This window comes from Lycium barbarum, chromosome 11 (genome assembly GCF_019175385.1).
Source record: "Lycium barbarum isolate Lr01 chromosome 11, ASM1917538v2, whole genome shotgun sequence".
Lineage (NCBI taxonomy): Eukaryota > Viridiplantae > Streptophyta > Magnoliopsida > Solanales > Solanaceae > Lycium > Lycium barbarum.
In genome coordinates this window covers 85,807,940-86,384,655 of record NC_083347.1, presented here as the reverse complement: position 1 = coordinate 86,384,655, position 576,716 = coordinate 85,807,940, and the positions used below count along the sequence as shown (strand labels likewise).

Sequence of the window (576,716 nt, the reverse complement as noted above, 5' to 3'; positions counted from 1 at the left end):
TGTTTATACAACTTTCCCCATATTACATATCAACTCCTAAACGTCTATAACAACATTCACAATATTATAAGCAACAATCATCATTCGTCTACATTATCCACATTTCTCAATTTTACTTCAATTCCTCCATAATCATGGTTATAGTTCACTATTGCATTTTCTCACATATAATACTTACCCCACGTTCTAAATGTCATTTATAACATACTTATAATCACAACATATAAACATTCATGACTCATTCCAAACTACTACTCAAAATGTCACTAGTCTCACATTCATGACCCATTTTCTATATCCTTCTACAATCCAAGTCTTTCAACCCCTCATTACCTTAAACAACATAAAAAGATCATAAAAATTACCTTAGATATTGTAAGAATAAGCCTTGGGTGGAAATACTCCTCTTGCACCAAAAACCTAGTTCACTTCCATTGGAATTCCTTGGCTTGGATGAACTTCAATGAGTTTCATACACTTGATTTTGTTGGTTTGATGAAGTTGATCATAAATCTCTCTTGAGTTCTTGTGGATGAAGATTGGAGAGCTCTCTAGAATGTTCTTGAAGTGTGGAGAGGAGAAATGAAATGAATTAAATGGGATGGGGTCCTTTTATTAATTTTAGAAGCTGTCCCGACCAGATTCTACGGACCAACATACTGGCCGTATAAATTATACTGGTCGTATGTATGGCCGTAGATCTGGTCTAGTGAAAGACCCATTCTAGTCACAACATACGGCCTAACATACGACCAGTATGTTTTATACGGCCAGTATGTTGGGCCGTATAATGCCCAGTCTTTCCAAACTCTTTCTCGTCGTCTCGTTTAATCTCCAATCCTTATGGAACCTTCTTAACACTTGTTTAACACTTTATTAACAATCTATGGGATATTATAACCCTTCTCCAAGGCATCATTAAGCCATCATTAACTCATTACTTGTAAATCGTCTTCCGATACATAGCATATACCTTGCCTTTCTTGGAAACTTCCGTCTCCTACCTCGAATGTCTTTGAAATTTCATTTAGAATCATCAAATGTTATTTCCTACTTACTAAGACATCATATATTTCATTCCCTTCGTTAGTCTATTCACTGTACGTTAATGGGAAATTTTTCCGAGGTATAACAATTCCAGTATTCGGACGGCCCCGTATGAAGCTCTATATGGAAGGAAGTGTAGATCCCCAATTGGGTGGTTTGAGGTAGGAGAGATACAACTGATAGGTTCGGAGTTGATTCAGCAAGCGGTGAAAAAGATCAAGGTTATCCGAGATCGATTATTGACAACACAAAGTGGCCAGAAATCTTATGCGGACAACCGTCGGCGAGACTTAGAATTCCAAATTGATGATTGGGTATTCCTGAAGGTATCACCAATGAAAGGTGTTGTTATGTCCCGTGTTTTCGGATAATTGGAAATCGAGAAATAATTAAGACTTGTGTGTTATGAGGAAATATTTTGATTCTAGTTGATGTGACTATGTTGGTTATGAAATCATTAATGTCAAGACAACGGGGAAGGCCGAGGGTAAATTTGGAATTTTGGAAATTAGTTTTGGGAATTACAAAATGAGACTTTTAATGAATTGGGCCAAGAAAAATTGATCAAGAATTGAGGCCCAAAGATAAAGGGTGGCCGGCCAAAGGCCAAGGCCCAAACCTAATTCCTTATGATCATGTGCCATGCATGTGGTCATATAATGGATATATATCAAGTTGCCTTGGTAATTATCAAGAGCAAAACAAAAAAAAAATTGAAAAGTGAGCAACACCACAAAGAGGCTCTCGGCCGAATAGGGAAAGAGAGAAAGAAAAAAAAATTCCCAAGCCTTGTGTTTGATCCAAAAATCCTTGTTCTTCACATATTGTAAAGTACTCAAGACGCTTTCCGACGGGGTACAATTAGTTTGGCGGAAGGTGCGCGTTTGCGACAAGTCGGAAACTTAAGAAAAGGTAAGAATTTTGCCCCTCTAATGTTATGGAATTCATATGAATGTGTTAAGGATAGAGAATAGACGAGAATTCCGTAACTTTGATGTGTAGATGGGACCGTATGTATGTGTGTGGTTAGTGTTGGGGCCGTGAGTTATAGGAAATAGAAGGCCATGTGAATTTGATCTTGTTTAGTTGGTTGTTGCGTCATTGTGACATTTATGACGTAAATGATCGTTTAATGAATTGAATTGGCGTTGGAAAATGATTTCGGAACATTATGGGAAAGTATATACCTTTGGTGTATTTGTGTATATCATTGTATATTTATGATGCTAAAGACGTTAAATGTGACTTATGGTTGATGTTAATGAATTTGGAATGAAACAATGCGAGTTAGAATGTTCGCCGTAGGTTTTTGATGTTTTGGATGAAATATGGAAAGTAATGAACTTTGGGAAATTTTGTATATTGTTGGAGTGTAATTGGGATGGGTTTGAATAATCTTGAATGGGTGAATGAATACAATAATGTGGACGTAAGTTTGGAATTGTGAAGTTTGAATGAAAGTTGTCAACTTGTGTAGTAAGGTAGAACTTTGAAGTTAGAATGATTTGATTGCGATTTATGTTGCTTGTGATGTTTGGGTTGTTGTTGTTGATTTATTTTGAGCCGAGCTAAGTCTCGGGGGTGTTAGATTTATAGGGGAAATGCTGCCGAAATTTCGGTAGCCAAGTATAACCCAAAGATTGAGATGTTAACTTTCATGAATAGTAACTGGTAAAAGTGACCATTTGCAGTTTTTGGACGAAACGGGAATTGAGATTTGACGAGCGTAAGGCGCAATCCAGGTATGTAAAGTCTACCTTTCCTTCTTTTGGTATGTCCTAGTTATACTAGGTTAAGATCGGACCCTCGGGAATAATTCTGCTCTTGGGAATCCGAGTTTAGTTTTGGCCACTATTCATTCAGCGCAATTGAAACATATTCCTTATAATTGGTTACAAGAATGTTCAAACCTTCATAACTTTTGCTATTGTGTCCGAATCTCTCTGAAACTTTCGTAGATGGCTTTATGGAGCCTAAAGTCTGTGATTTGTGTCCGCCGCCTCGATTTGACTCAAGGTGGGCCCACAAGCCCCGAGGCTTCCCTTATTTGGTTTGTTTGGCTCATTTTCGTTCGATATGAAAAGTAATCATTTGTCTATGACTCAAAGGTCCGTTTGAAATTTCCTATATCGTTATTGAACGTTTGCACTATGAATGATGTTAGATTTTCGGAAAATGACCTGTGAATTGTTTTTCAAAGGTTTTGCAGTTTGGAACTCCGCAACTTCCATATATTAACTCTGATCGAACTGACTCCTACTCCGAGCCTTCTGGCGTCGGTATATGCCTATATGTAATTATATGTCGAGTCCTGTAATTTACTTTTGATATGCATATGGTTTCTGCACTACTCCGTTCGTGCCATTCGCTATGATTTCGTTCGTCGGTACCCGGGCCGGCTTTGTGATCGTGCGCGCTATACCATATTCGGAAGTATGATGTGTTACGGTTTCCAAGGCCTCGCCATAGGGCCGGTTACCGTCTATGGAGTTATGATGTGATATGGCATTTGATATGTTCTGATGATGTGATATGTGTGTGATACGATTTGTCTGGAGACTGTACGGAGATTTGAAAAACTTCTGGAGTATGATGTGTTGTGGCACCAGCGTCGGGGGGTGACCACGTTCCTAAGCCCTATACATGACTTTTATTTGCATTTGTACATTTATCTTCCGTACAGGTTTGATTTGCTACTTTGACGTTTGTGTTTGTTCCTTCTGACTCCAGTTATGATTGTGATTTCTGTACCTTCTGCTTTACATACTCAGTACTTCTCCTGTACTGACCCCCTGTTCTTCGGGGGGCTGCGTTTCATGCCCGCAGGTACAGAAGCTCGTTTGGGTGATCCTCCGGTTTAGGCTACCTAATCTGCTATTTTGGAGAGCTCCCCTTGATCCGGAGCTTAACCTTTGGTACATACCTTTTGCTGTGTGTGTTTCTGTACATTTGTGGCTGTGTAGGTACGGCGGGGCCCTGTCCCGTCATATGTTCGTATGTTCTGTTTTGTTTTAGAGGCCTGTAGTCATATTTGTGGGTCGTGGGTCCGGTGTGTTTGTATGTGGATCTGTTTTGCGTTCTTAAGCGGCCCGTATGCTACTATGGCCAAGACGGCCCATGAGTTTGTACGTGTGTGTGTGCATTTGGGCGATGTATATTCCGCCACCTTTTTGATTTTGATATGACTGTTCTGCACGGGCGGCCGCTTAAGATAAGTGTTCGATCAATGTTTGTGTGACGTCTGCTACTAGTTTTCAGTTTGAACAACGTATGTTAAGTCTGAATGAGTTTTAATATGATGATCTGGGTTGTGAGTCTGTTTGGGGTGCCTAAGTAGGGCACCAGTCGCGGCCCACGGGGTTGGGTCGTGACAGAAGTGGTATCAGAGCGGTTTGTCCTCGGAATGTCTACAGGCCGTGTCTCGTAGAGTCTTGTTTATCGATGTGTTGTGCACCACATCTATAAACAGGAGGCTACAGGGCATTTAGGGTGTTACTCTTCCTTGGAATCTTAGATCGTGCGATAGAGTTGTGCTATTAGGGTGATTCTGATGTGACCCGTTATTGTGTTTGCAGTGATGCCTCCGAAGAAGGCAACGGCGGCCCAGAAGGGCAAGGCGAGGATGGGAGAGACTAGTCAGGCACAGCGAGCTACCCGGGCTCGTGTTTATGATTTGCCTGAGGTTGTGCCTCATTCTGAGGGGTCTGCTACACCCCCACTAGTATAGCCTGGAGCAGGACCTTCAGCAGCTCCAGAGGTCCGTGTACCCGCTCCTGAGACTCCAGCTCCTCAGCCAGGGGCGGAGGACAGGACCCTGAGGGAGGCTGTACAGTTGTTGACCACAATAGTAGCGGGACAGGCTCGCAGACGCGGGCGGAGGGACGATGATGATGATGACAGGCGGGACAGCCTGAGAGTTCGGGAGTTCTTATTATGTGGCCCTCCAGAGTTTTCCGGGTCTAAGCCCGACGAGGACCCTCATGACTTTATTCGGGGGATGCGGCGTGCATTAGACTTGGTCAGGGCTTCAGAGACCGAGTCGGTTGAGCTGGCCTCGCATAGACTTCGGGATGTTGCCGCTCATTGGTATGAGACTTGGGAGTTATCTAGGGGTGAGGGTGCTCCTCCAGCTACATGGAATCAGTTTTTGTGACTGCTTTCACCCGCCACTTTCTGCCCCCAGAGTTACGACGAGAGCGAGCTGATCGGTTTTTACATCTGCAGCAGAGGGGTCGAAGCGTTCGTGAATATAATCTGGAGTTTGATTCCCTGGCCCGGTATGCACCTGCCGTGGTAGCAGATATGTCTGATCGGATGCACAGGTATGTTATGGGGTTGGATCATTACTTGATCGACGGCTGTATGGCGGTGTCATTGCAGACAGATATGGACATTGCCCGTCTACAGGCCTACGCCCAGGGGATGGAGAACCGGCACCGAGCAGATCGGCCCAGCAGAGAGTATGATGGGAGACGGCCCAAGAGGGCCAGATCAGCGGGGTATTCTGGAGATTCTCGGGGCGGGCAGCCTCAGTATCAGTCCAGTGGATATTTCCCTCCGTTAGGCCGGGACACACAGTCTGCTAGTAAGCGATTTGATGGAGCAGGACCGTCCAGGGCAGACCAGAGTTCCAGAGCCCCAGGTCCTCAGGCGAGCAGGGGTCCCGGTCAGACTAGGCCACCTATGCCCCCGTGTTCGTATTGTGGAAGATCGCACCCCGGTGAGTGCTTCAGGGCCACAGGGGCCTGTTTTGCTTGCGGCCGCCAGGGCCATATCATGCGGGATTGTCCGTGGGCAGGCGGTTCTGGTAGCGCAGCGCAGTCGACGAGATCCGTTGCGGGTTCGCCATCTACCCCTTCGGCCACGCGCTCCACGGGGCGAGGTATGCCAGCCCTAGCGGGCCACGGTAGAGGCCGTGGTGGGGGTTCAGATTCTAGCGGTCCCTCGAACCGCATATACGCTTTGACTGGTCGGCGGGACCCAGAGGCATCACCAGACGCAGACCCAGGTATATTACTAACCTTTTTCTGAATGAATATGTGCACTGATAGGTCTGTACTCCAGTATGTTACGCGATATTCTCTTTCTGCGTGTCAGTAAAAGTAGGGTAAGAATCCGAATCAATGAAAATATTTGAGGCAGCCATCTATTCATGTGGGAGGCGAATATAGGGAATTTGACAGGCTAAAGCGATAGACCATATAGCCAGAAGAGCAAACGATCTCTTTGGGTTGGAGTGGGACCCGCTACGAAAACTTCCCGAAAAATTTGCTAAGACCCTGATTGGCCCCAAAATTACGTGACAAAGGTCGTGCGGGGCAGTTGACGAACTTATATCAGCCCTAACGCGTCAAAATGCATGAAAGTTTCGGGGTTAAGCGTGCTCAAGCCAGAGCAATTCTGGGATGGGTGACCCCCTGGGAAGTAATGCAAAGTTTCTCACAAGCGAAAGTATGATAAATATAAATAGAAATTTGGGGTAACCAAAAGGGAAATAGAATGTGTGGAGTAATTAGTGCCCTTACAGGAGTCGCGCAGAACGAGGCGGGCTAAATGGGCAAAAAGAAAAGGGTACACCACCGCTTGGGAAATTGAACGAATTTGAACAACAGTATGAGACGTTCGCCAGTAAGGTATTAGTAAGTGTGTGTGTATGATTTTCGTTTGGTCTCCATATGGAACAAGAGACGAGTCCAGGCGACTAATATTGTGAGTGATGAAGAATAAGAGTGTGAATAAGCGGAACCTCTGAAGGAGCCGATGAGCGACACGCAAGACAATTTGTATGATCACTTGGCAAACAAGTTTACGAATAAAGGGAAATTCTCATGAATCATTGGAGCCTTAATAGGAGCGATTTGATTCTAATTCAATATTCTATCTGTTGTACTTCTACACTCCCGATTCCGATAAGGCTTTGCCTAGTACGCCTCTGTATTTCTGAGCTTGATTATGTTCCCATCTGATGAATTTTTGTACGTCTGATTCTGAATATGTTTCTGTCTGGCACACCCCTGTATGTCTGACTCTGGATATAAATCCGTCTGATATGCCTTTGTACGTCTGATTTTGATCACGCGTCTGTCTGATACATCTTCGTATATCTGATACACTTTGGTCTGTCTGACTTCGATCACGACTCTGTATGATACAATTCTGTACGTCTGATTCTGATTTCGAATCTGTCTGATACCTCTTTGTACGTCTGAATCTGATCTCAGATTTGTCTGACATACTTCCATACCTCTGACGTTGACTATGAATCCGTCCGATATGGTTATACGCGTCCGGCCCTAGCTCTGAATCTGTTTGGCATAAAGTGTCTGGTATGAGGTGAAGTGGGATTATGACGATGTGGTAAGAAACTCAGAAGTATAACGAGAAATGATATTGATTATAATGTCTGGGAAGCGTTTGTCCATTACAAGAATATAGCGTATGGTTCGGTGATTACGTGGGGTATGAAAAAATGTATTAGGAAGGCATTTGAATCAGTGACGTGAAAATTTTTATTTACCCCCCAAATGTTGATAAAGAAGCCATGTCGGAAAAGCAACAAAGGGCAACTATAAAGAGAACCCTTCCGAAGTAGTATGACGCCCCATGAGGTCAACTTAACATTCGAGGACGAATGTTCTTAAGGGGGGGAGAATGTTATGTCCCGTGTTTTCGGATAATTGGAAATCGAGAAATAATTAAGACTTGTGTGTTATGAGGAAATATTTTGATTCTAGTTGATGTGACTATGTTGGTTATGAAATCATTAATGTCAAGACATTGGGGAAGGCCGAGGGTAAATTTGGAATTTTGGAAATTAGTTTCGGGAATTACAAAACGAGACTTTTAATGAATTGGGCCAAGAAAAATTGATCAAGAATTGAGGCCCAAAGATAAAGGGTGGCCGGCCAAAGGCCAAGGCCCAAACCCAATTCCTTATGATCATGTGCCATGCATGTGGTTATATAATGGATATATATCAAGTTGCCTTGGTAATTATCAAGAGCAAAACAAAAAAAAAATTGAAAAGTGAGCAACACCACAAAGAGGCTCTCGGCCGAATAGGGAAAGAGAGAAAGAAAAAAAAAATTCCCAAGCCTTGTGTTTGATCCAAAAATCCTTGTTCTTCACATATTGTAAAGTACTCAAGACGCTTTCCGACGGGGTACAATTAGTTTGGCGGAAGGTGCGCGTTTGCGACAAGTCCGAAACTTAAGAAAAGGTAAGAATTTTGCCCCTCTAATGTTATGGAATTCATATGAATGTGTTAAGGATTGAGAATAGACGAGAATTCCGTAACTTTGATGTGTAGATGGGACCGTATGTATGTGTGTGGTTAGTGTTGGGGCCGTGAGTTATAGGAAATAGAAGGCCATGTGAATTTGATATTGTTTAGTTGGTTGTTGCGTCGTTGTGACATTTATGACGTAAATGATCGTTTAATGAATTGAATTGGCGTTGGAAAATGATTTCGGAACATTATGGGAAAGTATATACCTTTGGTGTATTTGTGTATATCATTGTATATTTATGATGCTAAAGACGTTAAATGTGACTTATCGTTGATGTTAATGAATTTGGAATGAAACAATGCGAGTTAGAATGTTCGCCGTAAGTTTTTGATGTTTTGGATGAAATATGGAAAGTAATGAACTTTGGGAAATTTTGTATATTGTTGGAGTGTAATTGGGATGGGTTTGAATAATCTTGAATGGGTGAATGAATACAATAATGTGGGCGTAAGTTTGGAATTGTGAAGTTTGAATGAAAGTTGTCAACTTGTGTAGTAAGGTAGAACTTTGAAATTAGAATGATTTGATTGCGATTTATGTTGCTTGTGATGTTTGGGTTGTTGTTGTTGATTTATTTTGAGCCGAGCTAAGTCTCGGGGGTGTTAGATTTATAGGGGAAATGCTGCCGAAATTTCGGTAGCCAAGTATAACCCAAAGATTGAGATGTTAACTTTCATGAATAGTAACTGGTAAAAGTGACCATTTGCAGTTTTTGGACGAAACGGGAATTGAGATTTGACGAGCGTAAGGCGCAATCCAGGTATGTAAAGTCTACATTTCCTTCTTTTGGCATGTCCTAGTTATACTAGGTTAAGATCGGACCCTCGGGAATAATTCTGCTCTTGGGAATCCGAGTTTAGTTTTGGCCACTATTCATTCAGCGCAATTGAAACATATTCCTTATAATTGGTTACAAGAATGTTCAAACCTTCATAACTTTTGCTATTGTGTCCGAATCTCTCCGAAACTTTCGTAGATGGCTTTATGGAGCCTAAAGTCTGTGATTTGTGTCCGCCACCTCGATTTGACTCAAGGTGGGCCCACATGCCCCGAGGCTTCCCTTATTTGGTTTGTTTGGCTCATTTTCGTTCGATATGAAAAGTAATCATTTGCCTATGACTCAAAGGTCCGTTTGAAATTTCCTATATCGTTATTGAACGTTTGCACTATGAATGATGTTAGATTTTCGGAAAATGACCTGTGAATTGTTTTTCAAAGGTTTTGCAGTTTGGAACTCCGCAACTTCCATATATTAACTCTGATCGAACTGACTCCTACTCCGAGCCTTCTGGCGTCGGTATATGCCTATATGTAATTATATGTCGAGTCCTGTAATTTACTTTTGATATGCATATGGTTTCTGCACTACTCCGTTCGTGCCATTCGCTATGATTTCGTTCGTCGGTACCCGGGCCGGCTTTGTGATCGTGTGCGCTATACCATATTCGGAAGTATGATGTGTTACGGTTTCCAAGGCCTCGCCATAGGGCCGGTTACCGTCTATGGAGTTATGATGTGATATGGCATTTGATATGTTCTGATGATGTGATATGTGTGTGATACGATTTGTCTGGAGACTGTACGGAGATTTGAAAAACTTCTGGAGTATGATGTGTTGTGGCACCAGCGTCGGGGGGTGACCACGTTCCTAAGCCCTATACATGACTTTTATTTGCATTTGTACATTTATCTTCCGTACAGGTTTGATTTGCTACTTTGACGTTTGTGTTTGTTCCTTCTGACTCCAGTTATGATTGTGATTTCTGTACCTTCTGCTTTACATGCTCAGTACTTCTCCCGTGCTGACCCTCTGTTCTTCGGGGGGCTGCGTTTCATGCCCGCAGGTACAGAAGCTCGTTTGGGTGATCCTCCGGTTTAGGCTACCTAATCTGCTATTTTGGAGAGCTCCCCTTGTTCCGGAGCTTAACTTTTGGTACATACCTTTTGCTGTGTGTGTTTCTGTACATTTGTGGCTGTGTGGGTACTGCGGGGCCCTGTCCCGTCATATGTTCGTATGTTCTGTTTTGTTTTAGAGGCCTGTAGTCATATTTGTGGGTCGTGGGTCCGGTGTGTTTGTATGTGGATCTGTTTTGCGTTCTTAAGCGGCCCGTATGCTACTATGGCCAAGACGGCCCATGAGTTTGTACGTGTGTGTGTGCATTTGGGCGATGTATATTTCGCCACCTTTTTTATTTTGATATGACTGTTCTGCACGGGCGACCGCTTAAGATAAGTGTTCGATCAATGTTTGTGTGACGTCTGCTATTAGTTTTCAGTTTGAACAACGTATGTTAAGTCTGAATGAGTTTTAATATGATGATCTGGGTTGTGAGTCTGTTTGGGGTGCCTAAGTAGGGCACCAGGCGCGGCCCATGGGGTTGGGTCGTGACAGGCGTGATGAGATTTGGCAACAAGGGAAAATTAAGTCCTCGATACATTGGACCTTATAAGATTGTCCGCAAGATAGGCCAAGTATCTTATGAACTGGACTTACCTCCAGAACTTGAATCAGTCTATCCAATTTTTCATGTGTCAATGCTCCGTAAATGTGTCGGAGATCCAACTAGAATCATGCCAATAGATGATTTCCAGATTACTGACAAGTTGGCTTATGAAGTAGTGCCCATTGCCATACTAGATAGGCAAGTGCGGAAGCTCAGAAACAAAGAGATGGCTTCGGTCAAAGTCTTGTGTCAAAACAATAATCGAGAGGAAATGACTTGGGAAATGGAAGAAAACATAAAGTCCAAATATCCGCTATTGTTTCCACCTCCGGAAGAGATTCAAGATGAGACATCAACATGATTAGGTATGTAATGCTTTCTTTTTAATGCTTTTGGTCGCGTATCGCCATAATTTCTTACTATTGTGTTGTAGCCCTGTGAGGCGATGTTATTGTTGGCTGTTGTGATAGGGTGGTAATGCCATATTACAGGGGAAACTCTGGTGAAATTTCTGTAGAATTCCCAAGAACTTAACATTCGAGGACTAATATTTTTAAAGGGGGAAGAGTGTTACAGCTCGGAAATTTCATGTCCTCGTATTGTAGATAGATGTTACATCCCGTATTTTTGAACGTCGGATTAATTGTAAGTTCAGGTGGGGCCCACACGTCAAGATTTTTTTTTGGGACATGTGACAAATTAAATGAATCACATATGTGAAGTTAAACACAACTCAAGAGGGACCCTTGGGCCAAATCAAAGTGGAAGTCCTCCAAACGAGTTTTTTTAAGAAAACGTTTTCGGGTGACCTGACTTTGGGGGGCACAATCGGTATTATAAGTTTGGAATTTGGAAATATACCAAGAAATAGAAGTTGTAGATAATTGAATTAGCTTTCCATCCATAGGTCGTGGGTTCCCAGGTGACGTCGTAGAAGGAGATATGGACGTTTTAAGGTCGAAAGGTCAGTGGGCTAGGCCCAACTCGGGACCAACCGGGTTGGCCCAAAAAAATGAATGGAAAAATTGAGGCCCAAAGTGAGGGGGTGGCCGGCCATACCTGGTCCAAGCCCACCAAATTAATGAATATTTTCCATGTGCCAAATAATATAGGGGACCATATATGTATTATTATCCATTAGATGATTCAAGAAGCAAAAAAGAGAAAAACAAGAACAAGAGGAGCAACATGAAGGGCAATTTCGGCCCTAGCTCCTCACTTTCACCCCTCAAAAATTTTGATCCAAAAATTATTGTCTTGTGGCTTTCCTACTATATTAAGGGTCCTCTACAACTTGGTGCAATTGTTTGGGAGAATAGAGCACTTGTTCCATCAATCTCACACTTGGGTTAAGTGAAGAAGTGGAAGAGAAAAGGTAAGAATTTATCCCTCCTTACTATGTTTTGAAGGTTGGTTTATGTTGTAGTATATGGAAATGAGTAGAAATTATGGAAATAAGAAAGTTTACAAAGTGGGTTTGCATGTGTGCATGTGTATGTAAGGTTGTATAAATAAGATGAGTTGAATTTTATGTTGTATTCTAGTTGTGGTTATGGTGAAAATTATATTGGGAATGAAAGTTGAATGAATTTTGGTTGAAGTTGGAATGTAGAAGATTATGTCACTTTAGAATGATTTTGTGATATTATGGAAATAAAGTTGTTAAGATGTGAATTATGATTATGGTTGATGAAATTGGAAGATGGAAATATGTTATGGATATGTAGGTTGAATATTAGAAGTTTTGGATGAATTATGACTTTGGTGGAAAGTTTGTATATTTTGTGAATATTTTGTGGAAATGATATGAAATGCTTCCGAATTGTGTTGTAATGATCTTGATTAGTGATGAATACGAGAATGTTGATATTGATTTGGAAAATATGAAGTTGGAATGAAGGTTATGACATTATGTGGGAAAGATGACTAGTTATGTTATATTGTGTTATAGTGATTATTGTTGTTGTTGGTGTTGTTGTTGGGTTGTTGTTGTTTGTTTTGGCCGAGTTGAATTCTCGGGGATGCTATATGTATAGGGGAAATGCTGCCCAAATTTCTGTAGAAAAGTGTTGATTCAAGATTTAAGTCCTAAAGTCTTATGGCTAACATTTGGTAAATGTGACCATTTATAGATTTTGGGCGAAACGGGAATTGAATTTGGAAAGGCGTAAAGAGCATATAAGGTATGTAAGGCTATCCCGATTCTTCTTTTGGCATGTCCTAGGTGTACTAGGATCGGATTTGAGCCTCGGAAAGTATTCTGCTCATCGGAATCTGCATTTGAAAATACCCCTTTATCATTCAATGGAATTGAACCCTATAAGTATGCTTTATTGAAAGAATTGTGCAAACTTCCGCAAATTGTATAGAAAATTATGGAATGTCCCCAGAACCTCCGTAGGTGACTTTATAAGCTTAAAATACGTAATTTGAGCCCACCGCTTCGTTTTTCCCGAGGTGGGCCCACTATTTTCGATTTTACCCTTTTGTGTTTATGACTTGTCTTCGAGCATTTTTTTTTATGAAATATTCTAACTACTAAATAAAAATTATTTTAATATTTCATTAAGCCTTATGAATTGTTTTGAAACTTGGGAACAATCTCAGAAAGATTATGCTTTCGTAACCCATTTTGACATTCGAATTTCACTTACTATGACTCCGTTCGATTTCATTGATTTGATCTGTCATTCGATATGCTTCATTGAGTCTCTGGAAATATATATGGTATTTTCATTGCATTTAGTTTCTCACTACTCCATTCGTGGATGCCTCAATGTTTCCCACACTGAGCCCGGGCCAGGATATGTTGTCAAGCGTATTCCTCTCCATTGTTCGTCGTGCCTCGATGTGAGGGGGCAGGTATACATGTACATGGGTTGTGGAGTATGCTGTGCCATGTACACTATTCTGATATGATATGATATGATCTGATATGGCCATTTGATATGTTATGCTATGTTACGGGGTCATTCCCCTTTTCTGATCCTTATGTGTGGTGGCACCAGCGTCGGGGGGTGGCCACGTTCTGTCTGCCGAGTCACTTGGCAGGGGCCGGATATGATATGGCATATGTTTCTGTACACACTCTTCATGTTTTGAAAATATGCATTTGATACTCTGTATATCACACTCACTTTTCTTTACGTGCTGTTTCGGTTATGATTTTGTTCCGTAATGGGACCAGGTATGACATACGTTTTCTGCAAATACTACTTATGCTTTATGATCAGCATTTTTGCTAATTTTGATATTCCGTTCATTTTCTGTATCTTCTGCTTCGATTATGACTTTGTTTCCTACGTTCCGTGCTTTACATACTCAGTACATATTTCGTACTGACCCCCTTTCATCGGGGGCTGCGTTTTCATGCCGCGCAGGTACTAACGACAGATTTGCTGACCCGCCTGTTTAGGACATCTAATCTGCTATTCTGGAGCGCTCTTTTGTCCAGAGCCTATACCTTGGTACAGTCTGCTGCTGTTGTATATATATGTATGCTATTCAGGGGTATGACGGGGCCCTGTCCCGTCTTATGATTCTGTTATGTTCTGTAGAGGTCTGTAGACATACATGTGGGTTCTGTATATGTTTTGGGTTGTTATGATCTGTGATGGCCTTATCGGCTTCCACGTACAAAATCTGTTCATCTGTGATATTTAATAGCACCAACTAACTTTCATCTTGATGTTTTCTGCTAATATGCTGGTTTGGGGTATTGGGTACGTTGGGTGTCCAGCACGGACACTAGTCGCGGCCTACGGGGTTGGGTCGTGACAAAAGTGGTATCAGAGCGGTTCGTCCTCGGAGTGTCTGCAGACAGTGTCTCGTAGAGTCTTGTTTATCGGTGTGTTGTGCACCACATCTATAAACAGGAGGCTACAGGACATTTAGGGTGTTACCTTTCTTTGAATCTTAGATCGTGCGATAGAGCCAGCTGTAGGAAATGAATTCCTTTTTACTAACCTCTGATTTCAGCTGGAGAAAGGTATCGACGTAAGACAGTGACTGATGATATTGGAAGCTACACAGTACACAGGTAAGCAATGGTATGAAAGACGTACGCTGGGTAAGCTATTTGAAGCACGATTGAAACATAAAGTTTAAAATCATAATGAAAAGTAAACAGGAAAGTGCAATAGGTGCAGTTCGAGTTGGACATGTGAAGTAAGCCTCGACATATTTATACTTTTTATTTGAAATTATCAGCCCTGTGTGGCTATGATGCGATATGATATGATATGTATATACGTATATGTGTTGGCCCTGTGAGGCATGGTTGGTATTTCCTGTGGGCAGGTTTTGGGATAGTAAGAAATACAGAGGAACCTCTGCCCAAATTTTCCTAGAAATACGAAGAGGAAGATGAGATATAAATTCTTAACATGTCTTGAAGGTCGATACCGATAGGGTAAATTCATTATGTTGGATTAAAGTTTGAGAGATACCCTCCGTGTCACTCGTAAGAAGTATTATCCGTATTTGAAAATTTTTATCTCGAGAAAGCATATATGAGTAGCAGATTTGCAATTTATTTAAACGAACCGGAATATGTTCCGACCCTATTTTGCTTTAGGACAACATATGTGGAAGGGCAAAAAATGTCCAACGATTAAGTTTCCTCTAATTGGAAGAATACAAAGTGTATGACAGGCAGTGGAAATTGAGTGGTCCGTTTACGACTCAAAAATATATATATATACACATATATGGAGGTAATTATGTGAGTTAAGTGCTAAGAGATTCCGCGAAGTTCGTCGAATTCTAGTTTTCTTTTGCTGGTGGTCGGAAGATGCCTTACGGTAACATTTTATCAGTTTTCATCGACTGGTTGGAGATGCGATCTGTGGAATAAAAACCTAAACCCGTGAGCTGTCTAAAAGTATATATATACACACGCATGGAGGTAAATATTGAGGATTTACAGGGGCGACACGGTAACTATATAGTTAGAAAAGTAAAAGAATCCCCTCTAAATCGGGGTGGGACCCGCTACGAGAACGTTTTGAAAGTTGTTAAGAACCCGATTTGCCTTAAATTACGTGACCAAGGTCGCGTGGGGCAGTTGACGTGATTATACCGGCCTTAACGCACCTAAATGTATTAAAGTTTTAAGGTTAAGCGTGCTAGGGCCAGAGAAATTTTGGGATGGGTGACCCTCTGGGAAATGTATCAAAATTTTTGGCAAACATAGATATAAGAGACGAATAGGAAATTCGGGGTAACCTAAAGGGAATTAGGATGTGTGGAATGGTTAGAAACCTTATAGGGGTCACGTGAGCTGAGACAGATTAGATTGGTAAAAAGGAAGGAAAAGCAGCGCAGCTCTGGAATTAGAGTAAAAAAATTGAACAGGTGATTGAAGATGTATGGTAAAAGAAATGGTAGTGATATATGTACATATGTGTAGGACCCCCTATTTACGACTATGTCGATCGATTGGTGAACCCTAATAGCCAGTGTTGTAATATATAGAAAGGATTAATTGGGCAGAATTTACGAGGAAAAGGGAAAGGTATGGTACAAATGTTACGAAATAGACCGATACTCATTTTGCTACTGGTTGAGTTTGGAAAATTCTAATACAACGATGTTTGGAAAGAAAAGAAAATAATTGAGTGGGAGGTAAAGAGATCAAATACCAGAAAAAGTGAACCGTAAGAAACATAGTTAAGCAGAGTCTTTAAAAGAGTTGACGGGCAAAGCACGAATGTTAATTGCGAAAACGAGCTAGAATGAAATAGTACAGGGCAAAGGAAAACTTATGGCATGAAACGATGAATCATGTGAGTATCAAATAATTCGATTATTGAGGAAACAGAATGACAGATAAGGAATGGGTATGAAGGAAGAATGTGATTACTAAGAGATAAACTTCTACATTAATTATATTACTTGAGTGCCAGCTATCGGATAAGATTTTGTACTATATAATCGTGATTCTGTTAAGGTTTCGTACGAAGATAATCAAGTTATAGGTTAGAAAGAAAAGACATGGATATGGTAGAAGTATAACCCCAAAGAAGGGGAGCAAATGAAAGTAAAATAAAGTGAGTATAAATGGAAACAATTGACCTACAAAAGATTGAAGCGATAAAGAATTGGACTAGGCCTCCGACATCGACTGAAATACGTAGTTCTCTGAGATTGGCCGGATATTACAGTAGATTTTTGGAGAACTTTATTTCCACTACGGCACTATTAATGAAGCTAACTCAGAAAGCAGTGAAACCTCAGTGAACCGGTACTTATGAATGTAGGTTCCAGTTGTTAAAGGAAAAATTAATTACAGCTCCAGTCCTAGTTCTTCCAAAAGGGGGGCGAGTACGTAAAAGGGGGACAGTAATAGTAACGTTTGGGAAATTTTGAAGGAAAGAAAGAGACCTCTCCGACGTATTATAATACCCCATAAGGCTAGTTGAACATTCGAGGACGAATGTTCTAAAGGGGGGAGGATGTTACATCCCGTATTTTTGAACGTCGGATTAATTGTAAGTTGAGGTGGGGCCCACACATCAAGATTTTTTTTTGGGACATGTGACAAATTATATGAATCACATATGCGAAGTTAAACACAACTCAAGAAGGACCCTTGGGCCAAATCAAAGTGGAAGTCCTCCAAACGAGTTTTTTTAAGAAAACGTTTTCGGGTGACCTGAATTTGGGGGGCAAAATCGGTATTATAAGTTTGGAATTTGGAAAAATACCAAGAACTAGAAGTTGTAGATAAGTGAATTAGCTTTCCATCCATAGGTCGTGGGTTCCCAGGTGACGTCGGTACAAGGAGATATGGACGTTTTAAGGTCGAAAGGTCAGTGGGCTAGGCCCAACTCGGGACCAACCGGGTTGGCCCAAAAAAATGAAAAGAAAATTTAGGCCCAAAGTGAGGGGGTGGCCGGCCATACCTGGTCCAAGCCCACCAAATTAATGAATATTTTCCGTGTGCCAAATAATATAAGGGACCATATATGTATTATTATCCATTAGAAGATTCAAGAAGCAAAAAAGAGAAAAACAAGAACAAGAGGAGCAACATGAAGGGCAATTTCGGCCCTAGCTCCTCACTTTCACCCCTCAAAAATTTTGATCCAAAAATTATTGTCTTGTGGCTTTCCTACTATATTAAGGGTCCTCTACAATTTGGTGCAATTGTTTGGCAGAATAGAGCACTTGTTCCATCAATCTCACACTTGGGTTAAGTGAAGAAGTTGAAGAGAAAAGGTAAGAATTTGTCCCTCCTTAATATGTTTTGAAGGTTGGTTTATGTTGTAGTATATGGAAATGAGTAGAAATTATGGAAATAAGAAAGTTTACAAAGTGGGTTTGCATGTGTGCATGTGTATGTAAGGTTGTATAAATAAGATGAGTTGAATTTTATGTTGTATTCTAGTTGTGGTTATGGTGAAAATTATATTGGGAATGAAAGTTGAATGAATTTTGGTTGAAGTTGGAATGTAGAAAATTATGTCACTTTAGAATGATTTTGTGATATTATGGAAATAAAGTTGTTAAGATGTGAATTATGATTATGGTTGATGAAATTGGAAGATGGAAATATGTTATGGATATGTAGGTTGAATATTAGAAGTTTTGGATGAATTATGACTTTGGTGGAAAGTTTGTATATTTTGTGAATATTTTGTGGAAATGATATGAAATGCTTCCGAATTGTGTTGTAATGATCTTGATTAGTGATGAATACGAGAATGTTGATATTGATTTGGAAAATATGAAGTTGGAATGAAGGTTATGACATTATGTGGGAAAGATGACTAGTTATGTTATATTGTGTTATAGTGATTATTGTTGTTGTTGGTGTTGTTGTTGGGTTGTTGTTGATTGTTTTGGCCGAGTTGAATTATCGGGGATGCTATATGTATAGGGGAAATGCTGCCCAAATTTCTGTAGAAAAGTGTTGATTCAAGATTTAAGTCCTAAAGTCTTATGGCTAACATTTGGTAAATGTGACCATTTATAGATTTTGGGCGAAACGGGAATTGAATTTGGAAAGGCGTAAAGAGCATATATGGTATGTAAGGCTATCCCGATTCTTCTTTTGGCATGTCCTAGGTGTACTAGGATCGGATTTGAGCCTCGGAAAGTAGTCTGCTCATCGGAATCTGCATTTGAAAATACCCCTTTTTCATTCAATGGAATTGAACCCTATAAGTATGCTTTATTGAAAGAATTGTGCAAACTTCCGCAAATTGTATAGAAAATTATGGAATGTCCCCAGAACCTCCGTAGGTGACTTTATAAGCTTAAAATACGTAATTTGAGCCCACCGCTTCGTTTTTCCCGAGGTGGGCCCACTATTTTCGATTTTACCCTTTTGTGTTTATGACTTGTCTTCGAGCATTTTTTTTAAGAAATATTCTAACTACTCTTTTAACTACTAAATAAAAATTGTTTTAATATTTCATTAAGCCTTATGAATTGTTTTGAAACATGGGAACGATCTCAGAAAGATTATGCTTCCGTAACCCATTTTGACATTCGAATTTCACTTACTATGACTCCGTTCGATTTCATTGATTTGATATGTCATTCGATATGCTTCATTGAGTCTCTGGAAATATATATGGTATTTTCATTGCATTTAGTTTCTCACTACTCCATTCGTGGATGCCTCAATGTTTCCCACACTGAGCCCGGGCCAGGATATGTTGTCAAGCGTATTCCTCTGCATTGTTCGCCGTGCCTCGATGTGAGGGGGCAGGTATACATGTACATGGCTTGTGGAGTATGCTGTGCCATTTACACTATTCTGATATGATATGATATGATCTGATATGGCCATTTGATATGTTATGCTATGTTACGGGGTCATTCCCCTTTTTTGATCCTTATGTGTTGTGGCACCTGCGTCGGGGGGTGGCCACGTTCTGTCTGCCGAGTCCCTTGGCAGGGGCCGGATATGATATGGCATATGTTTCTGTACACACTCTTCATGTTTTGAAAATATGCATTTGATACTCTGTATATCACACTCACTTTTCTGTACGTGCTGTTTCGGTTATGATTTTGTTCCGTAATGGGACCAGGTATGACATACGTTTTCTGCAAATACTACTTATGCTTTATGATCAGCATTTTTTCTAATTTGGATATTCGATTCATTTTCTGTATCTTCTGCTTCGATTATGACTTTGTTTCCTACGTTCCGTGCTTTACATACTCAGTACATATTTCGTACTGACCCCCTTTCATCGGGGGCTGCGTTTTCATGCCGCGCAGGTACTAACGACAGATTTGCTGACCCGCCTGTTTAGGACATCTAATCTGCTATTCTGGAGCGCTCTTTTGTCCAGAGCCTATACCTTGGTACAGTCTGCTGCTGTTGTATATATATGTATGCTATTCAGGGGTATGACGGGGCCCTGTCCCGTCTTATGATTCTGTTATGTTCTGTAGAGGTCTGTAGACATACGTGTGGGTTTTGTATATGTTTTGGGTTGTTATGATCTGTGATGGCCTTATCGGCTTCTACGTACAAAATCTATTCATCTGTGATATTTAATAGCACCAACTAACTTTCATCTTGATGTTTTCTGCTAATATGCTGGTTTGGGGTATTGGGTACGTTGGGTGTCCAGCACGGACACTAGTCGCGGCCTACGGGGTTGGGTCGTGACAATATACTAACGCAGGGTAAGAAGTATATGATGTTTCCACAAGTAAGAAGTAGTACTTAATGGTTCTAATTAATATTCCAAAGACATTTGAGGCAAGAGAAGAAAGTTCGTTGAAGAATGTCTAGCATAAGTCATGTTTTGAAAAAGGGTTTGCAAATTACCGAGCTAATGTGGATTTAATAATGTCTTGAGGAAAAGTTATGGTGCTGCTTAGATTGTTAATCAAGTGCTAAGGAAGTGCTAAGAAGGTTCCATAAGGATTGGAGATAAAATGAAATGACGGAAATAATTTCAGAAAAGTGGAGTTATACGACCACTTATACGGTCCGTATAACCCCCAACAGGAAGGGAAAATCCCTGATGGTGAAGTACAACCATTTATACGGACTGTATAATATTATACGGAACGTATAAGGGTCCGTATAACTCCCGTCGGGCTGAGTATTTTCCAAGTATAAAAAAATGTTCCCACTTCTAATTTTTCATTCTTCCAACTTCTCCACTTCCCTCCAACTCTTAGAGCATTCCACACCCTTCATTTACAAGAATTCAAGGGAAATCAAAGATCAACATCATTAATCCAAGGAAATCAAGTGCAAGGGGGTTCTCTATGGTTGCTAGAAGTCAAGAAATCTCTTGGAATTGAAATTAGGGTTTTTCTCCAAGTGAGGAAATTCCATCCAAAACTCATTCCTACACAATCAAAGGTGTTTTCGGATCATTTCATGTTATTAAGAATATTGAATGGTTGAAAGAATTACATTACAAAAGGAAGTAGAATATGGAGCTCAAATGTGAAAATAATGATATTCTTGGAAAATAGTTTGACATGAATCATAGTTCTTGAGACGTTATGAGTATGATCTTGTTATAAATGCTATTAAGAATATTGGAGCAGCATTATATGAGGATGAATGTAGTGTTGTATTATGGCCATGATTATGGATGACCTTGAGAGGAAATTTTGAGAATTGAATAATGACTAACTTGACCAAGCTTATCGATTATGATATTGTGAGCGTGTTGTTGATGTTTGGGAGTTGTTATATGATATGGAGAAAGTTGTAGAAACAAAGGAGATGCTGCCCAATTTTCATTAGCTTTTTTAGCTTAAGTATGTTTCCGATTATCTAATTCTAGTACGAATTCTCTTGAATGTAGAATCGTGAACATTGGAGGAAAGCGTTTAATTGATAAAGTTGGAGAGATGTAAAGGTATGTGAGGCTAGTCCCTTTTTTTCTATGGCATGACTCCTATAATATGACTTCCTTTAACTTTCCATGATATTCTCATAATCTGTAAACTATGAGTCTATGATTGTTAAGAGCTTCTCATGAAATAAAGATAAGAGATACGGTCCGTATAACCCCCAACAGGAAGGGGAAATCCCTGATGGTGAAATACAACCACTTATACGGACCGTATAAGGGTCCGTATGACACCCAACGGGCTGAGTATTTTCCAAGTATAAAAACATGTTCCCACTTCTAATTTTTCATTCTTCCAACTTCTGTACTTCTCTCCAACTCTCTAGAACATTCCACACACTTCATTTACAATAATTCAAGGGAAATCAAAGATAAACATCATTAATCCAAGGAAATCAAGTGCAAGGGAGCTCTCAGGGTTTCTAGAAGTCAAGAAATCTCTTGGAATTGAAATTAGGGTTTTTCTCCAAGTGAGGAAATTCCATCCAAAACTCATTCCTACACAATCAAAGCTGAGTTTTATGATCATTTCATGTTATTAAGAATATTGAATGGTTGAAAGACTTAGATTACGGAAGGAAGTAGAATATGGAGCTCAAATGTGAAAATAATGATATTCTTGGAAAATAGTTTGACATGAATCATAATTCTTGGAGAAAGTTGTAGAAACAAAGGAGATGCTGCCCAATTTTTGTTAGCTCTAGCTTAAGCGTAAGTATGTTTCTGATTATCTAATTCTAGTACGAATTCTCTTGAATGTAGAATCGTGAACATTGGAGGAAAGCGTTTAATTGATAAAGTTAGAGAGATGTAAAGGTATGTGAGGCTAGTCCCTTCGTTTTCTATGGCATGACTCCTATAACATGACTTCCTTTAACTTTCCATGATTTTCTCATATTCCGGAAACTATGAGTCTATGATTGTTAAGAGTTTCTCATGAAATAAAGATAAGAGATACGTGTGGATATGACAATGACGATGATGAGTCTAAGTCTAGAGATTCAAAATCTTACGATATGATATTCTTATGAAGTTAATGATTCGTATATGATTCCTTGACGTTATTCATTGTTGCTAGACTCACCTTATACTGCTAGTTCCTTCAAGGTGAGGCATAATGATTACGACTACTCCATAAGGGAATCGGGGGTTCTCGACGTTACGTCACCCCGATAGAGTTATAGCTTGTCCTTGCATTTTATGCATGCATTGTGAAACCGCTATGGTGGGTAGCTCATGATTACACCGTGCCTAGATGGTCGGGAATGACACTGCTAAGGCGGGTGGCTTAAGATAACACCATGGCTAGATGGCCGGACATGACACCACTAGTGGGCGGCGTGTGATGATTACTCGGACGCCGGTTAACGATGATGGTATATTTGATATACATAACATGTGTTTCCATTACAAGCTAAGCAGGTTATATCTTCGCCTCACGTTTCATTATGTCTTTATTGTGCTAGTATTATTCATGCCTTACGTACTCAGTACATTTTTCGTACTGACGTTCTTTTCTTTTGGACACTGTGTTCATGCCCACAGGGAGGCAGGGAGGTGGCGAAGATTCATAGGAGTCAATCAACAGATTTACCGGAGCACTCAACTATTCCAGAGGTGCCATTTTTTATATAGTATTTTGTGTATATATTTGGGCACGACGGGGTCCTGTCCCGTTCTTATGTCTCAGTACTCTAGTAGAGGCTCATAGATACGGATGTGTGGGTAGTTGTTGTCTTAAAGATACATCAGTGTATATTTTGTAAATCATTTTTGTAGCCATGTGGGCTTATGTATATATGGGTATGTGTTTCCTTCGAGATTATGTATGTTCAGGTCGGGTATGATGATTAGCATAATGAATGGTGCTCGGTAGTCAGCTCCGGGTGCTCTCATGGCCCCCTAGTCGGGTCGTGACAAAAGTGGTATCAGAGCAGTTCCGTCCTAAGGTGTGTCTACAAGCCGTGTCCAGCAGAGTCTCGTTTATAGGTGTGAAGCGCGCCACACTTATAAATAATAGGCTGCCGGGCATTTAGGAAAAATGACCATTCGTCTTCTTATTATATCATGCCATAGAGCCATGTTATAAGATTATATCCTCCCTAATTGTGCGTTATGATTTCAGCGATGCCGGTAAAGGGAAAAGCCACAGCCGCCCAGAAGGGCAAGGCTACGACAGAAAAACAGATGGAAAGGGAGCCGCCAACGAATATAGAAGAAGGTGAATCTCATAATGAGGCTCCATCCAATACCTCTCACACTCCGCCTATTCTAGAATAACAATAGGGGGCTTCAGCTCCGACTCCTATGCCTCCAGTTCCTCCAATGGGTGCTTCAGGTCAACAAATGACCGAAGCTATTCAACTATTGACACAGCTAGTTGCCTGTCAGGCTAAGCGGCAGAGTACGGGACCAGGTGACAGGGCGACTAGTGCTAAAGCCCGTGACTTTATGAATTTAAATCCCCTAGAATTTTTTGGGTCAATGCCGGATGAAGACCCGCAAGGTTTTATTGATGAGATGCGGAGAATGTTGGGGGGAAGAATGTTACACCTCGGAAAAATTTTACGTTGGTACGTAAGTGAACGAACTAGTGATAAGTATGGGTGTATGATGTCCATGAGCAAGAAACGATGTTTGATGACCTTAGGCGAGATTTCAAAGGAATCCGACGTAAACGAGAAAGTTGGCTAAGATAAGGCAAGGTGAGGTGAGCAATGCATGTGCATGGATATGGGTGATTAAAATGAGAAGTCTAAGAAATATGGAAAGTTGCGAATTGCAATCTGCCTAGTGGTTGTAAAGTGCAAATACGGACCGTAAACTGGTATACGGTCCGTAAACTGCCAGGTGGTAAACTAGCATGCAAGCCTTCAACTTTTTGCCAGTTGAGGAAATGGTAAAATACGATCTGGTTTACGGACCGTAAAGTGATTTACGGCCCGTAAACCATGGTCGTAAATCACCATGCACGCAGCCAAAGTTTCTGGTTTTTGAAAAGGTTAAAGACGACCGCAAGGGACGAATCGTAAAATGGAATACGTGGTCGTAAACTCAGTTTACGACCACTGTTCACCGCAGCACAGATTTTGCAATTTATTAAATAAAGGGACCAACACTTGTTTTATTTTATTTCTACAATACACACCTTCTCTCTAAAACCTCTCTCTACATTTATTATCCAAGCTTTCAAGGATCATAAGTCATCAACAACATAAAATAAAGTGAATCGAGAGTAAGAACACCATCCAAGGTCATCCAAGTCAAGAAATCCAAATGGAGAAAAACTGGGGTTTTACTCAAAGTGGAGTATTATCAACTAAAGCTTGTTCCTACAACTTCTAAGGTAAGATTCATGATATTTATATGATGTTTAAGATATTGGAGAGTTGAAATTCATGGATTGTAGAAAATATGGTCAACTAGGTCATGAATGATGAATAGTGACATTTTGAGGAATACTTTGAATTGAATCACGAATGTTGTTTTGTTGTGATATGAATGTGTTATAAATGGTATTAAGATCATGAACTAGACACTTTAGACGGATGGACGAAGTTCGGTGTTATGACCTTGAATATGGATGAATTAGAAGCAAGTTGAGAAATCTAGATAATGTGGATAATGTGAATGACTAATGGCCATTGTGATAATATTAATGAAGGTAGAAACGCTAACATTGGAAGGGGACGTGCAAGTGTAGAATAGTCCGACAAAAAGGTATGTAAGGCTAACCCTTCTTTCATAAGGCATGGTTCTTTGGCCAAATTCCTAAATCCTCTATACGAGTATGTTGTCTCCAAATGATTGATCTCCGAGCTCATAAGCTCACAATCCTCGATATGTACTACGGTTGTACTACGCTCCTCATATAACGAGTAAGCCTATGATATAGACGTAACGATAATGATGATGATAGTCATGATAATGATAATAATAATGATGCTAAAGGTGCCTACGGGCTATTAGATGTATGTGTGCCTATAAAGGGCTATAATGAAACCCCGAGCCTATGGTGACGGGTAGAGTATATGTTTATATATATGTATGTATATGATTACGTAACGCGCGCACACATCTGCAGATGGTACGGATAACCCTGAAGCCTTGGTAGGGCCAGGTAGATATAACATTGAGCCTTGGTTGGCCAAGTATGTATGAAACACCGAACCTTATGGTGGGGTACGCTACGTATGTATGTATATAAGTGTATGGCTATGTATATAATATGAATATGAATGTGAAAAGACTATGTATATGAATACGAACAATGGCATGTATACTAATACGAGCACTATTATTAAATACGCATGAGAAATGGGAATTTCCTATGAAAGGTAGGTAAGAGCCATGATGATGACATTATTGTCTTCCCCTCCTATGCTACTTCACATGTTGTTTACTATGCTTATATATCGATGTTGATCATACTTTACATACTCAGTACATTCTTCGTACTGACGTCCTTTTATTTGTGGACGCTGCGTCATGCCCGCAGGTGCACAGGGAGATAGACTTGATCCATAGCTGCTTATTCAGAGATTGCATAGCAGAGCTCCTTTTCCTCCGGAGCCATATCTTTTGGGTACTTATTCTTTTGTGTATATAATTATGGGCATAGCGGGTTCTTGTCCCGCTCATATGTTCTGTTATACTCTTAGAGGCTCGTAGTCACGTGTATACGGTTAGATATGTCAGGCCTTGTCGGCCTATATTTTGTACACCTTATGGTAGCCTTGTCGGCTTATGTACATTTGATGTGGCATAAATGCTAATGATGATTTAAAGATGTGATTGTCCGATGGGACTAGTTTGATGAATGAAAGAAAATGCATGTCTAATTATGTGACTCACCTAGATGTAAGCATAAGTATGAGTCAAGGGGTGCCCGGGTGGGCTAGCACCGGGTGCTCGTCGCGGCCCCTTAGGCGGGTCGTGATAAAAGTGGTATCAGAGCAGTTCAGTCCTAGGGTGTGTCTACGAGCCGTGTCTAGTAGAGTCTTGGTTATGGGTGTGTTGCGCGCCACACTTATAAACAAGAGGCTGCGGACATTTTAGGAATAAATGACCTTCTTCTTCATAAGAATCGTGCGATAGAGCTATGATGTAAGAAATTCTTGCTCCATAATCGTGTGTTGTGCATTTCAGAGATGCCTAAGAAGAAAACGTCTACAGTAGCCCAAAAGGGCAAGACGGTGGCAGACAAGCGGGCTAAAAGAGCACCGCCACTGGTAGTAGAGGAAAGTGAGTCCTAGAGTGCGGTTCAATCTCAGTCCTCCCAGACAGTGCTTGTTTCTGAGGAGCGTGAGGGGGCCTCTGCCCCAGCTCCAACACCTCCAATTCCTCCGCCGGATGCTTCTGGCCAAGATGTAAAAGAGGCCATTAATTTGTTGACTCAATTGGTTGCGGCCCAGACTCAGAGGCAAAGTTCAGGGCATGGTGATAGGGCTGTTAGTGCAAGGGCCCGTGATTTTATTACTTTAAACCCTCCGGAATTCATTGGGTCAAAGCCGGAGGAGGATCCTCAGGATTTCATCGATGGTATGCTAAGGACGCTTCAGTTGATGCATGCTTCGGACACCTAGTCGGTGGAACTAGTTTCATATAGATTGAGAGATGTCTCGATCCAGTGGTATACGGTATGGATGGCTTCACGGAGGGCCAATGCACCTCCCTCGGTATGGCAAGAGTTTGTCGATGCTTTTCTCCATTATTATATGGCCCCAGAAGTTCGGCGAGCCAGGGCCGATAAATTCTTGAATTTAAGGCAAGATAGTATGAGTGCCCTAGAGCATAGCCTCCGCTTTAACTCCTTAGCTAGGTATGCTTCGGCCATGATAGCGGATATGGGCGACCGGGTACACCGATTTGTAAAGGGCCTAGGGCCACACAGGATGGATAAATGCTTGACTGCGTCCCTTCAGGATGGTATGGATATTGCACGCATTCAGACACATGCTCAGAACTTAGAAGAAAGCCTACAGCAGTGGAGGAGTGAGCGTGAGCAAGATCGAGGACATAGCAAGAGGGCCAGATCCTCAGGCCCGATGAGTGAGTCCAGAGGCGGACACAGGCAGCAGCTTTTCAGGCATTCAGGCTATTCCATGAGCAGTACCCCTCCACGGTTTCTAGGCTAGAGCCTTGATAGGTCTGCTCGTTCAGGGCCGGGTCCGAGCTATTCTGGACCTCAGTTCAGAGATTATTCAAGCCAGTCAAGGCCACCTGCACCACGATGTTCCCAGTGTGGGAAGTCGCATTGGGGTCGATGCCGATTGGGTTCAGATGGTTGCTATTCATGTGGTCGACCAGGCCATATTATGCGTGATTGCCCCTCAGTACATGGTGGAGGTAGGACCCAGCCATCAGGGTCGCTATCCAGATCATCGGCATCTGTACGCCCTACGGGGCTAGGTTCACATGCTCCAGTTGGCCCTGGTAGGGGTAGAGGCAGAGCTCCCAGTTCTAGCGGTCCTCAGCACCGTATCTATGCTTTGGCTGGATGCCAAGATCTTGAGTCTTCTTCTGACGTGGTCACAAGTATATTATCGGTATTCTCTCATGATGTATATGCTTTGATTGATCCGGGCTCCACATTATCATACGTTACTCTTATATTGCGGGTCAATTTATAGTCGAGCCGGAGTCGATCAAACCTTTTGAGGTGTCTACACCCGTGGGTGAATTGGTAATAGCTAGCCGAGTATATAGGGATTGTGTAGTTATGATTTGTGACTGTCGTACCATGATTGATTTGCATGAGCTAGAAATGGTAGATTTTGACGTCATTATGAGCATAGATTGGTTGGCTTCTGGTTATGCCAATGTTGATTGTAGAATGAAGATGGTTCGTTTCCAATTCCCGGGAGAACCAGTCTTAGAATGGAAAGGGAATACGGCGTCACAAAAAGGTAGGTTGATTTCCTATCTAAAGGCAAGGAAGATGATCACGAAAGGATGTATTTATCATCTAGTGCGAGTTCAAGATATAGAAGCTGAATCGCCGACTCTTCAGTCAGTTCCCGTAGTGAATGAATTTCCGGATGTGTTCCCGGAAGAGCTTCCAGGCCTTCCTCCCGAGCGGGAGATTGACTTTGCTATTGATGTGTTGCCAGACACTAAACCTATATCTATTCCTCCTTATAGAATGGCACCCGCCGAACTGAATGAATTGAAAGAGCAATTGAAAGACTTGCTTGAGAAAGGCTTTATGTGGCCTAGTTCATCCCCGTGGGGAGCGCCCGTATTGTTTGTCCGAAAGAAAGATGGCTCTTTGAGAATGTGCATTGATTATAGGAAATTGAATAAGGTGACGATTAAGAATAAATATCCCCTCGCGAGGATTGATGACTTGTTTGATCAATTGCAAGGTGCCAAATGGTTTTCAAAGATTGATTTGAGGTCCGGGTATCATCAAGTGAGAGTTAGGGAAAAGGATATCCCTAAGACAGCTTTTAGAACAAGATATGGTCATTTTGAATTCCGGGTAATGTCATTTGGGCTAACTAATGCGCCAGCGGTATTTATAGATTTGATGAATAATGTGTTCAGACCCTTCCTGGATTTATTTGTGATAGTATTTATCGATGACATCTTGGTGTATTCTAGATCCGAGGCGGAGCATGCGGATCATTTGCGTACTGTCCTTGGATTTCTTCGAACTTGAGAGTTATTTGCAAAGTTTTCCAAATGCGAGTTTTGGTTGAACTCGGTAGCAATTTTAGGGCATATCGTTGCAGCCGATGGCATTCGAGTGGATAGCCAAAAGTTTGAGGCCGTGAAGACTTGGCCAAGGCCCACAACTCCTACGGAGGTTCGTAGCTTTCTGGGCTTAGCAGGTTATTACAAAAAATTTGTTGAATGTTTTTCTTCTATTTCTGCACAACTCACAAAGGTGACCCAGAAATCGGCAAAGTTTCAATGGACAGATGTTTGTGAACGTAGTTTCCAAGAGTTAAAGGGTAGATTGACTTCTGCCCCAGTTTTGACACTTCCAGAGGGATTGGAAGGATATGTCGTTTATTGTGATGCTTCAGGCATTAGGTTAGGCTGTGTATTGATGCAATATGGCAAAGTGATTGCGTATGCTTCAAGGCAATTGCGGAAACATGAGCAGAATTATCCTACCCATGATCTAGAATTGGCCGCGGTGGTTCATGCATTAAAGATATGGAGACATTACTTATATGGTGTCCACGTGGATATTTATACAGATCATAAGAGTCTTCAATACATCTTCAAGCAGAAAGAGTTGAATTTCTGGTAACGACGATGGTTAGAATTGCTGAAAGACTATGATGTGGATATCTTGTATCACCCCGGAAAGGCAAATATTGTGGCTGATGCTCTTAGCCGTAGATCGATGGGAAGTCTAAGTGATGTACGACCAAAAAAGAGAGAAATGGCCCGTGAGCTCCAACAGTTAGCTAGCCTAGGAGTCGGAGTAATGGACTCAGGTAGCAGCGGAGCTACTATCCAAAATACAGCAGTCTCGTCCCTAGTAGCAGAAGTGAAAGGGTGATAATATGAGGATCCCATGCTAATACAATACAGAGACACACTCCCTCAAAAGAAGGAGTCATCGTTTGACGTATCGGGAGACGGAGTTCTCCGATGCTGAGGCAGACTATGTGTCCCTGATGTGGCAGACCTACCCCACCAGATTTTGAGAGAAGCTCATTGCTCCCGTTATTCTGTGCACCCTGGAGCGACGAAAATGTATCATGACCTTAAGACTATATATTGGTGGAATGGGATGAAGAAAGATATAGCGGGATTCGTAGCTCAATGTCCTAATTGTCAACAGGTGAAAATCGAGCACCAAAACCCAGGCGCATTATTGCAAGCTATAGAAATCCGAACGTGGAAGTGGGAAGTGATTAATATGGACTTCATTACGGGGTTACCTCGTTCTCGACGTAAGTATTACTCTATATGGGTGATTGTGGATAGACTCACAAAGTCAGCCCATTTCTTACCGGTCAGAACGACCTATGCGGCAGAAGATTATGCAAGGCTTTACCTTAAAGAGATAGTGAGAATCCACGGCGTTCCGGTATCTATTATCTCTGATAGAGGTACTCAGTTTACAAAAAAAAATTGGGAGTCTTTCCAAGAGGGTTTAGGGACCCGAGTTAGCTTTAGTACGATATTTCTCTCACAGACCGATGGGCAAGCCGAACGTACTATTTAGACTCTTGAAGATATGTTACGGGCATGTATAATAGATTTTGGAGGAAATTGGGATGATCATTTGCCACTCATTGAATTTGCTTACAACAACAGTTATCATTCCAGTATTCAGATGGCACCGTATGAAGCTTTATATGGGCGAAAGTGTAGATCCCCAATCGGGTGGTTTGAAATCGGAGAAACTAAGTTAATAGGGCCAGACTGGGTCCAGCAAGCTATAGAGAAAGTTAAGCTCATACAAGATCGGTTGTTAGCAGCCCAAAGTCGTCAAAAGTCCTATGCGGATAATCGTCGAAGGGACTTAGAGTTCGAAGTGAAAGATTGGATGTTCTTGAAAGTGTCGCCAACGAAGGGCGTTATGAGATTTCGCAAAAAGGGGAAACTTAGTCCCTGGTATATTGGGCCATATGAGATTGTGCGCAAAATAGGCAAGGTAGCCTATGAATTAGAACTACCTCCAGAATTGGAGTCAGTCCATCCAGTGTTTCACGTCTCGATGCTCCGAAAATGCATTGGAGATCCTACTAGGATCGTCCCAGTAAATGATGTACAAGTGACAGAGAAATTGACTTATGATGAAATACCCATGGCCATATTAGATAGGCAAGTACGGAGGCTTCAAAATAAAGAAGTGGCCTCAGTTAAAGTTTTGTGGAAAAATAGCCATCGAGAGGAAATGACGTGGGAAGCGGAAGAAAGTAGGCGATCCAAATACCCACATTTATTTCAGCCCTTGGAAGAAGCCCAAGATGAGACGTCAAGATAATAAGGTATGTATGTTTTCCTTTTATGCTTTTAGGTCATGTGTGGCCAAAGTTTTATGTTATTATGTTGTGGCCCTGTGTGGCATCGATATTATGGGTTGTTATGGCAGGATGGTACTGTCATGTTATAGGGGAAACTCTGGAGAAATTTTTGTAGAATTCCCGAGCACCTTAACATTCGGGGACGAATGTTCTTAAGGGGGGAAGAATGTTACACATCGGAAAATTTTTCCGTTGGTACGTAAGTGAACGAACTAGTGATAAGTATGGGTGTATGATGTCCATGAGCAAGAAACGACGTTTGATGACCTTAGGCGAGATTTCAAAGGAATCCGATGTAAGACGAGAAAGTTGGCTAAGATAAGACAAGGTGAGGTGAGCAATGCATGTGCATAGATATGGGTGATTAAAATGAGAAGTCTAAGAAATATGGAAAGTTGCAGAATTGCAATCTGCCCAGTGGTCGTAAAGTGCAAATATGGACCGTAAACTGGTATACGGTTCGTAAACTGGCATGCAAGCCTTCAACTTTCTGCCAGTTGAGGAAATGGTAAAATATGATCTGGTTTACGGACCGTAAAGTGATTTACGGCCCGTAAACCATGGTCGTAAATCACCATGCAAGCAGCCAAAGTTTCTGGTTTTTGAAAAGGTTAAAGACGACCGCAAGGGATGAACCATAAAATGGAATACGTCGTCGTAAACTCAGTTTACGACCACTGTTCACCGCAGCATAGATTTTGCAATTCATTAAATAAAGGGACCAACACTTGTTTTATTTCATTTCCACATTACACACCTTCTCGCTAAAACCTCTCTCAACATTTATTATCCAAGCTTTCAAGGATCATAAGTCATCAATAACATAAAACAAAGTGAATCAAGAGTAAGAACATCATCAAAGGTCATCCAAGTCAAGAAATCCAAATGGAGAAAAACTAGGGATTTACTCAAAGTGGAGTATTATTAACTAAAGCTTGTTCCTACAACTTCTAATGTAAGATTCATGATATTTATATGATGTTTAAGATATTGGAGAGTTGAAATGCATGGATTGTAGAAAATATGGTCTACTAGGTCATGAATGATGAATAGTGACATTTTGAGGAATAGTTTGAATTGAATCACGAATTTTGTTGTGTTGTGATATGAATGTGTTATAAATGGTATTAAGATCATGAACTAGACACTTTAGACGGATGGACGAAGTTGGGTGTTATGACCTTGAATATGGATGAATTAGAAGCAAGTTGAGAAATCTAGATAATGTGGATAATGTGAATGACTAATGGCCATTGTTATGATATTAATGAAGGTAGAAACGCTAACATTGGAAGGGGACGTGCAAGTGTAGAATAGTCCGACAAAAAGGTATGTAAGGCTAACCCTTCTTTCATAAGGCATGGTTCTTTGGCCAAATTCCTAAATCCTCTATACGAGTATGTTGTCTCCAAATGATTGATCTCTGAGCTCATAAGCTCACAATCCTTGATATGTACAACGGTTGTACTACGCTCCTCATATAACGAGTAAGCCTATGATATAGATGTAACAATAATGATGATGATAGTCAAGATAATGATAATAATAATGATGCTAAAGGTTCCTACGGGCTATTAGATGTATGTGTGCCTATAAAGGGCTATAATGAAACCCCGAGCCTATGGTTCCGGGTAGAGTATATGTTTATATATATGTATGTATATGATTACGTAACGCGCGCACACATCTGCAGATGGTACGGATAAACCTGAAGCCTTGGTAGGGCCAGGTAGATATAACATTGAGCCTTGGTTGGCCAAGTATGTATGAAACACCGAACCTTATGGTCGGGTATGCTATGTAAGTATGTATATAAGTGTATGGCTATGTATATAATATGAATATGAATGTGAAAAGACTATGTATATGAATGCGAACAGGGGCATGTATACTAATACGAGCACTATTATTAAATACGCATGAGAAATGGGAATTTCCTATGAAAGGTAGGTAAGTGCCATGATGATGACATTATTGTCTTCCCCTCCTATGCTACTTCACATGTTGTTTACTATGCTTATATATCGATGTTGATCATGCTTTACATACTCAGTACATTCTTCGTACTGACATCCTTTTATTTGTGGACGCTGCGTCATACCTGCAGGTGCATAGGGAGATAGACTTGATCCATAGCTGCTTATTGAGAGATTGCATAGCAGAGCTCCTTTTCTTCCGGAGCCATAGCTTTTGGGTACTTATTCTTTTGTTTATATAATTATGGGCATAGCGGGGTCCTGTCCTGCTCATATGTTCTGTTATACTCTTAGAGGCTCGTAGTCAAGTGTATACGGTTAGATATGTCTGGCCTTGTCGGCCTATATTTTGTACACCTTATGGTAGCCTTGTCGGCTTATGTACATTTGATGTGGCATAAATGCAATTGATGATTTAAAGATGTGATTGTCCGATGGGACTAGTTTGATGAATGAAAGAAAATGCATGTCTAATTATGTGGCTCACCTAGATGTAAGCATAAGTATGAGTTAAGGGATGCCCGGGTGGGCTAGCACCGGGTGCTCGTCGCGGCCCCCTAGGCGGGTCGTGACAAGAATACACAGGTTTGTGGGTGTCTTAGGGCCATATTTGTTCAAAGATTTCTTGAAAACTTCATTGCAAGAGGGGATGCATATTTCCCGTGTTGAGGCCTATTCCCAGAACTTAGAAGAGCAGCAACATCCGCAAAGAGGTGAGCGCGACATTGATATTGGGCAGAGTAAGAGGGCCAGATCTGTTAGTAGTGAGTATAGAGGAGGTCATCAATAGTAATCCAGGTTCTCGGGCCAGTCCACGACTAGTGCAGCTCCTCGGTTTGTATGAAGGAGATTTGAGTACCCCATTCATCCAGGAGAGGGTCAGACCTCGAGAGCTTCGGGTTCCCAGTTTGGAGGTGATTATAGTCCGAGGAGATAACCGGTTCCATGACGTAATCAGTGCAGAAAGTTACATTTGGGCCTGTGTCGCCATAGTTCAGATGCTTGTTATGTTTGTGGAAAGAATGGGCATGTGATGCGTGATTGTCCCTTGAGGTACGGTAGAGGTGGGGTTCAGCCGACAAGATCCGCTACCGGTTCTTTCTCGTCTGTGCACCCAGTAGGATAGATCTCCCAGATTTTCGCAAGCTGCAGTAGGGGTAGAGGGGTAGCGTCCAGTTTAGGTGGCACCCAGCCCCGTATTTATGCTTTAGTCGCACATCAGGATTTTGAGTCCTCCCCGAATGCGGTTACAGGTATACTATCCATATTCTCTCATGATGTTTATGCATTGATTGATCCGGGTTCTACGTTATCTTATATTACTCCTTATATTGCTAGCCGTATTGGGGTGAAACCCGAGTATACTAAACCTTTCGAGGTATCTACTCTGGTTGGTGACCCAGTAATTGTCAGACAAGTGTATAAAAATTGTGTAATTGTGGTATGTAATCGTCAGACTAAAGTTGATTTAGGTGGGCTGGAAATATTAGATTTTGATGTTATCATGGGTATGGATTGGATGGCTTCTTGTCATGCCAATGTGGATTGCAGAACGAAAATAGTTTGATTGCAATTCCCGGGAGAGTCCATGCCTAAATGGAAAGGTAATACAGCGTCCCCAAGAGGTAGGTTTATTTTGCTACCTTAAGGCGAGGAAGATGATCGCCAAGGGCTATATTTATCATCTAGTTCAAGTTCATGACACCGAAGCGAAATCACCAACTTTTCAATCAATCCCGGCAGTAAATGAATTTCTGAATATATTTCCAGATGAACTTCCAGGCCTTCCTCCGAAAAGATAGATTAACTTTGCTATTGATGTGTTACAAGACACCAAGCCCATATCTGTTCCTCCTTACCGAATGGCACCTGCAGAATTGAAAGAGCTGAAGGCGCAGTTGAAAGATTTGCTTGAGAAAGGAGTTATTAGGCTCAGTTCATCACCGTGGGGAGCACCTGTCTTATTTGTGAGAAATAAAGATAGTTCCCTACAGATGTGCATTTATTATAGGTAACTGAACAAGGTGACGATAAAGAATAAATATCTGCTTCCAAGAATCGATGATTTCTTGACCAATTACAGGGTGCCGAATGGTTTTCCATAATTGATCTAAGATCGGGGTATCACCAAGTGAGAGTTAAACAACAAGATATTCCCAAAATAGCTTTCAGAACGAGATATAGCAACAATGAATTTCGAGTGATGTCATTTGGTTGGAATAATGCTCTGGCGGTGTTTGTGAATCTGATGAATAATGTATTCAGGCCCTTTCTAGACCAATTTGTGATTGTGTTCATCGATGACATCTTAGTATATTCTCGGTCAGAAACGGAGCATGCAGACCACTTGCGTATTTTCCTTCGAATTCTTCGGACTCGTGAATCGTATGCTAGGTTTTTGAAATGGGAATTTTGATTAAATTCTATGACCTTTTTGGGCCATATTATCTCCGCTGATGGTATTCATGTGGATACTCAGAAAATCAAGGCTGTAAAGACTTGGCCAAGGCCTACAACACCTACGGAAGTTCGTAGCTTCTTTGGATTAGCAGGCTATTATAGAAGATTTGTGGAAGGATTTTCTTCTATTTCTGCACCATTAATGAAGGAAACACAGAAATAAGCAAATTTCTAGTTGACTGATGCTTGTGAACGCAGTTTCCAGGAATTGAAGGATAGATTAACTTCAGCCCCAGTCCTGACACTCCCAGAGGGGCCAGATGGTTATGTTGTGTATTGTGATGCCTCAAGTGTTGGGTTAGGATGTGTACTGATGCAGCACGGTAAGGTCATTGCCTATGCTTCCCGACAGTTGCGAAAACACGAAAAGAACTATCCGACTCATGACCTCGAATTGGCTGCGGTTATTCATGCACTAAAAAAGTGGAGACATTACTTGTACGGTGTACATGTTATTATTTACACTGATCACAAGAGTCTCCAATATATTTTCAAACAGAAGGAGTTGAATCTTTGGCAAAGGAGGTGGTTAGAACTACTGAAAGATTATGATGCGAATATTCTATACCACCCCAGAAATGCAAATGTAGTAGCTGATGCACTTAGCCGCAAATCAATGGGAAGTTTATGTGAGATTCCTTTGGCGAAGAAAGAATTAATTCGTGAGCTCCACCAGCTAGCTAACATCAGAGTTCGTCTAATTGATTCAGGCGATGCAAGAATTGGTATTCACAACCCAGCTGTTTTGTCCTTAGATATGGAGGTGAGACAGCGCCAATATGAAGACCCTCAGTTGAGTCACTATAGAGATACATTTCTTGAGAAAGAGAAGTTGCCATTTGAAATTTCTGCAGATGGAATTCTTAGATACCGAGATAGGCTATGTGTTCCAAATGTTGCAGGACTACGTAATCGAATTCTAGAAAAAGTTTATTACTCTCAGTATTCCATTCACCCAGGAGCGACAAGATGTATCACGGCCTCAAATTAATGTATTGGTGGGATGGAATGAAGAAAGACATAGCAGCATTTGTAGCGTAATGTCCAAATTATCAACAAGTGAAGATTGAGCATCAAAAGCTAGGAGGATTATTGCAAGCGATGGAAATTCCGGCCTAGAAATTGGAAGTGATTTACATGAATTTCATTGTAGGCTTGCCTCATTCTCGACGAACACATGACTCCATATGGGTGACTGTTGATAGACTCACGAAATCAACTTATTTTCTTCCAGTCAAAACCACATATTCGGCAGAACATTATGCAAGGTTGTATCTTGAGGAGATAGTGCGACTGCATAGTGTTCCAGTGTCTATTATTACTGATAGAAGAACACAATTTATAGCTAAATTATTGAAGTCTTTACAAGAAGTTTTGGGGACTCAGGTAAGGCTTACCACAGCGTTTCATCCACAAATTGATGGCCAAGCCGAACGCACCATACAAACCTTGGAAGATATGTTACGGGCATGTGTGCTAGCTTTCGGTGGTAGTTGGGATGACCACTTACCTCTTATTGACTTTGAATACAACAACAACTATAATTCCAGTAATCGGATGGCCCCGTATAAAGCTCTATATATAAGAAAGTGTAGATCCCCAATTAGGTGGTTTGAGGTAGGAGAGATACAACTGATAGGTTCGAAGTTTATTCAGCAAGCGGTGAAAAAGATCAAGGTTATCTGAGATCGATTATTGACAGCCCAAAGTCGCTAGAAATCTTATGCGGACAACCGTCAGCTGGACTTAGAATTCCAAGTTGATGATTGGGTATCACCGATGAAAGGCATGATGAGATTTGGCAAGAAGGGAAAATTAAGTTCTCGATACATTGGACCTTATAAGATTGTCCGCAAGATAGGCCAAGTAGCTTATGAACTGGACTCACCTCCAGAACTTCAATCAGTCCATCCAGTTTTTCATGTGTCAATGCTCCGTAAATGTGTTGGAGATCAAACTAGAATCATGCTAATATATGATGTCCAGATTACTGACAAGTTGGCTTATGAAGTAGTGCCCATTGCCATACTAGATAGGCAAGTGCGGAATCTCAGAAACAAAGAGATGGCTTCGGTCAAAGTCTTGTGGCAAAACAATAATCGAGAGGAAATGACATGGGAAACGGAAGAAAACATGAAGCCCAAATATCCGCAATTTTTTCCACCCCCGGAAGAGATTCAAGATGAGACATCAATATGATGAGGTATGTAATGTTTTCTTTTTAATGCTTTTGGTCATGTGTGGCCATAATTTCTTACTATTGTGTTGTTGCCCTTTGAGGCGACGTTATTGTGGGCTGTTGTGATAGGGTGGTAGCGCCATATTACAGGGGAAACTCTAGTGAAATTTCTATAGAATTCCCAAGAACTTAACATTCGAGGATGAATGTTTTTAAAGGGGGGAAGAGTGTTACACCTCGAAAAATTTCATGTCATCGTATAGAAGATAGACTAACTCTGGGTAAGAAGTATATGATGATTCCACAAGTAAAAGGTAGTACTTAACGGTTCTAATTAAGATTCCAAAGACATTTGAGGCAAGAGAAGAAATTTCGTTGAAGAATGTCTAGCATAAGTCGTGTTTTTGAAGAAGGGTTTGCAAAGTACCGAGCAAATGTGGATTTAATAATGTCTTGAGGAAAAGTTATAGCGCTCCTTAGATTGTTAATGAAATGCTAAATAAGTGCTAAGAAGGTTCCATAAGGATTGGAGATCAAATGAAACGACGGAAATAATTTCAGAAAAGTGGAGTTATACGACCAATTATATGGTCGGTATAACCCCTAACAGGAAGGGAAAATCCCTAATGGCGAAATATAACCACTTATGCGGACCGTATAAGGGTCCGTATAACACCTGACGGGCTGAGTATTTTCCAAGTATAAAACATGTTCCCACTTCTAATTTTTCATTCTTCCAACCTCTTCACTTCTCTCCAACTCTCTAGAACATTCCACACACTTCATTTACAAGAATTCAAGGGAAATCAAACATCAACATCATTAATCCAAGGAAATCAAGTGCAAGGGATCTCTCTAGGGTTGCTAGAAGTCAAGAAATCTCTTGGAATTGAAATTAGGGTTTTTCTCCAAGTGAGGAAATTCCATCCAAAACTCATTCCTACAAAATAAAAGGTGAGTTTTATGATGATTCCATGTTATTAAGAATATGGAATTGTTGAAAGACTTAGATTACTGAAGGAAGTAGAATATGGAGCTCAAATGTGAAAATAATGATATTCTTGGAAAATAGTTTGACATGAATCATAATTATTGGAAAAAGTTGTAGAAACAAAGGAGATGCTGCCCAATTTGCGTTAGCTCTAGCTTAAGCTTAAGTATGTTTCCGATTATCTAATTCTAGTATGAATTCTCTTAAATGTAGAATCATGAACATTGGAGGAAAGCGTTTAATTGATAAAGTTGGAGAGACGTTAAGGTGTGTGAGGCTAGTCCCTTCTTTTTCTATGGCATGACTCCTATAAGATGACTTCCTTTAACTTTCCTTGATTTTTTCATATTCCGGAAACTATGAGTCTAAGATTGTTAAGAGTTTCTCATGAAATAAAGATAAGAGATACGTGTGGATATGACAATGACGATGATGAGTCTAAGTCTAGAGATTCCAAATATTACGATATGGTATTCTTATGAAGTTAATGATTCGTATATGATTCCTTGACGTTATTCATTGTTGCTAGACCCACCTTATACTACTAGTTCCTTCAAGGTGAGGCATAATGATTACGACTACCCCATAAGGGAATCGAGGGTTCTCGACCTTACGTCACCCCGATAGAGTTATAACTTGTCCTTGAGTTTTATGCATGCATTGTGATAAGTATATGATGATAAGATAACACTATGCCTAGATGGTCGGGCATGACACCGCTAAGGCAGGCAGCTTATGATTACACCGTGCCCAGATTGTCGGGCATGACACCACTAAGGCGGGAGGCTTAAGATAACACCGTGCCTATATGGCCGGACATGAGACCACTAGTGGGCGGCGTGTGATGATAACTTAGACGCCGGTTAACGATGATAGTTTATCTGATATACATAACATGTGTTTCCATTAAATGCTAAGCAGATTATATCTTCGCCTCACATTTCATTATGTCTTTATTGTGCTAGTATTATTCATGCCTTACATACTCAGTACATTTTTCGTACTGACGTCCTTTTATTTTGGACGCTGTGTTCATGCCCACAGGTAGGCAGGAGGTTGCCCAGATTCGTAGGAGTCGATCAGCAGATTTACTGGAGACATTTTTTATATAGTATTTTGTGTATATATTTGGGCACGGCGGGGTCCTGACCCGTCCTTATGTCTCAGTACTTTAGTAAAGGCTCGTAGATACGGATGCGTGGGTAGTTGTTGTCTTACAGATACATCAGTGTGTATTTTGTATATCATTTTTTTAGCCATGAGGGCTTATGGATATATGGGTATGTGTTGCCTTCGAGATTGTGTATGTTCAGGTCGGGTATAATGATTAGCATAATGAATGGTGCTCGGTAGTCAGCTTCGGGTGCCCGTCATGGCCCCCTAGTCGGGTCGTGACAAAAGTGGTATCAGAGCAGTTCCGTCCTAAGGTGTATCTACGAGCCGTGTCCAGCAGAGTCTCTTTTATGGGTGTGAAGAGCGCCACACTTATAAACAAGAGGCGGCGGGGCATTTAGGAAAAATGACCATTCTTCATCTTATTAGATCGTGCCATAGAGCCATGTTATAAGATTTTATCCTCCCTTGTTGTGCGTTATGATTTCAGCGATGCCGATAAAGGGAAAATCCACAGCCGCCCAGAAGGGCAAGCCTACGGCAGAAAGGCGGATGGAAAGGGAGCCGTCAACGAATATAGAAGTAGGTGAATCTCATAATGAGGCTCCATCCAATACCTCTCACACTCCGCCTATTCTAGAATAACAAGAGGGGGCTTCAACTTCGGCTCCTATGCCTCCAGTTCCTCCACTGGGTGCTTCGGGTCAACAAATGACCGAAGCTATTCAACTATTGACACAGCTAGTTGCCGCTCATGTTCTGTGGCAGAGTACGGGTCTAGGTGACAGGGCGACTAGTGCTAACGCCCGTGACTTTATGAGTTTAAATCCCCTAGAATTCTTAGGGTCAAAGCCGGATGAAGACCCGCAAGGTTTTATTGATAAGATGCTGAGAACGTTGGGAATCATCCATGCCTCCGATACTGAATCTGTGGAGTTGGCATCTTATAGACTCGGGGATGTGGCGGTTTTTTGGTATAATAACTGGATACCCAAAAAAGGAAAATGCACCTCCTCCAGTTTGTCAAGAATATGTAGATGCTTTCCTTCGCCACTATTTGCCACCCGAGGTTCGAAGGGCCCATGCTGACAGGTTTCTGAATCTAAAGCAAGGGAATATGAGTGCTCGAGAGTATAGTCTCCGTTTCAAATCATTGCCCCGGTATGCTCCCACTATGGTAGCCGATATGGGGGGAAAGAGTACACAGATTTGTGAGTGGCTTAGGGCCACATTTTTTCAAAGATTGCTTGACAGCTTCATTGCAAGAGGGGATGGATATTTCCCGTGTTGAGGCCCATGCCCAGAACTTAGAAGAGCAGCAACATCCGCAAAGAGGTGAGCGCGACATTGATATAGGGCAGAGAAAGAGGGCCAGATCTGTTAGTAGTGAGTATAGAGGAGGTCAGCAATTGTAATCCAGGTGCTCGGGCCAGTCCACGACTAGTGCAGCTCCTCGGTTTGTAGGAAGGAGATTTGACTACCCCATTCATTCAGGACAAGGTCAGAGCTCGAGAGCTTCGGGTTCCCAGTTGGGAGGTGATTATAGTCCGAGGAGACCACCGGTTCCAGGATGTAGTCAGCGCAGAAAGTAACATTCGGGCCCGTGTCGCCATGGTTCAGATGCTTGTTATGTTTGTGGACAGAATGGGCATGTGATGCGTGATTGTCCCTCGAGGTATGGTAGAGGTGGGGTTCAGCCCACAAGATCCGCAGCCGGTTCTTCCTCTTCTGTGCGCCCGGTAGGACAGATCCCCCAGATTTTCGCAGGCCGCGGTAGGGGCAGAGGGGGAGCGTCCAGTTTAGGTGGCACCCAGCCCCCGTATTTATGCTTTAACCGGACATCAGGATTTTGAGTTCTCCCCGGATGCGGTTACAGGTATACTATCCATATTCTCTTATGTTGTTTATGCATTGATTGATCCGGGTTCTACGTTGTCTTATATTACTCCTTATATTGCTAGTCGTATTGGGGTAAAAGCCGAGTATATTAAACCTTTCAAGGTATCTACTCCGGTTGGTAACCCAGTAATTGTCAGACAAGTGTATAAAAATTGTGTAATTGTGGTATGTAATCATCAGACTAAAGTTGATTTAGTTGGGCTGGAAATGTTAGCTTTTGATGTTATCATGGGTATGGATTGGATGGCTTCTTGTCATGCCAATGTGGATTGCAGAACGAAAATAGTCTGATTGCAATTCCCGGGAGAGCCCATGCTGGAATGGAAAGGTAATACAGCGTCCCCAAGAGGTAGGTTTATTTCCTACCTTAAGGCGAGGAAGATGATCGCCAAGGGCTATATTTATCATCTAGTTCGAGTTCATGACACCGAAGCAAAGTCACCAACTTTTCAATCCATCCCAGCAGTAAATGAATTTCCGAATGTATTTCCAGATGAACTTCCAGGCCTTCTTCCGGAAAGATAGGTTGACTTTGCTATTGATGTGTTTCAAGACTCCAAGCCTATATCTTTTCCTCCTTACCGAATGGCACCAGCAGAATTGAAAGAGCTGAAGGCGCAGTTGAAAGATTTTCTTGAGAAAGGATTTATTAGGCCCAGTTCATCACCGTGGGGAGCACCTGTCTTATTTGTGAGAAAGGATTTGTACTGTGATGCCTCTAGTGTTGGGTTAGGCTGTGTGCTGATGCAGCACGGTAAGGTCATTGCCTATGCTTCCCGACAGTTGCGAAAACACAAAAAGAACTATCCGACTCATGACATCGAATTGGCTGCGGTTATTCATGCACTAAAAAATTGGAGACATTACTTGTACGGTGTACATGTTAATATTTATACTGATCACAAGAGTCTCTAATATATTTTCAAACAGAAGGAGTTGAATCTTCGGCAAAGGCGGTGGTTAGAACTACTGAAAGATTGTGATGTGAATATTCTATACCACCCCGGAAATGCAAATGTAGTAGCTGATGCACTTAGCCGCAAATAAATGGGAAGTTTATGTGAGGTTCCTTTGGAGAAGAAAAAATTAATTCGTGAGCTCCAGCATCAAGCTAACCTCGGAGTTCATCTAATTGATTCTGGCGATGCAAGAATTGGTATTCACAACCCAGCTGTTTTGTCCTTAGATATGGAGGTGAGAGAGCGCTAATATGAAGACCTTCAGTGGAGGTGAGAGAGCGCTAATATGAAGACCTTCAGTTGAGTCACTATATAGATACATTTCTTGAGAAAGAGAAGTTCCCATTTGAAATTTCTGCAGATGGAATTCTTAAATACCGAGACAGGCTATGTGTTCCAAATGTTGCAGGACTACGTCATCGAATTCAAGAACAAGCTCATTACTCTCCGTATACCATTCACCCAGGAGCGACAAAGATGTATCACGACCTCGAATTAATGTATTGGTCGGATGGAATAAAGAAAGACACAGCAGAATTTGTAGCGTAATGTGTAAATTATCAAGAAGTAAAGATTGATCATCAAAAGCCAAGAGGATTATCGCAAGAGATGGAAATTCTGGCCTGGACTCACGAAATCAGCTCATTTTCTTCCAGTCAAAACCACATATTCGGCAGAAGATTATGCAAGGTTGTATATTCAGGAGATAGTGCGACTTCATGGTGTTCCAATGTCTATTATTACTGCTAGAGGAACATAATTTACAGCTAAATTCTTGAAGTCTTTCCAAGAAGGTTTGGGTACTCAGGTAAGGCTTCGCACAACGTTTCATCCACAAACTGATGGCCAAGCCGAACGCACCATACAAACCTTGGAAGATAAGTTACGGGCATGTGTGCTAGATTTCGGTGGTAGTTGGGATGACCACTTACCTCTTATTGAGTTTGCATACAACAACAGCTATAATTCCAGTATTCGGATGGCCCCATATGAAGCTCTATATGGAAGAAAGTGTAGATCCCCAATTGGGTGGTTTGAGGTAGGAGAGATACAACTGATAGGTTCGGAGTTTATTCAGCAAGCGGTGAAAAAGATCAAGGTTATCCGAGATCGATTATTGACAGCCCAAAGTCGCCAGAAATCTTATGCGGACAACCGTCGGCGGGACTTAGAATTCCAAGTTGATGATTGGGTATCACCGATGAAAGGCGTGAGAAGATTTGGCAAGAAGGGAAAACTAAGTCCTCGATAAATTGGACCTTATAAGATTTCCGGAAGATAGGCCAAGTAGCTTATGAACTGGACTCACCTCCAGAACATCAATCAGTCCATCCAGTTTTTCATATGTCAATGCTCCGTAAGTGTGTTGGAGATCCAACTAGAATCGTCCCAATAGATGATATCCAGATTACTGACAAGTTGGCTTACGAAGAGGTGCTCATTGCCATACTAGATATGTCACACCCCAATTCCACTAGGGTGTGATGGGCACCCGACCCCATATCCGGAGCCGAGCGAACCCACAGATTCTTATTACACACATAATTTCTTCAGACGCTGAAAATCAGATAAAAGTAAAATACATATTAAGCTTTCGAAATCCATCTTTTATCGTTTTCAATTTTAGGCAAAGTCCGTAATTATATAAAATTTACTACATAACACAGAATGACATATCGGCTGATGGAGCCGCTTACAGACTGATAACCAATACCCACGACTCTGTCTGCAAAGTCTCTAACATAAATCCAGAATTCATAACATACATATACAAACTTTGAATCGGCAACACTCCGGGAGCAAATGGAGCTTGCCAACTCCGCTGGAACATCTTCTGTAATAACTTCAACTCATCTGGGTGTGTACCTGCGCGGCATGAAACGCAGCCCCCGAAGAAGAGGGGTCAGTACGAAAAATGTACTGAGTATGTAAAGCATGGAATACAGAAAACTAAACCATAATCGAAACAGACAGTACACTATCCTAAGTACCAACATTTATTTTTCGAACGCAGATCATATGTTAGAAAAAAGGGTACCGATCGATAGTACTAGAAGGTTTGTTTTCCACACGCAAAGCATATATGCCGAAGTCATATGTCAGAAGAAGTACGGATCCAGAATGCCAGAATGTTGATTTTCCAGACACAGATCATGTATATCAATATCATAGGTCAGAAGAAGTACAGAGGGTACAGAATGCCAAAGAACTTACTTTCCAGACACAAATTGTATATCGTATGTGTGCGTATAACAGATCCCGGCCCTTCCGTGAGGGACGCGGTGGACAGAATCGTCAGATGTCAAAGACAGATATCATATGCACATGTAACAGATCCCGGCCCTTCAATAAGAGACGCGGTGAACAGAAATATCAATGCATGTCAGAACATATGCCATATCCGGCCCCATTATGGGACACGGTGAACAGAACGTGGTCGCCACCCCGTCACTGGCGCCACAACACAGTATACTCCAGAGTAGGGAATAGCTCCGTAACATATCATATCATATCATAATGTGCACATATCAAACATATCAGATGGCCATATCATATCATATCATATCATATCATCATATATCAGAATGTGTGTACATGGCACAGCATACTCCACAACCCATGTACACGTATACCTGCCCTCTCACATCGAGGCACTGCGAACAATGCAGTGGAATACGTGTGATAACATATCCTGGCCCGGGCTCAGTGAAGGAAGCATTGAGGCATCCACGAGTGGAGTAGTGAGAAACTTATGCATCATAAAATATTTACAAAGACTCGACAGAATAATCCGAATGACAGGTCATTTAAGAAAGAAATCAGATGATAGTCATAGCACGTACCTTTCGGATGTCGCGAGGGATTATATCAAATTAAAGCTTTTGGGATTGTTTGAACATGTCAAAATATAAACATTTACAGAATCTCGATAGCATAACTCAGATGGCAAATCATATAAAAGAGATTGAACGGTATTCATAGCGTATGCCTTTCGAATGTCACGATGGTTTATATCAAAATAAGCTTTCTGAAATCGTTTTCATGTTTCAAAATGCATTATGGAACTCAACAAAATAATTCAAACAAACGTCATATAGTAGTTATTAGAGTAGCCAAGAGTTTCCTTTGAATTCTACTTCAAAAAAGTCAAACGGAACAAATCAGAAAAATCCGGGAATAGTGGGCCCACCTCGGGTCAAACGAGGTAGCGTACATAATTTACGTATGTTACACTTCATAACGTCACTTGTGAGAGTTTTAAGATAGCCGGGTTCTATTTGTGCAAATTCTAGATGTTTAGGCAATTTTTCCAACTATTCATAACATATTCAATTCAATTCTACTGAATGAAAAAGAGGCAAATTTAGGTGTGGATTTCTAAGAGTAGAGTCGTCCACAAGGCTCGTATCAAAGCTTATCATACATAGGACATGCCAAGAGAAGAATAGGTAAAGCTTTACATACCTTATTCGCTCCATACGCCTCTCCAAATTCGAATCCCGTTTCGTCCAAAATCTACATTTGGTCACATTTACCAAATATAAATCATAAGGTTTAAAAGTTCAATCTTAACCAATACTTGTCTACAGAAATTTGGGCAGCATCTCCCCTATACATATAGCATCCCCGAGAATTTAACTCGGCCAAAATAATTCAACAACAACACCAAAAATCATTACAAAACACAATATAGCATAACTAGTCTTCTTTCCAACATAGTGTAATAGCTTTCATTCCAACTTCACATTTTCAATTCAATACCAACATTCTCATATTCATTTACTAATCAAGATCACTCCAATACAATTCGGAACATTTCATATCATTTTACAAAATATTCACAAAATATACAAAATATACAAATTTTCCCCCAAACCATAATCCATCCAAAACTTCTAATCTTCAACATACATGTTCATAACATATTTCCACCTTCCAATTTCATCAACCATAATCATAATTCACATCTTAACAACTTCATTTCCATAATATCACAAAATCATTCTAAAGTGACATAATCTTCTACATTCCAATTCAATACCAACTTAAACCATTTAACCTTCGTTTACATTATAAGAATCACACCAACATAACTAACATATTAAACAAAATTAGTTCATTTCCATTTTTCTCCTACAATAACCCCATTTTCGGCCACACCCATACACATATCTATAACACACAATTTTTGTACTTTACCTTTCTTTCCATATACTACAACATATACATATAATTCATCCAATATAAAAGAGTAAAATTCTTACCTTTTTCTAATTTTTCCACTTGCCTCAAACGTAACTTTCTCGCTTAAATAATTATACCACGTTGAAGAGCGCCTTGAACTTGTTAAGAATTCAAGAAGAAAGGAATTCTTACATCAAAGTTGGATGGCTTTAAATTTTTTTCTTTTCTTTTCTTTTCTCTCTTTCTCTTGGCCGTAGGCCTTGTTTTTCTATTTCTCTCAATTTTTGTTCTTGAAGATTCTTGAAAATGAAAGAATTGTGGTCTAATTTCTCATTTAATACATGGATTAATGAATTACCATGGGCTTGGGCCATATGGTCGGCCACCCCTCTTTTGGGCCTAAATTTTCTCCCCTTTTTTATTTTGGGCCAACACGGTTGGTCACGAGTTGGGCCTAGCCCACTGACCTTTCGACCTTAAAACGTCCATATGTCCTTGTACCGACGTCTCCTCGGAACCCACGACCTATGGTTGGAAAGCTAATTCAATTACCTACAACTTATATGTCTTGGTAGTTTTCCAAATTCCAAACTTATAATACCGTTTTTGCCCCTCAAAGTCAGGTCACCCGAAAACATTTTCTTAAAAATATTCGTTTGGAGGGCTTCCACTTTGATTTGGCCCAAGGGTCATTCTTGAGTTGTGTTTAACTCCACATATGTGATTCATATAACTTGTCACATGTTTCAAAAAAAATCTTGACGTGTGGGCCCCACCTCTGCTTACAAATAATCCGACGTTAAAATAAATACGGGATATAACATCTTCCCCCCCCCCCCCCTTTAGAACATTCGTCCTTGAATGTTCGACTGACCTTATGGGGTTTTATCATACTTCGAGGGGGTCTCTGTCTTTCTTTCAAAGTTTTCCAAACGCTACAATTGTTATACCCCTTTTTCCATACTCATTTCGTCCTATTCCCGAGCATCATTATACTAAAACTTTCCAGCTTTACCTAGTGGTGGAACTAGTATCCGTCTACTTGTAGCATCTATACCATATCTTTTTCTTTGTCTTTTAGGCTCCATTCAGTCAATGTTTTGCATACATCGCAACACTGACTGCTGGCCCCACCTATCAATCGATGTAGTCATAACTAGAAGTCATTTTCATACGTACACACTTTCCACCATTTCGCTTACAATACATTCTCAAGAACTATTCAAACTTATTCTGATTCCAAACTATGTCGCACTTCCTTCTTCTTCTTTGCCGGCTGAGTCTGTCCCAGCCTACCCGACCTAATTAAGGTTTTTTTTTTAATCCTTCGGTACGTTCTATTTTCCTTTAGGTTACCCCAAAGTTCCCATATGTCTTTTATATCAACATTTATGAAAATTGGGCATACTTCCCAGGGGGTCACCCATCCTCCCACCTTAGCACGCTTAACCACGAAACTTTGGCGGAGTCCGGTGCCTTAATACTGATATAATCGCGTCTGCTTTCTCATACGGCCTTTATTACATAATTTGAGGCCAGTCAAAATCTTATGGATTTCGAAATTTTTTCGTAACACGTCCTTCCTTCTATAATTACCATTTTACCCTTCCTATTCCACAATATTCACTTTTCGTCCTAACTACCAAATTCCCAATAGTAACAAATATACCTTCGTCGCCATTACCTATGAGTACTCAAGTATCCGTATGTCCAGATTTTTCTCTTACCATCCGTACATACTAATCTACAATAAAACTGATTGTTAACTTTCTCTGAATCATCCAACAAACCTTGTTCTTACTAACCTCAAATTTTTATCCCTTTTTAACTCTTCGGACTGTTAATCATCTTTTTTACAATCGTTCTTCACATCGTGCCCAAATCTGTAGCTTCTCCAAAATGTCACATCCCACTTATCGTCTATTTACGATGTTCCCATTCCATACTTCTTCCAGTTAGGTATACCTAGTTAAATGACCACATTATGAAAATAAAAATTTGGCCGAGTCTCCTTTACCATCCTCATTACTCAAAATCTGTACGTCACAAATATCAATAATACCTTACAGGGCATACAGCTATATAACACATTCGAGCCATCCTGAACTTTTAATTTCAGATAACAAAATAAATACTTCAAGACTTGCCTTTATGTCTTTCCATGTCATCCCTTACCTTCTCCCATCGTATGTAAGGCTCATATAAGGAATTTCATTTTCATATAACTCAGCTCTATCGTAGATCTAAGATGGCAAGAAGGTCAACAATCCTTAGACGCCCCGTAGCTTCCTGTTTATAAATGTGGCGCGCTTCACACCATAAACAGGACTCTACCGGACACGACTTTGCAGACAACCCATAGGACAGACCTGCTCTGATACCACTTTGTCACACCCCAATTCCACTAGGGTGTGATGGGCACCCGACCCCATATCCGGAGCCGAGCGAACCCACAGATTCTTATTACACACATAATTTTTTCAGACGCTGAAAATCAGATAAAAGTAAAATACATATTAAGCTTTCGAAATCCATCTTTTATCTTTCTCAATTTCAGGCAAAGTCCGTAATTATATAAAATTTACTACATAACACAGAATGACATATCGGCTGATGGAGCCGCTTACAGACTGATAACCAATACCCACGACTCTGTCTGCAAAGTCTCTAACATAAATCCAGAATTCATAACATACATATACAAACTCTGACTCGGCAACACTCCGGGAGCAAATGGAGCCTGCCAACTCCGCTGGAACATCTTCTGTAATAACTTCAACTCATCTAGGTGTACCTGCGCGGCATGAAACGCAGCCCCCGAAGAAGAGGGGTCAGTACGAAAAATGTTCTGAGTATGTAAAGCATGGAATATAGAAAACTAAACCATAATCGAAACAGACAGTACAAACAGTAAGTACACTATCCTAAGTACCAACATTTATTTTTCGAACGCAGATCATATGTCAGAAAAAAGGGTACCGATCGAGAGTACTAGAAGGTTTGTTTACCACACGCAGAGCATATATGCCGAAGTCATATGTCAGAAGAAGTACGAATCCAGAATGCCAGAATGTTGATTTTCCAGACACAGATCATGTATATCAATATCATAGGTCAGAAGAAGTACAGAGGGTACAGAATGCAAGAGAACTTACTTTACAGACACAAATTGTATATCGTATGTGTGCGTCTAACAGATCCCGACCCTTCCGTGAGGGACGCGGTGGACAGAATCGTCAGATGTCAAAGACAGATATCATATGCACATGTAACAGTTCTTGGCCCTTCAATAAGGGACGCGGTGAACAGAAATATCAATGCATGTCAGAACATATGCCATATCCGGCCCCATTATGGGACACGGTGAACAGAACGTGGTCGCCACCCCGTCACTGGCGCCACAACACAACATACTCCAGAGTAGGGAATAGCTCCGTAACATATCATATCATATCATATCATAATGTGCACATTTCAAACATATCAGATGGCCATATCATATCTTATCATATCATATCATATCATCATATATCAGAATGTGTGTACATGGCACAGCATACTCCACAACCCATGTACACGTATACCTGCCCCCTCACATCGAGGCACGGCGAACAATGCAGTGGAATACGCGTGATAACATATCCTGGCCCGGGCTCAGTGAAGGAAACATTGAGGCATCCACGAGTGGAGTAGTGAGAAACTTATGCATCATAAAATATTTACAAAGACTCGACAGAATAATCCGAATGACATGTCATTTAAGAAAGAAATCAGACGATAGTCATTGCACGTACCTTTCGGATTTCGCGAGGGATCAAATTAAAGCTTTTGGGATTGTTTGAACATGTCAAAATATAAACATTTACAGAATCTCGATAGCATAACTCAGATGGCAAATCATATAAAAGAGATTGAACGGTAGTCATAGCGTATGCCTTTCGGATGTCACGATGGTTTATATCAAAATAAGCTTTCTGAAATCGTTTTCATGTTTCAAAATGCATTATGGAACTCAACAAAATAATTCAAACAAACGTCATATAGTAGTTAGAAGAGTAGCCAAGAGTTTCCTTTGAATTCTACTTCAAACAAGTCAAACGGAACAAATCAGAAAAATCCGGGAATAGTGGGCCCACCTCGGGTCAAACGAGGTAGCGTACATAATTTACGTATGTTACACTTCATAACGTCACTTGTGAGAGTTTTAAGATAGTCGGGTTCTATTTGTGCAAATTCTAGATGTTTAGGCAATTTTTCCAACTATTCATAACATATTCAATTCAATTCTACTGAATGAAAAAGAGGCAAATTTAGGTGCGGATTTCTAAGAGTAGAGTCGTCCACAAGGCTCGTATCAAAGCCTATCATACCTAGGACATGCCAAGAGAAGAATAGGTAAAGTTTTACATACCTTATTCGCTCCTTACGCCTCTCCAAATGCAAATCCCGTTTCGTCCAAAATCTACATTTGGTCACATTTACCAAATATAAATCATAAGGTTTAAAAGTTAAATCTTAACCAATACTTGTCTACAGAAATTTGGGCAGCATCTCCCCTATACATATAGCATCCCCGAGAATTTAACTCGGCCAAAATAATTCAACAACAACACCAACAATCATTACAAAACACAATATAGCATAACTAGTCTTCTTTCCAACATAGTGCAATAGCTTTCATTCCAACTTCACATTTTCAATTCAATACCAACATTCTCATATTCATTTACTAATCAAGATCACTCCAATACAATTCGGAACATTTCATATCATTTTACAAAATATTCACAAAATATACAAAATATACAAATTTTCCACCAAACCATAATCCATCCAAAACTTCTAATCTTCAACATACATATTCATAACATATTTCCACCTTCCAATTTCATCAACCATAATCATAATTCACATCTTAACAACTTCATTTCCATAATATCACAAAATCATTCTAAAGTGACATAATCTTCTACATTCCAATTCAATACCAACTTAAACCATTTAACCTTCATTTACATTATAAGAATCAGACCAACATAACTAACATATTAAACAAAATTAGTTCATTTCCATTTTTCTCCTCCAATAACCTCATTTTCGGCCACACCCATATACATATCTATTACACACAATTTTTGTACTTTACCTTTCTTTCCATATACTACAACATATACATATAATTCTTGCAATATAAAAGAGTAAAATTCTTACCTTTTTCTAATTTTTCCACTTGCCTCAAACGTAACTTTCTCGCTTAAATAATTATACCACGTTGAAGAGCGCCTTGAACTTGTTAAGAATTCAAGAAGAAAGGAATTCTTACATCAAAGTTGGATGGCTTTGAATTTTTTTCTCTCTTTCTCTTGGCCGTAGGCCTTGTTTTTCTTTTTCTCTCAATTTTTGTTCTTGAAGATTCTTGAAAATGAAAGAATTGTGTTCTAATTTCTCATTTAATACATGGATTAATGAATTACCATGGGCTTGGGACATATGGCCGGCCACCCCTCTTTTGGGCCTAAATTTTCTCCCCCCCCCCCCCCCCTTTTTTTTTTTTGGGCCAACCCGGTTTGTCACGAGTTGGGCCTAGCCCACTGACCTTTCGACCTTAAAACGTCCATATCTCCTTGTACCGATATCTCCTGGGAACCCACAACCTATGGTTGGAAATCTAATTCAATTACCTACAACTTCTATTTCTTGGTATTTTTCCAAATTCCAAACTTTTAATATCGTTTTTCCCCTCAAAGTCAGGTCACCCGAAAACATTTTCTTAAAAATATTCGTTTGGAGGGCTTCCACTTTGATTTGGCCTAAGGGTCCTTCTTGAGTTGTGTTTAACTCCACATATGTGATTCATATAGCTTGTCACATGTTCCAAAAAAAATCTTGACATGTGGGCCCCACATCAGCTTACAAATAATCCGACGTTAAAACAAATACGGGATATAACAAGTTAGGCAAGTGCAAAAGCTCAGAAACAAAGAGATGGCTTCGGTCAATGTCTTGTGGCGAAACAATAATCGAGAGGAAATGACTTGGGAAGCAGAAGAAAACCTGAGATCCAAATATCCGCAAATGTTTCCACCCCCGGAAGAGATTCAAGATGAGACATCAACATGATGAGGTATGTAATAGTTTCTTTTTAATGCTTTTGGTCGTGTGTGGCCATAATTTCTTGCTATTGTGTTGTTGCCATGTGAGGCGATGTTATTGTGGGCTGTTGTGATAGGTTGGTACCGCCATATTACAGGAAAAACTCTGGCGAAATTTCTGTAGAATTCCCAAGAACTTAACATTCGAGGACAAATGTTTTTAAAGGGGGGAAGAGTGTTACACCTCGAAAAATTTCATGTCATCGTATGGTAGATAGACTAACGCAGGGTAAGAAGTATATGATGTTTCCACAAGTAAGAAGTAGTACTTAACGGTTCTAATTAAGATTCCAAAGACATTTTAGGCAAGAGAAGAAAGTTCGTTGAAAAATGTCTAGCATAAGTCGTGTTTTTGAAGAAGGGTTTGAAAAAGTACCGAGCTAATGTGGATTTAATAATGTCTTGAGGAAAAGTTATAGCGCTCCTTAGATTGTTAATGAAATGCTAAACAAGTGATAAGAAGGTTCCATAAAGATTAGAGATCAAACGAAACGAAGAAAATAATATCAGAAAAATGGAGTTAAACGACCACTTATACGGCCCGTATAACCCCCAACAGGAAGGGAAAATCCTTGATGGTGAAATACAACCACTTATACAGACCGTATAAGGGTCCTATAACACCCGACAGGCTGAGTATTTTCCAAGTATAAAAACATGTTCCCACTTCTAATTTTTCATTCTTCCAACTTCTCCACGTCTCTCCAACTCTCTAGAACATTCCACACACTTCATTTACAAGAATTCAAGGGAAATCAAAGATCAACATCATTAATCCAAGGAAATCAAGTGCAAGGGAGCTCTCTAGGGTTGCTAGAAGTCAAGAAATCTCTTGGAATTGAAATTAGGGTTTTTCTCCAAGTGAGGAAATTCCATCCAAAACTCATTCCAACAAAATCAAAGGTGAGTTTTATGATCATTTCATGTTATTAAGAATATTGAATGGTTGAAAGACTTAGATTACGGAAGGAAGTAGAATATGGAGCACAAATGTGAAAATAATGATATTCTTGGAAAATAGTTTGACATGAGTCATAATTCTTGGAGAAAGTTGTAGAAACAAAGGAGATGCTGCCCAATTTTCATTAGCTTTAGCTTAAGCTTAAGTATATTTCTGATTATGTAATTCTAGTACGAATTCTCTTGCATGTAGAATCGTGAACATTTGAGGAAAGCGTTTAATTGATAAAGTTGGAGAGACGTAAAGGTATATGAGGCTAGTCCCTTCTTTTTCTGTGGCATGACTCCTATAATATGACTTCCTTTAACTTTCCATGATTTTCTCATATTCTGGAAACTATGAGTCTATGATTGTTAAGAGTTTCTCATGAAATAAAGATAAGAGATACGCGTGGATATGACAATGACGATGATGAGTATAAGTCTAGAGATTCCAAAGCTTACGATATGATATTATTATGAAGTTAATGATTCGTATATGATTCCTTGACGTTATTCATTGTTGCTAGACTCACCTTATACTGCTAGTTCCTTCAAGGTGAAGCATAATGATTATTACTACTCCATAAGGGAATCGGGGGTTCTCGACCTTTCGTTACCCCGATAGAGTTATAGCTTGTCCTTGCGTTTTATCCATGCATTGTGATAAGTATATGATGATAAGATAACACCGTGCCTAGCTGGCCGGGCATGACACCGCTAAGGCGGGAAGCTTATGATTACACCGTGCCTAGATGGCTAGGCATGACACCGCTAAGGCGGGCGGCTTAAGATAACACCATGCTTATATGGCCGGACATGACACCACTAGTGGGCGACTTGTGATGATAACCCGGACGCCGGTTAACAATGATGGTATATTTGATATACATAACATGTATTTCCGTGAAAAGCTAAGCAGCTTATATCTTCGCCTCATGTTTCATTATGCCTTTATTGTGCTAGTATTATTCATGCCTTACGTACTCAGTACATTTTTCGTACTGACATCCTTTTCTTTTGGACGCTGTGTTCATGCACACAGGTAAGTAGCGAGGTGGCCCAGATTCATAGGAGTCGATCAACAGATTTACCGGAGCACTCCACTATTCCGGAGGTGCCATTTTTTATATATTATTTTGTGTATATATATGGGCACGACGGGGTCCTGTACCGTCCTTATGTCTCAGTACTCTAGTAGAGGCTCGTAGATACGGATGCGTGGGTAGTTGTTGTCTTACAGATACATTAGTGTATAGTTTGTATATCATTTTTGTAGCTGTGAGGGCTTATGTATATATGGGTATGTGTTGCCTTCGAGATTGTGTATGTTCAAGTCGGGTATGATGATTAGCATAATGAGTGGTGCTCGGTAGTCAGCTCTGGGTACTCGTCATGGCCCCCTAGTCGAGTCATGACATCACCGAGCCAATTCCCATTCTCCAAGATAATTTTCGCTTCGGCATTGGTTACGCCCCAACAGAAGAAGAGATACCTACCAAGAAGAAACAAGAGGTTGCAGATCTTTGCAAACCCATTCCAAACCTGTACCAGTCATTTCCCCATCAAATGCCTATGCCTGGAGATGCTGAAATTGAAGAAGGGATAAGGATGCTATTCCAAGAAGAAGATTTCTCCGTGATTCTGGGAGAATGTGCTAAAGTGCCCACAGTCAAAGAGGCAGAACCGGCCGAGCAGCTATCAAACTGGACCTCTACTTAGCTACTGGCTCTTCGGTAGAGAAAGATGAATTTACTTTAAAAGAAAAATATGGAGAATCAGTCGAGGCCCGATTGCTCACCCTTTTATCACTTACATACCTCGTAATGTTTTAAAAAAATGGAAATTCCTTGATCTGAATCTAAGCCCGGACCACAGTTTGTACTCCTGAATATTATTAAACTAATGAAAGCCTCGGTTTATCAAAACTGTTTTTATTTACTTGTTGCATGCATGTTTTATACTAACATATTTTGCCTTGAATTTTCAGTAATAAATAAAATAAAGCAACCTTAAATGTCATGACACGTTGCGAAACGAATGAGTCGGGCAGCAAAGAAGAAAAAGAGTACGAGGAATGCGATGAGACCACAATGCTACCCGAGGGCCTCGCAGAAGAAGTAGAGCAATTAGAGAATGGGTAGAAACCAAACATGGACGAGACCGAAGCCATAAACCTAGGTGATGAAGAGAATGTCAAAGAGACAAAGATAAGTGCACACCTAGAGACGCCTTTAAAAGAATAATTGATATATTTATTGAGGGAGTACGTGGCTATCTTCGCATGGTCATACACCGACATGCCAGGACTAAGTACCAGCGTAGTATCCCATAGGTTACCCATCAATGAGGGGTTTGTTCCAGTAAAACAAAAGACCGGACAATTCAAACTGGATCTTAGTATCCGAATCAAAGATGAGGTAGAAAAACAGATTAAATCCGAAGTGGTGGAAGTGACCTGATACCCCACATGACTAGCCAACATAGTTCCAGTACCCATAAACGACGGCAAGATAAGAATCTGCGTGGATTACCGAGATCTTAAAAAAGCTAGCCCAAAGTATAATTTTCCACTCCCGAACATCCTCATACTCATAGATAACTGTGCCAAGCACGAACTGCAATCATTTGAAGATTGTTTTTCCAACTACCACCAGATCTTAATCGATAGAAAGGATGCCCAGAAAACAACCTTCTTCACCCCATGGGGAGTGTACCGTTACAGGGTAATGCCCTTCGGCCTCAAGAATGTCGGCACAACATACATGAGGGCAATGACTATCATTTTCCACGACATGATCCATAGAGAAATCGAAGTCTATCTGGACAACGTCAAAATCAAGTCAAGAGAATGTTCGGAGCACACCACAGATTTGAGGAAATTCTTCGATAGGCTCTGAAAATTTAACTTGAAATTGAATCTGGACAAATGTGCGTTCGGAGTACTGGTCGGATAATTACTGGGGTTCATAGTCAGCCGAAGGGGCATAGAGCTAGACCCAACAAAAATTAAAGCAATCCAAGAGTTACCTTCTCCCCAAACTAAGAAAGAAATCATGAGTTTCCTGGGGAGGTTGAATTATATCGGACGATTCATAGCTCAATCCACCATCATTGTGGAGCCCATCCTCAAGCTCTTGAAAAAGGACGCTCCTACGAAATGGACAGAGGAGTGCCAAGAGGCATTCAACACTATCAAGAGATACTTGTCCAACCCGCCAGTCTTGGTACCACTAAGCCCCGGGAGCCTATTGTTGCTACACCAATCGGTTGCTGACGAGGCCTTCAGTTGCGTGTTAGGATAACACGATGAAGAAGGGAAAAAGGAACGTGCCATTTACTATCTGAGCAAGAAGTTCATAGCTTGTGAGGTAAGGTACACGTTAGTGGAGAAAACCTGATGTGCTCTAACTTGGGTGGCTCAGAAATTGAGACATCATTTGTCTTCATACACCATTCACCTTATATCCAAGATGGACCCGTTGAGGTACATATTCCACCAGCCCATGCTCATCGAAAAGTTGGCCAAATGGAAGATGTTGTTAAGTGAATTCGACATCATGTACATAGCTCAGAAGGCCGTTAAAGGACAAGCCTTAGCTGACTTACTAGCTGCGAGCCTAGAAGACGAAGAGCTCAAGCCACTTCGCACCCATTTCCCAGACGAAGGGGTATTGGCCATAGAAGAAGGATTAAAAGAATCTTTCACAGGCTGGAGACTGTTCTTCGACGGGGCAGTAAATTACAAAGGTTCCAGAATCGGAGCGGTTTTGATATCAGAAAATGGGCAACACTACCCCATGATCGCAAAGCCAAATTTCGTTGTACCGACAATATGGCTGAATACGAGGCCTGCATTCTAGGTCTTCGAATGGCACTGGAAATGAATATCGACGAATTACTGATCATTGGAGATTCCGACCAGTTGATTCATCAAGTACAAGGCGAATGGGCCACCAAGAATGAAAAGATTTTGCCATATGTGAACTTGGCACAAAGATTGTGTAAGAAATTCAGAAAGATCAAATTTCGACATATGCCAAGGGCTCGGAATGAATTCGTTGATGCACTGGCCACAATAGCGTCAATGATCCAGCATCCTAAAAGCAGTCACATCGACCCGCTAAGGATAAGCATAAAAGAAGAGCATGCCCACTATTGCCACGTGGAGGCTGAGCCAGATGGCAAATGATGGTACAATGACATCAAAATGTATCTGGAAAGACGGGAATATCCGAAGGCAATACAAATGGACAAAAGAAGACCATCACAAGAATGGCAAATGGTTTCTTCCTAAACAAAGAAATATTGTACAAATGGATGCCGGATTTGGGTCTGCTTCGATGTGTAGATGCCAACGAAGCCACCAAACTTCTATAAGAAGTATATGCTGGGACATGTGGACTCCATAGGAATGGATTTGTACTGGCAAAAATGATTCTACGAGCAGGATACTACTGATGACCCTGAAAAGTGATTGCTGCAAATATGTGCAAAAGTGCCATCAATGCCAAATCCATGGTGATCTAATCAAAGTCTCTCCAAGTAAGCTTAATCCTATAAGCTCGCCGTGGCCTTTCGTTGCTTGGGGCATGGATGTTATTAGACCCATTGAACCCGCAACTTCAAATGGACACCGATTCATTTTAGTTGCCATTGACTACTTCACCAAATGGGTGGAAGCAACGTCCCACAAGTCGGTAACAAAGAAAGTGGTAGCGAACTTTGTGCGAAACAACATCATATGCCGGTTCGGCATACCCGAGTCTATCATAACAGACAATGGAGAAAATCTGAATAGCTATCTGTTAAAGGATATCTGTGAGCAATTCAAGATCACTTACCGAAACTTGACAGCCTATCAGCCATAAATGAACGGAGCCGTAGAAGCAGCCAACAAGAATATCAAGAGGATATTGAGGAAAATGACTGACAATTACAAAGGTTGGCATGAACAGTTGCCTTATGCGTTACTGGGATACCGTACTACGCCCAAAACTTCAATAGGAGCAACTCCATATCTGTTAGTCTACGATACGGAAGCAGTCATACCTGCCGAAGTTGAGATACCTTCTTTGAGAATCATTCAAGAAGCAGAGTTGGACAATGCTGAATGGGTTTGAGCCCGATATGAGCAATTAGCTTTAATTGAGGAGAAAAGGATGGTTGTCGTATGTCACGATCAACTATACCGATAAAGGATGGCAAGATCCTTCAACAAGCAAGTCAAGACTAGACTTTTCCAAATTAGGTAGATAATGCTCAAAAGAATTTTCTCACATCAAGAGGAATACAAAGGGAAGTTTGCTCCCAACTGGCAAGGTCCTTACGTAGTCCGCAAAGTTTTTTCCGGAGGAGTAGTAGTATTAGCGGAAATGGATGGACAAGAGTGGCCGAAGCCGATCAACTCAGATGCAATCAAGCGCTACTATGCATAAAGACGGAGTTTCTAAGTTTGTAATAGTATTCTTTGCTTGTAATCGTTAGTCTATTTGCTTGTATTAGCTATTTCCTTTTGCTTGTAATAGACGAGAAAAACAAAAAACAATTGTAATATGAACTATGCAATGACCTGATTTCCCCGTTGTAGGATACTTGGGCAGTCCATCTGGGACCCCGTCGCACTATTAGTAAAAATCAATAACTCCTTTACTTTCATCTTGAACTACGTTCGACCTGAATTCTTGCTGCAACAGGATGCGTAGGCGCTCTTTGGGATCGGTCGCACCAAAAGAAAAAATCATGAAACCTCTAGGAAGCGTTAGAGATAGGACTTAACGAAGGACGTATGGATTGCCGCATGCCCAACTGGGGCAAACTTTTTAAGAAAATCTCAAAAATTTGCGCCATCAATCCACTATAAAGAGGCAGCTTACCCAGAATTTTAAAGTGGGGCAGAAATTTTAAGGAGACCTCAAAATTTTTCGCAACTCAGAAGATTCGGCACGAGAGTTCGTTGATCAAGATTTAAACTGGGGCAGAATTTTTCAGAAAGGTCTCAAAAATTCAGCATGAGGAAGCGAAGAACCCCAGTCATGGAAGAAGGGATCTCTCTCATTCAAAGCACATGTCATAAATATTAACCTTCCAGCTTTCAAATTAATGCATTTATTTCCCTACAAATAGATGTCTTTATGGTAACTTTATAAAAACAATTTTCTGTATAATGAAAATCAATTCATCTTTCGAATACCGGAGCCGAAGCGATTTCGAGTCCAGAAAAGTCGAAGTTGCGATAGCGCTGACGACGCGAATCAAATTTAAATAGGAAAAAACTAACTTATTTCTGATGCAGGTCCCCATGACGCCGGAAGACGATCCTTTTTCTAACTTTGCTTCATGTGCAGGAAGCGGTTCACCAAAGAAGGTCAAGACCGCTGCTGAGATCAGGTCTTTAGAAAAATATCCAAAAGATTTGAATGCCACAAAGGGCAAAATATCTAGCCATGCGGGCTATAAAGGGATTTGAATCCCAAAAGGCAAATACCTAGCCACGAGGGCTACAAAGGGATTTGAATGCCGTAAAGGCAAATAACCAGCCACGAGGGCTATAAAGGGATTTGAATACCACAAAGGAAAATACCCAGCCATGAGGGCTACAAAAAGATTTGAATGCCACAGATGGGAAATATATAACCACGAGGGCTACTAAGGGATTTGAATGCCACAAAAGCAAATTCCCAGCCACGAGGGCTATAATAAGATTTAAATACCACAAAGGACAAATATCTAGCCACAAGGGTTACAGAAGGACGAAAACGCCATGAGGGAAAACACCTGGCCATAAGGGCCCACAAAAATAAAAAAGGCCATAATGGCAAAATCACCAGCCAATGGGGTCGTGGTAAAACAACATGGCATACCTGACCAAGAGGGTCACAGCCGACATAAAGGACGAAAGAAAGACGATTTAGCCGAAGGGGCCATATCTGTCATTTGCATCGCTTCCTCTTATTTGCCAAGAGGGCCATTGCATTTCTATTTTTTTGTTGCCGAGACGGCCATCACTTCTTCTTATTTGCCAAGAGGTCCATTCATACAAACATGCCAAGAGGGCCATTTATACAATTATGCCAAGAGGGCTATTCATACAAACATGCCAAGAGGGCCATTCATGCTAACATGCCAAGAGGGCCATTCATACAAACATGCCAAGAGCGGCATTCATGCTAACATGCAAAGAGGGACATTCATACAAACCTGCCAAGAGGGCCATTCATACAAACATACCAAGATGGCCATTCATACAAATATGCTAAGAGGGCCATTTATTTAGAATACCAAAAAGGGGCCATGCATACGAATTACTGGATATAATCAAGAGGACAAAGCGATGTAAAACCGATCATGAGACCGCAGTATTCGCCCCAAAATGACAAAGCGATGTAAAACCGGTCATGGGACCGCAATATTCTCCCAAAAAAGGCAAAGCGATGTAAATCGATCAACAGACCGTAGTATTCGCTAAAAAAGACAGGACGATGTAAACCCGATTGGATGACCGCAGTATTTGTAAAAAAAATCAACGTTACTCAGCAGACGGAAGAAGATTTATAGCTGCCAAATAAAGCAGGTTGATCAAATCCAATATAGACAGATTGCGGAGCAAACGTGAAACTTTTTCTTACGCAGCCGGTCGAGATAAGGTGCCCATGAGAATCAAACTCTCTGGCCAAGACTTGGAAGATCACTCCCAACCATGCTCAGCCACACAAGATTGCCTATTTACTTATGTGCTTTGTTTGTTTTTATTATTCCACTACCGGTCGAACATACACTGGCACACACAAAGGCACTCCCGCATAAGAGATAACCTTTTTCTCCGGATCGAGTCGAACTACAAGTGAGTTGATTCTCAAAAAATAGGGATATGTAGGTGGACTCAATACCAGAGAGTCAGTCACACTCTGACCAATCACCCTGGACTTCTCCAATTTGATAACCGAGAAATCCGAGATTGCTTAAATTTGCATTTAGAAGTCATAATCAAGTCGAACTACAAATTGCCTGAATTCTCATAAAACTTGATATATGTAGGAAACCGAGAAACCAAGGTCCGGCCATATATTTTGAAAATTGCATGAAAATGAAAGGTAATATAAGTTAGGCAGGTCAAAAATCAGGGTTAGCCAAATTTCATTGCTCAGCGATGGTCCCACCATCCCAGAACACCGAAAGGGCAGTTGTTGACACCTAATTTTTGACCTCCCATAATTTGTTTAATTACCCAGAGTCCTTGAATATTAAACAGAGTGAAATACGTATTTTTTAGAAGTCAAAATAATATTATAAAATTAGCTAGATAATATTTTACCAATTTTGTTTGATAACATAATTTCTATAATATTATGAATTATTTTAAATATTTTGAAAATTATAATACTTTTGTTAAAATGAACCAAGAGAGAAAATAGTTTACCACAATTATTAACTTAATTGTCTAAATTGTTAAAATGTCAATCTACAAAGTATTTTATTTACTCTATTTAATGCAAGAAATCTGTTTAATTAAATAAATTAGCCATTTTTACCCCTCAATTCTTATTTAATCAAATTATTAGAATTTTTGTCATAATTAATTATGTTTTAGTTGTAATTAAATCTGAAAATTTCCCATTAACTGGCTGTAATTGAAATAATCAATTATTAGCCAATTATGGCGATAATTGAAATAGCCAAGCTCATGGCTTAATTCAATTAAGGTCACTTTTGAGAAAAAAAAATTAATTTGATTTTATTTTGGCTAATTAGTTTAAATGTGGTCCTAATTTAAATATCCAATTAATGGACATTGTTTAACTTTGGGCTACTTGTTAAAATTTAGTATGTCTGCCTCGCCATATATACACGAATATACATGAGTATACATGTATACTCATATGTATCACACACACACACACACACACACACACACACACACACACACACACACATATATATATATAACAAATCAGGCCTTTACCTTTTACAAAAAAGTTGAGCCAAGTCCAGCCCAATAAGGCCAGACCCGGCCCAACTCTTGTCATATCAACAACAACGACACAAACATACCCTAGGGTCTCATTTTGTGTCAAAGGCGGAAGAGCAGGGGAAAACCCTAGCCACCACCCCTCTCTTTTCTCTCTCTTCGACGTCACACGGCGGATTTGGCAAAGAATTAGGGCCCACTTGGATTTTGCAGTTGTGGAATTGGCCGAGAATGGCAAGAGCGTTTATTACTCTACCATTTCTCAACCAAATCTGCCATAATCCAACCCAAACAAGGTATTAACCTCCCCTTTTTACTTTACAACGGTCTCAAACACTGAAAATTTTAATTGCTTTTGTTTGCTTGTGATTTAAATGTTGAGTTCTCATTGGTTCGTGAGGAACCAGATGGATTTACTAGATTCTGGGTTGATTCTGACCCTTGATATGTTTTCGCGAGTAAATCATGGCCGTTGACTGTTGAAACAAAGCTTTATTCTTAGAGTTTTGTAAAAAATCTCACATCGGTTTAATTACGGTTTTCTCAATTTTTGGGGTTCTATAAATAGAACCCCCAATTTGCATTTCTAAGGGAGCAATTGAAAATTATCACTTGCACAAATCATAAAAATTCGAAAATACCTAGGGTTTTAGCAAATTTTGCTTGAAACCTTTAATTTTTTCAATCAGTAAAAGTTTTACAAATTGGTTTTTCTTTCTCTGTGTCTGGCTGAGGTAATTTGGGAGCAAGGAGAGTCTAAGTCCAAACCTCGACTTGGCTGCACGAGCAAAAGGTAATCTTCCATCCCTCTTGGTTTTTATTTTTGGTTAATCATGTGTTAGTTGATAATTGTATCATTATTTATCCTATTTTACTTAGATTTAAGTTGTAGTTAGTTAGTTAGTATAAACTTAATTAGATTTCTATGATTTATATATGGATTTATTTAGACTGTTTTGTCTTGGTTTAACGATATGGATAGTATAAAGATATATGAGTTGTTATACAAGTGTGAAGCGTGTTAAACAAACTTTAGGTTAAATAATAGGTGTCAAAGCATCCTTGTTAACAATGTTGGTTGATATGACCTCTATATGATAAGAAGAAATGATTCTTGTTGGGATTTGTTGCTGTTTTTGGTTTGAGTAAGTTAAGAGACTGCCTTATATATATATGCTTTGAATCATGTATTAGAGACCAATGTTCATTTATGATTTAGTTTCTATGAAGTTTGTGAGTAAGTTTTTGTTTCCTTTTTCCTTCAGTTAAGTCTTTCATAAGTGTTGTACTTGTTTGCTGTTGTGTAATTGAATTTAAGTCTGTCATTTAGCTTTAAGGCAAGGCTGTTTAACTGCTAAACATATCTTTTAAACTATTTTGGTTTGGTCACTCAGGTATTAAAATTGGATTGTTTGCTTGTATTTGTATCAATCTTGCTTTGTTTAAGTAAGATCTAAGAGAAAATATGAGATTTCTAACTGACCTTACCTAGATGTTCACTTGTTCAAACTGGTTGTATAACACATCAATCCTGACTGAGTATTTGCCCTATCTAGAGTCATTAATCTTTGGTTAACATATGGGGTTAGCTTATTTGCTCATTGAGGATGAAACCATTTAGGTATTTACTTGTATTCTGGGGTCAATTAATTCATGTTGGTGCATCATGTCCTTGTTCTCTATTTTCTTAAAACTATTTGATAGGCTCATGATCTTTGCCATCACTTGACTAATTTTTTTTCAAAGTTGTTGAGTATATGTTTACCTTTTTTTGGGAGTTTTAAGGAATCATGTTTGTTTGGTACTATTTGAATCTGTGTCGAAAGATCAAGGTTGCAGCTTTGTTCTAAAGGGTTATATGTGTTTTCCTTTCACTCATAAATAAATTGTAAGTCCCTCATCCAGTCAACCAAGTCTTTGCTTATATTGCTTAAAGTTGTTTGGTATTTTGAATGACCATAAACTTTTAGGTTGTCCTATAAAAACCTTTTTGAGACTAGAACTACCTAAAAGAGGAAGATGATGTGTTATGTGCTTAAGTGTAAGGAATGTTAATATCTGTGTCGAATTGATTCTTTTGTTTGAAAACCATTGGTTGACCGGTATATTAACTATGTCATGTTTAGGAGTCTGTTATGAGTCAAGAGGTTAGGATCTAGGATTTAAATAAGATGAAGTTGGAAAAGAGTTCAATATGCTGACAAGGGTCCAGTTTGTTGGGAATAACTTAATGTTGGCATCATTTTGGTCTTCATGTATTGGTCACCCCTTGTGAATCAGAGGTCTGGATCTTTGTTGAAGTGTTAAGTGTTGGCTCTGTGAATTCTTTAAGTGATTGAAAGTTTATAACTAAGGAGGATGGAACTTGAAAGGTGGACAATTGTGAGTGTGACTTACCTAGGATTTAGAAAAGGATAGGGGACTTGGAGTTGCTAGCTAACTCAGTCCTCATATCCATTTTTCTGAGTAATTGGGGTTCCCTCATGGAAGTCCATACTTCATGGGACCCTCCAAGATTTTAAAAGTAATTAAGTAGGAATTAGTTTGATTTAAAGTCTAAATTGCTTGTATGGTACCTCAATCTTGTTGGACATTTGTTCTGTGATCACATGAGTTTCAGTTTATTTGGTATTAGGACCTGTTTTCTTTTGTGTGTTTGATTTTTTGTGAAGGGGCATTCCAATGAACTCAAAACTGTCTTGAAATCTTGTGTTCCTGTACTGTGTTTTTTTATTTTTTAAACAAATGAGTTTTCTTCATCATGGTATGCTGGGATATATCTATGTATACCTGGTATATCCAAACCGTGAATATGTTGTATATGTAGAAGTCTAGTATATCAGGTATATCGTAGGTATATCACCTATGAGAAATACTTTAACTATTAATCTCTGCATGACGAATTACTCTATGGATGAGTCTAGTCTTTGTGTCTTGATTGGGCCGAATTCGCACTATAATTTGTTAGGGCCAAATTTGCCCCTCATACTATGTTTTGGTTTATGATTTGGGCTAGTTTGCAAGCTATGAATAAACTGCTTGGGCTAAGTTTATATTTCTTTGAATTGAGCCCAAGACTGGTCTGCCCTTTTTTCTTTGGCTTTGGCATTATTTTCTTGTTAGTTGTTTTTAGTATGATTAAATTGCTAAAAAAGGGATTGTTAGTATTCTGATTTTAACATCTAGGTTAGATATATGCTAATCCTTTTTTCTCCTTTCTTTTTTTGCTTCATGTGATTCAACTGTAGCCCACTTGGGCCATCTCTTGCATTAAACCTTTGTTGGGCCAGAGGCCCAACCATGTTCCTTGATCGAGTCCGAATAGAGGAATGGGAAGCTGATATTTGAGGAAGGCCCAACCAATGGGTGAAAATGGCACTGATGGGCTTGGGTAGGCCCATCAGTTTCTACAAATATTTTCTACTCTCGCCCTTTTTTTTATTTTTTAATATATCTGGCATATATATATATATATATATATTGTATACACTAAATGTGCTAAATATTGAAACCCATATGCATGTTAGAACTTAGGAAAAACAAGTAGTATTTTAGGAAGTTGTCAAATCATTTTCAAACTTGGTTAATGGTCAATATTTTAAAATTGGATAGGATACTACGACCAAGTGTATGGAAAAAATGAAGTTCTTTTTTGGGTTAAAATCTGAAACTGGATCAATGCAAGAGGATTTTCAAATATTGAGTAAATGAATTTTGGGCTTTAAGCCCGAAGACGAAAGTGACAGAGCTGTTTTGGTGGAAAATAAAGGTAAAATATTTTGACTTCAAAAAATTTGGTATCTTCATATACCAATGGAACCATTTCTGGGCTTGAAATATTTTTGTAGGTGGAAGACTTGGGCAAAATTTTTGACTAATGGTTTCTTTGAGCCTGGAAGCCCACATTGAGTTTAGACCGGAATAAAATTGTTTTAGACCGCAATTGGACTAAAGAATTCTAGTTGGATTGGTGATGACGGTGACAAGGACTTGGATCTGTAAATATCATTGACTTATGGGCTTCAACAATAAAAATGGAACTAATTTTAATAAACTTGTATTTTTTCACACACACACACACACACATACACACACATATATATATAAGTACAAAACGGAGATATACTCCATATTTTCATGTATATAACTTATAAAAACTCATAAGTACTAAACCCATTTTATTAGGACTAGAATAGTAGTGACTATACTCAGGAGAAATTCCGGGTGTGTCCTAGTCCGGTAATAAAGTGAGTTGAACACTTATGTGAATTTTCAAAACCAAAACCCCTTTTCTAAGGGGACGTTTTGCCAAATTGTTTCTCGAGTTTATGATACAAATGAATGACATTTTTACGGAAAAAATAATTTTTAGGCAAATAAATACATTAATCACACATTGAAGCTCGTAGGTCAACTGTATTCTATGGATCTTTAACAGTAGGGTGCATAAAACCTTCCTTAGGGCATCACCAGAACCCTTACCTAGAACTTTGTTACCAAAAAGATTTCTCTCTTGCTTGAAAAATATTTTACCTGATTTTCCTAGTTTTCCTTTAATAAATTAGGTGGCGACTCTAAAAATATTAAAATCCAATTAGAACACCAACAACCTCGTAGTAACTTTTATGCTTTAACCCGCATAAAAGCTAACCGTAATAGTATGCTCTTTCAGACCTTTTATATTGTCTGGAACCTCTGCTTCATCTCAACCAACTGTCTAGCTTTGTTCAATTTCCTTGTCAATTATCACATGTATCTAGACCTGGTTTTGTTGCACTGTATGTTCACTTTTTCAATCATCAAAACTTCACACATGGCTATATGCCAACACACCTTCATTCAACATAAAATTACTCTCTTTTAGCAGGGGCGGAGCTTGGTTGGAGACTTAGAATATTTTTAGGGGCGGAGCTTGGTTGGAGACTTAGAATATTTTTTCTTTCTCTCAACTCTCTCTATCACAACTCCAACCACACTATGCACCACAATATTTTTCCACACTTCTCATACACAATGCAATATTTTTCATACACAACTCATGGAAGAAACACCTCCATATATAGTTGTAGGAATTCATTTATAGAGTAATTAGAGAGTAGTGGATATTAATTTTGTAGACCTGGATTGGTGATGAATGTGAGTAATAGCCACATTCTACATCATGGAGTAGTGACCTTGTGGAAGTTATGACCATATTCTAGCTTTTTTAGCCTCTATCAAATATGACAAACAAATAATACTTATATTTTAATAATAAATTGTACTCCAACATTTTGAACTTTGATCGAACCAAACTTGTTTTCTCACTATGGACTACAAATAAATATTTATTCGTGTCCGATATTTATATCAAATCAAACAATATAATATTGCCAGTTAAAAAAATACACCCCGGTAAGCGTTTATTTAGGTTAGGCGACCAATAATATTATTTAAAAATCATTCTTACTCCTTTACTTTTTGGTTAAAGCTGTGCTTGAAAAGGTGAAAAGTAATTTAATTAATGTGGATGAAACATGAAAGTTGATTGGGTTCCATTTAAATTGTTAACTAATTTAAATTATGGATTAAAACCATAATAATTAGGCGTGAGAGTGGATTAAGCTTTTGAAGGGAGTCATGTCTTCACGTGACACGTAGTGTATCTTGTCAGCCTATTTTGCCGAAGCAACATGTATACTTTTGACATGTTGGAGCTACCACTGTAATAAGGGAGATAGTATCTCAGATGGTCTCTCAACTATGGTTAGTTCACTCAGAAAGTCACTCATCTTAGTTTTCTAACAATAACGTCACTCAACTATGGCTAGTTCACTCAGAAAGTCACTCACCTTTGTTTTCTAATCAGATATTCACTAAACTATTAGTGTTTCACCTACAAAGTCACCCAACCTATTTAAGTGAGTTTTTTTTTAAATTTTAATGATATGAATTTTTTATTTAAAGCCAAAATGGTAAGGAATTAAAAAAATACTCATTTTATCCTGTTTAAAGACCCGCCCAATTGACTCGACACACTAAAAATATATTGACCAAGAACTTTTATTTTACCCTCATTCTCTCTTAAATATCGTTCAAAATTATAATGGTTAGAGTCATTTTTGGGTTTGTAGCCTGTGGTGACTAGTAGATTGTTCAATTTAATCATCAAATAGTTATGTATTTCAATGAAAGTTATGTACCTTCACTTGACTTTTGGAATTGCTATGTGTTTACCCCGAATTTAGGTGACAATTGAATTTATAAGTGAGGTATAGGATATGTAGATAAACTTTAATCTATTTTGAGTTGATAGGGAATACGTATGGGTTCGTATGCTATAATGTGGATATGTGAGTATATGTGTTAATGCCTTTAAATAATATGTTAATATTGGAGATTAAGTTAATTGTATTGAATGGATAAACAAAGCCAAAAACGCCAATGATTTGGGCTAAAACGAGAGAGAGAGAGAGAGAGAGAGAGAGAGAGCTTTAATGTATATTTTCTATTACAATGTTTTAGATCTCAAAAAGCCAACCCCTAAAAGTAGGGAAATGTCCTCTATTTATAGTTTTGCCTCAGGGGCCTTACATACAATACCATTTGGTCCTACCCTCAGCCCCCGGTCCCACCGGTCTTACATATATCCGGTTTTTACCGTATACAGATAGTCCCCACATTTTTTGGACCGTAGTTTTACTGGAGTAATGGGAAGTGGATAAGTCACAAAACTGGTGGTTTCATCAGCTCGTTCTTATCTTTTAATTTTGGCGAGAACAATTATGTCACATTCCTCTGACATCGGCCACGTGTCTCATTCCGAATGGCCGACCTCGAGAATCACTGTAACGCACGTCGCCTCATATCACGTCTCATTAATTGTGGGACACGTGGAGCCCCTCGGTTGGCTGCCCTCTGTAATCGCTACAGTTCCCACACCAATGTAAGGCCCTTAACCCTTTAACTTTTCTTCTTTCACTTATTCACTTCTTCATTTACTCATTTCTTGCTCCTGATCGTTTTCATCTCCTAATTTTTTGCTTGTTTTGATCGTAAGAAAGCCAACTCTTCCAACATCTCCATTCACTATTCTTTGATCGAAAGTGCCCCTTTGTTACCTCTTTCACTCGTCATTTTGAATTCTTCAACTGTCTTTTCAATTTTTCTTATATTCCCTTAAACTGTTTCCTTTCCTACTTCAAATTCGCAAATCTTCTTATTCACATCTTCCAGATCTCTACAAACGCCGAAACTACCTCCCAGGACGTTCCCTCGGTTTCTTCTCAAGAAGCCAAGCTAATCTCACAACCTAAGGGAAAAACCTTTGTCGCACTAACTGCCTTGGACATGGTGCCGTCCAAACCCAACTACAACAAATAATTTGACGTCGAGAAGCCATCCCCGATCACGGATAGGGGTTTCGACGTAAGGCGATATCCTTCGTCTATTATGGAGGATAAGCTTGACTAGGTCTGGGCCGACTGCGGATGGAATAACCGTCCGGTGCAAGTGTTCGCCCCCAGGCCGAATGAGTCCATTACCGATCATAGAGAAAGTTTTCTATACGTTTACACCTATCCATTTACGCTCAAACTCAACCCTCCAATTGACCCGATTATTTTGGAGATATGCCGGACGTACAATGTGACTTTGGCCCAAATTGGTCCGATTATCTGGAGGACCGTGGCTTGCCTTCGGTTATTGGCCAACAACGTCAACAAGGAATTCACGATGGCACATTTCATCTGGTTATATTCCCTGAGGCTCTTCCGTGGGGGCGTGACAAAGCTCGCCAAATGAGGCCGGAACCCGATCTTTTCCAAAATGGACGAAGACAGAGACCGTGGGTGGTTAGAACGCTATGTTCGAGTAAGGACCGCAGACGTTATACCGACTGATACATGCCTTTTCTTGAGAGGTGGAATGATAGGCGTAAGTTTCTCAGTTCTCCCCTTAGTAATTATCCTTCCTCCATGCTTTGTCAACACTGCATTCACGTGATTTCTCTTTTTTATCAGATGTGGCATGGATACCTCCGGCCGTCCGGAACATGACCAAATGGGTTGGAGTAATAGTTGGCCAACACACTCACGAAAAATTGACATGGGGGGACCTGTCGCATGGCCGATGGGTTGCCCAAAATCACAATAATATTCTGCTTGATTTGGTATATATTGCATCCTCTCTTTTTTCTTTTCTTTTTATAACCCCTTCGGTATTCAGGTTTACCCAAGGGCTCGGTGGAGCCAAGAACGAAACCAACAGCCGAGCCTGCTGCACTGGTTCCTGAATTCGATTCAGCAGGGGCATCTCGACTCATAGCTGCTGCCGGTAAGAGGTGGAGAAAGCCCTTGGACAAAGGGTACAGACCAAAGAAAAGGGCAAGGAGTATTTTTCGGACTCTGAGGGATGAATCAGAGCCCGACTTTCTTATTCAAAGGGTCAGTGTGGGCCCCTCCGTCGCCTCTGTTCAAGGGGAGGAAACCAACATTCCGCCCATCCCTACAGCTGCAGAAGGACCTTCCGCTCCGGCTCTAGACACAGGTGGGGAAGAAGTTCTTTTTCCAACTCCTCTAAGGTCAATTGAATTTGTTGACATTTCAGGTGACGCTTCATCTGAAGAGACTCCCCTGCAAATCCCTAGAAGATCCGGGCTAGCTTCGATTGTTGAAGCCGAACAAAGAGCAGAGTCGGCCCCGGATACCGAGGCTCTATTGGATACCAACCCACTGCTCGGTGGTGATCGCTGCACATCCGAGGCACCTGCTTCTACTGAGACCGCTTGGGCTGCTCAAACTTCTCCTGCGCCGAGGTCGGATAACCTCGATGACATGTTCTCGGATACTCCACCTGCAATCGGGGAAGCTGCTAGTTTCGGACATCTCCCTATACCTCGGGCCACGAGGGCGGCTAACCGGCCTACCAAAACTGGTGCAAGGGATAGTAGTAAGTGTCTTTCCGGTCCCTAGTATGGAACTGAGAAGGACAAGGTCGGCCATGGTCACCGTCCCTGAGGATTGCAGCTTTTTGTCCCGTCCGGTAGGAGTAGCAAGCTATCTGAGGCCTCTCGTTTCGGACTCGGATAACAGAAAGATGGACGGAGTCCCCTGGCTGTGCCTCATTAACGAAGGCATGCACATGGACAATCGGGTAAGCTTATCATCCAATCATTCCATAATTCAATTTCAACCTCAGCTGTAGCTTTAACTTTATTTGTTTCTTCGACATAGTGTTGTGCTCATCAATGAGGCCTTTATCCATGCTCAGCAAGAGGTTGACGACTTAAAGGGCCAGCTAGATGCCCAGGGTCGTGAAACAGAGAAGTTCCAGCACCTTCTGCGAGAAAAAGAAGATGAATTAAACCGGGCCGCTGCCCTGTCCAACAACCCGAGCTCGAAGCGGCGAAGGCCGAAAACCTTCGTTTGAAGGCTGAGTTGGCCAGAATGGTTGAAAAGAACCGTCTCCTGGAAGCGGATAAGGCCGGCCTTAGCCAAGACAATGCCCATTTTTCTTTGAGGCTTGGTGAACTCGAGGCCACTATCTCTCAACTTCGAAGTGAGCTTGATTCGGTCAAGGCCGATGCTGTGAAGATGGCAGAGAGGCATCGACTGCTTGAATCTAAGAACGCTAAGGACAAAGAGAAGTTGAGGGTAGTTGAGCAGAAAGCCGAGGATTGGGCCCGAATTTGTGATGAGCTCAAAAGCAAATTCGAGGAGGCAGTCGAGGATAATGACACTATTAAGGCCGAGCTTAGGTCGGCTACTCAAGTTCAAGGAATTCTTGACAGAGAGAGATCAGAATTAGCCGCTAATTTGGCCAAAGTTGAGGCTGACTTAGAAGAGTCTCTTAAGGACGTGGAGGCTGCCGAGGCTCGTACCACGATTGCGGTTGAATATGACTGGTGGAAGTCCCAGAGGGTTACCCTTAAACAAGCTCAAAAAGGATTAGGGGACCTCCCGGCTCTGATACTCGAAGCCAAGACAATCGAGGAGCAGGCTAAGAAAGCCCTCGACCCTGAGTTTGAGGATTCCAAGCGATCAGTTTCTGAGAACTTCGACTCCAGTCGTACCGGGTAGATCAAGACCTGCACTAGCCTTTCTTTTATTTTTGCCTTTTTGGCTTGTTTTTGCTTTTTGAATTTGTGGAACGTTCGGATGTAAAACCCTTCGTATATGGAATGTGCATTTTTCTTTTGATCATCTCTTTATTCTTTTATCCGAATGCTTGTTATGACTTTTGCCTTATCGCTTATCCCGTTAAAGAACAAATCAAAGGCTCGGAGTCATTTTTTCCGAACTGTGCCTATGTGTTGGATTTTTCCTTCATTCGGTATATTTTTATTCGAGGATTTGATTGAATGATTTGTCCGTGGGACTTATTTGTGCTTTGTGAATTCAGACGTTTGTGAATCATGTTAGGCATTTTAGGGCCGATGTTTTCCAACCGCTTACTTATCATAGATTAGGTTCGGACACCTGAATCCTTGCCTTGTCAAATTTTGATATGGCAGTCCCCATTCGAGGGTGTTAAAAGATTTTGGCCCCATTCGAGGGTGTTAAAAGATTTTGGCTTCGTTCAACGCGACCTTGTTGCCTTTGTCAAATTTCGACGATAGTCCCCGGTGTTGGGTATTTCGATAAAATGATGCCAAATTTTAGCGGTAATCCCCGGTGTGGGGTATTAAATAAGAAGACACGTCCGAGATAAGTTTTTTATAATCTTCTTTATATTGCAAGTATTTGTACGTACATAATATGAAGATTTCGTCTGTTTCCTTCTACTCTTGTCGTAGCAAATACTAAGTGGACACGATTCGTTCTAATCGTTTGGTCCTTACATCGAAACCTATTACAGAAGGTCCGGGTTTTGACAAAGGTGGAAAATATAAAATTTCGAGGACTTGTCCGGGGTAGCACTTAACAGTATTCATCTACTTTGTTGAGTTGCTCATTTTACATTTTCCGAGGTAAGCCTCGATGTGGGTATGGTAGTCCCCTAGTGTTTATCCGAGCTGCTTAATCAGGTAAGCACTATCAAGTCCCTACTCGGAGGGTATACCCTGAGCTCCCGGATGATTAGCCTCGTTTTCATCAAGTAACACGTTGTACTTGCGGCTTCATTAAAAACCTTATCGGAAAACCCATTTTGGGACAAAACCGTACTAAGGAAAAGAGTGCAACACGTGTTTTCAGGCCTAACTTCATCTGGTACTCGACCTTCTGCTAAAAAGAATAACAGATTAACAATAAAAAATGATTACGAGGGTAGGCATCCATACCTTAGCAGTAGTATCTCTTCAAATGAGACACATTCCAGTTATTGCGCAACCATTGCCCGTCCATGTAGTCCAGCTGGTAGGACCCTTTGCCCGTTATTCCTATTATCTTGTATGGCCCTTCCCATTTCAGACCCAACTTCCCGTCGCTGGATTCTTGGTGTTCAAAGTAACCTTTTGAAGCACTAAGTCCCCGACTTGGAAATGTCAAAAATTGGCCCTCCGATTGTAGTACCTTTCCATTCTCTATTTCTGGACTGCAATATGGACCAACGCATTTTTGTGTAGTTCGGCTGCGAGGTCGAGTTTTATGGAAATGGCCTCCTCGTTTGACCCACCGGTGGCGTATTTGAATCTGAGGCTCGGTTCGCCAACTTTTACTGGGATGAGAGCTTTGGCCCCGTCGACCAATAACAAAGGCGTTTTTCCCATGCTTGATTTTGATGTGGTTCTATAAGCCCACAGTACCTCCGGTAGATCTTCCCTCCATTGGTGCTTCGATGTTTCAAGTCTTTTTCTTAGGTTTTGAATTATTGTTTTGTTCGTGGATTCCACCTGTCTGTTTGCACTTGGTTGATATGGAGTTGATACAATTTTCTTTATCTTCAACCCTTCGAGGATATTATTGACCTTGCTGCCAACGAACTGAGGGCCGTTATCACAAGTTATTTTGGCCGGGATGCCAAAACGACAGATAATATGGTCCCATATGAAGTCAATAACCTCCTTTTCCCTAATCCTTTCAAAGGCCTGCGTTTCAACCCATTTGGAGAAATAGTCAGTCATAAACAAAATAAAACGGGCCTTACTTGGTGCCCATGGCAAAGGACCAATGATGTCCATTCTCCACTTCATGAAAGGCCAAGGTGATATCACCGGGTGTAGCAACTCCCCGAGCTGATGGATCATCGGAGCGTGCCATTGACACCCATCGCATTTCCGGACAATATTCTTCGAGTCCTCCTCCATCCGGTTCCAGTAATAACTGGCGCTAATAATTTTTTGAAATAAGGCTTCTGCACCGGAGTAATTACCGCAGGTACCCTCGTGGATTTCTCTCATCACATAATCGGTTTCTCCGGGACCCAAATACTTATCCAGGGGTCCGAAGAAAGACCGTCGATACAATTGGTCATCTATTAAACAGAACCGTGGTGCTTTTGTCCTCAGCAACCGTGATTCTTTTGGGTCACTTGGGAGCTCTCTATCTTACAAGAAGTCGATGTATTTGTTGCGCCAATCCCAAGTTAAACCGATCGTGTTTATCTCAGCATGCCCATTTTCCACCGCTGAATTCATCAACTGCACTATGGTACTGGGGTTGATTTCCTCCCCTTCGACTGAAGAGCCCAAATTGGCCAGTGCGTCGGCTTCGCTATTCTGCTCCCTGGGTACTTGCTGCATAGTCCATTCTTTAAACCAGTGCAGTATTACCTGAGTTTTCTCCAAATGCCTTTGCATTCGTTCATCTTGAACCTCGAGGACGCCATTCACTTGGTTACCGACCAAGAGAGAGTCGCATTTTTCTTTGATTACTTCGGCCCCCAGACTCCGACCTAATTCTAAACGTGCAATCATAGCGTCATACTCGGATTCATTGTTAGTCAATTTAATAGTTCTGATCGACTGCCTAATGGTATCCTCGGCGGGGGTTTTAAGGACGATGCCTATCCCGGAACCTTTTAGGTTCGAGGCCCCGTCCGTGTGTAAAGACTAGATACCCAAAGCCTTTCCTGAGGTTAGCAGAAGCTCTTTCTCAACCTCGGGGGTCATAGCGGGATAAAATCTGCCATAAAATCGGCCAAAATTTGAGACTTAATGGCCATCCTAGGCTTATATTCGATATCATATCAGCTAATCTCTACGGCCCATTTAGTCAGTCTACCCGACAATTCCGGCTTATGCATGACATTCTTTAGAGGGTAAGTAGTTACTACGCATATCGGATGGCATTAAAAGTATGGTTTCAGCTTTCTTGAAGCACTTAACAATGCCAAAACTAACTTTTCGAGGTGGGAATAACGAGTCTCCGCATCCCCTAAAGTCCTACTCATAAATATAATGGAAATTGCGTACCTTCTTCTTCTCAGATCAAAACATCACTTGCCGCTACCTCGGATACGTCAATATAGAGAAACAACTGCTCGTCTGCCTTTGGTGTGTATAGCAGAGGCGGGCTGGACAAGTTTTTTTTCAATTCCTGCAAGGCTTTTTGGCATTTCGGTGTCCAAATGAAGTCATTCTTCTTCCTCAATAAGGAGAAGAAACGGTGACTTTTGTCCGAAGACCTCGAAATGAAACGGCTCAGCGCTGGTATCCTTCCGGTAAGCCTTTGCACTCCTTTGACATTATTCACCACCTCAATATCCTCAATGGCTTTGATCTTGTTCGGCTTAATTTCAATCCCCCGGTTCGACACCATGAAACCCAAGAATTTGCCAGATCGGACACCGAAAGCATATTTCTCCAGGCTAAGCTTCATGTTGTATTTACGGAGTACATCAAAGGTTTACTGGAAATGCTTTAAATGGTCCTCTATTTCCAGGGACTTGACCACCATATCATCAATATAAACTAGGCGTTGGTATGTTGCACCAACATTTTTAATCCGAAGGGCATGACATTGTAGCAGTAAGTCCCGTACTGGGTCACAAAGGATATTTTCTCTTGATCCTCTGGGTGCATCCGGATTTGGTTGTACTCGGAGTAAGCATCAAGAAAACTTAACATCTCATGCCCGGCCATCGCGTCGATCATTCTATCGATGTGAGGCATCGAAAATGAATCCTTCGGGCATGCTTTGTTCAAATCCTTGTAATCAACACACATTCTAAATTTATTACCTTTCTTCGGCACCACCACGACGTTTGATAGCTAGTCTGGGTATTTTACCTCCCGGATAGAACCTGTTTTTAAAAACTTTGTTACCTCATCTTTTACGAAAGCGTGTTTTGGCTTTGATATGGGCCTTCTTTTCTGCTTCACCAGGGGAAATCTCCCATCAAGGATGAGCTTATGAGTCGTCACTTCCAGTGGCACACCTGTCATGTCTATATGGAACCATGCGAAATAATCGGCATTAGTTTGAAGAAATTTAATTAACTTGTTCCTGAGCTCCGAGGTTAACCCCATGCCCAGGTATACCTTTCTATCCGGTAGATATTCGAACAAGATGACTTGCTCCAGCTCCTCCACAGTAGATTTGGTTGCTTCTGAGTCATCCGGTAATACGAACAATCTGGGTACGCCAAAATCATCCTCTTCATACCCCGGGTCCGACCCTTTTTTCTTCGCTGTCGAACCCGTACCCTTTAGTTGCTATTTGGTGTCCTTGCATCTAACTGATTCATTATCTCTTCGATCTAGTTTATTAGGGAATAGTGGTGCTTCCTCGACCGCGAACATCTCCCTTGCAGCGGGCTGTTCACCTCAGATGGTTTTTATCCCCTTCGGGGTCGGGAATTTCAGCAACTGATGTAGTATCGATGGCACTGCCCCATGTTATGAATCCATGGTCAACCAAGCAAAGCATTATACTTTATATCTCCTTTAATGACATAAATCACCATTTGTTTAATGGTGCCGTCAATGTTAACCGGCAAAGAAATCTCCTCCTTCGTGGTTTCGCTTGCCATATTGAACCCACTGAGTACTCGGGCTATCGGCACAATCTGGTCGAGTAGCCTTAGCTGTTCAACACTCTCCGCCGAATGATGTTGGTCAAGCTACCTGGGTCAATCAAAATACGTTTAAGTTGTGATTTAAAAATAAGAATAGAAATCACCAATGCATCATTGTGCGGTTGAATGATGCCTTCTGCATCCTCATTGCTGAAGGAGATGGAACCCTCGGGTATGTAATCCCGGCTGAGCTTCTCACGTACAACAGAAATCTTTGTTCGTTTTATCACCGGCCCTCGAGGCGCATCTGTAACTCCAATTATCATATTGATTATATGCTGAGGTTCCACCAGTTCGGCCCGTTTGTGAGATTCGCTTTCCTTGTAGTGGCTTTTAGCTTGTTCACTCAGGAATTCTTGAAGGTGGCCATTCTTCAGTAACCGAGCCACCTCCTCCCTTAGTTGGCGACAGTCCTCAGTTCTGTGCCTATGGGTTCTATGATACTCACACATCATGCTCGGGTCCCGTTGACCAGGGTCTGATCTCAGTGGTCTCGGCCATCTTGCTTCTGCGATACGGCCAATGGTAAGTCTTTGTTGCCGAGGTATTGATGCTGAAGTATCGATACGGCAATACGGCTGAGGTATTGATGCTTAAGTTGTACTTCGATATCCTTGGTAAGTCGTTGTTGCTAGCCGAACTCCCCGAATCGCTTCAAAATGATAGACCCAGACTGTTCGATGGGCGCTCAGCTCATTTATCACCCCGACCGGAGAATTGACTGGGGCCAACCCTTGATTTCTCTGACCTGAAACCTGATTTTTCTGAATGAGAGTATGGCCGGTATCTTTCCCTTGATGATCGGACCTCCGAGTCGTAAGTTTTTCTCAACCTTTCAGAGCTTTTGCTCATATTTACCGGTCCTGGGGGGAGCTCGAGCTGGTCATCCTCTACCCGAATATTTGATTCGTACTTGTTATGAACATCTGCCCAGGTCACAGCCTCATATTCCAACAAGTTTTCTTCCAGTTTGAATGAGGCCATCGAGCTTCGAGGATTAAGCCCTTTGGTAAAAGCCTTTGCATCCCATTCCACCGGAACCGGAAAGAGCTCCATCCGTTCCCTTTGGAAACGGTTCACACATTTTCGTAGTAATTCATCATCCCGTTGGGCTATGCGGAAGATGTCCGCCTTCCGGGCCTGCACCTTTTTAGCCCCGGCATGGGCCTTTATGAACGCATCCGTGAGCATTTCAAAAGAAGTGATTGAATGCTCGGGCAGATGGTCATACCAGGTCAGCGTCCCTTTCGATAGTGTTTCCCCAAATTCTTCAGCAAAACGGACTCAATTTCATCCTCTTCGACATTATTACCTTTTATGGAACACGTGTACGAAGTCCCATGCTCCTGCGGGTCCGTTGTACCGTCGTATTTCTGGACATCTGGCATCTTGAACCTTTTCGGGATCAGTTTCGGGGCCCCACTTGGAGGGAAAGGCCTTTCAATGTACCTCTTCGAATCTGGCACCTTTAGGATTGCCAGAGCCCCCGGGATCTGATCCACCCGAGAGTTATGCGTTTCCACCATCTTATCCGTTGAATCTACCCACTTTGCCAAGGTCTCGAGCATCTTCCGAACTTCGGTGGATGAAAAGGCTCCTGATCCATTACTCTCCACTATCCGCGTTTCATCCCTTCTCGGTTCAGTGACACTTTTTGTGCTTTCCGGAGCTGCCTTATCATTTTTGCCTTGAAGCTGGGCTATTGCGATTCCCTGTTCAGCTATGGCAGTCCCCTGTTCCTGCAACATTTAAAAAATTAAACGTAAGTTAATATCATCCAGAGTATCCGGTGCTTTCCAGCCTTGGGCCCGAGATAGAGGAATTGAGTTATGAGTATTCAAGGGGTCAGTGGCCGGTAAGGTGGCATTCTCCTGGTTCACGGTGTTCTGCCGGTTGAGGCCTTCCCTCGAATCAATAGAATTTGGGTCGATTGGATCTGCTGGTAAGTGCAGTAACCCACTGTTCTCGTTTTCGGCCATAATCTCGTTGTTGTTGACATGACCAGATTATCCACTGCTTGCCATTTGGTCCGTTTTCGTAGAGATGAGCAAAAGATTTCATAATCTAACGGGTAGGAGGCAAAAGCCAAGATTAAAAAACCACTATTATTCTAGCCCCACGGTGGGCGCCAAACTGTTTACCCCGAATTTAAGTAATAATTAGATTTATAAGTGAGGTATAAGAAATGTGGATAAACTTTAATCTATTTTGAGTTGATAGGGAATACGTATGGGTTCGCATGTTATAATGTGGATATGTGAGTATATGTGTTAATGCCTTTAAATAATATGTTGATATTGGAGATTAAGTTAATTGTATTGAATGTATAAAAAAAGCCAAAAACTCCACTGATTCGGGCTATAACGACAGAGAGAGAGAGAGAGAGAGCTTCAATGTATATTTTCTATTACAATATTCTAGATCTCAAAAAGCTAACCCCTAAAAGTAGGGAAATGTCCTCTATTTATAGTTTTGCCTCATGGGACTTACATATAATACCAAGCCTTTTAGAATAAAGAAACCCTAAGAGGATAAAGTAGGACCGTACGGTTTGACACTCGTACGGTTGTCAGTACAAAATGACAGAACGGTCTCGACTCGTGGCAGTTTCGTAACTGGTTAACTGGACCAACGGCCACGTTCAGTTCGGATATGAAGAAACCAAACTAACGGCCACGGGAACTTGACTTGGAGAAACCGGACAAACGGCAATTCCGAGTTTGGTCTAGAGACACCGAACCAACAAATTTACTTCTCCTTTCTCGGATGAACCACATCTGCTGCAATCCCTCCGGTCTGAAGAAAAGACCCATCATACTCCTGCTCATTTGGTCCTACCCTCGGCCCCCGGTCTCACCGGTCTTACATATATCCAGTTTTTACCATATACACTATGCATTATATTTTTAGTTACGTATATTTTGGAACTACTATGCACTATATTTCCTAAATCGAGAAAGAGGCAGAAGAGGAATCCATTATAATTTTGAAGGATAATTTAGGAGGGAATGAGGGTAAAATAAAAGGTCTTGGTCAATATATTTTTAGTGGGTCGAGTTAAGTGGGCGGGTCAATACACTGGTTAAAATGAGTACCTTTTTTATTTCTTAGTATTTTGTCATTAAATAAAAATTCCATGTCATTAAAATTTAATTAAAAAATCACTTAAATAAGTTTAGTGACTTTGTAGGTGAAATACCAATAGTTGAGTGACTTTCTTGTTAAAAAAACAAAGTTGAGTGACTTTCTAAGTGAACTAGCCATAGTTAGGTGACTTTCTAGTTAGAAAACAAAGTTGAGTAACATTCTGAATGAGCTAGTCATAGTTGAGTGAATTTCTGGTTAAAAAATAAATTTGAGTGACTTTGTGAGTGAACTAACCATAGTTGAGTGACCATCTGAGATATTATGTCCTGTAATCAGGTCTATTTGATAAAATTTTGCATTTTCAGTTATTTCTTCAAAACACAGAAACAACAACATTCCCATTATAATCCTCCCACAAGAGTTCCTACAAAAGAGAGCTCAAAGAAAATATTTGCCTGTTTAAAATTTTGACTGAATTTTACAAAGGAAATGTTCATAAATTTCGAGAGAAATATATGGCATCTAGAATTTAACATTTGGGCTCTTGTTTTTTTAGTGGGGTATGATTGATAACAGGTAATCATATATATTCGGTTTTAATTAATTTAAAATTGAGTTGTTATTGTAATTAGTAAAACATTTTTATTTATCAACTTCTATGAGTTGTCTGTGGACGTTTTAAATTTTCTCAAATTAATCCATAAAGTTATTTTGATTACATTTTAAATTCAAAATTTATTACTCCAAATAAATATTATGAATTATATAATTGGATTAATTATTTAAATCTAATAAATATGAATTTAATTAATACGATTTATTGGGCTAGTCCGTCTGATTGACTACAAATGTTACCAAGCCCAAGATGCCATCTTACCCTAGCGTGTTAAATGACGTGGCATGCCAAGTCAAATGAAGGAGCCAATAGGATCATGCCATGTGTCAAAATGACATAGCATGCCAATGCAATCGAAGGCCAATGAAAATGAGTCACGTGTACAAGTGACATGTTCCAACTAATCAAATATTTTCATGTCAACTTCAATCTGATTGGTCGAACGAGTTCGTTCTTATCACAACTCCTCCATCCTACAACTATAAATAGGGGTCTCATAATTCAGAAAAGGAACTAGAATTCTGACAAGAAGTAAGAGAGAGCTCATGGATCGAGCACCACAGATTTCTTTACAAGCTGCAAGCATTGAAGCACTCAAGTATTTCTCTACTAGTACACGTCAAGATCAAGACCACCAAATTCAAGATCAATCTTCATGCTCTGGATTCAAGTATAAGTCAAGATCAAATCCATCAAGTTCAAAAGCCAATAACAACATACCCAGTATAATCTCACAAGTGGGGTCTGGGAAGTAGTGTGTATGCGACCTTACCCCTACCTTGAGAGGTAGAGAGGCTATTTTCGATAGACCCTCGGCTCAGGAAAAGCAACTCCAAATAGGCATAAAAAGAAATAAATAAGTTAAGAAGCCATATCAAAGCATATGAAAAAAGGAACACTAACTATAAGCAGTACAAGAAACAATAGATAATAACAAACATCAAAGGACAAGAAACTACATGAGTAATACTACAACTACTAGCGAGAAAACACTCTACTACCTACTAGCATTCTACCCTAACCGTGTCCTCCACTACCTCCTATCTAAGGTCATGTCCTCGGTAACCTGGAACTGTGCCATGTCTTGTCTTATAACCTCTCCCCAATACGTCTTCGTCCTACCTCTACCTCTCATAAAGCCATTGATAGACAACCTCTCACACCTCAGCACTGGGCATCCGCACATCTCCTCTTCACATGCTCAAACCATCTCGGCCTCGCTTCCCACATCTTGCCCTCCGCTGATGCCAGTCCTACGTTATCTAGGATATATTCGTTTCTAATCTTATCTCTCCTCGTGTGGCAATACATCCAACGCAACATCCTCATCTCCACAACTTTCACCACGTGTGCACCTCTAGCTTTCAAGCATATCCATAGAACCTCTCTCGAGACTTTGTTGTTGCCTTTTCTAGGTCGATAAACACCATATTGCTCCATCAATCTCCTCACAAGATGGATGGCCTCCGTAACATTTTCAAACCCACTATCTTCACGGATATATTCTTTACAAGGCATGTAAGCACAAGCTTCAAGCTCATCACAACTTCTCGTTTCATGGGGATCTTCCTCATAAGGTATGTGTGAGAAAGAATTATACTTCAATTCGTCTTCATATTTATGGTGTGTAGTATGAGAACCTTCATAATTTTGATCTTCACCATCGGAATCTTCACATGGTTCTTCTACTCCTTCATTTTCAACATAAGACCCATGAGCACCATTTGCCTCATATTCACCTCCGGAGTAGTTGTTCTCACCACCATATTGTTCATGATCACATTGACCATCATCGATTCCATATTCACCATCCTCATGGCCATACCCTTCGTCACTAAAGGCATAGTCTTCCATGTCTTTATCACAAGGATTTGAAGCTATAAACAACATGATTCCTTATAATTCTTTCCCTTATGAATCACATTCTTGTACCTACAAAATGAGTAAACGAGGTTAGTAGTAAAAGTTCCTCTCCAAAACTCCTGTTTGCGCTCATTTGTGCTTGGCTAGCACCACTCAAATATGCTCACCCTCTTGCTTTTTATCATCATATGTGTATATCTTAAATTGGGAACCAACAACTCGGATAAGTTCTTAGATAGAATCATGTATCGGTTCAGAATGGAGTTTATGAGACCCCAATAAATGGACTAGTAAAAGCAACAGATAAGAATCAAATAATTCACAATGAATTAAATGAGAAAAGCACATAATGAATTGGCATGACATAAATACGGACACAAGAACTGATCAACCTTAAGTAGAAGCAAATACTAAAGTTATTTAGCTTAGAAGATCAAAGAAATAAAAAGAAAGTGAAATGAAATGAGATTTGAGTCAAAAACATGAGTTGTGCGACCCGCTAGACGTAATGTTCAACCCGCCTTTCGCAGAAGGGAGTCGCAGGTTGTGCCAAACGTGCTGTCACCACTTGCGTTTCATTTGTGATTCGCATGTTCAAACAGTTATGGCAGGTTGAGTCGCAGGTTGAGCCACTCTGCCAAATTTTCTGATGTAAATTTTGTGATATTTTTGGATCCGTTTGGGCCCACTTGACCTAAAAACTTTCTCTATTGTGATCTATAACACTTTTCTTCAAGTTTTCACCAAGGGTTGTGGATAAAACTTGGAACTTTATCACCTTCTTCTTCAACAAAATATAAAGATCACCAAGAACACTAATGTTACACCTCATACTTTTTAAGGTTGTTTTCCTTGTAAGTAAGCTAATGTAAGACCGGAGGTGCCATGAAACCCCTATAAGGTCAAGGAAGGTCTTGAACAAGTGTTACGTATATGTCGTAAAAGTTAGAGGTTAAGCGAATTGAAGAAAATGAGTTTCGTCGAAGCCCGAGTGTGTGAAGGGGTGTTCTGCAACGTAGAACTTAGTCTGCCTCGCAGAATGGGACAAAGTTGAAGGCCCACAGATACCAAATTTTCTGCCTGGAAATGCAAAGGGAAGTGCAGCCACATATGCTGAAATGTGTTACATATCCTGGCGCATTCTCGAGGCGGTAGATGACTTCGAATATTATAAAGTCGTTGACGGCTTTATTTTTTGGTCATTGTCGACTTAAAGGTATTCCTAAACTCTCTTAAGAGTTCCCAAACCTCTCTGAAAGATCCAAGAACATATCTCAAATAAATCAACCTCTAAAACTAACTTAAAAGTGTTAAAGATCTCAAGATGTTGTTTGTTTGATGTGGTGTTGTGGTGTTAAGGGTGATTCCAGGTGGAAGAAGGCTTTGATATAAGGTCTCTCTTGCTGTGTTAGGTAAGTTTGATGTTCTCGTGCATGTGCTTAAGCGTATGTATATGTAATTAGGTGATATGGAGGAGAAGAAACCATAAAATACTTGAAGGGTACTTATATTGTATTGCTATGAAATTGTTGGGTGTTTTGTAGTATTTTTGAATAGAATATAGGGCTGGAAATTGTATGAATTTGTTTGTTAAGTATGTTTTTATGTTGAATTTCAGACAACGGAGGGGTTAAATAGGTTCCAATATGAGCTTGTCGCTCGTCGTGTTAGTTAGTGATTTCACCAGTGACGTTTGCATACTTGATTATTGTGTAGATTGAAGCATATTACGGGCTACTTAGATTCTGTTGTGGAAACCAGAAGGATAAGGTATGTTAGGGTGCTTTCACTCCTTTCCTTTGGCATGATTCTAACGAACGAAACGTAAATGAACGATATCCATAAACGACTCCATTCGTACTAATAGCAGAACGCCATTTTTCATTGTCCTTCATGATTTATTTCTAATCCTTGGCATTGGTCTTGACTCTTATTGAGATATAGGTTAAAGATGTTAGTTCCATAATGATAATCGGATGTGTAACGAGCCTATGTCACTCTGATAGGCCCAGAATGTATGTATATTTATCACTCTTATGCATTATATATATATAATCCCATAGTGATGCCCACAGAGGCTTGATGGCATTATATAGGCACATATATGTACAACGACGTTATATACGCGCCACTGATTAGTTGGTTATTATGATAATGGTGCCCACAGAGGCCTGATGGCGTCATATACACATATATATTTATGACGTCGTTATATACGCATATATATTGTACTTATGCATATTATGGACCTTTGAGGCATTTCAGATGTTCAGGTTGATCTTTATATCCCTAAGCTATCTCCATGTCTTACTCATGTTGTTATCTACCTTACATACTTGGTATTGTATTCGTACTAATGCCCCTTTGCCTGGGGATGCTGCATTTCATGCCTGCAGATCCTGATAGACAGGTTGACGACCCTCACCAGCAGGCTATCTTGCTCAGCGTTAGCTTAGTAGCACTCAATTTGTTCCGGAGTTATTGTTCCATTTTGGTAAGATTTCGTTTACATTTGAGGGGTATTGCGGGGCCGTGTCCTGACTTTATGACATTTATGTACTTCTTTAGAGTCTTTTAAGCAGTTGTCATGTATATAGATGTTTGTGTGGCCTTGTCAGCCTATCTTTTGTTGTACAGATGATCATGATGGCCTTGTCAGCCGGTACTCTTATGTCCAGGTGTGTGTATGTATGTATATATATATATATATATATACATAAATGTTTGTGTGACCTTGTTAGCCTATCTTTTGTTGTACAGATTATCATAATGGCCTTGTCGGCCCGTACGTGTATGTATGTGTGTGTTTGTACACACACACACACACACAGAAATATATATATATATATATATATATATATCTTTTGTTGGTTAATGTCGAATTACTTTTCATAAGTTAGTAGGTTGTCGCATGACGGCCCTCCCGACCCATTTATGTGTGCGGATATGGTTATATGTGTATGTTAGTGGGTGCTCGGCAAGTAAGGCATGGGTGCCCGTCGCGGCCCTCCAGTTTAGGTCGTGACAAACTTGGTATCAAAGCAAGTAGGTCCTAGGGTGTTTACAAGCTGTGTCTAGTAGAGTCTTGTTTATGGGTGTGTTGTGCACCACACTTATAAATAGGAGGCTACGGGACATTTAAGGTGGTTATCTTTCCTTCTTATTCTAGATCGTGCGATAGAGCCGTATTATAAGAGTTCACCTTATAATATCGTGTTTTGATTACAGTGACGCCTATGACTACGAGGAAGAAGTCAGCGGGTAAGAGACTAGATGTTGCTGCAAGAGAGGGTACCAGTCAGGTGCCACCCGAGAAAGTGGGCCAGAGCGAGTAACAAAGCGAGGTTCCTTCTTGGACTTCTCAGACTCCACTCACTCCAGAGGAGCTTAGAGAGGCTGCAACACCCCAGTTCCTCCATCTGATACACCCGATAAAGATATGTGAGATGTAGTACGATTGTTGACCTAATTGGTAGCCGCTCAAGCCCAACGTCAGGGTGAGAGTGTTCTCGGCATTCGAGTGCCGAGAGGGCAGTTAGTGTGAGGGTTCAGGATTTTATTAATCTGGATCCCCCAGTATTTATAGAATCTGACCCGGATGAGTACCCACAAAACTTTATAAACCGAATGCAGTGGACTTTGAGGGTGATGCATGCTTCTGACATTGAGTCAGTGGAGTTGGCTTCTTATCGTTTGCGGGATGTTGCTGTTAAGTGGTATGAGACTTGGGAGTTATCCAGAGGGCTGAATGCTCCTCCAGCAAAGTGGAAGGATTTCACAGAGGCATTTCTTCATCATTATTTGCTAGTGGAGACTCGACAGGCCCGAGTTGATAGATTTCTTGCCCTACGATAGGGAATATCAGTGTTCGGGAGTACAACCTTCGATTTGATTCACTAGCCAGGTATGTTTCCGCGATTGTGGCTGAGCTGAGTGACCGGGTACATCGGTTTGTGATCGGACTTGGGCCGCACTTGATTAATGAGTGCATGACGGCCTTATTACATGAGGGCATGCATATTTCCCGCATTCAGGCTTATGCTTAGGGTCTAAAGGAGCGCAAGCAGCAGCAACAGGCCGATCGAGATCGTGATAGAGGTCAGAGTAAGAGGGCTAGGTCTGCAGGTTCTTTTGGTGAGTCTCAGGGTGATCACAGGCCACAGTTCCCTAGGTGCTCAGCCTATCCAGAGGCTAGTGCACCTTCACCATTTTTAGGGCCGAGATTTGATCGACCTACTTATTCCGGACTAGGTCAGAGTTCCAGGGCTTCTAGTTCTTAATATAGAGGGGAATCTAGTAAGATAAGGCCGCCCATGCCACGATGTACTTAGTGTGGTAAGAAACATGTCGGTCTGTGTCTCAAGCGTTCGGATGTGTTCTACACTTGTGGGTATCCACGCCATATTATAAGAGATTGTCTGACGAGGGGCGGTGGTGGTATGGCACAGCCGACCGGATGTATCCCCTTCTTCATCCTTAGAACGCCCTCCAGGGCAAGGTTTTCAGACTTCATTAGGCAGAGGTAGAGGTAGAGCGGGAGAATCTAGCTTGAGTGGTCATCATAACTGTATCTATGTATTAACTTATCAACAGGACCTGAAGTCGTCGCTCGATGTTGTCACAAGTATACTATTAGTTTCTTCTCATGATGTGTATGCATTGATAGTTCCAGGCTCTACTTTATCGTATGTTACTCATTTTATTGCTGGAAATTTTTTGGGTGAACTCGAGTCTATTAAACCGTTTGAGGCATCTACACCTATCAGTGATCCTGTGATTCCTAGGTGAGTTTATGGAGATTGTTCCATAATAATTTGCAGCACCATAGCGGATTTGATTGAGTTAGATATGGTTGATTTTGACGTTATTATGGGTATGGATTGGTTGGCCACTTGTTATGCAAATATTGATTGCCGAATAAAGATTGTTTGATTTAGGTTTTTAGGTGAGCCGATTCTTGTATGGAAGGGAAATACGGCGACGCCTAAGGGTAGATTTATTTCCTACATGAAGGCAAGGAAGATGATCTCTAGAGGTTATATTTACCACCTTGTTCGCGTCAGAAATATTGATGCTAAACCACCAACTCTTGAATCAGTGTCGGAACAGGTCGTTACTGTATTTTTGACCATTTTACACTGTTGAACCATCCCCAAGCCTTACTAGTATTTGACTCGCGGGGATAGGTGGCACGGTTCCCTAGGCATTACAGTGAGTTTTCATGTGACTTTTAAAAATTTAGCTTTTAGGTGAAAATCGTTTGACTCATAATTGACTTTTGGGTAAACGGATCTTTTTCGAAAATCCGTCGATTTCGAGAGGTCCGAATAGTTGTTTAGAACTTGTGCGAATATTCAATTCGGTTCCCGATGCACTCGGGTGCATTTTGGGACTTATGTTGGGAAGTTGATATTGAGGTATCGGGGATTGACTCAGTCAACGAGATCTCCGTTAGGAATTTGGAGGCCACGAGTGTGTTCGTAAGTGTGTTTTTATGTATGTCTACATATTTGGTATGTGAGGAGATGCCTCGAGAGATAGTCAGAAATTCGGGTGGAGAGTGTGAAAACGTGGGATTTTCTGATGTCGGGTGCTCGCTTTGTTAGCACCGGGGTAGCGGTACCGCTATAGCGGTCACCCTGCCGCTGAAGCCGCCTATTGTGATTTGGGCATTGTTACACCCCTCGTGTTCATAGTAGTAGAACCTATGGTTTCCTAGTTGGGTATGCCGCTGGAATAGAGACCCGAGCCCGAGTTTGGAGGTAGAAAATGTCTTACCCCGTGTACGAGGGTACCAGCAGATATTCCTGGCAATTTATAGAGTTAGAAATTGAACGAATTGGATCGACGCGATCTGAACAGAATCAAAAAATCTGCAGGACACCAGCTGTCGTCGACGGGTCGTTGACGTGGTCGACGGACCGTCGATGTACAACATCGACAGGATCCCTCAGCCTTGCATCTGCAGGCGCAGGTTGACGGGGCAAGTCGACAGGTTGAAGGGTAGTCGACCCGCTCGTCGAACCTGACTTCTGTAGCCTTTTTGGCTTCCAAGTATAAATAGGTGGTTCACGACCCTATTTCACATTTTCCTCCTTTCCAAATTAGAAAAACCCTAAGATATTCTCTCCCAATAATTTTCATCATATTAGTGAAGATTGGACAAGACCCGGACCCCGTAAACCCGAGATGGTGAAGAGAAAAGTTGCTTCTAGGGTTTCTTCAAGGCTGTGAAGTTTGGGGAGTTGATGTTGAAGTGATTCTTAGGATTCTTCACCCCTCAAGGTATGGAGATGATTTCTACCCTTATATTTAAGTTGAGTATCAAGAGTTTTAGTGATACTAAGTAAAGAGGGGACAGTTGTGGAGGTGATGAGTTGATGAAAGACAAGGTAGTGACTTAGGGTTATTTTAAGAGATGATTGGAAATGGGTTTACGTATATTTCGATATTTATATATTTATATATATATATATATATATATCTGTGTGTGTGTGTGTGTGTTGTCATTGTTGATGTGAGTATTGTAGTTGATGTGGGATCAAATGAGAAGTTGGAATGTTGTAAGCTTACAAAAGAAATTATTGTCTACAAATCGTTAAGCTCTATATGTATGTAAAGGAGGCTAGTAAGTGAAGTAAATAGCCTAATTAAGCCCTATGTTATCTTAATAGTAGACTTGCAATTTCGAGAGGTAGAAGTTGGATGATTGAGTATACTTCCAGGTATGTTAAGGTTGTTCTTTCCTTCTTTTGGTATGATCCTATGATATGATCTAACAAGCGAGTAACCGAGCTTCCATATTACTCTATTCTTAGAAACATTAGAAGCACTTTAGTCTTTGATGTTCATGTACCCCATTTATGAGTAATCCTTCTATTCATGGGTCCAGTCTTATGTAGCCAGTTCTGTGCATATAGTTCAGTCATCCATTACATTCATTATATATTTATGTACATTGACCCGTGACTAGAAGGCGTTATATACGCGAATATTAGATATATGTAAAGTATGAGAAGAGATATAGGCATTATATACGCATTACTACTATGATAATGATATTGATTATGGCCATAGAGGAGCCAGTATGATATGACGAGATGCCATAGAGGTTTACAAGCGTTATATACGCACATACATTAGGTATTATATACGCACAAATATCAGGCATTATATACGCACACATATAGATGCACAACCATCATTGATAGGTATGAGCATGCATATTATATGCCTACAGAGGCATTATCAGTTACGCAGATTTAGGCAGATACTAGTTTATATATGTACAAGTAGTTAGTCATTTCAGTTTATGAGATCAGATCTTATCCATGGTTCTTATGTATATATGTTGTTCTTATGCCTTACATAATCGGTAAATTATCGGTACTGACTCCTCGTTGCTTGGGGGAGCTGCATTCATGCCCGCATGTACAGGGAGACAGACAGGTGGTCTAGCTTAGTAGGACCTCTAGATCTAGCAGTTGTCAGTACGCTCCATTCGATCCGGAGCTACAGTCAGTTTTGGTATGCCCCTTTTGAGATGTGTATGTACATGGGTATGACGGGGCCCTGTCTCATCCATTCTACAGCTTTTATTCCAGTAGAGGTCTGTAAACAGTTGTATGTTGTAGTCAGATGATATAGCCTTGTCGGCTTCTATTCTTTTGTGTACAGTATATGTAGTAGCCCAGCTGGCTTGCACTGTTCTTCCGCATGCCGTGTATATATATGCAGATTGTACAGAGTTCTAATGTTTCCCTCTTATGAGATCAGTTTATGCCATTTATGGGCTTTTGATGTTTAGTATGTTTCAGATACGTGTTTAGGGGTGTTTGGTCGCTAGAGGTCAGACTCCCGTCACGGCTAATCGGTTTGGGTCGTGAAAGAAGTGGTATCAAAGTGGTTTCATCCTAGGGTTGTCTACAGACCGTGTCTAGTAGAGTCTTGTTTACGGGCGTGTTATGCACTACACTTATAAACAGGAGGCTACAAGACATTTAGGTGGATGTCATTCTTTCGCTCTTAGATTGTGTGATAGAGCCCTATGTTAAGAGTTCACTTTTGATGAATTGTTCTGATTTCAGTGATGCCCCGCAAGAAAGCTACAGCTGCCCAGAAGGGCAAGAGAGCTACCGGTGAGGCCACTAGTTGTACTCGACAGGCCACGAGAGCCCAGGATGAGATTCAGAGTGAGGGGCCGTCTGAGACATTGCATACCCCGCCTTCAGCACCTACCCCAGTTCCTCAGCCGGATGCAGAGGGCCAGGATGTACGGGATGCCATAGGGTTGTTGACCAGATTAGTAGTTGCCCAGGCTCAACGGCAGGGAGTCGGTGTTGACTAGGCAGACAGGGCCAGTAGTTCGAGAGTTAAGACCTTTCTTGGGTTAGGTCCTCCTGAGTTTTCTGTGGTCAAGCAAAATATGGACCCCCAGGATTTCATTGATGGTATGCAGAGGATATCTCCCGTATAAAGGCGTATGCACAGAATTTGGAGGATCATAAACGCCAGCGGAGGATAGAGCGTGAGGGTGACCGGAGCCGTGGTAAAAGGGATAGATATTTGGAGATGGTTAGTGAGTTCAAGGGAGGACAGAGACAGCAGCATCCCAGGTATTCTTATCAGCCGGCAGGGAGTGCACCTCCACGATTTCCAGGTCTGAGGTTTGACCGGTCTTCTAATTCCGGAGTGGGCCAGAGTTCTAGAGCGTCAGGCTCTCAGTACCGACCAGAGTCAGGCCAGATGAGGCCCCCTTTGTCGTGATGTACCCAATGTGGCTATGCTTGTGGACAGCTAGGCCATAGGATGAGGGAGTGCCCGATGGGGGTTGGTTCAGCCTACGGGGTCTGTGGCTAGCTCATCTTCTGCAGTGCGCCCTTCAGGGCAAGTTGTTCAGACGCTAGCTGTCACGACCCAACCGGAGGGTCGCGACGGCCACCCGGTGCTAATCCACCCGGGCGCCTCTTATCATACTTTCACATTTACATCTAGGTGATCCACATAGCTAAATCATACTAATCCGATTGGGCAACAATACATTTATAACATCATTTGCAACTATGCCCATATCAATGTACATAAGCCGACGAGGCTAACAAAATGATATCCAAAATATAGGCCGACAAGGACAAACACATCTAACCATATACACATGTCTACGAGCCTCTAAGGAGAGTATGTCATATCATATAGGCGGGATAGGACCCCGCTATGCCCAAAATATATACACAAAAGAATAAGTACCAAAAGCTGTTGCTCCAAATGAAATGGAGGTCCGCTATGTAGTCCCTGAGTAATAAGGCTATGGATCAAGTCTGTCTCGCTGGCCACCTGCGGGCGTGACGCAGCGTCCACAAACAAAAGGACGTTAGTATGAAGAATGTAATGAGTATGTAAAGCATGATCAATATCATTATAAAAGCATAATAGACAACATAGGAGATAGAATAGGATGGAGGATAGTAGTATCATCGTCATAAACACTTACTTGTTTCTCATAGGGATTTTCCATTTCTAATGCGTGATTGTGTATTTACAACCATATCCGTATCCGTATTCGTATTCGTACTCATTTAGATTTCGTATCCATAATCATATTCATATACATATGCATATTCATATCATATTCATACACATATCATTTACATAGCATGCCCGACCACAAAGGTTCGGTGTTTCGCGTACCCGATCATGGCTAGGCTCGGTGATTATACATACCTGGCCCTACTAAGGCTCAGGGTTATTCGTACCCAACTGCAGTGGTGTGCCCACATTATATATATATATATATATATATATATATATATATATATATATATATATATATATATATATATACATTCTACCCGGCCATTTAAGTTCCGGGTTTCATAATAGCCATACATAGGCACATATACATAAAAGCTCATAAGCATCATTACTATTATCGTTCATTATATCTATCCTTATAGGATTACTCGTCATATGAGGAATTTAGTACAATCGTAACATATCGGGAATCATGAGCTTAGTAGCTTTTGAAGATAGCATCATTTGGAGGACATCATAGGCTTATAGAAGATTAGATATTTGGCTAAAAAACCATGCCTTATGAAAGAAGGGTTAGCCTTACATACCTTTCTGTTCAACTATTCTATCACTTGCACGTTCTCCTTCAATGCTCACGTTTCTACCTTCATTAATGTTATACTATCATTAGAAAATCGATAGCTTAGAATATATGACTTAAAGCTAGAGAAAATTGGACAGCATCTCCTTTATTTATACGACTTCCTCCATATCATATATCAATTCCCAAACATCAATAATACATTCACAACATCATAACAATAGTCTTTATTTACCTACATTATCCTTACTTCTTAATTCACTTCCAATCATCTATATCCATGGTCATGGCCCACTATTACCTTCGCTCATATAAAATGTCTATCCCATGTTCTCAATATCATTTATAACATGATTATATTCATAACATATCAAGAATCATTACTCAACCCAAGGTATTACTAAAAAATGACACTATTCCCGCATTCATGACCCATTTTCTATCTGCTTCTTCAATCCAAGTGTTTCAACTGCTCAATACCTTAAATAATATGGAAAGATCATAAATATTACCTTAAATGTTGTAGGAATAAGCTTTGGGTGGAAATACTTCACTTGAGCCAAAACCCTAGTTCACCTCCAATGAATTTCTTGACTTGGATGATCTCTAGTGAGTTTCTTACACTTGGTTTTCTTAGTTTGATGAAGTTGATCATAAATTTCTCTTGTTCTTATGGATGAAGAGTGGAGAGGGTTTCTATATAGTTCTTGAAGTGTTGGATCAAAAATGAAATGAAATAATGAACTTGGTCCCTTTTTAATAACGGGGAAATCTGATCTGTCGAGAAATTATACGGACACTTATACGGTCCATATAAACTTATACGGTCCGTATAAGTGACTGTGAAATCGCCCCTTCAACCTCTCGATTTTGTGACCCTTATACGGCACATTATATGGGTCGTATAATTTTATACGGTCCGTATAAGTGATCATAAAATCACCTCTTCAACATATCGCCTCTGTGACCATTATACGGCACATTATACGGGCCGTATAACTTTATACGGTCCGTATAAGTGACCGTATAATCTCACCAGTGAGGGACTTCACTATGATGATTCTGCGAACCATTATACGGACCGTATAACATTATACAGACCGTATAATACTTTATACGGCCCGTATAAGTGACCGTATAATCTCACCAGTGAGGGACTTCACTATGATGATTCTGCGAACCAATATACGGACCGTATAACATTATACAGACCGTATAATCGGCTGTGGAACCCATCTTCTCTCTGATCTTGTTCTCGTCACTTCGTTTGATCTCCAATCCTTATGGAACCTTCTTGATACTTGTTTAACACCTCATTAACGATCTAAGGAAAATTATAATTCTTCTCCAAGATGCTATTAAATCATCATTAACCTGTTACTCATAAATCCTTTCCGATACACATCGTATGCCTTGCCCTCTCTTGGCCAAACTTTCTCCTCTTACCCCGAATGTTTTTGAAATCTTAATTACGGCCATAAAATGTCATTCCTTACTTATTGAAATACCGTATACTCGTGCTCTTCATTAGTCTATTCACTGTGCATCAACGGGGGATGTTTCGAGGTGTAACATTCTTCCCCCTTAAGAACATTCGTCCTCCAATGTTAGGTTCTCAGGAATTCTATAAACATTTTTCCAAAGTTTCCTTTGTAATATGGCACTACCATCCTGTCACAACATCCTATAATAACAATGCCTCACAGGGCCACAACATAATAGCAATAGAGTTTGGCCACACACGACCCAAATGCATAAAAAGAAAACATACATACCTTATGATCTTTATGTCTCATCTAGGATTTCTTCTAGGGGTTGAAATAAGTGCGGGTACTTGGATTTCATATTTGCTTCCGTTTCCCATGTCATTTCTTCTTGGTTATTATTTCTCCATAAAACCTTAACTGAGGCCACTTCTTTTCTAAGCTTCCGTACTTGCCTATCTAATATGGCAATGGGTACCTCTTCATAAGCCAACTTTTCTATCACTTGAACATCATTTATTGGCACGATCCTAGTAGTATCTCCGACGCATTTACGAAGCATCGAGACACGGAAAACTGGGTGAACTGACTCCAAATCAGGAGGTAGATCTAATTCTTAAGCCACTTTGCCTACCTTCCGCACAATCTCACAAGGTCTAATGTACCGGGGACTAAGCTTCCCCCGTTTTCCAAATCTCATTACACCCTTCATTGGTGACACTTTTAAGAATACCCAATCTTTCACTTGGAACTGTAAGTCCCTTCGACGATTATCCGCATAGGACTTTTGACGACTTTGGGCTGCTAATAACCGATCTTGTATGAGCCTAACTTTCTCTATGGCTTGCTGGACCAAGTTTGGCCCTATCAATTTAGTCTCTCCTACCTCGAACCACCAAATTAGGGATCCACACTTTAGCCCATATAAAGCCTCATATGGTGCCATTTGGATGCTAGAATGATAACTATTGTTATAAGCGAATTCAATGAGTGGTAAGTGATCATCCCAATTACCTCCAAAATCTATCATACATGCCCATAACATATCCTCAAGAGTCTGAATGGTACGTTTAGCTTGTCCATCAGTCTGCGGGTGAAATGCCGTGCTAAGGCTCATTTGAGTCCCCAAACCCTCTTGGAAGGACTTTCAGAAATTAGTTGTAAACTGAGTTCCTCTATCTGAGATAATAGATGCTGGGACACCATGTAGTCGCACTATCTCTTTAACATAAAGCTTTGCATAATCTTCTGCCACATATGTCGTTCTGACTGGTAAGAAATGAGCTGACTTCGTGAGTCTATCCACAATCACCCACAATGAAGTCCATGTTAATTACATCCCACTTCCAAGTTGGAATTTCTATAGCTTGCAACAATCCGCCCGGCTTTTGGTGCTCGATTTTCACTTGTTGACAGTTGGGACATTGAGCTACGAATTCTGCTATATCTTTCTTCATCCTATTCCACCAATATATAGACTTAAGATCATGGTACATATTCGCTGCTCCGGGGTGGACAGAATAGCGGGAGCAATGAGCTTCCTTCAATATTTGGTGGCGTAACCCTACCACATCAAGAACACATAATCTGCCTCGGCATCGGAGAACTTCGTCTCCTGCAATCTCAAATGATGACTTCTCCTTCTGAGGGAGTGTATCTCTGTAATGCACTAGCATGGGATCTTCTCATTGTCGCTCTTTCACTTCCACTACTAGCGGCGAGACTGCTAAATTCTGAATGGTAGTTCCCCTGCTACCTGAGTCAACTACTCGAACTCCTAGGCTAGCTAACTGCTGGAGCTCACGAGCCATTTCTCTTTTCTCTGGTCGTACATCACACAAACTTCCCATGGATCTACGGCTAAGGGCATCAGCCATAACATTTGCCTTTCCGGGGTGATATAGAATATCAACATCGTAATATTTTAGCAATTCCAACCATCATCGTTGCCGGAAATTCAACTATTTCTGCTTGAAGATATACTGAAGGCTCTTATGATCTTTATAAATATTCACATGGACACCATATAAATAATGTCTCCACATCTTTAATACATGAATCACTGCAGCTAATTCCAGATCATGGGTTGGATAATTTTTCTCATGTTTCCTTAATTGCCTTGAAGCATAAGCAATCACCTTACCATGTTGCATCAACACACAGCCTAGCCCAATGCCTGAAGCATCGCAATAAACAACATAACCTTCCAATCCCTCTGGAATTGTCAGGACTGGAGCAGAAGTCAATCTATCTTTTAGCTCTTGAAAACTACGTTCACAAGCATCTGTCCATTGGAACTTAGTTGATTTCTGGGTCAGCTTTGTTAGTGGTGCAAAAATGGAAGAAAATCCTTCTACAAATCTCCTGTAATAACCTGCTAAGCCCAGGAAGCTACGAACCTCCGTAGGAGTTGTGGGCCTCAGCCAAGTCTTCACGGCCTCAATCTTTTGGCTATCTACCCGAATACCATCGGCTGCAGCAATGTGCCCCAAAAATGTCACTGCCTTCAACCAAAACTCACACTTAGAAAATTTGGCAAACAACTCTCGAGTTTGAAGAATTCTAAGGACAGTGCGCAAGTGATCTGCGTGTTCTGCCTCGGATCTAGAATACACCAAGATATTGTCGATGAATACAATCACAAATAGATATAGGAAGGGCCTGAACACATTGTTCATCAAATCCATAAATACTACCGGTGCATTAGGTAGCCCAAATGACATTAACCGAAACTCAAAATGGCCATATCTTATTCTGAAGGCTGTCTTAGGGATATCTTTCTCCCTAACTCTCACTTGATGATACCCGGACCTCAAATCTATCTTTGAAAACCATTTGGCCCCTTGTAATTGATCAAACAAGTCATCAATCTTCGAAAGGGGATATTTGTTCTTAATCGTCACCTTATTCAATTGTCGATAGTCAATGCACATTCGCAAGGAGCAATCTTTCTTTCGGACAAACAATACAGGTGCTCCCCATGGGGATGAATTAGGCCTAATAAAGCCTTTCTCAAGCAAGTCTTTCAATTGCTCCTTCAAATCTGTCAATTCTGTGGGAGCCATTCTATAAGAAGGAATAGATATAGTCTTGGTGTTTGGCAACACATCAATAGAAAAATCAATCTCTCGCTCGGGAGGGAGGCCTGGAAGCTCCTCCGGGAACACATCTGAAAACTCATTCACTACGGGAACTGACTGAAGAGTCGGCGGTTCAGGTTCTACATCTTGAACCCAAACTAGATGATAAATGCAACCTTTTGTGATCGGTTTCCTTGCCTTTAGATAGGAAATAAACCTACCTTTTGGTGACGCAGTATTCCCTTTCCATTCTAAAACTGGTTCTCCCAGAAATTGAAAACGAACCATTTTGATTCTACAATCAACATTGGCATAGCAAGAAGCCAACCAATCCATGCCCATAATAACATCAAAATCCACCATTTTTAAATCATGCAAGTCAATCATAGTACGACGGTCACAAATCACAACTATGCAGTTTCTATATACTCGGATAGCTATTACCGATTCACCAACAGGTGTGAACACCTCAAAAGGTTTGATCGACTCCGGTTTGACTCTAAACCGACCCGCAATATACGGAGTAACATATGACAGTGTGGAGCTCGGATCTATCAAAGCATATACATTATGAGAAAATACCGATAATATACCTGTGACTACATCAGGAGAAGAATCAAGATCTTGGCGTCCAGCCAAAGCATAAATACGGTGCTGAGGACCGCTAGAACTGGGGACTCTCCCTCTACCTCTACCATAGCTGACTGGCATATGTGAACCTGGCCCCATAGGGCATATAGATGACGAAGATCTGGCTACCGACCCTGAAGGTTGGGTCCTACCTCTACCACCAACTGAGGGGCAATCACGCATAATATGGCCTGGCCTACCACATGAATAGCAAACCTCTGAACCTAATCGGCATTGACCCCAATGTAACTTTCCACACTGGGAACATCGTGCCACAGGTGGCCTCTCCTGACCCGAATCACCTCTGAACTGCGAACCGAAAAAACTATAACTAGGCCCGGAAGGAGTAGATTTATCAAATCTCTGGCCTGAAAACCGTGGAGGCGCACTTGTCATAGAATGGCCTGCATGCCTAGAAAACTGTTGTCTGTGCCCGCCTCTAAACTCACTCATCGGACCCGAAGATCTAGCCCTCTTGCTATTTCCCCTATCACGCTCACGCTCACTCTTTTGTTGTTGTAGGCTTTCTTCTAAATTTTGAGCATGGACTTGAATGCGTGAAATATCCATATTGTCCTGAAAGGACGCGGTCAAGCACCTATCCATCAAATGTGGCCCTAGGCCTTTCACAAATCGGTGCACACGGTTACCCAAATCCGCTACCATGGACGAAGCATACCTGGCCAAAGAATTGAAGCAGAGACTATACTCTAAAGCACTCATGCTACCTTGCCTCAAATTCAAGAACTTATCGGCTCTAGCTCGCTGAACCTCTGGAGGCAAATAATGTCGGAGGAAAGCATCTACAAATTCTTTCCATACCGGGGGAGGCGCATTGGCTCCCCGTGAAGCTATCCAAACCGTGTACCAATGGATCACGATGTCCCTCAATCTATAGGATGCTAACTCCACCGATTCGGTGTCCGAAGCATGTATCAACCGAAGCGTCCTCAACATTCCATCAATAAACTTTTGAGGGTCCTCATCCGGCTTTGATCCAATGAATTCCGGAGAGTTCAAGCTAATGAAATCACGGGACCTTGCACTAACAGGCCTATCACCTTGCCCTGTACTTTGCCGCTGAGTCTGGGCAGCAACCAATTGAGTAAGCAAATGAATGGACTCTTTTACATCTTGGCCTGAACCATCCAGTGGAGTAGCCAGAGGTGCTAGAGCTAGGGCTGAGGCTCCCTCACGCTCCTCAGAAATAGGCACTGAATGGGTGGACTGAGATTGAGCCGCATTCTGGGACTCACTTTCCTCTAAAACTGTTGGCGGTGCTCTTTCAGCCCGCTTTTCTGCCACTGTCTTGCCCTTTTGGGCTGCCGTAGCCTTTCTCTTTACGGGCATTTCTGAAATACATAACACACGGTTAAGGAAAAGAAGTTGTTATATCATAGCTCTATCGCACGTTTTTATGAAGAAAAAAGGTCATTCATTCCTAAAATGCCCGCAGCCTCATGTTTATAAGTGTGGCGCGCAACACACCCATAACCAAGTCTCTACTGCATACGACTCGTAGACACACCCTAGGACAGAACTCCTCTGATACCACTTTTGTCACGACCCAACCGGAGGGCCGCGACCGGCACCCGGTGCTAATGCGCCTCTTATCATACTTTCACATTTACATCTAGGTGAGCCACATAGCTAAATCATACTAATCCCATTGGGCAACAATACATTTATATCATCATTTGCAACTATGCCCATATCAATGTACATAAGCCGACGAGACTAACAAAATGATATCCAAAATATAGGCCGACAAGGACAAACACATCTAACCATATACACATGTCTACGAGCCTCTAAGGAGAGTATGTCATATCATATAGGCGGGATAGGACCCCGCTATGCCCATAAATATATACACAAAAGAATAAGTACCAAAAGCTGTTGCTCCAAATGAAATGGAGCTCCGCTATGTAGTCCCTGAGTAATAAGGCTATGGATCAAGTCTGTCTCCCTGGCCACCTGCGGGCGTGACACAGCGTCCACAAATAAAAGAACGTCAGTACGAAGAATGTACTGAGTATGTAAAGCATGATCAATATCATTATGAAAGCATAATAGACAACATAGGATATAGCATAGGATGGAGGATAGTAGTATCATCGTCATAAACACTTGCTCCTCATAGGGACTTTCCATTTCTAATGCATGATTGTGTACATACAACCATATTCGTATCTGTATTCGTATTCATACTCATTTACATTTCGTATCCATAATCATATTCATATGCATATTCATATTCATATCATATTCATACACATATCATTTACATAGCATGCCCGACCATAAAGGTTCGGTGTTTCGCGTACTCAACCATGGCTAGGCTCGGTGATTATACATACCTGGCCCTACCAAGGCACAGGGTTATCCGTACCCAACTGCAGTGGTGTGCGCGCATTATATATATATATACATATATATTCTACCCGGCCATATAAGCTCGGGGTCTCATAATAGCCATACATAGACACATATACATAAAAGCTCATAAGCATCTTTAGCATCATTACTATCGTCGTGCATTACATATATCCTTATAGGATTACTCGTCATATGAGGAATTTAGTACAATCGTAACATATCGGGAATCATGAGCTTAGTAGCTTTTGAAGATAACATCATTTGGAGGACATCATAGGCTTATAGAAGATTAGATATTTGGCCAAAGAACCATGCCATATGAAAGAAGGGTTAGCCTTACATACTTTTCTGTTCAACTATTCTATCACTTGCACGTTCTCATTCAATGCTCACGTTTCTACCTTCATTAGAGTTATACTATGATTAGAAAATCGATTGCTTAGCATACATGACTTAAAGCTAGAGAAAATTGGACAGCATTTCTTTTATTTATACGACTTCCTCCATATCATATATCAATTCGTAAACATCAATAATACATTCACAACATCATAACAGTAGTCTTTATTTACCTACATTATCCTTACTTCTCAATTCACTTCCAATCATCCATATCCATGGTCATAGCCCAGTATTACCTTCGCTCATAAACAATATCTGTCCCATATTATCAATATCATTTATAACATGATTATATTCATAACATATCAAGAATCATTACTCAACCCATGCTATTACTCAAAAATGACACTCTTCCCACATTCATGACCCATTTTCTATCTCCTTCTTCAATCCATGTGTTTCAACTTCTCAATACCTTAAATAACATGGAAAGATCATAAAAATTACCTTAAATGTTGTAGGAATAAGGTTTGGGTGCAAATACTTCACTTGAGCCAAAACCCTAGTTCACCTCTAATGAAAATTCTTGACTGGGATGATCTCTAGTGTGTTTCTTACACTTGGTTTATTTAGTTTGATGAAGTTGATCATAAATTTCTCTTGTTCTAATGGATGAAGAGTGGATAGGGTTTCTATAGAGTTCTTGAAGTGTTGGATGAAAAATGAAATGAAATAATGAACTTGGTCCCTTTTTAATAACGTGAAAATCTAATCTAGCGGGAAATTATACGGACACTTATACGGTCCGTATAAACTTATATTGTCCATATAAGTGACCGTGAAATCGCCCCTTCAACCTCTCGATTCTGTGACCCTTATACGGCACATTATACGGGTCGTATAATTTTATACCGTCCGTATAAGTGACCGTAAAATCATATCTTCAACATCTCGCCTCTGTGACCATTATACGACACATTATATGGGCCTATAACTTTATACGGTCCGTATAAGTGGCCGTATAATCTCGCCAGTTAGGGACTTCACTGTGACGATTCTGCGGACCATTATACGGACTATATAACATTATACGGATCGTATAATCGGCCGTGGAACCCATCTTCTCTCCGATCTTGTTCTCGTCACTTCATTTGATCTCCAATCCTTATGGAACCTTCTTGATACTTGTTTAACACCTCATTAATGATCTAAGGAACATTATAATTCTTCTCCAAGACCCTATTAAATCATCATTAACTTGTTACTCATAAGTCCTTTCCGATACACATCGTATGCCTTGCCCTTTCTTGGAAAACTTTCTCCTTTTACTTCGAATGTCTTTAAAATCTTAATTAGGGCCATCAAATGTCATTCCTTACTTATTGAAATACCATATACTCGTGCTCTTCATTAGTCTATTCACTGTGCATCAATGGGGGATTTTCTGAGGTGTAACACCAGCAGAGCGAGGTAGGGGGAGGAATGGAGCATCCAGCTCGAGCGGTCCTCAGCACCGCGTGTATGCATTGGCTGGTAGACAGGATCACGAGACGTCTCCTAATGTTGTTACAGGTATATTATCAGTTTCCTCCCATGATGTTTATGCACTGATTGATCCAGGTTCCACTTTATCATATGTTACGCCCTTTGTTGCCAGCAAGTTTGGGATAGAGCCCGAGTTGATTAAACCTTTTGAGGTGTCTACGCCAGTTGGTGATCCGGTTATAGCTAGGCGGGTTTACTGAGATTGTGTTGTTATAGTTTTGACCGCCATACCGTAGCAGATCTGATTGAGTTAGATATGATGAACTTTGATGTTATTATGGGCATGGACTGGTTAGTTTCTTGTTATGCTAATGTTGATTATATAGTAAAGATGGTTCGATTCCAGTTTCCAAGCGAGCCAGTCCTAGAGTGGAAGGGCAATGTTGTGTCGCCTAAGGGTAGGTTTATTTCCTACCTTAAGGTAGAAAGAATGATCCGAACAGGGTATATTTTTCACTTAGTTCGAGTTCAAGATGTGCAAGCAGAGTCGCCAACTCTTCAGTCTATTCCTGTGGTTAATGAGCTCCCAGAAGTATTTCCAGACGAGCTTCCAGGCATTCCCCCAGAGAGGGAGGTTGATTTTACTATTGACCTATTGCCAGACACTCAGCCAATATCTATTCCTCCTTATAGGATGACACCTGCAGAGTTGAAAGAATTGAAAGAGCAGTTGAAATATTTGCTCGAGAAGGGCTTTGTCAGGCCTAGTGCATCACTCTGGGGAACGCCGGTGTTATTTTTAAGAAAGAAGGATGGCTCTTTGCTAATGTGTATTGATTATAGGCAACTGAATAGGGTGACTGTAAAGAATAAGTATCCGCTCCGGAGGATCGATGATTTATTCGACCAGTTGCAAGGCACTAAATATTTCTCGAAGATAGACTTGAGATCAGGATATCACCAGGTCAGAGTCAAGGAAGAGGACATTCCGACGACGGCATTCCGGACAAGGTATGGCCACTATAAGTTTCGTGTTATGTCGTTCAGGCTAACTAATGCCCTAGCAATATTCATGGATTTGATGAATCGTGTATTCAGGCCCTTTCTAGACTTGTTTGTGATTGTGCTCATAGATGATATTCGGGTTTATTCGCCGTCAGAGGATGATCATGCAGAACATTTACGGACAGTGCTTGGAATTCTTCGAGGTAAAGAGTTGTATGCCAAGTTTTCTAAGTGTAAGTTTTGGTTAAACTCTCTGGCTTTTCTGGGTCATATTATTTCATAGGAAGGCATTAGAGTGGATGCCCAGAAGATTGAGGCTGTGAAAAATTAGGGAAGGCCCACGGCACCAACGGAGATGCGTAGTTTCTTGGGCTTGGTAGGTTATTATAGAAGGTTTGTAGAAGGATTTTCCTCTCTTTCAGCCCCGTTGACCAAATTGACTCAGAAATCAGCTAAGTTCCAATGGACAGGTACTTGTGAGCAGAGTTTTCAGACACTGAAGGATAAGTTAACTTCAGCACCAGTTTTGACTTTTCCAGAAAGAGCAGATGGCTATGTGGTATATTGTGATGCTTCAGGTGCTGGATTGGGATGTGTGTTGATGCAACACGGTAGAGTTGTCGCTTATGCTTCTAGACAGTTAAAGAAGCACGAGAAGAATTATCCAACCCATGACATTGAGTTAGCAGCAGTGATTCATGCCTTGAGGATATGGAGGTACTACTTATATGGTGTCCATGTTAATATCTATACTGATCATAAGAGTCTCCAGTACATCTTTAAGCAGAAGGACTTGAACTTGCGTCAGAGGCGATGGTTAGAGTGGTTAAAAGACTATGATTTGGATATTCTATACCATCCCAGGAAGGCTAATGTGGTAGCCGATGCCCTCAGTCATAAATCTGTGGGTAGCTTGTTGCACATGTCGCCACAGAGAAGAGAAATGGTCCGTGAAGTTCATCGATTGGCTAGTCTCGGAGTTCAATTGATAGATTCAGGTGATGCAGGAGTTACTTTTCAAGACATAGTGTATCATCTTTGGTAGTAGAGATAAAGGAGCGTCAGTATGAGGATTATGTTTTAGTTCATTACCGAGATACAACACCACAGAAAGAAAAGACACCCTTTGTGATCACAGGTGATGGAGTACTCAGGTATCGGGACAGATTATGTGTCCCTAATGTTACAGGGCTCCATCAGCAGGTTATGGGAGAGGCACATTACTACCGCTATTCTATTCATCCAGGCTCAACGAAGATGTACCATAATCTCAAGGAAGTTTATTGGTGGGATGGTATGAAGAGACATGTAGCAGAATTTGTCGCTCGGTGTCCAATTTGTCAGATGGTCAAAATAGAGCACCAGAAGCTTGAAGGTCTATTACAGGCTATGGAGATTCCTACATGGAAGTGGGAGGTAATTAATATGGAATTTATTATAGGGTTGCCCCATATTTAGCGGAAGTGTGATTTGATATGGGTCATAGTTGATAGGCTCATACAGTCAGCTCACTTTCGGCCTGTCAGAACTACTTATGCAGCCGAGGATTACGCAAAGCTTTATCTTAAGGAGGTTGTACCACTTCATGGTGTTCCTACAACCATTATTTCAGATAGGGGAGCACAGTTCACAGCCAAACTTTGGAAGTCTTTTCAGCAAGGATTGGGGACTCAGGTGAGTCTTAGTACGGCCTTTCATCCACAGACAGATGGACAAGCGGAGCGTACTATACATACCATTGAGGATATTCTTACAGCTTGTGTACTTGACTTTCAAGGCAGTTGGGATGATCATTTTCCTCTTATCGAGTTTGCATATAATAACAGTTACCATTCCAGTATTCATATGGCTCCTAATGAGGCCTTATATGGGTGGAGATGTAGATTGCCCATAGGGCGGTTCGATGTCGGGGAAAACCAATTAGTAGGCCCAGACTTAATTCAGCAAGCAGTTGGTAAGGTGAAAGTGATGAGAGAGAGGTTGCTAACAGCTTAGAGTCGACAAAAATCCTATGCGGATAATCGGCGACGTAAGCCAGAGTTCGAGGTAGGCGACTGGGTGTTCCTGAAAGTTTCACCTATGAAGGGAGTGATGAGGTTTGGCAAGAAGGGTAAGTTGAGCCCTCGATATGTTGGGCCATATAAGATCATTCGTACAGTAGGCACGGTTGCATATGAGCTAGGATTGCCTTCTGAGTTAGAGTAGGTACATCCATTATTTCATGTATCAATGCTTTGTAAGTGTACAGGAGATCCTTCGAGAGTGGTACCAGTGAATGACATTCAGCTGATAGAGCAATTATCATACGGAGAAGTTCAAGTGGCTATATTGGACAGATAGGTCCGTCGGTTGCAGACCAAGGATGTAGCTTCAGTTAAAGTCTTGTGGAGGAATAAGAATGTTGCGAAAGTGACTTGGGAAGCAGAAGAGGCAATGAAGACTGGGTACCCGCATTTGTTCCCAGCAGTACAAGATGTTCGTTCTGAGGCATCATCACCCCCAGGTATTATCTCATTTCAGTTATCGTGATTGGTCGTGTGAGGCTATGGTATTGTGTATTATAGTATGTGGCCCTGTGTGGCATTATATTTGGTTGCTACATGCAGGATGGATTGGTATAAGTACAGGGGAAACTCTTCTGAAAATTTTATAACCCAGGATTGTTCGAACATTCGAGGACGAATGTTCCTAAAGGGGGGAGAATGTTACGCCCCTCGTGTTCGTAGTAGTAGAACCTATAGTTTCCTAGTCGGGTATACCCCAGGAATAGAGACCCGAGCCTGAATTTTGAGGAAGAAAATGTCTTACCCTGTGTACGAGGGTACCAGCAGATATTCCTGGCAATTTATAGAGTTAGAAGTTGAACGAATCAAATCAATGTGCTCTGAACTGAATCAGAAAATCTGCAGGACACCAGTCATCATCGAGGGTCGTCGACATGGTCGACGGATCGTCGATGTGCGGCATCGACAGGATACCACAACTTTTCATTTGCAGGCGCAGATCGATGGGGCAAGTCGACAGGCCGTAGACACCGCTGCGGGCCGTCGACCCGCTCGTCGAACCGGACCGCTATAGCCTTTTTGGCTTCTAAGTATAAATAGGTGGTTCACGACCCTTTTTCACATTTTCCTCCTTTCTAAATCAAAAAAACCCTAAGATATTATCTCCTAATAATTTTCATCATATTAGTGAAGATTGGACAAACCCCGGACATTGTAAACCCGATATGGTGAAGAGAAAGGTTGCTTCTAGGGTCTCTTCAAGGTTGTGAAGTTTGGGGAGTTGAAGTTGAAGTGATTCTTGGGATTCTTGACCCCTCAAGGCATGCAGATGATTTCTACCCTTAGATTTAAGTTGAGTATCTAGAGTTTTAGTGATTCTAAGTAAAGAGGGGATATTTGTGGAGGTGATGAGTTAATAAAAGACAAGATAGTGACTTAGGGTTATTTTAAGAGATGATTGGAAATGGGTTTACGTATATTTATATATATATATGTATGTATATATATATATATATATATATATATATATATATATATATATATATATATATATATATATATATATATATATATGTGTGTGTGTGTGTGTATGTGTGTGTGTGTGTGTGTGTATGTGTGTGTGTGTGTGTATTGGTGTGTGTGTGTGTGTGTATGTGTGTGTGTGTGTGTGTGTATGTGTGTGTGTGTGTGTATTGGTGTGTGTGTGTGTTGTCATTGTTGATGTGAGTATTGTAGTTGATGTGGGATTGAATGAGAAGTTGGAGAGTTGTAAGCTTACAAAGGAAATTATTGTCTACAAATTGTTAAGCTCTATATGCATGTAAAGGAGGTTAGTAAGTGAAGTAAATAGCCTAATTAAGCCCTATGTTATCTTAATTGTAGACTTGCAAGTTCGAGAGGTAGAAGTTGGACGATTGAGTATACTTCCATTTATGTTAAGGTCGTTCTTTCCTTTTTTTGGCATGATCCTATGATATGATCCAACAAGTCAGTAACCGAGCTTCCATATTACTCTACTCTTAGAAGCATTAGAAGCACTTCAGTCTTTGATGTTCATGTACCCCATTTATGAGTAATCCTTCTATTCATGGGTCCAGTCTTATGTAGCCAGTTTTGTGCATAAAGTTTAGTTATGCATTATATTCATTATATATTTATGTGCATTGACCCGTGACTAGAAGGTGTTATATACGCAAATATTAGATATATCTAAAGTATGAGAAGAGATTTAGGCGTTATATACGCACTACTACTATGATGATGATATTGATTATGGCCACAAAGGAGCCAGTATGATATGACGAGATGCCATAGAGGCTTAAAGGCGTTATATACGCACATACATCAGGCGTTATATACGCACACATATCAGGCGTTATGTACGCACACATATAGATGCACGACCATCATTGATAGGTATGAGCATGCATATTATGTGCCCACAGAGGCATTGTCAGTTACGCAGATTTAGGCAGATATTAGTTCATACAAGTACATGAAGTTAGTCATTTCAGTTTATGAGTTCAAATCTTATCTATGATTCTTATGTATATATGTTATTCTTATGCCTTACATACTCGGTACGTTATCCGTACAGACTCCCCGTTGCTCGGGGGGCTGCGTTCATGCCTGCAGGTACGGGAAGAGAGACAGGTGGTCCAGCTTAGTAGGACTTCTAGATCTAGCAGTGGTTAGTACGCTCTATTCGATCCGGAGCTATAGTCAGTTTTGGTATGCCCCTTTTGAGATGTGTATGTACATAGGTATGACGGGGCCCTGTCCCGTCCTTTATATAGATTTTATTCTAGTAGAGGTCTGTAGACAGTTCTATGTAGTTGTTAGATGATGTAGCCTTGTCGGCTTCTATTCTTTTGTGTACAGTATATGTAGCAGCCCAGCTGGCTTGCACTGTTCTTCCGCATGTTGTGTATATATATGCAGATTGTACAGAGTTCTGATGTTTCCCTCTTATGAGATAAGTTTATGCCATTTATGGGCTTTTGATGTTCAGTATGTTTCAGATACGTGTTTAGGGGTGTTTGGTCGCTAGAGGTCAGACTGTTACACCCCGAAAATTTCCCATTAACGTACAGTGAATAGACTGATGAAGGTCACGACGTATACAATATTTTAATAAGTAAGAAATAACATTTGATGATTCTAAATGAGATTTCAAAGACATTTGAGGTAGGAGACGAAAATTGTTAAGGAAAGCAAGGCATATGTTGTGTGTCGGGCAGGATTTACGAGTAACGAATTAATGATGGCTTAATGATGTTTTGAAGAAGAGCTATAATGTCCCGTAGATTGTTAACGAGGTGTTAAACAAGTATAAAGAAGATTCCATATGGATTGGAGATCAAACGAAGTGATGAGGACAAAATCGGAGAAGAGATAGACTATACGACCAATTATACGGTTCGTATAATATTATACGATCCGTATAATGGTCCGCAGAATCGTCACAGTGAAGGTCCCTCACTGATGGGATTATACAGTCACTTATATGGACCGTATCAAATTATACGGACCGTGTAATGTGCCGTATAATGGTCACAGAAGCGAGATGTTGAAGGGGTGATTTCACGGTCACTTATACAGACCGTATAAGTTTATACGGATCGTATAAGTGTCTGTATGATTTCACGACGGGTCAGATTTTCCAAATATAAATATATGACCCCATGTTATTATTTTCATTTCCCTCACTTCTCCACTTCTCTCTAACCTTCTATAATATTCCACACACTTCTTTTAGAAGAGTTTAAGACTAAACAAGAATCAACTTCATCAAACCAAGGAAATCAAGTGTAAGGAAGCTATTGAGGGTTGCTTGAAGTCAAGAAATATCTTGGATTGAAGCTAGGGTTTTTCTTCAAGTGGAGTATTGCTAGTATAGTTATGTTATAAATTGTTATATCTTGTGCTTTGCGTAATTGAAAAATTGGAATAATCTTGACTTGTAGGATATAAGGCCATGTCTTTTTTTTTTTTTTAACATATGTGTGATGTTCATGAACATTTTTGAAGCGGAAATATAAAGGAAGGCCAAGGGCAAAATTGGAATTTTGAAAATTAGTTCGGGAATTACAAAATAAGGTCCATGAATTAATTGGGCTCAAAATAATAAAGGAAACATTAGGCCCACAAATTGAAGGGTGGCCGGCCATATGGCCAAAGGCCCAAGTCCGTGGAATTATTCCATGTGACAAATTAATTAAGAGGGATAAATATATGGAACCCTTTAGAACATTCAAGACTTCAACAAAGCAAAGAAAGCAAGAGAAAGAGAGAGCCATTCGGCCCTTTCAAGAAAGAAAAAAAAATTATCTTCCAACTTTGGTTCAAAAATCTTGTTCTTCTTGAATTCTTAACAAGTTCAAGACGCTCTACAACGTGGTATAATTAGTTTAGCGGAAGGACGGCGTTTGTGGCAAGTGGAAAATTGAAGAAAAAGCTAAGAATTTTATCCCTTTTGTTATGAAAGAAACATATGTGTTATAATGGTTAGAATTGCATGAAAACCCATGGAATTGTGATGTGTGTGTGTTTGGCCGTGTGGGTGTGTGAAGAGGAGTGTGGCCATGAGCCATAGTAATGTAAGAGGATGGTGAATTAAAATTTATTTAGCTTGTTAGAGGTGTCGTTATGACATTGATGACGTAGATAAAAGTTTAACGGGTTGGGTTGGCGTTGAAATTGGTTGTAGGTTGTTATGAGAGATTATGTGATTTTTACGTAATTTTTATGCAATTATGAAAGTAAGATGCTAAATGTGAACTTTGGTAGTTGTTGATGAATTTGGAAGAAAACAATGCAATTTGGTAGTTCCGTTGTATTTGTAGAAGTTCGGATGGAATATGGAGTTGGCGGGATTAATTGAATCCTTGAGTATTGTTTGAAATACTATTGAAATATGTTTGAGTAATCTTGAGTAGTTAATGAATATGGAAAATGTTGATATTAGTTGGATGGTGTGAAGTTGGAATGGAAATTGTTGCCTTATGTAGAAAGGAAGAAAAATTATGTTAGAATGTGTTTTGTTGTGATTTTGATGATTGTTGTTATTGTTGTGGTTGTTGTTGGTGAGATTATGGCTGAGCTAAGTCTCGGGGATGTTGAATTTATAGGGGAAATGCTGCCAAAATTTCGGTAGACAAATATGAATTTAAGTTGAATTCTTAGAAGCTATAACTCACAATTGGTAAATGTGACCAAATTGTAGATTTTGGCGAACTTGAGACTTGATTTTGGAGACGTATAGGAGGCGGAAAAGGTATGTAAAGCTATCCCTTTTCTTCTTTTGGCATGTCCTAGTTATACTAGGTTGAGATTTGAGCCTCGGGGATAATTCTGTTCTTAGAAACCCGAGCTAGATTTTGGGTACTATTCATTCAATGTAATTGAATTACAATTCTTATGTTTAGTTGGAAAAGTGATCAAACATTCGTAAATTTCATAAGCGTGACCGAATCTCCTTGAAACTTCCTTGGATGACTCCATAGAGTCTAATGTTCGTAATTTACATCTGCCACCTCGACTTGACCCGAGGTGGGCCCGCTAGTCCCGAGATTTTCTTTGTTTGCTGTACTTGAGCTATTTTGGTATGATATAAAAAGAGGACTTTTGTCTATGAATTTAAGGCTCCGTTTGATTTGTTCCATAATTTATTTGAAAACTCCTTAATGTGAATGCTACTAAATTTTCAGAAAATGGCTTATGAGGTATTTTTCGAAAGTTTGGTGAATTTAAAGGCTCATATCTTTTGTATACTAATTCCGACAGATTCGATACTTACTTTGAGCTTTTTGATCTCAACATATATGTACATGTATTTATTTGTCGAGTCTTGGAATTTAATTGTGTGTATGCATATGGTTTCCGCACTACTCTGCTCGTGCTTATTACTATGATATCGTTCGCCGGTTCCCGGGCCGGTTGTGATCGTGCGCACTATGCTAAATTCGGCAGTATGATGTGTTACGGTTCCCGAGATCTCGCCATAGGGCCAGGTTCCGTTTATGGAGTTATGCTGTGATATGGCTTATGATATGTTTGATGATATGATATGTTGTGTTCGGGGTGTACGGAGATTTGAAACCTTCTGGAGTATGCTGTGTGTGGCACCAGTGTCGGAGTGGTGACCACGTTCTTGAGCCTTATGCATGATTTCTGTTTGTATTATGCACATATGACTTCAGTACAGGTTTCGATATATTGATCCGGTATTCTCTCTCTGTACCTTTCACTTCAGTTATGGTTTGGATTTCTGCACTTTATGTTTTACATACTCAGTACATCTTTCGTACTGACCCCCTTTCTTCGAGGGCTGCGTTTCATGCCCGCAGGTACAGAGGTTCGTGATCTGCCAAGTGTAGGCCACACATTCTGCTATTACAGAGTGGTCCTTTTGATCCGGAGCCCCTATATTGGTACATATCCTTGTTATGTATATGCTTTTGTACTTTGGATTATTTGGGTTACGGCGGGGCCCTGTCCCGTCATATGCTTCTGTTTCGATTTTTAGAGGCCTGTAGTCATATATGTGGGTAGTTGGTCATGTGTGTGTGTTCGTTTGTCTATGATCTACGTCTTAATGTGGTCCCGTCTGTTATGGCGGCCATAATGGCCCGTATGTTTGTATATGTGTATATCTGTTCGGCGATGTGTATTCCGCCACCCCTTCTGACTATGATATGATAATTTTTGCACGTGCGACCGCTTAAGATAATATTTTCTTTCAATCTGTTTGAGATGATTAATATGAAAGTCTGAGTTAGATAAAAATATGACGAGTCAGTATGTAAGTCTGTTTGGGGTGTCCAAATAAGACATCAGTCGCGGCCCACGGAGCTGGGTTGTGACATAAATGATATTAAGAACATAGGAGAAACATTATATGGGGATGAAGGTAATGTTGTATTATGACCATGGTTATGGATGCCCTTGAAATGGAAGTAGGAGAATTAAATAATGTATGGTTAATGAAGATTATTGAGTATGATATTATAGATATTGTTGTTGACGTTTGGGAGTTGATATGTAATATGGGAAAAGGTGTATAAACAAAGGAAATGCTGCCCAATTTTCTCTAGCATTAGTAAGAACGTTCATATAATCGAGTAGCTAATGTTGATGCGAATTCCCTTGAAGGTAGAGACGTGAGCGTTGAAGGAGAATGATCAAGCGATAGAGTAGCAAAGCAAAAAGGTATGTAAGGCTAATCCTTTCCTTCTAAGCCATGACTCCTATGGCTTGAATCTTCCTATTTTTCCGTGATCTTCCAAAATAACGGAAATTATGAATCCATGACTGTAAAGAGTTACATACGCATATGATAAAGAAAGAGATATGATATGAGCATGACAATGAGGATGATGCCTTTATGTATAAAGGATCCTAGAGTAACATACGATGTCCATGAGGCTAATGATCCTAAGTATGGTTCCATTGATGCATTTCATTGTGTTACACTCACCTTAGAATGTTAATTCCTTCCAGGTGAGATATGATGAATACGATCACTCCATAATGTAACCGGGGGTTCTCGACCTTATGTCACCAATGTTTTGAAAAATTACGAGTCTTTGTTCAAAGGGGGTTTCATATGAGATAAAGGTAAGAGATGATATAGCCTATCCTACGATATTTTTATGTAGTTCATGCTACGAATATGATATGATTTTCATAGATTGTCTTTAAATTCAAATGCATGCTCTATGAAAAGTTATGATAATGATAAGCTTATGAAAAGGTCATGATGTGTCTATGATGTGCTCACGATGATACAATCCCACCGTGCCTAAATGGCCGGACATGTCATCGCTAAGGCGGACTGCTTGTTATTCTACTGTGCCCAAATGGCCGGACATGTCACCGCTAAGGCGGGCTGCTTGTTATTCCACCGTGCCCAAATGGCCGGGCATGTCACTGCTAAGGCGGGCTGCTTATGATTCCACCGCGCCTTGAAGGCCGGACATGATCACCACTAGTGGGCGGCATATGATGGTTACCCGGACGCGGGTTAATGATGATGGTATATATACGATAGGGTGATGTATGTGCTATGGCGATATACGTACTATGAATATATATAGATATAGGTATGAAATGCATCCACTCATAAAAGTCAAGCAGGTTATATCTTCATGTTATGTCTTATGATTTCTCTGTTATATTCATTTCATTCATGCCTTACATACTCTGTACACTGTTCGTACTGACGTCCTTTTCTTTGGACGTTGTGTTCATGCCTACAGGTAGACAGGGAGGCGACCCAGATTCATAAGATCCTATTAGCAGATTTTTGAGAGCACTTCATTATTCCGAAGGTGCCATTAAGTTACTATTTTGTGTAGATATATATGTTTTGGGCATGACGGGGTCTTGTCCCTTCCATATGTCTAGTACTCTAGCAGAGGCTCGTAGATACATATGTGTAGGTAGTTTGGTGTCACGATGTCCTTATTGTATGTACATTATTTTGATAGCATGTATATTAAGGTAATTATGTTTCGAAGTGAAAATGGTTTTTCTTATGATTTGACTACAAGATTAATGAATGAACACTTGATGTGTACGATGGGTAATGGTACGAGCGGTGCTCGGTGGTTAGCCCCGGGTACCCGTCATGGCCCCTAGTCGGGTCGTGACAAAAGTGGTATCGGAGCAGTTCAGTCCTAGGAAGTGTCTACAAACCGTGTCTAGTGGAGTCTTGTTTATGGTGTGTTGTGCACCACACTAATAAATAGGACTCTACAGGACATTTAGGAAAAATGACCATTCTTCTTCTTATTAGATCGTGCCATAGAGCCATATTATAAGGTTTTTCCCTCCCTAATTGTGCGTTATAATTTCAACAAAGCTGATGAAAGGAAAAGCTACGGCAGCCCAGAAGGGCAAGATAGTGGTTGAAGAAGGGCTTGAACGGGAGCCGTCTATGGATATAGAGGAGAGCGAACCCCAGAATAAGGCCCTATCTCGGTTTTCCCATACCTCGCCCACTTTAGAGGATCAAAGGGGAGCCTTAACTTTAGCTCCAACACCCCCAGTCCCTCCACCAGATGCCTCGAGCCAAGAGATGAGATAGGCCATTCTTTTGCTGACTCAATTAGTAGCCGCTCAAGCTTAGCGGTAGGATGTGGGCCACGGTAACAGGGGTTGGGGAAAGAGATTTAGTTCTTCAGGATTTGATCATGAGTTTAGGGGCGCTCCGAGGCAACAATTCTCTAGGCACTCAGTTCGTTTAACAAGTAGTACTCCTCCACAGTTTCCTAGACCCAAGTTTGATAGATCTACTTATTTTAGGCCACCCCAGAGTCTCAGAGTTTCCAGTTCTCGGATTCGGAGTGGTTCTAGTTAGATAAGATCACCGGTACCATGATGTACTCAGTGTTCTAGGTTACATTGGGGACTGTGCCGCTTGGGCTCGGATGTTTGGGATGCCTGTGCTCAGCCACGCCATTTCAAGCGCGACTGCCCATCGCTACGTGGTCAACATATGGTTCGGACTACGGGAGTGGTAGCTGGCTCTTCATCATCGGTACACCCTCCAAGGCAAAGGCCACAGATGTAATAAGCGGTGATAGAGACCGAAGAGGAATGCCCAGTCCAAGTGGATCCCAGTATCATATCAGTGCGTTAGCTGAGCGATAGGATCTTGACTCTCCCCCCGATATTGTCCCAGGTATATTGCTAGTAACCTCTTATAATATGTGTGCATCGATTGATTCGGATCCTATGTTGTCATGCATCACTCCAATGTGATGATTATGTTGAGGTGAAAAATCTTAGCCAATCCAACAATTTGAGATGACTATATTTGTGTGACCTAGTGATAGCCAGAATCGTTATTTACGAGTAAGTTGATTGACAGTGAGTGAACATAAATAATATGTGTATGTATATATATTGGAATACTAGACCGAGTGTGCAGGCACAACTTATGAGACAAGCTTTATTATTTATATCATTTACTGGTAAGTGATCTTGTGTTGCTGAGTTGCATATTATATGTGTCCCGATATATGTCCTATTGAGGCATCGGATGTGTTTTCTGGGCTATGTGCAGGTTTGGGATTATTATGCTTACAAGAGAAACTTTGCCGAAATTCTTCCAAGAATCTAAAGGAAATTGTGAGAACTATAGACAGAATTGCCGTGAAAAGCAGAGAAGGCCAGCAACAAGTGATTAAGGACGGAGCTAGTGGTTAAAATGCAGGATAAACATAGCGAGTATGTATTATACTAAAGGAATGATAGATAGGTTAGGGTGGAATAAAGAAATATGGGAAGGGAGAATGGTGTGCTCGAAATAGAAACAATTTTTATATACTAAGGAGAATTAAAGGTGTAAGCACTCTAGAAGAAGCTGTAAGTTAGAAATTTGACTAACTCTCTTCGTTTTGGGGAACATTAAGTTACGAGATAAACTTGACGTGTATGTATAAGCCGATGCATGATACGCCGAATCAGATTATTAAGCTAGGTTTCACCTGAGGATTTTAGGGGGAAAAATTTTCATGTCATTATAAGCTAGCCTTAATGACCTTGGCGATACTTCGAGAAAGGATATTAGAAGAGATGTGTTCACAAAAGCTCCTTGCCTAGCAATTGGTTGACCCTATGATCGCGGTTGTGTTCTGTTGTTATAGTCTAAGTTATGCCTCCAGGAATTTGTCCGGACGATTATACGGCAGGGATTGCTATTATAGATATGAGGAAAAGCGAAAATAAGACAAAAGTGATCGGCGAAACAAGAGGATGACAAGTGATGAATGCTCAGTATATGTGATGTACGTGGTAGAGTGTTAGAAACAAAGAAGGAAGGGTAGGAGTGAGGCGACTAAGAGGAAAGCCTACTAGAACAGTAACGCGATAAACGAAGGGTTGGAGAAAATCAAACCCTACGGATCTTCTGATACTATGAGGGAATGTTAGTAGGTGTCGTGAAGTGATTGAGACTTTTAACCAGGCTGTGAGAGCGGTGTGGCTAATTAAATTATGACCCAAAGTATGGAACCAATTATTGAGTAAGATATCTTGTGTTTGAAGAGCGACTTTACACAAAATCTTTTTAGCGAACTCTTCAAGGACCATGTATTACCCTGTCATTAATATGTTGAGGTAGTAGAGGACAGAACTGCTATGGCAGTGAGAATTGATCAGAGAAGGATATCGAAGGAGTGACGTTGGATCTTAAGTTGCATCTTTATCAAAAAAGGAAATCAACAATACTCAATGTTTAGGACTATTGCCCTACGAATGAAATCATTTGAGAAAAGGATGAGAATTAAGACAAAGGAAGAAACAAGGTTTGATTGTGAATGATCAATGAATTGACTTTATACGTCTGTCAAGACAACAACAAATGGAGTCGCATCCCTGGTAAGTTATGCGGTAGAGGTTTCAGGGAGTGATTATCGAGGAAAAGTGAGCCAAGAGAGGGCGAGGTCGTGGATGATACAGTATGGGGAGTATACAGCGGGGATGAGCTACATTGATGAAATGATTAATACGCAAGACGATCTAGGGGTCTTAAATAAAATTGTGGAAAGGAGCATAGGGCTAGAGACAATTCCCTTACGGTTTGATAGTTGTGGCAACAAAATGGTAACTAAAAGAGATAATCAAAGGAGCGGTATTCGACTTTTCGAGGAAACGTGACAGTAAGGTAGACTGCGAGGTACAGTTAATGGATGAGCATATGATGGAAGAGCAATATTAATTCCAAGAAAATACATCATATGAGTATTGCGGCTTCAGCTCAAGCGTAAGGTAGACAAGGATAAAGTGGTATTTACATATAATACGGGCTCATACAAATGATTATATAGTGAGGAGATACAGGCGATGAGAGTAGGATTTAGACTAAAGGGGGGGGGGGGGGGGGGGGGAAGTGAATGATGGACTGAGACGGGAAGTCAAGTGAAATAGCCACTGCAAGAAAGTTACATGGATGCGAAGATCCTATGTCGCGTAACAATTTAGGAAGCCTTGTACGGTGAAAGCCTTGAAGCCAGAGTGCTTGACTCAGAATTTAGTAATGCCTTTGCCACTATAAAGATGCGGGACTAGCAACAGGAGAGGATTGAAATGAAATGAACTAATTCGAAGCATGGGAATACCTGACAGTAGCGACCTACAATGAAAAAGGAAAACTATGTATGATCGTGTAGGAGAGGGAATGTATGGGTTATACGAGAATTTCAAGCTTAAAGTAGTCCAACACAAAGAAATTAAGTCCGCATACCGAAGTAAACATAATAAGATGGATTTAGGTGAGAAACTGGAAACGAGCAGTGTGGATAAAGAAGGAAATAAGGAGTAAACCTGTGTAAGACGATTTCGTGGTACTAGCCAAGAATGAGGATGAATATAGAGCTGAAATAGGCGTAGTAATTGTAAAGAATCATATAACCTCTCTATGGAAAAAAATTGTCGAAGTGCTTGGTTCTCTACCAATGTCTGAAGATCGATACATTTCAAGAGGTTTGGGAAAGATGGGCCATTCCAGCAACTTCCATCTTGGAATAAAAGAGCGGATAAAGCTCGTTTTCTAACCTCCCAGGATATGTTAAGGACAGATACGTTAAGCCTTTAAGAAAGATGAAAATGCCTGTAAGATGGCTTAGAATTGGTATCCATCGGTGGTTATATAAAGGTTGCAAGAATGTGAGGGTATTAAATCATTGGAGTGCGAAAATTTCATTTCGAAACGATTTGGGAAAGAACTGATGTAAGCTTAATGAAGATATTAGGAAAACAACACGGAAGTAGAAGGGAGGCATTTGGGAAATAAAAGAGGGTACGAAGTCCAAGCATACGCATCTGTCTTCACTCCCAGAAGAGGTTCAAGATGAAACGTTGTTGCCCCTAGGTATGCAACGAAATACTTTACTTCTAATGCTTTTGGGTCGTGTGTGGCCAACTTATATTGCTATTGTGTTATAGCCCTGTGAGGCAATGTTATTATGGGCTGTTGTGATAGGATGGTAGTACCATATTACATGGAAAACTTTGGCAAAATTTTCGTAGAATTCCCGAGTGCTTAACATTCGAGGACGAATGTTCCAAAAGGGGGGAAGAATGTTACACCCCAAAAATTTCCCGTTAACGTACAGTGAACAGACTAACAAAGGTCACGACGTATACGATGTTTAAATAAGTAAGAAATAACATTTGATGATTCTAAATGAGATTTCAAAGACATTTGAGGTAGGAGACAAAAATTGTTAAGGAAAGCAAGGCATATGTTGTGTGTCGGGCAGGATTTACGAGTAACGAATTAATGATGGCTTAATGATATTTTTGAGAAGAGTTATAATGTCCCTTAGATTGTTAACGAGGTGTTAAACAAGTATCAAGAAGGTTCCATAAGGACTGGAGATCAAACGAAGTGACGAGAACAAAATCGGAGAAGAGATAGATTATACGACCAATTATACGGTCCGTATAATGGTCCGCAGAATTGTCACAGTGAAGGTCACTTACTGATGGGACTATACGGTCACTTATACGGACCGTATAAAATTATACGAACCGTATAATGGTCATAGAAGCGAGATGTTGATGGGGTGATTTTACGGTCACTTATACGGACCGTATAAGTGTCCGTATGATTTCACGACGGGTCAGATTTTCCAAATATAAATATAAGACCCCATGTTATTATCTTCATTTCCCTCACTTCTCCACTTCTCTCTAACCCTCTAGAATATTCCACATACTTCTTTTACAAGAGTTTAAGACTAAACAAGAATCAATTGCATCAAACCAAGGAAATCAAGTGTAAGGAAGCTATTGAGGGTTGCTTGAAGTCAAGAAATCTCTTGGATTGAAGCTAGGGTTTTTCTTCAAGTGGAGTATTGCTATCCAAAACCCATTCCTACACTATCAAAGGTAAGTTTTATGATCAATTCATGTTATTTAGAGTATTGAGGGGTTGAATGATTTTGATTATAGAAGGAAATAGAAAATGGGTTACAAATATGAGAATAGTAACATTATTTAGTATTAGCTTAATATGAATCATGATTCTTTGTATGTTACAAGTATAGTTATGTTATAAATGATATTAAGAACATAGTAGAAACATTATTTGGGGATGAAGATAATGTTGTATTATGACCATGGTTATGGATGCCCTTGAAATGGAAGTAGGAGAATTGAATAATGTATAGCTGATGAAGATTATTGAGTATGATATTATGGATATTGTTATTGACGTTTGGGAGTTGATATGTAATATGAGAAAAGTTGTATAAACAAAGTAAATGCTTCCCAATTTTCTCTAGCATTAGTAAGCACGTTCATATAATCGAGTAGCTAATGCTGATGCGAATTCCCTTGAAGGTAGAGACGTGAGCGTTGAAGGAGAACGATCAAGCGATAGAGTAGCAAAGAAAAAAGGTATGTAAGGCTAATCTTTTGCTTCTAAGGCATGACTCCTATGGCATGAATATTCCTATTTTTCAGTGATCTTCCTAAATAACGGAAATTATGAGTCCATGACTGTAAAGACCCACATACGCATATGATATAGAAAGAGATACGATACGAGCATGACAATGATGATGATGAATTTAAGTATAAAGGATCCTAGAGTAACATACGATGTCCATGAGGCTAATGATCCTAAGTATGGTTCCATTGATGCTTTTCCTTGTGTTACACTCACCTTAAAATGTTAGTTCCTTGCAGGTGAGATATAATGAATACGATCACTCCATAATGTAATCGGGGGTTTTCGACCTTATGTTACCCCGATATTGTTATAGATTGTCAATAATCTCTAATGCATGTCCTATGACCAATGTTCCGAAAAATTACGAGTCTATGTTCAAAGGGGGTTTCATATGAGATAAAGGTAAGAGATATGCCATAGATGTGATAATGGTAATGATGAGCCTAAGTTTAGACATGATAAAGCATACGATATTTTTTATGCAGTTCATGCTACGAATATGATATGATTTTCATAGATTGTCTTTAAATTCAAATACATGCTCTATGAAAAGTTATGATAATGATAAGCTTATGATAAGGTAATGATGTGTCTATGATGTGCTCACGATGATATAATCCCACCGTGGCTAAATGGCCGGACATGTCAGAGCTAAGGCAGGCTGCTTGTTATTCCACCGTGCCCAAATGGCCGGACATGTCACCGCTAAGGCGGGTTGCTTATGATTACACCGCGCCTAGAAGGCCGGACATGATCACCACTAGTGGACAGCATATGATGGTTACCCGGATGCAGGTTAACGATGATGGTATATATACGATAGGGTGATGTATTTACTATGATGATATACGTACTACGAATATATATAGGATATATGTATGAAATGCATGCACTCTTAAAAGTCAAGCTGGTTATATCTTCATCTTATGTCTTATGATTTCTCTGTTATATTCATTTCATTCATGCCTTACATACTCAGTACAATGTTCGTACTGACGTCTTTTTCTTTGGACGCTGTGTTCATGCCCACAGGTAGACAGGGAGGCGACCCCGGATTCATAGGAGCCGATTAACAGAATTTTGAGAGCACTCCATTATTCCGGAGGTGCCATTAACTTACTATTTTGTCTACATATATGTTTTGGGCACGACAGGGTCCTGTCCCGTCCATATGTCTAGTACTCTAGTAGAGGCTCGTAGATACGTATGTGTGGGTAGTATGGTCTCACGATGTCCTTATTTGATGCACATTATTTGATAGCCGAAGGGCTTATATATATAAAGGTAATTATGTTTCGTAGTGAAAACTGGTTTTTCTTGTGATTTGAGTACAAGATTAAAGAATGAACGCTTGATGTGTACGATGGGTAATGGTATGAGCGGTGCTCGGTGGTTAGCCCCGGGTACCCGTCATGGCCCCTAGTCGGGTCTTGACACAGACTCCCGTCACGGCTCTTCGGTTTGGGTCGTGACAGGCATGATCGATGGAGCGGTCGTGGGACCGCCGAAGCGGTGCCGCTGAAGTGGTCTGCTGCTCGCGAAAGCGTGTGTCAGGTAGTTAATTTCATTAAATGAAGTGTTAAAAGCCCTAAGTCCCTCATTCATTACTATTTCAAAGACTGAGTTATTGGGAGCATTTCAAGGTGATTCTTAGGGGAAAATCTTGGTGGTAAGTCCTTCTATATTTTTTCCTATTCTATGATTTCATTATCATCTTAGGATTCCTTTATCATGCTAGTTCGTTAAGAAATTTATGATTTAAAAGAGAGTTTAATGAGTTCTTCGTCTAGGCTTCTAAATCTTGATTTATTGATTGGGTTAAGTCCATTAAGCATGTAATTGATGATTAGAACCTATTTTTGCTTAATTTCTTCCTAATTAGTGGCAAAACTATTTAATTGAAGTTAGGGTTTATACCCAAATTTGGGAGTTTTGCCTAGAATCCGAATTTGAGTAAATTGTTGGTTCTTCTAGCTTGATATTGATGGGAATTGATCACCTAGTGCTTTAATTTCATTTTGAGACCTTTAGATTTTTAATTTCACCTTTCTAGTTCATAAACCCTATTCCTTAGGTTGGGGATTTAGGTCTTGAATAGAAGTAGGGTTTGATTGATATTTCTTCTTAATTCTAATTCCATATTCAGATATGGCTAGACTTTCATTACTTTGAGGTGCAATGAAAGGCCAAGGCGCACGATTGACATTTCGAACTGTTGTTCGGCCTTCCTGGTAGGTTACGGCTTACCTTTTAGTTAGACTTCGGTTAGCGAAGTATATGTATAGTTAGTTTGTGTTGGAGAAATCATGTGAACCTTCGAGTATAAAGTTGGGATGGATATTGTCTTAGGTTGGGCCTTGTTGTGTGATTTGAGGGCTAGCCACCCCGTTGCGTTGTTGACTTATCTTGTTCTATCCACCTATTGGCTCGTCGCCATGTTGAGACATAGGATATTGGTGATTAGTGATATATCATGGCTATGATTTTGTGATACTTTACCTGATTGATTTTGAGATGAGAATTTTGATTCCATTGTGGCTTATTGTGCAGCCTTATTATTGATTTTACTTGTATGCCTTGTGTGGTACTGTTTGGGATTGAATTGGTTGTTGATATTACATAGCATCGCATCCATACCCATTTCCATGATAGCACTGATATTGCATGGATATCGTACTGATGATGATAAGTGAGAGAGTGTAGCCTCCAAGGTCTTTGCCGAAGAGCGTAAGAGAGAGACGAGAGTCCACGATCCGAGGTCATTTACCGGAGCAGAATGAGTGAGTGTTTCCCGAGGTCTCTTGCCGGGAACGAATGAGATGAGATTGATATTGTGAGGTGTTCATGTGCGGCACATTGATAGTTGATGTGAGATCTTGTCGTTGTCATCTTCATGCTTGCATCATACGTTGAATACTCATCTATATATATATATATATATATATATATATATATATATATATATAAGTCCCATTTGACAGGGGGTGACGATATGGCCTATGTTGTGACAATTCACATATATATAAGGCACATTTGATAGGGGGTGATGATGTAGCCTATGTGTGATAGCATATATGTATGTAAGGCACATATAACAGGGGTTGACGATGTGACCTATGTTGTGACAATTTATATATATATATATATATATATATATATATATATATATTAAGGAACATTTGATAGGGGGTGACGATGTGGCTTATGTTGTGATAATTCATATAAGGCACATTTGACAGCATATATGTGATAGCATATATGTATATAAGGGACATTTTACAGGGGGTGACGATGTGGACCATATTTTGATTGTGCTCATGATGTTCCGCTCAAGGCATGTGTGTACACGGTACCGATATATGGCCATTGCATTCATATCATTGCATTGCATTTCACTTGTTATCATCATTGTGATTGGACTGTATTTGTGTTGTGGATACTTGATCGGATACTTGAGTGAATAGTTTACGAGTCATGATGAGTACTTGGAACATTTGAGATCAGATCTTTTAACAATAGGCTTAATCGGATATGATGAGATTGGGAATACTCGAGTTTAGATACTTCATTATAGGCTTGATCGGTTATGGAACCTTATTGGTAGCTGGTGATTTGAATACTGATGTGAATTGTTGATACTTGAGGACTTGACGTGTATTGATGAGACTGTATTATACTTTTACTTGATTATGAGCATGCCTATCTTTCATTTACTTTCTGTATATATGTTAGCTAACTGAGCACGACCTATGATACCTACCAGTACTTGTTGTTTGTACTGACCTGCACTTGCTGCATTCTTTTATGAAAACAGAGTAGCTGGATAGATATACTTCTACCCCTCATGGCTGATATTCGAGGATTGCTGATTCGAGTCTCTTAGGGTGAGCATGAGGACGTTCGCTGCCCGAAGACTCTGTCCATTATTATGTCTTGCTTTCCATTCTAAGTCATGATTTTGAGACTATTGCTGTATTATTATTATTATTTAGATTTATAGTATTTAGTCAGATGCTCTTATATGACCAGATCAGATACTGGGGTGGATTTCATTTACTTCCACACTTATTTATATTATATCCATGAGACTTACGTTACTTTAATTTCTTCCACTATTTTTCTATCTTTTGTGAATATTGGGATAAGGGTTCGCCTACCGAGGTGGAAAAGGTAGGTGCCTGCACGACTTAGTGAAATTGGGTCGTGACAAGATACTCAGCTGATATCTATACCTCCTTATAGGATAGCTCCAGGAGAATTGAGAGAATTGAAGGAGAAATTGAAGGACCTGTTGAAAAAGGGTTTTGTTAGGCCCAGCACTTCACCTTGGGGTGCGCCGATATTATTCGTGCGGAAGAAAGATGGCTCGTTATGCATGTGTATTGATTATCGACAGTTAAATAAGGTTACTATCAAGCATAAATATCCTCTCCCTCAAATCGATGATTTGTTTGATCAGTTGCAAGGTGCTAGGTGTTTCTCGAAGATTGAATTAAGGTTGGGTTATCACAAGTTGAGGGTCAAGAAGAAGGACATTATGAAGATGGCCTTCAGAACGAGATATGAGCACTTTGAGTTTTTAATAAAGTCATTTAAGTTAACAAACACACCAGTATCATTTATGGATCTAATGAACAGTGTATTCCGTCCCTTCTTGGATGTGTTCATGATGGTATTTATCGACAATATTCTAGTTTATTCTCATTCGGAAGCGGAACATGTGAATCTTTTGCGGAAAGTATTACAGACACTTCAAGATCGAAAGTTATATGCTAAATTCTCCAAGTGTGACTTCTATCTTAATTTAGCGGCATTCCTCGGTCATATAGTTTCTGATGAAGGTATTCGATTTGATACTCAAAAGATAAAGGCCGTAAATAATTGTCCAAGACACACAACTCCGTCAGTGGTTCGTAGCTTTCTAGGCTTAGCAGGTTATTACAGGCGGTTCGTAGAAAGGTTTGCTACGATATCAGCGCCATTGACCAAAGGAACTCAAAAAAGGGATAAGTTTTAGTGGTCAGATGCTTGTGAACGAAGCTTCCAAGAGTTGAAGAATCGGTTAACGATAACACCTGTTTTTACTCTTCCAGAGGGTACAGAAGGCTATGTTGTTTATTGCGATGCTGCAGGTACAAGTTTAGGGTGTGTATTGATGCAACAAGGGAAAGTGATTGCTTATGCTTCGAGGAAACTAAGGAAGCATGAAAAGAACTATTCGACGCATGATTTGGAATTAGCAGCTGTGGTGTACGAATTGAAGATCTAGCAGCCCTATTTATATAGCGTTCATCTAGATATCTTCATGGATCATAAGAGCCTTCAATACATATTTAAATAGAAGGGGTTGAACTTGGGGCAGAGAAGATGGCTTAAGTTGCTAAAAGATTACGATATGGATATTCTACATCACTCAGGTAAAGCCAACGTCATAATAGATGCGCTCAGTCGCAAATACATGGGCAGTTGGGTAGATGTGCAGTCAGAAAAGAAGGAATTGAGCAAGGAACTTCATCAGTTAGCCAGCTTGGAAGTCCAGTTGATAGACTCAGATGCTGGGGGCGTTGTGGTTCAGAATACAGCAAAAATCCCTTATAGCCGAAGTAAAAGAACATTAATACGAGGATCCCGTTTATGCAGATACCGTTTTAGCGAAAATAAAGAAAGGTATTCATCAATCGAAGATAACTGCCTTTAAGCTTGACGACGAAGGACCTTTAGTTACCAGGGGCGATTGTGCATTCCAGCCGTAGTAAGGTTACGAGCCAAGATTATGAGTGAAGTTCATTGTTCCCATTATTCTATCCATCCTGGAGCAACAAAAATGTGTCATCACATCAAGGAATTGTATTTGGTAGAAAGATATGAAGAGAAGTATTGCAGAGTTCGTAGCCCAATATCCTAATTGCCAACAAGTGAAGATTGAGCATCAGAAACCCGACGGATTGATGCAAAATATAGAGATTCTGATGTGGAAAAAATGATTAATATGGATTTCATTACGGGTTTACCTCATTCTTATCTCAAGTATGATTTTATAAGGGTGATCGTGGATAGATTGAAAAAGTAAGGTCATTTGTTAATGTTCAATGCCATGTATACGGCCGAGCACTACGTAAAGCTATACATTAAGGAGATTGTTCGACTACATGGTGTCCCCATTTCTACTATATCTGACAGAGGTGCTCAATTCACCGCTAACTTCTAGATATCCTTTCAGAGGAGTTTGGGTACGCAAGTTCATCATAGCATAGCCTTTCATCCATAGATGGACGAGCAACAGAGAGCATAATTCGAATGCTCAAAGATATGCTACGAGCTTGTGTGCTAGACTTTAAAGGAAGTTGCGATGATCACCTACCACTTATAGAGTTTGCGTATAATAATATCTATCATGCCAGCATCAAGATGGCCCCTTATGAGGCCTTGTACGGGAGGAGATGTAGATCCCCCATAGGGTGGTTTAAGGTTGTTGAAATGGAGCTATTCAGGCCTGACTTGGTACCTCAAGCAATAGAGAAGGTCAAGATTATTCAGGATCACTTATTGGCTGCCCAGAGTCATCAAAAGTCATATGCAGATGTACGACGATGACATCTAGAGTTTCAAGTCGATGATTGGGTCTTTCTGAAGGTCTCACCTATGAAGGGCGTAATGAGATTCGAGAAGAAGGGGAAGCTTAGCTAGCGGAATGTCGGACCTTAGCGAGTCATTCGTAGAATAGGCCAAGTGGATTATAAATAAGAGTTACCTCTAGAGTTAGAATCAGTCCATCTAGACTTCCATGTTTCCATATTGATGAAGTGTATTAGAGACCCTTCTTGGGTAGTACCGGTAGATGATATACATGTGACGGAGGACCTATCCTACGAGTAAATTCCAGTAGCTATATTGCATCGAAAATTTTGGAAGTTAAGGACAAAAGAAATGGCCTCAGTGAAATTTCTATGGCGGAATAAGAATGAATAAGAGATTAATTGGGAAGCGGAAGAAGCCATAAAGTCTAAATACCCGCATCTATTTCAGCCCGAAGGTTTTATATAGCCATGATTCTATTGTGTCCTTATTTTGATATGTTATGCGTTGATATTAACATTTTGTTTCACATTTAGATAATAAGAAATAAGAGAATGTGACATAATTAGAAATGGAACTTCCAACGCACGAGGTGAGCTTCTTAGTAATACTTAATGTTTGATATCCGTATATGATGTATTGAATTGATGTGTTGTGTTGTATGGCCTGGTAAGGCGAGATTGGGACTTTTTCTGCTTGTTGATAGGATTTGGATAGTCATGATTATAGAGTTGACTCTTTCGAATTTTCTTCAAAACTTCCTTAAGAGTAGCTATAACCCCATATATCTTTACATTCAAGGATGAATGTTCCTAGGGGAGGGGGGGGGGGGGGGAGGTTGTTACACCTCATACCTTTTTGCATCATTTTCCATGTAAGCAAGCTAATGTAAGCCCAGGGGAGCCATGGAACCCCTATAAGGTCAAGGAAGGTCTTGAAAAAGTGTTAAGTATATGTCGTAAAGCTTAGAGTTTAAAAGAATTGAAGGAAACGAGCTTCATCGAAGCCCAAGTGTGTGGAGGGGTGTTCTGCAATGCAGAACTTAGTCTGTTTCGTAGAATGGGATGCTGATGGAGGCCCACAAATACCAATTTTTATGCCTGGAAATGTGAAGGGAGGTGCGGCAGCATATGATGAAATGCATCATATATCCCAACGCATTTCCGAGGGGGTGGCCGACTTTGGATATTATAAACTCGTTGAGGGCTTTATTTTTGGGTCATTTTGACCCAACTCTATTCTTAAACTCTCTTAAGATTTCCCAAACCTCTCTCAAGGATCCAAGAACATATCTCAAGTAAATCAACCTCTAAAACTAACTTAAAAGTGTTAAAGATCTCAAGATGTTATTTGTTTGATGTGGTGTTGAGAGTGAGTCCATGTTTAAGAAGGCTTTGATATAAGGTTCGTCTTGTTGTGTTAGGTAAGTTTGATCTTCTCATGCTTGTGCTTAAGCTTATCTATGTGTAATTATGTGATTTAGAGGAGAAAAAAACCATAAAATATTTGAAGGGTGCTTATATTGTATTGTTATGAAATTGTTGGGTGTTTTGTAGTATTTTTGAAGTGAATATAGGGCTGGAAATTGCATGAATTTGTTTGTTGACATGTTGAGTGTTAACACTTGATTTTGTCCCTTCAAATAGTTTATTTAATTGTCCGGAGTTCTTGAATCTCAGACGGGGTGAAATATGTATTTTATAAACCAAAATTATTTTACAAATTTATTTCGATAATATTCTGCCATTTCATTTGGAAAAATAATTCTCAAATGCATGTTGTAAGTCATTTAAAATATTTTTCATATTTTTCCATAATTATTAATGTATTTGTCAAAATTAATTCAAAATAGTTCAAAACAATTATTGAAATAATTGTTTAAATTAGTAGATATCAAATTGACAAGTATTTTACTCCGTTTGTTACACCCTGATGTGCCGCGGATTTGTGGCACATTCGACGCCTTTTTAAAATGAATTTTGTTTTTTTTCAAGTAAGTATGGTTCTCGTTAATATGTTTTGTTGTGTTTTAGGAAAACAATGGCCCAAAAGCAAAAAAGCAAAGAACAAAGGAAAAATTGGCCAGAAATGAAGAATCGACGTTCCGTCGGTCAGCCGACGAACCGTCCTTCGCAGTGTCCATAAGCTCGATTTTCCAGTGATGACAAAGTTGAAGACGACAAAGGACGGAGGCATCGACGAAGCATCGAACTGATCGACGCTTCGTCGTTTGTGTCGTCAATCAGGATCTCTCAACAAGAAGAGAGAAAGACGAAATACTCGAAGGACAAACTTATCAACGGCACCGTCGAATGGAACACATTGCTGAAGGTACAAAGGAAGGAGAAATCGACGGATCGTCGAAAGATCGACGGTCCGTCGATCTTGCTATCGGGGGCAATTTTGTCAGTCGCTGTTGTGCGTTTTTTTGAGCCTATTTAAAGAACATTTTAGGTTTTTTTTGGCAGCCAATTTTAATGGTAACAACGTGAACAAAGTTCCATTGGTGGGTGACCATTGAATACTCCCCTTTTGGAGCTTAGCGAAGACAACAAGATTCAATTTTCCATCATCTTTATCACACTTTGTAAGCTTTATGTGTCATTTATTGGTTACTACTTTTGAGACCATAATGTGTGAGTAGTTCTTTAAATCAAAGTTGTGGACCCAAATGATGGGTGCTATGTAATGGGTGTCTAACATTGTATATATATATAGTGGGTTGTAATGTGTTTTATTATTTCTCGCATTCATTGTTCGTTAGTGGTTGCAAACACTTGTTCATGCACAAACCCTAGTTTACTTGGAAAGATGAACTAGGGCGTTATTTGAATAATATAACAAGGACTCGGGGTGCTAACCTTCGTTTAATGAACTCGCTTAGGATAAGATGAGTTCTACTTGGCATATTTAATCAATCTTATTTACAACTTTTCTGCATTTGGGAAAATCATGAAAAGAAATACTTTCTAACTATTGGAAAATATTAGAAAGTGCATTAGAGATTAGGTGCATACATAACCCCGACCCATTAGAAATATATCATATTGACACCCATAACATAACATCTAATCATCGCGGGGACAGAACTTTGGTTCTCCCAATCCAAACAAATTCCAAATACTTCAAAAAAGCGAATACAAACCAAATCTCTTTTCAAACTATTCGGAATAGGATAAAAGCCATTAAAGAATAGTATCGCATACATTTAATACCCTTTTCTTTCCATCTTCCCTGTGGGATTCGACCCCAACCTTGTTTGGGTTACTAAATTTGACAATGTCCGCTTTACGCCATTAATAGGTGTAATTTGAGCGTATCAAATTTTGGCGCCGCTACCGGGGAATACGGTTTAGAAATTACTGATTGTTGTGTACTCTTCTTTAAAAAAAATTCTATTCCATCACACCTTGTTTGCTTTTGTCGTGAACCAGGTGAACATGGTAGGAAGACAGAATCGGAATCAAGGAAACCAAGGTGGACCCCAAGTGAACCCACCTGCACCAGAAGAGGATAAGGATGAGAATATATTTGCGGAATTCATCAATGAAGCTGATTATGCTTCTGCTATAGTTCCTCCTAGAACTGGAAATGCTACTTTCAAAATTGATAGTTCTATCTATCAGCTGCTGAAACATGAAGGTTATTTCTGAAATTATTCGGAGGATTGTCTACTCCGACATTTGAAGAACTTCTTGCATGTGTGTGCTCAACAATCCCAAGGCGCTGTTTCTGCTGATGCACTTCGGTTACGGGTCTTTAAATATTCCATGGCTTGCCAAGCAAGGGAATGGTATGAAAAGCTCCCCAGCAATTCTATTCATACCTGGAGTGAGCTAGCCAATACATTTTTGAAGAAGTGGTTCCCACCAAGCAAAAAGGCTGAGTTTCGGGATAAGATCTTTGAGTTCAAACAACTTCCGGGGGAACAATTATATTCGGCATGGGAGCGTTTCAAGTACTATCTAGCTCAATCTCCAACACATGGGTTTCCGGATGCTATTATCACCAAGAAGTTCTACAAGGGGTTAGATACAATGAATCAAATTGCTGTCAACACTGCAGCTGGGGGATGCTTCATGGACAAATCATTTGTTAGCATCACCAGGTTGCTCGATAAGCTCACCACGCACAATCAAGCTTGGCACTCAAGTGATAGTGAAATCCTGTCATATGGTAGTCCCTCTGTTGCCGCAGTGGCCAAAGAGAATCATGAGCGAGATCATGCTTTTGCTCAATTTCAAACCACCGTGGATTTGCAGTCAAAGAGTCTTGCGGAGAAAGAAGCTAAAAGTGTGAATGTTGTCGAAGAGATGCCATCTCATGCTCCCGAAATATACCAAGTCTCGGAGGAAACTTATCTAGAGGGGCAGCCACAACGTGAGGATGCTAATTATATCGATCGCTCTCAAGGGGGTTATCACAAGCAATGGAGACCCCAACAACAAACCAATCAATATGGCCGATATGAATATGGTGGTTCGGACAGGAGGGATTACAACAACAACAATTATGGTAATCGGAATTCCAATGCCTATGTTCCACCAAATGGTCGTACTTCTAACTCTCAAAATTGGCGAGAGGGTCCTTCCAATGATCAAGGGACCTCTCGAATGGAATCTATGCTTGAAAAGATATTGGACAACCAGCATAAGAGTGACAAGAAGATAGAAAATTTGACCGAAGTGGTAGGCTCTCACGCCGCTTCGATTTATAAACTTGAGTCACAAATGCGAGATCTTTCTCGTGAGCAACATCCACCACAAAGAGGGGGCCTTCCTAGCGACACAATTCTGAACCCAAGGGGTAGAGGAGGTGATAACATTTCCTCATGCAAAGCTATTTCAACTAGAAGTGGAAAGATCCTTAATGCGGTGAATCAGAGAGTGGTTGAACCTATCATTGTCGAGCCGATTGTTGATGAGCTTATTGAGGAAGAAGTTGAAGAATAAATGGAGGCACCAATTGAAGTGCCTATTATTGTTGAGAAAGAGAAGGAAGCACACCCTATTGTTCTCTAGGGTGACGAGGAGCCAAGTGTTGAAAAAGCTACCGGTGGTAGCACCCAAAAGAGCAAGGTCACGGGGGTAATTAAACCCTTGACTCAAACATATAAATCTCCTCCCCCGTTCCCAAAAATATTGATGAAAAGAACGGAGGATTCCAAGTGCCAACGCTTCTACGACCAATTGAAAGGGTTGTCAATGAATATCCCATTTCTTGATGCATTCCAATAAATGTCGGGATTTTCTAAATACTTGAAAGATTTGTTGACGAAGAAAGGATCAATCAAGCATGATACGGTGGGAGTCACCCACCGTGTGAGCGCTATTATTTCGTCATCAAAGGTTGAGAAGAAGGGAGATCCCGGGGCTTTCACTATCCCTTGCACCATCGGTCATCATGATTTTGCTCGTGCTTTATGTGACAATGGGGCTAGTATTAACTTGATGCCACTAGCCATCTATAAGCAAGCCGTTTTGGGAACACCTAGACCAACGAGCATGTGTCTCCAAATGGCCGATAGAACCATCAAAAGACCGGTAGGGGTTGTTGATGACATCCTTGTTAAAGTGGGGGAATTCTTATTACCGGCAGATTTTGTCATCATTGATTGTGCGGTTGACAAAGAAGTCCTAATTATCATGGGAAGGCTATTTCTTGCCACCGGGAGAGCTCTAATGGACTCAGAAAAGAATGAAATAAAATATCGGGTCAATGATAAAGAGGTCACTTTCCAAGCTAGCAAGGGATTAAAATTGCCTAGTGCTTATGAGAGCATTTCGATCATTGATTCTTTCAATGTGGTAGACGAAGCGGTGGATCATAAGTTAGAGGAGGAGCACTTTGATGAAACACTTTCGGCTATTTTGGTGAACTTCGAGGCGGACGACATGAAGGGGTATATTGAAACAGTTAATTCTCTCATTGGCCGGGGTTCGTACTCTTATGAGCCGAAGAAATTATCTCTTGATCTTGATAAAAGAACCACTCCTCCGGCTAAGCCTTCGATTATTGAACCTCCAAAACTTGAGCTCAAGCCCTCTCATTTGAAGTATGCTTTTCTTGGCCCAGATAATACTTTACCGGTTATTCTCTCATCTTTGTTAAATGAGGAACAAACTCAAAAGGTACTTGAAGTGTTGCGGGCTTATCGAAGATCTATTGGGTGGACTATTGCGGATATTAGGGGGATTCCCTCCAGTATTTGTGAACATAGAATCGAACTTGAGGAGGATAGTTCATCAAGTGTAGAGCATCAAAGAAGGCTAAACCCTCCAATGCAAGAAGTGGTCAAGAAAGAGATAATCAAATGGTTAGATGCGGGTGTTGTATACCTAATTGCAAATAGTCCATGGGTTAGTTCGGTGCAATGTGTGCCAAAGAAGGGGGGCATCACTGTTGCCCCTAACTCCAAGAATGAGTTGATTCCTACAAGGACAGTTACCGGATGGAGAGTGTGTATGGACTATCGAAAGCTCAACACCACGACTTGTAAAGACCACTTCCCTATGCCTTTTATTGATCAAATGCTTGATCGGCTAGCCGGAAGAGCTTATTATTGCTTTTTGGATGGCTACTCGGGGTACAACAAAATTAACATTGCATTAGAGGACCAGGAGAAAACCACTTTCACTTGTCCATATGGCACTTTTGCTTTCAGCCGCATGCCTTTTGGCTTGTGCAATGCCCCGGCTACTTTCCAACGGTGTATGATGTCTATTTTCTCGGATATGGTGGAAGATTTCTTAGAAGTCTTCATGGATGAATTTTAGGTTGTTGGTGACTCTTTTGACGAATGTCTTGCCAATCTCGGTACGGTATTGAAGCGGTGTGAAGAAACCAACATTGTACTTAATTGGGAGAAATGTCATTTCATGGTGAAGGAAGGGATTGTCCTTGGCCATAGGATTTCCGAAAAGGGTATTGAGGTAGACCGAGCAAAATTTGATGTTATAGCCAAGATCCCTCCACCAATCTCTGTCAAAGGGGTTCGTAGCTTCTTGGGACATGCCGGCTTCTATCGGCGGTTCATCAAAGATTTTTCCAAGATCGCCAACCCGATGTGTAAGCTTCTTGAAAAAGAAGCTAAGTTTGCATGATGAGAAGTGCCTTAAGGCATTTAATGAGTTGAAGAAAATGCTTACCTCTACTCCAATTATTGTATCTCCGGATAGGTCAATGCCATTTGAGCTCATGTGTGATGCAAGCGGATTTGCTATTGGTGCGGTGCTTGGGCAAAGGCACAACAAAATCATGCACCCAATTTATTATGATAGCAAGACCCTGAATGGAGCTTAAATGAATTATACCGTCACCGAGCAAGAGCTTCTAGCCATTATCTACGCGTTTGAGAAGTTCTGGGCCTATCTACTTAGATCCAAAGTGGTTGTTCATACGGATCATGCAGCCTTGAGATATTTGATGACTAAGAAAGATGCAAAGACACGGTTGGTTCGTTAGGTATTGTTGTTGCAATAGTTTGACTTTGAGGTCAAAGATAGAAAAGGTTGTGAAAACCAAGTTGCGGATCATCTATCTAGACTTGAGGAAGCTGGGAGACCGAGTGGAAATCTTGAGTTAAATGATGTTTTCCCCGATAAGAGGCTCTTGGCTGTATCTTGTGAGGTTGCCCCTTGGTATGCAGATATCGCCAACTTCTTGGTGACGGGTCTTATCGCCGACGACATCAAGGCTTATCAAAAGAAGAAATTTTTTAGAGATAGTCGTCAATACTATTAGGATGAGCCCTATTTATTCCGCACTTGTGCCGACAACATCATTCGGAGATGTGTGGCCGAATCCAAGGCCATGGAAACCTTGAAAGCTTGCCATGACTCTCCCGTGGGGGTTCATCACAGTGGAACCGCACAGCAGCTAAAGTGCTTGAGTGTGGATATTATTGGCCCACCCTTTATCATGATGCAAATCGACGGACCGTCCTACTCAATGTCGAATGAGCCCTCTCAGAACTCTTAACCAAAACAACATCGACGGTGGACCGCACAACAGCTAAAGTGCTTGAGTGTGGATATTAGTGGCCCACCCTTTATCATGATGCAAATCGACAGACCGTCCTACTCAATGTCGAATGAGCCCTCTCAGAACTCTTAAACAAAACAACATCGACGGTGGACTCGACGTCCCGTCAAATCGATCGACGGGGAGTCTTTCCCACCGTCTTTCAGTCGAAAATTCCAGTGGCTAACGTGAGATCAACGACGAGATCGACGACCCGTCGAATCAATCGACCGGGAGTCTTTCCAACCGTCTTTTAGTCGAAAATTCCAGTGGCTAACAAGAGATCGACGATGAGATTAACAGCTCGTCAATCAATTTGACGACCACTTCGACGATCCGTCGATCTGGTCGATGACTTTTGTAGCAAATCGACGGACCGCTAGCAGCTTTAACATTATCGCATGTCTTGCACTTTTGTCTGATTTTGTTATATTTCGATGGTTGTCGTAACAACGAAGGGTATTATTTTCTAAGGTATGCCTCCAAAGAATCCAGTCAAGCGGGGTGGTGGTCCCAGAAAAGGCCGAGGTCAGAGTCAAACAACCTTTACTCTTAGGGATGAACCCTCCGACTCTGAATGTCAAGTGGTGGTACCAACTACTAGATTGAGGGCACAGACCACCACTCCCCAAGCAGAATCACCCACCTTACTCTTCTCTCAGTCTGCAGAGGGGACTTCATCCTCCACATCCGCTGATTCTAGCGATGCAGCAACAGAGCAACCAATCGCTCCTGAGCGAAATTCAGATGAGGAACAAGAGCGGCTGCGGCTGCAAAAGATGGACATAGCTGCAATCCACTTCCCCTATGAGGGGTGCTGAAAGTACTATATAAAAGGGGCCACTACAGTCAGCGGGGGTAATCCGAGGAGAAATATTCAAGAAGAAGAACAAATCAGTAAGAGTGGCTTAGAGAGCTATCCTCGGATTACTGATCTCATCCAACACTATCATCTTGAGACATTTACATAGCCTCCAGGGTATTATTGCCCGACCATGGTTCGGGAATTCTATGCTACCTACAGAGTGATGCTCGAGCAACGGCACAAGAACAAGATAACTTTGAAAGCCGCCCATCCATTAGACACAGTGTATGTTCGGGGTGTCCATGTTAACATCTCAGCCCGCACAATCAACAGGTTTTATTTTGGTGATGACTTCGTGGCACCGACCACAGTGGAATATGATGATAAGTTTGAAACAAGGGCTGAACAATCTATACGGGAATGGTTTGCGACGGTGATCTCTAGAGGGCCGGCGGACCAGGCCCCATGGGTGAGACACATGGCTGCCAAAATCTATAAGGCGGATATCAGCTTAGAAGCTAAATTTTGGTTGAATTTCGTCATATATCAGGTTCTGCCCACGGGAGAAGATAACATAGTCACGCCGGACAGAGCAGTGGTTGTGGCTGCCATGCTATCCAGGTACCCAATGAACTTGGGTTATCTGATCAGTAGAGCCATTCGGGCACGCGTACCATAGGAGGCGATAACCTTGATATTCCCGTGTCTTATCACGCATTTGTGTAGGTTGGCCCAGGTGAGGCACATTGATACATTTACAGGTACTCTCCCCGTAAAAAAGGTGTGTGACATCACACGGAGTAGGGATGAGACCCTCCGTACATCTCAGGCCACCAATACTTCATTGCTAGATCACATGGGTGAGCAGGCTGAGCATGTTATGGATTCAGTACCACAGGGCACAGTTGATATAGGCACGGAAGGACTGTCCACAATAGAGGCCTCCACAACATCTGTAGCTGATGCTACCCCTTCTTCAAAGGCACCACCTCGGCCTGCTGTCCCATCTGCATCTCATATTCCTCCGTCAGGCGCAGCATCAGCTTCTGAGGATCTCTCTGTCCTCAACAGAGCCAACTTCAGAGAGTTTGCAATCAAGGCAGAGCGTGCTGATCAGCTGGTGACCCGGATATTACAGCAGTTGGGTAGGTTTGTCCGGAAAGAGATTGCATCAGAGTTGGAGCCTCTTCAGGAGGCTATGGAGAGACATCATGCTAGGTTCAATGCATGACTTGACAGTTTAGAGATGTGGATACTCACTATTGAGAAGAAGAGTGAGTCTGGTACTTCGGGATATTTGAAGACCGAGCTTGACCAGCTCCGAGCTAAGATTGCGGCCCTTCGGCCAAGAGAGCAGGTTATTGTGGATGACCCGAGACCACCTGCACCGGTCGCCAGCATTTTCGATTTGATCAGAGTAGTTGACTTGGTGACTAAGGATGAGCCTAGGCAAAGTCGCAAGAGAAAGAGGCATGTCACATTGGCTGATGATGAGGATGAGGAAGAGGATAATGAGGATGAAGACCCCGAGCTTCAGGAGGGTATTCGGCGGTCGCACCTGGACACGAGGTTCATCGGTGCATCTTCCAGCACTAGTGTTATCCCAGCACCAGTCAGGCCGATTACGATAGCTCCTCAGGACCTGCAGCCACACAGCTAGTCAGCTCCACCTCTTCAGTCCACTGAGCCAGCAATAGAGAGGGCTCCCATTCGCACTACTGCGGAGGAGGCACCTCAGCAGCAACAGCAGGATTAGAGCATTTTAGGTCGGCCCCTCCACCATGGGGTGATGGTATGATTTTTGATGCATTGGGGACAATGCATCATCTTTTTGCTGGGGGTGGGGTAACCTGATGTACCTTGTAGTATGTATATTTGTTAAATCTTATTTAAAGTAATTGTGACTTTCATGGTTGTTGCATTTTGAACTTATGGCATGAATTTTGAAGGAAAAAGGATATTTGTTAACTTGAAAATGGATTGATTTGAAATTGACCCCTTCGAAAGTTTATTGAGTATCTTAAGTTGTAAGAATTGACATGTATGGTTCTTTTTGTGACATCATAGATATTAGAGTGTGTATGAATGGAGTGTTCAAATCCTTATGCCATTGTGAGTGTGAGAACTTCTTGTGTGTTCATTGTTAGCATATGTGGATCCAGAACTTGCCTGGTAGGTCGTGCTATATTGCTTATTATAGTTGTTTGTGAAGTGATCATAGGTTTTCTTTCTAAATAGTCACGTCAACCTTAAAAAGCCCAAAACCTGTTCTATATGAATATCACTAGTTCCCACGTTGAGCATTTGACTTTTTCTCTTGATTAGCCGTAACAAACCTTTTCCCCGCTTCATGAATTCATTCCATCCTTGCACCCATTCCCTCCTTGAAACTACTAGAGAAAAGAGGCAAATCGCCTAAGCTGGGGGTGGTATATGTGTGAAGTAAAGGCCAAGAGCCTAAAGCTGGGGGTGTGTGAGTTGCATAGTCGAGAACTGGATGTGATAGCGGATCAAATTTGAAAAAAAAAAAATATATATATATATATAGTTTTATAATAATAATAATATTGTCTCATAAAAATATTGTAAATTCTAGTAATAGTAAAATCACATCTTAGTCGTGAGTTGAAGAATGAATAGATTGGGCGTAAGAAGAAAGGTCAAAATCTGTAGTGTCGAGGAGGATTAGTCACTAATTCCCAAATGAGTATCCTACCCCTCCCCGAGCCTATATTATAACCCAAGAACAAGTCCTATAGTGATCACAACTGAACCATCCGAAAGTGTTAGGCATTGAAATTAAAGGCAAGCATATGGTATCTGCACTTGTAAATCATGAACTTCTTTGTGAGCTCGAGTCCTTTCTATTCACATCCATCCTTGTCCCGATTCTTATTGTAAAATTGTGTGTGGGACATTCTCTAATCTATGTGAGGGTATAATGGTGACTACTCGCATGCATAAATGCTTCTAATAATGTGATGTCATCAATTGAAGCGTCATGGTCAATTCTAATAAGTTTGTTTTGAAAGAACCCTGTTTGGGAATGAGGAAAGAGGGAGTTGATTTGAAAAATGCACATGCCGGTAGCGATGAGAAAGCACCATTGTAGTCACTTTTACTTTATTTTTAGCATAGTTGTAGTTTTATTTTGTGGTTGTTTTGTTTGACTTGGTTGAGGACAAGCAAAGATCCTAAGTTGGGGGTGTTGATGTGCCGCGGATTTGTGGCACATTCGATGCCTTTTTACTATGAATTTTGTTTGTTTTCAAGTAAGTCTGGTTCTCGTTAATATGTTTTGTTGTGTTTTAGGAAAACAATAGCCCAAAAGCAAAAAGCAAAGAACAAAGAAAAAATTGGCCAGAAATGAAGAATCGACGTTCCGTCGGTCAGCCGACGGACCGTCCGTCGAAGCGTCGATAAGATCAATTTTCCAGTGATGACGAAGTTGAAAACGACAAAGGACGAAGGCATCGACATAGCGCCGAACTGATCGACGCTTCGTCATTTGTGTCGTCAATTAGGATCTCTCAACAAGAAGAGAGAAAGACGGAATACTCGACGGAGCGGCGAACTTATCGACGGCACCGTCGAATGGAACACATTGCTGAAGGTACAAAGGACGAAGAAATCGACGGATCGTCGAACAAACGATGGTCCGTCGATCATGCTATCAGGGGTAATTTTGTCAGTCGTTGTTGTACGTTTTTTGGAGCCTATTTAAAGAACATTTTAGGTTTTTTTTGGCAGCCAATTTTAATGGTAACCACGTGAACAAAGTTCCATTGGTGGGTGAGCATTGAATACTCCCCTTTTGGAGCTTAGTGAAGACAACAAGATTCCATTTTTCATCATCTTTATCACACTTTGTAAGCTTTATGTCTCATTTATTGCTTACTACTTTTAAGACCATAATGTGTGAGTAGTTCTTTAAATCAAAGTTGTGGACCCAAATGATGGGTGCTATGTAATGGGTGTCTAACATTGTATATATATATAATGGGTTGTGATGTGTTTTATTATATCTCACATTCATTGTTCATTAGTGGTTGCAAACACTTGTTCATGCTCAAACCCTAGTTTACTTGGAAAGATGAACTAGGGCGTGATTTGAAATAATATAATAAGGACTCGGGGCGCTAACCCTCGTTTAATGAACTCGCTTAAGGATAAGATGAGTTCTACTTGGCATATTTAATCAATCTTATTTACAACTTTTCTGCATTTGGGAAAATCATGAAAAGAAATACTTTCTAACTATTGGAAAATATTAGAAAGTGCATTAGAGATTAAGTGCATACATAACCCCAACCCATTAGAAATATATCATATTGACACCCATAGCATAACATCTAATCATTGCGGGGACACAACTTTGGTTCTCCCAATTCAAACAAATTCCAAATACTTCAAAATAGAGAATACAAACCAAATCTCTTTTCAAACTATTTGGAATAGGATTAAATCCTTTAAAGACTAGTATCACATACAATTAGTACCCTTTTCTCTCCATTTTCCCTGTGGGATTCGACCCCAACCTTGTTTGGGTTACTAAATTTGATAGCATCCGCTTTACGCCATTAATAGGTGTAATTTGAGTGTATCACACCCCGGAAATTTTCTATTAACGTACAGTGAATAGACTAACGAAGGGCATGATTATACGATGTTTTAATAAGTAAGAGTAGGAGACGAAAGTTGTTAAGGAAAGCAACGTATATATTGTGTGTCGAGCAGGATTTAGGAGTATCGAATTAATGATGGCTTAATGATGTTTTGGAGAAGAGTTATAATGTCCCTTAGATTGTTAAAGAGATGTTAAACAAGTATCAAGAAGGTTCCATAAGGATTTGAGATCAAACGAGGTGACGGGAACAACATCGGAGAATAGATAGATTATACGACCAATTATACGGTCCGTATAATGGTCCGTAGAATCGTCACAGTGAAGGTCCCTCACTGATGGGATTATACGGTCACTTATACAGATCGCATAAAATTATACGGACCGTATAATGTGCCGTATAATGTGCCATAGTTGCCTTCAAGTTCAAACCTATGTTTGATGATAAATTTATAATGATGCTAAGCTTATGATATGCCTATGAGATGTATAATAATGATAAGTATGTGTTGACTATATGACGATACGATTCCACCGTGCCTCAAACATAGGTTAACGATGATGACTTATATGATACGATGATGTATGCGCTATGATGATACATGTACTATGATTATATATATATATATATGATATATGCATGAAATGTATCCACCCTTAAAAGTTACGCAGGTTATATCTTCATCTTATGACTTATGATTTCTCTATTATGTTCATTTCATTCATGCCTTACATACTCAGTACAATGTTCGTACTGACGTCCGTTTTCTTTAGACGTTGTGTTCATGCCCACAGGTAGACAGGGAAGTGATCCAGACTCGTAGGAGCTACTAGCTGACTTGAGAGTACTCAATTGTTCCGGAGGTGCTATTGACTTATTCTTTTGTGTACATATATGTATTTTGGGCACGACGGGGTCTTGACCCGTCCCTATGTCTAGCACTCTAGTAGCGGCTCGTAGATACGTATGTGTTGGTAGTATGGTATCTCGATGTCCTTATTGTATATATATATATATATATATATATATATATATATATATATATATATATATATATATATATATATATATATATTATTTTGATAGCCGAAGGGCTTATGTATATAAAAGTAAGCATGTTTCAAATGAAAATGGTTTTCCTATGATTATGAGCACAAGAATAATGAAGAACCGTATAATGAGTATGACTAGTAATAGAATGAGTAGTGCTCGGTGGTTAGCCCCGGGTACCCGTCATGGCCCCTAGTCGGGTCGTGATAAAAGTGGTATCAGAGCAGTTCAGTCTTAGAAAGTGTCTACGAGCCGTGTCTGGTAGAGTCTTGTTTATGGTGTGTTACGCGCCACACTAATAAACAGGAGGCTACAGGACATTTAGGAAAAATGACCATCTTTCATCTCAAGAGATCGTGTGATAGAGCTGTGTTATAAGATTTTCTCCTCCTTAATAGTGTGCTATGATTTCAGAAATGCCGCCAAAGGGAAAAGCTACAGCCGCCCAAAAGGGCAAGACTACGATGAAAAGGCGGGTAGAAAGAGAGCCGCCAATGAATGTAGAAGAGGGCGAATCACATAATGAGGCTTCATCTAATACTTCTCCCACTCCGCCTACTATAGAAGAACAGGAATGGGCATCAGCTCCAGCTCTTATGCCTCCAGTTCCTCCACCAGCTACTTCGAGTCAACAAGTGACCGAGGCTATTCATCTATTGATGCAGTTAGTTGCCGCCCAGGCACAGCGGCAGAATGCGGGTCCAAGTGATCGGACAGCTAGTACCAGAGCCCGTGATTTCATAAGTTTGAATCCTCCGAAGTTTTTTGGGTCAAAGCCGAATGAAGACCCCCAAAGTTTTATTGATGAAATACTGAGAACGTTGAAGATTATTCATGCCTCCGAAACTGAATTTGTGGAGTTGGCATCTTATAGACTCCGAGATGTGGCGATATAATGGTACAATAATTGGCTATCATCAAGAAAAGAGAATGTTCCTCCTCCCGTTGGCAAGAATTTGTAGATGCCTTCATCCGCTACTATTTGCCACCCGAGGTCCGCCGACCTAGAGTGGATAGATTTTTAAATTTTAAACAAGAACATATTAGTGCCCGAGAGTATAGCCTTCAGTTTAATTCATTGGCTAGATATGCCCCGACTATGGTGGCCGATATGGGAGATAGAGTGCATCGATTTGTGAGTGGCTTAGGGCCACATTTGTTCAAGGACTACTTGACGACTTCGTTGCAAGATGGGATGGATATTTCCCGCATTCAAGCCCATGCTCAGAATTTAGAAGGACAACAACATCCACAAAGGGGTAATCGTGGGGTGAACGTGATACTGATAGAAGGCAAAGCAAGAGGGCCAGATATATGGGGGCAGGAAGTGATTATATAGGGGAATCGGCAGGTATATTCTAGACATTCGGGCCAGTCGGCGACTAGTGCACCTCCACGATTTGCAGGTAGGAGATTTGATCACTCCTTTCCTTCAAGACAGGGTCAGATTTCGAGAGCTTCAGGTTCTCAGTTTAGGGGTGATCATAGTCAGAGGAGACCACTAGTGCCGCGATGTAGTCAGTGCGGTAAATTACATTCGGGGCCATGTCGCCAGGGCACAGATGCTTGCTATGTTTGTGGACAGACTGGGCACTTGATGCGAGATTGTCCCTCGAGGTATGGTAGAGGTGGGGTTCAGCCCACGAGATCAGCAGCTGGTTGGTCTTCAGTGCGCCCAGTAGGGCAGACTCCCCGGATCCCAGCAGTTCGAGGTAGAGGCAGGGGGGGAGCATCTACTTCAGGTGCCACTCAGCCCTGTATGTATGCTTTAGCCGGATGACAGGATCTTGAGTCCTCCCAGGATATGGTTACAGGTACATTATCTATATTATCCCATGATGTGTATGCATTGATGGATCCGGGTTCTACCCTATCTTATATTACTCCGTATGTTGCTGATCGTATTTGGGTGAAACCTGCGCTAATTAAACCTTTTGAGGCATCTACTCCGGTTGGTGATCTCGTGATAGCGAGACAAGTGTATAAAAATTGTGTAATTGTGATATGCGACCGCCATACTAAAGCTGATTTAGTTGAGCTGGAGACGTTAGATTTCGATGTGATTATGGGTATGGATTGGTTGGCCTCATGTTATACAAATGTTGATTGCCGAATGAAAGTAGTTCGATTTCGATTTCCGGGAGAGCCCGTACTTGAATAGAACGGTAATACAGCATCTCCAAGAGGTAGGCTTATTTCCTACCTTAAGGCAAGAAAGATGATAGCTAAGGGCTATATTTATCACTTAGTCTGAGTTCTTGATACCGAAGCAAAGTCGCCAACTTTCCAATCCGTTCCGGTAGTGAATGAATTCCCGAATGTATTTCTAGATAAATTTCCAGGTCTTCCACCAGAAAGAGAGATTGATTTTTTCATTGATGTGTTTCCGGACACCAAGCCTATTTTTATTCCTCCTTACCGAATGGCTCCGGTAGAATTGAAAGAATTAAAGGCACAATTGAAAGATTTGCTCGAGAAGGGGTTTATTAGACCCAGTTCATCACCTTGGGGAGCACAAGTCCTATTCGTGAGAAAGAAAGATGGTTCCCTACGAATGTGCATCGATTATAGGCAGTTGAATAAGGTGACAATAAAGAACAAATATCCTCTCCCAAGGATTGATGATTTGTTTGATCAACTACAGGGTGCCAAGTGATTTTCTAAAATAGACTTGAGGTCAGGTTATCTCCAAGTGATAGTTAAAGAAGAAGATATTCCCAAGATAGCTTTCAGAACGAGATATGACCATTACGAATTCCGGGTGATGTCGTCTGGGTTAACTAATGCTCCGACAGTGTTCATGAATTTGATGAATAACGTATTCAGGCCTCTCTTGGATTTATTCATAATAGTATTCATTGGCGATATTCTGGTATACTCTTGCACAGAATCAGAACATGAAGATCATTTACGTATTGTTCTTGGAATTCTTCGAACCCGAGAATTGTATGAAAAAATTTTAAAGTACGAGTTTTGGTTGAATTCTGTGACATTTCTGGGTCATGTTATTTCAGATGATGGCATTCGAGTTGACACTTATAAAGTCGAAGCTGTGAAGACCTGGCTAAGGCCTACGACGCCTACAGAAGTCCGTAGTTTTCTGGGATTGGCAGGGTACTATAGAAGGTTCGTAGTAGGATTTTCCTCTATTTCAGCCACATTGACGAAGCTAACCCAGAAGTCAGCTAAGTTTCAATGGAATGATGCTTGTGAACGCAGTTTGCAGGAGTTGAAGGACATATTAACCTCGTCCCCAGTTTTGACACATGGCTATGTTGTATATTGTGATGCTTCCGGTGTTGGGTTGGGATGTCTGTTAATGCAGCATGGTAAAGCCATTGCTTATGCTTTGAGGCAGCTACAGAAACATAAAAAGAACTACCCAACTCATGATCTCGAATTGGCTGCAGTTCTTCATGCATTAAAGATGTGGAAACACTACTTGTATGGGGGTACATGTCGATATTTATACAGATCACAAGAGTCTTCAATACATTTTCAAATAGAAGGAGTTAAATCTGCGGCAGAGGCGGTGGATAGAATTATTAAAAGATTATGATGGGAGCATTTTATACCACCCCGGAAAGGAAAATGTAGTAGTTGATGCGCTTAACCGCCGATCGATGGGCAGCCTATGTGAAGCCCTTCCGGAAAAGAAAGAGTTGATTCATGAGCTCCACCAACTAGCTAATCTTGGAGTACGTTTAACTGATTCAGGTAGTGCAGGAATTGGTATTGATGATCCCACTGTTTCATCCCTGAATATGGAAGTGAAAGAGCGTCAGTATGAAGATCCTCATTTGAGCCATTACAGAGACACATTTCATGAAAAAGAGAAGTCTCTATTTGAAACTTCTATGATAGAATTCTTAGATACCGAGGCAGGCTATGTGTTCCGAATGTTGCAGAATTGGGCCGTCGAATTCTAGAAGAAGCTCATTATTCTCAGTATTCTATTCACCCAGGTGCAACGAAGATGTATCAAGATCTCAAGTTAATTTATTGGTGGGATAGAATGAAGAAAGACATAGCCGAATTTGTAGCTCAGTGTCCAAATTGCCAGCAAGTGAAAATTGAACATCAAAAGCCAGAAGGATTAGTGCAAGCAATGGAAATCCCTACTTGTAAATGGGAAGTGGTCAATATGGATTTTATTGTGGGATTAACCCGTTCCCGAGGCAAGTATGATTCCATATGGGTGAGCCTGGACAGACTCATGAAAGCAGCTCATTTTCTTCCTGTTATAACCACATACTCAGAAGAAGATTATGCAAGGTTGTATCTCAAGGAGATTGTGCGACTCCATGATATTTCGATATCCATTATCACATATAGAGGAGCGCAATTTACAGCCAAGTTCTGGAAATCTTTCCAAGAAGGTCTAGGTACACAAGTGAAGCTTAGCACGGCATTTCATCCGCAGACTGATGGGCAAGCCGAACGTACCATTCAGACCTTGGAGGATATGCTAAGAGCATGTGTTCTAGATTTTGGAGGTAGTTAGGATGACCACTTACCGCTAATCGACTTTGAATAAAACAATAACTATCATTCCAGTATCCAAATGGCTCTGTATGAAGCTTTATATGGAAGGAAGTGCAGATTCCCAATTGGATGGTTTGAAATAGGAGAAGTACAACTAATAGGCCCTGAGTTGATTCAACAACCAGTAGAAAAAGTCAAGGTTATCCGAGATCGATTATTGACAGCCCAAAGTCGCCAAAAATCTTATGCGGACAACCGCTGACGAGACTTAGAATTTCAAGTTGATGATTGGGTATTCTTAAAGGTGTCACCAATGAAAGGTGTGATGAGATTTGGTAAGAAAGGACAGTTAAGTCCTCGATACATTGGACCTTATAAGATTATCCGCAAGGTGGGTCAAGTAACTTATGAATTGGACTTGCCTCAAGAACTTTAATCAATCCATCCAGTTTTCCATGTCTCAATGCTCCGCAAGTGTGTTGGAGATCCTATGAGGATTGTCCCAATAGATGATGTTCAAGTGACAGAAAATCTAGTATATGAAGAAGTGCCCATTTCCATATTAGACAGGCAAGTACGGAGACTTCAAAATGAGGAAGTAGCCTCAGTTAAAGTCAAGGAAGTAGCCTCAGTTAAAGTCTTATGGAAAAATAACAACCGAGAAGAAATGACTTGGGAAGTAGAAGAGAGTATGAAATCAAAATACCCGCACTTATATCAGCCCCCGAAAGAGAGCCAAGATGCAACACCAAAATTTTGAGGTATGTATGTTTTCTTTTTAAGCCTATGGGTTGCGTGTGGCCAACTTATATTGCTATTGTGTTGTGGCCCTGTGCGGCAATGTTATTGAGGGTTGTTGTGACAGGATGGTAGTGTCGCATTACAGGGGAAGCTCTGGCGAAATTTTCATAGAATTCCCGAGTGCTTAACATTCGAGGACGAAAGTTCCAAAAGGGGGGAAGAATGTTACACCCCGGAAATTTTTCGTTAACGTACAGTGAATAGACTAACGAAGGGCATGACGTATACGATGTTTTAATAAGTAAGAAATAACATTTGATGATTCTAAATGAGATTTCAAAGACATTTGAGGTAGGAGATGAAAGTTGTTAAGAAAAGCAAGGTATATGTTGTGTGTCGGGCAGGATTTACGAGTATCGAATTAATGATGGCTTAATGATGTTTTGGAGAAGAGTTATAATGTCCCTTAGATTATTAACGAGGTGTTAAACAAGTATCAAGAAGGTTCCATAAGGATTTGAGATCAAACGAGGTGACGAGAACAAAATCGGAGAAAAGATAGATTATACGACCAATTATACGGTCCGTATAATGGTCCGCAGAATTGTCACAGTGAAGGTCCCTCACTGATGGGATTATACGGTCACTTATACAGACCGTATAATGGTCACAGAATGAGTTGTTGCTCGGATCATTTTACGATCACTTATACGAACCGTATAAATTTATATGGACCGTATAAGTGTCCGTATAATTTAGTCGAGACAGATTTTTAAAGTTGATATAAGGACCTCATCTCATTTAATTCATTTCATTTTTCACTCCACCCTTCAAGAACACTCTAGAGAACCCTCCACTCCTCATCTACAAGAACCAAAGAGAAATTGATGATCAACTGTCACGACCCAACCGGAGGGCCGCGACGGGCACCCGGTGCTAGCCCACCCGGGCACCTCTTAACATACCTTTACCTCTACATCTAGGTGAGCCACATATTAAATCATACTTTCTATCCATCAATCATACTATTTCCATTGGGCAACAATACATATATACACATCACCATTAATAGCAACGCCCATATCAACAACATACATAAGCCGGTGAGGCTAACAAAATGACATCTAAAATATAGCCCGACAAGGCCAAACACGTCTAACCATATACACATGTCTACGAGCCTCTAAATATAATATGTCATATCAAATAGGCGGGACAGGACCCCGCTATGCCCATAATTATGTACACAAAAGAATCAATACCAAAAGCTGCAGCTCCGAATGAAATGGAGCTCCTCTAAGTTGTCCCTGAGTAATATAGCTATGGATCAAGTCTGTCTCCCTGGCCACCTGCGGGCATGACGCAGCGTCCACAAACAAAAGGATGTCAGTACGAAGAATGTACTGAGTATGTAAAGCATGATAAATATCATTATAGAAGCACAATAACCAACATAGGAAACAGCATAGGACGGGAGATAGAAGTATCATCGTCATAAGCACTTACTTGCTTCTCATAGGGACTTTCCATTTCTAATGCGAGATTATGTACATACATCCGTATTCGTATCCATACTCATATCCGTACTCACTTACATTTCGTATCCATAGTCGTATTCATATACATATTCTTATTCATATTTGTATCTATATCATATACATAGCATACCCGACCACGAAGGTTCAGTGTTTCACGTACCCGACCATGGCTAGGATCGGTTATCATACATACCTGGCCAACCAAGGCTCAGGGTTCACATACCTGGCCCTACCATGGCTTTAAGGTTATCCGTACCCAACTGCAGAGGTGCGTGTGCGTTATATAAATACATATTCTACCCGGCCACCTGTCACGACCCAACCCCGTGGGCCGCGACTGGTGCCCTATCTGGACACCCCAAACCCCTTCGATAATCAAATCAACAGATCGAAGACTTATTCAAATTTAACATACATTATTTATACGGATACTGATAACAGACATCATCTTAACCGGTTGCCCTTACAGAAATATCATATCAAAACTGGTAGGCTGGCAAAATACACATCGCCCAGATACACATACATATACAAACATATAGGCCATTTTGGCCATAATAGCAAACGGGACCGCTTAAGGCATAAATCATAACATAATCGAACAAACATGACCCATGACCCACATATATGTCTACAGGCCTCTACAAACCATAACAGAAACATATGATGGGACAGGGCCCCTCCGTACCCAAATAGTCATATATACAGAATATGTATAACAAAAGATATGTACCAAAAATATGAGCTCCGGATCAAAAAGAGTAATCCAAGTGGCAGAATATGTATCCTATACTGGAGGGTCACCAAAACGAACGTCTGTACCTGCGGGCATGAAACGCAGCCCCCGAAAAAAGGGGGTCAGTACGAAATATGTACTGAGTATGTAAAGCATGAAGTACAGCAATCCAATCAGAACCGAAGTAAGGAGTATAAAAAATAGATACAGAATTAGGATATCAAAACATGTGCTGAGAACATAAATAATGCAAATAAAAAAAATCATGCATAGGGCTCAGGAACGTGGTCGCCACTCCGATGCTGGCGCCACAACACATCATACTCCAGAAGGTTTCAAATCTCCGTACAATCCCCGAACATATCGTATCATCAGAACATATCACATCATCAGAACACATCATATGCCATATCACATCATAACGCCGTATATAAGCGGTACCCGGCCCTATGGCGAGGTCTCGAGAACCGTAACACATCATACTGCCGAACATAACATAGTGCGCACGATCACAGAACCGGCCCGGGATCCGGCGAATGATGAAATAGTAGTATGCACGAGCGGAGTAGTGCGGAAACCATATGCATATAGGTACATAGATAAATTTCAAACTCGATAGCCAAATATTTTTACAAACGCCTGAAGGCTCAAAAATAAGATTCGGGTCAATCGGAATTAGTATGAGAGAGTTACAAACTTTCGAAGTACGGAACCTTCTGAAAATATTTCATAGGTCATACTTAGAAATTCAAGTATCATTCATATTAAGAATCTTTCAAATAACATTATGGAGAAAATCAAACGGAGCCTTTGAATCATGTGCACATATCCAATATATATATATATATATATCGAAAACTTTAGCCACATCAATTATTTTTCGAACAACATCCGGAAACGAATCGACTAGAACTTCGAACATCACAAGTATGTATCAAACCATATAGGATAGTTTATGGAAATCAAAGACATAGTCCATCCTAGTGGCTCTAGGAGTAGAATTTTCTTTAGAAGCATACATATATGTCATTTGTTTATTTCATAACGGTCATGCCAAAAGAAAGAAAGGTAGGCTCCACATACCTCGATCGCTCGCTAACAAATCTCGATCACTCGCCAAACAAATCCCGACTCAAGTCTCGAGCTCTCCAAGATCTACAATAATGTTATCAATTACCAAACATTAGCTACAAGTACTTAGAAATTCGATTCTAACTAGTACTTGTCTACATAAATTTCGGCAGCATCTCCCCTGTAAATTCAACATCCCCGAGAATTAAACTCGGCCAAATTCATCAACAACCATACCAACAATACCAACAACCATACCAATAACATCAAAAACAAATTTAAAACGCATTCCAACACTAGTAACCTTCCTTTCTACATATTCATCATTACTCAATTCAACTACGAATTTTCAAGCCGATATCGACACTTACATATTCACTACTAATTCAAGATCATTCAAATACAATTCAAAAGCATTTCATACCATTCTAAAAAATATACAACAAATCCCACCAAAAATTATAATTCACCCGAAACCACCAACCTTCGACACAACATTCACAACACATTTTTATCTTCCAATTTCATCAACAACAACAACAATTTACACCTTAACAATTCCATTCCCATAATTACATAAATCTATAATAAAATGACATAATTTCCTACAACCACTTAACAACCAATTTTTATGCCAACTTGAACTATTATTCTTCCATTTACATCCCAAGGCCACAACAACATAATTTAACATACTAAATAAATTTCATTCTTCCCCCCTTCACCATACCCACACACCCACAACACACAAATTTCATACTTCACATTCATTTCCATATACTACAATATTTATATAAAATTCTTCCAAGACAAAAAGAGTAGAATACTTACCTTTTTCAAGAATTTCCACTTGCCAACAAAAGTACTTTCTTGCCTAAAGAATTATACCACGTTGAAGAGGGTCTTGAACTTAGTAGGAATACTAGAAAATTGGGATTTTTGGATCAAAGATTGATGGGCAAAAATTTTTTCCTTTTCCCTAGTCTTGGCCGAATAGGCCCTTCTTGATCTCACTCTCTCTTTTCTTTTGTTTTCTTGAAAATTCTAGAATGAACAAATGGTCCCTTTCTTCCTTTTTAATACATGGGTCTAATTGTTATGGGCTTGGGCCTCTTTTCCTAGTCATGGCCGGCCACCTACTATAATGGGCCTCCTTGTTTTCTTTTTTTTTTTCTTTTAAGCCCAATTTGTTATGGGTCTTATTTTGTAATTCCCGAAACTAATTTCCAAAATTTCCCATTTTTCCCTTGACCTTCCTCCATATTTCCACATCAACATTTCATGAACCACACACGTATATATTAAATAAAATCAAAATATGGCCTTATTTCTTACAAGTCAGAATTATTTCGAATTTTTCGAATATGCGAAAATATGGGATATAACACCATCTAAGCTCGAGGTTCCATAATAGTCATACATAGCCATATTTACATAAAAGCTCGTAAGCATCTTTAGCATCATTACTATTATCATCGTTATCATTATCGTTATCCCTATTATCGTCGTTCATTAAATCTATCTTTATAGGCTTACTCGTCATATGAGGAATCTAGTACAATCGTAACATATCGGGAATTGTGAGCTTAGTAGCTTCTGAAGACAGAATCATTTGAAGGACATCATAAGCTCATAGAAAAATAGATATTTGGCCAAAGAACCATGCCTTATGAAAGAAGGGTTAGCCTTACATACCTTCTCGTTCAACTATTTTACCACTTGCACGTTCTCCTTCAATGCTCGTGTTTCTACCTTCATTACAGTTATACTATCATTACAACATCGATAGCTAGCATACACGACTAAAACTAGAGAAAATTGGATAGCATCTCCTTTATTTACACGACTTCCTCCATATCATATATCAACTATCATAACAATAGTCTTTATTCATCCACATTATCCATATTTCTCAATTCATTTCCAATCATCCATATCTATGGTCATGACACACAATTACGTTCATTCATATACAATGTCTATCTCAGGTTCTTAATGTCAGTTATAACATAACCATATCACAACTCATCAAGAATCATGACTCAATTCAAGCTATTATTCAAAAATGACACTATTCCCACATTCAAGACCTATTTTATACATTCTTCTACAATCCAAGCGTTTCATCTTTCAAATACCTTAAACAACATGGTAATACCATAAAACTTACCTTAGATGTTGTAGGAATAAGCTTTGGATGGAAATACTTCGCTTGAGCCAAAACTTTAGTTCATCTCCAACGGAATTTCTTGTAGTCCTCTAACCCTTGGAAGCTTTCTAACACCTAAACAATTGATTCTAGTCCTTGATCTTTGTGTTCTCTTGGACTTGAGTGGAATATGCTTAGAGAAGGGTTTTTGGAGTTCTCAACACTTGTAGAATATGAAAAATGAAGTAAAAGAACCCAAGGCATCTATTTATACAAACATGAAAAATCAGATCGTCGGGACTTCCACGGACACTTATACGGTCCGTATAGTGTTGTACGGTCCGTATAAGTGGTCGTGGTTCACCAACCAGAAAACCATCTCCCTGCTGGGAGTTATACGGACTGTATAAAGTTATACCGACCGTATAAGTGGTCGTATAACTCCACTTCTCTGAAATGATTTTCGTCGTTTCGTTCGATCTCCAATCCTTATGAAACCTTCTTAACACTTGTATAATACTTCATTAACCATACAATAGACTCTATAGAAGCCCTTTAAAACATCACCACATAAAAATTAGCTCAATTATAGCGGAACCTTTCCAAACACGACTTACGTTTCGCTTCCTTCAACAAACTAAACTTCACATATTCATAGAACTTCGAAATCTTATTGTATGCACCTCAATCTATCTAATCCTTCACTTAACCTCGTAGGGATTTCATAATCACCTTAAGCTCACATTAGCGTATCCACAAGGCAACACATACATAATTTCTGATGTGTAACATCAACTTCATCAAACCAACAAAATTAAGTGAAAGAAAAACATTAAAGTTCATCCAAGCCAAGGAATTCCAATGGAAGTGAACTAGGGTTTTGGTGCAAGAGAAATATTTCCACTCAAGGCTTATTACTACACTATCTAAGGTAAGTTTTATCATCCTTTCATGTTGTTTAAGGTGTTGAAAAGTTGAAACACTTGGATTGTAGGAGGATATAGGAAATGGGTCATGAATGTGGGAATAGTGTCACTTTTGAGTAGTAGTTTGGAGTGAATCATGAATATTGATATGTTGTGATTATAAGTATGCTATAAGTGACATTTATAACATGGGGTAAGTATTATATGTGAGAAAACGCAATAGTGAACTATGACCACGATTAAGGAGGAAGTGAAGTGAAATTGTGAAATGTGGATAATATAGATGAATGATGATTGTTGTTTATAATACTATGAATGTTGTTATGGATGTTTGGGAGATGATATGAAAAATGAGGAAAGTTGTATAAATAAAGGAAATGCTGCCCAATTCTCCCTAGCTTTAGTAAGCATGCTCATAAAATCGATTAGCTAATGTTGATGCGAATTCTTTTGAAGGTAGAAACGTGAGCGTTGAAGAAGAACAATCAAGCGATAGAATTTTTAAACGAAAAAGGTATGTAAGGCCAATCCTTTCCTTCTAAGGCATGACTCCTATGCCATGAATCTTTCTATTCTTCCGTGATCTTCCTAAAAAACGGAAATTATGAGTCCATGACTATAAAAAGCTACATGCGCACATGATAAACAAAGGAGATACGATACGAGCATGTTAATGATGATGATGAATTTATGTATAAAGGATCCTAGAGTAATATACGATGTCCACGAGGTTAATGATCCAAAATATGGTTCCATTGATGATGTTCTTATGAACACTCACCTTAAAATGTTAGTCCCTTCAAGGTAAGACATAATGATTATGATTATTCCATAATGTAATCGGGGGTTCACGACTTTATGTCACCCCGACATAGCCACAGTTTCCTTCAAGTTCAAACCTATGTTTGATGATAAATTTATAATGACGCTAAGCTTATGATATGCCTATGAGATGTATAATAATGATAAGTATGTGTTGACTATATGACGATACGATTCCACCGTGCCTAGTTGGCCGGGCATGTCACCGCGAAGGCGGGCTGCATACGATTCCACTGTGCCTATATGGCCGGCCATGTCACCGCTAAGGCGGGCTGCTATGCTTACACTGAGCCTAGAGGGCCGGGCATGACACCACTAGTGGGCGGCATATGAGGGTTACCCGAACGCGGGTTAACGATGATGACTTATATGATACGATGATGTATGCGCTATGATGATACATGTACTATGATTATATATATATATATATATATATGATATATGTATGAAATGTATCCACCCTTAAAAGTTACGCAGGTTATATCTTCATCTTATGACTTATGATTTCTCTATTATGTTCATTTCATTCATGCCTTACATACTCAATACAATGTTCGTACTGACGTCCGTTTTCCTTGCACGCTGTATTCATGCCCACAGGTAGACAGGGAGGTGATCCAGACTCGTAGGAGCTACTAGCAGACTTGAGAGCACTCCACTGTTCCGGAGGTGCCATTGACTTATTCTTTTGTGTACATATATATATTTTTGGCATGACGGGGTCCTGTCCCGTCTCTTTGTCTAGCACTCTAGGAGAGGCTCGTAGATACGTATGTGTGGGTAGTATGGTCTCTCGATACCCTTATTGTATATATATATATATATATATATATATATATATATTATTTTGATAGCCGAAGGGCTTATGTATATAAAAGTAAGCATGTTTCAAATGAAAATGGTTTTCCTGTGATTATGAGTAAAAGAATAATGAAGAAACGTATAATGAGTATGATGAGTAATAGAATGAGTGGTGCTCGGTGGCTAGCCCCGGGTACCCGTCATGGCTCCTAGTCGGGTCGTGACACCGTTATTCAAGAAAATTGGTTTATTAAATAAGACAATCAATTGCATCTCTATTTTATATTTTATGTGACAACAAATGATTACAATTTGTTGCTATGAATTAATTGCATCTATAATTGAAATATCCAGTTATCTGCTATGTGTTAATTATGGTTATAATTTCAATAGTTAATCATTTTATGTATCTGACAACATTTGAAAAGGAAGTGATTAGTATCCGCTTTTAATTTGGCTATATTTGAAATGTTTAATTAATTACCCCCTTTTTTTTAAAATCGGCTATTTGTTAAATTGAGTAATTGCATATTTTCCATTTCACATACCTATGTACATATACCTATATATATATATATATATATATATATATATATATACACACACATACACACATGAATATACATGTATATACGCCTACATACATGTATATCGTGTATATACATACATATTAGGGCCCTTCCCCCTTTTCTTTTAAATTAGGACCAGGTCCAGCCCAAATATATGGCTAGACCCAGCCTAAAACCTTCGTCTGCATACAAACAAGTACACAACACAGCATGCCAAATGAACCCTTCCCATTTTCTCTTAAGGGTTTGTTCTCAAACCCTAGCCGTCGTCATCCCATTGCCAAAATCGGCAATTGCGCAGCGTACGATCATTTTTCTCAGGGCCCGCTCATCTATTTTGGGTAGAAAAATTATTGTTCTACCCTCTCTCATCTCCAAACGCCATCGTTTAACACTCAAAGAGGTGAGATTGCCCCTCTTTGTGCTTTATCTACGTTTCTTTAATTGCGTTTGTCTTGTATGATTTTTGAATACTCTAGATTGATTAGGGATTTGAGAAATGGAGGAATTCCCCCCCCCCCCCCCCAATATCTATTAGTCCCACATCAGTTGAGGTCTTCAAACCCTATAATTTGGGAGTTCTATATAAATAACCCCAATTTCTACCATTTAGACAGACATATATACAAATACATTCGTATCGATCTCAGGAAGAACCATTTTGGTTTTACACTATTTTAATATTAGTTTGTGTTTACTGAAATCCATTGTGGTTTTCTTTGTGGTTGCGGCTGTGAGGTGTGGAGGAAGAAAGCTTCCCTAATTACTCCATTCTCGATCTTGGCTACCACCATAAAAGGTAATTTCCCTCCTTTAGTTTATTTTATTTATTTTGGTTTAGTTTCTGCTTAGTTACTTGTTGTTGTCCTTGTTAAATCATGTTAAGTCGTAGTATTAGGCTATGTTGTTAGTAGATTAATATGTCTATTAGTAATTTGCTTATTAATTAGCAAAGCCTGTGATGATATGCTAGTTTGTGTAACTTGTTAGTTAAAGGTTTATGTTTGTTTAGATGTTGTTGTTCAAAGTCAAGGATAATTTAAGTATGGGTTTATGTTTAACCTCTGTGTATTCATGTTCATGCTAACATACAACACCCCTATAATCTTTTGTCATGTTTTAATAGCATAACTGGTATAGTGTTTAGGCTTATGGGAAAGAATAATTCAGTTTGTTTGCTACTTGATGAACATGCCTATTTATAAATTTACATAGTTTCAATTTTCATCTTGTCTTAAAGAGGGTTTAAACTTTCTATTTGTTGAAATCATGAACAAATCTGTGAAGAACTTGGTTTAGCATGCTATTGTCTGAATGAGTGTTTTTATTCATACAAAGTTTGCTCCATATATGTTTGTGAATCTTGTTCAAATCTTTGAGTTTTCGGTCCAAATATATGCTTATGAGAGACTGATGAATCCATTTGTTGCGGCATAGTAATTTCTGTGTAACATGACTATCCCCTTACCATAACCCCCTTTGCATATTCTTCAAAGTTAGATATCTAGGTCGTACTTCATGTTTGTTAGATTGTTTGATGGTTTTGTGGATCATTACTGTTATATGAATGTAAATATCTAGGTTGACAGAGGGCTTGAATACTCTGTCTGTTTGAATGTAGTTCTCTGCTTGAGTATGTGTGTTGGTTGACTTAAAATATGTGGTTAGAAAGTCCTTATGCCTCTCTAATCTCAGTTGTGCAATAGAGTATGTTGAGAATGCATTATTGTTTGTGCTGAGATCCAGTTTCCCTTTTAAAAGATAAGTTATGGTATAAAAAAATGAAGTATGCTAGGTGTTAAGTACATCATGTCATATGCATAATTATAATACTTGATATAGTCTTGGGGTGGTATTTTTTTTGCGTTACCTTTCTCTTTCTTGTGTTGTGTTACTGCTCTATGACATACAAATGAGGCGAGGCATATACAGTCTGCATATGCTTCAGTGCATATGAGATGATATATTTCGTATATTGATAGGATATCATCATGATTTAACTTAAGCAAGGTGTTGTGATAATATTTTGTGGCATGCTCCCTTCACTCGTTGTTACTTATTACTGAATTGGGCCTGCCTCCTTCATTCATTTCCTATTATTGCTGAACTGGTCTTTTTCCTTTTTTTTTTCAAAATGTTATCTCATTTAGGCTCATTTTCCATAGATTCTTGTCTGTTTCGGGCTTCATCTTCTGCATGCTCATTTTTTCCAAGTGTATTAAACATATTTGATACACATACATGTATATATGTCTATAATATTATTATGTTTTCTTCCTTGCATTCTTATTAATTAAATTATTAAGTCTAGGTGCTTTCTAACCGGTTTCTTCCTTTTCCCCTCTTTTGTTCTCATGGAATCCATACGGGCAAATTGGGCATTTCGCGCATGAAACCGGTATTGGGCCAATGGCCCAACAACATTTCTTTCTTCATCTAGTCCGAAGCACAAACGAAATAGAATTGACTGAAGTCCCAACAATGGGTGAAAAAGGCAACTAGTGGGCTTCGGTAAGACCAGTATCCTTAACTCTTCTCCTTTATTTAAAAAAAATGTATTTGTATATGTATTGTATATGTAAACAAATATATGTGATTATTGAAACCCCAATGGCTAGAATCTAGGAAATTCTGGTAGAAAGTTAGAATTTTTCTCAAATGATTTTCTTAAAATAAACACGGTTCGCTTGGATAAATGCATGAAATTGGTAATTGGATTTCGGCAAACTCTTTTAAACAAAAACTGCTATGATAAATGGGATATTTATTGTTTTCAAGTATGAAGAAATAAAACTTAATTTTTGGGTTTTTAGTTTGAAAAATTAGACTGATTTGGGAAAACAAATAGAACAAATTTTCCAGAAAAAATGCAAAGTTTGACAAAAACAGATTTCCTCAAAAAACTCCAAAAAAACCTTAAAGTCTTTTAAGCCTTTTTGGGTCCAAGCCCAAACCTCCAGGCATTTAAACAAGAGGAACTACACTTAAACTTTATTTTGGGGTAAAGATTTAAAATTAGGATATGGTTGACCTAAAATTGGACAAAGATAAATGAAAATGTAAAACCTTTTCATACATGTGTAAACCAATGGCATATTTATGAAGGAAATACACTTACACTTTTTCTATAGAATTATAAAGAATTAAAAGCATAAACATTCTAACCAAATTAAGTTGGACTCTACTTTGAGAGAAATCTTGGGTGTGTCTTGGTTTGGAGATGGAATGACTTTAAGAGTATACATATTTGTAAGAATGATCCAACTCTTTTGTCTTCAAATAAATGACTTTTTGCCAAAGTATTTTATGATATGCCATGACAATTTTATACAATAAAGTAAACCATCTTAAGCAAATAAATATGATAATCACACATTGAAGCTTGTAGGTCAACCGTATTCTACGGATCCTTAATATGAGGGTGCTTAAAACCTTCCCTAGGGGATCACCAGAACCCTTACCTCGAACTCTGGTTTAAAAGAATTTTTCTCTTGTTTGATAAACCCTTTTCTACTTGGTTTTACTAATTTCCCTTATAAATTAGGTGGCGACTCTAAAAAATATGAAAATCAAAATAGAGTCCGCAAATTCGAAGCAGCTTTTATGCCTATCATAAAAGTGAACCATAACAGATGGCGACTCTGCTGGGGAATTTTAAATAGGTTCTAATCATAAGGGTTTAAATATAATGTAATTTAATTGTGATTATTTTCTTAATTTTTTACTTTCTTGTATATATTACTGTCATTGGATGCATATCTTAAACTCTGCCACCTCTGGCAAACAATTTCAAAAGAAGACACGCGGGCTCGCGATCTAGCCTTCACTTAATAACCCAAAACATTTCTTTGGAACACGTTGAACCCGGAGTTGGTACGAGGTCGTCCAACATCCGACAATGGTTCACCTCGAGTAGTCGGCTCGAGTCCCAGTCATTTGAAAAGCCTACTCTAGAATTGCCTAAGATAGAGCGAAGCCAAATCCCAACAGACTAGGGCCTACTTACTTAGACGGGTTTTGGATATTTGAAACTTGATATTTGAGACGTATCTAAAACCCATTAAGAAGACTACCTGGTGTCGAGACGGTCTATGACCCGAAAGACACCGCATCCCACTATGTGCAAATTGGAAACATTTTATGTACCAATAAGCTAAACCATTGTCTATGGGGGTGGGGGGGAGGGGGAATTAACCATGTCTTATTTTGTAGATGCATACCAACTTAAAATTCGACATAGTTCTCGGGGCACCCGACATGCTAAAGATTTGGTGGAGTTGGATGACTGGGGATGAACAAAAGAAAGTCATGAGTTGCTTAGGAAATTTACCTTCCTTGTTGACTATGAAAGGTTATAGTGAGTTAATCGAGGTGATTTCCAAATATTGGGACCGAGATAGAATGGTGTTTAGGTTTTGAGATGACATAAAGATGGCCCCGATTTTAGAGGAGCTTTGTGGTGTCATAGATAATATTAGGACCTGCCTAAGAATGAGGAAGAAACCCGACCAAGACTTTCTAACCCCACATAAGCCTACCCCAACCAAATACTAAAAATGCTATCCCTATCTCATGCCAATTGGATATTCGGTCCAACTGTAGCCTTCAAGTATCTGTACAACAGATTTGGGACCCCAAGAGGATATTTAGAACACCCCACATAATTCAAAACCTTTGCTAAGTGGGAAGCTACCCGACCTTTGGCCTTTTCCATTTGCCTACTAGGACTCATGGTGTTCCCAAAAGATAGATACCAAGCCATAGACACCCGAGTCATTTCGGTCACCCATGCTATCTTTCATGGCATAACCACAAATGGAGAAACCAAATACTTTGACCTAATCCCTATCATCCTTGCCGATATGTATCGATCCCTAAGCTTATGCCGAAACCACTATAATTATTTCCAATAATGTAACCTACTCCTTTAAATGGTTGATTATTAGCATCTCAACAAAGTCGAGGGTACCAAATACTTAAGTACGCAAGCAAGAAAAGACGACATGTATGCACATTGCCTGAATTTCGAATGACAAACCAAAAAGGGTTGGGACTTCATCTTTTCTAGGCTTAGGGAAGATAGCATACAATGGATGTTCGCCGATTTCATATCCGACTCGGTTGTAGTCAAGGGGTGAAAATGTCCATTCTTTCTACTTATGGGAATTCGAGGGATTCACCCTTATGTGCCTGCTATGTTTTTGAGATAATTTAGTAGGACCCAAAGAATACCCCAAATAGTGAACATAGGAGAGTTCATAATTGACTATGAGGAAGATAATATCCAAAAGGGTGGAGACATAGTCCGAGAATGGAATGGTTGTATCGTTTGAGGTCCGAACACTTTCGCTCATGATAGGTTTCATCCCGGGTGTGACGAAGACTGTAAAGATTGGTTGAGGGCCCACTTACAAGGCACCCTCGTTCCTGGTCCTATCCTTTATCACTGTATCCAAGATAAGTATTCAAAGGCCGAGATCAAAGCCTGATTGACCCAAAGGTGAGCCGATGAAAGGGATGTCAAATATTTGGAGAAAATTGAGTATGATCAAGCCATCATAGCTAGCTTGACACATGAGTTTGAATTCACACACGATTTCTTGTTGAAGCTTGATGACTGAGTGAAGATGACAATGGATAACATTATACCCATGACCTTCACAGAAAAGGGTTCTTGATGGATGCCATGCTGACATCAACTCATCTCCAGATCCAAACCGCCCTCCGAAGGGCCAAGAGGGCGAGGACCGAGAGAGCTTCATCATAATCCACTGGAGTACGTTTCTACTAATTTTACATTATGCTTATTATCTTTTGTAATTCCCTTTGGGGAAAGTATTATTAATGAAAAACTATGATTTATGGGGCAATGGTTTAATGCAATTGGCACATTCATGTTTCAAATCGATTAGGATGACTATGCTTTATAAACGAGAGTAGCATAATTTTTTACATGACTATATGCTTACATGTTTATGTGCTTAACGTATTTCGTTTAAATGATTGATTGATCCTATCTTCCGATCACTATCCCATATTCCGATCACTATCCCAAAGAAAGACATAAAGAAATGCCGAATAGTCAAAAAGCCCAGACATCAAAAACTAACCCTTCGCACTTCTTTAAAGGTTGATTTGCTATCATGGATGGGTGAAGGAGCTAAATTACCCCCGTGGGTGATGCCACTAGCGAAGACGAGGGATATTTTTGTAGGAAGTTTTGTAGGCTAGAGGAAAAGATCAAATTGGTCTGAGCCAAGATCAAAGAGGCCGACAAAAGTTTGGACTTAGTTGGGAGCCCATCGGAAGAGAATGCGGAATTAGAACATTACCAAAATTTTCAGACAAGGTCAAAGGAATGGGACAAAGATATATGCCTCTGATAATCAAAATCGAGACTCTTGAGGAAGAAGATGAAGATACCGAGGAGGAACCCGAGCCACAGGAACAAACCTCTCTGTCTAAAGAGGCCACCACTAGTACCTCTGTAGCCCAAGCTGATAGCTACAACGTAGCATAAGGACCCGCTCGTCCACCATCACTAACTTGGTGGACAATCGCCCTCCAAGACCTTGCTTTCACTTGCCGCATCACTCCAAAGCATGTGCGATGCGATGAGGTCTTTGAAAAGATGATGATTGTAGGGACCACATGTGTTAGCTATGAAAAGTTACCACCTTGCGCTGAGGTGCCCTTTCAATAAAACCAACCCGACCACACTGCTAACGAGTGCGTGGCCTTAAGAATAAGGTTGTAAGGATGATTGATGACAAGACAATCCATAAGTTATGGGGACCCTAATATTTATTGTTCCATGACATGGTCACTCCAAATGAAGGAATCACTTTGGAGACCCACATTTGGCGTTACGACTTTACTATTTTCAAGGACTCGTATGCCTGGGTTTTTTAGAAGATAGCAAGTACTAGGAAGGTCCATCCAGTCAAGGCTACTTGGAAACCCTCGCCTGGCGGGCCAAGCCAAAGAAAGATCTGCTTGTTTCATTCAGGAGCGCCTGGGCACGATATCGAAGAATGCTAAGCTTTCAAGTTCGAATTGGAACATTTGGTCCACACTGGGGAGATTTAGGCAGTGCTCCCACCCTGTTACTAGGAAGTAGGGCCTCCGGCCAAACATGTGGTTGTAAGGACAACAACCCGTCCCGATCTCAAAGAGAGGTCATCTTTGGGTAGACTTACGAGATCCCTTTTGCGATTTTAACGTTTGTCTACTACTATTTATATGTAAAAGAAACTATGTCTGGCCTAATGTCCCAAGGAGGGATACGTAGGATGCTCTTATCGAGCCTGGTCTAGGAAGCTTTTGGGTAGAATAGATTTAGGAAAAAATACATTTTCTATGTAACCCGAACTACGGAAGGGCCTAATTTCCCGTGGAGGGATATGCAGCCAGTCCACGTAAGACTCGGTCCCTATATTATATAAATATATATATATATATATATTGCCATAGTTATAGCGTCAAGAAGATCGCTTAAGGCAAGTCAACCATAGACTTCCAAACCAAAATCCACAAATTACTTAAGAGAGCTAAAATACCCAAAGCCTCGGAATAGAGGATCAATCAACATTTAAATCAAATACATGACTTTTTTTGTGCTTTTACGTGCCTATATGCCAATTATGTGTCATATCTTGCATTGTCTGTTATTGTCTAACGTACTAACGTTATTTGCCATTTAGTTGTTTATCTTTTATAGAAAAGGTTGATCCATGTTTGTTTCATGTTGGCATACTTCACTAGATCAAAAGCTGCAGTAGCATCCCTTTCCGAACAAGACAAAGGCAAGACAAAAATGACTGGTACTTCAGAACACGAGCATAATTAGAACGAACTCATCATCAGGGACTCACCCCCCCCCCCCCCCCCCCACTAAACCGAAAGGAACCCTCACACTCTGAGGATGTAATCTACATACTACTTTAGAAGGTTGCTGACCTGCAAGAGAAGGTCACGAGAGCTAAAATGGCCAGTGCTGCCAAACAAACACCTGCTGAGGCAAGAAGACCTCCTCCACTTTTTCCATCTCTAAGTTCAGCTCTACCCAACCATTTTCCCATTTATCCCGCTAGAGCAATACCGCTCCCCACTGAACCAACCACATCCTACCGTACCCCACCAACACTCAACAAGGTCTAAGTCCCTGGAACCAACCACTCAGTGTCGTCGTATCATGCACCACAACCTACTCACACCAACACTACTATGCGCCCAAGAACTATTTCTCTATGAACCTACAAAATTACCCACACACCCAAAAGAAATAAAGCACAAAATACCAGAATGCTGAAATAGTCTACAAGAGCTACCAGCAAAGCAACGAGCTTGAGCTACGGTGATCTCTGTATATATTCGGGCTTGGAACTGCCTGAAGGTTTCAAAGTGCCCAACTTTGAAATGTTCAATGGAACGGGAAACCCCAAGGCCCACTTGCGAGCTTATTGCGACCAACAGGTCGGTGCAAGAAATAATTCAGAGCTCATCATGAGGCTGTTCAGCCGGAGTTTAACTGGAGAATCCTCCAAATGGTTCACCGCACAAGATATTTGCCAATGGGCCACCAGCGAAGACATGGCAGAATCCTTTATGGAAAGATTCCGCTTTAACATAGAAACAGTACTTGACTGGTACTATTTGGAAAAATTAAAGCAGAAATTGATAGAGAACTATCACGAATATGCTAGTAAATGGAGGGCCAAAGCCGCCGGAGTGCAACCGATGAGTGAGGAAGAATTGGTATCCATTTTCATCTGGTCACAAGAGACCGACTTTTATGACCGAATGCTGTTAATGGTCGGGAGGTCATTTTTCGAATTAATAAAGATGGGTGAGGCCATAGAAGATGGCCTCAAATCTGAAAGGATCCTAAGCGTGGTCGGCAAAGCCACCAATCAAAGCACCATGGGACTCGCTTGGAAGACAAAGGGGATGTGGCAAACGTTTCCCATACACCTAGCCCAAAACCCAAAAAGAGAGAGGAGCCGAAATCTCCCATCAAAGTTTATCAATCACCACCACCGAGTTCTTACTTACCCATACCCTATAGCCCCGTGCCTGTCTTTTACGTACAACCTAAATTCCAAACACCACCTCTAAATTACCAAACTCCACATACAAATTTCTAAACACCCCCACTAAGCCACCAAGCTCCATAAGAAAATTTCCTAAATGACCAAGCTCCCCAGCCAAACTACCAAGCTCCCACACCAGCCTATAGAGCCTTACAAAACAACCCACTGACAAATTACCAAAATCAGTTAAACCCAAACACATACAACTTGCCATGTCACAATTTTGAGAAGAAGCCTGCTCGCATATTTACCCCATTAATGGAGACACAAACCCATTTGTGTGAAAGGTTATGAGCTACTGAATTAATCCAAGTGGTCCCACCAAAGATTGTTAATTCAGGAAACCGATTCTTCTGACCCGAGCGAATATGCGCTTACCACTCTAATGGAAATGTGCACAGCACTGAAGATTGCATCAACCTGAAGCAAAACATACAAGATTTGATTGACAAAAAGGATATTGTTCTTCAGACTGCCATACCAAATATGAACACCAATCCTCTGCCTAATCATGGCAACAATACGATTCACATGATTGAAAAAGAAGAAGATTGGATGTATGCAAGCCTGTGATTTGAGATCTAGTCAAAGCACTCGAACAAACAGTGGCCTCGCTCACAATTCAAGAGCGCCTACAATTTAAAGTACTAATCCCTGCGCCAATTATAGTGCTAGTATCCCAAGATGTGGTAATAGCACCAAGCGAAGAATTCACTGTCTAGGTGGCAGTTGCCCATGGATTGACTCGGTCTGGGAGGTGCTACACTCCCGAAGAACTGGCACAAGGAGCGCCAAGAAAAGAGGAAATTAAATGTAACATCCTATAAATTCGAATTAGGTGTGAATGTATGAAAACTAGTATTAAGTTGATATTTTATCCATATGAATCCATTCGGGATTAGTTCGGGTGATAAACAACTGTTTTGAAGTCAAACAAAAAAGTGGAGTTCTTAAGGGCTTCTAAATTCGTCTAAATCTGTGACAGTTTGCACTTATGGCTAGTTTTAGGGTATTGGTTTTGGAATTTGAGGAAACTCAAAACATGAAAGTTGTAGAGCTTTGAAATACCTTTCCAGCGGTATATTATAGAGGTCAAACAGACATCTGTACAAAAAGTTATGTCCATTTTACTAAAGAGTCGTAGAGTAGTCCTGAAATACGACCCATATTATGAAATATGGACCGTATTAGTGGCCATGTAATTTACGACCCAGAACAGTATATATTCGTCCATATCTATCCAAATCATTATTTTTCTTTCCTTCAAGCCCTAGAACGACCTCCTACCCTCTCCTATCATCAAGAACACCAAGGTAACCCTATTCTAAGCCTCCTAAGTCAATTCTTACATGTATCCATAGATTCTAATCAAGAATTCATCATTCTTAATCTAGGGTTTTTAAGAAAACCCAATTAAAGGAGTTCAAGACTAAGGCATTGGGATTTCTTCAAAAAAATATAGACCCCTCATACTTTGATGGATTATATGGAATTTTTGTTATGTTTTAGACATTGAATGATCTATAGAATCATGAAATAGGATTGATTTAGATGCACTCTATTAAAGACAAAACCCTAGTATCTTTGTTGTAGAAGCACCTCCGACTAGTCAGATTTAATTGACGTTTCCCGCTAATCTAAATGTTGGATCGAGCCCAAATTTTAACTGAGTGGTCATAACATATAGGTTTCAAATGTGAACGGTGTAGATCAAATGTGAGTGGTCAGAACTGATTTATTTAAGTATTATTATACTCCATTTTTGTATTACTTGTTGTCCCTAAGGCACTCACTGAGTACGAATTACTCAGGCATACCATTGTTGTTTTTGATGTTATGATAGGTAACGGAGAAGAGCAGGTTCTTGATACTTCAGGCGCTTAGGAAGTACTTGCTATTGTTGTTGACTTGGTAAGCCCACATGTTCATTCGTGGGACACCCTCATTATATTTATTCATTATTTTAGCATTTTAGCAGGCTGCGTCCCGATATGTCAGACAATCATTCTTTATCTTAGAAGCTCCATAGTATACATCCTTGTGGGTAGTTGTCGAGTTGTTTAACTCTTGTGAACGTGATACGTTTGATTAAGTTTTATAATATTAAAGACTTCTGCTAATTTAATTCATATCTCATGATTCGTTTGAAGTTATTGTATAAACTATTGGAGGTGACTATTAAACCTGGCGGGTTCAAGTGTTATTGTTGCATCTTTTAGGTTCTTCCGATGTTGTTCATGACGTCGGATGCCGATCACATCTAGGGTGGGTTTTGGGGCATGACATTAAAGCAGGCCTGTTACTGAAAGCGAGGCCGAAGACTTCTAGCTCCTAATGCAACCAAAAGAATTCTCTATTGTGGACCATCTGAAGAAAACACCAGCCCAAATATTCGTAGTGGCGTTATTATTAAGTTCGCCGCAGCACCGTTTGGCTTTGATGAAAGTGCTAGACGAAGCACATATCCCCGCAGGCACGATTAGCGAAAACCTGGCTAATATGGTTACACATGTCATGGGCGAACATCAAATCTCCTTCACTAAGGAAGAATTGCCCAAGGAAGCCATAACATACAACAAAGCATTGTATGTCACTATTATGTGCTGAGATAAGGTTGTAACCTGAGTATTAATTGATAATGGGGCTGGCCTCAACATTTTCCCCGAGTCTACCCTTAGCCAACTGGGCTATCACCTTGGGAAGATTCTCCAAAGACGTTCAAATGTAAGGGCGTTTCATGAGGCTCAACGTGATCCTATTGGAGAAGTGGACCTCTGTGTCTAAATAGGGCCCGCTGAGTTCACTACTGTGTTCCAAGTCATAGAGATAGCTACTTGTCATGCCCCGAATCATGGTCTGAGCATAACACGACACTTAGTGCCTTTCTGCATCTAACCGAGCGAACCACATGGCTTCCTGAATCAACATGGGGGCATGTACTAATGCAGAATACACTTTAAAACTTGAAGAGTGTGAATAACATGAGTCTTTATACGAATAAAAACACTCTTTAAACATGATGCGAAAATAGTCTGAAAATATAGTAAGTACTGAGCCAATACTGGCTATACGACTCTGAACATTTGACATGACATAACTGAGGTAGTCTAGTATATGAAACTTCTGACATGACTTTGACTGCTAAACTGTTTATAAAGACAAGGCCCCAGTATACCTTAATCTGCATAACTAACATGAAATAAATAAAGATAAAACTCCGAATGAGATGGGGCTCACCAATAGTTGATACGTGAAAATTCCTAATGATCTGATCTGTACGAGTTGATCTGTCATCCTGTAAATCTGCATCATAAAATGCAAGCCCCCAGGCAAATAAAAGGGAACATCAGTAAATTCGAATTGTACTAGTATGTAAAGCAAGTGAACTGAAATATCATATCACCTGAAATAATAGAACTAAACGAAACTGTAAGCTAAATATGGTCATGAGTATATCTGACATGAATATACATGTAACATGAGTAAAACATTTTAAGTGGGAGAGCCTAAGTAAAACCAACATGTATCCACTACGTAAGTACATGGCGTCTGATCTCTGCCCGACTAGCTAAGCCATCCTGTACCTTGTCGAGGTATAAGACATGAACATGAACATGAATGGATCCAATAACTCGTAATGGGTAAACATGAAAAAATCGTCCTATTTGGGCGGAGAGATCCTTATCATGCGCTGGCATAGGTAGTTTCAGGTATAAAGCCCTCTCGATAATCTGTGCAACTCCCAAAACATGAACATGGATATAGTTGGCTTAGTAGCCCATGAATTATATAAACATGATTGTAAACATGATTCATAAATGTATTATAACAAAAGATACATATATAATATAACTTGTATGAAAACATAGAAGCATGTGGAAGTTCATGGACATAAACATAAAAGTTCATATCTTGCATTTACGAACCTATGGAATGCAAAGTATGGGTTTTCATAGATTACAGACAGATTCTCATTAACGAAAATAGAATATTAAGAACACAATAATGAACTATTAATACAAACATGGTATATCATTGTACATATACTTAGGGTTATCATGAACATGTCTAGAACCCTAGTTTTGATAAACTTTCGTATAATTATGGAAGAACGTAGCGTGGGGAAGAATAATGATGTTTCCACACATAGATAGAACCCTACATACCTTATTCGCTCCAACACTTGTAACAATGGTCTGGACATGAAGAAGAAATCCAAAAGCCTTAATCTTGAATCCCTTAGATGAGTTTTCTTGAAAACCTTAGGTTAGGAATAATGAATTCTTATTTAGCAATCATAGATACATGTTAGAATTCACTTGGAATGGTTGGAAAAGGCTTACCTTGATATATTCTAATGGTGGGAGGAGAATAACTTTGTGCTAGGGCTTGGGAACATGAAAAATAAGAAAAAGAACTCAATTCTGGTATTTATACTTTTGCTGAGTCGGGCAAACGTACGTGCAGCATGTACGCCCGTACAATATTGTACGTCCCGTACAGTCTAGGCGTACCTCATGTGACACATTCTAGAAACCATGATTTGTTGCTAGTGAGGTACGAGATGATAAGTACGGCCCGTATTTTAATGTACATCCCTTATAAATTGTACGACCAAGAAGTACGGCCCGTACATTCAGATCGTACCTAGAATGCCGAATTCCAGTGGTTCTGTTTTCTCCTTAGTGAAGTACGTCCTAGAGGTATGACCCATACATAGAAGTATGGCCCGTACATTTTGATGTAACACGTACTTTTACCGTTCCAAGGTAAATTCCCAATTCCAACACTTCCATCTTGGTTTCTAAGTCCTGAATCATGAACGTAGCTTAGTTTAAAGGTACGAGGTGTTACACTGCTAACTACACCTTATTGTTGGGAAGACTATGGATTCACATGGCTGGAGCCATGCCATCTTCTCTCCATCAAGCTGTGAAGTTCGTGTGGGAAGGTCATGAGGTTGTAATCCCTGGAGAAGGTAGTATTCACAACTACCTAAACAACTCGATGTCAGTCATCAAAGAAACCCCAAAGGGAGCAGATTTTCACATGGTGGAACTAGTGGGGGTTTCCCACAAAGAAGACTCCATTCAAATAACCATGCCTGTAAAATACAAAATGATTGCCTCAACCATGCTCCAGAATGGGTTTGAACTCGGGCGAGGTCTTGAAAGAGACATACATGGCATCACAGAGCCAGTCCCAATTCCTCAAGATAATTTTTACTTCCGTTTGGGTACGTTTCCAATGATGACGAGATATCCGAAGCTAATAGAAAGAAGAAATGCCCGACGAAGCTGCACAAGCCAATTCCGAATCTGTAACAGTTATTCCAGGTGTGAATGTCCATGCATGATGACGGAAGCATAAAAGAAGTGTTAGGGATGCTATTCCAAGAGGAATTCTTCTGGTGATATTGAAGGAACGCACTGAAGCACCCACCATTCGCAATGCTAATCCGGGCAAGCAACTATCCAACTGGACCTCTACCCAGCTCTTGGCTCTTTGGTAGAGAAATGATGAATTTATGCTTTAAAATCGGCGAGAGTCGATCGAGGCCCGATTACTCACTATTTGCACATGTAAAATACCTTTAATGTTTTCTAAATTAGAAATGACTCGATGTTGATCCAACTCCGGACCACAGCCTGTACTTCTTTTGTTCAAATTAATCAAGCCTCGACTTATGAGAAAAAAATAAATCTTTATTTACTTATGCACATGTTTTATACTAAACCTACTTTGCCTGGCTTTTTCAATAATAAAAATGATAAAACAACCTTAAATGTCATGACATGTCACAAAATGAGTGAGTCAAGTGACATAGAAGAAGGGGAATACGAAGAGTACGATGAGTACACAATTTTACCTGAGGGTCTTGTGGAAGAGGTAGAGCAGTTTAAGAATGAAAAAAACCCTAACCTAGATAAAACAAAAGTAATTAATCTAGGAAATGAGGAAACAGTCAAACAAAGCAGGATAAGCACGCATTTGGTAGCGCCTCAAAAGAAATGAAGAGTTAATAAACTTGCTAAGAGAATACGTGGATATTTTCGCATGGTCTTACGGTGACATGCCTGGGTTAAGCACTAACATAGTGGCCCATAGATTACCCATCAATGCAGTTTATTCTCCGGTCAAACAGAAAACCAGGCAATTCAAGCCAGATCTTAGTATCCTCATCAAGGATGAAGTGGAAAAACAGATTAAGTCTGGAGTAGTGGAAGTAACTTCGTACCCGACATGGTTGGCCAACATAGTGCCGGTACCAAAGAAGGCCAGAAAGATACGAATTTACGTGACCTACCGTGATATCAATTGAGCTAGTCCTAAAGACAGCTTCCTACTCCTAATCATCCACATACTCATTGATAATTGTGCAAAACACGAGTTACAATCGTTCATGAATTGCTTCGAAGGGTACCATCAAATCTTGATGAGCGAAGAGGGCACTAAAAAAATAGCCCTTATCACTCTGGGGAGTGTATCACTACAGAGCAATGCCGTTCAGCCTCAAGAACGCCGACGCCACTTACATGAGGGCTATGACCACTATCTTTCATGACATGATTAATAAGGAAATTAAAGTATATGTGGACTGTTGACACCTAATTTTCACCTCATAAAACGTATATTTTAATTTTCATATCTCTCAAGTCCAAGATGGAGTAAGGATGCCCTTAAAAAATTAAAATTTTAAAATCTCGAGAAAACTACAAAATTAACGTTTAATTATTATTTTCATAAAAAATTAACAATTGCAAGAAATTACGAGCTATTTACTTTCAGAAACATGATTTGAAAAGAAGATACATATCCCGCTCCGTCTAACTCGGGAAAATTGTTAATTAAGATGACGGATGAATTACGGCTCATTTTGATCGCATTTTTTACATTCCTAAAAATTATCCAGAACTATATCAGTATTAGGCTCATTTTGAAACTAATTTTCTAAATTTGCGAATTTCAAAATTTTAATTAACCTAAATAAATATTTTTGCTTAGTAATACGTGTAATTATAATAAATAGATTCTAATTGATTTAAATTAGGGAGGGGGTTTTATTTATTATTTTAAAAGATTAAGGGGGTTAATGTTTAAAAAAAGACGGGGTGTGAAGTTTGTTTTATTTCACACCCACATTTTATTTCATTTTCACCCGACTCCTTCGTCTCCTTCATGAGGCGATGTGCGATCTTTTTAGGGTTTCCTTAACTGTGTTTTCTTCATGGTGATTCGGGGTCTTTCTTTGCTAATTTCTTTAGAGGTTTTACTCCTAATAATGGTTACTCGTGATTTTCAGGTTTATTTTCAGTCGAATTTCATATTTAAACCTAATTCGAGTCATACTAGGTTTCACGGTTAAGGTATGAATTTGGGGATGTTATCCTTATTGTACGATTTGGTACAATTGTACTGTTAGATTGGTACAAAATTTGTTGTATTTGTACTATTTTGGTATTTATGATTTTTATTATATTTTTCATGGATTTTAGGGTACAATTAGTTGTCACTTTTGTTGTCTTATCTATTGAAAATTCGAATTGGAGGGGGTAGAGACACAAAACTAGGGTTTTGGGGGGAAATTCTGTTGTGATTATTTTCCCTACCATTTTTTACCATTGGCGGAAGTGATTTGCCTATAAATAGAAAGTTTGTCCAATATAGAGAGAGAGAGATATTTTCGGATATCCTAGAAGAAATACTAAGTATATTAGCCTATATATCAAAACAATACACACCAGATATACTATAATATACCATATACAATACTGATATACTTCAATACATAGCCTACACTACTAAAAAACAAGGATTTTTGTAGGAAAATTGAAAAAAAGGTTTAAGGTCTTGGTTGTTGTTGAGGCTTTGGATCCCAATCACTTATTTGATCTTTTGGTTGCCCAATAGAAAGGTATTATCCTATTCTAGTATCATTATTTCTTCTTTGATTTATTTAATAAATTACATTGCCTATGTCTGATTTCTAAAGCTATTTTAAGTTTTCTATTTAAAGAATTTAGTCTTTAGATATGTTTTAAGTCTACTATATTGATATAAACATTGCTTGGCCACTGTTTCATTAATCATTAAGGCTGTCTTGATATAATGTTAATGTTAATGAAGTTCAAAAGATTTTTAAATGATGGTTATTAGGTATTAAGGTTAAAACAAGGATTAAATAGGAAGGTTGCTAGCTTGGGCCCTTGATAACTGTTTCACTGTTTAGTTTAAAGTTCTGAGGTTTCATTTTTCCATTTTTGCATTGGTTTGATTATTATATTGTGGGTTCTGAAGACCTTTAGCCTTATTATGTTTGTTTTAGTTCATTTTTTTTCGAGTTTGTTAACTTTGATTACAATGACGTGAAATCGAGTATAGTTTATTTGTTTTGTGTTGATGATAACTGCCAATAATCTTGTCTTAAAACTGTTTTAAAAATGAAAACCTTGAGAGTGGGGCTGTGTTTCCTATGTGTGTTGTTAGCATTTAATACCTAGTCTAAGTGTCATCTTAAATGATATGAACATTTTTAATAAAAGAAAACTAAATGATTCTAAAAAAGAAATGAAATTTAAGTCTCTGTTTTCACTTGAATAACTGGTTTTGTGCACATCAGTGAAGTTCTGGGGCTGTGTTATGTTATGATCTTATATGGTTACCTTAGACTATGTTTGAACCAAAAATGGCCTCTTAAAACCTGAAATATGTCTGTTTGCTTCTCTACAGTTTACGTATGATGAGCCTAAAGAATTTGAATCTCTGTTTGCTTTGTTTTACCTATGTTGGATTTGCTTCTCCTATCCTTTAAAGACTAAATCTTTTCAAATTTACCAAAAAAAAAAAAATCATCCAAAACATCAGCTAGCTATAAAATTGTGTGAATCTTTGAAGCCTGAACCTCTGATTTCCTCTTTTAGACTAAATAGCTGTTAAGGCTGAAAGAACAAGACTGATGTGTTTTTTTGTGACTGCTTTGGCTTTCACATATATACATGCTGCCATCTTTAAAATCCTGCTAACCCTTAGAGGAGGTAGAAACTGACTTTCCTAACCTACTCTGTGGATTGTGAAATTGTTAAGAATGGATGGGTGTCTCTAAAACCAAGAATTCTGGATTTTGGTTTACTATTTCATTGATCATATTGAAGATTTTGGTGGCATTATCTCTCATTCCTGTGTGTTTGGCCATTGTCTTGAAAATTCAGTGCTTCTTTTTTATCTTATCTGATTTGTTTAAAGTATAGTTTGGGTTATTAGGTGTAGATACAATGAGTTTGAATATAGTTATTAAGTTTGATTTCTAGTTAGTTGCCATGTTCTCTGTTATATCTGGAAATGTAAGAGATAAGTTGGTATTCCTGTGTCTATCGTTAATAGCCAAGATCTAGCCAAAGTGTCCTGAAATGATATAAGCACCCTTGGGGATCATTAAGTGATCTTCAAAATAAGCACTAATCCTAAAAATAGCTTAAGTCCTTATTTTTCTTTTAAAATGACATGTCCTGCGTGATTTGTGTTTCCTTTACAATAGTGTTGCTTGCAGTTTGTTTGGGTTCCTCTTGTTTAACATGATCACCTAAGGACTAAAATCATACTAAAGGCTGCTTGAAGAAGATTAGGTTGGTCCTTGTTTTGTAATATTCCTTCCTTTGCTATCCACTTAAAAAAAATTGAGACTACCTTATGTGTTTCCCTTGTCTCTATTTGCTTATCTGAAACTAAACCATGACTAGAAATGCTATGGAAGGATTTAGGATAGTGCCATGCTCTCTCTAATATCTTTGGAACCCCTAAAATACTAAGTGCTACTGCTTGAATTTTCCCTTTGATCATGCTTGACTACAACCATTGTCCATACCTATTTGACCTCTACTTGTGATCTTGGCTCATTGTTTGGCCATGTAATACTTTGAACTCTATCAATGACCTAAGATAGCCATATGTGCCTCACATTTTCCTTGATTCTATTTTAGACTTACTGAATGTGCCATTGCTCTTATTTGAAACTTCCTAGCTACTGAATTCAACATGACTTTAAGCTTGACCTGTAGTTTGTACATGGGGCCATACCATGCTCTCGTCTCTTTCTTTTGGACTGTTTCACCTTGTCTTGGTTGTCCTCTACTCAGAATTCCTGGTTGCCTATATGATGTGATCCAATTGATCTTGTAATAGTTCTATCAACTTCTCTGTGAATTAGACTAAGTAAAAAACTACTCTGAGACTTGGTTAATGATTTTTTTTTTTTTAAATTGGCTATGAATTGAGATGGTTTCTATGACTAGCTGAGACTATACTATGACTATGTAGAACTTAACTAAGCTTGATGAACCTGCAAACTTGTTTACTTTGAAATTGAAATTGCTTAAGCTAAAACCAAGCTTAGAATGGATCTTGAACCCAGTATTTGCTTCTATGACACCTCCTCTGTGCTAACTGGATTAAAAGGACAGTTTCTAATACTGGTTTAAACTCATTGTGGACCTCAAAAATGAACTCCTTGCTAGCTGGTCCTTTACCCCATTCCTTCTGGTCATTGATCTACTCTTTGTTTTGTTTTTCCTTTTTTTTTCAAGAAATATATATATATATATATATATATATATATATATATATACAAACTAGAAAATAGGACTTGTTTGCTTATTGTTTGTTGATGGTGTATTATTCTTATCCTGCACTGTCTTGTGTGTGTGCTTCTGCCTTACTTGACACTGACAATACTCTCTCTTACATGTTTTGCATCATTGGACTTTAGCCACACTTGCTTTACCTATTTTTGCATCACCTAATTTCCCTTGGACCATGTTAGTTTTCTGGGGCTAAGGCTGAAACTCTGGGTGGGGAATAAATGAATTACGGTGGTTCTCTAAGTATGTAGGATCACTAATCAACCTTGTGGAAATTTTTAATTCCTTTGTGACTTTAAAACCTGTTATATCCCGTATTTTTGTACGTTGGATTAATCGTAAGCTGAGGTGGGGTCCACATGTCGAGATTTTTTCAAAAGACATATGACAAGTTATATGGATAATATATGTGAAGTTAAACACAACTCAAAAAGGACCCTTGAGCCAAATCAATTTAAGTTACGCTTTTGGGTGATCTGACTTCGGGAGGCCATAACCCCATCAGTGTTTGGGAATTTGGGAAAACTCCCAAAATGAAAGTTATAGATAATTGAAATACCTTTCCAACCATAGGTCGTGGGCCTACATGTGACATCGAGATAAGGAGATTTGAACATTTTAAGGAAGAAAGGTTAAGCTGGGTAGTGGGCTCGGCCGAACTCGATTCCAATCCGGGTCAGGCCCATTTCCCTTGCTATTTAAAGGAAATTTCAGCCTGCTCCTCCTCATTTTTAGACCAAAAAGACCCAGAAAATTCTAGAGAGAGAGAGAGGGAGGAAAGCCTTAGAGAGAAAAACCAAGTTTTGATCAAAATCTGAGCCCCGAATCCCGAAGCTCATGAAGAGAAAAGTGTTGTATGTTGCGTTGCCTTCAATTTGAGCTAAAAATCAGCCAAGAAGAAGAGTGTTGACGTGGTTTCTGCATACTTAAGGTAATATTAAGGTCCATTGTTCATTGTTAACAAGTTTATTTAGAGTTTTAACGGATTAGAACGGAGAAAATAGCGCTATAAACTCGTTTGTTGCTTTGTTGAGATTTATGGATTAGGGGTTGTTTTAGTTGGATTAAATGGATGGAATTAGCTGAGTTATGATGCATAATAATTGTTGATATTGTTGTTGATGTTATTGATAAGTTGCTGTTCTTGAATTTGGGAGAATAAAGTATATGAAGATATCATATACAAAGCGCATACCGGGGCTGTTTTATATTATTTTCGTGGCTATTTTGTGACGATATTTTGGGGCTGTTTGGTATGATATTTGTGGCTGTTTTGCGATGATATTTTGGGACTGTTTGGTGGTTGTTATGAACTATTTTGTGGGCTGGAATATCGTGGGATTGGATGTAGTTGTTGTTGTTGTTGTGTTTGTTGTTATACTATGGATATACGAAAATAAAGAAGTGGATAAAAGCATTGGTATACAAATGTATATTAGGCTGTTTTGGAAGTGATTTAAGAATGAATTTAATTCTAGTTTGATATGAAATTTTTGGTGTTGTTGTTGTTGGTATTTTGATTGATGTTTGGCTAAATTGGAATCTCGAGGATTGTTAAGTTTTCAGGGGAAATGTTGCCCGAATTTCGTTAAGTTACATTCGTACTTGGATTGGTTAGTAAGTGATGCAGATGATCTAACTGTGGCTTATGTTATCTTAATTTTAGACCTACTAGCTCGAGAAGTAGACGTTGGACATTTAGATAGAGTTCAAGGTATGTAAAGCTAACCCTTCTTTCTTTTTGGCATGATCTTTATGAAACAAACAGACAACGTGTATATGACTCCAAAGAAGCTCTTATTCTTAGAGACACTAGGATAGTTAATGTTCTTGATTTTCAGAACTTATTTTATTATGTCTTGATACGTGTCTATGATTCCAGCCGTCCTATTTTGATATAATCCATAGTGACATTCGAAAGATACTTGATATGACTATTGTCTTGATTTTCAAATGATGGTTCATTTTGATTATTCTATTGAGTCTCAGATATGATTTAGTTTGCATATGGTTGCTCACTACTCTGCTCGTGCATGCCTCAATATATCTTCCACTGAGTCCTGGGCCAGGATACATTTTCGTGCACAGTTTCAATGCATTGTTCACCGAGTCCCTCACTAGAGGGCTGGGATACGGTATATATATATATATATATATATAATGCTGTGATGATATGATGTGATTATGGCGCCAAGGATGGTATGTGATGACTTTATCCACCGAGTCCCATAATGGGCCGGGTATGATATATGATATTGACATGCATGATTTATGTTTCATAAGGCAAGTGTATTAGTATTCTGAATATTATACTTGTCTCCTGTAATCTCTATTTCAGTCATGATCCTCTTTATTGTATTTCATGTTTTACATACTCAGTACATATCTCGTACTGACCTCCTTTCTTCGGGGGGAAGCGTTTCATGCCCGCATGTACAGATACTTAATTTGGTGATTCTCCAGCTTAGGATTTCTACTCTGCTGTCTTGGAGAGCTCCATTGTCCCGGAGCCTAGGCTTTTGGTACAGATCTTTGGATGTTTATATATATGTTTATCCAGGGGTACGGCGAGGCCCTGTCCCGTCATATTTTACTATCGATACTATTAGATGTCTGTAGACATATGTGTGGGTTATGTATAAGTTTGTTCAGCTGTGTCTATACTATGTGCTATGGATATGTTCGTCTGTAATGGCAGCCTTGTCGGCTTGCATATGACATTGATCTGTAATGGTAGCCTTGTCGGCTTGTGTATGGTATTATATGTAGTGGCAGGCATGTCGGCTTGCGTATCATGTTATGTTTTGATTAGTCGCGACTCCTCAGGAGACATGTTATCTGTATATATATATATATATATATATATATATATATATATATATATATATATATATATATATATATGATGACGTTATGAACCTTTGGAATTCTTTTGCAAGTTTCCATATTATTCTCAGACTCAGTTTGACTATATCTAACAGGTATGCATACGAGTGTCCAGGTCGGGCACTAGTCATGGCCCACGGGGTTGGGTCGTGACAAAACCAATGGGAAACTTGGGATTTTCTTTAAAGGGGAAGTGCCTTGGAGACTTTATCTTGTCCTTATTTCTGGGGATGAGATTGCTTGAAACAAAAGGGGTGCAGATCAGGTGTATATCAAATATATATGGGAGGGTATGCAAGCATTTGTTTTACTCTCCTAAAAAAGGTGTATATCAGTGTATACTCAGTGCATAAAGTGATTTCCACAATTAGAAAAATTTCAAGATTCTATGCCTTGGGCCTCTAGTTCTGGGCCTTTTAATGATTTGGCTCGGTTGGGCCGACTGTTCTTGTATCTCCAGTTCTAGCAATTCTTTGGTCTGTATTGGGCTTCTTTTGGCAGAATTTGTAGCAGTCTAAAGTTTACGTTTATATCGAGCTAGGCCCAAATATTATGTGATTTAATTTTGGCTATGTAATAACCATGTATAGTTTACTTCATCGTACTTAGTATATTTGCGGATATATTCTAATGTCATGTATACCCTTTTTTTCTTGTCCACCCAAAACCCATTGGTTGGGGCCCGTTAACGTATCTAGATCGAGTCAACCACTCTTTGGGATAAAAAAGGAGCATACGTTGGATTAAAGACGAACCCAATTACACAAATACCTTCCTTTTGGGCTTGGTCGCCCCAAACTCTCTATCTTTTATAATTATGTACCTTAAATTTTTATCTGTACAATTATTATGTCAATTGGAGCCCATATAGGATTATCACGTTTTTAAAAGTCGCCAAAAAATAAATTTGCTACAAAATTTAAGACTAATTCGGAGGCATTAATGTAAATTTGGGACTGAATTGATCCAACAGACCGAAACTGCTGATTTTTGTGAAATTAAGGAACGAATTAAACATTTATGAAACACGGACCATTTTGGAATTGTTGGACTGATTTTGATATTCTTAGACTTGTATCAAAACTTGTATAAAACGGATAAAAAATGAGATAAAAGTTGGGACAAAATTGGATAACCTAATATAAATAATTTAATATAAATGACTTGATATAATTATATATTACATACAAAAACTATTTTGTATAAAAAATATTTTCCATACTTAAAACATTTTTCAAAATCTATTTTGGGTGGACTTACGTAGGGTCCTACTTAGGCTAAGAGCCTTTGGGTATTAGCCTAAGTGTTCTAGTCCGACACCCCAAAACGCCCAATTTTGGGAATTTTTTTACCACTTTTGATTCTTTAAAAATGCACTACTTTTTTGTATAAATGAGTAATATTTATTAGTGGAAATATTAAACAGAAACTATTTTTATCATAAATCAATCTATATCTATATAAACATATTATTAGAACCCGTAGGTAAACCGCAATTGAGCGGATCTTTAATACCGGGGTGCCTAACACCTTCTCCGGGAGATCACCAGAACCCTTACCTAGACTCTGTGTAGTTTAGGTTTCTTTTAAAATAATCATAAAATAAATGAGCCCTCTTCGACTCGGTTTTTCCTAATTTCCTAAAAATTAGGTGGCGATTGTAAAAATAAGTCCATTTAGAGTACCATTACGTATAAGTATATTTGTTCCTTTTTCCCGGTACGATTGACAATCATACTTTTTCGGGACACTTTCCTTTAAATGAGGCAAGTACAAATGCGAATCGGAAAAAATACGACACGCTACATGGACGATGTCATTATCAAATCAAGAGAAATCTCATAACATACTACACACTTTCGAAAGTTCTTCAGCAGACTTCGGAAGTTCAGTTTAAAGCTAAATCCGACCAAGTATGCATTTGGAGTACCTACCAGAAAACTATTGGGATTTATAGTCAGCCGAAGGGGCATAGAGCTAGACCCATCAAAAATCAAAGCCATCCAAGAGCTACCACCTCCAAAGACTAAGAAAGAGGTCAAGAGCTTCCTGGAAGACTAAATTACATTGAGTGATTCATAGCCGAATCCACCATCATTGTGGAACTTATACTCAAGCTGCTAAAGAAAAATGCACCGACAAAATGGACCGAGGAGTGTCAGAAAGCATTTGACACCATCAAGAATTATTTGTCCAACCCACCAGTACTGGTACCTTCTAGGCCTGGGAGCCCGTTATTGATATACTTGGCAGTATCGGACAATGCCTTTGGATGCGTGTTAGGACAACACGATGAAATCGGCAAAAAGGAATGAGCAATCTACTATCTGAGCAAGAAGTTCACCGCCTGTGAGGCATGATACACGCTGGTGGAAAAGACATGTTGTGCTTTGACATAGGTAGCCTCGAAGCTGAGGCACTACCTGTCGTCATATACCACTTATCTCATAGCTAAGATGGATTCACTGAAATATATCTTTCACCAATCCATGCCGATAGGGAAATTGGCTAAGTGGAAAATGCTGTTGAGCGAATTTAACATCATATATATAGCACAAAAGGCCGTCAAGGGACAGGCATTAGCCGGCCTACTAGCAGAGAGTCCAGTTAATGAGAATTTTGAACCACTTCGAACATACTTCTTGGACGAAGAACTACTGATAGTAGAGGAAGACATAACCGATCCCTATTCAGGTTGGAGGCTATTCTTCGATGGCGCAGTCAATTATAAGGGTTTAGGAATCGGAGCAGTCTTAGTATAAGAAATCGGACAACATTATCCAATAGCCCGAATACTCATGTTTCGATACACCAACAACATGGCGAAATAAAAGGCCTGCATTCTAGGCCTTAGAATAGCTTTGGATATGGACATTTATGAGTTATTGGTCATAGGGGATTCAGATATGTTGATCCATCAATTACAAGGCAAATGGGCCATGAAGAATGCCAAAATCTTGCCATATGTGAACCTCGCACAGAGATTTGTGCAAGAAGTTCAAGAAGATTGACTTCAAACATACGCCAAGGGCTCAGAATGAGTTCACCGATGCTCTGGCTACCATAGCATCCATGAAACAACATCCCGAAAGCAGGCAAATTGACCCACTGGAGATAAGTCTAAGGGAAGAACATACTTATTGTTCGCATATGGAAGCAGAGCCCGATGGAAAGCCCTGGTATATTGACATAAAGATATATCTAGAAAATAGGGAGTATCCTGGAATAATACGAGCAACCAGAGGAAAGCAATCCGGAGAATGGAAAATGGATTCTTCCTAAACAAGGAAATGCTTTACAAAAGGACGTTGGATCTGGGATTACTCCGATGCGTGGATGCCGTCAAGGCCATAAAATTATTGGAAAAAGTGCATGCTGGAACCTGTGGACCTTACATGAACGGGTTCATTATGGCTAAAAAAATCCTTTGAGTAGGTTATTACTGGATGACAACGGAGAATGACGTTGCAAATTCATGGAGATCTGACCAATGTCCCACCGAGCAAGCTAAATGTTATGAGCTCACCTTGACCATTTGTCGCCTGGGACATAGACATCATTGGACCCATCGAGCCCGTTACATCAAATGGACACCGATTCTTCTTGGTCGTCATAGATTACTTCACCAAATAGGTGGAAGCTACATCGCACAAATCAGTGACAAAGAAGGTGGTAGCTGATTTTGTGCGAAACGAAATCATATGCCGATTCGGCATACCTGAGTCTATCATAATGAACAATAGAGAAAATATGAACAGTCACTTGATGAAGAACATCTGTCAACAATTTCAAGTAACCCATTGAAATTACACCGCCTATCGGCCACAAATGAATAGAGTTGTAGAGGCAGCCAACAAGAATATCAAGAGGATATTAAGGAAACTGAGAGACAACTACAAATATTGGCACTGAACAATCGCCTTATACGTTGCTTGGATACCGAATGACGACTCACACTTCAACAGAAGCAACCCTGGATTTACTTGTCTACGGTACTGAAGCAGTCATACCTGCCGAAGTAAAAATACCATCACTAAGGATTATTCAAGAAGCAGAGTTGGACAATGGGGAATGGGTTCGAAGCCGATACGAGCAACTGGCTCTAATCGATGTAAAGAGGATGATTGTCGTATGTCATAGCCAATTATACCAACAAAGGATGGCGCATGCCTTCAACCAGTGAGTCAGAACTTAACATTTTCAAATAGGACAAATGGTACTTAAGCGAGTGTTTCCAGGCCAAGACTAGTACAAAGGAAATTTACACCCAACTGTCAAGGTCCATACGTGGTCCGCAAGGTACTCTCCGGATGAGTGGTGATACTTGCAGAAATGGATGGCCAAGAGTGGCCTAAAGCAATCAACTCAAACGCAATCAAGCGATACTACGCGTGAAGACACGCTCTTTCATTTTGTATTAGTTATTTATTTGCTTGTAATCGTTTTGTAATAGATAGAAAAAACCAAATGATTTTCTTGTAATATGAACTATGCAATGACCTGATTTTCCCATAGTAGGATACATAGGCAGTCCATTTGGGACCCGATCGCATTATTACTCAAAACCAAAACCCAATTACTTTATTCTGAACTATGTTTGACCTGATTCCTGCTGCGACAGGATACGTAGGCGCTTTTTGAGCTCTTTCGTACCTAACCAAAAACCCATGGAACCCCTAGGAAGCCACAGAGATAAGACTTCAAGAAGAACTCGGAATTGGCACGAGAGTTTGCCACACATACTCAGCTGGGGCAAAATTTTTGAGATCCTCTAAAAAATTCCTTCAACAAGTCTGGCCCGAGAGTTAGCTGGTCAAGAACCTTAAACTTGGGCAGAAATTTTGAGAAGATCTCAAAATTTCTTCCCTCAATAATTCGGCCTAATAGCTATCAAACTCAAAACCCTAAACTGGGGTCGAAATTTTGAGAGGGTCTCAAATTTCTTACATCAAGATTCGGCACGAGAGTTTACCAAAGTAAGACTTTAAACTGAGGCAGAATTTTTCAGAGGGTCTAAAAAACTCCACTCAAAGAATATGAAAGGTTTCAACCAAAGGATGCAATAGAAGCTGGAAGATTCCTCATTCAAATGCGCATGTCATGAACATTAATTCAAACAACTTTCAAAATTACATTTTTCACAGACTAAGATTTGAAAAAAAAAACTTATGATCAATGATTTGTGAAAATACTTTACTTTAAGATAAATTCATCTTTCAAAATTACAGAATCCAAGAAAATCGGACCCACGAGAGTATCCAAGCTGAAGAAGAAATGACGCAACAGAAGTCAACGACGTAGATCAACCTCATAGGAAACTAACACTCTTTCAATGTAGGTCTCCAGCATCATCAGGAGGATGACCAATTATCACTAACGTTGTTTGTTTATGATGATAAAACAGGTAACTAGATAAGAACGCCACAAGGGTTGCCAAGTTAAGCCCAAGAGGCCACACAAAGATAGAGGTTCCATAAGGGTGGCCCAACTAAGCCAACAAGGCTATAAAGTATAAAGAGCACCGCAATGGGGGCACAATTAAGCTTAAGAGGCTACAAAAGGAGCAAAATGCCAAAAGTGCAACCAACTAAACCAAGGAGGCAACAAAAAGGAGCAAAACGCAAAAAGGGCAGCAATCTAGCCAAAAGGGGCTACAAAAGGGACCAAAATGCCGGAAGAACAACAATTTGGCCAAGAGGGCCACAAAACAACCAAACAACACATCTAACCAAGAGGGTCACAGCCTACGTAAAGGACGAAAGAAAGACGATTTAGCCAAAAAGGGTCATATCTATCATTTGCATGCCAAGAGGGCCATTCATTCAAACATATGCATTGCCAAGAGAGCCATTCATACAAATATTTCGAAGAGGGGAATTCATACAAACATTGCTAAGAGGGTAATTCATTCAAACATATGCATGCCAAAAGGGTCATTCATTCAAACATATGCATGCTGAAACGACCATTCATACAAACATTGTCGAGCGGGCCATTCATATTAAACATGTCGAGAGGGTCATTCATAAAAACATTGCCAAGAGAGCCATTCAAAACATTTCCAATAGGGCCATTCATTCAAACATTGATGAGAGGGCCATTCACACAAACTGCCAAGAGGGCCATTCATACAAATATGCCAAGAAGGCCATTCATGCAAATATTGCCGAGAGGGCCATTTCATAAAAATAATGACCGGAGGAGGTCAAATGAATCAAACACTACTAAGAGGTCCATTTCATACCAACAATGACTGGGGGAGGTCAAACAAACCAAACACTGTCAAGAGGGCCATTTCATGCAAAAGAATGATCGGAAGAAGTCAAACAAATCAAACGGTGCCAAGAAGGTCACCTACATTCAAGCAAGTAGCCGAGAGGGAAATAATATCAAAAACCAAGAAAGGGTGGTAGAATCAAGGACATAAGGACAAGATGGTCATTTAGTTAAAAGGGTGCCATTCTTGGTCACCTCACAAAGACAAAACCAAGAACGTACAATAAAAAAACCACGCAAGGGTGGTAAAAATAGAACAAAGAGCAAGAGGTCAACCATAATGTTTCCTAGCAAATGGAAGCAAACTAGCAGCCGCCAATGATGGAAGTAGGTTTATCCAACCAGACCCAAATGCATGGGGAGTAAACGTGAAACTCAGTGTTTTGAGAGGCAGGGGCGCGAGGCGAGGCATTTTTCTCAGCACGGGGTGAGGCTTCAGCCCTGAGACACGGGGCGTAAGCCCCATGGATCTACGGGGCGTATGTCTCATATATCTTTAATTTTATAATTTATTACTAAAAAATAAGCAAAAGTGAAGCTTTCATTAAAATCCTGCAAATAAATTCAAATGAATCACGAATAATATAAAAAGAATTATTATAAATATCATTTACGAAAGGCACAACACAAAAATGGATAATAGCCTGGCTAATCTTTAAAATGAGATCTTCATTCACTTCATCATCAATTTCCAGATCAATTAGTCCTTCCCGACCTCAACTAATGTTTGCACTGACTTTTATTTGTATATCCAACGAAGGAGAAGGGCAAAGAGTGTAAGAGCAATGACAACAAATGGATAAAGTTGCTTCAGGAACAAAGAGCTATGAAATCTCTATCATATCAATTTCAGGCATAATTATCTAAAAAAACTATTTATGCAGTGTTATTGCTTATTTTATTTATATATTTGAGGAAAAATCAGTACAACATGATAACATAGAGTATAAATATCATTATACCAATAATAAAAATCATAATTTATATAAAAACAATAATTTTAAAACAATAAAAATCAAATTTAATGCCTTGAGGGTATGCCTTTACGCCCGGGGATTACGTTTTTTCTCACGGGACTTACGCCTCAAATTATAGAGCGTACGCTCTATGGATCTACGCTTTTCATTTATGTCCCGGAGCGTTTTTGGTACGCCCCGCCCCGGGGCTCGCCTTGGGACTCGCCCCGAAAACGCCTCTAAAAACACTGGTGGAACTTTGTCTTAGGTAGCCGGTCGAGACAGGGTGCCATGACATTCAAGCTCTCTATACAGGAGATGGGGTCACTCCATACCACATACAGCCGCAAGATTGAGTTTTGAATTTTTGCTTTCTTTTACTTCATTTTTAAAATCCCGCAATCGGTCGGGCACACATCGAAAAACACAAAGGCATTCCCGCATAAGGGATACCCTTTTCTTCCGATCGAGTCAAACTACAAGTGACTTAATTCCCAGGACCAGGGATATGTAGGCAGACTCAATGCCAGAGAGTCAGTCACACTACAACAAACCACTCCGCACTTCTTAGTTTTGACACTAGAAGATTCGAGATTTGTTTGAAACTTGCATTTAGAAGTCTAATTGAGTTGAACTACAAATGGCTGGAATTTTCATATAGCCTGAGATATGTAGAAAACCCAGAGACCAGGGTCCGGTCATAAATTTGAAAATTGCATGAAAAAGAGAGGTAGTTTTGAAATTTGGTCGGCCAAAATCAGGTTTGTCAAATTTCGATGATCAGAGATGGGCTTTCCATCCCCAAACAGCGAAGTGGCAGTTGTTGACACCTAATTTTTTCCCTTCATATATTTTATTTAATTATCTGGAGTTCTTGAATCTCAAACGAGGTGAAATATGTATTTTATAAACCAAAATGATTTTAAAAAAATTGTTTCAATAATATTCTGCCATTTCGTTTGGTAAAATAATTCTTAAATTCATGTTGTAAGTCATTTAAAATATTTTGCATATTTTTTCATAATTATTAAAGTATTTGTCAAAATTAATTCAAAATAGTTAAAAACAATTATTTTCAATAATTGTTTAAATAATTAGCTATCAAATTGACAAGTATTTTACTCCGTTAATTCAAGAAAATTGGTCAATTAATTAATACAATCAATTGCATCCTAATTTTGTAATTTATGTGACTACAATTGATTATAATTTGTTGCTATTAGTTAATTACGGTTATAATTGAAATAGCTACTTATCTGCTATGTGTTAATTAGGGTTATAATTGCAATAGATAATCATTTTATGTATTTGGCCACATTTGAAAAGGAATTGATTAGTTTCCACTTTTAATTTGGCTATATTTGAAGGATTAATACATAAAACCCCCCAACGTATAGCCAGATTAATTATGACGCACCCAACCTTTGCGGGCGACCTATTACCCCTCCAGTCTTAATTTTTCAGCAGTTTAGTACCATTTTCTGACTGACGTCACTGACACGTCACCAACACGTCACTGTCAGTGACTCGCCATAATTTTTTTTTTGCCACGTCAGTCGAAAATGGTACTAAAATATTGAAAAATTAAGACTGGGGGGGGGGGGGGTAATAGGCGCCCGCAAAGGTTGGGTGCATCATAATTAATCTGGCTATACGTTGGGGGTTTTTATGTATTTACCCATTTTTGAATGTTTAATTAATTATCACCCTTTTTTTAAAACCGGCAATTTGTTAAATTAAGTAATTGCATGTTTTCCCTTTCATGTATATATATATATATATATATATATATATATATATATATATATATATATATATATATATATATATATATATATATGACTATATACATGTATATCGTGTATATACATACATATTAGGACCCTTCCCCCTGTCATAACCCAACCGGAGGGCCATGACGGACACCTCTCATCGTACATTTACATTCCCATCTAGGTGAGCCACATGGCCTACTCATAATTTCTACACATCAACAATACTAATCTTATTGGGCAACGACACATTTATATCATCATCGACAATAATGCCCATATCCATATACGCAAGCCGACGAGGCTAACAAAAGAACATACAAATAAAAGACATCTAACTATACACAACTGTCTACGAGTCTCTAAAGATAGTATGTAACATCATTTAGATGAGACAGGGCCCCGCCATGCCCATATGTATGTACACAAAAGAATAATACCAACAGCTGCAGCTCCGGATCAAATGGAGCCCCTCTATGTAGTCCCTGAACAAGTAATCTATGGATCAAGTCTGTCTTCCTGTCCACCTGCGGGCATGACGCAGCGTCCACAAATAAAAGGATGTCAGTACGAATAATGTTCTGAGTATGTAAAGCATAATCAATAATATAATGGAAGCATGAGACATAGCATAAGATAGAAAAGTCATGGAATGAAAGAGCTATGTATACCTCTAGCGACATTCATCATATTTACTTACCCTCTTTCTAATGGAAAACTTCCATTCCATACACTCATACATTTAGAAGTATCATACCCGACCATAGAGGTTCGGTGTCTTACATACCCGACCATGATAAGGTTCGGTGTTATACATACCTGGCGCTACCAAGGCTCAGTGTCATCCGTACCCAACTGTAGTGGTATGCGTGCGATAGATATCATACCGGCCATATAAGCTCGGTGTTCTTAGTAGTCATTCTTTAATATATAAATATATATACATAGGAATATATACATATCCTCAATATCATCATTATCATCATCATTTTTATCATATCCTTCCTTAGAGGATCAACTATCATAGGATGGGACCAATGGTATTGTGAGAATGTCAAGGTCATGAGCTTTAATGATTCTAGGAATGAAATCATCATGGAAGATACAATGAAATTCACATGAAGGTTTACAATGATGGGATCATGCCTTAAGAAAGAAGGGTTAGCCTTACATACCTCGTCGTCTTCTTATCTACTTAACGTTCATCGTCGAAGCTTGGAGAATCCACATTTAAAGGATTCATGCCTTGGTTAAGCCTTAAACGTACTCTTAAATTCAAACTTGAACAATTCATGAGTTAAAACAAAATTGGGCAGCATTTCCCCTATTTCATTGACTTCAACCATATTACAAAACAACTGCCAAACATCCATAATAACATCCACAATATCGTAATCAAGTAATCACGTGCCATTAAGTCTTCAAAATTCATGCTCATGTTCAACTTATACTAACAACTTCACATCCAAGCTTAGCAAATTTTCATACAATGCTTCCTCATAACTATTATTACCTTCCATAACAAGATTATATCTATATCATACTAAGAATCACAACTTAAATTAGCTTACTACTAAAAAACATAATAAAAGCTACATTTAGATCTCATTTTCTACATTCTTCTTCTACCAAAGTTGTTCAACAACTGAGCATCTTAATAACATGAAATAAGCATGAAAAATAACCTTTTATATCATAAGAATGAGATTTGGAGCAAGATACCAACTTGTGCAAAACCCTAGCAATAATTGTTATGTCCCGTATTTTCGTATAACGGGAAATCAAGAAATAAATAAGACTTGTGTGTGTTGAGGAAATAATTTGATTCAAGTTGCTATGCTCATGTTGATTATGAAATCATTGATGTCAAGACCTCGGGGAAGGCCGAGGGTAAATTTGGAATTTTAGAAAATTGGTTTCGGAAATTACAAAGCGGGATTTTAAAGAATTGGGCCAAGAAGATTGGCCCAAACAAATTTAGGCCCAAAACCTTGAAGAGGCCGGCCAAGGGATCAAGTCCAAGCCCATTTTTAAGGTCATGTGCATAGCACATGACCTATAAGTGGATATATATGATATAGGCTTGGCCTTATCAAGATCATATCAAGAAAACTCAAGAACACCATGTATAGGGGCATTCGGCCGTGAGAAAGAGGGAGAAAAAAAAAATAATTCCCAAGCCTTGTGCTTGCTCCAAAAATCTTGACTTTTACATAGTTGTAAAGTGCTCAAGACGCTCTCCGACGTGATACAAGTAGTTTGGAGGAAGAGCGACGTTTGCGACAAGTCGGAAATTCAAGAAAAAGGTAAGATTTTTATGTTTTAATGTTATGAAATGGATATATATGTGTTAGTGATTGGATTAGTGTGAAGATTGTGGGATGGGGTTGTGTTTGAGCATGGTGTGTGTGTGTAGAAAGGGTGTGTTTGGCCGTGGCTTGTATGTAGTGCAAGACCATGTGAATTTAATTCCGTTTAGTCGTTTGAGGTGTCGTTGTAACCTTTATAACGTAAATGAATGTTTGGAGAATTGATTTGGTGTTAGAAAATAATTTCGGACGTTATCGGAAAGCGTATACATTTGGTATATTTGTGTATATCATAGTATATTTATGACACTAAAGACTTTAAATAAGATTTATGGTTGATGATAACGAATTTGGAATGAAACGACGCAAGTTAGAACGTTCGTCGTAACTTTTGGTGTTTTGAATGAAAATTGGAAAGTAGTGAACTTTGGGAATGTTTGTATGTGATTTGGAACTTGTATGTAGTGTGTTTGAATAATTGAGAATGAGTGAATGAATGGACTAATGTGGAAATAGAGTTGGAATTTTGAAGTTGAATCAAGAATTTGCCAACTTATGTATTAAAGTGAAATTTTGAAGTTAATGTAGTATGATTGTGGTTTGTATGGTTTAATGATGTTTGGGCTGTTGTTGTCGTTGTATTTTGAGCCGAGCTAAGTCTCGGGGGTGTTAGATTTATAGGGGAAGTGCTGCCGAAATTTCGGTAGCCAAATATAGCCCAAAGACTAAAATGTTACTTCTCATGAATAGTAACTGGTAAAAGTGACCATTTGCAGTTTCTGGACGAAACGGGAATTGCGATTTGAGGAGCGTAAGGCGCCAACCAGGTATGTAAAGCCTACCTCTCATTCTTTTGGCATGTCCTAGACCCACTAGGTAAATTTCGGAATCTCGGGAATAACTCTGCTCTTGGAAATCGAGGTTCAAGTTCGAGCACTATTCATTCAGCGCGATTGAAACCTTTTGGTCCCATTTGGGTAAAAGAACGCTCGTACCTCCATAACTTGTGCTGTTGAGTCCGAAACTCTTCGAAACTTTTGTAAATGACTCTATGGAACCAAAAATCTGCGATTTGTGTCCGCCGCCTCAATTTGACCCGAGGTGGGCCCGCGAGCCCCGAGGCTCCCCTTATTCGGTTTGTTTGATTCGCTTGTGTCTGTTATGATTCGCAACCTTCTGTTTATGACCCAAGGGTGTGTTTGAAACGTCCTATGCCATTAATGTACGTTCTGTACTTTGAACGATGTGAGATTTTCGGAAAATGACGTATGAACAGTTTTTCTTGAGAATTTGGCCGTTTGGCACTTCGTAACTTATATACGCAAACTTTGATCAATCTGATTCCTATTCCGAGCCTTCTGGCGTCAGTATATACTTGTACGTAAATTATATGTTGAGTCCGACAAATTATTTTGATATGCATATGGTTTCTGCACTACTCTGTTCGTGCTGACTGCTATGACTTCGTTCGTCGGTACCCGGGCCGACTTTGTGATCGTGCGCGCTATAATATATTCGGGAGTTATGATGTGTTACGGTTTCCGAGGCCTCGCCATAGGGCCGGTTACCGTTTATGGAGTTATGATGTGATATGGCATTTGATATGTTTTGATGATATGATGTGTGTGTGATATGATGTGTCTGGAGACTGTACGGAGATTTGAAAACTTCTGGAGTTATGATGTGTTGTGGCACCAGCGTCGGGGGGTGACCACGTTCCTAAACCCTATACATGATTTGATTTGCATTTTGTACGTTCGCCTCCCGCACAGGTTGGCTTTGTCTACGATGTCGGTGTGTTTGTTCTTTCTGACTCCAGCTGTGTTTGTGATTTCTGTACCCTCTGCTTTACATACTCAGTACTTCCCCCGTACTGACCCCCGTTTCTTCGGGGGCTGTGTTTCATGCCCGCAGGTACAGAAGCTCGTCTGGGTGGTCCTCCGATTTAGGCTACTCAGTCTGCTGTGTTGGAGAGCTCCCCTTGATCCGGAGCCTACTTTTGGTACATATCTTTTGTTGTGTCTGTATTCTGTATATTTGGATGAGTGGGTACGGCGGGGCCCTGTCCCGTCCTATGTTCTTATGTTCTGTTTTGTCTAGAGGCCTGTAGTCAGATTTGTGGGTCGTGGGTCCGGTGTGTTCGTATGTGAGTCTGTTTTGTGTTCTTAAGCGGCCCGTACACTGCTATGGCCAAGTCGGCCTCTGATTTTGTATGTATGTGTATGCTTTTGGGGGCGATGTACATTCCGCCACCCTTCGGATGTGTGTGTGCGAAAATTTGGCGAAGTACATTCCGCCTCTTTTCTGATTTGCGATTTGTTTGATCTGTACGGGCGACTGCTTAGGATCAGTATTCGGTAGATGTCTGATTACGATGTTGAGTCTGAATATCGTATGTTGTGTTTGGACGAGTCTGATTTCGATGATATGGGTGTGAGTTTGTCTGGGGTGTCCCTGTAGGGCACCAGTCGCGGCCCACGGGGTTGGGTCGTGACAAAAGTGGTATCAGAGCGGTTTGTCCTCGGAATGTCTACAGGCCGTGTCTAGTAGAGTCTTGTTTATCGATGTGTTGTGCACCACATCTATAAACAGGAAGCTACAGGACATCTAGGATGTTGTGTTGCTCTTTCTTTGGAATCTTAGATCGTGCGATAGAGCTGTGTTATTAGGATCATTCTGATCTGACCCGTTGTTGTGTTTGCAGCGATGCCTCCGAAGAAGGCAACGGCGGCCCAGAAGGGCAAGGCGAAGGTGGGAGAGACCAGTCAGGCACAACGGGCTACTCGGGCTCGTGTTTATGATTTGCCTGAGGTTACACCTCATTCTGAGGGGTCTGCTACACCCCCATTAGTACAGCCGGGAGCGGGACCTTCAGCAGCTCCAGAGGTCCGTGTACCCGCTCCTGAGACGCCAGCTTCTCAGCCAGGGGCGGAGGATAGGACCCTGAGGGAGGCTGTACAGTTGTTGACTACGATTGTAGCCGGCCAGGCTCGCAGGCGCGGGCGGAGAGACGATGATGATGAGGACAGGCGGGAAAGCCTGAGAGTTCGGGAGTTCTTGTTATGCGGCCCTCCAGAGTTTTTCGGGTCTAAGCCCGATGAGGACCCCCATGACTTCATTCGGGGGATGCGGCGTGCATTAGACTTGGTCAGGGCTTCAGAGACCGAGTCGGTGGAGCTAGCTTCGCATAGGCTTCGGGATGTTGCCGCGCATTGGTATGAGACTTGGGAGCTATCCCGGGGTGAGGGTGCTCCTCCAGCTATGTGGGATCAGTTTGTGACTGCTTTCACCCGCCACTTCCTGCCCCCAGAGTTACGACGGGAGCGAGCTGATCGGTTTTTGCATCTGCAGCAGAGGGGTCGGAGCGTCCGTGAATATAATTTGGAGTTTGATTCCCTGGCCCGGTACGCCCCTGCCGTGGTGGCAGATATGACAGATCGGATGCATAGATATGTTATGGGGCTGGATCGTTACTTGATTGACGGGTGTATGGCGGTGTCATTGCAGACAGATATGGACATTGCCCGTCTACAGGCCTACGCCCAGGGGATGGAGAACCGGCACCGAGCAGATCGGCCCAGCCGAGAGTATGATGGGAGACGGCCCAAGAGGGCCAGATCAGCGGGATATTCGGGAGATTCTCGGAGCGGGCAGCCTCAGTATCAGTCCAGCGGGTACTTTCCTCCGTCAGGCCGGGACGCACAGTCTGTTGGTAAGAGGTTTGATGGAGCAGGACCGTCCAGGGCAGACCAGAGTTCCAGAGCCCCAGGTCCTCAGTCGAGCAGGGGTCCCAGTCAGTCTAGGCCACCCATACCCCAGTGTTCGTATTGCGGAAGATCGCACCCAGGTGAGTGCTTCAGAGCCACAGGGGCCTGTTTTGCTTGCGGCCGCCAGGGCCACATCATGCGGGATTGTCCGTGGGCAGGCGGTTCCGGTAGCGCAGCACCGCCGATGAGATCTGTTGCGGGTTCGTCATCTACCCCTTCGGCCACGCGCTCGACAGGGCGAGGTATGCCAGCACCAGCGGGCCGCGGTAGAGGCCGTGGTGGGGGTTCAGATTCTAGCGGTCCCTCGAACCGCATCTACGCTTTGACTGGTCATCGGGACCCAGAGGCACCCCCAGACACAGACCCAGGTATATTACTAACCCTTTTGTTTAATGAATATGTGCAATGGTAGGTTTGTGCCTCAGTATTATGCGATATTCTTTTGTGTGTGTCAGTAAAGGTAGGGTAAGAATCTGAATTAATGAAAATATCTGAGGCAGTTATCTGTACGTGTGTGAGGAAAATATATGGGAGTTGGAAGGCTAGAACGATAGACCACACAGCCAGAAAAGCAAACGACTTCTTTGGGACAAAGGGGGACCCGCTACGAAAAATTTCCGAAAAATTTGCTAAGACCCCGTTTGGCCTAAAATTGCGTGACAAAGGTAGTACGGGGCAATTGACGAAATTATATCAACCCTAACGCGTCAAAATACGTAAAAGATTCGGGGTTAAGCGTGCTCAAGCCAGAGCAATTCAGGGATGGGTGACCCCCTGGGAAGTAATGCAAAAATTTTGCACAAGTGTAAGTATGATTAAGGTAAATGAAAACTTGGGGTAACCAAAGGCAAATGGGATGTGTGTGAAGTAATCAGTGCCCTTTCGAGAGTCGCGCGGAACGAGGCGGACTAAATGGGCAAAAGGGAAAGTGGTATCAACACCTCTTGGGAAATTGAACGAATTGGAATAACAGTCAGAGATGTTCGCCAGTAAGGTATGAGTAAACGTGTGTATGTGTATGTGTATGTGTATGTGTGTGTGTATGATTTCCATTCAGGGCCATGAGGGCTAAGAGCCGAGCCCCGGAAACTAATGTAGTGATAAATAAAAGATAAGCAGTGTGAGTAAGTGAAATTTTTGAAGGAAGTCGATACGTAAGACGCAAGGCGAACTGTGTGACGACTTGGTGAGTGAGTTTGCAAATAAAGGGAAATTCTCATGAATTATTGGAGCCTTAATATAAATGATTTAATCCCAAATTGACATTCTATCCATAGTGCTTCTGCACTTCCGATGCCGATGAGGCTCTACCTAGTACGCCTCTATATTTTTGAGTTCGACTACGTTCCTGTTCGATGAACCTTTTGTGTGTTTGATTCTGAATCCGTTTCTGTCTGGCACACCTCTGTGGGTCTGACTCTGGATATACATCCATCTGATATGCTTCGGTGCGTTTGATTTTGACCGTGCGTGTGTTTGATACATTTCGGTTTGTCTGATCACGATTCGGTATGCTTCTGATTTCGGGTTTGTTCGATATGAATCCGTACGTCTGGCTTGATTGTGAATCCGTTTAGTATATCCCCGTGTGTCTGATTCCGTCTACGAATTTGTTTGTTACACCTTTGTACGTTTGACTCCGATCTCAGATGTGTCTGATATGCTTCCGTACCCCTTGATGTTGACTACGAATCCGTCCGCCATAGTTGAGTATGTCTGCCTCCGATTATGAATCCGTCCGGTTTTAGTTCTGAATCTGTTTGGTATGAAGTGTCTGATATGAAGTAAAGTAAGATTACGACTATGTGGTAAGGAAACTCAGGAGTGTGAAAAGAAGATGATATTGACGATGATGTCTGGAAAGTGTCCGTCCCTTACAAGAATATAGTGCAGAGTTCGGTGATTACGTAGAGTATGAGAAAATGTATTATGAAGGTATTTGAGTCAGTGATGTGAAAAATCTACCCTAGTATTGGTAAAGAAGACATGTCGGAGAAATCAATAAAGGACAACTATCAAGAGAACCCTCCCGGAGTAGTACGACACCCATGAGTTCGATTCAACATTCGAGGACGAATGTTCTTAAGGGGGGGAGAATGTTATGTCCCGTATTTTCGTATAACGGGAAATCAAGAAATAAATAAGACTTGTGTGTGTTGAGGAAATAATTTGATTCAAGTTGCTATGCTCATGTTGATTATGAAATCATTGATGTCAAGACCTCGGGGAAGGCCGAGGGTAAATTTGGAATTTTAGAAAATTGGTTTCGGAAATTACAAAGCGGGATTTTAAAGAATTGGGCCAAGAAGATTGGCCCAAACAAATTTAGGCCCAAAACCTTGAAGAGGCCGGCCAAGGGATCAAGTCCAAGCCCATTTTTAAGGTCATGTGCATAGCACATGACCTATAAGTGGATATATATGATATAGGCTTGGCCTTATCAAGATCATATCAAGAAAACTCAAGAACACCATGTATAGGGGCATTCGGCCGTGAGAAAGAGGGAGAAAAAAAAAAATAATTCCCAAGCCTTGTGCTTGCTCCAAAAATCTTGACTTTTACATAGTTGTAAAGTGCTCAAGACGCTCTCCGACGTGATACAAGTAGTTTGGAGGAAGAGCGACGTTTGCGACAAGTCGGAAATTCAAGAAAAAGGTAAGATTTTTATGTTTTAATGTTATGAAATGGATATATATGTGTTAGTGATTGGATTAGTGTGAAGATTGTGGGATGGGGTTGTGTTTGAGCATGGTGTGTGTGTGTAGAAAGGGTGTGTTTGGCCGTGGCTTGTATGTAGTGCAAGACCATGTGAATTTAATTCCGTTTAGTCGTTTGAGGTGTCGTTGTAACCTTTATAACGTAAATGAATGTTTGGAGAATTGATTTGGTGTTAGAAAATAATTTCGGACGTTATCGGAAAGCGTATACATTTGGTATATTTGTGTATATCATAGTATATTTATGACACTAAAGACTTTAAATAAGATTTATGGTTGATGATAACGAATTTGGAATGAAACGACGCAAGTTAGAACGTTCGTCGTAACTTTTGGTGTTTTGAATGAAAATTGGAAAGTAGTGAACTTTGGGAATGTTTGTATGTGATTTGGAACTTGTATGTAGTGTGTTTGAATAATTGAGAATGAGTGAATGAATGGACTAATGTGGAAATAGAGTTGGAATTTTGAAGTTGAATCAAGAATTTGCCAACTTATGTATTAAAGTGAAATTTTGAAGTTAATGTAGTATGATTGTGGTTTGTATGGTATAATGATGTTTGGGCTGTTGTTGTCGTTGTATTTTGAGCCGAGCTAAGTCTCGGGGGTGTTAGATTTATAGGGGAAGTGCTGCCGAAATTTCGGTAGCCAAATATAGCCCAAAGACTAAAATGTTACTTCTCATGAATAGTAACTGGTAAAAGTGACCATTTGCAGTTTCTGGACGAAACGGGAATTGCGATTTGAGGAGCGTAAGGCGCCAACCAGGTATGTAAAGCCTACCTCTCATTCTTTTGGCATGTCCTAGACCCACTAGGTAAATTTCGGAATCTCGGGAATAACTCTGCTCTTGGAAATCGAGGTTCAAGTTCGAGCACTATTCATTCAGCGCGATTGAAACCTTTTGGTCCCATTTGGGTAAAAGAACGCTCGTACCTCCATAACTTGTGCTGTTGAGTCCGAAACTCTTCGAAACTTTTGTAAATGACTCTATGGAACCAAAAATCTGCGATTTGTGTCCGCCGCCTCAATTTGACCCGAGGTGGGCCCGCGAGCCCCGAGGCTCCCCTTATTCGGTTTGTTTGATTCGCTTGTGTCTGTTATGATTCGCAACCTTCTGTTTATGACCCAAGGGTGTGTTTGAAACGTCCTATGCCATTAATGTACGTTCTGTACTTTGAACGATGTGAGATTTTCGGAAAATGACGTATGAACAGTTTTTCTTGAGAATTTGGCCGTTTGGCACTTCGTAACTTATATACGCAAACTTTGATCAATCTGATTCCTATTCCGAGCCTTCTGGCGTCAGTATATACTTGTACGTAAATTATATGTTGAGTCCGACAAATTATTTTGATATGCATATGGTTTCTGCACTACTCTGTTCGTGCTGACTGCTATGACTTCGTTCGTCGGTACCCGGGCCGACTTTGTGATCGTGCGCGCTATAATATATTCGGGAGTTATGATGTGTTACGGTTTCCGAGGCCTCGCCATAGGGCCGGTTACCGTTTATGGAGTTATGATGTGATATGGCATTTGATATGTTTTGATGATATGATGTGTGTGTGATATGATGTGTCTGGAGACTGTACGGAGATTTGAAAACTTCTGGAGTTATGATGTGTTGTGGCACCAGCGTCGGGGGGTGACCACGTTCCTAAACCCTATACATGATTTGATTTGCATTTTGTACGTTCGCCTCCCGCACAGGTTGGCTTTGTCTACGATGTCGGTGTGTTTGTTCTTTCTGACTCCAGCTGTGTTTGTGATTTCTGTACCCTCTGCTTTACATACTCAGTACTTCCCCCGTACTGACCCCCGTTTCTTCGGGGGCTGTGTTTCATGCCCGCAGGTACAGAAGCTCGTCTGGGTGGTCCTCCGATTTAGGCTACTCAGTCTGCTGTGTTGGAGAGCTCCCCTTGATCCGGAGCCTACTTTTGGTACATATCTTTTGTTGTGTCTGTATTCTGTATATTTGGATGAGTGGGTACGGCGGGGCCCTGTCCCGTCCTATGTTCTTATGTTCTGTTTTGTCTAGAGGCCTGTAGTCAGATTTGTGGGTCGTGGGTCCGGTGTGTTCGTATGTGAGTCTGTTTTGTGTTCTTAAGCGGCCCGTACACTGCTATGGCCAAGTCGGCCTCTGATTTTGTATGTATGTGTATGCTTTTGGGGGCGATGTACATTCCGCCACCCTTCGGATGTGTGTGTGCGAAAATTTGGCGAAGTACATTCCGCCTCTTTTCTGATTTGCGATTTGTTTGATCTGTACGGGCGACTGCTTAGGATCAGTATTCGGTAGATGTCTGATTACGATGTTGAGTCTGAATATCGTATGTTGTGTTTGGACGAGTCTGATTTCGATGATATGGGTGTGAGTTTGTCTGGGGTGTCCCTGTAGGGCACCAGTCGCGGCCCACGGGGTTGGGTCGTGACAATAATACCCAAGTAGATCTTGAAGTCTACAAACCCTAGTGAGCCTTCTAATACATGAACACTTCAATTCTTGCTATTTGATCTTTGTTTCCTCTTGGGTTGGAGTGGAATATGCTTGGAGAAGGGTTTTGGAGCTCTCAAGACTTTTGGAAATGTGGGAAATGAAATAAAAGAACAAGGGTCATCTATTTATACAAAAATAAAAATCTGCCCGATGGACTTATACGGACCACTCAAACGGTCTGTATAATATTATACGGTCCGTATAAGTGGACCGTATAATACCACCCTGAAAATACCCCTCTCTGTAAGGGTTATGTTATACAAAACCCTTTATACGGACCGTTAAGTGGTCGTATAACTCACAATTACCCGAAACTTTCTCTCATTGATTCGTTTAACTTCCAATCCTCATGGAACCTTTTTGGCACTTATATAACACTTCATTAACCATACAATAGGCCCTATAGCAGCCCCTTAAGACATTACCAAATAAATATTATCTCAATTATAGCGAAAACCTTTCCGAACACGACTTAGAGCCCGTTTGGATTGGCTTATAAGTTGCTTATAAGCTGTTTTCAGCTTTTTTGAGTGTTTGGCTGGTCAGCTTAAAGCCATTTTGTGCATAAAATAAGCTCAAACAAATAATTGGGCCCATTTGGCTTAGCTTATCTAAAGCAGCTTATAAGCCAAAAACAAATAAGTTAGCCTACCCCAACTTATTTTTTTTTGGCTTATAAGCTGTTTCCAACTTATAAGCTGCTTATTTTAAGCCCATCCAAACAGCCTCTTAGATTTCACTTCCTTCAACAAACTAAATTTCACATATTCATATGACTTCAAAATCTTATAGTATGAACTTTAAGCTATCTAATACTTCCCTTCATCTTGTAAGGATTTCATAATCACCTTAAGCTCACATTAGCCTACTCACAAGGCAACAAACTCAGAATTTTCGAGGTGTAACACCCCCTGTTCTTCTAAATTAGGACCAGGTCCAGCCCAAATATATGGTCAGACCCGGCCCATAACCTTCGTCTGCATACAAACATTTACACAACACAACATGCCAACTGAACCCTTCCCATTTTCTCTTAAGGGTTTGTTCTCAAACCCTAGCCATCGTCATCCTATTGCCAAAATCGGTAACTACACATCGTACGATCGTTTTTCTCAGGGTTTGCTCATCCATTTCGGGTAGAACAATTAATGTTATACCTCATCTCATACCCAAATGCCACCATTGAACACTCAAAGAGGTGAGGCTGGCCCTTTTTATGCTTTATCTGCATTTCTTTAATTGCTTTTGCCTTGTATGATTTTTGAATACTCGATTTCAATAGGGCGATTTAAGAAATTGAGGGATTTTTCACCCCAAATCTACTAGTCCCACAACGGTTGAGGTCTTCAAACCCTATAATTTGGGGGTTCTATATAAAGAACCCTAATTTCTACCATTTAGACAGACAAAGATACAAATACACTCGTATCGATCTCAAGAAGAACCATTTTGGGTTATACTGTTTTAATACGAGTACACTTAGGGTTTTTGATTCGCTCAATACCCTTTTTAGTTAAAATTAGTTTTTGTTTGCTGCAATCCTTCGTGCTTTTGTTTGTGGTTGCGATCGTGAAGTGTGAAGGAGGAAAGCATCCCTATTTATTCCATTCTCGATCTTGGCTGTCACCTTAAAAGGTAATTTTCCCTCCTTTAGTTTATTTTATTTATTTGGGTTTAGTTTTTGTTTAGTTACTTGTTGTTGCCCTAGTTAAATCATTTTAAGTTATAGTATTAGGAAATTTTGTTAGTAGATTAATATGTCTATTAGTAATCTGCTTATTAATTAGCAAAGCATGTGATATAATAGTTTGTGTAACTTGTTAGTTAAAGGTTTATGTTTGTTTAGATGTTGTTGTTCAAAGTCAAGGATGATTTATGTATGGGTTTATGTTTAGCCTCAGTGTATACATGTTTATGCGAACATACAACACCCCTATAATGTTTTGTCATGTTTTAATAACATAACTGGTGTAGATTTTAGGCTTATGGGAAAGAATATTTAGTTTGCTACTTGATGAACATGCCTATTTATAAAATTACATAGTTTCAGTTTCTTCTTGTCTTAAATAGGGTTTAAACTTGCCATTTGTTGAAATCATGAACAAATCTGTGAAGAACTTGGTTTAGCAAGCTATTGCCTGAATGAGTGTTGTGATTCTTTGTTACATCTCAAAAATTCCGGATGTGTTGTCTTGTGGATAGGCTAATGTGAGCTTAAGGTGATTATGAAATTCTTATGAGATTAAGGGAAGTATTAGATAGCTTAAGGTGAATACCATAGAATTTTGAAGTCATACGAATATGTGAAATTTAGTTTGTTGAAAGAAGTGAAATGTAAGTCGGGTTCGGAAGGTTTCCACTATATTTGAGCTAATACTTATTTAGAAATATCTTGAAGGGCTGCTATAGGGCCTATTTTATGGTTAATTAAGTGTTATATAAGTGCCAAGAAGGTTCCACAAGGATTGGAAGACAAACGAGTCGACGAGAATGGAATTCGGAAAATTTCCAGTTGTACGGCCATTTGTACGGACCGTATAAATTATACGGCCCGTATAATGGTCCGTAGGTTTGCTCTAGAGAAGGGTTTGGCTTGGTGGTATTCTACGACCTGATTATACGGACCGTGTAAATTATACGACCCGTATAATAGGCCGTATAAATCGGGTCGGGTCAAAATTTTTATTTTATAACATGGACGAACCTTGCTCATTTTCATTTCCCACATTTCTTCCAAAATCTCTAAAGCTCCAAAACCCTTCTCCAAACATTTTTTACTCAAACCCAAGGGATTACAAAGATCAAATAGTAAGAATCAAAGTGTTCATGTGTTAGAAGGCTTCCTAGGGTTAGTAGATTTCAAGAAAAACTTGAGCATTGTAGCTAGGGTTTTGCACAAAGTTGACAGCTGCTCCAAAGCTTGTTCCCATGGGATAAACAAGGTTAGTTTCCATGCTTATTTATGTTATTGAGAATGCTTGGTTGTAGCAAAACTTGGGTAGAAGAAGGAAGTAGAGAATGTAGTCTAAATGTAGTTTTTATAATGGTTGTGAGTAGTAAGTTAACTTGAGTTATGATTCTTAGTATGATATGGATATAATATTGTTATGGAAGGTAATAATGGTGACGAGGAAGCATTGTATGAAAATGTGCAAAAGTTGGTATGAAGTTGCTAATATGAGTTGGATAAGAGAATGAATATTGAAGGCTTAATGTAATGTGATTACTTGATTATGATATGGTGGATGTTATTGTGGATGTTTGGGAGTTGTATTGTAGTATAGTGGAAGTCGATGGGATAGCGGAAATGCTGCCCAATTTTCGTTAAATCATGAATCATTCTAGTTTAGGTTTAAGAGTATCATTAAGGCTTAACTATTGTATGAATCCTTTTAAATGTAGATTATCCAAGCTTCGACGGTGAACGTTAAATAGTTAAGAAGACAAAGAGGTATGTAAGGCTAACCCTTATTTAATTAAGGCATGGTTCCTTTGATATATATTCCTTCATGAGTCCCATAATGTCACGACCCAACCCTGTGGGCCGTGACTAGTGCCCGAGCTGGACACCCATACACACTCACTTACCAAGTCGGCATACCAATGACTTATCCATATTCAACGTACATTGATTTATATAGATACGAAGAGCAGATGTCGTCTTAAGCGGTTACATATAACAAATATATCACACAGAAGCCAGCAAGGCTGTCGTAAAACTTATCGCCCAAAACATATACATACATATACGTACATACAAGCCGTTAAGGCTGTCACAGCAAATAGAACCGCTTAGACGCAAGCCACGCAGACATAACTGAACCATAACGACCCATGACCCACATACATGTCTACAGGCCTCTAACAAAGACAACAGAATCATATGACGGGACAGGGCCCCGCCGTACCCCTGAATATATACATACATATATACAATAGAAGAGTCTGTACCAAAATGCAGGCTCCAGAACAAGGGAGCACTCCAAAGCAGCAGAATAGATGGCCTAAGCTGTCGGGTCACTCACGTGAACGTCTGTACCTGCGGGCATGAAACGCAGCCCCCGAAGAAAAGGGGGTCAGTACGGAATATGTACTGAGTATGTAAGGCACGAAATGCAACTGAAAAGATCATAACTGAAGTAGATATTCCAGGAGTCAAGTATGATAATAAAGAAACCGTTGTACCTGTACAGTACGAGACAGAATCAAACATACCAATACCACATAGCGTACCCGGCCCATTATGGGACTCGGTGAATAAAATCATGTCATCACGTCATCGTGAACATATGTATACGTATACCGTACCCGACCCTCTAGTGAGGGACTCGGTGAATAGAGGCATGCATGTCAACATCATATATCATATATATACCGTACCCGACCCTCTAGTGAGGGACTCGGTGAATAAAGTCATGTCATCATATCAGCATGCTATCATATCATCATGCATATACATATATACATACCGTACCCGGCCCTCTAGTGAGGGACCCGGTGAATCAAATCATCATATGCCCTCCTGGCCGCCGTAACATATCATCATCTCATCATGTCATCATATACATATACCGTACTCGGCCCTCTAATGAGGGACTCGGTGAACAATGCAGTGAAGTGCGCACGATAACATACCCGGCCCGGGACTCGGTGAATGACATATTGAGGCGTGTACGAGCAGAGTAGTGAGAAACTATATGCATATAAATCAAAGACTCGATAGATAGGTGCGCAAATCGACACTTGAGGATCATAAACACGTTTCGAGTCAATCCGAGTTAGTATGAAAAAGTTATGGACGTTTTAGTACAGAACCTTCTACGAACGTTTCAGAAGCCATTTTTGAAAAATCAAAGCAACAATCATGTTAGGTACCCTTCAAATATCGTTATGGATCAAATCAAATAGAGCTTTTGGAACCATATGTACGAATCAAAATATATCAAAGACTCAATGGAATAATCAAACGTGCCATCATTTGAAAATCAAGACATTAGTCATGTCAATTTATCTCTCGAATGTCATTCAGAAACATATCAAATAGATCTTCGGACATCATAGATGTGCATCAAAACCATATGAAATAGCTTATGGAAGTCAAGAATATTAGCCATCCTAGTGGCTCTAAGAATAGGAATCTCTTTGAAATCATACATATACGTCATCTGCTCGTTTCATAAGGATCATGCCAAAAGAAAGAAAGGGTAAGCCTTACATACCTTGCCTGTTTCCTACGCTAATCCGAACTTAAGTCTTTGGCTTCGCAAGATCTACAACAATATTAGTGTATACCAAACATTAGCTATAGATACTTAGAAGTTCAATCTTCAACCAACACTTTACTTGCAGAAATTTCGGCAGCATCTCCCTTGTAAATACAACTATCCCCGAGAATCCAACTCGGCCAAATCATCAACAACAAATCCGAGAATTTAACTCGGCCAAATTATCAACAACAATACCAACGGTTATTCTAACAATATCCACAATCAATTCAAAACACATACTAACATTAGCAACTTCTTTCTACAAACTTCGACAGCATTTCATTTATGTTCAATTCATAATTTCCCACATATTCAAGTACTAATCCGAAACCATTCAAACAATATTCAAGAACACTTCAAGCAATCCGCATAATATTCAAACAATCTAACTAATACTCCATTCCACCCGAAACCTTCCAAATGCAACAAGAACAACAACAACACATTTCCTTCTTTCAAGTTCATGAACTACACCAACAATTTACACACTAACAACATTATTTTCCATAAACACAAGAAATGGTTTTTAACATCACATTACCTTCTAATACCACTCTCCAACACTCACAACTTCAACTAGAATCATCAAACTTTCATTATCAACATAGAATCCACAACAACAACAACCCAAAACACTAGATAAAATAATTGAGTCATTATTCCTACACAACACACATATATACGGCCATAACATACATCCATACTTTCATGAATTTCACCCATTTCTACATACTACAACATACACAACCATCCACAACATATAAAAGAAGATTAATTCTTACCTTTTTCCCTTAACTTCTCACTTGGCTATGATTATGAACTTGCAACAAAGAGGGGTCTACTTGCTCCAACAATTATACCACGTTAAAGAGGACCTTCAAATTAGTGGGGATACTAGAAGAAAATATTTTTTTGGATCAAACTTGAAGGCTTCAATTTTTTTCCACTAAGGCCGAATGGCCCCTTGTGTTTGTCTTCTTCAAGTTTCTTGAAAATTCTAAATGGAGAAGATGAGAAATGTGCTCTAATTATCATCTTTTATGTATTAATGTTGGGCTCCCATGTGGGCCTTGGCCCACTTCACTTGGCCGGCCACTTGGCCCCTTTTATTCAAGCCCACTCTCCTTTTTTGTTTTGGTTTTGCAATTCATGAAAATTTATTTTTCAAATTCCAAATTTGCCCTTAGCCTTCCTCCATATTTCTATGAGTCATCTTGCGAATTTCCCTTTTTACCCCTAGCCATTCTTAATATTTCCACATCAAAATGTTTCATAAACAACTTATGTATTAAACAAGATCAAAATATAGCCTTGTCCTTAACTTGTCTTGAATTATCTGAATACGCAAAATACGGGATATAACACATAATGTCTTCTAAGTGACTCTATCTCTATGATTACTCAATCTCACGAGTCTCGATACTTTCGCGATCCTATTGCTTCCCTTTATATGATAGTTAATTCTCTAAGGATAAATGTAACGAAAATGATGATGGTAATGATGTTGATGACTCTTATGGACTCTTATGTATACGTATCTAAGTACATATGACTATTATGTAACACCGAGCTTATATGGCCGGGTATGATACCTATCACGTTCACACCACTGAAATTGGATACAGATAACACTGAGCCATAGTAGGGCCAGGTATGTATAACCACCGAGCCTTGTCATGGTCGGGTATGTAAAACACCGAACCTCCATGGGCGGGTATGATATGGATACTAGTATGAATAAATACGAATACGAATACGAATATGTATATGTATGTATATATGCATGAGTAAGTATTAGAAATGGAAGGTCCCTACGAAAGACAAGTAAGTAGATATGATGAAGGCCACTAGAGGTACAAATGACTCCATTACCTCCTGATTCTCCCATCTTATGTTATTTCTTGTGTTGTCTATTATGCTTCTACTATGATGTTGACTATGCTTTACATACTTAGTACATTATTCGTACTGACGTCCTTTTGTTTGTGGACGCTGTGTCATGCCCGCAAGTGGACAGGAAGACAGGCTTGATCCATAGATTTCTTTACAGGGACTACATAGAGGAGCTCCATTTCATTCGGAGCTACAGCTTATGGGTATTATTCTTTTGTGTACATACCTATGGGTACGACGGGGTCCTATCCCGCCTATATGATGTTACATACTCTTCTTAGAGGCTCGTAGACAGTTGTGTATGGTTAGATGTCTTATAGCCTTGTCGGCTCATATTTTGTGTATCATTTGATAGCCTCGTCGGCTTGTGTATATGGACATGAGCATTGTTATTGATGATGATATAAATGCGTTGTTGCCCAACGAGATTAGCACTATTGATGTATGTAAATTATGAGTAAGCCATGTGGCTCACCTAGATGTGAATATGAGAGTACGTCAAGAGGTGCTCGGGTGGGTTAGCACCGGGTGACCGTCATGGCCCTCCGGTTGGGTCGTGACATTCTTACTAAGTTTTCTCCCTATATGTTTGTGAATCCTGTTCAAATCTCTGAGTTTTCAGTCCAAACATATGTTTATTAAGAGATTGATGAGTCCATTTCTTACTGAATAGTAATCACTGTATAGCTTGACTATCCGCTTACCATAACCCCATTTGCATATTCTTCAAAGTTAGATATCTAGGTCATGCTTCCTGTTTGTTAGTTTGTTTGAGGGTTTTGTGGATCATTACTTTTATATGAATGTATATATCTAGGTTGACAGAGTGCTCGAATACTCTATCTGTTTGAATGTATTTCTCTGCTTGAGTATGTGTGTTGGTTGACTTAAAATATGTGGTTAGAAATTCCTTATGCCTCTGTAATATCAGTTGTGCAATAGAGTATGTTGAGAATGCATTATTGTTTGAGTTGAGATCCAGTTTCCCTTTTAAAAGATAAGTTATGGTATAAAAAAAATGAAGCATGCAAGTTGTTAATTACATCATGTAATTTGCATAATTATTATACTTGATATAGACTTGGAGTGGTATTCTTTTGCTTTACCTTTCCCTTTGTTATGTTGTGTTACTATTGTATGATATACAAAAGATATACGAGGTATATACAGTTTGCATATGCTTCAGTGTATATGAGATAATATATTTCGTTTATTGATAGGATATCATCATGATTTAACTTAAATAGGGTGTTGTGATAATATTTTGGGCCTGCTCCGTTCACTCATTGTTCCTTCTTACTGAACTGGGCCTGCCTTCTTCACTCATTTCCTATTATTACTGAACTGGTCTTTGTACTTTTTTAATGTTATCTCATTTGGGCTCATTTTCCATAAATTCTTGTCTATTTTGGGCCTTCAACTTCTACATGCTCGTTTTTGCTAAGTGTATTAAACGTATTTGATATACATACATGTATATATGTCTATAATATAATTGTGTTTTCTTCCTTGAATTCTGGTTAATCAATTTACTAAGTCTAGGTGCTTTCTAACTGGTTTCTTCCTTTTCCCTCCTTTGTTTACATGGAATCCATACGGGCCACTTGGGCATTTCTCGCATGAAACCAGTGTTGGGCCAAAGGCCCAACATCATTTGCTTCTTCATCGAGTCCAAAGCACAAACGAAATAGAAGATTGAAGGCCCAACCATGGGTAAAAATGGCAACTAGTAGGCTTCGGTAGGCCCACTAGCCTAAACTCTTCTCCTTTATTTTACAAAAAAAAATGTATTTGTATATGTATTGTATATGTAAACAAATATATGTCATTATTGAAACCCCGATGGCTAGAATCTAAAAAATTCGTGTAGAAAGTTAGAATGGTTTCTCAAATGATTTTCTTTAATTAAACACGGTTAACTTGGATAAATGCATGAAGTTGGTAATTGGATTTTGGCAAACTCTTTTAAACAGAAACTGATATGATATACGGGATATATATTGTTTTCAAGTATGAAGAAAGAAAACTTCTTTTTTGGGCTTTTAGTTTAAAAAATTGGACTGCTTTGGGCTAACAAATAGAACTGATTTTCCAAAAAAAATGAAAAGTGTGAAAAAAATGATTTCCTAAAAAAACTCCAAAAAAAAACCTAAGGTCTTTTAAACTTTTTTGGGTCCAAGCCCAAACCTTAAGGAATTTAAACAAGAGGAGCTACACTTAAACTTTATATTGGGGAAAGGTTTAAAAGGAGGATATGGTTGACCTAAAATTGGACAAAGATAAATGAAAATGCAAAACCTTTTCATACTTGTGTAAATCAATGACATATTTATGATGGAAATACACTTAAGCTTTTTCTATAAAATTATGAAGAATTAAAAGCATAAACATTTGAACGAACTTAAGTTGGACTCTACTTTGAGAGAAATCTTGGGTGTGTCTTGGTTCGGAAATGGAATGACTTTAAGACTTTATACATATTTTTAATAAAAATCCAACTCTTTTGTCTTCAAATAAATAAATTGTTACCAAAGTATTTTATGATATGCCATGACAAGTTTATACAATAAAGTAAACCATCTTAAGCAAATAAATACAATAATCACACATTGAAGTTCATAGGTCACCCGTATTCTATGGATCCTTAATGCTAGGGTGCTTAAACCTTCCCTAGGGGAATACCAAAACCCTTACCTCGAACTCTGGTTTAAAAGGATTTTTCACTTGTTTGATAAACCCTTTTCTACTTGGTTTTCCTAATTTCCCTTATAAATTAGGTGGCGACTCTAAAAAATACGAAAATCCAAATAGAGTTCACAAATTCGAAGTAGCATTTATGCCTCGCATAAAAGGGAACCATAACATTGAGTATGCTATTATGTTGAAGTTAAGACAAAGGAGAGGTTAGATGGGTTCCAATCTGAGCTTGTCGCCCGTCGTGTTAGTTAGTAATTTCGCTAGTGATGTGTCACGACCCAACCCCGTAGGTCGCGACTAAGTACCCGAACTGGGCACTCGTATACACACCCTTTAGCTATATGTTCATTTCACAACAAACTCAATATGGATTTTTTTAACGACCAAACCATGGTCTCGGAATTGTCACATAAACATACATATAAATGCAAGCCGACAGGGCTACTACTACAACATGATAATGTCTGCGAGCCGACGAGGCTGCTACCATGATAGAATAAGCATACTGATAACACACACACAACTGATCACGTCTGCATACGACCCACACACATGTCTACAGACCTCTAAGAGTTTCAACAGTGAAATATGACGGGACAGGGCCCCGTCGTACCCTTAGTCAACATATGCATATATTTAGATCAGAAAGGATCTATACCAAATCTGGGCTCCCGAACAGCGGAACTCTCCAAAATAGCAGAAGGAAATCCTAAGCTGTCGGATCACCCAAGCGAGTATCTGCACCTGTGGGCATGAAACGCAGCCCCCCGAAGAAAGGGGTCAGTACGGAATATGTACCGAGCATGTAAAGCGTGAAATACTGAATCATAAACAAGGAAAAGCGTAAAAGTAAACATGTTTAGAAAACAACCCGGAAGTAACCTGGAACAGCATTTCGAACCATGCCATATGGTCCCTTACACAAGTTCTAGCATGCACAATATAAATATAGAATATCCTACTCGTAGCCGCTTCCGGCTTAATAATAATGATGGCCCCTTCGGGCAGCCGCTTCCGGCTTAATAATAATGATGGCCCCTTCGGGCAGCCGCTTCCGGCTTAATAATATCATAATCCAGCTGATTAGGTGGAACAATAACAATATATATGATATACAGCATGAATATGTAGTGAAGTCAAGACATGAGTCATCATAGAGTTCCTACAAATAGAATATGATATATATCGACCATTATCCAACGTACAAAAGACTTGAGAGGCAATAGCTCAATTACCTTAAGAATTCTAACGTCAAGAAGTGAATAAGAATCTTGAATCACACTCGAAACTTATGAATAGAATTACCCCCAAAGCTCATATCATATGTCACTTATATCTAAGACATGCCAAAATAAGGAAGGGACAGCTTTACATACCTTTGGCGTTTATTTGTCACACAATATGTATACGCTGCCCAATAATACTTCAACCTATATTAAGATGCAAACAACTACGGTTAAGCTACGGGGAGATTCAAAACGTATTCTAGCGTTAGTAACTCCTTTCTAGATGTTTAGACGACGTTTTCTGTTGTAGCCAAACCAACTACATACAACCAATCCAACATCAATAATCATGTGTTCAATACCAATCCGGACAGCACACACAACATTCAAAACAGCCCATATTCACAACATGAAATAACGATTCACATACGGCTACTACATTTTCAAGTTACTCCTAATAGCCCGTAGCCTTAACATTTTCATGTAACAACTTTATAACAGCCCATCCAACATACAACACAATGCATAATATTAATTATCATTATTCTTCCTAGCTCAATAAGAATAACAACAACTTGTCAAAACAGCCCGTACCTTACAACACTCGATAATAGTTTACATGCGATTATGACATACCCAATTTATTCTTGTTAGTCTATAGTCATAATATTTCGTCGAAGCGATTCTATAACAGCCCAACTACCATGAAAACATGATGTATACTCTTAACTATAATTAGTTTTTCCAACTTAATGAAAACAAGAAGTCCAAAACAGTCCATTACCACAACACGTCCAAAACAGTCCAACAATATGTCCAAAACAGTCCCTAAACAATGCTCGGAATTCTTGCAAACGTTTACAAACATACTAAGCAAACCACATATGATTCTTACACATTATTTCATGTCTTATTTTCATATAATTTCAGTAGGTTATGACCAGCTATCCACACGACAAGTACAACATCAATTCATACGCAACTAAGCTATATCGTCTTTTCTATAATCCTTACAACAACTCACAAACGACTTTAGTTCCAACTCCAACCATTAAACACCTTCATTTTCATCATAAATATCATTATAATAACAATCAAAATATCAAGTAAAAACAGTTCACTAACTTCCTCACAAAACAGTCCACACTTGGTTTCCACATGCTTCAACATCACTCACATAAAATCATAGATTCATTTTATTTTCATACTAACACAACTTCACCTTTAACCTCCCAATTCTTTTCATTATTTTTACCATGAGATCTATGATAGTAACAACCATAAGTACCAAAGAAAAATCAGTCCATCAATACCACCAAAACAGTCCCCACGGCCACAACAACATTCCAACACCAATGTTCATGATTTTATGCATGCAATTCATGTCCATCAAGTTACAACCATACTTCAAAATCAACACCTATAACCTCATGGTTATTATCATGTTCCAACATCAACACACCTTATTTCATGCATACAACTTATATTCACACATCTACATCACCCTTAATACATGAAAAAGAAAGTTAGATCTTACCTTGACAACTTGACTTCTCTACTTGGCTAGAGTTGGTGACTTGAGATGAAAATGATTCTTGTTGCTCCAAAGACTATCTTCACATTCTAGGGACCTTCTAAAGGGTTGAAACACCTTGGAAAATAAATTTTGAATCAAGATTCAAAGAGCTCAAAAATCAGCCAAGCTTGGCCGAATGCTCTCTCTCTCTAGGCTTAGGTTTTCTTTCTTTGTGTTGTGTAGTTGAAATGAATTGTGATGGCTGATTTCTTGGTCATTATTTGGTTCAAATTTTATGCCTACAAGTTGGAACATGCTCCACTTATGGCATGAGTCACTCCTTTAACTTTACACCTAAAATTTTCTTTCTTTTCTCTTCTACTTTTGGCTATATTGCCGAATTTGTCCCCCTTTGTTTCCTTTCTTCTTCTTTCTTTTCAATTGTTTATAAAACAATCTCATGTGTGGTGAATGATTCACACACCACCCTTTGTCCATTGTAATCATTCCAAGATGAGTGATCCATATTTAATGTAAAATGATCCCTCCACCATGTTATGTCTTCCTAAAATAATGTATACTTTCATAAAGTAGTGGATGCTTAATATTCAATTGCATGACTAACTTTTTCTCCACCAATTTCAGCCACCTTGGCCGAATTCTACATGTATATTTCTTCCAATTTAATTATCCACATTATAATGAAAGTGTAGTGGATGAATCAACATTAAATGCATATTTGTATGTCTTCCATAATAGCTTTATTTTAGATGACTTTGAGTCATCTTTTGGACATGGCATGTTAATGTTCATATTGGTTCATTGTTGCCACTAATTTTTACTTAACACCACAATTAAGTAGTTCCTAATTTCCAACAACATTCTTATACTAAGTAAAATTTATAACCGATTAGTTCTTGTTTAGAAATTAAAATTCCGAGGTTTCTATTTCACGCCGATTCCTCCGCGAATAACTCGACGTATAAAATACGGGGTCTAACATTCTTCCCCCCTTTAGAACATTCGTCCTCGAATGTTGGAAATATGTAACTTATAGAAGGTTTATGGATAGCTAAACAATAGAGTAAAACATGACGGTCCTATTTAGGGTCAAATTAATCGTATCTGATACCGCTAGTATCATGTTATAATAACTAAAAGATTACATATCAAAGGTAGTCTTCTATTCGTTTACCCTAGTTTGGATTTATAGCTATGGTCTTGCTATGCTATGGGCATCCCCCCCCCCCCCCCCTTAAGGTTTTAATTAAGTGTTTCTCTAAGTCTTTTGTCTCGATTTACCCCGTTAACCGCTATGCTCGTTTTCTAACTTATGTTGTAATACATCATGTCCTAGTGATAAGGGATAGTTCGTATATAGCTTAAATCCATCAATAAATTATCTGAAGAAGGGTATACCTGATGGTGCATCCTGCGGTGTCCCTAGACCCGGTCTCCCTCCTAGAGCGTAGATACGATGCGGACCAGTATTGGAGCTAGATGCTCTACCTCCGCCCCTACCTCGGCCGGAGGAAGTCTGCAGTCCTATCTCTGGGGCTCTCACTGAGGGTGACGACGCTGCTACCGAATTCTCAGGAACAATACTACCCACTCTTTGTGGGCAATCTCTAGCATAGTGCGCCGGATCACCACAAGTATAACATACACCCTGACGACACCATCCTACATGACTTTTCCCGCAAGTCGCACATCGAGGAGGGGGCATCACCTCCTGCCCTGAACCCACTTGCTGCTGAGAGCCCGATGCATAAGAAGAACTCTGTCTCTACCTATGCGAAGTTTCCCTACCCCTCTGAGATCCTCGAAACTGCAGAGGTGCACTGTACTGGGGTCTGCTCTCGCTAGTGGAACCTCTATACTAACCCTCTGACCTGGCCCTCTTAGGCTGACTACCCCTCCGCTCTGAGATAGCTTCTCGCTGGCGCCTACGATCCTCTGACCCTTGAGCATAAGCCTGAATACAAGCTATATCCATACCTGGCTGCATCGCTACTGCCATACAAGCCTCCTGCAACCCTGGCTCTAATCCCATCACATATCGGTGAACTCTATCTTCCATTTCCTGCACAATAGAAAGGGCATATCTGGCCAAAGAATCAAACTCCACACTCTACTCCCTAACAGACATGCTACCCTGCTGCAGGTTAAGGAACCTGTCAACCCTTGCCCGCCTTAATTCGGGTGGCATATAATGGCGCAAGAAGGCATCAGAGAATTCCTGCCAAGTCGGCGGAAGAGCATCCCTACCCCTCGATAATATCCATGCCTGAAACCAATTAATTGCTATACCCTGCAACCTATAAGCAGCTAACTCAACAGACTCTGTAGCTGACGCCTTCATCACATTTAAGGTACGCTGCATACCATCTATGAACTCCTGAGGATCAGCATTAGGGTCCGTGCCCTTAAATTCTGGGGGACTTAATGTAAGAAAATCTCGAGCTCTGGCACTAGCAGCCCTATCTGGATACTCATGACCCCTATCCTGTCGTCCAGCCTCGGTAGCAAGTATCTGAGTCAACAAATGTATAGCATCTCTCATCTCTCTTATCTCCTGACCCTGAGCATCCGGCAGAGGGACTGGAGGTACTGGTATTGGTGCTGGAGCTGGGGCTGGATCAGGTGCCCCTCTGAGCTCCTCCGAAGATGGGGAAGTAGGAGAACTCTGGGACTGAATGTGTATTCCAGCGTAAGTCTGAGCTATGGTAGACCTAGGGGCTTGGCTAACTGCCTCACCCACAACTGATTTGCCCTTCTGGGCAGCTGCCGCTTTCTTCGGAGGCATAGCTGTAAACGTAATAGTCTGTTAGAAAAAGATAATCCTAATAAAATAGCTCTATCGCACGATCTGGGATATGAAAGAAAGGTAACATCCTAAATATCCTGTAGCTTCCTGTTTATAGATATGGTGCACAACACACCGATAAACAAGACTCTACTAGACACGGTCTGTAGACACTCCGAGGATAAACTGCTCTGATACCACTTTTGTCACGACCCAACCCCGTAGGTCGCGACTAAGTACCCGAACTGGGCACTCGTATACACACCCTTTAGCTATATGTTCATTTCACAACAAACACAATATGGATTTTTTTAACGACCAAACCATGGTCTCGGAATTGTCACATAAACATACATATAAATGCAAGCCGACAGGGCTACTACTATAACATGATAATGTCTGCGAGCCGACGAGGCTGCTACCATGATAGAATAAGCATACTGATAACACACACAAAACTGATCATGTATGAATACGACCCACACACATGTCTACAGACCTCTAAGAGTTTCAATAGTGAAATATGACGAGACAGGGCCCCGTCGTACCCTTGGTCAACATATGCATATATTTAGATCAGAAAGGATCTATACCAAATCTGGGCTCCGGAACAACGGAACTCTCCAAAATAGCAGAAGGAAATCCTAAGTTGCCGGATCACCCAAGCGAGTATCTGCACCTGCGGGCATGAAACGCAGGCCCCCGAAGAAAGGGGGTTAGCACAGAATATGTACCGAGCATGTAAAGCGTGAAATACTGAATCATAAACAAGGAAAAGCGTAACAGTAAACAAGTTTAGAAAACAACCCGGAAGTAACCTGTAACAGCATTTTGAACCATGCCATATGGTCCCTTACACAAGTTCTAGCATACACAATATAAATATAGAATATCCTACTCGTAGCCGCTTCCGGCTAATATTACAATAGTCCCTTCGGACGGCCGCTTCCGCAAAATAATGATGGCCCCTTTGGGCAGCCGCTTCCGGCTTAATAATAATGATGGCCCCTTCGGGCAGCCGCTTCCGGCTTAATAATTATGATGGCCCCTTCGGGCAGCCGCTTCCGGCTTAATAATATCATAATCCAGCTGATTAGGTGGAACAATAACAATATATATGGTATACAGTATGAATATGTAGTGAAGTCAAGACATGAGTCATCATAGATTTCCTACAAATAGAAGATGATATATATCGACCATTATCCAACGTACAAAAGACGTGAGAGGCAATAGCTCAATTACCTTAAGAATTCTAACGTCAAGAAGTGAATAAGAATCTTGAATCAAACTCGAAACTTATGAATAGAATTACCCCAAAGCTCATATCATATGTCACTTATATCTAAGACATGCCAAAAGAAGGAAGGGACAACTTTACATACCTTTGGCGTTTAATTGTCACACAATATGTATACGCTGCCCAATAATACTTCAACCTATATTAAGATGCCAACAACTACGGTTAAGCTATGGGGAGATTCAAAATGTATTCTAGCGTTAGTAACTCCTTTCTAGATGTTTAGACGACGTTTTCTCTTGTATCCAAACCAACTTCATACAACCAATCCAACATCAATAATCAGTGTTCAATACCAATCCGGACAGCCCACACAACATTCAAAACAGCCCATATTCACAACATGAAATAACGATTCACATACGGCTACTACATTTTCAAGTTACTCCTAATAGTCCGTAGCCTTAACATTTTCATGTAACAACTTTATAACAGCCCATCCAACATACAACACAATGCATAATATTAATTATCATTATTATTGTTCCAAGCTCAATATGAATAACAACAACATGTCAAAACAGCCCGTACCTTACAACACTCGATAATAGTTTACATGCGATTATGCCATACCCAATTTATTCTTGTTAGTCTATAGTCATAATATTTCGTCGAAGCGATTCTATAACAGCCCAACTACTATGACAACATGATGTATACTCTTAACTATAATTATTGTTTCCAACTTAATGAAAACAACAAGTCCAAAACAGTCCATTACTACAACACGTCCAAAACAGTCCAACAATATGTCCAAAACAGTCCCTAAACAATGCTCGGAATTCTTGCAAACGTTTACGAACATACTAAGCAAACCACATATGATTCTTACACATTATTTCATGTCTTCTTTTCATATAATTTCAGTAGGTTATGACCAGCTATCCACACGACAAGTACAACATCAATTCATACACAACTAAGCTATATCGTCTTTTCTATAATCCTTACAACAACTCACAAACGACTTTAGTTCCAACTCCAACCATTAAACACCTTCATTTTCATCATAAATTTCATTATAATAACAATCAAAATATCAAGTAAAAACAGTTCACTAACTTCCTCACAAAACAGTCCACACATGGTTTCCACATGCTTCAACATCACTCACATAAAATCATAGATTCATTTTATTTTCATACTAACACAACTTCACCTTTAACCTCCCAATTCTTTTCATTCTTTTTACCATGAGATCTATGATAGTAACAACCATAAGTTCCAAAGAAAAATCAGTCCATCAATACCACCAAAACTGTCCCCACGGCCACAACAACATTCCAACACCAATGTTCATGATTTTATGCATGCAATTCATGTCCATCAAGTTACAACCATACTTCAAAATCAACACCTATAACCTCATGGTTATTATCATGTTCCAACATCAACACACCTTATTTCATGCATACAACGTATATTCACACATCTACATCACCCTTAATACCTGAAAATGAAAGTTAGATCTTACCTTGACAACTTGACTTCTCTACTTGGCTAGAGTTGGTGACTTGAGATGAAAATGGTTCTTGTTGCTCCAAAGACTATCTTCACGTTCTAGGGACCTTCTAAAGGGTTGAAACACCTTGGAAAATAATTTTTGGATCAAGATTCAAAGAGCTCAAAAATCAGCCAAGCTTGGCCGAATGCTCTCTCTCTCTAGGCTTAGGTTTTCTTTCTTTGTGTTGTGTAGTTGAAATGAATTGTGATGGCTGATTTCTTGGTCATTATTTGGTTCAAATTTGATGCCTACAAGTTGGCACATGCTCCACTTATGGCATCAGTCACTCCTTTAACTTTACACCTAAAATTTTCTTTCTTTTCCCTTCTACTTTTGGCTATATGGCCGAATTTGTCCCCCTTTGTTTCCTTTCTTCTTCTTTCTTTTCAATTGTTTACAAAACAATCTCATGTGTGGTGAATGATTCACACACCACCCTTTTTCCATTGTAACCATTCCAAGATGAGTGATCCATATTTAATGTAAAATGATCCCTCCACCATGTTATGTCTTCCTAAAATAATGTATACTTTCATAAAGTAGTGGAAGCTTAATATTCAATTGCATGACTAACTTCTTCTCCTCCAATTTCAGCCACCTTGGCCGAATTCTACATTTATATTTCTTCCAATTTAATTATCCACATTTTAATGAAAGTGTAGTGGATGAATCAACATTAAATGCATATTTGTATGTCTTCCATAATAGCTTTATTTTAGATGACTTTGAGTCATCTTTTGGACATGGCATGTTAATGTTCATATTGGTTAATTGTTGCCACTAATTTGTACTTAACACCATAATTAAGTAGTTCCTAATTTCCAATAACATTCTTATACTAAGTAAAATTTATAACCCATTACTTCTTGTTTAGAAATTAAAAATCCGAGGTTTCTATTTCAAGTCGATTCCTCCGCGAATAACTCGGCGTATAAAATACGGGGTCTAACATGATGTTTGCATACTTAATTTTTGTGTATATTGATGCATGTTACGGGATGCTTAGATTGTGTGCTGAAAATGAGAAGGCTAAGGTATGTTAAGCCGATTTCACTCCTTTCCTTTGTCATGATGCTAACGAACGAAACTTAAATGAACGATATCCATAAACGACTCCATTCGTTGTAATTGTAGAAAGCCAATGTTCATTGTCCTTCATGATATATTTCTGATCCTTGGCATTGGTCTTGACTCTTATTGAGACGTAGTTGAAGATGTTAGTTCCATAATGGTAATAGGAGGTGTAATGGCCCTAGGTTACTCCGATAGGCCCAGAATGTATCTTTATCGCTCTTATGCATTACACACACACACACACACACACACACATATATATATATATATACATACATATATATATTACCATTGTGTTGCCCACTAAGGCTTGATAGCATTATATACGCATATATATGTACGAGGGCATTATATACGCAGCACTGATCAGTTGCTTATTATGATAATGGTGCCCACAAAGGCCTGATGGAGGTATATATGTATGACGGAGTTATATACGCATATATAGTGTACTTATGCATATTATGGCCCTTTGAGGCATTTCAGATGTTCATGTTGATCTCTTTATCCCTATGTTATCTTCCTGTCTTATTCATGTTTTTATTTGCCTTACATATTCGGTACTTTATTTGTATTGACGTCTTTTTGCTTGGGGACGCTGCATTTTATGCCCGCAGGTCCTGATAGATAGTGGGTCGCAGCTACCTTTTTTGCCAATGCCACTTTTGGGCTTAGTTGTTGCAAACGCCGAATTTGGCTAGATTCTAAATACTTGTGGCTGCACATATAAAGGCAAATTATAAATATTTGCCTTAACCTATTTCATTCCTCAGATTTGGATTGATGAAGAAACTCTTATGAGTGTAGTTTCTCCCTTATGGAGTTTAGGCTAATGTTTATGCATTAGTGGGTGGATTCCCTTATGTCTTTGCTTTGAACTTCTCTTGGATAATCTTGTATTGGATTTCCATGTATAGTTCATGTTTCTCTTCTCCCTTGGGTTGAATTCATCTTTTGTTTATTGATTAATAGGTGTAGGTATCAAGTCCTATGTTGATTAGTCACAAAAAGTAGTTGATTTAAATCCTTTCTTTCTTCTATCTCATCTCCTATTTCTTTTATATCATCTACCGATTTCTCTTATCTTTAATTTCTGTGTATTTTACTGTTATTTTCATATTTTCCTAATTAGGATCGTATCACTTACAATAATAATACTCCCGTCGTTGCAATTTGTGTAACATAATTTTATTTGAAATAAAATTATAAAAAGAAATAAAGACTTTTGAAAATTATGGTCTTAAATATGATACAAGATTTCTGTGGATATAAGTCTTTTGAAAATTTTAATCTTAAATATGTCATAATATTTGTATGACTATAAACACTTTTTACTAGAAGAAAATAAAAATTTAAAAGTAAAATATTTTCAAAAAGAAAAAATCGCACATCAAGAACGAACTAGTTAAAAAATAGTATCACGTAAAATGGAACAAAGAGAGGAATTATTTATCATAAGCCTAATTAGATAGCTTCAAAAATAGAATCGAGAGACCTTTAATTGCTAGTCAAGAACATTGATGGTATAAAAGATTCACTGTTAATGCATCCCAGTTAAAATCCTTTAACTTGTATACATTGATATTCTAACGCATTTTTTCACTATTTTTATTTTGTTTACTAAGTTCTAAAAACAGATGTTAAAATTAATTAAATAACAAAATTTATTAAAAGGGTAATTTGGTCACTTTATAATTTTTGACATAAAAAATAAATAAGTTAGGAGAATTGTCATAAATAAAAATAAGGAAGGCAATCATAATATAATAAATAATAAGGGACATTAGTATTATGAAGTCAAACATGAGGAGAGTTCTCTAAAATTATGTCTTTGTAATATTATGAACCAATATCGATTATAACTAACTATCTTATAATGACCTAATCGTGCAATCATTTTTACACTTTCACTATATAAAATTTAAAAAAAGACTACATTTCTAATTAACAGTACAAATAATTTTATATCATTAAGCTACTTCGTAATTGACTACACAGTTTTATATTGCAAATGTTAGTTGATAATGTGACTACAATTTGGCTAATAGTACACTCTATTTGTTTCACTTTATATGAAACTTTTTCTTTTTTAATTTGGTTCAAAGTGAATGATATTTTTTTGTATTTAAACTTTTTAAATTTGAATTTTCATAGTTTACTTTTATAAGACACTTTTAAAGGATTGGAAATATTATAACAGGCCACAATTTCTTAACATACTTTTGCTATATGTCAAACCTTTTTATATATCTTTCTCTATAGATGTAATTGGAATTAAGATTCTCAATGGGGATATGCTTTGCTTTACCCGGGAAAGATAGTTCAGTGAAGACATATGAAGCTGTCTATAAGTCAAAAAAAATAAAAAATTATTGAAGCTGCCTATAACTAAATATTCAAAGGAAAAAGTTCACGCATGCAAGACAAGTAATAGAAGAAGAACCTTAGAGCAAGCCATACAAAAACTGACAAAAAGGCAGAGCCATGTATAGAGAAAAAGTGTTTACCCCGAATTTGGATAATCAATTAACTTTGTGAGTGGGTATAAGATATGTGGTTAAGTCTCAATCTACTTGACAAAAGAAAGACATAAATATAGATATAACACGACGAGAGCAATGATAATCGATGGTTTTCTATATACTTGTATGTTCACTAATGTGTGAGTGTTATCCGATTGAAGTAATGCAAGAAATGAACACAACAAATATGACCGAAATCAGGTATTTGAGAAAAAGATTTTGTATATATTACTATTACAAAGTGTTCTTGATGTAAGGAAGCCAACCCCCATAAAGGAGAGAGATGAACTCTATTTATAGTGTTGCCTCCATGGGCTTCATACCATACTAATCATAAAAAAATAAGAGAAAGGACAACTATGAGTGGGTTAGGTTGTCCGTACTGTCTGACACACCCATGGTGGGTGGTTGACCATAGATGGACGCTACCGGCGCGTGGCTCACGCGCAACGGCTCTACCGGACCAATGGCCACGGATATTCGGACTAACGACCCCGACCGACCCGATGATGAAGAAACCGGACCAAACGGTGCCCCTGCTCAGCTCCGGTCCGAGCGTTCCTCCGGTTCAGAAAGAAAGTCTTCACCTATGTTCTTGTAACTTTCTTCCTTCGGTCCCTCGTCTCACCGGTTTGACTCATATTCGGTTTTTACCATATACAGATAGTCCCCACACTTTCCGGATCACCGATCTATCGGAGTAACGGGAAGTGGATGAATCACGAAACCGGCAACTCCATTAGCTCATTGTCACCTTCTCATTTTGGCGGGAACGGTTGCGTCACGTCTCCCTTTTCAGCGGCCACGTGCCCTATCCCGGATGGTCCGCTCTGACAACCGCCGCATGCACGTCATTTCGAGTCGCTTCTCATTAATTATGGGGGCACGTGGTGCTCCCGGATTGGCCAGGGAATCGTAACAGCCACAGTCCCTTGCCTATATAAGGCCCTTCCATTTCATCATTTGAACATTTAGTCCTCCGATTAATCCTTTCTGCTTCAAACGTTCCGCCTCTCACACATTCAATATCTTTGCTCATAATCATCTGAAAGACTTGATTCTTGTTGATCTGCTGCTTGCATTACGTGAAAAGGATCGATTTCGCCACCTTTTCTGCTTGTTATTCTCACCTGTTGTTGCTTCCTTCTGTAGCTTTTGCCATTTTTTGAACCTTTTGACTGTACCCTTTGCTCTTTTGCCTTTTTTATCTCTTTTTTCAAATCCATTCAACTTCTTCCTTTCATATTTCCCAATGTCTGAAACCACCTCTCATGAAATTCTCTCGATTTCATCCCCAGGAGTCGAGGCCGTATCTCCGGCTAAAACAAAGAGCTTCTTCGAGCCTACAGCCTCGGATATTATCCCGGCCAAACCTAACTTCAACAAAGACCTCGAGGTTGAAAAACCTTCGTCGGTGTCCGACAGGGGGTTCGATGTGAGGCGATACCCCTCCTCTATTACCGAGGACAAGCTCGACCTGGTCTGGGCTGACTGCGGGTGGCATACGCGTTCGGTTCAAGTCTTCGCCCCTGGGCCAGACGAATTTGTCACCGACCACCGGAAAGGCTTATTGTATGTTTACACTTACCCCTTCACTCTCAAACTCGACCCTCCGATCGACCCGGTCATCTTAGACATGTGTCGGACTTACGGCGTGACCTTGGCCCATATCGGTCTGATTGTTTGGAGGGTCGTGGCGTGCCTCCGGCTACTGGCCAATAATGCCGAGAAAGAGCTCACGTTGGCCCACTTGATACGCCTATATTCCCCGAGGCTATTCCGGGGCGGCGTAATAAAACTAGCAAAATGCAGCCGGAATCCCATTTTCTCGAAGATGGATGAAGACAGAGACCGAGGCTGGTTGGAGCAGTTTGTCCGGGTGCGGACCTCGGACATCATTCCGAATGATTTCATGCCCTTCCCGGAAGAGTGGAACAACAAGCGTAAGCCTGAACTTCGAGTTATTGCCTTTGTATGTTTTGTCATTCTTTGGTCTTATTTTCTCACGACTTTTCTTATTTTTATTAGCCAACGGATACATTCCTCTAGTCGTCCGTAACCTGAATGAATGGGTCACGGCACTCCTCAGCCAGTATGACCACGACAACCGGACATGGGCCCACCTGTCACGTGGCCGATGGGTCGCCCAAAACCACGGTAGAACTTTGCTTTTACCTGTGTTCACTGCATTTTTCACTATCCGCACTCATTGTCTGTTCGGCTTTCAGGTTTGCCCAAGGGCTCGGTGGATCCAAGACCGGAGTCGGGCGCCGAACCCACAACGTCAGCACCTGAGTTCGATTCAGCAGGTGCGTCTCGTGCCCTTGCTGCTGCTGCTGTTGCTAAAAGAAAGAGGCCCTTGGAGAGAGGGAAAAAGTCGAAGAAGAGGGCGAGGAGCGTCGCCCGGTCCTCACGGGATGAAGCAGAGCCCGATATCATTATTCAGAGAGTTGATACCGATTCTCCCGTTGCTCTGATCCCTGAGGAGGCCGTTGCCATTTCACCTCTTCCTTCTGCTGCTGAAGATCATCTGTTTTCGGTCTCACAAATAGGTGTGGAAGAAATTCTTTCCCCGGCTCCTCTAAGGTCGATTGACTTTGTCGACATTACAGGTGAAACTTCTTCTGAAGAAGCTCCCCTGCAAAGGATAAGGAGGTCCGGGGAGGCGGCTATTGCTGAAGTCGGTCAAAGGACTGGGCTGGTCCCGGAGATCGAAGTCCCTGTTGACGTTGATCTGACGCCCGAGCATGAGCCTGCTGCAACTACGGAACCCCCGAGCTTTTCCTAAGACATTGAGGCTGCTCCAAGTTCCTCTACTCCGGCTCCGAGGCCTGATGGGTTTGACTATATGTTATCGGGCACCCCTCCCGCTACCGGCGAAGCTGCGCGATTCGGGCATCTCCCTATCCCTCGAGCCACGAGGTCGGCCAACCGATCCTCTGAATCTGGGGCCAGGGACAGCTTGGTGCGTATTTTCCCAACGCCAAGCGTGGAACCGAGGAGAACAAAATCGGTCGTGGTCACCGTCCCCGAGGACTACAGCTTCCTTTCTCGCCCGGTGGGCGTAGCGAGCTATCTGCGGCCTCTTGTCTCGGATTCGGATAACCGGAAGATGACCGGGGTCACCTGGCAATGCCTCATCAATGAGGGTATGCATGCGGGCAACCGGGTAGGATTTTAAGCCGTTTCTGCACACCTTTACTGAGGATTTTAACCCTGTCCCGTTCAAGTTTTTAACTTGCTTTCCTTTGCAGAGTATGGTGCTTGTCAACGAGGCCTTCGTCCGCGCCCAACAAGAGATGGATGATCTTAAGGGCCAATTGGATGCCCAGGGCTGAGAAACGGAGAAGTATCTGCACCTTCTTTGGGAGAAGGAGGAGGAGTTGAGCCGAGCAGTCGCTCTTTCCAATCTTCAGCCCGAGCTTGACGCAGCGAAGGCCGAGAACAGTCAGCTGAGGAGTGAACTGGTCGCCAAGACCGAATACAATTGGAGCCACGAAGCTGAGAAGATCGGCCTTAGCCGGGATAACGCTCAAATTTCCTCGAGGCTCGGTGATCTTGAGACCACTTTCTCCTAACTCCGGGAGGAGCTAGATTTGGTGAATTCGGATGCTGCGAGCTTGTCCGAGAGGAACCGGCTGCTCGAATCTAAGAGTGCCCGGTATCAATAGTATGCTAGGGTGTTCGAAGAGAAAGCGGAGAGCAGGGCCCGGATGTGCGATGATCTGAAAAATGAACTTAAGGAAACAGTCGATGCAAATGACACCCTCCAGGCCGAGCTTCAATCGGCCATCCAAATGCAGAATGTTCTTGGGGAGGCTCGGGATGCTCTAGCAGCAAAGTTAGCCCAGGCCGAGGCTAATTTGGACAAGGCTCTGAAGAGCGTCGAGTCCGCCGAGGCTCAGGCTACTATTGCTGCTCAGTACGAGAAGTGGAAGTCCTGGAGGATTACTCTCGAGCAAGCCGAGCATGGCTTTACCGATCTTCCGGCCCTTATTGCCGAGGCTAAAATGGTCGAAGGAGAGGCTAAGGATGCTCTCGGTTTTGACTCCGATGACTCTGAGCGGACAGAGTCTGAACGCTTCGGTTCCAGCCATTCCGAGTAGATTAGGGCTTGTACTTGGCTTTTATCTTTATTTTATTTTTTGCCTCTGCAGGACTTTGGTTTTCTGATGTAAAAAACATCCCTTTGTATAAATGAAAAATGAATCTTTCTGGTTTCCTTGTTTGAATGTTTGCTATTACTTTTGCAAGAAGTGTTGGTCCGTTTTGAGGGAGAGCTAGCTCGTGGTCGTTAGTTCACCGTGCCCGTAGGACTTACGCGATGCTTTTTTAGAACAAATAGACTTGTAGTCGTTAATTCACTGTGCCCGTAGGACTTACCCGATGATTTGTGAATTCAGATGTCTCCGAAACACGATAGGCGTTTCCTTAGAGCCGGTATGTTTCGGCAATATTTTAGGGCCGTTATTTCTTCGGCCTTGGCTAAGTTTTGACGTAACGGTCCCCGTTTGGGGAAGTTTATCAAATTTTTGCTCGGATCATTGTGACCTCGTTGCCTTTGTAGAATTTCGACCATTGTGCCCGGTATAGGGCGTGTGAATAAAGTAGTGTCGAAATACAACGGTTATCACCGGGGTAAAGTCCGTTTATCAGAAAGACACCCGAGATATTGTTATCCGAACTTTCGATAGTTTTGTGCTTGCAAAATGTTTGTTCACATGAGAATTTTCATTCCCTTTGCCTTTGCCGTAGCAAATACTAAATGGGACACGATTCATTATGATCGTTTAGTCCTTACATCGAATGCTAAATGGGACACGATTTATTATGATCGTTTGGTCCTTACATCGAATGTTAACTGGGACACGATTCATTATGATCGTTTGGTCCTTACATCGAAGGCTATGGCCGGTGGCCGGGATAATTTTGCCGTACAAAGTTTTGAGTTTCTCCGTCTTCTTTGACCGGGGTAATCTTCGATGCGGTCATAGTATTCCCCTAGCATTTACCCGAGCTGCAAGGTCGGGTGAGTGCTATTAAGTCCCCACTCGGAGGGCGTGACCTCGATGGTCCAGGCGTTCGTCTTTTATTTTTGTGAAGTAACACGTTGTACTTGTTGCCTCATTAAAAACCTTGTCGGAAAACCCATTTTGGGACAAAACCGTACTAAGGAAAAGAGTGCAGCACGTGTTTTCAGATTTGGGTTCTCTGCTCTGCCTGGTACTTGGCTTTCTGCAAAAGAGAAAAGGTCACAAATAGAGAAAACATGGGGTATTCTTACCTAGGAGTAGTATCTCTTTAGATGAGCCACATTCCAGTTATTACGCAACCGCTGCCCGTCCATGGACTCCAGCTGGTATGAACCTTTGCCTGTTACTTCGATTATCTTGTAGGGTCCTTCCCAGTTCGGGCCTAGTTTTCCTTCATTGGGATTCTTGGTGTTCAAGGTAACTTTTCGGAGCACCAAGTCCCCAACTTGGAAATGACGAAAATTGGCTCTCCGATTGTAGTATCTTTCAACCTTTTGTTTTTGAGTGGCAATACGGACAAACGCGTTTTCACGAAACTCTTCCATGAGGTCGAGTCTCAAGGCCATGGCCTCCTTGTTTGATTCCTCGGTTTCATATCGGAACCGGAGGGTCGGTTCACCAACTTCTACGGGGATAAGAGCTTCTGCCCCGTAAACCAACAAGAAGGTAGTCTCCCCCGTGCTCGATTTCGATGTAGTTCTGTAAGCCCATAATATCTCCGGTAATATTTCTCTCAAGTGATGCTTCGATGCTTCGAGTCTTTTACTCAGGTTTTGGATTATTGTCTTGTTCGTGGATTCCGCTTGTCCATTTGCACATGGGTGATACGGAGTTGATACAATTTTCTTAATCTTCAACCCTTCGAGAAATTTGTTGACTTTGCCGCCTACGAACTGGGGCCCATTGCCATAAGTTATCTCGGCGGGGATGCCAAAGCGACAGATAATGTGATCCCATATGAAGTCGATGACCTCCTTTTCTCTGATTTTTTTCAAAGGCATGCGCTTTAACCCATTTGGAGAAATAATCAGTCATAAACAAAATGAAACGGGCTTTACCTGGTGCCCATGGTAACGGTCCGACGATGTCCATTCCCCACTTCATGAAAGGCCAGGGTGACTCCACCCAATGCAACAGTTCTCCGGGCTGATGAATCATCAGAGCATGCCTTTGACACCCATCGCATTTACGGACAAAATTTTTTGAGTCTTCGTCCATTCGGTTCCAATAGTAACAGGCCCGGATAATATTTTGGACCAGAGCATCGGCACTGGAGTGATTGCCGCATGTCCCTTTGTGCACTTCTCTTATTACGTACTCCATCTCCCCGGGGCCCAAACACTTGGCCAGTGGTCCGAAGAAAGACCGCCCATATAATTGGCTGTCTACCAAGCAAAAACGGGCAGCCTTGGTCCTTAGTGACCGTGATTTCTTTGGGTCGTTTGGGAGCTTACCATCACGCATGTAGTCGATTTATTTGTTGCGCCAATCGCAAGTTAAACCCATAGTGTTTATTTCAGCGTGTCCGTTTTCTATGGCTGTGTTTGACATGTGCACCGTCGCCCCGGGGTTGATTTCCTCCCCTTCGACCGAGGATCCCAAATTTGCCAATGCATCGGCCTCGCTGTTCTGCTCCCTCGGTATGTGTTGCATGGCCCATTCTTTAAATCAATGAAGTACCACTTGGGTTTTTTCAAGATACCTTTTCATCCGTTCGTCCTTGACCTCGAAGACGCCGTTCATCTGGTTCACGACCAAAAGCGAATCGCACTTTGCTTCGATTATTTCGGCCCCCATAATTCGAGCCAATTCCAAACCTGCAATCATAGCCTCATACTCGGCTTCATTGTTAGTCAATTTAGCAGTTCTAATGGACTGTCTAATGGCATCCCCGGCCGGGGTCCTAAGGACGATCCCTAGCCCGGAACCTTTAAGGTTTGAGGCTCCGTCCGTATGTAGAGAACAAATGCCCGAGGCCTTTCCCGAGGTCAGCAGAAGCTCTCTCTCGACTTCGGGGACCATAGCCGGGGTAAAATCTGCCACGAAGTCGGCCAAGATCTGAGATTTGATGGTCGTTCGAGGCTTGTACTCGATATCATAACCGCTAATTTCTACAGCCCATTTGGTTAACCTACCTGATAATTCTGGCTTATGCATGATGTTTTTCAGAGGGTAAGTAGTTACTACACATATTGGATGGCATTGAAAATAGGGCTTGAGCTTTCTAGAAGCGCTTACCAATGCTAATGCCAATTTATCCAAATGGGGATAACGGGTCTCCGCATCCCCCAATGTTCTACTCACGTAATAGATAGGGAATTGTGTACCTGATTCTTCTCGGACCAAAATGCCACTTACCGCTATCTCGGAGACAGCAAGGTAGAGAAAAAGCGGCTCGTCCGCCTTCGGTGTGTGCACCAACGGGGGCTAGACAAGTACCTCTTCAATTCTTGTAGAGCTTCTTGGAACTCCGGTGTCCTAATGAAGTCATTCCTCTTCCTCAGTAAGGAGAAGAAACGATGACTCTTTTCCGAAGACCTCGATATGAAGAGACTCAACGCCGCTATCCTTCCGGTGAGCCTCTATAATCCTTTGACGTTATTCACTACCTCGATATCCTCGATGGCCTTGATTTTGTCCGGGTTGATTTCAATACCCCGGTTTGACACCATGAAACCCAAAAATTTGCTGGATCGGACACCGAAGGCGCATTTTTCCGGGTTAAGCTTCATGTTATACTTGCGGAGCACGTCGAAGGTTTCCTGCAAATGCTTCAAATGGTCCTCTGTTGCCAGGGACTTAACAACCATATCGTCAATGTAAACTTCTATTGTTTTTCCTATTTGTTCTTCGAACATCCCATTAACTAGGCGTTGGTAAGTTGCACCGGCATTTTTTAGGCCAAAAGGCATCACATTATAGCAGTAAGTCCCGTACCGGGTGATGAAGGACGTTTTTTCTTGGTCCCCCGGGTGCATCTGAATTTGATTATACCCGGAGTAAGCATCGAGAAAACTTAACATCTCATGTCCGGCCGTCGCATCGATCATTCTATCGATGTGAGGCAACAAAAATGAGTCCTTCGGGCATGCTTTGTTTAAATCCTTGTAATCGACACACATTCGAAATTTATTACCTTTTTTGGGCACAACTACCACATTAGCAAGCCAATCCAGGTATTTCACCTCCCGGATAGAACCTATTTTTAAAAGCTTTGTTACCTCGTTTTTTACGAAGGCGTGTTTCCGCCATGGGCCTTCTTTTTTTCTTCACCGGGGAAACCTTCCCGTCCAAGCTGAGCTTGTGAGTTGCTACTTCTGGCGATATACTAGTCATATCTTTCTGTCCGGTAGGTACTAGAATAGGATGATCTGCTCCAGCTCCTCTACAGTTGACTTTGTTGCATCCGAGTCATCCGGCATGACGAACGATCTGGGTACCTCGAAATCATCCTCTTCATGCCCTGGATCCGACCCGGTGTGCTTGGATTGGTATTTGGCGTCCTCTCTTCCGGTTACATCTTATTCCTCCTGAACCGATTCTTTCGGTCGAAGCGCTGGTTCCTCTACTACGAACATTTCCCTTGCAGCGGGCTGTTCACCTCGGATGGTTTTCACCCCTTCCGGGGTGGGGAATTTCAGCAACTGATGCAGTGTTGAGGGCACGACCCTCATGCTATGTATCCAAGGTCTGCCAAGTAATACATTGTACTTTATGTCCCCTTCGATCACGTAGAACACCATTTGTTGAATGGTGTCATCGACGTTTACAGGCAATGAGATCTCCCCCTTTGTGGTTTCGCTCGCCATGTTGAACCCGCTGAGTACCCGGGCCACAGGTACGATCTGATCGAGTAGCCCTAGCTGTTCGACCACTCTCCATCGGATGATATTGGCCGAGCTACCTGGGTCAATCAAAATACGTTTAACCTTAGTTTTAAAGATAAATGCAGAAATTACCAACGCATCATTGTGCGGTTAAATGATGCCCTCTGCTTCCTCGTCATCGAAGGAGATAGAGCCCCCGGATAAGTGATCTCGAATGCGCTTTTCACGAACAATAGAAATCTTGGTCCGTTTCATTACCGGCCCCCGAGGGGCATCGATACCGCCACTATCATGTTAATTGTATACTGGGGTTCTACCGGCTCGGCCCTTCGATGAGCTTCCCTTTCCTTGTAATGACTTTTGGCTCGTTCACTCAGCAGATCTCGGAGATGACCGTTCTTCAGTAACCGGGCTACCTCTTCTCTCAACTGGCGACAATCCTTGGTTCTGTGACCATGGGTTCCTTGGTATTCACACACCATGCTCGGGTCTCGTTGGCCCGGATCCGACCTTTGAGGTTTCGGCCATCTTACATCAAGGATGTGACCGATGGCGGAGACGAGGCCCGAGGTACTAACGTTGAAGTTGTACTCCAATATCTTTGGCAAAACCTTGTTACCAGCAGAACTTTCGGCATCGCTCCTGAATGAGAGACCCCGGCTATTTGACGGGTGTTCAACCCGCTTACTACCCCGACCTGAGAAACTGCTTGGGCTCACCCTTGACTTTTCCGACCTAAAACGTTGCCTCTCCGAATGGGAGTATGGCCGATACCTTTCCTTCGATGATTCGGCCTTTGTTTCGTAACCCTTACTTTATTTCTCAAAACTTCTATCCACATTTATCGGCCCCGGGGGGAGCTCGAATTGATCATCCTCCACCCGAATCTTCGACTCGTACCGATTATGGACATCGGTCCATGTCACAACCTCGTATTCCAGCAAGCTTTCTTTTAATTTGAACGAAGCTGTTGAACTTAGAACATTGAGCCCCTTTGTGCAATCTTGCGCGACCCATTCTTCTAGAACCTGGGGGAGTTCCATCTGTTCCCTTTGAAACCGGTTGACGAACTCACGCAGTAACTCATCGTCTCTTTGGGTTATACAGAAAATTTCGGCCTTGCGGGCCTGTACCTTCTTGGCACCGACGTGGACCTTGATGAAGGCATCGGCGAGCATTTCGAAAGAGGTGATCGAATGCTCAGGTAGATGGTCGTACCACGTCAATGCTCCTTTTGACAGAGTTTCCCCAAACTTCTTCAGCAGTACCGATTCAATTTCTTCCTCCTCCATATCATTACCCTTTATGGCGCATGTGTACGAGGTCACGTGCTCGTGCGGGTCCGTCGTACTGTTATATTTCTTGATATCCGGCATTTTAAACCTCTTCGGGATTAATTTCGGGGCCTCACTCGGAGGAAAAGGCCTTTGGATGTACCTTTTCGAATCCGGCCCTTTCAGTAAAGGCGGAGACCCCGGGATTTGATCCACCCGAGAGTTGTACGTTTCGACCCTCTTCTCAGTCGTGTCTACCCGTTTTGCCAAAGTTTTGAGCATTTTTAGAACCTCGGTCGAAGATCCAGCTCCAGATCCATCACTCTCAATGACACGTGGCTCCTCCCTTCTGGGTTCAGCAACACCGCTCATTTTTTTCGGGGTCGTTGTATCCCTCCGTTCTGCAACTGGGCTATTGCGATTCCCTGCTCGGCAATAGCCGCTCTTTGCTCCTGTAACATTTAAAAAATTAAACGTAGGTCAATATAATCATTGGGTGTACCCGGTTCTTTCCGATCCTGTGCCTGGGACAGAGTAACAGAATGGTGGGTATTTAGAGGATCAGTGGCCGGTAAAGTGGCATTTTCCTGGTCTACGGTGTTTAGTTGGTTGAGGCCAACCCTCGAATTAACGAGGTTAGGATCAGATGGGTTTAGTGGTCCTCGTGGACCGTTTCCTTCATTTTAGGCCACGATTTCGTTGTTGTTGACGTGACCGGATTGTCCACTGTCAGCCATTTAGTCCGTTTTTTCGAATACGAACAGAAGGTGTTTTTGATTTAGATGGGTAAGATAGAGATCAAGACAAAAGGCCACTATTATCCTAGCCCCACGGTGGGCGCCAAACTGTTTACCCCGAATTTGGATAATCAATTAAATTTGTGAGTGGGTATAAGATATGTGGTTAAGTCTCAATCTACTTGACAAAATAAAGACATAAATATAGATATAACACGACGAGAGCAATGATAATCGATGGTTTGCTATATACTCGTATGTTCACTAATGTGTGAGTGCTTTCCGATTGAAGTAATGCAAGAAATGAACACAACAAATATGACCGAAATCAGTTTTTTGAGAGAGAGATTTTGTATATATTACTATTACAAAGTGTTGTTGATGTAAGGAAGCCAACCCCCATAAAAGAGAGGGATGAGCTCTATTTATAGTGTTGCCTCCATGGGCTTCATACAATACTAATCATAAAAAAATAAGTGAAAGGACAACTCTGAGTGGGTTAGGTTGGTCGTACTGTCTGACGCACGCATGGTGGGTGGTTGACCATGGCAGGATGCTATCGACGCGTGGCTCACGCGCAACGGCTCTACCGGACCAATGGCCACGGATATTCGGACTAACGGCCCCGACCGACCCGATGATGAAGAAACCGGACCAAACGGTGCCCCGGCTCAGCTCCGGTCCGAGCGTTCCTCCGGTTAAGAATGAAAGTCTTCACCTATGTTCCTGTAACCTTCTTCCTTCGGTCCCTCGTCTCACCGGTTTGACTCATATCTGGTTTTTACCGTATACAAGAAGATGGAAAAATCCAAAAGTCCAAAAGATAGATCAAAATTTGTATAAGAAGATAGACCAAAGTTCATTGAAGTACTCTTGGAACATAATAATTGTAAAAGAAAAGCCTTTACACATCTTTGTATACAAAAGAAAAGAATTGCATTTTACCTATTAGTAAGTCCTAAAGCACACGCAAAGCGGTAAAGCTTTAAAAAAGTTAAGACTATCAAATTTGCAATTCAGGAGGTATTAATCATCATTCATTCACGTCTCTCAAAATCACCAAACGCCAGTGGGTAACTGGATAGAGGAACTCAAAAAAACAAACTATTTGCCAAAAAGGGGTCCTCTTCATACAACCTTGTGACTTATCTGATGATTGAATATTCTTAACATGAATATTTAATGCCGAGTGTTTGTATATCAAAGACATACCTTATGATCTTGATGTCTCATCTTGGATCTCTTCTAGGGGCTGAAATAAGCACGGGTACTTGGATTTCATATTTTCTTCCGCTTCCCATGTCATTTCTTCTCGGTTATTGTTTCTCCATAAAACCTTAACTGAGGCCACTTCTTTGTTTCTAAGCTTCCGTACTTGCCTATCTAATATGGCAATGTGTACCTCTTCATAAGTTAACTTTTCTGTTACTTGAACATCATTTACTAGCACGATCCTAGTAGGATCTCCAACACATTTACGATGCATCGAGACATGGAAAACTGGGTGAACTGACTCCAATTCAGGAGGTAGATCTAATTCATAGGCCACTTTGCCTACCTTGCGCACAATCTCGTAAGGCCTAATGTACCGGGGACTAAGCATCACCTTTTTGACAAATCTCATTACACCCTTCATTGGTGACACTTTTAAGAATGCCCAATCTTTCACTTGGAACTCTAAGTCCCTTCGACGATTATCCGCATAGGACTTTTGACGACTTTGGGCTGCGAATAACCGATCTTGTATGAGCTTAACTTTCTCTATGGCTTGCTGGACCATGTCTGGTCCTATCAATTTAGTCTCTCCTAGCTCGAACCACCCAATTGGGGATCTACACCTTCGCCCATATAAAGCCTCATACGGTGCCATTTGGATGCTAGATTGATAACTATTATTATAAGTAAATTCAATAAGTGGTAAGTGATCATCCCAAATACCTCCAAAATCTATCATACATGCCCGCAACATATCCTCAAGCGTCTGAATGGTACGCTCAGCTTGTCCATCAGTCTGTGGATGAAATGTCGTGCTAAGGCTCACTTGAGTCCCCAAACCCTCTTGGATGGACTTCCAAAAATTAGCTGTAAACTGAGTTCCTCTATCTGAGATAATAGATGCTGGGACACCATGGAGTTGCACTATCTCTTTAACATAAAGCTTTGCATAATCTTCTGCCACATATGTCGTTCTGACTGGTAAGAAATGAGCTGACTTCGTGAGTCTATCCACAATCAACCATATAGAATCATACTTAAGTCGAGAACGGGGTAAGCCTGTAATGAAATCCATGTTAATTATTTCCCACTTCCAAGTTGGAATTTCTATAGCTTGCAGCAATCCGCCCGGCTTTTGGTGCTCGATTTTCACTAGTTGACAGTTGGGACACTGAGCTACGAATTCTGCTACATCTTTCTTCATCCCATTCCACCAATATATAGATTTAAGATCATGGTACATTTTCGTTGCTCCGGGGTGGACAGAATAGCGGGAGCAATGGGCTTCTCTCAATATTTGGTGGCGTAATCCTGCCACATCAGGAACACATAATCTGCCTCGGCATCGGAGAACTCCGTCTCCTGCAATCTCAAATTATTCCTTCTCCTTCTAAGGGAGTGTATCTTTGTAATGCATTAGCATGGGATCTTAGTATTGTCGCTCCTTCACTTACACTACTAGTGACGAGACCGCTGAATCCTGAGTGGTAGTTCCCCTGCTACCTGAGTCCAATACTCAAACTCCCAAACTAGCTAACTGCTGGAGCTCATGAGCCATTTCTCTTATCTCTGGTCGTACATCACACAAACTTCCCATGGATCTACGGCTAAGAGCATCAGCCACAACATTTGCCTTTCCAGGGTGATATAGGATATCAACATCATAATCTTTTAGCAATTCCAACCATCGTCGTTGCCGCAAATTCAACTCTTTCTGCTTGAAGATATACTGAAGGCTCTTATGATCTGTGTAAATATCCACATGGACACCATATAAATAATGTCTCCATATCTTTAATGCATGAATCACTGCAGCCAATTCCAGATCATGGGTTGGATAATTTTTCTCATGTTTCCGTAATTGCTTGAAGCATACGCAATCACCTTACCATGTTGCATCAACACACAGCCTAGCCCAATGCCTGAAGCATCGCAATAAACAACATAACCTTCCAATAACTCTAGAAGTTTCAAGACTGCGGCAGAAGTCAACCTATCTTTCAGCTCCTGGAAACTACGTTCACAAGCATCTGTCCATTGAAACTTAGCTGATTTCTGGGTCAGCTTGTTTAGTGGTGCAGAAATGAAAGAAAAACCTTCTACAAATCTCCTGTAATAACCTGCTAAGCCCAGGAAGCTACGAACCTCCGTAGGAGTTGTGGGCCTTGTCCAAGTCTTCACAGCCCCAATCTTTTGGCTATCTACCCAAATGCCATCGGCTGCAACAATGTGCCCCAAAAATGTCACTGAGTTCAACCAAAACTCACACTTAGAAAATTTGGCAAACATCTCTCGAGTTTGAAGAAATCTAAGGACGGTACGAAAATAATCTGCGTGTTCTGCCTCGGATCAACAATATACCAAGATATCGTCGATGAATACAATCACAAATAGATCTAGGAAAGGCCTAAACACATTGTTCATCAAATCCATAAATACTGCTGGTGCATTAGTTAGCCCAAATAACATTACCCGGAACTCAAAATGGCCATATCTTGTTCTGAAGGCTGTCTTAGGGATATCTTTCTCCCTAACTCTCACTTGATGATACCCGGACCTCAAATCTATCTTTGAAAACCATTTAGAACTATGTAATTGATCAAACATGTCATCAATCCTCGGAAGAGGATATTTGTTCTTAATCGTCACGTTATTCAATTGCCGATAGTCAATGCACATTCGCAAGGAGCCATCTTTCTTTCGGACAAACAATACGGGTGCTCCCCATGGGTATGAACTTGGCCTAATAAAGCCTATCTCAAGCAAATCTTTCAATTGCTCCTTCAATTCTTTCAATTCTGTGGGAGCCATTTTATAAGGAGGAATAGATTTAGGCCTGGTGTCTGGCAACACATCAATAGCAAAATCAATCTCCTGCTCGGGAGGGAGGCTTGGAAGCTCTTCCGGGAACACATCCGAAAACTCATTCACTACGGGAACTGACTGAAGAGTCGGCGGTTCAGCTTCTACATCTTGAACCCGAACTAGATCATAAATGCATCCTTTCGTGATTATTTTCCTTGCATTTAGATAGGAAATAATCCTACCTTTTGGTGACGCAGTATTCCCTTTCCATTCTAAAACTAGCTCTCCCGGAAATTGAAAACGAACCATTTTCATTCAACAATCAACATTGGCATAGCAAGAAGCCAACCAATCCATGCCCATAATAACATCAAAATCCACCATTTTTAACTCATGCAAGTAAATCATAGTACGACGGTCACAAATCACAACTATGCAGTTTCTATATAGTCAGCCAGCGATTACCGATTCACCAACAGGTGTGGACACCTCAAGAGGTTTGATCGACTCCAGTTCGAATCTAAACCGACCCGCAATATACAGAGTCACATATGACAATGTGGAGCCCAGATCTATCAAAGCATATACATTATGAGAAAATACCGATAATATACCTATGACAACATCAGGAGAAGACTCAAGATCTTGGCGTCCAGCCAAAGCATAAATACGGTGCTGAGGACTGCTAGAACTGGGAACTCTCTCTCTGTCTCTACCATGGCCAACTGGCACATGTGAACCTAGCCCCATAGGGCGTGCAGATGATGAAGATCCGGCTACCGACCCTGAATGCTGGGTCCTACCTCTACCACCAACCGGGGGCAATCACGCATAATACGGCCTGGTCGACCACATGAATAGCAAACCTCTGAACCCAATCGGCACTGACCCCAATGTAACTTCCCACACTTGGAGCATCGTGGTACGGGTGGCCTCGCCTGACCCGAATCACCTCTGAACTAAGATCCCAAAAAACTCTGACTCGGCCCAGAACGAGTAGATCTATCGAATCTCTGGCCTGAAAACCATGGAGGCGCACTAGTCATAGAATGACCTGAATGCCTAGAAAACTGCTGCCTGTGCCAGCCTCTAAACTCACTTATCAGACCCGAAGACCTAGCCCTCTTGCTGTGTCCCCTATCATGCTCACGCTCACTCTTTTGTTGTTGTAGGCTTTCTTCTAAATTCTGAGCATAGTGTTAAATGCATGAAATATCCATATTGTCCTGAAGGGACGCAGTCAAGCACCTATCCATTAAATGTGGCCCTAGGCCTTTCACAAATCGGTGCACTCGGTCACCCATATCCGCTACCATGGCCGAAGCATACCTGGGCAAATAATTGAAGCGGAGATTATACTCTAAAGCACTCATGCTACCTTGCCTCAAATTCAAGAATTTATCGGCTCTAGCTCGCCGAACCTCTGGAGGCAAATAATGTCGAAGCAAAGCATCTACAAATTCTTGCCATACCGGGGGAGGCGCATTGACTCCCCGTGAAGCCATCCAAACCGTGTACCAATGGATCGCGACATCCCTCAATCTATAGGATGCTAACTCCACCGATTCGGTGTCCGAAGCATGTATCAATAGAAGCGTCCTCAACATTCCATCAATAAAATTCTTAGGGTCTTCATCCGGCTTTGATCCAAAGAATTTCGGAGGGTTCAAGCTAATGAAATCACGGGGCCTTGCACTAACAGTCCTATTAACTTGCCCTGTACTTTGCCGCTGAGTCTGGGCAGCAACCAATTGAGTAAGCAAATTAATGGCCTCTTTTACATCTTGGCCTGGAGCATCCGGTGGAGGAGCCGGAGGTGCTGGAGCTGGGGCTGGGACTCCCTCACGCTCCTCAGAAACAGGCACTGACTGGGAGGACTAAGATTGAGCCGCATTCTGGGACTCACTTTCCTCTACAACTGTTGGCGGTGCCCCTTTCAGCCCGCTTTTCTGCCACTGTCTTGCCCTTTTGGGCTGCCGTAGCCTTTCTTTTTACAAGCATCTCTGAAATACATAATACACGGTTAAGGAGAAAGAAGTTCTTATGCCATAGCTCTATCGCACGATCTTATGAAAAAAGAAGGTCATTAATTCCTAAAATGCCCGCAGCCTCTTGTTTATAAGTGTGGCGCGTAACACACCCATAACCAAGACTCTACTGGACACGACTCGTAGACATACCCTAAGACACAACTGCTCTGATACCACTTTTGTCACGACCCAACCGGAGGGGCCGCGACGGGCACCCGGTGCTAACCCACCCGGGCACCCCTTATCATACTTTCACATTTACATCTAGGTGAGCCACAAAGCTAAATCATACTTTCTATCCACCAATCATATTAATCCCAATGGACAACAATACATTTATATCATCATTTGCAACTATGCCCATATCAATGTACATAAGCCTATGAGGCTAACAAAATAACATCCAAAATATAGGCCGACAAGGCCAAACACATCTAACCATATACACATTTCTACGAGCCTCTAAGGATGAGTATGTCATATCATATAGGCGGGACAGGACCACTTTATGCCCATAAATATATACAAAAAATAATAAGTACCAAAAGCTTTAGCTCCGAAGGAAATGGAGCTCCGCTATGTAGTCCCTGAGTAATAAGGCTATGGATCAAGTCTGTCTCCCTGGCCACCTGCGGGCATGACGCAACGTCCACGAACAAAAGGACGTCAGTACGAAGAATGTACTAAGTATGTAAAGCATGATCAATATCATTATGAAAGCATAATAGAAAACATAGAAATAGCATAGGGTAAGAGATAGTAGTATCATCCATAAGCACTTACTTGTTTCTCATAGGGACTTTCCATTTCTAACGCGTAATTGTGTACATACATCCATATCCGTATCCGTATTCATAATCGTACTCATTTACATATCGTATCTATAGTCATATTCATGTACATATTCATATTTATATTCATACCCATATTCACAAACATATCATTTACATAGCATACCCGACCACGAAGGTTCGGTGTTTCGCGTACCCGACCATGGCTAGGCTCGGTGCTTATATATACCTGGCCCTACCAAGGCTCAGGGTTACACATACCTGGCCTTACCAAGGCTCAGGGTTATCCGTACCCAACTGCAGGCCCATAAACATCTTTAGCGTCATCACTATTATCATCATCATTATTGTCGTCATCAGTACCGTTATCACTATTATCATCGTTCCTTACATCTATCCTTATAGGATTACTCGTCATATGAGGAATTTAGTATAATCGTAACATATCGAGAATCATGAGCTTAGTAGCTTTTAAAGATAGCATCATTTAGAGGACATCATAGGCTTATAGAAGATTAGATATTTGGCCAAAGAACCATGCCTTATGAAACAAGGGTTAGCCTTACATACCTTTCCGTTCAACTATTTTATCACTTGCACGTTCTCCTTCAATGCTCATGTTTCTACATTCATTAGAGTTATACTATCATTAGAAAGTCAATAACTTAGCATACATGACTAAACCTAGAGAGAATTGGACAGCATCTCCTTTATTTATACGACTTCCTCCATATCATAAATCAACTCCCAAACATTAATAATACATTCAGAACATCATAACAATAGTCTTTATTTAACTACATTATCCATATTCCTCAATTCACTTCAAGTCATCCATATCCATGGTCATAGCACACTATTACCTTCGCTCATATAAAATGTCTATCCCATGTTCTGAATACCATTTATAACATGATTATATTCATAACATATCAAGAATCATTACTCAACCCAAGCTATTACTCAAAAATGACACTATTCCCAAATTCATGACCCATTTTCTATCTCCTTCTACAATCCAAGTGTTTCAACATCTCAATACTTTAAATAACTTGGAAAGATCATAAAAATTACTTTAGATGTTGTAGGAATAATCTTTTGATGGAAATACTTCACTTGAGCCAAAACCCTAGTTCATCTCCAATGAAATTTCTTGGCTTGGATGATCTTTAATGAGTTCCTTACCCTTGGTTTTCTTAGTTTGATGAAGTTGATCATAAATTTCTCTTGTGTTCTTATGGATGAAGACTGGAAAGGGTTTCTAGAGAGTTCTTGAAATGTTGGATGAAAAGTGAAATAAAATAATGAACTTGGTCCCTTATTAATAACGTGAAAATCTGATCTGTCGGGAAATTATACGGACACTTATACGGTCCGTATAAGTGACCTTGGAATCGCCCCTTTAACCACTCGATTCTGTGCCCATTATACGGCACATTATACGGGTTGTATAATTTTATACGGTCCGTATAAGTGACCGTAAAATCACTTCTTCAACATCTCGCCTCTGTGACCATTATGCGGCACATTATACGGGCCGTATAACTTTATACGGTCCGTATAAGTGACCATATAATCCCACCAGTGAGGGACTTCACTGTAACAATTCTGCGGACCATTATATGGACCGTATAACATTATACGGACCGTATAATCGGCCGTGGAACCCATCTTCTCTCTGATCTTGTTATTGTCACCTGGTGTGCTCTCCAATCCTTATGGAACCTTCTTGATACTTGTTTAACACCCTCATTAACGATACCAAGGGACATTATAATTCTTCTCCAAGATGTTATTTGACCATCATTAACTTGTTACTCGTAAATCCTTTCCGATACACATCGCATGCCTTGCCCTCTCTTGGCAAACTTTCTTCTCTTACTATGAATGTCTTTGAAATCCTAATTAGGGTCATCAAATGTCATTTATTACTTATTGAAATACCATATTCTCGTGCTCCTTGTTAGTCTATTCACTGTGCATCAACGGGAAATTTTTCGAGGTGTAACATCTACCATTCCACCAAGTAAAGGGGTTGCCTCTAAACTCTACTTCTGTAAGATCACATGAATTCATGCCGAAAGCAAAGTCTTCAACTTCTGTATGATACACTGGTAACGTCCCTATTTTTTCCTCTTCATTCATAATGACATTAAAGTCTCCACTAACTAACCATGGGAAGTCATGTTGCTTGACAAGTTATATATGCTATTCCACAGATCTAATCTTCCAATAGCATCACATTTAGCATATACCAAAGTGGTGATTAATAACTTACCACTCTCTTGTAGAAATAACTTGATGGTAACCTGTCGTTTTGTATCCATTAAAACTTCCATATCTATTCCTTCATTGATAAAATACCATATCTTCCCATTACAGTTATGATCTGCACTGTTCATTCCCAATCTCATTTTGAATCTGGAAATATGTCTTGAGTTTTGAAAAGGCTCCATAAGTTCTATCAATATAAACTTATGATGTCTATGTTATATCTAAACTCTATGGAAAGCCTTTTGAGTATTCACAGAGCTAATATTCCAAATGAATGCTTTCAACATCATTGAGAATTGGATTTAGAAGCTGCACCTCTCTTTGGAAGAACTCTTGAAGGTTGTGATTCTCCAGTTTTCTGATTTGCTGATGTATTTCTCTTAGAAAGAGATTTGGTGATTTGTAATTCGGCATCATTCTTATTATTTTTACCTTTATTGTTCCCCTTGCCATTATTCTTTGTTGATACCCTTGCATATCTAAAGATATCTTGCAAATGTTGCTCAATGTCTACTTGCTCCATATCCTGCACTATTGAACTGTTCTCCTTTAAGGCCTCTACACCCTCGTTCAAATTCTCTAAGTCATTCATGTTTTGAGAAACCATAGCATGAAGTTCCTTATTTGGTGAATATTTCCTTTGCACTGATAAAACATATATATTCTCCTTTAAAATCAAACCATTCTGAGCTGGTAATTATGCAGATGAAGTAGACTTCTTGTCTAATGTATCAGGATTAGCTTTAGTTGGATAACCACCAATCACTATGTTTCCCTCCACCTCATAAATTATAGCCTGATCCACTACTATTTCCCCAACTGTATTGTTTGCAGTCTCAGCTTCAACCTTTTCCCCACCTTCTGCAGTAACCTTGTCTGACTTGCTGATGAATTGATTGATGGACTCATGCATCTCTAATATCTCACCAGAGCATGATCCATCCTCTTTATTATCAATAAGCAAAAGTTCAGCCCCTCATTGTAGTACAAATTTAGATTTGTAGAATTACCAGGTTCCTCATGTGACATTGCAGTATTTCCTTCACCCTCCGTGATCATTTCAATTGTGCTTCCTCTTTCCATAGAATCAGATTGTTGCTATCCCCTTTGATATTTAGAATACTTTATGGATTATCTTGATTGTCTCCATTCTCATTAACAATTTTAACCTAATCAACACTAGAACTTTGTGACAGATCATCAGAAATAATTTCTTAAATGCCCTCCACCTCAATAGTCAAATCTTTGATCATATGACCAACCACTCCACCATTATGAGGGACAATATTGTTATCTACTCTACTAGTCAGAACACAGTTGACATTTGCTAGAGCCACATCCTTTTTAGCTTGAGCAAATCTATCACTCATAGCCACTGTATCTAAATCTGAACATTGAGCATGGTCAGATCTAGTATCATTGAGTAACCCCTAAATATTGATTTCTGCAGAATCAATATTGATCTCTGCAGGATAAATATTATCAATATCAGGAGACATACAAATTTTCAATTCCCCCTCATTGTTCAAATTTGCTTCTTTGTCGTCTAAAATATTGTCTGCATTATCCACAATGTTTATAGTGTGCACCACTACCCTTGAGAATTGCATCACATCCATCTATGCTTCGTCGTTATTCTCCTCAGCTACTTTAAGAACTTCCACCCTTTCTGAGGAATCTACAATATAATCATCTGCATGACTGGTCTTCTCTTCATTCATATTAAGAACCTCCATATTTTCAGAGTACTCAACAGTATTAACTACCACACTTTTAGAATAATCAGCAGTATCAACAACTGAATTATTCTTTTTATCCACATGAGGCAAATCTAATTCCTTGTCTTCTGAGTCTTTATCCAACTTCCCCACATTGTGAGAAGTGTTCACCGCCACCTCTGATTCAAGCACTACATCCGTAAGAGGTTCCACACTGTTAACTTTTATAGGATCAATATTAACAACCTTAACTGCCTTGAATACATCCTCACTATTAATCTCAACAGGATCAATAGTATCTACAACAGTTGTATTATTAATCTTCTCTTCCTCTTCATTGATCAGTTCCATTCTCTTGTCTTCCAATTATTTGACTGCATTCTTCACTGCATTGTTTGCAGTGTTCTCCACCACCTTTAATTCTTGTCCTACATTAGAGTTATGTGCTGCATCAAACTTTTCCATCACCCAATCCTTTGTATTTTCACAGCATTATCAACATTTTTAGTAACTACAACTGTACTATCTTGACAGATTTCTCCTTCTCCTACCAAAGAAGATAGTATATCAAATTTATTTTGATTTGAAACACCATCATCATGCTTACTGGTGTTAACCAGATTCTACTCATCAACCTTAGATTTGTTCATTCCATTTTTACCAATTACTTCCTTGTTAGAATTCCCCCTGGATATGTAGCCACAGTCCCACTTGATAGAACTTTTGGTACAAATTTCTGCGCAATTCTTTCGCTATATCTTCAATTATTCCCATGATTATGCCTTACTACCACATCTTGTCTTTGATCAACCATCTGCTGCTTCTGTTCATCTTGTCTTTCCATTGGTTTCTCCATGTTTGAGTCCACACTATTCTCCTACACCGGCTCTGGATGCAACTATTACACCTCGAAAAAATTTCATGTCGTTGTGCGGTAAAGAGGCTAATGTAGGGTAAGGTGCATCTGATGTCCCTACAAGTTGGAAGGGGTACTTAACGATTCTAATTAAGATTACAAAGACATTTGAGGCAAGAGAAGAAAGTTCGTTGGGAAAGGCGGAGTATAAGTCGTGTTTTGGAAAGGGTTTTTTAAAGTACCGAGCTAATGTTAATTTAGTAATGCCTTGAGGAAGAGCTATAATTCTCCTTAGATTGTTAATGAAGTGTTAAACAAGTGTTAAGGAGGTCCCATAAGGATTAGAGACCAAACAGAACGATGAGAACAAGTCGGATGGAAGGTGAGTTATACGACCCATTATACGGTCCGTGTAACTTATACGGTCCGTATAATAGTCATTGTGAGTGGTGATTAGTGGGAGTACCATACGGTCACTTATACGGACCCTATAAAATTATAAGTGTCCATATAATCTATAGCGGGCAGATTTTTAATTTTTATAAAAGGAGACCCCAAGTTCTTATTTTTTCATTTCATTCATTCTCCGCACCTCTCAAGAGCTCTAGAACATTCCATAAACCATGCTAACACAAATTCAAGGTGAATCAAAGATCAAACACCAATAATCAAGAAAATCAAGAGTTTGGATGTTCATTAGGTTTGCTAGAAGAAAAGCACCTCTTTAGGATTGAAGTTGGGTTTCTCTTTAAGTAATGTATTGCCATCCAAATCTCATTCCTACATCATAAAAGGTGAGTTTTGTGTTCATTTCATGTCATTAAGAATATTGAGTGGTTGAAAGACCTGGATTATGGAAGAAAGTCAAGTATGGATTTCAAATATGGAAATATTGGTATTCTTGACTAGTAACTTGACTTTAATCATAGGTCTTGATACGTAATGAGTATAATCTTGCTATGAATTGTATTAAAGATGCTAGAGAAGCAATATATGTGAATGACTAGGATGCTGTGTCACAATTATGGTTATGGATAACTTTGAGAGGGAATTATGAGAATTGAATGATGTCTAGCTTAACAAGTTTATTGATTATGATATTATGCATATTGTTATTGATGGTTGGGAGTTGTTATATTATACAGAGAAAGTTGTAGAAGCAAAGGAAGTGTTGCCCAATTTTGTTAGCCCTTAGTCGCCTTAGCTTAATTTCAAGTATGTTTCCGGTTATCTAACCTTAGTACAAATCCTCTTGAATGTAGACTTTTGAGTATCGGAGGGGAGCACTTAGTCGATAAAGCTAGAACGACGTAAAGGTATGTAAGGCTAGTCCCTTCTTTTCTAATGCATGATTCCTACAACATGATTTCCTTTATCTTTCCATGACGCTATTATATACCGGAAACGATGAGTCTGTGATTATTGAGAGTTTCCTATGAGATATGGATAAGAGATGTGTTATGTATATGACAATGATGATAATGAATCCAAGTCTAGAGACTCTAAAGCTTATGATATGATACTCTTATGAAGCTAATGATCCTTATATGATTCCTTGATGATATTCATTGTTGTTAGGATCACCTTATAATGCTAGTTCCTTCAAGGTGAGACATGATGATCATGACTACTCCATAATCGAATCGGGGGTTCTCGACCTTACGTCACCCCGATAGAATTTTAGCTTTTACTTGAGTTCTTATGCATGCTTTATGATAAGTATATATGTATGATTACACCGTGCCTAGTTGGCCGGGCAGACACCACTACGATAGGCATAGTGAGCAGCTATGACAACGATTACACCGTGCCTATATGGCCGGGCTGATACCATTAGTAGGCGGCTTGAGATGTTTACCCCGGACGCTGGCTAATGATGATCACATCGTACCTATATGGTCAGGCAGCTTATATATGCATACATGATATGATGTTGTTTATTTTATAAGTTAGCATGCATGACTCCGCCTTAGGAGGCAATCAGTTACAGGCCATCCCTTTATCTTGTATTCTTGTATTTCTTTATCATGTTATCGTGTATGCCTTACATACTCATTACATTGTTCGTACTGACGTCCTTTATTTTTATGGATGCGATGTTCGTGCCCACAGGTAGGTAGGGAGGCGGTACCGATTCATAGGAGTCTATCAGTAGCTACACAGGAGCACTCCATTACTCCGAAGGTGCCAGTTATTGATGCATTCTTTTGTGTACATGTTTGGGTATGGCGAGGTTCTGTCCCGTCCTTATGTCTCAGTGCTCTAGTAGAGGCTGGTAGATACGTATGCGTGGGTAGTAGATGTCTTATGAATACACCAGTGTATATTTTGTATATCATTTTTGCAGCCGTGAGGGCTTATGTATATATACATGCATTGCCTTGGATATTATGTGTGTGCAGGTTGGGTATGATGGCTAGCTTGATGAGTGGTGCTTGGTAGTCAGCTCCGGGTACCCGTCATAGCCCACCTGTTGGGTCGTGACAAAAGTGGTATCAGAGCAGTTCCGTCCTAGGATGTGTCTACGAGCCGTGTCCAGCAGAGTCTCATTTATTTGTGTGAAGTGCGCCACACTTATAAACAAGAGTCTGCGGGGCATTTAGGTAAAATGACCATCTTTCTTCTTATTAGATCGTGCGATAGAGCTATGTTATAAGATTTTCTTTTCCCTAATTGTGCGTTATGATTTCAGTGATGCCGGTAAAGAGAAAAGCCACAGCCGCCCAGAAGGCACGGCTACGACAGCAAGGCAGATAGAAAGGGAGCTACCAACGAATATAGAAGAAGGTGAATCCTATAATGAGGCTCCATCTCATACCTCCCACACTCAGCCTATTCTAGAAGAACGAGAAGGTGTCTATAATCCAGCTCCTATGCCTCTAGTTCCTCCACTGGGTGCCTCGTGTCAATAGATGACCGAGGCTATCTAGCTATTGACTCAGCTGGTTGCCGCTCAGGCTCAACGATAGAGTACGGGCCTAGGTGATCGGGCGGTTAGTGCAAGGGCTCGTGATTTTATGAGTTTAAATCCTCTAGAATTTTTCGGGTCAAAGCTGGATAAAGACCCGCAATTCTTTATAGATGAGATATTGAGGACGTTAAGGATCATCCATGCTTTGGATACCGAGTCAGTGGAGCTGGCATCTTATAGGTTGCGGGATGTAGCAGTTCTATGGTATAACAATTGGATTTCTTCAAGAGGGTAAAATGTGCCTCCCCCGATTTGGCAAGAGTTCGTGAATGCTTTTATCCGTCATTATTTGCCACCCGAGGTCCGTCGGGCTAGAGCAGATAAATTTTTAAATTTGAAGCAAGGGAATATGGGTGGCCGAGAGTACAACCTTCATTTTAGTTCATTAGCTAGGTATGCCCCGACTATGGTAGTGGATATGGGAGATAGATTACATCAATACATGAGTGGTTTAGGGCCACATTTGTTCAAGGATTGCTTGACAGCTTCACTACAGGAGGGGATAGACATTTTCCGTATTCAGGCTCATGCCTAGAACTTAGAGGAGCAACAACGGCCGTACCGGGGCGAGCGTGATATAGATAGAGGGCGTAGTAAGAGAGCTAGATCCGTGGGTACTAGTAGTGAGTATAGAGGGGGTCAGCGGTAACAATACTCCAGATATTCAGGTCAGTCCGCAACCAGTGCACCTCCTTGATTTGCGGGCAGGAGATTTGATCGCCCCATCTATTCTGGTTCGGGTTAGAGTTTGAGGGTCTCAGGTCCTTAGTTTGGAGGTGATCCTAGTCAGAGGAGACCACCGGTTCCACAATGCAACTGGTGCGGTAGATTACATTCAGGTCAGTGTCGTCGAAGCTCAAATGCTTGCTATGCCTGTGGTCAGGTTGGGCACATGATGTGTGATTGTCCATCGATGGGTGGTTAAGTTGGGGCTCAGCCCACAGGATCAACAGCTGGTTCTTCCTTGTCTGTGCGCCCAATAGGGCAAACTCCCCAGACTTAAGCAGGCCGAGGAAGGGGTAGAAGGGGAGCATCCAGTTCAAGTGGCACCCAACCCCGTATTTATGCTTTAGCCGGATGTCAGGATCTTGAGTCCTCCCCAGATGTTGTTACAGGTACACTATCCATATTCTCCAATGATCTTTATGCATTGATTGATCTGGGTTGCACTTTGTCGTATATTACTCCGTATAGTGCTAATCGTATTAGGGTGAAACCCAAGCCAATAAAGCCTTTTGAGATATCTACTCCTGTTGGTGACCCGGTAATAGCTAGACAAATGTATAAAAACTGTGTGATTGTGGTATGTGATCGTCAGACTAAAGCCAATTTGGTTGAGCTGGAAATGTTAGATTTTGATGTGATTATGGGCATGGATTGGTTAGCCTCCTGTTATGCTAATGTGGATTGCAGAACAAAGGTGGTTCGATTCTAATTTCCAGGAGAACCAGTGCTTGAATGGAAAGGTGACACAGCATCTCCTAGAGGTAGGTTTATTTCCTACCTCAAGGCGAGGAAGATGATCGCTAAGGGCTATATTTATCATTTAGTCTGAGTTCATGACACCGAAGCAAAGTCGTCGACTTTTTAATCAGTCTCGGTAGTAAATGAATTCCCGGATGTATTTCCAGATGAACTTCCAGGCCTTCCACCGGAGCAGGAGATTGATTTTGCTATTGATGTGCTACCGGATACTAAACCTATATCTATTCCTCCTTACAAAATGGCTCCTGCAGAATTGAAAGAGTTAAAGGCACAATTTAAGGATTTGCTTGAAAAGGGATTCATTAGATCCAGTTCATCGCCATGGGGAGCACCTGTCTTGTTCGTAAGAAAGAAAGATGGATCCTTGCGAATGTGCATCGAATGTAGGCAGTTGAACAAGGAGATGATAAAGAATAAATATCCTCTTCTGAGAATTCATGATTTGTTTGACCAATTACAGGGTGCCAAGTGGTTTTCCAAGATTGATCTGAGATCAGGGTATCATCAAGTGAGAATTAGAGAAGAAGATATTCCCAAAATGGCTTTCAGAACCAGATATGGCCATTAAGAATTTCGAGCGATGTCATTTGGGTTGACTAACGCTCCGGCGGTGTTTATGAATTTGATGAATAATATATTCAGGCCTTTCTTGGATTTGTTTGTGATCGTGTTCATTGATGATAGTCTAGTATACTCTTGGACAGAAGTGGAGCACGCAGACCATTTGCGTATTGTCCTTGGGATTCTTCGGACTCGTGAGTTGTATGCTAAATTTTCAAAATGTCAGTTTTGGCTGAATTTTGTAACTTTTCTGGGCTATATTATTTCAGCTGATGGCATTCAACTAGATATTCTGAAAATTGAGGCTGTGAAGACTTGGCCAAGGCCTACAACACCTACAGAAGTCCATAGCTTTTTGGAATTAGCAGGCTATTATAGAAGATTTGTGGAAGGATTTTCTTCTATTTCAGCACCGTTAACGCAGCTAACTCAGAAATCAGTAAACGTTTAGTGGACCGATGCGTGTGAATGCAGTTTCCAGGAATTAAAGGACGAACTAACTTCAGCCCATTCCTGACACTTCCAGAAGGACCAGAGGGGTATGTTGTTTATTGTGATGCCCCCGATTTCGAACTAAGCTGTGTGTTAATGCAGCACGGTAAAGTCATTGCCTATGCTTCCCGGCAATTGCGAAAACATGAAAAGAACTATCCGACCCAAGATCTTGAATTAGCTGCGGTTATTCATGCATTAAAAATGTAGAGACATTACTTGTATGGTGTACATGTTGACATTTATACAGATCATAAGAGTCTCCCATATATTTTTAAGCAGAAGGAGTTAAATCTTCGACAGATGAAGTGGTTAGAACTATTAAAAGATTATGATGTGAGCATTATATATCATCCTGGAAAGGCGAATATAGTAGCTGATGCACTTAGCCGCAAATCAATGGGTAGTCTATGTGAGGTCCCTCTGGAGAAGAAAGAATTAATCTGTGAGCTTCACCAGCTAGCTAGCTTAGGAATTCGTCTAATTGATTCAGGCAATGCAGGAGTTGGTATTCACAATCCAGTTATTTCATCCTTAGATATGGAGGTGCGAGAGCGCCAATGTGAAGATCCCAGTTGAGTAACTATAGAGATACATTCCCTGAGAAAGAGAAGTTACCATTTGAAGCTTCTGCAGCTTGAATTCTCAGGTATCGAGGCAGGCTGTGTGTGCCAGATGTAGCAGGACTATGTCGTCAAATTCTGGAAGAAGCTCATTACTCTTGTTATTCTATTCATCCAGGAGCAACAAAGATGTATCACGATCTCAAGTTAATGTATTGGTTGGATAGAATGAAGAACGATATAGCAGAATTTGTAGCCCAATGCCTAAATTGCCAACAAGTGAAAGTTGAGCATCAACAGCCAGGAGGATTATTGCAAGTGATGGAAATTCCAACTTGGAAATGGGAGGTAATTAACATGGATTTCATTGTGGGCTTGCCTCGTTCTCAGCGCAAATATGATTCCATATGGGTAATTGTCGATAGACTCACAAAGTCGGCTCATTTTCTACCAGTCAGGACTACTTATGCGATGGAAGATTATGCAAGGTGTTATCTTAAAGAGATAGTGCGACTTCATGGTGTCCTTGTGTCTATTATTATTGACAAGGGAGTACAATTTACAGTAAAATTCTAGAAGTCCTTCCAAGAAGGTTTGGGTACCCAAGTGAGGCTTAGCACAGCATTTCACCCTCAGACAGATGGACAAGCTGAACGCACCATTCAGACCTTGGAAGATATGTTACGGGAATGTGTGCTAGATTTCGGAGGTAGTTGGGACGATCACTTACCTCTTGTTGAGTTTGCATACAACAACAGCTATCGTTTTAGTATTCAAATAGCCCCGTATGAGGCTTTATATGGGAGAAAGTGTAGATCGCCAATTGGGTGGTTTTAAGTAGGAGAGGTAAAACTAATAGGTCGGGAGTTAATTCAGCAAGCGGTGGAAAGGATCAAGGTTATCCGAGAGCGATTGTTGACAGCCCACAATCGCCAGAAATCTTATACGGACAACCGTCGACGAGATTTAGAATTTTAAGTCAATGATTGGGTATTCTTGAAAGTGTCGCCGATGAAGGCTGTGATGAGATTTGGTAAGAAAGGCAAGCTCAGTCCCCATTATATTGGGCCCTATAAGATTGTACGTAAGGTGGGCCAAGTAGCTTATGAATTAGATTTACCTTCAGAACTTGCACCAGTGCATCCAGTTTTTTATGCGTCGATGCTCCGCAAATGTGTTGGAGATCCTTCTAGGATCGTTCCGGTGGATGATGTTCAAATTACCGAGAAGTTGGCTTATGAAGAGGTATCCATTGCCATACTAGATAGGCATGTACGGAAACTTAGAATAAAAAGGTAGCTTCAGTCAAGGTCTTATGGAGGAACAACAACTGAGAGGAAATGACCTGGGAAGCGGAAGAAGACATGAAGTCCAAATATCCGCAATTGTTTCCACCCCTGAAAAAGATTCAAGATGAGACGCCATTATCATAAGGCATGTAATCCTTTCTTTTAATGTTTTGGTTTTGTATGGCAATATTTTCTTGGCATTGTGTTATAGCCTTGTGAGGCGATGTTATTGTGGGTTGTTGTGACAGGGTGGTAGTGCCATATTATAGGGGAAATTCTGGCGAAATTTTGTAGAATTCCCGAGAACTTAACATTCGAGGATGAATGTTTTTGAAGGGGGAAAGAGTGTTACACCTCAGAAAAATTTCATATCATTGTGTGGTAAATAGGCTAACGTAGGGTAAGGTGAATATGATGTCCCTACAAGTAGGAAGATGTACTTAACGATTCTAATTAAGATTCCAAAGACATTTGAGGCAAGAGAAGAAAGTTCATTGAGGAAGGCGAAGTATAAGTCGTGTTTTGGAAAGGGTTTTGCAAAGTACCGAGCTAATGTTGATTTAGTAATGTCTTGAGGAAGAGCTATAACGCTCCTTAGGTTGTTAATGAATTGTTAAATAAGTGTTAAGAAGGTCCCATAAGGATTAGAGACCAAACGGAACGACGAGAACAAGTCGGAAGGAAGTTGAGTTATACGACCCATTATACGGTTCGTATAACTTATACGGTCCGTATAACAGTCACAATGAGGGGTGATCACTGGGAGTATTATACGGTCATTATATGGATCATATAAAATTAGACGGACTGTATAAGTGTCCGTATAATACATAGCGGGCAGATTTTTAATTTTTATAAAAGGAGGCCCCAAATTCTTATTTTTTTCATTTCATTCATTCTCCACACCTCTCAAGAGCTCTATAACATTCCATAAACCTTGCTAACACAAATTCAAGGTTAATCAAAGATCAAACACCAATAATCAAGGAAATAAAGTGTTTGGATGTTCATTAGCATTGCTAGAAGCCAAGTACTTCTTTGGGATTGAAGTTGGGTTTCTCTCCAAGTAAAGTATTGCCATACAAAGCTCATTCCTACATCATCAAACGTGAGTTTTGTGTTCATTTCATGTCATTAAGAATATTGAGTGGTTGAAAGACTTGGATTATGGAAGAAAGTCAAGTATGGATTTTAAATATGGATATATTAGTATTCTTGACTAGCAACTTGACTTGAATCATAGTTCTTGATGCGTAATGAGTATAATCTTGCTATGAATGGAATTAAGGATGCTAGAGAAGCAATATATGTGAATGAATATGATGTTGTGTCACAATTATGGTTATGGATAACTTTGAGAGGGAATTATGAGAATTGAATGATGTCTAGCTTAACAATTTTATTGATTATGATATTATGGATATTGTTATTGATGTTTGGGAGTTGTTATATTATACGGAGAAAGGTATAGAAGCAAAGGAAGTGCTGCCCAATTTTTGTTATCCCTTAGTCGCCTTAGCTTAATTTCAAGTATGTTTCCGGTTATCTAACCTTAGTACAAATCCTCTTGAATGTAGAATTATGAGTATAGGAGGGGAGCACATAGTCGATAAAGCTAGAACGACATAAAGGTATGTAAAGCTAGTCCCTTCTTTTCTAAGGCATGATTCCTACAACATGATTTCCTTTATCTTCCATGAATCTCTTATATTCTGGAAACGATGAGTCTATGATTAATGAGAGTTTCCCATGAGATACGGATAAGAGATGTGTTATGTATATGACAATGATCATAATGAATCCAAGTCTAGAGACTCTAAAGCGTATGATATTATACTCTTATAAAGCTAATGATCCTTATATGATTCCTTAATGATATTCGTTGTTGTTAGGCTCACCTTATGATGCTAGTTCATTCATGGTGAGACATGATGATCATGACTACTCCATAATGGAATCGAGGGTTCTCGACCTTACGTCAGCCCTATAGAGTTGTAGCTTTTATTTGAGTTCTTATGCATGCTTCATGATAAGTATATATGTATGATTACACCGTGCCTAGTTGGCCACGCAGACACCACTATGATAGGTGTAGTGGGCAGCTTGAGATGTTTAGCCCGGACGCTGGAGGCCCGGACGCGAGCTAATAATGATAACACCGTACCTATATGGTCCGGCAGCTTATATATGCATACATGATATGATGTTGTTTATTATATAAGTTAGCATGCAAGACTCCGCCTTAAGAGGCAATTAGTTACAGGCCATCCCTCTATCTTGTATTCTTGTATTTCTTTATCATGTTATCGTGTATGCCTTACATACTCAGTACATTGTTCGTACTGATGTCCTTTCTGTTTATGGATGTTGTGTTCGTGCCCACAGGTGGGTAGGGAGGCGGTACCGATTCATAGGAGTCTATCAGTAGCTACACAGAAGCACTCCATTACTCCGGAGGTGCAAGTTATTGAGGCATTCTTTTGTGTATATGTTTGGGTATGGCGGGGTCCTGTCCCATCCTTATGTCTCAGTACTCTAGTAGAGGCTCGTAGATACGTATGTGTGGGTAGTAGATGTCTCATGAATACACCAGTGTATACTTTGTATATCATTTTTGCAGACGTGAGAGCTTATTTATATATATATATATATGTAGTGCCTTGGATATTATGTGTGTACAGGTTGGGTATGATGGCTAGCATGATAAGTGGTGCTCGGTAGTCAGCTCCGGGTACCCGTCATGGCCCACTGGTTGGGTCGTGACAACAACATTCTACAGTCATCATTCGAATGGCCTTGTAACATACATTCAGTGCAATATTTAGGGATCAAGTCAAATTGGATCTTCACTTTAACTTATTTGATTGCCTTTGTGTCTTCATCTTCAATCGCATTATCAAAAACTTTGGCAAATCAGCAAGTAAATCCATCTGTACTTTAACCCTTTCACAATTTGGCCTTTTATTGTTAATAGTAGACAAATCCAATTGCAATGGCTTTCTGACAGTAGATTCCAAAGTAAATAATGATTCTTTCACAAAGAAAGTAGGCAGCAGATTTGGTAAAGATATCGTAGCCATGGCTATGGATGTTTCATCATCTATTTTAAAGTTTGAGTCATAAATGAGAAGCCTCATTTGGTAACTATGCCCATCCTTCGATTTCAACCAAAAGGCACTTTTAGAAGAAATAATAATAAAATCTTCCATCAACGTACAACGAATCAAAACATGTCTATTTTGAAAAAACCATACTGTACATTTGCCCTTAGCACGACGTTGTTTTGGAATTATGGTTCTCAATTTTTCTAACTCAGGCCAACCATATGAAAACTTACCATTTTTGAAGTTTTCTATAAGTTCCATTCGTGACACTTCATTCGACTTCCATTTCACGTATGGGATACCATCAACATACGTTACTTTCTTTTGTGGAATTGGCTCACATTACAACAATGAAGACGGCCCCCTGGCATGCAGCAAGGTTTGAGCAAAACTAGTATTAGGGTTTGTGGAAGATGACGGTATTGAAGAACAAGTTGCGGGTAATTTCGTTAGTCGTAAAGGTCGGAATTGTGATTGTAAAGTGAAGTCTGATGACTGGCCAACCGCCGTGGATGGCTGACTAGTGTCCGGAGCAGCCATGGAGGCTACGCTAGGTTTAGGATTTGCATGGGAGAGGAGAGACAAGAGATTTTGATGATGGCCTCGAAATGATCATTTCAGAGCTAATGGTGAGGTGAATAATCCAAAGCTATCAGAAACATGGAATATATCTACTGTGAAAGAAAATCAATTAATGCCCCACTTCAAAACGAACTTTAAAGGGATAAAAATAAAATTTCTAGTGTTCTCCATCCATCACAAGTTCAACATGTTTCTCCTGAGAATATTTGTTAGATAAGTTGCCTTATATGAGAGATATTCAAGTCAAAGGGTTGTTTACTATATCTGATTCATTGGAAAATGAGTTTGAAGAGGAATGACATTGATATTATATGCGAAAACCTAAGATGGCCTTCTTGGGGGATTTTTTCCTTGCTAATGCTAATCTCTTATTGAAGTCAGTCATACTGAAGTTGACTCAATCTCCATGTCCATAGTTTAGATATTCTTGCACTGTTATTTGTCACTCGAATGATGTTTTCTCGTGAAACAAAAGCGATTCTGATGTCTTCAGTGAGAATCTCCGAAGTGTACCGGATTCTATTTCCAAATCTTTAATTGCTTTAGCGGAAGATACATTGTTATCCGCTAGCCGTATCACTTGGGAATACTTATTGTGGATTTTTCCATGTTATAGATTTGAGAAAGAGATTTTTATCTGGCATACTAAAACTGGGGAAACTTGTAGGTTTCTTTAGACAAGAGAATACCTAGATATATTCTTGAATATCAAGTACCTCCCATCACCTTTAGGCAAGTCACCAAGTAGCTGCATATATATTTATTACACTAAGCATTTGACATGGACTTAGAAACTGAATTTATGTTTTCTTACATTATATTTCATCACACAGTTATATTATTATTTCAGGTCATACAATCTGGCAATTGAAAATTTAGCATTTTGAAGATTTCAATATGGTGAAGAGTTGTGAAAATTATTTGAAGACTATCATTTGTGATTTTTGATAGGATTGGTTATATAATGACAGTAGTTATTTAGTCCAAACAATATATTCTTTCTAAGCTGTCACATTAATTCTTTTGATTAGTACTATGTTTATTTGATCTAAAGAGATATATTACGTTTTTTTTAATTAATAGTGATATATATTTTAGCATTACTGAACTTCATTTACACCCACAAGGGTGGCTCAGTTGGTTGAGCATGGGGCTTCCATAATGAAGGTCTCAGGTTTGAAACCCCCTTTCAAAGTTGTGGTAAATTGGTCTTGGAGAGAGAGTTGAGTAAGGTGAAATTATACTACTACAAGGTATGTTCTCCATCCTATTCTTATGGTTGAGTTGATGTAAAGGTTTAGTACCCCCATATAAAGGAAAAGAATTAAGGTGGAGAAGCCATGAGTGTTGTAATGAAGACGATGACTATGAGGTGAACTCAAAAAGGGGATTTTGTTTAAATTTGAGATTAAATTGAATATAATTCCTTGATTATGATGTTATGCATGTTCATATTGTTGATTGGGAGCTGCTTTATAATATGGTGAAAGTTGATGAAACAGTGGAAGTGCTGCCCAAATTCCATTAGCCTTTTAGTTGTTCTAGTTTGAACTTAAGCATGTTTTCAAGACTTAACCTCATTGTGAATCCTCTTGAATGTAGATTTTGCGGGCTTTGGAGGAAAACGTTAGTAGTTAAGAAGACGCGGAGGTATGTAAGGCTAATCCTTTCTTTCAAAAGGCATGATTCCTATGTTATGATCCCATACATGCTATGTCACGACCCAAACCGATGGGCCATGACTAGTGCCCGATTTGGACACTCGTATACGAACCTGTTAGATATAATCAGACTGATACTAAGGACAATGTGGAAATCTTTAAAAGCATTTTGTAGACTCATAATGCCATATATCAAAATGAACTTGTCTCCTGAGGAGTCACAGTTAACCATACATAACAAAATATGCAAGTCAACAAGGTTGCCACTGTACGCGGGAATATCCAAAACTATCTACATCTATATAGCTGACCAAACCATATACACAACCCACACATGTCTACAGACCTCTAAGAGTATAATAAAGCCTATGTCAAAGGATCTGTACCAAACTGACTCAAGCTCCAGAACAATAGAGCTCTCCAAGCGGTCGAGCAGAAGCCCTAAACTGGAGGATCGCCAAATTGAGCGTCTATACCTGCGGGCATGAAACGCAGCCCCCGAAGAAAGGGGTTCAGTACGGAAAATGTACCGAGTATGTAAAGCATGAAGTACCATAAAGAAGATCATGACTGAGTAAAAGATGACAGGAGACAAGTATGATGGTCAAAGATACCAGTTCCTTATGAGATGAGAGTCATGCATATCTATATAATATATCGTACCCCGCCCTCCAGTGAGGGACTCGGTGAAATAGTCATATACCGTACCCGGCCCGTTACGGGACTCGGTAAAAAATAGCGTACCCGGCCCATTATGGGACTCGGTAAAATATATAGCGTACCCGGCCCATTATGGGACTTGGTAAAATATATAGCGTACCCGGCCCATTATGGGACTTGGTAAAATATATAGCGCACCTGGCCCTCTAGTGAGGGACTCGGTGAACAATGTAATGAAACTGTGCATGAATACATATCCAGCCCTCTAGTAAGGGAATCAGTGAAGTGATACATTAACAATGTGCATGAATACGTACCCGTCCCTCGGTGAAGTGATACCATAACATTATGCACGAATAGAATATTAAGAGAAATCATGTACAAACTCAATCGTCATTTGAGACTCGATAGAATAATTAGAATAAACCAACACTTGAGAATTAAAGACAACTGTCATGTCAAGTACCACAGAGAACTAGAGTTCATTGGAGCCATGTATGCTCATCGTTCGCTCGTTTTATGTAATTCATGCCAAAAAGAAAGAAGGGATAGCTTTACATACAATTTGGAGCCTTTAGAAGTAGATTCATTATCAATGAATAAAATTGAGAAAATCTAGACGTAGCTCCACATTCTCATATTCGCTTTGAAACATAAACTTGAGCTCTTAAAACACAAAATTATCATTATCATTGTCACCATCATAAAATCATTCCTTATCCTCGACATCAAGAGAAGATTTAAGAACCATGGACTTTTAGCATTTGAAAACAAATAGGTTACGGAAACGTTTATGAAATCATACCATAGAAATCATGCCTTTGAAAGAAAGGGACGAGCCTTAACATACCTGTTCCACCTCCAATTATCCACACTTATTTGTCCGAATTCCTGAGTCTACATTTAAGAGGATTCACACTATCATTAGACTCATCATAGTATACTTATACTAAACTTTCAAGTCAAACTACTCTATATTCTGCCGAAAATCGGGGTGCATCGCCCCTATTTATATGCCTAGCCCGAAACCCCCATTCAGCAACCAATAACAACAACATCAATACCAACATTAACAACATCACTTTCAACACCAACATGTGACATAAAACAACCCACACGCTGTTTCCAACTTCCATAACTAACCAACTTATTATACTATTATTTAACGACTTTATCTCCGTAAATAAGCCTTAAATAATACCAAAAGAGAAAGATTCATACCTTTTTTCTTGTCAAGACAGCAATATCCTCAATATCCATGCTAAAATCCACCGCAAAACAATATTAGAATCACAACCATGCGTTACCCGGACCTAAACCAATACTCCGCTACTTGAAAATTGCTCACTTTTTGATTCCCTCAGTCTCTCTCTCTTCTAATTTCTGGAATTTTCTGGGAAAATCTAATGAAAAAAGAGGGTTATTACCCTTTATATAGGGGTCAAAGGTTGGGTAACTGTAGCAGTTTACTGTAGCAAGCAGTACTGTAGCAGTACTGTAACACGCGTTTATGCTTTGTCAGCGAACTTGTAACGTTGATAATTCTCTATTCCATTGTCCTACTAATGAGCGTTTTGTTGCGTTGAAAACTAGACTCGACGAAATTCATTTTAGGCTTTTGTTTCACTTCAAAACACTTAATATGCTAAGAGATATTTGTCCCCCAAGTTGGACAAAAATTTTCACACAAAACATTACCCATCCTTTCTCCAAGGTCGTACTACTCCATTCCTTTCACTCATTTCCTTATAAAACCTTCCGTATACCTTAAATGCATCCTTCATTCATTAAATATACTTAATACTGCTTGCTCCTTATATTCCAAAGTGGTTTTACTTAACCATAACTCAACGTACTTTTGTTTTAAATTTGATAAGTGCTTCTTCGAAGATACGGGGTGTAACATGCTATCCATGTTACCCTTACTCCAAAAAATGCTAGAAGTCCATCATTCTCAAGACTCTTATGATGACTCCCTATTTAGTGGTACCAAAGCCTAAAGTTTTAGGTGTTCTCAAGATATGATTGAGCTTACTATATAATTCTTGATTACATTTATGATAATTGGCCTCATCGTATGTTATTGTTCCTTCTAAGTGAGACAAGATACTGATGATGATTATGATGATGTTTTTCATCCTAGAAATGCCAAAGCTTAAAGTTTTTAATGATTTCATGATACTATTGAGCTTGACATATGATTACCGATTGTATTCATTATTGTTGATCTCATCGTATGATAGTTGTTCCTTCAAGGTGAGATATGACGATGGTGATGATTCCATAATGACACATCGGAGGTTACCGACCTTATGTCACTCCGATAGAGTAGAAATGTTTCATTAGACTCTCATGCATGATAAATGTATTTATATCTGTATTTCTTTCTCACCGCGTCTCCCTATAGGCGGTCGGGCAGACACATCACTGCAATGGGAAGCTTATAATATCATCCTGGACGTGGGATGCCCGGATGCGGGATAATGACGATAACACCGTGCCTATATGGCCGGGCAGCATAACACCGTACCTATATGGTCAGGCAGTTTACTAATATATATATATAAATATATATATATATATATAAATATATATATGTTGATTGAAAATAAAAGTTAACATGCATGGTATCCGCCTTAAGAGGCAATCAGATCGATAGGTTATCTCTTTATCTCATGCTTCCTTATTTCTTGATTATGTTGTTATTCATGCTTTACATACTCAGTACATTACTCGTACTGACATCCTTTCTTATGGACGCTATGGTCATGCTCGCAGGTAGACAGGGAGACGGATCCGATCCTTAGAAGCTTCATCAGCAGAGTCTCAGGAGCGCTCCGCTTATTTCGGAGCCGCAGTCTATTGGTACTTTCCTTTTGTGTATATATTTGGGCATGGCAGGGTCCTGTCCCGTCCTTATGATTTCGGTACTCTATATAGAGGCTCATAGACATGTGTGGATAGTTACAAGTTTCATAACCTCACCAGTGTACATCTTGTATATCATTTTTATAGCCTTGTGGGCTTGTATATCTGTATATGGGTTGGAGTTGACGATTATCATGTAAATGAATTTTTATTTGAGAATTCATGTCTATACAGGTTATGATTATAGCGAGTTACCTATGCGGTCCACCGAGATAAGATTGGAAGAAGCATGCTAGGTGGTGCTCGGTAGGTTAGCTCTGGGTACTCGTCATGGCCCCTGGGTTGGGTTGTGACACCCCCCCCCCCCCCCCGCCTACAAAAAGCAGGGGATTTTCCTTCTGGGTCGAGCTCACCACACGGGGCTTACCTAGTGCCGGTTATCCCTTCTGTGTGGTTTGCGAGTTATTGCATAGTGTCACATCCCAAATCGGGAAAGGTGCGGGCACCTACCCTTTTCCTACTCGGTAGGAAAACTCGTCCCTTAACCACAATTCAAATCAACAATAAAGTAAACCCAACCATCGAATATATATAATTAGTCTAGAATAGATAAATAAATAGGTGCAGAAATAATACAACCAACCCCAAGGAATCTGATCTAAGGTCGTACAAGAGCCACTACTACAAATACTACAAGTCTGAATATGAATACATAGTCTGAAAAAGTGGAATACTGTCTCGGAACATCAAATAAGAAAAGTAAATAAGAAGGGGCATCCGAGCAGCGGATCCATCCAGGTGCTCACCCTAGATGCTCGTCAGCAATGTTACCCCCCGTGGTTCTGCACGTTGAAATTCTTAAGTATTGGTTGTTTCAAGTATGGACCTTGAAGTAGCCTTTGTAACCGTAAGTTAAGGCGGGGCCCACATGCTGAGGTTTTATAAAGGACATATGAAGAGTGATATGAGTAGTACATGGGAAGTTGAGAAAGTCTTAAGAAGGACCCTTAAGCCGAATATGAGCATTAGCCCTCCAAAAGGATGATTTAAAGATACATTTTCGGATGATCCGACTTGGAGAGGCCAAAACGCCATTATAAGTTTGGAATTTGGAGTCATACAAAGAATTAATGTCGTAGATAAATGAAAGAGCCGTCCAACCATAGGTTGTGGGCCCTCATACGATATTGGGATCAAACGTTATGTGCTTTTAAAGATCGGCTGTCAGGGCAGGGAATTAACCCTGCGCGAATGCGCCAGAAGGTGGCGCGAAGGCACAGAAGGGGACCTTGTAACTCAACGCGAACGCGCCGCTTCTGGGGAGGGTAGAGTGTACGTAGACCTAACCCCCACCTTGAAAGGTAGGGAGGCTGTTTCCGAAAGACCCTCGGCTCAACAGGGGAAAACAATACAAAAGGTCATATAGGACCAAGAATATCGAAAACAATATGAAAACAGGGAATAACAAAAGCAAGAAAGTTATGGTAGAACAGTCCGGAAAGAAAGGATCATTAACTACTATAGATAAATAAGATAACTAAAGTACAACGGCCCAACAAATATAAGCAGCAATCAAATGCAGAAATCAAATGGCAATAAACAAATGAGCAAAACTACAACTACTATGGTGAAAGGACGAGCCACCTAGCCTTTTATCCTAAGCTGAGTCCTCCACAACCTCCTATCTTAGGTCATGTCCTCGGTGAGCTGAAACTGTGCCATATCCTGTCTAATCACCTTTCCCCAATACTTCTCCGGCCTCCCTTTACCTCTCCTGAAACCGTCCATAGCCAACCTCTCACGCCTCCGCATGGAGCATCTTTGTCTCACCTTTTCATATGCCCAAACCATCTCAACCTCGCTTCCCGCATCTTGTCCTCCACCGATGCCACTCTCACCTTGTCTCGGATATATTCATTCCTAATTCTATCCCTCCTAGTTTGCCCACACATCCACCACAGCATTCGCATTTCCGCGACTTTCATCTTCTGAACGTGAAATTTCTTGACTAGCCAACATTCCGCCCTGTACAATAAAGTCGGTCTAACCACCACTTTTTAGAACTTACCTTTAAGTTTTGGTGGCACTTTCTTATCACACAGCACTCCAGAGGCGAGCCTCCATTTCATCCACCCTGCACCAATACGATGTGAAACACCGTCGTCGATATCCCCATCTCCCTGTATAATAGACCCAAGATACTTGAAACTTCCTTTCTTTTGAATGGCCTGGGTACCAAGCCTCCTTTCCCTGTCAGCCTCACGTGGTAGGCCACTGAACCTGCACTCCAAGTATTCTGTCTTGGTCCTACTCAATTTAAATCCTTTAGACTCCAACGTCTGTCTCCAGCCCTCCAGCTTATCGTTAACTCCGTTGCGAGTCTCGTCAATCAGGACTATGTCATCCGCGAACAACATACACCAAGGCACCTCACCTAGTATTTGTCGCGTCAATTAATCCATCACCAAGGCGAATAGAAACGGGCTAAGGGCTGATCCCTGATGCAACCCCATCAGAACAGGGAAGTGTTCCGAGTCTCCTCCTACCGTCCTTACCCTGGTATTAGCTCCATCATACATGTCCTTTATCGCTCTAATGTACGCGATGAGTAAATTTTAAGTCGGTCCAAGCAGAATCTGGACCGTTATATAAAGCGATCACCCCCTTCTTTCCACTTCCAAAACACACCCAAAGCTCCTCCAATCTTCTGGAAAATTCCCCAACTTTCCAACACCCACTTTTAAGCCAAAACCAGGTGTAATTCCCGAATTCCGATCCGGATAGCATGTAGTTTTACGACTACAAAATTGGAAAGCGACGTGTTATGGCTTAAGCTCAAGGAGGAAAAGTGAAGATATAGCAATATTATTAAGGGAACGGTATGAATCTCCTGCTATTAATGTTAATTTTGCATTATTTCGGAGATAAAATTGTTAAATAGCCGTATCGTAATTGTGCTGGCGGAAATATGGGATAAATGTCATATGGAATAATTTATGGAATATTTTGGTAGTAATGGTCTTGTGGTGGATATTGGTATCGTTGTTGTTGTTATTGTTGGTTGCTAAATTATAATTTCGGGCTAGGCATATAAACAGGGGAGATGCTGCCCGATTTTTGGCACGATATAGAATAGGTTAATATGAAAGCCTAGCATAAGTATGTAACAATGAGTCTAACAATTATGTGAATCTTCTTGAAAGTAGATTTACGAGCTCGGGGGGATAAGCGTAAGTAATAGCAGGTTGAACAGGTATGTTAAGGCTGGTCCCTTTCTTTTAAAGGCATGATTCCTATGTTATGATTCCATAAATGCTTCCACAAGCACCTTGTTTTCAAAATCTAGAAGTTATGCCTTTTAAAGATTCTTACGATGTTAAATGAAAAATGTTGTATGATGATTGTGACGATGATGATGATTCTCTTCTAGAAACTCTGAAGCTATGATTTGAGAGCATTATGAGATTATCGAGCCATTCCATATTCCTCTTGATCTTACTTATTATTGGTGGTCTCATCGCATATCATTCATTCCTTCGAGGTGAGATATAGCGAAGATAACGATTCTATTTTCAGTGCTACCTAAGTTCATGATTCTCGAGACTCCCGTGACATTATCGATTTCATCTTACGATGGTTGATCCTTTAAGGAATGATATAGTGATGATGGTAATGCTAATGATGGTGTTGATTTCATTTATGTATTTTTATGTGTATGTATGTATGTATGCATTGCATTCCACTGATCAGCTGGGATAACACCGAGCTTACATGGCCGGGTAAGATAACACTGACCGTATATGGCCGGGTAAGATAACACCGAGCCTATATGGCCGAGTAAGATAACACCGAGCCTACATGGCCGGGTACGATAACACCGAGCCTACATGGTCGAGTAAGATAACATCGCGCCTATATCTCTCACTATGTTACTGTTCATGCCTTACATACTCAGTACATTGCTCGTACTGACGTCCTTTCTTGTGGACGCTGCGTTCATAGGTGATCTATCAGCGCATTTTCGGGAGCACTCCACTTACCTCGGAGCTGCAGTCTATTTGTATTGGTCCCTATGGTTACTTGTATTCTATGTAGAGGCTTGTAGACATGTATGTACAATTAGATGTTTCATAAACCTACCGGTTCATATCATTGTGTAACATTTTAGTATCCTTGATGGCGGGTAATGATGGGCATAACTATCGAAGGTTATACAGAGATGTGTTGTTATATTGCAATATATGTCTTTACAGATTATGATATCCATGAACTATCTTTATGGTCCACCCAGAAATGATTATAAGATGTATGCTTAGAGGTGCTCGGGGTGTTAGCTCTGGGTGCCCGTCATGGCCCTCTAGTTGAGTCGTGACAAAAGTGGTATCAGAGCAGTTCGTCCTAGGGATTGTCTATGAGCCGTGTCCGGTAGAGTCCTATTTATGGGTGTGAAGCTCGCCACACTTATAAACAGGAGGCTGCAGGGCATTTAGGAAATATTGACCTTTTTTCTCATCATAGATCATGCGATAGAGCCATGTTATCAGGTTTTCCCCCTTTTGCTAACCGTGTGTTATGATTTCAGTATGCCTGTGAAACGGAAAACTACAGCGTCCCAGAAGGGCAAGACGGTGGCTGAAAGAAGAACTGAGGGGGCCACCAGCAGAAGTAGAAGAGGGTGAGTTTCATAACGATGTCCCATCTCGGACCTCTCCCACCTTACCCATTTCAGAGGAGCGAGAAGGGGCCCCAAATACAGCTCCAATGCCCTCAGTTCCCCCATCCGATGCCTCGGGCCAGGAGATAAAATACGCCATTCTTTTCCTGACTCAGTTAGTTGCCGCTCAGGCCTAGCGGCAAAGTATGGGACATAGTGACAGAGCTGTTAGTGCTAGAGTCCATGATTTTATCAGTTTAGATCCTCCAGAGTTCTTTGGGTCGAAACCGGATGAGGACTCGCATAGCTTTATAGATGAGATGTTGAGAGCGTTATGACTAATGCATGCTTCTGATACCGAGTCGGTAGAATTGGCATCTTTTAGATTACGAGATGTTGCGGTACATTGGTATGCAGTTTGGATGTCTTCTAGAGGAGTCAATGCTCCTCCACCAGTATGGCAAGAGTTTGTGGATGCTTTTCTCCGACATTACTTGCCGCTAGAGGTTCGGCGAGCCTGGGCTGACAAGTTTTTCAACCTTAGACAACGGAATATGAGTGTTTGAGAGTACAGTTTTCACTCTAATTCTTTGGCAAGGTGTGCCCTAACTGTCACGACCCTACTCCGTGGGCCGCGACTGGTATCCTAACTCGATACCCATACGTACCTACTTAACAGAATTTCGTACCATGCAGATTTTTTTTTTAAACAGATGTTTACAGAATTAGGCCGATACAGATACGGCACGCGCGCGAACATATACATACCTGAACATACAGAAATTTACGGACAAGCCGATGACGCTAACATACAGACGGAGTCACAAAATCGTTCGTACCTACCAAACAGATGAAACCCGTAACCCACACATCTATCTACAGGCCTCTAACAGACATACAGAATCATATGACGGGACAGGGCCCCGTCGTACCCAAAGTTTCCATACATACAGAGTATACATCAGACAGAAGATATATACCAAAAGTATACGCTCCGGATCAAGGGAGCTCTCCAAAACAGCAGAATCAGAACCCTACACTGGCGGCGTATCACCTGGTGCGTCTGTACTTGCGGGCATGTAGCGTAGCCCCCGAAGAACCGGGGGTCAGTATGAAAAATGTACCGAGTATGCAAAGCAGAAACATAACAAACATGATCATAGTATGAACCGGAAGCATATATATATATATATATATATATATATATATATATATATATAGCGGACAGAACCATAAATCGAACGGACGGACGGAATCATAATCCCGACAGACGAACAGAATCATGGTTCAGACAGACCGATAGTATCGTAAACCATACGGACATACGGAATCAGAATCCATACGGACATACAGAATCAAAATCCATACGGACATACAGAATCAGAATCCATACGGACATACTGTTATATCCCGTATTTTTGAACGTCAGATTAATTGCTGAGGTGGGACCCACACATCGAGATTTTTTTGGGACATCTGAAAATTCATATGAATCACATATGAGAAGTTAAACACAACTCAAGAAGGACCCTTGGGCCAAATCAAAGTGGAAGTCCTCCAAACGAATATTGTTAAGAAAACGTTTTCGGGTGAACTGACTTCAAGGGGAAAAAACGGTATTATAAGTTTGGAATTTGGAAGAGTACCAAGATATAGAAGTTGTAGATAATTGAATTAGCTTTCCAACCATAAGTCGTGGGTCCCCAGGTGACGTCGGTACAAGGAGATATGGACATTTTAAGGTCGAAAGGTCAGTGGGCTAGGCCCAACTCGGGACCAACCGGGTTGGCCCAAAAAAATCAAAAAATAATAATAAGGCCCAAATTTGTGAGGGATGGCCAGCCAACATGGCCCAAGCCCATGATTTTATTAATTATCCATGTGATAATTAATATAAAGGATCAATTAATGAGTCATATCTCATTAGAAACTTCAAGAACACTTGAGAAAAAGGAAAGAAGGAGAAATCTCCAAGGCCATTTCGGCCAAGTGCAAAAATTGACAAGAAAATTGACATAAATAATATTCAAAAATTAGTTTATCATTTTCATGTTAACATAAGATACTTAGCTTAGTCATCTTAGTCATAGAGTCGTTTCGGTAGTACGTATCATAGGCATATTCTCTTATCTAACATCATTGTTATCATTATCGTCATGGAAGTGCCCTCGTTAGAGGAGTCATAGTATTTATCATTTGGTAACGAAATCGGGATCAAAGGTTCCCTTTGGATTCACTTCAAGTAAGTCAAGCAAGACTGTAAGGAAAAGTCCGAGAGTAGCGGGCCCACCTCGGGCCGGATGGGGTGACGTATATGATTTACATATATTACGTGTCATGTCATTACTTGTGAGGGTCCTAGGGTAATCGGGTCCCACTTATGCAAGTTCTAAGGGTTTAAGAGGTCTTTCCATCATTTGCACACTTTCTAGTTCAATTCTATTGAACAAAAAGTGGAAAACTTTAGGTGCGGATTCCGGGGGCTAGGGTTGTCCCCGAGGCTCGTACCCGACTTATTACATCTAAGACATGCCATAGAAAGAAGGGTGAAGCCTTACATACCTCTTTCCGCTTCTTTTGCTATTCCGAATTCAAGCTGCAAATCCGCCAAAATCTGCGATTTGGTCACATTTACCCAAACTTTCATTAGGGTACTTAGAGTTAGAATCTTAAGGAAACACTTGGCTACCGAAATTTCGGCAGCATTTCCTCTGTAAATACACCATCCTCAACATTTACCTAGCAAGTTTTCAATCAACAACAACCCGGGAATTCAAACCCGGCCAAACTATTAACATAAGTCAACCACACTAGCAATTTCCATATTCAATCCAAGATACATTATAACAACTTAATCAACTTACTACTTCTTTCAAAACCTTCCAACTCCAATGAAAACAATAACAACCTTATAATATATATTCCAACAACACCATACTAATATCATTATCTTCCATACATGTAAGAATATAATATTCAATTTACATAATCTTCCAAGACAAGCCTCCAACTACTAATACTTCACTAAGCTCATTAGGATTTTGTTTGCAATATAAAATCCACAACACAACAACCAACATACTAAATAAAACTTGCTCACCATGCATTCATGATTCACCAAATATACACGGCTATACATGTGATATACAACTCACCGCCACACAACTATATTCTTGCTATTCATGAATTTCACTCACTTTTGCACACTACAACATGCAAAAATATCCATAACATGTAAAGAATAAGTTCTTACCTTCTTCCTTGATCTTTCACTTAGCTAAGTCTTGCAACTTGCTAGAATATGAATTTTTCTTGCTCCAAAGACCACTCCACCTTGCTAGGAATCCTTTAATTGGTAGAAAATAATTTTTGAAGAAATTTTTTTTAATTTTCTTGTCAATATTTGCACTTGGCCGAAATGGCCTTGGAGATTTCTCCTTCTTTCCTTTTTCTCAAGTGTTCTTGAAGTTTCTAATGAGATATGACTCATTAATTGATCCTTTATATTAATTATCACATGGATAATTAATAAAATCATGGGCTTGGGCCATGTTGGCCGGCCATCCCTCACAAATTTGGGCCTTATTATTATTTTTTGATTTTTTTGGGCCAACCCGGTTGGTCCCGAGTTGGGCCTAGCCCACTGACCTTTCGACCTTAAAACGTCCATATCTCCTTGTACCGACGTCACCTGGGGACCCACGACCTATGGTTGGAAAGCTAATTCAATTATCTACAACTTCTATATCTTGGTACTCTTCCAAATTCCAAACTTATAATACTGTGTTTTCCCCTTGAAGTCAGATCACCCGAAAACGTTTTCTTAAAAATATTCGTTTGGAGGACTTCCACTTTGATTTGGCCCAAGGGTCCTTCTTGAGTTGTGTTTAACTTCTCATATGTGATTCATATGAATTTTCAGATGTCCCAAAAAAATCTCGATGTGTGGGTCCCACCTCAGCAATTAATCTGACGTTCAAAAATACGGGATATAACATTCTCCCCCCCTTTAGAACATTCGTCCTCGAATGTTAAACTGGCCTCATAGTGTATCATAATACTTCGGGGAGGTCTCCTTCGTAGACATCTCACATGTCGCTTAGGTCGCTTTTATGTCGTAAGTCCATTGAGTAAGCTCCGAACGTTGACCCCACGTTAATAAGTCCCCTTTCTGTCACGCTTTCTCCTCTTCCGTTAGTCTTGTCCGTCTCAGCCTACATGACTCTTATAGGGTTTGTGACCACTCCACACACTCTAATTTACATTGGACTACCTAGCTTTACATTCGTCTCTTGTTCCCACATTTGTGAAAATTTCAGCATATTTCCCAGGGGGTCACCCATCATGAAATTGCTCCCACCTGAACACGCTTAACCTTGAAACTCTGGTGCATTTTAATACGCGAACGCTGGTGTAATTTTTCCGACTGTCCCGTACGGCCTTTGTCACATTATTTAAAGTATGTCGGGGTTCTAACAACTCCTGAAACGTCCTCACGGCGTGTCCCGCTCCTATCTTCACTTTCCTAACCATACAACTACCATATTGCCTCTGCTTAAATCTTCGCCATTTACTCCTATCCATACATATAACTATCTTTTACCGGGGTTTCTAAACTCACACTGGTGGCGGGGACATCTCAGTCACCATTACTTATAGCCGCTAAACCTTTGACCCCTTTTTGAATTTCTACCTGCCGTTATTAATCAGTATTCCTGCAGAGATTACGTATACATAGAAAGTTTTAAAGAAAATCTCATATACCTGTAGCCGATCAATCTCGAGCCTGGCCCGGGGAACTACCATGTGAAGTATGTTCTTCATTCTCGTCTGTCTGCTCATCGCTCGCCCGACCCTCGTCATTTCTCGCGTCCGAATCCGAAGAGAATAGCGGTTATTCCTGGTTCTCCGATGGCCGGAACAAGGGACAGGAGAAATCCGTAGCACTCTCCGAGGTGGCCGGACTCACACGGTCCTCCATCACGGGGGTAACTAGCGTACCCCCGGAAGCCTCCTCGTCCGTCGTCCCAGAAGAGTGTTCTGACGGATCTGTGACATGACTATCCTCCTCCATAGAGGTAAGAAGCTCTGGGGGAGTCATCGTCGAATCCTCTGAGGGATCTGTATCATAGCCACTGTTTGTGGAATCCCCTACTCTAGGGGTCAGAATCTCTGGAGGAATTGTCGCTGGATCCTCCGACGGATCCGCATCATAGCTGTCCTCCGCGGGATCCTCCGCTCTGGGGGTCAGAAAATCTGGAGGAGTTGTGGCTGGGTCCTCTGACGGGTCTGACTCAATCGAATAGCCGAGGCTCCCCCTACTCGGCTCTGGAGATACTCTAGGGGCCTTACTGGTGCCCCCATCATCTGAAGCTGATCTCTTCATCGACAGTACTGAAACCATAACATTGGATTAGGAAGGGAATATAGGAACCTGATAGCATAGCTCTATCGCACGATCTTGAGTACAAAGAAGGTCATATTTCCTAAATGCCCTGTAGCCTCCTGTTTATAAGTGTGGCGCGCTACACACCCATAAATAAGACTCTACTGGACACGGCTCGTAGACAAACTCCTAGGACCGAACTGCTCTGATACCACTTCTGTCACGACCCGTCTAGGGGCCGTGACGAGTACCCGATACTTGTACCGAGCACCCCTTGTCTATCGTTTTACCTTTACCTCTTAGCAAGCCATGTAAACAGAGAATTTCCTTACAGTCTTGCTTGACTTACTTGAAGTGAATCCAAAGGGAACCTTTGATCCCGATTTCGTTACCAAATGATAAATACTATGACTCCTCTAACGAGGGCACTTCCATGACGATAATGATAACAATGATGTTAGATAAGAGAATATGCCTATGATACGTACTACCGGAACGACTCTATGACTAAGATGACTAAGCTAAGTATCTTATGTAAACATGAAAATGATAAACTAATTTTTGAATATTATTTATATTTCCTAGCTATGACTTTATTTTCTAAAAGATTTCAAAGTCTATGAACTGTCATCTATGATGCCCCGATTTCATTCTACGTTTACTTTAATATTATTCCCCGTTGATAGTCTCACCTTAAAATACTCGTTCCTTCAAGGTGAGACAAAGCGATCACGAGTGTTCTATAATATAATTGGAGGTCACTGACCTTACCTCACTCCGATGACTACATGATTCTTCTTTGGGCTTTCCTGCGTGCCTATGAGACATATGTATATAGGATACGTAAATGCATATAAGACATGTAAATGTATGTAAGATATGTGTATATATTTTTAAAATATGCACATGACAAAAGAGCTAGAGCGCTATAGACGCTGATACATGCACATGACACACGTATATGTATATGATAAAAGAGCTAGGGCGCTATAGACGTTGATATATGTACATGATATATGCATATGTATACGGGGGAAATGGAGGTAAGGGCAGAGCGTTATGAACGCATATCCACCTGATCAGTTGGCATTACATGATATGATATCGTCCCGGACGCGGGATGCCCGGACGCGGGATGTGTATATTTATGGTTAAATGGATCGGCTGCCGACGCCTCGGCAATATGAGATGTCCTATTTTATATGTATATGTATATGAACAAGGAAAGATTCTTAAAGGAAAGCTAAGTACGCATAGCACCTGCCAAGGGTATATATATATACAGGTTATGTTTTTTCCTCAGGACATGTGCTATTATCCTCTTATATCGTTAATTCCGTTTTATACTTTCCGTATGCGACTATTCATGCCTTACATACTCGGTACACTATTCGTACTGACGTCCCTTCTTGTGGACGCTGCGTTTCATGCCGCGCAGGTCAGCAGATAGGCGGATTTGATCCTTAGGAGCCTTACCAGTAGTGTTGACAGCGCTCCAGTTATTCCGGAGCCTCACTTCTGCGGTACTATTTTGTGTATGTATATTCGGGCACGGCAGCACCCGGCCCTTTCTATGTATAAGTGTACTACGTCTAGGGGCTCGTAGACAGTTATGTACAGTCAGTTAAGTACAGTTATATATATGGTGTTTTGGCATGTTAATGTTGATGTATAAGTGATAACGAAGTTTATTAGTCTATGTTCAGAATGACGCCGCTAATGTTAATGTTCAAAAAAAAAATGGCTCTATTTACATGGCTTGCTAAGAGGTAAAGGTAAAACGATAGACAAGGGGTGCTCGGTACAAGTATCGGGTACTCGTCACGGCCCCTAGACAGGTCGTGACACATACAGAATCAGAATCCATACGGACATGCAGAATCAGAATCCATACGGACATACAGAATCAGAATCGTAATCCAGACGGACGGACAGAAGTATGCCGGACAGAATTATGCATGCAGAGTCATACAGAATCATACAGAGGCATGTGCTTGTATAAATGCTGATGGCACATGCATACATACATACAGATCCCGGCCCTGTCTGGGGGCGCGGTAACAGAACCCGACCCTCTTAGTACGGGACGCGGTGGACAGACAGAATCAGATCAGATCATATGCCATCCTGGCCGCCATCCCCATACACAGATCATAATATCATAATCATACAGATATAACAGATCCCGGCCCGCACGCCGAGGGACGCGGTGAACAATGCAGGGAAACATGCACGATAACAGAACCTGGCCCGGGACGCAGTGAAGGAATGCATTGAGACAGCCACGAACAGATTAATGAAAAAACACATACATATAGACACACATACAGAATCAATCAGACTGAAGGGTGCCAAACGGCGAACCAAATCAGAGTATCCAGATAGTATGCATAGTACGCGCCTATATCCTACTTGGGAAGGCACGACAGATTATTATCAGAATCAGATTCTCAGATGTTCGGAAGTCATTTTGTAAGAAGTGCATAAAAATAGTCATATCATAACCAAAATAATAGTCCAGATGTTTTCTGAGAAAATCGGACAAAACGGAAGTATTTAAAGTTATACAGAAGATATCGGGGCTTGTGGGCCCGCGTCGGACCAACTCGAGGCAACATATGTAAATTACTGATAATAGACCTTATGAGGTCATCCATAATCGTTTGGAAGTGTTCCGACTCCGTTTTAGGGAAGTTTCGTACAAAAATTCACTTTAAAGGCAATTTGTAAGAAAATGGTTTCAATTGTACTGAAGGAATTGGAGCGGTTTTCCGTCTCGAATTCCGAGGAACGGAGTCGTACTTAAGGCTCGCGGCCGAGCCTATCACATCCAGAACATGCCTAAGAATAAAGGGGAAGGCTTTACATACCTCGATAGCGCCTTACGCTCGCTTAGCGTCGATTCCAATTTCGTCCAAAATCTAGAAATGGTCAAGTTTACCATTTGTTAGTTTCAACTTTTCAATAGTCCAAACTTAACACATACTTGCCTACCGAAATTTCGGCAGCATTTCCTCTGTACATATAACATCCCCGAGACTTAGCTCGGCTCAATTTATCAACAAAGCAACCCAGAAACAACATCAATGACAACAACATATATTACAACACACAATACGGCATCACTAGCCATCTTTCCGACATAACGAAACATCTCTCATTTCAACCTTACACTTCCAAACCAACCCTACCATTTTCATATTCAACACTTATCAAGATCATTACAACATATTTCGGAGGCATATCATATCATTTTCACAAGATATACATAAGATATACAAACATACAAACTTTCCATCAAGCCCAAATTTATCCAATTTTCCTAACCTTCAACATACAAGTTCATAACACATTTCCATCTTCCAAATTCATCAACATTAACCATAATTTGCTTCTTGATACTTTCATTTCCCATTTTTACATAAACCATAACAAGGTTGCATAATTTCCTTCAACAACTTAGTAACCATTTTTGCATGACAACAAAGACTATTATCTTTCCATTCTTTTCACCATAACACACTTACATACTAACAAGATTAAATTCATATTCCATAACCAACATAGTACCACACGGCCACATACTATATTCTCCAACTTTCACTAATTCATTCCACTTTCATTTCTAATACAATTCCCACATTAACTACAACTAGATTTCAACATGAATTCAAGTCACCATTGACATGCAATACAAGCATATATATACGGCCAACACACATCCAATCCCAACACACAAAATTTTCATGATTTTCACTCATTTACACACACTACAACCTACATATACCTTCCATAACACAACAAAAGCATAAAATCCTTACCTTTCTTCAAGTTCTTCACTTGGAGGTTAAAATTGCTTTCTTGCCAAAATACTTATATCACTTTGTAGAGGACCTTGAGCTTAGTACTAATCTCACAAGAATTAAATTTTTGAACCAAGGATTAGGCTTCAAGATTTTTTTTTTTCTTTTTCATTCTTTTTCATTCTTTTCTTTCTTTCTCACCCGAATCCTCTCCTTTCTTTTTCTTTTGTTCTTGCTTTTTGTTTTCTTGAAAGTTCTATGGATAGGGATGCATATATTATATCACTTGGAAATTAATTAATTTCCATGGACTAGGGCCATAAGTGGCCGGTTGGGCCTCACTTTCTATTTTTTTTTTAGTCCACTTGGCTAAATTTTTGTAATTCATGGAACAAGTTTTCAAAATTTCCAATTTTGCCCTTGGCCTCCTTTCGTAATTCCACACCAACATATTCATAACCGACACATTCGTACCAAGCAAGGTCCAAACGTGGCCTTGTCCACTACAAGCCAAATTGTTTCGAATTTTTTCGAATAAGCAAAAATGTCGGATGTAACATCCTCCCCCCCTTTAGAACATTCGTCCTTGAATGTTAAATTAACCTCATGGGGCGTCATACTACTTCGGGAGGGTTATTTTTATAATTGTCCTTTGTTGACTTCCCGACATGGCTTCTTCACCAACATGATGGGGTAATTCTCCACGTCACTGATTCATATGCTTTCATAATGTATTTTCTCATACCCCACATAATCATCGGACCGTAAACTATATTCTCGTAACAGACGAATACTTTCCAGACATCATAGTCAATACTATTTCTTGTTGCACTCCTCGATTCCTTACCATATTATCGCGGTTCCACGTCATACCAAACAGATTCAGAACTGGGATCGGACGCACAAAAGCATATCAGACTGATTCGTAATCGGAGGCAAACGTGCTAAACTATAACGAACGGATTCGTAGTCAAAGTCAGATGTATGGGAGGGTATCAGACAGATCCGAGATCAGAGTCAGACGTACAGAGATGTATCAGAAGGATTCGTAATCAGAATCAGACATACAGAGATGTATCGACCAAATTCGAAATCAGAGTCAGACATACAGAGTTATATCAGACAGATTCATGTCCAGAGTCCATCGGACAGAGGTGTATCAGACAGAAACGTAATCGGATTCAGAAGTACAGAGGTGCAGAAGTATAACAGATAGAATCTGAATTAGAATCCGATCACCCCTACTGAAGCTCCGGTGATTCACAACAATTTCCTTTTGTCGATGTCTCGTTATTCACCCCGACCATTGTATCACAGGTTATTTCATCAAAACCTGTTCACTCATCCATGAACTTGTTCGTCAAATTGTCATACAAATCGTCTCACGTGTCGCTTATCGACTCTTTCAAAGATTCCGCTTATTCACACTTCTTATCCTTCGTCTTTCCTACTGTCCATACTCATTTTCTTTTCCAGACATCGTCATACCAGACTGAGTTATAATGTAATAGGGGTTGTTTTTTTTTTCTATTCTTTGACAACATTCGTGTACTCACCTCCACTTCGATTCATGTATTCGGTTTAGTAAAACCTTTCGTCTATCATAACTTTAATCGCCGGGACTCGGCTCTTGATCCACATAATCACCAGACGAAAATCATACACATACATATACGTTTACTAATATCTTACTTGCGAACACCTCCGACCGTTATTCAAATTCGCTAAATTCCCCGAGCGGTATTGCACTTTTTCCTTTCGCCCATTTAGTCCGCACCGGTCTGCGCGATCCTGTAAGGGTACTAGTTACTCCACACATTTTCTTTTCCTTTAGGTTACCCCAAATTTTCATTTATATCTATCATACTTGCACTTGTGAAAAATTTTGCATTACTTCCCAGGGGGGTCACCCATCCCAGAATTGCTTTGGCCTTAGCACGCTTAACCTCGAAACTTTCACGCATTTTGGCGCGTTACGGCCAATATAATTTCGTCGATTGCCCCGCACGACCTTTGTCACATAATTTTAGGGTAGATCGGGGTTTTAGCAAATTTTCGGAAAATCCTCGTAGCGGGTCCCACCCCCGGCTAAGTCGTACAATTTCCGTGTTGCCCTTATGAATCTTCGACATTCACTTTCATGCACGTATACATACGATTACAGACAGCCCACAGATTTAAGTCTTCATCCCACAAATTGCGTCTCCAAACAGTCGGCTAAATCTGATAAAATATTACCGTAAGGTGCTCTCCAACCACCAACAGAAGGAAACTAAATTCCGACAAGCATCGCAGAACCTTTTTAGTACTTAATTTACATATTTACTTCTATATTCCTGGAAAAAATTGGGCAGAGGTTCCTCTGTATTTCTTACTATCCGAAACCTGTACACCAGAAATACCAACCATGCCTCACAGGGCCAACACATGCACGCATATATATACATCATATCATGTCGTATCATAGCCACACGGGCTGCTAGCTTCAAATAAGAATTATAACGACGTCGACACTTACCACACGTGCCCAACTCAAACGGCATCGGAGACACTTTTTTGTTTACTTTCATCTGGGATTTCTAGATTTACATTGACGGTGAGGACATCTCAGTCGTCCTTGCCTTTGGTCACTAGGTCTCTAATCCTTTTTAAATTTCCGTCGTCATCGTTGAATAACATTTTTCAGATATCATACACACATCGGAAATTCTAGAAAACTTACATACTCATAAATGATCAATCTCGAGTCTAACCTGGGGAGCTGCCGTGGGAACTGTGTCCCTCATCATCATCATCTGTCTGGCCCCCATTCGCCTGGCCCCCGCTATTACCGGCATCTGAATCGGAGGAGTATAGGCAGCCCGGCAATTCCTGGTTCACTGATGGCCAGGACAAAGGACTGGAGTAGGGCGTAACACTCTTCAGAGAAGCCTGTCTAACATAATGCTCCACTACAGGAATTGCTGGCATGTCCTCGGGGACCTCCTCCTCCGGCGTCCCAGAGGAATGCTCTAGTGGCTCAGCATCGGGGCTATCCTCCTCCATGGGGGTAAGAAACTCTGGAGGTATCGTCGCTGGGTCCTCCGAGGGGTCTATATCATAACTATCTTCTCTGGGATCCTCTGCTCTGGGAATCAGAAACTCTGGAGGAACTGTGTCTTGATCCTCCGAAGGGTCTGTCTCAATCGAGTAGCTGGGGATCTGCCTACTCGGTCCTGGTGACATCCTAGGGGCCTTCTTAGTACCCCCATCCCCATCATCAGAAGCACTTCTCTTCATTCTTTGTCAATCTGCAATCACCTGCAGGAAGAGGGTCAGAAACATTTTCCCCAAATACGGACACTTCTGCTCTTTTGGAGTCTCGCTGTCGATACAGCAATTCGTAGGAAACATCCTAACCATACAGCTTTATCGCACGATCTAACATCCAAAGAAGGGTAACATCCTAGATGTCCTGTAGCCTCCTGTTTATAGATGTGGTGCACAACACACCGATAAACAAGACTCTACTAGACACGGCCTGTAGACATACCGAGGACTAACCGCTCTGATACCACTTCTGTCACGACCCAACCCCGTGGGCCGCGACTGGTATCCTACCTGGATACCCATACGTACCTACTTAACAGAATTTCGTACCATGCAGATTTTTTTTTTTAAACAGATGTTTACAGAATTAGGCCGATACAGATACGGCACGCGCGCGAACATATACATACCTGAACATACAGAAATTTACAGACAGGCCGATGAGGCTAACATACAGACGGATTCACAAAATCGTTCGTACCTACCAAACAGATGAAACCCGTAACCCGCACATCTATCTACAGGCCTCTAACAGACATACAGAATCATATGACGGGACAGGGCACCGCCGTACCCAAAGTTTCCATACATACAGAGTATACAGCAGACAGAAGATATATACAAAAAGTATACGCTCCAGATCAAGGGAGCTCTCCAAAACAGCAGAATCAGAACCCTACACTGGCGGCGTATCACCTGGTGCGTCTGTACCTGCGGGCATGTAGCGCAGCCCCCGAAGAACCGGGGGTCAGTACGAAAAATGTACCGAGTATGCAAAGCAGAAACATAACAAACATGATCATAGTCTGAACCGGAAGCATATATATATATATATAGCGGACAGAACCATAAATTGAACGGACGGACGAAATCATAATCCCGACAGACGGACAGAATCATGGTTCAGACAGACCGATAGAATCGTAAACCATACGGACATACGGAATCAGAATCCATACGGACATACAGAATCAGAATCCATACGAACATACAGAATCAGAATCCATACGGACATACAGTATCAGAATCCATACGGACATGCAGAATCAGAATCCATACGGACATACAGAATCAGAATCCATACGGACATGCAGAATCAGAATCCATACGGACATACAGAATCAGAATCGTAATCCAGACGGACGGACAGAAGTATGCCGGACAGAATTATGCATGCAGAGTCATACAGAATCATACAGAGGCATGTGCTTGTATAAATGCTGATGGCACATGCATACATACATACAGATCCCGTCCCTGTCTGAGGGCGCGGTAACAGAACCCGACCCTCTTAGTACGGGACGCGGTGGACAGACAGAATCAGATCAGATCATATGCCATCCTGGCCGCCATCCCCATACACAGATCATAATATCATAATCATACAGATATAACAGATCTCGGCCCGCACGCCGAGGGACGTGGTGAACAATGCAGGGAAACATGCACGATAACAGAACCTGGCCCGGGACGCAGTGAAGGAATGCATTGAGACAGCCACGAACAGATTAATGAGAAACCACATACATATAGACACACATACAGACTCAATCAGACTGAAGGGTGCCAAACGGCGAGCCAAATCAGAGTATCCAGATAGTATGCATAGTACGCGCCTATATCCTACTTGGGAAGGCACGACAGATTATTATCAGAATCGGATTCTCAGATGTTCAGAAGTCATTCTGTAAGAATTGCATAAAAATAGTCATATCATAACCAAAATAATAGTCCAGATGTTTTCTGAGAAAATCGGACAAAACGGAAGTATTTAAAGTTATACAGAAGATATCGGGGCTTGTGGGCCCGCCTCGGACCAACTCGAGGAAACATATGTAAATTACTGATAATAGACCTTATGAGGTCATCCATAATCGTTTGGAAGTGTTCCGACTCCGTTTTAGGGAAGTTTCGTACAAAAATTCACTTTAAAGGCAATTTGTAAGAAAATGGTTTCAATTGTACTTAAGGAATTGGAGCGGTTTTCCGTCTCGAATTCCGAGGAACGGAGTCGTACTTAAGGCTCGCGGCCGAGCCTACCACATCCAGAACATGCCTAAGAATAAAGGGGAAGGCTATACATACCTCGATAGCGCCTTACGCTCGCTTAGCGTCGATTCCAATTTCGTCCAAAATCTAGAAATGGTCAAGTTTACCATTTGTTAGTTTCAACTTTTCAATAGTCCAAACTTAACACATACTTGCCTACCGAAATTTCGGCAGCATTTCCTCTGTACATATAACATCCCCGAGACTTAGTTCGGCTAAATTTATCAACACAGCAACCCAGAAACAACATCAATGACAACAACATATATTACAACATATATTACAACACACAATACGACATCACTAGCCATCTTTCCGACATAACGAAACATCTCTCATTTCAACCCTACACTTCCAAACCAACCCTACCATTTTCATATTCAACACTTATCAAGATCATTACAACATATTTCGGAGGCATATCATATCATTTTCACAAGATATACATAAGATATACAAACATACAAACTTTCCATCAAGCCCCAATTTATCCAATTTTCCTAACCTTCAACATACAAGTTCATAACACATTTCCATCTTCCAAATTAATCAACATTAATCATAATTTGCCTCTTGATACTTTCATTTCCCATTTTTACATAAACCATAACAAGGTTGCATAATTTCCTTCAACATCTTAGTAACCATTTTTCCATGACAACAAAGACTATTATCTTTCCATTCATTTCACCATAACACACTTACATACTAACAAGATTAAATTCATATTCCATAACCAACATAGTACCACACGGCCACATACTATATTCTCCAACTTCCACTAATTCATTCCACTTTCATTTCTAATACAATTCCCACATTAACTACAACTAGATTTCAACATGAATTCAAGTCACCATTGACATGCAATACAAGCATATATATACGGCCAACACACATCCAATCCCAACACACAAAATTTTCATGATTTGCACTCATTTACACACACTACAACCTACATATACCTTCCATAACACAACAAAAGCATAAAATCCTTACCTTTCTTCAAGTTCTTCACTTGGAGGTTAAAATTGCTTTCTTGCCAAAATACTTATATCACTTTGTAGAGGACCTTGAGCTTAGTACTAATCTCACAAGAATTAAATTTTTGAACCAAGGATTAGGCTTCAAGATTTTTTTTTTTGTTCTTGCTTTGTGTTTTCTTGAAAGTTCTATGGATAGGGATGCATATATTATATCACATGGAAATTAATTAATTTCCATGGACTAGGGCCATAAGTGGCCGGTTGGGCCTCTCCCAATTGGGCCTCACTTTCTATTTTTTTTTTTTGAGTCCACTTGGCTAAATTTTTGTAATTCATGGAACAAGTTTTCAAAATTTCCAATTTTGCCCTTGGCCTCCTTTCGTAATTCCACACCAACATATTCATAACCGACACATTCGTACCAAGCAAGGTCCAAACGTGGCCTTGTCCACTACAAGCCAAATTGTTTCGAATTTTTTCGAATAAGCAAAAATGTCGGATGTAACACTAACGATGGTGGCTGATATGGGAGATCGTATACATCAGTTTGTGAGTGGATTGGGGCCACATCTGATTAAGGAATGCTTCACGGCCTCACTTCAGGAAGCAATGGATATTTCTCGTATTCAGGCTCATGCCTAGAATTTGGAAGAATAGCAGTAGCCGCTAAGAGGTGGGTGTGATTCTAATAGGGGTTGCAGTAAGAAGGCCAGATCTGCAGGCGCTACCAATGAGTTCAGAAGAAGTCAAGGCAACAAAATTCTAGGTACTCAAGCCATTCGGTGGCTAGTGCACCTCCTTGATTTGCAGGCAAGAGGTTTGATCATCCTAATTTTTCTAGACCGGGTCATAACTCTAGAGTTTCGAGTTCCCAGTATGGAGGTGAATCCGGTCAGATAAGAGTGCCCTTATCACAGTGTAATCAATTTGGTAAGCCACATTTCGTACTGTGCCATTTTTGGCTAGGATGTTTGCAATGCCTGTGGTCAATCAGGCCACATTATGCGTAAGTGTCCATTTCTAGGGCGTCAAAGGATGGTGCAGCCTACCAGATCGGCAGTAGGATTGTCGTCATCGGTGCGTCCTCTGGTACGATACACTCAGACATCAACAACTCGTGGTGGAGGTAGAGGAGGAGCATCCAACTTGAGTAGTCCTCAGAACCGTATGTACGCATTGACCGGCCAACAGGACGTGGAGTCTTCGCCTGATGTTGTCACAGGTATATCATTAGTATTTTCTTATGATATGTATTCATTGCTTGGTTCGGGTTCTGCGTTGTTATATGTTACTCCTTATATTGCTGGTTGGATTGGGGAGAAAATTGAGTTAATTAAACCTTTCAAAGTGTTTTATTAATGAGATGTCAGTATGATTAAATGGGGGATAAGAATATGCTTAAGTACGACCCTTGAACATAAGTATATTAATGATTTATGAGTACAAAGGGGTAGTGGGGTTAAGCAGACGATGTATGTTAGTAACGAGCCAGATGTTGAGAAGAGTATTTCAGCGCATAAAATATATTGGCAAGGGTGTTGTGCGGAAAAGCAAGTATGTATATATACGATATCAAATGTGTAGCTACGTCAATCAGCATGTGTACCCGACAACTGACGTCATGATACATAAAAGGTACTAATCAAACAGGATAACGAAGTTCAAATGGCAAATTCCATAGAGTGAGTTGACGTTATTTTCGCTGAAAGTTAGAGCGGGAAAATTCTAATGCAACAATCTCGGGGAGAAACAGATGGTGAGCATACAAGAGTAAAAAGATTAGAATGTCTTAAGAAAAATTGAGAAATGTAAGTAACGAGGGAAAGCGAAGCTTCCAAGAGAGACGATGGTTAAGGCAAGGGACTATTGAGATGAAATTCGGAGGTAGGCATACGAAAAGAATAAAGTATGGTAGCATGGAACAAGAGATGAATGTGCGGAGCAAGAGAACATATTTTGATAAGTTGGATTGAAGGGAAGTAACCACGAAAAGGAATGTGAGGTAATATAGTCCTACAACGATATTAAGGGACCTCCAGCTTGTGGGAGGTATGTAAAGAGATAAATGTGCAGCCATATTGATGTGATTACTTTGGAAATGGAGATGTCTTCCCAAAAGATGACTTGGATTGCATTTTTGAAGGGGATGATACTTCAGGGACAATACTATCAAATGACAAAGTGCAACAAAAGAGGGGATAATAGCTTAACAATGTTAACTGGGAGGTAGTGCATCAATAACATGGGATAAGGATAAGGAGTATCGAACTTCGATCATAAAGGAATGATGTATAGGAAATATTTATGAATATGGACCAGCTTTGGCCACAGGAAGGAGAAGAAAGGAGAAGGTGTTGTAAGGATTTTATGAAAAGAACTACAAGTGACAGGACACTGGAAGAACTATAACGCATAGGTATGATGCAAATAAGTAGTTAAGGGAATTGCGGACAAATCAGTTAAGCGGATGAAAGGACATGTCATACAAATGAAAGGTGTGGAATATTAATTGTTAACGGGATAATATAGGTGTAAATCGGAATTGGGAACCCAGAGCAAGAAGAATTGTAAGGGTGTTAAGGAGATAGTCGTGAGGAAAAAAAAGAGAAGGGAGGCTAGGGTTAAAGGAGCGAGGTATAATCGGATATGCCAAGAAAGGGACTTAATGAATTCTGTTGTCCCCTTTACCTAGGGAATTACTAGTCATAAGAGGTAAAAGTAGAAAGACAATAAAGGAGGCATTTATAGCAAATCTTAGATGTACGAGCATTTGATGGGATACCAGACTTCGTCTAGCGGAAAGGAAAATAAACCAAGCCAAGAGATAAAAGGAATTCCAGCGTTATAAGGAACAGAGGTGTTGAAGGATTGTATATGTCCGTCGATAGTTATTAAAGGTGATTTACAATCAAAGGTTACCGGGGTATAAGAACCTCCCTAAATGGGGGGGAAGAACAGATTTAATTTTGAAGTAACTTATGACATTTCTAAAATCTCAAAGGGAGAGATGTAATAGCTTGAAGAGACCAAGGTTTGAGATGTACTAATATACCAAGAATGCATCAGGGAAAGAAGAAATTAATTAGGAATAGGTATATTATGGGTAGCAAGATAGCAGTGCAGCCAGGGATTAGAGAGTATCTCACGAGACACCAGTAAAACTGAATATAGCACGTAGGATAGAACGACATAGATAATCGTCATAAAGAATCTCCAAACAATATGGTGTAAGGACAACGAGGGAAAGCCAACAAAGAATAAAGGCTAAGCAAATGGTCACCAGTATAAGGGAATTAAGGATAAGCATCATCGTGTTGAAAGGGGGATTATGACAGATTGGGGTGTTACCCAATGCTATACTTACAAAGTTATATTGCAAGATTTGAGGAGAAGAAATTAAAGGAAAAGTTCCAATATGAGTTCGAAGATATTTTGCGCTATGGATTAGTTTGAACTATGATTATTAGTTTATCATAAGTGTAGCCCCGCTATGAGAAATGACAAGAGTGGTGGGGAAACATTATATATATACGTGTATAAGAGATGATTTGAGGTAACTAACCACTACGAATAAGGATTCATTAGCAAAATGTTGTTACAAGGCATTTGAGCGCTATCATATGTAAAACTATGATGAGATTGTAAAGGATCGAGTAGTTTGACCAATAAGCTAGAAAGAGACAATATAGTGCATATAAGAGATCAACGAGTACGAGAAGGGATGGCCAAGATAGCCCCACGGGAGTAAGCAAAGGAAGGTGCCATGGTCGAGCAAGGGAGTTGTTCATTAATAAAGAAATGAAGAACAAGTAAGAGGGAGTACTTACAAGTCGGCGAGTAGCCGTAGCTGTGGCGAACCAAGACCACCTTGATGGGAATAGAATGTTAATTGAATATTAGTTCAGTATATATAAGAACAGAAGGCTATAGAATTTACGAAAGGGTTCAACAAAGAGCTAAGGGAGAACGAGAAGAGGTTGACCAACCTATGTTAAAAATAAGGCGATCGGAGTACAAGAAAAAGGCATTCAAGACATCGCTTCAAGACGTCGTTAATTTGCAATTACAACATTCGAGGATGAATTTTTTTAAGGGGGGAAGAATGTTACACCTCGTGGTTCTGTGCGTTGAAATTCTTAAGTATTGGTTGTTTCAAGTATGGACCTTGAAGTAGCTCTCGTAACCGTAAGTTAAGGTGGGGCCGACTTGCTGGGATTTTATAAAGGACATATGAAGAGTGATATGAGTAGTACATGGAAGTTGAGCAAGTCTTAAGAAGGACCCTTAAGCCGAATATGGGCATAACCCCTCCAAAATGATGATTTAAAGATACGTTTTCGGATGATCTGACTTGGAGAGGCCAAAATGCCATTATTAGTTTGGAATTTGAAGTAAGACAAAGAATGAATTTTGTAGATAATTTAAAGAGCTTTCCAACCATAGGTCGTGGGCTCTGATACAATATCAGGATCAAACGTTATGTGCGTTTTATGATGGGTTGTCAAGGCAGGGAATTAACCCTGCGCGAATGCGCCAGAAGGTGGCGCGAATGCGCAGAAGGGGACCGTGAAACTCAGCGCGAACGTGCCACTTGGCAGCACGATCGCGCTGAGTAAATTTTAAGTCGGTCCAGGCAGAACTTGGACCGTTATAGGTCACCCCCTTCTTTTCTCTTCCAAAACACACCCAAAGCTCCTCAAATATTCTGGAAAATTCCCCAACTTTCCAACACCCACTTGTAAGCCAAAACCAGGTGTAATTCCCGAATTCCGGTCCAGATAGCGTAAGTTACGGCTACAAAATTGAAAAGCGGCTCGTTATGGATTAAGCTCAAGGTATAGCAATATTATCAAGGGAAAGGTATGAATCTCCTGCTATTAATGTTAATTTTTCTTTATTTACGGAGATAAAATTGTTAAATAGCCGTATCATAATTGTGTTGGCGGAAATATGGGATAAATGTCATATGGAATAATTTATGGAATATTTTGGTAGTAATGGTGTTGTGGTGGATGTTGGTATCATTGTTGTTGTTGTTGGTTGCTAAATTATAATTTCGGGCTAGGCATATAAACAGGGGAGATGCTGCCCGATTTTCGGCAGGTTATAGAATGGGTTAATATGAAAGCCCAACATAAGTATGTAACAATGAGTCTAACAATTATGTTAATCTTCTTGAATATAGATTTACGAGCTCGGGCAGATAAGCGTAAGTAATAGGAGGTTGAACAGGTATGTTAAGGCTCGCTCCTTTCTTGTAAAGACATGATTCCTATGTTATGATTTCATAAATGCTTCCATAACCGCCTTGTTTTCAAAATCTAGAAGTTATGCCTCTTAAAGATTCTTACGATGTTAAATGAAAAATGTTCTATGATGATTGTGACGATGATGATGATTCTCTTCTAGAAATTTCGAAGCTATGATTTGAGAGCATTATGAGCTTATCGAGCCATTCCATGTACCTCTTGATCTTACTTATTTTTTATGGTCTCATCTTATGTCATTCGTTCCTTCGAGGTGAGATATAGCGAAGATAACGATTCTATTTTCAGTGCTACCTAAGTTCATGATTCTCGAGACTCCCATGACATTATCGATTTCATCTTACGATGGTTGATCCTTCAAGGAATAATATAGTGACGATGGTAATGCTAATGATGATGTTGATTTCATTTATGTATTTTTATGTGTATGTGTATTCATTGCATCCCACTGATCAGCTGGGGATAACACTGAGCCTACATGGCCGAGTAAGATAACACCGAGCCTACATGGCCGGGTAAGTTAACACCGCGCCTATATAGCCAGCTAAGATAACACCATGTAAGACGCTATGTGTGTGTATATATATATATATATATATATGTTACCGCCCCTTAATGGATGGACGATATAGTGTATATGGATACATATGGAAAAGTTTTTTTAAAAAGCTAAGCATGCACGACATTCGCCTTAAAAGGGCATTCATAGGCACAGGTTGACCTATTTTCTATTACTTTATCTTCATACGTTCATTATATTAGTTTCCATGTTCGGGATCTCTCACTTTGTTACTATTCATGCCTCACATACTCAGTACATTGCTTATACTGACGTCTTTTCTTGCGGACGCTGCGTTCATGCCCGCAGGTAGGTAGGTAGACGGATCTGACCTGTTGGTGATCTATCGGCGGATTCTCAGGAGCACTCCACTTACCTCGGAGCTGCAGTCTATGGGTATTGGTCCTTATGGTTGCTTGTATTCTATGTAGAGGCTCATAGACATATATGTACAACTAAATGTTTCATAACCCTACCGGTTCATATCGTTGTGTAACATTTTAGTAGCCTTGATGGCGGGTAATGATGGGCATAATTGTCGAAAGTTATACAGAGATGTGTTGTTATATTGCAATTTATGTCTTTACAAATTATGAAATCCATGAGCTATCTTTATGGTCCTCCCAGAAATGATTATAAGATGTATGTTTAGAGGTGCTCGGCGTGTTAGCTCCGGGTGCCCGTCATGACCCTCTAGTTGGGTCGTCACAAGCAAAGCCTCGGGAATCAACCATGAGTAGAGAAAGTTGACCCTGTCACATACTCTGCACTCATAAAAGAATGCAGCAAGGTAGTGTCAGTACAAGACTATGTACAGGTAGGTATCATAGGCCGACAACAGTTAACTAACATATATAAAGGAAGAGACTGAAAGATAAACATGCTCACAATCAAGTATAAATCAACACAGTCCAAGAAGAGTATCATGAGTACAGAAAGATCAGCAGTCGAATCATAGCCTATGGTAAAGTACCTAAACACAAGTCTGCCAAGTTTCCCACAATTCCTCAGAATGATTATAACCACAAGTACAATCCACGAATCCGATCAATAAATGCAAAATGAGATGATAATGGTGAATGCATATGCAATGCAATGGTACATACACGCTCCGGGTAGAATACCTCCACGCCTCGATAGTCATGCCCATAAGGGACCCGCGATGTCCATATACCTACTGCGACGCACATCCTGATCATATATATATATATATATATATATATATATATATATATATATATATATATAAATGTGTTGTTGAAAGTACAATCCAATCCAATATAATTATATATATATTGCAACCGGATCCAAAATAAGTATATATATGTTACGGCGCACAACCCGATCCAATATATAAATGTGAATGCATGAATGATATCAATGCCAATGAGAATCTATCAATAGCAATCGTGCCACATATGGACACATATCACAATATCACGAATAAAGATATCCTTCATCTTTACAAGACAAAACCCAATAAATGAGAGAGACGGGTTCACATTCACGATAAAGCTACTCAATATCCTGCAACTGCTCCTTTAACTCTCTCAACTCGGTAGGTGCCATCCTATATGGAAGAATGGAAATAGGGAAAGTGTCCGGCTCTAAATTGATACAGAAGTCAATATCGTGAACGGGTGGCATACTCGGCAAATCCAAAGGGAATAGCTCCGCGAACTCGCATACTATAGGCGCAGACTCAAGGGGAAGAGAATCAACACTAGTATCACGAACATGGGCCAAGTAGGCCAAACACGCTTTGTCGACTAATTTCTTCATGCGGAGATAAGAAATGATCTTTTTCGGAGCGGGACTCAGAATACACCTCCGTTCAAGTGTAAGAATTCCAGGCATAGCTAAGGTGACTGTCTTGGCATGACTGTCCAAGATCGTGTGGCACGGGGACAGCTAAATCATACCCAATATAATATCAAAATCTACATATCCAAGATCATCACGTCTACCCACGTGTCAAACCCCATAAAAGTAACTAAGCAAGACCGATACACTCGATCAACTATAACAGAATCTCCAACCAGAGTAGAAACATAAATAGGTACACTAAGACGGTCACAATTCGAATCCTAACCAACAGAATGATAAGTAGACACATATGAAAAAGTGGAACTAGGATAAAATAAGACTGAAGTTGCCCGGTGATGAATAGAAATGTTACTTAAGCTCACAGCATCAGAGGCCTTGGCCTCGGGCCTACCAAGAAAAGTATAGCAATGCGCACACCATGGCCTCTCTAGCCAGACTGCGCTCCTCCCCTAGAGACTTGGGAACCACCTCTATCGAACAGATGTCCGCCCCTGGACAAATACGAACCACTGCGGCCTGACTGAGCACTGCCCCTCACTAAAGAACCACCCCGGATAACAGAAGATGTCAGAGTCCTCGGGTTCTGGAATCGGGAACCCTGCTGAGTCCCACTCTGTATAGATCGGGTGACTCTCTAATAATATGAACGAGGTCACTATAAATAACAAGCTCTGGGTATTGGAGGCTGATGCACAGAGGCCGATGAACCGGATGGACCACCTCGGTTGCGTGATCGAGAGAAGGAACCTTCCTGAGACTGCCCGGCCCCATAACCACTCTGTATAGAAAGGCCACGAGAAGATGCTTGCAATGAGGACTGAATGGGACAGTTGGGGGCTGACTGATAGGTCCTGGAAGACTTACCCCGTCCCCTATAACTAGAACCACTGTACCCGCCATGCTGACGAGGCCTTTTCTCACTAGACCCTCCAAATGATAGAGCCTTGGTGGACTCAACACTTACGACATGATCCAGAAGCCTGGAAGGAAAATACCCTAGCCACAAGCTGAAGACAAGAAATATTAAGTGGAAGCACATGTCCCCCAACAAATCTAAGAACCCTCTCTGCCTCTGTCAGAATCAACCGTGTCGCATATCCAGCATAAAACAGGAACCTGGCCTCATACTCTGCCACTGACATACCTTCTGCTGCAAATAGGTGAACTCATCCCTGCGCTAATCCCTCAAAGTACGTGGCACATACTTCTTTAAGAAGGCGTGGTGGAACTGTGCCCAGGTGAGTGGAGGTGAACCTGCGGGTCTGCCATCAATAAAATACCACCACCACGTCTTCGCCTCTCAACGAAACTGAAATGACACATAATCCACACCGTGAGACTCCACGATGTTCATCCTGTAAAGACTCTCACGCATATCCATAATGAACTCGTATGCATTCTCGCTAGGTGTGCCAAAGAACTTAGGCCCATAATCCCAAACTGTCAACACCTGGCCTGCTACGGTTTGGGGACACCCATAAGGGTTGGTATACCATCAATATGCAGGGCCATTGTGACGTCCAGAACTATGGCCTTGGAAAAACACCGCACTCAGTGCCTTACTACATGTGACCGAGCGAACCAATGGCTTGGTAAATCAACGTGAGGCATAACATGAGCAGAAATACAACGTGAAAACATGATGGGCTTTTAAGAACACACATGAAGTCATAAAAATAAATAAAATACTCGTTATAACATGAATGCGGAAATAACATGAGTTGAGCCAAAGATGGCTAAACACCTTGCATTTCTAACATAACTAAACTGACTAGTCTATGAAACCTCTAATTATGAGTCTTGACTGGAAAACGTACTTGCTAGGACAAGGCCCCCAGCATACATTAAAATACATAACTAATAAAATAAAGATAACAGATTAAAATCTCGAATGAGATGGGGCTCCCCAATATGCTGATACGAGCGAATCCAACTGAGCAGATGTTGCATCATGTAAATCCGTACATGTATCGTGAAATGCAGGCTCCCGGGTAATAAAAGGGGTTGTCAGCACATTGAATGTGCTGGTATGAAAAGCAACTGAATGAAATAACATGGGACGTGGAAATAACATAATAGAGACTGAACTGAACATGAGTACATAGACATTTATAACATATGTAAAGTATCGTGAGTAGGGAGAGCAATAAATATAACCGACAACATGGTCTGGTACTTGCGAACTACCAGCAGAACACTCATAGCTTGCAAGGGACATGAGATTTAATAATATTATGAAAGGATCCAGACATTAGGAGAGATCGTCCTAAGAATGGGTGGAGCGATCCTCATCCTACGGTGGCTACGTAGTTTCAGGCTGCATGAGGCCTTCTCGGTAATTAATGCAACTCCCAAAAACATGAACATGAAAAATAAGTAGCACTTGCTGCCCATGGCTTCTCACAAATCATAACTTGCATGTACATGGATATCATTCGTATTATTCTTGCATGAACTTATAAAACATATATGGCCTTTCTTGAAAATATCATAATAGTTCATGAACTTGCATGTAAGAACCTATGGAATGCAAAGTACGGGTTTTCATGGATTACAGACAGATTCTAAATAATCATAATGATGTACCAAGAACACAATGAAGAATTTATAATAATTTAATACATAATACAACATGGCGCATGGACCTAGGGTTATCATGAACATGGTTAAAAACTCTAGTTTTCGTAAAGCTTCATACTTTATGGAAAAAGAAGCGCGAGGAAGAACACTGATGTTCCCACACGTATATAGCAACCCTACATACCTGGTAATGCTCCAAGCATGAAATAAAAATCTGAACTTGGAAGAAGAATTCCAAGGTGTAAATCTTGAGTCCTTTAGTCAATCCACATGCGTAAGGAACCATCCTTATTTCGGACAAACAAAACTGGCGCACCCCAAGGTGAAACACTGGTCCTAATAAGTCCCTTGTTGAGAAGATCTTTTAACTGGGCTTTTAACTCTTTTAACTCCGCTGGAGCCATTATTTATGGTAGAATATATATCGACTGAGTGTCGGGGAGTAGATCAATTCCAAAGTCAATCTCTCTGTCAGGAGGGACTCCGGGAAGATCCTCTGGAAAGACTTCTGGAAACTCACTTACAACTGGGACGGACTGGAGAGTTGGATTCTGGGCATCTGAATCCTTGACTTGAACTAGGTGTTAGATATAATCCTTGGAAATCATTTTTCTAGCTCTTAGGTAAGAAATAAATCTACCCATGGGTACTACTGAATTACCCTCCCATTCTATGACTGGCTCATTAGGGAACTCGAAACGTATAACTTTGGTTCTACAACATACCGTGGCATAACATGAAGCTAACCAGTCCATACCCATGATCACATCAAAATCTACCATTTCTAATTCTGCTAAGTCAACTATGGTCCTGCGGTGATAAACTAGAACTGGACAACCATTATATATACGCCTAGCCATGACTGACTCTCCCACTGGGGTGGACATATCAAAGGGTTCGTGCATTTTTTCTTGTTCAATACCAAACTTCATTGCAACAAATGGGGTTACATAAGATAAGGTGGATCCTGGGTCAATAAGGGCATATACGTCAAAAGTGAAAACTATTAGTGTACCTGTGACCACATCTGAACGTCTGTATCCTGACAATCTGTCAACGCATACAAGCGGTTTCTCCCTCCTCCTGCGTTTATAGACTTAGTTGCATTATGCCCCTGCTGGGCCTGATTGTTACGAGGGACTACTGAATTCGTGGACTGTGCCACGTAACCTCCGGTACCCTGTCTAGCTGATGGAAAATCTCTCTAAATGTGGCCCTTCTGGCCGTAACCATAGCACGTAGTTGTACCCATACGACACTCACCTAAGTGTCTCTTGCTACACTTGATGCAAGCTGGAATAGTATAGGCTGACTAACCCACACTAGTCTGAGAATAAAAACTCGTTGGTCTGAAGTTCTGCTTCTTATCATTTTGGAACTTAGGGACTGGGGCACTCGCTGTACATGAAGCAGGTCCTGCTAACCTGTTCTTAAAGAATTTTCTATTCCCATTACCGCTGAACTATCCAGTAGACTTGACCCTCTTGTTGAACTTCTTGTCTTTCTCTTTCTGCAAGGCTTCCTCATCCTTTAGCATTGTCTTATTTCCCTGTACGAAATCAACAATCTTATAGATAGTCATTCCCCCGTTCTGTGTACCAATATTAGCCCCATCGTACAAATGGGGATCCAGACCACCAACAAACCTCCTCACTCTTTGCCTCATATCCGTGTTACGCCCCAGAAAATTTCATGTTACTAAGGCTGCAGACGGCTTAATGTGAGCTCAAGGAGGAGCAAATATTACAAGTATAAAGGATGCAATTCTGCTTTATTAGCATGAGGATAGCGTGAGTATGATATTTTGAATTGGAATGATACGTTAAAAGATATATAGCCCTCGTAATCGTAAGCTAAGGTGGGGTCCACATGTTGAGATTTTATAAAGGACATATGACAAGTTATAGGGATAATATATGTGAAGTTAAACACAACTCAAGAAGGACCCTTGAGCCAAATCAAAGTGAAAGCCCTCCAAAAAAATATTTTTAAGTTACGTTTTCGGGTGATCTGACTTCGGGAGGCCATAACTCCATCACTATTTGGTAATTTGGGAAAACTCCTAAAATGAAATTTGTAGATAATTGAAATACCTTTCCAACCACAGGTTGTGGGCATGCATGTGACATAGGAATAAAAAGTGATGGACGTTTTAAGACAGAAAGGTCAAGCTGGGCAGTGGGCTCGACCCCATTCCAAGTCGGGTCAGGCCCACTTCCCTTGCTATTTTAGGGAAATTTTCAGACTTATCGGCCTCATTTTTCATACAAAAGGTCCAGAATATTTTAGATAGAGAGAGAGGAGAGTTAGGGAGAGAAAGTGGAGAATCGATCAAGTACGAGGCCCCAAATCCCGAGGCCCGTGAAGGATAAAGTACAGTACAAGTTGTTGCCACCGTTTTAAGATAAAGGTTGAAATTGGGGATGTTGGTTTCGTGGTGTCTGCTCATATAAGGTATTTTTAAGATGTTCTTACCATGATCATTGATAGATTTGACGGGTTAGAATAGAGAAAATGACGTTGGAAGTTCGGTTATAATTTTTGGATATCAAATGACTTAGGGGTTGTTTTGGTAAGATTAAATGGATAGAATTAACTGGATATTGATATAAAATGATTGTTGATAAGTTGTTGTTCTTGAATTTTGGAGAATAAAGTGTATGAAGATATCGTATACAAAGCGTATACTGGGTTGTTTTGGTGTATATCTTTGGGAGTTGATGCTTTGAGTTTAAAGAGACTTATATGAGATAGTTGTTGTTGTTGTTGGTTCCTGATTGTGTTGTTAAATTGAATTGGAATTAGAGGGAAGCGAAGATTACAGGGAAAATGCTGCCCGAATTTACGGAAGTTAATTACGAGCTTAGAGAAGTATATGAACCTTTGTCAAGTTGTCTACGGGGTTTCCTTTACCTTGATTGTGGATTGGACAGTGTTTGGAAGCATAAGTTAAGCTAATCACGTAAGCGACAAGGTATGTAAGGCAAACCTTTCTTCCTTTGGCATGATTCTTGGTGTTATTCATTCTATATGTACTCCATATGATTCCATTCTTAGACAAATAAGGTCTAAACGTTTCTTGTGATGGCTTATTGATATTGTGCTCCTATTCTGCTCCAAAGAGAACACCCATAAGGTGCCAAGTTGAGTTGTGTATATGGTTTTACTAATGATTTCGAGGAAATGAGTTTTATACTAAAGGAAACATAAAGTTTTATTTTCAAAACCATTCCGAAGGGGGTGCGAGATTTTAGTACTTCATTTCGTTTACGATTTATGTCTACATTCCATAGTATCATCCCTTTGTACTGATATGATCAGTTATCCTTTGGGTAGGGCAATAAGATGAAATTGAGTAGAATTTAAGTAGTACGAATTTCATAACAATTCTACCCTTAAACCTGGAAGTATGTCCTCCTAAGTCTAGTGAGATACAAATTTGATAACTTTTTATGAAAGACTAAGGCTAATAATTGGATTGTGATGACTTGATTTGTGACTTATGATATGAATTGAAATTGATATTTGTGTATTGAGTTTGTGTTGCTATTAAGCCGGAAGCGGCTGCCCGAAGGGGCCATCGTTATTAGGCCAGAAGCGGCTAACCGAAGGGGCCATCGTTATTAGGCCGGAAGCGGCTGCCCGAAGGGGCCATCGTTATTAGGCCGGAAGCGGCTGCCTAAAGGGGCCATCGTTATTAAGCCGGAAGCGGCTTCCCGAAGGGGCCATCGTTATTAAGCCGGAAGCGGTTGCCCGAAGGGGCCATCATTATTATGCCTGAAACGGCCGTCCGAAGGGACAATTGTGATACTAGCCGGAAGCGGCTGTCTGAAGGGACTATTCTGTTAACATGTCAGAAGAGGCATATGTTTTGGATTGCATTATTTACTTAAAGATTGTTTTAAGACTTTGTGTTTCTATTTATGTTTTTTTTATTCAACGAAGGCTGCAAGTATTGAGTTAGATTTTGATTTCTTCTCTCCTAAGTCAAATTATGATTATGACTTGTTACCACCTTACATACTCAGTACATTGTCCGTACTGATGTCCTTTTGCATGGGGACGCTGCGTTCATGCCCGTAGCCCCAGATTGTTTGGCAGGTTAAGTGTATAGCAAGGATGCTTGGACGTCAGATGGGATTGGCAAGTTCCACCTCATTCTGGAGCTGTGCTGAGTAATGTATCGATATGTATGATTATGGGTATGTCAGGGCCCTGTCCTGACTCATAATGTTCAGTTTACTTCTTAGAGACTTCTGCAGACAGTGTCCTGTGGTATGTTTGTCGAGATGTCGAGAAAGTGATGTCAGTTGGGTCATTTGTGGATTTTAATAGAGTATGTATTTTAGATGATTTGAATTAGTCAAAGTACTTATTTGATTGAAGGTTTTCATAATCGTTATAAAGATGATGATTTCTATCTGGAAAAATTTTATGTTTTTTTTTTTTAAAGTTTTTGAATTGACAAGCTTTGATTGAGCGAATGTCTAAGGGTTCGCTCAACTCTGATGAGAGTCGGTTGCCCGTCATGCCCTACCACTGTTAGGGTGTGACAAAGTGGTATCAGAGCAGTTCGTTCTAGGGGTTGTCTGCAAAGTCGTGCCAGGTAGAGTCTTGTTCATGGGTGTGTTGTCGACCATACTTATGAACAGGAGGCTACAGGGCATCTAGGATGGTTTCCCTTCATTCAGATCATAGATTGTGGTATAGAGCTGTGTTATAGGCCCTGAATCCTTGCCGCTAACTTTAAGATTTGAATTATGATTAAGTGATTGTAAAGTGCAGTTATGATTGCGAAATTGGAATTGCTCGTAAGAAAGGTAAGTTCTCTGATGATTAATGATTGCTATTTAAGGTAAATGCTACCGGTTAAGGATTACAGTAATAAAGATATGCTTCTTATCAAATTGAGAATGCCTTGAAGAGCATTTGTACAGGTATGTATAGGGTGTTGTAATATGATTGTGGCCCTGTGAGGCATGTTGATATATTTTGATTGTTGCCTTGTGAGGCTTGCTGGTTAGCTGTGTACAGGTGGGTAGCACAAATTACAGAGAAGGTTCTGCCAAAATTTTGTTAAAATTGATTGTGATCAGTATATATGTGTGTGCTATGATCAGTAAGATACACAAGTGTAAACTGAAAAATGAAAGATTAATCATAGTTGTGAATCAGCTGAAAGGAGGGTTATGAGATGGGTTCAGAATGAGTTTGAGAGTTAGGTTGAAATTACTCATGGATATAGAAGTGAGTCGAGGGTTAAGTTAAATTCTCTCGGGGATTAGAAGTAAGGTTGATGAACTAAGAATAATGTGATTCAAATAATGTGATAAGATTATGAGAAAATACTTAAGAGGGGAAGCAATGATAAGCAAGGAGTCATTCGAGAGGTGAATTAGTATAAAAAAGAGTAAGCTTAAATGAGTAAAGAATGAAACAAGAAAGAGAAAGAAACATGATTACATGTGTCTGAGGAAAGGGAGTAATGTGTCCCTTATAGAAATCAATATAACTAAAAGCATCAATGAGATTAAGGGAAGTTGAAGCTTATAGAAGAAAGATAAGTATTTAAAAGGACTTTAGGAATTGTGAAGGGTTGAGTGATATTAATAAGCATAGGAATTGGATACGAGTATTAGTCTTTATTTAACATTCGAGGACGAATGTTTCTAAGAGGGGAAGGATGTTACGCCCCAGAAAATTTCATGTTACTAAGGCTGCAGACGGCTTAATGTGAGCTCAAGGAGAAGCAAATATTACAAGTATAAAGGATGAAATTCTACTGTATTAGCATGAGGATAGCATGAGTATGATATTTGGAATTCGTACAATACGATTGGAATGATACGTTAAAAGATATATAGCCCTCGTAATCGTAAGCTAAGGTGGGTCCACATTTCGAGATTTTATAAAAGACATATGAAAAGTTATATGGATAATATATGTGAGTTAAACACAACTCAAGAAGGACCCTTGAGCCAAATCAAAGTGAAAGCCCTCCAAAAAGATGTTTTTAAGTTACGTTTTCGGGTGATCTGACTTCGGGAGGCCATAACCCCATCATTATTTGGTAATTTGGGAAAGCTCCTAAAATGAAAGTTGTAGATAATTGAAATACCTTTCCAACCATAGTTCGTGGTCCTGTATGTGACATAGGGATAAAAGGTTATGGATATTTTAAGGTAGAAAGGTCAAGCTGGGCAGTGGGCTCGGCCCAACCCGATTCCAAGTCGGGTCAGGCCCACTTCCCTTGCTATTTAAGGGAAATTTTCAGCCTTGTCTGCCTCATTTTTCATACAAAAGGTCCAGAATATTTTAGATAGAGAGAGGAGAGTTAGAGAGAAAAAGTGGAGAATCGATCAAGTTCGAGGCCCCGAATCCCGAGGCCCGTGAAGGATAAAGTGCAGTACAAGTTGTTGCCGTCGTTTTAAGCTAAAATTTGAACTTGGGGGATGTTGGTTTCGTGGTGGATTCTCATATAAGGTATGTTTAAGATGTTCTTACCATGATCATTGATGGATTTGACGGGTTAGAATAGAGAAAATGACGTTGAAAGTTCGGTTATAATTTTTGGATATCAAATGACTTGGGGGCTGTTTTGGTATGATTAAATGTATAGAATTAACTGGATATTGATATAAAATTAATGTTGATATGCTGTAGTTCTTGAATTTGGGAGAATAAAGTGTATGAAGATATCGTATACAAAGCGTATACTGGGTTGTTTTGGTGTATATCTTTGGGAGTTGATGCTTTGAGTTTAAAGAGACTTATATGAGATGGTTGTTGTTATTGTTGTTGGTTGCTGATTGTGTTGTTAAATTGAATTGGAATTAGAGGGAAGCGAAGATTACAGGGAAAATGCTGCCCGAATTTACGGAAGTTAATTACGAGCTTAGAGAAGTATATGAACTTTTGTCAAGTTGTCTACGGGGTTTCCTTTACCTTGATTGTGGATTGGACAGTGTTTGGAAGCATAAGTTAAGCTAATCACATAAGCGACAAGGTATGTAAGGCAAACCTTTTTTCCTTTGGCATGATTCTTGCTGTTATTCATTCTATATGTACTCCATATGATTCCATTCTTAGACAAATAAGGTCTAAACGTTTCTTGTGATGGCTTATTGATATTGTGCTCCTATTCTGCTCCAAAGAGAACACCCATAAGGTGCCAAGTTGAGTTGTGTATATGGTTTTACTAATGATTTTGAGGAAATGAGTTTTATACTAAAGGAAACATAAAGTTTGATTTTCAAAACCATTCCGACGGGGGTGCGAGATTTTAGTACTTCATTTCGTTTACGATTTATGTCTACATTCCATAGTATCATCCCTTTGTACTGATATGATCAGTTATCCTTTGGGTAGGGCAATAAGATGAAATTGAGTAGAATATAAGTAGTAAGAATTTCATAACAATTCTACCCTTAAACCTGGAAGTATGTCCTCCTATGTCTAGTGAGATACAAATTTGATAACTTTTTATGAAAGACTAAGGCTAATAACTGGATTGTGATGACTTGATTAGTGACTTATGATATGAATTGAAATTGATATTTGTGTATTGAGTTTGTGTTGATATTAAGCCGGAAGCGGCTGCCCGAAGGGGCCATCGTTATTAGGCCGGAAGCGGCTGCCCGAAGGGGCCATCGTTATTAAGCCGGAAGCGGCTTACCGAAGGGGCTATCGTTATTAAGCCGGAAGCGGCTGCCCGAAGGGGCCATCATTATTTTGCTGGAAGCGACCGTCCGAAGGGACTATTGTGATACTAGCCGGAAGCGGCTGTCCGAAGGGACTATTCTGTTAACATGTCGAATGCGGCATATGTTTTGGATTGCATTATTTACTTAAAGATTGTTTTAAGACTTTGTGTGCCTATTTATTTATTTTTTTCTTGCGAAGGCTGCAAGTATTGAGTTAGATTGTGATTTCTTCTCTCCTAAGTCAAATTTTTGATTATGACTTTTTATCACCTTATATACTCAGTACATTGTCTGTACTGACGTCCTTTTGCCTGGGGACGCTGCGTTCATGCCCGCAGCCCTAGATTGTTTGGCAGGTTAATTGTATAGCTAGGATGCTTGGATGTCAGCTGGGATTGGCAAGTTCCACCTCATTCTGGAGCTATGCTGAGTCATGTATCGATATGTATGATTATGGGTATGTCAGGGCCCTGTCCTGACTCATAATGTTCGATTTCTGTAACTGTCATAATCCTAAAGATTTTCTGAAGAGCATCAATATAGTCCTGAGGGTCCTCGTCTTTTTTTGTCCCCGTGAAGACTAAGGGATTCATCCTGAGAAAGTCCTTAGTCTTAGAAGACTCTCCATTATTCCTTGGACTTGACCTAGATTCCTGATGCTAGTCCTGAACTCCTACCAACTGAGTGATCATGTTAATAGCACTTCTAACACTAGTATCATGAGTTCCGGGTGGAGGAACTGGAGTCTCTATTGGAGTGGTAGTCATTGGTGGCGTAGTCTCTGGCACAGGTGCCTGATCCGAAGTGGCTCGGATAGCCTCTGTCCTTGCAGCATTAGCAGCTACTTTTTGGCTGTTAGATGACTTCCTCTTTGCTGGCATTATTCTTAAAATACGCACACGTACGAATTAGAAAGGCATCCTGAAAGTACGGCTCTAATTGCATGATCTAGAGTATGAAAGAAGTGAGATAATCCTAAATGTCTTGGTGGTCAACTGTTTATATGTATGGGACCCTCACACATATAAAAGTGACCCCACTGGATACGGTTTCATAGGCTCCCTAAGATACATGAACCTAGGGCTCAGATACCAAGCTTTGTGACGCCCCGAACTACGGCCTGGGCGAAACACGGCACTCGGTGCCTTACTGCACGTGACTGAGCGAACCACATGGCTTGCTGAATCATCACGAGGCATAACATGAGTGGAAATATAACGTGAGAACATGATGGGATTTTAAGAACACATACGAAGTCATAAAAATAAATAAAGATAACTGACTAAAACCCCGAATGAGAGGGGCTCACCATAAGCTGATACGAGCGAATCCTACTGAGCAGGTGTGGTGTCCTGTAAATCCGTACATGTATCGTGAATTGCAGGCTTCCGGGCAATAAAAGGGGTTGTCAGCACATTGAATGTACTGGTATGTAAAGCAACTGAATGAAATAAGATTGGACATGGAAATAACATAATAGAGACTGAACTAAAACATGGTCATGAACATAAGTACATATACATATATATATCATTTTAAAGTATCGTGAGTAGGGAGAGCAGTAAATACAACCGAGAACATGGTCTGGTACTTGCGTCCTAGCAGCAGAACACTGATACCTTGCCAAGGACATGAGATTTAATAATATGATGAAAGGATCCAGTCATTATGAGAGATTGTTCAAAGCATGGGTAAAGCGATCCTCAATCTACGGTGGCTACGTAGTTTCAGGCTACTTAAGGCCTTCTCGGTAATTAATGCAAGTCTAAAAAACATGAACATGGAAAATAAGTGGCACATGCTGCCCATGGCTTCTCATGAATCATAACTCGCATGTACATGGATATCATTCGTATTATTCTTGCATGGACGTATAAAACATATATAGCTTTTCTTGAAAATATCATAATAGTTCATGAGCTTGTATGTAAGAAGCCGTGGAATGCAAAGTACGGGTTTTCATAGATTACGGACAGATTCTCAATAATCATAATGATGTATCAAGAACACAATGAAGAATTTATAACAATTTAATACATAATATAACATGGGGCATGGATCGAGGGTTATCATGAACATGGTTAAAAACCCTAGTTTTAGTAAAGCTTCATACTTTGTGGAAGAAGAAGCGTGGGGAATAATAATTATGTTCCCACACGTTATATAGCAACCCTACATCCCTGGTAATACTCCAAGCTTGAAATAAAAATCTGAACTTGGAAGAAGAATTCCAAGGTTTAACTCTTATGTCCTTTAAATGGGTTTTCTTGAAAACCCTATGCTAAGAACAATGATTTCATTGTTAGATTATGAGAGCACATGTTAGAATTGATTTGGAAGGGGTTGGATTGACTTACCTTGATGTTTTGGATTGTTGGGAGAAGAATACCTTCATTCCAGGGTTTAGGGACTTGTAAAAATAAAAATTGGAACTGAAACTAGGTATTTATAGTTTCTGGTGCGAAGTGCGAAATATGGACCAAAATACGATCCGTATTCTGAATTACGGTTCGTAAACCTGGACCATAATTAAGCATGTTCAACAGGACAGAAACACTGTAGCACCTCCTTTCTAAATACGACCATCAAATACGGGCCGTTTTTTAAAATACGGTCTGTATTTAACAATATATATTTCCCCAAGCCAAATTCCAGAATGCAGCGTGATTTAGATGCCAATTTACGATTTGAAATACGGGTCATATACTGAAATACGATCCGTATTGTGGGGCGTAAATCCCCATCTAACAACCGAAGAGAAATTTCCAATTCCTACATTTTTTATCTGATTTTCTAAGTCTAGAATCATGAATATAGCCTAGTTTAAAGGTACGGGGTGTTACAGCCATGGCAGCAGCGGGCTGCATCCCCATAGTCTGCCCCTGCTCAGGAGTCCGTACTCCTACTCTAGTCTAGGAACCACCTACAGTAGTGGCACCACCCACGGCATGCTGGGCTTCGAGATGAAGAAGGATACGGGTCATGGTTTCCTGGAATAGTGGGTAAGACATGACCTCAGGGTGAGTCTGGGCTGGCCCACACCTCCCCCAGCTGCCTGTGCTCTCTCGGGCCATCGCTCTGGGAAATGCTCAGGAGAAGCTGATCATGCTCATCTCTGTCTAGCCGCAGGAGCTATGGCCTTGGCCGATGCACCTCCACGACCTCTAGACTAGCCGCGGCCTCTCATCCTCTCGTGCCAACCCCAATAGCTGGCTCGAGCACCTCATCCCTCGTGTTCTCACCATCTGTGAGAGAATAGAAATAAATCAGGTACCAATTCGAAGGTTCAAGATACCAATTTGAATAAAGTAGCACAAAAGAATGAAAGAATTTGAAGTTTCCTAAATGTCCTATAACCTCTCGCAGATAAGTACAGAACTCATCGTACCGATCCACTAGACTCTACTAGACATATTCTTGTACTTATAGATTGGGTAACCTAGGGCTGTGATACTAACTTGTCACATCCCAAATCGAGGAACGCGCAGGCACCTACCCTTTTCCTACCTAGTAGGCAAACCCGTCCCTTAACAATGATGCAAATCAACAACAAAGCAAACCCAACCATCGAACATATATAATAAGTCTAGAATAGGTGTGGAAAAAATACAAACAATCCCAAAGATCTGATCTAGAGCCATACAAGAGCCACTACAACAAATGCCACAAGTCTAAATATGAATACATAGTCTGAAAAAGTGGAATACGGTCTCGGAACATCAAATAAGGCAAGTAAATAAGAAGAGGAATCCGGGCCGCGGATCCATCCATGTACTTACCCTAGATGCTCGTCAGCAAAGCCTCGGGAATTAACCATGGGGAGAGGAAGTTTACCCTATCACGTACTCTGCACTCATAAAAGAATGCAACAAGGTAGTATCAGTACAAACACTATGTACTGATAGGTATCATAGGCCGAAAACAGTTAACTAACATATATAAAGGAAGAGACTGAAAGATAAACATGCTCACAATCAAGTATAAATTAACATAGTCCAAGAAGAGTATCACGAGTACAGAAAGATCAGCCGTCTAATCATAGCTTATGCTGAAGTACCTAATACTAGTCTGCCAAGTTTCCCACAATTCCTCAAAATGATTATAACCACAAGTACAATCCACGAATCCAATCAATAGATGCAAAATGAGATGATAATGGTGAATGCATATGCAATGCAATGATACATACACGCTCAGGGTAGAATACCTCCACGCATAGATAGTCATGACCCATGGAGGACCCGCAAAGTCCATGTACCTGCTGCGGCGTACGGCCCGATATATATATATATATATATATATATATATATATATATATATATATATATATATATATATATATATATATATATATATATATATATATGTTGTTGAACACGTGAAATCCAATCCAATATAATTATGTATATGTTGGAAATCGATCCAAAATAAGTATATACATGTTGCAGCGTGCAACCCGATCCAATATACGAATGTGAATGCATGAATGATATCAATGCTAATGAGAATCTATCAATACCAATCGTGCCACATATGGACACATATCACAATATCACGAATAAATCACATCCTTCCTCTTTACAAGACAATACCCGATAAATGAAAGATAAAGGTTCACATTCATGATAAAGCATCTCAACATCATGACTTATATCACTCACGTGGCAATAAGCCAATATATTACAACAAGGCAATAAGCCAATAGATCACAACAAAGCAACAATCAAACCACAACACCAACCTAAGCAATCCATCCCAACTTCATACCCGAAGGTGTACATGTTTGCTCCTAAAATTACTAAGTCTACATATGCTTCGCCAATCAAAACCTAACCATAAGGTAAACCGTAACCTACCTGTAGCCGAGCGGGAGCTACGAATATTCACACTTTGGCCTTGCCTTTTCGGAGAGCCTCCAAATAATCAAAGTCTATCCATTATCGAACTCGAAGTTTGAAAATAGGAAGAACAATACCCATATTGCTATGCAATCTTTCTAATCAAAATCAACTATGGAAAAAGGGGGAATCGGTAACCCAATGTTCTAGAAGTTCAATTCCACTATTCAGTTGCTAGATTAACTCAAGAATGGGTCAATTATGTTGTTCAAGTCAAAACTCCCAATTTGAGTATAAACCTTAACTTTCAATCTTCAATTTCATCAACAATTATAGAAGATTTAAGCCTACTAGTTACTAAATCATCAAATTCGATACTTAGATTAGTCAAATCCACCAATAATTCTCATTTTAGAAAGACTTAAACTCAAATAATGAAATAGACATCAAAACCCATCTTTCCTCTTAAGTTCTATAGAAATTCTAGCATGGATTCAAGCATAGGAAAGGTAAAGGAATGAATTCTAGGCTAGCAAATTTACCCACAAGAGAAATCAGCCAGGAACTCCTCAAATCGCCTCAAAAGATGCTTAGAAACAATAAATGAAGTGATAGGAAATGTAGGGTTTTAACTAGCATTAAATAAGATTCTGGTCCCGTCATTCGCTGCAATGGGAAGACAGTCGCTACAGTGGACCTGTCCCAGCTGTAACAATTCGCTGTCACGTGTTCGCCACAGCGAACTACCAGGCGCTGTGGTGACTCACAACAATTCCCACACACTCGCCATAGTGGACCAGGCCTCGCTACAGCGAGTCCGCTACAGCACAACTGGTGCCGCTATGGTGGACACCAGACACTAGTATTTCCAAGTTTTTCACTAACTCAATCCCAAAATCAGACAATAAACCAAGCCTTCAAAGATACAAACCAGACATGCATTCACACATAAAAACAAGCTATAGACTCACTTGCGGTGTCAAAATGTTACACCGCAAAAATTTTCGCATCGTTTGCATCATAAGTAAACTAATGTAAGCTCGGAGAGGTCGTGGAACCCTTGTAAGGTTAAGTAATACTTTTAACAAGTGCTAAGAAAGTGTTTAATGTTTTCGGGATCAAGCGAATCAAAAAAATTAAGTTTGTCAAAATTTTGAAAAAAACTTGGCAGAATTTTGGACAGGAAATTCGGGTCCAACTTGAGAGAGGTATATCTTCTAGAATATGACGAGCTATGGAATGCATAACCCATGTAAACTCAAGTTCAGTGACTCTTTTTTCCAATTCAATTGACAGATTGCAATTATGAGAAGTACGGGATAATGTACGTCCCGTACATTTTAGACGTACTTCACCCGAATTTTTCAAAACATTTATGTCGGTGGACTTGGCCTATATATTGATCTCCCCATGACTTGGACCTCATTTATTCATCAAAATAGATCCCTAATGACCCTATAAGCTCTGTCAAACACCCTAAACCATCCCAAGCCATCACAAGAGAAGACCAAACACTAAATTCTCAACTAGTTCATAAAAAGGTGATTGTTCTTGATTTTGCATGGAGTTGTGGTGAACTTGGTCTTGAAACAAGTAGTGTGAGTTGAAGTTATTCAAGTATAAGGTATGTTCTTCATGTTATCTATTATGTTGAGGTTATTTGAAGGTTTAGGAAGTATTAAAAGTGAAAATAGTTATAGCGGAAAGGTCATAAAGTGTTGTCGCTGTATTGTTGATCTCTCTTATCTTATGTTATCTCCATAGTTTTTATGTTGTTATTCATTTCTTACATACTCAGTACATTATTCGTACTGATGTCTTTTTGTTCATGGACGCTGTGTTCATGCCCGTAGGTAGACATGGAGAAGGTTCAAACTCATAGGCTGACTTCTCAGCAGTTGTACAGGAGCACTCCACTTGTTCCGGAGTTGCAGTCCATTTGGTATGATCCTTTTGTGTATAGATAGGTACGGTGGGGTCTTTTGTCATCCTTATTATGTTATGCACTCCAGTAGAGGCTCGTAGACCGATAAGCATAGTCAGATGTTCCATGATCTTCCCGATCTATGTTTTATTGTATCATCGTTTTGATAGTCTTGTCGGCATGTATACTTGGGATCAACTTGATGATGCATGTATGTTATCTTTTGGGCTTGTGTCACATGCAGTTTATGATATTTATGAGTTAGCATGATGTTCCACTCAAATATGGATATGAGATGCATGTAGGTGTTGTGGTGCTCGGTAGGTTAGCTCCGAATGCCCGTCATGGCCCTGCGGTTGGGTCATGACAAAAGTGATATCAGAGCAGTTCATCCTAAGGTTGTCTACGAGCTGTGTCCATTAGAGTCTTGTTTATGGGTGTGAAGCACGCCACACTTACAAATAGGAGGCTGCAGGGCATTTAGGATGGTTACCCTTCTTTCATATCCTAGATCGTACTATAGAGCTGAGTCATAAGGTGTAAATATTCAGCCCTAACCTCTACTGTTATACAGTTTGACGACGACTCCTTCAGAAAGGACAACAATTGGTTCCAGGATTACAATAATGACGATGGAAATAAAGAGAAGTAATATTAAAGAGGAACCTAGAGTGGAATTTATGGTTAGACGAGCGGTTAAAATTATGAATATGTTGATAGTACGGTGAAAAACAAAAAGATATGTTGTGGTAATAAGGAAAAAGTATGATTAATCAGGAAGGGCATGTATGGGGAACATAGTTCGATGAAGAGACTATATCTACAGAATTACGAATGATGGGTATTAAGAGGAATCAGTAAGATATGAATGACTTGTGAGTAAGGGAAAATAGTATAGTACAAGGGGATGAGCAATGACGTCAGGAACAATTATTGTGGTAATATTGTTTGTACACCCTTGAGGGTGGTATTGATATATTTTATGCAATTCTATTAAGATAAAATTTGAAGTATTCTAATGGGACTTAAAATGAAGTGAAGTTTGATGTGATTTTCAGTTGGGTAATATCAAAGGACAGTGGATATACTGTGAATGATTATCAACCTTAGAAGTGTTTTATTAATAAGACATCGTTATGATTGGATGGGGGTCGTATTTTCCCCATGAGGTAAGACATGGAAAGGATACGTATGTGTTTAAAAATGACCCTTGAGTATAAATATGCCATTTATTTATGAGTAGAAAGGGGTAAAGCAGGAATTACTGAAACGAAAAAGAGTATCAGTTATAAGGATGATGATGCTTAATGTCTAAAAGGTGATAGGATACGGAATGCAAGATTCATGTTTAAAAATAATTTGAGGGGTTTTATGTGAGAACTACGGGAGTGTTTTAGAGTTATGTAAGTTGCTATATATGTCGGGGAAAAGAGTATAAGAGCTGGAAGTTAAACGAATTGGAGAGAAAATGTTTTGTCGAAAGGATTGCATAGGGGCAGTTTTACGGCTATCTTGATGAACCATTGAGTGGATTGACAGTCTGTCATTGTGCCACCGTAGAACCACCTTAGGGGCAGTTCTGATGAGCACTTTGACGGTACAACTAGACGGCTCATCGACCAACTCGGCGGTTCAAAGTGAGGCGGTGCGGCTTATGTCGTTATATAATTTTGATCCATGGTTTTTTTTCAATCATTTCTCACATCATCCAGAACTCAAACATTCTCTCCAAAAGTTTTATTATCACAGGATTATTGAGTTAGTAGTACAAGGCTGAATAGCTGATGAAAGAAGCGAGAGATGCTGGAAAGAAATATCTTTATGATGGGAAACGAAGGGGGTTTGAGGTCGCAAGTTGGTATAAGATACGCCCTTCTTTGATGAGGTAAACTTGTAGTCTGAAAGAGGCCAACCAGAAGGTCAAGCATTTATGTGACGAAGAAGAGGAGGAACGTTGACAATATGGGCGCATTTTTGAAAAGAGATTCTTGTGCTAGATACCATCATAGTGATGAAATAGGAAAGCAAGTAATAAGAGAAAGATGGTTTCTGGAAGGATGATAAGGAAAATTACGAAGATCACTTTGATGAAAGAATAGACTCATCCTGGGCCAATACGTCTAGAAAAGTATGTGACTCTTCATACGTATGTGCAACTGACTAGATGGACTCAGACGACGAACAGTTATGGCTAAGATTAGTGGTGAAGATTACTGGAGTATGTACTTGCAGGAAAAAAAAGAGCTAAGTGGGATGTCAAATATAGAGTAATGGGTTAACACCTTAAGGGGGAAAGACGAGACGACAAGTATTAGATCAGAAGTAGGCCTTGTTAGAAGATGGAAAGATAAGGCAAGATTGACTTCGGCTCCTATTTTGACTTTACCTTCTGGGTCTGGCGGATACGTGGTGTATTGTGATGCTGCTAGAATTTGTTTGGGTTGCGTGTTAATGCAAAATGGCAAGGTGATTGCTTATGCATCGTGATAGTTGAAAAAACATGAGAAGAATTACCCGACACATGACTTGGAGTTAGTTGCTGTGGTTTTTGTGTTGAAAATCTGGCGTCATCATTTGTATGGTGAGCATTGCGATGTTTTTACTGATCACAAGAGTCTGCAATATATCTTCAAACAGCGAGAGTTGAATCTCAGACAGAGGAGGTGGTTGGAGTTGTTGAAAGATTATGACTTGAACATTTTGTATCATCCTGGTAAGGCTAATGTGGTTGATGATGCTTTAAGTAGGAAGTCTATGGGCACGTTAGCATATTTGCATGCACATGGCATGCCCATGGGGAGTGAAATTCGAAAACTTGCTAGTCTTGGGGTCAGACTTCATGAAACCGAAGATTGTGAGTTAGTAGGTGTCACGACCCAACCCCATGGGCCATGACTAGTGCCCGAACTGGACACTTGTATACGTACCTGCTAAATATAGTCAGACTGAAACTAAGGACAACATGGAGACTTGCAAAAACTCCAAAGGTTCCTAACGACATCATATATATCAAGATAACCTATCTCCTAAGGAGTCACAACTAATCAAAACGTAATACGATACGCAAGCCGACAAGGTTGCAACTACAGACCAATACGATACGCAAGCCGATAAGGCTACCACTACAGACGAACATATCCATAGCAAATCACATAGACACAGCTGAACAAAACTTTTACACAACCCACACATATGTCAACAGACCTCTAAGAGTATCGATAGTGAAATATGATGGGACAGGGCCCCGCCGTACCCCTGGATAAACATATATAGACATCAAAGATCTGTACCAATGGTCTAGGCTCTGGAACAATGGATCTCTCCAAGACAGCTGAGTAGATATCCTAAGCTGGAGGGTCACCCAAATCGAGTATCTGTACCTGCGGGCATGAAACACAGCCCCTCGAAGAAAGGGGGTCAGTACGAGAAATGTACTGAGTATATAAAGCATGAAATACAATAAAGAGGATCATGACTGAAATAGAGATTACAGGAGACAAGTATGACAATCAAAGATACCAATACACTTGCCTTATGAAATGTAAATCATGCATATCAATATCATATATCATACCCGGCCCATTATGGGACTCGTTGAATAAAGTCATCATATACCATCCTTGGCGCCATAATCACATCATCATATATACATATATATATATATATACCGTACCCGGCCCTCTAGTGAGGGACTCGGTGAACAATGCAGTGAAACTGTGCACGAGAACATACCCGGCCCGAGACTCGGTGAAAGATATATTAAGGCATGCATGAGTAGAGTAGTGAGCAACCATATGCAAACTAAGTCATATCTGAGACTCAATAGAATAATAAAAATGAACCATCATTTAATAATCAAGACAATAGCCATATCAAGTACCCTTCGAAGGTCACTATGGATTATATCAAAATAGAACTTCTGGAATCATAGACACGTATCAAGACATAATAAAATAAGTTCTGGGAATCAAGAACATTAGCCATCCTGGTGTCTCTAAGAATAGGAGCTTCTTTGGAGATTGTTTCATAAAGATCATGCCAAAAAGAAGGAAGGGTTAGCTTTACATACCTGTCATAGATCAACAGTAACCAAGCTTGCTTCGTCGCCCCTTTAGCCTATTAATATGAGAGTAACACTATTTTTAATAAACTACGACTTCCCAAACATATAAATTTACAACCAATCACTTATGGGAATCACTTCTTAGTTCATACTTCTTGATTAGTGTTTTGATTAGTTAAGAACTTAACAGAAATCGGGCAGCATTTCCTCTATATAACTCGCCTAACCCGAACTTCCAATTAATCTCCGACTAGCACAGCAACACTAACAATAACAATACCAACAATTTCATATCAAACTAGAATTAAATCCATTCTTAAATCACTTCCAAAACATCCCAATATACATTCGTATACCGATGCTTGTATACACCTCTTTATTTTTGTATATCCATAGTATAACGGCAACAAAAATAACAACAACTAAAACTACAACCAATCCCACGATATTCCAGCCTACAAAACAATTTATAACAACCACCAAATAGCCCACGTGATAACAATAACAACTTATCCGATTTCCCGCAATTAATTTCGTAGTTCCCGTTTCTCCATTTAACTATGACCTGGATGAATTTAAATATATCTAGTAGAGGAGAATTCTTACCTTATATTCCAAGAACTAATCTTCCTCCACCTTACTTCACTTCGAAGAAAGTCAAGATTCAACAACACAACGAAACGGAACAACAAGATTGAAGCGGTGAGCGAAACCCGTAACGAAATTAACTAATGTTGCTGCTCCGATTTTTGCTGGGTTCGTTGCTGCCTTAATGATTTGCTTAGTGCTTTAGAGCATATATTAAGGTTCTATATCCAGTAAGTTGTTGAATTGATATGCAGTACGTTTTCATGCTTTCCATAATACCACTTGTGAGAAAAGTGACAATGATCAACAATTAATAAGCTAACATGATTTATACGTGTCCCACTTGAGAATTCGTATACTTTGACTCATAAATTACTTATGACACCTAATGGCCTCCTTTGGTCAACCCACTGCCACTTGACAAAACCTCCACATAATATTTATCCAATGATTTTAATTAATTCCTTGTCCTCCACTATAATTTTTCATTGGACCAATTACACACATAAGTATTTTCTTGGTCCCAATCCACTTATACACATAATTAATTTCTTGATCTCAATTCACTTAAATAGTAATCATTTTTGATATACTTCATATACCCATTACCATGACCATGTAATATAACACTAGTCCATAGCCTCATTTGCCACACGTAAAATATTATTTTCGATCATTGTCGTCACACTTTTTCGTCTTAAATAATTTTGGGACTTCATGCCTTGTATACACCGAGCTTTGGATTTTCATCCTTGGATATGATCGAATTCTCCGGGCTCGGGTAAATTTGCTCCTGTTGGACAATTCAATTTTCTAGTCCGAAAATACGGGATATTATAGCTTGGACCGTATTTCCTCAAATAAATTTCGAACCTCGACAAAACTTATTTTCATAGATTGGTTTAACTTCAAATCCTTACGATACATGTGTACCATCACTTTAACCACCTATAAGCTTGGGGGATAACCTCGTGTCCGTTACTAATGTCATTTAACTCGCACGTTTTCCAATGCATGAAAACATGGGATGTAAGAAATCCCCACTTAATAATTTAATCATGGTCAATTAATCCCACTTCACTAATATCTCCACTAATTGTAATTAATAAGCAAACCGTGCATTATTAAAATCAGGATTAAGAAGTCCTTGTCGCATATCTCAATAATAATCCTGCCCTTGAACTTATGTTGATTATCTTACGAATATTCCAACGTACAAAAATACGGGATATAACATCCTTCCCCCCTTTGGAACATTCGTCCTCGAATGTTAAACTAGCCCTGCACCCCAATACTTCCTTCAATGTTCTTTTATTGAATTATGCCCTTCACATGCCTCTTTCGTTGGTCGATTCCCTTCAATTTATTATAACGCATTCCAGATCTCTAAGTAACCATTCCCGTAATATTTCCTCTTGCTCTTGTCTCTCGAGGTAATAATTCCACGTCGTTGTCTTTACTCTCTCCTCTTTATTTCGCAGTAGGTTGACAGTTGTAATGCGAGCTCTTCTGCTGAAATCTTACTCTCTCTCTGGTGCACTTAGTTATAACTCGACTCTTTCTCCTTCTATCAGTTACTCCCTTAAGAGGTATCGTTCACTTCTTCTTACCTCTTAATCTTTACATAAGATTTTATAATGCGCTGTCCTTCGTCGATTTATTAGACTTTACAATCCTTGGAGTATTTTATGCCCCTGGTAACCTGTACACCCTTCGCAGACTCTACGAATAAAACGAAATTTCCCAAGGTGAACAGTTCATTATTTCACTTCAATAACCTTACATTGCTCTACTGTTACAGTCCCTATTCGGGAATCTTCAGCATCATGTATCACTTCTCGACTTTATTTTTAAAAAATTTTAGCTGTCACTTTGGTTTTAGCTCTTAATCTTGATCTTTAGAGTTGGCTATAAAGTAGCGCTGGAGTTCCCTCATATTATAACTTTACATAGCTGCTCTGTGATTTGTCTATTATTAACTGGTATAATTCTGAAGGAATTTATTATTTAACATATAAATTCACTGTCATCCAGTAACCCGCTCGTTCTGATCGTCTCGCTTAAACCATTCCACAATTTCCCTTAATCCAACTTGAAACACTTTAGGCATATTATCTCGTGTCATTTCTATCACGACCCAACCCCGTAGGCCGCGACTCTTGTCCGAGCAGGACACCTTACGTACCCAGTAACCCCGAACCAACATATAAATTAGATACATAAATATATAAAGCCAAACGGAGTCACAAGCTATCGTACATAAGCAGATGTAGCGCACAGAAGCCGATAAGGCCATCACAGAATACGTATTTCCAAGAACATATACACAACCCACATATGTCTCTACAGACCTCTACGAACAGTAATAACAGAAACATAAGACGGGACAGGGCCCCGTCGTACCCCTGAATAGCGTACATATATACAATAGCAGAATACTATACCAAAATATAGGCTTCGGATAAAAGAGCGCTCCAAAATAGCAGAACAAAGTCCTAAGCGGACGGATCAGCAAACCTGTCGTCTGTACCTGCGCGGCATGAAAACGCAGCCCCCGAAGAAAGGGGGTCAGTACGGAATATGTACTGAGTTTGTAAAGCATGAAGTACAGTAGACGAAATCATAACCGGAACAGAAATAACAGAAAATGAGTGCAAAGTCCAGGATATCAAAATGTATACTTACAAAACGTAAATAATGCATGCAGAAACATATGCCAAATCCGGCCCTAATACGGGACTCGGTGAACAGAACGTGGCGCCACCCCGTCACTGGCGCCACAACACATCATACTTCAGAGTAGGGAATAGCTCCGTAACATATCATAACATATCAGATGGCCACATCATATCATATAATATCATATCATATCAGAACATAGGTGTACATGGCACATCACACTCCGGACCCATGTACATGTCATACCTGCCCCCTCACATCGAGGAACGGCGAACAATGCAGTGGAATACGCTTGATAACAAATCCTGGCCCGGGCTCAGTGAAGGAAGCATTGTGGCATCCACGAGTGGAGTAGTGAGAAAATTATGCATCATAAAATATTTACAAAGACTCGACAGAATAATCCGAATAACAGGTCATTTAAGAAAGACATCAGACGATACTCATAGCACGTACCTTTCGGATGTCGCGGGGGATTATATCGAATTAAAGCTTTTGGGATTGTTTGAACATATCAAAATATAACATTTACAGAATCTCGATAGCATAACTCAGATGGAAAATCATATACAAGAGATTGAACGGTAATCATAGCGTATGCCTTTCGGATGTCACGATGGTTTATATCAAAATAAGCTTTCTGAAATCGTTTTCATGTTTCAAAATGCATTATGGAAGTCAACGAAATAATTCAAACAAAAGTCATATGGTAGTTAGGAGAGTAGCCAAGAGTTTCCTTACAAGTCAAACGGAACAAATCAGAAAGATCCGGGAGTAGTGGGCCCACCTCGGGTCAAACGAGGTGGCAGACACAAAGTATGTGTAATAAACTTTATGGAGTCTCTTATGAGGGTTTTAAGGTAATCGGATTTTATTTACACAAGTTCTAGGTATTTAAACAACTTTCCTAACCATTTGCAACATAATTAGTTCAATTCCACTGAATGGAAAAGGGGCAAATTTAGACGCGGATTTCGAAGAGTATAGTAGTCCCCGAGGTCCAACTTCAAACCTAATACATCTAGGACATGCCAAGAGAAGGAAAGGGTGAGCTTTACATACCTTTTCCGCTTCTTACGCTCCTCCAATTTCAAGTCCCGAATGCCCCAAAATCTACAATTGGTCACAAATACCAAACATTGATTTATAGCCTTTAAGAATTCAATCTTAACTCAACACTTGTCTACAAATATTTGGGCAGCATCTCCCCTGTTTATATGCCTAGCCCAGAATTACAATTCAGCAACCAACACATCAACAACAATACGAAATATATTAACATCATTTCCAACACCGACATATGCCGCAAAACAGCCCGCACATTATTTTCCAAATTTTCCAACCAACCAATTCGCGATATAATTATTTAATAATTTTATTTCCGTAAAGAAGTCGAAATTAACACTAACAACATCCTCCGCATTCTACAAGTTAAATACATTTTTTTTTCATCCAAAATTTTCTTCAAACCCCATTCCACAATTCAACCATACCAACAAACGAATTTATCACGCTATTTTCTTCGTTCTAATCCGTTAAAACTCTAAATAAACTTGTTAACAATGAAAAGGAACCTTATTCATACCTTAAGTGCACAGCCACCACGTCCACCCTCTTCTCTTTAGTTGATTTTTAACTCAAATCGAAGGCAACGCGACGTAGAACACTTTTCTCTTCATGGGCTTCGGGATTCGGGGCTCCGATTTTGGTCAAAAATTGATTTTCTCTCTAGGCTCTCCTCTCTCTTTTTCTCTAGAGTTTTCTAGGTTCTCTTGGTCTGAAAATGAGGGAGAGAAACCGAAAATTTTAGTTAAAAAGCATGGGTAATGGGCCTGACCCGAATTGGATTCGGGTTGGGCCGGATTTACTGTTCAACAAGACCCTCTAGCCTTAAAACGTTCATATCTCCTTAACCCGATGTCACCTGTAGGACCAAGACATACCGTTGGAAAGATAATTCAATTATCTACAACCTTTATTTCTGGGAGTTTTCCCAAATTCCAAACTTATAATGCCGTTTTAGCCCCTCCAAGTTAGGTCATCTGAAAACGTTTTCTTAAATCGTCCTTTTGGAGGGCTTACACTCATTTTTGGCTTATGGGTCCTTCTTAGGACTTGCTCAAATTCACATGTACTACCCATATATCTCTTCATATGTCTTTTATAAGGTCCCGATGTGTGGGCCCCACCTTAACTTACGGTAACGAGGGTTTTTCGTTAAATAACTTATGAACCAATTCACACCATATTGTCTCCAAATGTCATATGTGTATATATTCTTAGACTTAGATCACCCAATCTTCATCCTTAATCCTTGTTTGACTTAACTCCTTTTCGAGCTCGTACTACGCCGTCTATGATTTTGTAGCGTGAAATTTTTCCGGGGTGTAACATCCTCCCCCCCTTTAGAACATTCGTCCACGAATGTTCGACTGTCCTTATGAAGCTTCATCATATTTCGGGGAGGTCCCCTTACCAACTATGTACTCGTATTTAATCAGCCCACTTATGAGGGCATTCATTTCCCAACTCCTGCTTTTCATATTCTAACATATCTTTCGCTTCTATATTCAACAATGCTATTGTCCTTTCTTTTCCGGCCCAACCATCCACATCTTTCACTTCTTGTCACACTTCTCGGTTCCTTACAACGTTATCATAATCCCACGTCATATCAAGCAAATTCATAACTAGGGTAAGACGCATAGAAGCATATCGGACAGATCCATAATCAGAGTCAGATGTAATGAACTATGGCGGACAGATTCGTAGTCAAAGTCAGACGTATGGAAGTATGTCAGACAAATCCGTGATCAGAATCAGATGTACAGAGATGTATCAGATAGATTCGTAATCAGAGTCGAACGTGCAGAGGCATATCAGACAGAAACGTAATCAGATTCAGAAATACAGAGGCATAATAGACAGAGCCTCATCAAAGTCAGAGGCGCGGACGTATAATAGACAGAATCTTAATTAGAATCAGACCACTTCCACTAAGGCTTCAGTGATTTACGAAAATTTCCCCTGTCGATGTTTCATTTCTCACCTTGATCGTTGTACCACGAGTTATTTCATCAAAACCTGTTAACTCATTTAGAGACTTGTTCGTCAAATTTCCACACAAATAGGTTTATGTGTCGCTTGTCGACTCTTTCGAAGGTTTTGCTTAATCACATTTCTTATCCTTCATCTTTTCTAATGTTCGTACTCATTTTCTTTCCAGATATCGTCGCACAAGACTAATTTGTAATGTAGTCAGGGTTTGTCTATTCTTTGACAACATTCGTACCCTAATCTCCGCTTCGCTTCATGCATTCCGTTTAGTAAAACCTTCCGTCTATCGCAACATTAGTTGTCGGGACTCAGCTCTTGATCAAAATGGTCACCAGAGGAAAATCATACACATACATATACGTTTCCCACTATCTTACCTGCAAACATCTCCAACCGCTTTTCAAATTCGCCCCATATTTCCGAGCAGTATTGCACTTTTTCCTTTCACCCATTTAGTCCGCCTCGGTCTGCGCGACTCCTGTGAGGGTACTAGCTACTCCACACATTCTCTTTTCCTTTAGGTTTCCCCAAATTTCCATTTATATCTTATACTTACACTTGTGAAAAGTTTTGTATCCTTCCCAGGGGGTCACCCATCCCAGAATTGCTCTGGCCCCAGCACGCCTAACCTCGAAACTTTCATGCGTTTTGATGCGTTAATGCTGACATAATTGCGTCGACTGCCCCACACGACCTTTGTCACGTGATTTAGGGCAGATCGGGGTCTTAGTAAATTTTCGAAAAGTTCCCGTAACGGGCCCCACTCCTGTTTAAACCATACAATTACCATATTACCCTTCTGAATCTTCAATATTCACTTTCATCTGGGGTTTCTAGATTCACACTGGTGGCGGGGACATATCAGTCGCCCTTGCTTTTAACCACTGGGTCTTTAATCCTTTTAAAATTGTTCCGTTGCCATCACTGAATAATATTCTACAGAAATCATACACACATTGGAAATTCTAGGAAACTCATGTACTTAAAATGATCGAACACGGGTCTGACCTGGGGAGCTGCCGGGGGAAGTGTGTCCACCATCATCATCGTCTGTCTGCCCCCCACTCGTCTGGCTCCCGCTATTACCCGCATCTGAATCGGAGGAGTATAGGTATCCCGGCAACTCCTGGTTCACTGATGGCCAGGACAAAGGACTGGAGTAGGGCGTAACACTCTCCGGGGAGGCCTGTCTAACATAGTGCTCCACCACAGGAGCTACTGGCATGTCCCCGGAAACCTCCTCCTCCGGCGTCCCAGAGGAATGCTCTAGTGGATCTGTATCGTGACTATCCTCCTCCCTGGGGGTAAGAAACTCTGGAGGTATCGTCGCCGGATCCTCCGAAGGGTCAGTATCATAACTATCTTCTCTGAGATCCTCTGCTCTGGGGATCAGAAACTCTGGAAGAATTGTCTCTGGATCCTCCGAAGGGTCTGTCTTAATCGAGTAGCTGGGGCTCTGCTTACTCGGTCCTGGTGATATCCTGGGGCCCTTCTTAGCACCCCTATCCCCATCGTCAGGAGCTGTCCTTTTCATTCTTTGTCAATCTACAGTCACCTCCAAAAAGAGGATCAAAAACAATTTCCCAAATGCTGACACTGTTGCTCGTTGGAGCCTCGCTGTAGATACAGCAATTCGTGGGAAGAGAAACATCCTAACCATACAGCTCTATCGCACGATCTAAGATTCAAAGAAAGGGTACCATCCTAAATGTCCTGTAGCCTCATGTTTATAGATGTGGTGCACAACACACCGATAAACAAGACTCTACTAGACACGACCTGTAGACATTCCGAGGAGAAACCGCTCTGATACCACTTCTGTCACGACCCAATCCCGTAGGCCGCGACTCGTGTCCGAGAAGGACACCTTACGTACCCAGTAACCCCGAACCAACATATAAATTAGATACATAAATATATAAAGCCAAACGGAGTCACAAGCTATCGTACATAAGCAGATGTAGCGCACAGAAGTCGATAAGGCCATCACAGAAAACGTATTTCCCAGAACATATACACAACCCACATATGTGTCTACAGACCTCTACGAACAGTAATAACATAAACATAAGACGGGACAGGGCCCCGTGGTACCCCTGAATAGCGTACATATATACAATAGCAGAATACTATACCAAAATATAGGCTCCGGATAAAAGAGCGCTCCAAAATAGCAGAACAAAGTCCTAAGCGGGCGGATCAGCAAACCTGTCGTCTGTACCTGCGCGGCATGAAAACGCAGCCCCCGAAAAAAGGGGGTCAGTACGGAATATGTACTGAGTTTGTAAAGCATGAAGTACAGTAGACAAAATCATAACCGGAACAGAAAATACAGAAAATGAGTGCAAAGTCCAGGATATCAAAATGTATACTTACAAAACGTAAATAATGCATGCAGAAACATATGCCAAATCCGGCCCCAATACGGGACTCGGTGAACAGAACGTGGCGCCACCCCGTCACTGGCGCCACAACACATCATACTTCAGAATAGGGAATTGCTCCGTAACATATCATAACATATCAGATGGCCACATCATATCATATCATATCATATCATATCATATCAGAACATAGGTGTACATGGCACATCATACTCCGGACCCATGTACATGTCATACCTGCCCCCTCACATCGAGGCACGACGAACAATGCAGTGGAATACGCTTGATAACAAACACTGGCCCGGGATCAGTGAAGGAAGCATTGAGGCATCCACGAGTGGAGTAGTGAGAAACTTATGCATCATAAAATATTTACAAAGACTCGACAGAATAATCCGAATGACAGGTCATTTAAGAAAGAAATCAGACGATAGTCATAGCACGTACCTTTCAGATGTCACGGGGGATTATATCGAATTAAAGCTTTTGGGATTGTTTGAACATAACAAAATATAACATTTACAGAATCTCGATAGCATAACTCAGATGGAAAATCATATAAAAGAGATTGAACGGTAATCATAGCGTATGCCTTTCGGATGTCACGATGGTTTATATCAAAATAAGCTTTGTGAAATCGTTTTCATGTTTCAAAATGCATTATGGAAGTCAACGAAATAATTCAAACAAACGTCATATGGTAGTTAGGAGGGTAGCCAAGAGTTTCCTTTGAATTTTACTTCAGAACAAGTCAAATGGAACAAATCAGAAAGTTCCGGGAGTAGTGGGCCCACCTCGGGTCAAACGAGGTGGCGGACACAAAGTATGTGTAATAAACTTTATGGAGTCTCTTATGAGGGTTTTAAGGTAATCGGATTTTATTTACACAAGTTCTAGGTATTTAAACAACTTTCCTAACCATTTTGCAACATAATTAGTTCAATTCCACTGAATGGAAAAGGAGCAAATTTAGACGCGGATTCCGAAGAGTAGAGTAGTCCCCGAGGTCCAACTTCAAACCTAATACATCTAGGACAAGCCAAGATAAGGAAAGGGTGAGCTTTACATACCTTTTCCGCTTCTTACGCTCCTCCAATTTCAAGTCCCGAATTCCCCAAAATCTACAATTGGCACAAATACCAAACATTGATTATAAGCCTTTAAGAATTCAATCTTAACTCAACACTTGTCTACAAAAATTTGGGCAGCATCTCCCCTGTTTATATGCCTAGCCCAGAATTACAATTCAGCAACCAACACATCAACAACAATACCAAATATATTAACATCATTTCCAACACCAACATATGCCGTAAAACAGCCCGCACATTATTTTCCAAATTTTCCAACCAACCAATTCGCGATATAATGATTTAATAATTTTATTTCCGTAAAGAAGTCGAAATTAACACTAACAACATCCTCCGCATTCTACAAGTTAAATACATTTTTTTTTTCATCCAAAATTTTCTTCAAACCCCATTCCACAATTCAATCATACCAACAAACGAATTTATCACACTATTTTCTTCGTTCTAATCCGTTAAAACTTTAAATAAACTTGTTAACAATGAAAAGGAACCTTATTCATACCTTAAGTGCACAACCACCACGTCCACCCTCTTCTCTTTAGTTGATTTTAGCTCAAATCGAAGGCAATGCGACGTAGAACACTTTTCTCTTCATGGGCTTCGGGATTCGGGGCTCCGATTCTGGTCAAAAATTGATTTTCTCTCTAGGCTCTCCTCTCTCTTTTTCTCTAGAGTTTTCTAGGTTCTCTTGGTCTGAAAATGAGGGTGAGAAACCAAAAATTTTAGTTAAAAAGCATGGGTAATGGGCCTGACCCGAATTGGATTCGGGTTGGGCCGGATTTACCGTTCAACTCGACCCTCCTGCCTTAAAACGTTCATTTCTCCTTATTCCGATGTCACCTGTAGGCCCACAAACTACCGTTGGAAAGATAATTCAATTATATACAACCTTTATTTCTGGGAGTTTTCCCAAATTCCAAACTTATAATGCCGTTTTTGCCCCTCCAAGTTAGGTCAACCGAAAACGTTTTCTTAAATCGTCCTTTTCGAGGGCTTACACTCATTTTTGGCTTATGGGTCCTTCTTAGGACTTGCTCAAATTCACATGTACTACCCATATATCTCTTCATATGTCTTTTATAAGGTCCCGATGTGTGGGCCCCACCTTAACTTACTGTAACGAGGGTTTTTCGTTAAATAACTTATGAACCAATTCACACCATATTGTCTCCAAATGTCGTATGTGTATATATTCTTAGACTTAGATCACCCAATCTTCATCCTTAATCCTTGTTTGACTTAACTCCTTTTCGAGCTCGTACTACGCCGTCTATGATTTTGTAGCGCAAAATGTTTCCGGAGTGTAACATCCTTCTCCCCTTTAGAACATTCGTCCACGAATGTTCGACTGTCCTTATGAAGCTTCATCATATTTCGGGGAGGTCCCCTTACCAACTATGTACTCGTATTTAATCAGCCCACTTATGAAGGCATTCATTTCCCAACTCCTGCTTTTCCTATTCTAACATATCTTTCGCTTCTATATTCAACAATGCTATTGTCCTTTCTTTTCCGGCCCAACCATCCACATCTTTCACTTCTTGTCACACTTCTCGGTTCCTTACAACGTTATCATAATCCCACGTCATATCAAACAAATTCATAACTAGGGTCAGACGCATAGAAGCATATCGGACAGATCCATAATCAGAGTCAGATGTACTGAACTATGGCAGACAGATTCGTAGTCAAAGTCAGACGTATGGAAGTATGTCAGACAAATCCGTGATCAGAATCAGATGTACAGAGATGTATCAGACAGATTCGTAATCAGAGTCGAACATGCAGAGGCATATCAGACAGAAACGTAATCAGATTCAGAAGTATAGAGGCATAATACACAGAGCCTCATCAAAGTCAGAGGCGCAGACGTATAACAAACAAACTCTTAATTAGAATCAGACCACTTCCACTAAGGCTTCAGTGATTTACGAAAATTTCCCCTATCGATGTTTCATTACTCACCTTGATCGTTGTACCACGAGTTATTTCATCAAAACCTGTTCACTCATTTAGAGACTTGTTCGTCAAATTTCCACACAAATAGGTTTATGTGTCGCTTGTCGACTCTTTCGAAGGTTTTGCTTAATCACATTTCTTATCCTTCATCTTTTCTAATGTCCGTACTCATTTTCTTTTCCAGATATCGTCGCACTAGACTAATTTGTGATGTAGTCAGGGTTTGTCTATTCTTTGACAACATTCGTACCCTAATCTCCGCTTCGCTTCATGCATTCCGTTTAGTAAAACCTTCCGTCTATCGCAACATTAGTCGCCGGGACTCAGCTCTTGATCAAAATGGTCAGCAGAGGAAAATCAGACACATACATATACGTTTACCACTATCTTACCTGCAAACGTCTCCAACCGCTTTTCAAATTCGCCCCAAATTTCCGAGCGGTATTACACTTTTTCTTTCACCCATTTAGTCCGCCTCGGTCTGCGCGACTCCTGTGAGGGTACTAGCTACTCCACAAGTTCTCTTTTCCTTTAGGTTACCCCAAATTTCCATTTATATCTTACACTTACACTTGTGAAAATTTTTGTATCCTTCCCAGGGGGTCACCCATCCCAGAATTGCTCTGGCCCCAGCACGCCTAACCTCGAAACTTTCATGCGTTTTGATGCGTTAATGCTAACATAATTGCGTCGACTGCCCCACACGACCTTTGTCACGTGATTTAGGGCAGATCGGGGTCTTAGTAAATTTTTGAAAAGTTCCCGTAACGGGCCCCACTTCGGTTTAAACCATACAATTACCATATTGCCCTTTTGAATCTTGAATATTCACTTTCATCTGGGGTTTCTAGATTCACACTGGTGGCGGGGACATCTCAGTCGCCCTTGCTTTTAACCACTGGGTCTTTAATCCTTTTAAAATTTTTCCATTCCCGTCACTGAATAATATTCTACAGAAATCATACACACATAGGAAATTCTAGGAAACTCATATACTTATAAATGATCGATCACGGGTCTGACCTGGGGAGCTGCCGGGGGAAGTGTGTCCACCATCATCATCGTCTGTCTGCCCCCCACTCGTCTGGCTCCCGCTATTACCCGCATCTGAATCGGAGGAGTATAGGTAGCCCGGCAACTCCTGGTTCACTGATGGCCAGGACAAAGGACTGGAGTAGGGCGTAACACTCTCCGGGGAGGCCTGTCTAACATAGTGCTCCACCACAGGAGCTGCTGGCATGTCCCCGGAAACCTCCTCTTCCAGCGTCCCATAGGAATGCTCTAGTGGATCTGTATCGTGGCTATCCTCCTCTCTGGGGGTAAGAAACTCTGGAGGTATCGTCGCCGGATCCTTCGAAGGGACAGTATCATAACTATCTTCTCTGAGATCCTCTGCTCTGGGGATCAGAAACACTGGAGGAATTGTCTCTGGATCCTCCGAAGGGTCTGTCTCAATCGAGTAGCTGGGGCTCTGCTTACTCGGTCCTGGTTGTCACGACCCAACCCCGTAGGCCGTGACTAGTGCCCGATCTGGGCACTGAAACGCATTCTAGTATATGGCAGAAGCCAACAAGGCTTTATTCTAAATTTAGATAATTTCCAGAAAAATTTCGGCAGAGTTTCCTTTGTTTTACGGACTATCCCAAATACCCTGCACGCAGAAAATACCAACAAAGGCCTCACAGGGCCAACAAAGCAACATCTAAATATATGCGGACCGGCCGCCGCGACGAAGGGGATCGCCCAAACACAACACATACACATATCTGTACAGAAAGATCCCAACCCACAAACATGTCTACAGACCTCTAAATGGACCAACAGAATCATATGGCGGGACAGGGCCCCGCCGTACCCATGAACGAGAATATACACATATAGAAGTGACAGACTGTACCAAAAGATGGCTCTGAATAAAAGAGCGCTCCAAATGGCGGAAAAGATATCCTAGACAGACGGATCGGCAAACCTGTCGTCAGTACCTGCGCGGCATGAAAACGCAGCCCCCGAGGAAAGGGGGTCAGTACGAAATATGTACTGAATATGTAAAGCCTGAGTTGCAGAAACAAAATCATAACTGGTATAGAATGTACAGAAAATACAAGGTATCAAATATATATTTTCAAAACATGCGGAGTGTGTACAGAAACATATGTCATATCAAATCCGGCCCCTGCCAAGGGACTCGGCAGACAGAACGTGGTCACCCTCCCGACGCTGGTGCCACAACACAGAAGAATCAGAATAGGGGCATAACCCCATAACACAATATGTCATATCAGATGACCATAGTAAATCATATCAGAACAAACGTACATGGCACAACATACTCCACAAACCCATGTACGCGTATACCTGCCCCCTCACATCGAGGCACGGCGAACAATGCAGGGGATTACGCTTGACAACATATCCTGGCCCGGGCTCAGTGTGGGAATCATTGGGGCATCCACGAATAGAGTAGTGAGAAACTAAATGCAGTTAAAATATCATAAATATTTTCAGAGACTCGATGAGGCATATTAATGACAAACACATCCAATGAAGTCGGACGGGATCATAATAAAAGCATTTCGGACATCATAATAAATTACAGAAGCATAACCTTCCTGAAGTCGTTCCGAGTGTCAAAATAATTTATCAGACTTAATAGAATATTTAAAACCATATTCGTTAGGTAATAAAAAGGGTAGTCGAAACGTTTCTTTCAAAAATCGTTCGAAAAGGAGACTTTAGTACATTAAGGGCAAAACCGGGAATAGCGGGCCCACCTCGGAACAAGCAAGGCGGTGGGCTCAAATTACGCCCTTTAAGCTTATGGGGTCACCTATAAAGGTTCTACGGACATTCTATAGCTTTTCAAGGAGTTTAGAGAAAGTTTGCATAATTTCAGGAAAGCATATCAAAATGGTTCAATTCTACTGAAGGAAAAACTGAGATTTTCTCTTGCGGATTCCGATGGCCAAGAAGGTCTTTTGAGGCCCGAATCCGATCCTAAAACACTTAGACATGCCAAAAGAAGGATCGGGGTAGCTTTACATACCTTTTGAGCTTTTTAAGCCTATCCAAGCTCACTCTCCGTTTCGTCGAAAATCTGCAAATGGTCACATTTACCAATTGTAGGTTATAGATGCTACAAGTTCAATTCAACTCTTATTTGTCTACCGAAATTTCGGCAGCACTTCCCCTATACATATAGCACCCCGGAGAATTCAACTCGGCCAAATCAATCAACAACAACCCAAACAACAACATCAACATCAACAAAGAACATTAAAAACACAATTATCCCTCAACTAGTCATTTTTCTCACAAGTTGACATAACCTTCATTCTAACCCAAACTTTCAAACTAACATCATTGATTTCACATCCATTATCACTCAAGATCATCACAATATAGATTTAGAGACATTTCATATCATTTTCCTTAAGTTATACACTCGATATACAACTTTCCGCCATAGTCATAATTTATCCAAAACTCCTAATCTTTGGCATACGTATTCATAACATGTTTCCTTCTTCCAAGTTCATCAATACTTGTCATAATTAGCAACCTAATAACTTCATTTTCATAATGTCATAAAATCGTACTAAAACGACATAAGCTTCCATATTTCATTTCGATACAAACTTTTATCATTCTAACTTCATTTACTTTACAAGAATCTCAATAACACAACTAACATACTAAACAAACTTAATCCATTCCATTCCAACTTCAACATAGTACACGACCATATGCCCTTCTATCAACATCAACTAAATTCATGCAACTTTCAATTCCTATATGCATTTCACACAACCACAACTAAGATATAACATGAATTCTATACATTGTGGCTATACAACATATACATACTCACGGCCATATAGCTATAACACACACCCACTTTGCAAACTTCCATTTCTTCACACAATCAACTCATTTCTACATACTACAACACAAACAAGACTTCATAACACAATAATAAGGGATAAATTCTTACCTTTTTACTCAATCTTCTTCACTTGAATATAAGGTCAACTTGAAGGAACAAGACCTCTTTCTTCCAAACCAACTACACCAAGTTGAGAAGGGACCTAGAATTAGTAGGATTCCAACAAGAAAATAATTTTGGAGGCAAGATTTGGAGGGGGTAAGTTTTCTATGCCAAACCCGAAATGGTCTCTAGTGTTGCTCTTGTTCTTGTTTTTCTTTCCATGTCTTATTTTTCTCTTGAACCTTCTTAAGAGTTAAAGACTAATATTCACTAATTAGCACATGGGAAATATCTTAAAGGCATGGGTTTGGGCCATATCAAGAAATGGGCCTCATTGTGCTTCTTATTTTTGCAAGCCCAAATGGCTACAAATTTTATTTTTGCAATTCCCGAAACCAATTTCCGAAATTCCACGTTTTGCCCTTAGCCTTATCCCACACTTCCACGATAATATTCTTTCATACATAACTCTTATGTTCAACAAACTATCAAATTTAACCTTATATCTCAAGAATCCAATATTTATCGAATTTTTCCAAACGTGTGAAAACACGGGATATAACACTGGTGATATCCTGGGGGCCTTCTTAGCACCCCTATCCCCATCGTCAGGAGCTGTCCTTTTCATTCTTTGTCAATCTACAGTCACCTGCAAAACGAGGATCAAAAACAATTTCCCAAATGCTGACATTGTTGCTCGTTGGAGCCTCGCTGTAGATACAGCAATTCGTGGGAAGAGAAACATCCTAACCATACAGCTCTATCGCACGATCTAAGATTCAAAGAAAGGGTAACATCCTAAATGTCCTGTAGCCTCCTGTTTATAGATGTGGTGCACAACACACCGATAAACAAGACTCTACTAGACACGGCCTGTAGACATTCAGAGGACAAACCACTCTGATACCACTTCTGTCACGACCCAACTCCGTAGGCCGCGACTCGTGTCTGATCAGGACACCTTACGTACCCAGTAACCCCGAACCAACATATAAATTAGCTACATAAATATATAAAGCCAAACGGAGTCACAAGCTATCGTACATAAGCAGATGTAGCGCACAGAAGCCGATAAGGCCATCAAAGAATACGTATTTCCCAGAACATATACACAACCCACATATGTGTCTACAGACCTCTACGAACAGTAATAACAGAAACATAAGACGGGACAAGGTCCCATCGTACCCCTGAATAGCATACATATATACAATAGCAGAATACTATACCAAAATATAGGCTCCGGATAAAAGAGCGCTCCAAAATAGCAGAACAAAGTCCTAAGCGGGCGGATCAGCAAACCTGTCGTCTGTACCTGCGCGGCATGAAAACGCAGCCCCCAAAAAAGGGGGTCAGTACGGAATATGTACTGAGTTTGTAAAGCATGAAGTACAGTAGACGAAATCATAACCGGAACAGAAAATACAGAAAATGAGTGCAAAGTCCAGGATATCAAAATGTATACTTACAAAACGTAAATAATGCATGCAGAAACATATGCCATATCCGGCCCCAATACGGGACTCGGTGAACAGAACGTGGCGCCAACCCGTCACTGGCGCCACAACACATCATACTTCAGTGTAGGGAATAGCTCCGTAACATATCATAACATATCAGATGGCCACATCATATCATATCATATCAGAACATAGGTGTACATGGCACATCCTACTCCGGACCCATGTTCATGTCATACCTGCCCCCTCACATCGAGGCATGGCGAACAATGCAGTGGAATACGCTTGATAACAAATCCTGGCTCGGGCTCAGTGAAGGAAGCATTGAGGCATCCACGAGTGGAGTAGTGAGAAACTTATGCATCATAAAATATTTACAAAGACTCGACAGAATAATCCGAATGACAGGTCATTTAAGAAAGAAATCAGACGATAGTCATAGCACGTCCCTTTCGGATGTCGCGGGGGATTATATCAAATTAAAGCTTTTGGGATTGTTTGAACATATCAAAATATAACATTTACAGAATCTCGATAGCATAACTCAGATGGCAAATCATATAAAAGAGATTGAACGGTAATCATAGCGTATGCCTTTCGGATGTCACGATGGTTTATATCAAAATAAGCTTTCTGAAATCGTTTTCATGTTTCAAAATGTATTATGGAAGTCAACGAAATAATTCAAACAAACGTCATATGGTAGTTAGGAGAGTAGCCAAGAGTTTCCTTTGAATTCTACTTCAGAACAAGTCAAACGGAACAAATCAGAAAGATCCGGGAGTAGTGGGCCCACCTCGGGTCAAACGAGGTGGCGGATACAAAGTATGTGTAATAAACTTTATGGAGTCTCTTATGAGGGTTTTAAGGTAATCAGATTTTATTTACACAAGTTCTAGGTATTTAAACAACTTTCCTAACCATTTGCAACATAATTAGTTCAATTCCACTGAATGGAAAAGGGGCAAATTTAGACGCGGATTCCGAAGAGTAGAGTAGTCCCCGAGGTCCAACTTCAAACCTAATACATCTAGGACATGCCAAGAGAAGGAAAGGGTGAGCTTTACATACCTTTTCCGCTTCTTACGCTCCTCCAATTTCAAGTCCCGAATGCCCCCAAAATCTACAATTGGTCACAAATACCAAACATTGATTATAAGCCTTTAAGAATTCAATCTTAACTCAACACTTGTCTACAAAAATTTGGGCAGCATCTCCCCTGTTTATATGCCTAGCCCAGAATTACAATTCAGCAACCAACACATCAACAACAATACCAAATATATTAACATCATTTCCAACACCAACATATGCCGTAAAACAGCCCGCACATTATTTTCCAAATTTTCCAACCAACCAATTCGCGATATAATTATTTAATAATTTTATTTTCGTAAAGAAGTAGAAATTAACACTAACAACATCCTCCGCATTCTACAAGTTAAATACATTTTTTTTTCATCCAAAATTTTCTTCAAACCCCATTCCACAATTCAACCATACCAACAAACGAATTTATCACGCTATTTTCTTCGTTCTAATCCGTTAAAACTCTAAATAAACTTGTTAACAATGAAAAGGAATCTTATTCATACCTTAAGTGCACAGCCACCACGTCCACCCTCTTCTCTTTTGTTGAGTTTTAGCTCAAATCGAAGGCAACGCGACGTAGAACACTTTTCTCTTCATGGGCTTCGGGATTCGGGGCTCCGATTTTGGTCAAAAATTGATTTTCTCTCTAGGCTCTCCTCTCTCTTTTTCTCTAGAGTTTTTTAGGTTCTCTTGTTCTGAAAATGAGGGAGAGAAACCGAAAATTTTAGTTAAAAAGCATGGGTAATGGGCCTGACCCGAATTGGATTCGGGTTGGGCCGGATTTACTGTTCAACTCGACACTCCTGCCTTAAAACGTTCATATCTCCTTATCCCGATGTCACCTGTAGGCCCACGACCTACCGTTGGAAATATAATTCAATTATCTACAACCTTTATTTCTGGGAGGTTTCCCAAATTCCAAACTTATAATGCCGTTGTTTCCCCTCCAAGTTAGGTCATCCGAAAACGTTTTCTTAAATCGTCCTTTTGGAGGGCTTACACTCATTTTTGGCTTATGGGTCCTTCTTAGGACTTGCTCAAATTCACATGTACTACCCATATATCTCTTCATATGTCTTTTATAAGGTCCCGATGTGTGGGCCCCACCTTAACTTACTGTAACGAGGGTTTTTCGTTAAATAACTTATGAACCAATTCACACCATATTGTCTCCAAATGTCGTATGTGTATATATTCTTAGACTTAGATCACCCAATCCTCATCCTTAATCCTTGTTTGACTTAACTCCTTTTCGAGCTCGTACTACGCCGTCTATGATTTTGTAGCGCGAATTTTTTCTGGGGTGTAACAATTTCTTCATTTTTAATTCAAGCTCTTGTATTGCCTCTTTACTCAGATTTTGCTCTTAGTTTTTCTGTCACACATTATGTTGCAATCTTTACAAGAATATGCGAAGGTGCTCAAATTAGCCCGAGAAATTGTTACATCCGACATTTTCGCTTGTTCGAAAAATTCAAGGTAAATTGACTTGTAATGAATGAGGCCACAATTGGACACTACTTGGTATGAATGTGTAAGTTATGAATATAATGGTGTGGAATTACGAAAGGTGGCCAAGGGAAAAATTGGAATTTTGGAAACTTGCCTTATGAATTGCAAAACATAGCCAAATTGGGCTTAACAAGAATTAATGAAATGAGGCCCAACTTTAAAGGGCCCAACCGGCCACCCTGTGTCAAGGCCCATGGATTAATTAAATCCCATGGGAAATTATATATCAAGGATAAGTCTTAAGAATATTCAAGAAGTTTCAAGATCATAAAAATTGAGAGGAAAAGAAAGAACCCATTTCGGGTGAGAAAGAAGAGAAAAGAAAAAGAAAGAAAAAACATTTTGGAGCCAATTCTTTGGTTCGAAAATTCATCCCTTGTGAGATTATGACTAAGTGCAAGGCCCTCTTCAAGTTGGTATAAATATTGGGGCAAGAAAACAATTTTTATCTCCAAGTGAAGGGCTTGAAGAAAGGTGAGAATTTCATGATTTTGTTGTGTTATAAATGGTATATGTATGTTGTAGTATGTGTGAATGAATGAAAAACATGGAAATTTTGTGTGTTGGAACTAGGGGTGTGTTGGCCGAATATGTACATGAAATTGCATGATTTTAATGGCTTGAATTCTTGTTGTAATCTAATTGTAATATGATGGGAATTATATTAGAAAGGAAAGTGGAATGAATTAGTGAAAAATTGGAAGTGTGGGAGGTGGCCGTGTGGTGCTAGGTTTGATATGAAATATGAATTTGATTTTGGTTGTATGCTAATTGAGTTATGGTGAAGTGAATGGAAAGATAACAATCTTTATTGTTTTGGAAAAATGGTTATCAAGTTGTTGTAGGAAAGTATGCAACTTTTTCATGATTTATGTAAAAATGGAAATGAATGTATCAAGAGACGAATCGTGGTTATTGTTGATGAACTTGGAGTATGGAAATGTGTTTATGAACTTGTAGGTTGAAAGTTAGGAAAAGATTGGAAAAGTAGTGACTTAATGGAAAGTTTGAATGTTTGTGTATCCTATGAATATTATGTGAAAGATGGCTAATGATGCCTTAGTGTATGTCTTGATGTTTGTTGTTGTTTGGATGTCATTTCTGGGTTGTTGTGTTGACAAATTGAGCCGAGCTAAGTCTCGGGGATGTTGTATATACAGAGGAAATGCTGCCGAAATTTCGGTAGGCAAGTATGTGAAAAGTTGGAATATTGAAAGAATGAAACTAACCAAATGGTAAACTTGACCATTTCCAGATTTTGGACGAAATTTGGAGTGACGCCAAGCGAGCATAAGGCACCATCGAGGTATGTGAAGCACTTCCCTATGTTCCTAGGCATGCTCTGGATGTGGTAGGCTCGGCCGCGAGCCTTAAGTACGACTCCGTTCCCCGGAATTCGAGACGGAAAACCGCTCGAATTCCTTCAATTCAATTGAAGCTATTTTATTACAAATTGCCTTTAAAGTGAAATTTTGTACAAAACTTCCCTAAACGGAGTCGGAACACTTCCAAACGATTATGGATGACCTCATAAGGTCTATTAGCAATAATCTACGTATGTAGCCTCGAGTTGGTCCGAGGCGGACCCACAAGGCCCGATATCTCCGGTAAAACCTTAAACATTTCCGTTTTGGTCCGATTTTCTCTAAAAACCTCCGGACTATTATTTTGTGTATGATATGATTATTTTGTGCAATTTATATAAAATGATTTTTGAGCATTCGAATATCTGATTCTGATAATAATCTGTCGTGCCTTCACAACTAGGATATAGGCGCGTACTATGCATACTATCTGGATATTCTGATTTTGGGTCGCCGTTTGGCACCCTTCAGTTTGATTGAGTCTGTATGTTGAGTCTGTATGTAAGTTGTTTCTCATTTATCGGTTCGTGTCTGTCTCAATGCATTCTTTCACTGCGTCCCGGGCCAGGTTCTGTTATCGTGCATATTTCTCTGCATTGTTCACCGCGTCCCTCGGCGTACGGGCCGGGATCTGTATGTCTGTATGATATTATGATCTGTGTATGGGGATGGCGGCCAGGATGGCATATGATCTGATCTGATTCTGTCTGTCCACCGCGTCCCGTACTAAGAGGGCCGGGTTCTGTTACCGCGCCCCCAGACAGGGCCGGGATATGTATGAATATATGCGTGTGCCATCTGTATTTATAAAGCACACGCCTCTGTATGACTCTGTATGACTCTGTGCTACTCTGCATGCATAACTCTGTCCGATATACTTCTGTTTGTCCGTCTGTGTTACGGCTGAGTCTGTATGTCCGTATGGATTCTGATTCTGTATGTCCGTATGGGTTCTGATTCTGCACGTCTGTCCGTATTATGATTCCGTCGGTCTGTCCGAACCACGACTCTGTTTATCTGTATAGAATACGATTCTGTATGTCTGTCTGAATCATGACTCTGTCCGTCAGTCTGATTTATAATTCTGTACGATATATTTCTGTGACTCCGGTTCGGACTATGTTTATATCTATTATGTATCTGCTTTACATACTCGGTACATTTTTCGTACTGACCCCCGTTCTTCGGGGGCTGCGCTACATGCCCGCAGGTACAGACGCACCAGGTGATACGCCGCCCGCGTAGGCTTCCGACTCTGCTATTTGAAGAGCTTCTTTGACTCGGAGCATATATTTTTGGTATATATCTTCTGTCTTCTGTACACTCTGTATGTATGGATATTCTGGGTACGGCGGGGCCCTGTCCCGTCATATGATTCTGTATGTCTGTAGAGGCCTGTAGATAGATGTGTGGGTTTCGGGTTTCGTCTGTATGTTAGCCTTATCGGCTTATCTGTAAATGTCTGTATGTTCAGGTATATGTATATATATATATGTATGTTTGCGCGCGTGCCGTATTTGTATCGGCCTACTTCTGTTTCAAAAAAAAAAAATCCGTATGATTCAAAATCTGGTTGGGTAGGTACGTACGGGTACCCAGTTAGGGTACCAGTCGCGGCCCACGGGGTTGGGACGTGACAAAGTGGTATCAGAGCGGTTAGTCCTCGGAATGTCTACAGGCCGTGTCTAGTAGAGTCTTGTTTATCGATGTGTTGTGCACCACATCTATAAACGGGAAGCTACAGGGCATTTAGGATGTTACCCTTCTTTGGATCTTTAGATCGTGCGATAGAACTGTATTAGTAGGATGAACCTCTCCTAACGATCTGCTATGTTTCAGTGATGCCTCCGAATCCGAAGAAGGCAACAGCTGCCCAGAAGGGCAAGGCCAGGATTGAGGCAGGAGAGACCAGCCAGGCCCCGAGGGTTACCAGGGCCAGTGTGCACCCTGCACTTGAGGATGTGCCCCCGTCGTCTGGATCTGTTACACCCCCCTTGCCGGAGGATATCAGAGCAGCAGGAGCTGCTAATCGGGAGACGGCTCCACCGCAAGCCCCTGAGGTTCCAGTGCCCGAGCCTCCAGCTCCACAGGCAGGGGCGGAGGGTAGGGCCATGCGAGATGCGGTTCAATTATTGACCACATTGATGGCGGAGCAGGTTCGCAGGCATGGATTTGGGGGTGGTCGTGCGGATAGGTACGAGAGCTCCAGGGCTCGTGAGTTTCTGACATGTAATCCTCCAGAATTCTCCGGGGCAAAACCTGAGGAGGATCCCCAGGAGTTCATTAGAAAGATGGAGAGCACACTACGACTGATTAAGGCTTCGCCGACTGAGTCTGTGGAGTTGGCTTCGTATCGATTATATGAGGTGGCAGCAAATTGGTATGAGTTTTGGCAGCTCTCCAGGGGTGACGATGCTCCCCCAGCGGTATGGGCCGAGTTTACTAAGGCCTTTCTTGACCATTTTCTACCACCAGAGCTACGGAGAGCTAGGGTTGATCGGTTCTTGAACCTGAGACAGAATGGTAGAAGTGTTCGCGAGTACAGCCTAGAGTTTGACTCACTGGCCAGGTATGCGCCCGCCATAGTAGCCGAGATGGACGACAGGGTGCACAGGTATGTGATGGGACTAGACTCTTATCTGATTGACGGTTGTTTGGCCACGGCTTCTCAGCCAGGGATGCATATAGCCCGGGTACAGGCATACGCCCAGGGCATGGAGGACCGACGTAGGGAGCGTCGGCCTGATAGGGGTTACGACAGGGGCCGGCCTAAGAGAGCTAGATCGGCTGGATATTCAGGGGGATTTCAGAGTGAGCCTTTCCAGCGACAGGGGAACAGGTATTCATCCCAGCCAGCCTACAGTACACCCCCACAGTTCACAGGACAGAGCTCCAGAGGTCCCGGTCAGTCGAGGCCACCCATACCCCCATGTTCTTACTGTGGGAGATCCCACCCGGGGGAGTGTTATCGCGCTACGGGTGCTTGTTATTTTTGTGGGAGCCCAGACCATCGGGTCAGAGAGTGCCCGCTTAAGGGCGGTTCAGGTTCAGCCCGGCCTGCTGGGTCCGTTGCAGGCTCATCTTCTCCTTCGACGGTCGTACGCCCCATGGGGCGGGGAGCACCAGCACCAGCACCAGCGCCAGCGGGTCGTGGCAGAGGACGTGGTGCAGCATCTGGTTACAGCGGTCCTCCGAACCGTGTGTTTACTTTGACCGGCCGGCAGGACCCAGGAGCGTCTTCGAGTGTACGCCCAGGTACGTCAACGATTCTTTTGAGAGATATATGTATGGATAAGTCTGTGTTTTGTTGCATTACGTGATCTTATACTTCTGGGTATTAGAAATAGTAAGGTAAATGTTAACTTGGTAGGTACCGAGGTTCAGAGAAGCGATATGGTAATTGTATGACTTAGCCGGGGGGGTGGGACCCGCTAGAAAAAAAAAATTCCGAAAAATTTGCAAAGACCCCGATTTGCTCAAAAATTACGTGACAAAGGTCGTGCGGGGCGGTCGACGAAATTATATCAGCCCTACCGCGTCGAAATGCATGAAAGTTTCGTAGTTAAGTGTGCTCAAGCCAGAGCAATTCTGGGATGGGTGACCCCCTGGGAAGTAATGCAAAGTTTTGTACAAGTGTAGGTATGATTGATATAAATGAAAATTTGGGGTAATTTAAAGGAAAAGAGAAGGTATGGAGTAATTAGTGCCTTTACAGACACCACACAGACCGACGCGGATTAAATGGGCAAAAAGGAAAGGTGCGATACCGCTCAGAAAATTGAGCGAATTTGAATAACAGTCAGAAACGCTCGCCAATAGGATATTGGTAAGTATATCTGTATGTGTGTATGTGTATGTGTGTGTATGTGTGTATGCATGATTTTCGTTTGGTGCCCATATGGGTTAAGAGCCGAGTCCCGGTAACTAACGTTGCGATAGACGAAAGGTTTTACTAAACCGAATACATGAAGCGAAGCGGGGGTGAGGGCACAGATGATGTCAAGGACTAGAAAAACCCCTATCCCATTATAACTCAGTCTGGTATGACGAGGCTTGAAAAAGAAAATGAGTATGGATGGTAGGAAAAAGTCGATAAGCGACACGCGAGACGATTCGTATGATAACTCGGCTAACCAGGTTACCAATAAGGGAACTTTCCATATATCACCGGAGCCTTACTAAGAGTGATCTGATTCGGCTTCAAATTCTATTCGTTATACTTCTGCACTTCGATTCTGCTAAGGCTCTGCCTATTATTGTCCCTGTACTTCTGAACCCGATTATGTTTCCAACTTTATAAATCTCTGTATGTCTGATTCTGAATATGTTCCTAGTTGACATACCTCTGTATGACTGACTCCGAATACGTTTCTGTCTGACATATCTCTGTACGATTAACTCCGATTACGAATCCGTCTGACACACCTCTGTATGTCTGACTCCTGATATGACTCCGTTTGATATGCCTCTGTATGTCTGATTTCAACCGCACGCCTGTCTGATACATCTCCGTATGTCTGATCTTAACTATGACTCTATCTGATACATTTCTGTCCGTCTAGCTTTGATCATGATTCTGTATGATACCTTTCTGTACGTCTGACTCCGATCTCAGGTCTGTCTGACATACTTCCGTGCCCCCGACTTTGACTACGAGTCTGTCCGATATGCTTCTATGCGTCCGGTTCTAGTCCTGAATCTGTTGGTATGAAGTGTCTGGTATGAAGTGGGATTACGAGAACGTGGTAGGGATCTCAGGAGTGTAACAAGAAATGATATGGACTATGACGGCTGGAAAGCGTTCGTCTGTTACAAGAATATAGCTTATGGTTCGATGATTATGTGGGGTATGAGAAAATAAATTATGAAGGCATTTAAATCAGTGATGTGAAAAATTACCCCATAATGTTGGCAGAGAAGCCATGTCGGAAAGTCGGTAAAGGACGATTGTAAAGAGAACCCTCCCGAAGTAGTATGACGCCCCATAAGGTCAATTTAACATTCGAGGACGAATGTTTCTAAAGGGGGGGAGGATGTTACATCCGACATTTTCGCTTGTTCGAAAAATTCAAGGTAAATTGACTTGTAATGAATGAGGCCACAATTGGACACTACTTGGTATGAATGTGTAAGTTATGAATATAATGGTGTGGAATTACGAAAGGTGGCCAAGGGAAAAATTGGAATTTTTGAAACTTGCCTTATGAATTGCAAAACATAGCCAAATTGGGCTTAACAAGAATTAATGAAATAAGGCCCAAATTTAAAGGGCCCAACCGGCCACCCTATGTCAAGGCCCATGGATTAATTAAATCCCATGGGAAATTATATATCAAGGATAAGTCTTAAGAATATTCAAGAAGTTTCAAGATCATAAAAATTGAGAGGAAAAGAAAGAACCCATTTCGGGTGAGAAAGAAGAGAAAAGAAAAAGAAAGAAAAAATTTTTTGGAGCCAATTCTTTGGTTCAAAAATTCATCCCTTGTGAGATTATGACTAAGTGCAAGGCCCTCTTCAAGTTGGTATAAATATTGGGGCAAGAAAACAATTTTTATCTCCAAGTGAAGGGCTTGAAGAAAGGTGAGAATTTCATGATTTTGTTGTGTTATAAATGGTATATGTATGTTGTAGTATGTGTGAATGAATGAAAAACATGGAAATTTTGTGTGTTGGAACTAGGGGTGTGTTGGCCGAATATGTACATGAAATTGCATGATTTTAATGGCTTGAATTATTGTTGTAATCTAGTTGTAATATGATGGGAATTATATTAGAAAGGAAAGTGGAATGAATTAGTGAAAAATTGGAAGTGTGGGAGGTGGCCGTGTGGTGCTAGGTTTGATATGAAATATGAATTTGATTTTGGTTGTATGCTAATTGAGTTATGGTGAAGTGAATGGAAAGATAACAATCTTTATTGTTTTGGAAAAATGGTTATCAAGTTGTTGTAGGAAAGTATGCAACTTTTTCATGATTTATGTAAAAATGGAAATGAATGTATCAAGAGACGAATCGTGGTTATTGTTGATGAACTTGGAGTATGGAAATGTGTTTATGAACTTGTAGGTTGAAAGTTAGGAAAAGATTGGAAAAGTAGTGACTTAATGGAAAGTTTGAATGTTTGTGTATCCTATGAATATTATGTGAAAGATGGCTAATGATGCCTTAGTGTATGTCTTGATGTTTGTTGTTGTTTGGATGTCATTTCTGGGTTGTTGTGTTGACAAATTGAGCCGAGCTAAGTCTCGGGGATGTTGTATATACAGAGGAAATGCTGCCGAAATTTCGGTAGGCAAGTATGTGAAAAGTTGGAATATTGAAAGAATGAAACTAACCAAATGGTAAACTTGACCATTTCCAGATTTTGGACGAAATTTGGAGTGACGCCAAGCGAGCATAAGGCACCATCGAGGTATGTGAAGCACTTCCCTATGTTCCTAGGCATGCTCTGGATGTGGTAGGCTCGGCCGCGAGCCTTAAGTACGACTCCGTTCCCGGAATTCGAGACGGAAAACCGCTCGAATTCCTTCAATTCAATTGAAGCTATTTTATTACAAATTGCCTTTAAAGTGAAATTTTGTACAAAACTTCCCTAAACGGAGTCGGAACACTTCCAAACGATTATGGATGACCTCATAAGGTCTATTAGCAATAATCTACGTATGTAGCCTTGAGTTGGTCCGAGGCGGGCCCACAAGGCCCGATATCTCCGGTAAAACCTTAAACATTTCCGTTTTGGTCCGATTTTCTCTAAAAACCTCCGGACTATTATTTTGTGTATGATATGATTATTTTGTGCAATTTATATAAAATGATTTTTGAGCATTCGAATATCTGATTCTGATAATAATCTGTCGTGCCTTCACAAATAGGATATAGGCGTGTACTATGCATACTATCTGGATATTCTGATTTTGGGTCGCCGTTTGGCACCCTTCAGTTTGATTGAGTCTGTATGTTGAGTCTGTATGTAAGTTGTTTCTCATTTATCGGTTCGTGTCTGTCTCAATGCATTCTTTCACTGCGTCCCGGGCCAGGTTCTGTTATCGTGCATATTTCTCTGCATTGTTCACCGCGTCCCTCGGCGTACGGGCCGAGATCTGTATGTCTGTATGATATTATGATCTGTGTATGGGGATGGCGGCCAGGATGGCATATGATCTGATCTGATTCTGTCTGTCCACCGCGTCCCGTACTAAGAGGGCCGGGTTCTGTTACCGCGCCCCCAGACAGGGCCGGGATCTGTATGAATATATGTGTGTGCCATCTGTATTTATAAAGCACACGCCTCTGTATGACTCTGTATGACTCTGTGCTACTCTGCATGCATAACTCTGTCCGATATACTTCTGTTTGTCCGTCTGTGTTACGGCTGAGTCTGTATGTCCGTATGGATTCTGATTCTGTATGTCCGTATGGGTTCTGATTCTGCTCGTCTGTCCGTATTATGATTCCGTCGGTCTGTCCGAACCACGACTCTGTTTATCTGTATAGAATACGATTCTGTATGTCTGTCTGAATCATGACTCTGTCCGTCAGTCTGATTTATAATTCTGTACGATATATTTCTGTGACTCCGGTTCGGACTATGTTTATATCTGTTATGTATCTGCTTTACATACTCGGTACATTTTTCGTACTGACCCCCGTTCTTCGGGGGCTGCGCTACATGCCCGCAGGTACAGACGCACCAGGTGATACGCCGCCCGCGTAGGCTTCCGACTCTGCTATTTGAAGAGCTCCTTTGACTCGGAGCATATATTTTTGGTATATATCTTCTGTCTTCTGTACACTCTGTATGTATGGATATTCTGGGTACGGCGGGGCCCTGTCCCGTCATATGATTCTGTATGTCTGTAGAGGCCTGTAGATAGATGTGTGGGTTTCGGGTTTCGTCTGTATGTTAGCCTTATCGGCTTATCTGTAAATGTCTGTATGTTCAGGTATATGTATATATATATATGTATGTTTGCGCGCGTGCCGTATTTGTATCGGCCTACTTCTGTTTCAAAAAAAAAAATCCGTATGATTCGAAATCTGGTTGGGTAGGTACGTACGGGTACCCAGTTAGGGTACCAGTCGCGGCCCACGGGGTTGGGACGTGACAGAAATACCTTAACATCGTTTCACTAGTCTTTATGCTTTACCTTGTATTCTTCTCTTGTATCTGTCAATCGGTATCGGGGCTCAACTATAACCATGTCCTATCTGCCCTCAGTACTAATTCTATCTCGGTAATTTGGCTTAAACTATCTTTACATCTTTCCTTAATGCGCCCGAAATATCATAAACACATTGTTATTACTGAATCCTTACTCTTCTTATCAAGTACTCACTTGGTCTCATTCTTAGCATACAAACATTCGCAGGTTGTATAACTATTCTTGTACAACTTGTATAAAGTATATCCAATCTTAGTTATAGTATTTCCTTCTCCTGGTTCATTCTGTTTTACATGTCTCATCCGTCCTAAAACTCACTCATAGCCTATCTCGTCATTCTCCTTTCCCTTCCCTTTGCTACCTATAAGTCGCAATATCATTAGCGCACAACTCTATTGCCAAATCTTAGCCTCTAATCTAGTATAGCATTGCTATCCTTTATAATATCTGTTAAGTTACTCGTTACCATTCTCTTGTCATACTCTTTCTTTTCATAAGCACCCACTTTTAATGTCCTTCACTTCAAGACCTTTATAAATGATTCTCAGCTCTGTCTCAAATACCACCCTGGCTTCTATCCATTTATTGCTGGCTTTCAGATCTTACTCACTTGTTTCAGCAAGGGACCTCAATTAAAATTTAAGCATCTATATCAAATATCTTGCAGTGTCAATTGTTTCCATCTTTCACCTGCATTTCTCTCACTCGCTTCCCCCCTTTAGGGTGTACTTATATCACTATCTATTTGTATTCTGCTCTATGTCCCCACTTTCAATGTCACATTCATCTAACCCTTTTTCCAATTAACTTGGTATACTGCACCATATCCATTTCCTTTCTTTATAATTTATAGCTTTGATTATCCTCGTACGAAACCTTAACAAAATCACGAAGCGACGAGACCCTTTCCATATATAGTATAAAATCTCATCTGACCATCTGTACTCGAGTAATGCAACCCATGTAGCAACTCATCCAAGGCCACATTCCACTTACTCGAATCAATACTTAATTAGTACTTATAGTCGTTCCAACTTCTCAATTAGGTAGCCCTTATATCCTGGTGATAAGTGTCCAAAGTTCTCTTATAATAATATCTTTACCCCAACCTATACATAATCAGAAAGCACACTATACAGGTAGCTTTTCCATGTCCCTCGATACATTTCCTTCCACTCCATACTGTCCCATGATTTTATGCTCCTCCTGTGTAGTTATTGTACCCCAAGTCGTTAGATGGTAGTGGACTCTTTCCTCTCCCCGTAAAGCTTAGAACACCTTACTAGCAATAGCCACCTTCTTTAATCGCTTAATTCGTATACCCCACTTAACCATCCAGTCATGAAGATGTACAGGGTACATGAACTCCTGGACACCGCTCTTGGACTTTAGTCTTTGTGTTATAATGCCCGTTTATCATAGTTCGCAGATTGCTCCAGGGTATAGAAGTATTGTGGTCATATGAGCTTACCTTAGACCAAGTGTTTCTACTCTCATCCGTTTCTTATAGTCAATTTCAAGCCTTATCCTTGGTGTCGACTTTATTGTTTCCAACTTGATAATTACTTTATCTTAGACTTTTCTTGCACTATTGTTATAAATCCTTTGTCATTTTCTAGCACTTGTTCTACCTCGTTGCTCGTCTTCCTATAGTTTGGTCTTTCACAGTTCCATCACTTATATTACTCGTGTTCTCGACTATACATGTCATAACCTATTACTGCACTGTTATCTCGCTTTCTTCTTATTTCCTTCTTTCAATTAACTCCTTTTTCTCTTGTGCTCGCTATCATTTCCTTTATCGCATAATCTTTATTCTGAACTTTGCCTATAGAAGAACTTCATAAGTCTTTCTTATTCATTCTATAGCTCGCATTTATACTTTAATCACATAGATCACGTCATATCTTTTAGTCACTTCCTGGCTAGGCTTTACTCATTTTCATAAAAACCCGTATGATATTCACATTACATCCTGCTCGTAATCAATCCTATAGCGTAACACTTCTTAACCTTTTACCTTTTCTGGTCAATCTAATCCTTAATACCTCACAAGCTGTCTTATCAATACATTCATATTCGTCACAATTCTTCTTCCTCTGTACTCTTGTCTCAATCATACTATTACTTCTTCTAACTATAAACTCATCGTAATTTATCCCTACTTATCAGTTCACTCGATACCTCAATATAACGTTCTATTAAAATTTGCCACCTTTTTCTAAATCATCCCTCAGTGTCACAAGCCCTTCCAAATTATCCTAGCATTTCATTTTTTACCATATCGATATCGACCTCATAATTACTATTACTATCAATTCAACAATTAACTTTATTTCTCGAAGTCAGACTTGCAACATGGTCAAATCCTATCATTACTGTTGACACGACTTTTCAAGACATAATACGAACTTATGTCTCATTATCTTTTTATTTCTGGGAAAATTTTGGCAGAGTTTCCTCTGTATTTCTTACTATCTCAAAACCTGCACGCAGGAAATACCAATAATGCCTCACAGGGCCAACATATACATATATATTATATCATATCAAAGCCGCACAGGGCTCCCCATATCAATAACAGTATGAAAATGACGAACTTACCTCGTATGTCAAACTCAAACTATACTTGTTACACTTTCCTGTTTATTTTCCCTTTCAATCTTTAACTTCATTTCAATCATATCTGCAACATTCACACTATATCTGACATATATTCTGCTTACCGTTACTGATTCCTTCAGCTTCTTCTGTGCGCACCTTATAACTGAACTTATCAACAACATATATATATTCAATCCATTTTCTTATTATACTTACAATAACTTACCTTGATCATGGCCAGTCGCCGTTCTGTATATACAATTTATGATAACGTAATCTCAATGAAATATTATCCTCTGTAACTCCCAGTAGCATTATTTACCTTTTCTTGTCGACACCACTCTCCCGCTGAAATCAAACGTTAGTATATAAATGATATCATTTCCTATCTCTTGGCTCTATCGCACGATCTAGAATAAGAAGGAAAGATAACATCCTAAATGTCCTGTAGCTTCCTGTTTATGGATGTGGTGCAAAACACACCGATAAACAAGACTCTACTAGACACGGTCTGTAGACACTCCGAGGATGAACTGCTCTGATACCACTTTTGTCACGACCCAACCCCATGGGCCATGACTAGTGCCGGAACTGGACACTCATATACGTACCTGCTAAATATAGTCAGACTGAAACTAAGGACAACATGGAGACTTGCAAAAAATCCAAAGGTTCATAACGACATCATATATATATCAAGATAACCTGTCTCCTGGGGAGTCACAACAAATCAAAACGTAATACGATACGCAAGCCGACAAGGCTGCCACTACATACCAATACGATACGCAAGCCGACAAGGCTGCCACTACAGACGAACATATCCATAGCAAATCACAAAGACACAGCTGAACAAAACTTATACACAACCCACACATATGTCTACAGACCTCTAAGAGTATCGATAGTGAAATATGACGGGACAGGGCCCCGCCGTACCCCTGGATAAACATATATATACATCAAAGATCTGTACCAAAGGTCTAGGCTCCGAAAAAATGGAGCTCTCCAAGACAGCTGAGTAGAAATCCTAAGCTGGAGGGTCACCCAAATTGAGTATTTGTACCTGCGGGCATGAAACGTAGCCCCCCGAAGAAAAGGGGTCAGCACGAGATATGTACTGAGTATATAAAACATGAAATACAATAAAGAGGATCATGACTGAAATAGAGATTACATGAGACAAGTATGACAACCAAAGATACCAATACACTTGCCTTATGAAATGTAAATCATGCATATCAATATCATATATCATACCCGGCCCATTATGGGACTCGGTGAATAAAGTCATCATATACCATCCTTGGCGCCATAATCACATCATCATATCATCATATATACATATATATATATATACCGTACCCGGCCCTCTAGTGAGGGACTTGGTGAACAATGCAGTGAAACTGTGCACGAGAACGTACCCAGCCCGGGACTCGGTGAAAGATATATTAAGGCATGCACGAGCAGAGTAGTGAGCAACCATATGCAAACTAAGTCATATCTGAGACTCAATAGAATAATCAAAATGAACCATCTTTTGATAATCAAGACAATAGCCATATCAAGTACCCTTCGAAGGTCACTATGGATTATATCAAAATAGAACTTCTGGAATCATAGACACGTATCAAGACATAATAAAATAAGTTCTTGGAATCAAGAACATTAGCCATCCTAGTGTCTCTAAGAATAGGAGCTTCTTTGGAGTCATATATACGTCGTCTGTTTGTTTCATAAAGATCATGCCAAAAAGAAGGAAGGGTTAGCTTTACATACCTGTCATAGATCAACCGTAACCAAGCTTGCTTCGTCGCCCCTTTAGCCTATTAATATGATAGTAACACTATTGTTAATAAACTACGACTTCCCAAACTTATAAATTTACAACCAATCACTTATGGGAATCACTTCTCAGTTCATACTTCTTGATTAGTATTTTGATTAGTTAAGAACTTAACGGAAATCGGGCAGCATTTCCTCTATATAACTCGCCTAACCCGAACTTCCAATTAATCTCCGACTAGCACATCAACACTAACAATAACGATACCTACAATTTCATATCAAACTAGAATTAAATCCATTCTTAAATCACTTCCAAAACAGCCCAATATACATTCGTATACCAATGCTTGTATACACTTCTTTATTTTCGTATATCCATAGTATAACGGCAACAAAAATAACAACAACTAAAACTACAACCAATCCCACGATATTTCAGCCTACAAAACAATTTATAACAACCACCAAACAGCCCACGTGATAACAATAACAACTTATCCGATTTCCCGCAATTAATTTCGTAGTTCCCGTTTCTCCATTTAACTATGACCTGGACGAATTTAAATATATCTAGTAGAGGAGAATTCTTACCTTATATTCCAAGAAATAATCTTCCGCCACCTTACTTCACTTCGAAGACAGCCAAGATTCAACAACACGACAAAATGGAACAACAAGATTGAAGCGGTGAGCGAAACCCGTAACGAAATTAACTAATGTTACTGCTCCGATTTTTGCTAGGTTCGTTACTGCCTTAATGAATTTGCTTAGAACGTTAGAACATATAGTAAGGTTCCATATCCAGTAAGTTGCTGAATTGATATGCAGTACGTTTTCATGCTTTCCATAATACCACTTGTGAGAATAGTGACAATGTTCAACAATTAATAAGCTAACATGATTTATACGTGCCCCACTTGAGAATTCATATACTTTGACTCATCAATTACTTATGACACCTAATGGCCTCCTTTGGTCCACCCACTGCGACTTGGCAAAACCCTCCACATAATATTTATCCAATGATTTTAATTAATTCCTTGTCCTCCACTATAATTTTTCATTGGACCAATTACACACATAATTAATTTCTTGGTCCCAATCCACTTATACACATAATTAATTTCTTGATCTCAATTCACTTAAATAGTAATCATTCTTGATATACTTCATATACCCATTACCATGACCATGTAATATAACACTAGTCCATAGCCAATCCATCATATTATGTATACGATTCAACATGCCAACTATTAAACAACTTATTAGAAATACAAGACAACCAATCAGAAATGTCACGAAATCCCCCGCTCTTCGGGTTGCCAAATTTGACTTTCTTTCTATTTAGAATAGAAAACTATTGATACGTCTTATGGCCTTATGGCAGTGAAATCTGTCAATAGTAACATAGTCACACTACTCTCATTCGCCACACGTAAAATATTATTTTCGATCATTGTCGTCACACTTTTTCGTCTTAAATAATTTTGGGACTTCATTCCTTGTATACACCGAGCTCTGGATTTTCATCCTTGGATATGATCGAATTCTCAGGGCTCGGGTAAATTTGCTCCTGTTGGACAATTCAATTTTCTAGTCCGAAAATTTGGGATATTATAGCTTGGACCGTATTTCCTCAAATAAATTTGGAACCTCGACAAAACTTATTTTCTTTGATTGGTTTAACTTCAAATCCTTACGATACATGTGTACCATCACTTTAACCACCTATAAGCTTGGGGGATAACCTCGTGTTACTAATGTCATTTAACTCGCACGTTTTCCAATGCATGAAAACATGGGATGTAAGAAATCCCCACTTAATAATCTAATCATGGTCAATTAATCCCACTTCACTAATATCTCCACTAATTGTAATTAATAAGCAAAACGTGCATTATTAAAATCGGGATTAAGAAGTCCTTGTCGCATATCTCAAAAATAATCCTGCCCTTGAACTTATGTCGATTAGCTTACGAATAATCCAACGTACAAAAATACGGGTTATAACAGTAGGAGTCACGCCATCACGGTCTGACAGAGTGGAAAGGATAAAATCCAAGCAATATGATGATAAACTTTTGGCAAAGCTGAGAGATGGAGTGGAAAGGGGTGAGTACACTTAATATACTGTTGGTACTGGTGATAGTGTTCTGCGGTTGCAAGGACGATTGTGTGTTCCTGATGTTGATGGTCTTCGACAAGAATTAATGATGGAAGCCCATAGTTCCAAGTATTCAGTTCATCCGGGATCCACCAAAATGTATAAGGACTTAAAGCAGCACTATTGGTGGAGAAGCATGAAAGTCGATATTTCTAACTTTATGGCTAAGTGTTTGAATTGTCAACATGTGAAGGCTGAACATCAAAGACTTGGTGGTCTTGCTCAGAATATCGAGATTCCACAGTGGAAGTGGGAGGTGATCAATATGGATTTCGTTGTGGGTTTACCCAGCACAAAGGCAAAATTTGATTCGATTTGGGTGATCGTAGATAGACTCACAAAGTCTACCCATCTTCTCCTAGTGAGGACGTCATATACCGCGGCAGAGTACTCTAAGTTATATCTAAAGGAGATAGTTAGATTGCATGGTGTTCCGACATCGATTATATCTGACAGAGGTACGCAATTTACTGCTCACTTTTGGAAATCCTTTCAGGAAGGTTTAAGTACTTGAGTGAATTTGAGTACTACTTTTCATCCTCAAACTAATGGGTAAGCAGAGAGGACCATTCACACTTTGGAGGATATGTTGCGTGCTTGTGCAATTGATTTTGGAGGAAGTTGGGATGAATACCTACCTCTTGTGGAATTCTCTTACAACAATAGTTATCAAACGAGTATTCAGATGGCTCCTTATGAGGCTCTTTATGGGATGCGTTGCAGATATCCAATTTGGTGGTTTGAACCCACCGAAGTAGAATTACTGGGTCCTGATTTAGTTCATGAGGCAATTGAAAAGGTAAATCTTATTATGCAACGACTAAAGACCGCTCAGAGTAGACAAAAGTCTTATACGAACATGAGGCGTAGGGAATTGGAATTTGCTGTTGGTGACAAGGTTTTCTTGAAAGTGTCACCTATAAAGGCGGTAATGCGTTTTGGCAGTAAGGGCAAGCTTAGTCCTCACTACATTGGTCCTTATGAGATTACTAGAAGAGTTGGGAAGGTAGCTTATGAGTTGTGATTATCGGCTGAGATGTCCATGGTTCATCCGGTGTTTCACATTTTGATGTTGAGGTTGTATAAACTTTACCCCTCTCATGTGTTGAACTATGAAGAGGTTGAGATTGATGAATCCTTGTCTTATGAAGAAGAACCAGTTCAGATTTTGGATCGCCAAGTTAGAAGGTTGAGAACAAAAGATGTTGCGTCGGTTAAAGTGTTGTGGCGAAATCATAATACTGAGGAAGCCACGTGGGAAGCAGAAGAGGACATAAAGAAGGGATATCCTCACTTGTTCCCTATTTTAGGTATGAGTCAAGTTTTGAGCTATTCGTTCGCAAGGTGATTGTGTGGTTAAAATTCGTGTTGGTTAATTACCTTCCGAGAATACTATCCTCATTCGAGGACGAATGATCGTAAGGGGGGGTTAATGTAACACCCCGTAAACATGAACTAGGTGTAATGTGTAAACATCTAGTATTAAGATGATATTATATCTATATGAATCCATTCTTGATGAATTCCGGTGGAAGATGATCGTTTTGAAGTCAAACCAACTAGTGAAGTTCTTAAGGCCTCTTAAATTCGCCTAAGTTTTGGTAGGTCTGCCTTCTGGGCGATTTTCATGAAAATGTGTTGCGAATTTGGAAAAACATCCTTAATGAAAGTTGTAGATCTTTGATATATCTTTCCAATAATAGGTCACCCAGCCCATGAAAAGTTGCGTATAAAAAGTTATGCCCGTTTTACTGAAGCCTGTCTTCGCTGGAAATTTGGCATGTGTTACGGTGAGACGTTACGGACCGTAACACGCGTTACGGGACATAAAATGGAACCGTAACGTCTCAAAAATCACCCGAAATCTCTGGAAATTTCCACTAAAGGACGGTCCAAAGAACAGTCCGTAACACGAAGGACGGTTCGTCCTTCTGGGCCGTCCTTTGGCCCGTTTTCACCAGAAAAATATGAATAAGACCCTTGTTTTGTTTATTCCTCCACTTTATAAACAACCCTAAGGACGAAAATCATTCCTCCAAGTCTTCAAATCAATGCTAAGGACATCCTCAACATTACTAATCCATTCTAACATCAAACCCATGATTCTTAACATGATTCTTGTGACCAAAACCTACGGTTTGCAACATAATTCTTTCCAAAGTGATTCAAGCTAGGGTTTGGGTGTTCTTCATTAGAAAAGTGAATTGTTGAACCTTGTTTAACAAATTAAGGTATGTCTCTCTTTTAAAAACTTATTTTGAATGAAAATCACTTTTTGAAACTATTGTTGGAAGTATAAATTTTATTCAAGATTCTTTAATGAATGGAAGGAAAAGTAATCTATTCATGTTTCTTGAACTCTAATTCATGTCTAAATGGTGGTTAATGTGTGTGAGGGGAGAAACCCACATTAAACCTAGATTGTAACAAACCCTATATACGTATAAGATATTATGAATGTTTTCCTCTATGAGAGATGCTTAGTAATGCCAGTTAAGAGTTGGTAATGACATTCTCATTGATGAATTGAGACATGGAAATCTTTTGTAAAGGAGTTATACGTTTTCAAAACATTGATTGGAATGACTTATTCTTTCGATATGGCATAATGAACTTTAATGTTATTGATGGTGTGACTACTTTGAGATAAATTGTGAACCGACTTCCATGCCATAGACCTTGTTGTTGTGTTTGCCTTGCTATTCAGGAGGAAGAGTAGCCACTATGGATCCTAGTGTATTAATTGCCTTGCCATTCGGGAGCAAGAGTGGCCACTTCCGGGTTCGCTACCTGGGGTGTATTAATGGCCTTGCTATTCGGGAGGAAGAGTAGTCACCGTGAATCCATATTTCGGTGTATTGCGCGGTGTTTAGGGAACCTCTATGGTCATCCCTTCGATGTGATTGATTCTTGGGCATGTATTGGCATGTGTGATATTCTTATTCTCTCATGGAACTGTTGTTGACAATCATGATCAATTTCGAAAGCATAATTGAAAGGAATTGGGATTTTGAAATGGCTTGTAAACTGCTTAACAAATGATATTAAGAATCACAAAGTGGAATAACTATTTTTATACTATTTCTTCTGGACTGATTCCTTTATGTATTATTATAATCTATTTTCATATTACTTATTGTCCCCGAGACACTCATTGAGTACGAAGTACTCAAGCATACCATTGTTGTTTTTTTGATGGTATGTTAGGTAACAGAGGAGAGTAGGTTCTTGATACTTCAGGCGCTTAGGAAGGACTTGCTGTTGCTGCTAATTTGGTCAGCCCATACGTTCAATCGTGGGACACCCTATGATTTTGTTCATTTATTATTAGTTTTTGGGCTACGTCCCGATGAGTCAAACTATTACCTCTTTATCCTAGAAGGTCCATAGTATACATTCTTGTGGGTAGTTGTTGAGTTTTGTTAACTCTTGGGTGTTTGTCACGTTTTGATTAACTTTTATGATATTAAACACTTCCGCTTATTTAGTTCGTATATGCATGATTTTTTTACCTTTATTTTATAAACTGTTGGAGGCGAATTTTGAACTTGGCGGGTTCAAGTGTAATTATTGTATCGTTTAGGTTCTTCCGATGTTGTTCATGACGTCGGATGCGGGTCACGTCTAGGGTGGGTTTTGGGGCGTGACATATTTTAAATATTTAAGGGGTCCGACCAAGAAATTAAAAAAAGAGATGATATAGTATGTATATAAGTTCGACTAGTACAAAAAGGGATAATCTAAAATAGCACCCAAAAAAAAAAAAAACAAAGAAAGGTGACATATCTGCACAAGAGAATTTGTCTACTAGTAAAGAAATAAGCAGCAAGACAAAAGAGTACAACAATTAAGAGTGCTTACAGACCGGCAGGGAGCCGTAGCAATCATGAGTTAGGACCATCTTAAAGGCAATAGGTCCCAGGACGGTAGTTAGATATCAGTTGACCACCGGGTACATACATAAGAACATGAGGATATGGAACTAATGAATGAGTTCGACAGAGAATTGGGAGAATATGAAAGAATACTAATGAGCCCATAGTATAAGAGCACGGAGATCAGGAACTAAAGGAGAACAACCATTTCAAGAAACTAATGAAAGCGTCGTAAGCTCGCAAGCTACAACATTTGAGGACGAATGTTTCTAAGGGGGGAAGGATGTTACACCTCGCACTTTCAGAGCATGAGCATGCCACGTACTTCACCATATTAATGGAGTATCATAGACATCGCATGAAGTTTTGGAAGGTACAAGCCATGGGAAGTACGTAACAATGAAGTAAAGGATGAATTACGATCTCATAAGTCGTAACAGGGAGGGAAAACATTGGAACCAAAGGGCATGACCATTATCATATCATGTATGGAGGGTTTCGGAAGATTTTGGGACCAAGCAAATCGCAGAAAATAAGTTTGTCGAAAATTTGGAAAAAGTTGGCAGAATTCTGGACAGAATTTTGGATCAACTTTAGCGAGGTATATATCCAGGTGTATCAGGAGTTTTGAGGTATTTCAAAGCCTAAAATGAAGTTTGTCAAGGCTAGTGTCGAACGCAACAAACTGTTCGTCTATATGACATCGGAGTAGGGAGTTATGGGCGTTTTAAAACAGACAGTCAGAGGAATCCGAACATGGGCGGATAATCTGGAAAACTTATTGAAAATCCCACTTACGTGGTGACCCCGCCCAATCCGAGTTTGGCACCTATAAAAGGGCCTCTACACTTTATTTTATTCATTTTTCTTCAACTCCACAACCCTCTAGAAATCTCCTAACATCTCTACACCTCTCTAGAATCCCCCACACTTCTCTCTCCAGCACAAGAGTGTTCTTGAAGGTTCTCCACCATTCCAAAATATTCTATACCATCACAAAAGGGGATCAAACTCCAAAACCCCCAGCTAATTCATGGAGAAGTATTGTTCTTGTCTCTACTTAATGTTGTGATAAATTAGGTCTTCGAAGAAGTTGAGTGGGGTGAAATTCTTCTAGTGTAAGGTATGTTCTCCATCCTATTTCTCATGATTAAGTCGATTTGAAGGTTTAGCAAGTCCTATAAAAGAAGAGAATCATAGTAGAGAAGTTGCAAAGTATTAAAGTGAAGATGATGACTATGGAATGAATTTAATAGGAGATTTTGGATTAATTTGAGATTAAATTGAATATAATTCTTTGATTATGGTATTGTGGATATTGTTATGGTTGGTTGAGAAATTGGGGAAAAACATCATGTGGGATGTTTTATGGAGTATATTGGTGTTGATGATGATGTTGATATTAGTATTGCTATTGTTGTTATTTTTTTGGTATTGTGATTTTGGGCTAGGGATATAAACAGGTGAGATGCCGCCCGAATTTTTACAGATTCTAAAGGAGTTTAGTTGAAGACTTAAGATAGGCATATGACGATAAGTCTAACAGTAGTATGATTTCTCTAGAATGTAGATTTATGAGCTTGGAAGGATAAGCTGTCACGACCCAACCCCGTGGGCCATGACTAGTGCCCGAACTGGCCACCCGTATACGAACATGTTAAAATATAATCAAACTGAATCTATGAAAAATATGGAAACTTACAAAAGAACTCCAACGGTTCATAACGTCATCGTATTTGTATATTCAGATAAACTGTCTCCTAGGAGTCACAACCGATCAAATCATATAATGATACGCAAGCCGACAAGGCTGCCACTACACATCAACATCATGTCATATGCAAGCCGACAAGGCTGCCACTGCCGACGGACATCGTATCATAGCACATCGGATAGACACAGCTTAACATAACTTATACACAACCCACATATATGTCTACAGACCTCTAAGAGTATCAACAGTGAAATATGACGGGACAGGGCCCCGCCGTACCCCTGGTCAAACATATACATATACATCATAAGATCCGGACCAAAAGTCTAGACTCTGGAACAACAGAGCTCTCCAAAACAACTGAGTAGAAGTCCTATGCTGAAGGGCCACCAAACCGACTATCTGTACCTACGGGCATGAAACGCAGCCCCCCGAAGAAAGGGGGTCAGTACGGAATATGTATTGAGTATATAAAGCATGAAATACAGTAAAAAGGATCATAACTGAAATAGGGAGTACAGGAGACAAGGATAACATCCAGAGTACCAAAACACTTGCCTTTTGAAACATAAATCATGCATGTCAATATCATATATCATACCCGGCCCATTATGGGACTCGGTGACATAATCATATCATCATTATATATATATATATATATAATGTGTCCCGGCCCTCTAGTGAGGGACTCGGTGGATGAAGTCATCATAAGCCCTCCTGGCCGCCATAACATATCATCATATCATCATATCATCACATCATCATATCATCATATATATATATATAACGTGTCCCGGCCCTCTAGTGAGGGACTCGGTGAACAATGCAGTTAAACTGTGCACGAAAACGTGTCCTGGCCCGGGACTCAGTGAAAGATATATTGAGGCATGCACGAGCAGAGTAGTGAGAAACCATATGCAAGTTAAAACACATCTGAGACTCGATAGAATAATCAAAACGAGCTATCATTTGAAAGTCAAGACAATAGTCATATCAAGTACCTTTCGAATGCCACTCGGAAACTTATCAAGCATCCCTCGAATGTCATCATAAAGTATATCAAAGAACCTTAGGAGTCATAGTCATATGTCAATATAGTATGAAACATCTTACAGAAGTCTGGACATTAGTTATCATATAGTTCTTAAGAATAGGAACTGATATACATCGACTATTATCCAACGTACAGAAAACTGAAGAGGGAAGCTCAATCATTTTAAGAGTTCTAACATCAAGAAGTGAATAAGAATCATGAATCACGCTCGAAACTTATGAATAGAATTACCCCAAAGCTCATATCATTCGTCACTTAAATCTAAGACATGCCAAAAGAAAGAAGGGACATCTTTACATACCGTTAACGACTACTCGTAATTTCGTTCGCTTTGTCGTTCTTTTTAGCCTATGTAATATAAGATTAATGTTATCGTTAGTAACTATACTTTCTAGTTCATAAATCCGTAGCCCATTTCTTATAGAACTTATCCTTTAACTTGTACATTCTCGTTTAGGGTTTTCCATTAGTTAAAGACTTAACGAAAATCGGGCAGCATTTCCCCTATATATTCGCCTAACCCGAATTTCCAATTCTCTTCCTATCAACACAGCAATACCAACAACAGTGATATACATATAAAATTCTCATAACTCCGCTCATAACAATTCTAAATCCATTTAAACCCTCAATTTCCCATAATTTCAATTTTATGCATTTTCTTACTTCCAATTTCATCCAATCCAATTTTAATAACTCCATTACAACAGTATTACCACAATTACACCATAAAACAAGAAAATCTTACCTTAATTTTCTCGGTGGAATTTCTACTCTTAATTGCTCCAATTTTGCAATTTCTTCTTCCTCGATTCAATATCCAATGTTGCTATCACCTCCTTGAACTTGTAAATCACCTTGGAATTAAATCAAAGAAATTTTTTTTTAAAACAGCCATGGCTGGCCGTGAACAGTAGCAGCCATGGCTGCTCCTTCTTGTTTTTCTTTTCTAAGTTTTAAATCTTTGGAAATGAAATGAAATTGTGAAGTTGTTATCCAACTTTGTATCTATATATATGGTGTCCCTTAATATGACACGTATTCCCCCCCCCCCCCCTTATGAGTCACCAAATTAATTTCTTGATTAATATATATTTTTTTTAAATCGGGTGGGGCCCACACATAGTAATTAAGACTAATTAATTTAATTAATCACTAATTCTTATTTAGTAATCTAATCACAATTAATTAATCCCCAATCTCCAATAATATTTTTTATACTAAATAAAATTTATAAACAATTTGTCTTTATTTATAATTGAAAATTAAAGATTTCTATTTCGTGTCCGAAAATAGTTCCGCCTTTAACTTGAATCGATTTGTTTGCTGATAATTCGACGTATAATATACGGGGTATAACATCCTTCCCCCCTTTAGAACATTCGTCCTCGAATGTTGAACTGATTCTGAATTCCCAATACTTTCTCAAGTGTCTTCTTAGTTAATTATGCCTTTCACATACCTCTTCTGTTTGTCGATTCGCTTTAATTCTTATAACGCATTCCAGGTCTTTACATAGTAATTCTTGTAACACTTCCCCTTTTTGTTGCTTTTTGGGGTAATTATTCCACGTCGTTGTCTTTGCTCTTCTCTTTATTTCATAGTTGGTTATCAGGTGTATTTCGGGTTGTTCTGCTGAAGTGTTACTGTTCAGTTGTACTGTCATCGATTGATTCAGACTTGTATTCATGGTGCATGTAGTCATGATTCGACTCTTTCTTTTTCTGTAGTTCCTCTTTTAAGATATCGTTTCCTTCATCTTACCTCTCAATCTTTAAATAAGATTACAATAATGCGCAGACGTCCCTGGAATATCGCATGACTCTGGTAACCTGTGGACCCTTCGCAGGTTCTACGAGTAAAACGAAATTTCCCATAGGGCAACATTTTTGTACTCCAATATCCTTGCTTTACTCCGCTGTGACAATCCGTATCCTGGAATCCTCAGCATCATGTGTCACTTTCTGAATTTTTTGAAGGTCTTTAACTATCACTTGCTTTTACTTCTTGATCTCGATCTTTAGGGTTGGCTATCAAATAGTGCTAGGGTCCCCTCATAATATAGCTTTACTGTCATCCAGTAACCAGGAACCTGCTTGTTCTAACTTCTCGGTTAAATCATTTTGTTATTTCCCTTAACGTATACTTTAGGCATATTATCTCGTGTCGTTTCTTTATTTTTGACTCAAACTCTTCTATTGCCCCTTTACTCAAATTTTCTCTTAGTTCTCCTATCACGCATCCCATTGCAATATTTACACGAGTATGTGTAGGTGCTCAAGTCAGCCCGAAAAATACCTTAGTGTCGCCACGCTAGTCTTTATGTAGACCTTATATCCTTCTCTTATCTCTTTCCATTGATATCAAGGCTCAACTCTGGCTTTTGCCCTCAGTACTACTTTCATCTCTGTAGTTTTGTCTCAAACCATCTTACACCTTTCTTTGATGTACCCAAAATATTACAATCGCATTGTTGTTACTGAATTCTTACCCTTCTTATCAAGTACTTACTTGGTCTCATCCTTAGTATACAAATATTCGTAGATCGCATAACTATTCTTGTACAATTCGTACAAAGTGCATCCAATCTTAGTCGTAGTCCTTCCTTCTCCTGGTTTATTCTGCTCTACATACCTTATTGTACTAAAACTCACCTGTTGTCTATTTTGTCATACTCCTTTCCCTTCTTTTACTACTTATGTGTCACAATATCATTAGCCAATAACTCCGTTGCCAACACCTTAACCTCTAATCCAGTATAGTCTTGCTCCTTATAATATCTTTTAAGTTACTTGTTACCATTCCCTTGTCGTATTCTTCCTTTTTATAAGCATCCACATTCTGATGTCATATTATCCAAGGTCTTTACCAATAATTCTCAGCACTGTCTCAAATACCATCTTGGCTTCTATCCGTTTATTGGTGGCTTTCAGATCCCACTAACTTGTTTCAGTATGGGATCTCACTTGAAGTTTAAGTATTCACATTAAACGTCTTGCAATGTCAATTTTTTCCATCTCACACTTGCATTTCTCTCACCCGCTTCCCCCCTTTGGGGTTGTACTTATACTGTATCTGTGTCTTTCCTTTATCATTTATAACTTAGATTACCTATGTATGAAACCCCAACACAATCACAAGGCGATGAGAACTCTCGATATATAGTACAAAATCTCGTCTGATGGTTGGTACTCGAGTAATATAATTAATGTAGCAATTTATCCAAAGCCACATTCCATTCATTCCAATCAGTAATTAGCTAGTGCTTATAATCGTTTCAAATTCTCCATTCGGTACCACTTATATTCTGATGATAAGTGTTCCAAGCTTTCCTATAACACCATCTTTATCCCAACAGATATCATCTGTTTCTTCTAATAAATTCACAATACATCGGTTATTTCGCAAATCCGCAATCCTTGTCTTTTAAGGATTTCACCATTTCCGAGGTGAAATCACATACACGTAGTACTCCTTTATGCCTCACGCTCTTTCATCCTTGTTGTATACCCAACGCTAACTCCCAACTTACTCAAAATCATATCAAATTTGTCTTAATGGTGGTCTTGTCTTATCATCTTTTCGTCGTACTACATCTTCAGTCCATAGCTATATATTTCCCTTTTATCCTATACTCATACTCAATTAATTATGTCTGTCTTGAGTGCTTCCTTTAGTATTCCTTTCACTTCTCCAATCTGTGTCCATCTTTTATTTGTGCACGAGGAATCTCATGCTACTCCTGTATCCTTCAGAAAACACCACTTCTACATAACCCTTTCCTCATTTTCAAAGCATATTCTGTCCATCTCTATTTGTTCTTATCATACCAGTCATTTCTAGCATTCATTCTGTCTTGTTACTCGTCTTCTTTTAGGTTGGTCTTTCCTAATTCTGTCACTTGTATTACTCGCTTTCCAAGCTATACATGTCATAACGCATCGCTACACTATAATCCTACTCGCTTTCTTCTTATCTTCCTTTTTCTATTAGCTCCTTCTCTTCCTGTGCTCGCTTTCACTTTCGTTACCATTTGGCTTTTATCCTGAACTTTCCCTATAGAACTTTGTAAGTCTTTCTTATTCGTTCTACATTTGCTTTTCCGTTTCGCACCAATCACATCGCATTCTTTAGTTACTTCCTCACTAGGCTTTACTCATCTCTATTACAATTCTTATGGTACTCACATTACATCCTGTTCGTAATCCATCCTATAACGTAACACTCCTTAACCTTATTCACGATTTATACTATGTTTTAATTACACTCTGTGGACTAGGCGTACTCAACCCTTTACCCTTTCTGATCGATCTTACCCTTAGTATCTCACAAGCTGTCTTATCAATACCTTCATAATTTGTCATAACTCTTCCTCCTCTGTACTTTTGTCTCAATCATACTACTACTCCTTTAACGGTAAACTCGTCGTAATCTACCCCAACTTATCGGTTCGCTCGATACCTCAATAAAGTGTTCTGTTATGAGTTGCCACCTTTTTCTAAATCATCACTTAGTATCACAAGCCCTTCCGAATCATCCCAGCATTTCATCAATACACCTGGAACACATGATCCATGACAACTTACAAGTTTGAGTTTTCCTTCCACAAATTCCATCTCCAATTAGTTGATTAAGAACTAATAAAAGGTTACTATAAAGCATTCTCCAACCACCACCAGAAGAAAACTAGAATCCGACAAGCACCGCGAGACTTCTATCGCTTAATTCACATAGTTTACCCTCAGAATTCTTTTGTTTTTGGTCATGAACGAACTATTAGTTTACAACTACTTGTTGTATACTTTGTACTCTTCCAATAATGAAACTTAATGTTACATCCGACATTTTTGCATATTCGAAAAATTTGAGATAACTTGGCTTGTAATAAATAAGGCCATATTTGGACATTACTTGGTATGAATGTGTAGGCTATGAATACAATGGTGTGGAATTACGAAAGGTGGCCAAGGGCAAAAATTGAAATTTTGGAAACTTGTTCCATGAATTATAAAAATTAGCCAATTGGGCTAAAAAAAAATGAGAAAAATAAGGCCCAAATTGGGGAGCCCAACCGGCCAAGGGGGGCCTTTGACCCAAGTCCATTAATTAGTCATGTGACTAACTATATAATTGGATAATTCCCTAGAACTTTCAAGAAAAACTCAAAGCAAGAACAAAAGAAAAAGAAAGGGAGCATTTCGGGTGGAGAAACGAAAAGAAAGAAAAGAAAGAAAAAAATTTCTTGGAGCTAATCCTTGGCTCAAAAATTAAAGTCTTGCGAGATTAGTACTAAGCTCAAGGCCCTCTACAAGTTGATATAAGTATTGTGGCAAGAAAGCAACCTTAACCCCAAGTGAAGAAAGGTAAGAATTTTATGCTTTTGACATGTTATGAGAGGTGTATGTATGTTGTAGTAAGTTGAAATGAATGAAAAACATGAAAATTTTGTGTGTTGTGGTTGTATGTATGTTGGCCGAAATTATGCATATATATTGCATGATTATGGTGACTTGAATTCATGTTGAAATTTAGTTGTAGTGTGGTAGAAATTGTATTAGAAATGAAAGTGGAATGAATTGTGGAAGTTGGAGAAACATAGGTTGTAGCCGTGTGGTGTTGTGTGGTGATGGAATATGAATTTAATCTTGTTAATATGTTAAGTGTGTTATGGTGAAATGAATGGAAAAATAATAGTCTTTGTTGTCATGGAAAAATGGTTACTAAGTTGTTGAAGGAAATTATGCAACCTTGTTATAGCTTATGTAAAAATGGAAATGGAAGTGTTAAGAGGCAAATTATGATTAATGTTGATGAATTTGGAAGATGGAATTGTATAATGAACTTGTATGTTGAAGGTTAGGAGAATTGGATAAATTGTGGCTTTGATGGAAAGTTTGTAAGTTTGCATATCTTATGTATATCTTGTGAGAATGGTATGATATGCCTCCAAATCGTGTTGTAATGAATTTGATGGGTAATGAACATCAAAATAATAAGTTTGGTTTGGAAGTGTAAGGTCGGAACGTAAAATGTTAAGTTATGACGGAAAGTTGGAAAATTGTGCCTTATTATGTATTTTGAGCTACTTGTCGTTATTATGAATATTGTTGTTGGGTTGTGTTGATTGTTTGGCTGTGTTTAACTTTTGGGGATGTCATATATACAGAGGAAATGCTGCCGAAATTTCGGTAGGCAAGTATGTGTTAAGTTTGGACTATTGAAAAGTTGAAACTAACAAATGGTAAACTTGACCATTTCTAGATTTTGGACGAAATTGGGATCGACGCCAAGCGAGTGTAAGGCGCTATCGAGGTATGTAAAGCCTTCCCCTTTATTCTTAGGCATGTTCTGAATGTAATAGGCTTGGCCGCGAGCCTTGAATACGACTCCGTTCCTCGAAATTCGAGATGGAAATCCTCTCCAATTCCTTCAGTACGATTGAAACTAATTTCTTATAAAATGCCTTTAAGGAGAACTTTTGTACGAAACTTTCTCAAACGGAGTCGGAATACTTCCGAATGATTATGGATGACCTCGTAAGATCTTTTATCAGTAATTTACGCATGTCACCTCGAGTTGGTCCGAGGTGGGCCCACGAGGCCCGATACCTTCTGTATGATCTTAATTACTTTTGTTTTGCCCGATTTTCTCAGAAAACACCTGGACTACTATTCTGATCACGATACGACTGTTTTTATACAAATCTTACAAAATAATTTTTGACATCTGGAAATCTGGTTCTGGTTATAATCTGTCGTGCCTCCCCAAGTGACGTGTAGGGACGTACCTTGAAAACTATCCGAATACTTGGTCCGATCGGCCAGTTGGCCTACTTTTGTTCTGTTGAGTCTGTATGACGATCTGTATGTATGTGGTTCCTCATTAATCAGTTCGTGCACATGCTATGATTCCTTTCACCGGATCCCAGGCCGGTACGTATATCGTGCGGTGGGCCGCCGAGCCCCATATGTGAATTCTGACGTATGATGTGTCCGGTTCCGGGGTACTGTGTTACATGTCCGTCCCCGGTTACCTAGGATATATTACGAAGTATGATGAGTCCGGGCTCGGGGTGTTGTGTTATCTGTCCGCCCCCGGGTACCATGGTTATGTTATGATGTGTGACGGAGATCGGAGAAGAATGTCTGATATCTGACGTGTTGTGGTGCCAATGGCAGGAGTGGCGACCACGTTCCTGCACCCTATGTGTGATTCTTTCTGTCTGTATGACTTATGCTTCTGTATGTCCGTCTGGATTATCTGACCGACGGGTTATGCTTCTGTATGTCCATCTGGATTACCTGTCCGACTGGTTATGATTCTGTATATCCGTCCGGATTATCTGTCCGACTGGTTATGATTCTGTATGTCCGTCCGGATTATCTGTCCGACTGGTTATGCTTCTGTATGTCCGTCCGGATTATCTGTCCAACCGGTTAAGATTCCATCTGTCCGTCTGGATTATCTGGCCGACGGGTTCCGATTCTGTACGTCCGTATGAATTCTGATTCTGTCTGTCTGGACTATGATTCTGTCCGTTTGTCGGGACTATGACTCTGTCCGTCCGGCTTATGAGCCTGTCTATTGTATTTCTGTGCTTCCGGTCCAGATCATGATTATGTTTGATATATTTCTGCTTTACATACTCGGTACATTTTTCATACTGACCCCCGGTTCTTCGGGGGCTGCGTTACATGCCCGCAGGTACAGGCGCACTTGGTGATTCGCCGCCAGTCTAGGGCTCGGATTCTGCTATTCTGAAGAGCTCCTTCGATCCGGAGCAAATACTTTTGGTATATATCTTCTGTTATCTGTAGACTCTGTATGTATGGTATTTTGGGGTACGGCGGGGCCCTGTCCCGTCATCTGATTCTGTATGTCTGTAGAGGCCTGTAGATAGATGTGTGGGTTACGGGTTTCGTCTGTATGTTAGCCTTATCGGCTTATCTGTAAAGTGCTGCATGTTCAGGTATATATATATATATATCTGTTGCGCGCGTGCCGTATCCGTATCGGCCTACTTCTGTAACATCTGTTTGAAAAAAAAATCTGTATGATACGAAATTCGGCCAGGTAGGTATGTACGGGTACCCAGTTAGGGTACCAGTCGCGGCCCACGGGGTTGGGTCATGACGGAAGTGGTATCAGAGCGGTTAGTCCTCGGTATGTCTACAGGCCGTGTCTAGTAGAGTCTTGTGTATCGGTGTGTTGTGCACCACATCTATAAACAGGAGGCTACAGGACATCTAGGATGTTACATTTCTTTGGGTTCTTAGATCGTGCGATAAAGCTGTGTGATTAGGATGGTTCTCCCCTACGAATTGCTGTATCTACAGCGAGGCTCCAAAAGAGCAGAACTGTCGGTATTTGGGAAAAATGTTTCTGACCCTCTTCCTGCAGGTGATCGTAGGTTGATAAAGAATGAAGAGGAGCGCTTCGGATGATGGGGATGAGGGTGCTAAGAAGGCCCCTAGGACATCACCAGGACCGAGTAGGCAGATTCCCAGCTACTCGATTGAGACAGACCCTTCGGAGGATCCAGAGACAATTCCTCCATAGTTTTTGATTCCCAGAGCAGAGGATCCCAGGGAAGACAGTTATGATACCGACCCCTCGGAGGACCCATCGACGATACCTCCAGAGTTTCTTACCCCTAGGGAGGAGGATGGCCCCGATGCTGAGCCACTAGAGCATTCCTCTGGGACGCCGGAGGAGGAGGTTCCCGAGGACGTGCCAGCAGCTCCTGTAGTGGAGCAGTATGTTAGGCAGGCTTCCTCGGAGAGTGTCACGCCCTACTCCAGCCCTTTGTCCTGGCCGTCGGTGAACCAGGAATTGTCGGGCTACCTATACTCCTCTGACTCAGATGCAGGTAATAGTGGGGGCCAGACAGATGACGATGATGAGGGACACAGTTCCCACGGCAGCTCCCCAGGTTAGACCCGAGATTGATCAGTTATGAGTACATAAGTTTCCTAGAGTTTTCGATGTGTGTATGATATCTGTAAAATGTTGTTCAATGACGATGGAAATTTAAAAGGATTAGAGACCTAGTGATTAAAGGCAAGGGCGGCTAAGATGTCCCCCCCGTCAGTGTGAATCTGGAAATCCCGGATGAAAGTAAACAGGAAAGTCCCTCCGATGCCGTTTGAGTTGGGCACGTGTGGTAAGTGTCGATGTCGTTATAATTCTTATTTGAAGCTATCAGCCCCGTGTGGCTGCGATACGACATGATATGATATGTATGTATGTGTATATATGTTGGCCTTATGAGGCATGGTTGGTATTTCTGGTGTACAGGTTTTGGATAGTAAGAAAAACAGAGGAACCTGTGCCCAAATTTTTCCAGAAATATGGAAGTAAATATGTAGATTAAGTGCTAAAGGGTTCCGCGATACTTGTCGGAATTTAGTTTTCTTCTGTCGGTGGCCGGAGAACACCTTACAGTGACATTTATCAGACTCCACCGACCATTTGGAGGCGGAATTCGTGGGACGAAGATTTAAATCCGTGGGTTGTCCGTAATTGTGTGTATATGTGTATGAAAGTGAATGTTGAAGATTTAGGAAGGCAGCGCGGTAATTGTATGACTTAGCCCGGGGTGGGACCCGCTACGAGAATTATCCGAAAAATTTGCTTTGACCCCGATCTGCCCTAAATTTCGTGACAAAGGTCGTGCGGGGCAATCGACGAAATTATATTAGCCCTAACGCGTCAAAATGCATGAAAGTTTCGGAGGTAAGCGTGCTCAAGCCAGAGCAATTCTGGGATGGGTGACCCCCCTGGGAAGTAATGCAAAGTTTTGCACAGGTGTAAGTATGATTGATATAAATGAAAATTTGGGGTGATCTAAGGGAAAAGAGAATGTGTGGAGAAATTAGTGCCCTTACAGGAGCCGCACAGACCGACGCGGACTAAATGGGCGAAGATAGAAAGCGCAATACCGCTCGGAAATTGAGCAAATTCGAATAACAGTCGGAGACGCTCGCCAGTAAGATATTAGTAAATGTATCTGTATGTGTGTATGTGTGTGTGTATGATTTTTGTCTGGTGCACATATGGATCAAGAGCCGAGTCCCGGCGACTAGTATTGTGATAGACGGATGGTTTTACTAAACCGAATACGTGAAGCGAAGCGGGGACGACGATCCGAATGTTGTCAGGGGATAGAAAAGCCCCGGTTGCATTATAATTTAGTCCGGTATGACGATGTCTGCAAAAGAAAATGAGTATGGATGGTAGGAAGGATGAAAGATAAGAAGTGTGAATAAGCGGAATCTCTGGAAGAGTCGATAAGCGACACGCAAGACGATGAGAAAGTATATCATGAAGGCATTTGAATCAGTAATGTGAAGAATTACCCCATCATGGTGGTGAAGAAGCCATGTCGGAAAGTCCACGAAGGACAATTATAAAGAGAACCCTCCCGAAGTAGTATGGCGCCCCATAAGGTCAATTTAACATTCGAGGACGAATGTTTTAAAGGGGGGGAGGATGTTACATCCGACATTTTTGCATATTCAAAAAATTTGAGATAACTTGGCTTGTAATAAATAAGGCCATATTTGGACATTACTTGGTATGAATGTGTAGGCTATGAATACAATGGTGTGGAATTACGAAAGGTGGCCAAGGGCAAAAATTGGAATTTTGGAAACTTGTTCCATGAATTATAAAAATTAGCCAATTGGGCTAAAAACAAAATGAGAAAAACAAGGCCCAAATTGGGGAGCCCAACCGGCCAAGGGGGGCCTTTGACCCAAGTCCATAAATTAGTCATGTGACTAACTATATAATTGGATAATTCCCTAGAACTTTCAAGAAAAACTCAAAGCAAGAACAAAAGAAAAAGAAAGGGAGCATTTCGGGTGGAGAAAAGAAAAGAAAGAAAAGAAAGAAAAAACTTTCTTGGAGCTAATCCTTGGCTCAAAAATTAAAGTCTTGCGAGATTAGTACTAAGCTCAAGGCCCTCTACAAGTTGATATAAGTATTGTGGCAAGAAAGCAACCTTAACCCCAAGTGAAGAAAGGTAAGAATTTTATGCTTTTGACATGTTATGAGAGGTGTATGTATGTTGTAGTAAGTTGAAATGAATGAAAAACATGAAAATTTTGTGTGTTGTGGTTGTATGTATGTTGGCCGAAATTATGCATATATATTGCATGATTATGGTGACTTGAATTCATGTTGAAATTTAGTTGTAGTGTGGTAGAAATTGTATTAGAAATGAAAGTGGAATGAATTGTGGAAGTTGGAGAAACATAGGTTGTAGCCGTGTGGTGTTGTGTGGTGATGGACTATGAATTTAATCTTGTTAATATGTTAAGTGTGTTATGGTGAAATGAATGGAAAAATAATAGTCTTTGTTGTCATGGAAAAATGGTTACTAAGTTGTTGAAGGAAATTATGCAACCTTGTTATAGCTTATGTAAAAATGGAAATGGAAGTGTTAAGAGTCAAATTATGATTAATGTTGATGAATTTGGAAGATGGAATTGTATAATGAACTTGTATGTTGAAGGTTAGGAGAATTGGATAAATTGTGGCTTTGATGAAAAGTTTGTAAGTTTGCATATCTTATGTATATCTTGTGAGAATGGTATGATATGCCTCCAAATCGTGTTGTAATGAATTTGATGGGTAATGAACATCAAAATAATAAGTTTGGTTTGGAAGTGTAAGGTCGGAACGGAAAATGTTAAGTTATGACGGAAAGTTGGCAAATTGTGCCTTATTATGTATTTTGAGCTACTTGTCGTTATTATGAATATTGTTGTTGGGTTGTGTTGATTGTTTGGCTGTGTTTAACTTTTGGGGATGTCATATATACAGAGGAAATGCTGCCAAAATTTCGGTAGGCAAGTATGTGTTAAGTTTGGACTATTGAAAAGTTGAAACTAACAAATGGTAAACTTGACCATTTCTAGATTTTGGACGAAATTGGGATCGACGCAAAGCGAGTGTAAGGCGCTATCGAGGTATGTAAAGCCTTCCCCTTTATTCTTAGGCATGTTCTGAATGTAATAGGCTCGGCTACGAGCCTTGAATACGACTCCGTTCCTCGGAATTCGAGATGGAAATCCGCTCCAATTCCTTCAGTACGATTGAAACTAATTTCTTATAAAATGCCTTTAAGGAGAACTTTTGTACGAAACTTTCTCAAACGGAGTCGAAATACTTCCGAATGATTATGGATGACCTCATAAGATCTTTTATCAGTAATTTACGCATGTCACCTCGAGTTGGTCCGAGGTGGGCCCACGAGGCCCGATACCTTCTGTATGATCTTAATTACTTTAGTTTTGCCCGATTTTCTCAGAAAACACCTGGACTACTATTCTGATCACGATACGACTGTTTTTATACAAATCTTACAAAATAATTTTTGACATCTGGAAATCTGGTTCTGGTTATAATCTGCCGTGCCTCCCCAAGTGACGTGTAGGCACGTACCTTGAAAACTATCCGAATACTTGGTCCGATCGGCCAGTTGGCCTACTTCTGTTCTGTTGAGTCTGTATGACGATCTGTATGTATGTGGTTCCTCATTAATCAGTTCGTGCACATGCTATGATTCCTTTCACCGGATCCCGGGCCGGTACGCATATCGTGCGGTGGGCCGCCGAGCCCCATATGTGAATTCTGAAGTATGATGTGTCTGGTTCCGAGGTACTGTGTTACATGTCCGTCCCCGGTTACCGAAGATATATTACGAAGTATGATGAGTCCGGGCTCGGGGTGCTGTGTTATCTGTCCGCCCCCGGGTACCGTGGTTATGTTATGATGTGTGACGGAGATCGGAGAAGAATTTCTGATATCTGACATGTTGTGGTGCCAATGGCAGGAGTGGCGACCACGTTCCTGCACCCTATGTGTGATTCTTTCTGTCTGTATGACTTATGTTTCTGTATGTCCGTCTGGATTATCTGACCGACGGGTTATGCTTCTGTATGTCCGTCTGGATTATCTGTCCGACTGGTTATGATTCTGTATGTCCGTCCGGATTATCTGTCCGACTGGTTATGATTCTGTATGTCCGTCCGGATTATCTGTCCGACTGGTTATGCTTCGGTATGTCCGTCCGGATTATCTGTCCAACCGGTTACGATTCCGTCTGTCCGTCTGGATTATCTGGCCGACGGGTTCCGATTCTGTACGTCCGTATGAGTTCTGATTCTGTCTGTCTGGACTATGATTCTGTCCGTTTGTCGGGACTATGACTCTGTCCGTCCGGCTTATGAGCCTGTCTATTGTATTTCTGTGCTTCCGGTCCAGATCATGATTATGTTTGATATATTTCTGCTTTACATACTCGGTACATTTTTCGTACTGACCCCCGGTTCTTCGGGGGCTGCGTTACATGCCCGCAGGTACAGGCGCACTTGGTGATACGCTGCCAGTGTAGTGCTCGGATTCTGCTATTCTGAAGAGCTCCTTCGATCCGTAGCAAATACTTTTGGTATATATCTTCTGTTATCTGTAGACTCTGTATGTATGGTATTTTGGGGTACGGCGGGGCCCTGTCCCGTCATCTGATTCTGTATGTCTGTAGAGGCCTGTAGATAGATGTGTGGGTTACGGGTTTCGTCTGTATGTTAGCCTTATCGGCTTATCTGTAAAGTGCAGCATCTTCAGGTATATATATATATATATGTTGCGCGCGTGCCGTATCCGTATCGGCCTACTTCTGTAACATCTGTTTGAAAAAAAAACAAAAATCTGTATGATACGAAATTCGGCCAGGTAGGTATGTACGGGTACCCAGTTTGGGTACCAGTCGCGGCCCACGGGGTTGGGTCGTGACACTTAATTGCCGGATGCTTTTGCCCTTCACCATAACCTTTTTCTAAGGGAAAAATGTGGTTAGGAAGTATTCTGGTCCGTTCAAATGAATTCCAAACTTTACTGCTCATATATGCTTTTTCGAAATAAAATTTTCCAAATAAGAATGGTGCCTCTTACGGATGACATGGAGGGTATCTCTTAAAGCTTTAGTCCAACATATCAAATTTACCCTATCAGTATCGATTTTCAAGACTTATTATGAACTTATATCTCATTCTCTCCTTTTTTCCTATTTTTGGGAAAATTTGGGCAGAGTTTCCTCTGTACTTCTTACTATCGCAGAACCTGCACGCAGAAAATACCAACAATGCCTCACAGGGCCAGCATATATACACACATATCATATCGTATCATAGCCACACAGGGCTACCGATTTCCAGTAAAAAGTATAAAGGTGTCAGAACTTACCTCGCGTATCGAACCTCAGGACGTACCTGATCCTTTAACGATCTGTCCTGTTACACCTTCCTATCTGCCTCCCCTTTCATTCTTCAACTTTACATGTTAATCATACATCACTATTCTTACCTTATCCAACATGCCTCTTTCGCACCGTTACTTACCTGTGTACTTTATAACTTCCAATATCGTCAGTCGCTTCCTTCTATCGATGTCGTTCTTCAGCTGAAATCAAAGGTTAGTATAAGGAATTTCATTTCCTATGGCTGGGCTCTATCGCACAATCTTAGATATGAAAGAAAGGTAACATCCTAAATGTCCTGTAGCTTCTTGTTTATAGATGTGGTGGATAACACACCGATAAACAAGACTCTACTAGACACGGTCTGTAGACACTCCGAGGACGAACTGCTCTGATACCACTTTTGTTACGACCCAACCCCGTGGGCCATGACTAGTGCCCGAACTGGACACCCGTATACGAACATGTTAAAATATAATCAAACTGAATCTATGAACAATATGGAAACTTACAAAAGAACTCTAACGGTTCATAACGTCATCGTATTTGTATATTCAGATAAACTGTCTCCTGAGGAGTCACAACCGATCAAATCATATAATGATACGCAAGCCGAAAAGGCTGCCACTACACTTCAACATCATGTCATATGCAAGCCGACAAGGCTGCCACTGCAGACGGACATCATATCATAGCACATCAGATAGACACAGCTGAACAAAACTTATACACAACCCACATATATGTCTACAGACCTCTTTGAGTATCAATAGTGAAATATGACGGGACAGCGCCCCGCCGTACCCCTGGATAAACATATACATATACATCATAAGATCCGAACCAAAAGTCTAGACTCCGGAACAACGGAGCTCTCCAAAACAGCTGAGTAGAAGTCCTATGCTGAAGGGTCACCAAACCAACTATCTGTACCTACGGGCAGGAAACGCAGCCCCGCGAAAAAAGGGGGTCAGTACGGAATATGTACTGAGTATATAAAGCATGCAATACAGTAAAAAGGATCATAACTAAAATAGGGAGTACAGGAGACAAGGATAACATCCAGAATACCAAAACACTTGCCTTTTGAAACATAAATCATGCATGTCAATATCATATATCATACCCGGCCCATTATGAGACTCGGTGACATAATCATATCATCATCATATATATATAACGTGTCCCGGCCCTCTAGTGAGGGACTCGGTGGATGAAGTCATCATATGCCCTCCTGGCCGCCATAACATATCATCACACACACACATATATATATATATATATATATATATATATATATATATATATATATATATATATATATATAACGTGTCTCGGCCCTCTAGTGAGGGACTCGGTGAACAATGCAGTGAAACTGTGCACGAAAATGTGTCCTGGCCCGGGACTCAGTGAAAGATATATTGAGGGATGCACGAGCAGAGTAGTGAAAAACCATATGCAAGTTAAAACACATCTGACACTCGATAGAATAATCAAAACGAGCTATCATTTGAAAGTCAAGACAATAGTCATATCATGTACCTTTCGAATGCCACTCGGAAACATATCAAGCATCCCTCGAATGTCATCATAAAGTATATCAAAGAGCCTTAGGAATCATAGTCATATGTCAATATAGTATGAAACATCTTACAGAAGTCTGGACATTATTTATCATAGAGTTCTTAGGAATAGGAACTGATATACATCGACTATTATCCAACGTACAGAAAACTGAAGAGGGAAGCTCAATCATTTTAAGAGTTCTAACATCAAGAAGTGAATAAGAATCATGAATCTCGCTCGAAACTTATGAATAGAATTACCCCAAAGCTCATATCATTCGTCACTTAAATCTAAGACATGCCAAAAGAAAGAAGGGACAGCTTTACATACCTGTTAACGACTACTCATAATTCTGTTCGCTTTGTCGCTCTTTTTAGCCTATTTAATATAAGATTAATGTTATCGTCAGTAACTATACTTTCTAGTTCATAAATCCGTAGCCCATTTCTTATAGAACTTATCCTTTAACTTATACATTCTCGTTTAGGGTTTTCCATTAGTTAAAGACTTAACGAAAATCGGGCAGCATTTCCCCTATATATTCGCCTAACCCGAATTTCCAATTCTCCTCCTGTCAACACAGCAATACCAACAACAACGATATATATATAAAATTCTCATAACTCCGCTCATAACAATTCTAAATCCATTTCAACCCACAATTTCCCATAACATCGATTTTATGCATTTTCTTACTTCCAATTTCGTCCAATCCAATTTTAATAACTCCATTACAACACTATTAACACAATTACACCATAAAACAAGAAAATCTTACCTTAATTTTCTCGGAGGAATTTCTTCTCTTAATTGCTCCAATTTCGCAATTTCTTCTTCCTCGATTCAATATCCAATGTTGCTATTACCTCCTTGAACTTGTAAATCACCTTGGAATTAAATCAAAGCAAACTGTTTTTTTTTTAAAAAAAACATCCATGGCTGGCCGTGAACAGTAGCAGCCATGGCTGCTCCTTCTTTTTTTTTCTTTTCTAAGTTTTAAATCTTTGGAAATAAAATGAAATTGTGAAGTTGTTATCCAACTTTGTATCTATATATATGGTGTCCCTTAATTTGACACGTACTCCCCCCCTTATGAGTCACCAAATTAATTTCTTGATTAATATATATATATTTTTAAATCGGGTGGGGCCTACACATAGTAATTAAGCCTAATTAATTTAATTAATCACTAATTATTATTTAGTAATCTAATCACAATTAATTAATCACCAATAATATTTTTTATAATAAATAAAATTTATAAAAAAATTATGTCTTTAATTATAATTGAAAATTAAAGATTTCTATTTCGTGTCCGAAAATAGTTCCACCTTTAACTTGAATCGATTTGTTTGCGGATAATTCGACGTATAATATACGGGGTATAACATAAGCGTTGATTAGTAGGAGGCAAAAAAGGTATGTTAAGGCTAGTACCGCTCTTTCTAAAGGCATGATTCCTTTCTTATAAACATATATATGTTTTCCATGGCATTCTTATCCCCAAAAGCTAGAAGTTCATGATTCTTAAAGTTCCTATGATACTAAAGATAGATGTTTTCTATGATGAAATGATGATTTCATTTTGGAGACTCCAAAGCTTATGGATTTGCTATTATGAGATTACTGAGCTTATTTCATGATTTCCTTAATTTTATCCATTGTTGTTGATCTCACCTCATAAAGCTTGTTCCTTCGAGGTGAAATATGGCGACGATGATAATTCCCATTCTAATGTTGTCTAAGTTCAGCGTTCTTGATACTCTCATGACACTATTGATCTCACCTTACAATAGTTGATCCTCTAAGGAAAGATATAGTGATAATGATAATGATAATGATGATGATGATGATGTGATTTTATTTATGTACTCTTGTATATGTATATATGTAGTCATGTGTAACACCGAGTCCCGAAAGGGCCGGGTACGGATATTATCGAGTCCCAAAAGGGTCGGGTACGGATACATCGAGTCCCGAAAGGGCTGGATACGAATACTACCGAGCCTTACTGTGGCTGGGTACGGATAATACCGAGCCTTACTATGGCCGGGTGCGGATATTACTGAACCTTACTATGGTCGGGTACGGATAATACAGAGCCTATATGGCCGGGTACGGAAAATACCAAGCCTATTGTCACGACCCAACCCTGTGGGCCGCGACTGGTGCCCGAGCTGGACATCCATACACACTCACTTACCAAATCGATACAGCAAGGACTTATCCGTATTCAACATACATTACACTATACAGATATTGAAATCAGATGTCGTCTTAAGCGGTCATAAATAGCAGAATATCATACAGATGCCGGCAAGGCTGGCGGAAAACACGTCGCCCAAATATATACATCTATACACACTCGTATGGGCCGTTTCAGCCATCACAGTAAACGAGACCGCTTCAGACAACGATCACAGGCAGAACTAGACAATAAAGACCCATGACCCACATATATGTCTACAGACCTCTAACAAACATAGCAGAATCATGTGACGGGACAGGGCCCCACCGTACCCCTGAATATACACACACACACACACACACATATATATATATATATATATATATATATATATATATATACAACGGAAGAATCTGTACCAAAATATGGGCTCCAGAACAAGGGAGCACTCCAGGGCAGCAGAACAGATAGCCTAAACTGTCGGGTCACTCACACGAACGTCCGTACCTGCGGGCATGAAACGAAGCCCCCGAAGAAGAGGGGGTCAGTACGGAATATGTACTGAGTATGTAAGGCATGAAATACAACTGAAAAGGATCACTACTGAAATAGAGATTCCAGGAGTCAAATATCATAATCAGGAAACCACTGTACCTGTGTAGTACGGAACAGAATCAATCATTTTCATACCACATACCGTACCCGGCCCATTATGGGACTCGGTGAATGAAATCATGTCTTTATGTCATCATGAATACATGTATACATATATCGTACCCGGCCCTATAGTGAGGGACTCGGTGAATAGAACCATGCATGCCAATATCATATATCAAATATATATATATATACCGTACCCGGCCCTCTAGTGAGGGACTCGGTAAATGAAGTCATATCATCATATCAGTATGCCATCATATCATCATGCATATACATAGATACATACCGTACCCGACCCTCTAGTGAGGTACTCGATGAATCAAATCATCATATGCCCTCCTGGCCACCATAACACATCATCATCATCATGTCACATCATCATATGCATATACCGTACCCGGCCCTCTATTGAGGGACTCGGTGAACAATGCAGTGGAGTGCGCACGATAACATACCCGGCCCGGGACTCGGTGAATAGACATATTGAGGCTTGTACGAACAGAGTAGTGCGAAACCATATGCACATAAATCAAGACTCGATAGATACATACACTTACCGACATTTGAAGGCTCAGAAACAAGTTTCGGGTCAGTCGGAATTAGTATACGAAAGTTATGAGCTTTTGAAGTACAGAACCTTCTAAAAGCGTTTCAGGAGCCATTCTTGGAAAATCAAGTAACAACAACCATAACAAGTACCTTTCGGACATCATTATGGATCAAATCAAATATAGCTTTTAGAATCATGTGTACATATCAAAGTGTATCAAAGATTTAGTGGAATAATCAGACGTGCCATCATTTGAAAATCAAGACTTAAGCCATATCACTTATCTTTCAAATGCCAATTCGGAAACATGTCAAACAAACTTCTGACATTACGGATACACATCAAAACCATATGAAACAACTTATGGAAGTCAAGAATATTAGCCATCCTAGTGGCCCTAAGAATAGGAAATTCTTTGAATTCATGCATATACGTCATTTGCTCGTTTCATAGAGATCATGCCAAAAGAAAGAAAGGTAAGCCTTACATACCTTGCCCGCTTCCTACGCTAATCCGAACTCAAGTCTTTGGCTTCGCAAGATCTACAACAATATTAACATGTACCAACATTAGCCATAAACACTTAGGAGTCCAATTCTAAGCTGACACTTAGTCTACCGAAATTTCGGTAGCATTTCCCCTTTAAATACAACAACCCCGAGAAGTTACCTCGGCCAAATTTATCAACAACCATACCAACAATCATTTCTACAATACCAACAATCAATTTGAAGCATATTCTAACATTAGTAACCCGCGCAACATTCAAAACAATCCAACCAACTCTATTCCACCCGAAACTCTACAAATGCAACAAAAGCTACAACAACACATTTCCTTCTTCCAAATTCATAAACTACAACATAAATTCATACTTTAGCAACTTCATTCTCACAACTACATAAAACAATATTAAAATCACATAATTTCCTACAACAACCTACAACCAATTTCCATGCCAACTTGAACCATTAGTCTTCCATTTGCATCATAAGATCCACAACAACACAACTAACATATTAAATAAAATTAATTCACCTCTCCTCCATCATTCAATAACCACACGGCCACCATTCAACACACACACTCACACGGCCACACACAACACACATTATTTCCAAAATTTTCATTCAATTCTACTTACTACAACATATATAAACCTTCCATAACATATAAAAGAATATGAATTCTTACCTTTTTCCTCAACATTTCACTTGACTAGAATTTTTGGACTTGCCACAAAGAGTAGTTTTCTTGCTTCAACAATGATACCACGTTAAAGAGGACCTTTGAATTAGTTGGAATACTAGGAGAATATATTTTTTTAGATCAAGATGGATGGATTCAATTTTTTTTTTCCTCTTCTTGTTCTTGGCCGAAAGGCCTTCTTTCTCTTGCTCTCAATTTCTTCTTCTTGAAAGTTCTTGAATTGATGAATAATAGTGGCCCTTTTCTCTTTTTATTTACTAAATTTATCTTTTACATGGGCCTTGGCCCATTCCCCCTTTTGCCGGCCACCTTGGGCCTCTATTTTTTTTTTCCAAGCCCAATTATTTGTGACTAATTTTGTAATTCAAGAAACTATTTTTCAAATTTCCAATTTTGCCCATAGCCTTCCTCAACATTTCCGCATCAATATTTTCATGAACAACTTATGTATTAAATAAGATAAAAAAATATTGCCTTATCTCTTACTAGTCACAATTATCTCGAATCATCCGAATATGCAAAATACGGGATATAACACCTATATGGCCGGGTACGGTGTTGTATTGTATTGTATCGTATAGCATAGGTAGGCATGTGGATGTATGAAATGTTGCTTCTAGAGAAAGGGTAAGTAAGCCTGACGAATGTCTTAAAAGGTATTATGAAGTATAAACTGTTCTTTTATCTTACGATATTACTCGTGCTTTTATCATGTTACTATTCATGCCTTATATACTAAGTACACTATTCATACTGACGTCCTTTCTTATGGACACTGCGTTCATGCCCGCAGGTCGACAAGTAGATGAATCTGACCAATAAGAGTTTCATCAGCGGAATCTCAGGAGCGCTCCATTTGCTTTAGAGCTGCAGTCTATTGGTGTGGGTCCTTATGGTCACTTTTATTCTATGTAGAGGCTCGTAGACATGTGTGTAAAGTTAGATGTTTTATAGCTTTATTAGTGCATATTGTTGTGTAATATTATGGTAGCCTTGTTGGCTTGTGACGATAGGCATAGTTGTTGTCGATTATTTAGAGTTGTGTCGTTATGTTGTGAGATATATCCCTACAGATTATGACATCCATGAGTTATATTTAAGGTCCACCCAGAAATGATTATAAGATGTATGTTTAGAGGTGCTCGGTGTGTTAGCTCCGGGTGCTCGTCATGGCCCTCTGGTTGGTCATGACAAAAGTGGTATCAGTGCAGTTTGTCCTAGGCAGTGTCTACGACCGATGTAAGGTAGAGTCTTATTTATGGGTGTGAAGCGCACCACACTTATAAACAAGAGGATGCAGAGCATTTAGGAACCATTGACTCTCCGTTCTCATCTTAGATCGTACCGTAGAGCTAAATTATAGGATATGATGTCCCTGATTCTAACTCTAAATATTTTGATTGTGGATAAGCAGTTGATTATGCTGCTACGAGGTAATTCATGAGAAATGAAGTTTTTACTCCAAAAGGTTTGTTTCCTACCTTATTGATATTGATAGACGTTGATATAAGAACTGGAGTGAGATGTTATGGGTATTTAAGATCGCCCTATGAGGCATTGGATGTGTTTTTTGGGCTATGTGCAGGCATGAGGCAGTAAGAAGTATAGAGGAAACTCTACCGAAATTTTTACACATTGAATTGTTTGAATGTCTATGCTATAGAGAAAGAATGAAGGGAAAATGTGACAATCGGATATTCGGAAAGTCATGATTGAATGAACCATTATGAGACGCTTTCAAAGAGATTAGAATGATTTTAATTTAAGGGAAGAACCCTGGAGGGGAAAATTATTAGTAATTAAAGGAGTTGGAATGAGTTGCATTCGAGATTTCGGAGGATTGAGACTTATGGAAAGCATAACGAAAGTTGATATTAGGAACTCAAGTACGGTATTATGATTTATAGATTAGATTGGTTAGGAATAGGTGACGAAGAGATATTGCTATGGAAAAAGGAAGTTAACGAGTAGAGGAAAGTTTTACTCTAGAAGTTTATATACGTATATATACATAAGATCAGGACGGGCTGATGATGGGTTGTACTTATAGTGGAATGTTCTACAAATTTCTAGGCACATACTATAAAATGGCCAAGGGAAAAGAGCATTTTAAGAGAAAACAAAATCAAGAAGGACCTTGAGGACGAAAGTAAGAGAAAGTACGTTAATGAATTGGTTAAAGGAAGTTATGTGACCATCGACGGCAAGAGGAAGTGTAATAAATTAGTATGGTTTGCCAAAGGTAGACATTGATAGCATAAGACAATGGACTTGGAATAGAGATACGATTACGAAGGAAACAAGATGAATGTACGAGGGATACACATACGTACGAGCAAGCTATAGTATCGTTAAGGGAAATAAGAAATGAATGAGGGGTGAAATGAAAGGGTGTATTTTACTAATATTTCATGATGAGAACAAGAATCAGCAGGACATTAGAAATACTATGACGCATGATTATGATACAAGCAATCTGTTAAGAAAAAACTATGGGACAATGTGAGCTAAACTAAGGAAAGGACGGATCGTGAGTATGAATGAGATAGAGTATCAACTTTTACTGGTATGGTGAAGACATAAATCGAAATCGGGAACCAAGAGTAAGAAAAATCTCAGGGATACTAGTAAAAAGATAATTATGAAGGAAGATTACCGCGAAAGGAGCGTTGTATAGTTAGAAAATCCATAAAGAGCCCGGCAAACTTTGATGTCACCATTAATTCATTAGCCTAGAGGATTACTAGTCATGAAAGGTAGAAGGGAAAAGACAATAAAGAAGGCATCTGAATTGGATCTGATATGTATGACCATTTTGATTTGATACAAGACTTCAACTAGCAGAAAGGGAAAATAAGTTAAACCATACGATGAAAGAAACTCTGACATTATAAGGAATAGAGGAGTTGAAGGACCAATAAAGTCAGCCAGATAACTACCAAAGACTATTAATATTTGAATGTTACTGGTATATGAGAACATCTTTAAAAGGGGGGAAGAACAAATTTAGTTCTAAGACGAGCTACAATATTCCCAAGCTCAAAAGAGGGAAATATATTGGATTAAAGGAGTCAAATTTCAAGATGTGCTAAAGAAAAGTGAGAATGAATTATATATAGGTATATCATGAGACAAATATGGGAAGGAGAATAAGTTTCGCCAATCCGATACGTTGTATTCCGGACTAAGACTCGAATCACTCGCGCCGAAGAAATTTTAGGTACATTTATATATGTAGTAAAGTACTCCAAGGGATAGCAGAAGGAGTCTGAAACGCCGCATGTGACCAGGGATAAATATAAGTGACAATCGAGATCGCTAAAAAGAACTCGTAGCACTAGAAGAGATGAGATCTTTAAAAGAGGAATATTCATAGGAAGTTCGATAAGCTTCAAAGGAAAGGAAGATAGTGTGCCTATGGATAGCAAGATAGAAGTACTGCCTGAGATTAGGGAGTACCTCATAAGTCGTGAAATTCCAAGCTCCTGGTTATATCAATTGTGACAGTGTATGACATAGATCCATATAAGCAATCGCCATGATGAAATGGCTAAAAAAAATGGTGCAAGGACGACGAAAAGGAGTCGAAGAAGAATGGAGGTTAGTTTAAGTCTCAACTAGTCACTGGTACAAGAGAGCTAAGGACTTAAGGAGGGAAGCATACTCGTGTTGGGAGGAAATTATGATTAAGTAGGACTTTATCTTAGTTCCAGGTTCATGATTTTATTTTGTAATTATGCAAAAGCTCAGGAGAGGAAATTGGACGAAAGGTTCAAATATGAATATGGTAATATTGTATAGAATTAAGGAGTCCGACCAAGGAATAAAAATGGAGATGATATGGTATGTATATAAGTTTGACTAGTACAAAAAGGGATAATCTAAAATAGCACCAAAAAGCAAAGAAAGGTGTCATATCTGCACAAGAGAATTTGTCTACTAGTAGAGAAACAATGAGCAAGAAAAAAGAGTACAACAATTAAGAGTGCTCACAGACCGGCAGGGAGCCGTAGCAATCATGAGTTAAGACCATCTTAATGGCAACAAGTCCCAGGACGGTAGCTAGATATCCGTTGACCACCGGGTACATACTGTTACACCTCAGAAATTTTTTTCGTTCATGCACAGTGAATAGACTGATGGAGGGCACGACGTATGCAATGTTTTGATAAGTAAGAAATGACATTTGATGATTCTAAATGAGATTTCGAAGACAATCGATGTAAGAGAAGAAAATTGCCAAGAGGAGGCATGACATACGAGATGTATCGAAAAGGATTTACGAGTAACGAGTTAATGATGATTTAATGATGCTTGGGAGAAGAGATATAATGCCCTTTAGATTGGTAATGAGGTGTTAAACAAGTTTCAATAAGGTTCCATAAGGATTGGAGATCAAACTAGTCGATGAGAATGAGTTTCGGAAAACTGCGAATTGTACGGTCCACTATACAGACCATACAAAAGATACGGGCCGTAAGTCTGGCCGTATAACCTGTCTAGAGAAGTGCCTCCACTGGAACCATTATACGGTCTCACATATGAACCGTATAAATTGTACGGACCGTATGTTTTTTCTGTATAAGGGGCCAAGTTCATTTCATTTCATTTCCCCTTCACTCTCCTTCTCTATAGAACTCTCTAGAACACTTCTCCCATAAGAATTCAAGAGATATTAGTGATCAAATTCATCAAACCAAGGAAATCAAGTGTAAGAAACTCATTGGAGTTCATCCAAGGCAAGAAACCCCATTGTATTGAAGCTAGGGTTTTTCTTCAAGTGAAAGATTATCATCCAAAACTTGCTCCTACACTATCTAAGGTAAGATTTATGGTATTCCCATGTTTTTTAACGTGTTTGAAAGTTGAAACACTTGGATTGTAGAAGGATATAGCAAATGGGTCATAAACATGAGAATAATGAGATTTTGAGTAATAGTTTGGAATGAGTCGTGAATATTGATATGTTGTGATTGTAAGTATGTTATAAATGATATTGAGAACATGGGATAGGTATTATATGCAAGAAAACGTACTAGTATACTATGACAATGATTATGGATGAATTGAAGTGGAATTGTGAAATCAGGGTAGTGTAGATGAATGAAGATTGTTGGTTATGATATTGTGAAAGTTATTATAAATGTTTGGGAGTTGATATACGATATGGTAAAGGTTGTATAAACAAAGGAAATGCTGCCCAATTTTCCCTAGACTTAGTAAGCACGTTCATATAATCGATTAGCTAATGTGAATGCGAATTCTCTTAAAGGTAGAAACGTGAGCATTGAAGGAGAACAATCAAGCAATGGAAATTGTTAAACGAAAGAGGTATGTAAGGCTAGTCCCTTCTTTCTAAGGAATGACTCCTATGGCATGAATCCTCCTATCTGTCCATGATTTTCCTACATATCGGAAATTATGAGTCTACGAGTATAAAGAGCTTCATACGAGATAAAGAAAAGAGATGCGTTACGAGCATGACAATATCAATGATGAACCTCAGTCTAGAGGTCCTAAAGCTTATGATATGACATTCCTACGAAGCTAATGATCCTTATATCATTCCTATGATATTATTTTCCCTACTTCTCCATGACTTTCTTATATTTCGGAAACTAAGAGTCTATGTTCATGAATAGCCATATGAGATAAAGATAAGAGGTACAGTATGAGCACGATAATGAAGATAATGTTCCTAAGAGCTAAAGATTCTAGATAAGCTAATGATGTTAACTACGATCCATTGATGTTGTTTATTGTATACACTCACCTTATATGCGAATTCCTTCAAAGTGAGGCAGAATGCTTATGAATGCTCCATAACAGAATCGGGGGTTCACGACCTTACGTTACCCCGACATAGCTATAGTTGCCTTCCAGTTCTAATGCATGTTTAACAATAAATGTATGATGATGCTAAGCTTATGATAAGGTCACAATGTGTCTATGAGGTGTATGATAATGATAAGTCTATGAAGATGTGCATGATGATATTACACAGTGCCTATATGGCTGGGCAGATACCGCTAAGGCGGGCAGCGTATACACCATGTCTAGATGGCATGGGCAGACACCACTAGTGGGCGGCATGAGATGGTAACCCGGATGCGGGTGGCCTGGACTCAGGCTAATGATTATCACACCGTACCTATATGGTCGGGCAGCTTATACATATATGCATACATGATATGATTTTCATAGATTGTCTTTAAGTTCAAATGCATGCTCTACGAAAAGTTATGACAAGCCTATGAGATGTATGTGATGATAAAAGATTTCTATAGTGATAACAATAACGACGATGATGCTACTAGTGATAATGATAATGATGATGATGATAATAGCGATGATGCTAAAGATGTTTATGGGCTTTTATGTATATGTGCCTATGTATGGCTATTACGAAACCTCGAGCTTATATGGCCGGGTAGAATATGTATGTATATATATATATATGATGCGTGCGCACCACTGCAGTTGGGTACGGATACCACTGAGCCTTGGTAAGGCCGGGCACGGACATCACTGAGCCTGGTAGGGCCAGGTATGGACAATACTGAGCCTTGGTAGGGCCAGGTACTCATAACACCAAGCTTTATTATAGCTGGGTACATAAGACACCGAACCTATATGATCGGGTACGATACTACTATGTATTCAAATGTATGAAAAGCCCGAAAGACATGTATGTGATATTGTCGAGCCACTACGTGGCCGAATACGGATAATGTCTAATGTGTATGAACAGATACGGTACTATAATATATATATATATATATATATATATATATATATATATATATATATATATATGTGATACGATGATGTATGTGCTATGATGATACATGTACTATGATTATATGTGATATAGGCATGAAAGGTATCCACCCTTAAAAGTCATGTAGGTTATATCTTCATCTTATGATTTCTTTATTACGTTCATTTCATTCATGCCTTATATACTCAGTACAATATTTGTACTGACGTCCGTTTTCTTTGGACGCTGTGTTCATGCCCACAGGTAGACAGGGAGGCGACCTAGATTTATAGAGGCCGATAAGCAGACTATTGAGAGCACTCCATTATCCCGGAGGTGCCATGGATTTATTATTTCATGTACATATATGTTTTGGGCACGATGGGGTCCTGTCCCGTCCATATGTCTAGTACTCTAGCAGAGGCTCGTAGATACGTATGTGTGGGTACTATGGTCTCACAGTTTCTCCTCGTATGTATCTACATTATTTTGATTTTGATAGCCAAGGAGCTTATGGATTTAAAGTAAATATGTTTCAAATGAAAATGGTTTTCCTACAATTATTAGTATAAGAAATACGATTATACGCAGAATGAGTAATAGAACGAGTGGTACTCGGTGGTTAGCCCCAGGTACCCGTCAGGGCCCTAGCCGGGTCGTGACACATACATAAGAACATGAGGATATGGAACTAATGAATGAGTTCGAAAAAGAATTGGGATAGTATGAAAGAAGACTAATGAGCCCATAGTATAAGAGCACGGAGATCAAGAACTAAAGGAGGACAACCTTTTCAAGAAACTAATGAAAACGTCATAAGCTTGCAAGCTACAACATTCAAGGACAAATGTTTCTAAGGGGGAAAAATGTAACACCTCACACTTTTAGAGCATGTGCATGCATCGTACTTCACCGTATTAATGGAGTATCAGAGACGTTGCATGAAGTTTTGAAAGGTACAAGCCGTGGGAAGTACGTAACAATGAAGTAAAGGATGAATTGCGATCTAGCGAGTCGTAACCGGGAAGGAAAACCTTGGAACCAAAGGAAATGATCATTTTCAAGTATATTTTATGATAAATATCATGTTTGGAGAGTTTTGGAAGATTCCTGGACCAAGCAAAATCTAAGAAAATAAGTTTGTTGAAAATTTGAAAAAAGTTGGCAGAATTCTGGACAGAATTTTGGGTCATCTTTTAGAGGGATATATCTCTGAGTATATCAGGAGTTTTGAGGTGTTTCAGGAGCCTAAAATGAAGTTCGTTGAGTCTAGTTTTGAATGAAACAAACCTTTCATCAATACGACATCGAAGTATAGAGTTATGGGCGTTTTTAAACGGACAGTCAGAGGAATCCGAACCTGGGCGGAAATTCCGAAAAACTCACTTAAAAGCCCACTTACGTTGTGACCCAGCCCAATCCGAGTTTGGCACACTTCATCTTATTTATTTTTCTTCAACTCCTCAACCCTCTAGAAATCTCCAAACATCTCTACACCTCTCTAGAATACCCCACACTTCTCTCTCCACCACAAGAGTGTTCTTGAAGGTTCTCCACCATTCCAAAACATTCTATACCATCACAAAAGAGGATCAAACTCCAAAACCCCAAGCTAATTCATTGAGAAGGATTGTTCTAATCTCTACTTAATGTTGTGATGAATTTGGTCTTAGAAGAAGTTGTGTGCGGTGAAGTTCTTCTAGTGTAAGGTATGTTCTCCATCCTATTTCTCATGATTAAGTCGATTTGATGGTTTAGCAAGTCCTATAAAAGAAGAGAATCATAGTAGAAAAGCTGCAAAGTATTAAAGTGAAGATGATGACAATGGAATGAGTTTAAAAGGAGATTTTGGATTAATTTGAGATTTAATTTAATATAATTCTTGGATTACGGTGTTGTGGATATTGTTATAGTTGGTTGAGAAATTGGGGAAAAACATCGTGTGGGATGTTTTATGGAGTATATTGGTATTGATGATGATGTTGTTGATATTAGTATTGCTAATGTTGTTATTGTTGTTTTGTTGGTATTGTGATTTCGGGCTAGGGATATAAATAGGGGAGATGCCGCCCGAATGTAGGCAGATTCTAATTGAGTTTAGTTGAAGACGTAATATAGGCATATGACGATAAGTGTAACAGTAGTATGATTTTTCTTGAATGTAGATTTACGAGCTTGGGAGGATAAGCGTCAATTAGTAGGAGACAAAAAAGGTATGGTAAGGCTAGTCCCTTTCTTTCTATAGGCATGATTCCTTTCCTATGAACATATATATGTTTTCCATGAAATTCTTATCCCCAAAAGCTAGAAGTTCATGATTCTCAAAGTTCCTATGATACTACTGATAGATGTTTTCTATGATAAAATGATGATAATGATGATTCCATTTTTGAGACTCCAAAGTTATGGATTTTATGCTATTATGAGATTATTGATCTTATTTCATGATTTCTTTGATTTTATCCATTGTTGTTGATCTCACCTCATGATACATGTTCCTTCGAGGTGAGATATAGCGACGATGATAATTCCATTTCTAATGCTATCTAAGTTCAACGTTCTTGATACTCTCATGACACTATTGATCTCATCTTACGATAGTTGATCCTCTAAGGAAAGATATAGTGATAATGATAATGATGATGATGATGTGATTTTATTTGGCCAAAGTCATAGATGGACGGACCCCTGAACTTGTCCTGATTTTTCATTTAGACCCCTTAACTGAAACGTTGACCATCTGGACCCTCCAACATAAGATAAAATGTGCCATTTGAACCCTTCGTGCCAGCTGGGCACACGCGTGCAGTGCACTGCTTTAAACAGAGCGTGAGTTACCAAATTTTTTCTTTTTTAAAAATTTTTAATCATTAAAAAAATTGATTTTAACAAAAACTCTATTTTAAAATCTATTTAAATAATTACAAAAATTGAAAAACCCAACCCATCCTCTCCGATAGCCCACTTCGCCGCCGCCACTGCCGCCGCCGGCTCCGCCGCTACTCCATTTCAAAAGCTATTTAAATAAATCTCTGACAAAAAATGGCACCATTTTTTAATTATTTAAATAGATTTTGAAGCGGCGGCGGTGGGGGCGGCGGAGGCAGCAGCGGCAGTGGCGGCGGTGAAGTGGGCTATCGGAGAGGATGGGTTGGGTTTTTCAGATTTTTTAAAATTATTTAAATAGATTTTAAAATTAATTTTTCATAAATTAATTTTTTTGTTGACATGGCTTACATGTCACTGGTCTATTTTTCCATGTCACTGGTCTGTTTTTTCATGTCACTGCAAGTGGACTGCACGCGTGTTACTAGCTGGCACGAGCGGTTCAAATGGCACCCTTTATCTTATGTTCGAGGGTCAAGATGGTCAACGTTTCAGTTAAGGGGTCTAAATGAAAAATTAGGACAAGTTCAGGGATCCATCTATGACTTTGGCCATTTTATTTATGTACTCTTGTATATGTATATATGTAGCCATGTGTGACACCAAGTCCCAAAAGGGCCGGGTACGGATATTACCAAGTCCCGAAAAGGCCGAATACGGATACAGCGAGTCCCAAAAGGGCCGAGTGCGGATACTACCGAGCCTTACTATGGCTGGGTACGGATATTACCGAGCCTTACTATGGCCGGGTATGGATATTACTATTACACCTCAGAAATTTTTCGTGAGCCATCAATGAATAGACCAACGAAGGGCATGAGTGTGTGATGTTTTGCTAAGTAGGAAATGACTATTTATGAACTTTGGAAATAAGGAAGCCGCAGAATTTCATTTCAGCCCAGTTGGTCGTAAAGTGGAATACGGCCCGTAAAGTGATTTATGGACCGTAAACTGCTATCGTCCTCCAACCTTTCAAAAATTTCAACTTTCTGTCAAATGGTTAAAAACAACTTGGAATACGGACCGTAAATTGAAATACGGCCCGTAAACTGACTCGTAAACTGCCACGATCTTCAGCCAACCTTTTTGTTTCTGATATGCTTAAATACGGCCGTGGAGGACGGACCGTAAACCAGTATACGGCCCGTAAAGTGGGGTTTACGACCACTGTACACCCCGACTGCTAATCATTAAAGATCAGATTTTGAGTTATTAAAAAGGGACCTTAAGCTCATTTTAATTCATTTCTCACCTGCACCACTCAAGAACTCTCTAGAAAATTCTCTAAGCACTTCAACCATAATAATAACAAGGAAATCAATGATCAACAACACCAAATCCATGAAACAAAGTGTGTGAAACTCAAGTGAGGTTCATCCAAATCAAGAAATTCCAAAAGAGGTGAAGTAGGGTTTTAGAGCTAAAGGAAGAACTCCAATATAGGCTTGTTCCACCACCATCTAAGGTAAGTTTCATGACTTTATCATGTTGTTGAAGGTATTGGAAAGCCAAGATGCTTGAATTGTAGAAAGACATGAAAAATGGGTCTTAAATGGATGAATAGTGTCACAATTGAATGGTAGTTGAATCGAATCATAAATGTTGATGTGCCACGATTATGAATATGTTGTAAACGATGTTTAGACCAGGAAGTGAGCACAATATATAAGAAAACGCGATAACAAACTATAACCATAAATGTGGGAAAAATGAAGAGAAATGGTGGATTTTTCTCAACGTATATGAATGACGATTGTTGATACGATATTGTGAAGTGTTGTTGAAAATGTTAGGAGTTGAAATAGAACGTGGGAAAAGTAGTAGAAACAAAGGAAATGCTGCCCAATTTTTCCTGGAAATAACGATACGTTCTCATAACCGATTAACTAACGTTAATGCGAATTCTCTCGTGAAGGTAGCGACGTGATATTGGAGGAGAACACGTGAACGATAGCTCAGTTAAACGCCAAAGGTATGTGAGGCTATTCCTTTCTTTATATGGTATGAATCCCATGATATGATTCTTCTTCCTCTCCATGATCCTCCTATATTCCGGAAAGTCAAGAGATATGATATGACGTTCTCATAAGGTAAATGATGTCGTTCCTTGTATACACTCACCTTATGTACAAATCCCTTCAAGGTGAGGCGGAATTTTCATAAATGTTCATAATAGAATCGAGGGTTCACGACCTTACGTCACCTCGATTGAAATATAGTTACTCTAGAGGCGTTATGCATGTACGATGATAAGCATATTTTGATAAGCATATTATTATAAGTATTTTATGATGAGCATGCTATAATCATATTACACCGGGCCTAGTTGGCCGGCAGTCACCGCGAAAGCGGGCAGCTTAGACGATACACCATAGCCAGTTGGCATGGGCAGACACCACTAGTGGGAGGCATGAGATGGTACCCCGGACGCGGGAGGCCTGGACGCGGGCTAATGTTGCTGATTATCACACCGCACCTATATGGTCGGGAAGTTTATATATATATATATGACATGCATACATGAGATGATAATAAGCTTAAAAGTAAGTCAGCATGCATTACTTTTCATCTAATTCCTAGTCAGGTACAGTTGCTCCATACTTGATGCCTCCCTTGTTTCCTTGATGCATTATTATTGTTCATGCCTCTCATACTCAGTACAATATTCGTACTGACGTCCGTTTTCTTTGGACGCTGTGTTCATGCCCACAGGTAGACAGGGAGGTGAGCTCGATCCAGATTCTTAGTAGCTGCCAGCTGATTGCGAGCACTCCATTGTACGGAGGTGCTCATGATTATTCTCTTGGTATATGTATATTTTGGGCACGGTGGAGTCTTGTTCCACCTATATGTATAGTATGTCAGTAGAGGCTCGTAGATGCGCAGTGTGGGTAGATGGTCTCACGAGAGGCTTTTATGTATATGTATGTATTATTTTGATGGCCGAGAGGCTTATGCATATAAATGTATTTTTATTTTCTCAAATGAAAAGATGATCTTCTTATGTCCTAAGCATGAATTGATAAAAGAGCATTAAATGGGTAAGGTGAGTAGCAGAATGAGTGGTGCTCGGTGGCTAGCTCCGGGTACCCGTCACGGCCCCTAGCTGGGTCGTGACAAAAGTGGTATCAGAACAGTTCGTCCTAGGAAGTGTCTACGAGCCGTGTCTAGTAGAGTCTTGTTTATGGTGTGTTGCGCACCACATCAATAAGCAGGAGGCTACCGGGCATTTAGGAAAAATTCCCATTCTTCTTCTATGAGATCGTACGATAGAGCCATGTGTAAGATTTTATCCTTGATAATAGTGCGTTATGATTTCGGAATGCCGCCAAAGGGAAAAGCTACAGCCGCCCAAAAGGGTAAGACTACGACAAAGAGGCGGGCAGAAAGAGAGCCTCCGATGAATGTAGAGGAGGACGAATCACAAAATGAGGCCTCGCCCGATGTGGGAGAGCAAGGAGGAGCTCCAGCTCCAATCCCTCCGCCGGCTGCTTCAGGTCAACAAATGACCGAGGCCATTCAGCTATTGACACAATTGGTTGCCGCACAGGCACAGCGGCAGAACGTGGGTTCAAGCGATCGGGCAGCGAGTACAAAGGCCTGTGATTTTATGAGTTTAAATCCTCCAGAATTCTTCGGGTCAAAGCCGGATGAAGATTCGCAAAGCTTCGTAGATGAGATGTTAAGGACATTGAAGATTGTCCATGCCTCTGAGACCGAATCCATGGAGTTGGCCTCTTATAGACTCTGCGATGTGACGGTATTATGGTACAACAATTGGATAGCGTCGAGGACAGAAAATGCACCTCCTCCCGTTTGGCAAGTGTTTGTTGACGCTTTCATTCGCCATTCTTGAATCTAAAGCAAGGAAGCATGAGTGCTCGGGAATACAGCCTGCATTTTAATTCTCTGGCCACGTATGCCCCGACTATGGTGGCCGACATGGGCGATCGTGTATATAGGTTTGTGAGCGGGTTGGGGCCGCACATGTTCAAAGATTGTTTGACAGCTTCATTGCAAGATAGGATGGATATCTCCCGCATACGGGCCCATGCTCAGAATCTTGAGAAACGACAACAGCCGCCGAGGAGTGATCGTGATATTAACCGAAGGCATGGTAAGAGGACTAGTTCTATGGGAGCAAGCAGCGAGTATGGATGGGGGTCGAGACAGATGTATTCTAAGCACTCAGGACAGACGGTGACTAGTGCGCCTCCCAGATTTTCAGACAGAGGGTTTGATCGTTCTTCCCGATCAGGACAGGGCCAGAGTTCGAGGGCCTTGGATTCTCAGTTTAGGGGAGATTTTAGTCAGAGGAGACCTCCGGTACCGCGGTGCAGCCAGTGCTGTAGATTACATTCCGGACGATGTTATCGGGGTACGGATGCGTGCTATGCTTGTGGTCAGACTGGGCACATGATGAGGGATTTCCCGTCGGTGAGAGATAGGGTTGGGGCTCAGCCCATAGGTTCAGCAGCGGGATCTTCTTCAGTACGCCCTACAGCATAGACTCCTCAGACGTCGGCAGGTAGAGGCAGAGGCAGAGGGGGAGCATCTACTTCAGGTGTTGTTCAGCCCCGCGTATATGCTTTAGCTAGGCGACAGGATCTTGAGTCCTCCCCGGATGTTGTCACAGGTACATTGACTATATTTTCCCGTGATGTGTATGCTTTGATCGATCTGGGTTCTACTTTCTCGTATGTTACTCCATATGTTTCTGATTGTATTGGGGTGAAACCCGAGCCAATTAAACCTTTCAAGGTATTCACTCCGATTGGTGATTCCATGATAGCGAGGAAAGTGTATAAGAGTTGTGTCGTTGTGATATGTGATCGCCAGACCAAAGCCGATTTGATTGAGCTTGACATGGTAGATTTCGATGTAATCATGGGCATGGATTGGCTGGCTTCGTGCTATGCCAATGTTGATTGTCGGACGAAAGTGGTTCGATTCCAATTTCCGGGAGAGCCCATACTTGAATGGAAAGGGAATACGGCATCCCCAAAAGGTAGGTTTATTTCCGACCTCAAGGCAAGGAAGATGATAGCTGAGGGCTATATTTATCATTTAGTTCGAGTTCGTGATACAGAAGCAGAACCGCCAGCTTTCTAATCTGTTTCGGTGGTGAATGAATTCCCAGACGTATTTCCAGATGAACTTCCAGGTCTTCCTCCGGAAAGGGAAATTTATTTCGCTATCAATGTATTACCGGACACCGAGCCAATTTCTATTCCTCCGTACCGAATGGATCCGGCAGAATTGAAAAACCTAAAAGCACAGTTGAATGATTTGCTTGAAAAGGGGTTTATAAGGCCCAGCTCATCACCGTGGGGAGCACCAGTCTCGTTCGTGAGAAATAAGGACAGATCCTTACGAATGTGTATCGACTACAGGCAATTGAACAAAGTGACGATAAAGAACAAATATCCTCTTCCAAGGATTGATGATTTATTCGATCAGCTGCAAGGTGCTAAGTGGTTTTATAAAATAGATTTGAGGTCGGGTTATCATCAAGTGAGAGTTAGAGAAGCAGATATTCCCAAAACAGCTTTCCGAACGAGATATGGCCACTATGAATTCCGAGTAATGTCATTCGGGTTGACTAATGCTCCGGCTGTATTTATGAATTTAATGAACAACATATTCAGGCCTCTCTTGGATCTATTTGTGATAGTATTTATCGATGATATTCTGGTGTATTCTCGCACGGAGCCAGAACATGCAGATCATCTGAGGATTGTACTTGGGATTCTTCGAGCCCGAGAATTGTATGCAATATTGTCAAAGTGTGAGTTCTGGTTGAATTCTGTAACATTCTTAGGCCATATTATTTCAGATGATAGTATCCGAGTCGACGCTCAGAAAATTGAAGCGATGAAGACTTGGCAGAGGCCTACGACGCCCACAGAAGTTCCCAGTTTCCTGGGACTCGCGGGATATTATAGAAGGTTCGTAGAGGGATTTTCATCTATTTCAGCCCCATTGACGAAGCTAACTCAGAAGTCCGCTAACTTTCAATGGAACGATTCATGCGAGTGTAGTTTCCAAGAGCTGAAAGACAGGTTGACCTCCGCTCCGATCTTAACACTCCCAGAAGGGTCAGATGGCTACGTGGTATACTGTGATGCTTCCGGTGTTGGACTAGGATGCGTATTGATGCAGCACGGGAAAGTTATTGCATATGCTTCGAGGCAATTGCGGAAACATGAGAAGAATTACCCACTCATGATCTTTAATTGGCTGCGGTCATCCATGCGTTGAAGATATGGAGACATTACTTATATGGTGTGCATGTGGACATCTATACAGATCACAAGAGCCTCCAATATATTTTTAAACAGAAGGAGCTGAATTTACGGCAGAGGCAGTGGTTAGAATTATTAAAAGATTATGACGTGAATATTTTGTACCACCCCGGTAAAGCAAATGTAGTAGCTGATGCACTTAGCCGCCGATCAATGGGCAGCTTATGTGGAATCCCTCCGGAAAGGAAAGAGATGGTTCAAGAACTACACCAATTAGAAAATTTGGGAGTGCGTATAATTGATTCGGGCGATGCCGGGATTAGTATAAATGATTCCACAATTTCGTCCTTGGATACGAAAGTGAAAGAACGGCAGTGCGAAGATCCGCAGATATGTCGTTATAGAGACACATCTCCTGGGAAAGAAAAGTCTCCGTTTGAAGTTTCTATGGATGGAATTCTTAGGTACCGAGGCAGGTTATGTGTGCCGAATGTGGCGGATTTGCGCCGACGAATTTTAGAAGAAGCACATTGCTCTCGATATTCTATTCACCCAGGTGCAACAAAAATGTATCGTGATCTCAAGACGATGTATTGGTGGGATGGCATGAAGACAGACATAGCCGAGTTTGTGGCACAATGCCCAAATTGCCAACAGGTAAAAGCTGAACATCAGAAGCTAGGGGGCTTGTTACAGGCAATAGAAATCCCTACCTGGAAATGGGAAATGATCAACATGGATATCGTCGTGGGATTAACCCGTTCCCGTGGTAGGTATGACTCTATATGGGTGATCGTGGATAGGCTGACGAAAGCAGCCCATTTTCTTCCAGTCAAGAACACGTACTCAGCAGAAGACTATGCAAGGTTATATCTCAAAGAAATTGTGTGACTCCATGGAATCCCATTATCTATTATCATAGATAGAGGAGCACAATTTATAGCTAAGTTCTGGAAGTCTTTTCAAGAAGGTTTGGGCACGCAAGTGAGGTTTAGCATGGCATTTCATCCGCAAACTGATGGGCAGGCTGAGCGTACTATTCAAACCTTGGAAGATATATTACGAGCATGTGTGCTGGATTTTGGTGAAAGTTGGGACGATCATTTACCCCTTATTGAATTCGCATACAACAATAGCTATCATTCCAGTATTCAAATGGCTCCATATGAAGCTTTATATGGGAGGAAATGCAGATATCCAATTGGATGGTTCGAGATAGGAGAAGCACAATTGGTGGGCCCTGAATTGGTCCAACAAGCAATAGAAAAGGTCAAGGTGATCCAAGATCGGTTGTTGACAGCCCAAAGTCGCCAAAAGTCCTATGCGGACAATCGCCGACGAGACTTGGAATTTCAAGCCGATGATTGGGTGTTCTTGAAAGTGTCGCCAATGAAAGGGGTGATGAGATTTGGTAAGAAAGGGAAGCTAAGTCCCAGATACATTAGACCCTACAAAATCATCCGCAAGGTGGGTGAGGTAGCCTATGAATTGGATTTTCCTTCGGAGCTTGAATCAGTCCACCCAGTTTTCCACGTTTCGATGCTCCGCAAGTGTATTGGAGACCCCACCAGTATTGTCCCGATAGATGATGTGCAAGTGACAGAACGACTTACCTATGAAGAAGTGCCTATTGCTATTTTAGATAGGCAGGTGCAGAGACGTTGAAATAAAGAGGTAGCTTCAGTTAAAGTCTTATGGCGGAGTAGCAATCGGGAAGAAATGACTTGGGAAGCAGAAGAGAGCATGAAGTCCAAGTACCCACACTTATTCCAACCCCCGGGAGAGATCCAAGACGTAATGCCGACGATATGAGGTATGTACGCTTCATTTTTATGCTTTTGGTAGTGTGTGGCCATGGATATGTTGATATTGTGATGTAGCCCTGTGAGGCGATGATATTATGGGTTGTTATGACAGGCTGGTAGTGTCAAATTACAAGGGAAACTCTGGCGAAATTTTTGTAGAATTTCGAGTGTTTAACATTCGAGGACGAATGTTCCAAAAAGGGGGGAAGAATGTTACACCTCGGAAATTTTTCGTGAGCAATCAATGAATAGACCAGCGAAGGGCATGAGTGTGTGATGTTTTGCTAAGTAGGGAATGACTATTTATGAACTTTGGAAATAAGGAAGTCGCAGAATTTCATTTCTGCCCAGTTGGTCGTAAAGTGGAATACGACCCGTAAAGTGATTTACGGACCGCAAACTGCTATTGTCCTCCAACCTTTCAAAAATTTCAACTTTCTGTCAAATGCTTCAAATGGTTAAAAACGACTTGGAATACGGACCGTAAATTAAAATACGGCCCGTAAACTGACTCGTAAACTGCCACAATCTTCAGCCAACCTTTCTGTTTCTGATATGCTTAAATACGGCCGTAGAGGACGGACCGCAAACCAGTATACGGCCCGTAAAGTGGGGTTTGCGACCACTGTACACCCCGACTGCTAATCATTAAAGATCAGATTTTGAGTTATTAAAAAGGGACCTTAAGCTCATTTTAATTCATTTCTCACCTACACCACTCAAGAACTCTCTAGAAAATTCTCCAAGCACTTCACCCATAAGAATAACAAGGAAATCAATGATCAACAACACCAAATCCATGAAACAAAGTGTGTGAAACTCAAGTGAGGTTCATCCAAATCAAGAAATTCCAAAAGAGGTGAAGTAGGGTTTTAGAGCTAAAGGAAGAACTCCACTCTAGGCTTGTTCCACCACCATCTAAGGTAAGTTTCATGACTTTATCATGTTGTTTAAGGTATTGCAAAGCCAAGATGCTTGAATTGTAGAAAGACATGGAAAATGCGTCTTAAATAGATGAATAGTGTCACAATTGAATGGTAGTTGAATGGAATCATAAATGTTGATGTGCCATGATTATGAATATGTTGTAAACGATGTTTAGACCAGGAAGTGAGCACGATATATGAGAAAACGCGATAACGAACTATAACCATAAATGTGGGAAAAATGAAGAGAAATGATGGATTTTGCTCAACGTATATGAATGACGATTGTTGATACGATATTGTGAAGTGTTGTTGTAAATGTTAGGAGTTGAAATAGAACGTGGGAAAAGTAGTAGAAACAAAGGAAATGCTGCCCAATTTTTCCTAGAAATAACGATACGTTCTCATAACCGATTAACTAACGTTAATGCGAATTCTCTCGTGAAGGTAGCGACGTGATATTGGAGGAGAACACGTGAACGATAGCTCAGTTAAACGCCAAAGGTATGTGCGGCTATTCCTTTCTTTTTATGGTATGAATCCCATGATATGATTCTTCTTCCTCTCCATGATCCTCCAATATTCCAGAAAGTCAAGAGATATGATATGACGTTCTCATAAGGTAAATGATGTCGTTCCTTGTATACACTCACCTTATGTACAAATCCCTTCAAGGTGAGGCGGAATGTTCATAACGGAATCGAGGGTTCACGACCTTACGTCACCTCGATAGAAATATAGTTACTCTAGAGGCCTTATGCATGTACAATGTTAAGTATATTTTGATAAGCATATTATTATAAGTATTTTATGATGAGCATGTTATAATCATATTACACAGGGCCTAGTTGGCCGGGCAGTCACCGCAAAAGCGGGCAACTTAGACGATGCACCATAGCCAGTTGGCATGGGTAGACACCAATAGTGGGCGACATGAGATGGTACTCCGGATGCGGGAGGCCTGGATGCGGGCTAATGTTACTGATTATCACTCCGCACCTATATGGTCGGGCAGTTTATATATATATATGATATGCATACATGAGATGATAATAAGCTTAAAAGTAAGTCCACATGCATTACTTTTCATGTAATTCCCAGTCAGGTACAGTTGCTCCATACTTGATGCCTCCCTTGTTTCCTTAATGCATTATTATTTTTCATGCCTCTCATACTCAGTACAATATTTGTACTGACGTTCGTTTTCTTTGGACGCTGTGTTCATGCCCACAGGTAGACAGGGAGGTGAGCTCGATCCAGATTCTTAATAGCTGCCAGCTAATTGCGAGCACTCCATTGTCCGGAGGTGCTCATGATTATTCTCTTGGTATATGTATATTTTGGGCATGGTGGAGTCTTGTTCCACCTATATGTATAGTATGTTAGTAGAGGCTCGTAGATACGCAGTGTGGGTAGATGGTCTCACGAGAGGCTTTTATGTATATGTATGTATTATTTTGATGGCCGAGAGGCTTATGTATATAAAAGTATTTTTATTTTCTCAAATGAAAAGATGATCTTCTTATGTCCTAAGCATGAATTGATGAAAGAGCATTAAATGGGTAAGGTGAGTAGCGGAACAAGTGGTGCTCGGTGGCTAGCCCCGGGTACCCGTCATGTCCCTTAGCTGGGTCGTGACAATTACCTAACCTTACTATGGTCGGGTACGGATAATACCGAGCCTATATGGCCGGGTACAGTGTTGTATTGTATTGTATGGTATTGCATACGTAGGCATGTGGATATATGAAATGTTGCTTCTAGAGAAAGGGTAAGTAAGCATGACGAATGTCTAGCATGACGAATGTCTTAAAAGGTATTATGAGATATAAACGTTTCTTTTATCTTACGGTATTCCTCGTGCTTTTATCATGTTACTATTCATGCCTTACATATCAGTACACTATTCATACTGACGTTCTTTCTTTTGGACGTTGCGTTCATGTCCGCAGGTAGACAGATCTGACCCATAGGAGCTTCATCAGCGGAATCTCAGGAGCGCTCCATTTGCTTCGGAGCTGCAGTCTATTGGTGTGGGTCCTTATGGTCACTTGTATTCTATGTAGAGGATCGTAGACATGTGTGTACAGTTAGACGTTTAATAGCCTTATCAGTGCATGTTGTTGTGTAATATTATGGTAGCCTTCTTCGCTTGTGATGATAGGCTTAATTGTTGTCAATTATGTAGAGGTGTGTCATTATGTTGTGACATATGTCCTTACAGATTATGAAATCCATGAGTTATCTTTATGGTCCACCCAGAAATGATTATAAGATTTATGTTTAGAGGTACTTGGTGTGTTAGCTCTGGGTGCCCGTCATGGCCCTCTGGTTGGGTCGTGAGAGGTGACCAGTCAAACTATGAAATCAATTGTTCTCATGTTCGAATCCCGCGAGTCTCACATATTTTAGTTTTATTATTTTTTACAACTTGGTTGATCCGCCAAGTTGAGTTATCTGATGGTCAGCTAAGTATACCATAGGAAAAAGAAGAAAATAGAGGGTTTAGACTATAATAATCACTTTTTTGGGTGGCAAAGCCACATTACACGATATTACATGTGATAGCATGTACAACCACGTTGTTTTGGTTGAATTTTAATAACAAATTCACTACTCAACCACATTTCATTTATTTAGCTAACTTCTACGGTGGACGAATTTATTGTGGTGTAGTAGCTCGTGTCTTGTGTGATAATACGTTTAACGAAGTCACTAATATTTTCACATGCAAATGTATAAAGCATCTAAGGTCCTTTTGTGGTGTGTATTATGGGTTGATTTGAACCATTTATTTATTTAAATAATAATTTATTTGGTCTGCCCCTATAACAAGTACTGGACAAATACATTTGGATTAACACGATTAGACAGATGTTGGTATTCCAGCTGCGTGGTGACCAGAAAAACTATGCGACCAACTTTGACAAGAGAAAAATTGTTGAAATTGATAAATTGTCAATTAATAAGCATTCTACTCTGTTTAATTCAAGGAATTCGATTAATAAAACAAAATAATCATTTTACCCCTCAAATCTTAAATTTTGCATATTCAATTTTTTAAAATTTCAACATAATTAATCAAGTGTTTAATCTTGGTTAATTCCATAAATTGTTAAATGGCTACAATTGAAATAATCAACTACTAGTTTAATTATGACTTTAATTGAATGTCGATCTTCGTGATTTAACCTAATTAAGTTAAACTTTGGCCATATTTAAAACAACCAAATTCATTGGTTTAAAATCAATTCGGGCCATTGATGCAAATTAGTTTTAATTATGGTCGTGGTTGAAATAATCTAATTTATGGTTTAAATTTTACTAAGGTCATTTTTTGCAAAATTGGCCTCTTATGGGTTAAATGGATTAGATGCGGCTATAATTGAAATGACCAATTCATGGTTCAAGACAATTAAGGCCACAATCACAATTTTAGTTTTACCTAATTAGTCATGTTTTAAATCGGTTTAATTAATTAAAATTGGCCACAAATTAAATGTTGAAATTAATAGGCACTTTGATTTGTTTGGCCATTTATTTAAAAAGGATCAAAATACTCCACATATACGAGTATATGCAAATATACACGAATACACATGTATATTCGTGTATACAACGTATATGGGTATAACATTTTTGGGCCACACGTTTTTTATTTTATTTTAGCAGCCGAGTCCAACCCAAAAAGGGTCAGACCCGGCCCAAATGCCCCTTAGTATATAAAGCCTATCACAGAGCCAAACAGACCCTTTAGGGTCATTTGCTCTTCGTCATTAGGGTTTCCTTTGGAACCCTTTGTGCCGCCTCTGTTTGATTTCTCTCTCTTGACATCATAGTTGCCGGAAATAGAAACGCGTGGCCCCGTATTGGTTGGTACTATTTTTGTAGGCTAGAGAATTGCAAGAGCATTTATTGCTCTGCCATTTCTCAACCAAAACCACTGTAAACAACCACAAACACGGTATATCTATCCCCTTTATCTACTTTTCTGCTTTTTCTTCAAATGTTACACGGTAATCTTTAATTGTTCTTGCTTGTCTACGATTTTGAACTCTGGGTTTTCATTGGTTCACGGAGAATCAAGGGCGTTGACACTTTGTGGGTCGATTTCAACCCTTGATGTACTTGCATACGTGGATCTGGACCTTTGATGGTCAGAACAAAACCATTTCTCACACTTTGTATTTGTCCCACATCGATCTGGGAAGAGGGTTTTTGAGATTTGGGGGTTCTATAAATAAGAACCCCACAGATAATGTTTGACAGATGAATATCATGATATTCTCACAAAGAACTCACAACACTTAAGTTTTTTTGGCACATTTGCTTTAAAATTTTTTAATCTTTCCTGAGATAAGTTAAGTTTTTAAACATTTTCCTTTTATTTTGTTCATATGGTTTGAGCAATTTGGGTTTGAGGAGCAAAAGCATCTTCCAACTCCATTCTCGATGACGGGCAGCACTTCGAAAAGGTAAACCCCTTTCTTTTAATTAATTTTTAGTATTTATGTCTTAAATTTCTATTATGTGAGTTTATTATCCTGTATTAGTTTAATTTTGTCTTTGATATTAGTTTAGGACTCTTTAGGTGTTAATCATATAATTTGATTATTGTTATGTTTAGATTAATTGTTTATTAACCACACTTATGTGTTTAACTGGATTGGGTGTTCATAGCTTTGTTGTTCAAATAGGATTAGGATTTTATAACCTCCATTAATCATGTCTAAGCACTTATCTATTTAGGATTAGTTGACTTGTAACTTGCTAATCATGGCTAAGTATCTCCCTGTGTAAGGTTAGTTGGCTTATAGTTCCTGTTAATCATGTTAAAAGGTTTTTGCTTGTTTCTTTGAGATTAGTTAACTGATATTTGGCACAAATATCATGTTTTGTGTCATATTACATCCTAATCTTATGACTTTTACCGCTTAATTCATGATGCAATCGTCGTATTTAAACTTATGTCGTTATATTTCATGTGTATAGGTACGATGACGACAAATGATGAAAACTGTGCTTAAAATGATTTGATTTCGTAGCATATGACGATTAGATGAGGTGACGAGTCGAAGGCCACAAAGGATGAACTAAAAGGAGATTAATTCGACTGCAGATCCCCGCCTTTCTTCCGCGATGCGGAAGCATCGCGGGAAGCCTCAGAATATCAGCCGATCTAGCCGCATCGCATGGAGAAAGCGGACACACCAGCTCAGTCATCACCATCTCGCGATCCCTCCGCATCGCGGAAGGAAAGCGAGAACCTGCAGAACATCAGGCGATCCTTCCGCGATGCGGAAGGAAAGCGAGGACCTGCAGATGTTTTCCCGATTAGACTAGGATTTGGATTCCTTATTTATTATTTTTACCCTAGCCTATATATGGACGTTCTGAGAGCTGAGAACGGTATTGGGGGATTATTCAAGGATTTCTAAGCCACCGTTCTCCTTTTTTCTCTCTCTAGGTTATTTTATCTTTCATTTTTTTCAACCCTAGTTTATTCATGGCTTCTTTTGTCTATGATCGAATCATGAGTAGCTAAATCTCCTAGTTCTAGGGTTGTGGCGAAAGACTTGAAATTTGATTTGATGACGATTATTATCTATTGATTTTCCATATTGTGGGTTGCTTATTTATTCTTGGTTTTAATTGTTTGATTATCTGGCCAATAGTTAGAGACACTATCTGTGGTGCGTGAATTGAACTTGAGAAAGGGAATTCACGTTCGTAATAAGAATAAATAGAGTTTGTTCGACTTAATAGTTTCGCTAATGAGGATAGAGATATACCCTTTAGCCCTACTTAGTTGAAAACGGAGAAATAAACGTGTTCTTGTTACCTCTGATGACCATAGAGATATAGGCGTTATAGTAACATCTACAAGCTTGTGAGTAGTTCGAGAGAATATCATAAAGCATAATTAACCCGTTAACTAGTAACCCAGGAAATAAAATAGGTGGAATTGTCTGAAGATCAACTGGATTGTCGAAAGCCATAACCCTAGATCTTTCTCTCATCTGATAATTCTTACAATCTTTGTCTACATAGTCCCAGTCCTAAAAACACCTATCACAAATTGTTTACTTTTCAGTTTTAGTTTAGCACAACAAACAATCTTGGTTTTCACTTTCTTGAATAGTTTCATTCGAATTTGAATTAGTTTAACAGTATAATCTAAGTCTCTGTGGGATCGATATCTGGACTTAACAGTCTATATTACTTGTACGACCACGTATACTTGCGTGTGCGTTTGGGAGCAACATTAACTTGTTAGTTTTGTCTAAAAGTGCTTACCTATTTCTAAAGTTCATTGATTCAAAACTGTTAATCCTGTCAGTTTCTTTAACCTGTTTAAGTTAAGTGAGTTCATGATCTTTGTTTACCATGCTCATGCACATAACTTCTTATTAAGAACTGTTTGGTCTATGTTTGCCTCATGCTTGTCTGCCAGATCATGGTTGGAGTTTATTATAGTTTGGTCTGTGTAACAGTTAAACCATGCTCATTAGTTTGAGTTTGTGACCTTTGCTTTAAAAATGCTAAACCTTTTTCAAACTTGTAGCTTATTAACTGTGTATTATTTAATTGGTGTCTTCCCCATTAGGAATGAACAAATACTCTAATAACATTATATGAACCAACAGATACACTATGTCCCTTTGAAAGCTGGTCTGCCTATGAGAAAATTGATATTTTGTAAAACAAAAAACTAGTTTGTAGCTTTGTTCGCCTTAACTAGTGGTCTGTTAAAGGGTATCCATGCTTTAAAGCTTTGAGTCTATGAAAAAATGTTGTTTTAAAAATGCTTACTTGGCTTACACATAGCTAGAAATCTAATTGCATTTGAGTAAATAGAGTGGGATTTAAAGGTCAGTATCAAGAGGTGTCACTTAAGGGCATGTTTGACACATAGGTGTGACTTACCTAGGTCTTGAGAGAGACTGGAATAGGCTTTGAGTTTCTTGTCAAACTCAGCCTAGTCATTCTCTTCTCAATATGCTGGGGTTCTCCTATGCTAGAACATACCTTATGTGACCCTACTATGAGATAAAAATCAGTAGTGCTCTGGAGGGAATTATTATAAACTGTGTTGAAAATTCTAAATATGGCACAAGGTGTTTGCTTTGTTCCCTAAAAAGACTTTTTGCTGTGTTGAATAGTTGATTTAATCTAGCTATTCTAATTACATAAGCTATTTTGCTAGCTTGAGTTTGTTAAACTATGTTCATATGCCTCATTTGAGACCTCATCCCTATAATTCCACTTTGGTCACGTTTAAATAGAATCAGAAGGTATAATGTCTAATTGATATAATCAAAAACTTGCTTAGCCAAGTTATTTTCGTAGTTTGATCTTATTTTACATTGTGAGTCTGTGTGGTTTTTGCTATTGATTTCCTTTAAGTATGTTGAGTTATGTTTATTTCATGTTTGCCATCGTGGGGATCTAGTTTACAATTCTAAGACTGGTTTGTTTACACTCATCCAATTGGATAAATTGTTGAGTCCTAATGGCTTAATACACAATACTAATTTGTATTTAATTTGGATATGTATCCCTATTTGAATTATCCTAATCTGTTTTGCTGGATAGATTTCATTTATGCTTTCTTCTATACTGTGCTTATGCCATGCTACCACATTAAGTGTATGCAGGGTATACATGCCTTGTATACGTTGTATACTCTTTGAATAAAAATTAGGATAGTGGATATTCATGTTAAGTTTGGGTCAAATTTGTCTTTTTTTTTTTTTTAAATCAATTTTATGGGTCTGTCCTAATGTTATTTATTCAACTTGTTTATTTTTCTTTTTTTTTAGTCTTAGATTTATTTAGATTTGTTTGTGTCTGCCCCTTTGGGCTTTGAGAAAATTGTATTTATTATCTTTGGTTAAATTCATCAATATCACATATGGAGCGTTTAATGGATGTTGCACAACTTCGTGTCCATTCTTACCGCTTATGAGGATTTGAGGGATTCATCCTTACGCGCCTGCTAGGGTCTTGAAACAATTTAGGATGATTCAAGTCGTACCCCAGGTTGGAGGCACGGGAGATTTTATCATTGACTATGACATCGATAGACCGCCGAGGGGTTTGGATTGCATACGAGAATGGAAAGGTCGTATGATTTGGGGTCCTAATACCTTAGCCGAGGATAGATTTCGTCTGGGTTGTGTTATGGAGTATAAAGATTGGTTAAGGGCCAACTTACAAGGTACTCTTCCTCCCAGACCTATTCTCTACAGTTGTGTGCAAGATAAGGATTCGCAAGCTGAGATTCAAGCCTATTTGGTTCAGAGGAGAGCTGATGACAGAGATGCCAAATATTTAGAAAAGATTGAGCATGACAAAGCCATCATAAAGACTCTAAGACATGAGTTGGGGCTTACTAATGACTGTTTGGTTGAGCTCGATGACCAGATGAAGAAGACTTTAGATGACGTTGCTATACTGACTTTTTACCCAGAAGAGGTTTCTCAAGGAAGCCACTTTGACATCGACCTATCTTCATATCCAGACTACCCTTCGAAAGGCGAAGAAGGCCAAGAATGATCAGGCTTCATCATCATCCACCGGAAGACACTTCTGCGGATTTATTTTTATGCACTGTCTTTACTTTATCTTTTGTACCCCTTTGGGGAAGAATATTATTATTAATGATTATGGGGAAATGGTTTGATTCGAATGGCACATTTATATTTGAAACGATTAGTATGCTTTGGTTCAAAAAGGCCTAGGAATGCGAGTAGTGTAATTTTATAAACTGCTTTATGTGACTTACTTGCTTTCATATGTTTCGCTGAAATGCTTCATTGATCTCAAGTACCGTCCACTCCACCAAAGAAATACAATATATAAAAATACTCGTACTAAGTATAGTAACCTTCTTAGAATCTGAAGATGAACACCAAGAACGCACCAAAGCTGGAAGCTATGCGAAAGAATGAGGTATCGCTTCGCCGAAAGATTCAGGACCTCAAAAAGCAAATCCAAGCAGTTAAAGCCAAGATCAAAGAGGCTGATGAGTTGATGGATTCAAGGAACCAACTGAAACTCAAGGAGAGAATGTCCTGGACAAGGGAAAAAACCCCTTGCCGAATACATCCCGATAATGGAAGAGTCCGAGGAGGAGAAAATGGAATATGACCCGCAGGAGCCTACTTGGCTATCAAGGGCTGCTGCCTCCGCAGCCCCATTAAGCCCAAAAAATGAAGGAATTTGGCTGCGCCACCAAGTCCCAGAAGAAAACCCGAGGAACGGTTATAGTATGTCTGACCAGCTTCGCCCGAATGGTGGGCTATGGCGCTCAAGGTGTTGGATTATCCCTACCGCATCTCACCTAAGCAAGTAACAAGCGAGGAAGTGATGATCATGCTTCGAAACAAAGGGATAGTCTGTGTTAGTTTCGACAGGTTGCCATCGTGTTCTCCGGTCTTCGCGCACAAGAGATGCCTTTTTCAACACGATCAAGTAAGGCACACCATTAACGTATGTTTGGCCTTCAGGAAAAGGCTCATCGGGCTGATAGATAAGAAAAGCACCACCAAGATATAGGGCCTACAGTCACTTTTGGTCCTCGATAACATCTCCCAACCAAAGGGATTACGCTGAACACTCATATTTGGTGTTATGACTTTACACTATTTAAGGACTCTTACGCCAGCATCTTCTAGAAATTGGTTAGCATCGGGAAGATTAGCCCCATCAGAACCAGAAGGGACCAAACTGATAAGGTTGGCCACTACAAAATGTGTCTATACCATTATGGACCTTTAGGGCATGACATAGAAGAATGCGAGGCATTAAAGTTTGAGTTGAAGAATTTGGTCCACAAAGGCATCGTTTGGTTGGTGCTCTTGCCTAAGTATTAGAATTTAGGGTCTTTAGGGCCAGGAAAGGGTTAAATGGACAAACAACCTATTTTGACCTAAAAAGAAAGTTCACCATTTGGGTAGTTTTATGGGATCCCATTTTTGTACTTAAAACAATCCCCCCCCCCCCCCCCCCTAAATTTTATGTAAACAGAACTGCGGCGACCTAATGTCCCAAGGAAAGATACGCAGGAAGCCCCTATCGGGCCTGGTCATGGGTAGGTTTTAAGATAGGGAGTCTTATCTTATGTAAATCGAACTATGAAAGGGCCTGATTTCCCGCGGAGGGATACGTAGGCAGTCTACGTAAGACTCGGTCCTTATATATTATAAATATTATATTTCCCCCATTTAACAGAGCCCAAGTACCCAAGACCCGGTACAAGAGATCAATTGAGCATTTAAATAAAAAATATGATTATTTATGTGCTAAGTGTTTTTAACTGCCATCTATGTGTGATATCTTGATTATCATCTATTACCTAATAAACTAACTTTGTTTGCCTTTGAGTTATTATTTTCTTATAGGAAGAGAGGTTGATTCGTTTTCACCTTGACATACTTCACCAGATCCAAAGCTACAATAGCATCCCTGTTACACCTCGGAAGTTTCTCCGTACTTGTATGATGAGTGGAATGATGAAACGTTGAGTGAATGATGTTTTGTTAAGTTGGGAATGGATAATTAAGAATTTTTGGAAAATAAGAAAGTTGCGGAAAATTTTCTGTCCAGTGGTCGTATATGGCACTATACGGCCCGTAAAGTGATTTACGGACCGTATAGTGCAGTCGTCCTCCAGCTTGTCAAAAATCTCAACTTTCTGTAAATTATGAATATGGCTAAATACGACCCAGTGTACGGCCCGTAAGCGACCGTAAACCAGGTCGTAAACTACCATGTCCATCAGCCAAAACTTTCTGTCATTGAGTGGTTAAATACGACTTGGAGGACGGCCCGTAAACTGGTTTACGGACCGTAAACCTCAGTCGTAAATTGCCATAATCCCCAGCCAACCTTTCTGTTTCTGGGATGCTTAAATACGACCACAGTGGACGGACCGTAAATCAAAATACGGTCCGTATATGGTCGTTTACGACCACTGTTCATCCCGACAAGAATTCATTAAAGATCAGGTTTGTGATTTTTAAAGGGGACCTAAGCCTCATTTCAACTCATTATTCATTCAACCAACTCAAGAGACTTCTAGAACCCTCCAAATATTTCCTCCACAAGAATTCAAGAGAATCAAAGGAGATATCAAGATTATCAAAACCAAATTCATAAAAATAAGTGTAAGAATACATCAGAGGATCTTCTAAGTCAAGAAATTCCTAAGAAGGTGGAACTAGGGTTTTGGCTAATTGAAGTATTTCAACTTAAAGATTATTCAACCATCCTCCAAGGTAAGTTTCACGATTATTCCATATTTTTTGAAGTATTGGAAAGCTTAGACACTTGAAATGTAGAAGAACATAGAAATGGGTCATTATTGAGTGAATAGTGGCATAAATGAATGATAGTGGAATCGAACTATGAATATTGAAGTGTTGTGAGTACTAACACGTTATAAATGATGTTTATATCATGAAACAAGCATTAAATGCATGAAAACGCAAGGATGAGCTAGAAGTAGAAATAAGGGGAAAATGGAGGAAAATGGTGGATTTTGCCAAACGCACGTAAATGACGTTTGTCAATCATGATATTGCGAATAATATTATGAATATTGGGAGTTGATATAGAACGTGAGAAAAGTAGTATGAGCGAAGGAAGCGTTGTCCGACTTCTCCTAGAATTAGCGACGCATTCTTATAGTTAGCTTACTAATGTTGATACGAATTCTCTTATGAAGGTAACGACGTGATATCGACAGAGAACAAGTGAGCGATATCTTAGCTAAACGACCAAGGTATGTGAGGCTAGTCCTTCTTTCTCATGGCATGAATCTTTTAACTTGAATCCTTATTCCTTTCATGAGTTCTTACATCCTAAGAAGTTAAAAGATTATACTCATGAATGTCTATATGAGATAAGTTCTACGATATGATGACACTAGAATGATGCTGATGTTATTCCTTTCCTACACTCACCTTATGTGCTAGTCCTTCCAAGGTGAGGCGGAATGTCCATGATGGCTACATAATGTAATCGGGGGATCACGACCTTACGTCACCCCAATAGAGTAAAGTTGATCATGAGCCTTATATACGCATTGTGATAAGATAAGTATTTTATGATAAGCATATTACTATGAGCATTTACATTGAGCATGTCATGAGCATTTCACACCAGGCCTAGTTGGCCGGGCAGACACCGCTTCGGCGGGCGGCGATACGGATACACCACGACCTACGGGCGTGGGCAGACACCACTAGTAGGCGGCATGAGATGGTACCCCGGACGCGGGAGGCCTAGACGCGGGCTAATATTATTGGTTATCACACCGTTCCGACATGGACGGGCAGCTTGCATATGATGCATACATGTTATGATGATGAGTAAGACAACATGCATTACTTCATGTATGATTATCAGTCAGATTCAGTTGTCTCATATTGATGTTATCCTCATATTACTGATGTTTCCTTTCATTATGTACGCCTCTCATACTCGGTACAATATTCGTACTGACGTCCATTCTTCGGACGCTGTGTTCATGCCCACAGGTAGACAGGGAGGAGAGCTTGGCCCGGGTCCTCAGTAGCTGTCAGCTGTTAGATAGCACTCCATTGTTCGGAGGTGCTTATGGCTATCCTTTTGATGTACATTTATATATGCATATTTTGGGCATGACGGAGTCTTGTTCCGTCCATGTATTCATTATGTTTGTAAAGGCTCGTAGATACGCAGTGTGGGTTAGATGGTCTCACAAGAGGTTTTCATATGTATGTATACTATTTTGATGGCCGAGAGGCAAATGTATATAAAGTATTTATGTTTCGATTAAATATGATTTTCCTACAATTGGTATGTAAAATTGTTAAAAGAGTATTAAATGAGCAAGATAAGTAGTAGAGTGAGCGGTGCTCGGTAACTAGCTCCGGGTACCCGTCGTGGCCCCTAGCTGGGTCATGACAGAAGTGGTATCAGAGCAGTTCACCCTAGGAAGTGTCTACGAGCCGTGTCTAGTAGAGTCTTGTTTATGGTGTGTTGCGCGCCATGCTAATAAACAAGAGGCTACAGGGAATTTAGGAAAATGACCATCCTTCTTCTCATGAAATCGTGCGATTGAGCCATGTCTAGGATTATATCATTCCTAAAAGTACGTTATGATTTCAGAAAAATGCCGCCGAAAGGAAAAGCTACAGCTGCCTAGAAAGGCAAAGCTTCGACAAAGAGGCAGGCGGAAAGAGAGCCTCCGACAAATGTAGAGGAAAGTGAATCGCAAAGTGAGGTTGTGCCCAATGTAGAAGAGCAGGGAGGCTTCGGGTCAACAAGTGTCCGAGGCCATACCTTTATTGATGCAGTTGCTTGCCGCTCAGGCACAACTACAAAATGCGGGCCCAAGTGATCGTTCAGATAGTACAAGAGCCCGTGATTTCCTTACTCTAAATCCTCCAGAATTTTTCGGGTCGAAGCCGGATGAGGACCCGCAAGGTTTTATCGATGAAATGCTGAGGATGTTAACACTTATGCATGCTTCTGAGACTCAATCTGTAGAGTTGGCCTCATATAGACTTCGCGACGTGGCAGTACTATGGTATAAGAATTGGGTGATAACAAGAGGGGAGAATGCACCACCTCCCGTGTGGCAAGAGTTTGTAGATGCCTTTATTCGTCACTACTTGCCACCTGAAGTCCGCCGAGCTCGAGTGGACAGATTCTTGAATTTGAAACAAGGAAGCATGAGTGCCCGAGAGTATAGTATGCAATTCAACTATTTGGCCCGGTATGCTCCGACTATGGTGGCTGACATGGGGGACCGAGTCTATAGATTTGTGAGTGGTTTAGGAACCACTTGTTCAGAGATTGCCTGACAACTTCTTCGCAAGACGGGATAGATATTTCCCGGATACTGGCCCATGCTCAGAACCTCGAGGAACGACAACAACAGCAGAGAAGTGATCGTGAGGGTGACAGAAGACTAGGTAAGAGGGCTAGATCTATGGGGGATAGAAGTGAGTACCGAGGGGGGCCGAGACAGACATATTCTAGGCACTCGGGTCAGTTAGTGACTAGTGCACCTCCTAGATTCTCAGATAGGAGGGTTGACCGTTCTTTTCAGTCAGGCCAGGGGCACAGTTCGAGGGCCTCAGATTCGCAGTCTAGGGGAGACTTTAGCCAGAGGAGACCTCCGGTACCGCGGTGTAGCCAGTGTGGCAAACTACATTCCGGACAGTGTCGTCAGGGTTCGGATGCTTGTTATGCTTGCGGGCAAGTTGGTCACATGATGAGAGATTTCCCCTCAGTGAGAGATAGAGCTGGGACTCAGCCTACAGGTTCAGCAGCGGGTTCTTCTTCAGCACGCCCGACAGCACAGACTCCTCAGACTACAGCAGGTAGGGGCAGAGGTAAAGGGGGAGCATCTACTTCAGGTGTTGTTCAGCCCCGTGTGTATGCTTTAGCTTGGCGACAGGATCTTGAGTCTTCCCTAGATGTTGTCACAGGTACCTTGACTATATTTTCTCGTGACGTATATGCTCTGATTGATCCAGGTTCTACCTTCTCATATATTACTCCGTATATTGCTGATTGTGTTGGGGTAAGACCTGAGCCAATTAAACCTTTCGAGGTATTCACTCCAGTTGGTGATCCTGTAATAGCGAGGCAAGTATATCAGAATTGTGTAGTCATTCTAGGTGATCGTCAGACAAGGGCCGATCTAATTGAACTTGAGATGATAGATTCTGACGTAATTATGGGTATGGACTGGTTGGCATCATGCTATGCTAATGTTTGTTGCCGGACAAAGATAGTTCGATTCCAATTTCCGGGAGAGCCCATACTCGAGTGGAAGGGTAATACAGTTTCCCGAAAGGGTAGGTTTATTTCATACCTTAAGGCAAGAAAGATGATAGCCAAGGGTTATATTTGTCATCTAGTTCGGGTTCATGACACGGAAGCGGAAGTGCCAACTTTCCAGTCTGTCCCGGCAGTGAAGGAATTCCCAGATGTGTTTCCCGACGAGTTACCAGGCCTTCCTCGAGAAAGGGAGGTCGACTTTGCTATTGATGTACTACCAGACACCGAGCCTATTTCTATTCCTCCATATCGAATGGCTCCAGCAGAACTGAAAGAGCTAAAAGCACAGCTAAAAGATTTACTTGAGAAGGGGTTTATAAGGCCTAGTTCCTCGCCATGGGAAGCACCAGTCCTGTTCGTAAGGAAGAAAGACGGATCTCTACGAATGTGCATCGACTACAGACAGCTGAACAAAGTGACGGTGAAGAATAAATACCCTTTTCCTAGAATTGACGACTTGTTCGATCAATTACAGGGCGCTAAATGGTTCTCCAAGATAGATCTGAGATCGGGTTATCATCAGGTGAGAATTAGGGAAGCAGATATTCCCAAGACTGCCTTCAGGACAAGATATGGTCACTACGAGTTTTGAGTAATGTCGTTCGGGTTGACGAATGCCTCGGCAGTGTTCATGAATTTAATGAATAATGTGTTCAGGCCGTTTTTGGACCTTTTTGTGATAGTGTTCATCGACGATATTTTGGTGTACTCTCGCACAGAGTCAGAACATGCCGATCATCTAAGAATTGTTCTTGGAGTTCTTCGAGATCGGGAATTGTATGCAACGTTTTCAAAGTGCGAGTTTTGGCTGAATTCTGTTGCATTCCTGGGTCATATTATTTCAGATGATGGTATCCGAGTCGACACTCAGAAGATAGAAGATGTGAAGACTTGGCCAAGGCCTACGACGCCCACGGAAGTTCGTAGTTTCCTTGGGTTAGCAGGATATTATAGAAGATTTGTAGAGGGCTTCTCATCTATTTCAGCCCCATTGACAAAGTTAACCCATAAGTCGACTAAATTCCAGAGGAGTGATGCCTGTGAGCGTAGCTTCCAAGAGCTGAAAAACAGGTTGACCTCAGCGCCAGTGCTAACACTTCCAGAAGGATCAGATGGCTATGTAGTGTATTGTGACGCCTCCGGTGTGGGATTAGGATGTGTATTGATGCAGAATGGGAAAGTTATTGCATATGCTTTGAGATAGTTGCGAAAACATGAACAGAATTACCCCACTCATGATCTTGAGCTAGCTGCGGTCATTCATGCATTGAAAATATGGAGACACTACTTATATGGTGTGCACGTGGACATCTATACGGATCACAAAAGCCTTCAATATATTTTCAAACAGAAGGAGTTGAACCGGCGGCAAAGGAGATGGTTAGAATTACTGAAGGATTATGATGTGAACATTCTATATCATCCAGGGAAGGCGAATGTAGTAGCAGATGCACTTAGCCGCCGATCGATGGGTAGTTTATATGGAGTTCCTTCGGAAAAGCGAGAAATGGTTCGTGAAGTCCATCGGTTAGCAAGTCTCGGCGTACGGCCCATTGATTCAGGAGATGCAGGTATTAGCGTCAATGACCCCACAGTTTCATCATTGAATCTAGAAGTGAAGGAACGACAATATGAAGATCCTCAGTTAAGCCACTATCGAGATCTATCTCAGGAAAAGGAAAAGCCTCCATTCGAAGTTTCCACAGAGGGGATCCTTAGATATCGAGGCCGGCTATGTGTACCGAATGTGGCAAACTTTCACCAACGGATTTTATAGGAAGCGCATTATTCCCGGTATTCTATTCATCCAGGTGCAACCAAGATGTAACATGATCTCAAATTGATATATTGGTGGGATGGCATGAAGCGAGACATAGCAGAATTTGTAGCACAGTGTCCGAATTGCCAGCAAGTGAAGGCCGAGCATCAAAAGCCAGGAAGGTTATTGCAAACAATGGAAATTCCTACGTGGATATGGGAAGAAATTAACATGGATTTTGTGGTAGGATTACCCCGTACGCGAGGGAAGTATGATTCTATATGGGTAATCGTGGATAGACTCACGAAAGCAGCTCATTTTCTCCCCGTTAGAACCACATATTCAGCGGAAGATTATGCTAAATTGTATCTCAAGGAGATTGTACGACTTCACGGTATTCCTTTGGCCATTATCACAGACAGAGGGGCACAGTTCACAGCCAAGTTCTGGAAGTCCTTTCAAGAAGGTCTAGGTACCCAAGTTAAGCTCAGCACGGTGTTCCATCCGCAGACTGACGGGCAAGCCGAGCGCACTATTCAAACCTTAGAGGATATTCTACGGGCATGTGTATTGGACTTTGGCGGTAGTTGGGATGAGAATTTACCTCTTATTGAATTTGCCTATAATAACAGCTATCATTCCAGCATTCAAATGGCCCCGTATGAAGCCTTATATGGAAGAAAATGCAGATCTCCAATTGGATGGTTTGAAACCGAAGAAGTACAATTGATAGGCCCCGACTTGATCCAACAAGCAGTTGAAAAGGTTAAAGTGATTCGAGACCAACTGTTAACAGCTCAAAGTCGCCAAAAGTCTTATGCAGATAATCGCCGACGAGATTTGGAATTTCAAGTGGGTGATTGGGTGTTCCTGAAGGTATCGCCGATGAAGGGAGTGATGAGATTTGGCAAGAAGGGAAAGCTAAGTCCCAGATATGTCGGACCCTACCAAATCATTCGCAAGGTGGGTCGAGTAGCCTACGAATTGAACTTGCCTTCAGAGCTCGAATCCGTGCATCCAGTATTCCATGTTTCGATGCTCCGCAAGTGTATTGGAGACCCAACAAGAATAGTTCCGGTTGATGATGTGCAAGTAACAGAGAAGCTAACATACGAGGAAATGCCCATTGCCATTTTGGATAGACAAGTACGAAGGCTTCGGAATAAAGAGGTTGCTTCAGTCAAAGTTCTATGGCGGAACAATAATCGGGAAGAAATGACTTGGTAAGCGGAGGAGAAGATAAAATCTATGTACCCCCATTTGTTCCAATCCCTAGAAGAGATTCAAGATGAGACGTCGATGGTGTAAGGTAAGTATGTCTTAAATTTATGTTTTTGGTCGTGTGTGGCCATAAATGTGTAGATATTGTGATATAGCCCTATGAGGCGAAGATATTGTGGGTTTTTGTAATGGAAATGTAGTATCCAATTTACAAAGGAAACTCTGGCAAAAATTTTCCAGAATCCCCGAGTGTTGAACATTCGAGGACGAATGTTCCAAAAGGGGGGAAGAATGTTACACCTCGGAAGTTTCTCCGTACTTGTATGATGAGTGGAATGATGAAAAGTTGAGTGAATGATATTTTGTTAAGTCGGGAATGGCTAATTAAGAATTTTTGGAAAATAAGAAAGTTGCGAAATTTTTTTTGTCCAGTGGTCGTATATGGCACTATACGGCCCGTAAAGTGATTTACGGACCGTATAGTGCAGTCGTCCTCCAGCTTGTCAAAAATCTCAACTTTCTGTACATGTTGAATATGGTTAAATACGACCCAGTTTACGGCCCGTAAACTGGTTTACGGACCGTAAACCAGGTCGTAAACTACCATGTCCATCAGCCAAAACTTTCTGTCATTGAATGGTTAAATACGACTTGGAGGACTGCCCGTAAACTGGTTTACGGACCGTAAACCTCAGTAGTAAATTGCCATAATCCCCAGCCAACGTTTCTGTTTCTGGGATGCTTAAATACGACCACAGTGGACAGACCGTAAATCAAAATACGGTCCGTATATGGTCGTTAACGACCATTGTTCATCCCGACAAGAATTCATTAAAGATCAGATTTGTGATTTTTAAAGGGGACCTAAGCCTCATTTCAACTCATTATTCATTCAACCAACTCAAGAGACTTCTAGAACCCTCCAAATATTTCCTCCACAAGAATTCAAGAGAATCAAAGGAGATATCAAGATTATCAAAACCAAATTCATAAAAATTAAGTGTAAGAACACATCAGAGGATCTTCTAAGTCAAGAAATTCCCAAGAAGGTGGAACTAGGGTTTTGGCTAATTGAAGTATTTCAACTTAAGGATTGTTCAACCATCCTCCAAGGTAAGTTTCATGATTATTGCATATTAGTTGAAGTATTGGAAAGCTTAGACACTTGAAATGTAGAAGAACATAGAAATGGGTCATTTTTGAGTGAATAGTGACATAAATGAATGATAGTGGAATTGAACTATGAATATTGAAGTGTTGTGAGTACTAACAAGTTATAAATGATGTTTATATCATGAAACAAGCATTAAATGCATGAAAACGCAAGGATGAGCTAGAAGTAGAAATAAGGGAAAATTGGAGGAAAATGGTGGATTTTGCCAAACGCACGTAAATGACGATTGTCGATCATGATATTGCAAATAATATTATGAATATTGAGAGTTGATATAGAACGTGAGAAAAGTAGTATGAGCGAAGGAAGCGTTATCCGACTTCACCTAGAATTAGCGACGCATTCTTATAGTTAGCTTACTAATGTTGATACGAATTCTCTTATGAAGGTAACGACGTGATATCGACAGAGAACAAGTGAGCGATATCTTAGCTAAACGACCAAGGTATGTGAGGCTAGTGCTTCTTTCTCATGGCATGAATCTTTTAACTTGAATCCATATTCCTTTCATGAGTTCTTACATCCTAAGAAGTTAAAAGCTTATACTCATGAATGTCTATATGAGATAAGTTATACGATATGATGGCACTAGAATGATGATGATGTTATTCCTTGCCTACACTCACCTTATGTGCTAGTCCTTCCAAGTTGAGGCGGAATGTCCATGATGGCTACATAATGTAATCGGGAGATCACGACCTTACGTCACCCCGATAGAGTAAAGTTGATCATGAGCCTTATATACGCATTGTGATAAGATAAGTATTTTATGATAATCATATTACTATGAGCATTTACATTGAGCATGTCATGAGCATTTCACACCGGGCCTAGTTGGTCGGGAAGACACCGCTTTGGCGGACGGCGATACGGATACACCACGACCTACGGGCGTAGGTAGACACCACTAGTGGGTGGTATGAGATGGTACCCCGGACGCGGGAGGCCTGGACGCGGGCTAATATTATTGATTATCACACCGTTCCGATAGGGACGGGCACCTTGCATATGATGCATACATGTTATGATGATGAGTAAGACAACATGCATTACTTCATGTATAATTATCAGTCAGATTCAGTTATCTCATATTGATGGTATCCTCATCTTACTGATGTTTCCTTTCATTATGTACACCTCTTATACTCGGTACAATATTCGTACTGACGTCCTTTCTTCAGACGCTGTGTTCATGCCCACAGGTAGACAGGGAGGAGAGCTTGGCCCGGGTCCTCAGTAGCTGTCAGCTGTTAGATAACACTCCATTGTTCGGAGGTGCTTATGGCTATCCTTTTGATGTACATTCATATATGCATATTTTGGGCATGACGGAGTCTTGTTCCGTCCAGGTATTCATTATGTTAGTAAAGGCTCGTAGATACGCAGGGTGGGTTAGATGGTCTCACAAGAGGTTTTCATATGTATGTATACTATTTTGATGGACGAGAGGCAAATGTATATAAAGTATTTATGTTTCGATTAAATATGATTTTCCTACAATTGGTATGTAAAATTGATAAAAGAGTATTAAATGAGCAGGATAAGTAGTAGAGTGAGCGGTGCTCGGTAACTAGCTCCGGGTACCCGTCGTGGCCCCTAGTTAGGTCGTGACAATCCCTATCCTAACAAGATAAAGGCAAAGAAACGATGGCTAGTATATCAGGGAACAAAACTACCCATACTGACATTGGTCTCAGAGAATCGCATTTGCACGAATTTCCTGAGTTATCACCAACTGAAGACGTCATGAAAATGATGTTTGAGAAAATCGCCCATCTGCAAGAGAAAGTGGCGCGAAACAAAGCAGCTAATGTTACCCGAAAGGCCCCTACTGGAGAAAGAAGGCCTCCACCGTTCTTTCCATATCTCAATTCACCATTACCCGACCACTTTCCCACCCACTCCACTGTGACTATCATACCATTAACCCCAATTCACGAGTGTTGCATTGGTACTTCTTACCATACCCCAACACCACCAAACACTACCCAAATTGCCGGAACCACTCATTCTATTCCATCCTTCCAACCACTCACAAAATACCCACCCCGGTATCACTATACCACCAAGCACTATCTCACTACTAACTACTAAAACTTCCCCTACTCACCCAAATCTCCCCACTGTTTCATTCCATACACTTATCACCCCAAATGCCTTCTCACCCGATCAAGAAATCGACCACTATGAGGTGATGGAAAAGCTGTGGAAGGCTGAGCAGAAAAATAAGAAGAAAGGCTCTAGCGGAAGATGACCGCAATGCCAGAGCGAACCATGAAAACTGCTCACACGGGCACGGGCCTAACTTATGACGACCTGTGCATGCATCCAAATGTGGATTTACTCGAAGGCTTCAAAGTGCTTCGTTTCGAGCTATTTAACGAGACGGGTTGTCACGACCCAGCTAGGGGCCATGACTGCTCCCCGGAGCTGGCTACTGAATACTATTTATTATACTGACTATAATACTCAACCTATACACACATAAACTTCAAGGCTTGACATATAATAAACTGCTCACGAATTACTTCCAAAACACACACACACACACACACACATATATAATATATATATATATATACGTAGGCCCTCATGGCTGTCAAAATGATATACACTGAGATGTCACCTATTAGCTGTAACCCACACGTAAGTATCTACGAGCCTCTAACTGAAGTGCGGAACAAACAGGATAGGACCCCGGCATGCCCGAATGTATACACAGAAAAATGCATCAAAACAGCATCTCCGGAATAAAGGAGTGCTCATGTGTGTCAGCAGAATGTGCTCCTAAGGATCTGGGTCGTCCCCTTGTCTACCTGTGGGTATGAACACAACGTTCAAAAAGAAAGGACGGCAGTACGAACAATGTACCGAGTATGTAAGGCATATATGATAACATGGTAACGAAATACAGAAACATAAGAAAAGTAACAACTCTACTGCTTGCCTCTGGAGGTGGATCATGTATGCTCACTTACATCATAATCAACATCATGTCATGTATGCATACACACATATATATAAACTATCTAAATCATATATCATCAGTATCCCACGTTCGGGCATACCGCGTCCGGGACGATCATCTCAAGCCGCCCACTAGTGGTGCTGCCCGTGCCACGTAGACACGGTTTACCAGCCACCCGCCTTAGCGGTGCTTCCCGGCCATATAGGCACAATGTAATCATCCTAATATACTCAACATGAAACATGCATAGGGGTTCAAGTGAAACTATAGCTCTATCGGAGTTACGTAAGGTCGGTACCCTCCGATTAGATTATGGAATATGATGACCATATTCGTCTTTATAGCACTTCTCTTATATTTTCCTCGTAAGAAGCCTTTAGAAATCACGGACTTAGGAATTCTTGGAAATTAGAAAAGACATAGAAAAATAGAGAAAATCATGTCATAGGATTCATGCCTTAGAAAGAAAGGGCTAGCCTCACATACCTTTATATCTCCTTACTTTGTAAACTAGATGACATCTTTTCGGCTCGCGATTCTATATTCAAGAGGATTCATATTAAAATTAGATAATCGGCAATGTGCGCAAGCTTAAGCTAAATCAGTTAAGAGTTAATAAACATTGGGCAGCATTTCCCTTGTTTATACCACTTCCTCCATATAGCAAAAAACTCCCAAACATTAATAACAACGCTACAATATCATTACCAATAGCTTTCATCAAACTATAAATTTTCCAATTCTCATAATTCCACTTCAAAGTCATCGATAGCCATGGCCAACATTCTACGTCGTATCCGTTTACACATAGTGCTTCTACAACACTCACAATATTATTTACAACAAAACTATAATCATAGCATGCCAAGAACTATGATTCAATCCAAGTTGTCACTCATGAATACTACTATTTCCACATTTGGGCCCTCACTTTCTATCTTCTTCTATAATTCAAGTTTCTCAACCATCCAATACTCTTGATAGCATGAAATAATCATAAAACTCACCTTTGAATGTGTAGGAATGAGTTTTGGTTGGGGTTGCTTCTCTTGGAGAAAACCCTCGCTTCAATTCCAAAGGAATTTCTAACTTCCATAACTCTAGCAAGCTTCCATATGCTTGATTTCCCTTGAATATTAGTGCTTGATCTTTGTTTTCCCTTGATTTTGTATTGAAGAAGTGTATGGAATAGTCTAGAAGTTTGGAGAGAAGTGGAGAGGTGGTAAGAATGAGAAAATAAGAGGGGAACATGTATTTATACTTACAACTTGTCCATCCCATCGGGTACTATACGGACCACTTATACGGTCCATATAACCATGTACGGTCTGTATAAGTGTCCGTCGTTCACCACCATGGAAAACATTCTTTCTGTTGGGTTATACTGACCTTTATACGGTCCGTATAAAGTTATACGGTCCGTGTAAGGTGGCCGTGTAAGTCACAGCTTTTCCGAAGTTGTCCTCATCGTTTCGTTTGATCTCCAATCCTTACACAACCTTTTTAACACTTGTTTAATACTTCATTAATGATCTAAAAATACTTATAACTCATTCTCAAGGTCTTACCAAACAATTCTTCACGCAATAATTTACGAAACCTTTCCTAAACCTCACTTATACTTCACTTGTCCTTATCAATCCTTATTTCATCAATTCATATGACTTCAAAATCTTAACGTATGCATTCTAAGACTACTAAATATCCGTCTTATAGTCATAAGAACTTCCTATTATCCTTAAGCTCGCGTTGGTTCATTCACTACATGACGACATGAAATTTCCAAGATGTAAAACTCTTCCCCCTTTTAAAACATTCGTCCTCGAATGTTAAGCTCTCGAGATTTTATAAAAATTTTGCTAGAGTTTCCCTTGTAATTTGGCACTACCATCCTGTCATAGCAACCCAAAATAACATAGCCACACAGGGCCATAGCATCAACAATAAAACAATGGTCACACACGACCCAAAAGCAATAAAGAAAACATTTTATACCTGGGGACACTAGTGTTCCATCTTGATTCTCCTTTGAGGGTGGAAATAAATGCGGATATTTAGACTTCATAGCTTCCTCGGCTTCCCAAGCCATTTCTTCTCTTTTATCATTCCTCCATAAAACTTTGACTGAGGCCACTTCTTTGTTTCTAAGCTTCCGCACTTGCCTGTCCAGTATGGCAATAGGTATTTCTTCATAAGCCAACTTCTCCATAATTTGGACATCATCTACCGGCACGCATTTGGACATTATCTCCATAATTCATAGGCCACTTGGCCCACCTTACGCACAATCTTGTAGGGACCAATGTATCGGGGACTAAGCTTAACTTTCTTGCCGAATCTCATCACACCTTTCATCTGCGACACCTTTAGAAATACCCAGTCATTGACTTGAAATTCTAGATCTCATCGACGGTTATCTGCGTAAGAGTTATGGCGACTCTGGGCTGTCAGCAGTCGATCTCGAATGAGCTTGATCTTTTCAACTGCTTGTTGGATCAGTTCTAGGCCTATTAATTGTGTTTCTCCGACTTCGAACCATCCAATTGGTGAGCTGCATTTTCTTCCGTATAAAGCTTCATACGGGGCCATTTGAATACTAGAATGATAACTATTATTATATGCAAACTCAATGAGTGGCAAGTGATCGTCCCAGCTATCTCCGAAATCTAGTATACATGCCCGCAACATATCTTCTAAGGTTTAAATAGTGCGCTCGGCTTGTCCATCTGCTTGTGGATGAAATGCCGTGCTAAACTTTACTTGAGTACCCAAACCTTCCTGAAAGGACTTCCAAAATTTAGCTGTGAATTATGCTCCTCTATAGTAATGATAGACATAGGGACACCATGGAGTCACACTATCTCTTTAAGATATAATCTTGCATAATTTTCCGCTGAAAATATAATCTTGACGGGTAGAAAGTGAGCCGATTTTGTGAGCCTATCAACAATTACCCATATGGAGTCATATTTACGCCGAGAATGGGGTAAGCCTATAATGAAGTCCATGTTAATTATTTCCCATTTACATGTTGGAATTTCCATAGTTTGCAGTAACCCTGCTGGTTTCTGATGCTCAATCTTTACTTGTTGGCAATTTGGGCATTGGGCTACAAAATCCGCTATATCCCTATTCATTCCATCCCACCAATACATTAGTTTAAGATCATGGCACATCTTTTTCGCTCCTGGGTGAATGGAATAACGGGAATAATGAGCTTCTGTCAGAATCTGATGGCGTAGTCCTGCAACATCCGGAGCACACAACCTGCCTTGATATCTGAGGATCCCATCTATACAAATCTTAAATGGTGATTTCTCTTGTTGAGAGAGGGTATCTCTATAGCAACTCAATTTGGAATCTTCATATTGGTGCCTTTTAATTCTCGTATCCAAAGATGAGACAGCTGGGTTGTGGATAGTAATTCTTGTATTGCCTGAGTCCATTAAGCAAACTCCTAAACTGGCTAATTGGCGGAGCTCACGGACCAATTCTTTCTTCTCTGGCCAGACATTATACAGACTACCCATTGGTTTGCGGCTAAGTGCATCGGCTACTACATTTGCCTTCCCAGGATGATATAAAATACTGACGTCATAATCTTTCAGCAGCTCTAACCATCGCCATTGTCTCAAGATCAACTCTTTCTATTTGAAAATGTATTGAAGGCTCTTGTGATCTATATAGATATCAACATGAACGCCATACAAATAATGTCTCCATATCTTCAAGGCGTGCATGACCGCAGCTAATTCAAGATCATGAGTCGGGTAATTCTGTTCATGATTTTTCAACTGCTTGGAGGCATAGGCTGGGTAATAATAAGTATGACTAGAAAGTCCGCTGGGTCAAGCTCAACTTGGTTTATAAGGAAGAAGAAAGAAGACGTGGTAAGAATGTCCCACATTCCTAGTCCAAAACCCAAAAGGAGGGAAGAATTCTCGATGGAAGTGTATGCTTCAAATTCCGCAAACCCTTACATACTCGCTCCTTACAATACAGTGCATGTATATTGCGCGCAGTCGACCTTCCAATCACCACCCCCAAATTACCAAACCCCACAAAATACCTTTCAATCACCTCCCTTTAATTACCAAGCTCCACAGCCAAATTATCAAACTCCCCCGCCGACTTATCATCCTCCACAAAATAACTAACCCAATACCTATCAAAATCAGTCACCACCAAATACCTATAATGCGCCATGTTAGAACTTCGAAAAGAAGCCTGCCTGTATGTTCACTCCATTAATAGATATATTGACTGATTTGTTCAAAAGATTGGGCACGGCCGGGATAAGCCAAACGCTTCCCCCAAAGGTTGTTCACCCAAAGAATCAGTCTTACCAAGCTGACAGATGTGTGCCTACCATTCTAATGGCATAGGACACAATACTGAAGATTGTATTATTCTCAAGTACAAGGTACATGACATGATTGATTAGAAGGTGATTGTGCTACAAACAACTCCTCCAAATGTGAACACCAATCCCCTGCCAAACCATGGCAACAACGTGATTCATATGATAGAAAGAAAAGAGGACTGGGTCACAGGCAGGCCCACAATCCCAGAATCTGTGAATGAACTTGAGCGCACAGTGGCGTCGCTTTCTCTACAAGAACTCCCACAATTCAAAGTACTAATCCCTGCGCTAGTTATTCCACATGTGGCCTAAGTAACCCTGGCACCGCCTCGAAAAGAAATTGTGGTCCAAGTCGTTACTGCCCATGGAATTACAAGACCAGGAAGGTGCTATACTCCTGAAGATCTAGCCCAAGGGGCACCCCGAAGAGAGGGAAATCAGAAAAGGGAGACCATGACAGGTAAAGCTGAATATTTCTAGCTCCGGATGCAGCCTAAAGAATACTCCATTATGGAGCACCTAAAGAAAACACCGGCCAAAATATCGATGCTACACTTTTACAAAGTTCACCCCAGCACCGCTTGGCTTTAATAAAGGTATTGGAGGAAGACTATGTCCCAGATAGGACGAGTAGTGAAAATCTAGCCGAAATGATCGCCCATGTTATAGAGGAACACCAAATTACCTTCACGGAAAAACAGTTGCCCAAAGAAGGCATGGATCACAACAAATCACTGCATATCTCTGTCATGTACCGCAACAAAGTAGTGACTCGTGTACTGATCGACAACTGGGCGAGGCTCAATATTTATCCCGAGTCTACTCTAGTGCAGCTAGGATATGACCTGGAAAGGTTCGTCAGAGCCATGCTAATATAAGAGTATTTGACGGAGGCCGATGTGATGCCACCAGAGCAATTGTCCTGGACATTCATATAGGTCCAGTAGAGTTCACTACCGAGTTTCAGGTTATGGAAATGCTTGCCAACTACAATTTACTCTTGGGAGGCCATGGATCCACATGACAAGAGCAGTACCATCTTTACTTCACCAGTCTCTGAAACTCATCTGGGAAGGGCAAAAGTTGATAATCCATAGAGAAGCAAGCATGCACAATTACCCGAATAATTCAGTGCCTGTCATCGAAGTGGCACCCAAAGGAATGTATTTCCATGTGATGGAACTCGTGGGGGCTGCCCACAAAATAGAATCCTCCGAGACTCCTATGCCGGCAGTATATAAGATGATTGCTTCAACTATGCTCTTGAATGGGTTTGAACCCGAGAAAGGTCTGGGAAAGAATTTGCACGGCATTACTGATCCAATTCCCATTCCCAAGATAATTTTTGTTTCGGACTAGGACATGTCCCAGGTGAAAATGAGATACCGACCAAGAAGAGGCAAGAGGTTGCGGATATCTGCAAATCCATTCCAAACCTGTACCAGTCATTTCCTAACCGAATGCCTATGACGGGTGATGCTTACATTGAAGAAGGGATAGAGATGTTCTTCCGAGAAGAAGATTACTCAGTAATCCCAGAAGAATATGCAGAAGTGCCCACCATCAGAGATGCAGATCCGGTAGAGCAGCAGTCCAATTGGACCTCTACCCCGCTACTGGTTCTTCGGTAGAGAAAGATGAATTTATTTTAAAAATAGGGAGAATCGGTCGAGGCCCGATTACTCACTTTTTATCACATTGTGTAGCTCGTAATGTTTTCAAAAACGGAAATGGCTTCACGTTGATCCAAGTCAGGACCACAGTTTGTACTTTTATTACTCTAAATCAACAAAAGCCTCAGTTTAATCAAAATAATTTTATTTATTTATTACGCATGCATGTTTTATACTAACATACTTTGCCTTGAATTTTTAGTAATAAAAAGGATAAATTAACCGCAAATGACATGACATGTTGCGAAACAAATGAGTCGGGCAACATAGAGGAAGAAGAGTACGAGGAATATGATGAGACGACAATGTTACCCGAGGGTCTCGTGGAAGAGTTAGAGCAGTTAAAGAATGAGCAGAAACCAAACATGGACGGAACAGAAGCCATAAATTTAGGTAACAAAGAGAATGTCAAAGAAATAAGGATAGGTGCGCACCTAGAGGCACCTTTAAGAGAAGAATTGATAAACCTACTGAAGGAGTACGTTGATATTTTCGCATGGTCATATGCTGACATGCTTGGGATAATTACCAGCGTAGTATCCCACAGGTTACCTATCGATGCGGGTTTCGCTCCTGTGAAATAGAAAACCCGACAATTCAAGCCAGAGCTCAGTATCTGCATCAAGGACGAGGTAGAAAAGCAAATCAAATCTAGGGTAGTAGAAGTAACCTCATACCCCACCTGGTTGGCCAACATGGTGCTGGTACACAAAAAGGATGAAAAGATAAGAATCTGTGTAGATTACCGAGATCTCAACAAGGCCAATCCAAAGGATAATTTTCCACTACCAAACATCCACATACTCATAGATAACTCTGCTAAACACAAGCTACAGTCATTTGTCGATTGTTTTGCCGGCTTTCATCAAATCCTAATGGATAGAGAGGATGCGGAGAAAACAACCTTCATCACTCCATGGGGAGTGTACCATTACAGAGTGATGTCGTTCGACCTCAAAAATGCCGGGGTGACCTACATGAGAGCCATGACTCTCATTTTCCATGACATGATTCATAGAGAGATTAATGTATACTTGGATGATGCCATTATCAAGGAAAGGGAAAGTTCGAAGCACACTACTTATCTGAGGAAATTCTTTGATAGGCTCCGAAATTTCAACTTGAAGTTGAACTCGGCTAAATGTGCATTTGGGGTACCGATCGAAAAGTTATTGGGGTTCATAGTCAGCCGAAGGGGCATAGAGCTAGACCTAACAAAGATCAAAGCAATCCAAGAATTACCTCCTCCCAAAACTAAGAAAACAGTCATGAGTTTCCTAGGAAGGTTAAATTACATTGGACGATTCATAGCTCAACCCACCATCATTTTGGAGCCCATACTTAAGATTTTGAAGAAAGACGCTCCCATAAAATGGACAAAGGAGTGTCAAGAGGCATTTGATAATATTAAGAGATACCTGTCCAATCCACCAGTCTTGGTACCACCAAGGCCTGGGAGCCCACTGTTGCTATACTTATATGTTGCAGAAAATGCCTTCGGTTGCGTGCTAGGACAACACAATGAAGATGTGAAAAAGGAATATGCCATTTACTACCTGAGCAAAAAATTTCATTGCCTGTGAGGCAAGATATACGCTAGTGGAGAAAACCTGTTGCGCTTTGACTTGGGTGGCCCAGAAATTAAGGCATTACTTGTCCTTGTACACCATTCACGTCATATACAAGATGGATCAATTGAGATACAAATACCGCCAGCCTATGCCCATCGAAAAATTAGCCAAATGGTAATTCGACATTGTATACATAGCCTAAAAGGCCGTCAAAGGACAAGCTTTGGCCGACCTGCTAGCTGAAAGCCCAGTGGATGAAGAGCTCGAACCCTTCCGCACTCATTTCCCAAACGAAAGGGTATTGACCATAGAAGAGGAAGCAGTGGAACCATATGTAGGCTGGAGATTGTTCTTTGATGGAGCAGTCAACTACAAGGGTTCCGGAATAGGAGCAGTTTTAATATTAGAAAATAGGCAACATTATCCGATGGCCGCGAAGCTCAAATTCTGTTGTACCGACAACATTGCTGAATACGAGGCCTGCATTCTAAGTCTCAGGATGGCACTGGATATAGACATCCATAAATTGCTTGTCATCGGAGATTCTGACCTACTAATTCATCAAGTAAAAGGTGAATGGGCGACCAAAAATAAAAAGATCTTGCTATACGTGAACTTGGCACAAAGACTGTGCAAGAAATTTAGAAAGATTAAGTTTCGACATACTCCAAGAGCTCAGAACGAGTTTTCCGATGCGCTGCCCACAAAACTTCAATGATCCAACATCCTGAAAGCAGTCACATCGAGCCACTGAGGATAAGCTTGAAAGAAGAGCATGTCCATTGTTTCCACATAGAAGCAGAGCCGGACGGCAAGCCGTGGTACAATGACATCAAAATGTACTTCGAGAAACGGGAATACCCCGAAGGAGTCACGAGTGGACAAAAGAAGACCATCTGAAGAATGGCCAATGGTTTCTTCCTGAACAAAGAAGTGTTGTACAAACAAACGCCGGACATGGCTAATGGTTTCTTCCTGAAAAAGGAAGTGTTGTACCAACGAACGCCGGACTTGGGTCTGCTTTGATGTGTAGATGCCGGCAAAGCCACCAAACGTCTAGAAGAAGTACAAGCTGGGACATGTGGAGCCCATATGATTGGATTTGTATTGGCCAAGAAGATTCTCCGAGCTGGATACTATTGGATGACCATGGAAAGTGATTGTTGTAAATATGTACAAAGGTTCCATCAATGCCAAATCCACGGTGATCTAATTAAGGTTCCACCGAGTGAGCTTAATGCTATGAGCTCACCATGGCCTTTCATTTTCTGGGGCATGGACGTCATTGAACCCATCGAACCCACAGCCTCAAACGAGCATCGATTTATTTTAGTCGCCATTGACTACTTCACCAAATGGGTGGAATCAACATCATACAAGTCAGTAACCAAGAAAGTAGTAGCCGATTTCGTGCGAAACATTATGATATGCTGATTTGGCATATCCGAGCCCATCATAACTGAAAATAGGACTAATCTGAATAGCCATCTGATGAAGGATATCTGTGAGCAATTCAAGATCACTCACTGGAACTTGACAGCCTACCAGCCACAAATGAACGGAGCCGTAGAAGTAGCCAATCAGAATATCAAGAGGATATTGAGGAAAATGACAGACAATAACAAAGGTTGGCACGAGCAATTGCCTTATACTTTACTGGGATACCGTATACCTACTGGCCTATGGTACTGAAGCGGTTATACCTGCCGAGGTCGAGATACATCCCTTAAGGATTATCCAAGAAGTAGAATTGGACAATGCTGATGTCACAATCCGACGAGGGGCATGACTTGCACCCGACCTTAATAGCCGAGTACCACCTGACGTGACATAATTTAACCTTACTATAACAATCCTGATTGTAATCATTAGCATGTACATATAAGAGCACCGGTACACAAGAAGGCCCAACACAAGGATAACATAACCTCTTTTTGAACGACTGTATACATAAGCTAGCCAACAAGGCCGCAACATGAACATCATAAAATATCATATAGTTGTACAGGCTATAACCTATGTATCATAAGTATAATGAAATCATGCATGACTCCGACACCCACGACATTGTCTATGAGCTTCTAGAAGTACACATATGTCATTTACATAACCTGCAGACATAATAAATACCCAATTAGCAAGCCCAGTATAATGGTACTCGCTGACATCATGCAGAAACTGGCGATCCTACGGAGAGGACTCTTTTGCTTTGGTTGTCAGGACTTGTAGCACGAAATGCACCGCCCCAGGAAGTGGGACGGTCAGTACGAATAAAAGTACTGAGTATGTAAGGCAGGGAAGTACTGACATTAATAAAATATAAATGTAAACATGGGAGAATAGTGTTAACTGGAAACATGTGACATCTGAAACGATACAACATGCCATGCATGTGAAAATCATTTTTCCTATGCAATACATACATACACACACACACACATATATATATATATATATATAAATACACACACACACAACGTACCCGGCCCTAGTGGGACTCGGTGTGAAACGTACCCGGCCCTTTCGGGATTCGATGTGTATATCATCATCCTCCCCGTGTCAGGGGTTTACCGCATCCGGGAAAACATCATTATATCATAACGTACCCGGCCCTAATGGGGATCGATGTGAATACCCAACTGATCAGTGGTTGCACATCTACGTGCCGTACCCGGCAAACTATGGCATTGCTCGGTGGAGTAAAATAGTGCATACATATATATATAAATGCATGAGCGGTCAAGGAAGTGACATTAGGCCGTTCGAAGTACCGTAAGGTTGTTATACCTCCGAATATATTATGGGACACATATCGAGGACAAGGAAAGACTCAAATGATAATATTCACATTAACATCATAAGGAACTTTCATAAAGTATATGGACGGTTTAATAGGAATCAATGAACGACTTACCTGGGTACGTTTACTTAATTTCGTAAAATATAATTTTTTTTTATAAAAATAGAGATTTTAGGAGAAATATGCATCTTTCCTAAAATGTATGTACTTCTCATAAAATACGTATTTTTCATAAAATATATATATTTCGTAACATGTAGGAAATCTGGAATAGACTCGAATGGATTAATAATGCACGCTAGGGGTTCTATTGATTCGGGGCAAGGAAAACGATAGTGAAAACCATACATACCTTATTATCTAACAATAGCGAAAATATTCACATTTTCACCACTTCAAACTATTACGAGCAAATTCTAGTGATACCCATTACGAATGTATGCTAACAGATGAAGAATCCTACCTTCAAATGTGTTGTAGTGTGACATGGAACTTGGGTTGGTGTCTCTGCTCCTCTTTATGATGATACAATTACTAGGCCACCCGTCCTTTCCCGGGCCAAATTTGATGCTGGAACTACTAAATTTGCTAAGTTTGGTATAAGAACTTTGGATGAATGTGGTGGGAGGTTTGTAGAGTTCTCTAGAATCTAACTAAGTTCAAAAGTGGTGAGAATATGTGAAATGAAGTGAGTGGAGGGGGTATATATAGGCCCCAATTCGGGTTGGGCCCCTTTGGGCCAAGTTAGTGGGCCGTTAAGTGAGTTCTTATAATTTTTGCATACGTTCGCAGGCCTTTTGCAGTCCGTTGTAAAATACCCATAACTCCCCTCTCCAATGTCGTATCGACGAACGGTGTGTTGCATTGGAAACTAGACTCGATGAATTTCAATTTGGATAGCTTATAGAATCCATAACTCTTCATATGCTAGGAGATCTAACTCGCTCAATTTGGACCAAAATTCATGTCCGAAATTTGTCCAGTTTTTCCCAAAAATTTGACAACTTACTTTCTCCAACTCGCTTGACCCCAGAACCTTTAGCTATGCTCTTATTACTTCTTAGAAGTCTTTCTTAGCCTTATAAGAGTTCCATGGCCTCTCCCAGCTCACGTTAATTTAGTTACGGTACTAACAATACGAAATTCGTCCAAGGTATAACACCTGTTTGTCATGACTTATATCCCACGTATGCTCACGACGTTAACCTTCCATAAGCTCCTTCTCCGAGAATACACCATAAGTACGGAATGTCTTTAGGTCCTGGGAAGGCGAGGTGTAACATTCTTCCCCCCTTAAGAACATTCGTCCTCGAATATTCAAAGACTGTGAGGGGAAAACTCATTATGCTAATTTCTTAGAGTTCCCTCCGGCCATTCGGGCCCTAAAAGCATCTGCATTACTCAACTGAATTATTATATGAGGTAGTGTTCTTAACAACACACCGCCTCACAATTGCCCTGCAGCCACTCCTTGAGGAACCTAAATATGACCCGAATTTCACTTCTGCCTTAACTTACCATGTCCATTCTTTCTCGCCCATTGAAGGTAGTAGTCGGTCCTATGCAATTATCTTAATTCATACAAAAGCCTCAATTCATAAACTTTTTGATTAACCTCCTGAAGTGTCTCATAAGTATTGATGGATCCCAGACTGAGTTTTTTTTTTCTTGCTGAACCCTAAAATTATTTCTCTTATACAACCCTTCCAGGGTACTTTATTGTCAGCACAAAAAATTGGATTTCACCACACCGCCTGTCTAAATAGGAATCCTAATGATTTTAAACAATTCTTGATCGATGTCGGCTCACCGATACTTATGAATTATCACCTCGAACAAAGATATGAATTATCAACTCGAACAAAGATATTCTCCCCAAACTTATTTTAGTAAGCTCGAAATGGGTTATTTGCGTAAAGAGTACCAAAAGTTGAAATGTTCGGTGCAAGGTATTACATTCCTTCCCCCCTTAGGAGCATTCATCCTTGAATGTGGGAGTGGGGTGGGGGAGGGGGGTTCATTAATAGATACCAAGGTATAGCTTCACCTGCTCCTGTGTTCATGGTTACCCTATCTCATCCTTGAGGTTCATGCTCACTTTTGCTTATAGCTCAGCTCTTGCTTCCCACTACTGAACTAGTATCCAAACGCTACTTTTAACCTAAGTTACGCCTATGGTCACAAATGACTCTTCTCCTTAGACGCCGGGAAGTTCCAGGTACCTTATTTTCTCCTTGTTGCATTCTTAGTGTGAGAGGTCAAAAAATGTCGTCAGTTGTTCGCATCCTCCTTCATTCTTAGCTACTGTGGCTATATTTCGTTGTATGCTTTTAGGGATGACTATTTTTCTCCCCTTACTCTTATAAAGTTACCATTCCTTGCGTTTCCTATGGGCGATACTTGATATTCGGGTAAAATCCTTATTGTATTCCTTCTTTCGTCCACTTTCCCTGTATGTCGGTCCTAGTCGCAGTATTTTGGTAGTGACTTAAATTCAACGGGGTGGGTATCTTTTAACTATTTTCCCTTTACATGACTTCCGGTTCGGCCTTTGAACCTAGACCCATGGGCTCCTGGTACCGCATTTCTTAACCATATTATATCAGTCTCAGCACTTTCTCGCATTACTGGATTTCTAAAGGAGTTGTCGTTATCGTACATTCTTATTTTGTGCTCCGAATGCCCTGTGCTATTCGCGTGATACCTTTCCTTGGACACATGACCATAGATACTAACCATCATCACATTACCTTTTAAGCTTGGTATATTGTTGCTTCAGTGACTCTGGTCCTTTCCGTTTTCCTTTGTTTATGTCCTCTTACTTGGTTATTCGACCTTGGTCAAACCATCATCATATATTTTTCTTTCTGGTTGAAGTTGGTACTTTCCATATAATATGTACTGGTGTGTCCTCCGCGCCCTTAATTTTGTTATCCGGTGGCACCTCCCATGCTAGTATGCTAAATCGTTCGACCGAAAATCTCCTCTTAACAATGGTTAGTCACTTTCTGTAATGAGGATATGATCTTGTGACTTCTCGTACTTCTTGACTTATGATAATTTTCTTTCAGTATCTTCTTACCTTGCTCCTTCTGTAACTCCAATTTCTCTTGCTCTATTATAACTTTTCCTAGTACTTTCATTCACTTCTTGTATCTACCCTTGATATCTTACTTATCTTAGAGTCATACTCCCTCATGCCTTATCTTTATAAAATTTTCCTTGCTTCTAACCTTGCACAATACCGTCATTAGAGTGTACTGGGATTGCAGTCTCGGTCCCTTCGATGACTTCGTCCCATCGTCTTATTGCTACACCGTAGGTACCTCCCTAGCTTCATTCATTTGGGTGTTTAGCTAGCGTGCTTCATTCAGTCACTCAGACGGATACCTCCCTTTGTTTACTTAACTAAGTCCTTTCTGAGTTAGCTCCTTACGACACCTGCTTATTATCTTTATCCGGGTTCTTAACTTGATCCTCTTATATGGATGTAGCTATCTGACGCTTTCAAGAACTCCCTTCTTCCTATTAATGTGGTCATCCTTCCCCCTGGCAGTCTCTTCGCGCCAATGAGGGGTTAGGTTCCTCTATCAAGAATGCGCTGATCCCATAAGTTGGTGTGTACTTGTTTCTTTTCACGATATCTTTTGTATAACTCCTTGCTCATACTAAGCGCTCCTTAGCGTATCATTGGATTTACGGTTCCTTTACCTTACTTTCTAGTGCTAAACATCTCAAGTCATCTCTTTCTCATTGTCCGTACCTTCACGGCCTCTGCTCTTTGAGTGCCTCATTGCCTAATTTTGTTTTCTCCGCCATCTTCCATTTATGGCGATACTGTTATGTATAGCCATGTATCCTCCTTTTTCTTTGCCGTACGCCTCCTTACACGTTTCCACATGTCCTAACATACATGAAGCTGTTGGCGAGAGCCGGTTCGTTGAACTTTTCATTGTTCGTTAGAACTGCTCATCCTATTATGGGGTTCCATCATTCCTTCCGATACTTCACGAGGTATATACGTGTCTTCCCGTGGTTAATTTAATAGTGAGCTATGAATCAAATATAAGTGCAAAAAGTAAGTTCAAGACATAAGCATATCCAAGAACCGGCTCTTGCCAACAGCTTGAAGTATAAGTGCAAGAAGTATGTTCAAGACATAAGCACAGCTAAGAATTTCCACCATTTGGTTAATTTAATAGTGAGCTATGAATCAAATATAAGTGCAAGAAGTAAGTTCAAGACATAAGCTCATCCGAGTTACAACGAAGTACTTAATCAGTGTATGACACTTCAAGAGAATCACCAAACCATAAGATAGTTCAAGATACTAATATTTCAAATACCAAGTGTCAAGAAGCCTTCGAGACTTCAAATACCAAGTTTCATGAAAGCTTTCGAAGCTTCAAATACCAAGTGTCGAGAAAGCTTTCGAAGCTTCAAATACCAAGTGTCAAGAAAGCTTTCGAAGCTAATTCACGAAACGTCATTCAGTTAGTTAATTTTTCCCAACACATACGTCATGCCATCACATCAAGCACTATCGAATATCAAGAAGGACCGAAGCCCCTATCAAGAAGGACCGAAGCCCATATCAAGAAGTACCCAAGCCCATATCAAGAAGGGTCGTCACCCAATAATCAAGAAAATCATGAGCCCTGTTGAAAGTGGCTTTCCACTCATACTTGAGAATGGACAAAAGTCCATCATCAAGATGAAATGCAACTCCAAAGTCAAGATGGACAAGATCCGAAATCAAGAAGGGTCGCCACCCCATAATCAATAATGCAATAATGCTCGAGCAATCCTTATATGTGGACGAATTAAGTCGTCTTACAAAAATGCTTCACATAACACCAATGTGATTTTAGCATACTTATAACTCAATTACAAAATTATGCTCTCAATAATCATGTTACCATATGGATATGCCTCAAGATATTCTTCTCAGCCAACAAAATAAGTAAGCAATGAAAGTAGCAACAAAGCCAATAAGCCAACAATTTAATTAGATATTATTTCACCAAGATTCAAGCTTCTCACAATATCTCAACCAAAAGTTTAGGTGCAAACCTTGGAGCTTTAAAGCTTCTAAAGCTCAAACAAACATCAAGAAGTTATAAATCCCAATGCGGCGATCTAGTAAATATGTCAACATCCTTAGCCAATTTCCCTTAGCTTGTACAAGAGTATATATATGCCTCAGACACACAATCAAATATCTAATTAAGTTCAACAGTTTCGGCACATCAAAACTAACCATGATATCGGTGAAAATCACCCTAAACTAGCAAAACGGAAATTCTGGATTACTGTCTTGTATTGTGACTCAGTTTCAAAGGGGTAAATGAAAAAAATAGACTTTGTGGCCTGAATGAAAGTTTTATATATATGTCTTGGGGTTTCAATGAAATTTAAATCACTCCTATAGTAGTTTTGTACAAAAATATATGCTCAAAATACTAACAGTAGTTCATGTAGGGTTTGGAAAACAGAAATCTTGGCAGCACCTACCCTGTATTTCTGGGCAGCACCTGCCCTGTATTTCTGGGCAGCACTTGCACTGTACTTCATAACCCTATTTCCAGTAAATAAAGGAAAAACTGGGTTTTGATGCCTGAATGAAAGTTGTAGATCTATGAAATAGCTTTCTAGAACATCTTGGATCACTTAAAACTAAATTTGATACAAGGAATTATGCTGAAAATACTAACAGCTGTCCAGTTCAAAAACGGGTTTTGCAACTTACCTCAATCGTGTGGTGTGGCTTGTGGCTCAACCAAAAAAAGTATTGATGTTTGATTTAGTGGATGAATATTATGAGAGAAGAGAAGTTCTGGGGTTTTATTTGGTGGAGAAAACGAAATATCTAGAGGAGGTGGAGAAAATCTTGACAGAAAAGGTATATATTACCTTTGGATTACCACAAACTTTTTTTGTTTTGATAACTACAAAAGGGGCTGCCCTAAATACATAAATATCTAATCCATTTAATAATTTATTAATATAATAATTGTAGGAGTAGTTTACATAACTATTCATAATACTTCAAACAAGTTCCTAATATCATCAATTTCACGTTCAGGAAGTGCGAAGTAACATATACCCTTACTATCAAGATATGGTCAATCAAAAATTAAAGTGTTAGTTTAAAAATTTTGGGGTGTTACAACTCTCTCCCCCTTAAGAAATTTCGTCCCGAAATTTACCTTATACTAGTCTTGAAAAGGCATTGCAATCAAGTCTACAGAGAAAAAAAATTTTTGAATCATGATAGGATAATCTTCATAAACTCGGCTAAAAAAAACATGGTGTCCCAAAAGATTTTCGACAGGCACATTAAAATCAAGTCTCGTAAAAATCACACATCTAGAAAATTCAAGTGATGAGAAATATAATAGTTTGTAGAACCTAGATCAACATCCTCATTAGCTCTCTTCAAGAGGAGGCCATGTCTTAATTCCTATTGAAGGGAATATCACATTGCATGAGGGACATGTACATAATGCATATGAACAATACACGTAGCAAAACATGTTAAAAATAAACGAGTATTCCAACATGTTACAACAAGAGTCCTAGAATCACAAACCTAGGCTCTGATACCAAACTTGTAGCACCCCCTTTTGGGAGGATGCCACTTGTGAAACAAAAGAAAATTTCATGCTTCAACGTTCAGAATAAATATGTTTAATAAGATATTCACAATAATTTAGTAGAGGAAATAGGCCCATGTGAATAAGTTTCAAAAGTTCATACCTAAGTGTGTCACATGGATCACGTAGAAGTCCCCGAACGTACGCAAAATGAACATGCTCATGCAAATGTGGTCTTCATCTAAGCTTCCAAGTAGTCTGCCTCAATTGTCCTTCCTTAGTTCTCCCTCAGAACATCACCTACGATAGTAACAAACTATCGCAAAGCATAGAGCTTAGTGGCACATAAACTTAACTAACATTTCATATCAAAAAGAGAAGCAGGCTATGTAAGGAGTACAACAATAAATTCCAGGAATAAGCTTGTCAAAATCATCATCAAGTACTTAACGAAGGTACAATGGTTTCAAGGAAATGAAATATCAAACAACAACTAAGTGAAGGTACAATTCTTTTGAGAAAGTAAATATCATATATTAAAATAGTTCAAGATATCAATACGCAAAATCTCACATATCAAGAAGCTTTCCAAAGCAAATCCAAGAATTTCCACCATTTGGTTAATTTAATAGTGAGCTATGAATCAAATATAAGTGCATGACGTAAGTTCAAGACGTAAGCTCATCCGAGTTATAACCAAGTAATTAATCAGTATACGACACTACAAGAAAATCACCAAACCATAAGATAGTTCAAGATACTAATATTTCAAATACCAAGTGTCAAGAAACTTTCGAAGCTTCAAATACCAAGTGTCAAGAAAGCTTTCAAAGCTTCAAATACCATGTGTCAAGAAAGCCTTCGAAGCTTCAAATACCAAGTGTCAAGACACCTTTCGAAGCTAATTCACGAAACGTCATCCAGTTAGTTAATTTCACCCAACACATACGTCATGCCATCACATTAAGCACTATCGAATATCAAGAAGGACCGAAGCCCCTATCAAGAAGGATCGAAGCCCATATCAAGAAGGACCGAATCCCATATCAAGGAGGGTCGTCACGCAATAATCAAGAGAATCATGAGCCATATTGATAGTGACTTTACTCTCACAATCGAGAATGGACCAAAGTCCATCATCAAGACGAAATGCAAATCCAAAGTCAAGATGGGCAAGATCTGAAATCAAGAAGGGTCGTCACCCCATAATCATGAATGCAATAATGCTCGAGCAATCCGTATATGTGGGCGAATTAAGTTGTCTTACAAAAACGCTTCACATAACACCAATGTGATTTTAGCATACTTTTAACTCAATTACAAAATTATACTCTCAATGATCATGTTATCATATGGATGTGTCTAGAGATATTCTTCTCATCCTACAAAACAAGTAAGCTATCAAAGTAGCAACAAAGCCAATATGCCAACAATTTAAAGTAGATATTATTTCACCAAGATTCAAGCTTCTCACAATATCTCAACCAAAACATACTGAAAGAAAATTTCAAGTTTAGGTGCAAACCTTGGAGCTTTAGAGCTTTTAAAGGTCAAAAAAACATCAAGAAGTTATAAATCCCAAAGCAGCAATCAAGTAAATATGTCGACTTCCTTAGCCAATTTGCCTTAGCTTGTACAAAAGTATATATATATATATATATATCTAATAAAGTTCAATAGTTTCAGCACATCAAAACTAACCATGATACTGGTTAAAATCACCCTAAACTAGCAAAACAGAAATTCTGGACAGTACTATTGTCTTGTATTGTGACTCAGTTTCAAAGGGGTAAACGAAAAAAATAGACTTTGTCGCCTTAATGAATGTTGTACATATATGTCTTGGGGTTTCAACGAAATTTAAATCACTCCTATATTAGTTTTGTACAAAAATATATGCTCAAAATACTAATAATAGTACATGTAGGGTTTGCAAAATAGAAATCTGGGCAGCATCTGCCCTGTACTTCATCACCTCGTTTCTAGTAAATAAAAGCAAAACTGGGTTTGGAGCCTGAACAAAAGTTGTAGATATATGAAATAGCTTTCTAGAACATCTTGGATCATTTAAAACTAAATTTGATACAAGGAATTGTGCTGAAAACACTAACAACTGTCCAGTTCAAAAACGAGTTTTGTAACTTACCTCAATCGTGTGGTGTGGTTTCTGGCTCAAACAAAACAAGTCTTGATGGTTGATTTAGTAGATGAATCTTATGAGAGAACAGAAGTTTTAGTGTTTTATTTTTTTGAGAAAACGAAATATCAAGAGAGGGTGGAGAAAATCTTAGGCGACAACGTATATATTTGGATAACGGCAAACTTTTTTTTTTTTTGGATAACTACAAAAGGGGCTGCCCAAAATACATAATTATCTAATCCATTTAATAATTTACTAAGATAATAATTGTAGGTGTAGTTTACATAACTTCCCATAACACTTCAAACAACTTCCAAATATCATCAATTTCACGTTCAGTAATTGCGAAGTAAAATATGCCCTTACTATCAAGATATGGTCAATCGAAAATTCAAGTGTTAGTTTAAAATTTTTGGGGTGTTACAACTCTCTCCCCCTTAAGAAATTTTTTCCCGAAATTTGCCTTATACTAGTCTTGAAAAGGCATGGCGATCAAGTCTATAGAGGAAAAAAGATTTTGAATCACGAAAGGATAATTTTAATAAACTCGGTCAACAACAACCTCGTGTCCTAAAAGATTTTCGACAGGCACATAAAAATCAAGTCTTGTAAACATAACACCTCCAACAAATGCAAGTGATGAGAAATATAATAGTTTGTAGAACCTAGATCAACATCCTCATTAGCTCTATTAAAGAGGAGGTCACATTGCACGAGGGACACGTACATGATGCATATGAATAATACACATAACAAAACATGTTAAAAAGAAACGAGTATCCGAACATGTCACAACAAGAGTCCTAGAATCACAAACCAAGGCTCTGATACCAAACTTGCAGCACCCCCTTTTGGGAGGATGCCACTTGCGAAACAAAAGAAAATTTCATGCTTCAACGTTCAGAATAAATTTGTTTAATAAGATATGCACAATAATTTAGTAGCGGAAATAGGCCCATATTAACAAGTTTCAAAAGTGCATACCTAAGTGTGTCACATGGATCACGTACAAGTCCCCAAACGTTTGCAAAATGAACATGATCATACAAATCTGATCTTCATCTAAGCTTCCAAATAGTTTGCCTCAATTGGCCATCCTTAGGGCTCCCTCGGAACATCACCTACGATAGCAATAAACTATCGCTAAGCGTAAAGCTTAGTGGCACATAAACTTAACTAATATTTCATATAAAAAAGAGAAGCAGGCTATGTAAGGAGTACAACAATAAATTATAGGAATAAGCTTGTCAAAATCATCATCATGTACTTACCAAAAGGTACAATGGTTTCAAGGAAATGAAATATAAAACAACAACAAAGTGAAGGTACAATTCTTTCGAGAAAGTAAATATCATATATTAAAATAGTTCAAGATATCAATATTCAAAATCTCACATATCAAGAAGCTTTCCAAAGCAAATACAAGAATTTCCACCATTTGGTTAATTTAATAGTGAGCTACAAATCAAATATAAGTGCAGGAAGTAAGTTCAAGACATAAGCTCATCCAAGTTATAACCAAGTACTTAACCAGTATACGACACTACAAGAGTATCACCAAACCATGAGATAGTTCAAGATACTAATATTTCAAATACCAAGTGTCAAGAAGCCTTCGAAGCTTCAAATACAAAGTGTCAAGAAATCTTTCGAAGCTTCAAATACCATGTGTCAAGAAAGCCTTCGAAGCTTCAAATACCAAGTGTGAAGATAGCTTTCGAAGCTAATTCACGAAACGTCATTTAGTTTGTTAATTTCGCCCAACACATGTGTCATGCCATCACATTAAGCACTATTGAATATCAAGAAGGATCGAAGCCCCTATCAAGAAGGACCAAAGCCCATATCAAGAAGGACCGAATCCCATATCAAGAAGGGTCGTCACGCAATAATCAAGAGAATCATGAGCCATATTGAAAGTGGTTTTCCACTCATACTCGAGAATGGACAAAAGTCCATCATCAAGACGAAATGCAAATCCAAAGTCAAGATGGGCAAGATCCAAAATCAAGAAGGGTCATCACCCCATAATCAAGAATGCAATAAAGCTCGAGCAATCCGTATATGTGGGCGAATTAAGTCGTCTTACAAAAATGCTTCACCTAACACCAATGTGATTTTAGCATACTTTTAACTCAATTACAAAATTATACTCTCAATGATCATGTTATCATATGGATGTGTCTAGAGATATTCTTCTCATCCTACAAAACAAGTAAGCTATCAAAGTAGCAACAAAGCCAATATGGCAACAATTTAAAGTAGATTTATTTCACCAAGATTCAAGCTTCTCACAATATCTCAACCAAAACATACTGAAAGAAAATTTCAAGTTTAGGTGCAAACCTTGGAGCTTTAGAGCTTTTAAAGGTCAAACAAACATCAAGAAGTTGTAAATCCCAAAGCAGCGATCAAGTAAATATGTCGACTTCCTTAGCCAATTTGCCTTAGCTTGTACAAAAGTATATATATGCCTTAAACACACAATCAAATATCTAATAAAGTTCAATAGTTTCAGCACATCAAAACTAACCATGATACTGATTAAAATCACCCTAAACTAGCAAAACAGAAATTCTGGACAGTACTACTGTCTTGTATTGTGACTCAGTTTCAAAGGGGTAAACGAAAAAATAGACTTTGTCGCCTTAATGAAAGTTGTATATATATATCTTGGGGTTTCAACGAAATTTAAATCACTCCTATAGCAGTTTTGTACAAAAAGGTATGCTCAAAATATTAACAGTAGTATATGTAAGGTTTGCAAAACAGAAATCTGGGCAGCCACTGCCCTGTACTTCATAACCACTTTTCTAGTAAATAATAACAAACCTGGGTTTTAGAGCCTGAACGAAAGTTGTAGATCTATGAAATATCTTTCTAGAACATCTTGGATCACTTAACACTAAATTTGTCACGACCCGACTAGAGGGTCATGACGGGTCCCCGGAGTTGATTACCGAGCACCACACATTATGCATGTCATCATACCCAACTTGAACACATATAATCTCCAAGGCAATACATAAATATAAATGTGCCCTCACAGCTGCAAGAATGATATACAAAAATATACACTGATGTATCCATGAGACAACTACTATTACCCACACACACGTATGACCAAGCCTCTACTGGAGTACTAAGACATGAGGACGGGACAGGGCTCCGTCGTGCCTAAATATATACACTAAATAATGTATCAAAAATGGCACTTCCAGAATAGTGGAGTGCTCCATTAAATCTGCTGAGTAGCTCCAACGAATCTAGGCCACCTCTCTGTCAACCTGTGGGCATGAACACAGCGTCCAAAAAGAAAGGACGTTAGTAAGAACAATTTATTGACTATGCAAGGCATGAACAATAATAACATATCAAGAGATGAGGGAACATCAAGTAAGGAAACAACCAGTAACTGAATGTCACTTAGGACAGAATAATGCATGTTAACTAACACCATAAACAACATCATATCAAGTATGCATATATATGCTGCCCGACCATATAAGTACGGTGTGATCATCATTAGCTCGCGCCCGGGGTAAATATCTCATGCCGCCCACTAGTGGTGTCTGCCCGACCATATAGGCACGGTGTAATCATTGTCATAGCTGCCCACTGCACCTATCGTAGTTGTGTCTGCCCGGCCAACTAGGCACGGTGTAATCATACATATATACTTATCATGAAGCGTGCATAAGAACTCAAGTAAAAACTACAACTCTATTGGGGTGACGTAAGGTCGAGAAACCCTGATTCCATTATGGAGTAGTCATGATCATCATGCCTCACCTTGAAGGAACTAGCATTATAAGGCGAGCTAACAACAATAAGTAAAATCAAGGAATCATTAGCTTCATAAGAGTAACATATCATAAGCTTTGGTATCTCGAGACTTAGACTCATCATCATCATTGTCATATTGACGACGTATCTCTTATCTTTATTTCATAAGAAGCTCTTAATAATCATAGACTCATAGTTTCCGGAATATAAGAGAGTCATAGAAAGATGGAGGAAGTCATGCCCTAAAAAAGAAGGGACTAGACTTACATACCTTTTTGTCTCTCTACTTTATCGATTAAACGCTTCCCTCCAATGCTCACGATTTTACATGAAGGAGAATTCGTACTAAAATTAGATAATCGATAACATACTTATGCTTGAGCTAAAGCAACTAAAAGCTAACGAAAATTGGGCAGCATTTCCTTTGTTTCTACAACTTCCTCCATATAATATAACAACTCCCAAACATCCATAACATCATTCATAATATCGTAATCAATAACTTCTTCAAGTTCAAGGTTATCCAATTTCCACAATTCCTTACCAAAATGATTCATGACCATAATTATGGCATAACACCGTATTCATTCTCATATTATACTCCCTTAATGTTGTTTGTATCATTTACAACAAGATTTTATTCATAATATATCAAGAGTCATGATTCATGTCAAACTACTATTCAAGAATACCATTATTTTTACATTTGAGCTCCATATTCTACAATCTTCCATAATCCAAGTCTTCCAACCATTCAATATTCTTAATAACATGAAATGATCATAAAACTCACCTTTGATTGTGAAGGAACGGGTTTTGGATGGAAATACTTCACTTGGAGAAAACCCTAGCTTCAATTCCTAAGTGATTTCTAGCTTCCATCAACCCTAGAGAGCTTCATTGCACTTGATTTCCTTGGATTAATGATGTTGATTTTTGATTTCCCTTGAGTTTGTAGGTCTTGAGAGAAGTGGAGAAGTTGGGAAAATGAAAAATTAGAAGTGGGAACATGTATTTATACATGGAAAATACTCAGCCTGACGGGACTTATACGGTCCGTATAATATTATACATTCTGTATAAGTGGCCGCATTTCACCATCCGGGAAATCCTTTTCCTGTTGGGGGCTATACGGACCCTTATATGTACCGTATAAAGTTATACACACCGTATAAGTGGTCGTACAACTCCCTTTTTCCGAAGTTAATCTCATCGTTTCGTTTGATCTCCAATCCTTATGGAACCTTCTTGGGACATGTTTAACACTTCATTAAAAACCTAAGCAGCGTTATAACTTTTTCTCAAGACATTATTAAGTCAACATTAGTTCGGTACTTTGCAAACCCTTTCCAAAACACGACCTATAATTTACATTCTTCAACGAAGTTTCTTCTCTTGCCTCAAATGTCTTTGGAGTCTTAATTAGAACCGTTAAGTACTACTTCTTACTTGTAGAAACATCATATACTTCTTACCCTACGTTAGTCTATCTACCATACGACTACATCAAATTTTCCGAGGTGTAACACTCTTCCCCCCTTTAAAAATATTCTTCCTCGAATGTTAAGTTCTCGGGAATCCTACAGAAATTTCACTAGAGTTTCCCTGTAATATGGCACTACCATCCTATCACAACAGCCCACAATAACAATGCCTCACAGGGCTACAACACAATAGCAAGAGAATGTGGCCACACACGACCAAAAGCATTAAAAGAAAGCGTTACGTACCTCATTATAATGGCGTTTCATCTTGAATCTCATCCGGGGGTGGAAACAATTGCGGATATTTGGACTTCATGTTTTCTTCCACTTCCCAAGTCATTTCTTCTCGGTTATTATTTCTCCATAAGACCTTGACTGAAGCTACTTCTTTTTCTGCATTTTCGTACTTGCCTATCTAGTATGGCAATGGGTACCTCTTCATAAGCCAACCTTTCCATAACTTGAACATCGTCTACCGGCACGATTCTAGTAAGATCTCCGACACACTTACGGAGCATTGATACATGGGAAACTGGATAGACTGATTCATGTTCTGAAGGTAAGTCCAGCTCATAAGCTAATTGGCCTTTCTTGCAGACAATCCTATAGGGTCCAATGTATCGAGGACTTAATTTTCCCTTCTTGCCAAATCTCATCACGCCTTTCATAGGTGATACCTTCAAGAATACTCAATCATCAACTTGGAACTCTAAGTCTCAACGACGGTTGTCCGCATAAGATTTCTGGCAACTTTGGGCTGTCAACAATCGATCTCGGATAACCTTGATCTTTTCCACCGCTTATTGAATCAATTCCGGACCTATTACTTGCATCTCTCGTACTTCAAACCACCCAATTGGGGATCTACACTTTCTTCCATGTAGAGCTTCATATGGGGCCATCTGAATACTCGAATGATAACTGTTGTTGTATGAAAATTCAATAAGAGGCAAGTGATCATCCCACCTACCTCTGAAATCTAGCACACATGCCTGTAACATATCTTCCAAGGTCTGAATAGTGCGTTCAGCTTGTCCATCAGTTTGTGGATGAAATGCTGTGCTAAGTCTCACTTGAGTACCCAAACCTTCTTAGAAAGACTTCTAGAACTTAACTGTAAATTATGCTCCTCTGTCAGCGATAATAGATATCGGAACACCTTGAAGTTTCACTATCTCCTTGAGATACAACCTTGCATAATCTTCTGCTGAATATGTGGTTTTGACTAGAAGAAAATGAGCTGATTTCATGAGTCTGTCAACAATTACCCATATGGATTCATATTTTCACTGAGAACGAGGCAACCCTACAATGAAATCCATGTTAATCACATCCCATTTCCAAGTTGGAATTTCCATCGCTTGTAACAATCCTCTTGGCTTTTGATGCTCAATTTTCACTTTTTGGCAATTTGGACATTGGGCTACAAATTCTGCTATGTCTTTCTTCATTCTATCCTACTAATACATTAACTTGAGATCGTGATACATCTTTGTCGCTCCTGGGTGAATGGAATACCAAGAGTAATGAGTTTCTTCTAGAATTCGACGACGTAGCCCTGCAACATCTGGAACACATAGCCTGTCTCTGTATCTAAGAGATCCATCTGTAAAAACTTTAAATGGTGACTTCTCTTTGTCAGGAAATGTATCTGTATAGTGACTCAACTGAGAGCCTTCATATTGGCGCTCTCTAACCTCTATATCTAAGGACGAAACAACTGGGTTGTGATTACCAATTCTTGCAACGCCTGAATCAATTAGACGAACTCCGAGGCTGGCTAGCTAGTGGAGCTCACGAATTAATTATTTCTTCTCCAGAGGGACGTCACATAGACTACCCATTGATTTGCGGCTAAGTGCATTAGCTACTACATTTACCTTTCCGGGGTGGTATAAAATATTCACATCATAATCTTTCAGTAGTTCTAACCACCGCCTCTGCCGAAGATTTAACTCCTTCTGTTTGAAAATATATTGGAGACTCTTGTGATCTGTATAAATATCAACATGAATACTATACAAATAGTGTCTCCACATTGTTAGTGCATGAATAACCGCAGCCAATTCGAGATCATTTGTCGGATAGTTCTTTTCATGTTTCCGCAACTGCCGGGAAGAATAGGCAATGAATTTACCATGCTGCATCAACACACAGCCTAACCCAGCACCAGAGGCATCACAATACATAACATAACCATCTGGTCCTTCTGGAAGTGTCCGGAATGGGGCTGAAGTTAATTTGTGCTTCAATTCCTGGAAACTGCGTTCACAAGCATCAGTCCACTGAAATTTTGCTGATTTCTGAGTTAGCTTGGTTTATGGTGCTGAAAAAGAAGAGAATTCTACCAAAAATCATCTGTAATAGCCCGCTAATCCCATGAAGCTACGGACCTTTGTAGCTGTTGTGGGCCTCGGCCAAGTCTTCACAGCCTCGATTTTCTAAGTATCAACTCGAATGTCGTCAGCTAAAATGATATGGCCCAGAAAAGTTATAGAATTCAGTTAAAACTCACATTTCAAAAATTTAGCATAAAACTCACGAGTCCAAAGAATCACAAGGACAATACGCAAATGGTCTGCATGATCTGCTTCTGTCCGAGAGTATACTAGAATATCATCAATGAATACGATCACAAACAGATCTAAGAGAGGCCTGAATACATTATTCATCAGATTCATAAACATTGTCGGGGCATTAGTCAACCCAAATGACATCACCCGAAACTCATAAAGGCTGTATCTAGTTCTGAAAGCCGTTTAAGGACTATCTTGTTCTCTAACTCTTACTTGGTGATACCCCGATCTCAGATCAATTTTGAAAAACCATTTGGCACCCTACAATTGGTCAAACAAATCATCGATTCTTGGAAGGGGATATTTATTCCTTATCATCACCTTGTTCAGCTGCCTATAGTCAATGCACATCCGTAGGGAACCATCTTTCTTTCTCACAAATAAGACAGGTGCCCCCCACGGTGATGAACTGGGCCTAATAAATCCTTTCTCAAGCAAATCTTTCAATTGCGCCTTCAGCTCTTTCAATTCTGCAAGAGCCATTCGGTAAGGAGGAATAGATATAGGCTTGTTGTCTGGCAACACATCGATAGCAAAATCAATCTCTCTTTCCGGAGGAAGGCCTTGAAGTTCATCTGGAAATTCATTCACTACCGGGATGGATTAAAAAGTCGGTGGCTTTGCTTCAGTGTCATGAACTCGAACTAAATCATAAATATAGCCTTTTGCAATCATCCTTCTCACCTTAAGGTAGGAAATAAACCCACCTCTTCGACACGCTGTATTACCTTTCCATTAAAGCTCGGGTTTTTCCGAGAATTGGAATCGAACTACTTTCATTCTGCAATCGACATTACCATAACAAGAGGCCAACCAATCCATGCCCATAATCACATCAAAATCTAACATTTCCAGCTCAACCAAATCGACTTTAGTTTGACGATCATATACCACAATCACACAATTTTTATACACTTGTCTAGTTATTATCAGATCACCAAACCGGAGTAGATACCTTGAAAGATTTAATTGGCTCGGGATTCACCCCAATGCGACCCGCAACATAAGGAGTAATATAAGATAACGTAGAACCCAAATCAATCAACGCATAAACATCGTGAGAGAATATGGATAGTATAAGTGTAACCACATCCGGGGAGGACTTAATATCCTGATGTCCGGCTAAAGCATAAATACGTGGCTGAGTACCACCTGAACTGGATGCTTCCCCTCTGCCCCTTCCATAGCCTGCTGGAATCTGAAGAGTCTGCCCTATCAGGCCTACAGACGAGGAAGAACCAACTGCTGATCCTGTGGGCTAAACACCAACTCTACCACCCATCGATGGACAATCACACATTATATGCCCAACTTGATCATAGGCATAACAAGCATCTAAACCTCGACGAAACTGATAGGAATGTAATTTAACAAACTGGCTACATCGCAGCACCGATGGTCTCCACTGGCTAGAATCAGCCCCACACTGAGGACCTGAGACTCTCGAACTCTAACCCGAACCAGAATAAATAGGGCGACTAAATCTTCTGCCCACAAATCGAGGAGGTGCACTGGTCGCGAACTGACCCAAATATCGAGAATATTGTTTCCGCTTGCCCCCTCTATACTCACTACTAGCACCGGCAGATCTGGACCGCTTGCTCTGTCCTCTATCAACATAACGCTTACCCTTCTGCAGCTGTTGCTGCTCTTCTAAGTTATGGGCGTGGGCCTGAATACGGGAAATGTCCATCCCCTCCTGCAATGAAGCTGTCAAGCAATTTTTGAAAAAATGTGGCCCTGAGCCACTCACAAATCTACGTACTCTATCTCCCATGTTAGCCACCATAGTCGGAGCATATCTAGCCAATGAATTAAAATGAAGGTTGTACTTCCGGGCACTCATATTCCCTTGCTTCAGATTAAAGAATTTATCAGCTCTGGCCCGACGGACCTCGGGTGGCAAATAATGACAAATAAAAGCTTTCACGAACTCTTGCCAAACTAGGGGAGGCACATGCTCTCCTCTTGAAGAAATCCAATTATTGTACCATAGGACCGCTGCATCTCGGAGTCTATAAGATGCCAACTCCACGTATTCGGTATCGGAGGCATGGATGATTCTCAACGTCCTCAACATTTCATCAATAAAGCCTTGCGGGTCTTCATCCGGCTTTGACCCGAAAAATTCTGGAAGATTTAAACTCATGAAATCACGGGCTCTAGCATTAGTCGCCCTGTCACCAGGACCAATTCTCTGCCGCTGAGCCTGAACGGCAACTAGCTGTGTCAATAGCTGAATGCTTCAGTCATTTGTTGACCTGAAGAACCCGGTAGAGGAACTGGAGGCATTCGAGCCAGAGCTGAAGCCCCTCCTTGTTCTTCTAGGATAGGCGGAGTGTGAGAGGTATTGGATGGAGCCTCATTATGGGATTCACCTTCGTTTACATCCGTTGGTAGCTCCCTTCCCATCCGCTTTTCTATCATAACCTTGCCCTTCAAGGTGGTTGTGGCTTTTCTCTTTACCGGCATCACTGAAATCATAACGCATAATTAGTGAGAAGAAAGTCTTATAACATGGCTCTATGGAATGATCTAATAAGAAGAAGAATGGTCATTTTTCCTAAATGCCCCAAAGCCTCTTGTTTATAAGTGTGGTGTACTACACACCCATAAAGGAGACTCTGCTGGACACGGCTCGTACAAACACCCTAGGACGGAACTGCTCTGATATCACTTGTGTCACGACCCGTCTAGGGGGCCATGATGGGTACCCAGAGCTGACTACCGAGCACCACTCATTATGCTCATCATCATACCCAACCTGAACACATATAATGTCCAAGGCAATACATAAATATACATAAGTCCTCACGGCTACAAAAATGATATACAAAAATATACACTGATGTATCCATGAGACAACTACTATTACCCACACATACGTATGTACAAGCCAATACTAGAGTACAAAGACATGAGGATGGGATAGGGCCCCGTCATGCCTAAATATATAAACAAAATAATGTATCAAAAATGGCACCTCCGGAATAGTAGAGTGCTCCTGTAAATCTGTTGAGTAGCTCCTAGGAATCGGGGCCACCTCCCTGTGGGCATCAACACAACGTCCAAAAAGAAAGGACATCAGTACGAACAATTCACTGAGTATGTAAGGCATGAACAATAATAACATATCAAGAGATGAGGGAACATCAAGTAAGGAAACAACCTGTAACTGAATGTCACTTACGACGGAATAACGCATGCTAACTTACATCATATCAAGTATGTATATATAAGCTGCCCGACCATAAAGGTACGATGTGATCATCATTAGCCCGCATCCAGGCCTCCCGCGTCCGGGGTAAAAATCTCATACCACCCACTAGTGGTGTCTGCCCAGCCATATAGGCAAGGTGAAATCATTGTCATAGCCGCCCACTACACCTATCATAGTGGTGTCTGCCCGGCTAACTAGGCTCAGTGTAATCATACATGTATAATTATCATGAAGCATGCATAAGAACTCAAGTAAAAGCTACAACTCTATCGAGGTGACGTAAGGTCGAGAAACCCCGATTCCATTATGGAGTAGTCATGATCATCATGCCTCACCTTGAAGGAACTAGCATTATAAGGTGAGCTAACAACAATAAGTATCATCAAGGAATCATTAACTTCATAAGAGTAACATATCATAAGCTTCGGTATCTCTAGACTTAGACTCATCATTATCATTGTCATATTCACGATGTATCTCTTATCTTTATTTCATAAGAAGCTCTTAATAATCATAGACTCATAGTTTGCGGAATATAAGAGAGTCATAGAAAGATGGAGGAAGTCAGTCCTTAGAAAAGAAGGGACTAGCCTTACATACCTTTTCGTCTCTCTACTTTATCTATTAAACGCTTCCCTCCAATGCTCACGATTCTACATTCAGGAGAATTCGTACTAAAATTAGATAATCGATAACATACTTATCCCTAAGCTAAAGCGACTAAAAGATAACGAAAATTGGACAGCATTTCCTTTGTTTCTACAACTTCCTCCATATAATATAACAACTCCCAAATATCCATTACAACATTCATAATATCGTAATCAATAACTTCTTCAAGTTCAACGTTATCCAATTCCCACAATTCCTTACCAAAACGATTCATGACCATAATTATGGCATAACACCGTATTCGTTCTCATGTTGTACTCCCTTAATGTCGTTTGTATTATTTACGACAAGATTTTATTCATAATATATCAAGAGTCATGATTCATGCCAAACTACTATTCAAGAATACCATTATTTTTACATTTGATCTCCATATTCTACTTTCTTCCATAATCCAAGTTTTTCAACCATTCAATATTCTTAATAACATGAAATGATCATAGAACTCACCTTTGATTGTGAAGGAACGGGTTTTGGATGGAAATGCTTCACTTGGAGAAAACCCTAGCTTCAATTCCAAAGAGAATTCTAGCTTCCATCAACCCTAGAAAGCTTCCTTGCACTTGATTTCCTTGGATTAACGATGTTGATCTTTGATTTCCCTTGAATTTATGTTAGCGAAATGTGTGGAACGTTCTAGAGGTCTTGAGAGAAGAGGAGAAGTTTGAAGAATAAAAAATTAGAGGTGGGAACATGTATTTATACTTTGAAAATACTCAGCTCGACGGGACTTATACGGACCCTTATAAGTGGCCATATTTCACCATCAGGGAAATTATTTTCCTTTTGGGGGCTATACAGACCCTTATACGAATCGTATAAAGTTATACGGACCGTATAAGTGGTCGTATAACTCCCTTTTTCCGAAGTTAGTCTCATCGTTTCGTTTGATCTCCAATCCTTATGGAACCTTCTTAGCACTTGTTTAACACTTCATTAACAACCTAAGGAGAGTTATAACTTTTCCTCAAGACATTATTAAGTCAACATTAGTTTGGTACTTTGCAAACCCATTCCAAAACACGACCTATACTTTACATTCTTCAACGAACTTTCTTCTGTTGCCTGAAATATCTTTGGAGTCTTAATAAGAACCGTTAAGTACTACTTCTTACTTGTAGAAACATCATATACTTCTTACCCTACGTTAGTCTGTCTACCATACGATGACATGAAATTGTTCGAGGTGTAACAGAGGCCATGTCTTAGTTTCTATAGAAGGGAAGATCACATTGCATGAGGGACATGTACATGATGCATATGAACAATACATGTAACAGAACATGTTAAAAAGAAACGAGTATGTGACAACAAGAGTCCTAGAATAACAAACCTAGGCTCTGATACCAAACTTGTAGCACCCCCTTTTGGAGGATGCCACTTGCGAAACAAAAGAAAATTTCATGCTTCAACGTTCAGAAGAAATCTGTTTAATAAGATATTCACAATAATTTAGTAGAGGAAATAGGCCCATGTGAATAAGTTTCAAAAGTGCATACCTAAGTGTGTCACATGGATCACGTAGAAGTCCCCAAACGTAGGCAAAATGAACATGCTCCTGCAAATGTGGTCTTCATCTAAGCTTCCAAGTAGTCTGCCTCAATTGGCCTTCCTTAGTTCTCCCTCGGAACATCACCTACGATAGTAACAAACTATCGCAAAGCATAGAGCTTAGTGGCACATAAACATAACTAACATTTCATATCAAAAAGAGAAGCAGGCTATATAAGGAGCACAACAATAAATTCCAGGAATAAGCTTGTCAAAATCATCATCAAGTACTTAACGAAGGTACAATGGTTTCAAGGAAATGAAATATCAAACAACAACTAAGTGAAGGTACAATTATTTTGAGAAAGTAAATATCATATATTAAAATAGTTCAAGATATCAATACTCAAAATTTCACATATCAAGAAGCTTTCCAAAGCAAATCCAAGAATTTCCACCATTTGGTTAATTTAATAGTGAGCTATGAATCAAATATAATTGCAAGAAGTAAGTTCAAGACATAAGCTTATCTGCGTTATAACCAAGTACTTAATCAGTGTACGAAACTTCAAGATAATCACCAAAGCATAAGAGAGTTCAAGATACTAATATTTCAAATACCAAGTGTCAAGAAGCCTTCGAAGCTTCAAATACCAAGTGTCAAGAAAGCTTTCGAAGCTTCAAATACCGAGTGTCAAGAAAGCCTTCGAAGCTTCAATTACCAAGTGTCAAGAAAGCTTTCGAAGCTAATTCACAAATGTCATTCAGTAAGTTAATTTCGCCCAACACATACTTCATGCCATCACATCAAACGCTATCGAATATCAAGAAGGACCGAAGCCCATATCAAGAAGGACCGAAGCCCATATCAAGAAGGGTCGTCACCCAATAATCAAGAGAATTATGAGCCATGTGGAAAGTGGCTTTCCACTCATACTCGAGAATGGACAAAAGTCCAACATCAAGACGAAATGCAAATCCAAAGTCAAGATGGGCAAGATCTGAAATCAAGAAAGGTCGTCACCCCATAATAAAAAATGCAATAATGCTCGAGCAATCCATATATGTGGGCGAATTATGTCGTCTTGCAAAAATGCTTCACATAACACCAATGTGATTTTAGCATACTTATAACTCAATTACAAAATTATAATCTCGATGATCATGTTATCATATGGATGTGTCTCAAGATATTCTTCTCAGCCCACAAAACAAGTAAGCTATCAAAGTAGCAACAAAGCCAATAAGCCAACAATTTAAAGTAGATATTATTTCATCAGGATTCAAGCTTCTCACAATATCTCAACCAAAACAAACTGAAAGAAAATTTCAAGTTTAGGTGCAAACCTTGGAGCTTTAGAGCCTCTAAAGCTCAAACAAACATCATGAAGTTATAAATTCCAAAACAACGATCAAGTAAATATGTCGACTTCCTTAGCCAATTTCCCTTAGCTTGTACAAGAGTATATATATGTCTTAAACACAAAATCTAACATCTAATTAGGTTCAATAGTTTCAGTACATCAAAACTAGCCACGATATCAGTGAAAATCACCCTAAACTAGCAAAACAAAAATTCTGGACAGTAGTAATGTCTTGTATTGTGACTCAGTTTCAAAGGGGTAAATGAAAAAAATAGACTTTGTTGCCTTAATGAAAGTTTTATATATATTTCTTAGGGTTTCAACGAAATTTAAATCACTCCTATAGCAGTTTTGTACAAAACGATATGCTCAAAATACTAACAGTAGTACATGTAGGGTTTGCAGAACAGAAATCTGGGCAGCACCGGCCCTGTACTTCATCACCTCTTTACCAGTAAATAAAAGCAAAACTGGGTTTTTGAGCCTGAACGAAAGTTGTAGATCTATGAAATAGATTTCTAGAACATCTTGTATCACTTAAAACTAATTTTTATACAAGGAATTGTGCTGAAAACACTAACAACTGTCCAGTTCAAAAACGAGTTTTGCAACTTACCTCAATCGTGTGGTGTGGTTTGTGGCTCAACCTAATCAAGTCTTGATGTTTGATTTAGTGGATGAATATTGTGAGAGAAGAGATGTTTTGGGGTTTTATTTGGTGGAGAAAACGAAATATCAAGAGGAGGTGGAGAAAATCTTAGCCAACAAGGTATATATTTACCTTTGGATGATGGCAAACTTTTTTTTTTTTGATAACTACAAAAGGGGCTGCCCTAAATACATAAATATCTAATCCATTTAATAATTTACTAAGATAATAATTGTAAGAGTAGTTTACATAACTACCCATAACACTTCCAACAAGTTCCAAATATCATCAATTTCACGTTCAGGAAGTGCAAAGTAAAATATACTCTACTATCAAGATATGGTCAATCAAAAATTCAAGTGTCAGTTTAAAATTTTTGGGGTTTTACATCTCTACCTGACTTATAGTTAGTTCAACCAAATCTTCTAAGGTGCTTCGAACTTCTTGCTCACCGATCGTCAAGTTGCACACTCGATAAGACTTCATCCACATACATGCACCATATATCTCACCATAAGTAACTAAGCCCTACTTTTGACTTTCTTTCATTTAAGTATTTAATACAACGTAAGTATGGGCCCCTTAAGTCCATATCCCTGATGGGAGAGGGTATAGTGGTAGGGTGTTATACTGCCCTGGCTAGTGACACCTTGCATATTATCCACTTGCTGCATAGCGCCACGATTTTGTTGCTTTTAGTTTTAAACTTTAATCCTCTTTGAATCCCTATAATCTCTATCTGTTGTGTAGCAAATGGTATACTAGTTCCCAAAATGTGTGCCAGCAGTTTCAATAGAGGGGTCATTAGGCTCGTAATCATCCTACATTGGTCCCGTTTCTGGGAAACTTAACCAGATGCATGCTCGAAGTGGAACTTTTCCATTCTCCTTAGTTACTCTCCTCCCTTTGGTTAAACATCTTATTCCTCCTGTATAACTCCCATACATACACTACTGATCCTTGATTAACAAATTTCCGAAATTAAAAATCGTCTGATATTTTGTAATACAAACATCCGTATCGGTCCCATCATAATGCTAGACTTACATGCAAAACCGAATTTGCCCACTCCTGTAATGCTTTTCTCATATCCTTCTCATTGACCCTGGTGGTAGGGCTAGAGTCTGTGGTGAGGTCACACTCACAGCTGCCCTGATGGTTGTCTCATCAGGTCCTTTAGACGGATTCTTCACGATAGAGGTCATAATTTTGGGTGGGTCTGACTTAGTTGTATCCCAATATTCATACTTATCCCTTCTATTACCTTCTGACCTATATTGACGGTTGACGTTAGTGTAACATGCAATCTCGGAGCTGAGCCCATATTCCTATTTAGCTAAAACCCTTCTTTTTGTTGGCGAAACCGCAATTTCTAACGAGAAGATGGAATTGGGAACGAACTTCCCTACGTTGTTAGCTCTTTCGCATGATCTAGATCATGATGAAAAGAGGTATTTCCTAAATGCCCTGTAACCTCTTGTGTAGAAGTATGGCGAGTTTCATACCCCTAAACAAGATTCTACTAGACACGGTTCATAGACATCCCTAAGATTGACTCGCTCTGATACCACTTCGTCACACTCCGACGAGGGGCATGATGGGCACCCGACCCTAACAGCCGAGTACCACCTGACGTGACATAATATAAGCTTAATATAACAATCCTGATTGTAATCATTAGCATGTAAATATAAGAACACCAGTAGGCAGGAAGGCCCAACAAAAGGATAACATAACCTCTTTGTGAACAGCTGTATACATAAGCTAGCCGACAAGGCCGCAACATGAACATCATAAAATATCATATAGACGCCCAGGCTATAACCTGTGTATCATAAGAATAATGAAATCACACATGTCTCCGACACCCACTACACTCTCTATGAGCCTCTAGGAGTACGTACATCTATCATTTACATAACCTGCAGACTCAATAAATACCCAACTATAAAGCCCAATATAATGGTACTCGCTAACGTCCTGTTGAAACTAGAGATCCTACTGAGAGGGTTCTTATGCTCTACTTGTCAGGACCTGCAGCACGAAATACAGCGCCCCAGGAAGTGGGACGGTTAGTATGGATAAAAGTACTGAGTATGTAAGGCAAGGAAATATGACATCAGTAAAATATAAATGTAAACATAGGAGAATAGAGTAACTGGTAACCCGTGACATCTGAAACCATACAATATGCCACGCATGTGAAAATCATTTTTCCTATACAACATATACATATATATAATATATACAACGTACTCGGCCCTAGTGGGACTCTGTGTTTAGCGTACCTAGCCCTTTTGGGACTCGGTGTGTATATCATCATAATCATATCATTATCCTCCCCGCGTACGGGATTTCCCGCATTTGGGAAAACATCATTATATCATAACGTACCCGGCCCTAATAGGACTCAGTGTGAATACCCAACTGATCAGTGGTTGTACATCTACGTACCGTACCCGGCCGACCATGGTACGGCTCGGTGGAGTAAAATAGAGCATACATATATATATAAATGCATGAGGGCTCAAAGAAGTTACATTGGGCTTTTCGGAGTGACTTAAGGTTGGTATTCCTCCGAATATATTATGGGTCACATATCGAGGACAAGGAATGACTCAAATGATAATACTCACATTAAAATCATAAGGATTTTTCATAAAGTATACGTAATGTTTAATAGGAGTCAATGAACCACTTAGCTGGGGATATTTACTTAATTTCGTAAAATATTGAAAATTCCGCAAAAATAGAGTTTTTAGAAAAAATATGCATACTTCTCATAAAATATGTATTTTTCATAAAATATATATGATTCGTAAAATGTAGAAACTCCGGAATAGACTCGAATAGATTTATAATGCACGCCAGGGGTCCTATTGATTCGTGCCAAGGAACACGATAGCGAAAATCGTACATACCTTATTTGATGACCCGCTACGTCATCATGCCACCTAGGCGCCACGTGGAACTATTTTTGCTTGGTAGGAAGCTTATGTGGGTGCTTACATGGAAAGGAGGCTAGCTTATGTGGGAAGGTTCTAGAGAAATATGGAGATTTCTCATGGAAGACCTTAGAACCTTATGGAATTGCATGGAAAGTCCTTGGAATAATCTAGTTGTGTAGAGATTTCTAGAATAGGGGCTTATTTGTAAATATGTAGGGACTTGTACAATAATTATTATATACATATTAGTCCCTAGGTGAGTAGTATAAATAGGAGGGTCATTCATTTGTAGACCATCAAGCAAAAATCAATCGAGTCTTCTTTAATAAAAAGCTTCCTTCTAGTAAATTTCGCTTGTCTTATTCACCTACTATTCCCTTAGCGATCTTGAGTGTAGTAATTTAGGCTGACTTGGCATAGCAAGATCGTGAGCAATTTGTGCAAGAACGTGAGCGAATTGTCAAGTGCCGCACGTGCGCTTAGTTGAAGACTAAGGACGTGACAATGTGGTATCATAGCTCAGGTTACAACTAAGAGAATGGAAATCGACGGAGAAATCAACGCTACTAAAACCCAAGATAACGTCATCCAGGATGCTGCTGGCAAGAAAGGCCATACCAAAAGGAGGATTGTCGCCAACTAGAGCCAAGCGGTGCCACCATAGGTTTTGTCAAATGAAGGGCTTACATCCCAAGAACCATCTACCACTAAGGCGAGCGAGGATGACGTGGAGGTCCTGTCCGAGAAAGCCTTGCTCTGTAAAAAGTGGGTTATGAAGGTTAATGTGGGGATGAAAGCCATCTACATATTTGGCCAACGTTTGGGCAAGGTGGAGGGCACTCTTAGAATTCTTGAGGGGCATACTCTTGAAGAAATTGAAAGCATCCGAAATGACTTGGAGGGGCGTATGCAGGCTGAGATTGAGGTAAAGCAAACCATCACTGCCTTAAAGTGTAGACTCTTGGAGACGTTGAGTACTATCGATGCCATGAAGGCAAAGATAGTGGCACTCGAAGAGGAGGTCAATGTTGGAGTGACCGAGGCAGCCAACAATGTTGTTGTGACGAGGGAAGCTAAGATCGAGGCTCCCAAGACACCAGTGTTTAAAGGGGTTCGTGATGCACAAGAGGTGGAGAACTTTCTTTGGCCCTTGGAGAACTATTTTAGGCATGGCAAAGTGCGGGACGATGAGTCCAAGATCAACACCGTTGTATTGTACCTAACAGAGACTGCCATCCTATGGTGGAGAAGAAAGGTCGCCGATGCTGAGAGAGGTCTATGCACAATTAGCACGTGGGATCAGTTCAAGAACGACTTCAAGCGACAGTTCTTACCAAGTAATGATTTGTACGAGGCAAGGCGCAAACTTAGGGAGTTGAAGCAAATAGGGAGCATACGAGACTATGTTAAGGAGTTCCCCACCCTTACGCTTCAAATTCCTAACCTCACTAATGATGACTTATTGTTTCACTTTACTGACGGGTTGCAAAATTGGGCGAAGCAGGAGCTGCAACGCCGTTAAGTCGCAGACATAGACCAGGCCATAGTGGAGGCCGAGTCTTTGATGGACTTCAAGCATGACAAGCACGACAAAGGCTAAGGCAATGAGTCAAGGGGTAGCGATGCCAAAGGTGGGGGAGACCGTGGTGAGAGCAAGGGGTCGTATCAACAATATTCCAAGGCTCAAAATGAGAACAGGTTCGACTGCAGGAAGTCAAGTGGTCGTCAGGGCTATGCCAAAAACAAGTCACAGAACGAGAAGAAGGGATGCTACTTATGCGGAGGGCCGCACAACTTCAAAAATTTCCCTGACCTGAAGAGCCTTACTGCTATAGTTCATGAAATAAATGAGCAGAGGCAAGCACAGAGTACGGGAATCACATAGTTGGGGACGATTAGACTGTGTGGAGATGTCACAAAGCAAGATAGTAAAACTAACGAGAATAAAAACTAGTACGTGGATCTCACCATCTATAACAAGCTCGCCCGTGCATTGGTAGAAACTGGGGCAACTCATAATTTTGTGACCGACGCCACAGCGAAGAGACTAGACTTGAAGCTCGCTCCAATTAACGCACTCGTCAAGACGGTGAATGCTAAGCCGGAAAATGCTCATTGTGTAGCCAATGGAGTTGGTGTCAAATTGGGAGATTGGAAAGGTACGAGAAACTTTACCGCCACTACTATGGAGATCTTTGACATTGTTTTGGGGCAAGAATTCTTTACATATTGCCACGTAATGATCGATCCCTACCTCCAACGTCTCTTGGTCATGGGGCGAGAAGGTGCTTGTATGGTGCCTACAGTGACTATGTCGCATGGACAGGGCCATGCACAACTTTCAGCGATGCAGCTTGTCAAGGGACTCAAGAAAGAGGAGCCAAAATTCATGGCAACCATTAGAAGTTTGGACGAAGATAATGGTACCCAAGAGACACCGCCGCCTTGGATATATTATTTGCTCGAAGAAAACAAAGTTGGTATTTCCGAAGAGCTTGCCTCTTAGGCGTGAGCTGGATCACAAGATTGAGTTGGAGCATGAGCCGGGAAAGGGTCAAGTCATGCACCGATTACCATCACCGCCTCACACAATAGAGAGATTGAAGCTATCATTGACTACCAGGCCAGGCGGAAACAAGGGCAAGAAGTCACCGCCATTTTCCTCATCCATTGGAAGGGGCAATCACTGAAAGAGGTCACATGTGAGCGATACAAATACTTTTGGCAGTTTAAAAATAAGAGTCGAGAGTTTAAGCAGCAGCAGTGTGCCCTGGTCGTCACAATATTAGGTGGGGGAGAGTGTGATGACCCTCCATGTCATCATCCCACCTAGGTGCCACGTAGAACTATTTTTACCATGTAGGAAGCTTATGTGGGTGCTTACATGGAAAGGATTCTAGCTTATGTGAGAAGGTTCTAGAGAAATATGGAGATTTCTCATAGAAGACCTTAGAACCTTATGGAATTGTATGGAAAGTCCTTGGAATAATCTAGTTATGTAGAGATTTCTAGAATAGGGGATTATTTGTAAATATGTAGGGACTTGAACAATAATTATTATTTACATATTAGTCCCTAGGTGAGTAGTATAAATAGGAGGGTCATTCATTTGTAGACCATCAAGCAAAAATCAATCAAGTCTTCAATAATAAAAAGCTTCATTCTAGCAAATTTCTCTTGTCTTATTCACCTACTATTCCCTTAGCGATCTTAAGTGTAGTAATTTAGGTTGAACGTGAGCGAGTTGTCAAGTGCCGCACGTGCGCTTAGTTGAAGACTAAGGACGTGACATTATTCTCTAACTTGCTGCCTGAAGGGATTTCCTATCCCGAGCTTGTCCTTTCCTCCGCACCTATATGAGGACATGCAAATCTTGGGTTAGTCCTCTTTGACTTGCATGCAAATATTTTGGTGCTAATTTTTCCAATTATCTGAAGTTACGGAAATTCGGGCAGCATTTTCCCTTTTTTTGTGACATCCCAAGTGTCGACAATAGTACCAACAATAACAATACAACAATACCCAATATTAACCCATATTGATTTCCATGGGATTTTACCAATAATTTTTGTTATGGGATTAATTCCGTTAATTTTGCCCAAACGACATAATTCACGAATTTATCTTTGAATTTAATAAAACCCGAATGCCAACAATCCAATTCCCAATTCAATATCCATACAAACTTGTCAAATCACCACTAAAATCCATCAACAACAATTTCCATATATTTACTTCACATTTCCACCTATTCGAAATATTACGAGCTAATTCTAGCGATACCCATTACGAATTTATGCTAACAGAGGAAGAATCTTACCTTAAAATCGGTTGCATGCGTGATATGGCACTCCAATTGGTGTCGCTGCCCCTCTCTACAATGATACCACCCCGGAGATCGATAATTACTAGGCCACCCGTCCTTTCCCGAGCCAAATTTGATGTTGGAACTACTAAATTTTCTAAGTTTGGTATAAGAACTTTAGATCAATGTGGTGAGAGGCTAAGTTGAAAAGTGGTGAGAAGATGTGAAATGAAATTAGTGGAGGGGTATATATAGGCCCCGATTCGGGTTGGGCCCCTTTGGGCCAAGTTAGTGGGCCTTTAAGTGAGTTCTTATAATTTTGAGTACGTTCGCAGGCCTCTGGAGTCCGTTTTAAAATGTCCATAACTCCCTACTGCGATATCGTATCGATAAACGGTGTGTTTCATTGGAAACAGGACTCAATGAAATTCAGTTTGGATAGATTATCCACTCCATAACTCCTCATATGCTAGGAGATCTGACTCATTTAAGTTGGACCAAAAATCTTGTCTGAAATTTGCCCAGTTTTTCCCAAAGCTTTGACTACTTACTTTCTCCAACTCGCTTGACCCCGGAGCCTTTAGCTATTCTCTTATTACATGTTAGAAGTCTTTCTTAGCCTTATAAGAGTTCCATGGCCTCTCCGGGCTCACGTTCGTTTAGTAACAGTACTAACGATACGAAATTCGTCTAAGGTGTAACACCTGTTTATCATGACTTATATCCCGCGTATGCTCACGGCGTTAACCTTCCATAAGCTCCTTCTCCGAAAATACGCCATAAGTACGGAACGTCCTTAGCTCCTGGGCGGGCGAGGTGTAACAGCTGAATGGTTCTGAGCTCGATATGAGCAATTGGCTTAATTGAAGAGAAAAGGATTGTTGCTGTATGCCACGGTCAACTATACCGACAGCGGATGGCAAGAGCCTTCAACAAACGAGTCAGGACTTGATTTTTTTAAATTGGGCAGATGGTGCTCAAACGAATTTTCCCGCATCAAGATGAATACAAAGGGAAGTTCACTCCCAACTAGCAAGGTCCTTATGTGGTCCGCAAAGTACTCTCCAGAAGAGCAATAATACTAGCAGAAATCGACGGACAAGAGTGGCCAAAGCCAATCAATTCAGACGCAATCAAGCATTACTCTGCATGAAGACAAGTGTTTCAGTTTGTAATTGTCACGACCCAACCCGCCATGACTTGCACCCATACTAACTCCTAGTGGGCGAACCAATACACCTAACCATCTACTCATTAAAGTCCATTTTTATATTAACCAATTCAATCAGTTATTAACCATTCAAGCACAAGATAAATCAAAATTCAGTCATGCCATAAAATAATTAACGTAAATGTGGAAGTCCTAACTATTACAATCCCAAAATCCGAAAGTCACCGTACAAGGACTCTAAACCAAAACATGTCTAAGGAATGTAAGCTGTCTAAATAAATAACCAACAGTGTTTGGAATAGAAATAGAGATCAGAAAAGAAGATCTTCGGGCGGCCTGGTATGGATAGAAGCTCACCCTAAATCTGTCAGCAAATGGCCTCAACGCTAGATCTGAGGTCAGGTAGCAGTCTCTGATCACAATCTGCACTCAAAAGAATGCAGCATGGTAATATCCGTACAAACACTATGTACCAGTAGATATTACAGGCCGACTAAGATTAGTATCATGCATACATCATAAATCAACATAATAGACAAGCCAGCCAACAACACATAATCAATTAACCCAACAACAAGACAACAAAGCATATTAACAATCAAGTCACCCAAGATATAAAGAGTCAATTCAACGGAAGCAAGCAACGGAAATAAGTCTACCAACAACAACCATAGACACGTCGTACACACATGCTAACTGATGTCATTGCTCAGTACTAATGATCTCCAGGAGACCCATGGTGTTCATGTACCACTCGTTTTGGATTCACTCCACGGACCCGAGCTCACAACTAGGCAACATCCTCACCCCCGGTCAAATGTGGCGGTTCATATCTAGGCCTCATCCTCACCCCTTGTCAAATGAGCCTTTTCATATATATTCATATTTATTGTCATATCGCTATCAATAGTCGATTTATCATTTTGTACCTCAATTTCACCAAGAAGATCATATTAACTTCGCACCACAACATCATCAACATGTAAGTTCCAACACAATGAATAGTGGCACGAAGCCCACATAATCACTCAATCAATAGCATATAGATGTTCAATGACACACAATCATGTTTGAAGACTAGACATGTTTTCTCCTATCAATTTCACAACACATATAATCAACTAATCAATGTCTAACTTAAGTAGACAATAACCTACCTCAAATGTAGAGCTGGAACAATGCAGATTACTCCACTATAGCCTTTCCCTTCCGTAAAGCCTTGGAACGCTCAAAGTCTAGCAATCAAGATGCTGAACAAGTAACAATCACTCTAGTCACAAAATCAATTCAATGAACACCCTCCCCTTGTTCCCCATACTATTAGGTGAATGATTTCTAGGTGTAAATAAAGCTAACATTGGCCTTACAACCACGAACTGTCAATTTACAAGGCTATTTAGTCAATTCGTCTATTACAAGTAGTTTCCATGGTCAAACTACCGTTTTTATGAAAACCTAAGTCTCAATTCACTTACTTCAGGACTCTAATGGTTCAATTCTTGATTAAAAGTGATAACCCAAGCTATTAGATGATAAACACATAATAACAATCATAACCCACCAACTATTGAAAGTCTATTGGGTTTTAGGGTTGCTATTACCAAATCTCCATTGTAAACCCATAAAATGGATGATAATTATGAAGATGAAAGCGTAAAGATTGAAGGAATGGTTGAGACTCAACTCTCAAGGATATTCTTGCCCTAGCTTATAATTTTGCCCCAGGTGCTTGTTGGGAACTGTTTCGGAGTTTTATGAATCTAGAATTCAAAACTAAGTGTTTAAAATGTGGTTACTGTTTTCCATTGACCGCTACCGCGGTCGATACTCCGCTGCGGCGGTCTCACTATAGTGGGAAAGTGCTCGCCATAGCAGACCACAAACAAACCTATCACTCAGCTGTGGCGAGCTTGGACCCGCTGCAGCGGTTCCTCTACAGCGGTCCAGTGCCCGCCATAGCGGACACCCGGACTTCCAAATGACCGCGGCGGCGAGAGGTCAACCGCTATAGCTGTCCCGCCGCAGCGGTATATCCGCCGCCGCGGTGGTACTACTGGGGCGGCAAGTTCACAATTTTCATAGTTTTTCAACTCTACCACCCGACATTTCATCCGATGCCTCACAAATACAAACAAGACATGCACATTGATATAAGAAACCATACGGACTCACCCGTGGCCTCGAAATTCCCGACGGATTTCTAAATTCCTATGTCACCCCCCATGGACTCAACATAATTACACAATAATCACAACAAGTCAATTTTTCAGCTCTTAGACTTATACAATCGAGTTTATATTAGCTCGTTCCACCCTTGGAAAGGTTCCATTTGATGGGGTGATCTTATATTTTCCATAACAAACGGGAGGGTCGTTACACCAGATACGAATTAAAACGATGTTCCTCCCCGAAAGGACAAGGATGAGAAATCTAGGGAAAAGTACCTGTTTCGGCGAAAAGCTAAGGATACTTGCTACGCATATCTTATTCCAATTCGTAAGTCGCTTCCTTGATTGGGCGATTCTTCCACTGAACCTTCACGGAGGCTATTTCCTTTGACCTCAACTTACAAACATTTCTATCTAAGATAGCAACAAGCTCTTCCTCATATGTCAAATTCTCATCTACCAAAACCGAATCCCAACGGATTATGTACGAACCATCATCGTGATACCTCTTCAGCATCGAAACGTGAAATACCGAATGAACGCTTGATAGACCCGGAGGTAAAGCCAACTCATAAGCTACCTCCCTCACACGCTTGGGAATCTCAAATGGCCTAATGTACCTTGGGCTAAGCTTGCCTTTCTTCCCAAACCTCATCACACCCTTTATAGGTGAGACTTTCAATAACACTTGCTGTCCCTCTCCAAACTCACGATCTCGGACCTTACGGTTCGCATACTCCTTTTGCCTACTCTAGGCTGCCAGAAGCTTAGCTTGAATCACCTTCACCTTCTCTAAGGAATCTCTTAGAAGGTCCGTACTCCAAGGTCTTACCTCAAACGCATTGAACGAACAAATAGGAGACCTACATCTCCTTCCATACAATGCCTCGAATGGAGCCATGTCGATGCTCGAGTGGTAGCTATTATTATATGAAAACTTAGCCAATGGTAAGAACTGATCTCAATGACCACAAAAGTCTATCACACAAGCCAGAATCATATCTTTAAGAACCTGAATGGTCCGCTCAGACTACTCATCAGTCTTAGGGTGGAAAGCTGTACTAAGGTCCAACCTAGTACCCGTTCCTCATGCAAATGCTCCCAAAATCGAGATTTGAATGTTGTACCCCTGTCGAACACGATAGAGATAGGGACCCCATGTAACCTAACCAACTCATGAATGTAGATCTTGGCTAATTTCCCCGCGTCATAAGTTATCCGCACCGGAATAAGGTGGGCAGATTTAATCAACCTGTTAACAATAACCAAAATAGGATCAAACTTCCCCAATATCTTCGAAAGACCAACCTTGAAATCCATTGCTATTCTTTCCCACTTCCACTCAGGAATGGGCATCCTCTGAAGTGTACCCCTAGGTTTCTGATGTTCATACTTCACCTGCTGGCAATTCAAACACTGAGCAACAAATTCGACTATATCACGCTTCATCCTAGTCCACCAGTAGTGTTGCCTCATATCGCGGTATATCTTAGTAGCGCCAGGATGAATGGAATACCTCAAACTGTGAGCCTCTGTCAGAATAGTCTTGATCAAATCACCCCCATGTAGCACGCTAACTCTCCCCTTAATCCGTAACACCCCCTCTTCGCCAATCATGACCTCTTTGGCCTCACCACACAACACCTTGTCACGAATTTTACACAACTTAGCATCCTCAAACTGCTTAGCCCTAATCTGCTCCAGAAATAATTACCGATCCTCAATACAAGCCAACACCCTACCCGTGTTAGAAATATCCAGCCTCATAAAACTGTTAGCCAGAGTCTGAACCTCTCTAGCTAATGAACGCTCCGAAGAAATTGAACGAGCCAGATTTCCCATACTAGCTAACTTTCTGCTCAACGCATCGGCCACCACATTGGTCTTACCCGGATTATACAAGATGGTGATGTCATAATCTTTAACCAGTTCCATCAATATCTGCTGCCTAGAGTACAAATCCCTTTGAGTGAACACATGCTGCAAGCTGTGTTGGTCAGTGTACACCTCACAATGGATACCATATAAGTAGTGCCTCCAGATTTCAACGCGAACACCACCACTGCCAGTTCTAAGTCATGAGTACGATAGTTCTTCTCGTGCACTTTCCACTGTCGAGAAGCATAAGCAATCACCTTCTTTTCCTGCATCAAAACAGCACCTAAACCAGAACGTGAAGCATCACAATAAATAACAAAATCCTTGCCCTCCACGGGCACTGCTAGAATATGCGCTGTCATCAACAATGTCATCACAACAGCACCTAAACCAGAACGTGAAGCATCACAATAAACAACAAAATCCTTGCCCTCCACGGGCACTACTAGAATAGGCGCTGTCATCAACAATGTCTTGAGCATTTGAAAGCTCTTCTCACACTCATTGGACTACTGAAACGGTACCTCTTTCTGAGTTAAATGACTCAAATGAGAAGAAATAGAGGCAAACCCCTTCACAAACCGACAATAATAGCTAGCCAGACCCACGAAACTACGAATTTTGGTCACTGATATGGGCCTAGCCCACTCCCTGACTGCCAGAATTTTCTGCGGATCCACCATAATACCCTCCTTCGAAATTACATGCCCCAAGAAGGACACATAAGACAACTAAGAGCAATCCTCAAATGCTTCCCATGCACCTCCTTGCTTTTAGAATATACCAGGATATCATCAATGAACACTATCACAAAAGAGTCTAGAAAGGGTTTAAAAACACTGTTCATCAAATCTGTGAATGCAGCTGGGGTATTAGTAAGCCCGAAAGACATAACCAAGAATCCATAGTGCCCATACCTGGTCCTGAAAGCTGTCTTAGGAACATCCTCTGCCCGAATCATTTCCTGGTGATACCGTGACCTTAAGTCAATTTTAGAGAACACAGAAGCTCCCTATAACTGATCAAACAAGTCATCAATACGAGGGATGGGATACGTTTTTCGGATAGTTACCTTATTCAGCTGATGGGGATCAATACACATATCGCATAGACTCGTTCTTCTTCTTAACAAACATCACAGAAGCACCCCAAGGGGAGGCACTTGGGCGAATAAATCCCTTACTCAATAGATCTTGCAGCTGTTCTTTCAATTCCCTTAATTCGGTTGGCACCATTCTATAAGGTGGAATAGTGATTGGACGAGTCCCTAAGTCTAAATTAATCCGAAAGTCAATGTCACGGTCAGGTGGCATACCTGGCAAGTTCGCGGGGAACACATCTGCAAACTCACGTACCACTGGAACCGAATTAATAGATGTAGTATCTGCACTGGTATCACGGATATGTGCCAAATAAGCTTGGCAACCCTTCTCAACTAGCTTCTTAACACGAACAAAGGATATGATTTTCTTAGGGAAGGGACTAAGGTTACCCTTCTAGTCAAGTTTAGGTATCCCAGGCATAGCTAAGGTAACGATTTTCGAGTGACAATCTAGAATTGTATAATGTGGGGACAACCAACTCATTCCTAAGATGACATTAATATCTACCATGTCTAGGATCATTAAATCTGCCCAAGTAATATGTCCCATGATGTAATCGCCCAAGAAGGGTATACTCTATCTACCACCACCGAATCCCCAGCCGGAGTAGACATATAAATAGGGGCATCAAGAGTATCACACATCATATCCAAACCCACAGGAAAATATGTAGACACATATGAAAATGTCAAACCCGGATCAAATAAAAGAGAAGCCATCTGGTCATAAACTGAGATATCACCTGTGATGACAGCATCGGAGATCTCAGCCTCGAGTCTACGTGGGAAAGCGTACAAGTGATCGCGCCCTCCTGTAGCCTGTGAACCACCGCGATTACTCTGTGTAGTCTGAGCCCCGCCCCTACCGAGCTCCTGTCCACCTCTGTCTACCTGAGGACCGCCCCGGTTAGGCTGAGCGCCACCCCTACCCGCGGTATGGCCGCCTCCCTTACCGGTGCACTGTTCTTACCTCCTCTGTCTACTGCAAATGGAGCTCAGGGAGCTTGGTACTGAGTCCCCTGTCCATCCTGTCTGAGTATGGGGAAAAACCTCTTAATATGCCCCACCTAACTACACTAGTAATAATCACGGTCCATCGTAGGTCGCTAAACAGAAGCTGATGAAGCAGTATAACCCCCATGCTGACCTGAAGACTAATAATTGGCCCCTGAGGGGACCCCAACCGAAACCTGCATAGCGGAGTGAACTGGACGCCCCGAATACACCTACGAACCCTGACCCCTCGAGAAAGAGTTTCTAAAATTCCCACCCCTTCGGGCTTTCTTCTCTACCTGCTTTGCTTGACTCTCCTGTCAAATCCCCTCAACAACACGGAAATGCTCCACTACCTCCTGGAATGAAGCCCAGTGGCTACAAGCTAAAGAGTTGATAGCTAAAGTCCAGTGTTCAATCCCTTCACGAATCGCCTAATCCTCTCCTCCTTAGTAGGCAGCAACTGAAGAGCATATCGGGACAAGAAATGGAAATAAGACTTGTAAACATCAACAGACGAGTTCCCCTATTCAATATTAGCAAACTTATCTTTCCTTCTGTCCCTCAGAGTATGTGGAACATACTTATCTAAAAACATAGAATAGAACTGAACCCAAGTCAACAGAGGTGACCCAGCTGGCCTGCACTCCACATATGCCCTCCACCACAACTTGGCATCACCAAGAACTGGAAGGTAAAAAACTCAACACCATACTTGTCCACAACCCCCATCATATAGAGCCACTCATGACAATCTATGATGAACTCGTACATATCCTCTGACTCAGTACCACAGAAAATCGGAGGCTTCATTTTAGTGAACCTACAAAATGCATCATGCTCCTCACTGGCCCTGCAACTGGCCTTAAAAAGCCTCGAAACCCAAACTTCATCTAAGTGAGGAGTCATTGCTGCCACATGCTGAACTCCCGGTGCCTAAACTCTGTCTAGACCTGGGGCTACTATCCTTGCACCCCTACCTACTGGAACCGCCGTTATAGCCCCGGTCTGTGCCAATCTATGTAACCAGTTCAGCACCTGTGCCATCACATCTAGTATACCTGGAGAGCAGCAGCCGCTGGCGGAACTGGCACTACCACTGGTTGAGCTGGTGCGGCTGCATCGCCCGCGGCCTCATTAGAAGCCATTGGAGGCACGGGATTAACGGCTGGGACTCCGCCAGCAACCGGTGCCACCCCTCTGTCAGCTCCTCTACTTCACCTCTACCTCTGGCTACTGCCGCGCGTGTTCTCGCCATCTGCGAGAGAATGAAAGATAGTCAGATACTAATTTGAATCATCTATATACCAATTGGAATCAAGTAGCAATAAAGAAAGAAAGACAGAAAGAAAAGGGAATTTTTCTAGTGTCCGGTAGCCTTTCGACGATAAGTACAGACATCTCCATAGCGATCCACAAGACTTTACTAGACATGTCCTTGTACGATGAGATCAATGAACTTGATGCTCTGATACCAACTCTATCATGACCCAACACGCCATGACTGGCATCCACACTAACTCCTAGTCGGCGAACCAATACACCTAACTATCTATCATTCAAGTCCATTTTTATATTAACTGATTCAATCAGTTATTAACAATTCAAGCACAAGATAAATCAAAATTCAGTCATGCCATAAAATAATAATATAAATGCGGAAGTCCTAACTATTATAACCTCAAAATTAGACACTCACCATAAAAGGACTCTAATCCAAAACATGTCTAAGGAATGTAAGCTATCCAAATAAATAACCAACAATGTCTGGAATAGAAATAGAGATCAGAAAAGAAGATCTTCGAGCAGCCTAGCATGGATAGAAGCTCACCCTAAATCTGTAAGAAAACAGCCTCAAAGCTAGATTTGAGGTCGAGTAGCAGTGTCTGTATCACAATCTGCACTCAAAAGAATGCACCAAGGTAGTATTAGTACAAACAGTATGTACCAGTAGATATCATAGGCTGACTATCATGCATACATCATAAATCAATAAACACTACAAGAAAATTGGCTATTAGGGACGAGAAAACTAGTCCCTAAAAGTCTTATTCTGGTCCCTAAAGATCAATTACGACGGGAAAAATCCGGTCGTCAGCCGTCGCTATAGGCTGTGCCGCTAAAGGCCTATAGCGACGGGATTTAATTGCTGGTCCTTAAAGATCTATTATGACCAGAAATATTCTGGTCCCGAGTATACTTTTAAGGACCATATTTCTTGTCCTAAACACAAATCATTTATTGGTTTGTAAATCACTCAGGGACAAGTTTAACTGGTCCTTAAAAGGCTTTTGCGACCAAAAACATGATCCAAAAAGAGCAAAGCAATTACTGGTCTCTAACAATCTGTTTACAATTTCCACATAAGAAGTAGAATTAAAAATGATTATGGCAAAAAATGTGGCAGCTAAATAATTCAAGCTTTTCTAAGATATTATGCAACTTCTAATATAGTTACTCAAAAGCATATAAACAGAGTTCACAATACTATTCACATAACCCATTATCCCGCAAAGGCAAACATCCTTAGTAAATACTATAATGTTTTGTCGAACAAAAAAAATTGTCAGCCTGTTCTAAATCTTCAAAATTTCATCTTCACTTGTAAACTGAAGCTTCCAAATCCTGCAAAATGTATAAAATATAGTTTGTTTAGAAAAATGAAATCTGTGCACAACCAAATCACAAAACATGTTAGTTCATAAATAATAAGAGAGCGCGTTCCATAGTTTCAGTTCCTAATAGCCATCTACTTTGACAAAAATATGTTGGTACTATGACAGTGCATTGAACAACTAAATTTCCTGAAACACCTCAACGTCATTCAAGCAGTTGATAGACGGCTATTATATCTGCACCACAATTTCTATCCGAAATGTTCACCTGGATTCAAAGGTTAGCAATACTTTCGGGATTAGGAGATGAACCCAAAAAAATTCAAATTTTAGTTAGGAAAGAGCTTTTCAGAAGTAGCAAGAACAAGCAAGTGAACACCGAGTAGCTGAAACATAGTAAGGCATACTGCATTTATCTGTAAAAACCTCCTAATATGTAGATGTAAAATATTGGTTGTGCTACCATGTACGTCCAGCTACCATGTACAAACCAAATCTGAATGATAAATGCATATGTAGTATCAATTAACCTGCCATGAAACCACTAATATATTTTCCCTGAAAAATGAACGAATGGTACACTTTTAACTTACATTAGGTATTCAATAGATCACATCCTCAGTTGAAGTGCCAAAATGGAATTTTATGACAAGTTTAAGGGGTTGTATATGTATTCAACCTTGAGGAAATTAAGTTCCGAGTTTTTGATATCCTCTATAATGAGAACATGATCAAGTTATGCTACTTAGCATCACAATATACCAGTAATATAGTTATCAAATAATTAAATTCTGAAAGTATATATAATGCAAAGAGAAAGTGTTGACCTCATATGACCTTTCCAAAGATTCAATGGACTTGTCGTTTCCAAAGAAATGACCTTTCTTGGACTATTATCTAAATTATGACTAGCTGCTGTAGCTAAATGGTGAGAGAAACAACAGAAAATTATATAACTATTTAGATATAATACAAAATATGTTCAAGCTATAAGGAGAATTCATAGAGCAAGAAGTTAGGAAAACTAGAAAAAGGAAAAATAGATGTCAAAAACAGATCACTCATTATTATCAACCTAGTAGAATTAGAAAAACACTATTTTTAGAAAATGCAGTTCCATTAGCAATTGGACAACATCGTAAATAAGAAAATACAGGTACTCTGTTAAAAGGTGAGCAAGGGAGAATCTCCAAAAGCATGAGACGTTCAACAACATATTTCCAATGACTAACATGCCATTGATTATCATAACTGAAAATTACCCACTAACATGGGTACTATACATCATTTAGTTTACTTAACAACTAATTTCCCACAATTAAATCACCAAAAGAAGAATGATTTATTTAATTTGTTAAAATATTTTTTCCTTGTCATAGTAAATGGTATGCTGTTGAAAGTGTCTTGAGATCCTTTCCTTGAAATCCCAAACCATTCATAACCTAGTTGGTAATGAAAAAGAGGTAAATAAGAGACCATTTTATAGCATGAATACTAACCATTCAAAGGAAAAAGAAACAAAAAAAAAATGATTTCCTGGTAATACTTATTAACATTGCAGAAATAAAATAAAATATGCTCGCGTGATTCAAAGAAATACATGAACTCCCCAAAGGGTCTGACATTGAATATGAACAATTGATTGCAAAATACATCATCCGGTATTCTAAGAATAATGATGCCAAAGATTTTCTTTAACAAAGGCTTTCATCAGTTTCAGATAATCCTAGTCATCTCAAATGATGCCAAAATTTTCTGCAACACACTGATGACAACAATTTCATGTTCTAATTCCTTTCATTAGATATATTAGGAAGTAAAGGACACAGAAAAATAGAAGAAGAAAAATATGTTCAAGTACAAATCAAGCCTGCCAATAAGTATAAAAGTAAGACCAATGACAACTGATTTGTTTTCATCAGAAACACATGCCTTGTGATTGCAAAAGGCCCATATTGGAAATACAGAATCAAATAACAACTTGTACTCTTTTTTTTTCCAGCAAAACTTAAGTCTAGAGTGACAACCAAGGAACCATTAACAACTGGTGCTCTTTAACTTTCAAAATTTGATGTAGATTCTTTCTTGATTCTTCATTATTTTCTTAGCTTGTTCAACTTTTAACCTGTTACTGTACTCTTTCAGATTTAAAATGATGGCAGGACATTCAAGGTAGTTGATCAAATATGAATTTCTTAACTATAACAACTAAATCAACTTAATTGAAAATCAGGGGAACTTAAAGTTATATGAGACCGAGATTTTACTCCTCAACAGTGTGAACAAGGTCTGAATTTTTTAAAAGTGACAGTTTTGCCACACACATTGGCGCTCATGTTATATCAGAGGCACAGAGGCAGCATATGGGTATCCCTAAGGGCAGAGGAAGAATAAAAGTCACAGAAGGAAAAAAGAAGACAAACCTTGTTGGGAAACCTCTTTACTTCAGCACTTTCGTCGCAACACTTCTCTCTTTGAAATCTCTAGACAACAGACATCGTAGAGAGTGCTCAAAATACGTGAAGTAGCTTACTTTGCAAACTCAAAGGCAAAACACCATTAAGATAGGAAATAAAAAAAATTGTAGAACATAACCGTGTACAGATTTTGGCATAAGTGCATAACTCTCTTTTTATTTCTTCCTCTCCTAAGCAGATGGAGTCTAGGCATTAATTAGTAGCTACATGCATTTGAGGATGCTCGCTCACAATCCAAAGAACAAAAAAGCTCGCACTTGCATTCAGAAGGATATATCAGAAGAGAAAAACAACTTTGAATGCAACGAAAGTACGAAACCTAACCCTAGCCACCATTTCTTTATCAGTTACCTACATTGCTTTCCTCTCACGAAAAAAAAACAACTAAAAAGAATGTCACTCGACCTCCAACAAAATTGAATTGAATTTGCATAAGAACCTTAAAACGCCCTAAAAATTGAAGCTTTCCATCAAAGGAGCAAGTAAGAACAAGAAATTACAATCCAGATTATGTGACTTCCACAAAGATTCAATTTCCATTACAAATTGTAATGGGTAGACCCTCCAAGATAATTAAATTCACCTGAAATGACGGATACCCAGAATAAGAAACACGCAAGAATTCATTGACGCGGATCGTTTATTTCAGATCACAAAACACCCACTAACTCAAATTCTCCAAACACCACAAACTCAAATCACATTAGATCTCTTTATCTAATAAAAGGCATCATCACTTATAAACTAAATAGAAAAAGAACATATGAATACATTTTAAAAGGGAACTTATGAATTGGATAAGAAGAAAGGAGAGCACCTAATACAGGGGGCCTGAATCCCTCAAAATCATTACACTCCAAGCCCCAAATTTAAACCTAACCGTAGCCACCATCCGCATATCAAGCCCAACACTCCCATTATATGCTCTTACACTACAACGATCAATATTCAGTAGAATTGGTACAAAATATTATCATTTTATACAATTAATATTCACCAAAATAAGAAATTTCTTATCGTTAAAAGAAAAAAGAAGAAGAAAAGAAACAAGCCTGTTTAGATTGACAGCTCTCGTCATTATCGGTTTGTGAGTCTTCACCCACTTCAAATAGATGTCATTGTGAGTCTTCAGCTTTCGGAGAGAAATTTGGAAGAGTCAATTGTTAGGAATTTTACATGCTTTAGAAAGAATTTTGACATACAGAGGAGAGGGTTTATTTTGGGGGAAAATACAAGGGAGAAAGAGAGAAGGGAGCTGGGGGTATTAATTAAAGATGTGTAGAATATTTCATATCGCTTATTAGGACGGGTGTTTTATCTTTTCCGCAATCAGATTTGGGCCCTTCGTTAATTTAGATAGGAATTAGGACTAGAAGAAAAACTTTTCCCTATAAATATACATTTAGAGACCAAATTTTTACCCTGTCGTTAAATGTTGGTCTCTGATAAACCTTTTTCTTGTAGTGAAAATAGACAAGCTAGCCAACAACACATAATCAATTAACCCAAAAAAAAGACAACCAAGCATATTAACAATCAAGTCACCTAAGATATCAAGAGTCAATTCAATGAAAGCAAGCAACAGAAATAAGTCTACGAACAACAACCATAGACACGCTGTACACACATGCTAACTAATGTAATTGTTCAGTAGTCATGACCTGCAGGGGACCCATGGTGTCCATGTACCACTCATTCTGGGTTCGCTCCTCAAACCCGAGCTCACAATTAGGCCACATCCTCACCCCCGGTCAAATGTGCCTGTTCATATCCAGGCCTCATCCTCAACCTCGGTCAAATGAGCCTTTTCATATATATTCATATTTACTGTCACATCGCTTTCAATAGTCAATTTATCATTTTGTACCTCAATTTCACCAGGAATATCATATTACCTTCTCACCATAACATCAACAACCTGTAAGTTCCAACACAATGAATAGTGGCACGAAGCCCACATAGTCCCTCAATCAATTTCATATAGGAAGGTAACCACTCACAATCATGTTTGAAGACTAGACATGCTTGCTCCTATAAATTTCACAACACATACAATCAACTAATCAAAGTCTAACACAAGTAGACCGTAACCCACCTCAAATGTAGAGCTGGAACAATGCAGATTACTCCACTATGGCCATTCCCTTCCGTAAAGCCTCAGAATGCTCAAAGTCTAGTAATCAAGATGCTAAATAAGTCACAATCACTCTAGTTAAAAAATCAATTCAATGAACACCCTCCCTGTCACACCCCATCTTTGGTAAGGCGTGATTGGCTCCGGGCACCCTACGGGAAATGAGCGAACCAATTTATAACTTGTATCCTTCATGACTCGAATGGTAAAATAAGGCTAACGGCTAAATATGAAAATAATATCATGCATAAATATATGTGCAATGGGCTACGATGTCAACATAACTACCAACACAATATAACTGAGCTATACACAGGAACTGACTGCTAAGCCTCTACCAACATGACTGAAATATAGAAGTCGGGACCGGGCCCCCGACATACCCTTAACGCAATTCATATGTATATATATAGACTTAGGCTAGACAATGCTCCAGGAAGAAGTGGAGCCACCAAACGTAACTGGTACCTGAAGGCAGCCTATGGTGAAAGATCTTCATCTCGTCTATTTGCACCTGCGAGCATGAACGCAGCGTCCATAAGAAGGGATGTCAGTACAAACAATGTACTGAGTATGTAAGACATGAATAGTAACATGATACAAAAACGAAGGTAGCAAATGATAAGGTGAGTAATTATACCTCATGCGCTTTTTTAGACCTCTTCACGTAAATTAACTTGTCTATAGGAAAAACATTTCATACATATCCATACACAATATACACACATTTGCATTCACATATATTTACTATACATACATATATCACATCCGTACCCGACCTTGTCGGGACTCGGTGTCATCCGTACCCGACCCTTTCGGCACTCAGTGTTATCCGTACCCGGCCCTTTTAGGACTCGATGTCATCCGTACCCGGCCCTTTCGGGACTCGATGTCATACCCAACTGATTAGTGGGATGCAATGCATAGATACATACATATACATAAAAGAACATAAATGAAATCACCATCATCATTAGCATTATCATTATCACTATATCCTTCCTTAGATCAACTATCGTAAGGTGAAATCGACGATGTCATGGGAGTCTCGAGAATCATGAACTTAGATAGCACTGAAAATAAAATCATTATCTTCGCTGTATCTCACCTCGAAGGAACGGGTAACATGAGGTGAGACCATCAACAATAAGTAAGATGAAAGGATTCATGGAATGGCTCAATAATCTCATAATGCTCTCAAATCATAGCTTCGGAATTTCTAGAATAGAATCATCATCATCGTCACAATCATTATAGAACATTTTTCATTTAACATCATAAGACCTTTGGAAATCTTGAATTCTTACTTTTGGGAATAAGAATGGCATATAAATATAGACGGAATCCTAGCTCAAGAATCATGCCTTTGAAAGAAAGGGACTACCTTAACATAGTTGTGCGGCTTCCTATTATCTACGTTTATCCGTCCGTACTCGTCAATATACATTCAAGAGGATTCGTACTATCGTTAGACTCATTGTTATATGCTTATGCTAGGTCTTCATGTTAAACTATTCTATCTCCTGCTGAAAATCGAGCAGCATCTCCCATGTTTATATGCCTAGCCCGAAATCATAATTCACCAACCAACAATAATAACAACAATATCAACATCACACCAACATTATCAGTACTAATAGGATCCATGAAACATCCCACACGATATTTTCCAAGTTTCTCAACTAACCAACTCTCGATAAATTTATTTAATGACTTTATCTCTGTAAAATAAACCAAAAGTAATATTAATAAGGAGAAATTCATACCCTATTCTTGTTAAAAAAACAATATCTTCAATATCCTCTTTGAATCCACGTCAAGATCCACCACCAAACGATACTATAGTCACGATTATGCGCTACCCGAACCTCAATTAATCAAAATCACTACAATCCCTCAACTTTTTATGACATAAATGCCCCTATATGTTGCTGAACTTTTTCATCTGATTTTTCATGAAAAAGATGGGGTATTGACACTTTTATAGGTGGGTAAAGTCGGTGGCACTATAGCAGTACTGTAGCAACACGGCTACTGTAGCGCCCATTTCTGCGCTGTCACCCTAACTTGTAACTTCCATAATTTTCTACTCCGATATTATATCGACGAGAGGTGTGTTGCGTTGGAAACTAGACTCGACGAAATTCATTTTAGACTGTTGAAACACCTTAAAACTCCTCATATACTAGGCGATATACCCTTCCAAAGTTGACCCAAAATTCTGTCAACTTTTTTCAAATTTTTGACAAACTTATTTTCTTCGATTTGCTTGCTCCCGGAATCTTCCATAGCATATTATTTGAATTTAAACCCTCATAACCACAAGGTTGGCGCATATAATCTCATATATCCGTGAAGGTAACTTCAGTAACCGTACTTAAAACAACCATCAATACTTATAAACATTTATCCTCGAATGTTGAAGTAGAGTTTGTTCAGAGGGAAATGTCGATATTCTTACCTGCATTTACTGGTATTTACTTTACTCCCTTGCAGTGTTACCTGCTTATTTAAAAACTGCACTTATGTGAATTGCGCTATTTATCCTTCTTGTCATTAAGAAATTATTGTTCCCTTTGATCTTTGTGTATCCTTCTTATGCTTCACACATATTCTCGACCTTTGTCTAAGTCACCAGCTTGTTCCCATCCAACACGATATCTTTAATCATTTCATTTGGGTTCTCCTTTTACTCTTAACCTTCGCCCGACTCTCACCTTATAAGTCTTTTCCTATAGTCTAGCGCACTTATCTGTTGTTTTGATTCATTAATCAGGCAGGTCTCTTGATTTCGTAAATGTTCTTCTTCTCTATTTATATCAATGAATCTTTTTCTTGCGATCTTATCTCCGTCTAGCTTCATAACTTATCCTTGCATTTTCGTAGCTCATCTTGTTTTATAGCTGTCTATTACTTTTTGATTGCCCCATTTTCGGGTGTCATAATTCCTCCACTACCTTATCTAGTCAATAATTGTCTTCGTCATGAAATACCTATAAGTTCATCTTGTCATTCATTTCTTACTTCCCTTCTTAATGCCATAGCTTGCTCGTATGCTCGTATATGTCTACTTCTCGTATATTCATCCTGCTTTCCTTATAGCAATATCTCTAGTCCAAGCCCATTATCTTATGCTATCAATATCTACCTTTAACGTAGGCTTCATTTTACCCCAGTACAATCGAAAATATAAGAAATAATATATATATATATCACAGGAAGACATTGATGATATACATGTGACAACAATAGGGAAAGGCTCATGATCCTATTGCTCAGCTAATGCATAATCACAGTTCTGAGGGCCGCTTGAACTGGACACTCTTCCTCTACTTCTACCACGACCTGCTGGTACCTGTGACCCCTGTCTCGGAGGGTGTACCGATAATGACGAACTCATTACTGATCTGGTAGGCTGGGCCGAATCCCTACTACCTCGGGACAGACACTCACGCATAATATGGCATGTCCGGCCGCAAGCATAACAAACATCTTAACCTAATCAGCATCGTACCCAATGGTCTGCCGCACTGAGTACATCATGGTGCCGGTAGCCTCATCCGGCCTGAGTCACCCTTATACTATGTACCCGAGATTTTGCAACTCTGGCCCGGTTCGGAATAGATAGGGCGATCAAATCTCTTACTTACAAATCGGGAAGGCGTACTAGCCGCTGACTGGCCTAGCTGCCTAGAATACTGCGGTTCCCGTCCTCCTCTAAACTCACTAATAGCTCCTGAAGATCTGGCCCTCTTACTGTCACCTCTACCATAATCACGCTCACCCTCGGGCGGTTGCCGTTGCTCCTCCAAATTCTGAGCATAGGCTTGGATACGAGAAATGTCCATCCCCTCCTGAAGTGAGGCCGTCAGACACTCCTTAAGCAAATGTAGCCCCAAACTGCTCACAAATCGATGTACGCGGTCTCCTATATCTGCTACCATGGTTGGAGTATACGTAGCCAGAGAATTAAAGCGGAGACTATAATCGCGAGCACTCACATTCGCTTGTTTGAGATTCAAAAACTGATCGGCTTCTGGTGGCAAATAATGTCAGAGGAAAGCGTCTACAAACTCTTGCCATACTGGGGGAAGTGCATTAACTCCTTTAGAGGGCATCCAGATCGTATACCAATGGACCGCAACATCCCGTAATCTATAAGAAGCCAATTCTACTGACTCAGTATCAAAAGCATGCATTAGTCATAACGTTCTCGACATCTTATCTATAAAACTCTATGGGTCCTCATTCGTTTTCGACCCAAAGAACTCTGAAGGGTCTAAACTAATAAAATCACGGGCTCTTGCACTGACCGCTCTGTCACCTTGGCCTACACCCTACCGCTGGGCCTGAGCTGCAACTATCTAAGTTAACAACTCAATGACCTCTCTCATCTGCTGGCCCGAAGCATCTGGTAGAGGGACTGGGGGTGTTGGAGCTGGAGTTGAGGCTCCTTTATGCCCCTCTAAAATGGGTGGAGCGTAAGAGGTCCGCGACGGAACCTCATTCTGAGACTTACCCTTCTCTATATCTGCAGGCGGATCTCGTTTCGTTCTCCTTTCCACTATTGACTTGCCCTTCTGGGCGGCTGTGGTGTTTCTCTTCATAGGCATTATTGAAATCATAATGCACAATTAGGAAAAAGGGAATCCTGATGACATAGCTCTATCGCACGATCTAAGATGAGGAAATAAGGTCAATCATTCCAAAATGTCTCGCAGCCTCCTGTTTATAAGTGTGGTGCACTGCACACTATAAACAAGACTTTGCTAGACACGGCTTGCAGACAGCCCTAGGACAGAACAGCTCTGATACCAATTTGTCATACCCCATCCTTGGTAAGGTGTGACTGGCACCCGACACCCTACGAGAACCGAGCGAATCAACTTATAACTTGCATCCTTCTTGACTCGAATGGTAAAAATAAGGCTAAGGGATAAATATGAACATAATATCATGCATAAATATATGTGCAATGGGCTATAATGCCAACATAACTACTGACACAACATAACTGAACTATACACAAGAACTGTCTGCAAAGCCTTTATGAACATGACTGAAATATACATGTCGGGACAGGGCCCCCGACATACCATTAACGCAATTCATATGTATATATATAGACTTAGGCTCGGCAATGCTCCAGGAAGAAGTGGAGCCACCAAACGTAACTGATACCTGAAGGCAGCCTACAGTGGAAGATCCTCATCTCGTCTATTTGCACATGCAGGCATGAACCCAGCGTCCACAAGAAGGGACGTCAGTATGAACAATGTACTGAGTATGTAAGGCATAAATAGTAACATGATATAAAAACGAAGGTAGCAAAAGATAAGGTGAGCAATTATACCTCGTACACTTTCTTAGACCTCTGTCACGTAAATTAACTTGTCTATAGGAAGAACATTTCATACACATCCATACAAAATATACACACATTTGCATTCACATACATTTACTATACATACATCTGTCACATCCGTACCCGGCCCTGTCGGGACTCGGTGTCATTCGTACCTGGCCCTTTCGGGACACGGCGTCATCCGTACCCTGCCCTTTCGGGACTCGGTGTCATCCGTACCCGGCCCTTTCAGGACTCGGTGTCATACCCAACTGATCAGTGGGATGCAATGCATACATACATACATACATATACATAAAAGTACATAAATGAAATCACCATCATCATTAGCATTATCATTATCACTTTATCCTTCCTTAGAAGATCAATTATCGTAAGGTGAAATAAACGATGTCATGGGAGTCTCGAGAATCATGAACTTAGATAGCATTGAAAATAAAATCATTATCTTCGCTATATCTCACCTCGAAAGAACGAGTAACATGAGGTGAGACCATCAACAATAAGTAAGATCATGGGATTCATCGAATGGCTCAATAATCTCATAATGCTCTCAAATCATCACAATCATTATAGAACATTTTTCATTTAACATCATAAGAGCTGTAGAAATCTTGAATTCTTACTTTTGGAAATAAGAACGACATAGAAATATAGACGGAATCCTAGCTCAAGAATCATGCCTTTGAAAGAAAGGGACTAAGCCTTAACATAGCTGTGCATCTTCCTATTATCGATGCTTATCCGTCCATCTCGTAAATCTACATTCAAGAGGATTCACACTATCGTTAGACTTATTGTTATATGCTTATGCTAGGTCTTCATATTAAACTATTCTATATCCTGCCGAAAATCGGGCAGCATCTCCCCTGTTTATATGCCTAGCCCAAAATTATAATTCAACAACCAACAATAATAACAACAATATCAACATCACAACAACATTATCAGCACCAATAGGCTCCATGAAACATCCCACACAATATTTTCCAAGTTTCTCAACTAACCAACTCGCTATAAATTCATTTAACGGCTTTATCTCTGTAAATAAACTAAAAGTAATATTAATAAGGAGAAATTCGTACCTTATTCTTGTTAAAACAGAAATATCTTCAATATACCCTTTGAATCCACATCAAGATCCACCGCCAAAACGATACTATAATCACGATTGTGCGCTACCCGAGCCTCAATTAATCAAAATCACTCCAGTCCCTCAACTTGTTTATGACATAAATGCTCCTATATGTTGCTGAACTTTTTCATCTGATTTTTGATGAAGAAAAAATGGGGTCTTGACACTTTTATAGGTGGGTAAAGTCGGTGGCACTGTAGCAGTGCGGCTACTGTAGCGCGCGTTTTTGCGCTGTCAGCCTAAATTGTAACGTCCATAATTCTCTACTCGGATGTCGTATCGACGAGCGGTTTGTTGCGTTGTAATATAGACTTGACGAACTTCATTTTAGGATTTTGAAACACCGTAAAACTACTCATATACTAGGAGATATACCCCTCCAAATTTGAACCAAAATTCTGTCATCTTTTTCCAAATTTTCGACAAACTTATTTTCTTCGATTTGCTTGATCCTGGAATCTTCCCTATCTTATTATATGAACTTAAACCCTCGTAACCATAAGGTAGGCGCATATAATATCATATATCCTTAAAGGTTACTCCAGTAACCATACTTAAAACAACCATCAATACTTATAAATTTCAGCGTACGAAACTACGGGGTGTAACACTCCCCTTTTTCCCCATACTAATGGGTGAATGATTTCTTGGTGTAAATAAATCTAACATTAGCCTTACAACCTCGAACTATCAATTTACAAGGGTATTTAGTTAATTCATCTATTATAAGCAGTTTCCATGCTCAAGCTACCATTTTTATGAAACCCTAAGTCTCAATTCACTTAGTTCATGACTCTGATGGTTCAATTATTGATTAAAAGTCATAACCCAAGCTAGTAGATGATAAACATACAATAACAACCATAACTCACCAACTGTTGAAAGTCTATTAGGTTTTAGAGTTGCTATTTACCAATTCACCTTTATAGACCCATAAAAGGGATGATAATCATGTAGATGAAAGCATAAATATGGAAGGAATGGTTGAGACTTACCTCTCAAAGATATTCTTGCCCTAGCGTAGACTTTCGCCCTAGGTGCATGTTAGGAACTGTTTTGGGGTTTTATGAATAAAGAATTCAGAACTAAATGTTTAAAACACGGTTACTATTTTCCATCGTTACACCGCTTCGGTGGTCTCACTATAACGGGCAAGTGCCCACCATAGAAGACCATAACAAACCTGTCCCGCCGCTGTGGCGAGCTTGGACACGCTGCAGCGGTTCCGCTACAACGGTCCAGTGCTCGCCATAGCGGACACCCCGACTCCCAAATGATCGCGGTGGCGAGAGGTCGGCCGCTACAGCGGTCCTGCCGTAGCGATACATCTCCCACCACAGCAGTACCACTCAGGCAGTAAGCTCGCAATTTTTACAGTTTTTCAACTCTACTACCAAACATTTAATCCGAGGCCTCACAAACACAAACAAGACATGCATATTGATATAAAAACATCATAATGGACTCACCTGTGGCCTCAAAATTCTAGACGGAGTTCTAATTTCGTATGTCACCCCCCTCCCCAGGACTCAACACAATCAAACAATAATCACAACAAATCAAGTTTTCAGCTCTTAGACTTATACAATCAAGATTTTATTAGCTCGTTCCACCCTTGGGAAGATTCTATTTGGTGGGGGTCATCCTATATTTTCCATAACGGCTGGGAGGGTCGTTACAGTAATAGTACTTTGTGCTTGTAATCATTATTTTATTTACTTGTACCTATTTTCTTTTGCCTGTAACTATTTTGTAGTAGATAGTAAAATCCAAAAACGCATTTACTTTTATTTCGAACTACAGGCGCTCATTGAGCTCGGTTGGACCAAAAGAAAACCTAAAGGAACCCCTAGGAAGCCTCAGAGATAGGACTTCACGAAGGACGCAAAGATTGCCACATGCCCTACTGGGGCAGAATTTGAGAAGATCTCAAAAATTCGCGCCATCAATCCACTACAAAGACTCAGCTAACCCAGAGTTTCAAACTAGGGTAGAAATTTTGAGAAGATCCCAAAATTTCTCACCTATTCAATTTTATAAACTGGGGCAGAAATTTTAAAGGGACCCCAAAATGTCATGACCCGCCTAGGGGCCATGATGGGTACCCAGAGCAGACTACCGAGCACCACTCATGCTAATCATCATACTCATCTTAAATGCATTTACTATTCTCAATACAACAAGCCATAAGGAAACCTTTATCACTTCCAAAAAATATCTACAATCATATGCATATGACCCTCGGACTGTCAAAACAAGATACAAATATACAACGTGATCATCATGGGACATCTACTATCCACACGTACGTATCTACGAGCCTTTACTAGAGTACTAGACATAAAGACGGGACAGGACCCCGACGTGCCCAAACATATACAGAAAAGAATATGATCATGAGTAGCACCTCCGGAATAGTGGAGTGCTCCTGTGAATCCGCTGATAAGCTCCTACGGATCTGCACCGTCTTCCTGTCTACCTGTGGGCATGAACACATCGTCCAAAAAGAAAGGACGTCAGAACGAACATTGTACTGAGTATGTAAGGCATGAATAATACCAACATAATAGAGAAATAATGGAGCATGAGGTGAAGATACAACCTGCGTAGCCTTCTAAAGAAAATATATGTTATACATATCACATATACCGTCATCGTTAACCCGCGTCAGGGTAACCATCACACGCCACCCACTAGTGGTGTCATGTCCGGCCTTCTAGGCACGGTGTAACCGTATGCAGCCCGCCATCACGGTGAAATGTCTGCCCATCTAGGCATGGTGTAATCGTATGCAGCCCGCCTTCCCGGTGACATGTCCAGCCATCTAGGCACAGTGTAATCTCATCATCATATACTTATCATGTAGCGTGCATAAGAAATCGATTAAATACTACAACTCTATCGGGGTGATGTAAGGTTGAGAATCCCCGATTCCATTATGGAATAATCATAATCATCATACCTCACCTTGAAGGGACTAGCATCATAAGGTGGGTCTAGAAATAATGAGTAACATCAACGAATCATATTAGGATCATTAGCTTCGTCGAAATATCATATCATAAGCTTTAGGATCTTTAGGCTTAGACTCATCATCATCGTTATCATATTCATGGCATATCTCTTATCTTTGTCTTATAAGTAGCTCTTTATAAACATTGACTCATATTTTCTGGAATGTAAGAAGGTCATGGAAAGATAAATGGAGTCATGTCATAGGAATCATGCCTTAGAAAAGGAGGGACTAGCCTTACATACCTTTACGTTACGCTAACCTTATCACTTGAACGCTTCCCTCCAATATTCATGTTTCTACATACAAGAGAATGCCTACTAAAATTAGACAATCAAAAACATACTTAAGCTTAAGCTAAAGCTAACGAAAATTGGGTAACATCTCCTTTATTTCGATAACTTCCTGCACATAATAAACAACTCCCAACATCAATAAAAACACCCACAATATTTTAATCAATAACTTCATTAAGCTAGACAATATTAAATCCTCATCATTCCATATCAAGCTCTTCCATGACCCTAACTATGGCACCATAAGGTATCCATCCTCGTACAATGCCTCTACAACATCTTTAATACTATTCATAGCAAGATTATACTCATTACATATCAAGAACTATGATTCAAGTCAAGTCATGATTCAAGAATATCATTATTTTCATATTTGCACTACGTATTCTCCTCTTTTCCATAATCATAGTCTTTCAACCTCTCAATACTTTTAATAGCATGAAATAAACATAAAACTCACCTTAATCCATTAGGAGTAAGCCCTAGGTAAATCTACTCCATTAGAATGAAATCCCCCACTTGTATACCAAAGAAATTCTTACTCTTCACAAACCCTAATAGGCTTCTTAGTATATGTGTCACACCCTAACCTTATTAGGGTGTGATGGGCACTCGACCCCACATACAGAGCCGAGCGAACCCGCAGACCCTGATTACACACCTATTTTTTTTTTTAATTCTGAAAGTCAATTACAAATAAAATACATGTTGAGCTTTCGAAATTTTCTGCTTACTATTTCCAGAATTTAGCAAATCTGTAATTATATCAAATTTACTACATAACACAAAATGACATATCGGCTGATGGAGCCGCTTACAGACTGACTATCATTACCCACGACGCTGTCTGCAAAGTCTCTAATACTGATCAGACATCACAGCATACATACTCTGACTCGGCAGCACTCCTGGAGGAAATGGAGCCCGCCAATCCACTGGATCATCTTCAGCTAATCTCGTCTATCCATTTGTGGGTACCTGCGCAGGATGAAACGCAGCCCCCGAAGAAGAGGGGGTCAGTACGGAATATGTACTGAGTATGTAAGGCATGAGTACAGAAAACGAAACCATGACTGAGACAGATAGAACAACATACAAATAGCCTATCCAGAATACCAAACACTTATTATTATTTTTTTCCAGACACGAATCATACTTACTCATCTCGTATGCCAGACGGATTACAGAACGTACAAATTACTCAAATGATGTCATATAGCAAACGGGATACAGAATATACGGAAGGTCAGAATGCTTACTCTCCAACACAAGTCATGCATATCGGAATCGGATATCATATCACATACGCGGTAACCCCGGGGACATATACCACGCCGGGACAAATACCATTTCATACATACGGTAACCTCGGGGACAAATATCACGCCGAGGGACCGGTCACATCCTATCATATACATGATAACCTTGGGGACAGATAACACGCCGAGGAACCGGTGAACAATGCCAAGGGATGCGCACGATAATGTAGGAATGTGGTCGCCACTCCTACCTTTGGCGCCACAACACATCTTATTTCAGAAAATTTGCTCCGACCTCCGTCACACATCATAATATAACCACGGTTCCCGGGGGCGGACAGATAACACGGCAGCCCGAGTCCGGACACATCATACTTCATAATATATCCTCGGTAACCGGGGACGGACATATAACACAGTACCCCGGAACCGGACACATCATACTTCAGAATTCATATATGGAACCCGACCCTTAACAGAGGACTCGGCGAACCATCCGCACGATATATATATACCGGCCCGGGATCCGGTGAAAGGGATCATAGCACATGCACGAGCAGAGTAGTGAGCAACTAAATGCACACAAATCGAGACTCGATAGAATGAACGAACGTGCCATCAGAATAATCATAGCAGGCTACCCATATCAGAATGCTTATATTAAAATACTTATGTCGGGGTACTCATATCAGAATACTTATGTCAGAATGCTTAGGTCAGAATACTTATATCAAAATACTTATATCAGAGTAGTTATAACAGAATACGTATGTCAGGATTCTCATATCCAAAATACTTATATCCGAATACTTCTATCAAAATGTTTACGTCAAATTTCTTGTATCGGAGTACTTACGTCAAAATACTTTTGTCAAAATATCCATATCCAAAATACTTGTATCCAAATGACTATATAGGAATACTCATATCAGAATTTCCAGATATTTATATCAGAGAGTACATACAGTTCATAACAAATCCAGAACAATAGCCCAAGTTTCTCTTAATTACTATGCGGAAATGAGTCCAATAGAGCAATACAAGTGGGGTTCGGGAATTATGGGCCCACCTCGGATTAAGTCGAGGTGGCGTGTATAAACTATGAACAGTTAGCCTTATAGAGTCATCCATGAAGGTTTCAGGGCAATCCGGTTGCATTTGTAGAAGTTACAGACGTTCAAACTATGTTTCCATCAAAGCATAAGGTTCTTAGTTCAATTTCACTGAATGAATAGGGGTCCAAATCAAGCTCGGATTTCTAGGAATAGAGTTTCCCTCGAGACTCGTATCATAGCCTATTACAACTAGGACATGCCAAAAGAAAGGAAGGGTAAGCCTTACATACCTGTGCCGCGACCAACTAGTTACGCTTGTGCATCCAACTTGTTTGTCTACATGCAAGAAAGTTCATCCCTTCATTAGTTTCATTATCATATACTTGCTTTAACCTTTTAAACATGTTCACTCGTGTTCTGCTGGAATTTCGGCAGCACTTCCCCTGTAAACGTACCAACCCCGAGAATACGGCTCGGCCCCAAATCAACAATAACAACAACAATCCGGGAATTTAACCCGGCCAAATCATCAACAATATTAACAATTATTCTAGCAATTTTCCCAACATTCAATTCAATTCAATTTAGTTCACCCAATATTCCAACAACTTAATCAACATACTATTTCATCTGAAACCTTCAACTTCAACCCCAACCATACATTTGCTTATCCTTCGTATATATTAACTTCAACGACACCCTTCACTCAATATCGCATAATTCATAACGGCGACAACTAGAATATCAAATTACATAAATTTACCTTAACTTACCAAACAACACCATTTTCGACCACAATGACTTCTTACATATTTTCATACAATTTCATCCATCTCTATATGTCACAACAACAACATGCTACATAAAATTCATTCATCCTTTTCCATATAACACAACTCACACACACGGCCAACATACTACATATACTCGGCCATACCATGCATTTACAACTACAACTTCAACATGCATGATTTCATACCTTCCGTTCATTTTTCATTATGAGATTCACAACGCAACAATCAAGCTACTATATCACATTAGCCCATCATACCTACACAAACCAGCCCATCATCGGTCAACACCACAACACACACATTCCATAATTTTCATGCATTCCCTACAAGTTACTACAACACACAAACATGTTCAATGCAACTAATTCATCACCCCAAGACAACTCTACATACACATTGTTAATCACACATATACACGGCCAAACATACATAACACCATATTTTTACGAACTTCATTCATTTCTACATTCCACAACATCCACAAGTCACACATCACACATGAAAATTCAAGATTAAATCTTACCTCTTCCAACCAACTTCTCCTACGGCTAACTTGTAATTGTGAAAACGGATGCCTCTCTTGCTCCAACAACTACTTCACGTTGACGAGGGCCTTCTAATTAGTAGAGAAACTTGAAGAGACAAATTTTTCTTGATCAACTTTGAGGGGCAAGGTTCGGCCAGCCCCTCCTTGGCCGAACCCCTCCATTTTTCTCTCTCTCTTTTTCTTTCTTCTTGCTTTCTTTCTTTCCACTCCTTCTTCAAATGACCACCCCATGTCTATATATATATATATGTATATAGTGTAGGCATGTGAGGGGCACATGCCCCTCTCTAGAATATTCCTTCATTTTCCACATTTTTCTTGAAAATGAATAAAGGGGACTAATGGCTTCCTTAACAAGCTTGGTCCACATAGTTTTAAAAATTTACAAATAACCCCCCCTTCATTACTTACAATGCACGGCCAACATGGCCATTTCATGCACTTTGCAAAATTACCATTTTGCCCTTAAGCATCCACATCATTTCCATTGGTCTTTTTGCGCATTTCTCTTTTCGCCCTTAACCTCTCTCAATATTCCCATACTAGTAATGACCATAGATAATATTTCCAACAACTCGTGTATTAAAATAATTTTTGAAACATAGCCTTGTTGTTAACTTCTTTCCATTGTCTTGAATTTTCCGAACGTACGAAGTACGGGCTATAACATCCTCCCCCCCTTTAGAACATTCGTCCTCGAATGTTCAACTGACCTTACGGGGGCTTATAACACTTCGAGAGGAGGTTTCTTTTATAGTTCCCCGTTTCTCCATGCTCATTCTATATAGTCGAGCCTTTCCGTCCTTGTATGGGCACTTATTCTGTGTCATGGGTTTTCTAATCTACTGGGCCGACATTTTATCCTTGTCTTTCTCAGATCATCTCTTTTCTGTTACTGTTTCATGGCCAAAAGGCACATCTTTAGATCCTTACCACAACTCCTCTTTAATTCTTCCTCTCGTATCTCTTGAGGCAGGCGTACTTGCCTTTGACCTCATGTGTTGGTGCTCACTTCGTTCATCGTCATTCCTTGTAAGCCTAATATGGCCTCCCCCCCGCCCCCCCCCCCCTTTTAGGGGGTTCCTCATACGTCACGATCTTTAAGTATTCTTATCTTTAATTATTCTTCATCCTTCGTCTCTCTCTCTAACCCTAACATGTCGAAACCTTTCAACTTATGTTTTTCTCTTTCACTTCGCACTTATATCGTCGTTTTGCCCACTTTTTCATTCCATTTCATCTCTGCTTATGGAAATTAACCCTCGAATCTCACACACTCCTCCTTTGTTCCATATTATTGCACTTTATTCTCGCCCCATGCCTGTATTTAAACCTTTATCTGATAATCTCGTACCTCACCGGAAACTTCCTCTCAGGGGTTCCATCCACCGAGGTTTTCTTGTTTCTCACCTTTCTCCAATATCTTGATTTCCTTATTCCTCAATTACTCTCAATTGTTAAGGCTTTTCTGTCCCTGACCTATGGTGAAAATAACGTCTTGTCTCATAATACTTACACCATTTGTTTTCTTGCTACCACTCAGGTTTCGGTGTCCTTTACTCGATTGGGGTCTCCTTTACCGTAGCATAGGTTGTTGGGATACACGTGCCCACTAATACCATCACAAATAAGCCCTCATACATATTCATATACATATACATAATTGTTATCAACTATCCCACAAAATGCTTCCAAATGTTATTCAAGCCTATCCTAATTCTCAAGTTGTGACACACCATTTTTCCTTTCTCCGAGCTAGTCTGCCTCGTTCTCTTCATCTTCTTATGGTCTCCAACCACCCCCCTTACACCATAGTCTCACTCAGGTTACCCTAGTTTTCCATTTGTTCCCTTAAATTCTAATTTTGCAAAATTTTCCCAATTACTTCTCAGGGGGGTCACCCATCCTGAAATTGCTCCCACCTGAGCACGCTTAACCTCGAATCTTTAGTGGAATTCGATGCCTTAATGCTGATATTTTCGGATCCACTTTCTCGCATAACCTTTACTACATGATTCGGGACTAATCGAGGTCTTACAGATTCCGGGATACCCTCGTGATACGTCTTTTCTTCCATAATTACCATTTTACCCCTTTCGACCCTCGGTGCTCACCTTCCACTTTCTTACATAACTATCTCTCATTCTGGGTTCCCAGACTCCTGCTGATACCAGATACACCTTCGTTGTCACTGTTTTATGGATGCCCCGATATCAGTCCGTTCGAACTTCTTACTCACCGCTTTTACATAGTAACCTGCAGCAAAACTAATTGTCAACTTTCTGGATCCTCCATCTAACCTTGTTTTTCTTATACCATCCTCCTGTACACTGGAAATATCAATAACACCCTTATAGAACATACAGCTACACCACATTCCGACCATCCGGGGCTGCCAATTCTTGGGAACAGATCAAATACACCAGTACTTACCCGTCTTCCTCCATCGTATGTGAGACTTTGCATATAAGGAATCTTACCCCCTATGACTTGGCTCTATGGCACGATCTGAGACAGAAAGAAGGTCAACAATCCCTAGATGCCCCGTAGCCTCTTGTTTATAGATGTGGCGCGCTACATACCATAAACAGGACTCTACCGGACACGACCTTGCAGACAACCCCTAGGACAGACCTGCTCTGATACCACTTTGTCACACCCTAACCTTATTAGGGTGTGATGGGCACTCGACCCCACATACAGAGCCGAGCGAACCCGCAGACCCTGATTACACACCTATTTTTTTTTTTTGAATTCTGAAAGTCAATTACAAATAAAATACATGTTGAGCTTTCGAAATTTTCTGCTTACTATTTCCAGAATTTAGCAAATCTGTAATTATATCAAATTTACTACATAACACAAAATGACATATCGGCTGATGGAGCCGCTTACAGACTGACTATCATTACCCACGACGCTGTCTGCAAAGTCTCTAATACTGATCAGACATCACAGCATACATACTCTGACTCCGCAGCACTCCTGGAGGAAATGGAGCCCGCCAATCCACTGGATCATCTTCAGCTAATCTCGTCTATCCATTTGTGGGTACCTGCGCGGCATGAAACGCAGCACCCGAAGAAGAGGGGGTCAGTACGGAATATGTACTGAGTATGTAAGGCATGAGTACAGAAAACGAAACCATGACTGAGACAGATAGAACAACATACAAATAGCCTATCTAGAATACCAAATACTTATTATTATTTTTTTTTTTCCAGACACGAATCATACTTACTCATCTCGTATGCCAGACGGATTACAGAACGTACAAATTACTCAAATGATGTCATATAGCAAACGGGATACAGAATATACGGAAGGTCAGAATGCTTACTCTCCAACACAAGTCATGCATATCGGAATCGGTTATCATATCACATACGCGGTAACCCCGGGGACATATACCACGCCGGGACAAATACCATATCATACATACGGTAACCTCGGGGACAAATATCACGCCGAGGGACCGGTCACATCCTATCATATACATGATAACCTTGGGGACAGATAACACGCCGAGGAACCGGTGAACAATGCCAAGGGATGCACACGATAACGTAGGAACGTGGTCGCCACTCCTACCTTTGGCGCCACAACACATCATATTTCAGAAAATTTGCTCCGACCTCCGTCACACATCATAACATAACCACGGTACCCGGGGACGGACAGATAACACGGCAGCCCGAGTCCGGACACATCATACTTCATAATATATCCTCGGTAACCGGGGACGGACATATAACACAGTACCCCGGAATCGGACACATCATACTTCGGAATTCATATATGGAACCCGGCCCTTAACAGAGGACTCGGCGAACCATTCGCACGATATATATGTACCGGCCCGGGATCCGGTGAAAGGGATCATAGCACATGCACGAGCAGAGTAGTGAGCAACTAAATGCACATAAATCGAGACTCGATAGAATGATCGAACGTGCCATCAGAATAATCATAGCAGGCTACCCATATCAGAATGCTTATATTAAAATACTTATGTCGGGGTACTCATATCAGAATACTTATGTCAGAATGCTTAGGTCAGAATACTTATATCAAAATACTTATATCAGAGTAGTTATAACAGAATACGTATGTCAGGATTCTCATATCCAAAATACTTATATCCGAATACTTCTATCAAAATGTTTACGTCAAATTTCTTGTATCGGAGTACTTACGTCAAAATACTTTTGTCAAAATATCCATATCCAAAATACTTGTATCCAAATGCCTATATAGGAATACTCATATCAGAATTTCCAGATACTTATATCAGAGAGTACATACAGTTCAAAACAAATCCAGAACAATAGCCCAAGTTTCTCTTAATTACTATGCGGAAATGAGTCTAATAGAGCAATACAAGTGGGGTTCGGGAATTATGGGCCCACCTCGGATTAAGTCGAGGTGGCGTGTATAAACTATGAACAGTTAGCCTTATAGAGTCATCCATGAAGGTTTCAGGGCAATCCAGTTTCATTTGTAGAAGTTACGGACGTTCAAACTATGTTTCCATCAAAGCATAAGGTTCTTAGTTCAATTTCACTGAATGAATAGGGGTCCAAATCAAGCTCGGATTTCTAGGAATAGAGTTTCCCTCGAGACTCGTATCATAGCCTATTACAACTAGGACATGCCAAAAGAAAGGAAGGGTAAGCCTTACATACCTGTGTCGCGACCAACTAGTTACGCTTGTGCATCCAACTTGTTTGTCTACATGCAAGAAAGTGCATCCCTTCATTAGTTTCATTATCATATACTTGCTTTAACCTTTTAAACATGTTCACTCGTGTTCTGCCGGAATTTCGGCAGCACTTCCCCTGTAAACGTACCAACCCCGAGAATACGGCTCGGCCCCAAATCAACAATAACAACAACAATCCGGGAATTTAACCCAGCCAAAACATCAACAATATTAACAATTATTCTAGCAATTTTCCCAACATTAAATTCATTTCAATTTAGTTCACCCAATATTCCAACAACTTAATCAACATACTATTTCATCCGAAACCTTCAACCTCAACCCCAACCATACATTTGCTTATCCTTCGTATATATTAACTTCAACGACACCCTTCACTCAATATCGCATAATTCATAACGACGACAACTAGAATATTAAATTACATAAATTTACCTTAACTTACCAAACAACACCATTTTCGACCACAATGACTTCTTACATATTTTCATACAATTTCATCCATCTCTATATGTCACAACAACAACATGCTACATAAAATTCATTCATCCTTTTCCATATAACACAACTCACACACACGGCCAACATACTACATATACTCGGCCATACCATGCATTTACAACTACAACTTCAACATGCATGATTTCATACCTTCCGTTCATTTTTCATTATGAGATTCACAACACAACAATCAAGCTACTATATCACATTAGCCCATCATACCTACACAAACCAGCCCATCATCGGTCAACACCACAACACACACATTCCATAATTTTCATGCATTCCCTACACGTTACTACAACACACAAACATGTTGAATGCAACTAATTCATCACCCCAACAAAACTCTACATACACATTGTTAGTCACACATATACACGGCCAAACATACATAACACCATATTTTTACGAACTTCATTCATTTCTACATTCCACAACATCCACAAGTCACACATCACACATGAAAATTCAAGATTAAATCTTACCTCTTCCAACCAACTTCTCCTACGGCTAACTTGTAATTGTGAAAATGGATGCCTCTCTTGCTCCAACAACTACTTCACGTTGACGAGGGCCTTCTAATTAGTAGCGAAATTTGAAGAGACAAATTTTTCTTGATCAACTTTGAGGGGCAAGGTTCGGCCAGCCCCTCCTTGGCCGAACTCCTCCATTTTTTTCTCTCTCTTTTTCTTTCTTCTTGCTTTCTTTCTTTCCACTCCTTCTTCAAATGACCACCCCATGTCTATATATATATATATATGTATATAGTGTAGGCATGTGAGGGGCACATGCCCCTCTCTAGAATATTCCTTCATTTTCCACATTTTTCTTGAAAATGAATAAAGGGGACTAATGGCTTCCTTAACAAGCTTGGTCCACATAGTTTTAAAAATTTACAAATAACCCCCTCTTCATTACTTACAATGCACGGCCAACATGGCCATTTCATGCACTTTGCAAAATTACCATTTTGCCCTTAAGCTTCCACATCATTTCCATTGGTCGTTTTGCGCATTTCTTTTTTCGCCCTTAACCTCTCTCAATATTCCCATACTAGTAATGACCATAAATAATATTTCCAACAACTCGTGTATTAAAATAATTTTTGATACATAGCCTTGTTCTTAACTTCTTTCCATTGTCTTGAATTTTCCGAACGTACGAAGTACGGGCTATAACAATATGCATCTCTTAATCTTGGCTTTTGATCTTGATTTCTTGGAATAGGTTGGTTGTAGAAATAGAGGGTGGGTTTTAGAGAGATATAGGATCTGTTTTTGGGAGAAATAATGGAATAAAACGTGGGATCTTATATTTATAACCACGACTGGAAAGTTCTAGATTCGTGAATCGACGAGCAGGGTCGTCTACGTGTCGACGGTCCGTCGACTTGTCTCGTCGAACTACTGCTTGAAATGTCTGATTGTAGAACCTCGTCGACGGTGCCAGAGGAAGGCTCGTCGAAGTGTTGATGGTCGTCCTTTGGGCCGTCAACGCTAACTGGTTTCAGTAGTTTTTCTGAACTGCTACGCTTTGCTCCGATTAGATTCGTTTCACTTCTAATTCCCTCGTATTGTCAAGAATGCATACTTATACTCCCACACACATATGAGGTAAAATATCTCATGTCTAAAACTCTGGTGTGGATTACCAAACTGAAGGTACACACCACCAATAAGCCAAAATCTCCTTGCAACAAAACAGAAAGTGTAACACAAAATTTCCCACAACTCAGAAGATTCGGCACAAGAGTTCGTCGACCAAGATTTTTTAAAATGGGGTAGAATTTTGAGAGGTCTCAAAATATCTGCAGAAGGAAGCAAAGAAGGGGATTCCCCTCATTAAAAAGCACATGTCATGATAATTAATATTTATAGCTTTCAAAACAATCCATTTATTTTCTTATAAAAAAATGATTTTGCATATCGAAAATAAAACTCATCTTTCAAATACTGGAGCCAAAGTGGTTCCCAATCCAGAAAGCCAAAAATCAAAACATCGGTGACACAAATCAACTTTAAATAGGAAAAAACTAACCTATGTCTAATGTAGGTCTCAAGGACGTCAGGAGGACGATCCTTGTTCTAACTTTGTTTCATCTGCAGGAAACGGTTCACCGAAAGAAGACCAGGACCGCTGCGAAAATCATGTTTCAAGACAATTACCTAGCCACCAAGACTACAAAGGATTTAAATGCCACAAGGGAAAACAACAACCACGAGGGCTATAAAAGGACGAAAATGACATGAAGGAAAACACCTGGCCATAAGGGCTCACAAGGGCAAAAGGCTGTAAATGGAAAAATCTTAGACCGATAGGGTTGTTGTAAAATAGCAGGCGATATCTGACCATCAGGGTCATAGCCGACATAAAGGACGGAAGAAAGATGATTTGGCCGAAGGGGCTATATCTGTCATCCCCATCACTTTTTTTTATTCGCCGTGAGGGCCATTGCATATCTACTTTTCTGTTGTCGTGAGGGCCATCACTTTTTATTTTTATTTTTCATGAGGGCCATTGCATATCTACTTTTCTGTTGCCGTGAGGGCCATAATTTTTCTTATTTGCCGTGAGGGCCATAATTTTTCTTATTTGCCGTGAGGGCCATTGCATATCTACTTTTCTGTTGCCGTGAGGACCATTGCATATTTCCCTTTCTGTTGTCGTGAGGGCCATCACTTTTTCTTATTTTCCATGAGGGTCATTGCATATTTCCTTTTCTGTTGCCGTGAGGGCCATCAATATTTCTCATTTGCTGTGAGGGCCATTGCATATCTCCTTTTCTGTTGCCGTGAGGGCCATTCATATTTTTCTTATTTTACCGAGAAGGCCATATTCATACGAACATGTCGAGAGGGCCATATTCATACAAACATGCCTAGAGGGCCATTTCATACAGACATGCTGAGAGGGCCATTCATACAAACACTGCCGTGAGGTCCATTTCATACAACATGCTGAGAGGGCCATTCATACAAACACAACCATCAAGGCCATTCATACAAACTGCTGAGAGGGCCATTCATACAAGCTACAGGGTACAATAAAGAGGGTAAAGCGATGTAAATCCAGTTAGATGACCGCAGTATTTGCTCCAAGAGGTAAAGCAATGTAAGACCGATCAGGTGACCTCAGCATTCACTCCAAGAAGTAAAGCGATGTAAAATCAATCGGATGACCGTAATATTCGCTCCAAAGATCAAGACGATGTAAATCCGACCATATGGCTACAGTATTCGTCATCAAGACCAACCAACGTTACTCAGTAGGATGAAGCAGATTTACAGCCGCCAAACTAAACAGCTGATTAAATCAGATCCAGACGGATGCAGAGCAAACGTGGAATTTTTTCTTACGCAACCAATCGAGATAGGGTGCCCATAAGAGTCAAGCTCTCCGGCCGGGACTTGGAAGATCGGTCCTCCCTTCTCAGCCACACAAGAATGCTTATTTGCTTATGTGCTTTGTTTGTTTTTATTATTCCGCAACCGGTCGGACACACACCGACACATACACATAGGTGTTCTCGCATAAGGGATATCCTTTTCCTCTGACCGAGTCGAACTACAAGTGACTTGATTTCCAAAAATGGGGATATGTAAGCGGACTCAATATCAGAGAGTCAGTCACACTCCTACCAATCACACCAGACTTCCCAGCTTGAAAATCGGGAGATCCGAGTTTAAAGTTGCATCTAGAAGTCATAATCGAGTCGAACTACAAATGGTCTGAATTCTCATGAAAACTGAGAAATGTAGGAATCCCAGAAGCCAGGGTCTAGCCATATACTGAAACTTGCATAAAAAATGAGAGGCAGAATGAGCTGGGTCAGTCAAAAATTAGGGTTAGTCAATTTCGTTGCTCAGGGATGGCCTCACCATCCCTGAATACCAATGGGGCAGTTGTTGACAACTAAGTTTTGACCTCCCATAATTTATTTTAATTACTCAGAGTCCTTGAATATCAAACAGAGTGAAATATGTATTTTTAGAAGTCAAAATGATTTTTATAAAGTTGTTTAGATAATATTTACCATTTTTATTTGGTAAAATAATTTCTGTACTATTATAAATCATTTAGAAATTAATTGGAATATTTTAAAAATTATTATATATTTACTAAGATTGAACAAGAGAAAAACAATTTACAACAATTACTTATTTAATTGTCCAAATTGTTAAAATTGATAAATCGCCAATTAATAGGCATTTTACTCTATTTAATTCAAGGAATTTGATTAATTAAACAAACTAATCATTTTACCCCTCAAATCTTAAACTTTTCATATTGAATTTGTTAAAATTTATCATAATTAATCAAGTGTTAATCTTGGTTAATTCCACAAATTGTTAAATGGCTACAATTGAAATAATCAACCGCTAGTTTAATTATGAGCTTAATTGAAAGTCGATCTTCGTGATTTAACCTAATTAAGGTCAATTGCAATACTATCCCTTATTTGATTAAGTTAAACTTTGGCCATATTTGAAACAACCAAATTCATTAGTTTAAAATCAAATAGGGCCATTGATGCAAATTAGTTTTAATTATGGACATGGTTGAAATAACCAAATTTATGGTTTAAATTTGATTAAGGTCATTTTTTGCAAAATTGACCTCTTATGGGTCAAATAGATTAGATGCGGCTATAATTGAAATGACCAATTCATGGTTCAAGACAATTAAGGCCACAATCACAATTTTAGTTTTACATAAGTAGTCCTGTTTTAAATCGGTTTAGTTAATTAAAATTAGCCACAATTTAAATGTTTAAATTAATAGACACTTTGATTTATTTGGCCATTTATTTAAAAAGGGTCAAAATGCTCCATATATACGAGTATACGCAGATATACACGAATACACGTGTATATCCGCGCATACAACCTATATGGGTATAACATTTTTGGGCTGCATATTTTTTTATTTTGGCGGCTCAGTCCAGCCCAACAAGGGCCAGACCCTACCAAAATGCTCCTTAGTATATAAAGCCTATCATAGACCCTTTAGGGTCATTTTCTCTTCATCATTAGGGTTTCCTTTGGAACCCTTTGCACCACCTCTATTTGATTTCTCTCTCTTGAAGTCATAGTTGCCGGAAATGGAAACTTTGGGGCCCCGTATTGGTTGGTACGATTTTTGCAGGCTTGAGAATGGCAAGATCATTTATTGCTCTGCCATTTCTCAACCGAAACCACCGTAAACCGCCCCAAACACTGTATATCTATCTCCTTTATCTACTTTTTTTGATTTTTCTTCAAACGTTACACTGTAATCTTTAATTGTTCTTGTTTTTTTTTTGCGATTTTGAACATTGGGTTTTCATTGGTCCACACAGAATCAAGGGTGTTGACCCTTTGTGGTCTATTTCAACCCTTAATGCACTTGCATGCGTGGATCTGGACCCTTGACGGTCAGAACAAAACCATTTCTCATACTTTGTGTTTGTCTCACATCCAGCTGGGAAGAGGGTTTTTGAGATTTGGGGGTTCTATAATTAAGAACCCCACTGATATTTATTGATAGAGGAATATCACGATATTCACACAAAGAACTCACAAATCTTATGTTTTTTTGGCACATCTGCTTTTAATTTTTTTAATCTTTCCTGAGTTAAGTTAAGTTTTTAAATATTTTCTTTTTCTTTTGTTCGTGTGGTTTGAGGAGCAAAAGCATCTTCAAACTCCATTCTCGACGACGGGCTGTACTTCGAAAAGGTAATCCCCATTGTTTTAATTAATTTTTATTATTTATGTCTTAAATTTCTATTATGTGAGTTTATTATCCTGCAGCAGTTTAATTTTTAGTTTGATTTTGTCTTTGGTATTAGTTTAGGACTGTTTAGGTGTTAATCATGTTATTTGATTATTGTTATGTTTAGATTAATTGTTTATTAACTACGCTTATGCATTTAACTGGATTGGGTGTTCATAGCTTTATTGTTCAAATCGGATTACGGGTTTATAATCTGCATTAATCATGTCTAAGCACATATCTATTTAGGATTAGCTGATTTGTAACTTGCTAATCATGCCTAAGTATCTTCCTGTGTAAGGTTAGTTGGCTTATAGTTCCTATTAATGTCAAAAGGAGTTTGCTTTTTTTTTTTAGATTAGTTAACTTGTTAGTTTGTTAGTTTTTTCTAAAAGTACTTACCTATTTCTAAGATTCATTGATTCAAAACTGGTGATCCTGTCTATTTCTTTAACCTGTTTAAGTTAAGTGAGTTCATGATCTTTGTTTACCATGCCCATGCACATAACTGGTTATTAAGAACTATTTGGTCTATGTTTGCCTCATGCTAGTCTGCCAGATCATGGTTGGAGTTTCTTATAGTTTGATTTGTGTAACAGTTAAACCATGCTCATCAGTTTGAGTTTGTGACCTTTGCTTTAAAAATGCTATACCTATTTGAAACCCTTAGCTTATTAACTTTGTATTATTTAACTGGTGTCCTTCCCATTAAGAATGAACAAATACTCTAATTACATTATATGAACCAACAGATACACTATGTCCCATTGGAATCTGGTCTGCCTATGAGCAAATTGATTTGTAAAACAAGAAAAACTAGTTTGTAGCTTTGTTTGCCTTCATTAGTGGTCTGTTAAAGGGTATCCACGCTTTCAAGCTGTGAGTTTATGAAAATTTGTTGTTTTAAAAAATGCTTACTTGGCTTACAAATAGCTAGAAATTTGATTGCATTTGAGTAAATATGTAACGACCCTCTTGGTCGCTATGCGTAATTTTACCATTCTACACTTGCTAGTACTTTCCCAAGGTTAGGAATGAGCAGACCTAAGTAAATTGGGGTGTATTTTATGGTGTGTTTTGTGACTTATAAGTGACTCTGTGATGTGTTTTTAACTTGGTTATTTGTTGGCTTGTGTTCATAGGGCCTTAGAGTGATTTTGATAGACTAAGTATAGAAAGTGGTAAAATTTTGTGCTCACTGCCTTGAATTTACCGCTGCAGCGGAAACCACGATACAGCTGCAACGAGGAGGGGTCCTGCTTCTGCGAAAGGTGGATTCTTTGAGGGCCCGCTGCAGAGAAGGTGTGTCTCGCTGCAACAAAGCGGGGATCGCTGCAGTGGTCCTCATTAAGTCAGAACCCGATTTAAATACCTTATTTCGACCGCACTCCTCGCATAATCCCAAAAACAGTTCCCAAGAGCATAGAGGCGACTTTCTAAGCCTAAGGCACAATTCTCCATTAAAGGTAAGCCTTAATCACTAGCATTCTTTGCGTAACCACTTGTTCCATTCTTGTTTCAATCAAAGGACCTTTAATGGGAACTGAAGTGTAGAATAAAAATACCAAGGAAATCCTAGAATATTAATGGGTATTGTTGATTGTTGTTTAATGTCGTTTAATTATCTAAGAGTAGAGATTATCGCTTCGTAGCATGAGAACTTGATATTGAATGATGAGAATTGTTTGTTGAGACCTAGGGTTCCAATAAAAATGAGAACTTTGGCTAAAACTAGATTTGTAAGGTTAAAATGATTAGAGAACCCATTAATTGATTCAATATGATGCTTGCGACTTGCATTAGGATGATTATGATCCTAAGGAAAATTAACCCATCTGATTAAGGGTAGAATTGGTGGGGTTGTCATCCCTAATTTGTTATTGTTAAGTTGATAGTTCTTTACTTACTTATAATTGTAATTCTTTACTTTGAACGTTTCGAAGCATTGAGGAAAGGAAAAGCTATTGCAAAGTGATTGCATTGTTCCAGTTCGGCTTCGAGGTAGATTACGATTACTTGAGTTAGACTTTGATTAGTTTATTGTATATGTCATAGAATCTATGGGAGAAAGCATGTTTAGGACTTCGGACATGGAGTTTGGGTGATTGCTATTAGCTGTGTGATTAAATTGTGAGAAGTGTTTCTCCATTGTGGAGGTTGATAAACTTGAATTGTATTCTTGAGACCGTTGCAAGGAAGGTGTTCATATATATCCTTCAGAGACTGATTGAAATTGCTTCATAGTATATTATCATTGAACAGATTATGTGTGAGTCTTATTGTCACTTGTGTTAATTGGTTATACTTCATTGATGATGACTTGATACGTGTTCTTGAGTCATTCCTTGTGATTTGATTTTGAGACGTTGTTGATGATGATTGAGATGGAACATATATGTCTTTTAAAGGATATTTGACAGTGGGTGACGATATAGCCTATTGTGAGCTCCTGGTCCGAGGTTGTTTCCGGAACGAGTGGTATTTATTAACATATATGTGACAGAGTTGGAACTTTATTATTTATTTTACTTCCTTTGGCTTGAGCATTGGTGTTTCAGTTTCGATAATTGGTGACTTATTCTGAAAGTGGATTATTTGAGCATATTATTTGTGATTCATGTTTGTTGTGCCTGTCTACCTATTTCATTTATTTTATATATGTCTGCATGATACTAATCTTAGTCGGCCTATGATACCTACCAGTACGTGTTGCTTGTACTAACCTACACTTGCTGAACTTTTTTGTGAGTGCAGACTTTGAGCCAGAGAAGGCTTCCGGACCTCACATCTAGTTGAGGTTATTTGCTACAAGATCAGAGGGTGAGCTCCTATTTGTGCCATCTCGCCTGAAGATCTTTATTTATTTCTGATGTCTATTTTCATCCCAAACATTATGTTTATTTTTAGACAATATCTCTTCTTTTAGATATTGTTGGTTAGTGTCCTTGTATGGTGACTTCAGATTTTGGGGATGTAATAGCTAGATTTCCACACTTGCTAATTAGTTTATTTTATTAACAGACATTTATTCCATTATTCGTGAGCAATCCTTATTAATTGGTTTAAGTAATTAAAATTGGCTTGATAATGGGTTAAGGGATTGGTTCGCCCACTATAGGACTAGTGTGGGTGCCACTCACATCTGTTTGGGATGTGACAAAGTTGGTAGCAGAGCTTTTGGTTTGTTGATCTCGTCATATAAGGACATGTCTAGTAGAGTCCTGCGGATCGGTACAGAGACATCTGTACTTATCTTCGAGAGGCTATGGGACACTTGGAAACTTCAATTTCTTTCTTTCTTTGGTTCTACTTGATTCCAATTGGTATCTGGATGATTTAAATTGGTATCTGACTTTTCTTTCTATTCTCTCACAGATAGTGAGGAATCATGCGGCAGCAGCAGCTAACGAGGCACCCCGCCGGCCGCTGGGGCTGCAGCTCACGGTGCTTGTCAGGCTGCTGTGGCCACAGATCATAGAGGAAGAGGCCAGGCTAGGGGCCGTGGTCGTGGTCGTGGTAGAGGCAGGGGAGCAGCAGCACTACCTGGGGGTAGGGCTCTTGTGGCTGGTCAGCAATGCGCTGAGTCCCCTGAGCCTTCGGTTCTTCAGGATGAGGAGGACGAGTTTGCAGCAGCACTAGCTTAGTCAGATATTATCGCTACTCCAGTGCTGTCAAATGTTATGGTTAGAGTGCTTAACCTATTGAATGGTTTAGCAGAAGCAGGTGTGTTACCAGCAGCAGCAGGTAATCAGGGTGCGAGATCAGGTGGTCCGTCCTAGGCTCCAGTTCAGGCACCAGGGGTACAGCGTGCCGCAGCTGTGGCTACCCATTTGGATGAGGACCCAGGACCTGAGACATTTGCTAGGCCAGTGGGAGGACTGGTGATGACAGGTGACGAACATGATTTGTTTTGGAGGTTGACTAAGATGAATCCTCCAGAGTTTTTTGGTACTGAGGCAGAGGATGCCTATGAATTATCAATTGCCACGAGAGGATCCATAAGATGGGGGCAGTTGAGAATTATGGAGTAGAGTTTGTAACTTGAGAAGTATGTTCCTCGTAATTTGAGGGGCAGGAAGGGTGATGAGTTCAGTAATATTGAGCAGGCAAATTCTTTTATGGTTTCTTACGAGTCCCGATTTCACTCATTGGCTCGTTATGCTCTCCAGCTTTTGCCTACTGAGGAAGAGAGGGTTAGACGTTTTGTGTAGGGGTTGAATACTGCCCTTCAGTTGTCGGGTCTTCAGTTGGTAACTAAGGGTTGTTCTTTTCATAAAGTTGTGGATCGCGTAAAGATTGTTGAAGGTGTTCTTCAGGATGGCTACAACAAATATGCAGAGAAGAAGGCCCGAAAGGGTGGTAATTTCAATGGTATATTTTCTAAGGGACAGGGATCCCAGAGTTACTCGGGTCGTCCGGTTCAGCAGACTATGCCGGCTTCGGTTGGAGGCTCATCTAGAGTTGTTCAATACTCTATCAGCCAATCAGAGGGCTCTTAGTCTCGAGTTCCAGATCAGGAGGGTTATTCAGCTTCTTCGGTGTCATCAGAGGCACGCTCTTGTTCGTTCCTTATTTGAGTGTGGCGAGCAGGGGAACATCAAGAGGTTTTGTCCTAGACTTAGACAGGGTAACCAGAGTGGTCAGTTTCAGGCCCCTAGTTGCTCCGATTAGAGGAGGGGGATCTTTTGGTGGGAACCATACTCAGACTGGGCGGGGTGGTCACACGGTAGGTAGAGGTGGCGCTCAATCCAATAGAGGTAGTTATCAGGCTGGTAGGGGTGGTGCTCATACAGTTCAAGGGGACCGTGGAGGTTCTCAGGCTAGTGGTGGGCGTGCCCATCTCTATGCTATGCCAGGCAGGCCAGAGGCAGAGGGCTCCGGTGCAGTTATCACAGGTACTATCTCAGTCTATCGCTGATAGGCTTGTGCACTATTTGATTTGGACTCCACATTTTCATATGTGTCTACTAATTTTTCTAGGAGTTTGGATACCACTTGTGACTTGCTTAATACTCCTATTTTTATGTCTACTTCGGTCCGAGATTCTGTGGTTGTAAATAAAGTGTTTCGATCTTGCACTGTTACTATTATGGGTATGGTACCTGGGTTGACTTAATGATTTTAGACATAATAGATTTTGATGTTATCCTGGGTATGAGTTGGCTATCTCCCTGCCATGCAATCCTAGACTGTCACGCTAAAACCATCACCTTTGCTATGCCCGGGATACCTAGACTTGAGTGGAAAGGAAACCTTAATGCCCCTGAGTCACCATCCGGAATAAATATCCTATTTCTCGCATAGATGATCTGTTTGACCAGCTTCAGGGAGCATGTGTGTTCTCTTAAATAGATTTGAGATCAGGCTACTATCGGTTAAAGATTCGGGCTGAGGATATCCCTAAGACAACTTTCTGGACTAGATATGGACATTATGAGTTCTTGGTCATGTCTTTCGGGTTCACTAATGCCCCTGCTGCTTTTATGGATTTGATGAACTAATTTTTTAAGCCATTCTTAGATTCTTTTGTTATTGTATTTATTGATGATATATTGATTTATTCGAAAAGTAGGGAAGATCATGAAAAACATCTAAGAGTTGTTCTTGGATTGTTGAGGGATACTGAGGTGTACGCTAAATTCCCTAAGTGTGAATTTTGGCTTGATTCAGTGTCCTTCTTAGGGCATGTGGTTTCGAAGGAGAGGATTATGGTTGACCCCAAGAAGATTGAGGCCGTCAAAGATTGGGCTAGGCCCACATCAGTGACAGAAATCCGCAGCTTCGTGGGGTTAGCTAGTTACTACCGTCGGTTCGTGAAGAGGTTTGCTTCCATTGCATCACACTTGAACCGTTTGACACAGAAAGCGGCACCTTTTCAGTGGTCCGATGAGTGTGAAGAGAGCATTCAAAAGCTCAAAACTTTGTTGGCTACAGCACTGATTCTTGCTTTTCCCGTGGAAAGTAAGGATTTTATGGTTTATTGTGATGCTTCACGTTCAGGTTTAGGTGCTCTGTTGATGCAGGATAAGAGGGTTATTGCCTATGATTATAGGCAATTGAAGATTCATGAAAAGACTTATACTACTCATGACTTAAGAGTTAGCAGCAGTGGTGTTTGCAATACAACCTGGTCACCAATAGCAAACTTCAAATCCCAGACCTTCTAGTCCGTATACATCTTTTGCCGACTCTGAGCTGCCAAAAGCTTGGCCTGAATAACTCTCACTCTATCAAGAGACTCTCTCAACAAATTTGTACTCCAAGGTCGAGCCTCGAACCCATCAAACCAACCAATCGAAGATCTACATCTCCTACCATACGAAGCCTCAAAAGGCGCCATGCCAATACTCGAATGGTAGTTGTTGTTGCACGCAAACTTTACCAATGGTAAGTGCTGATCCTAATGACCGTCAAAATCAATAACACACGCTCTCAACATGTCCTCGAGCACTTGAATGGTTCGCTCGGACTAGCCATCAGTCTAGGGATGAAACGCTGTATTGAGATCCAATCGGATACCCAACTCCTCATGAAATGTTCTCCAGAATCGGGAAGTGAAAATAGTACCCCGATTAGATACGACAGAAACAGGGACCCCATGCAATCTCACAATATACTGAATGTACATCTTAGCTAACTTCTCCGCGGTATAGAAAACCTAAACTGGGACAAAAGGAGCGGACTTAGTCAACTGGTCCACTATCACCCAAATAGAATCAAACTTGCTAAGGGTCTTCGGAAGACTGGTGACAAAATCCATGGTAAAGCTCTCCCACTTCCACTCGGGAATGGGCATCCTCTGAAGCACCCCATCGGGTCGCTGGTGCTCATACTTTACCTGCTAACAATTCCCACACTTAGCCACAAAGTCAACTATATCTCTCTTCATCTGATGCCACCAATAGTGCTGTCTAGAGTCACGGTACATCTTAGTCGTCCCTGGATGAATGGAATAGCGAGAGCTATGAGCCTCAGACAAGATCAACTGAACCAAATCACCAATACGAGGAACGCACACACGTCCTCTAATCCTCAGAATACCCTCAGAATCAATCACCTCTCAAAACTCTATCACGGATCTTGCTCAACTAAGCGTCCTCAAACTGATCAATCCTGATCCGATACAATAAAGACGACTTCTCCTCTATAGAAGCCAAAATCTTGCCCGGGGCTGAAATATCAAGATGGACAAAACTGTTGGCCAGAGTCTAAACATCCATGGCCAACGAAAACTCGAAAAGAATCAATCTAGCTAAACCCCCCGTACTCAATTCCTTGCGACTAAAGGCATCAGCTACCACATTAGCTTTCCCGGGATGATACAGAATAGAGATGTCGTAGTACTTCAGGATCTCCATCCATCGGCGCTGCATGGAATTAAGATCTCTCTGGGTAAATACATACTGAAGGCTATGGTGATCGGCGAAAACCTCACAATGGACACCATACAAATAATGCCTCCAAAGCATCAAAGCGAAGACTACGACAAACAACTCTAAATCATGGGTAGGTTAATTCATCTCGTGAAATTTTAACTGACGGGAAGCATAAGCTATCACTCTACCCTCTTGCATCAACAGCGCAGCCAAACACATACGGGAGGCATCACAATAAACAGCAAAATCCTTACCTTCCGCAGGTAAGGCTAGGATTGGGGTTGTAGTCAAAAGAAGCTTGAGCAATTGAAAGCTCTCCTCACAATAATCCGTCCACTGGAAGGGAACATCCTTCTAAGTCAATTTGCTCAAGTATAAAGCGATAGCAGTGAAACCTTTCACAAAACGACGGTAATAACTGGCCAAACCCACAAAACTATGGATCTTTGTAATAGTAATGGGCCTCGCCCAACCCCTCACAACCTCAATCTTCGGTGGGTCAATCATAATCCCATCCTCAGATACAATATGGCCCAAAGATGCTACAGACTCCAGCCAGAACTCGCACTTAGAAAACTTAGCAAACAGGCTATGTTTCTTCAACAATCTAAGAACAGAACGAAGATGGCTCTCATGGTCCTCTCTACTCTTAGAATACACCAATATGTCATCAATAAATACAATCACAACGGAATCAAGAAATGGCCTAAAGATTGTATTCATCAAGGTCATAAATGCAGCTGGGGCATTGGTTAGCCCAAAAGACATCACTAGAAATTCATAATGGTCATATCTCGTCCGAAATGCGGTCTTCGAAATATCCTTGTTACACCCCAGAAAATTTGGTGTTACTAAGGCTGTAGACGGCTTAATGTGAGCTCAAGGAGGAGTAATATTACGAGTATAAAGGATGAAATTCTACTGTATTAGCATGAGGATAGCATGAGTATGATATTTGGAATTCGTACAATACGATTGGAATGATACGTTAAAAGATATATAGCCCTCGTAATCGTAAGCTGAGGTGGGGTCCACATGTCGAGATTTTATAAAGAACATATGACAAGTTATATGGATAATATATGTGATGTTAAAAACAACTCAAAAAGGACCCTTGAGCCAAATCAAAGTGGAAGCCGTCAAAAAAGATGTTTTTAAGTTACGTTTTCGGGTGATCTGACTTCGGGAGGCCATAACCCCATCATTATTTGGGAATTTGCAAAACTCCTAAAATGAAAGTTGTAGATAATTGAAATAACCTTCCAACCATAGGTCGTGGGCCTTCACATGACATAGGGATAAAAAGGTATGGATGTTTTAAGACAGAAAGGTCAAGTTGGGCAGTGGGCTCGGCCCAACCCGACTCAAGGTCGGTGGGACCCAACCCAAGACCCATATTTAAGGGATACATTCGTACAAATTCATTCATTTACAAATCAAGCAGTCCATAAACTTTTACAGAGGGAGAGAAGAGCGTTAGAAAGAGAAAGTGGAGAATCGATCAAGTTCGAGGCCCCGAATCCCTAGGCTCGTGAAGGATAAAGTGTAGTACGAGTTGTCGTCGTCGTTTTATGCTAAAAGTTGAACTTGGGGGATGTTAGTTTCGTGGTGGCTGCTCATACAAGGTATGTTTAAGATGTTAATGATGTTCTTACCATGATCATTGACAGAGTTTACGTGTTAGAATAGAGAAAATGACGTTGAAAGTTCGGTTATAATTTTTGGATATCAAATGACATGGGGGCTGTTTTGGTATTATTAAATGGATAGAATTAGCTGGATATTGATATAAAATGATTGTTGATATGTTGTTGATAAGTTGTTGTTCTTGAATTTGGGAGAATAAAGTGTATGAAGATATCGTTTACAAAGCGTATACTGGGTTGTTTTGGTGTATATCTTTGGGAGTTGATGCTTTGAGTTTAAAGAGACTTATATGAGATGTTTGTTGTTGTTGTTGGTTGGTGATTGTGTTGTTAAATTGAATTGGAATTAGAGGGAAGCGAAGATTACAGGGAAAATGCTACCCGAATTTACGGAAGTTAATTACAAGCTTAGAGAAATATATGAACCTTTTTCAAGTTGTCTATGGGGTTTCCTTTACCTTGATTGTGGATTGGCCAGTGTTTGGAAGCATAAGTTAAGCTAATCACGTAAGCGACAAGGTATGTAAGGCAAACCGTTCTTCCTTTGGCTTGATTCTTGTTGTTATTCATTCTATATGTACTCCATATGATTCCATTCTAAGACGAGTAAGGAATAAATGTTTGCTCTGATACCATTTAAAGTATCTTTGATCGGCTAAAATAATAATAAGGAAAATAATGCGAAATTTAAAGACAATACTTACAAGAACTTGAAGCTTTTATTCAAACATTGAAAGCGTACAAGGGAAATATTACAGAGGGAGAAAGGGAAGGCTATATCGAAGTGGGGGAGATTTCGAATGCCTTAACTGATACATATTGAGAGTCTTATATAGACCTCTGGAAAATAATTAACATTCTAAGATGTTTACACTTGGACGGCTGATCTTGGAGATGCCTTCTGCTTTTGCTTTTTGAAAAGATGGACGGCTAGTTTTATAAAGTTGTCGGCCATCTGTCTTTTACCTGAAGGGTAAATACTTTTGAAAAAGTTGGACGGCTCCTTTTTGTAAAGCTGTCGGCCACCTGTGTTTTACCTGAAGGGGTAAATCTCTTTTTGACTTTTGCCTTCTACTTTTCCGAAGAGGCAACTTATCTTAAATCATAGTCAAGATATGCTTGAGCTGATCCTTGTGGGTCCAGCATATCTCCGTTGTCACTTGTTGATGATTAAGCTGTATCCAACAATTCCTGAATTTCCAGGGGATCTGCTTCGGCTAACCTGTTCAAAGCCTGGAGAAGCTTTTTCTTTAAATCTGCTTTAGATTCTGTTGATCCTGTCTTGCTGCTAGTTGATGGTTGTTTCTTTTTATCTTTAGGAATCCATCCTTTAATTTTTATGGTTTTGCTAAGATGTTTAATCCTATGTACTTCAGTAATATCGAAAGACCAACTGAGTATATAGGATATTCTTTTGCTAACATAATATTTGCATAATTTAATATGCCCTGGTAAAGTTGAGATTCCTTGTTCAACCTGAAAGGCTTCATAATTGTTTTTGAAGCTCCTGGGCATGGTGAGCTCATTACAAGTATAAAGGATGAAATTCTACTGTATTAGCATGAGGATAGCATGAGTATGATATTTGGAATTCATACAATACGATTGGAATGATACGTTAAAAGATATATAGCCCTCGTAATCGTAAGCTGAGGTGGGGTCTGTCACGACCCAACCCCGTAGGCCGTGACTAGTGCCCGATCTGGGCACTCAAACACATTCTAGTATATAGCAGAAGCCGTCAAGGCTTTATTTCCAATTTAGATAATTTTCAGAAAAATTTCGGCAGAGTTTCCTTTGTTTTACGGACTATCCCATATACCCTGCACGCAGAAAATACCAACAAAGGCCACACAGGGCCAACAGAGTAACATTTAAATATATGCGGACCGGCCGCCGCGGCGAATGGGATCGCCCAAACACAACGTATACACACAGCTGTAAAGAAAGATCCCAACCCACAAACTTGTCCACAGACCTCTAACAGACCGACAGAATCATATGACGGGACAGGGCCCCGCCGTACCCATGAACGAGAATATACATATATAGAAGTGACAGACTATACCAAAAGATGGCTCTGAATAAAAGAGCGCTCCAAAAAATAGCAGAATGAGATCCTAAGCGGACGGATCAGCAAACCTGTCGTCGGTACCTGCGCGGCATGAAAACGCAGCCCCCGAGGAAAGGGGGTCAGTACGAAGTATGTACTGAATATGTAAAGCCTGAGTTGCAGAAACAAAATCATAACTGGTATAGAACGTACAGAAAGTAAACGGAAAATACAAAGTATCAGATATATATTTTTAAAACATGCGGAGTGTGTACAGAAACATATGTCATATCAAATCCGGCCCCTGCCAAGGGACTCGGCAGACAGAACGTGGCCACCCTCCCGACGCTGGTGCCACAACACAGAAGAATCAGAATAGGGGCATAACCCCGTAACATAATATGTCATATCAGATGGCCATAGTAAATCATATTAGAACAAGCGTACATGGCACAGCATACTCCACAAATCCATGTACGCGTATACCTGCCCCCTCATATCGAGGCACGACGAACAATGCAAAGGATCACGCTTGACAACATATCCTGGCCCGGGCTCAGTGTGGGAAACATTGGGGCATCCACGAATGGAGTAGTGAGATACTAATGCAATTAAAATATCATGAATGTTTCCATAGACTCGATGAGGCATATCAAAGACAAACCGATCCAATAAAGTCGGAAGGAATCATAGTAAATGAGTTTCGAGTATCAAAACAATTTATCAGGCTTAATGGAATATTTAAAACAACGTTTGTTAGGTAATTAGAATGGTAGTCAAAACATTTCTTTCAAAGACCGCTCGAAAAGAAGACTTAAGTACATTAAGGGCAAAATCGGGAATAGCGGGCCCACCTCGGGACAAGCAAGGCGGTGGGCTCAAATTGCATATGTTAAGCTTACGGGGTCACCTACAGAGGTTCTACGGACGTTCTATAGCTTTCCAAGTAGTTTAGGGAAAGTTTGCATGATTATCAAGATTACAACACAAAAGAGCTCAATCTTACTGAAGGAAAAAGCGAGATTTCCAATTGCGGATTCCGATGGGCAGAAAGTCTTTCGAGGCCCGAATCCGATTCTAATACACTTAGGCATGCCAAAAGAAGGATCGGGGTAGCTTCACATACCTTTTGAGCTTTGCATGCCTCTCCAAGCTCACTTCCCGTTTCGTCAAAAATCTGCAAATGGTCAAGTTTACCAATTGTGAGTTATCGATTCTGCGAATTCAACTTAACTCATATATGTCTACCGAAATTTCGGCAGCACCTCCCCTATACATATAGCACCCCCGAGAATTCAACTCGGCTCAAAATCACCAACAACAACCCAAACAACAACATCAACACCAACAACAAACATTAGAAACACAATATGGCACAACTAGTTCTACTTGCCGATAATTGCCATAACCTTCATTCCAACCCAAACTTTCAAACTAATATCCATGATTTCACATTCATTAACAATCAAGATCATCACAATATAGTTTTATAAACATTTCATATCGTTTTCCTTAAGTTATACACTCGATATACATAATATACAACTTTCCGTCAAAGTCATAACTTGTACACAACATCAAACCTTTGGCATACAACTTCATAACATGCTTCCAACTTCTAAACTCATCAATGATCATCACAATTACACACTAAACAACTTAATTTATTTCTATCCCAAGCCAAACACACCCTACGGCCATATGCCTATTTTATCAATATCAATTAAATTCATCCAACTCTCAATTCCCATATGCATTTCATCACAATCACAACTAGAATATAACATGAATTCAACACATTATAACCACACCATACACACATGCCCACGGCTACAAGCCATATTCCAAACCCACTTTGCAAACTTCCATTTTTCCATACAATCAACACATTTCTATATACTACAACACAAACAAGCCTTCATAACACAAAGATAAGGGAGAAATTCTTACCTTTTCCTCAAGTCTTCTTTACTTGGAGGTATGATCACTTTGATGATTCTAATGCTTCTCCCTCCAAACCAACTATACCAAGTTACAAGGGTACCTTGAATTAGTGGAAATCCAACAAGAAAATAATTTTAGAGACAAGATTTGAGGGATGATTTTTTTTGGAGCTAGGGCCGAATACCCTTCTCTTTGCTTGCTCTTCTTTTGTTTTGTTCTTTCTCTTTACTTTCTTGAAGCTTCCAAGAAATAATGAGGTATATAATATGGTCCCCTTATTAATTTTTACAGATGGAAAAATTAATAAAACATGGGCTTGGGCCACTAAGTTGGCCGGCCACCCTTCATCATTGGGCCTAATTTTTCTTTCAATTATTTGGGCCCAATGGATTATAATTCTTATTTTGAAATTCCCGAAACTAATTTCCAAAATTCCAAATTTTCCCTTAGCCTTATTCAACACTTCCACATTAATATTCTTTCACACACAACTCCTATGTCAAATAAAAATTAATTATGACCTTATTTCTTACAAGTCAAGAATATCTCCAAATTTTTCCAACGTGTGAAAACACGGGATATAACAGGTTCCACATGTCGAGATTTTATAAAGGACATATGAAAAGTTATATGGATAATATATGTGAAGTTAAAAACAACTCAAGAAGGACCCTTGAGCCAAATCAAAGTGGAAGCCATCCAAAAAAATGTTTTTAAGTTACGTTTTCGGGTGATCTGACTTCGGGAGGCCATAACCCCATCATTATTTGGGAATTTGCAAAACTCCTAAAATGGAAGTTATAGATAATTGAAATAACCTTCCAACCATAGGTCGTGGGTCTTCACATGACATAGGGATAAAAAGGTATGGATGTTTTAAGACAGAAAGGTCAAGTTGGGCAGTGGGCTCGGCCCAACCCGACTCAAGGTCGGTGGGAACCAACCCAAGACCCATATATAAGGGATACATTCGTACAAATTCATTAATTTACAAATCAAGCAGTCCACAAACTTTTAGAGTGGGAGAGAGGAGCGTTAGAGAGAGAAAGTGGAGAATCGATCAAGTTCGAGGCCCCGAATCCCTAGGCTCGTGAAGGATAAAGTGTAGTACGAGTTGTCGTCGTCGTTTTATGCTAAAAGTTGAACTTGGGGGATGTTAGTTTCGTGGTGGCTGCTCATACAAGGTATGTTTAAGATGTTAATGATGTTCTTACCATGATCATTGACAGATTTGACGGGTTAGAATAGAGAAAATGACGTTGAAAGTTCGGTTATAATTTTTGGATATCTAAATGACATGGGGGATGTTTTGGTATATTATTAAATGGATAGAATTAGATGGATATTGATATAAAATGATTGTTGATATTTTGTTGATAAGTTGCTGTTCTTGAATTTGGGAGAATAAAGTGTATGAAGATATCGTTTACAAAGCGTATACTGGGTTGTTTTGGTGTATATCTTTGGGAGTTGATGCTTTGAGTTTAAAGAGACTTATATGAGATGGTTTTTGTTGTTGTTGGTTGCTGATTGTGTTGTTAAATTGAATTGGAATTAGAGGGAAGCGAAGATTACAGGGAAAATGCTACCCGAATTTACGGAAGTTAATTACAAGCTTAGAGAAGTATATGAACCTTTTTCAAGTTGTCTATGGGGTTTCCTTTACCTTGATTGTGGATTGGCCAATGTTTGGAAGCATAAGTTAAGCTAATCACGTGAGCGACAAGGTATGTAAGGCAAACCGTTCTTCCTTTAGCATGATTCTTGTTGTTATTCATTCTATATGTACTCCATATGATTCCATTCTAAGACTAGTAAGGTCTAAATGTTTCTTGTGATGGCTTATTGATATTGTACTCCTATTCTGTTCCAAAGGGAACACCCATAAGGTGCCAAGTTGAGTTACGTATATTGTTTTACTAATGATTTCGAGGAAATGAGTTTATACTAAAGGAAACATAAAGTTTGCTTTTCAAAACCATTCCGAAGGGGGTGCGAGATTTTACTACTTCATTTCGTTTACGATTTGTGTCTACATTCCATAGTATCATCCCTTTGTACTGATATGATCACTTATTCTTTGGGTAGGGCAATAAGATCAAATTGAGTAGAATATAAGTAGTAAGAATTTGATAACAATTCTACCCTCAAACCTGAAAGTATGTCCTCCTAAGTCTAGTGAGATATAAATTTGATGACTTCTTATGAAAGTCTAAGGCTAATAACTGGATTGTGATGAATTAATTAGTGACTAATGATTTGAATTGAAATTGTTATTTATGAATTGAGTTTGTGTTGATACGATGGTGATATTAAGCCGGAAGCAGCTGCCCGAAGGGGCCACTCTAGCTAAGCCGGAAGCGGCTATCCGAAGGGGCCATTATTATTATGCCAGAAGCGGCCGTCCGAAGGGAACTATTGTTATACTAGCCGGAAGCGGCTGTCCAAAGGGACTATTCTGTTAAGATGTCGGAAGCGGCATAGGTGTTGGATTGCATTATTTACTTAAAGATTATTTTGAGACTTCGTGTGCAGATTTATGTTTCTTCTAGTGAAGGCTGCAGGTATTAAGTTAGGTTGTGATTTCTTCTCTCCTAAGTCAAATTATAATTATGATTTGTTACCACCTTACATACTCAGTAAATTTTCCGTACTGACGTCCTTTTGCCTGGGGACGTTGTGTTTATGCCCGCAACCCCAGATTGTTTGGTAGGTTAAGTGTATAGCTAGGATGCTTGGACTTCTGCTGGGATTGGCAAGTTCCACCTCAATTTGGAGCTGTGCTGAGTCATGTATAGATATGTATGATTATGGGTTTGTCAGGGCCTTCTCCTGACTCATAATGTTCAGCTTACTTCTTAGAGACTTCTGCAGACAGTGTCTTGTGGTATGTTTGTCGAGATATCGATTAAGTGATGTTAGTTGAGTCATTTGTGGATTTTAAAAGAGTATGTATTTTAGATGATTTAAATTGGTTTAAAGTACTTATTTGATCGAAAGTTTTCATAATCGTTATAAAGATAATGATTTCTATTTGGAAAAGTTTTATGTTTTTAAAAGTTTTTGAAATGACAGGTTTTGATAGAGCGAATGTCAAGGGTTCACTCAACTCTGATGAGAGTCGGGTGCCCGTCACGCCCTACCACTGTTAGGGTGTGACAAAGTGGTATCAGAGTAGTTCGGTCTAGGGGTTGTCTGCAAAGTCGTGTCAGGTAGAGTCTTGTTCATGGGTTTGTTGTCGACCGCACTTATGAACAGGAGGCTACAGGGCATCTAGGATGGTTTCCCTTCATTCAAATCATAGATTGTGGTATAGAGCTGTGTTATAGGCCTTGAATCCTTGCCGCTAACTTTAAGATTTGAATTTTGATTAAGTGATTGTAAAGTGCAGTTATGATTGCGAAATTGGAATTGCTCGTAAGAAAGGTAAGTTCTCTGATGATTAATGATTGCTATTTAAGGTAAGTGCTACAGGTTAAGGATTACAGTAAGAAAGATATGCTTCTTATCGAATGGAGAATGCCATTGTGAAGAGAATTTGTACAGGTATGTATAGGGTGTTGTAATATGATTGTGGCCTTGTGAGGCATGTTGATATATTTTGATTGTTGCCTTGTGAGGCTTGCTAGTTAGCTATGTACAGGTGGGTAGTATAAATTACAAAGGAGGTTCTGCCAAAATTTTGTTAAAATTGATTGTGATCAGTATATATATATGTGCTATGATCAGTAAGATACACAAGTGTAAACTGAAGAATGAAAGGTTAATAATAGTTGTAAATAGGCTGAAAGGAGGGTTATAAGATGTGTTCAGAATGAGTTTGAGAGTTAGGTTGAAATTACTTGAGGATATAGAAGTGAGTCGAGGGTTAAGTTAAATTCTCTCGGGGATTAGAAGTAAGGTTGATGAACTAAGATTAATGTGATTCGAACAATGTGATAAGATAATGAGAAGAGACTTAAGAGGGGATGCAATGATAAGCAAGGAGTCATTCGAGAGGTGAGTTAGTATAAAAAAAAATGAGTAAGCTTTAACGATTAAAGAATGAAACAAGGAAGAGAAAAAAACATGATTATATGTGTTTGTGGATTGGGAGTAATGTGTCCCTCGTAGAAATCAATATAACTTAAAGCATCAATGAGGCTAAGGGAAGTTGAAGCTAATAGAGGAAATATAACTATCGAAAAGGACCTTAGGAATTGTGAAGGGGTGAGTGATATTAGTAAGTGTTGGAATTGGATACGAGTATTAGTATTCATTTAACATTCGAGGACGAATGTTTATAAGAGGAGAAGGATGTTACACCCCAGAAAATTTGGTATTACTAAGGCTGTAGACGGCTTAATGTGAGCTCAAGGAGGAGCAAATAATACAAGTATAAAGGATGAAATTCTACTATATTAGCATGAGGATAGCATGAGTATGATATTTGGAATTCGCACAATACGATTGGAATGATACGTTAAAAGCTATATAGCCCTCGTAATCGTAAGATGGGGTGGGGTCCACATGTTGAGATTTTATAAAGAACATATGACAAGTTATGTGGATAAAATATGTGAAGTTAAACACAACTCAAGAAGGACCCTTGAGCCAAATCAAAGTATAAGCCCTCCAAAAAGATGTTTTTAAGTTACGTTTTCGGGTGATCTGACTTCGGGAGGCCATAACCCCATCATTATTTGGGAATTTGGGAAAACTCCTAAAATGAAAGTTGTAGATAATTTAAATACCCTTCAAAACATAGGTTGTGGGCCTTCACACGACATAGGGATAAGATGTTATGGATGTTTTAAGACAGAAAGGTCAAGTTGGGCAGTGGGCTCGGCCCAACCCGACTTAAGGTCGGTGCGAACCTACCCAAGACCCATATATAAGGGATACATTCGTAAAAATTCATTAATTTACACATCAAGCAATCCACAAACTTTTACAGAGGGAGAGAGGAGAGTTAGAGAGAGAAAGTGGAGAATCGATCAAGTTCGAGGCCCCGAATCCCGAGGCTCGTGAAGGATAAAGTGTAGTACGAGTTGTTGTCGCCATTTTAAGCTACAATTTGAACTTGGGGGATGTTGGTTTCATGGTGGCTGATCATATAAGGTATGTTTAAGATGTTAATTATGTTCTTAGCATGATCATTGATAGATTTGACGGGTTAGAATAGAGAAAATGACGTTGAAAGTTCGGTTATAATTTTTGGATATCAAATGACATGGGGGATGTTTTGGTATGATTTTATGGATATAATTATCTTGATATTGATATAAAATGGTTGTTGATATGTTGTTGATAAGTTGTTGTTATTGAATTTGGGAGAATAAAGTGTATGAAGATATCGTATACAAAGCGTATACTGGGTTGTTTTGGTGTATATCTTTGGGAGTTGATGCTTTGAGTTTAAAGAGACTTATATGAGATGGTTGTTGTTGTTGTTGGTTGCTGATTGTGTTGTTAAATTGAATTGGAATTAGGGGGAAGCGAAGATTACAGGGAAAATGCTGCCCGAATTTACGGAAGTTAATTACGAGCTTAGAGAAGTATATGAACCTTTTCCAAGTTGTCTACGGGGTTTCCTTTACCTTAATTGTGGATTGGCCAGTGTTTGGAAGCATAAATTAAGCTAATCACGTAAGCGACAAGGTATGTAAGGCAAACCTTTCTTCCTTTGGCATGATTCTTGCTGTTATTCATTCTATATGTACTCCATATGATTCCATTCTTAGACGAGTAAGGTCTAAATATTTCTTGTGATGGCTTATTGATATTGTACTCCTATTCTGTTCCAAAGGGAACACCGATGTCACGACCCAGCCCCGTGGGCCATGACTAGTGCCCGAGCTGGACACCCATATGTATACCTAATAGACATAATCAGACTGACACTATAGACAACATGGGAATCGACATAGACACAAAGGTCCTCAACATCACATATAAAGATAATTTGTCCCCTGCGGAGGCTCAACCAATCACAACGAAATCAAATACGCAAGCCGACGAGGCTGCCACTATATATCATTATAATACGCAAGCCGACAAGGCTGCCACCACATGTAAATATACTACGCAAGTCGACAAGGCTGCCACTACGTATCGATAACATATGCAAGCCGGCAAGGCTGGCACAACCAACAGAAACATCCACAACAACTATATTGACACAGCTGACCATAATCTATATACAACCCACACACATGTCTACAGACCTCTAAGAGTACTAACAGTGTAATATGACGGGACAGGGCCCCGTCGTACCCCTGGACAACCATATATAAATACATTAGAAAATCTGTACCAAAAGTCTAGGCTGCTGAACAACGGAGCTCTCCAAGATAGCTGACTGGAAATCCTAAGCTGGGGGATCACCGAATCGAGCATCTGTACCTGCGGGCATGAAACGCACCCCCCCCCCCCCCGAAGAAAGGGGGTCAGTACGGAATATGTACTGAATATATAAAGCATAAGAATATCAAGTACATATGAATCATGAAAAACCAGCCTCAATAATAGAATGTATCTGTGGCTAACATCTGAGAATATCTGCATAACTCTATATGACAGAAACTGACTCTACGGCGTATGTAGGCATAGATTATAATATAATTGATAGTGCTGTGGAACGTACAGCCCGATCCATATATAATATAATAGTTCCGAGGAACGTACGGCCCGATCCATATATAATATAATAGTGCCGAGGAACGTACGACCCGATCCATAAATATAATATGTTAGTGCCGAGGAACGTATGACCCGATCCATATATAATATAATATGTTAGTGTCGAGGAACGTACGGCCCGATCCATAAATATAATATGTTAGTTCTGAGGAACGTACGGCCCGATCCATAAATATAATATGTTAGTGCCGAGGAACGTACGACCCGATCCATAAATAATATAATATATATAAATGTATGTAGAACTCGGAAAGGATACTCTGAACCCTTCTGGTGACATAAGAAGCTAATATGAAAAGTCTCTGGGAGTTATGGACATAAAACATAGGAGGCCAACGATACAAATATCTCTACACTCTCTAAGAATAGAGTCTTTGGAACTCGGTTGCTCACTGTGTTCGTTCGTATGATAAGGATCATGCCAAAAAGAAAGAAAGGATAACTTTATATACCTGTTACAGGTTAATCGTAACCAAGTTCGCTTCGTCGCCCCTTTATCCTATTTAATATGAAAGTAATGCTATCGTTAGTAAACTATACTTCCTAGCTTATAAATCTGTAACCAATCATTTATAGGACTCATTCTTTAATTCATACTTTCTTGATTAGGATTTTCATTAGTTAAGAACTTAACGGAAATCGGGCAGCATTTCCCCTATATACTCCCTAACCCGAACTTCCAATTAACCTCCTGTTATCACAAAAATACCAACAATAACAGTAATGGAGATATGGATAAAAAAACCCTTATAATTCAGCACATAAACAACTCTAACAATCCAACGACCCTTCTTAACCCTTTTCCAATCCAAATCGTTAACGTTTTAAGATTATACACCAAACAACCCAACACACGCTTTGTATACGATACGTTATACACTTCTTCTTACCAAATCAAGAATCCACATCGACGACAACATGACCACAACACGAATAACGACATATGAACATTAATCATATTTATAATCCTTTCAACCCACAATTTCATATAATAACCATTTCATGCAATTTCTTACTTCCAATTTTACCCAATCCAATTTTAATCCTTCCATTACAATACCATTAATACAATTATACCACAAAATAAGAAAATCTTACCTTAACTTACTCGGAGGAATTTCTACACTTATTTGCTCCAATTTCACTATTTCTTCTTCCTCAATTCAATATCCAATGTTGCTATCACCTCCTTGAACTTGCAAATCACTTGAAACTTAATCCAAAATAGCAACAATATATTTTTTTCCTCCATCCATGGCTGGCCGAGAGCAGCCATGGAAATGTGGTTTTTTTTTTTTTTTTGAATTGGATTTTTTTGCAAAGTGAAATATGATAGCATGATTCATCATATATATATGCTCCCTCACCATAGGACACGTGTCCACTTGCTTTACATATGTCCCACCAATGATTCATCATTCTTTCTTTTTCTTTTTTTTAATTTAAAAACGTGTGGGGCCCACAAACATAATTAAATTAATTAATTTTAATTAATCACTAATCCCTACTTAATAATCTAATCATAATTAATTAGTTCCTAATCTCCAATAATATTTCTACACTAAATAAAATTTATAAACAAATTGTGTACTAATTAAAATTGAAAATTAAAAGTTCCTATTTCATGTCCGAAAATAATCTCGTCTTTAACTTAAGTCGATTAGCTTGCAAATAATTCGACGTAAAAAAATACGGGGTATAACATCCTTCCCCCCTTTAGAACATTCGTCCTCGAATGTTAAACTGGTCCTGAACTCCCAATACTTTCTCAAGTGCTCTGTTATTTAATTATGCCCTTCACATACCTCTTCCATTGGTCGATTCACTATAATTCACTATAACGCATTCCAGGTCTCTACATAGTCATTCCTGTAATATTTCCTCTTTCTGTTGCTTCTCGAGGTAATAACTCCACGTCATTGCCTTTACTCTCCTCTTTACTTCGCAGTCGGTTGTCAGTTGTATTGCGGGCTCTTCCGCTGAAATCTTACTCTCTGCCTTGTGCGCTTAGTCTTAACTCGACTCCTTTTTCTCCTATAGTTACTCCCTGAAGATATCGTTCCCTTCATCCTACCTCTTAATCTTTAAATAAGATTTGTATAACGCGCAGACGTCCCTCGTCGGTTCATTAGACTTTAATATCCCTGGAGTATTGCATGCCTCTGGTAACCTGTAGACCCTTCGTAGGTTCTACGAGTAAAATGAAATTTCCCAGAGGGTAACATTTTTCTATTCCAATATCCTTGCTTTATTCTGCTGTTACAGTCCGTATTCTGGAATCCTCAGCATCATGTGTCGCTTTCTGACTTTCTTTTAAAGGTTTTTAACCATCACTTGCTTTTAGTTCTTGATCTCAATCTTTAGGGTCGGCTATCAAATAGCGCTAGGGTTCCCTTCTATTATAACTTAACTGTCATCCAGTAACTCGCTTGTTCTGATTGTCTCGGTTAAATTATTTCGTAATTTCCCTTAACCTATTTGTAACATCTTAGGCATATTATCTCGTGTCGTTTCTTTATCTTTACTTTAAACTCTTCTATTGCCCCTTTACTTAAATTTGCTCTTAGTTCTCCTATTACGCATCATATTGCAATCTTTACAAGAGTATGTGTAGGTGCTCAAATCAGCCTGAGAAATACCTTAGCATCGTCTCACTAGTATTCATGCTTTACCTTGCATTCTCCTCTTGTATCTTACAGTTGGGATCGGGGTAAATCTTCGACTCAACCATGGTCATGTCCTATTTGCCCTCAGAACTAATTCTATCTCGGTAATTTGGCTCAAACCACCTTACGACTTTCCTTAATGTATCCAAAATATCACAATCACGTTGTTAGTACTGAATCCTTATTCTTCTTATCAAGTACTCACTTGGTCTCATTCTTAGCACACAAATATTCGTAGGTTGCATAACTATTCTTGTACAACTTGTATAAAGTGTATCTAATCTTAGTCAGAGTCTTCCCTTTTCCTGGTCCATTCTGCTTTACATTTCCGTACTAAAACTCGTTCGTAGCCTTTCTTGTCATACTCCTTTCCTTTCCCTTCTCCTTTGCTACTTATGTGTCACAATGTCATTAGCCAATAAGTCTGTTGCCAACATCTTAACCTCTAATCCAGTATAGCCTTGCTATCTTTTATAATAACTTTTTAAGTTACTCGTTACTATTCTCTTGTCGCATTCTCCCTTTTTATAAGCATATACTTTCTAATGTCATATTATCCAAGGTCCTTACAAATAATTCTCAGCACTGTCTCAAATACCACCTTGACTACTATTCGTTTATCGCTGGCCCTCAGATCTTACCAACTTGTTTCAGCATGGGATCTCACTTGAAGTTTGAGTATCCATATTGGATATACTATAGTGTCAATTGTTTCCATTTGTACTTACTTTGCTTTCACCCGCTTCCCCCCTTTGGGGTTGTACTTGTACCATATCCATGTTTTTTCTTTATCATTTATAACTTTGATTCCCCACGTACGAAACCTCGACCAAATCACGAAGCGATGAGAACTCTCGATATATAGTACAAAATCTTATCTAATGGTTGGTACTCGAGTAATGCAATTAACGTAGCGATTTCTCCAAAGCCACATTCCATTTATTCCGATCAGTAATTAACTAGTGCTTATAGTCGTTTCAAATTCTCAATTAGGTAGCACTTATATTCTGATGATAAATGTCCCAAGCTTTCTTATAACACTATCTTTATCCCAACTGATATCATCTGTTTCTTCTAATAAATTCACAATACATCAGTTGTTTCGCAAATCCACAATCCTTGTCCTTTAAGGATTTCACTATTTCCGAGGTGAAGTCACATACACGCAGTACTCCTTTATGCCTCATGCTCTTTCACCCTTATTGTATACCCAACGCAAACTTCTAACTTACTCAAAATCATATCAAATTCGTCTTAATAGTGGTCTTGTCTTATCACCTTCTCATCGTACTACACCTTAAGTTCGTAGCTATATATTTCCCTTTTATCCCATACTTAAATTAAATTAATTACGTCTGTCTTGAGTGCTTCCTTTAGTGTTCCTTTCATTTCTCCAGTCTATGTCCATCTTTTATTTTGTGCCCGAGGAATCTCATACTACCCCTGTATCCTTCGGAAAACAGTACTTCTACATAACCCCTTTCTCACTTTCAAGGTATATTCTGTTCATCCCTATTTGTTCTTATCATACCAGTCATTTCTGGCACTCATTCTGTCTCGTTGCTCATCTTCCTTTAGTTCGGCCTTTCACAATTCTGTCGCTTATATTACTCGTTTTCTTAGCTATACACGTCATAACATATCGCTACACTGTAATCCCACCCGCTTTCTTCTTATCTTCTTCTTTCAATTAACTCCTTCTCTTCCTGTGCTCGCTTTCATTTTCGTTACCACTTGATCTCTATTCTGAACTTTTCCTATAGAACTTTGTAAGTCCCTTTTTTTAAATTATTTTTTTATTCGTTCTATATTTGTTTTTCCGTTTCACACTGATCACATCATATCCTTTAGTTACTTCCTCACTAGGCTTTACTCATTTCTATAACAATCCTTATGGTATTCAGATTACATCCTGTTCGTAATCAATCCTATAACGTAACACTTCTTAACCTTATTCACGATTCTTACTATGTTTTAATCACACTATGTGGACTAGGCGTACTTAACCCTTCACCATTTCTGATCAATCTTATCCTTAATATCTCACAAGCTGTCTTATCAATACCTTCATAATTTGTCATAATTCTTCCTCCTTCGTACTTTTATCTCAATCATACTGTTACTCCTTTTAACTGTAAACTCGTCGTAATTTATCCCTACTTATCAGCTCACTCGATACCTCAATAAAATATTTGCCACCTTTTTCTAAATCATCCCTTAGTATCATAAGCCCTTCCAAATTATCCCAGCATTTCATCAACAACATATGAAACACATGATCCTAGACAGCCCACAAGTTTGAGTTTTCCTTCCACAAATTCCATCTCCAATTAGTTGATTAAGAACTAATAAAATGTCACCATGAAACATTCTCCAACCACCACCAGAAGAAAAACTAGAATCCGACAAGCACCGCACGACTTCTAGTGCTTGATTCACATGGTTTACCTCCAACTTTATTCTTGAGTCATGAACGAATTGTTTAGTTCATAAACTACTTCCTGTATGCTTTTTACTTTTCAATAAAAGTGAAACTTAATCGCTGGATGTTTTTGCCCTTCAACATGAGCTTTTCTAAGGTAAAATGTGGCTGGAATGTATTCTGGTCCGTTCAAATGAATTCCAAACTTTACTGCTCATATATGCTTCTTCGAAATAAAATTTCCCAAATAAGAATGGTGCCTCTTACGGATGACAAGGAGGGTATCTCTGAAAGCTTTAATCCGACATAATAAATTTACCCTATCGGTATCGACTTTCAAGACATATTATGAACTTATATCTCATTCTATTTTTTCTATTTCTGGGAAAATTTGGCAGAGTTTCCTCTATACTTCTTACTATCCCAAAACCTGCACGCAGGAAATACCAACAATGCCTCACAGGGCCAACATATATACATAAATATATATCATATCGTATCATAGCCACACAGGGCTCCTAATTTCCAAAAATAAAATATAAAGGCGTCGGAACTTCCCTCACATATCGCACCTCGAGACGTACCTGATCCTTTAACGATCTGTCCTGTTATTCCTTCCTATCTACCTCCCCTTTCATTCTTCAAATTTACATGTCAATCATACCTCAATATTCTTACCTTATCCGACATGCCTCTTTCGCACCGTTGCTTACCTGTGTACTGTGTAGCTTCCAATATCATCAGTCACTTTCTTCTGTCGATGCCGTTCTTCAGCTGAAATCAAAGGTTAGTATAAGGAATTTCATTTCCTATGGCTGGGCTCTATCGCACGATCTAGAATAAGAAGGAAAGGTAACATCATAAATGTCCTGTAGCTTCCTGTTTATAGATGTGGTGCACAACACACCGATAAACAAGACTCTACTAGACACGGTCTGTAGACACTCCGAGGATGAACTGCTCTGATACCACTTTTGTCACGACCCAGCCCCGTGGGCCATGACTAGTGCCCGAGCTGGACACCCATATGTATACCTGTTAGACATAATCAGACTTACACTATAGACAACATGGGAATCGACATAGACACAAAGGTCCTCAACATCACATACAAAGATAATTTGTCACCTGCGGAGTCTCAACCAATCAAATACGCAAGCCGACGAGGCTGCCACTATATATCATTATAATACGTAAGCCGACAAGGCTGCCACCACATGTCAATATACTACGCAAGCCGACAAGGCTGCCACTACATATAGATAACATATGCAAGCCGGCAAGGCTGCCACAACCAACAGAAACATCCACAACAACTATATAGACACAGCTGAACATAATCTATATACAACCCACACACATGTCTACAAACCTCTAAGAGTACTAACAGTTTAATATGACGGGACAGGGCCTCGTCGTACCCCTGGACAACCATATATAAATACATCAGAAGATCTGTACCAAAAGTCTAGGCTTCGGAACAACGGAGCTCTCCAAGATAGCTGACTGGAAATCCTAAGCTGGGGGATCATCGAATCAAGCGTCTGTACCTGCGGGCATGAAACGCAGCCCCCCCTAAGAAAGGGGGTCAGTACGGAATATGTACTGAGTATATAAAGCATAAGAACATCAAGTACAGATGAATCATGAAAACCAGCCTCAATAATAGAATGTATCTGTGGCTAACATCTGAGAATATCTGCATAACTCTATATGACAGAAACTGACTCTACGGCGTATGATAGGCATAGATTATAATATAACTGATAGTGCTGCGGAACGTACAACCCGATCCATATATAATATAATAGTGCCGAGGAACGTACAGCCCGATCCATATGTAATATAATAGTGCCGAGGAACGTACGACCCGATCCATAAATATAATATGTTAGTGCCGAGGAACGTACGGCCCGATCAATAAATATAATATGTTAGTGCCGAGGAACATACGACCCGATCCATAAATATAATATGTTAGTAACGAGGAACGTACGACCCAATCCATATATAATTTAATATATATAAATGCATATAGAACTCGGAAAATGATACTCTGAACCCTTCTGGTGACATAAGAAGCTAATATGAAAATTCACTGGGAGTTATGGACATAAAACATAGGAGGCCAACGATACAAATATCTCTACACTTTCTAAGAGTAGAGTCTTTGGAACTAGCTTTCTCACTGTGTTCCTTCATATGATAAGGATCATGCCAAAAAGAAAGACAACATAACTTTACATACCTGTTACAGGTTAACCGTAACCAAGTTCGCTTCGTCGCCCCTTTAGCCTATTTAATATGAAAGTAATGCTATCGTTAGTAAACTATACTTCCTAGCTTATAAATCTGTAACCAATCATTTATAGGACTCATTCTTTAATTCATACTTTCTTGATTAGGATTTTCATTAGTTAAGAACTTAATGGAAATCGGGCAGCATTTCCCCTATATACTCCCTAACCCGAACTTCCAATTAACCTCCTGTTATCACAGAAATACCAACAATAACAGTAATGGAGATATGGATAAAAAAACCCTTACAATTCAGCCCAACCCAACACACGCTTTGTATACGATACGTTATACACTTCTTCTTACCAAATCAAGAATCCACATCGACGACAACACGATCACAACACGAATAATGACATATGAACATAAATCATACTTTTAATCCTTTCAACCCACACTTTCATATAACAACCAATTCATGCAATTTCTTACTTCCAATTTTACCCTATCCAATTTTAATCCTTCCATTACAATACCATTAATACAATTATACCACAAAATAAGAAAATCTTTCCTTAACTTACTCGGAGGAATTTCTACACTTATTTGCTCCAATTTCACTATTTCTTCTTCCTCAATTCAATATCCAATGTTGCTATCACCTCCTTGAACTTGCAAATTACTTGAAACTTAATCCAAATAGCAACAAAATATGTTTTCCTCCATCCATGGCTGGCCGAGAGCAGCCATGGAAATGTTGCTTGGATTTTTTTGCAAAGTGAAATATGATGGCATGATTCATCATATATATATGCTCCCTCACCATAGGACACGTGTCTACTTGCTTGACATGTGTCCCACCAATGACTCATCATTCTTTTTTTTAATTTAAAAACGGGTGGGGCCCACAAACATAATTAAATTAATTAATTTTAATTAATCACTAATCCCTACTTAATAATATAATCATAATTAATTTGTTCCGAATCTCCAATAATATTTCTACACTAAATAAATTTCATAAACAATTTGTGTACTAATTAAAATTGAAAATTAAAAGTTCCTATTTCATGTCCGAAAATAATCCTGTCTTTAACTTAAGTCGATTAGCTTGCGAATAATTCGACGCATAAAAATATGGGGTATAACAACCCATAAGGTGCCAAGTTGAGTTATGTATATGGTTTTACTAATGATTTCGAGGAAATGATTTTATACTAAAGGAAACATAGAGTTTGCTTTTCAAAACCATTCCGAAGGGGGTGCGAGATTTTACTACTTCATTTCGTTTACGATTTATGTCTACATTCCATAGTATTATCCCTTTGTACTGATATGATCACTTATTCTTTGGGTAGGGCAATAAGATGAAATTGAGTAGAATATAAGTAGTAAGAATTTGATAACAATTATACCCTCAAACCTGAAAGTATGTCCTCCTAAGTCTAGTGAGATATAAATTTAATGACTTCTTATGAAAGTCTAAGGCTAATAACTGGATTGTGATGAATTAATTAGTGACTTATGCTTTGAATTGAAATTGTTATTTATGAATTGAGTTTGTGTTGATACGATGGTGATATTAAACCGGAAGCGGCTGCCCGAAGGGGCCACTCTAGCTAAGCCGGAAGCGTCTATCCGAAGGGGCCATTATTATTATGCCGGAAGCAGCCGTCCGAAGGGAACTATTGTGATACTAGCCGGAAGCGGCTGTCCGAAGGGACTATTCTGTTAAGATGTCGGAAGCGGCATATGTGTTGGATTGCATTATTTACTTAAAGATTATTTTGAGACTTCGTGTGGATATTTATGTTTCTTCCAGTGAAGGCTGCAGGTATTAAGTTAGGTTGCGATTTCTTCTCTCCTAAGTCAAATTATGATTATGATTTGTTACCACCTTACATACTCAGTACATTGTCCGTACTGACGTCCTTTTGCCTGGGGATGCTGCGTTAATGCCCGCAGCCCCAGATTGTTTGGCAGGTTATGTGTATAGCTAGGATGCATGGACGTTAGCTGGGATTGGCAAGTTTCACCTCATTTTGGAGCTATGCTGAGTCATGTATAGATATGTATGATTATGGGTATGTCAGGGTCTTGTCCTGACTCAAAATGTTCAATTTACTTCTCAGAGACTTCTGCAGACAGTGTCCTGTGGTATGTTTGTCGAGATGTCGATAAAGTGATGTTAGTTGAGTCATTTGTGGATTTTAAAAGATTATGTATTTTAGATGATTTAAATTGGTTTAATGTACTTATTTGATTGAAAGTTTTCATAATCGTTATAAAGATAATGATTTCTATTTGGAAAAGTTTTATGTTTTTAAACGTTTTTGAAATGACAGGTTTTGATAGAGCGAATGTCAAGGGTTCACTCGACTCTGATGAGAATCGGGTGCCCGTCATGCCCTACCACTGTTAGGGTGTGAGAATCCTCCGCCCTGATCTTCAACTGGTGATAGCCGGAACACATATCAATATTCAAAAATACCGAAGCATCCTGAAGCTGGTCCAATAGATCATCAATACGAGGCATAGGGCAATCGCTCCGAATAGTGACCTTATTCAACTGGCGATAATCAATACACATTCTTATGGTCCCATCTTTCTTCTTCATGAATAACACAGGAGCACCCCAAGGGGAGACGCTAGGTCTGATGAATCACTTGCTCAATAAATCCTGTAAATGCTCCTTAAGCTCCCTAAACTCGGCAGGTGCCATCCAATATGGTGTGATGGAAATAGGATAAGTGCTTGGGTCCACATCGATACAAAAATTAATGTCGCGATCGGGAATACCCCCGCGAAGTCATTCACAATAGGGATACACTCAAGGGGTGGAGATGCAATAGTTGTATCACGAACATGTGCCAAACATGCTAAATAACCCTTACTTACTAACTTTTCGCCCGAAGGAAGGAAATGACCTTCTTCGGAGTGGGACTAGGAGTGCCTCTCCACTCAAGCCTAGGAAAGCCCGGCATGGCTAAGGATATTTTCTTGGCGTGACAGTCCAAGATCACATGATAGGGAGAAAGCCAGGACATACCCAATAAAATATCGAAGTTTACCATATTGAGAATCAGAAAATCTACCCAAGTGTCATACCCCAGAAAAGTAACCAAACAATACCGGTAGACTCGATCAACAATCACAGAATCCCCGACAAGAGTAGACACATGAATAGGTATATCTAAGCTATCACAAGGTAAATCCCAACCAACGACATGAAATGCAGATACATACAAACAAGGGGATCCAAGATCAGACAATACAGTAGTAGACTGACCCTGAATAGAATTAATACCTGCTGTCGCTGCATCAAGGATCTCCAACGGGAGGGCCAGCTGGTCTAGCCCTCGCGGCCTCAACTCTTGCTGCATAATCAACAATGGCCTGGAACGAAGCGACCTCGGCCTCAAGCTGGACACAGCGCAGCTGGTGAGGACCATCTAGCCCACTAATAAACCACTGGATCCTGCCGGCCTCCGTCGGAATAAAAGGGTAAGAGTAACGGGCTCGATAGGAGAAGGATAGCGCATAGGTAGTAACCGGCATGCCCTCCTAATGAAGACCGAGGAACTGACCTCTACGCTCATCCCTCCACGAACGAGACATGCACCTCTCTAGAGACACCCCATAGAACTGCTCCCAAATAAGGGGACACGTGCACACTGGTCTTCTAGCAAGGTAGTCTCTCCACCATGCCCTCTTGCCTCCGCGGTGTCGATAGGTAACATAGGAGACTACGAGAGTATCCGTGATCCCCGCCGTGTGAAGTAGCTCGTACGTGATCGCAATAAACTCGTAGGAATCCTCGCCTGGCGCGCTAGTGAAAATTGGTGGAGCCAACGTCATGTACATCCTCCAAGCAGGCGTGTCGTGAATCCTCACCACTTGATCTGGTGTATAGTCTCCTCTTCAATTCATTAGCTAGGTATGCTCCGGCCATGGTAGCCGATATGGGTGACCGGGTGCATCGGTTTGTTAGTGCCTTGGGGCCACATTTGATTAAAGACAGCTTGATAGCTTTACTCCAGGACGGGATGGATATCTCTCGTATTCAAGCCCATGCCCAGAATTTGGAAGAGCAGCAGCAGCCACACATAGGAGAACGTGATTCTGACAGAGGGCATAGTAAGAGAGCCAGATGTGCAGGTACTAGCAGTGAGTATAGAGAGGATCAGAGGCAATAGTATTCTAGGTATTCAGGCCAATCCGCAGCTAGTGCGCCTTCTCGATTTGCGGGTAGGAGATTTGACCGCCTTATTTATTCTGGACCAGGTCAGGGCTCGAGAGTTTCGGGATCCTAGTTTGGAGGCGATTTTAGTCAGAGGAGACCACTTGTACCACAATGTAGTCAATGCGGTAGATTACATACAGGTCAGTGTCACCAAGGCTCATATGCTTGTTATGCCTGTGGTCAGATGGGCATATGATGCGTGATTGTCAGTCGATGAGTGATAGAGGTGGGACCCAACCCACAAGACCAGTATCCGACTCTTATTCGTCTGTGCGCCCTATGGGGCAAGGCTCATAGGCTCCATCAGGTAGTGGCCGAGGCAGAGGGGGAGCATCCATTTCAAGTGTCCCTCAGCCCTATATTTATGCATTGACCGGGTGACAGGATCTTGAGTCCTCTCCTGACGTTGTCACAGTTATAGTATCAGTATTCTCTCATGATGTTTATGCATTGATTGATTTGGGGTCTACCTTGTTGTATATTACTCCTTATATTACTGATCGAATTAAACCTTTTGAGGTGTCTACTCCTGTTGGTGCTCTGGTAATAGCTAAACGAGTCTATAGAAATAGTGTGGTTATGGTGTGTGATCGCCATACTGTAGTTGATTTGGTCGAGCTAAAAATGCTAGATTTTGATGCCATTATGGGCATAGATTGGTTGGCTTCCCGTTATGCTAATGTGGATTGTAGAACAAAAATGGTTTGATTCCAATTTTCGGGAGAACCAGTGCTTGAATGAAAAGGTAATACAGCATCCCCAAGAGGTAGATTTATTTCCTATCTAGTCCGAGCTCATGAAACAGAAGCAGAACCGTCATCTCTTCAATCCATTCCGGTAGTAAATGAGTTCCCGGATGTGTTTCCAGATAAGCTTTCAGGTCTTCCACCAAAACGGGAGATTGATTTTACCATTGATGTGCTGCTAGATACCGAACCTATATCTATTCCTCCGTACAGAATGGCTCCTGCAGAATTGAAAGAGCTAAAGGCATTACTGAAGGATTTTCTCGAAAAGGGATTTATTAGGCCGAGTTCTTTGCCATGGGGAGCACCTGTCTTGTTCGTAAGAAAGAAAGATGGTTCCTTGCGAATGTGTATTGACTATAGGCAGTTGAATAAAGTGACAATAAAGAATAATTATCCGCTTCCGAGAATCGACGATTGGTTTGATCAATTGCAGGGTGCTAAGTGGTTTTCAAAGATAGATCTAAGATCAGGATATCACCAAGTGAGAGTTACAGAAGAATACATTCCGAAAACGACTTTTAGAACTAGATATGGTCATTACGAATTTCAGGGAATGTCGTTTGGATTGACTAATGCCCCAGTAGTATTCATGAATCTGCTGAATAATATGTTCAGGCTCTTCCTAGTTCTATTCGTGATAGTGTTCATCAATGACATTCTTGTATACTCTCGACCAGAAGCAGAGCATGTAGATCATTTACGTACTGTCCTAGGAATTCTTCGGACTCGAGAATTATATGCCAAGTTTTCAAAATCCGAGTTCTAGTTGAATTCTATAACTTTTCTGGGCCATATCGTCTCAGCTGACGACATTCGGGTAGACGCTCAGAAAATTGAGGTTGTGAAGACTTGGCCAAGGCCCACGGCACCTACTGAGGTTCGTAGCTTTCTGGGATTAGCAGGTTATTACAGAAGATTTGTAGAACGATTTTCTTCTATTTCTACACCATTGACAAAGCTAACTCAAAAATCAGCAAAATTTCAATGGACCGATGCTTGTGAGCACAGTTTCTAGGAATTGAAAGATAGATTAACCTCACCTCAAGTCCTGACAATTCCAGAAAGGTCAGAAGGCTATGTTGTTTATTGTGATGCCTCCAGCGTTGGGTTGGGCTGTGTGTTGATGCAATATGGTAAAGTCATTGCCTATGCCTCCAGGCAGTTGCGAAAACACGAGAAAAACTATCCGACCCATGATCTTGATCAAGTTGTGGTTATTCATGCATTAAAGATGTGGAGACATTACTTTTATGGTGTTTATGTCGATATTTATGCAAATCACAAGTCTCTAGTATATTTTCAAGCAGAAAGAGCTAACTCTATGGCAGAGGTGGTGGTTAGAGCTACTGAAAGACTATGACATAAGTATTTTATATCATCTTGGAAAGGCGAATGTGGTGGCTGAAGCTCTTAGCCATAAATTCATGAGTAGTTTATGTGACGTTCAGACGGAGAAGCTAGCTAGCCTAAGAGCTCGCTTAATGGACTCGGGCAATGCAAGAGTTGCTGTTTATGACCCACCTATTTAATCCTTAGTAGTAGAAGTGAAAAATCGCCAATATGAAGACCCCAAGTTGAGTTATTATAAAGATACACTTCCTCAGAAAGAGAAGTCACCATTCGAGATTTCTGCGGATGGGGCTCTCAAGTATCGAAGCAGGCTATCTGTCCCGGATATTGCGCGATTACGCCGTCAGATTTTGGTTCTCCCATTATTCCCGTTATTCTGTTCCTCCAGGAGCAATAAAGATATACCATGATCTTAAGTCAATGTATCGGTGGGACGGAATGAAGAATGATATAGCTCAATACAAAAATTGTCAGCAAGTGAAAATTGAGCATCAAAAGCCAGGAGGATTGTTGCAAGCTATGGAAATTCCAACTTGGAAATGAGAAGTGATTAACATGGATTTTATCATAGGCTTGCCTCGTTCTCGGCTTAAGTATGACTCCATACAGGCAATTGTTGACAAGCTTACAAAGTCAGCTCATTTTCTACAAGTCCGAACTACATACTTAGTAGAAGATTATGCCAACCTGTATCTTCAAGAGATAGTGCGACTCCATGGTGTCCTAGTATCCATTATCACAGATAGAGAGGCACAATTGACAGCTAATTTCTGGAAGTCTTTTCAAGAATGTTTGGGAACTCAAGTGCGACTTAGCATAACATTTCATTCACAGACAGATGGACAACCTGAACGCACTATTCAGACCTTGGAAGATATGTTGTGGGCACACCTATTAGACTTTGGAGGTAGTTAGGATGATCATTTTCCACTTATAGAATTTGCATATAACAACAATTATCATTCCAATATCCAGATGGCCCCGTATGAAGCTCTATATGGGAGAAACTGCAGATCGGCAATTGGATGGTTTGAGGTAGGAGAAACACAACTAATAGGCCCAGAATTGATTCAGCAAGCAGTAGAAAAGATCAAGCATATTCGAGACCGGTTGTTGACAGCCCAGAGTAGCCAGAAATCTTATGAGGACAACTGCCGACGAAACTTGGAGTTCCAAGTTAATGATTGGGTATTCTTGAAAATGTCACTGATGAAAGGAGTAATGAGCTTTGGCAAGAAGGGAAAGCTTAGTCCCCGGTATATTGGACCTTACAAGATTGTGCGCAAGGTAGGCCAAGTGGCTTATAAATTTGATCTACCTTTTGATTTGGAGTCAGTCCATCCGGTTTTTCATGTGTTGATGCTTCATAAGTGTGTTGGAGACCCTTCCAGAATCGTACCTGTAGATGATGTCCAAGTTATTAAGAGATTGCCTTATGAAGAAGTACCCATTGCCATTCTAGATAGGCAAGTGTAGAGACTCAGAACAAAAGGTGTTGCTTCAGTTAAGGTCTTATGGAGAAACAATAACAGAGAATAAATGACTTGGGAAGCAGAAGAAGATATAAAGTTCAGATATCCATATTTATTTCCTCCCCTAGAAGAGGTTCAGGACGAGATGCCATTGTCCTCAGGTATGTAATGCTTTCTTTGATGCTTTCTTGGTCGTGTGTGGCCATATTTTATTGTTGTCATTGTTGTAGCCCTGTGAGGCCATATTTTTTGGGTTACTGTGACAGGATGGTAGTGCCATATTACAGAGGAAACTCTAGCAAAATTTCTATGGAATCCCCGAGAGCCTAACATTCGAGGACGAATGTTCCTAAGGGGGGGATGATGTTACGTCTCCGAAAAATTGAATTGTTGCATTTCGAATATACTAATGCGTGCTTAAGATAAACATGAAGTCCTTATGAAGTTAAGGAGAGTATTTGATAGCTTTAAAGTGTATACTACAAGATTTTGAAGTCACATGAATTGGTGGAACTAAGTTCATTGAAGGAAATGAAATATAAGTTGTGTTTGGGAAGGTTTTTGCAATAATTGAGTTAATATTTATGCAGTAATGTTTTGAGAAAGAGCTATGGGGCTCCTTAGATGGTTAATGAAGTGTTATATAAGTGTCAAAAAGGTTCCACAAGGATTGGAGGTTGAACGACGAGAGCAAGTTCAGAAAAATTGGGTTGTACGAGCACTTATACGGTCTGTATAACTTATACGGTCCATATAAATTGTCCGTATAACCATTCCAGAGAAGTGGCAATCCCTGGTGGGATTATACGACCACTTATACAGACCGTATAAGTTATACGGACCATATAATTGTCCGTATAATCGGGTTGGGTTATTGTTTTTTTAGATTTTTCCCTTTTTATATATAGATGATCCATGTTCACTTAATTCATTTACCACATTTTTTTCCCAAGTTTTGAAGGCTTTAGAATATTCCCCCTATCATACTAACACAACCCAAGAGAAATCAAAGATTAAATACCAAAAATCAAGAGAATCAAGTGTGGAGAGGCTCTCTAAGGTTTGTAGAATTCATGATTTCCTTTGATGTTGAAGTTGGAGTTTCATTCAAGTGAGATTCATTAATCAAAAGTTCATCCTTGTACAATAGAAGGTGAGTTTTACATCCATTTCATGTTATTAAGAGTATTTGGTTGTTGAATAACTTGTATGAGGGAAGAAAGTAGAAGATGAAGCTCAAATATGGATTTAATGATAATTTTGAGTAGTAAATTAACTTGAGTCATAATTCATAGTATGCTATGAGTATAATCTTGTTGAGGAGGTTATTAATGATGTTGAGGAAGTATTTTATGTGAGTGAACATGGTCTTGTGTTGTAGCTATTGTTAGGAATGAACTTAAAAAGGGATTTTGAGGATTGAACGATGCTTAACTTGAAAGAAGCCTCTTGATTATGATATTATGGATGTTGCTATTGAAGTTTGGGAGATGTTTATTAAATGGAGAAAGTTGATGAAACAAAGGAAATGCTGCCCAAATTCCATTAGCTCTTAGTTACTTCAGTTTAAGCTTAATCATGCTTTCAATGGCCTAACCTTAATACGAATTCTCTTGAATGTAGAGTCGCGAGCTTGAGAGGAGAACGTTTAGTTGTTAAGGAGACATAAATGTATGTTAAGGCTAGTCCCTTTCTTTCAAAGGCAAGATTCCTATGTATGATTCTATCCATATTACCCCTAACTTTCTTATGCCTAGAAGTTAGAAGTTCATGATCCTTAAAAAGTTTCTTACGATACCAAAGATGAGATGTTTTCTATGATGTACATGATGATGATGATTTTAATGCTAGAAGTTCCAAAGCTTATGATTGTGATGCCATTATGAGATTATTGAGCTATTTCATGAATCGCTTGATTTTGTTAATTGTTGTTGATCTCACCTTATGAATTGTTCCTTCGGGGTGAGATATAGCGATGATGATTATCCATAACATAAATCTGAGGTCACTGACCTTACGTCACTTTGATAGAATTGTGGCTTTTAATTAGGCTCTCATGCATGCTTATTTTTATGTATGATTACACCGGGCCTAGTTGGTCGGGCAGACACCACTACGGTAGGCATAGTGGGCGGCTTATGGATAATAACACCGTGGTAGTTGATCAGGCAGTCACCACTAGTGGGCGGCATGAGATGGTTACCCCAGACACGGAAGGCCCGAACGCGGGCTAATGATGATTACACTGTACCTATATGGTCGAGCAATTTATATGTATGTTATTTTAGAAGGTAAAAGTTAGCATGCATGGTTCCGCCTTAAGAGGTAATCAGTTACAGGTTATCTCTTTATCTCATGTTTATTTTTTTTATTTTTAATGTTATTATTCATGCCTTACATACTCAGTACAATGTTCGTACTAACGTCCTTTCTTTTGTGGAGGTTGCGTTCATGCCCGCAGGTAGACAGGGAGATGATACTGATCCCTAGGAGCTTTATTAGCAGATATACAGGAGCACTCTACTACTCCGGAGTTGCGGTTTATTGGTATATTCTTTTGTGTTCATATTTGGGGAATAGCGGGGTCCTCTCCCGTCCTTATGATTTTCAGTACTCCAGTTAGAGGCTCGTAGACATGTGTGGATAGTAGATGTTGCATGACCTTATTAGTGTATATTTTGTATATCATTTTGTAGCCTTACAGGCTTGTTCATATATATGTTTTGAGGTGGAATTGAAGAATGATTCGTAATAAGTTTTATTTTGAGAATTGCGTTTATTCAGGTTGAGTTATTTGATAATTAGGATAGTGGTCCACCAAGATAGATTGGAAGAAGTATGGCAAGTGGTGCTCGGTAGACTAGCTCCGGGTATCCGTTATGACCCCCTAGTTGGGTCGTGACAATACTAGCATTCTTTCACCTCAACCATGTCACGACCCAACCCCGTGGGCCGCGACTGGTATCCTAACTGGATACCCAAACGTACCTACCTGACAGAATCGGCATACCAGACAGATAATTCACACTAGCTGTATACAGACTTAAGCCAATACAAATGTAGCGCGCGCTATAACATACACATACCCGAACATACTGAAATTACATATAAGCCGATGAGGCCAACATGACCGACAGAGTCACAAAATCGTACGTACCTACCCGAATCGTAGCAACCCGTAACCCACATACATATCTACAGGCCTCTAACAGACATACAGAATCATATGACGGTACAGGGCCCCGCCGTACCCAGAATTACCATACGTACAGAATATACAGATGTCAGAAGATATATATACAAAAAGTACACGCTCCGGATCAAAGGAGCTCTCCAAAATAGCAGAATCTGCGCCCTAGACTGGCGGCGTATCAATGGGTAAGTCTGTACCTGCGGGCATGTAACGCAGCCCCCGAAGAACCGGGGGTCAGTACGAAAAATGTACCGAGTATGTAAAGCGAAAATATAACAACATAATCATAGTCTGAATCAGAAGCACAAAACTATAGCGAATGGAATCATAATCCAACGGACAGACAGAAGTGTACCGGACAGAGTCATAATTCAGACAGACAGACGGAGGTATACCGGACAGAATCATAATCCGAACGGTCAGACACAAATGTACCGGACATAATCATAACCCAGACGGACAGACAGAATCATAGTCCAGACGGACGGACAGAGTCATAGTCCAGACGAACAGACAGAAGTATGATCCAACGAACGAACAGAGTCATGCATGCAGAGTCATACAGAGTCATACAGAGTCATGTGCTTATATAAATGCTGATAGCACATACATACATACATACAGATCCCGGCCCTCTCATGAGGAGCGCGGTAACAGAACCCGGCCCTCTTAGTACGGGACGCGGTGGACAGACAGAATCAGATCATATGCCATCCTGGCCGCCATCCCCATACACAAATCATAATATCGTACAGATATAAACAGATCCCGGCCCACACACCGAGGGACGCGGTGAACAATGCAGAGGAATATGCATAATAACAGAACTTGGCCCGGGCGTAGTGAAGGAAGCGTTGAGGCATCCACGAACAGATTAATGAGAAACCACATACATACAGATCATTATACAGACTCAATCAAACTGAAGTATGCCAAACGGCGAGTCAAATCAGAGTATTCGGATAGTGTTCATAATACGCGCCTATATCCTACTTGGGAAGGCACGACAGATTATTACCAGAATCAGATTTCCAGATGTCAAAACCATTTTGTAGGATTTATATAAAAAGTAGTCATATCATGATCAGAATAATAGTCCAGATGTTGCCTGTGAGAAACGGACAGAAATAGGGCAATTTAGGTTATACAAAAGTGTCGGGGCCTTGTGGGCCCACCTCGGACCAACTTGAGGCGACATACGTAAATTACTGATAATAGACCTTATGAGGTCGCCCATAGTCATTTGGAAGCATTCCGACTCCGTTTGGGACAATTGCATACAAAAGTTCACTTTAGAGACAAGTTATAAGAAAAGTGATTCAATCTTACTGAAGGAATTGGAGCGGATTTCCATCTCGAATTCCGAGGAACGGAGTCGTATTTAAGGCTCGCGGCCGAGCCTATTATGTTCATAACATGTCTAAGAATGAAGGGGTAGGCTTTACATACCTCAATTGCGCCTTATGCTCGCTTGGCTTCACTTCCAATTTCGTCCAAAATCTACAAATGGTCATGTTTACCAATTGTCAAATTCAAACCTTAAGACTCCAAACTTAAGCACATATTAGCCTACCGAAATTTCGGCAGCATTTCCCCTATACATATAACATCCCCGAGACTTAGCTCGGCCTAATATATCAACACAGCACCCAACAACAACATCAATAACAACAACAAGTATTACAAAATGCACAATATGGCATAACTAGCCATCTTTCCGACACAACACAACGTCTTTCATTCCGACCTTACAATTCCAAATCAATCTTACCATTTTCATATTCATCACTCATCAAGATCATTACAACATAATTCAGAGGCATATCATATCGTTTTCACCAAATATTCATAAGGTATACACAATATACAAGTCTCCTACCAAAGTCATATTTCACCCACAACTTCTAATCTTTTAGCAAACATATTCATGACATATTTCTATCTTCCAACTTCATCAATGATAATCATAATTTGCATCTTCCTACTTTCATTTCCACATTTACATAAGTTACAATAAACTTGCATGTTTTCCTACAACAACTTAACAACCAATTTTCCATAACAACAAGAACCATTATTCTTCCATTCATTTCACAATAACACAATTAACATACTAACAAAATTTAGTTCACCTTCCATCATCAACATACACCACACGGCCACCACTATAATTTCCAACTTCCACTAATTCATTCAACTTTTATTTCTAATACAAATTCCACCATAACTACAACTAGATTACCACATAAAATTCAATTCATATTTCCTACACATTAACACATACTCACGGCCAACTTTCAACCAACACACCCACTTCACAAACTTCCATATTTTTATAAATTCTACTCATTTCTACATACCACAACATAAACCAAACTTCATAACATAAGAAAATGAATTGATTCTTACCTCTTCTCTTCAACTTCCACTTGCCACTAAAGTTGTCCTCTTGCCAAAATAATTATATCACTTTGTAGAGGATCTTGCACTTAGTGGTAATTCCAAAGAAGTTGGATTTTTGAACCAAGAATTGAGCTCCAAAAATTTTTCTTTTCTTTTTCTCTTTCTCTTTCTCTTTGGCCGATTGCCTTTCTTGTTTTTGTTCTTGTTTTTGCATGATTTTTCTTGAAGTCTTATCTCTTAATATAATCAGTCACATGACTAATTGGTGGGCTTGGGGCAAAAGCCTCTTAGCCGGCCACCCTCTCTCACATTGGGCCTCATGTTTTTTTTTAGCCCAATTCCTTAAAATTTTTATTTTGTAATTCCCGAAACAAATTTCTTGTTATATCCCGTGTTTTCGCACCTTTGGAAAAATTGGAAATAATGTTGATTTGTAAGAAATAAGGTTATAATTAATTTTATTTGACATAGGAGTTGTGTATGAAAGGATATTAATGTGGAAGTGTCGAACAAGGCTAAGGGTAATTTTGGAATTTTGGAAATTAGTTTCGGGAATTACAAAATACGCTCCATAAGTTATTGGGCTCAAAAAATTGAATTGAAAATGAGGCCCAAAGAGTTAAGGGTGGCCGGCCATGATGGCCTTGGCCCAAACCCAATTAGTGGTCATGTGCTTGGTCATGTGACCAAGCACTTCAATACTTATATAATTGAAGGCTAATGATAAGGATCAACTAGAACAAACAAGAACAAAAAAAAATAGAAGAGGAGAGAAAGAAGAGGTCTCGGGTTTGTGGAGAAAAATTGGGTATCAAAAATCTTGTTCTAAAAATTCATTTCTTGTTAAATTCCTACTAAGTCAAGGTTCCTTTGTAACTTGGTATAGTTGGATTGGAGTGGGGAGCATTAGAATCACCAAAGTGATCATATTTCCAAGTGAAGAAGACTTGAGGAAAAGGTAAGAATTTCTACCTTTTTATTGCGTTATGAAGCTTTGTTTGTGTTGTAGTATGTAGAAATGTGTTGATTGTATGAAGAAATGGAAGTTTGTGATGTGGGTTTGGAATATGGTGTTTAGCCGTGTGCATATGTGCCTTATATATCAATAATGTGTTGAATTTATGTTATATCCTAGTTGTGATTGTGGTGAAATGTATATCGGAAGTGAAAGTGAAATGAATTGAGTTGAAGTGGGTGAGTTGATACTTGGCCGTGTGGTATAGGTTTGTATGGAATGGAAAGGATTAAGTTTGTTTAGTATGTTAGTTGTGTTATTGAGATTCTTGTAATGTAAATGAAGTTAGAATGATATAAGTTTGAATCGAATTGGAATGCAAACACTTATGTCGTTTTAGTATGATTTTCCGACATTAAAGAAATGAAGTTGTTTGGTTGCTAATAGTGATGATCATTGATGAAGTTGGAAGCTAGAAACATATTATGAATATGTTTGTTAAAGATTAGAAGTTTCGGACGAGTTATGACTTTAGCGGAAAGTTTGTATATTATGTATATCGTATGAATATTTTGTGGAAACGCTATGAAATGCTTTTAAACTATGTTGTGGTAATCTAGATTGATAATGAATGTGAAATCGTTGAGCTTAGTTTGAAAGTTAAGGTTAAAGTAAAGGTTATGGCATTATGTCGGCAAGTAGAACTAGTTGTGCCATATTGTGTTTCTAGTGTTTGTTGTTGATGTTGATGTTGTTGTTTGGGTTGTTGTTGATGATTGTGAGCCGAGTTGAATTCTCGGGGGTGCTATATGTATAGGGGAAGTGCTGCCGAAATTTCGGTAGACAACTATGAGTTGAATTGAATTCGTAGCATCTATAGCTTACAATTGGTAAATGTGACCATTTGCAGATTTTCGACGAAACGGAGAGTGAGCTTGGATAGGCTTAAAAAGCTCAAAAGGTATGCAAAGCTACCCCGATCCTTCTTTTGGCATGCCTAAGTGTATTAGGATCGAATTCGGGCCTAGAAAGACTTTCTGCCCCTCGGAATCCGCAAGTGAAAATATCACTTTTTCTTTCAGTAAGATTGAACTCTTTTGGTATGTTTTCTTGGAAATTATGCAAACTTTCTCTAAACTCCTTGGAAAGCTACAGAATGTCCGTAGAACCTTTATAGGTGACCCTATAAGCTTAAAGGGCGTAATTTGGACCCACCGCCTTGCTTGTCCCGAGGTGGGCCCACTATTCCCGGTTTTGCCCTTAATGTACTTAAGTCTTCTTTTCGAATAGTTCTTAACAGAAACGTTTTGACTACCATTCTAATTACCTAACAAACGTTGTTTTAAATATTCCATTAAGTCTGATAAATTGTTTTGATACTCGAAACTCATTTACTATGATTCCTTCCGACTTCATTGGATCGGTTTGTCTTTGATATGCCTCATCGAGTCTATGGAAACATTCATGATATTTTAATTGCATTAGTCTCTCACTACTCCATTCGTGGATGCCCCAATGTTTCCCACACTGAGCCCGGGCCAGGATATGTTGTCAAGCGTAATCCCCTGCATTGTTCGCCGTGCCTCGATGTGAGGGGGGTAGGTATACGCGTACATGGGTTTGTGGAGTATGCTGTGCCATGTATGTTTGTTCTGATATGATTTACTATGGCCATCTGATATGACATATTATGTTACGGGGTTATGCCCCTATTCTGATTCTTCTGTGTTGTGGCACCAGCGTCGGGAGGGTGGCCACGTTCTGTCTGCCGAGCCCCTTGGCAGGGGCCGGATTTGATATGACATATGTTTCTGTACACACTCCGCATGTTTTGAAAATGTATATCTGATACTTTGTATTTTCTGTTTACTTTCTGTACGTTCTATACCAGTTATGATTTTGTTTCTGCAACTCAGGCTTTACATATTCAGTACATATTTCGTACTGACCCCCTTTCCTCGGGGGCTGCGTTTTCATGCCGCGCAGGTACCGACGACAGGTTTGCTGATCCGTCCGCTTAGGATCTCATTCTGCTATTTTTGGAGCGCTCTTTTATTCAGAGCCATCTTTTGGTATAGTCTGTCACTTCTATATATGTATAATCTCGTTCACGGGTACGGCGGGGCCCTGTCCCGTCATATGATTCTGTCGGTCTGTTTAGAGGTCTGTGGACATGTTTGGGGGTTGGGGTCTTTCTGTACAGATATGTGTATGTGTTGTGTTTGGGCGATCCCATTCGCCGCGGCTGCCGGTCCGCATATATTTAGATGTTACTCTGTTGGCCCTGTGTGGCCTTTGTTGGTATTTTCTGCGTGCAGGGTATATGGGATAGTCCGTAAAACAAAGGAAACTCTGCCGAATTTTTTCTGGAAATTATCTAAATTGGAAATAAAGCCTTGTCGGCTTCTGCTTTATACTAGAATGCGTTTGATACAATTTGAGATAGCATTTGGTAGATGCGTTCGGGTGCCCAGATCGGGCATTAGTCACGGCCTACGGGGTTGGGTCGTGACAAAAGTGGTATCAGAGCGGTTCGTCCTCGGAATGTCTACAGACCGTGTCTAGTAGAGTCTTGTTTATCGGTGTGTTGTGCACCACACCTATAAACGGGCGGCTACAGGGCATTTAGGATACTACCCTTCTTTCTGTCTTAGATCGTGCGATAGAGCTGTGTTATCAGGATGATTCCTCCCTAACGAATTGTTACATTTGCAGTTATGCCTCCAAATAAGGCGACAGCGGCCCAAAAGGCCAAGGCAGCAACTGTGGGAGAGACTAGTCGGGCCCAGAGGGTTACCAGGGCCCATGCTCATATTGCTCCTGATATTTTGCCCCCGGCAGAGGGCTCTTCCACACCGCCACACGTAGAGGATATTGTAGCAGCAGCAGCTGCAGGTCGAGGGGAGGCTCCACCGCCAGCTCCCGAGATTCCAGTACCTGAGCCTCCAGCTCCACGGCCAGGGACTGAGGATCAGACTATGAGAGAGGCAGTCCAGCTATTGACTAGACTTGTGGCAGGACAGGTTCAGGGCCACGGACTGGGAGGTGACCGGGCTTACAGGCGTGACAGTTCGAGAGCCCGTGAGTTCTTGACTTGTGGCCCTCCAGAGTTCTTCGGGACAAAGCCCGAGGAGGATCCCGAGGAGTTCATCAGGAAGATGCGGCGCACCTTACAGTTTATTAATGCTTCAGCGACAAAGTCAGTCACATTGGCTTCTTACCGGTTGTGTGATATAGCGGCAAATTGGTACGAGTCATGGGAGTTATCCAGAGGCGACAGCGCTCCCCCAGCAGTTTGGGATGATTTTTCTCAGGCTTTTCTTAGCCATTTTCTGCCTCCGGAGTTACGGCGGGCCAAGGCTGACAGATTCTTATTGCTGAGACAGAGGGGTCGCAGTGTTCGAGAGTACAGTATGGAGTTCGACTCATTGGCCCGATACGCACCTGCTGTGGTAGCTACTATGGCTGACAGGATGCACAGGTATATTATGGGGCTGGACCGTTATTTTGTCGACAGCTGTTTGGTATTGGCTGCTCAGCCCGGCATGGATATTGCCCGGATTCAGGCCCACGCCCAGGGCATGGAGGACCGGCATAGGGAGCGTCAGCCTGATAGGAGCCAGGATCGGAGACAGCCCAAGAGGGCCAGATCATTTGGGTATTCTGGAGATTCTCGGGGCAGGCAGCCTCAGCAGCCTCAGCAGCCGCAGCTGCCTAGCATACATCTATCCCAGCCGGCACAGAGCGCACCTCCACAGCCTACAGGTCGCAGATTTGATAGCCCAGGTTATTCAGGAGCAGGTCAGAGCTCCAGGGCTTCAGGTTCGCGGACAGACAGGGGTTCTGGTCAGACGAGGCCACCTAGGCCGCAGTGTTCTTACTGTGGCAGATACCATCCTGGGGAGTGCTACAGAGCCACCGGTGCATGTTTTTCTTGTGGCCGTCAGGGCCATTCTGTGAGATATTGCCCGTATAAGGGTAGTTCGGGTGGTGCAGCGCAGCCTACCGGATCAGCCGCCGGGTCTTCATCTTCATCAGTGGCTATGCGCCCTACGGGGCCGGGTACTTCAGCACCAGCGGGTCGCGGCAGAGGCCGTGGTGGGGCTTCTAGTACTAGCGGTCCTTCGAACCGCATCTATGCTCTGTCCAGCCGCCAGGATCAGGAGGCATCGCCTAATGTCGTTACAGGTACATTATTGGTTTTCTCTCGGTCTGTGTATGCATTGATTGATCCAGGTTCGACTTTGTCATATATTTCGCCTCTGGTTGCTTGTAAAATTGGTATAACATCTGAACCTATAGAGCCGTTTGAGGTAGCCACACCGATTGGGACTTTATTGTAGCAAAACAGGTATATAAGAATTGTTCTGTAATTGTATGTGGCCGTGACACTAAGGCAGATCTGGTGGAGTTAGATATGGTCGAGTTCGATGTTATTATGGGAATGGACTGGCTAGCCTCCTGTTATGCAAATGTTGACTGCCAAAATAAGGTAGTTCGTTTCCAGTTTCCTGGGGAGCCAGTTATAGAATGGGCCGGTAATACAGCATCGCCGAAAGGTAAGTTTATTTCATACCTTAAGGCAAAGAAAATGATCAGAAAGGGTTATTTTTATCATCTGGTTCGGGTACAAGACTTGACAGCGGAAACGCCGACTCTTCAGTCCGTTCCCGTGGTTAATGAATTTCCAGATGTGTTCCCAGAAGAGCTTCCAGGCCTTCCTCCAGAGCGGGAGATAGATTTTACTATTGATTTGCTTCCAGATACTCAGCAGATATCAATTCCCCCGTACAGAATGGCACCGGCAGAATTGAAAGAACTGAAAGAGCAGTTGAAGGATCTGTTAGAAAAAGGCTTCATTAGACCCAGCACTTCGCCTTGGGGAGCCCCGGTATTATTTGTGCGTAAGAAAGACGGGTCGTTGCGTATGTGTATTGATTATCGACAGCTGAATAAGGTAACCATAAAGAATAAATACCCCCTCCCCAGAATTGACGATTTGTTTGATCAGTTGCAGGGCGCCAAGTATTTTTCGAAGATAGATCTTCGGTCTGGCTATCATCAGGTACGGGTACGGGAGGCTGATATTCCTAAGACAGCATTCCGGACCAGATATGGGCATTATGAATTCAGAGTTATGTCTTTTGGGCTGACTAATGCTCCTGCGGTATTCATGGATCTAATGAACCGGGTATTCAGGCCATTCTTGGATATGTTCGTAATTGTATTTATCGATGACATTCTGGTCTATTCTCGGTCCGAGGCAGAGCACGCAGATCATCTGAGAGCGGTATTAGGGGTACTTCGGCATCAGAAATTATATGCAAAATTTTCTAAATGTGAATTCTGGCTGGCTTCAGTGGCATTCCTGGGGCATATTATTGCAGTTGATGGTGTCCGGGTGGACACACAGAATATTGAGGCCGTGAAGAATTGGCCCAGACCCACGACGCCCACAGAGGTACGTAGTTTCCTGGGATTAGCAAGCTATTACAGAAGATTTGTGGAAAAGTTTGCTTCGATTTCAGCGGCTTTGACAAGGCTAACTCAGAAGGGAGCCAAGTTCCAGTGGACTGATGCTTGTGAACGAAACTTCCAGTTGCTGAAAGAGAAGCTGACTACAGCCCCAGTTCTGACTCATCCAGAGGGACCCGATGGATATGTTATTTATTGTGACGCTTCTGGCGTGGGATAGGGATGTGTATTGATGCAGCACGGCAGAGTTATAGCTTATGCTTCTCGGCAATTGAAAAAGCATGAAAAGAATTACCCTACTCACGATCTGGAGCTTGCAGCAGTGATCCATGCCCTGAAGATATGGAGACATTATTTATATGGTGTTCATGTTGATATTTATATAGATCATAAGAGTCTCCAGTATATTTTCAGACAGAAAGAGCTTAATTTGCGGCAGCGCAGGTGGCTGGAGCTCCTGAAAGACTATGATGTGGATATTCTGTATCATCCGGGCAAGGCTAATGTTGTCGCAGATGCGCTTAGCCGGAAATCTATGGGCAGCTTGGTCGATTTACAGCCAGACAGGAGAGAGATGGTACGTGACATTCATCAGTTGGCTAATCTTGGGGTTCGTCTGGCCGATTCTGGAGGTACACGGATTTCTGTCCGAGGGGTTTCTGAATCATCTATTAAGGAAGATATCAAACGGCATCAATATGAAGATCCTGTTTTGGCACAGTACAGAGACACAGCCTATGATAAGGAGGAGACTCCGTTCGAGTTCACTCCGGACGGGACTTTATTATTCAGGGGCAGGTTGTGTGTACCTGATATTGCAGGTCTTCGGCAGCAGGTTATGAGCGAGGCACATTATGCTCGCTATTCGGTCCATCCTGGGTCTACGAAGATGTACCATGATATCCGATGCTTATACTGGTGGGATGGCATGAAACGGGATATCGCAGAATTCGTCGCCCAGTGTCCCAATTGTCAACAGGTCAAAATTGAACATTAGAAACCAGGTGGATTGTTGCAGGAAATGGAAATTCCGACGTGGAAGTGGGAGATCATTAATATGGACTTCATTACAGGGTTGCCCCACACTCCACGGAAGTATGATTCCATCTGGGTTATTGTTGATAGGCTGACAAAATCAGCCCATTTTCTCCCCGTCAGAACTACTTATTCCGCCGAGGATTATGCCAGGATTTATATTAAACAAATAGTGAAGCTTCATGGAGTTCCTATATCTATTATCACTGACAGAGGTGCTCAGTTCACAGCGAACTTCTGGAGATCTTTTCAGGAAGGATTAGGGACCCAGCTGAGCCTGAGCACAGCTTTCCATCCTCAGAGTGACGGACAGGCCGAGCGCACTCTCCAGACGCTTGAAGATATGTTGCGGGCCTGCGTTATTGATTTCAGAGGTAGCTGGGAGGATCACTTGCCATTGATTGAATTTTCTTATAATAACAGCTACCATTCCAGCATCCCGATGGCTCCGTACGAGGCTTTATATGGTAGAAAATGCAGGTCACCTATTGGCTGGTTTGATGTTGGCGAGACAGAATTAATCGGCCCAGATATGATCCAGCAGGCAGTTGATAAGGTGAAACTTATCTGGGAGCGACTATTGGCAGCCCAGAGTCGACAGAAATCATACGCTGATAAACGGCGTCGTCCTTTGGAATTCCAGGTTGGTGAGTGGGTATTTCTGAAGGTATCGCCTATGAAAGGCGTGATGCGGTTCGGCAGAAAGGGGAAACTTAGTCCGCGTTATATTGGGTCTTATTTGATTGTGCGGAAAATTGGGAATGTCGCCTATGAGTTAGATTTGCCATCTGATTTGGAAGCGGTACATCCGGTATTCCATGTCTCTATGCTCCGCAAATGCATTAGTGATCCCTCCAGAATATTTCCGGCAGATGATATTCAGGTGACGGAGCAATTATCTTACGAGGAGCAGCCCGTAGCCATCTTGGACCGCCAGGTAAGAAAGCTCCGGAACAAAGATGTAGCCTCTGTTAAGGTGCTGTGGCGGAACAATAATAGGGAGGAAATGACCTGGGAGGCCGAAGAGGAAATGAAGAAGAAATATCCCCATCTGTTCCCTACGGCCACAGGTAATCCAGAAGCCTTACTTAATTCGGTTTCAATAATGAATGTGCGTCATATGTGCTGTCTATAAACAGAAACTTCCCCCAAAGTATTTACAAACCCTATGAGATTAATTTAACATTCGAGGACGAATGTTCTAAAGGGGGGGAGGATGTTATATCCCGTGTTTTCGCACCTTTGGAAAAATTGGAAATAATGTTGATTTGTAAGAAATAAGGTTATAATTAATTTTATTTGACATAGGAGTTGTGTATGAAAGGATATTAATGTGGAAGTGTCGAACAAGGCTAAGGGTAATTTTGGAATTTTGGAAATTAGTTTCGGGAATTACAAAATACGATCCATAAGTTATTGGGCTCAAAAAATTGAATTGAAAATGAGGCCCAAAGAGTTAAGGGTGGCCGGCCATGATGGCCTTGGCCCAAACCCAATTAGTGGTCATGTGCTTGGTCATGTGACCAAGCACTTCAATACTTATATAATTGAAGACTAATGATAAGGATCAACTAGAACAAACAAGAACAAAAAAAAATAGAAGAGGAGAGAAAGAAGAGGTCTCGGGTTTGTGGAGAAAAATTAGGTATCAAAAATCTTGTTCTAAAAATTCATTTCTTGTTAAATTCCTACTAAGTCAAGGTTCCTTTGTAACTTGGTATAGTTGGATTGGAGTGGGGAGCATTAGAATCACCAAAGTGATCATATTTCCAAGTGAAGAAGACTTGAGGAAAAGGTAAGAATTTCTACCTTTTTATTGCGTTATGAAGCTTTGTTTGTGTTGTAGTATGTAGAAATCTGTTGATTGTATGAAGAAATGGATGTTTGTGATGTGGGTTTGGAATATGGTGTTTAGCCGTGTGCATATGTGCCTTATATATCAATAATGTGTTGAATTTATGTTATATCCTAGTTGTGATTGTGGTGAAATGTATATCGGAAGTGAAAGTGAAATGAATTGAGTTGAAGTGGGTGAGTTGATACTTGGCCGTGTGGTATAGGTTTGTATGGAATGGAATGGATTAAGTTTGTTTAGTATGTTAGTTGTGTTATTGAGATTCTTGTAATGTAAATGAAGTTAGAATGATATAAGTTTGAATCGAATTGGAATGCAAACACTTATGTCGTTTTAGTATGATTTTCCGACATTAAAGAAATGAAGTTGTTTGGTTGCTAATAGTGATGATCATTGATGAAGTTGGAAGCTAGAAACATATTATGAATATGTTTGTTAAAGATTAGATGTTTCGGATGAGTTATGACTTTAGCGGAAAGTTTGTATATTATGTATATCGTATGAATATTTTGTGGAAACGCTATGAAATGCTTTTAAACTATGTTGTGGTAATCTAGATTGATAATGAATGTGAAATCGTTGAGCTTAGTTTGAAAGTTAAGGTTAAAGTAAAGGTTATGGCATTATGTCGGCAAGTAGAACTAGTTGTGCCATATTGTGTTTCTAGTGTTTGTTGTTGATGTTGATGTTGTTGTTTGGGTTGTTGTTGATGATTGTGAGCCGAGTTGAATTCTCGGGGGTGCTATATGTATAGGGGAAGTGCTGCCGAAATTTCGGTAGACAACTATGAGTTGAATTGAATTCGTAGCATCTATAGCTTACAATTGGTAAATGTGACCATTTGCAGATTTTCGACGAAACGGAGAGTGAGCTTGGATAGGCTTAAAAAGCTCAAAAGGTATGCAAAGCTACCCCGATCCTTCTTTTGGCATGCCTATGAGTATTAGGATCGAATTCGGGCCTAGAAAGACTTTCTGCCCCTCGGAATCCGCAAGTGAAAATATCACTTTTTCTTTCAGTAAGATTGAACTCTTTTGGTATGTTTTCTTGGAAATTATGCAAACTTTCTCTAAACTCCTTGGAAGCTACAGAATGTCCGTAGAACCTTTATAGGTGACCCTATAAGCTTAAAGGGCGTAATTTGGACCCACCGCCTTGCTTGTCCCGAGGTGGGCCCACTATTCCCGGGTTTGCCCTTAATGTACTTAAGTCTTCTTTTCGAATAGTTCTTAACAGAAACGTTTTGACTACCATTCTAATTACCTAACAAACGTTGTTTTAAATATTCCATTAAGTATGATAAATTGTTTTGATACTCGAAACTCATTTACCATGATTCCTTCCGACTTCATTGGATCGGTTTGTCTTTGATATGCCTCATCGAGTCTATGGAAACATTCATGATATTTTAATTGCATTAGTCTCTCACTACTCCATTCGTGGATGCCCCAATGTTTCCCACACTGAGCCCGGGCCAGGATATGTTGTCAAGCGTAATCCCCTGCATTGTTCGCCGTGCCTCGATGTGAGGGGGTAGGTATACGCGTACATGGGTTTGTGGAGTATGTTGTGCCATGTACGTTTGTTCTGATATGATTTACTATGGCCATCTGATATAACATATTATGTTACGGGGTTATGCCCCTATTCTGATTCTTCTGTGTTGTGGCACCAGCGTCGGGAGGGTGGCCACGTTCTGTCTACCGAGCCCCTTGGCAGGGGCCGGATTTGATATGACATATCTTTCTGTACACACTCCGCATGTTTTGAAAATGTATATCTGATACTTTGTATTTTCTGTTTACTTTCTGTACGTTCTATACCAGTTATGATTTTGTTTTTGCAACTCAGGCTTTACATATTCAGTACATATTTCGTACTGACCCCCTTTCCTCGGGGGCTGCGTTTTCATGCCGCGCAGGTACCGACGACAGGTTTGCTGATCCTTCCGCTTAGGATCTCATTCTGCTATTTTTGGAGCGCTCTTTTATTCAGAGCCATCTTTTGGTATAGTCTGTCACTTCTATATATGTATATTCTCGTTCACGGGTACGACGGGGCCCTGTCCCGTCATATGATTCTGTCGGTCTGTTTAGAGGTCTGTGGACATGTTTGGGGGTTGGGGTCTTTCTGTACAGATTTGTGTATGTGTTGTGTTTGGGCTATCCCATTTGCCGTGGCGGCCGGTCCGCATATATTTAGATGTAACTCTGTTGGCCCTGTGTGGCCTTTGTTGGTATTTTCTGCGTGCAGGGTATATGGGATAGTCCGTAAAACAAAAGAAACTCTGCCGAAATTTTTCTGGAAATTATCTAAATTGGAAATAAAGCCTTGTCGGCTTCTGCTTTATACTAGAATGCGTTTGATACAATTTGAGATAGCATTTGGTAGTTGCGTTCGGGTGCCCAGATCGGGCATTAGTCACGGCCTACGGGGTTGGGTCATGACATTTCTAAAATTCCAATTTTTGCCCTTGGTCTCCTTCCATATTTTCCACGTCAATAATTTCATAACCAACACATTCATACCAAGTAAGGTCGAAATATGGCCTCATCCATTACAAGTCAAGTTATCTCGAATTTTTTGAATATGCAAAAATGCCGGATGTAACATCCTCCCCCCCTTTAAAACATTCGTCCTCGAATGTTAAATTGACCTCGAGAGGGTTCGTTTTATAATCGTCCTTTATTGACCTTCCGATATGAATTCCTTATCAATATGATGGAGTAATTCATCACGTTACTGACTCATATGCCTTCATAATGTATTTTCTCATATCCCACACAGTCATTGGGGCATGAACTATATTCTAGTAACGGATGAATGCTTTTTGCTCTCCTTCAATGCTTCACAGACGTTGTGTCCCTTCTTCCTCTCCTTCAAAGCTTTTCAACCATTATAATTAATATTACTTCTTGTCACACTCCTCGGTTCCTTACCACATTATCATAATCCCACGTCATACCAAACAGATTCATAACTGGGATCGGACGCATAGAAGCGTATCAGACAGATTCGTAATCGGAGGCAAACGTACGAAACTATGGCGGACAGATTCGTAGTCAGAGTCAAACGTATGGAATTATGTCAGACAAATCCGTGGTCAGAGTTAGACGTACAGAGATGTACCAGACAGATTCGTAATCAGAGTCAGACGTACAGAGATGTACCAGACAGATTCGTAATCAGAGTCAGACATACAGAGATATATCAGACAGAAACGTAATCGAATTCAGAAGTACAGAGGCGTAATAGGCAGAACCTCATCAAAGTCAGAAGTGCAGAAGTATAACAGATAGAGTTTTGATTAGCATCAGACCACTCCTATTAAGGCTCCAGTGATTTACGAAAATTTCCCTTTGTCGACATTTCATTGTTCACCCTGACAATTATACCACGGATTATCTCGTCGAAATCTGTTCACTCATTCACAAACTTGTTCGTCAAATTGTCATACAAATCGTCTTACGTGTCGCTTATCGACTCTTTCGAAAGTTTTTCTTAATCACATCTCTTATCCTTCATCTTTCCTACTATCCATGCTCATTTTCTTTTCCAGATATCATCGCACTAGACTAACTTATAATATAATCAGGGTTTATCTATTTTTTTGACAACATTCGTATCCTCACCTCCGCTTCGTTTCATGTATTCGGTTCAGTAGAACCTTTCGTCTATCACAACATTAATCGCCGGGACTCGGCTCTTGAACCATATGCCAGACGAAAATCATACACATACATATACATTTACTAATATCTTATTTGCGAACGTCTCCGACCGTTATTCAAATTCGCTCATTTTTCCGAGCGGTATTGCGCTTCTTCTTTTCACCCATTTAGTCCGCCTCGGTCTGCGCGACTCCTGTAAGGGCACTAGCTATTCCACACATTCTCTTTTCCTTTAGGTTACCCCAAATTTCCATTTATATATCATACTTGTGAATTTTTTTTTTTTGTATCCTTCCCAGGGGGTCACCCATCCCAGAATTGCTCTAGCCTTAGCACGTTTAACCTCGAAACTTTCATGCATTTTGACGCGTTAAGGCTAGTATAATTTCGTCGACTGCCCCGCACGACCTTTGTCACATAATTTAGGGAAGATCGGGATCTTAGTAAATTTTCAGAAAATTCTCGTAGTGGGTCCCATCCCGGGCTATACCATACAATTACCATGTTGTCTTTCTGAATCTTCAATATTCACCTTCATCTGGGGTTTCTAGATTCACACTCATAGTGGGGACATCTCCGTCACCCTTCCTTTTAACCACTAGGTCTTTAATCCTTTTAAACTTTCCGTCGTCGTCATCGAATAATACTTTACAGATATCATATACACATCGGAAATTCTAGGAAACTTATGCACTCATAAATGACCAACCTCGGGTCTAACCTGGGGAGCTGCCGTGGGAACTGTGTCCATCATCATCGTCGTCTGTCTGGCCTCCACTCGTATGACCCCCGCTATTACCTGCGTCCGAATCAGAGGAGTACAGGTAGCCCGGCAATTCCTGGTTCACTGATGGCCAGGACAATGGACTGGAGTAGGGCGTGACACTCTCCGGGGAAGCCTGTCTAACACAGTGCTCTATCACAGGAGCTGCTGGCACATCCCCGGAAACCTCCTCCTCCAGCGTCCCAGAGGAATGCTCGAGGGGATATGCATCATGGCCATCCTCCTCCCTGGGAGTAAGAAGCTCTGGAGGTATCGTCGCCGGATCCTCCAAAGGGTCAATATCATAACTATCTTCTCTGGGATCCTCTGCTCTGGGGATCAGAAACTCTGGAGGAATTGTCTCTGGATCCTCCGAAGGGTCTGTCTCAATCGAGTAGCTGGGGATCTGCCTACTCGGTCCTGGTGATATCCTAGGGGCCTTCTTAGCACCCCCACCCCCATCATCAGAAGCAGTCCTCTTCATTCTTGTCAATCTACAATCACCTGCAGGAAGAGGGTCAGAAACATTTTCCCCAAATACTGACACTGATGATCGTTTTGGAGCCTCGCTGGAGATACAACAATTCGTAGGGAAGCAACATCCTAATCATACAGCTTTATCGCACGATCTAAGATCCAAAGAAGGGTAACATCCTAGATGCCCTGTAGCCTCATGTTTATAGATGTGGTGCACAACACACCGATAAACAAGACTCTACTAGACACGGCCCGTAGACATTACGAGGACTAACCGCTCTGATACCACTTCTGTCACGATCCAACCCCGTGGGCCGCTACTGGTATCCTAACTGGATACCCAAACGTACCTACCTGACAGAATCGGCATACCAGACAGATAATTCACACTAGATGTATACAGACTTAAGCCAATACAAATGTAGCGCGCGCTATAACATACACATACCCGAACATACTGAAATTACATATAAGCCGATGAGGCCAACATGACCGACAGAGTCACAAAATCGTACGTACCTACCCGAATCGTAGCAACCCGTAACCCACATACATATCTACAGGCCTCTAACAGACATACAGAATCATATGACGGGACAGGGCCCCGCCGTACCCAGAATTACCATACGTACAAAATATACAGATGTCAGAAGATATATATACCAAAAGTACACGCTCCGGATCAAAGGAGCTCTCCAAAATAGCAGAATCTGCGCCCTAGACTGGCGACGTATCACCGGGTACGTCTGTACCTGCGGGCATGTAATGCAGCCCCCGAAGAACCGGGGGTCAGTACGAAAAATGTACCGAGTATGTAAAGTGAAAATATAACAACATAATCATAGTCTGAATCAGAAGCACAGAAATATAGCGAATGGAATCATAATCCAACGGACAGACAGAGGTGTACCGGACAGAGTCATAATTCAGACAGACAGACGGAGGTATACCGGACAGAATCATAATCCGAACGGTCAGACAGAAATGTACCGAACATAATCATAACCCAGACGGACAGACAGAATCATAGTCCAGATGGACGGACAGAATCATAGTCCAGACGAACAGACAGAAGTATGATCCAACGAACGGACAGAGTCATGCATGCAGAGTCATACAGAGTCATGTCCTTATATAAATGCTGATAGCACATACATACATACATACAGATCCCAGCCCTCTCATGAGGAGCGCTGTAACAGAACCCGGCCCTCTTAGTACGGGACGCGGTGGACAGACAGAATCAGATCATATGCCATGCTGGCCGCCATCCCCATACACAAATCATAATATCATACAGATATAAACAGATCCTGGCCCGCACACCGAGGGACGCGGTGAACAATGCAGAGGAATATGCACGATAACAGAACCTGGCCCGGGCGCAGTGAAGGAAGCGTTGAGGCATCCACGAACAGATTAATGAGAAACCACATACATACAGATCATTATACAGAATCAATCAAACTGAAGTATGCCAAACGGCGAGTCAAATCAGAGTATTCGGATAGTGTTCATAATACGCGCCTAAATCCTACTTGGGAAGGCACGACAGATTATTACCGGAATCAGATTTCCAGATGTCAAAACCATTTTGTAGGATTTATATAAAAAGTAGTCATATCATGATCAGAATAATAGTCCAGATGTTACCTGTGAGAAACGGACAGAAATAGGGCAATTTAGGTTATACAAAAGTGTCGGGGCCTTGTGGGCCCACCTCGGACCAACTTGAGGCGACATACGTAAATTACTGATAATAGACCTTATGAGGTCGCCCATAGTCATTTGGAAGCATTCCGACTCCGTTTGGGACAAATGCATACAACAGTTCACTATAGAGACAAGTTATAAGAAAAGTGATTCAATCTTACTGAAGGAATTAGAGCGGATTTCCATCTTGAATTCCGAGGAACGGAGTCGTATTTAAGGCTCGCGGCCGAGCCTATTATGTTCAGAACATGCCTAAGAATGAAGGGGTAGGCTTTACATACCTCAATTGCGCCTTATGCTCGCTTGGCTTCACTTCCAATTTCGTCCAAAATCTACAAATGGTCATGTTTACCAATTGACAAATTCAAACCTTAAGACTCCAAACTTAAGCACATATTTGCCTACCGAAATTTCGGCAGCATTTCCCCTATACATATAACATCCCCGAGACTTAGCTCGGCCTAATATATCAACACAGCACCCAGCAACAACATCAATAACAACAACAAGTATTACAAAATGCACAGTATGGCATAACTAGCCATCTTTCCGACATAACACAACGTCTTTCATTCCGACCTTAAAATTCCAAATCAATCTTACCATTTTCATATTCATCACTCATCAAGATCATTACAACATAATTCGGAGGATATCGTTTTCACCAAATATTCATAAGGTATACACAATATACAAGTCTCCTACCAATGTCATATTTCACCCACAACTTCTAATCTTTTAGCAAACATATTCATGACATATTTCTATCTTCCAACTTCATCAATGATAATCATAATTTGCATCTTCCTACTTTCATTTCCACATTTACATAAGTTACAATAAACTTGCATGTTTTCCTACAACAACTTAACAACCAATTTTCCATAACAACAAGAACCATTATTCTTCCATTCATTTCACAATAACACAGTTAACATACTAACAAAATTTAGTTCACCTTCCATCATCAACATACACCACACGGCCACCACTATAATTTCCAACTTCCACTAATTCATTCAACTTTTATTTCTAATACAAATTCCACCATAACTACAACTAGATTACCACATAAAATTCAATTCATATTTCCTACACATTAACACATACTCACGGCCAACTTTCAAACAACACACCCACTTCACAAACTTCCATATTTTTATAAATTCTACTCATTTATACATACCACAACATAAACCAAACTTCATAACATAAGAAAATGAATTGATTCTTACCTCTTCTCTTCAACTTCCACTTGCCACTAAAGTTGTCCTCTTGCCAAAATAATTATATCACTTTGTAGAGGATCTTGCACTTAGTGGTAATTCCAAAGAAGTTGGATTTTTGAACCAAGAATTGAGCTCCAAAAATTTTTCTTTTCTTTTTCTCTTTCTCTTTCTCTTTGGCCGATTGCCTTTCTTGTTTTTGCTTGATTTTTCTTGAAGTCTTATCTCTTAATATAATTAGTCACATGACTAATTGGTGGGCTTGGGCCAAAAGCCTCTTGGCCGGCCACCCTATCTCACATTGGCCCTCATTTTTTTTTTTTTTTTTTTTAGCCCAATTCCTTAAAATTCTTATTTTGTAATTCCCGAAACAAATTTTCAAAATTCCTATTTTTGCCCTTGGTTTCCTTCCATATTTTCCACGTCAATAATTTCATAGCCAACACATTCATACCAAGTAAGGTCCAAATATGGCCTCATCCATTACAAGTCAAGTTATCTCGAATTTTTCGAATATGCAAAAATGCCGGATGTAACAAACCAATAATGATGAAACAGCTGAATTCTGAATGATAACTCCCATATTATGCGAGTACGTTAACCGAACTCCTAGGCTAGATAACTGCTGAAGCTCACGAGCTAACTCTCTCTTCTTTGGCTGGATATCACACAAGCTACCATAGATCTACGGCTAAGAGCATTAGCTACAACGTTCGCTTTCCCTAGATTATATAGGATGCTAACATCATAATCTTTCAACAGTTCCAACCATCGCCTTTGCCGTAAATTCAACTCTTTCTGCTTGAAAATATACTGAAGACTCTTATGATCTATATAAATGTAAACGTGAACGCCATACAAATAATGCCTCTACAGCAGCTAACTCTAGATCGTGGGTCAGATAGTTTTTCTCGTGTTTCTGAAACTACCTTAAAGCATAAGCAATAACTTTACCATGATGCCGCAACACACAACTTAACCCAACACCTGAGGCATCACAATAAACGACATATCCCTCCGATACTTCTGGAAGGGACAGAACTGGGGCCAAAGTCAATCTATCCTTCAGCTCTTGAAAACTGCGCTCACAAGCATCCATCCATTGAAATTTAGCTGATTTATGAGTCAGCTTCATCAATAGGTAGAAATAGAATAAAAACCCTCTACAAATCTTATGTAATAACCTGCCAGGCCCAGAAAACTACGAACCTCCGTAGGGGTTACAGCTCTCAGCCAAGTCTTCACAGCTTTAATCTTCTGGGTATCCACCCGAATACCATCAACTGAAATAATATGCCCTAGAAAAGTCACAGAATTCATAAAAAACTCAAATTTTGAGAACTTTGCATACAACTCTCGAGCTTGAAGAATTCTAAGGACAACACGTAAATGATCTGCATGCTCGGCCTCGGATCAAGAGTATACCGGGATATCGTCGATAAACACAATCACAAATGAATCTAGAAAAGGCTTGAACACACTATTCATCAAATCCACAAACACCGCCGGTGTATTTGTCAATCCGAACGACATTACCCGAAATTCAAAGTGACCATATCGGGTTCTGAAGGCCATCTTAGGAATATCATTCTCCCTAACTCTCACCTGGTGATACCTGGATCTCAAGTCTATTTTTTAGAACAATTTGGCACCCTGCAACTGATCAAACAAATCATCAATTCTTGGGAGCGGATATTTATTCTTGATCGTCACCTTATTTAGCTATCTGTAATCAATATACAATCGTAAGGAGCCATCTTTCTTTCTTAAAAATAACACAGGTGCTCCCCATGGCGACGAACTAGGCCTAATAAAGCCTTTTTTGAGCAAATCCTTCAATTTCTCCTTCAACTCTTTCAACTTTGTAGGAGCCATTCTATAAGGAAGAATTGATATAGGCTTAGTATCCGATAGCACATCAATGGCGAAATCAATCTCTCGTTCGGGTGGGAGGCTTGGGAGCTTGTCCGGAAACACATCTAGAAACTCATTCACTACAGAAATAGATTGAAGAGTTGGCGACTTTACTTCTATATCCTGAACCCAGACTAAATGATAAATATAACCTTTAGCAATTATCTTCTTTGCCTTAAGATAGGAAATAAACCTACCTCGTGGAAATGCTGTAATACCCTTCCACTCTAAAAAGGGTTCTCTCGAAAACTGAAAACGAACCATTTTTGTTCTATAATCTATATTGGCATAGCAAGAAGCCAACCAATCCATACCCATAATAACATCAAAATCTACCATATTCAGGTCAATTAAATATGCCATGATGCGACGGTCACATACTATAACCATACAATTTCTATATACCCGACTCGCTATCACTGGGTCACCAATGGGTGTAGACACTTCTAAAGGCTTAATTGACTCACGTTTCACCCCAAATCGACCAGCAACATAAGGAGTAACATATGACAATGTAGAGCTTGGATCAATCAATGCATATACGTCATAAGAAGCTAGTGCATAAATACAGTGTTGAGGACCATTCGAACTAGACCCTCCTCCCCTACCTATACCACGACCTGCTGATGTCTATGAGTTTTCCCTGAAGGGCGTATAGATGATGAAGAACAAGCTGCTGATCCTATGGGCTGGAACATACCTCTACCACCTCTTAATGGATAGTTACGCATAATATGGCCTGGCTGACCGCAAGCATAACAAACATCTGAACCTGATCGGCACTATCCCCATTGTAGTTTACCACACTGAGTACATCGTGGTAAAGATGACCTCATCTGGCCTGAATCACCCTTACACTGAGAACCTGAAGCTCTAAAATTTTAACCAGGTCCGGAGTGAATAGGTTGATCAAATCTCTAGCCCTCAAATCGTGGAGGTGCACTAGTCGCTGAATGGCCTAAGTGCCAAGAATACTGCTACCTCTGACTTTCTCTAAACACACTAATAGGGCTTGAGGATCTAGCCCTCTTACTATAACACCTATCATACTCACGCTCACTCACCCACTGTTGCTACCGATCTTCCAAATTCTGGGCAAGGGCCTGGTTGCGAGAAATGTCCATACCGTCCTGAAGTGAGGCCGTCAAACAGTCATCCATAATATGTGGCCCCAAACCATTCACAAACAGGTGAACGCGATCTCCCATATCAGCTACCATGGCTGGAGCATACATAGCCAAAGAATTAAAATGAAGGCTATACTCTAAGGCACTCATATTCCCTTGTCTAAGATTCAAGAACCTATCAGCTCTGGCCCATCGAACCTCTGGCGGTAAATAGTGTCGGAGGAAAGCATCTACAAGCTCTTGCCATACCGGTAGAGTTGTGTTTGCTCATCTAAAAGACATCCAAACAACATACCAATGAAACACAACATCCCGCAATCCATAGGATGCCAACTCTACCGACTCAACATCCGAAGCATGTATTACCCACAATATTCTCAACATTCCATAAATAAAGCTCTGTGGGTCCGAATTCGGTTTTGACCCAAAGAATTTTGGAGGGTTCAAACTAATGAAATCACGGGCTCTAGCACTGATAGATCTATCACCATGACCTGTACCTTGCCTCTGGGCCTGTGCGGCGACTAACTAGGTCAGTAAATGGATAGCCTCTCTCATATCCTGACCCGAGGCATCTGGTGGAGGAACTAGGGGTGTTGGAGCTAGGGCTGAGGCTCTTTCGTGTTAGACAGAGATAGAACCTCGTTCTAGGACTCGCCCTCATCTACTTCTATAGGCGGGGCCCGTTCAGTCCTCCTACTTGCCACTGTCTTGCCCTTCTGGGCTGCTGTAGCTTTTCTCTTTGTAAGCATCACTGAAAACATAACGCACGGTTAAGAAAAGGGAATTTCTTATATCATGGCTCCATCGCACGATCTATGAAGAAGAAGAAGAAGGTCAATCATTCCTAAATACCCGCAGCCTCTTGTTTATAAGTGTGGAGCACTTCACACCTATAAACAAGACCCTACTAAACACGGCTCGTATACACACCCTGGGAGAAACTGCTTTGATACCACTTTTGTCATGACCCAACTAGAGGGACATGACGGGTACCCGGAGTTAACTGGCTGACATCCTCTTAACATACCTCTCATGATCATATCTAGGTGAGCCACATGGCTAAATCATATTTTCCACAACTGAAGAGACGCAAGTTCCATCGAATATATGCACGTCTATATAAACATCAGTGACTATGCCCATATGTACAATCCGACAAGGCTATCAAAATGATATACAAAATGAGAAACGATAAGGTTGTGGACATCTAGCTGTACATCTGTCAATGAGCCTATACATGAAGTATGTAATATCATTAAGACGGGATAGGACCCTACCATGCCCATATGTGCACAAAATAATAATACCAACTAAACTGTAGCTCCGGATCAAATGGAGCACTCCTATGAGATCACTGATGAAGCAGCCTAGGGGTCAGGTCTGTCTCCCTGTCTACCTGCGGGCATGAATGCAGTGTCCACAAATAAAAGGACGTCAGTACGAACAATGTACTGAGTATGTAAGGCGTGAATAGCAACATGATGAAAGCATAAAGATAACATAAGATAAAGAGAACAATTTATACCTTCCAATACCTCTTAAGATGACTGTCTTACATACTTAACCTTTCTTATAAAGGAAACATTTCATACATATACATATAATGATACCATACCCGGCCATATAGGCTTGGTGCCATCTGTACCCGGCCATAACAAGGCATGGTGTTATTGATTATGATATAGTTAGGCGGTTGGTGATCCAGTCATAGCTAGGCGGATATATCAAGGCTATGTAGTGATAGTTTGTAATCATCGTACCGTAGCAGATTTGATTGAGTTAGACATGATTGATTTCGATGTGATCATGGGTATGGATTGGTTGGCTTCCTGTTACGCTAATGTTGATTGCAGAATGAAGATAGTTCGATTCCAGTTTCCAAGCGAGCCAGTCCTTGAGTGGAAGGCCAAGGCTGCTTCGCCGAGGGGTAGGTTTATTTCCTACCTTAAGGCAAGGAAGATGATTAGAAATGGGTACATCTATCACTTGTTTCGAGTTCAGGACGTACAATCTGGGTCTCCGACCCTTCAGTCTTTCCCCGTGGTTAATGAGTTCCCAGAGGTGTTTCCAGATGAGCTTCCAGGCATTCCGCCAGAGCCAGAGATTGATTTCACTATCGATTTATTGCCAGATACTCAACCAATATCCATTCCTCCTTATAGAATGGCACCTGCGGAGTTGAAAGAATTAAAGAATAAATTGAGGGATTTACTTAAGAAGGGTTTTATCAGACCTAGCACATCGCCGTGGGGAGCGCCAGTGTTATTTGTAAGAAAGAAAGATGGCTCCTTGCGAATGTGTATTGATTATAGACAGTTGAATAAAGTGACTGTGAAGAATAAGTACCCACTTTCGAGAATTGACGATATATTTGATCAGCTATAAGGCGCCAAATACTTTTTGAAAATCGACTTGAGATCGGGGTATCATCTGGTTAGGGTGAAGGAGGAAGACATTCCAACAACGGCATTCAAAGCCAAATATGGGCACTATGAGTTCCGTGTTATGTCATTCGGGTTAACTAATGCTCTAGCTGTGTTCATGGACATGATAAATCACGCATGCAGGCCCTTCCTAGATTTATTCATGATTGTGTTTATAGATGATACTCTGATTTATTCGCCGTCAGAGGCGAAACTGTTACACCTCGGAAAAGTCCCCGTACATGTACAAGGAATAGACCAACGAAGGATATAAGCGAGGGGTGTTTTACTAAGCAAGGGGTGATGATTCGTGAATTTTTGGAAATGGAAAAGTTGTAGAATTTCATGCAGCCCAGTGGTCGTATAGTTATTTATGGCCCGTAAAGTGATTTACGGACCGTAAACCACCATCGTCCTCCAGCCTTTCAAATTCCAACTTTCTGTTAAGTGGTGAAATGCTTAAATACGACTTGGAATACGGCCCATAAACTGGTTTACGGACCGTAAACCTCGATCGTAAACTGCCATGTTCTTCAGCCAGCTTCTCTGTTTTGGACATGCTTAAAGACGACCACATAATACGGCTCGTAAACTAGTTTAAGGCCCGTAAACTGTGGTTTACGACCACTGTTTACCCTGACTGGAATTCATTAAAGATCAAACTTTGAGTTATTAAAATGGACCAAAGCCTCATTTTATTTCATTTTTCATCCATACAACCTTCAAGAACACTCTAGAAGCTCTCCAAATATTCATCCACAAAATTCAAGAGATCAACGGGAAACCAAGATCATCAACATCTAATTCATGAAAGCAAGTGCATGAGACTCTATTAGAAGTCATCTTCTTCAAGAAATCTCAAAAGGGTTGAAATAGGGTTTTGGTATAAAAAGAGTATTGTTGCTCAAGGCTTGTTCCACCATCATCCAAGGTATGTTTCATGACTATACCATATGGTTCAAGGTATTGGAAGGCTTAGATACTTGAAATGTATAAGAACATAGAAAATGGGCCTTGCATGGGTGAATAGTGGCACAATTGAATAGTAGTTGAATGGAGTCATGAATGTTGATAAGCTACGGTTGTGAATATGTTATAAATAACGTCTAGACCATGAAATAAGTATTATATACGAGAAAACGTGATAACGAGCTATAACCATGGATGTGGAGAAATTGGAGGAAAATGGTAGATTTTTCTTAAGGTGTATAAGTGATGATTGTTGAAAGTAATATTGTGAGTGTCGTTACGAATGTATGAGAGTGGAAATGAAACATGGGAAAATTATTAGAAATGAAGGAAGTGCTATCCAATTTTCCTTAGAAATAGTAGTCCGTTCTTTTAATTACTTAGCTAACGACGACATGAATTCTCTTGAAGGCATATACGAGTGCATTAAGGGAGAACAAGCAAGCAATAAGAATTGATAACGTCGAAGGTATGTGAGGCTATTCCCTTTCTTTCAAAGGCATGATCCCTAGCTTACAATTTCATAAATGCTCCCATCTTTTCCTTGCTATCAAAGGTTAAAAAGTCTAAGATTCCGAAGTATGATTTCCTTCTTGATATTCCATAAATGTTTTCCAAGTACTCCTATTTTCCCAAAAAAAAAAACAAAGGTTGTGATTATATGAGTTTTATGGTAACGACGAAGGATATGTTTTTCAATGACAACGATGATGTCAAAAAATGAGAATATTATTACGCTGACCATGATGAGAGCAAATCTTATGTTTAAAAGTTTCAAGTTTACGATTTCAATGACTATATGAGGATGTCGAGCTAATTACTGATTTTCTCAATTTATTCATGGATGGTGACTTTATTTCTAAATCTTCCAAAGTATATGAAAGGATGCCTTATGAAGTTCATGATTTTATTCTATGTTTTCTTTTAATGCTATTCTTCATTGATAGTCTCGCCTTATAATAATTGTTCCCTCAAGGTGAGACCAAGCGACGATGATTACTCCATAACACAATCGGAGGCTTTCGACCTTACGTCACTCCGACGTACTTACAACTTTTCCTTGGGCTCTCAAGCATGCTATGTATATTATGTATATATATATATGATATGAAAATGTTTTCAGGGGAAATGGGGAAAGGTGAGGCGCTATAGACGCATAGCCACCTGGTCAGCTGGCATATCATGTTTTTATCCTGGATGCGGGATGCCTGGACGCGGGGTATATAGGTTATGGATCGGGCCGTACGTTCCTCGGCACTAACTTATTATATTTATGGATCGGGCCGTACGTTTCTCGGCACTAACATATGATGACATATGGATCGGATTGCGCGTTCCGCAGCAATTTACTATATGATGCTTTATGAGTATGCATGCATGGATCCGCCTTAAGAGGCAAGCAGGTATCGATTATCCCCTTGTACTTACTTTACTTTCTTATTCTTACTTTATTTCTTGATGTATGCCTTACATACTCAGTACAATATTCGTACTGACATCCGTTTCTTTGGCTGCTGTGTTCATGCCCACAGGTAGACGGGAAAGCGGTCCAGACTGATAGGAGTCACTAGCCGAGCTGAAGAGCACTCCATCTTCCGGAGGTGCTAATTAGTTGTTCCTTTTGTGTATATATCTGTATGCCACTCAATAGAGGCTCGTAGATGCTCGATGTAGGTTGTGTGGTTCCACAACGTGGGTAGTACGCATGTGTATATGTATATTGAAATAAGTTTTTGTATCAACGCGTTATATTTTTGTAATGAAAAGCAAATCCTCTTTTTAAAGTTAACCGGAAATAGATGAATGATTGTTAAATGGGTTAGGTAAATGATAGCAATAGCGGTGCTCGGGGGTTTGCCCCGGGTACCCGTCGCGGCCCCTAGTCGGGTCGTGACAGAAGTGGTATGAGAGCAATTCGTCCTAGGAAGTGTCTACGAGCCGTGTCTAGTAGAGTATTGTTTATCGGTGTGTTGTGCACCACATCTATAAACAGCAGGTTACCGGGCATTTAGGAAACATGACCATCTTTCTTCTTGATAGATCGTGCGATAGAGCTGTATTATAAGACTATCTCTCCCCTAACGGTGCGTTGTCATTTCAGCAGAACCGATGAAGGGAAAAGCTACGACGGCCCAGAAGGGCAAGATGGTGGTTGAAGAAGGGCTTGATCGAGTGCCGTCTACGGATATGGAGGAGGGTGAACCCCAGAATAACGCCCCACTTCGATTTTCCCATACCTCGCCCACTTTTAAGGATTAGAGGGAAGCCTCAATCTTAGCTCCAGTACCCCCCGTTCCTACGCAAGATACCGCGGGCCAAGAGATGAGACAGGCCATTCTTTTACTGACTCAATTGGTAGCCGCTCAGACTCAGCGGCAGAATGCGAGTCACGATGACAGGGGTTGGAGAAAGGGAGTTAATTCCTTTGGGTCTGACCGTGAGATTAGGGATGCGCCTCCACAGTTTCCCAGACCCAGATTTGATGGACCTGCTTATTCAAGGTCATCCCAGAGTCTCAGAGTTTCTCGTTCTCGAGTTCAGAGTGATTCCGGTCAGAAGAGGTCACCAGTACCATGATGTATTCAGTGTCGCACGTTACATTGGGGACCGTGTCGCCGGGGCTCGGATGTTTGTTATGCCTGTGCTAGGCTAGGCCATTTAAAGCGAAATTGTCCATCGCTACGTGGTAAAAGTGAGGTTCGGACTACGGGAATGGTAACAGGCTCTTCATCATCGACATGCCCTCCAAGGTCAGGGCCACAGGGGCTAGTAAGCAGTGGTAGAGACCGAAGAACGCCTAGTCCAAGCGGATCCCAGCATCATACCCAAGCGTTAGCTGAACGACGGGATCCTGAGTCTTCCCCTGATATTACTCCAGGTATACTGCTAGCACCCTTTTATGATTAATACGAATACGTGTGCAAATAAGCCATATGGTAAATGTAATGTGACTGACTAAAAGGATAACAGGTTGAGTATGCCTGCTTCATGAGGCTACCCTATGTTATGAGCAGGTTTGCAAACGAGATCAAGAAGTGTCACTCTATAGGGTGGATTATGATCTGGGTACAATGAGTCGTAACAAGAATTGTTATGTAAAGTATAGCGAGAAGACGCCTAAAGGCATGGATGATATCTTTAGTTGGGCGTATAAGGCCGAGACTACGGTAAAGATAAATAATGAAAGTAGGATAATTAGTAGGAGGAAGGTCAACACGATAGGAGCGAGATGGGGGATGATCAGGATGGATAGAATTAGTTTTAGGCAGCAAGGGACGGATTGACACAAGTGGTGTATCCTAAAGAACAAAGTGGTACTAAGTTAAGAATATGGTTCCTCATGCGAAGAGTCAAGGATCGATTATTAAGTGGGAGGAGATAAGATAGCAAAGAGGAAATGTACGAAGTACGAGTGCCTAAAGAATAGTGGCGTGGTAGTTAAAGGAGAACTTATCTCCTACAAATATCTCCTACCAAGTTAGAATGAGTGAAGTGAATAAGGTAAAGAGTTGAAGAGGAAAGGATGATCATGAGTTATGGGTCTATTGTACGACGATGAAGCGATGAAGCAGATTTATAACTAATAATGATAGTGGTACAATGCGGATATGAAATCGGTTCCAAGCGCAAACAAGAGTAAGAGAATAAGGAGGCATGAGGCGCATTAGCGGCGTAAGAGAAACCTAAGCCCTAGGGAAACGAAGGTGGCGTTACAAGCAAATTTTGAGCGCCGAAGAAGAGGGAAAGTGACATTAGATGGGTGGCATGGATAGCTAGACCCACTATTAATGTAAGCATCCTTATGGGGCAGGAAGTTGTTAATCGGAGCAGATTCAGATATAGACACATAACTACTGGATGAGCTAAGTAACGTACGTTTTTGGTCGGAGTGTTATATCGGGTGCATTTCTTGGTTATAAGACTGTAAGGCGAGTACGCTAAGACTCCACGACTCCACGTATGAATTGTTATAGCCATAGACTGTAGGGGACGGAATAAGTAAGGCGTAGTGTAGCCAGGATTACGTGGATTCGAGATTTAAAGGTACGAGTAAAACCCTTAAAAGGAGGGAAGCAAATAGAGAGGACACCAGTGTGAAGGTTGAAATGATGAACCCTACGGGAGTGTATTGACTAAAAGCGGTAGAATAAGGACACGCAAAAGCGAGAAGAAGGGGGAAGAAGAAGAGCCGTGAGTCGGTAAATATAGTAAAACACTGGTGACGGGCAGAGGTGGACCCATAATTCTCTAAGATTATACCACCTCATCGTCCCTCTAAATTATAAATCTCAGATTAATTTGTAGCGAAGTATAAGGCCGACCTGTGAGATGTTGTGTCCCATAAGGTCCCAACTGGCGCAAAACGAGGAGTAAAATTGCGAAACTCTGATTGTGTGACCTGGTTGGAGGAGAGTTGGAATCAGTTTAGGGAGTACTGATTAGTTACTATTACTCTTCCGGCAGAAAGGAAACTCTCGTGTCTCTGTCCTTATATTGATTTAATGACTTCCGGGATTGAATACTCTTTTAGCCCAAATGAAAATATAACCCCGGAGAATGTTGTGAATATAGTGGGTGACAGTAGCCCCAAGAAGAAGGCATGCAGGCCTGAGACACAGAATAATTCATGATATTAACATGGGTCTTATTGTAAAGTTACCCCGTTCTCGAGGTAAGGGCGTTAGCGAAAAGGTCATTGAGAAGCATATTGACACTTAGATGAATATGACCGTGGATACGGCATACAGATGAATATGACCGTGGATACGACATACAGATGAATATGACTATGAATGCGAAGATAGACATAGATGCAGGTATACGGATGGATGGGTACGAATGCGAATCGCGCAAAAAGAGTATGTAATTCGTAGATATTTACGCGTCGCCGATGAGACCAAGTGAACCCTTAGGAGAGAAGTAAGAGGTAAAATAAGGGTGAGAGAGTCATGATGCCCGGGGTGAGTTGAAGAAGGGTATATGGTAAACGAAACTGAAATGTCGAGTGGGAATTGCTGTGAGAGACAAATGGAATAATTGCTTGGGGCATAGTATAAGTACAAGTTACATACTCACCATAGAAGCCCGAGGATATGACAACCTATGAGAGCGATAGAATCACGGAATAAAGGGGGAGTTAGGTTCCGAGGCATTAGATCCTATAAGATCGTATGCAACAAGCAAGGTAGCTTATAAATATGTTAGAACTCCCACTAGGAGCATGTCAATAAAATGATGCTCAAATGACAAGAAAGTGATGTATGAGAAAGTACCCCTTGCCACATTAGATAGGTAAGTGTGAGGACTTCGAAATAAGGAGGTGGCTTAAATCAGAGTTTGGTGGCCAAAACAATAATCGGGAAGAAATACTAGGAAAGCCAAAATGAATGCGGAAGCCAAGTATCCCCACCTAGTCGAATCTCCAGGAGAAGTTCATGATGGTATGTATGTTTTAATTTTATGTTTTTGGTCGTGTGTGGCCATAAATGTGTTAATATTGTGATATGGCCCCGTGAGGCGAAGATATTGTGGGTTGTTGTAATGGAAAGATAGTGTCCAAATTACAAAGGAAACTCCGGAAAATTTTCTTAGAATCCCCGCTGATTTAACATTCGAGGACGAATGTTCCAAAAGGGGGGAAGAATGTTACACCTCGGAAAAGTCCCCGTACATGTACAAGGAATAGACCAACGAAGGATATAAGCGAGGGGTGTTTTACTAAGAGAGGGGTGTTGTACTAAGCAAGGGGTGATGATTCGTGAATTTTTGGAAATGGAAAAGTTGTAGAATTTCATGCAGCCCAGTGGTCGTATAGTGATTTACGGCCCGTAAAGTGATTTACGGACCGTAAACCACCATCGTCCTCCAGCCTTTCAAATTCCAACTTTCTGTTAAGTGGTGAAATGCTTAAATACGACTTGGAATACGGCCCGTAAACTGGTTTACGGACCGTAAACCTCGATCGTAAACTGCCATGTTCTTCAGCCAGCTTCTCTGTTTTGGACATGCTTAAAGACGACCATATAAAACGGCTCGTAAACCAGTTTACGGCCCGTAAACTGTGGTTTACGACCACTGTTCACCCCGACTGTAATTCATTAAAGATCAAACTTTGAGTTATTAAAAGGGACCAAAGCCTCATTATATTTCATTTTTCATCCATACAACCTTCAAAAACACTCTAGAAGCTCTCCAAATATTCATCCACAAAATTCAAGAGATCAAAGGGAAACCAAGATCATCAACATCTAATTCATGAAAGCAAGTGCATGAGACTCTATTGGAAGTCATCTTCTTCAAGAAATCTCAAAAGGGTTGAAATAGGGTTTTGGTATAAAAAGAGTATTGTTGCTCAAGGCTTGTTCCACCAACATCCAAGGTATGTTTCATGACTATACCATATGGTTCAAGGTATTGGAAGGCTTACATACTTGAAATGTATAAGAACATAGAAAATGGGCCTTGCATGGGTGAATAGTGGCACAATTGAATAGTAGTTGAATGGAGTCATGAATGTTGATAAGCTACGGTTGTGAATATGTTATAAATAACGTCTAGACCATGAAATAAGTATTATATACGAGAAAACGTGATAACAAGCTATAACCATGGATGTGGAGAAATTGGAGGAAAATGGTAGATTTTTCTTAAGGTGTATAAGTGATGATTGTTGAAAGTAATATTGTGAGTGTCGTTACGAATGTATGAGGGTTGAAATGAAACATGGGAAAATTATTAGAAATGAAGGAAGTGCTATCCAATTTTCCATAGAAATAGTAGTCCGTTCTTATAATTACTTAGCTAACGACGACATGAATTCTCTTGAAGGCATATACGAGTGCATTAAGGGAGAACGAGCAAGCAATAAGAATTGATAACGTCTAAGGTATGTTAGGCTATTCCCTTTCTTTCAAAGGCATGATCCCTAGCTTACAATTTCATAAATGCTCCCATCTTTTCCTTGCTTTCAAAGGTTAAAAAGTCTAAGATTCCGAAGTATGATTTCCTTCTTGATATTCCATAAATGTTTTCCAAGTACTCCTATTTTCTAAAAAAAAAAAACAAAGGTTGTGATTATGTGAGTTCTTATGGTAACGACAAAGGATATGTTTTTCAATGACAACGATGATGTCAAAAAATGAGAATATTATTACGCTGACCATGATGAGAGCAAATCTTATGTTTAAAAGTTTCAAGTTTACGATTTCAATGACTATATGAGGATGTCGAGCTAATTACTGATTTTCTCAATTTATTCATGGATGGTGACTTTATTTCTAAATCTTCCAAAGTATATGAATGGATGCCTTATGAAGTTCATGATTTTACTCTATGTTTTCTTTTAATGCTATTCTTCATTGATAGTCTCGCCTTATAATAATTGTTCCCTCAAGGTGAGACCAAGCGACGATGATTACTCCATAACATAATCGGAGGCTTTCGACCTTACGTCACTCCGACGTACTTACAGCTTTTCCTTGGGCTCTCAAGCATGCTATGTATATTATGTATGTATATATATGATATGAAAATGTTTTCAGGGGAAATGGGGAAAGGTGAGGCGCTATAGACGCATAGCCACCTGGTCAGCTGGCATATCATGTTTTCATCCTGGATGCGGGATGCCCGGACGCGGGGTATATGGGTTATGGATCAGGCCGTACGTTCCTCGGCCCTAACTTATTATATTTATGGATCGGGTCGTACGTTCCTCGGCACTAACATATGATGACATATGGATCGGGCTGCCTGTTCCACAGCAATTTACTATATGATGCTTTATGAGTATGCATGCATGGATCCGCCTTAAGAGGCAAGCAGTTATCGATTATCCCCTTGTACTTACTTTACTTTCTTATTCTGACTTTATTTCTTGATGTATGCCTTACATACTCAGTACAATGTTCGTACTGACATCCTTTTCATTGGATGTTGTGTTCATGCCCACGGGTAGACGGGAAAGCGGTCCAGACTGATAGGAGTCACTAGCCGAGCTGAAGAGCACCCCATCTTCCGGAGGTGCTAATTGGTTGTTCATTTTGTGTATATATCTGTATGCCACTCAATAGAGGCTCGTAGATAATCGATGTGGGTTGTGTGGTTCCACAACGTGGGTAGTACGCATGTGTATAAGTATATTGAAATAAGCTTTTGTATCTACGCGTTATATTTTTGTAATGAAAAGCAAATCCTTTTTTCAAAAGTTAACCGGAAATAGATGAATGATTGTTAAATGGGTTAGGTAAATGATAGCACGAGCGGTGCTCGGGGTTAGCCCTGGGTACCCATCGCGGCCCCTAGCCGGGTCGTGACAGAAACATGTAGAACATTTACGAGCAGTGCTTAGAGTCCTTCGAGATAGAGAGTTGTATGCTAAGTTCTCCAAGTGTGAGTTCTGGTTGAACTCTGTGGCTTTTCTTGGCCACGTTATTTCAGATGAAGGCATTAGAGTGGATACTCAAAATATTGAAGCTATAAAGAATTGGTCAAGGCCCATGACACCAACGGAGATATGTAGTTTCTTGGGTTTGGCTGGTTATTATAGAAGAATTGTAGAACAGTTTTCTTCTCTTTTGACCCCATTGAACAAGCTGACTCAGAAATCAGCCAAGTTCTCGTGGACAGATGCGTGTGAGCGGAGTTTTCAGATATTGATGGACAAGTTGACCTCAACACCCGTCTTGACTCTTCCAGAAGGATTAGATCTCTATGTGATATATTGTGATGCTTCGGGTATTGGTTTGGGATGTGTATTGATGTAGCACGGTAAGGTTGTTGCTTATGCATCTAGGCAGTTGAAGAAGCACGAGAAGAATTATCCAAACCATGATCTTGAGTTAGCGGCGGTGATCCATGCTTTGAAATTGTGGAGACATTATTTATACAGTGTCCATGTTGATATCTATACTGATCACAAGAACCTCCAGTATATCTTTAAGCAGAAGGACATGAATTTACACCAGAGGCGATGGCAAAAGTTATTGAAAGATTATGATGTTAATATTCTGTGCCATCCTGGAAAGGCCAATGTAGTAGCCGATGCTCTTAGTCGTAAATACATGGGTAGCCTAACAGATGTGTAGCCAGAGAAAAGAGAGATTGTCCGTGAAGTTCACCGATTAGCTAGTCTTGGAGTTAGGCTAATAGACTCAGGTGATACAGGAGTTACAATTCAGGACACATCGATGTCATCCTCGGTAGCTGAGATAAAGGAACGTCAGTACAAAGATCTTTTCCTAGTCCATTATCGGGATACAACTCCTCAAAAAGAAAAGACACCCTTCGTGATCACAGCAGATGGAGTGCTCAGGTATCAAGGTAGATTATGCGCTCCTAACATTACAGGCCTTTGTCAACAAGTTATGGGGGAAGCCCATTATTCTCGTTATTCTATCCATCCTGGCACAGCAAAGATGTATCATGATCTCAAAGAAGTTTACTAGTGGGATGGCATGAAGAAAGATATAATGGAGTTTGTCACTCAGTGTCCGAATTGTCAGCAAGTTAAGATAGAGCATCAGAAGCCTGGAGGTTTATCACAGGCTATGGAGATTCGACATGGAAATGGGAAGTAATTAACATGGATTTCATTACAGGGTTGCTCCATACCCAGCGGAAGTATGATTCAATATGGCTCATAGTTGATAGGCTTACAAAGTCAGCTCATTTCCTACCTATCAGAACTACCTATTCGGCTGAAGATTATGGGAAGCTCTATCTTAGAGAGACTGTACGACTTCATAGGGTTCCTACAACCATTATTTCTCATAGAGGGGCATAGTTCACATCTAATTTTTGGAGATCTTTTCAAGATTGACTGGGGAGTCAGGTGAGTCTTAGTACCACTTTCCATCTGCAGACAGATGGACAAGCGGAGCGTACTACATATACCCTTGAAGATATGACGAGAGCTTGTGTACTTGATTTTCAAGGAAGCTGGGATGATCATTTTCCACTTATTCAGTTTGCATATAATAACAGTTACCATTCCAGTATTCAAATGGCTCCTTATGAGGCTTTGTATGGATGAAGATATAGATCCCCTATACGATGGTTTGATGTTGGAAAAAATCAGTTAGTTGGCCCAGATTTGATACAGCAAGTAGTTGACAAAGTGAAGTAATTCAGGAAAGATTGCTAGCGGCTCAGAGTCGACAGAAATCCTATACAGATAATCGACGATGCAAGTTGGAATTTGAAGTAGGCGATTGGGTTTTTTCTGAAAATCTCACCTATAAAGAGAGTGATGAGATTTGGCAAGAAAGTTAAGTTGAGCCCTCGGTACATCGAACCATACAGATTTATTCGTACAATGGGTAAGGTGGCATATGAGTAAGAGCTACCTTCTGCGTTGGAATCTGTGCATCTGATTTTTCATGTGTCTTTGCTTCATAAGTGCATTGGAGATCCTTCCAGAATTGTACCTATAGATGATGTTCAAGTCACCGAGTAATTGTCCTATGAAGAAGTTCCCATTGCCATTCTAGATAGGCAAATACGGAGACTCAGAACCAAATATGAAGCTTCAGTTAAAGTCTTATGGAGAGATAATAATAGAGAGGAAATGACATGGTAAGCGGAAGAAGACATAAAGTTTAGGTACCCACATTTATTTCATCCTCCAGAGGAGACTCAGGAAGAGACACCATTGTCCTCAGGTATGTAATGCTTTCTTTGATGCTTTTTTGGTCGTGTGTGGACATGGCTGTTGTTGTTGTTGTTCTAGCCCTTGTGAGGTGATATATTTTGGGTTGCTGTGATAGGATGGAGGTGCCATATTACGGGGGAAACTCTGGCAAAATTTTTGTAGAATCCCTAAGAGCCCAACATTCGAGGACGAATGTTCCTAAGGGGGGGGGGGAGGGGGGGAGAATGTTAAATCTTGGAGATTCAGACTGTCGCATTGTGAGTAGACCAATGTGAGCATTAAGTGAACATAAAGTTCTTATGAGATTAAAGAGAGTATTTGATGACTTTAAGCACGTATTATAAGATATTGAAGTCATATGAATCAGTGAAATTAAGTTCGTCGAAGGAAGTGGAATAATTTGTTTCGCAACAAGTGAGCTATAATTTGTTTAGTGATGTCTTGAGGGGGAGCTATAGGGCCCCTTAGATGTTTAATGATGTGTTATGAAAGTTCCAATAAGGTTCCATAAGGATTGGAGGTTGGATGAATCGTCGAGAATAAATTTCGGGAAAATATGGATTGTATGGCCATTTATACGGACCGTATAATTTATACGGCCCATATAATGGTCTGTAGAACCATTCCGGAGAAGGGTAAACCCCTGGTGGGATTATACGGTCCATTTATATGGACCGTATAAATTGTATGGACCGTATAAATGGCTGTATAATCGGGTCGGGCCAGTTTTCCTTTTTTTTTATATATGGACGACCCTTGTTCTTTTTTTCATTTCCCACTTTTCCCAAACTCTTGAAAGACCTAGAACCTTCTTCCAAGCATATTCCACTTAAACCCAAGAGAAATCAAAGATCAAATAGCAAGAATCAAGATATTCAAGTGTTGGGAGACTCACTAGGGTTGTAGGATTCAAGAATTCCTTGGGTGTTAAAGTTAGGGTTTCATTCAAGTTGGTAACTTGATCCACTACTTGTTTTTAAGTGATATAAAGTTAGTTTTCATATCTATCTTCGTATTATTGAGAATGTTTGGTTATAATCAACTTGTTTGAGGAAAGAAAGTGAAAAAGGAAGTTCAAACGTGGGTTTGATGATGTTATAAGTACTAAATTGACTTGAGTTTTAGTTGTTGGAGTACTTTGGGTATAATCTTGCTATGAATGGTAGTAATGATGATGGGAAGTGTGGCATATGAGTGTATATAGAATTATATTGAAATTGTTGTTTTGTGTTGACTATGAAAAGGAGTTTTGGGCATGTAATGAAGTCTCTTAATTACAAAATTGGTGATAATGTCATTGTTGATTAGGAGTTGTTGTATGATATAGCAAAAGTCGATAAAACAGGAAATGCTGCCCAAATTTTGTTAATTCGTTAATTACGCTATTTGGAACTTAAGTAGTGTCTTCTAGACCTAACCTTAGTGTAACTCCTCTTGAATGTAGACTTTGGGAACGTGGAAGGAGAACGTTTAGTGAATAAGGAGACATTAAGGTATGTTAAGGCTGTCCCTTCTTTCATTTTGGCAAGATCTTATGATATGAATCAATCAACGAGTAAACGAGCTTCCATATTACTCTACTCTTAGAAGTACTAGGAATACTTCAGTTTTGATGTTCCTATACAACGCTTTGATTGTTCCTTTTGTTCATGGGTCACTGATGGTGTTAGCTCAAAAGATGTTCATCGGAGGAAGTATGACCTTATGTCACTTCGAGAGTTCTATGTATTCAGTTTGTCCATGCATTGCATTAATTTATATATATGCACATTGACCTATGACCAAAAGGCGTTATATACGCGTATATTACATGTATATGGGGTATGGGGAAAGGGATAGGAGTTATATACACATTACCACCTAATCAGCTCGTGCACAGTGATGATGATGATATATGGATCGGGTCGTACGTTCCTCGGCACTATTATATGATGTGTGGATCGGGCCGTTCGTTGCTCAGCACTAACATATAGGATATGGATCGGGCTGTATGTTCCACATCACTAACAGTTATATTATGACCTATGCATATTATACAACCTGCGAGGCACTCTTTTATGTTATACAGATGTTCAGTTACAGGTGCATTCGGAAATGTAGATTTAGCTTTCACGTTCAGATGTCTTTCATGATTCTTATGTACTTAATGTTCTTATGCCTTAAATACTCAGTACCTTGTCCTTACTGACTCCTCTATTGCTTGGGGGACTGCGTTTATGCTTGCAGGTACAGGTAGACAGACAGGTGGTCCCACTTAGTAGGACCTTTACTCAGTAGTAGTTGGTGCACTCCATTTGATCCGGAGCTGCAGTCTATTTTGGTATGCCATTCTTTTTGAGATGTATATGCATATGGGTATGATGGGGCCTTATACCGTCCTTTCTACAGTTTTCTATTCCATTAGAGGTCTGTAGACAGTTGTATGTATTTGACAGATGATGTAGCCTTGTCGGCTCCTATCCTTTTGTGTACAACATATGTAGCGGCCTAGTTGGCTTGCACTGTTCATTCAATATATATATATATATATATATATATATATATATATATATATATATATATATGAGTACAGTTTGTACTGAGTTCATGATGTCATCCATTCATGAGTCAGTATAGTTCAGAGTGAGTGATTTATGGGCCCTTGTTATCCAGGTACGAGTATAAGGGTGTTTGGCCATTAGGGATCAGACACTCGTCATGACTCACCGGCATGGGTTGTGACATTCGAACTACTATTAGCCACGACGAGTAGAGGTTGATCCCACCTGGAAATCTGCATTCATAAAAGAATGCAGCAAGTGCAGGTCAGTACAAACAAGTAATAGTAGGTATCATAGGACGACTAAGATTAGCTTACATATATCATGGCAATAAAGTAAGATAAACAGGTAAATCAACAAGGTCTAAGTCAATCACGAGCCAGTATCCAAGTACACGTCATCACCTATGTTATAGCATCTAAACCCAAATGTGCTAAGTCTCAGTATATCCAATCTGAATCCGTATATCACAAAGGTATCACAATAAATCACAGGAATATCATAGGAAGCCAAAACGATACAATGCAATACAATAATGTATGAAGTGTGAATGCAATGCATATGCACCGTACACATGTACTTCGATGATGGAACATCACATCTTGGCAGTACAACCCATAGGGGACCCGTGAAGTCCATGTACTCTCACGATTCCAACAAAGACTTCGGCAATCTCTACTAGCACTCATACCTCAATTTCGGGATAAATATCGGACATCGGTCCTCACATCACTCTCATCCATCTGAGCCTAGCTCATAATAGTGTTTCATTGTATTTCATCAATGTATCAACAGTATATCATGAAGGATGACAATGCATGCAATGTATGAGTTCAATGTCAATAGTCAAGTCAATATCAACTATCACGACCCAAACCGATGAGCCATGACGAGTGCCCGACCACTACTGACCAAGCACTCCTATACTCCTACTTGCACCTCACTGATTAACCGGTGGCCCATACATAACTTATAACTAAACTATACTATCTTTTCTAAAATCAACACAATAAAATTTGCATCGAAAACTCATAACCCATGCATATATATATAAACAAACGTGCTAAGAATAACAAGCAGGCTGACTAGGCCGCTGCATATGCTGTACAACAAAATAAGACCGGACAAAACTACACAACATCCCGACCATGTACAACTGTCCACCGACCTCTATGGAGTACGAACTGTAGAAAAGACAGGACATGGCCCCGCCGTACCCATATATCGACATGTCAAGATAGCATACCAAAAGGGCTGCAGGTCCGAACCAAAAGGAGTGCACTGACTGCAACTGAGTGGATGTCCTATTAGGATAGATCGTCTGGCTGACTACCTGAACCTGTGGGCATGAACGTAGCGTCCACAAGAAAGGACGTCAGTACGAATAATGTACTGAGTATAAAGGGCATGAATAACAACATAATAAGAGATATAGAACATAACATGACATAAAGATAACCTGTACATTTGATTGCCTCATAAGGCGGATACTATGCATGCTTAGCTTTCTAAAGAAAACATTTCGCATATATATATATATACATAACATAATCATTAGCCTGCGTCCAGGCCTCCCACGTCCGGGGTTATCATCTCATGCTGCCCACTAGTGGTGACTGCCCGGCCATGTAGGCACGGTGTTATTATCATTATCCATAAGCCACCCACTGAAGTGGTGTCTGCCCGGCCAAATAGGGATGGTGTAATAATACACAAACATAAGCATGCATGAGAGCCAAATCAAATGCTACAACTCTATCGGAGTGACGTAAGGTCGATAACCTCCGATCATATTATGGATTAATCACCATCGCTATACCTCACCTCGAGGGAACAAGTAACATGAGGTGAGATCAACAACAATGAATAAAATCAAGGAATTCATGAAATAACTCAATAATCTGATAATAGCATCAAACCATAATGTTTGGAATCTCGAGAATGGAATCATCATCATAGAAAACATCTTATCTTTAACGTCACAAAAGACTCTAATAATCATGAACTTCTAACTTTTGGAAATAAGAATGTTATGGCAACATGTATGGAAGCATAACATAGGAATCATGCCTTTTGAAAGAAAGGGGCTAGCCTTAACATACCTTTTTGGTCTCCTACTACTTAACGTTTGTTCTCTAGACCTTGTAAATCTACATTCAAGAGAAATCATACTATTGTTAGGCTTATCGTCATATGCCTATTATAAGTTTTCAAATTAAACCCACTTTAGAATCTACTAAAATTCGGACAACATTTCCCCTGTTTATATCACTAGCCCGAAATCCCAATACCAACTACCAACACAACAACAACAAAAACAACGACAACAACGCAAACAACATCATCATCAATACCAAAATATACCATAAAACATCCCACACAATGTTTATCCAATTTCTCAACCAATCAATCGACTTTACGAGACTTTATCAACTAAATTTCTATAATAAGATTCATAATACCTATAGTAAAGGATATTCTTACCTCAATCAAGATTAGGAGAACTTGAAATCTTGTTTAACTTTGATAGATTCCTTCGTTCTGTCCGGATTTCATGTTTAGAGCGAGAACCACAAAACTCTATACGCTACCCGAGCCTCGTTAATGGCTAGCTTCAACACTTTACGATACAAATTGGTATATGGACTTGTTGGAACATATACGTGTGTGGTGGAATACTCTAGATCTGAGAGAATGAGCAAAAATGTGACCAAAGGGGTCCTTTTATACCTGTCAAGGTCGGTTCCACCGACCTAGGAATTATCCTTACGCGTTCGCGCTGGGAGGTGGCACATTCGCGCTGGGTTGACTGCCATCCTTCTGCGTGTTCGCGTCTACAAAGATCCAATTTTCCTAAACTTGCCGTGTGGCGCATTCGCGCAGACCATATCCCTGGCCTACCAGCCCGACTTGTAACATCCATAACTCTTTACTCTGATGTCCTATCAACGAGCGGTTTGTTGCGTTGGAAACGACACTACTTTGATTTAGGCTTTTGTATCACCTCAAAACTCATCATATGCTAAAAGTTATTCCTTCCCCAAGTTGGCTCCTTGTTGGTCAAAGTAGCATTCCTCTTCCTCCAAAGTCATGCTAACTCAACTTCTTCCACTTATTTCCTTATAGGACCTTCCAGAATTCCTTCTATGCATCCTTCACTCATATAATATACTTAATAATACTTCGCTCCTTATAGTCCAAAGTCGTTTTACTTAGCCATAATTCAACATGCTTATATTTAAACTTAGCTAGTGCTTTACCAAAAGTATGGGGTTTAACATCAACAGTACCACACACGGGCACACAAACAATATCAATTAAAAAGCTACACAATAAGTCGTAATAGAATCACTATCCTTGCCTCACAACAGCAAAAAGTAAGGTGCTACAATATCATCATCAAGATATATCACTAGTCACCAATATCTACTAACTCCACGTGGCATCGAGCCAACAACAAATAGAATAAGATAAGTCACGACACAACGGTGGCTAGCCCCAAATCACACAACATGGCCCAACCTAAGGCAATATCCAACCCAACTTCATACCCAAAGGTTTACATGCATTCTCCGACAATATCATCTAAATATATGCTTCGCTAATCGAAGTCTCACCATAGGGTAAACCGTAACCTACCGGGAAAGCCGAACAACAAAGTCACCAACAATCACACCATAGTTTTTCCTTTCTTTTGAGCCTCGAGATAATGAAAGTTTAAGCATATCTGAATCATGAAATTAGAATGAAGAAGAACATCAATCAAGCCCTACATCTATTCAAGGCCCAAATCCCCAACCTAAGAAATGGGTTTTATGAACTAGAAAGGTAAATTTAGGAATCTAAAGGTTTCAATCATGAAATTAAGCTCTAGGTGTTCAATTTGCATCAACTACAAGCTAGAATAACCAACAATTCACTTAAATTCAGGTTCTAGGCAAAACCCCCAAATTTGGGTATAAACCCTAACTTACAATTCCTTAAATTAGCTACTAATTAGGAAGAATCATGCAATAATAGGTTCTAATCATCAATTCCAGGCTTAAAGAAGATAATCCAATCAATAAATCAAGATTTGGAAGCCTAGAAAGAAGAACTCATTTAACTCTCTTTTAATCATCAAACCCTTGAGAAGCTATCATGATAATGGAATCCTAGGGTAATTATGGAAAATGGAATAGCAAAGAAAATAGAAGAACTTACCACCAAGAGTTTCTCCCAAGAATCACCTTGAAAAGCACTCAATAACTCTAAAGTCGAAATAATAAAGAATAAGGGACTTAGGGCTTTTAATACTCATTTAATGAAATAATCTGCCCGATACCGCTTCTGCAGCAACAGGACCACTGCGGCGGTCCCGCCTCAACAACCACTCAGATCGCTGTGGAGGACTACTACAAAATGCAGAAGCTGCTTCTGTGGCCTGGCAACCGCTATAGCTGTGCCGCTGCTGCGGTACTGGTGCCCCATAGCGGGCACCAGACACCAGAATCCCCAATATCACAATCTCAACCCGAAATCCCGACTATCACCCGAGGCCATCTACTCACATACCATATATGCAGGAACACATAAAAACACGCTACGAATGCACTCGTGAGCTTAGAATTCCCAATGGAGGTCTCGTTATCCGAGTCAACCCCCGATACCTTATATCCAACTTCTCAACCTAATTCCCAAAAATGCACTTGAGTGCATTGGGAACTGAACCAATTAGACACACAAGTTCTAAGTGACCATTCGGACCTCTCGGAATCGACGGATCCCCAAAAAGGTCCGTTTACCCAAAAGTCAACTTTAAGTCACATTGACGAACGGTTTGTTGCGTTGGAAACTATACTCGATAAACTTCAATTTGGACAAAATAAACACACCAAAACTCCTCATATTCTAGGAGATATGCCTCCCACAATCGGGACCAAAGTCCTGTCCGAAAATTTTGCAAAGTTTTACCAAAGTTCCCACAAACTCCATTCCTTTATTTGTTTGTGCTTAAATCCTTCCATAGCTCATTTCATGGGCTTAAACCCCCATAAACATAATATGGGAACATGTAATCTCATATATCCTAAGGTAACTCCCGTTTCCACGATTAGGACAACTAACGCCTAACAAATTTCAATGGACGAAACTACGAGGTGTAACAGGTGAAATGTGAGCTAAATATGTTCGGGGAAGGGTCAAAAGTAACGAAAAGATGGTAATGACCAAACGGGTCGTTACACCATCCTTAAAAACCACATTCCCCAAGAATGGCACCGAATGAAGAAAAAACTCACACTTGGAAAATTTAGTATGAATCTTCTTCTCTTTCAACAATCCAAGCACAATCCGCGAATGCTTCTGATGATCCTTCTTACTTCGAGAATAAACCAAAATGTCATCATGAAGACAGTGATGAAGGAATCCAAATAGGGCTTGAATACCCCATTCAGCAAATCCATAAAGGTTACGGGGATAATTTTAAGCCCAAAGGACATGACAAAGAACTCATAGTGACCATAGCGGGTCCTGAAAACTGTCTTTGGAACATCCGCTACTCTAATCTTCTGCTGATTATAACCCGACCTCAGATTGTTCTATGAAAAGACCGATGCACCCTAAAGCTAATCAAATAAGTGATAGATGTGGGATATCAGATACTTGTTTCTGATGGTAACCTTGACGGTAGTTGATACACATCTACATAGTACTATCCTTCTTCTTCACAAAAAACATGTGAGCACCCCTAGGGGAAACACTGGGTCTAATGAACCTCTTCTGCATCAAATCTTGTGTCACGTCCCGAATCGGGGAGCGTGCGGGCACCTACCCTTTTCCCACCTAGTAGGCGAACCAGTCAGTTATCACAATTCAAACCAACACTAAAGTATACCCAACCATCGAGTACATATAATAAGTCTAGAATAGATAAGTAAATAAGTGCAAAAATAATACAAATAATCCTAAGGAATCTGGTCTTAGGCCGTACAAGAGCCACTACTACCATACTACAAGTATGAATATGAATACATAATCTAAAAGTGGAATAATATCTCGGAACATCAAAGTACGACAAGTAATAAGAAGCGGCATCCGAGCAGCGGATCAGTCTATGTGCTCACCCTAGATGCTCGTCAGTACAGCCTCGAGAATCTGTCGCGAAGAGAGAAATTCGACCCTGTCACGTACTCGACACTCATACAAGAATACAACAAGGTAGTATCAGTACAAACACTATGTACCGGTAGGTATCATAGGCCGACAATAGTTAGCTAAGATATATAAAGGAAGAGACTGAAAGATAAACATGCTCACAATCAGGTATCAATCAACACAGTCCAAGAATAGTATCACAAGTACAGAAAGATCAACAGCCGAATCAATGCCTAAGGTGACGCACCTAAACACGAGTCTGCCAAGTTTCCACAATTCCTCATAATGATCATAACCACAAGTACAATCCACAAATTTGATCAATAGATGCAAATGATATGGTAATGATGAATGCATATACAATGCAATGATACACACACGCTCCGGGCGAAATACCTCCACACCTCGATAGTCATGACCCACAGAGGACCTGCGAAGTCCATGTACCAGCAGCAACGCAAAACCCGATCCAATATATATATATATATACACACACACACACACACACACACACACACACACATAACCTGATCCAATATATATCACGAGAATCTATCACAATCAATTGCGCCACACATGGACACGTATCACAATATCACGAATAAATCGCTTTCTTCCTCTTTACAAGACAATACCTGATAAATGAGAGATACTGTTTCTCAATCACGATCACAAACATGGCATCAAACCAATAGATCACATCAAGGCAACTATCAACAATCAAACAACAGTACCAAACTAAGTAATCCATCCCAACTTCATACCCGAAGGCATAATATGCTTCCTCAAATAATCACTAACTCTACATATGCTTCGCTAACCGAAGTCTAACCATAAGGTAAGTCGTAACCTACCTAGTAGTCGAGCGAGAGCAACGAACAATCACACCTTCGCCTTGCCTTTATGGAGAACCTCTAAATACTCAAAGTCTAACTATAATCGAATTCTAAGTTAGAAAATAGGAAGAATAATGTCCATATTGCTAGGCTATCATTCGAATCAAAATCAACTATCGAAAAAGGGGAAAACGGACCCACAAGGGTAAAATGGGTATTTTGAAAGTGAAATCGGTGACCCAACGGTCTAGAAGTTCAATTCTACTATTCAATTACTAAATTAACTCAAGAATAGGTCAAATACATCATTCAAGTCAAACCCCCCAATTTGGGTAAAAACCCTAACATTCAAACCTTCAATTTCATCAACAATAATGGAAGATTCAAGCCTATTAGTTACTAAGTCATCAAAATCCATACTGAAATTAGTCAAATATACCAACAATTCTCATTTAGGAAGACTTTAACTCAAATAATGAAATAGACATCAAAACCCATCTTTCCTCTTAAGTTCTATAGAGATTCTAGATAAAGG

At 40.2% G+C, this 576,716-nt stretch overlaps 1 protein-coding gene and 2 long non-coding RNA genes across 3 annotated transcripts; 1 reads left to right on the top strand and 2 right to left on the bottom strand.

Annotated features, from left to right (window-relative positions):
- Window positions 1–72,865: 72,865 nt before the first annotated feature.
- Window positions 72,866–73,498, top strand: LOC132619962 (uncharacterized). Its single transcript, XM_060334719.1, has one exon. It carries the CDS (start codon window positions 72,866–72,868, stop codon window positions 73,496–73,498), a length of 633 nt encoding a protein of 210 aa, XP_060190702.1.
- A 135,488-nt stretch (window positions 73,499–208,986) lies between these two features.
- Window positions 208,987–211,595, bottom strand: LOC132616507 (uncharacterized). The gene is made up of 3 exons (XR_009573226.1): window positions 211,375–211,595; window positions 209,988–210,041; window positions 208,987–209,355 (listed from the first exon to the last, which is right to left on the bottom strand). It is a non-coding gene; the product is annotated as an uncharacterized LOC132616507 (long non-coding RNA).
- A 249,691-nt stretch (window positions 211,596–461,286) lies between these two features.
- Window positions 461,287–466,692, bottom strand: LOC132619122 (uncharacterized). The gene is made up of 3 exons (XR_009574520.1): window positions 465,348–466,692; window positions 462,141–462,934; window positions 461,287–461,567 (listed from the first exon to the last, which is right to left on the bottom strand). It is a non-coding gene; the product is annotated as an uncharacterized LOC132619122 (long non-coding RNA).
- Window positions 466,693–576,716: the final 110,024 nt, after the last annotated feature.

Bases quoted from the DNA above. Each gene is read 5' to 3' on its own strand.
- LOC132619962 (XM_060334719.1), top strand. From the start codon at position 72,866: ATGGTTGAAAAGAACCGTCTCCTGGAAGCGGATAAGGCCGGCCTTAGC.